Source organism: Coregonus clupeaformis, chromosome 1 (assembly GCF_020615455.1).
Source record: "Coregonus clupeaformis isolate EN_2021a chromosome 1, ASM2061545v1, whole genome shotgun sequence".
Taxonomy (NCBI): Eukaryota; Metazoa; Chordata; class Actinopteri; order Salmoniformes; family Salmonidae; genus Coregonus; species Coregonus clupeaformis.
In genome coordinates, this window is record NC_059192.1 from 766,907 (window position 1) to 1,315,625 (window position 548,719).

The 548,719-nt window shown below is 43.2% G+C and overlaps 4 protein-coding genes across 9 annotated transcripts; 1 reads left to right on the forward strand and 3 right to left on the reverse strand.

Moving 5' to 3' along the window:
* The first annotated feature begins 1,287 nt into the window (after positions 1–1,287).
* Positions 1,288–58,235, forward strand: LOC121568347 (FHF complex subunit HOOK interacting protein 2A-like). The gene is made up of 17 exons (XM_041878903.1): positions 1,288–1,539; positions 25,297–25,375; positions 25,514–25,683; positions 25,974–26,078; positions 30,053–30,175; positions 30,417–30,623; positions 32,433–32,629; positions 34,921–35,035; positions 35,257–35,333; positions 40,494–40,686; positions 41,886–42,049; positions 42,415–42,561; positions 42,951–43,041; positions 46,300–46,443; positions 46,732–46,872; positions 52,883–52,986; positions 56,842–58,235. The coding sequence occupies exons 1-17, from the start codon at positions 1,495–1,497 to the stop codon at positions 56,951–56,953; spliced, it is 2,214 nt and encodes a 737-aa protein (XP_041734837.1). The 5' UTR covers positions 1,288–1,494; the 3' UTR covers positions 56,954–58,235.
* A 9,577-nt stretch (positions 58,236–67,812) lies between these two features.
* LOC121568324 (serum response factor) lies at positions 67,813–134,528 on the reverse strand. Of its 5 annotated transcripts, none has more exons than XM_041878887.2 (8): positions 133,433–134,528; positions 94,521–94,754; positions 73,613–73,856; positions 70,912–71,064; positions 70,169–70,270; positions 69,682–69,903; positions 69,137–69,213; positions 67,813–68,102 (listed from the first exon to the last, which is right to left on the reverse strand). In XM_041878887.2, the coding sequence occupies exons 1-8, from the start codon at positions 134,141–134,143 to the stop codon at positions 68,007–68,009; spliced, it is 1,839 nt and encodes a 612-aa protein (XP_041734821.2). In that variant the 5' UTR covers positions 134,144–134,528; the 3' UTR covers positions 67,813–68,006. The 5 variants fall into 5 exon arrangements, with proteins under 5 accessions (XP_041734821.2, XP_045078914.1, XP_045078883.1 ...); XM_045222979.1 differs by having other exon boundaries at positions 69,724–69,903; positions 94,488–94,754; XM_045222948.1 differs by having other exon boundaries at positions 94,488–94,754.
* Positions 134,529–139,834: 5,306 nt separating this feature from the next.
* LOC121568314 (inactive tyrosine-protein kinase 7-like) lies at positions 139,835–393,266 on the reverse strand. Its single transcript, XM_041878871.2, has 20 exons — positions 392,795–393,266; positions 244,251–244,547; positions 229,103–229,199; positions 228,535–228,719; positions 208,978–209,125; positions 187,745–187,875; positions 185,585–185,851; positions 185,133–185,269; positions 184,778–184,913; positions 184,326–184,445; positions 183,633–183,782; positions 164,220–164,364; positions 163,326–163,453; positions 161,277–161,477; positions 158,342–158,500; positions 157,736–157,968; positions 148,504–148,584; positions 148,023–148,174; positions 147,618–147,796; positions 139,835–140,618 (listed from the first exon to the last, which is right to left on the reverse strand). Exons 1-20 carry the CDS (start codon positions 392,913–392,915, stop codon positions 140,458–140,460), a joined length of 3,228 nt encoding a protein of 1,075 aa, XP_041734805.1. The 5' UTR covers positions 392,916–393,266; the 3' UTR covers positions 139,835–140,457.
* A 61,802-nt stretch (positions 393,267–455,068) lies between these two features.
* LOC121568297 (inhibitor of nuclear factor kappa-B kinase subunit alpha) lies at positions 455,069–483,605 on the reverse strand. Of its 2 annotated transcripts, XM_041878854.2 has the most exons (21): positions 482,034–482,863; positions 481,775–481,869; positions 475,010–475,127; positions 471,529–471,598; positions 471,161–471,249; positions 470,968–471,057; positions 470,735–470,859; positions 470,546–470,653; positions 468,520–468,655; positions 468,120–468,320; positions 459,250–459,352; positions 457,493–457,616; positions 457,102–457,253; positions 456,952–457,013; positions 456,708–456,817; positions 456,556–456,605; positions 456,337–456,445; positions 456,067–456,214; positions 455,624–455,715; positions 455,377–455,476; positions 455,069–455,274 (listed from the first exon to the last, which is right to left on the reverse strand). In XM_041878854.2, the coding sequence occupies exons 1-21, from the start codon at positions 482,172–482,174 to the stop codon at positions 455,236–455,238; spliced, it is 2,262 nt and encodes a 753-aa protein (XP_041734788.1). In that variant the 5' UTR covers positions 482,175–482,863; the 3' UTR covers positions 455,069–455,235. The 2 variants fall into 2 exon arrangements, with proteins under 2 accessions (XP_041734788.1, XP_041734793.1); XM_041878859.2 differs by lacking the exons at positions 455,069–455,274; positions 455,377–455,476; positions 455,624–455,715 and having other exon boundaries at positions 456,081–456,210; positions 482,034–483,605.
* Positions 483,606–548,719: the final 65,114 nt, after the last annotated feature.

The following is a 548,719-nucleotide window of genomic DNA, read 5'->3' on the forward strand; positions in this document are numbered from 1 at the left end:
GGAAGCACCTCCTCTGAGAGTATAAATTAGGCTGTTTGAGAAGGTTTGAATCCTAAGCAACCTGCCTACACATAGTTTGAAGTACAATACCAACATAGCTACTGTAGTAGGTCAAAGCTGTGTGCTGGAAAAACTTGGTAGAGCATGGGTGGAATAGGCATTGTGGTGCTCCTGAATTTCCTTTCTTTTTCAGCTTCAGACCAATGCTTATTCTCACTTTGTTTTCTGTTTTTAATATTATATTGATCAAATTGGCAGACATTATGCATACTCAATCATGAAAATGATAATGCAATATCTATTTTTTCATTTCAAATTGAATTTTGTCACAAAAAATGTATACCCATTTAGGAAAATGAATTGCAAACATGATACTGATTTATAATTTCACCATTTGCATTTCCAATTGAGTTTCGGCAGCTATACTGAACAAAAATATAAACGCAACATGCAACAATTTCATAGATTTTACAGAGTTACAGTTCATATGAGGAAATCAGTCAATTGACATAAATTAATTAGGCCCTAATCTATGGATTTCACATGACTGGGAATACAGATATGCATCTGTTGGTCACAGATACCTTGAAAAAAAATGGGCCTCACAATGAGCCTCAGGATCTCGTCAACGTATTTTTGTGCATTCAAATTGCCATCGATCAAATGCAATTGTGTTTGTTTTCCTTAGCTTATGCCTGCCCGTACAATAACCCCACCACCATCATGGGGCACTGTTCACAACTTTGACATCAGCAAACCACTTGCCCACACAACGCCATACACATCGTCTGTGGTTGTGAGGCCGGTTGGACGTAATGCCAAATTCTCTAAAACGACGTAGCAAAATGAACATTCAAATCTTTCGCAATAGCTCTGTGGCATTGTGATGTGTGACAAAACTGCACATTTTAGAGTGGCCTTTTATTGTCCCTAGCACAAGGTGAACCTGTTTAATGATCATGCTGTTTAGTCAGCTTCTTTATATGCCACACCTGTCAGGTGGATGGATTATCTTGGCAAAGGAGAAATGTTGACTAACAAGGATGTAAACTAATTTGTGGCCAAAATTTGAGAGAAATAAACGTTTTGTGCATATGGAACATTTCTGGGATCTTTTATTTCAGCTCATGAAACATGGGACTAACACATTACATGTTGCGATTATATTTTTGTTAAGTGTAAATACTTCAACGTCATTATGGTGTCAAGGGACAGTCAAGGGACATTATAATAATAGTAAGGTGCGCCCCCTGCTGGTGAAAGACATTACTGCTTGGCTAGGGAAGTGCCACCGTGTCTCTAGCTAGCTTCTGTGTTTACGTTGGTTGTGAGCTATCAAGCCTGAGTCCACTTTGCGTTTTACTGTTTACATTTATTTTCCTTCAATGGTCATTATATGAAACCTCCAATCTGGATCGCGGCGGTAGCAACAGGAAGAAGATAGAGGAATTCTCTAGGTCTTCTCGTGATAAACTGGTCCAGTCAAAGAACAAAATGTTCTCAAAATTTACATCGATTCTACAGCACGCAGTCGAGGCGGTGAGTTTTTTAATTTCTATGGACAGATTTCAAACCTCTGAAAGAATGGTTCAGTCGAGGCCCAACTGGACGTTCAATTTAAGTTAGCCACGTAGCTTGTTAGCTAACGGTACTGTAGTTAACTATGTAATAACCTAGCTAATTAGCGTAGCTATGCTAACTTTGCCAAATGTGGGCCCGGCTGCTGAGTGCTAATGTTAACAACCGATGTCCTACAAAGCTTGGCTAGCTAAAGCTTTCCCTCTGGTTTCCGGGCTTGTGTTTCTGTTCAAGCAATGTGATTGAAATACTTAGCTAGTGTTAGCTAGCTAGCAATGGCATGCATACTATAGCTAAATCATTAACATTTGCTCTCCTAATGGCTCCTAATAGGTATATTAGCTAACTAGCTAGCTAAAGCTAACTAGCGGCTAGCGTTAGCATATCTGACTTGTTTATGCTGATGTCACATGAGCTAGCTAGCTGCTGTACGTCTATGAATATATAGGTGATTCTGGAAGTGAACTGTTGTTTCCTGTCAAGCGAGAAAGGCAAAGGAATTGTGATGTAGACATGTTAGTTATTCAGCTGCTCGACGTTTTCATCTGCTGTCAAACGTGAGCTAGGGTTCTATATCGTGGAGCTCCGCCCCATAGGGGAGCTCTGCTCCTAGTGGTTTACCCTCTGCCCTAAGGCAGAAACAGCCTGAAGCAAAATTATGCACACACCTACAGCCAATAGGAGTACAGGTGTCCCTATATAAGGAACCCCGTTCCCTCAATCTGCCTCCCTTTATCTTCAGCGACTGGACTAGAACTGAAGAAGCCATACGAAGACTCTAGAAAGAATTTCGCCGTTGACTGCCAGCCGTCAACGTCTTTCGCCATGAGCACACCTGGGATTTTCCCACCCCCAAAGGCCCTTTTAAGGGCCCTGTGTCGGTGTTCCACCATGGCTACCTCGGACCCCCACGACCTCTGCTTCGTGTGTTTGGGACCGCAGCACGCCGAGGATGGTCTCGACAACCCTCCTAATTGCGCCTCCTGCGCCCTCCTTACTATAAAGGAGAGGCAGCAGCGTCGGGCGTTCTTTATGAAGGACGTCCCTCTGGATGATGTAATGTCCTCACTCCTCTCTGCTTCAGAGGCGTCAGAGGACAGTGCGGTGTCGGAGGATGACAAGGAAGGCGCCGAGGCGGATATCCCAGTGGGACAATCCAGACCTCTGGCGCCTACCTTCAAAACCCCCTTTCATTCTGAAAGCGCGAGGTTAGAAGGATCCTTGTGCGATGACGACATGGGCTCTGCTAGGTCAGAAGCCCTGTCCTTCGCGGTAGCCTCTCTGCGCTCGGACTTTCCCGGGCTCATTGAGAAGGCTGCCACACGACTCGAGGTTGTGCTGCCCCCAGTTCCCCTTCCTATGGAGGTGGACCTGATGGAGGGCGGCCCTTACTCCAAGCCGAGGAGGGCAGCTGAGCCAATGGCTCCAGCCTTGCCCTCTCTCGGCAAGTATGTCGAGGGTTCGTGGGGGGCACCTCTGGCGGCGCGTTCGCCGGCCAGAGCGTATATCCCCTTCACCAGAGTGAGCGGCTATGAGTGGGCGGCTAAGGGAATCCCCAGGCTCGAGGGCGCCATGGCGGCGTTCCTAGTGCCGGGGTCGAGTCCCTGGGCAGCCTCCAAGAAGGCCACTCTGCCAGCACAAAAGAGATAGGTTCACAGCCCAGTTGGCTGAGAAATCCTTTACGCTGGGAGCCCAGAGCGTAGCAGCGGCAAACAATATCGCCCTCCTCGCGGCCTCCCTGTCCCGTCTCACAACGGACAGGTCGGAGATGACCAGTGAGGAAGTGGAGGAGGCCTCCAGAATATCTGGAGCCATTCTACACCTGACGCAGGCGGTTGCCATATGCGCGGGAAGGACCATGGCCACCTCCGTGGTCACAGAACGACACCTCTGGCTTTCGATGACGGCCATGAAAGAGACCGACAGAGCGTCTCTACTCAACGCCCCGTCTCCAGCGAGGGCCTTTTTGGCCTCGCAGTGAAGGATGCGACGGAACGAATCGCCAGGCTGGACGAGGAGAGGAGGCACCTGGCCAAGCATTTGCCGCTGGCAATGAGGTCCAGCAAAGCCCCAGCTAAACCGTCCATCTCCAACGCCCCCCAACAGAGCTACAGTGAGGCGTCGGGCCAGGCGACAGACGCACACCACAGACAGCAGGAGAGCGAGCTCGGCCCCTCCAGCAGCGACGGTGGCAGCGACGGTCCCGCCAGCTAGAGAGGTTGTCACGAGACCAGCTTGGCAGCACCAGAAGGCCTCCCAGAAGCGCAAGCACCTCTGACGAGGCGAGGGGAGAGGACGGAGAACGGCCCGGCGAGTTTCGCAGAAGGGCCTACTGTTCCCCCCACCCCACTGTTCAGGGCGTGGAGGGCTGTGTTGTACATTGTGTGAATAAAGAGATTGTTCTCATTGACATTGTCAAAGAAGGACATTTATTCCATAAGGTTCGGAACACTTCACGTTCTATGTTTCTCCCTCACCATCTTGAGCGCAGCCCAACCCACTTAGAGTGTGTAGCTGAGCGTGCTCAGGAGAGGAAAGGGGTAAAGGTAGCAAGGCGCAGCCTTAGCTCACCTAGTAAAGATCTCTTACTACAGACTCCTAGGAGCTCTGTAGTAAAGGTCTCACATAGTAGGCAGTTGCCTCTGTCCCAATGTGACATGAAGGCGCAGCCGCTAGCCGGGAGTGACGCCTTACTGCAGGCTAATGCCTCAGTCAGTGCAGATCAGACCCGTGCGACGTTCACGGAGAGCGGGAATACCAGGGCTACTAAGGTAGCCAAGGTATGGACGCCTCCGGTATATTCTGAACGTATCAATGCCCATGGCTCTGAGCGCAGCTCACCACACATTGAGTGTGTCGTTGAACAGCCGCATAAGACCAGTGAGGAGGCATTGTGGCTCCACCATGTGGTACCAGTCAGTGATCACATCTTTCAGACTCTGTTGAGTACTGCAATGGATGGGTCTCATGGCAAGCAGCAGTCTCAGTCAGACAATGACGTGATGACGCAATTGCTTTCCGGGGAGAGCGCTCTGTCTCAGGCCAATGCCTCAGTCAGTGCAGTTCAGAACCGTGCTGCGTTCACGGAGGGCCGGATTACTGGAGTTACGGTCGTAACCAACGTATCAAGGCCCCCGATTCACCCAGAACGAGCTGATGTTTCCTCTCCCTTTCGAGGGGGCCCGCCTTGGGCTATTCCACCAACTCAGTGCTGGGGAATAGCGGCGGCGAGGGCCATAGAGGAATACAGGTCCTTCCTACTGGATGCACCACAGCTTTGTGCGCGCCCGCTTTCTCTGCATCGCTGGCAGTGGCAACAAAGCTGTACCCTCTCACGCTGGCTAGATCAGACGTTGCAGAAGGGTTATGCCCTCCAATTCCATCGGACCCCACCCCCGTTCAGGGAGTGGTGGAAACGGTGATGAAAACGCCAGACAAAGTAGCCGCTCTGATGTCAGAGATTACGGAACTTTTGGCGAAGGAGGCGGTCACAGTAGTTCCCCGAGAGCAAAGGAACAAAGGGCTGTATTCGCCCTATTTCCTAGTACCCAAAAAGACGGGGGGAGTGAGGCCGATTTTGGATTTACGCATTCTCAACGAGAGCATAACCAAACGGCCCTTCCGAATGCTGACGACAAAACGTCTACTGGAATGTGTCCAGAAGGGAGATTTTTGTACAAGCATAGACCTAAAGGACGCGTACTTTCATGTGCCGATACAATCACGCCACAGAAAGTTTCTGCGGTTCGCATTTCAAGGGGTGGCGTACGAGTTCACGAGGATGCCGTTTGGGTACGCCCTGGCACCTCGAACTTTTTCCAAATGTGTGGAGGCGGCATTGGGACCACTGCGTCGTCAGGGGATAAGGATATTAGCCTACCTAGACGACCTGCTGGTTCTCGCCCGTCAGCAGAGCTGGCGTTCACTCACACGACACAGACGGTGATTCATCTCACGCGTCTGGGGTTCGCTGTGAATTGGAAAAAAGAGCGCACCCTGGCCCAGTCATCAGATTGTCTACCTGGGACTACAGCTAGACACTGTAATGATGAGGGCTCGAATTTCGGACCCTCGAAGGGCAGCATTGTTACTAGCCCTGAGGAGGTGTCGTCCGAATCACACAGTAACGGCGCTATCGATCATGTCACTTTTGGGTCTCATGTCGGCAGCCCACTCTGTGGTCCCGCTGGGGCTTCTGCACATGCGCAGAACACAGCGGTGGTTCGCCTAACTAAGACTAGACCCAGTGCGTCAACGTCATCGGTTGGTGGTGGTTCCTCTCTCGCTAAGAGCAGACCTGGACTATTGGAGGAACCCGTGCGTTCTCACGCACGGAGTCCCGATGGGCAAGGTGTCATTCCACATTCCAGTGTTTACAGATGCCTCTCTGACTGGATGGGGAGGGACATGTCAGTCTCAAGCGATAGGAGGTGCATGGCCTCAATCAGGTCGTCACATCAACCTCCTAGAGTTGGAAACGGTTCGACTGGTTTTGACCCACTTCGCGTCTACCCTTCGGGGTCGCGATGTGTTGGTCTGGTCAGACAACCGGACCACAGTGGCTCACATAAACCGCCAGGGAGGAGTCAGGTCTCCTGCTCTCCATTGGGCGGCAATGGAATTGTGGCTGTGGGCTCACAAGCACCTTCGCTCGTTGAGAGCAGCGCACATTCCGGGCTACTTGAACGTAGGGGCAGACCTCATGTCAAGAGGGGGTCCTCGAGACGACGAGTGGTGTCTGCACCCGGACATTGTTCTACGAATTTGGGAACAATTCGGGAGAGCCGAGGTGGACCTGTTCGCGTCACGTGTGAACGCGCAGTGTCCCCTATGGTTCTCTCTGAGAAACCAGGACGAACCGCCATTGGGAAGAGACGCATTTGCGCACTACCCGTGGCCGAAAGTTCTCCTGTATGCATTCCCTCCGCTGTCTTGCATTCTCCCACTGCTAGCCAGGGTGAGGTCAGAGGAGCTGTCAGTGATACTGATAGCGCCCGATCGCCCGGGGGCTCCGTGGTTTGCGGAGATGAGTCAGATGTTGATTGCGCCACCTTGGCCAATTCCACATCGACGAGACGCGTTGACCCAGGCGGGAGGCTCGATAGGGCAGTGGCCCATAATCGGCCAACCACTGAGGGCTTGGTTCCTGAATGGGACAGGTTGAGGCGCCGTGGGTTATCTGATGCAGTGATCAGAACCATACAGGGCGCAAGAGCCAGTTCCACTTCTAAGGTGTATACCAGCAGATGGAATGTTTTCTCACAATGGTGTGACACACAGGACGTGGACCCCATGAGCTGTCAGGTAGAGAGTGTGCTCTCATTCCTGCAGTTTGTTTGATAAGCAGAAATCGCCCTCCACCATTCGAGTGTTTGCAGCGGCAATTTCAGCTGGTCATGAAGGGTTTAACGGGAAAAACGTGTTCAGTCACCCATTAGTGAAACGTTTCTTATTGGGAACGCGACGGCTTAGGCCGAGGCCTAGAGCTACGCTGCCCAAGTGGGATTTGGACTTGGTTCTCGAAGCGCTATGTAAGTCGCCGTTCGAGCCATTGAGTCAAATACCCCTCAAGATGCTGTCTATCAAGACGGCGCTGTTGCTCGCCTTGACTACCGCTAAGCGAGTCAGTGATTTGTGTGCACTGTCGACGAGACCCGACTGCCTTGCCATCAATGGCGATCTGAGCAGAGCGGTGTTACGTCCTAACCCGGCATTTGTGCCGAAGGTTATTAACAGTGCATATAGATCACAGATCGTGGAATTGTGGGCTTTTTATCCCCCTCCCCATGGGGAGAGGAGTGAGGAAAAGCTTCATTGTCTGTGCCCAGTACGCGCTTTGGCGTGTTACGTTGAGCGCACAGCAGCGGTTAGGTCATCGCCTCAGCTGTTTGTGTGTCACGGTGCGGCTGCATTAGGTAGACCACTTTCAAAACAGCGATTGTCTCATTGGCTTTGTGAAGGAATTGAGACGGGCGTACGAGGCGGCGGGGCAACAACCGCCTCAGGGTATTAGGAGCGCACTCCACTCGTGGAGTAGCAGCTTCTACTGCTCTTTTCAGAGGAACAGAGGTAGAGGATATTTGTAGAGCAGCGTCATGGTCGACACCGTCTCCTTTTATCCGTTTTTATCTGTTGGATATGTCTTCTAACTCTTTGGCTCGGTCTGTACTCAGCGTGGCTGAAGGGAGACCTTGAGCAAGACAGAGAAGGAAAGCAGGATTGTGACCATGTTCATAAATCCGCTTTTATTAGAAGTAACATATTCTGGATGGACATGTTTTCTAACTTTTTAGCTCGGTCGGTATTCAGCAGAGCTGAAGGGCGACTTTGAGCTAGAGAACAAAGCAGGACATTGGACAGGTTCCAATCAGGTCCGCTTTGGTGAGGAAAACTTGTTATGGCAAAAAATAAGCTTTTTAACTCTCAAGCTCGATTGCACTCAGCGCAGCTGAAGGAGAATCTTGAGATGAAGGAGAGAGAAGCAGGACGATAGACAGGTCTCTATCAGGTCCGCTCTGGATGAAAAGCATATTTTGTGACATGTCTCCTGACTGACTGTATCAGTATGGTAGAGACATGTATTGAGTGGACAGAATATGAGGTCATCTATCTGAGGTTCAGTTTAGTATGACTGGTATTTTTTGTCCCTGCCTACTAATCTCTGGATTCCATTGAGTGAGTAAGGCGGTCTATTGGACACATAATGTAGAATGACATTTTATGTCATTTCATTAGTGGACGATAGCGTTGTCACAGAATATTGAAGCACGGCTATCTGCTAGTACAGATTAGCACGGCGTCTATTCTGATGATCTGCCCAATAGCCATTGCCATTGTCATTGAGCTAGATGGGGCGGGTCTATAACCGATGACGCGGTATATTGTGACGCCCTGATGGGTTTCTCAGTCGCAGTACTGCGGGAATTGGTTGCAGCCATTGCTGGGCTTGACCTTTTTTCATTTTTTAATGGGAAGTGTTAGGTTCGGCAGGGAGTACATTTTGGAGCGTTTCGCTCCGCCTTAAACCACTAGGAGCAGAGCTCCCCTATGGGGCGGAGCTCCACGATATAGAACGACTAGTTACCGGAGTGTAACTCCAGTTCTATGAGTGGAGCGGAGCCCCATAGGACTTAAGGCCCTGCCGACCCTCTCTAGTCTCGCTGAAGATAATATCTCGGGAGGCAGATTGAGGGAACGGGGTTCCTTATATAGGGACACCTGTACTCCTATTGGCTGTAGGTGTGTGCATAATTTTGCTTCAGGCTGTTTCTGCCTTAGGGCAGAGGGTAAACCACTAGGAGCAGAGCTCCCCTATGGGGCTCCGCTCCACTCATAGAACTGGAGTTACACTCCGGTAACTAGTCGTTCCATCTGTGGTGGATTTCTCCACACCCTTGTTGTTAGATGTGACTTGACTAGTCGATGTTGTGTAAACAAGATTGACCGTACAAAAAACTACAGATTGTTACACCAGATAATGTGATTTAAACAAATATTTTTGGTATCCATTATTGGGAGTTACAGGGTATGTACTGTTTAGTGTAGCACAGATAATTTTCGACCAACCTTAACTTGTCAATACTATCTTCGTTCTCGATTCGGCCAAACATGTATATTCTAAAATATCCGTGTCTAGATGCAGATGGTGTGTTTGAATTTAGAAAATGCTCCGTTATTAAATGTTTTATTTTTTTTGCTCCATGAAGTAATCCAACTGTGTACATTTTGTCAATTTCAAATCTTCTCACTTTGATCGAGACAGGTGAGTGTCATCATGACTGCAGCACTTTGGGGTGGACCCACCTGTCTCTTCTTCTGATTCTTCGTGTAGCTTTCTGGCATACTAGACGATGTGTTGCGTATTTCTGCCTTATGTAGGTTGGAGTGTAGATTGCACATTTGTCACCAAAAAAAAGGGGGAATTGGAAAACCATCTAACCTTGCACCTAACAATATCCCCCATAATCCACCACCCGGTCCCACTACTTTTGCCCTAAACGATCCTACACCAGGCCGTTGGCCTGGGCGGCTGGAACCCCTTCTCTCAAAACTTCCTGTAGATCTTCAGTACTAAAATCTCTCACCCCCAAATATTTCTCTGCTGCTGCAACTTTTTTTTACCACTTGTATCTAATGCGATTTCCGCTCCATCAGCGCAGTGCCATTGATCACCATGACTATAAACGCAAGAAATCCAACCTTACTAAAACTCATCCTTTCTGGATCTCTCTTCAGGCCTACTCAATGGGGGGCTCCCAGTCGAATCACTCACCCTTGGGCTATCCTCTACTCTCTTCACTGTCTCAGCATAGGGAACTTTTTGCCCCACTTGAACACTGGCGATCTCAACCGGTCTCTCTCTCTCACAGGGCACTTCGGATCCCCAGCTGCATGGGCACCCCCACAGTTGACACAGTGCTTTCTCTATCCCAACTGTACACTCCCTCTGACTATGCCATCCTGCACATTTCTCACATGGTGGGATCTCCCTTCTACACACTGCTGCAACATGTCCGAATCCTTGACACCTAAAGCACAGTAGCGGGTTCGGAACATAGGCCCTCACAAAATAGCAAATATAACCTAACCTTATCAGGTAAAAGCTCAACAAGATAGACAGGGTATTCTCAGTCTCTCCATTGCCACCGGGTCTACGTCTCACCAAACGGGGGGCGTCACAAACAAGGAATATTCTTTTTCATTTGATCCACCTCTACACTCAATGCCACCCCACTGCACACCCCTTTAAGCGGTGAGCAAAGCATGCCACAGGTTGAACCCAGATCCACATGACGCGAAGCGCCCGCTTCCTCATTAAAATGCAAATCAATTTATAACATTTTTGATATGCGTTTTTCTGGATTTTTATTTATTTAGTCTGTCTCTCACTGTTAAAATAAACCTACCATTAAAATGATAGACTGATAATTTCTTTGTCAGTGGGCAAACGTACAAAATCAGCAGGGGATCAAATACTTTTTTCCCTCACTGTATATAGTGTCAAAGGACACACGCAGGTGTCTGTAATCATGGCCGGGTGTGGCCTAATAGCATTGATTAATTCACAGATTAACAGAACATACAAAAACATGGATAGCATACGATCATAGATACAACTTGGCTACATAGGCCCACAAACATTTACAATGAATAGCAAAATCACAATAATCACAAGAATGGCTTCAAATCAAAGTCTACTTTGAGACCGAAGGGAGCAAGGGTCTTTAAATTAAAGATCCAGGCAGCCTCTCGTTTTAACAATAAGTTGTCGAGGTCACCCCCTCTCCTAGGGAGGGTGACATGTTCGATGCCGATATAACGTAGGGACGAAATCGAGTGGTTCGCTTCCAAAAAGTGGGCAGCGACTGGGTATGTCGAGTTTTTGCACCTAATGGTGATCTTTACCGGAAACCTACTGATCGTAACAGTTTGTTGAGAGTTGATAGTTGTCACCCGCTTCCCTTGAAAAACAGTTTGTCATACAGCCAATTCTGTGGAATCAAAATAATTTGTAAAAAACAATCAGATTTCGACCAAAATATGTCTGAGACAAAAGGTGAAACTTTGCACATACACTGTTGCCCTCTTGTAGACAACATCTAAATTACCTCCAGCTTCCTATCTGAATGTATGGCTTTTAATTTTCATGTCAAATACAAATATAATTTTTTTGTTTGTTTTATCTTTTACTAGATCTATTGTTATGTTCAACTACATTAATTTCACATTTCCACAAACTTCAAAGTGTTTCCTTTCAAATGGTATCAAGAATAAGCATATCCTTGCTTCAGGTCCTGAGCTACAGGCAGTTAGATTTGGGTATGTCATTTTAGGCGGAAATTGAAAAGAAGGGTCTGATCTTTAAGAGGTTAATGCTTGTCCGCTTGCCCGGGGCAAGTAAAAAAAATAAAAAATAAATGTCAGACAAGAAGAATATAGATTTAAGTTGTCCGAATGGACAAGTAAAAATAAATCACCCCAAAACATCACTATCATACAATTAGGCTACTCCGATCAGAATTGGATCAGATGCAATGTGTTGCACACTGTCCTCCCAATCTCTGCAGAGCGCATCGGAGTATAATTATTGTAGGCCTGCATTGACAGGCACGAGTGGTCTTTCAATCATGCAGTCACGAGGTGCATTTTTTTAGATCAAAGCGAGCCGCGTGTGCACATTTGTTGATATTCGTTGCTAGTTAGTAAGTTATTTGTCCAGTTATAGCTAATTGTTGGTCAGCAATACAAATCCTGGTAAAGTAATGGTGTGTGCATCACCTGCGTGTGCCAGTGGGCTGTTGCCAGAGGAGAGCGCGAAAGAGGGCAGGGGAGAGAGACATTTGCGCAGCAGTTAAAATAATGATATACAACAGACTAACTAGATAACCAGCCAAACCACACAAAAGGTTTTGAATTGGATATCTCGCTAGTTAACTACACTGAACAAAAATATGAACGCAACAATTTCAAAGATTACAGTCCATATAAGGAAATTAGTCAATTGAAATACATTAATTAGGCCCTAATCTATGGATTTCACATAACTGGGAATACAGATATGCATCTGTTGGTCACAGATCTTTAAAAAAAAGGTAGGGGCGTGGATCAGAAAACCAGTCAGTATCTGGTGTGACCACCATTTGCCTCATGCAGTGCGACACATCTCCTATGCATAGAGTTGATCAGGCTGTTGATTGTTGCCCGTGGAATATTGTCCCACTCCTCTTCAATGGCTGTGCGAAGTTGCTGGATATTGGCGGGAACTGGAACATGCAGTCATACACGTCGATCCAGAGCATTCCAAACATGCTCAATGGGTGACATGTCTGAGTGTGCAGGCCATGGAAGAACTGAGACATTTTCAACTTTCAGTAATTGTGTACAGATCCTTGCAACATGGGGCTGTGCATTATCATGCTGAAACATGAGGTGGTTGCGGCGGATGAACAGCATGACAATGGGCCTCAGGATCTCATCACGGTATCTCTGTGCATTCAAATTGCCGTAGATAAAATGCAATTGTGTTAGTTGTCCGTAGCTTATGCCTGCCCATACCATAACCCCACCGCCACCATGGGGCACTCTGTTCACAACGTTGACATCAGCAAACCGTTCACCGTCACATCTGCCATCTGCCCGGTACAGTTGAAACCGGGATTCATCCGTGAAGAGCACAGTTCTCCAGCGTGCCAGTGGCCATCGAAGGTGAGCAGTTGCCCATTGAAGTCAGTTACGAAGCCAAACTGCAGTCGAGTCAAGTCCCTGGTGAGGACAACGAGCACGCAAATGAGCTTCCCTGAGACAGTTTCTGACAGTTTGTGCAGAAATTATTTGGTTGTGCAAACCCACAGTTTCATCAGCCGTCTGGGTGGCTGGTCTCAGACGATCCCGCAGGTGAAGAAGCTCATCACTCCCCCTAACTGGGAGGGGGCCAGAGACAATTACTCGATGCCGACACATCTTTCTAGCTAATTTACAAGCTGAAGCTATGTTGCTCTTGGTGACCTCTGACTGTTTCATCCTAACATTGTTGGTGCCGACGTGGATAACAATATCCCTATACTCTCTACACTCCCCAGTTTTTCCTTAGCCAGCACCACCTTCAGATTAGCCTTTACGTCGGTAGCCCTGCCCACCTGGTAAACAGTGTATGATCGCTGGATGTTTCTTTTTAAGTCTAATATTGGGGGTAATGTAGTCGCCAATGACTAGGGTTTTCAATTTGTCAGAGCTAATGGTGGAAGGCTTTGGTGGCTCAGACCCCGTAACGGGTGGAGGAGAGACCTGAGAAGGCTCGGCCTCTGACTCCGACTTGTTGCTTAATGTGGAGAACAGGTTGAAAGTTTCTTTCCAGAAGCCTTGAGAAAATTGTCCGGCTGCGGGGACTGTGCTTATACTTATACTACTATCTGTACTTACTGGTGGCACAGATGCTGTTTCATCCTTTCCTACACTTAAATTGCCCTTGCTTAACGATTGCGTCTGAAGCTGGGCTTGCAGCATGGCTATCCTCACCATAAGGCGATAGTTTTCCTGTATTTTATGAGTACAGCGACTGCAATTAGATGGCATAGTGTTAATGTTACTACTTAGCTTCGGCTGGTGGAGGTCCTGTAGAACCATGTTCAGATAAAGCTTTTGGGGTTGAAAAAGTTTAAATGTAAAAAGTAGAACGGTTTTAAACCGTAAAGTTTGGCAGGTAGGCAAGTAGCAACAAACAGCACAGCAGCACGGAGAAAAGTGATGCACTCAAAACGCTATTCGCATTTTGTACATCTGCGCGGCACCTTCACCTTTCATATGCTTGTAAAATGGCTTTCACTATGTCAAATGATAGGCTTTTTTTGTTTTTTTTTGTTTTAGGGGGTAGATCAGCTTTAATATTGCAGATAGATTGTAACTTCCATCAATGTAATTGTCTGCATCACTTCCGTTTTTTTTCTTCTCGCAAATATATATATATATAGCTCTGGGAAAAATTAAGAGACCACTGCAAATTTTTCTTAAATCAGCATCTCTGCATGTATGACTTCCATTCCAGTGTCTGTTGAATTCCAACACAGGCACACCTCATTCTACTGAATTAGGTACTGATAAGGTGATCACCTAAACCAAATCTTATTTAACGAGGAAAAGTATAAAAACCACTGCTGTGGTCATCACTATCCTCTTGCAATAGGACCAGCTGGATGGCAAAAACAGTGCTAATAGTACATCAAAAGTAATATTAATCAAAAAATAACTATTGACCATGCCAAAAGAGTTGAAAAGGAAAGTTTTGAGTGAGGAAAAGAAGGGTTCAATTCTGGCTTTACTGGCAGAGGGATACAGTGAGCGTCAGGTTGCTTCCATCCTTAAACTTTCAAAGACGGCAGTTCATAAGAACAAGGTCAAGCAGCAGACATTGGGGACAACAAAGCTACAGACCGGCAGAGGGCGAAAACGACACTCTACTGACCGGGATGACCGCCAACTCATTCGAATGTCACTCAACAACCGTAGGATGACATCAAGTGACATACAAAAAGAATGGCAAACGGTAGCTGGGGTGAAGTGCACGGCGAGGACGGTTCGAAACAGGCTCCTAGGGGCAGGGCTGAAGTCGTGCAAAGCTAGAAAATAGCCCTTCATCAATGAGAAGCAAAGAAGAGCCAGGCTGATGATTGCAAAAGACCATAAGGATTGGACCGTAGAGGACTGGAGTAAGGTCATCTTCTCTGATGAGTCCAATTTTCAGCTGGTTGTCTAATGGTTAGACAGAGACCTGGAGAGGCCACAGTGTCTCGCACCCACTGTGAAATTTGGTGGAAGATCGGTGATGATCTGGGGGTGCTTCAGCAAGGCTGGAATCGGGCAGATTTGTCTTTGTGAAGGACGCATGAATCAAGCCACGTACAAGGTTGTCCTGGAAGAAAACGTGCTTCCTTTTGCTCTGACATTGTTCCCCAACACTGAGGATTGGTTTTTCCAGCAGGACAATGCACCATGCCACACAGCCAGGTCATTCAAGGTGTGGATGGAGGACCACCAGATCAAGACCCTGTCATGGCCAGCCCAATCTCCAGACCTGAACCCCATTGAACACTTCTGGTAGGTGATCAAGAGGAATATGGATGGTCACAAGCCATCAAACAAAGCCGAGCTGCTTGAATTTTTGCACCAGGAGTGGCATAAAGTCACCCAACATCAATGTGAAAGACTGGTGGAGAGCATGCCAAGACGCATGAAAGCTGTGATTTAAAATCAGGGTTTTTCCACCAAATATTGATTTCTGAACTCTTCCTAAGTTAAAACATTACTATTGTGTTGTTTAAAAATGAACATGAACTTATTTTCTTTGCATTATTCGAGGTCTGACAACACTGCATCTTTTTTGTTATTTTGACCAGTTGTCATTTTCTGCAAATAAATGCTCTAAATGACAATATTTTTATTTGGAATTTGGGAGAAATGTTGTCAGTAGTTTATAGAATGAAACAAAAATGTTAATTTCACCCAAACACATACCTATAAATAGTAAAACCAGAGAAACTTATATTTATGCAGTGGTCTCTTAATTTTTTCCAGAGCTGTATATATATATATAAAGCTGTATATATATACACACATAAACATATCCTTTAAAAAAATATATTTCTCTTTATTACTTTCCAACCCCACCACCCCTTCCCTAATTGGAGTAAACTAGTGAACAACAATGCTTAGGCCTCTACTTCCAGCTTATACATACTATATACATTTTATGGACACAGTCAATTTTACAATAATTCAATTTTGTTTGTTTTTACTCCTGAACTTCCTCTACCCTCAACCTCTCTGATCATTTTCATGATGTCCATCCGGTTTGCTTCTATATGCCATATCTTTCTAACTGTGCTCTTTCACAAAAGCTCTCAACCTGTAACCTATATACTTATTATGGACACAGTATGCTTACATTATTAGTTATCTTGTTGTTATTAGTTGTTGTTAGTTGTTATTAGTCCCATCCTTCAACTTCATTCAACACCACACATCTATCGCTTAACACCATCCATATTGGATTTCTATTTGCTATATATTTTTCAACAGTACTGTGATGTTTTACAAAAGTTCTGAACCTTTCTATTCTCATTGTTTCTACAGATTGTAAATTGAAAATAAACATTTTTGCTAAAAGTATTATTATTTTATTGATTGATTGACTATGACTTTTCAGATCACCCAGTAGTGCTATCTGCAGGGTTAGCTCCAGGTAAATATTGCAATCCTTTAGCCATTCCTGGACCTGTGTCCAAAAACAAGCTATAAATGGACAGTACCAAAACAAATGATCTAATGATTCTGTCTCTTTGCAGCAAAATCTGCAGAGCTGGGAAGATTGTATCCCCTATATAAATAACATTATATTGGTAGCAAGAATTTTATATAATAATTTAAATTGAAAAATTCTAAGTTTTGAATCCGGCGTCATTTTGCGTATCAGTTCATAAACACTATGCCATTTTGTACATCTGCGTGGCACCTTCAACTTTCAGATGCTTGTAAAATGGCTTTCACTATGTCAAATCATAGGCTGTATTAGTTGACTGACAAGCAATGTAATTTGTTTGTAACTCAACTAATTGTTACCAATTGCGCTGTAGAAAATTGTTTTACCGGGAGTTGTGTAGCCTACCAGAGTGGACGCAACTCCCATCCGCTGATTGGGGTTCAGTCATTCAGATTTTATTTAGATTGTTCAGGTTCACCATAAGAAATGGTTGAACAGGGTAATTTCATAAAGGACAGCAATACATTTTTGGAGCTTAGCATGGTCCCATTCATGGTCGGCGCGGGATAAACTCTCAGTAAAATTCCAAACGGTCTTAACCATTCACTTTTGAGATGGGGTAAAATCCAAAGCTGCATTATATTAATTGGCTAAATGCCATTATGATTTCTGAAGATAAATATTGTCATGTACTAGCTCACAATTTTTTTTAAATCTGCAATAATAACAAGTTAATCAGTGGGTGATGGTGATTTCAGATAAAAAAAGTAGGGGGACAAAAAGCATACATTTGACATTTTAGTCATTTAGCAGACGCTCTTATCCAGAGCGACTTACAGTTAGTGAGTGCATACATTTTCATACTGGCCCCCCGTGGGAAACGAACCCACAACATTGGCGTTGCAAGCGCCATGCTCTACCAACTGAGCTACACGGGGCCTACATTTACTTAATTGTGTACATGCGCACAGTCGTGAAGAAGGCTTGACAGCACACACACACACACACACACACTTAATTTAATCACACAAAACATGCACACACATTTATACTGACTCTACACACACACACACTCGCATACATACAATCATCATACATTGCATTCGGAAAGTATTCAGACCCCTTAACTTTTTCCACATTTTTTTACGTTACAGCCTTATTCTAAAATTGATTCAATAGTTTTCCCCCCACATCAATCTACACACAATACCCCATAATGACAAAGCAAATATAGCATTTACATAAGTATTCAGAACCTTTACCCAGTACTTTATTGAAGCACCTTTGGCAGTGATAACAGCCTCAAGTCTTCTTGGGTATGACGCTACAAGCTTGGCACACCTGTATTTGGTGAGTTTCTCCCATTCTTCTCTGCAGATCCTCTCAAGCTCTGTCAGGTTGGATGGGGAGCGTCGCTGCACAGCTATTTTCATTTCTCTCCAGATATGTTCGATCGGGTTCAAGTCCGAGCTCTGGCTGGGCCACTCAAGGACATTCAGAGACTTGTCCCGAAGCCACTCCTGTGTTGTCTTGGCTGTATGCTTAGGGTCATTGTCCTATTGGAAGGTGAACCTTCACCCCAGTCTGAGCGCTCTGGAGAAGGTTTTCATCAATGATCTCTCTGTACTTTGCTCCATTCAGCTTTCCCTCGACCGAACTAGTCTCCCAGTCCCTGCCGCTGAAAAACATCCCCACAGCATGATGCTGCCACCACCATGCTTCACTGTAGGGATGGTGCCAGGTTTCCTCCAGAAGTGACGCTTGGCATTCAGGCCAAAGAGTTCAATCTTCAAATCAAATCAAATCAAATCAAATTTTATTGGTCACATGCGCCGAATACAACAGGTGCAGACATTACAGTGAAATGCTTACTTACAGCCCTTAACCAACAGTGCATTTATTTTAAACAAAAAAGTAAGAATAAAACAACAACAAAAAAGTGTTGAGAAAAAAAGAGCAGAAGTAAAATAAAGTGACAGTAGGGAGGCTATATATACAATAAAATAAAGTGACAGTAGGGAGGCTATATATACAGGGGGGTACGTTGCATAGTCAATGTGCGGGGGGCACCGGCTAGTTGAGGTAGTTGAGGTAATATGTACATGTGGGTAGAGTTAAAGTGACTATGCATAAATACTTAACAGAGTAGCAGCAGCGTAAAAAGGATGGGGTGGGGGGGGCAGTGCAAATAGTCTGGGTAGCCATGATTAGCTGTTCAGGAGTCTTATGGCTTGGGGGTAGAAGCTGTTGAGAAGTCTTTTGGACCTAGACTTGGCACTCGGTACCGCTTGCCGTGCGGTAGCAGAGAGAACAGTCTATGACTAGGGTGACTGGAGTCTTTGACAATTTTGAGGGCCTTCCTCTGACACCGCCTGGTATAGAGGTCCTGGATGGCAGGGAGCTTTGCCCCAGTGATGTACTGGGCCGTACGCACTACCCTCTGTAGTGCCTTGCGGTCAGAGGCCAAGCAGTTGCCATACCAGGCGGTGATGCAACCAGTCAGGATGCTCTCGATGGTGCAGCTGTAGAATTTTTTGAGGATCTGAGGACCCATGCCAAATCTTTTTAGTCTCCTGAGGGGGAATAGGCTTTGTCGTGCCCTCTTCACGACTGTCTTGGTGTGTTTGGACCATGATAGTTCGTTGGTGATGTGGACACCAAGGAACTTGAAGCTCTCAACCTGTTCCACTACAGCCCCGTCGATGAGAATGGGGGCGTGCTCAGTCCTCTTTTTTTTCCTGTAGTCCACAATCATCTCCTTTGTCTTGGTCACGTTGAGGAGAGGTTGTTGTCCTGGCACCACACGGCCAGATCTCTGACCTCCTCCCTATAGGCTGTCTCATCGTTGTCGGTGATCAGGCCTACCACTGTTGTGTCGTCGGCAAACTTAATGATGGTGTTGGAGTCGTGCCTGGCCATGCAGTCATGGGTGAACAGAGAGTACAGGAGGGGACTGAGCACGCACCCCTGAGGGGCCCCGTGTTGAGGATCAGTGTGGCAGATGTGTTGTTACCTACCCTTACCACCTGGGGGCGGCCCGTCAGGAAGTCCAGGATCCAGTTGCAGAGGGAGGTGTTTAGTCCCAGGATCCTTAGCTTAGTGATGAGCTTAGAGGGCACTATGGTGTTGAATGCTGAGCTGTAGTCAATGAATAGCATTCTCACGTAGGTGTTCCTCTTGTCCAGGTGGGAAAGGGCAGTGTGGAGTGCGATAGAGATTGCATCATCTGTGGATCTGTTGGGGCGGTATGCAAATTGGAGTGGGTCTAGGGTTTCTGGGATTATGCTGTTGATGTGAGCCATGACCAGTCTTTCAAAGCACTTCATGGCTACAGACGTCAGTGCTACGGGTCGGTAGTCATTTAGGCAGGTTATCTTAGAGTTCTTGGGCACGGGGACTATGGTGGTCTGCTTGAAACATGTTGGTATTACAGACTCAGTCAGGGACATGTTGAAAATGTCAGTGAAGACACTTGCCAGTTGGTCAGCACATGCTCGGAGTACACGTCCTGGTAATCCGTCTGGCCCTGCGGCCTTGTGAATGTTGACCTGCTTAAAAGTCTTACTCACATCGGCTACGGAGAGCGTGATCACATAGTCGTCCGGAACAGCTGGTGCTCTCATGCATGCTTCAGTGTTGCTTGCCTCGAGCGAGCATAGAAGTGGTTTAGCTCGTCTGGTAGGCTTGTGTCACTGGGCAGCTCGCGGCTGTGCTTCCCTTTGTAGTCTGTAATAGTTTTCAAGCCCTGCCACATCCGACGAGCGTCAGAGCCAGTGTAGTATGATTCAATCTTAGACCTGTATTGACTCTTTGCCTGTTTGATGGTTCGTCGGAGGTCATAGCGGGATTTCTTATAAGCGTCCGGGTTAGAGTCCCGTTCCTTGAAAGCGGCAGCTCTACCCTTTAGCTCAGTGCGGATGTTTCCTGTAATCCATGGCTTCTGGTTGGGGTATGTACGTACGGTCACTGTGGGGACGACATCATCGATGCACTTATTGATGAAGCCAGTGACTGATGTGGTGTACTCCTCAATGCTGTCTGAAGAATCCCCGGAACATGTTCCAGTCTGTGCTAGCAAAACAGTCCTGTAGCTTAGCATCTGCGTCATCTGACCACTTTTTTATTAGCCGAATCACTGGTGCTTCCTGCTTCAGTTTTTGCTTATAAGCAGGAATCAGGAGGATAGAGTTATGGTCAGATTTGCCAAATGGAGGGCGAGGGAGAGCTTTGTATGCGTCTCTGTGTGTGGAGTAAAGGTGGTCTAGAGTTTTTTCCCCTCTGGTTGCACATTTAACATGCTGGTAGAAATGAGGTAGAACGGATTTAAGTTTCCCTGCATTAAAGTCCCCGGCTACTAGGAGCGCTGCATCTGGATGAGCGTTTTCCTGTTGATTAATGGCCTTGTACAACTCATTCAGTGCAATCTTAATGCCAGCATTGGTTTGTGGTGGTAAATAGACAGCTATGAAAAATATAGATGAAAACTCTCTTGGTAAATAGTGTGGTCTACAGCTTATCATAAGATACTCTACCTCAGGCGAGCAAAACCTTGAGACTTCCTTAGTATTTGATTTTGTGCACCAGCTGTTGTTTACAAATATACACAGACCGCCGCCCCTCGTCTTACCGGAGTCTGCCGTTCTGTCCTGCCGATGTAGCGTATAGCCTGCTAGCTGAATGTTGTCATTGTTGTCGTTCAGCCACGACTCCGTGAAACATAAGATATTACAGTTTTTAATGTCCCGTTGGTAGGATAACCGTAATCTTAAATCGTCCATTTTATTCTCAAAAGCTTGAACGTTGGCTAATAGGATTGATGGGAGAGGCAGTTTACTCGTTCGCCGTCGGATCCTTACAAGGCACCCGGATCTGCGTCCACGATATCTCCGTCTCTTCCTCACGCGAATGACGGGGATCTGGGCCTTGTCGGGAGTCTGTAGAATATCCTTCGCGAACGCCTCGTTGAAGAAAAAGTATTCGTCCAATACCAGGTGAGTAATCGCTGTCCTGATATCCAGAAGCTCTCTTTGGTTATAAGAGACGATGGCAGAAACATTATGTACAAAATAAATTACAAATAACGCGGAAAAACGGCAGCCATCTTCTTCCGGCGCTGTCCTTTGCCAACGTAATCTTGGTTTCATCAGACCAGAGAATCTTGTTTCTCATGGTCTGAGAGTCTTTTCGGTGTCTTTTGGCAAACCCCAAGCTGGCTGTCATGTGCCTTTTACTGAGGAGAGGCTTCTGTCGGGCCGCTCTACCATAAGGTAGAGTGCTGCAGAGATTGTTGTCCTTCTGGAAGTTTCTCCCATCTCCACAGACAAACTCTGGAGCTCTGTTAGAGTGACCATCGGGTTCTTGGTCATCTCCCTGACCAAGGCCCTTCTCCCCCGATTGCTCTGTTTGGCCCGGGTGGCTCTTGGTGGTTCCAAACTTCTTCCATTTAAGAATAATGGAGGCCACTGTGTTCTTGGGGACATTCAATGCTGCAGAAATTTTTTGGTACCCTTCCCCAGATCTGTGCCTCGACACAATCCTGTCTCGACGCTCTACGGACAATTCCTTCGACCTCATGGCTTGGTTTTTCCTCTGACATGCACTGTCAACTGTGGGACCTTTATATAGACAGGTGTGTGCCTTTCCAAATCATGTCCAATTAATTTAATTCACCACAGGTGTACTCCAATCAAGTTGTAGAAACATCTCAAGGATGATCAATGGAAGCAGGATGCAAATTCGCGTCTCATAGCAAAGAGTCTGAATACTTATGTAAATAAGGTATTTCTGTTTTATTTTATAAATTTTATAAATTTGCAAAAAAATCTGTTCGCTTTGTCATTACGGGGTATTGTGTGTAGACTGAGAAATGTTTCATTGAATACATTTTAGAAAATAGGCTGTAACTTAACAAAATGTGGAAAAAGTCAAGGGGTCTGAATACTTTTCGAATGCACTGTATACGCTGCTGCTACTCTGTTTATCATATATCCTGATGCCTAGTCACCTAACCCCTATACAGTGAGGGGAAAAAATTATTTGGTCCCCTGCTGATTTTGTAAGTTTGCCCACTGACAAAGACATGATCAGTCTATAATTTTAATGGTAGGTTTATTTGAACAGTGAAAGACAGAATAACAACAAAAAAATCCAGAAAAACACATGTCAAAAATGTTATAAATTGATTTGCATTTTAATGAGGAAAATAAGTATTTGACCCCTCTGCAAAACATGACTTAGTACTTGGTGGCAAAACCCTTGTTGGCAATCACAGAGGTCAGACGTTTCTTGTAGTTGGCCACCAGGTTTGCCCACATCTCAGGAGGGATTTTGTACCACTCCTCTTTGCAGATCTTCTCCAAGTCATTAAGGTTTCGAGGCTGACGTTTGGCAACTCGAACATTCAGCTCCCTCCACAGATTTTCTATGGGATTAAGGTCTGGAGACTGGCTAGGCCACTCCAGGCCCTTAATGTGCTTCTTCTTGAGCCACTCCTTTGTTGCCTTGGCCGTGTGTTTTGGATCATTTTCATGCTGGAATACCCATCCACGACCCATTTTCAATGCCCTTGCTGAGGGAAGGAGGTTCTCACCGAAGATTTGACGGTACATGGCCCCGTCCATCGTCCCTTTGATGCGGTGAAGTTGTCCTGTCCCCTTAGCAGAAAAACACCCCCAAAGCATAATGTTTCCACCTCCATGTTTGACGGTGGGGATGGTGTTCTTGGGGTCATAGGCAGCATTCCTCCTCCTCCAAACACGGCGAGTTGAGTTGATGCCAAAGAGCTTGATTTTGGTCTCATCTGACCACAACACTTTCACCCAGTTCTCCTCTGAATCATTCAGATGTTCATTGGCAAACTTCAGACGGGCCTGTATCCCAGCTGCCTTGAGATCATTGACAAGATCCTCCCGTGTAGTTCTGGGCTGATTCCTCACCGTTCTCATGATCATTGCAACTCCACGAGGTGAGATCTTGCATGGAGCCCCAGGCCGAGGGAGATTGACAGTTATTTTGTGTTTCTTCCATTTGCGAATAATCGCACCAACTGTTGTCACCTTCTCACCAAGCTGCTTGGCGATGGTCTTGTAGCCCATTCCAGCCTTGTGTAGGTCTACAATCTTGTCCCTGACATCCTTGGTGAGCTCTTTGGTCTTGGCCATGGTGGAGAGTTTGGAATCTGATTGATTGATTGCTTCTGTGGACAGGTGTCTTTTATACAGGTAACAAGCTGAGATTAGGAGCACTCCCTTTAAGAGTGTGCTCCTAATCTCAGCTCGTTACCTGTATAAAAGACACCTGGGATCCAGAAATCTTTCTGATTGAGAGGGGGTCAAATACTTATTTCCCTCATTAAAATGCAAATCAATTTATAACATTTTTGACATGCGTTTTTCTGGATTATTTTGTTGTTATTCTGTCTCTCACTGTTCAAATAAACCTACCAATAAAATGATAGACTGATCATTTCTTTGTCAGTGGGCAAACGTACAAAATCAGCAGGGGATCAAATACTTTTTTTCCTCACTGTACATATCTACCTCTATCACTCCAGTATCCCTGCACATTGTAAATATGGTATTGGAAATGACCCTGTATATAGTTTACTAATCCTGTTCTTCTTATTTTTTATTTACATTTTTAGTGTGTTTTTGTTCTACCTTATGTTATTTTTAGTACTACATTGATATTGATTACTGCATTGTTGGGTTTAGAGCTTGCAATAAAGGCATGTGACTTGTACACGTGACCTTGAAACTAAATTGCCCCACCCCTAATCTGATAGTGGGATGGTAGACGCTCAGTCTGCCCTATGGCTAAGCTCAGGTACCTACACACAACATTGACATTGGCACACACACACACACACACTGAGGGCCACTCAGCTTAGAGAAGTAATCTCAGACAGATCCAGCTCATAGGCCCAGCTCCTGAGCTCCCATCAGCAGCAGATATTAATCAAAAATGGAAATTGAATGTGTTCATGCAAAAAATGTTTTCGCAACAAACCGAATCGCATCAATTTGTTCCCTTAATCAAACCGAAACGTTTCAAACTAAAGCGTATCATTCCTGTAACGGACCCCTTGAATCTAGATGCGTATCAAATCGTTCATGAAAGGAGAGATGCACATCCCTAGTACCTATCATGTAGCTGCCAGTAATGGATACCAGAAATCTTTGCTTAAATCACATTATTGGGTGTAACAATCTGTAGCTTGATAGAAAAGTGATTTATACGGTTTTTAAGACACTACTTTTGGGGGCTACAAGGAGTAGGCCTACATGTCCAGTGTGCAGAGAAAGTGAAAACATCTGCTCAAGCAGATTACATGTTTGTGCATCTTGCCTGGACGAGAGTGCTTGCTTTACACAAACTCGATTCTCAAGTGAGATACGATTCTAAAAACATAAAGCCCTCTACTTTCATATCACATCAAAATAATTTGACATGCTAAATATACACCTACTGTACACTGTGATAACCAGTTTTAACACAGTTGCAGCGACAGTATTTTTCAGTGACAACACGTTTGTGGCGACAGTCTTCCGTTTACACACAGGTGTTGGGAGACACAGATAGCTAGGGCGTAATTAGCACAGCTACGACTGTCTTCTGTCTGTTTTCCATAAACAAGCGCAGTAACAAGGAAATATGGCAGTGTGCGAACCCTGACCCTATAAAGGTGTGTAGTAATTTAACCTTTTTGTTTTTTGAAAATGATTTATTGCGATGCATTTTAACGTCCAGAATGAGCGTCGGGGCTCTTAACAAAACTCCCCCGGCCAGAAAATACTATCGTCAATAGGCGCTAAAGGTAGTTTGTGTATATGAATGGGATAGGCCTATAGTAGAGATCTCTAAACTAATTAAGCAAACACTGGACTTATAAAAATAAATATCCCATCCTCATATCTCAATCTTGTGTGGTAAACATGGTTTTGATTTAATCTCTCTCTCTGTTTCAGCTTGCACCTTCACTGCCCTTGCAAGAGGACTTTGTGTATCACTGGAAAGCCATCACACATTACTACATAGAGACATCGGGTAATAAACAGCACTTAATAGAAATCCAGTATGAGTTTCAAATCACTATAAAAAGAGAATATGTTATTAATGATATATTACCTGTAACGACAATGTGCAGCGAAAGCAATGTTTGTTTGTTTATTTCTTCCTTGTCAGATGACAAAGCCCCCGTGACAGACACCAACATCCCGTCCCATCTGGAGCAAATGCTGGACATCCTGACACAGGAGGAGTCAGAGAGAGAGTCTGGAGAGACTGGGCCCTGCATGGAGTACCTGCTGCACCACAAGATCCTAGAGACCCTCTACACTCTGGGCAAGGCAGATGTAAGGGGAACAATGCCATTTTCACACTATCATGCCAACTCAAACTACACTGTGCTGGCTCAGATATTTTATTTTTACATTGTCCTTTTCAGCAACTTTAGTGGATGCGTAACCAGGCCAGCACAGTACAGCAAGACTTGGCTCAGAAGTGTGAAAATAGTAAAATACCTCACTGCGCTCTGTTGGATAGTTAGCCTATAACAAACCATGTAAGAAATACCAGATCAAGTATGAAAAGTACTACAATGTTTCCTCATCTTAATCTAGTGGTGTTGTTTTGTCTCCATCAGTGTCCTCCGGGAATGAAGCAACAGGTTCTGAGTTTCTACACCAAGCTGCTAGGACGCATTCGCCAGCCTCTTCTGCCACACATCAATGTCCATAGACCTGTACTGGTGAGATCCCAGAAGTTCTCATCTAACATGTAGATATGTTTACTAGAGTTGGGCGATATTATAATAGCGTAGTCTATCGACAATGATTGACAGCCATCGTCGATGGTGACGACATCTTGATATGGCAGACGGTGGTTTAGCCCATTTGATCTTGACTGGAGCCGCGCAGTAAAGGGTCGGGCAGCGCACAGCAGGGCAGCACACGAGTGACAAGCCGAGTAATTTGCATATTCCATTTTGGTATAGCAATAAATGTTATACGTAACGCAAGAGAGGAATGTAGGCTAAACAGAGTGGAGAATTCCACCAAAGCAGTGCAAAAATGTCCACTCTCTCTCTCTCTCCCGCATCTGCCAGTGTCGCAGGGGTGGCAGAGCTAGAGCGGTGTTTGTCAGACCATGAGACATCCCAAAAATCGTTTTTCTCAAGAAAATGTACAGTGGGGAGAACAAGTATTTGATACACTGCCAATTTTGCAGGTTTTCCTACTTACAAAGCATGTAGAGGTCTGTAATTTTTATCATAGGTACACTTCAACAGTGAGAGACGGAATCTAAAACAAAAGGGGTTGTTGGCCAAGATCTCGCGATACATGTCCCCATTCATCCTCCCCTCAATACGGTGCAGTCGTCCTGTCCCCTTTGCAGAAAAGCATCCCCAAAGAATGATGTTTCCACCTCGATGCTTCACGGTTGGGATGGTGTTCTTGGGGTTGTACTCATCCTTCTTCTTCCTCCAAACACGGCGAGTGGAGTTTAGACCAAAAAGCTATATTTTTGTCTCATCAGACCACATGACCTTCTCCCATTTCTCCTCTGGATCATCCAGATGGTCATTGGCAAACTTCAGACGGGCCTGGACATGCGCTGGCTTGAGCAGGGGGACCTTGCGTGCGCTGCAGGATTTTAATCCATAACGGCGTAGTGTGTTACTAATGGTTTTCTTTGAGACTGTGGTCCCAGCTCTCTTCAGGTCATTGACCAGGTCCTGCCGTGTAGTTTTGGGCTCATCCCTCACCTTCCTCATGATCATTGATGCCCCACGAGGTGAGATCTTGCATGGAGCCCCTGACCGAGGGTGATTGACCGTCATCTTGAACTTCTTCCATTTTCTAATAATTGCGCCAACAGTTGTTGCCTTCTCACCAAGCTGCTTGCCTATTGTCCTGTAGCCCATCCCAGTCTTGTGCAGGTCTACAATTATATCCCTGATGTCCTTACACAGCTCTCTGGTCTTGGCCATTGTGGAGATGTTGGAGTCTGTTTGATTGAGTGTGTGGACAGGTGTCTTTTATACAGGTAACGAGTTCAAACAGGTGCAGTTAATATAGGTAATGAGTGGAGAACAGGAGGGCTTCTTAAAGAAAAACTAACAGGTCTGTGAGAGCTGGAATTCTTACTGGTTGGTAGGTGATCAAATACTTATGTCATGCAATAAAATGCAAATTAATTACTTAAAAATCATACGTGATTTTCTGGATTTTTGTTTTAGATTCCGTCTCTCACAGTTGAAGTGTACCTATGCTAAAAATTACAGACCTCTACGTGCTTTGTAAGTAGGAAAACCTGCAAAATTGGCAGTGTATCAAATACTTGTTCTCCCCACTGTATGTAGCGTCCGAACGGTTTGACATACAAACTATTATGGAAAGGGGAGACTCTCACAAACACGATGTTGCTCTCCATTTCTGCTGTACAACCCCCACAAGTGTCACGGGACTTGTCTGAAGTTAACTGGTACCGGATAACACATGGAAGTACAGTATGAAGGTAGTTTTGTACCTACCCCCCCAAAAATGGGTTAAATATGTGTAAATATGTATATACAGTGGCTTTGCGAAAGTATTCACCCCCCTTGGCATTTTTCCTGTTTTGTTGCCTTACAACCTGGAATTAAAATTGATTTTTTTGGGGTTTGTATCATTTGATTTACACAACATGCCTACCACTTTGAAGATGCAAAATATGTTTTATTGTGAAACAAACAAGAAATAAGACCAAAAAAAACTGAACTTGAGCGTGCATAACTATTCACCCCCCCAAAGTCAATACTTTGTAGAGCCACCTTTTGCAGCAATTACAGCTGCAAGTCTCTTGGGTTTGTCTCTATAAGCTTGGCACATCTAGCCACTGGGATTTTTGCCCATTCTCCAAGGCAAAACTGCTCCAGCTCCTTCAAGTTGGATGGGTTCCGCTGGTGTACAGCAATCTTTAAGTCATACCACAGATTCTCAATTGGATTGAGGTCTGGGCTTTGACTAGGCCATTCCAAGACATTTAAATGTTTCCCCTTAAACCACTCGAGTGTTGCTTTAGCAGTATGCTTAGGGTCATTGTCCTGCTGGAAGGTGAACCTCCGTCCCAGTCTCAAATCTCTGGAAAACTGAAACAGGTTTCCCTCAAGAATTTCCCTGTATTTAGCGCCATCCATCATTCCTTCAATTCTGACCAGTTTCCCAGTCCCTGCCGATGAAAAATATCCCCACATCATGATGCTGCCACCACCGTGGTGTTCTCTGGGTGATGAGAGGTGTTGGGTTTGCGCCAGACATAGCGTTTTCCTTGATGGCCAAAAAGCTCAATTTTAGTCTAATCTGACCAGAGTACCTTCTTCCATATGTTTGGGGAGTCTCCCACATGCCTTTTGGCGAACACCAAACGTGTTTGCTTATTTTTTTCTTTAAGCAATGGCTTTTTTCTGGCCACTCTTCTGTACAGTCCAGCTCTGTGGAGTGTACGGCTTAAAGTGGTCCTATGGACAGATACTCCAATCTCCGCTGTGGAGCTTTGCAGCTCTTTCAGGGTTATCTTTGGTCTCTTTGTTAATGCCCTCCTTTCCTGGTCTGTGAGTTTTGGTGGGCGGCCCTCTCTTGGCAGGTTTGTTGTGGTGCCATATTCTTTCCATTTAAAAAAATAATGGATTTAATGGTGCTCCGTGGAATGTTCAAAGTTTCTGATATTTTTATAACCCAACCCTGATCTGTACTTCTCCACAACTTTGTCCCTGACCTGTTTGGAGAGCTCCTTCGTCTTCATGGTGCCGCTTGCTTGGTGGTGCCCCTTGTTGCAGACTCTGGGGCCTTTCAGAACAGGTGTATATATACTGAGATCATGTGACATTTAGATTGCACACAGGTGGACTTTATTTAACTAATTATGTGACTTCTGAAGGTAATTGGTATTTTTGGACTGTCCTTTTTGCCATTTATGAATGTGTTATTCAATACGTTTCTATGGGCTTTAGTAGTAAAGGCCAAAATCTATATTTGACCAAATAATTGTTGGAAATATGTTTTGGGTACCTTAAGGGGTCATAAAATTTAAAAATCAAATAGCTAAATGACCATCTTAAAACAATTCCATATGTCAGTTTAGCACCCCCCTCCCCCAACGTCTTACACTCTAAGGAATTAAGAAAAGAGGATGAGGCAAATAAAGCAATTATTGTTTGTTTGAATTTTGTTTGTGTTTTGTTTTCTACCTTATGCGCATTGAGCGTGGAAAATGCGCTTTACAAATTAATTATTATTATTATCCAGTTCTAAAGACGGTAGCTCCAGACCATGATTTATAACCTGACTCACTACGGTAAGTTCCTCATCAGTTGTCTGTCACTCCATCATGTGCATGACACACAGACGCACACCTAACCTGGCCATGTTGAAGCTCCACCAGAAATATTGGAAAATATTTGCTCCACTTACCCTCTGCCCTTCAAAAACATTATAATTCGTCATGATTCTTCTAGTTGTAGCATATACGATTTCGCGCTATAGCCCAACTGTGGTTTTAGCAGTTTTTTTGGGGGGTTGTTGGCCAATAGGGGGTGATATCATCGTATATCACCATTTTTTATGAGTACATAATCACGATAGGACAAAGGTTGACATCGCCCAACCCTAATGTTTACCATTGAAATGGTATTTGTACACTGTTTCAGTGTGAAGCAACGTTTCTCCCTGGTTGTCTCCTCAGAAACTAATCCGTCTGTGTGGAGAGATCCTGGCTGCTCCCACGGAGAACGAGGAGATCCAGTTCCTCTGTATCGTCTGTGCCAAACTGAAGCAGGACCCCTACCTTGTTAACTTCTTCCTGGAGGTACGTATGATGTCCATAAGATGCTACCTTTACAGAGACAGCAGGGTTGTGTTCATTAGTCAACAAATGCTCTGAAATGGAGTGAAATAGAGGTACTATCTGTTGCAAAATATTTTGTTACAGTGTGCTCTAATGAACACGACCCAGGAGGTTTCAGTAAGGAGACTTGAGAGAAAGCTGAACTGATGTCACACAGTGTTAATCCTTCAACAGTTTTTTTCTTGTTTCTCCTGGTTCACAGAATAAAGTGAAGAGTCCTGACCCAAAGAGTCCCGGTGCAAAGGGGGTCAGAGAGGATTTGGCTTCACCAGACACAGGTCAGCCCCAGGCAGAGGAACAGGCAGCTGAACCACCTGATGAGCCCAACGCTGCTGCTGACCAGTCCAACAACAACAACATCAACAACTACAACATAGTCAGGTCTCTCCTGAACCTCACCAAGAGCCCGGTCAGTACCTGCTCATACCACAGATCTGGGACCAGGTTACTCATACCACACTGAAGTGGAATATAGTCTGTTTTGATATGAGGTTGCAGTGGGAATAGGCTAAGTTGTGTTTTTAATGTAGATTTAACTGTGTTTGTGTTTGAGTAACATTTACAGTGGGGAAAAAAAGTATTTAGTCAGCCACTATTTGTGCAAGTTCTCCCACTTAAAAAGATGAGAGAGGCCTGTAATTTTCATCATAGGTACACGTCAACTATGAAAGACAAATTGAGAAAAAAAAATCCAGAAAATCACATTGTAGGATTTTTTATGAATTTATTTGCAAATTATGGTGGAAAATAAGTATTTGGTCACCTACAAACAAGCAAGATTTCTGGCTCTCACAGACCTGTAACTTCTTCTTTAAGAGGCTCCTCTGTCCTCCACTCGTTACCTGTATTAATGTCATCTGTTTGAACTTGTTATCAGTATAAAAGACACCTGTCCACAACCTCAAACAGTCACACTCCAAACTCCACTATGGCCAAGACCAAAGAGCTGACAAAGGACACCAGAAACAAAATTGTAGACCTGCACCAGGCTGGGAAGACTGAATCTGCAATAGGTAAGCAGCTTGGTTTGAAGAAATCAACTGTGGGAGCAATTATTAGGAAATGGAAGACATACAAGACCACTGATAATCTCCCTCGATCTGGGGCTCCACGCAAGATCTCACCCCGTAGGGTCAAAATGATCACAAGAACGGTGAGCAAAAATCCCAGAACCACACGGGGGGACCTAGTGAATGACCTGCAGAGAGCTGGGACCAAAGTAACAAAGCCTACCATCAGTAACACACTACGCCGCCAGGGACTCAAATCCTGCAGTGCAAGACGTGTCCGCCTGCTTAAGCCAGTACATGTCCAGGCCTGTCTGAAGTTTGCTAGAGTGTATTTGGATGATCCAGAAGAGGATTGGGAGAATGTCATATGGTCAGATGAAACCAAAGTAGAACTTTTTGGTAAAAACTCAACTCGTCGTGTTTGGAGGACAAAGAATGCTGAGTTGCATCCAAAGAACACCATACCTACTGTGAAGTATGGGGGTGGAAACATCATGCTTTGGGGCTGTTTTTCTGCAAAGTGACCAGGACGACTGATCCGTGTAAAGGAACGAATGAATGGGGCCATGTATCGTGAGATTTTGAGTGAAAACCTCCTTCCATCAGCAAGGGCATTGAAGATGAAACGTGGCTGGGTCTTTCAGCATGACAATGATCCCAAACACACCGCCCGGGCAATGAAGGAGTGGCTTCGTAAGAAGCATTTCAAGGTCCTGGAGTGGCCTAGCCAGTCTCCTGATCTCAACCCCATAGAAAATCTTTGGAGGGAGTTGAAAGTCTGTGTTGCCCAGCGACAGCCCCAAAACATCACTGCTCTAGAGGAGATCTGCATGGAGGAATGGGCCAAAATACCAGCAACAGTGTGTGAAAACCTTGTGAAGACTTACAGAAAACATTTGACCTGTGTCATTGCCAACAAAGGGTATATAACAAAGTATTGAGAAACTTTTGTTATTGACCAAATACTTATTTTCCACCATAATTTGCAAATAAATTCATTAAAAATCCTACAATGTGATTTTCTGGATTTTTTTTTCTCATTTTGTCTGTCATAGTTGACGTGTACCTATGATGAAAATTACAGGCCTCTCTCATCTTTTTAAGTGGGAGAACTTGCACAATTGGTGGCTGACTAAATACTTTTTTTCCCCACTGTATATTCATGCTTTTCTCTTTCCCTCCCTCTCTCTCTCTGTCTTGTCTCTCAGGATGGCAGGATAGTGGTGAAGGCTTGCGAGGGCCTCATGCTGCTGGTCAGTCTGCCTGAGCCGGCCGCGGCCAAGTGTCTGATGGAGAACACCGAGCTCTGTGAGCTCCTTACTGACAGACTGTCAGCCTTCTACAAGGCTCTCCCCACGTCCATTGATCCGCTGGACATTGAGACAGTGGAGTCTGTCAACTGGGGGTGAGGCTTCATTGTCCACTCTTCAAGCTACCTCTGCTCTGTCAGAGATCTGTCTGTAGTGCTACATCTGTGTCCCAAATGGCACCCTATATATTGCACTACTTTTGATCAGGGCCCATTATTAATGGAAACCCACAACTAAAATCCGTCAGATACTCAAAACGAAAATTCTGAGCCGAAGCATGGGCCAAATGTCTAACCAAATGTTTAATCTGTTGCTGTTTAGTAATATTGCATTAAAACAATTAAATGTGTGTGTGTGTATATATACAGTACCAGTCAAATGTTTGGACACACCTACTCATTCCAGGGTTTTGCTTTATTTTTACTATTTTCTACATTGTAGAATAATAGTGAAGAAATCAAAACTATGAAATAACACATATGGAATCATGTAGTAACCAAAAAATTGTTAAACAAATCGAAATATATTTTTTATATTTTAGATTCTTCAAAGTAGCCACCCTTTGCCTTGATGACAGCTTTTGCACACTCTTGGCATTCTCTCAACCAGCTTCACCTGGAATGCTTTTCCAACAGTCTTGAAGGAGTTTCCACATATGCTGAGCACTTGTTGGCTGCTTTTCCTTCACTCTGCGGTCCAACTCATCCCAAACCATCTCAATTGGGTTGAGGTCGGATGATTGTGGAGGTCAGGTCATCTGATGCTGCACTCCATCACTCTCCTTCTTGGTCAAATAGCCCTTACACAGCCTGGAGGTGTGTTTTGGGTCATTGTCCTGTTGAAAAACAAATGATAGTCCCACTAAGCGCAAACCAGATGGGATGGTGTATCGCTACAGGGTGCTGTGGTAGCCATGCTGGTTAAGTGTGCCTTGAATTCTAAATAAATCACCCACAGTGTCACCAGTAATGCACCCCCACACTATCACACCTCCTCCTCCATGCTTCACGGTGGGAACCACACATGCGGAGATCATCCGTTCACCTACTCTGCGTCTCACAAAGACACGGCGGTTGCAACCAAAAATCTCAAATTTGGACTCATCAGACCAAAGGACAGATTTCTACCGGTCTAATGTCCATTGCTCATGTTTCTTGGCCCAAGCAAGTCTCTTCTTCTTATTGGTGTCCTTTAGTAGTGGTTTCTTTGCAGCAATTCGACCATGAAGGCCTGATTTCATGCGGTCTCCTCTGAACAGTTGATGTTGAGATGTGTCTGTTACTTGAACTCTGTGAAGCATTTATTTGGGCTAAAATTTCAATGGCTGGTAACTCTAATGAACTTATCCTCTGCAGCAGAGGTAACTCTGGGACTTCCTTTCCTGTGGCGGTCCTCATGATAGCCAGTTTCATCATAGCGCTTGATGGTTTTTGCGACTGCAGTTGAAACTTTCAAAGTTCTTGAAATATTCCAGATTGACTGACCTTCATGTCTTAAAGTAATGATGGACTGTCTTTTCTTTTTGCTTATTTGAGCTGTTCTTGCCATAATATGGACTTGGTCTTTTACCAAATAGGGCTCTCTTCTGTATACCACCCCTACCTTGTCACAACACAACTGATTGGCTCAAACGCATTAAGAAGGAAAGAAATTCCACAAATTAACTTTTAACAAGGCACACCTGTTAATTGAAATGCATTCCAGGTGACTACCTCATGAAGCTGGTTGAGAGAATGCCAAGAGTGTGCAAAGCTGTCATCAAGGCAAAAGGGTGGCTACTTTGAAGAATCGCAAATATGAAATATATTTTAATTTGTTTAACACTTTTTTTTGGTTACTACGTGATTCCATATGTGTTATTTCATAGTTTTGATGTCTTCAGTATTATTCTACAATGTAGAAAATAGTAAAAATAAAGAAAAACCATGGAATGACTACGTGTGTCCAAACTTTTGACTGGTACTGTATATCTTTTTTATTTAATACATATTCTTTTTCGATCTGGCTACCGTCCCCCTGCAGTACATCAGAACCCCACTTTGAGAACCCCTGCCATAGACCTGGTGTAACGTATTGCACAATATACTCTCTAAATTTGTACTAGTAAATGGTCTGCCAAGGAAGAATTGATTTATCAATTCAGTGTAATGATTTATCAATGTTTGGTTGCACTGGATACTTAACAAGCTACTTTAGACCCCATCAGGCTAAAAGCCCCCCCCCTGAGAGAAACCTATAGCCAAACACTAGCCTCAGTTCAGAATAGAAACATTCCATGATTGCTCAGTTAAAACATACCAAATATCTCTATCCGAGTTAAGACAACTATAGAATTAATATGCATCTTGATCAATTATGGATCATATTTAAATTGTCTCTGTTGCAGACTGGATGTGTATAACATGAAGGATGATGCTGCCATCTTCACTGGGAAGCGAGCACTCATCTCCTTCCTATCTTGGCTCGATTACTGCGACCAGCTCATCAAAGAGGCACAGAAGGTAAAGAGCAACACCATTGACTGGTAAATGCTTTAAATAGAAGACACAGTGGCTTGACATTTTAGTTTAAAAAAAATTGGGGAACCACAAAGACAGAAGATGATACAATTAGCTATACATAAAAACTCACAAAGACTTACATTACATACATGTTCTATCATGAGATTTATATCAAACTGACTTCGGGAGTAATGAAATGTTTCCTGGTCTTGTACCCTCAGACGGCAGCTGCAGTGTTGGCTAAAGCAGTGAGAAAGAGGTTCTTTGTGACGGTCATGGAGCCCCAGCTGATGCAGACGTAAGTCCCCATTCAGAATCATCAGGGGAACACTCATAGATGCCTCTCTTCGTTTGTTTGTTTGTGTGTATGTCTGCCCCTGAATCGATCCATTGACAATGAAAGAAGAATTGGTCATATGCCAACACACATGTCCTTCAGTGATGAGACATTGTTATGAGGATGTGGGTATAATCTAGGGCTGACCCCAATTAGTCGACTGGTTGATTGTTTGGTCGATAGGCAGTTAGTCAACCAAGATTTTTCTTTAGTCGAGCAGGAGCAAATATATACAGTGGGGAGAACAAGTATTTGATACACTGCCGATTTTGCAGGTTTTCCTACTTACAAAGCATGTAGAAGTCTGTAATTTTTATCATAGGTACACTTCAACAAATTAAGTAATTAATTTGCATTTTATTGCATGACATAAGTATTTGATCACCTACCAACCAGTAAGAATTCCGGCTCTCACAGACCTGTTAGTTTTTCTTTAAGAAGCCCTCCTGTTCTCCACTCATTACCTGTATTAACTACACCCGTTTGAACTCGTTACCTGTATAAAAGACACCTGTCCACACACTCAATCAAACAGACTCCAACCTCTCCACAATGGCCAAGACCAGAGAGCTGTGTAAGGACATCAGGGATAAAATTGTAGACCTGCACAAGGCTGGGATGGGCTACAGGACAATAGGCAAGCAGCTTGGTGAGAAGGCAACAACTGTTGGTGCAATAATTAGAAAATGGAAGAAGTTCAAGATGACAGTCAATCACCCTCGGTCTGGGGCTCCATGCAAGATCTCACCTCGTGGGGCATCAATGATCATGAGGAAGGTGAGGGATCAGCCCAGAACTACACGGCAGGACCTGGTCAATGACCTGAAGAGAGCTGGGACCACAGTCTCAAAGAAAACCATTAGTAACACACTACGCCGTCATGGATTAAAATCCTGCAGCGCACGCAAGGTCCCCCTGCTCAGGCCAGCGCATGTCCAGGCCTGTCTGAAGTTTGCCAATGACCATCTGGATGATCCAGAGGAGGAATGGGAGAAGGTCATGTGGTCTGATGAGACAAAAATTGAGCTTTTTGGTCTAAACTCCACTCGCCGTGTTTGGAGGAAGAAGAAGGATGAGTATAACCCCAAGAACACCATCCCAACCGTGAAGCATGGAGGTGGAAACATAATTATTTGGGGATGCTTTTCTGCAAAGGGGACAGGACGACTGCACCGTATTGAGGGGAGGATGGATGGGGCCATGTATCGCGAGATCTTGGCCAACAACCTCCTTCCCTCAGTAAGAGCATTGAAGATGGGTCGTGGCTGGGTCTTCCAGCATGACAACGACCCGAAACACACAGCCAGGGCAACTAAGGAGTGGCTCCGTAGGAAGCATCTCAAGGTTCTGGAGTAGCCTAGCCAGTCTCCAGACCTGAACCCAATAGAAAATCTTTGGAGGGAGCTGAAAGTCCATATTGCCCAGCGACAGCCCCAAAACCTGAAGGATCTCGAGAAGGTCTGTATGGAGGAGTGGGCCAAAATCCCTGCTGCAGTGTGTGCAAACCTGGTTAAGACCTACAGGAAACGTATGATCTCTGTAATTGCAAACAAAGGTTTCTGTACCAAATATTAAGTTCTGTTTTTCTGATGTATCAAATACTTATGTCATGCAATAAAATGCAAATTAATTACTTAAAAATCATACAATGTGATTTTCTGGATTTTTGTTTTAGATTCCGTCTCTCACAGTTGAAGTGTACCTATGATCAAAATTACAGACCTCTACATGCTTTGTAAGTAGGAAAACCTGCAAAATCGGCAGTGTATCAAATACTTGTTCTCCCCACTGTAAATCTATATATATTTTTTTTTTATGGCACACGAGACACCGGTCGTATTCGCGCCCATCTCAGTGAACTAATCCATTGCGGAGGCCGAGACTAATCCTTTGCGGAGGCCGCAGGGATGGCACAGTCCAAGAAGAAGGGGAGTGTGGCTAAAATGCACAATGCACGTCTCTCTCCAGAATGCGCTCTCTCCCGCCAATTTGTGCACATTCATTGTTTCGTAACTTCACTGTGTGAAGTGTTTGCGTTTGATTGTTAGTTTCTATCAATTCCCCATTACATATATCACCAGTAGTACATTTACTGTTAATTCCTAGAATTTCTAATCTACAGTGTTTGTTTGGTTACGGTAATTTATGTTAATGCATTCAATATATTATTATTCCAGTCTTTTACTGTTCTCATTGTCGGAGTGGACACGTTGTTTGCAGAGTGCACAACCTATGCTACACTTGTGAGAAACACGTTTTGGTTTATTTCATTCCATTTACGAGTTTTGTCAATTTAGTCATTGTGCTTTGTTTGGAGCGCTCTTGTTAATGTTGAGTAAGGACGTGCACCTGATTACACATAGAAGTAGGCCTATAGGCTACCTGGCCTGGGCGCAAATGTAGGCATATAAATGTGCCCATTTGGGGATCTGATAGTATTTCTGATTGGTTTAACACACCACCACTAATGAGCTGTGGAGCTTCTCAATGTTTTCTTCACCTCAAACAGCAAGCAAACAAAGTCTGTTTTTACATCCATTGAGAATGACAATAGTTCCTCAATGTATTTAAAAAATATTTCCAGCTCTCTCCCTTTCGATAACCACTCAGCGTGAAAGGGTAACATGTCTTGCTCTGATCCAGTGGAAATGTAATAAAATAGGCCTACCTGATTACTTATCCTTTACGCAAATAGCCTACAGCTGTGTCTGTCCCGAGCTCACTGGAGCAGGAAACTCTGAGGGCCCAGAATATTTTATACAATGTTGCAAGTTTGCTAGCACAGCTTCAAGCTGGACCCAAGTTAATAGTTGATACAATGTTTCAAGTTCGTTGCAGACAGGCCATGCGTAGCCAATGGGATTTATTTATTTTTATCAGGATATTTTCTACCTGCAGGCTGCAATGTTTTTATTTGTTGGCTTTATAGGCTATTTTTACATAGTTTGTAATGGCAATAGAAGTTACTTTTTAGGGTTGTATAACTTTCATTTAGATTTGGATATCATTTTTATTAACCACTTGACAATGATCTTGAGATACGGCGTTATTATTAATTAAATGAAACTGTTTCACGAAAATGTGCATATAAAAACCATAACTGGCAGGCAAGATCAGTAGAAATGGTAAGATAAATTGGCATTCCAAATGAGAAAGGTTGCCGACTCCTCGTGTAGCCTATTACCGGCAACTTCAGGAGAGTAACTGCAGAATCTGCCAAAGCCAGTAGGAGTGGGAGGAGGATGGTCGGGTCAGGTTTTTTCTTCTGGTTATCTTGAATAATAATATAATATATAATAATATAATATGCCATTTAGCAGACGCTTTTATCCAAAGCGACTTACAGTCATGCGTGCATACATTTTTGTGTATGGGTGGTCCCGGGGATCGAACCCACTATCTTGGCGTTACAAGCGCCGTGCTCTACCAGCTGAGCTACAGAGGACCACGTAGACTCTTGAGTCATTGGCGTCTTATTTTATCAAACAGTGCGCTTAAAGCATCAGACAAGCTCAATGCATGTACAGTGATGGAAAAAAGTATTTGATCCCCTGCTGATTTTGTACGTTTGCCCACTGACAAAGACATGATCAGTCTATCATTTTAATGGTAGGTTTATTTGAACAGTGAGAGACAGAATAACAACAAGCAACTCGAACCTTCAGCTCCCTCCACAGATTTTCTATGGGATTAAGGTCTGGAGACTGGCTAGGCCACTCCAGGACCTTAATGTGCTTCTTCTTGAGCCACTCCTTTGTTGCCTTGGCCGTGTGTTTTGGGTCATTGTCATGCTGGAATACCCATCCACGGCCCATTTTCAATGCCCTTGCTGAGGGAAGGAGGTTCTCACCCAAGATTTGACGGTACATGGCCCCGTCCATCGTCCCTTTGATGCGGTGAAGTTGTCCTGTCCCCTTAGCAGAAAAACACCCCCAAAGCATAATGTTTCCCACCTCCATGTTTGACGGTGGGGATGGTGTTCTTGGGGTCATAGGCAGCATTCCTCCTCCTCCAAACACGGCGAGTTGAGTTGATGCCAAAGAGCTCGATTTTGGTCTCATCTGACCACAACACTTTCACCCAGTTCTCCTCTGAATCATTCAGATGTTCATTGGCAAACTTCAGACGGGCCTGTATATGTGCTTTCTTGAGCAGGGGGACCTTGCGGGCGCTGCAGGATTTCAGTCCTTCACGGCGTAGTGTGTTACCAATTGTTTTCTTGGTGACTATGGTCCCAGCTGCCTTGAGATCATTGACAAGATCCTCCCGTGTAGTTCTGGGCTGATTCCTCACCGTTCTCATGATCATTGCAACTCCACGAGGTGAGATCTTGCATGGAGCCCCAGGCCGAGGGAGATTGACAGTTATTTTGTGTTTCTTCCATTTGCGAATAATCGCACCAACTGTTGTCACCTTCTCACCAAGCTGCTTGGCGATGGTCTTGTAGCCCATTCCAGCCTTGTGTAGGTCTACAATCTTGTCCCTGACATCATTGGAGAGCTCTTTGGTCTTGGCCATGGTGGAGAGTTTGGAATCTGATTGATTGATTGCTTCTGTGGACAGATGTCTTTTATACAGGTAACAAGCTGAGATTAGGAGCACTCCCTTTAAGAGTGTGCTCCTAATCTTAGCTCGTTACCTGTATAAAAGACACCTGGGAGCCAGAAATGTTTCTGATAGAGAGGGGTAAAATACTAATTTCCCTCATTAAAATGCAAATCAATTTATAACATTTTTGACATGCGTTTTTCTGGATTATTTTATTGTTATTCTGTCTCTCACTGCTCAAATAAACCTACTATTAAAATTATAGACTGATCATTTCTTTGTCAGTGAGCAAATTTACAAAATCAGCAGGGGATCAAATACTTTTTTTCCCTCACTGTATAGGTTTAATTTTATTAAATCACTGTCTATATATGGAAAGATTCACGTTTTAACATTTCTACCAATCGATTGGTCGAAAGAACAGACGATTTTCGGTCGATGAAGCTTTTTTTTGGGGGGGGGGACAGCCCTATTATAATCATAGAATTAAATGGAATAGAACAGTCATTTAATTTATCTCTGATTATTTTGCTGTGTCAGTGGATGACAGTGTCCCTTCTGTCCCCTGTGTAGGTCGGAGGTGGGCATCCTGACCTCCACAGCTCTGCTGAATAGGATCATCCGCCAGGTGACCTCAGAGGCCCTGCTGCAGGAGATGGTCTACTTCCTGCTGGGGGAGGAGAAGGGACCAGAGACCCTCGCCACCATTGCCCAGAACCCCCTCCGACACAGACTCATCGAGCACTGTGACCACCTGTCAGACGAGGTACAGTGCCTAGTGAAAGACAGTTGTCACATTTTGCTGCCTAATATTTAAATCTAAAAAGGGATTACATTACATTTTTTTCCTACTGATCTATACAATCTACTTCACATATTTTAATTAATTAAAAAGAAAAAACAAAGATGTCTTAATTGCGTATGTCTTCACACCCCAGAGTTAATACTTGTTTGAAGCACCTTTCGCAGCAATTACTGCTGTGAGTCGTGTTGAATAAGATTCCACCAACTTTGCACAACTCTTGGAGCAACATATATCCATTGTTTTTGACAAAATTGCTCAATGTCAGTCAATTTGGTTGGGGATCATTGATGGACATCAATATTAAAGTATTATCGAACAGATTTATGTCAACACTGAGTGACACTGGACCACTCGGGAACCCTCAACACCTCTTGGAAAGCCATTCTGCTGTGTCTTTAGTCTTAAAATGTGCGTAATTGTTTCACTGAAAAATACAAGTATCTCCTTACCATACTCAAAGGGATATTCAGTGTCTTGGAATTATTTTGTAACCTCCCCTGATATGTGCCTGCCTAAAAATGTATCACTGACATGTTTTAAAAGCATTGGTGGCTCTGAGGTTGAATCATTGTTTGAAATTCACTATCCAACAGGGGGACCTTACAAAGATGGAGGAAGTTTTTATTGAATCATAAGAACCACTACTTATATAGACCTAGTGCTTATAAATATTTGCTCCTGAACTTGTTTAGATGTGCCTCAGCAAGGGGTGTGAACACTTTTAATTTATTATATTTCAGCAAATTTCTAGATTTTCTTTCGTACACTTTGAAAAGCCTAGATCATGTGTAGACCGTGATACACAAACTCTGGTGGTTGGGTTGTACATAGGACAGATGTAATGCCTTTTCAGTGCGATGCTGTTGTAGTAGAGAATAATGTTTGGACCAGTGCTTGAATCTGGTCTAGTGGTAGCACTGCCGACTCCAGACTATATAACCCCTCAGGTGACAATGGTTTGAGCATATAATAATAGAATCTCTATTGATTTGAGCCCCATCTCTGCCAATTTCATATCTATGCCCCTCTACCTTGTACAAATCCCACTATTAAGAACAAAATACAGTTTAGGCTTCCCACTTATAGCGTAGCTCCTCTATAGGTTTTCTCCTGTTTAATTAAAAGCCTTATCTCATTGCCTTGAACAATATTTCTCACAGATCAGCATCATGACCTTGCGGTTGTTTGAGCACCTGATCCAGAAGCCCAACCAGCACATCCTCCACAGCCTGGTGCTACGCAGCCTGGAGGAGAGGAACTACCTGGAGAACAAGCCCCAGGAGGAGAAGGAACCCCTGGAGAATGGCCAGCCCCACGACACTGTGTAAGGGATCCATCTGCCGAGACTATCCTCAGAGCTGGCTACATGGGCTCTGGGGGTCTAACTATCTAACCGCATTTATAGAGTGGAATATCACTCCTTAGTGAATTATGCCAACAATTTTTTCAATCGGTTAGCAAAATAACTAATAAGAGAGACTGCATCTCTCTGTGTAATCCACTGTCTCTTTGAATTAGAAAAGACATTACCCACGCCTAGTATCCAAACAATGTGAAAGCATATTGTCAGAAACCCTTCCTTTTGATATAAGATAGTTACCAATTTACATCCCTAAGCTAAAGTGTAAAATGTAATGCATTTTACAGTGAATGTGTGAACTGATGTGTGTTTTGTTATGTCTTTTTCAGAGACCTTGAAGAGGACCCTTTGTTCGGTGACGACCTCTCTGCCAACAACAGGTTGTCCAGCCCTGATTGGTTGAGGAACTCCTCAACACATAGCCCCGACCATGCTAAGCCTGATGGGAAGACTGAGGTCCACAAGATTGTAAACAGGTCCACAAGTCTTTCCTATGTAACATGTGCCTCATCTTGTTACATATTTAAAACTATTTTTAGCAAGTATTTTACAGGCATCATTACATTTACATTTTTACATTTTTGTCATTTAGCAGACGCTCTTATCCAGAGCGACTTACAGTTAGTGAGTGCATACATTATTTTTTTATTTTTCATACTGGCCCCCCGTGGGAATCGAACCCACAACCCTGGCGTTGCAAACGCCATGCTCTACCAACTGAGCTACATCCCTGCCGGCCATTCCCTCCCCTACCCTGGACGACGCTGGGCCAATTGTGCGCCGCCCCATGGGTCTCCCGGTCGCGGCCGGCTACGACAGAGCCTGGATATATAACCCTATTCTGTTTTAATTGTGTTTACTTCAGTTTCCTGTGTTTGGTGCCTGATGAGGCCAAATCCTCATCTCATGTGGAGGGAACTGGTTATGACACCTACCTAAGAGACGCACACAGACAGGTGAGTTCTCTCCAGGTCCCTCATGTTCATTTTCTCCAGGTCCCTCTCATGTTCCCTAGCTTTTACTTATTCACTGAAGTCAATAGAGATCTGGGTTGTGTTCATTAGGGTATACCATTGGAAACCGTTTGCACATGTTTCTAATTGTTCTTATATAAGTTCAGAGAGTATCTGCCCGTGTCACTTAGTTTTGGACTGTTGGCTTATGATTCGAGCCTACTGAACACTACCCTGGATCTCTGATTTGTAACTAACACTGAAAGGATGGCATGTTGTCTAGCGCTCCAGGCTGCAACCATTTAGTCGCATTTTGCGACCCTTTGACTTGTCTGTGCGAGTAAAAAATGTATTGGTCGCATCGGTGCAAGCTGCATATTCTGCATGGTCACCTCACTCAAAACATCCTATTGTTTTATGACGCTAAAACCATGATTTCGTCAAACAGTAAAGTAGCCTACATTATCCTCATGAAAGTGTCTGCCTGCCCCTGTACCTGCTGCTGTGTCGAGCTAGCCACTCTGTCTCCTTTCCCGGGGAAGAAAATGCTCTGGGAGAAAAAAATATGTTCTGCTGACCTGCACGTATTTTGCATACCATGCAGTCAATTTGAGGTCAAAGTACACTGGTACAAAAAACTACCCCTAAATATGCACATATGGGCTTCTAGTTGGCACATTGTGGTTTTGACTCAACTGTCCGAGGTTGAAGCTGAGCCAATCTGACGACTTGGGTGAGGAACAAATCTCTGCCCCCGATCCAGACATTAAAACGGAATTCAACAATATTCAACAATTTATTGAACTTAGTAGGAAATCAACTAAATGTATTGAACTTATTAGAAAATGCATTAATTTCCCCAAGTTAATCATAAGATATGAACAAAATGCATCAGTGATTCGTATTTTCCTGCAACTTCAGGAATGGCCCTGTCTGTGTGTGTGCGGTACAGCGTATGTCTACACTTTGTGTAGCCGTTAGCGATGATGCTAATGTTAACCTTCTTCTGGTAGAGATGGAAAGGCTTTCCCAAAAACCTTCTCAATTAAATGTTAACTGCAAAGTTGTCTATGCCTACCTGGCAGAATGATATCATGATTATTTGTATCAATCCAGGGGCCATTTGTTTAGCAAACTCTGCAATCACATGAGCGCTACAGAAACATCACTAACCAAACAAGATCTCTTGCTGGTGCACACTTGCATTAAAGGGTAACTACACCCAAAAAGTAAAATTTCTTAGATTTTTCCCAGACCTCGAAAGTGGTCTCCTGATGTGGTTTAAGCATTGTTGTGGACTTAGAACATCCAATGTTGTTGTTTTTATTAACCTGTCATCCCGTATGCGGGTTGAAAATGGCAGATTTTTTCATTGATAAGTGCCTAAATTGAAACGCATTGGCTGTACAGTAACATGCTATACATGACGTCAGAGCTCAGGTTCTCCGATTCACAGCGCTGGATGGGTTTGGACTGAAAGCTGTTATAAACATGAGTACCACACGTGACAAGAAGATTCCCCCATCCCTCCCGCTAATTGGTCTATTTTTGCACATTTGTTGTTGTCTGAGTGAGGGAAATGCTGTAAATCGATAGGGTCGATGTATTCTTAAAGATGAGACATTGAGCATTATAATAAATACCGCTTTGATGTCATACAAGCAAACCACACACCCATGAGTCCAAATGTGCTCTTCACATTTCCATATTTGGAAACTCATGTCATTTACAGTATAAACCTTTATGATCGCCATGTTTGATCCACAGTTACAAGGATGACATGCGTTACACCCTGGATTGTCCTGAACAGAATGAGCCTGTGTTTGTTGTATTGTGAAGAAAATTAGCCGTGGAACACGCACCTGAATGCACTCATGACTCCATTCTATGCGCACCAAAATTACAATCTGTTTGTCTTTAGTGCCTTTTGAAAGCCTAATACTGTAAGATCGTATTTTATAACTTAGCTAGCCATGTTCGTAATAGAATAAGCTTTCAAATGATGCCAACCTGACCCAGATTGCGATTTATAATGGAACGTTTTTGGATTGTGTAAAAACAACAACAGTGTTGATAAAAAACAAGTGTGCTTGCTTCAGTTCCTGAATGGCAAAACTAGGAGAGATCAAAAGCAACTTATAGTTGAAGGCTCTTTCCTTGAGTCATAAAAGTGCATTGAAATTACTTAGGAACTGTGCACAGTTTGGAGAGTTGTGTGGCCACTTGGAGACACCAGTTAGACATCTCACTCAAACCCGTGTAATCGTTTTTTCTTATCTTGCACGTACTCCAAAATGCCTATGAATATTCTTATTATGTTACTGAATGTATCCAGAGTATTTTCAGATTTGGTTATTGACAAATGCTGTGAAAAGTACAATAAATGTCAAATGCATGTAAAATCAAAGGTGTAATGTTTGTATTCAGTCTTGTGTCTGGTGAATGGTTGTGTGCTCACCTTTTGGGATGATAATTTCCCCATAATCTCCAAATTGTTCTCTTTCAATTGCTACCATGGTCATTCATATGCTTTTTATAGTTCTTCTGTTAGAAACATAAAAATGTGGCCCTATCCATATAGGCCAATTTCCAAGAGTGCAAGGGGTAAAAATAAGTGTGATTTAAAAAGAGCGAAAAACAAGTTTATTTGGTAAATATTTTCTTAACTCTTTCTTGAACTGCATTGTTGGTTAAGGGCTTGTAAGTAAGCATTTCACGGTAAGGTCTACCTACACCTGTTGTATTCGGCGCATGTGACAAATAAAGTTTGATTTGATTTGAATTAGCCCCAAATAAATGTGCCTATAAATATTTGCCTAGTGCACATAAAAATGCAGGCAAATTAATCTCTATTGAACCCCAAAAAAAACTTTCAATACTGGAGCCCTATTTTAACAGTAAAATATAACAACAATAGCCTAATTGTTGACCCAAAATGCATGACAGTCACTGTATTAGGTTGCACATTAAAATATTTTGAATTACAACATGAAAAGATGAAAAAAACGTTTTTCTTGAATACCATCTCAGTAGTCTATTACACTTATTAATAAAGCACTGTGAATTACTTTATAAGATGATACAACTTTTTTCTATTGCGTGATGCCGTTGGAAAAAATGTGTGCGACCAAATCATGGGCTGGTGCCGCCAACTGAAAAACTTAGTGGCACCAGTGCCACCAGGGGAAAATGTTAGTTTGAAGCCCTTTTGTCTACCCAATGTTATACTCAACATTTTATCATTGTCCTCATCTCTTTCAGTTCAGGGACTACTGTGGGGTCTGTCAGAGATGGGACTGGCGCGGCACACCCAAGGCCCTAGATAAGTGTAACCTGGACAGTCCCTTCTTCGAGGGCCACTTCCTCAAAGTCCTCTTCGACAGGATGGGCCGTATTTTGGATCAGGTGAGTTTGAAGTAAGGAAAGATCTCAGAGGGACATTTTCCCGGACACAGTTGTAGCCTAGTCCTAGACTAAAAAGCCTGTTCAATGAAAATTCTCAATTGAAAGTGCTTCTTAGTCAAAGACTAGGCTTAATTTGTGTCATGGAAACCAGCTCAGAATGTTCAGACGGGGCATCAATTGGATTAAACACTTAAATCTGCTTTGTGAGTTTAGCGATATTGTGGTGTCTAGATCTACATTCACCTTGGTGTACCTGAGCTCAATGACTGTCCCTTCTCTGTCCTCCAGCCTTATGATGTGAACCTGCAGGTGACGTCAGTGCTGTCCAAGCTGTCTCTGTTACCCCACCCACACATGCATGAGTCCCTGCTGGATCCCTACATCAACCTGGGCCCCGGCTGCAGGTCCCTCTTCTCCGTCATTGTCAGGGTATGTTGAGGAATCAACATGAGCAGATACTCAGATACCCAGTATTGATCTATCTTGAATTGATATTGAAGTGATTGTAGGAAGGTTGTTAAAGGGGCAATCTGTAGTTGCCGCGTCCATTTCTGGATTGATAAATTAATGATATGTACCTATTAATTCTTAAAGAATATAACTTAGGGCAGGGCGATGTTTTCAAATGCCTGTATTGCATTTTCCAGTTTTTATGAGTGTTTGTCTTTTTGGTCTCGTCTCCTTTGCTCCTTTGCTGTGTGCACTGTGCACCTTCCCACTCGCACACGGCTGTGCTAGCTGTCTAGTCTCTGTTTTATAAATGTGCAATGAGCATCAAAAGATGCATTTGTGTAAGGAATTGGCAACTCGTTCTCATTCTGAGAAATAAGCATATTTTTATCCAGGTAGGCTACTTGATTTCAACATCTAAACAAAGTGAACAGGCTATGTTGTTCAAACAGTTTGAGATGGATAGGAGGGTGTATTCATAACACTTCAACTGTTCTAGCTTGTTAGCAAGCAAATAGATCCAAATTGTCTAGACTTTAAATATAAAGATTAGCTGGCTACTCACTAGCATGTGTTTGAGAGATTGTTTATGAGACCTGTGTTAATTTTCTATAATGCCTGCTACCACTAGTTGGTCATTATTAGTGGATGTGCATGGTTCTGGTTATATTTGTAACAAAAAGGACATTTCCGTAGACAGACTTGAAAGCCAGATCAGTAATTATTGCAAAAAAAGTAGGTTAAACTATTTTTATAAAATAATTAAATTATACTGAAATAAAATATAAATGCAACATGTAAAGTGTTGGTCCCATGTTTAATAAAAGATCCCCGAAATGTTCCCATATGCACAAAAAGCTTATTTCTCTCAAATGTTGTGCACAAATTTGTTTACGTCCCTGTTAGTGAGCATTTCTCCTTTGCCAAGCTAATCCATCCACCTGACAGGTGTGGCATATCAAGAAGCTGATTAAACAGCATGATCATTCCACAGGTGCACCTTGTGCTGGGGACAATAAAAGGCCACTCTAAAATGTGCAGTTTTGTCACACAACACAATGCCACAGATGCTGACTGCAGGCATGTCCACCAGAGCTGCTGCCTCAACGTCATTTTAGAGAATTATGCTATATGTCCTACCTGCCTCACAACCGTAGCCCACGTGTAACCACGCCAGCCCAGGACCTCCACATCCGGCTTCTTCCCCTGTGGGATCTTCTGAGACCAGCCACCCGGGCAGCTGATGAAGCTGTGGGTTTGCACAACCGAAGAATTTCTGCACAAACTGTCAGAAACCATCTCCGGGGAAGCTCATTTCCATGCTCGTTGTCCTCACCAGGGTCTTTACGTGACTGCAGTTCGGCGTCGTAACCAACTTCAGTGGGTAAATGCTCACCTTCGATGGCCACTGGCTTGATGGAGAAGTGTGCTCTTCACGGATTAATCCCGTTTCAACTGTACCGGAAAGATGGTGTCGTGTGGGCGAGTGGTTTGCTGATGGAGACGTTGTGAACAGAGTGCCCAATGGTGGCGGTGAGGTTATGGTATGGGCAGGCATAAACTACGGACAACAAACAGAATTGCATTTTATTGATGGCAATTTGAATGCAGAGAGATACCATGACGAGATCCTGAGGCCCATGGTTGTGCCATTCATCCGCCGCCATCCCCTCATGTTTCAGCATGGTAATGCACAGCCCCATGGCACAAGGATCTGTACACAATTCCTGAAAGCTTAAAATGTACCAGTTCTTCCATGGCCTGCATACTCACCAGACATATGTCACCCATTGAGCATGTTTGGGATGCTCTGGATTGACGAGTACGACAGCGTGTTCCAGTTCCCGTCAACATCCAGCAACTTCGCACTGCCATTGAAGAGGAGTGGGACAACATTCCACAGTTCACAATCAATAGCCTGATCAACTCTGTGCGAAGGAGATGTGTCGAGCTGCATGAGGCAAATGGTGGTCACACCAGATACTGACTGGTTTTCTGATCCACGCCCCTACTTTTTTTTTAAAGGTACAGTTGAAGTTGGAAGTTTACATACACTTAGGTTGGAGTCATTAAAACTCGTTTTTCAACCACTCCACAAATGTCTTGTTAAACTATAGTTTTGGCAAGTTGGTTAGGACATCTACTTTGTGCATGACACAACTAATTTTTCCAACAATTGTTTACAGACAGATTTCACTTATAATTCACTGTATCACAATTCCAGTGGGTTAGAAGTTTACATACACTAAGTTGACTGTGCCTTTAAACAGCTTGAAAATTCCAGAAAATGATGTCATGGCTTTAGAAGCTTCTGATAAGCTAATTGATATCATTTGAGTCAATTGGAGAGTACCCGTGGATGTATTTCAAGGCCTACCTTCAAACTCAGTGCCTCTTTGCTTGACATCATGGGAAAATCAAAATAAATCAGCCTATACCTCAGAAAAAAAATGTAGACCTCCACAGGTCTGGTTCATCCTTGGGAGCTATTTCCAATCAAACAATAGTACGCAAGTATAAACCCCATGGGACCACGCAGCCATCATACCGCTCAGGAAGGAAACGCGTTCTGTCTCCTAGAGATGAACGTACTTTGGTGCAAATCAATCCCAGAACAACAGCAAAGGACCTTGTGAAGATGCTGGAGGAAACAGGTACAAAAGTATATATATCCACAGTAAAACGAGTCCTATATCGACATAACCTGAAAGGCCGCTCAGCAAGGAAGAAGCCACTGCTCCAAAACCGCCATAAAAAGCCAGACTACGGTTTGCAACTGCACATGGGGACAAAAATTGTACTTTTTGGAGAAATGTCCTCTGGTTTGATGAAACAAAAATAGAACTGTTTGGAGGAAAAAGGGGGTTGCTTGCAAGCCGAAGAACACCAGCCCAACCGTGAAGCACGGGGGTGGCAGCATCATGCTGTGGGGGTGCTTTGCTGCAGGAGGGACTGGTGCACTTCACAAAATAGATAGCATCATGAGGAAGGAAAATTATGTGGATATATTGAAGCAACATCTCAAGACATCAGTCAGGAAGTTAAAGCTTGGTCGCAAATGGGTCTTCCAAATGGACAATGACCCCAAGCATACTTCCAAAGTTGTGGCAAAATTGCTTAAGGACAACAAAGTCAAGGAATTGGAGTGGCCATCACAAAGGCCTGACCTCAATCCTATAGAAAATGTGTGGGCAGAACTGAAAAAGCGTGTGCGAGCAAGGAGGCCTACAAACCTCACTCTGTTACACCAGCTCTGTCAGGAGGAATGGGCCAAAATTCACCCAACTTATTGTGGGAAGCTTGTGGAAGGCTACCTGAAACGTTTGACCCAAGTTAAACAATTTAAAGGCAATGCTACCAAATACTAATTGAGTGTATGTAAACTTCTGACGCACTGGGAATGTGATGAAAGAAATAAAAGCTGAAATAAATCATTCTTTCTACTATTATTCTGACATTTCACATTCTTAAAATAAAGTGGTGATCCTAACTGACCTAAGACAGGGAATTTGTACTAGGATTAAATGTCAGGAATTGTGAAAAACTGAGTTTAAATGTATTTGGCTAAGGTGGTCAAAAGTTTTGAGAATGCCACAAATATTAATTTTCACAAAGTCTGCTGCCTCAGTTTACATGATGGCGATTTGCATATACTCCAGAATGTTATGAAGAGTGATCAGATTAATTTAAATTAATTGCCAAGTCCCTCTTTGCCATGAAAATGAACTTAATCCCCAAAAAACATTTCCACTGCATTTCAGCCCTGCCACAAAAGGACCAGCTGACATCATGTCAGTGATTCTCTCGTTAACACAGGTGAGTCTTGACGAGGACAAGGCTGGAGATCACTCTGTCATGCTGATTGAGTTAGAATAACAGACTGGAAGCTTTAAAAGGAGGGTGGTGCTTGAAATCATTGTTCTTCCTCTGTTAACCATGGTTACCTGCAAGGAAACACGTGCCGTCATCATTGCTTTGCACAAAAATGGCTTCACAGGCAAGGATATTGCTGCTAGTAAGATTGCACCTAAATCAACCATTTTTCGAATCATCAAAAACTTCAAGGAGCGAGGTTCAATTGTTGTGAAGAAGGCTTCAGGGCACCCAAGAAAGTCCAGCAAGCGCCAGGACCGTCTCCTAAAGTTGATTCAGCTGCGGGATCGGGGCACCACCAGTGCAGAGCTTGCTCAGGAATGGCAGCAGGCAGGTGTGAGTGCATCTGCACGCACAGTGAGGCGAAGACTTTTGGAGGATGGCCTGGTGTCAAGAAGGGCAGCGAGGAAGCCTCTTCTCTATAGGAAAAACATCAGGGACAGACTGATATTCTGCAAAAGGTACAGGGATTGGACTGCTGAGGACTGGGGTAAAGTCATTTTCTCTGATTAATCCCCTTTCCGATTGTTTGGGGCATTCGGAAAAAAGCTTGTCCGGAGAAGACAAGGTGAGCGCTACCATCAGTCCTGTGTCATGCCAACAGTAGAGCATCCTGAGACCATTCATGTGTGGGGTTGCTTCTCAGCCAAGGGAGTGGGCTCACTCACAATTTTGCCTAAGAAGACAGCCATGAATAAAGAATGGTACCAACACATCCTCAGAGAGCAACTTCTCCCAACCATCCAAGAACAGTTTGGTTACGAACAATGCCTTTTCCAGCATGATGGAGCACCTTGCCATAAGGCAAAAGTGATAACTAAGTGGCTCAGGGAACAAAACATTGACATTTTGGGTCCATGGCCAGGAAACTCCCCCGACCTTAATCCCATTGAGAACTTGTGGTCAATCCTCAAGAGGCGGGTGGACAAACAAAAACCCACAAATTCTGACAAACTCCAAGCATTGATTTTGCAAGAATGGGCTGCCATCAGTCAGGATGTGGCCCAGAAGTTAATTGACAGCATGCCAGGGCGGATTGCAGAGGTCTTGAAAAAGAAGGGTCAACACTGCAAATATTGACTCTTAGCATAAACTAAATGTAATTGTCAATAAAAGCCTTTGACACTTATGGAATGCTTGTAATTATACTTCAGTATACCATAGTAACATCTGAGAAAAATATCTGAAAACACTGAAGCAGCAAACTTTGTGAAGACCAATACTTGTGTCATTCTCAAAGCTTTTGACCACGACTGTATGTAAACTTCCGACTTCAACTGTAGCTGTGACCAACAGATGCATATCTGTATTCCCAGTCGTATGAAATCCATAGATTAGGGCCCAATTTATTTATTTAAATTGACTGATTCCCTTATATAAACTGTAACTCAGTAAAATCTTAGAAATTGTTGCATTTTGCGTTTATATTTTTGTTCAGTGTATGAGTGGGTCTTATGGTTGAAAGCTTATATTTAGCCTAGGTATAATTTTACATTAGATTATTCCCCACTGTTTGAAATGCAGTTTATTGACCTTTAATTGTGCAACAAAGCTTATTTAGAAAAAAAGAAAAAAATCGAGATACTGTATATCGTGAATCACCCATAAGTTTGAAAAAATGTAGATATGATTTTTAGGCCATATCACCCAGCCCTAATATAACATATAAATGCCTCATGAACTGAGTTCAACTGTTGTAGCCCATTAGAACCCAAAATAGAAGCTTGTTTATTTGAATGATTGTAAACAAAGTGAATGTAAACATGGTTAAAACTATAATTTTGATATCATGGACGATCAATCCTTGCATCCATAGCTTTGTCTATAAATTTGAGAGTGGTTACATTTCTCCATCCCCATCCCTCAGCTTATTACTGAAACAGTGGCGCTGAGAACGCTTTGATATTGTTTCAACTTCGGATTGCCCCTTTAAGATTGTGGGCCTATGGAGGAAGTCTGATGTTCTTGTTAAATAGAGTACATTTTGAGTAACAATTTAGTAATAGCAATTATGTTATAGTCACGTTTATGTTAACATAAAAAATTCCACATTGTCAGTATTGAACTTGCTCTGAGCCTTTATACTGATTTGTCCCTGTACATTTGACTCTGTCAGGTGGTTGGGGACCTCATGTTGAGGATTCAGCGCATCCCAGACTTCACACCCAAACTCCTGCTGGTGAGAAAGAGACTGCTTGGCTTGGAACCAGAGGGCTTGAAGTAAGTACTCTGTGAAAGGTTTCTGTTCTTCACAAAAGATAGTAAGATGTGTTGAATTCAGGCAGCATTCAGCTAGCCACTAGCCAGATGTATTTGAAGTGAATATGTTGAGGTTTGACACAGTGGGCTCTATTTTAACAAACCTAACGCAATGGTAAATCTTAGCGCTTGTGGTAGCGTTATAGGTTCGGAGGGGTGTCGGAAATATTTTTGCTATTTTCACAACCGGGCGGAGTAGCTGGCAGTGGCACGACAGGGCTAGGTTTGTATGAATAAATAAGTTGTGGGTGTGTTGAGACTTGGCCCCTCACTGGTCAATCAGAACGTACTCCATGGCTAAATATGTGGTTGCTTCAAGTTGTGTATCATCAACTCCAATTCAAATGTTAGTCCGTTATAGCCTAGTTCTTTAAATAGCCTGCCCCATATTTGCTAAATATGTTGAACATGTTTGCTGTCCACATTGTTCTAATTGCATTGCATCAAAATGGAAATACATTGTTAAACATAGGCTATAGCATTCTCACTGATAGCCAGTGGGGAGAACAAGTATTTGATACACTGCCGATTTTGCAAGTTTTCCTACATACAAAGCATGTAGAGGTCTGTAATTTTTATCATAGGTACACTTCAACTGTGAGAGACGGAATCTAAAACAAAAATCCAGAAAATCAAATGGTATGATTTTTAAGTAATTCATTTGCATTTTATTGCATGACATAAGTATTTGATACATCAGAAAAGCAGAACTTAATATTTGGTACAGAAACCTTTGTTTGCAATTACAGAGATCATACGTTTCCTGTAGGTCTTGACCAGGTTTGCACACACTGCAGCAGGGATTTTGGCCCACTCCTCCATACAGACCTTCTCCAGATCCTTCAGGTTTCGGGGCTGTCGCTGGGCAATACGAACTTTCAGCTCCCTCCAAAGATTTTCTATTGGGTTCAGTTCTGGAGACTGGCTAGGCCACTCCAGGACCTTGAGATGCTTCTTACGGAGCCACTCCTTAATTGCCCTGGCTGTGTGTTTCGGGTCATTGTCATGCTGGAAGACCCAGCCACGACCCATCTTCAATGCTCTTACTGAGGGAAGGAGGTTGTTGGCCAAGATCTCGCGATACATGGCCCCATCCATCCTCCCCTCAATACGGTGCAGTCGTCCTGTCCCCTTTGCAGAAAAGCATCCCCAAAGAATGATGTTTCCACCACCATGCTTCACGGTTGGGATGGTGTTCTTGTGGTTGTACTCATCCTTCTTCTTCCTCCAAACACGGCGAGTGGAGTTTAGACCAAAAAACTATATTTTTGTCTCATCAGACCACATGACCTTCTCCCATTCCTCCTCTGGATCATCCAGATGGTCATTGGCAAACTTCAGACAGGCCTGGACATGCGCTGGCTTGAGCAGGGGGACCTTGCGTGGGCTGCAGGATTTTAATCCATGACGGCGTAGTGTGTTACTAATGGTTTTCTTTGAGACTGTGGTCCCAGCTCTCTTCAGGTCATTGACCAGGTCCTGCCGTGTAGTTCTGGGCTGATCCCTCACCTTCCTCATGATCATTGATGCCCCACGAGGTGAGATCTTGCATGGAGCCCCAGACTGACGGTGATTGACCGTCATCTTGAACTTCTTCCATGTTCTAATAATTGCGCCAACAGTTGTTGCCTTCTCACCAAGCTGCTTGCCTATTGTCCTGTAGCCCATCCCAGCCTTGTGCAGGTCTACAATTTTATCCCTGATGTCCTTACACAGCTCTCTGGTCTTGGCCATTGTGGAGAGGTTGGAGTCTGTTTGATTGAGTGTGTGGACAGGTGTCTTTTATACAGGTAACGAGTTCAAACAGGTGCAGTTAATACAGGTATTGAGTGGAGAACAGCAGGGCTTCTTAAAGAAAAACTAACAGGTCTGTGAGAGCCGGAATTCTTACTGGTTGGTAGGTGATCAAATACTTATGTCATGCAATAAAATGCAAATTAATTACTTAAAAATCATACAATGTGATTTTCTGGATTTTTGGAAACAGGATGCACCTGAGCTCAATTTCGAATCTCATAGCGAAGGGTCTGAATACTTATGTAAATAAGGTGTTTCTGTTTTTTTATTTGTAATACATTTGCAAAAAAATTAACTGTTTTGGCTTTGTCACTATGTGGTATTGTGTGTAGATTGCTGAGGATTTTTATTTATTTAATACATTTTATAATAAGGCTGTAATGTAACAAAATGTGGAAAAAGTCAAGGGGTCTGAATACTTTCCGAAGGCACTGTATATAAAGGACTCATTGCCAAAATCCCGAAGTATCCCTTTAAGGACACACCTCAAATATTGTCACCCCTCCCACCTCATTGCAAAAAAAAAGAAAAGATGGAGAACAAGCTATAGGATTAAAAATACAAGGGGTTGGAACCAAAATTATTTTCCAATCGTTTCGTTCCGAACAGAAACATTATTTTGTTTCGTTACGTTCCACTGTTCCGATCAGCAAAATAAAGTTCTGAACCAGTTCGAACCAAAAACAAGTGCAGATTTATATAATTCCTTTCTGTTCCTTTTTAAACCTCTGAAATCAGCAAAAAAAACTACATTTTGGTCGACATTAAATTACTTCACCAATCAGTGCGGATAGAGCAGCTTGCTATGGAGCAGGTAAGTGATTTCATCTTTATAGGAAAGTCGTTAAGAGCTAATTGTATTTTGCCTTAACAGCATGGTTTAATCATAATAAAAGACAAACACACACGGACACACACTGTGCTGCCAGTCAAATTGTATGGCGCGAGGTGCAACAGACATTTTGCGGGTGAGGAAAGAGCGAGAGAGGATGGAGGAAGCTTGCCTTGAAGCGCTGGGCATCTTATGACATGCATTTTCTGAAATAGGCCCACAGAATTATACAGTACCTACGGAGGAGCGGCTTCTATGCAGGAACTTTGAATGTCTGAACTTCCGAGTTGGTTTAACGTTGGACCAGAGCAAACGCTAGCTAGCTAACAAGCTTGTGTGTGCAGAGCAGCACTAGGAAAAAAAAAAAACGTCCTACCTTTTTGTAGTTAATAAATCCAATGTGAAACGTGATAACTATAGTATCCTTAACTAGCATTGAAAAAGTGAATCCATTCTTCTCTAATTAAACATCTCTCCCTAATTTATGAACCACGCTTTTAACGTTGTCAGTAGGCTTCAGAGTGGAGGGGTAAGTAGCCTACACACACAAGTATATCCACTGGCAAAGATTTCAAATTGATACTTGGAGTCAAATATTGATATAATATCGTCCATAAATAATATTATGATATGTAAGTGTATGTCCCCCCCATCAATAGGGGAAACCAATTTTTGTTCTATGTTTCTAAATACGAGATTCATCTGCACAAAAGGCACATCTGTCCTTCCATGGGAACTGTGCATCATGGCTGGATAGGCTGCGCTTCTCCTCTCAAAATCCATGCCATTGTCAACTGCTTTACTGCTTTTTGTGGGTCTTAAAACTTCCCATTAGCATTGCATGAAATTGTAAGTTTTGCGCTTGTTTTTAAGGACACACCTCAAATATTGCCACCCCTCCCACCTCAGCGCAAGCGAGCTGATGTTAGACAGGTACATTTACAAACCTGGTGTTAGGGCTGAAAAATGCCAGTGCGACAGTTTTTACATTACGAAATTGCAAACGAATGTGCATTTGACACTTGCGCCTCTTTTTCGCCAGCCAAAAATAGAGCCCAGTGTTTCTCAGGCCTTTGCTGTGTAGCATTGACCACATAGACACATTTCGTTCAGATAGCCAGATGTATTTGACTTGAAGTGGATGTTTTAAGGTTTGACACAGTGTCTCTCTGGTCTCTCCTATGTAGCATCGACCACATGACCCTGCTGGAGGGGGTGATCGTACTGGAGGAGTTCTGCAAGGAGCTGGCTGCCATTGCCTTTGTCAAGTTCCACGCATCTGTCTCCAGCTCACCCTAACCCAGCTGCCAAGGCCAGGCAGGCAGGCCAGGACTGGACTCTCGGAGGGGAACAGGATGGCAAAGGACAGGATCAACAAACCACTGGTTACCTACCACTGGTCATCCCTATATAGATTTTGCCCCAAGGACATACTGTAAGCAGGACACGTTTCATCAAATGTCTCGGGGCTCCACCACAGAGAAAGTATTTTGCCCCTGCCCTACCCAGTACAGAAAAGAACAGTATGACTGGCCACCGGGGAAGGGACTAGTGTCTTCCTCTCAGGGTGAGGAAGAGGATGTGTGGATGGATGCGGAAGAGAGGGGACATTCGCTGGACGGTTTGAGCTGGGCTGGGCAGGGCCTGCGGAGTCCCTTCATGCTCTCTCTCTTCCTTTCTCTCTCTCCGTCTTTATCTTTCTTGCCAGCCAAAACAAGATGGTAGCCCCTTCACTATGTGTGTCATAGAGCGAGAGAAAAGGTTTATTGCGTATTTGTGCGTGTATTTATTTCTGGATTTCAGACTGCTGTTTGTAAGTGGCAATGCCTTAGTGTTGGATTATTACGCCTTTTCAGTTACACTTTTAGGGGATTGTTTCCTATTGAAACATTTTATCATGTCTAATATATTCATTTTCTGTCAGATTATAAATGTCTCAAAAAGTCTGGGGAAAATATAGACAAATTAGCCCTTCTATTGTTTACCAAAATCAGGTAATTCGCTCGATTTGTTTGAAAACAAGACATACAATACAATTAAAAAGTTGTATTTATTTAACTTCATTTTGTGATGGAGAAGTTTAACTGTAGTATCTGAGATACTAGAGTCGCTGTGGCAGAAATGGCCCCCATATTTATTCTCACCATTTTGCTTTCAGGTTGCCTTTTTAACTGATACGTATTTGTAATGAGAAAAAAAAAGTTTTTAAACCAAGTGAATATAATTCCCATTATATGGACTAACAGGAGAGACGAGCTCATAATGCTTTGTTTGCAACAAATCCATAAAGTTTTGAATTACCATGACTTGTAAACTTAACTGTGGAGATGTGTTAGTGTTACCATTGCTTAGGCTACCTACCTATCCATGTTAGTTGTTGTGCGTATTTCTTATTGCTTGCACCTTCAACCTCACTAGCAATGGGGTAACGTTAGAGTAATGTGGCTTCACATTTTGTAGAATGTGGATCCTGAAATGACAAATTCTGTGGATTTGCACATGGACCTATATATAAATAAATAAACTGGGTGGTTCGAGCCCTGAATGCTGATTGGCTGACAGCCGTGGTATATCAGACCATATACCACAGGTATGACAAAAAAAGATACGTTAGTGACCAGTTTATAATAGCAATAAGGCACCTCTGGGGTTTGTGGTATATGGCCAATATACCACACCACCTCGGACCTTATTGCTTAAATACAGTAAAGTAAAGTATTCAGACCCCTTTACTTTTTCCAAATTTTTTTACGTTACAGCCTTATTCTAAAATTGATTAAACATTTTTTTTTCTTCTCCTCATCAATCAACACACAATACCCCATAATGACAAAGCAAAAACAGGTTTTTAGACATTTTTGCTAATTTATAATGTAAAAAAAACGGAAATATGACATTTACATAAGTCTTCAGACCCTTTACTCAGTACTTTGTTGAAGCACCTTTGGCAGCAACTACAGCCTCGTCTTCTTGGGTATGACGCTACAAGCTTGGCACACCTGTATTTGGGGAGTTTCTCCCATTCTTCTCTGCAGATCCTCTCAAGCTGTCAGGTTGGATGGGGAGTGTTGCTCCACAGCTATTTTCAGGTCTCCAGAGATGTTTGATCGGGTTCAAGTCCGGGCTCTGACTGGGCCACTCAAGAACATTCAGAGACTTGTCCCGAAGCCACTCCTGCGTTGTCTTGGCTGTGTGCTTAGGGTCGTTGTCCTGTTGGAAGGTGAACCTTCGCCTCAGTCTGAGGTCCTGAGCGCTCTTGAGCAGGTTTTCATCAAGGATCTCTCTGTACTTTGCTCCGTTCATCTTTGCCTCGATCCTGACTAAACATCCCCACTGCATGATGCTGCCACCACCTGGCTTCACTGTAGGGATGGTGCCAGGTTTCCTCCAGACGTGACACTTGGCATTCACGCCAAAGAGTTCAATCTTGGTTTCATCAGACCAGAGAATCTTGTTTCTCACGGTGCCTTTTGGCAAACTCCAAGCGGGCTGTCATGTGCCTTTTACTGAGGAGAGGCTTCTGTCTGGCCACTCTACCAAAAAGGCCTGATTGTTGGAGTGCTGCAGAGATGGTTGTCCTTCTGGAAGGTTCTCCCATCTCCACAGAGGAACTCCAGAGCTCTGACAGAGTGACCATCGGGTTCTTGGTCACCTACCTGACCATGGCCGTTCTCCCCTGATTGCTCAGTTTGGCCGGGCGGCCAGCTCTAGGAAGAGTCTTGGTGTTTCCAAACTTCTTCCATGTAAGAATGATGGAGGGCACTGTGTTCTTGGGGACCTTCAATGCTGCAGACATTTTTTGGTACCCTTCCCCAGATCTGTGCCTCGACACAATCCTGTCTCTGAGCTCTACGGACAATTTCTTTGACCTCATGGCTTGGTTTTTGCTGTGACATGCATTTCAATTGAATTTACCACAGGTGGACTCCAATCAAGTTGTAGGATGATTAATGGAAACAGGATGCACCTGAGCTCAATTTCGAGTCTCATAGCAAAGGGTCTGAATACTTATGTAAATAAGGTATTTCTGTTTTTTTTCTAAAAACCTGTTTTTGCTTTGTCATTGTGGGTATTGTGTGTAGATTGCTGAGGATTTGTATTTATTTAATCCATTTTAGAATAAGGCTGTAACGTAACAACATTTGGAAAAAGACAAGGGGTCTGAATACTTTCCGAAGGGACTGTATACCTATGTACATTTGCACTCGTTACATTTCATATCCGATTCTTTGCTTTGTTATGGATCTTCAAGACAAGTCAGTGTTTGAGGAAAGCATTTGTTTTTATTTTGCCTCCGCGATAGTGTTTTATTTTGATTACCATAATGTCAGTTACAAAATGTACACTGCTAAATGTAACACTTGCTGTATGTTGTCTTTTTCTGTACTTCTGGCATGGCCATCTTTCAGCAATCTTACATTGAACACATTTTTTACCTGTTATTAATGACTTGTTTATAAGGTGAAATCTTAATTTCATAAACAGTGAAAGTGGTTGAGAGGTCCTGTCTTCATAATTCGTTATTTCTTGGTTAGCTTACATTGTAGCATGTAGGCCTACTATAAATGTATGTAAACACAATACATGCATTTAGTATAAGTTTCGTCATAAGCTACCATTTTATAAATGCAAGTATTTTCCGTAGAGGTATTGAATTTACCAGCAGTATTGTTTTTCAGCATGGTCTTTGAGGATGTGCCCTTAATGTTAAAGGATTGATGACTATTGTTTACTGTGTGTTGTGGTGTAGAAGATAGAGTGGAACCAGGGTTCCTTGCAAGTACCTGTTGGAGTCATTTTGTGGAATTTGAGCACTTGCACTTAATTTTTTAATTGTTCTAAATTAAGGAACTACTTGACAACTGATGCCGGGGCTGGGGATGTGTGTTGCCTGTCTGAATGCTTTGGGTTTGTACATGGATGGTGAGCAGATTGTGTCGTTGTGTTATAGGGGCTGAGTGTGTTGGTGTGTGTCTGCGTGAATGCTTGCTGTAATAACGCAGATGGATGGAGTCTTTCAATGAGGTCAGGAGTTGAAATACTCCAGACTACCCGGGACACTGAACATAGTGGCTAAAGCTGGTGTTCCAGCTAAGTTGAGATGGCTTCTGGATGTTCTGGTTGACCACCCTATACAGCACCTCGAGGTTATGTAACAAAACAGGGTCAACGAGTTGAATGTTCTTGCTTGAATGTTTTGAATAACTTTCTAGGAAGATATGCTTGAAATTGACATTAATTGATTCAAACAACAACCCATATTGAAGGTTATGCAAACGTTTGCATGAAATCAGATTAGCACATTGTCTTCATTCTTGGTCATTTGTTGTACATACACTGACTGTACAAAACATTAGGAACACCTTCCTAATATTGAGTCCCTCCCCCCTTTTGCCCTCCAAACAGCCTCAATTTGTTGTGGGCATAGACTCTAACAAGGTGTCGAAAGCGTTCCACAGGGATGCTGGCCCATGTTGACTCCAATGCTTCCCACAGTTGTGTCAAGTTGGCTGGATGTCCTTTGGGTGGTGGACCATTCATGATACACATAGGAAACTGTTGAGTGTGAAAAACCCAGCAGCGTTGCAGTTCTTGACACACTTAAACCGGTGCGCCTGGCACCTACTACCAAAGGCACTTAAATATTTTGTCTTGGCAATTTACCGTCTGAATGGCACACATACATACACAATCCACGTCTCAATGCTTAAAGATCCTTCTTTGGCCTGTCTTCTCCCCTTCATCTACACTGATTGAAGTGGATTTAACAAGTGACATCAATAAGGGCTCATAGCTTTCACCTGGATTTACCTGGACAGTCTATGTCATGGAAAGAGCAGCTGTTCCTAATGTTTTGTACACTCAATACTCTACACATATATATTTCCCCTGTAGCTCAGTTGGTAGAGCATGGCGCTTGCAACGCCAGGGTTGTGGGTTCGTTTCCCACGGGGGACCAGTATGAAAATGTATGCACTCACTAACTGTAAGTCACTCTGGATAAGAGCGTCTGCTAAATGACATAAATGTAATGATATTTTTATAAACCAAAAAAGGATTAGGCTGTACACTACATGGCCAAAAGTATGTGGACACCTGCTCGTCGAACATTCCAAAATCATGGGCATTAATATGGAGTTGGTCCCGAATTTGCTACTATAACAGCCTCCACTCTTCTGGGAAGGCTTTCTACTAGATGTTGGACCATTGCTGCGGGGACTTGCTTCCATTCAGCCTCGAGCATTAATGAGGTCTGGCACTGATGTTGGGTGATTAGGCCTGGCTCCCAGTCGGCGTACCAATTAATCCCAAAGGTGTTCAATGGGGTTGAGGTCAGGGCTCTGGGCAGGCCAGTCAAGTTCTTCCACACCGATCTCTACAAACCATTTCTGTATGAACCTTGCTTTGTGCACGGGGGCATTGTCATGCTGAAATAGAAAAGGGCCTACCCCAAACTGTTGCCTCAAAGTTGGAAGCACAGAATCGATCGTCTAGAATGTAATTGTATGCTGTAGCGTTAAGATTTCCCTTCACTGGAACTAAGGGGTCTAGCCCGAACCATGAAAAACAGCCCCAGACCATTATTCCTCCTCCACCAAACTTCAGTTGGCACTATGCATTCGGGCAGGTAACGTTGTCCTGGCATCCGCCAAACCCAGATTTGTCCGTCGGACTGCCAGATGGTGAAGCATGATTCATCACTCCAGAGAACGCGTTTCCACTGCTCTAAAGTTCAATGGCGGCGAGCTTTACACCACTCCAGCCGACGCTTGGCATTGCGCATGGTGATCTAAGGCTTGTGTGCAGCTGCTCGGCCATGGAAACTCATTTCATGAAGCTCCCGACAAACAGTTATTGTGCTGACGTTGCTTCCATAGGCAGTTTGGAACTCAGTAATGAGTGTTGCAACTGAGGACAAACGATTTTTACGCTCTTCAGCACTCGACGGTCCCGTTCTTTGAGCTTGTGTGGCCTACCACTTAGCGGCTGAGCCTTTGTTGCTCCTAGACCTTTCCACTTCACAATAACAGCACTTACAGTTGACCTGGGCAGCTCTAGCATGTCGGAAATTTGACGAACTGACTTGTTAGAAAGGTGGCATCAGTAAGGCCATTCGATTTTATACACCTGTCAGCAACGGGTGTGGCTTAAATAGGCGAATCCACTAATTTGAAGGAGTGTCCACATACTTTTGTATATATAGTGTACCTTTTAACAGTGACTTGTCTATTTTAATAGAAGAAAAAATTATGTTAATCATGCACATTTGTTTATCAACATTTCCAATTTTTCTGGACATTTGTGTGTGTATATATACGTGTACAATAGTAATGTTGCTGGGTGTAAATGCATGCATATCATTTATAGTAATGAGGAAAGCAGCCTCTTTCCTAGCCTAGTCCCAGATCTGTTTGTGGGGTCTGGCCAACTCACTAATGACCATAGGAATTGGGAAGACGGCACAAACAGATCTGGAACCAGGCTATCTCTTTCCATCCATAACGCTTTCTTAGCTGTCAGCACTGCTCCTCTTCTGAAGACACTGACAGGGAATACAACAATGCCTTACTTCACACTGTAGTTCTCAATGACAACTTTTAAAAATAGACAATTGTTTCACTGCTTGTTTGTTTGTTACACAGGATGCTCTATATTTTGTGTTACACGTTTGACTTGTATTTCCTTGTCTGGGCAAGATTCTACTATTATTATCCCAAAATCTGATGCCAACTTATTTTGTTTCCTTTCCTGTTATGTATCAGCTTAGACCAATCACTGTATATCTTTGGTAAACAAAAATCCTTGTTGCATTTAATCGTTAAAACCTCCATTGCTGCTTAACACGGAGTGAAATGGGGTATGATGTTTTTCAACTTTGTTTCATGACCAGTATGATTTCTTCAGTGATTAGTGCAATGCTATTTAAATGTAAGAAATTGCATGCTCATTCCTCTCGATGCTTATAATCAGTGTCGAAGGTGACTCGCTGATGGGTGGGTTATTTTCTGCAGTTTCTCTCATGCACTCAGGGTATCACATCTTTACTCGCATCTGCCATTTCTGCTTTATGCCTGCTTCTTTTCGGTGTGTATTAGAAATTATACAGGACATTATGGCTTTGTTTTAACATTTTCCGTTCCCAATAAAAAGTACTTTCATCAAGTTGTTTGGTTGTTATTGCTGAATCAAATTATCATGTGGGATTAAGGACAAAATACATTCAAAAGGTTTAATTCGGGTTTTATTACAAAAGTTCTGTACATATACTATTACATTTAGATTCAAAAGTACTAAAACAAAACAAATGCACAAAATAACCATTTATATTTTGCCATGACTGAGTGGACTGCACGTTACATTTATTCATAATCACCTTTAAAATGTACAATTCTTATGTTTGTAAGATCCATTGGAGGGATCTGAGTATCTGTGGGTCAACTTCTAATGCATAAGAGACTTTGGACGGGATTCAATCCAAAACCACGCTTGGTATTAAATTGTTTTCTCCAATTGAGCCGACATCTGCAGCGTTTACCTTGAAGGCGATCTCTGCGAATGCAGTAAGTGCCTTTAAAATACACATTGTCTACAAACGCGATCGGATTGAATCCCGGCCTTTGCAACTTTAGGAAAATAAAATCAAAGCATTGCATGACCCTGCTCAACACATCTTGTGTCAGCCCAGTCCATACACAACAAAAAACACACTTTATCAAGATTCCACTGACTGGTGAAACAAATTCCTGGGATGGGAGAAATACATGACAGTTTTAATGTACAGTATAAGGTAAGGTCCAAGGCTCTTGTGATGGTATGCAGAATAAAGATGTTTAAATTCCCTTCATGTGAACGTAAACGCACAATTATTAAAGAGGCATTGTGGTATAGAAAGAAAGAAAATGGTGCTTTCACTACACCCAATCCCCCTTGGTAAAGTGGATGCTAACTACCATAATTTCTCCAAATAAATACTACGAAGTCATGGATATAAGGGCTTTCTTTAATACTTGTTGGGGGTTGACAGTAAACATAACTTTATGAAGTACTCTTTAAAACATAACTATTTTTCATCAACACAGTTAACCATGTTATAAGCAGACCTGTGTTCAAACACTATTTGAAGTCATTTCAAATACTTAAGCTGTGCTTGAGTGAGCTTGCCTGTTGCGATGGAACCAATAGAAAAGTCCCAAAAGTGCAAACCACACCCACCTAGCACTCCAGACAGGCTAATGCAAATGCTTAAAGTATTTTCAAGATTTCAAATATAATATATATATATATATATATATAATACCTGAACCCAGGTATGGTTATGACACTAACAAACCCTTCATACAGTAGTGACACCTATAGAAAGTGGATATACACTTTTTATTTCAGCTTATGAGAATAGTAGAAAACCATTGAAAAGTTCAGTGTTTTATCCTGGCATTATGTCTAACTCTTAACCAACACAGGAGTAGAGGTCTTCACGGATCCGGGTAGGTAGTCCTTTTTAGTTGTCATCGGGTCTCGGGGAGAGACTCGACCACTGCTCTGCATAGCCTATACGCAGTGGTTCCCAACCAGGGGTACCAAGACTCCTGGGGGTACTTGGCCTAGCCACAGGGGGTACTTGAAAAGGCTCATGAGACCATAGGCTTACTGGTAAAATGCACATGATGGGGTACTTCAGTGGTACTCCGGGCAAAGCAAAATTCAGTTGGTGGTACAGTAACCGAAAAAGGTTGGGAACCACTGGCCTATAGCATATTTATTTTACGCTAATAAAGTGAATTTATTGACTTATAGAAGGCCTAGCTAACCTATTCATTAACCAGAAGAGCAACTTGGCTGATAAAAATAGTTGATTTGCCAATCTGGTCTGGTTAATGTTGTCTTCGGGTCGGGTCTGATTGCCCTCGGGTTCGGGTCCAACTTTTTGGACCCGTGAATACCTCTACACAGGAGCTTGCCAGTGCCCTGCTCACATCTGCCCTGATTAGAGAACATAAAAGTAGCTTTCAGTAGCCTACATGGCCATACAGGCACCAGTAGACGCAGTCCTTCAGCAAAGCAAGGGGTCATTGTGGTTCACTCTAAAAAGAGGTCGTCACTAGGGAAAATGCATTTCTTCACCACTGTCATTGTCAGTTTGGCACAAGCTGGCTTGTATTTCACAATGCAGGATCATTACCTTATCCAGCTAACTCATATCTTACTCAATATTCATATTTTTCAAGATGTAAAAATGTAAAAATAGTTATTGAAATCAAAATACTACTCATTACAGATCAAGCGGGAAGTCCAGTAAGTGGCTGTTTCAGACTATATTATCTAGTAAGGTTTAGTTGGCCAACTCGTTAATCCTGCTTTAAGAAATACCCCTCAGATGTCAAAATGGAAAACATCAACAAATATCCAGCGTCTTTACACTGACTTGTAAAGAATATATTGTCAATTCCCATCCGCATATATAAATCAACATAATATGCACGAATATTACATTAACTTACATACATAGTGTGTAAATAATTCATTTATTTTATATGCAAATTAGCTGCATATATATATATATATATACATACACAAAACAACTAAATAGAAAACAACTACATGCCATCGCACAACAGGCTAAAAATACAATTTGATTCAATTTAAAAAAGAACTATGTACATTTCCAAATGTCTTTATAGCCTCAATGTCCTCCATTTCTTACGTTACAGCCTTATTCTAAAATGGATCAAATAAACATTTTCCCTCATCAAATCTACACACAATACCCCATAATGACAAAGCGAAATCAGGTTTCTAGAATTTGTTGCTAATTTATGAAAAACAAAACACTGAAATACCTTATTTACATAAGTATTCAGACCCTTTGCTATGAGACTCGAAATTGAACTCAGGTGCATCCTGTTTCCATTGATCATCCTTGAGATGTTTCTACAACTTGATTGAGGTCCACCTGTGGTAAATTCAATTGATTGGACATGATCTGAAAAGGCACACACCTGTCTATATAGGGTCCCACAGTTGACAGTGCATTATCAGAGCAAAAATCAAGCCATGAGGTCGAAGGAATTGTCTGTAAAGCTCTGAGACATGATTGTGTCGAGGCACAGATCTGGGGAAGGGTACCAAAACATTTCTGCAGCATTGAAGGTACCCAAGAACATAGTGGCCTCCATCATTCTTAAATTGAAAAAGTTTGGAACCACCAAGACTTTTCCTAGAGCTGGCCGCCCGGCCAAACTGAGCAATCGGGGGAGAAGGGCCTTGGTCAGGGAGATGACCAAGAACCCGATGGTCACTCTGACAGAGCTCCAGAGTTCCTCTGTGGAGGTGGGACAACCTTCCAGAAGGACAACCATCTCTACAGGACTCCACCAAATCAAGCCAGACGGAAGGCACTCCTCAGTAAAAGGCACATGACAGCCCCCTTGGAGTTTGCCAAAAGGCACCTAAAGGACTCTCAGACCATGAGAAACAAGATTCTCTGGTCTGATGAAACCAAGATTGAACTCTTTGGCCTGAATGCCAAGCGTCACGTTTGGAGGAAACCTGGCACCATCCCTACAGTGAAGAATGGTGGTGGCAGCATCATGCTGTGGGGATGTTTTTCAGCGGCAGGGACTGGGAGACTAGTCAGGATCGAGGGAAAGATGAACGGAGCAAAGTACAGAGAGATCATTGATGAAAACCTGCTCCAGAGTGTTCAGGACCTCAGACTGGGGCAAAAGTTCACCTTCCAACAGGACAACGACCCACTCCTGCCAAGACAACGCAGGAGTGGCTTCGGGACAAGTCTCTGAATGTCCTTGAGTGGCCCAGCCAGAACCCGGACTTGAACCTGATCGAACATCTCTGGAGAGACCTGAAAATAACTGTGCAGCTACGCTCCCCATCCAAATTGACAGAGCTTGAGAGGATATTCAGAGAAGAATGGAAGAAACTCTCCAAATACAGGTGTTCCAAGCTTATAGTGTCATACCCAAGAAGAGTCGAGGCTGTAGTCGCTGCCAAAAGTGCTTCAACAAAGTACTGAGTAAAGGGTCTGAATACTTATGAAAATGTGCTATTTCAGTTTTTAATTTGTAATACATTTGTAAAAACCTGTTTTTCCTTTGTCATTATGGGGTATTGTGTGTAGATTGATGAGAAAAAAAAAAGATTCAATCAATTTTAGAATAAAGCTGTAACGTAACATGTGGAACAAGTCAAGGGGTCTGAATACTTTCCGAATGCACGGTTTACTTACAGTATTGTACTGTAAAGCAACAGAGGTGTAAAATGAAATGCTGTGGGAAGGCATCAATAAATAGAGATCTGTCTGTGTCTATTTGGCCGGTTTTCGTGTGTCTGTCTGTCAGTCGTTCTTAGCGCTCTGTGTGTTGTCCAGGTTGACCACCTGTAGCTCTGTCAGGTTACTGCTGTTGCCGCTCGACTGCTGACTAATCACCATCTGCAACACAACACATCAACATCAGCATGTGCCACTGAAGACCAGTCAAAGAAAGTGAAAGTGGCATTCAAAGAGAACATAACTATGCTCAGCACGGTTCCACTTTGCATGCCTTAATTTGTGCTGTTGAGTAGCCTTCTGCTAGACAATACTACCGCCTAACAAGGTTATGGTCAATTCCATTTCAATTCCAGTAAATTCATGAAGTATGCCAAATTCATAAAGTTAACCAAATTACAATTATAATTTTTCCTTATTGAAAAGCATTGATACCACCCACACATTCCTGCACGCATATACACATCCACTGTTTTTTTTTGCTCTTTGTACTGTTGCCAGCGTCTTCGGTCTGTGTTGTCCGTTTTGTCTTACATTGTTGTTGTCTTTCAGCCCCCGTCCCCGTAAATAGGAATTTGATCTTAATTGACTTAATTTATATTTGTTAAGACAATATCCAGAATGGATGGAATTGAAATTGAATTGACCCCAACCCTGCTGCCTAAGCACCAAATTATTTACATGAAATGTATTAACTTAAATAATCTCTTTTAGATAAGAAAGCCTTTTCTAAAAGCATCACTTTGCACGAGTTTGGTCATTTATGTTGTTACAGTGTAACTATTGTACTCTAACTATAAACTAATGGTTTATATTCTGTTCCTAAACTTTAGTCATTCACTCAAACAAAAACCTCTATACAAAAACAATCTGTTGAAATCTCAATCTTGCATGACATTAAATGACTTTCTCAATTATAGTAACAAAACAAGTCTTCCAAATAACTTATGGTTTTCAATCATTTTCATGCAGTACTTGGGTTGGCGGATGTTTGCTTTGCTTGTGTCACACGTGTTGTCCAAATGTCATAGGACTATATCATCCACATACAGTAACAGTACAGGAGGCAGGCCAAACCCTATCCCTCCACAGTGATAAGACCGTGCTCTGTCCGGATGCATTAGTGCAGGTCAGTGGCATGCTGGTTGCAGATAGAATATGAGAGTTTCACTTGTAAAATGTAGGTCTTGCCGTACTGGGTGTAGCTGCACTGCCGAGACTGGGATCTGCATGGTGCCTGAGGGTGCCGTAAGGAATACCTGAGGGACAGCACCTAGCCAGAGAGAGACGGACACAAACATGAAGAACACAGCCCGCTCATCTAAACTAACATTTTACCACCGAATATGTACAGACACTATGTGCATGGTGTGTAAGCTATACCACCCCACTTTGGGTCAGGGTCAAACCCACTACCCTGTCATAGTCAACCTCCTAACTATGTAGCTATATTCATAGCAGACCTGGGTTCAAATAGTATGCGTTTTCATCCTTTGAGCATTTGATTGAGCCTGCCTGGAATGCCATATAGGAGGGCTTTGCACTTTTGGGAGCATTTTGAAGGTTCCAAGCTTAGGAGGGCTTTGCACTTTAGGGAACATTTTGTAGGTTCCAAGCTCAATCCGCCCAGCTAAAAATATTGACAAGAAAATAATACTAATTGAACCCAGGTCTAATTCATACATCAATCAACATCCCCCTCCCTGGTTTCCCCATTAACCCACGACTGATGTAATCTCACCTGTGTCCCAGCGTAGCCTACTGTAGTCTAGCGTGGTCTCACCTGTGTCCTGGCACTGTCCATGGGACACCTGCATGGCCGAGGGGCCCTGGGAAAAGGTGTTGAGCACAGCCAGGCCACCATCGGCCAGCGTGGGCGTGGACGCGTACATCACTGTATGGGGGCTGGTGTACATCATGTGACCCGCCATAGACGTGGGCACTGACGATGTGACGATTGTCGCTGGGGGGAGTAGAAAAGAAAGTGTGTGTGAGACAAATAAATATTAGTTTATAAGAGACATTGCCCACCAGATGGCACTGTATCACTGAGGATAAAGTCCATTCTTTTCAACTATAGTTGACCCCTCATAACAGTATTGTAGACTTCAACCCTTCACCCACTCAGCTCACTCAGAGAGATACATTAGAGTTAAGTTAGACTATGGCTACAACTTATCACACATAAACAGGGTTGTACAGCCCTGTGTTAGTCAAAGGATAGTTACCAGTGGAGACAGAGGAGGTCTGGGAGATCTCCGAGCTGCTGTCATTAGCATGTGTGGTGGGGTGCACCTGGATGGCCTGCAGCTGCTGGGTCATCCCTTCCCCTGGAGGAGAACATGCAACACAAAACAGCTGCTCACTCACCTGTGCACTATTCTATCTTAATGTCAAACACTCTAATAAATGATAAGAATATTACAATTTCATACACCTACGTATAATCAACTGAAGTTCATGCCTGCCTCAAGCCTGTTATCCATTGTACATCCCGTCTGCAGCCACAGACAAACAGACAGACAGACTAGTCTCCCTATTTTTTCCCGGAGCACAAATCCGAACATGAGTAACTACATCCTCACCAATGAAACATGAATACTAGTCCTTTATGGAAATATGTAGTAAGGCCTATTCTTGATGCCTCCCTCTTACAATCAAATGTTTTTAATAAAGCCCACAAGACATCGGCCTTATCCTGCGAATCTCAAAAAACACAACTGGGGCAGGGCCTTCTCTTACAGAGCTACGGAATGCCCGCTTACCCATTGATATAGGAAGGGGAAGAAAAGGGCCCTGTGTTTCTGTAGCACACATCTTACACCCAGCACCACACTGACACGACTGCGCCAGGCTCTAACGGTGTGCAATACTTTTCTCTCAACAGACAGACTAGTCTCTTGGCAGACACAGACTAGTCTATCGACAGACACAGACTAGTCTCTTTCTTTCACTCGACAGACTGACTGACCTAGGGAGACTGCAGCGGGGAAGCGGAAGACGGCCTGCTGGCCCTGCTGTGTCAGTTGCGATGAGGTGAGCGTCTGCCCCTGGATGGCCAAGGAGTGCTGGTGCAGCTGGCTGAGCGGAATGGTGGGGGTGCCGGGGGGGAGTGGTGTGCCTGCTGCAGGATGGAGAGGAGAAAAGGAAGAGTTAAATAGGGGGAGGGTGTTGCATAGCCACACTTGGTCATATGGTCCATTGACATTGTTTTTTTTTTGAAAGAGTGTGTTGTTCCACCTGGCACTGCGGTCATGTACCAGACAGGTGGTACAGAGAGAGTGGGGTAAAGGGATAGAGAAAGGGAGAGAGAGGCTCCCAAGCTGCCCTTCAGCCTGCGGTCATAATGGGAGAGAAAATAGAGATGGAGAGAAAGATATGCTACCTCGGCACGCAGAACAAAATCTCTGAGCTACTCAGTCTGTCACCAGAGACTAGCTACAGCTTCGGCCACACTGTCACTACATACAGACCTCACCCAGCAACAACAAGGGTAATGCCTTACTGTCAGTGACTGCACCACTACATGACAAAATACTTTCTAAGCTTTAAGGTGGTTATTGCCCAGTATTGCATAGTTGTAAGAGACCTGGACCTCCTGTACTAATTTGACCTATTTGAATATAAATATTCCAGTGAGAGTAATACAATGAATTTATGGCAATGCAAATATACAGAATCTAAGACTACTTTATAAAAATTAGTCTAGAGGAATCGTGACAGCCAGCTTATATTACAAAAGTTTTCAAAAACTCTAAACCAGAATATGTACAAATGCCTTCCTTGGGGTTGGTGGGCTAACCACAGATTGAGATATGCAGTGCATTCGGAAAGTATTCAGACATTTTGTTACGTTACAGCCTTATTCTAAAATTGATTAAATTAATATTTTTCCTCATCTATCTACACACAATACCCCATAATGACAAAGCGAAAACACCACATTTTTTTATTTATTTATTGAAATAGCTTATTGATATAAGTATTCAGACCCTTTACTCAGTACTTTGTTGAAGCACCTTTGGTAGCGATTATGACCTCGAGGTGGTTTGTTGCAGTAGCGTGACTTCCGTCTCCACAACAACTGTTTACCTTATGGCGCGTTTCCCATCTCCAGGAAGTCCTCTCAGCTTGGCTATGTTTTACATGTATTACAAAACCACAGTATCCAGGAAGGAAACATCTACATCTATGGGCTCAGCAGCTCCTGCCTTTGATTTCCATTTTAGTAGAGGAATAATTAGAAGGTCCAACACAATGGCCATTGTGGAGAGGGCTGCCGAGCTCTGCCTATAATTAGTAAATGAATATTCAATGAAGATTGGGTAGCTAGTGCTGAGATAATAATTTAGTCCTACTTCATGGAGCCCCGGCTCAGACGGAGTTGTGGAGCCAGGCGTGGCCCCTCATTACAGAGACTTCACAGTCACATCGTGTCAGACAAGTTACAGTATCTTTCTAGAGAGATGGTCTATAAAGTTGCCCCTTGTAACAGGATTTACTACACAGTGCATTCGGAAAGTATTCAGACCCCTTGACTTTTTCCACATTTTGTTTTACGTTACAGCCTTATTCTAAAATGGATTAAATTGTTTTTTCCCCCTCATCAATCTACACACAATACCCCATAATATAACCCATAATGACAAAGCAAAAAAATTAAAATGATGTTGACCAACCAGACCTGGATTCAAATACATGCTTATTTGTGGTCCTCTGTAGCTCAATTGGTAGAGCATGGCGCTTGTAACGCCAGGGTAGTGGGTTCGATCCCCGGGACCACCCATACATAAAAATGTATGCACACATGACTGTAAGTCACTTTGGATAAAAGCGTCTGCTAAATGGCATATTATTATTATTTAAGTATTTGTATTTGAAATACTTATATTCTGTATATTTGAGTATTTTAAAATAAATTTGGCAGAATTACCTACTTCTATTTGAAATATTTTGAAATATTTCCTATAAATACTTGTTTCCAAATAGTCTGTGTATTTGAGTATTTTCAAATACATGCCAATACTTACCGAGTGTATTTTTCGAATACATTTCCAAATATCCAAATACTTACTTTGAAATATATGTGAAAGTAATTGAGATACTTTTAAAAGTATTTGAACCCAGGTCTGTGAAGGACAAACCCTCTTGAGCGACACACAAGCATGGTACACAAGTGTCACGTCGAGTTGATCCCGGTGAACCCAAACTCCATTGTAGAGAATGATGTCTATGTATCCCAGTAAACAAACAAACAAACTGCAGTAAATGGTATGTGTTTCTCCTTAGAGATGGTTTGTGTTCATAAAGGCACAGACAACCAGTAGGATTGTCGAGCTTCTACTGTCCAAGAGTACTTAGCACCGCTGAACAGAGTGCCAGACATAATTTGCAAACCAAGTGCCAACCGATTCTACATGTAGAAGTGGGCGAAAATGACGTCCGTCAGTCATCCACCGCCTATAACACACCAGTCAGCAAGCGAATGGCCCCCTACTGTACAGACCGAGAATTGGTCTGGTGAGTTTTCTCCTTTAGGCAGAAGAATACAGACGCCCATTTTCATTTTCTGTTGCAAAATATTTCAAAACATGACCCTGGATGCTGACTGGTATAGTATAGTACCGCATAGCATAGTATTTTTTATTATAGTATACCATAGCTATAGTTACCTGACATGAAGGTGAAGCCGCTGGGCAGCTGCATGACCTGCCCTCCGGAGGCACCGGTGGTCTTGAGGATGGTGCCGTTGGCATTGACGTTGCTGCTGGCCGAGACGGGCGCCAGGTAGTTGGTGATGGGGAAGGAGGGCCCGCTGCTCACCTGCATGCTGGTGGAGGTGGTGGGGGCCGTGGGCGCGTGGGTACTGGTGGTGCCCGGGAGGCTGGCCACCGTGAACGCAGGCTTTAGCTGGTCCTGGGAAAGGAGGAAAAATATGAATTATGAGTGGGGCTGTCGAAATAGCAAGTTTCATGCTTCCATCAGAAAGCCCAAAAAATGTTTTCTTTTTTTTGGCTTACTAACTCACTAACTGAAAATTGTTGAGTGAGTAACAGACATTTTAAATTCCAAACCTTAGCCCGTGGCAGCACCATTCACTAGAGCTAGTGGGGTAGAGAGGAAGTTCATAGCCAAGCAATTGCCATTGATTTACTCTCAGCCCTATGTTCTCAGCAGGTAGCTAGTTTCCCCCTTTAATATAATGTATGTATGTATGTATGTATGTATGTATGTATGTATGTATGTATGTATGTATGTATGTATGTGGAAACTATTCAGACCCCTTGACTTTTTCCACATTTTCTTATGTTACAGCCTTATCCTAAAAATGATTAATTTGTTTGTTCCCCCTCAATCTACACACAATACCCCATAATGAAAAAGCAAAAACAGGTTTTTAGAAATGTTTGCAAATGTATTACAAATAAAAAACTGAAATACACATTTACATAAGTATTCAGACCCATTACTCAGTACTTTGTTGAAGCACCTTTGGCAGCGATTACAGCCTCGAGTCTTCTTGGGTATGACGTGACAAGCTTGGCACACCTGTAATTGGGGAGTTTCTCCCATTCTTCTCTGCAGATCCTCTCAAGCTCTGTCAGGTTGGATGGGGAGTGTCGCTGCACAGCTATTTTCAGCTCTCTCCAGAGATGTTCGACCGGGTTCAAGTCCGGACTCTGGCTGGGCCACTCAAGGACATTCAGAGACTTGTCCAGAAGCCACTCCTGCGTTGTCTTGGCTGTGTGCTTAGGGTCGTTGTCCTGTTGGAAGGTGAACCTTCGCCCCAGTCTGAGGTCCTGAGCGCTTTGGAGCAGGTTTTCATCAAGGACCTCTCTGTACTTTGCTCTGTTCATCTTTCCCTTGATTCTGACTAGTCTCCCAGTCCCTGCCACTGAAAAACATCCCCACAGCATGATGCTGCCAACACCATGCTTCACCGTAGGGATGATGCCAGGTTTCCTCCAGACGTGATGCTTGGCATTCAGGCCAAAGAGTTAAATCTTGCTTTCGTCAGACCAGAGAATCTTGTTTCTCATGGTCTGAGAGTCCTTTAGGTGCCTTTTGGCAAACTCCAAGCGGGCTGTCATGTGCCTTTTACTGAGGAGTGTCTTCCGTCTGGCCACTCTATCATAAAGGCCTGATTGGTGGAGTGCTGCAGAGATTGTTGTCCTTCTGGAAGTTTCTTCCATCTCCACAGAGGAACTCTGGAGCTCTGTCAGAGTGACCATCGGGTTCTTGGTCACCTCCCTGACCAAGGCCCTTCTCCCCTGATTGCTCTGTTTGGCCGGGCGGCCAGCTCTAGGAAGAGTCTTGGTGGTTCCAAACTTCTTCAATTTAAGAATGATGGAGTCCACTCTGTTCTTTGGGACCTGCAATGCTTTTTGGTACCCTTACCCAGATCTGTGCCTCGACACAATCCTGTCTCTGGTCTCTACGGACAATTCCTTCGACCTCATGGCTTGGATCTTGCTCTGACATGCACTGTCAACTGTGGGACCTTACATAGACAGGTCTGTGCCTTTCCAACTTACGTCCCATCAATTGAATTTACCACAGGTGGACTCCAATCAAGTTGTAGAAACATCTCAAGGATGATCAATGGAAACAGGATGCACTTGAGCTCAATTTTGAGTCTCATAGCAAAGGGTCTGAATACTTATGTAAATAAGGTATTTCTGTTTCTTCTTTTTAATAACATTTGCAAAAAAATCTTAAACCTGTTTTCATTTGTCATTATGGGGTACTGTGTGTAGATTGCTGATAAAAAAAAATATTTAATCCATTTTAGAATAAAGCTGTAACGTAACAAAATGTGGAAAAAGTCAAGGGGTCTGAAGGCACTGTATATATGGCAAAATACAAGTTTTAAAATTTTGACCAGTCGATTGGTCGAAAGAACAGCCTACTTACTCTTGGTCGACCAATATTTTTTTTTGTTGGGGACAGTCCTAAGCTGCATATACACACCTGAACATGTCAGTAGCAGAATGTCAGTCAATACAGTTTCAGGTACACCCCCCTTGCTTGAACATATCAAATGCTTGTAAATGCATGGGGGGGATTGAACGAGTCAAGTACACACTTCTCATTAAAGAGAATCGGAACCCAACCACTTACTGCACTTAGGCCTACTGGACATCAATGCCACAGCATTTACTCCAGTGGATGGAAAAGTAGTGTCAAAAAGGAATAATCATTACAGGACGTCAAAGTTGTCACGAATAAGTTGACATGTTTTAACAGAGCCTAAATGCTTTGCCTTGATTCTATCTCTGTCCTCAAAGAAATCATCGGAGTGGAATCATACCAATCCAACAACAAACATATAATGACAGAAATAACGAATGCAAATGATTTTGCTAAGCTGTGTAATGAGTTGGCAAGAAGTGGTAGTATAATGTATACCATAATAGTAAAACATAAGCATGATTATGTGAGGATATACAATAGGGCCGGGACGATACCAGTATCGCAATACTCATTAGTATGCTGACAATGAAACAAAACACGAAGTGGATTTAACTCCTTTAGGAAAAGCCCTAATGTTGGAAACAAAAAATATGTTTCCATCCAGAGTCACATGTATTTATTTTCCAAATTATAGCACACAATATTTTACATACAGCAGGTTTTTAAAAGGACCAAAGAGTTATTGTGATGTGTATCGTCACAGCCCTAGTATACAACAGTAAACATTGTTGTAAGTGGGCTGCAAGGAGAGGTAGGTATTAGGTAGAGAAAAGCTACATATCAAACACACCCACCCTGTTGATAGGGCTATTTCAGAGATCCTTGTTGGTCATGACCAGTAAATAATATAATAATATGCCATTTAGCAGACGCTTTTATCCAAAGCGACTTACAGTCACGCGTGCATACATTTTTTTTGTGTATGGGTGGTCCCGGGGATCGAACCCACTACCTTGGCGTTACAAGCGCCGTGCTCTACCAGCTGAGCTACAGAGGACATCAGTATTATTACAACACACACTGGATGGATGGACTGTCATTGAGGGACGGGTTTAAGCCTAGTCGTGGACTGAATAGTAAACTCAATGGAGAATGCACATACTTTTTAGTCCAGGACTAGGCTTAATCTGTGTCCAGGAAACCGCCCCTAAAAGTTTGATTTCATGCTGCCACTGCCATTCATATAAGACAGACAACACTACCAAAAGATAGGGAAGGCAGAGCAAACTGCATGCTGAATGCAGAATAAATAAGTTTCCTATGACCGAAAAGAGCTTCTGGATTTGGATGAAGATTTCCACTTCAACGGGTCAGCGGCACAGGACATACTGCTCACCCCAGACCAGGCCCTAATCCCCAACACTCGGAAGAGAAACAGACGGCAATATAGAGGCCGATGTGCGGGCACCCTGATGAAACTCGGCTGCGAGTAAATAAACCACCTCTACCCTCTGGTCTATTGGCGAATGAATGTACAATCACTGGAGAACAAACTGGACGTGCTCCATTCGAGACTATCCTATCAACTAGCTGGTTTTTCTATGCATCGGCAGGACAGAACGGCAGCGTCGGGTAAGCTCAAGGGGGGTGGTGTGCGCCTTTTTGTTAACAACAGCTAGTGCGTGATCTCTAATATTAAGGAAGTCTCGAGGTTCTGCTCACCTGAGTTAGAATACCTCATGATAAGCTGTAGACCATACTATTTACCAAAATATTTTTCGTAGCGGTCTATTTACCACCACAAACCGATGCTGGCACTAAGACCGCAATCAATGAGCTGCATAGGGACATAAGCAAACAACAAAATGCTCATCCAGAGGCGGCGCTCCTAGTGACCAGTGATTTTAATGCAGGTAAACTGAAATCAGTCTTACATCATTTCTACAAGCATGTCATCTGTGCAACTACAGGCGGAAAAACACTAGATCACCTTTACTCCACACACAGAGATATACAAAGCTCTCCCTCACCCTCCATTTGGTACATCTGACCATAACTCTATCCTCCCGATTCCTGCTTACAAGCAAAAACTCAAACAGGAAGTACCAGTGACGCGCTCAATACACAAGTGGTCCGATAAAGCAGATGCTAAACTACAGGACTGTTTCGCTAGCACAGACTGGAATATGTTCCGGGACTCATCCGATGTGACACTACGTACACATCACAACCAGAAGCCATGGATTACAGGCAACATCCGCACTGAGCTAAAGGCTAGAACTGCCGCTTTCAAGGAGCGGGACACTAACCCGGAAGCTTTTAAGGAATCCCGCTACGCCCTCCGACGAACAATCAAACAGGCAAAGCGACAATACAGGACTAAGAACGAATCCAACTACACCGGCACTAACGCTCATCAGATGTGGCAGGGCTTGCAAACTATTATGGATTACAAAGGGAAACACAGCCATGAGCTAAATGCTTTCTATGCTCGCTTCAAGGCAAGCAACACTGAACCATGCATGAGAGCACCAGCTGTTCCGGACGACTGTGTGATCACGATGTGAGCAAGACCTTTAAACAGGTTAACATTCACAAGGCCGCAGGGCCAGATGGATTACCAGGACGTGTACTCAGAGCATGCGCTGACCAGCTGGCAAGTGTCTTCACTGACATTTTCAATCTCTCTCTGACCCAGTCTGTAATACCTACATTTTTCAAGCAGTCCACCATAGTCCCTGTGCCCAAGAACACCAAGGTAACCTGTCTAAATGATGATCGTCCCGTAGCACTCATATCTGTAGCCATGAAATGCCTTGAAAGGCTGGTCATGGCGCACATCATTACCATCATCCCAGACACCCTGGACCCACTCCAATTCACATACAGCCCCAACAGATCCACAGATGACACAATCTCTCATTTTTTTTCTTTCTATATATATATATATATATATATATATATATATATATATATATATATATATATATATATATATATATACACATACATAAAGTGGGGAGAACAAGTATTTGATACACTGCTGATTTTGCAGGTTTTCCTACTTACAAAGCATGTAGAGGTCCGTCATATTTATCATCATAGGTACACTTACTGTGAGAGACGGAATCTAAAACAAAAATCCAGAAAATCACATTGTATGATTTTTAAGTAATTAATTTGCATTTTATTGCATGACATTAGTATTTGATCACCTACCAACCAGTAAGAATTCCGGCTCTCACAGACCTGTTAGTTTTTCTTTAAGAAGCCCTCCTGTTCTCCACTCATTACCTGTATTAACTGCACCTGTTTGAACTCGTTACCTGTATAAAAGACACCTGTCCACACACTCAATCAAACAGACTCCAACCTCTCCACAATGGCCAATACCAGAGAGCTGTGTAAGGACATCAGGGATAAAATTGTAGACTTGCACAAGGCTGGGATGGGCTACAGGACAATAGGCAAGCAGCTTGGTGAGAAGGCAACAATTGTTGGTGCAATTATTAGAAAATGGGAGAAGTTCAAGATGACGGTCAATCACCCTCGGTCTGGGGCTCCATGCAAGATCTCACCTCGTGGGGCATCAATGATCGTGAGGGATGAGCCCAGAACTACACGGCAGGACCTGGTCAATGACCTGAAGAGAGCTGTGACCACAGTCTCAAAGAAAACCATTAGTAACATACTACGCCGTCATGGATTAAAATCCTGCAGCGCACGCAAGGTCCCCCTGCTCAAGCCAGCGCATGTCCAGGCCACGCTGAAGTTTGCCAATGACCATCTGGATGATCCAGAGGAGGAATGGGAGAAGGTAATGTGGTCTGATGAGACAAAAATATAGTTTTTTGGTCTAAACTCCACTCGCCGTGTTTGGAGGAAGAAGAAGGATGAGTACAACCCCAAGAACACAATCCCAACTGTGAAGCATGGAGGTGGAAACATCATTCTTTGGGGATGCTTTTCTGCAAAGGGGACAGGACGACTGCACCGTATTGAGGGGAGGATGGATGGGGCCATGTATCGCGAGATCTTGGCCAACAACCTCCTTCCCTCAGTAAGAGCATTGAAGATGGGTCGTGGCTGGGTCTTCCAGCATGACAACAACCTGAAACACACAGCCAGGGCAACTAAGGAGTGGCTCCGTAAGAAGCATCTCAAGGTCCTGGAGTGGCCTAGCCAGTGTCCAGACCTGAACCCAATAGAAAATCTTTGGAGGGAGCTGAAAGTTCGTATTGCCCAGCGACAGCCCCGAAACCTGAATCTGGAGAAGGTCTGTATGGAGGAGTGGGCCAAAATCCCTGCTGCAGTGTGTGCAAACCTGGTCAAGACGTACAGGAAACGTATGATCTCTGTAATTGCAAACAAAGGTTTCTGTACCAAATATTAAGTAATGCTTTTCTGATGTATCAAATACTTATTTCCCTCATTAAAATGCAAATCAATTTATAACATTTTTGACATGCGTTTTTCTGGATTTTTTTGTTGTTATTCTGTCTCTCACTGTTCAAATAAACCTACCATTAAAATTATAGACTGATAATTTCTTTGTCAGTGGGCAAACGTACAAAATCAGCAGGGGATCAAATACTTTTTTCCCGCACTGTATATATTTTACAATACAAAATCATACACATGACAACATATAGACACTCACAAACATCCACAACATCACCCCTGCCAAGATCCACCTGCTCACACCCCCATCTCCAGCGACCGCGTCACTCTCCGCCACATGGCATCAAACTGCACCATTTTGTTTCTCTCCGTCGCCCACACACTTTCAACATTTTGATAATAAAGCATTTGACCATTCCATTGTGTTAAAAATTGTATACGTTATTTCAAGATGATTGACGAGAAAAGTATCGTCCAACCCATCAGTATCTCACTGCACCCTGATATACCATGTCTTAAAATATGCCGACAGATGGATAAAAAGTTAATTTACATTGTAATACTTCTGACTGCCAACTTTCTAACTCCACCCATAACTTTTGGACTTCATAGCATTCCCAGAAGGCATGGATTATTGAATCATTATTAGTTTTACACTTCAGAAATGACTCTGCCGTTGTGCTGTAGAATTTGTGAATTTTGTCTCGTGTAGTAAATTCTATACATTCATTTATACTGGATTAAGCACACATTTTCGTTAACAGTAATTTCGTTGGTTATGTTCCAACATTCCCTCCATCAGTTATTTTAAAGTCTTGGTTCCAATAGTTTATAAGTTTATATTTTTGTTCTAAAAGATTGTCAGTTGGATAGGCTCTCTACAAGGTTTTGTATATCTTACCTATCATATGAATATCCTTTACTGACTCAAATAGGATTCCCTCAAGTTTGCTCTGATGTCCAAAATATTTCAAATAAAAATGATATGAAACTTAAGTTGCATGTACTGTATTTGAAAATATCTACATTGGTCAGTCCAAAATTGCTTTTAGAATTATATCATGGAAATAAATGTATTACCAAGTCATTTACAGTTTCTTTAGTTTCCCATGTGGACCAATTTATCTGTGAATTCTGAAATGCTATCCAAGGATTGTTCCAAAGGGTTGTGTTTTTAGGGAGTGATATTGGTTCTTATAGAATAAGTTTCATTTTCTTCCATATTGTTATAGTGTTCTTAACTATGAAGTTGTTAATGTTCTTAGCTTTATCCTTTGAAAATAGACATGTGAAAATATTCTGGGGATGAGCATGCACATCTTCAATATGTACCTATTGTTCCTCTTTAGTGCATTTAACTATATGTCGCAAATAAAAGCCCTGGGTGGCGAGTTGATACAATTCTAAGTCTGGAAGGTTAAAACCACCCTCAGACTCAGGAAGATGTCAAACTTTCCTTTTCATTCTATGAGTTTTATTTGCCCATATAAAGTCAGTTATGACAGAGTATACTTTTGTAAAGAATGTCTTCAGTGGGGTAATTGATATTACCGAGAATAAATATAAAAACTTTGGGAGCCATGCCATTCTGAAGAGGTTTATGGGAAGATTATTCCATTTCATATAGTTAAGTAATGGAATAAAGTTATCTTTATATATTTGTTGTTTGTTGTGACTTATTAAGAATCCTTAGTATTTGATATTTTTTGTGGTCCACTTAAAGGATCATTAGTTATTATTTTTCCTATTGCCATTATTTCCGTTTTTTTCCACATTAATTTTATATCCTGAGATTTTAGAGTATTCTGAAAATATGCTTAGCAAGGGGGGCATTGAGTTTTCACTATTGGTCACGTATATCAGGAGATCATCTGCAATTAAGTTTAGTTTATATTCATGTTTACCAATACTTGTTACGTTTAGGTCCTGTCTAATTCTTTCTGCAAGCGGTTCAATTGCCAGTGCAAACAGGAGGGGGGAGAGGCGACATCCCTGTCTTGTGCCCCTTTCTAAAGCAATTTCATCAGATGTATTATTTGTGTATATTTTTACTTTAGGAAATGTCATTAATATTTTTTATCAAATGTATTATTTCAGCTGGAAAGCTGGATTCCAAAGTTTTGAACAGAAAAGGCCATTCAAGACGGTCGAAAGCCAATTGATAAATCTATATATCTTGTTTTTTAGCGTATTGCATTAAACTGAAACATGTTCTTTTATTTGTTTGTGTCTATTTTTAATAAACCCAGTTTGATTGATATGTATCAAGTCTGGTAAGACTTTTGCCATTCTATTGCTTATGAGCTTTGCTATTATTTTATTGTCACAATTTATTAAACTTACGGGTCTGTAATCAGCAGGGGACTCTCCAGATTTTCCTGGTTTTAATATAACTGAAATAACTGTTTGACACATGGAACTAGGAAGCACTGAATTGAGTGACGTGTGTTGTCATTTGTGTAAATAGGGTCGCTACTTTATGCCAAAATGTTAAATAGAATTTTATGGGAAAGCAGTCTATTCCTGGTGCTTTTCTCTGCTCTAATGTTTTAATAGTGTCTAATATTTATTTTCGGGTGAGCTCTGTTTTAGTGATTATTTTTAGTGATGACGCAATCTCTATTGAACTCCACATTGCCCTTTCCCACTTGGACAAAATGAACACCTACGTGAGAATGCTGTTCGTTGACTACAGCTCAGCGTTCAACACCATAGTGCCCTCCAAGTTCATCACTAAGCTAAGGACCCTGGGATTAAACACCTCCCTCTGCAACTGGATCCTGTACTTCCTGACAGGCCGCCCCCAGATGTTGAGGGTAGGCAACAACACATCCGCCACGCTGACCCTCAACACGGTGCCCCTCAGGGGTGCGTGCTTAGTCCCCTCCTGTACTTCCTGTTCACACATGACTGCGTTGCCGCTCATGACTCCAACACCATCATTAGGTTTGCCGATGACACAACGGTGGTAGGACTGATCACCGACGACGACGAGACAGCCTACAGGGAGGTCGTCAGACACCTGGCAGTGTGGTGCCAGGAAAACAACCTCTCCCTCAACGTTAGCAAGACAAAGGAGGACTACAGGAAATGGAGGGCCGGACACGCCCCCATTCACATCGACGGGGCTGTAGTGGAACAGGTGGACAGCGTCAAGTTCCTCAGTGTCCACATAACTATGGACCTATCATGGGCCAAACACACCAACACAGTCGTGAAGAGGACTCGACAATGCCTCTTCCCCCTCAGGAGGCTGAAAAGATTTGGTATGGGCCCTCAGATCCCAAAAAAGTTATACAGCTGCGCCATTGAGAGCATCTTGACTGGCTGCATCACCGCTTGGTATGGCAACTGCTTGGCATCCGACCGCGTTGCGCTATAGAGGGTAGTGCGTACGGCCCAGTAAAAAAATTTGCACTGACTCTTGCACTGGCTCTATGCACACTCACTGGACTCTACCCACACACTCATACATACTACACTGACATTCCAACACACACACTCACTCAAAACACACATGCATATTGACGCCACTCACACAGACACACTTTCACACTCTTCACATACGCTGCTGCTACTCTGTTTATTATCTATCCTAAATGCCTAGTCACTTTCATCCCTACCTACACTACCGTTCAAAAGTTTGGGGTCACTTAGAAATGTCCTCGTTTTCAAAAGAAAAGCAATTTTTTTGTCCATTAAAATAACATCAAATTGATCAGAAATACAGTGTAGACATTGTTAATGTTGTAAATGGCTATTGTAGCTGGAAACGGCTGATTTTTTATGGAATATCTACATAGGCGTACAGAGGCCCATTATCAGCAACCATCAGTCCTGTGTTCCAATGGCACGTTGTGTTTTGCTAATCCAAGTTTATCATTTTAAAAGGCTAATTGATCATTAGAAAACCCTTTTACAATTATGTTAGCACAGCTGAAAACTGTTGTGCTAATTAAAGAAGCAATAAAACTGGCCTTCATGAGACTAGTTGAGTATCTGGAGCATCAGCAATTGTGGGTTCGATTACAGGCTCAAAATGGCCAGAAACAAATAACTTTCTTCTGAAACTTGTCAGTCTATTCTTGTTCTGAGAAATGAAGGCTATTCCATGCGAGAAATTGCCAAGAAACTGAAGATCTCGTCCAACGCTGTGTACTACTCCCTTCACAGAACAGCGTAGTAGTAGTGTTTTACTTTTCTATTATTTCTCTATTTTCTTTCTCTCTGCATTGTTGGGAAGGGACCATAAGTAAGTAAGTAAGCAAGCAAGCATTTCACAGTTAGTCCACATCTGTTGTTTACGAAGCATGTGACATTTACATTTTACATTTTAGTCATTTAGCAGACGCTCTTATCCAGAGCGACTTACAGTTAGTGCATACATTATACATACACTACATCCCTGCCGGCCATTCCCTCCCCTAGCCTGGACGACGCTGGGCCAATTGCACGGCGCCCCATGGGTCTCCCGGTCGCGGCCTGCTACGACAGAGCCTGGATTCGAACCAGGATCTCTAGTGGCACAGCCTTAGACCACTGCACCACTCGGGAGGCATATAAAATGTGATTTGTGAACAGTGCAGGCTAGTGCAGCAGCAGCAAACCTGAGTAACACCCCTGTTGGTTTTTATATGTGACTGATTGAGTGGGTGAGAGGTACTGGATGCACCATGGACTACAGAAGCTGTACTGATAAGGCCCTCCCCTCTCTCACACGCACACACACAATCTGCACGTGGGCGAGACACACATGCTTGCAACCACCCACACACACACTAACATAAACCCACAGTCCCAAGTCGCAGACAGGAAAATAAGGGGGGTATTTTGGGACTATCACAAACTCAAGTTGCAGAGGTTCAATAAATTACATCTATTCTCAAATATTTCCATTGAGAATATAATCTACATACCAAAACGCATAGTATATGAGTAGTGACCACTACCAGACATTTATCATTTGTAAACATGCTCCTTATCAGAGACTAGACAAATGAGTATTCCTGACTGCCAAACAGACAGAAGGGAGCAGCATAAACTTGATACAAATGCAAAGCAGAGCAGTGTCCATCCTCTCCAAACCACAAGTCTAATCCACACAGAGAGAGGGAGCTCTGCTAGGCCAAGGTCCTTTCCCTCTCTAGTTAAACAGAAAAGGGGGAGGGGGCGTGAGAGGTGTGTCATGCTGCTTCTCTACTAGAGAGCTAATCTCGTCCGCAGCCCGGCTTGGTAGCAATTGAGCCTGGGGTCGAGGTTACTAGAGAGCAAAAATTGATTGATACATAATTTAGGCTAGCCAATATGTGCCATCATATCATGTAATCACAGTTGTGTGTCTATCATATGGCCATTATTTAAGTGCATGTGTGTCTGTGTGTGTGGGATAGGATAACAGTAGGTCTAGACGAGAGACCACTGTGCCTCTAGTGTTTGGGTTCAATCACATCAATTCAACAGAGATATATCGACCCGAGAGGCATAGCCCAAAAAGCACTGAATAACTACTATACTGCTTTAGCCAGGGGCTAAAAGGAGAGAGTGACAGGGTGATGAGCATGAGCACTGATGACCAGTTGTTAGCCGGCGAGACCAGGGGGTGAATGTGAGGAGTGTCTAAGGTATTCAGGAGGGAGGGCCATGCGGGCCGGGGTTGGGACAGGGAGAGGACAAGGGTGAGTGCATGAACAGCTGAGGGGGCAGTAGACAGCTGGTGGGAGGGGGTAACCAGAGCACCTCGGGAGGGGAGTTAACCCTTTCCACACCAGCTGGGACGACAGGACAGGAGGCTGGCCGGCGTGAGGAGCCACAGGCCACAGCCTGAACAGATGTCATGTCGCAGCCCTTTGGTCTGACAGGAGCGGTATGAGAAGAAGACTGCATTCTTGTGAAACTCAAAAGCATCCTGCTTCAGTAGTAGCATTAAGTAAGCCTTGTCTGAACATTAGGGCAGGAGTGCATCTCCTGTTTCTGAAGTGTGAGGTAGCTTGATGAAGTACATCCCCTGGACAGGATGCTAGTCTGTCGCAGGGCCTTACCCCCAATACCAAACAGAGAGACATTGGGTCCCAATTTTAAAGTCCACCAACCTTACAATCTCAGGGCGGACACTGCTTCAGTACAGGCCTGGGATTCAAATACTACTTTAAGTATTTCAATTACTTTCACATACATTTCGTAGTAAGTATTTTTGACCATTTTTCTTTGAAAGTACAAGTAGACAAATATTGGAAACTATTTGAAAATACTGAAATACACAGATAAGTGTATTTTCAAATACAAATGTTTAAATACGCTATGCATTTGAACCCAGGTCTGTTTGGCAATGTTTTGTTCAAGACCACCTAAAGCGAAACCAATTCAAGACCAAACCAGAGCAAATCGAGTCCGAGTCAAGACCAAGACCGGAGGGGGGGTGAGACAGAGTCAAGACCGAGAGGGGGACAAGGGGTCCGAGACCGAGTCAAGACAGAGACCATGAAAGAGTCCAATTCAACACCATGATTGTAATTCTGTCAAATCGCCACCATAATAACAGTTTAAAATGTCCTGTGTTCATATTTCCGAAAAACATATGGATTCTTTAGACATTCAGAATGGTGAAAAAATGCATGCTGAGGGAAAATAGAGCCACTCTACATTTACATTTTAGTCATTTAGCAGACGCTCTTATCCAGAGCGACTTACAGTTAGTGAATACATATTTTTTTATACTGGCCCCCCGTGGGAATCGAACCCACAATCCTGGCGTTGCAAACGCCATGCTCTATCAACTGAGCTACATCCCTGCCGGCCATTCCCTCCCCTACCCTGGACAACGCTGGGCCAATTGTGCGCCGCCCATGAGTCTACCGGTCGCGGCCGGCTGCGACAGAGCCTGGATTCGAACCAGGATCTCTAGTGGCACAGTTAGCACTGCGATGCAGTGCCTTAGACCACTGCGCCACTCAGGAGTACAAATTATTACAAATTATTACTACCCCAAACACAGTGGGGAACAATGAGGGCCTTCTACGCCTTCAGAGAAGGCCTAAGGATTTATAAAATAATAATAATTCTAATTACATTATTCTTTTCAATGATGTTCTGATTTAATCTCTTCAGTTTTTGTTGGAAAGGAAAGCGTTAACATTGAAGAGGAAAAAAAGATCCAATCAGGATTTTTCTTTAGTGGTCTCTGGGGAGATAAATCTAGCTAGCTAAGTCATCCATTGGCTAGGCCATCAGAAGCTAGATAGAAAGCATCTGCCATTCAACTGTATTAGGGCAACATTTTGGAGTGACAGTGGATTAAACCAATGACATTTTGACTTGTAATGGGTGGGACCGTTTAAAAAAATATATATATATTCTGTGAGCTGTTCCATGCCAAAACCAGTTGAGCTGTACACTCTTGCTGCCTGCAGATGATATTCAGCTGAAACTAGGCTATGTGTGCGTGCTTTGCGATTGTGTAGGCTACTTTGTGCATGATTTCCCTATTGTACTACATAATTGCTAAGTCGTATCCCTCCACTACACTACTTTGATACGCATCAGTTGGGATTAAGTAGTGAGTATACGCAATGCCCATAAAAAAAAAGTGTGTATACGGCGTATACCTGCGTATAGCCTCCACTACGCCACTGGCCATTTGTGTTTTACAAAAAGTGCACTCTCCTACATGAGTGTGCTGGTATTACCGTTGCTGTCCTTTCAGCAACACAAGCCTGTCACACACTGAAGGTCCAAAAGGTTTGCCACTGTGCAAACATGTCTATAATAGATATAAAGACTGCAGGTATTAATGTTTCAAGAAAGGAGTGTATATACAGTGGGGAAAAAAAGTATTTAGTCAGCCACCAATTGTGCAAGTTCTCCCACTTAAAAAGATGAGAGAGGCCTGTAATTTTCATCATAGGTACACGTCAACTATGACAGACAAAATGAAGAAAAAAAATCCAGAAAATCACATTGTAGGATTTTTAATGAATTTATTAGCAAATTATGGTGGAAAATAAGTATTTGGTCAATAACAAAAGTTTTTCAATACTTTGTTATATACCCTTTGTTGGCAATGACACAGGTCAAACGTTTTCTGTAAATCTTCACAAGGTTTTCACACACTGTTGCTGGTATTTTGGCCCATTCCTCCATGCAGATCTCCTCTAGAGCAGTGATGTTTTGGGGCTGTCGCTGGGTATACGGACTTTCAACTCCCCTCCAAAGATTTTCTATGGGGTTGAGATCTGGAGACTGGCTAGGCCACTCCAGGACCTTGAAATGCTTCTTACGAAGCCACTCCTTCGTTGTCCCGGGCGGTGTGTTTGGGATCATTGTCATGCTGAAAGACCCAGCCACGTTTCATGTTCAATGCCCTTGCTGATGGAAGGAGGTTTTCACTCAAAATCTCACGATACATGGCCCCATTCATTCTTTCCTTTACACGGATCAGTCGTCCTGGTCCCTTTGCAGAAAAACAGCCCCAAAGCATGATGTTTCCACCCCCATGCTTCACAGTAGGTATGGTGTTCTTTGAATGCAACTCAGCATTCTTTGTCCTCCAAACACGACGAGTTGAGTTTTTACCAAAAAGTTATATTTTGGTTTCATCTGACCATATGACATTCTCCCAATCCTCTTCTGGATCATCCAAATGCACTCTAGCAAACTTCAGACGGGCCTGGACATGTACTGGCTTAAGCAGGGGGACACGTCTGGCACTGCGTAGTGCGTTACTGATGGTAGGCTTTGTTACTTTGGTCCCAGCTCTCTGCAGGTCATTCACTAGGTCCCCCCGTGTGGTTCTGGGATTTTTGCTCACCGTTCTTGTGATCATTTTGACCCCACGGGGTGAGATCTTGCGTGGAGCCCCAGATCGAGGGAGATTATCAGTGGTCTTGTATGTCTTCCATTTCCTAATAATTGCTCCCACAGTTGATTTCTTCAAACCAAGCTGCTTACCTATTGCAGATTCAATCTTCCCAGCCTGGTGCAGGTCTACAATTTTGTTTCTGGTGTCCTTTGACAGCTCTTTGGTCTTGGCCATAGTGGAGTTTGGAGTGTGACTGTTTGAGGTTGTGGACAGGTGTCTTTTATACTGATAACAAGTTCAAACAGGTGCCATTAATACAGGTAACGAGTGGAGGACAGAGGAGCCTCTTAAAGAAGAAGTTACAAGTCTGTGAGAGCCAGGAATCTTGCTTGTTTGTAGGTGACCAAATACTTATTTTCCACCATAATTTGCAAATAAATTCATAAAAAATCCTACAATGTAGTTTTCCAGAATTTTCTTTCTCAATTTGTCTGTCATAGTTGACGTGTACCTATGATGAAAATGACAGGCCTCTCTCATCTTTTTAAGTGGGAGAACTTGCACAATTGGTGGCTGACTAAATACTTTTTTCCCCCACTGTATTTGGCCTGGTGAAGCGGTTGTATGTGCTAACTGAATGGAAGCTGATAATTATGAGTTTTTTTACTCCGCTGGTCTCGGGAAGAAATTACGAGTCCTCACTGTCCGAGACCGAGTCAAGGCAAGTACAAATGTATCTGACACGACTCAAAATGTTGTCTCAAGACCGGACTCGAGTACTACAACACTGCTGTTTGTTCCTAGGGGTATTTGAAACAAGTAGGCTATTTGAAAATACTTTGAAATACTTAAAATAGAAGTAGTTGATTCGGCCACATTATTTGAAAATACTCGATTTACTATAGGGCAGCCCATCATGCTGTAAGACATGGTAGGCCATGTAAGACACATCATTATCAACATGACGCAATCACATTTTCCACAGGTCTTTGTCTGAGCAGGAAACTCCTACAGAAATGGGGCACTGGACCGAATAGAAGTCAGTCAGATATTGCCATCAGTCACGAATACTCTGTCAGTCCAGCCACGCTATCTCTATGGCCCACTTATCATTGTTCCTCAAACATGTTTGTTTGACCATCTCCCTCTGCCTCTACTTTCTGCTCTGAATTCCTCACCACAGGTTGATTGAACCATAATATCTGCATCGGCTTTTGGTTCAGACCAACCTGAAAAAATATGTTAAACCAAGTTTCTTTTCAACATACTGATGTTGAACATCAGTTACATTTTTGGCTGTAAACACTAAAAGTGGTGAAATACACTAATTTGAACCAGATTTCAACTACAAATCAACGACAGGATTTCAGAGCAGCATTACATTTTCTTGAAACTCTCCTCCAGTTCCCTTTATTCTCTACCTGAACCCTGTCTCTTTCTGTCATTCTATCAAACAGTACTCACGTCACACAGCTGCATTTATTTATCAAGGGCGTACAACCAATGCACTACATGCTTTTGTCATTTCTCCATGGGACCTCTGTGAGAGAAGCTTAGTCACTAATGGAACCTCAGGCCCCACACCCCCTACTCCTTTACTTCATCTCCAGCACTGCAACCATCTCTAAGGAAACCAAGACTAACGCAGAGAAACACACCACTTAATATAATGGAGCAGCAACAGGATTTAACAAATTACGTCCAAAGTTATTGTTTGGGGTAAAAAAACAAAACAGGCTGTACTAGTTGGGACAGGAGTTATGGATGGATGGGTGGGTCCTCTCTGGGATAACGTATCAGTCTGCCCCCTCCAGTGAGAATGCATGTACTTAAATACCCTCTTACATCTGAGGAACATTATTATACTACTTAAGCCAGGAGAGATATTACCAATAATTGTTACACACACAGACATGGTCAAATTTCCACTTAAAGCATGCACAGCACGCATGCACGGCGCACACACACACACACACACACACAAACACACGATGGCCTGTCTATTAAACTATAAGTAATGTTGTGATCATGGATAAGGTGAAGGGAAAGGAGAATGGGTCCATACTCCATAGACCTCCATGGGGGCTTGTGAGATGATTCAGTATTCATGGGAGGTTAAATAAATCCCAAATGAAGGTGGCAACTGGCAGCCCACCACTACTTCAGCCCCTTTTCTGCTTTGAGTGCCCATTGTAGCTAGCTACAACTTCACTGGTGGCTGTCTGTCCCCCTAATAATCTCCCATTTGCTGGCTCCGAAACTCGCGCACTGGCACCCTGCCAGCAACATGGAATTCACGGCTCCTTTTGGGATTTCTAAAAAAGGCAAGGCAGCCCAAGTGTAGGAGGTGCAGCCAATGGCAGCTGACCTGTCCACTTGCTCGCTGTAAAATAAGGGGGGTGACAGAACGTCGCAGCCCTCCCTCTCTGGCACAGCGACACATTGCTCTCACCCCCCCCCCCCATCCACCCACCTCCACTAAATGTGTCACAGACCCCCTCTCCCTCTCTCTGTGTCCATCTCCCCCTCTCCCTTTCACCAGACACCCTGTTTAGGAGTAACCTTGTGATAAGGCTGCATATCTGAGCAAATTAATTTTCCATTATCTCAATGACACTCAATTGTCACAGGATGCTTTAGCCCCTTGCCCTGCTGCAGCCCTCCAAAGGCAAAGCTCACCTTCTGTCCAGAGAGACACAGTGGTACAGTGGTGGGAGAGCAGAAGTAGAAAAACGACATTCTCCTACAGCAGTTTTCTATCGACATTATAATTCAATATTATTCATCCCTGATTGGCAATTATTTCTGGGGAAGTTCGGGAAATATTTACAACTTAACTAATTGATCACCAATATCTAGAAAAAAAACATTTTAAATCTTAGTTGGCATTCTCTTGCCTAGTGGTGTCTTTGTGTGGGAGCTCTGGTGAGAAGAATGCAACAATGTTATAACAGTGGTGGTGAGGAAACACAATCTGCACTAACGACGGCTGGGAACAAATAAAACCACCCCAATTACAACTACGACAGAACTAGCAGCCAGGCAGAGAGAGAGGGAGCGAGAGCAAGAGAGGGAGCATGGCATCACTAGGATGCTACCCTTACACACAGATCTAGGATCAGTTTACCCTCCCCAAATCCTAACTATAACTGTTATGGAGAAAAACACTTGCCTTAGATCAGTGTCTTGAGTAACTTACTTCACCCCACTAACAGACGGAACAGAGAAATACACAAAAAGCTAAAGGAGCCAGAAGTGACAGATGCAGAGAAAACCTATTGAAAGAGAGTGGTCAGAAATAATCATATGATGTACAGTAGTAAACACATCTTAAGCTACGACAGGTTTCCAAATGTCACATGATGTTCGCAGCATGGCTCAACTGCATCTTGTCACGTGGCTACTGCTGACCTAACTCTTCTGCTTCACCTTGCACCCGGCCCTCCCTTCATCTCCCCCCTCTCCCTCCACCAACCAGACCAAAAGGTGAAATGTTTAGAGTAGTTTCTACAGTATATATGACATACTGTTCTCAAGACCAGTGGTATCTAGATACTTCAGGGAAGCATAAAGCAGCAGCCTTGAAAACTAAAGCAAAAGGATCCAGAGTTCATCATGGCTACAGTAACCATCTGCCAGGGTCTAACAATATGAGTGCTTATCCCCACATGTATTAAACTTGGATGGCCTTTACAATGACAAACCATACTCATCACACACACACACACACAATAACTGCACAAGACCCAAGTTCCTGGAAACATCACCAACCAACCTCAAAGTCTCAATGACATCCAAGGGGACATATCACTGATAACAGCCAAATGTTTCCATTCCATTGGGCTTCTTTAATACATCCCTATCTACACCCCCCCATCCCCCCACTCAAATGTACATACAACCCACCACCACATCACTGTTGCAGGACTCCAAAGACAGCTGCAGCTTATAAGGAATGTGAGGAGCCTCAGCCAAGAGAACAGGCAGGGAAACCATACCATATATGGCCATGGAGGCAGAATACATTTTTTTTTTACCAATGAGTGAAGCGGGCATTAGTGACTTAACAACCCAAAAGGTTGATCACCATCCTCAAGGTAGACAGCAAGTAACTGGCTTGTGAAAACATTAAATGAGCACATAGGGTATGGTCCTCTTCAAAGGAGTGTACTTGCATCAAGTCAACAGCGGAGGAAATCCTGGTGGCTAGCACATGACTGTGTGAGCAACAACAGCACAGTGTTCCATTGGGTAATGAAGCACATCTGACTATAAAGAATGTCCAAATGGCTTTAAAACATTGTAATCTCTTTCCACTGCACATCACAAAGCCTACTACTTTTTTAGAACAGTATCAGGTATATCACTGCACTGTTAGAATAGCGATATTGAGTTTCTCATGAAAAACCCTTCTTCCACTGATACAGTGAGGAACTAGAGTGAGGTGCTCATGCTGGATCAGCATGCAAAATTAAGAAAAAAAAACATTTGTTCAAAAGATTAAAACATATGTATAGTATTTCATTATGGGACATGACATGAATAAATCTTAATATAAAAAAAACAACCACACATATATACAACCGGCTGTATCCTTCTCCTTTTAATACAACCCAGACCTGCCTTGATCTACAGGTTTATAGACAGGGGTTTGGAGGCTTTTCTGTGACAAAGTTCAGCGAGGTAGAGTGAAGATAACTTCTAATCCATCCTGTTGAGTGATTTCGTGTTCCACTACTTTGGTCTGTCTTTACACCCCTGCTTCCTGCCACAAGAGACGTAACCAGGCTGTTTGAGCCAATTAAAAAATATTTAGTAGACAATCAAACAAAACCGCGAGCAACAAGCCAAAAGAGGTTGCCTTGAGTTTGACACAGAGGTTTAAAACCTGTGACAAACCGCAGCTCATTCTATACATACCAGTAAGCTGAGTTTCCATAACTGAATGTGAATCTGATGAACTAGTCTAGTACTCCTCTGCTGTGCTTGGCTGTAATATTCTGGGGAGATTTGACTGAGAATCTATTATAGTAGCTCTCTGGTGCTATATATTTTTTAAGTAAGCGGCTATGTTGACTGCAATTACTGTATTCCTTTAGCATCGAAACACAGTCAACAGTTCACAAAAAAAATTTAAACAAATAAGTAGCAATGCCATTCTTTGTAAACACTTGGGAACCGGACAGCACGTACAGTACAGGTAAACTGATGAGCAGAACATGCAGATGTGTTCTGTTCCTGTTCCAAAGCCAGTTTGTTCTGGGTCATTTTCATTAGGGCACTCTATAGCAAAAAGTTTTGCAACGGAAAATGAAAATGAGCATTTCTTATTGGTCAAGTTCATGTACTCCCTCCTTGTTTCAGTCCATTTTTTAAATGTTTGTTGCCTAATGAATACGACCCTGGTCCTTATGGTGAAGAGCAGCAGCAGAACTCACCTTGGTCTCCCCAAGGCTCTCTGACTCAGACACCTGGTAGGTGAGGTCCGTCTCCTCGAAGCCCGTGGCGCTCATACGCTGGTCAGTGGAGGGGTCATTGCGGGGCGGGGAGTCCGGAGAGTTGAGGCATGTCTGGATGAGGGCCTTGCCCGTCTCGCTGGTGATCATGGGCTGGAGCTTCCGCGTGGCGAACGTGTAGACGTGGCCTGTCTCGCTGGCCACCAGTAGCAGGACCTGGGTTCCTGTCAACGTGGAGAGCTCATAGGCCTGTCATGGCGGGGAGGGAGAGGACAATGTCAACATCCAAAACAGCTTTAGAATCAGCATTAACATCCAATATCAGTTTCAACATCAACATTCATATTAGCTTCAGTTTTAGCATGAGCATCAACATCAGTCTCGGAGCAATGTGCCAAAATAAACAGGGTAAGCTGACATCCAACCACGTTCTTAATAACTGAAACAAACTGTTTTTAAACTTTCCTTACCAACATAGACAATACTCAATGGGAATAGGAAAAAACATAGTTCTTGATGGTGTTACCCACAGATAACAGGTTAAAATTGTAGCCAACTAGCCAAGAAACACACAGCAACTCTAAAAATACCTCCCTGGTGAACTCTAACGTATAGCACAAATGTAGCTAAAATAACATGAGATAAGGGTCCAAGAATAGACTGTGATATAGTGAGAATGAATAAGTTCCTTGCGACGGGTGTCTTGGTTGTAAGGGAGAGAAAGTAAAGGGGTCGAAATAACCATGTACAGTGCCTTCAGAAAGTATTCAGACCCCTTGACTTTTTCCACATTGTTACGTTACAGCCTTATTCTAAAATTGATTAAAAATAAATAAATAAAATCAGCAATCTACACACAATACCCCATAATGACAAAGGGAAAAAAGGTTTTTAGAAATGTTTGTACATTTATTACAAAAAAAAAAAAAGTATTCAGACCCTTTGCTATGAGACTCGAAATTGAGCTCAGGTACATCCTGTTTCCATTGATCATCCTTGAGATGTTTCTACCACTTGATTGGAGTCCACCTGTGGTAAATTCATTTGATTGGACATGATTTGGAAAGGCACACACCTGTCTATATAAGCTCCCACAGTTGATAGTGCATGTCAGAGCAAAAACCAAGCCGTGAGGTCGAAGGAATTGTCCGTAAGGCTCAGAGACAGGATTGTGTCGAGGCTCAAACATTTCTGCAGCATTGAAAGTCCACAAGAACACAGTGGCATCCATCATTCTTAAATGGAAGAAGTCTGGAACCACCAAGACTCTTCCTAGAGCTGAAGGGCCATGGTCAGGGAGGTGACCAAGATCCCGATGGTCACTCTGACAGAGTTCTAGAGTTCCTCTGTGGAGATGGGAGAACCTTCCAGAAGGGCAACCATCTCTGCAGCACTCTACCAATCAAGCCTTTATGATAGAGTGGCCAGACGGAAGCCACTCCTCAGTAAAAAAAGGCACATGACAGCCCACTTGGAGTTAGCCAAAAGGCACCAAAAGACTCTCAGGACCATGAGAAACAAGATTCTCTGAACTATTTAGCCTGAATGCCAAGCTTCACGTCTGGAGGAAGCCTGGCACCATCCCTACGGTGAAGCCTGGTGGTGGCAGCATCATGCTGTGGGGATGTTTTTCAGCGGCAGGGACTGGGAGACTAGCCAGGATCAAGGAAAAGATGAACGGAGCAAAGTACAGAGAGATCCTTGACGAAAACCTGCTCTAGAGCGTTCAGGACCTCAGACTGGGGCGAAGGTTCACCTTCCAACAGGACAATTACCCTAAGCACACAGCCAAGACAACGCAAGAGTGGCATCGGGACAAGTCTTTGAATGTCCTTGAGTGGCCCAGCCAGAGCCCAGACTTTAACCCGATCGAACAATCTCTGGAGAGACCTGAAAATAGCTGTGAGGCAACGCTCCCCTTCCAACCTGACAGGATCTGCAGAGAAGAATGGGAGAAACTCCCCAAATACAGGTGTGCCAAGCTTGTAGCGTCACACCCAAGAAGACTCAATGCTGTAATCGCTGCCAAAGGTGCTTCAACAAAGTACAGAGTAAAGGGTCTGAATACTTATGCAAATGTGATATTTCAGTTTTTTATTTTTAATAAATTAGCAAAAAATTCTAAAAAACGGTTTTTGCTTTGTCATTATGGGGTATTGTGTGTAGATTGATGTGGAAAAAACAATTTAATCAATCTTAGAATAAGGCTGTAACGTAACAAAATGTGGGAAAAGTCAAGGGCTCTAAATACTTTCCGAAGGCACTGTAGATCTTAAATGGAGCACATGATCAATGACTCCTCTCACAAGCTGTGAAACATTAGAACATGAGCTGACCCGCCTTGTCATTCATTACACCAGACTTCACACACACACACACACCTTCAGTTGTGTAAGTAAGTAACCTTGCACGAGCGAGCCGGAACAGCTCATAGGAGCAGGAGCCTATCTCCTGTTTCTGTAGCGTGAGGCAGCTTGATGTACAAGTACACCCCCTGGACTGGATGCTAGTCTATCACAGGGCCTTACCCCCAATCTATCTCCTTAATAATGAGTGCCAATCAGGGACGCATCAGGTCCCATTTTTACAGTCTTTGGTATGACTCGGTCAGGGATCAAACTCCCAACCCTCCAAACTCAGGGTGGACACTAACCACAAGGCCACTGAGGCCAGTCGTGTAGTGTCCCACAAATACAGCAAAGGTCTTGCATCAGATATGCAACCCACACCATGTGCTATTCTCACACAGATTTATTGTTGCACTTGGAGTGAACCTTGTGCACTCCACAAGAGAGCCTTTTGATTTACTTCAGTCATCGGTAAAGTGTAGGATGCTTATGTTTTGGTGGCACGTTTTTCAGCTTTCAAGGAACTTTCAAACGTCACAAGGTTTGGAAGTGTGGTAACGCGTTACTTTGTTCATTATTGGCTGGTCATCTCATTTTCATATATGATGTACTGTATTCATTTAATGTAGCAATTGGACAATGCTGAAGCTACTCATCTGATTATCTTTAGGTGAACAGTGTTTCCTCCAACACATTGGTGCGGCTGGCTTCGGGGTTAAGCGGGCGGGTGTTAAGAAGTGTGGTTTGGCGGGTCATGTTTCGGAGGACGCAAGACTCGACCTTCGCCTCCCGAAATTGGAGAGAAAAAGGGAAAAATAAATAAAGGTAGAAGGGCAGGGAGGGTATGAGCAACTTCCAACACGCTTTCTCTGGGTCCGTAACACTTTCCAGTGCAGGCTTCACCTCTAGAGCTGAGGTGTCTAGCGAACGAATCAAAGACAGCCAGCCTCTGGAAATGTATGCATGCTCTGAAAACCAGCGAAGATGAGACCTGTGGTTGGCTGGACTCACTCAACCATTTTATTATTCAGCTTCAGTGGGCTCTGCAGAAATATTCTTAGAAATGGAGCGCATAGAGCATGCAGCGCTCAGTAGCACTTCCAATGGATTTTCACCATAATTCAATGACAGAGGATGTCTCGCTGTACCAAGAACTGTGTGGCGAGCTTGTCTCAGCCATCCCAGGTCTATATGTGTGTGTGTCAGGGTGGCTTGGTCAATACCCAAGTGCACGGCTTGATAACTACGTAGTGTTGAAAATTTATTTGCAAATTATGGTGGAAAATAAGTATTTGGTCAATAACAAAAGTTTCTCAATACTTTGTTATATACCCTTTGTTGGCAATGACACAGGTCAAACGTTTTCTGTAAGTCTTCACAAGGTTTTCACACACTGTTGCTGGTATTTTGTCCCATTCCTCCATGCAGATCTCCTCTAGAGCAGTGATGTTTTGGGGCTGTCGCTGGGCAACACGGACTTTCAACTCCCTCCAAAGATGTTCTATGGGGTTGAGATCTGGAGACTGGCTAGGCCACTCCAGGACCTTGAAATGCTTCTTACGAAGCCACTCCTTCGTTGCCCGGGCGGTGTGTTTGGGATCATTGTCATGCTGAAAGACCCAGCCACGTTTCATCTTCAATGCCCTTGCTGATGGAAGGAGGTTTTCACTCATAATCTCACGATACATGGCCCCATTCATTCTTTCCTTTACACGGATCAGTCGTCCTGGTCCCTTTGCAGAAAAACAGCCCCAAAAGCATGATGTTTCCACACCCCCATGCTTCACAGTAGGTATGGTGTTCTTTGGATGCAACTCAGCATTCTTTGTCCTCCAAACACGACGAGTTGAGTTTTTACCAAAAAGTTATATTTTGGTTTCATCTGACCATATGACATTCTCCCAATCCTCTTCTGGATCATCCAAATGCACTCTAGCAAACTTCAGACGGGCCTGGACATGTACTGGCTTAAGCAGGGGGACACGTCTGGCACTGCAGGATTTGAGTCCCTGGCGGCGTAGTGTGTTAATGATGGTAGGCGTTGTTACTTTGGTCCCAGCTCTCTGCAGGTCATTCACTAGGTCCCCCCGTGTGGTTCTGGGATTTTTGCTCACCGTTCTTGTGATCATTTTGACCCCACGGGGTGAGACCTTGCGTGGAGCCCCAGATCGAGGGAGATTATCAGTGGTCTTGTATGTCTTCCATTTCCTAATAATTGCTCCCACAGTTGATTTCTTCAAACCAAGCTGCTTACCTATTGCAGATTCAGTCTTCCCAGCCTGGTGCAGGTCTACAATTTTGTTTCTGGTGTCCTTTGACAGCTCTTTGGTCTTGGCCATAGTGGAGTTTGGAGTGGGACTGTTTGAGGTTGTGGACAGGTGTCTTTTATACTGATAACAAGTTCAAACAGGTGCCATTAATACAGGTAACGAGTGGAGGACAGAGGAGCCTCTTAAAGAAGAAGTTACAGGTCTGTGAGAGCCAGAAATCTTGCAGTTTGTAGGTGACCAAATACTTATTTTCCACCATAATTTGCAAATAAATTCATTAAAAATCCTACAATGTGATTTTCTCAATTTGTCTGTCGTAGTTGACGTGTACCTATGATGAAAATTACAGGCCTCTCTCATCTTTTTAAGTGGGAGAACTTGCACAATTGGTGGCTGACTAAATACTTTTTCCCCCCACTGTATAGACAGTATGGACAATATACAAGTAGGAAAAGGTATCTACAGTAGTGGTTTATAGGATTAGTTGAGAATACAGTATGTACCTATAAACTGTGTAATCAATTAATTGTATTTTCTCTGAGAAATAAAGCTAACAAAATATTGCAGGAATGCTACTCTTATCTGTTTCCAACTACAGAAACGATTTCAGAACAATAATAATTAATAAGTGATCAGTGTTCAATGACTATAGGCAGTAGACTAAAATCCATGGTAGAGTACCGTGCAGTAGCCGGCTAGTGACAGTGTCTAAGGTGCATGGCAGGGAACCGGGTGGAGGTTCTGTTCAACAGTCTGATGGGCTGGAGATAGAATCTGTTTTTCAGTCTCTTGGTCCCAGCTTTGATGCACCTGTACGGTCTCCGTCTGGTAGCAGGGTGTGACAAGCTGTGGCTCGGGTGGCTGAGGTCCTTGATGATCTTTTTGGCCTTCCTGTATCACCGGGTGCTATAGATGTCCTGTAGGACAGGCAGTGTGCCCCTGGTGATGTGTTGGGCTGACCTAACTACCCTCTGGAGAGCCCTGCGGTTGCAGGCGGTGCAGTTCCATACCAGGCTGTGATACAGCCAAACAGAATGCTCTCGATGATGCATCTGTAGAAGTTTTGGAGGGTCCTAGGGGCCAAGCCGAATTTCTTCATCCTGCTGAGGTTGAAGATGCGCTGTTGCGCCTTCTTCACCACAGTGTCGGTGTGGAGGGAGCATTTCAGGTACTCAGTGAAAAACGTGGAGCTTTTGACTCTCTCCACTGCGGCCCCGTCGGGCATGCTCGCTGCAGTCTCCTGTAGTCCACGATCAGTTCCTTCATTTTGCTGACATTGAGGTTACACCTCCTCCTTGTAGGCTGTCTCGTCGTTGTTAGTAATCTGGCCTACCACTGTTGTGTTGTCAGCAAACTTAATGATGGTGTTGGAGTCCTGCGTGGCCACGCAGTCGTGGGTGAACAGGGAGTACAGGAGGGTACTAAGCACACACCCCTTAGGGGCCCCGTGTTGAGGATAAGTGTGGTGGAGCGGTTTTGTTGCCTACCTTCACCACCTGGGGTCGGTCCGTCAGGGTTCAGACTCAGGGCCCTGAGCTTTGTGATGAGCTTGGAGGGCACTATGGTGTTGAAGGCTGAGCTGTAGTTGATTAAACAACATTCTCACATAGGTATTACACTTGTCCAGGTGGGATAGGGCAGTGTGTAGTGCAATGGCGATTGCAATATGAAAACATCCTAGAAGGGGTGCTCATTGCAAACCTTAACCAGGAAGCGGAATTCAAAATGGCCACCAATGTAGATGGTAATGACTCCATAGTCATGTTTAAAATAGCTTCGTAAGTGAGATTTTCATAAGACAAACATGAAATGAAGTGATAATACATCAAATGTATTCTTAAAGAGGCAATCAGCAGTTGAAACAATAACAAAGCGTCCTCCTCGCCCCTGTTGTTTCAGTAAAAAGTGGGATGGAGCTGGAGAAATGTAACCAATTAAATTCATAAACAGAGCTTTGGATGCACGGACTGACCATCCAGGATATCGAAATTATAGTTTTAACAGTGTTTTGTATAGAGTTCGTTTACTTTTACTTTGTATACCAACATTGGAGTAAAACAAGCTTATATTTTGGGTTCTGATAGAGTATGACAGTTGAACTAAGCTAAAATAGGTATCAACATTTTTGCTTTGGGGAGGGCTGTGTTTTTTTTCTTAGGCACAGGGGAGGGTAGTGTGTTTTTTCCCTGCTTTACATTCGTTCTTTTACAGGGTTTACTATATAAAATGTCTTCCATCCTAGGCACATTTCCTCACCTGCTTGTATGCGCCTCCCCTATATAAAAGGTGTTTTGGTACTTGCATTATGCACTACACTTTTCCATGCGGTACCTTTTACTATATCAGAGATCAACAGTCTGTCTATCCTGCCCTCTATCCACCATTCATAGTGACAATAGTGGTAGGTGGATTGTTTGTCCAGATTTACATTTGCATTTTAGTCATTTAGCAAACACTCTTATCCAGAGCGACTCACAGTTAGTGAGTGCATACATTTTCATACTGGCCCCCCGTGGGAAACGAACCCACAACCCTGGCGTTGCAAGCGCCATGCTCTACCAACTGAGCTACAGATTTGCAATAGGCTGAACTAGCAATCATACCACACATAAAAGCATTCAAAGCTGCATACATTTTCAATATGAATGCACAAGAACAAATATAGCTGATAGGCAGCGCAGAGGCCAGGTGCATCATTGTTGCATGAAAGAACAGTGAAGACAAAAAGCTCCCCTATTGATCTTGTTGAGGGACAATACAATTATCCTACCTAGACTAGCCTACAACACCACAATGCAATGCATAATTGCATTATTGTTTATAAGTGAGTACAAAATTCTACTCTAGGTTGCAGTGAAGATTTCATTTGAATAATGGCGCAAAAGCCCAGTGATTTGAATGTTTCATTCCATTTGGATCAGTCGTGGGTCTACTCAACAGTTTAAGGTCTAGAAAGGCACAGTAGCAGGCCAGTCTGGCTGTATTTTTACTTCTGATACCCATAACTGCGTGGCCACGCACCTCTCGAACTCAATCATCAAGTTTGCTGACAACATAACAGCGGTAGGCCTGATTACCAACAACGACGAGACAGCCTACAGGGAGGAGGGGAGGGCCTTGGCGGAGTGGTGCCAGGAAAATAACCTCTCCCTCAACGTCAATAAAATGAAGGAGCTGATCGTGGACTTCAGGAGACAGCAGAGAGAGCACTCCCCCATCCACATCGACGGGCCGCAGTGGAGAGGGTGAAAAGCTTCAAGTTTCTTGGCGTGCACATCACTGAGGACCTGAAATGGTCCACTCACACAGATAGTACGTTGAAGAACGAGGCAGGAGGCTGAAAAAATTCTGCTTGGCCCCTAAGACACTCACATACATCTACAAATGCACCATTGAGAGCATCCTGTCGGGCTGTATCACCGCCTGGTACGGCAATTGCACCATCCAGAACCGCAAGGCTCTCCAGAGGGTGGTGCGGTCAGCCCAACACATCTCCGGGGGCACACTGCCTACCCTCCAGGCCACCCACAGCACCTAGTGTCACAGGAAGGTCAAGAAAATCGTCAAGGACCTCAGCCACCCGAGCAACGGCCTGTTCACCCCGCTACCATCTAGAAGGAGGAGACAGTACAGGTGCATCAAAGCTGGGACCGAGAGACTGAAAAACAGCTTCCATCTCCAGGCCATAAGACTGTTAAATAGTCACCACTAGCCGGCCTCCGCCCAGTAACCTGTAGAGGTCTTCACGGACAGACCAGAGGACAATCAGACCTGACCCGAATGAACCCCCCAATTTCGTTTATAAAATAACAAAAATGGGGACCCGGACAGACCAGAGAATAATCAGACCCGAACCTGAATGGACCCGAGGACAACTCGACATAGGGTACAGGTCGGGTCTAACGGGTCCGGGTCTAGACCAGACTGGACCCGGGTGTCCATTTTTTTTGTTTATCAGCTAAGTTGCTCTTCTGGTTAATGAATTAGTCTTTATATGTTGGCTAGGCTTTCTATATGTCAAAATATGCAAAAATTAAATATGCTTTAGGCTATGCAGAGTCGTAGTCGGGTCCATTCGGGTCTATCAGCTGTATTTACATACAGTGGGGACAAAAAGTATTTAGTCAGCCACCAATTGTGCAAGTTCTCCCACTTAAAAAGATGAGAGAGGCCTGTAATTTTCATCATAGGTACACGTCAACTATGACAGACAAATCGAGAGAAAAAAAATCCAGAAAGTCACATTGTAGGATTTTTAATGAATTTATTTGCAAATTATGGTGGAAAATAAGTATTTGGTCACCTACAAACAAGCAAGATTTCTGGCTCTCACAGACCTGTAACTTCTTCTTTAAGAGGCTCCTCTGTCCTCCACTCGTAACCTGTATTAATGGCACCTGTTTGAACTTGTTATCAGTATAAAAGACACCTGTCCACAACCTCAAACAGTCACACTCCAAACTCCACTATGGCGAAGACCAAAGAGCTGTCAAAGGACACCAGAAACAAAATTGTAGACCTGCACCAGGCTGGGAAGACTGAATCTGCAATAGGTAAGCAGCTTGGTTTGAAGAAATCAACTGTGGGAGCAATTATTAGGAAATGGAAGACATACAAGACCACTGATAATCTCCCTCGATCTGGGGCTCCACGCAAGATCTCACCCCGTGGGGTCAAAATGATCACAAGAACGGTGAGCAAAAATCCCAGAACCACACGGGGGGGACCTAGTGAATGACCTGCAGAGAGCTGGGACCAAAGTAACAAAGCCTACCATCAGTAACTCACTACGCCGCCAGGGACTCAAATCCTGCAGTGCCAGACGTGCCCCCCTGTTTAAGCCAGTACATGTCCAGGCCCGTCTGAAGTTTGCTAGAGTGCATTTGGATGATCCAGAAGAGGATTGGGAGAATGTCATATGGTCAGATGAAACCAAAATATAACTTTTTGGTAAAAACTCAACTCGTCGTGTTTGGAGGACAAAGAATGCTGAGTTGCATCCAAAGAACACCATACCTACTGTGAAGCATGGGGGTGGAAACATCATGCTTTGGGGCTGTTTTTCTGCAAAGGGACCAGGACGACTGATCCGTGTAAAGGAAAGAATGAATGGGGCCATGTATCGTGAGATTTGGAGTGAAAACCTCCTTCCATCAGCAAGGGCATTGAAGAAGAAACGTGGCTGGGTCTTTCAGCATGACAATGATCCCAAACACACCGCCCGGGCAACGAAGGAGTGGCTTCGTAAGAAGCATTAAGGTCCTGGAGTGGCCTAGCCAGTCTCCAGATCTCAACCCCATAGAAAATCTTTGGAGGGAGTTGAAAGTCTGTGTTGCCCAGCGACAGCCCCAAAACATCACTGCTCTAGAGGAGATCTGCATGGAGGAATGGGCCAAAATACCAGCAACAGTGTGTGAAAACCTTGTGAAGACTTACAGAAAACGTTTGACCTGTGTCATTGCCAACAAAGGGTATATAACAAAGTATTGAGAAACTTTTGTTATTGACCAAATACTTATTTTCCACCATAATTTGCAAATAAATTCATGAAAAATCCTACAATGTGATTTTCTGGATTTTTTTTCTTCTAATTTTGTCTGTCATAGTTGACGTGTACCTATGATGACAATTACAGGCCTCTCTCATATTTTTAAGTGGGAGAACTTGCACAATTGGTGGCTGACTAAATACTTTTTTTCCCCACTGTAGACCCGAGACCAAAGTTAGAATTTCAGACCCAAACCCAATCGAGCCCGGGTTGAGTCTCGGGTATATCGTTCCACACGGACCATGAAGATGTCTAGTACCCTGCCCTGAACCTTAGTCACTGTTACTAGCCGGCTACCACCCGGTCCTCTACCCTGCACCTTAGAGACTGCTGCCCTATGTACATAGTCACTGGTCACTTTAATAAATGTTTACATACCGTTTTACCCACTTCATATGTATATACTGTATTCTAGTCAAGGCTCATCCTATATAACTATTGCACACACCTTTTCTATTCATATACAGTCCATACTCACTGGCCAATATATTTAGGTACACCCATCTAGTACTGGGTCGGACCCCCCTTTGCATCCAGAACAGACTAAATTATTAGGGGCATAGATTCCACAAGGTGTCAAAAACGTTCCACTGGGATGTTGTTCCATGCTGACGCGATGACATCACGCAGTTGCAGCAGAGTGGACAGTGGTACATTCATGCTGCGAACAGCCTATTCCGAAGATGCTCTATTGAGTTTGGTCAGCAACAATGTTCAGATACACCATGGTGTTCAATCGTTGCTCAATTGTTATATCCTGACTCAGCATGATGCAACAGGAACAGGGATTCGTCGGACCAGGCAATCTTTTTCCACTCCTCAATTGTCCAGTGTTGGTGATCGTGTGCCCACTGGAGCCAGTTTTCTTTTGTTTTTAGCTGATAGGAGTGGAACCCGGTGTGGTCGTCTGCTGCAATAGCCCATCTGTGACAAGGATCGACTAGTTGTGTGTTCCGAGATGGAATTCAGCACACCACTGTTGTCCTGTGCCATTATTTGTCTGTTTGTGGCCCGCCCGTTAGCTTGCCATTCTCCTTCGACCTCTCTCATCAACAAGCGGTTTTTACCCACAGGACTGCCGCTGACTGGCAAATGTTTACTCCTGAACTTATTTAGGCTTGCCATAACAAAGGGGTTGAATAATTATTGACTCAAGACATTTCAGGTTTTCATTTTGTATTAATTTGTAGACATTTCTAAAAACATAATACCTCTTTGACATTATGGGGTATTATGTGTAGGCCAGTGGCACATTTTATTAATTTTTTTATTCAGGCTGTAACTGAACAAAATGTGGAGAAAGTCAAGGAGTCTGAATGCTTTCTGAAGGCACTATATGCTCTGTTTCTGGCCTTACATGTAAAGCTTTGGGGCATGTGGCTCCATTGAAGCAGCCCATGTGTCACACAAATTAGCACTGTTGTGATGAACAGTCATACAGATCTATGTAAACTGTGTGCATCTGTAGATTAAATCTCAGGGGCATGAGAATTTTGAGCAGTAGTAAAATCCTGGTCTTGGAGAAATAGACTTGCTATAGGGTGTGCAGGCTTGACATTGCCTTTGAATGAGCCTGCACATCCTTTTACAAACCAGAGGCAGATTTCTGATCTAGAAGTCCATCAATTGCAACCATATCACACTGCCCTGGCCTGCACCCTCAGAGATCTGAAACCCAACTGCTGAATGCTGTCATACTTTGTCAAAACCAGAATGCACAGAACAATCAGTCATGCTGCTGCCTACTGTACAATATACAGAAACCTCCGTTTCCATGACAACAGTGGAGGATGCCAAAAGGAAACAAGCACAAGCAAGGCAGGGCCTTGCTTATCAGTCAGAACTCAACCTTTTTACAAAGATCAAACAATGCAGTGGCATTGCAATTATTTTGGTGAAACAATCTAAAAAAGACTATCTGCACTGCAGCAGTTCTCCAACTGTTATCTTTTGTGAGAGAGAACTGCTGTCTCAACAAAATGCTGATCTGCTTCAGACGTATGGATTTAAAAAAATTTAATACATTAAAAATGTACACCTTTATTTCAACAGGGAGTCCCATTGAGACAAAGGTCATGGGAGTCCCATTGAGACAAAGGTCTATTTTACAAGGGAGCCCTGCATTTTACAATTTTATAGAACACAAGCAACAGTTAAAATACACAAAAATACAACTCATGGATAACATCTACATCTCTCAGCTACCAGGTCTTCAATCAATACCCTAAACTGCCTGAGCGGCACCAGCACATCCAATTTCAACGAGATCTGCAGATTGTTCCAGCAGTTGGGCACATCAAAACTAAAAGCGGATCTACCCAACTCGGTGGAGACCCAAAGAACCTCACGAGTTAACCAACCCTGCGAATGTGTTTTGTAACTCATGTCTTTATACTTCAACAACGAAGAAGTGAGGTATGTTGGAAACTTGTACAGTAGAGCTTTGTAAACAAAGAGAGAGTAATGAAATAACCTATGGGACATTAATGAGGACAAAAACAAACTTGTAATACAGGATGCAGTGATGTCTATTAAAATATATATATATATATAATAATAATATTTTCCCTGTATTTTACAAATGTTCCATCCCGACAATAAATCACTTTTATCCTGGCTAACCCGGTATTTCCCGACAAAACCAGAAGTGTCATTCAAAAGCATTATAAAGCATATAACTGTCTGGATTTGATTAGAGCTTTGCTCAGCATGAGAATTTAAACCTGATGCTACCTGAGCCTGATGAGCCATATATTAAATACATTTTATGAGCCCTACATTAACGACATTTAAATGAGCCCAAACCCCCAAAATTGTGCCGTTATCCAATACATACAGCACCAGTCAAAGGTTTGGACACACTCACTCATTCAAGGGTTTTTCTTTATTTTTACTATTTTCTACATTGTAGAATAATAGTGAAGACATCAAAACTATGAAATAACACATATGGAATCATGTAGTAACCAAAACAGTGTAAAACAAATCCAAATATATCTTATAATTTTTGATTCTTCAAAGTAGCCACCCTTGGCAGGGTTGGTCATACAAAGCCAGAGCCCCCTGATGGGAGAGCATTATATACAAGGAAATTCTCAAAGCTGCTAATGAGAACCTTGACAACCTTGTACCTAGCCGGTGGGGATTCCGGTGGGGTAACCCCACCCAGGTAGTAGCAGTGCTGGCAACACTGGCTGCAGTAACCCATGGGGAGGGGGTCACACTCGGACAATCAGAGTGGGGTTTATTATTGTGGCCCAGGTGGCACAAAATAATCAAAGGTCTGACTGCACGGAGATGCTTGGGAAAAATGGTTACAACGGGGGACCAGAGAGTCTGTGTCTCAGGTGAAGAGGGTGGATCTGATCTCCATCACCTAGGACTTAGATTAATCAAATCTCACATTGTTGTCAATTTCAGCTCAATCTTGCATGCTTTCTCAATCAGCTGTAACTGTATTTGCACTCGTAAATCAGGTCCTTTCTCGAGTTGGCCTCCGGGATGTAACAACCGTTGAGCATCTGATTTTATGGTTGATTGTGGAAGAAGGGGGTTGAGTGTGTTGGAGTATGTGAGTATGTGCGTGTGTGTTTGTCCCGAATCTGTTGTGGGGGGGGGTGAGGATGTTGGGGGGGGTATGGGATGGACCATGGTAATTATTTGCTAGGATAATAATTGCTTGTCAATAAATTAAAATGTAATACAATGGCAATCCGGGTTGTATGTTGAGATCCTGCGCATGAACTGCCGACATTTTTACGCATATTAATTGCTAATGATGGAAAATAAGATATGCAGGATATTTGAATACATACATATACAGTGGGGAGAACAAGTATTTGATACACTGCCGATTTTGCAGGTTTTCCTACTTACAAAGCATGTAGAGGTCTGTAATTTTTATCATAGGTACACTTCAACTGTGAGAGACGGAATCTAAAACAAAAATCCAGAAAATCACATTGTATGATTTTTAAGTAATTAATTTGCATTTTATTGCATGACATAAGTATTTGATACATCAGAAAAGCAGAACTTAATATTTGGTACAGAAACCTTTGTTTGCAATTACAGAGATCATATGTTTCCTGTAGGTCTTGACCAGGTTTGCACACACTGCAGCAGGGATTTTGGCACACTCCTCCATACAGACCTTCTCCAGATCCTTCAGGTTTCGGGGCTGTCGCTGGGCAATACGGAATTTCAGCTCCCTCCAAAGATGTTCAATTGGGTTCAGGTCTGGAGACTGGCTAGGCCACTCCAGGACCTTGAGATGCTTCTTACGGAGCCCCTCCTTAGTTGCCCTGGCTGTGTGTTTCAGGTCGTTGTCATGCTGGAAGACCCAGCCACAACCCATCTTCAATGCTCTTACTGAGGGAAGGACGTTGTTGGCCAAGATCTCGCGATACATGGCCTCATCCATCCTCCCCTCAATACGGTGCAGTCGTCCTGTCCCCTTTGCAGAAAAGCATTCCCAAAGAATGATGTTTCCACCTCCATGCTTCACGGTTGGGATGGTGTTCTTGGAGTTGTACTCATCCTTCTTCTTCCTCCAAACACAGCGAGTGGAGTTTAGACCAAAAAGCTCTATTTTTGTCTCATCAGACCACATTACCTTCTCCCATTCCTCCTCTGGATCATCCAGATGGTCATTGGCAAACTTCAGACGGGCCTGTACATGCTCTGGCTTGAGCAGGGGGACCTTGCGTGCGCTGCAGGATTTTAATCCATGACGGCGTAGTGTGTTACTAATGGTTTTCTTTGAGACTGTGGTCCCAGCTGTCTTCAGGTCATTGACCAGGTCCTGCCGTGTAGTTCTTGGCTGATCCCTCACCTTCCTCATGATCATTGATGCCCCACGAGATGAGATCTTGCATGGAGCCCCAGACCGAGGGTGATTGACCGTCATCTTGAACTTCTTCCATTCCACCAAGCTGCTTGCCTATTGTCCTGTAGCCCTTCCCAGCCTTGTGCAGGTCTACAATTTTATCCCTGATGTCCTTACACAGCTCTCTGGTCTTGGCCATTGTGGAGAGGTTGGAGTCTGTTTGATTGAGTGTGTGGAGAGGTGTCTTTTATACAGGTAACGAGTTCAAACAGGTGCAGTTAATACAGGTAATGAGTGGAGAACAGGAGGGTTTCTTAAAAGAAAAACTAACAGGTCTGTGAGAGCCGGAATTCTTACTGGTTGGTAGGTGATCAAATACTTATGTCATGCAATAAAATGCAAATTATTTCTTAAAAATCATACAATATGATTTTCTGAGATTTTTGTTTTAGATTCCGTCTCTCACAGTTGAAGTGTACCTATACATGCTATGTAAGTAGGAAAACCTGCAAAATCGGCAGTGGATCAAATACTTGTTCTCCCCACTGTATACACTATATATATATATATATATATACAGTGAGGGAAAAAAGTATTTGATCCCCTGCTGATTTTGTATGTTTGCCCACTGACAAAGACATGATCAGTCTATAATTTTAATGGTAGGTTTATTTGAACAGTGAGAGATAGAATAACAACAAAAAAATCCAGAAAAACGCATGTCAAAAATGTTATAAATTGATTTGCATTTTAATGAGGGAAATAAGTATTTGACCCCTCTGCAAAACATGACTTAGTACTTGGTGGCAAAACCCTTGTTGGCAATCACAGAGGTCAGACGTGTCTTCAAATCAAATCAAATCAAATTTTATTGGTCACATGCGCCGAATACAACAGGTGCAGACATTACAGTGAAATGCTTACTTACAGCCCTTAACCAACAGTGCATTTATTTTAAACAAAAAAGTAAGAATAAAACAACAACAAAAAAGTGTTGAGAAAAAAAGAGCAGAAGTAAAAATAAAGTGACAGTAGGGAGGCTATATATACAATAGAATAAAGTGACAGTTGGGAGGCTATATATACAGGGGGGTACTGTTGCATAGTCAATGTGCGGGGGCACCGGCTAGTTGAGGTAGTTGAGGTAATATGTACATGTGGGTAGAGTTAAAGTGACTATGCATAAATACTTAACAGAGTAGCAGCAGCGTAAAAAGTATGGGGTGGGGGGCAGTGCAAATAGTCCGGGTAGCCATGATTAGCTGTTCAGGAGTCTTATGGCTTGGGGGTAGAAGCTGTTGAGAAGTCTTTTGGACCTAGACTTGGCACTCGGTACCGCTTGCCGTGGCGGTAGCAGAGAGAACAGTCTATGACTAGGGTGACTGGAGTCTTTGACAATTTTGAGGGCCTTCCTCTGACACCGCCTGGTATAGAGGTCCTGGATGGCAGGGAGCTTTGCCCCTGTGATGTACAGGGCCGTACGCACTACCCTCTGTAGTGCCTTGCGGTCAGAGGCCAAGCAGTTGCCATACCAGGCGGTGATGCAACCAGTCAGGATGCTCTCGATGGTGCAGCTGTAGAATTTTTTGAGGATCTGAGGACCCATGCCAAATCTTTTTAGTCTCCTGAGGGGGAATAGGCTTTGTCGTGCCCTCTTCACGACTGTCTTGGTGTGTTTGGACCATGATAGTTCGTTGGTGATGTGGACACCAAGGAACTTGAAGCTCTCAACCTGTTCCACTACAGCCCCCGTCGATGAGAATGGGGGGCGTGCTCAGTCCTCTTTTTTTTCCTGTAGTCCACAATCATCTCCTTTGTCTTGGTCACGTTGAGGGAGAGGTTGTTGTCCTGGCACCACACGGCCAGATCTCTGACCTCCTCCCTATAGGCTGTCTCATCGTTGTCGGTGATCAGGCCTACCACTGTTGTGTCGTCGGCAAACTTAATGATGGTGTTGGAGTCGTGCCTGGCCATGCAGTCATGGGTGAACAGAGAGTACAGGAGGGGACTGAGCACGCACCCCTGAGGGGCCCCCGTGTTGAGGATCAGTGTGGCAGATGTGTTGTTACCTACCCTTACCACCTGGGGGGCGGCCCGTCAGGAAGTCCAGGATCCAGTTGCAGAGGGAGGTGTTTAGTCCCAGGATCCTTAGCTTAGTGATGAGCTTTGAGGGCACTATGGTGTTGAATGCTGAGCTGTAGTCAATGAATAGCATTCTCACGTAGGTGTTCCTCTTGTCCAGGTGGGAAAGGGCAGTGTGGAGTGCGATAGAGATTGCATCATCTGTGGATCTGTTGGGGCGGTATGCAAATTGGAGTGGGTCTAGGGTTTCTGGGATTATGCTGTTGATGTGAGCCATGACCAGTCTTTCAAAGCACTTCATGGCTACAGACGTCAGTGCCACGGGTCGGTAGTCATTTAGGCAGGTTATCTTAGAGTTCTTGGGCACGGGGACTATGGTAGTTGGCCACCAGGTTTGCACACATCTCAGGAGAGATTTTGTCCCACTCCTCTTTGCAGATCTTCTCCAAGTCATTAAGGTTTCGAGGCTGACGTTTGGCAACTCGAACCTTCAGCTCCCTCCACAGATTTTCTATGGGATTAAGGTCTGGAGACTGGCTAGGCCACTCCAGGACCTTAATGTGCTTCTTCTTGAGCCACTCCTTTGTTGCCTTGGCCGTGTGTTTTGGGTCATTGTCATGCTGGAATACCCATCCACGACCCATTTTCAATGCCCTGGCTGAGGGAAGGAGGTTCTCACCCAAGATTTGACGGTGCATGGCCCCGTCCATCGTCCCTTTGATGCAGTGAAGTTGTCTTGTCCCCTTAGCAGAAAAACACCCCCAAAGCATAATGTTTCCACCTCCATGTTTGACGGTGGGGATGGTGTTCTTGGGGTCATAGGCAGCATTCATCCTCCTCCAAACACGGCGAGTTGAGTTGATGCAAAAGAGCTCGATATTGGTCTCATCTGACCACAACACTTTCACCAAGTTCTCCTCTGAATCATTCAGATGTTCATTGGCAAACTTCAGACGGGCCTGTATATGTGCTTTCTTGAGCAGGGGGACCTTGCGGGCGCTGCAGGATTTCAGTCCTTCACGGCGTAGTGTGTTACCAATTGTTTTCTTAGTGACTATGGTCCCAGCTGCCTTGAGATCATTGACAAGATCCTCCCGTGTAGTTCTGGGCTGATTCCTCACTGTTCTCATGATCATTGCAACACCACGAGGTGAGATCTTGCATGGAGCCCCAGGCTGAGGGAGATTGACAGTTATTTTGTGTTTCTTCCATTTGCAAATAATCCCACCAACTGTTGTCACCTTCTCACCAAGCTGCTTGGCGATGGTCTTGTAGCCCATTCCAGCCTTGTGTAGGTCTACAATCTTGTCCCTGACATCCTTGGAGAGCTCTTTGGTCTTGGCCATGGTGGAGAGTTTGGAATCTGATTGATTGATTGCTTCTGTGGACAGGTGTCTTTTATCCAGGTAACAAACTGAGATTAGGAGCACTCCCTTTAAGAGTGTGCTCCTAATCTCAGCTCGTTACCTGTATAAAAGACACCTGGGAGCCAGAAATCTTTCTGATTGAGAGGGGGTCAAATACTTATTTCCCTCATTAAAATGCAAATCAATTTATAAAATTTTTGACATGCATTTTTCTGGATTATTTTGTTGTTATTCTGTCTCTCACTGTTCAAATAGACCTACCATTAAAATTATAGACTGATCATTTCTTTGTCAGTGGGCAAACGTACAAAATCAGCAGGGGATCAAATACTTTTTTCCCCTCACTGTATGTGTATATATATATATATATATATGAGAGAGGTGACAGCATTGGAAATGCTTTTGGCGGTTAATCTGCTTCCGTTTTGTGGGTGGCACTGTGTCCTGTTGTCGATGGATGGGTCCTGGCCTCTCGGGGCCCTAGGGATCCGGAGGGACGTGGGTGGGATGCCGATCACTGGGATGATGGCTCAACTTGGGATAGGGAGGGGCTTTAGCGGGGGAATTAGTGGAGAACAATTGAAGGGTTACTTAGTAGCAATGCAAATATCACGGTACAGCTATATGGACACTCAATCATTACGGTATTTTTTATTGGTAAATTTACAAACATATATAATGATAAATAGACTTGAAACTTGTATCTCATTATGGTGTATGGTGAAATAAGTATAACCAGTTATAATTGTAATGGCTTAGCTGATAATAACAAAAGAAGAACAATATTTACATGGCTCAAAGAGAAGGAATATAATATCTATTGTTTACAGGAAACTCATTCAACAATTCTTGATGAAGTTGCGTGGAAAAAGGAATGGGGGGGCGAAATATACTTCTCCCATGGGCAAAGAAATTCAAAAGGGGTGATGATATTAATTAATAGTAATTTCGATCCGAATGTGCAAATTGTCCAAATAGATACGCAAGGTAGATGGATTATTTGAAATATGTTATTGGACCATAAACAGATATGGCTCATTAACCTTTACGGACCAAATAATGATGATCCACACTTCTTTGACAATATATATAATACATTATCAACCCTGCAAGCAATTCAAGACCATATTATTATGGTGGGGGATTATAATACTGTTTTAAATAGCTCAATGGACCGTATAGGAAATCACACCACAAACAATCTCCCACATGCTCTTAAGGAAATTGTGAATGTCATGGATACATTAGAACTAGTAGATATATGGAGGCTTAAATATCCTGATCTAGTGAGATATACATGGAGGAGACTCAATCAAGATAGTAGTCTTGACTTCTTTCTTATCTCGTTCTCGTTGACACCAAAAGTTTAAAAAGTGTTGATAGGGGACAGAATGTGGTCGGATCATCATATAATTGGCATATACATTACTCTTACTGAATTTCCACGTGGGCGAGGATATTGGAAATGTAATCAAAGCCTATTGGATGATAATTTATTTTTAACTAGGACAAAGGAATTTATAACTGACTTTTTCCGACATAACATAGGTACAGCAAATCCCCTTATTGTATGGGACACCTTTAAATGTGCCTTTAGAGGCCATGCAATTCAGTACTCATCTCGAAAACAAAAGCAATTTAGGTCAAAAGAGTTTATACTAACAAAGGAAATAGAAAGTCTAACAGAACAGATAGATGGCAATAAAAACTGTAACATAGAGGCTCAGAATAAATTAGAGGAAAAACTAAAAGAAAGAGAAACTTATTCAAGAAAGATCAAGTGTAATATATTATAAAAATAAAGCAAACTGGATGGAATATGGGGAAAAATGCACCAAATTATTTTTTAATCTTCAACATAGGAATGTTACCAAAAATAATTTACTGAAACTGGTTACAATTGACGGAGTAACCCATGATTCACCAAATGATATTTTGAAGGAGGAAACAAAGTACTTTAAGCATATGTTTTCATTTCAGTCGCCTCCATCTCCTCTAACTGAAGCTAATTGTAGCGATTGTTTTTCTATTGATAATGTAAAATTAACAGCCATACAGAAATACTCATGTGAAGGTGAAATTACAGAGGAGGAACTTCTGGATGCAATTAAAGACTTTAAGTCCGGGAAAACTCCAGGGTTGGATGGCATACCAGTCGAGGTATACCAAACCTTTTTGATATACTAAGAGGACCGTTATTAGCATGTTTTAACCACTCCTATGTAAATGGTAGATTATCTGACACTCAAGAAGAAGGTCTGATCTCATTATTACTGAAACAGGATACAAGTGGAAAATATAAAGATCCAGTCCATTTAAAAAATTGGAGGCCCCTTACACTTCAGTGTTGTGATGCAAAAATTCTAGCAAAATGTATAGCTCATTGAATTAAAAAGGTATTGTCGGACATTATTCATTCTAAATCAGACAGGTTTTTTACATGGAAGATACATTGGAGATATATACATTTACCTCCCGAGTGGCACAGTGGTCTAAGGCACTGCATCGCAGTGCTAGCTGTGCCACTAGAGATCCTGGTTTGAATCCAGGCTCTGTCGTAGCCGGCCGCGACCGAGAGACCCATGGGGCGGCGCACAATTGGCCCAGGGAATGGCCGGTGTAGCTCAGTTGGTAGAGCATGGCGTTTGCAACGCCAGGGTTGTGGGTTCAATTCCCACGGGGGGGGCAGTATGAAAAATAAAAAAATGATGTATGCACTCACTAACTGTAAGTCGCTCTGGAAAAAGAGCCTCTGCTAAATGACTAAAATGTAAAATAATATAAGGCAAGTACTGGAAACAATAGAACACTATGGAACATCAGGGAAACCAGGCCTGCTATTCATAGCAGACTTCGAAAAGGCATTTGATAAAGTACAACTGGGGTTTATATATAAATGCCTGGAGCATTTCAATTTTGGAGAATCTCTTATAAAATGGGTCAAAATCATGTATAGTAACCCTAGGTGTAAAATAGTAAATAATGGCTATTTCTCAGAAAGTTTTAAACTGTCAAGAGGAGTGAAACAAGGTTGTCCACTATCGGCATATCTATTTATTATGGCCATCGAGATGTTAGCTATTAAAATCAGATCCAACAATAATATCAGGGGATTAGAAATCCAGGGCTTAAAAACAAAGGTGTCATTGTATGCTGATGATTCATGTTTTCTTTTAAATCCACAAATATAATCCCTCCACAGCCTCATAGAGGATCTAGATACATTTTCTAACCTCTCTGGATTACAACCAAAGTATGACAAATGTACTATATTACATATTGGATCACTAAAAAATAAAATTTTTACATTACCATGTAGTTTACCAATAAAATGGTATGATGGTGATGTGAATATACTCAGAATACATATCCCAAAGGAAATAAATGTTCTCACTTCAATACATTTTAATAGAAAGTTAGCAAAAATAGATTGGAAAGGTAAATACCTGTCAATTTGTGGAAAAATCACTCTGATTAACTCTTTAGTATTATCCCAGTTTACCTATTTGCTTATGGTCTTATATTGAATTTTATTTGGAACGGCAAGACAGACAAAATTAAACGGGCCTATTTATATAATGAATATGAATTCGGAGGACAGGAATTATTAAATATTAAAGCATTAGACCTATCACTAAAAGCTTCAGTCATACAAAAGGTATACTTAAATCCGAACTGGTTCTCTAGCAAATTAGTAAGATTGTCTCACCCAATGTTCAAGAATGGCCTTTTTCCCTTTATTCAGATTACAACCACTCACTTTCAGTTATTTGAAAAGGAAATCATCTCCCAAATATCACTATTTCTAAAACAAGCCATAGAAAGTTGGTTGCAATTTCAATTTAATCCTCCAGAAACGACAGAACAAATCATGCAACAAATATTGTGGTTAAACTCAAATATACTAATTGACAAAAACCCTGTTTTTTTACAACATGTTTAAAAAAGGTATAATCTTCGTAAATGATATCATCGGTAGGACTGGTGGAGTTGTGTCGCACATGCAGCTAACAAAAACATATGGAAATGTCTGCTCTACCCAAAATTACAACCAAATAATTGCAGCCTTACCGTAAAAATGGAAGAGGAAAGTGGAAGGGGGAGAAAGTAAGGAACTTGTCTGTCGGCCTTGCATTAAAGAACATAATTGGTTAAGGAAAAATGTGATAAATAAAAAAGTATAACAGTTTCATTTAAGGACCAAAGGATTGACAGCCGTCCCATATAGATTGCAAAATAGTTGGGAAGAGATTTTTGACGTACCGATGCAATGGCATAGTGTTTATGAACTGATACGCAAAATGACACCGGATTCAAAAATTAAGAATCTTTCAATTTAAATTATTATATAAAATTCTTGCTACCAATATAATGTTATTTATATAGGGGATACAATCTTCCCAGCTCTCCAGATAATGCTGCGAAGAGACAGAATCATTAGGTCATTTGTTTTGGTACTGTCCATTTGTAGCTTATTTTTGGACACAGGTCCAGGAATGGCTAGAGGATTGCAATATTTACCTGGAGCCAACTTTGCAGATAGCATTACTGGGTGATCTGAAAAGTCATAGTCAATCAATCAATAATATAATAATACTTTTAGCAAAAAAATATATTTTCAATTCACAATCTGTAGAAACAATGAGAATAGAAAGGTTCACAACTTTTGTAAGACATCACAGTACAGTTGAAATATATATGGCAAATAGAAATCCTATATGGATGGTCTTAAAAGATAGATGGGAGGTGTTGAATGGAATTGAAGGATGGGACTAATAACAACTAACAACAAATAATAACAAGATAACTAATAATGTAAGCATACTGTGTCCATAATAAGTATATAGGTTGTAGGTTGGGAGCTTTTGTGAAAGAGCACAGTTAGAAAGATATGGCATATAGAAGCAATCCGGATGGACATCATGAAAATGATCGGAGAGGTTGAGAGTAGAGGAAGATCAGGAGAAAAAACAAACAAAATATAATATTGTAAAATTGACTGTGTCCATAAAATGTAGATAGTAGGTATAAGCTGGAAGTAGAGGCCTAAGCATTGCTGTTCACTAGTTTACTCCAAGTAGGGAAAGGGTGGTGGGGTTGGAAAGTAATAAAGGGGAATATATATATTTTTAAAGGATATGTATGTATGTACGTATGTACAGTGGGGAGAACAAGTATTTGATACACTGCCGATTTTGCAGGTTTTCCTACTTACAAAGCACAGCATCAGATAGATGGCCTACACGTAGAGAGACAGAGAGGCGCTGTTTTGCTCACTCGGATGCTTTCTCCTGTGAGATACATTCAGCCTCTTGCGAATTTAAGGAAAATTATGAAACACAGAGAGACGAAAGATACATACATGTATTTTTTTTCTTGGTCCATTTTTTGGGGAAGCCTGACTTCCCTTAGCATCCATGAATACATGCCACTGATGAGACATACAGTGGGGAGAACAAGTATTTGATACACTGCCGATTTTGCTGGTTTTCCTACTTACAAAGCATGTAGAGGTCTGTAATATTTACCATAGGTACACTTCAACCGTGAGAGATGGAATCTAAAACAAAAATCCAGAAAATCACATTGTATGATTTTTAAGTAATTAATGTGCATTTTATTGCATGATATAAGTATTTGATACATCAGAAAAGCAGAACTTAATATTTGGTACAGAAACCTTTGTTTGCAATTACAGAGATCATACGTTTCCTGTAGGTCTTGACCAGGTTTGCACACACTGCAGCAGGGATTTTGGCCCACTCCTCCATACAGACCTTCTCCAGATCCTTCAGGTTTCAGGGCTGTCGCTGGGCAATACGGACTTTCAGCTCCCTCCAAAGATGTTCTATTGTGTTCAGGTCTGGAGACTGGCTAGGCCACTCCAGGACCTTGAGATGCTTCTTACGGAGCCACTCCTTAGTTGCCCTGGCTGTGTGTTTCGGGTCGTTGTCATGCTGGAAGACCCAGCCACGACCCATCTTCAATGCTCTTACTGAGGGAAGGAGGTTGTTGGCTAAGATCTCGCGATACATGGCCCCATCATCCTCCACTCAATACGGTGCAGTCGTCCTGTCCCCTTTGCAGAAAAGCATCCCCAAATAATGATGTTTCCACCTCCATGCTTCACGGTTGGGATGGTGTTCTTGGGGTTGTACTCATCCTTCTTCTTCCTACAAACACGGCGAATGGAGTTTAGACCAAAAAGCTCTATTTTTGTCTCATCAGACCACATGACCTACTCCCATTCCTCCTCTGGATCATTCAGATGGTCATTGGCAAACTTCAGACGGGCCTGGACATGCGCTGGCTTGAGCAGGGGGACCTTGCGTGCGCTGCAGGATTTTAATCCATGACGGCGTAGTGTGTTACTAATGGTTTTCTTTGAGACTGTGGTCCCAGCTCTCTTCAGGTCATTGACCAGGTCCTGCCGTGTAGTTCTGGGCTGATCCCTCACCTTCCTCATGATCATTGATGCCCCACGAGGTGAGATCTTGCATGGAGCCCCAGACCGAGGTTGATTGACCGTCATCTTGAACTTCTTCCATTTTCTAATAATTGCGCCAACAGTTGTTGCCTTCTCACCAAGCTGCTTGCCTATTGTCCTGTAGCCCATCCCAGCCTTGTGCAGGTCTACAATTGTATCCCTGATGTCCTTACAGAGCTCTCTGGACTTGTCCATTGTGGAGAGGATGGAGTCTGTTTGAGTGTGTAGACAGGTGTCTTTTATACAGGTAACGAGTTCAAACAGGTGCAGTTAATACAGGTAATGAGTGGAGAACAGGAGGGCTTCTTAAAGAAAAACTAACAGGTCTGTGAGAGCCGGAATTCTTACTGGTTGGTAGGTGATCAAATACTTATGTCATGCAATAAAATGCAAATTAATTACTTAAAAATCATACAATGTGATTTTCAGGATTTTTGTTTTAGATTCCGTCTCTCACCGTTGAAGTGTACCTATGATAAAAATTACAGACCTCTACATGCTTTGTAAGTAGGAAAACCTGCAAAATCAGCAGTGTATCAAATACTTGTTCTCCCCACTGTATACCCTTCATAATACTTCCCCTAATGTTATTAACCTACCTCCCCTTCTTCTCTCGATTGTTGCTTCATTCCTTTCAACAGTTAAATTAAATACGTTTTGTTGTCCTCATCTTATTCATTCTAATGGCATCCTTGAAGAACATAAGACTAGAATTAGATGCAGAAGGCTTTCACTTCTCTTCACGAAGATTGAATGGTTATGGGTCTGAATAAATAACTGCTATAGCCTACCGCCATCGCGCATTCACTCTTCTTTCAAACTACCGGTGAGTTCTATTGGCTGCTGTATTTAACATTCAGCAAAAAATAACTTGCGTCCCTCTTCGAATAGTCTATTGGTATAAGAAAAGCTAAATCAAAAATAATGTCCAGCAAGCTATTCTAGTCTAGCTTTTCCTGCATGGGACTCCAAGAGCTAAGGAGCGTTTTTTAAGAAGAGGCCAGCTAAGCACAGGTGCTTGCGTATTGCGCAAGAGACAGAAGCTGTAAGTTGAAAGTATATTATGCATAACCCATCATTAATTAGCTAAATATAAAGGCTAATACTGCATAAAATGTGTTACCTGAAAGAGGTAGGCTAGGACATCTAAATATAGGGCTACATATGAATCTAGAACAGGATTATCTATTTTAAATGCAATTTGAATGGAATTGATGGAGAGAAAGAAAGACAGCGAGAGTAATCGCACGTGCACTAATTTAAAGCAAAGATATTCGAGTGATAGGCTGATTTAAAAAACTTGAGCTGCAATTAAAGATATATACAGTGGGGGAAAAAAGTATTTAGTCAGCCACCAATTGTGCAAGTTCTCCCACTTAAAAAAATTAGAGAGGCCTGTAATTTTCATCATAGGTACACATCAAATATGACAGACAAATTGAGAAAAAAAATCCAGAAAATCACATTGTAGGATTTTTTATGAATTTATTTGCAAATTATGGTGAAAAATAAGTATTTGGTCACCTACAAACAAGCAAGATTTCTGGCTCTCACAGACCTGTAACTTCTTCTTTAAGAGGCTCCTCTGTCCTCCACTCGTTACCTGTATTAATGGCACCTGTTTGAACTTGTTATCAGTATAAAGACACCTGTCCACAACCTCAAACAGTCACACTCCAAACTCCACTATGGCCAAGACCAAAGAGCTGTCAAAGGACACCAGAAACAAAATTGTAGACCTGCACCAGGCTGGGAAGACTGAATATGCAATAGGTAAGCAGCTTGGTTTGAAGAAATCAACTGTGGGAGCAATTATTAGGAAATGGAAGACATACAAGACCACTGATAATCTCCCCTCGATCTGGGGCTCCACGCAAGATCTCACCCCGTGGGGTCAAAATGATCACAAGAACGGTGAGCAAAAATCCCAAAACCACACGGGGGGACCTAGTGAATGACCTGCAGAGAGCTGGGACCAAAGTAACAAAGCCTACCATCAGTAACACACTACGCCGCCAGGGACTCAAATCCTGCAGTGCCAGACGTGTCCCCCTGCTTAAGCCAGTACATGTCCAGGCCCGTCTGAAGTTTGCTAGAGTGCATTTGGATGATGCAGAAGAGGATTGGGAGAATGCCATATGGTCAGATGAAACCAAAATATAACTTTTTGGTAAAAACTCAACTCGTCGTGTTTGGAGGACAAAGAATGCTGAGTTGCATCCAAAGAACACCATACCTACTGTGAAGCATGGGGGTGGAAACATCATGCTTTGGGGCTGTTTTTCTGCAAAGGGACCAGGACGACTGATCCGTGTAAAGGAAAGAATGAATGGGGCCATGTATCGTGAGATTTGGAGTGAAAACCTCCTTCCATCAGCAAGGGCATTGAAGATGAAACGTGGCTGGGTCTTTCAGCATGACAATGATCCCAAACACACCGCCCGGGCAACGAAAGAGTGGCTTCGTAAGAAGCATTTCAAGGGCCTGGAGTGGCCTAGCCAGTCTCCAGATCTCAACCCCATAGAAAATCTTTGGAGGGAGTTGAAAGTCCGTGTTGCCCAGCGACAGCCCCAAAACATCACTGCTCTAGAGGAGATCTGCATGGAGGAATGGGCCAAAATACCAGCAACAGTGTGTGAAAACCTTGTGAAGACTTACAGAAAACGTTTGACCTGTGTCATTGCCAACAAAGGTTATATAACAAAAGTATTGAGAAACTTTTGTTATTGACCAAATACTTATTTTCCATAATTTGCAAATAAATTCATTAAAAATCCTACAATGTGATTTTCTGGATTTTTTTTCTAATTTTGTCTGTCATAGTTGACGTGTACCTATGATGAAAATTACAGGCCTCTCTCATCTTTTTATGTGGGAGAACTTGCACAATTGGTGGCTGACTAAATACTTTTTTTCCCCACTGATATATATATATATATATATATATATATATATATATATATACACACACACACAGTGAGGAAAAAAGTATTTGATCCCCTGCTGATTTTGTAAATTTGCCCACTGACAAAGAAATGATCAGACTATAATTTTAATGGTAGGTTTATGTGAACAGTGAGAGACAGAATAACAACAAAAAAATCCAGGAAAACTTATGTCAAAAATGTTATAAGCGCAGAGTTTCATGTTTGGGGAAGATAATTTGTGCCATTAAAATGCACCTTTATAATATAAGCATTACATGCATAATCACATTTATCCAGAGCGACTTACAGTTTTAAGCGAGTGCATACATTTTCATACTGTCCCCCGTGGGAAACGAACCCACAACCTTGGCGTTGCAAGTGCCATGCTCTACCAACTGACCTACAGGGGACCACTTTTGATAATGGTGTTTTCCACTAATGGAACATTTGTGCCGTGTGTGCATTGCTGTGCTTATAATGTGAATAAATAGCCTAATAGTTTATCAACATTCTGATCTGTTGCGTCAGCCTCATTGCGTAAAAATATTAGTGGTTGTATTAATTTGGGATCTATCGCATCCCACATCTGTTCCAGACTATGTTTGGAATATGTATTTATCGCACAGAATAGGTCAACGTTTGTATTATGGGGGATAGTAGATTGACATAGGCTAGTGATTTTGCTGTTCATTAGGCCTACTCATCTTGTTGGCTGACAAAAAGTAAATCTGGACAGTTCTTCCAATATGCATCTCGGAATTGGATAAGGACGCACGCAGTTGCATCCCGATGTGTTGGTCTTCACTTGTAGCCTGTGAGAAAGACCCGATCAGGTGATAGAGAGCCTTGTGAGTGAGATGAGAGGTGCTTCGGAGCAGGCAGCACTCAGCGAGAAGGGCTGCAAAAGGCATGGATTTTTTTAGGGTGCATTACGGCCACACAAAGGGGATATCTTTGTCTCACAATGAGAGACTGACCAAGTCTGTACAGCCTGCGCAAAAAACTAAGCAGAGCTCATGCCTTTCAAGCAACTTTTTTCAAATCATCATTAGAGTCGCATCATGCAGCCTTACAATGTATTCAAAATCAAAACATATAGCCCAACGTTTGTAGAACAACTAAAGTTACATTAACAACTCTAAATTCAGCATATAGGAGTACCTATTTCTTTGTTAACCGCTCAACACAGAATAGCCGCATGTGAGCACTCCCTCAAATCCTTTGGAGAAAATATCCTTTCTATTTTATTCAGCTTTGTTCAATTGTTTTCTTCATACTATAAAATAATGCCACGGAATTCTTAGCAAATCTTGTCTGCTAAATGTACTAGTGTAGCCCACAGCCATATGGCATAGCCAGATCAGGACAACTCAGAGTATGCTATTCTGTTCTTCTGAAATAGACTACATTTTCTTCATATCATGTTTCTTTAGACCAGTCTAAAATAAATAATGGTTTATTGTGAAGGTGTAGGCTATATTACATGGATTTATTATACTTTTTTAAATGTAGATGTTCCAAAAGTCTGCATCAGTGGCTTATAATATAATATAATATAATATAATATGCCATTTAGCAGACGCTTTTATCCAAAGCGACTTACAGTCATGTGTGCATACATTTTTACGTATGGGTGGTCCCGGGGATCGAACCCACTACCCTGGCGTTACAAGCGCCATGCTCTACCAATTGAGCTACAGAGGACCATGTAGGCTGTGTGTAAATAAGAATTTGTTCTTAACTGACTTGCCTAGTTAAATAAAAATAAAATAACTCCCTACTAGAAAATACCATGTGGTTTGCTTGAATTGGATACAAGATTGCCTAGAATTGAACCATGAGGCCTATGCCTCGAACTATGCTCAGTTGTTAACCCCTTATTTGAAAATACCATAAGGATAGCTTGAATTGGTATACAGTATATACAAAATTGTCTAGAACTGTACCATGCCTCGAGGTTGTGGGTTAAAACAAGAGTCAATGATGGTTACTTGTTGCGGACCTTCAGTACGATGATAATACTGATCATGTATGGTTGGGATTACCAAAGCGGGACTTGGGGTGTTGATAAGTCAATGTCTCAGCGCAACCTTGAAATGCGAGGACAGGGTCCAGGCACCAAGATGATTTGGATGGACCCCATCCTCTGTAGAAGATCTTCTGTTTCCAAAAGGTGTCAAAGTTATCCACAAAAGTAACTCCAACAGAGCTACAGTAGACTTGTAGCCAGTCGTGTAGTGCCAGCAACCTACTAAATCTTTTGCTGCCACGACTCAGTGATGGCACTGGGCCTGAAATAATTGGACATTTATTGGAGTCTTTCAGAGTTCCAATCAGTTCTATAAAATCCAGTTTCAGACGTTCCAAGCTAGCCATCCTAATGTCATTAGATCGCACATGGATTACGACAGCGACAGACTCCATGTTCTGGCGTAAAACAGTAGGAAGCAGCCTAGTAATGTCCTGTACCTGAGCCCCAGGATAGCGCAAGGTTTTTGCCCCCAGGAACCGAGATGTTTCTCACCATAGAGCTGCCAATTATAATGGCTGGTGAGATGGCAGAGGAGATCCTGCAGTTTTTTCGCCTCGAGCCGGCCGCCGAACCCATTGTGGCTGACGGAGGAGCCGGTGCATCAGACAACCTCAAGGTCCGGTGATCTGAGTCCAAGGCAGAATCCGGGGAAGAATCACCCTGGGAAGGAGTCAGGATAGGGGACGATGGTGCTGGAACCTCCAAAGCCAAGAGGACAAAGCTGTTCGACAACTGGAATTGGGTCGGGCTTCCCAACGCCAAAGAAGCCCCACTCGCCACAGGCCGCTTCTCTCCATTGGCCTACGGCGGGTGACGTGCTTCCATGGCTGGGCAGCAGGAATGGTGACAGTATCATCCACTAAATCCATCAGAAGCGACAGTCCTGCTCCATTTTCCAGGGAAGTGGGAGACTTCTTCAGGGAGGAGTCCCTGGAAGGCATTGGCCATTTAGTCAATGAGTGTTGACATGGCGGTGATACTCTCAGCACATCGGAACAGCATCCAGCCTGTGGAGTAGAGAAGGAGAAGGTAGGCAGGGGGTGCTTTTCCCAGTAGATTGTGCAAGTTCTTAATCTATTTGTTAATAGTAGCCACTTCTTCTCTATAGTCCTCTGCGAATAAACAATTGTTGCATTGGAATTCCGGTTGGTCCACATTGTCCCGGAAGAGCGCATAGTAAATACAGTTCCTGCAGCGCACAAAATGCTAAATTTTTTCTCTGAACGGGGAAGCCTCCATGAGAATAGACATAGCAACAGAATCCATGTTGCAGAGATAACGATTTACAGGTAGAGTAAAAAAAGAAGAGACAATAACTGATGTATTTTTCCGGACCTATACAGGCCGTTGGTATATACACCCAATTTTTGGGGGTTTAAATGAAACAAATAGACTCTAGCCTGTTAAACTTATCTTTCTGCAACAAACAATTCACTCAACAATTTGTGCACTCCTTCCAGTATGCCTAGCAATCAACAAATGCACATTGTTTAAAGCACACTTTTACAAGGCTCAGTCACAAATGAAAGCTCCAATAAGCCCCTTATGGTAAACAACATGTGAATGAGAAGCTCGTAGAATAATGACTCTTACGAGTTTTCAGTTCATTGTTCGCCAGAGTGTAGTGAGTAGCCTACGTTCCATGTGCTTGCATGGTCAGAAGTGTAACACTGAAAAGGGGAGAGTTGTTGCAGTAAATGCTGAACTGAATCAGTCACCCAACCCTGGCCCGAGATACAGATTCAGGTGCACCCATGGAGTTTCCACTTTCAGACCTCCTCTGAGCCCTCGGATGACTTGCTGTATGACAGAGAGCTAGAGCATGATGAAGGAATCATGTGTTCATTACAGTGGTGCACAGTGGCCCGTTTGGTCTGCTTGAGTGCCCTTTGACTGTCCTCTGATCTCTGTCCCTGGGGTTTAGTCAGCTGTTGGCTCTGCCTGACACACTTCAGGACAGGAGGGCTGTGATCTGAACTGCTGCTGACCAGAGGCTGCAGTAGTGAATGTATAATAGAGTGTGAGTTCAGTCATTTACCAACCTTAAGTTTGCAGAACTCCTACCTAACACATTATATTAACTTATCTTACTCAATCTGGTACTATAGTTACTTTAAAGGTTGAATGAGAAACATTAAAATGTACGGAGCACAAACTGCTCTTTGTAAATGTGATAAAAATGTATGTCAATTGAAAATAGTTTAATATAAATTTAGATTAAAAGTATGTTACTGCAACTACGCCTACCGGACACAGAGGTGTGTGTGTGTGTGTATAGCACGGGTGAGGTCGTGGTTAGAAATAGGAATGTCAGTTGCTCTAGTCTATTTAAAGCACAGAGCCAGTCATGAATGTTGTGACTTCCAGTCACTCAGTGCCAGGACAGAGATGATATGTCCCACTTGGTTCTTTACACATTATGTCTGGGAGTTTTATTACATCAGATTAGGGCAAATTCTATGTGTGATTTTGGGTTGAATGGGCCTTCCACGGGTTAATTAATATATAAGTCAAAGTGACACAAGGGAAGGTTATTGTACAGGGAAGTTGAAGTCTATCTAATAATGACATTCTTGGTCAGTGTTGGTGTAGCCTACACGTCAGGGTTCCCCAACTGGTTGGACATAAAATACTAAAAACACCAGCAAAATCAGCTCTAAGTGATTATAATTTTGGAAATCTGTTCCAAAGTATTCCCACGCATAATAGAGAGATGTGATCATACACAAATGGAAGCAAGGTTTGAAATGATTATGTTTTAGTCAAATATTATATCCGTTTGGGCTTCTTGCGGTCAATTTGCAGTCTACAATTTATTTGTAATTATGTTGGTCCTCTGTAGCTCAGCTGGTAGAGCACGGCGCTTGTAACGCCAAGGTAGTGGGTTCGATCCCCGGGACCACCCATACACAAAAAAAAAAAGTATGCACACACGACTGTAAGTCGCTTTGGATAAAAGCGTCTGCTAAATGGCATATTATTATTATGTTCCGGCACCCTGACCATCCGCTCAATAATTTGTTATTTTATTATTTTTTAAACTGCCCGCAGCTGAATCTAGTTGATGATCCCTGCTATAGGAGAATTATGGGGTTTTACAGACTCACAGGACTTGATGATGCCCTGTACACGTCAAGCAATGCAACATCTAGTCTGATTAATCAGGCTGTAATACACAATTAAATGGTATATACTAGGCTTGGGCGGTATACCGGGGTATTTGGAAATAGCCACGGGAAGGTTTTTCAATACCGTCAAGTTTTTTAAAATACATTTGAATATCTGTAGCTACTTTTAAGTAAATAACTGCAGTCAACTTGTGAAATTAACGTATTGTTAGGAGATATAGCAGATCACGTTCTTTATTTCACTTGTCACATTATGAGGCTTAGTGATAGTCCCTAGTCACATGTTGTTTGCTTACATTTACATTTTAGCCATTTAGCAGACGCTCTTATCCAGAGCGACTTACAGTTAGTGAGTGCATACATTATTTTTTTTATACCCCCCGTGGGAATCGAACCCACAACCCTAGCGTTGCAAACGCCATGCTCTACCAACAGAGCTACATCCCTGCCGGCCATTCCCTCCCCTATCCTGGACGACGCTGGGCCAAATGTGCGCCGCCCCATGGGTCTCCCGGTCACGACCGGCTACGACAGAGCCTTACAAGCACACAATGATGAGAGACCGGAGTCTTGTGAGTAACTCACTCACTGTTGTGCACCACACACTGATCTAGTTAGAGTATGGAATTCACAACTAAATGTTTGCCAGTTAGATATCTTATTAGGCAGGGCAAACCAGTTTTGGTGATTTCTGGTAGATCATCAAAATAAATAAATCACAACACGTTTTTGGTCTCATTCAGCAGTTTTTACCTGATTAAGTACAATACCATTGGAAATTAATGTTGAAAGTTCAATTTATATTCTTAAAACATAAATTGAAAATGATGCAGTCGCTGCTTCCTGTTGACAAGACATATTGATAATGACAGTTTATTGACATTCCCGTTTTAAAGTGTCCAAATCAATAACCAATATGCAGAAACAGTTTGTGATATATTAGAAACCTAAACATAACATTTACTATCTACACATGTGCAATAATAGTAATCATATTGCTTGTATTTGTTTAAACGAGCACATTATAAACTGCAAACGCACCAAAAACCCTGTTATTTTGTTGCAAAAGTGGCAAAAAACACATGGAAACTGGATATATTTTTACATCAATGGTTAGAGGACAACCTGCAGAACAGTCACCTATATTTTAGAATGTTGCATTTTGTTATGGGGTCACCAAAACTGAAAGAGAAACACAACACTTTTGTCAATCACTCCTATCAATTATCACGTTGAAATCAATTGTGCGAGAGGGGGGAGATGAGGCTGCATATCCTGTTAAAACTAACACAGCTCAAAAACCACATGGAATCTGGCAGTGGTTTAAAATGTACCCAATTGTCATACTTGAGTAAGAGTAAAGATACCTTCATAGAAAATGACTCAAGTAAAAGTGAAAGTCGCCCAGAAAAATACTACTTGAGTAAAAGTCTAAAAGTATTTGGTTTTAAATATACTTAAGTATCAAAAGTAAATGTGATTTAAAAAATATACTTAAGTATCAAAGTATAAATAATGTCTAATTGCTTATAATAAGCAAATTGGACAGCACAATTTTCTTGTTTTTTATTTTATTTACGGATAGCCAGGGGCACACTACAACACGCAAACATAATTTACAAACGAAGCATTTGTGCTTAGTGAGTCCTCCAGATCAGGGGCAGTAGGGATGACCAGGGAGGTTCTCTTGATAAGTGAGTGAATTGGACCATTTTCCTGTCCTGCTAAGCATTGAAAATGTAACGAGTACTTTTGGGTGTCTGGGAAAATGTATGTAGTAAAAAGTACATTATTTTCTTTAGGAATGTAGTGAAGTAAAAGTAGTCCAAAATATAAATAGTCAAGTAAAGTACAGATACCTAAAAAAACTACTTAAGTAGTACTTTAAAGTATTTTTACTTAAGTTCTTTACACCACTGGAATCTAGGAATAATGTGTACATCACTGGTTCGTGGACAATTTGTAGAAGACAGCAAGCTACATTTTGAAGTGTTGCATTTTGATTCAAGTGGGTCGCCAATGCGGTAAGTGCAACCCAACACTTTTGTTGAATCACTTCCATCGATATCGCGTGGAAATCAATAGTACAGGGGGGCAAACGTTTGGGGTGTAGCGTTGTTTAAACGAACACTATTCAAAGACCACATGGAACTTGGAATAACCTATACATGGTTGGTTAGCTGAAAATGTATAGAAGGCTTCCATCTATATTTTGGAATGGCGGATGTTGATTTCGGGAGGCTGCCATCATGGAAAAGGAACAAAAAATATGTTCTGTTAGTCAACTTGAACGAATCACGACCCGCCATAGGATATTAACAGTGACAATGGTTGGCTGCTATTTCAGTTATAGTTTGACTGTCAACTATGTTTTGGTGTGTGGCCAGTGACTTTTATAGAGAGACCGCCCTGAATTATCCAGTCCTGCGACCCCCAGCACGTATGATCAAATCAACAGTACAAAACCAAAGATATTGATCAATTTTAAGCAATTGATCGTGTCATTATGTTGACTATAAACATTTATACTAACATCACCAATCTGAGGTAAAAAGGATATGTAACTCCCCCCAATTCGATGTGGTCAAAACATCCGCTTGTGTACACATACAGTCCACATCATGGAAAGTATTGTAATATACAGTGCCTTCAGAAAGTATTCATACCTCTTGACTTATTCCACATTGTTGTGTTACAGCCTGAATTCTAAATGGATTAAATATATGTTTTCCCCCTCACCCATCTACACACAATATCCCATAATGACAAGGTGAACACATGTATTTAGAAATTTAAATACAGAAATCTCTCATTTACATAAGTATTCACACCTCTGAGTCAATACTTTGTAAAAGCACCTTCGGCTGCGATTAAAGCTTTGAGTCATCTTGGGTATGTCTGTATCAGCTTTGCACATCTGGATTTGGGGATTTTCTCACATTCTTCCTTGCAGATTCTCAAGCTCTGTTAAGTTCGATGGGGAGCGGCATGAATAGCAATCTTCAAGTCTTTCCACAGATGTTCAATGGAATTCAAGTCTGGCCTTTGGCTAGGCCACTTGAGGACTTCCACATTCTTGTTCTGAAGCAATTCCAGCATTGCTTTGGCTGTATGCTTGGGGTCGTTGTCCTGTTGGAACGTAAATCGTCGCCCTAGTCTAAAGGTAGTTTTCACTCTGAAGCAGGTTCTCATCAAGGAATTGCCTGTATTTGGCTCCATTCATTGTTCCCTCTATCTTTACCAGTCTCCCAGTCCCTGTCGCTGAAAAGCATCCCCATAGCATGATGCTGCCACCACCATGCTTCATGGTAGGGATGGTGTTAGAAGGTTGAGGAGCTGTGCCTGGCTTTGCATTCAGGCCAAAGAGTTACATCTGTCTCATCATACTACAGAATCTTTTGCCTTATGATCTGAGTCTTTCACGTGCCTTTTTGCAAACTCCAGACGGGCGGCCATGTGCCTTTTTCTCAGGAGTGTCTTTCGTCTGGCCATTCTCCTATAAAGCCCAGATTGGTGAAGTGCTGTATAGACTCTTGTCCTTCTGGCAGGTTCTCCCCATCTCAGCCAAGGAACTCTGTAGTTCTGTCAGAGTGGTCATTGGTCACCTCCCTGACCAAGGTCCTTCTTGCCCGGTTGCTCAGTTTAGTTGGAAGGCCAGCTCTAGGCAGAGTCTGGGTAGTTCCATATTTTTTTACATTTCCGAATGATGGCCACCACTGTGCTCTTGGAAACTTTCAACACTCCAGAAATTGTTTTATACCCTTCCCCAGATATATGTGGTCCTCTGTAGCTCAGCTGGTAGAGCACGGCGCTTGTAACGCCAAGGTAGTGGGTTCGATCCCCGGGACCACCCATACACAAAAATGTATGCACGCACGACTGTAAGTCGCTTTGGATAAAAGCGTCTGCTAAATGGCATATTATTATTATTATTATTATATGCCTCATCACAATTCTATCTATCTCAGAGATCTACGGACAGTTCCTTGGACTTCATGGTATAGTTTCTGCTCTGACATGCACTGCCAACTGTGAGACCTTATATAGCCAAGTGTTTCTTTCTAAATCATGTCCAAACAATTGAATTGGCCACAGGTGGACTCTAATCAAGTTGTAGTGACATCTCAAGGATGATCAAAGGACTCTGGATGCGCCTGAGCTCAATTTGGAGTGTCATAGCAAAGGGATGTGAATACTTATGTCAATTAGATATTTCTGTATTTCATTCTCAATAAATGTGCAAACATTTATAAAAACATGTTTTTACTTTGTCACTATGGGGTATTGTGTGTAGATGGGTGAGAAAACTCCACAATTTATTCAATTTTAAATTCAGGCTGTAACACCACAAAATGTGGAATAAGTCAAGTGGTATGAATACTTTCTGAAGGCATTAATTATATATGGCAAAATAACTATATATATATCTTAATTTAGGATGATAGTAAATGAAACAAACGCTGATTGTTTCAATAATCACATTTCTCTCACTGAGATTTTAAAAAATGCTCCTAAACCCAATTTAACCAGTCACTCTAAACTAGAGCGTCCATAGGGTCTGTGCATCAAGCTGAACGTTTGACGTCCCTAATCTTATAACTATTAGGTTAATTGTCTAAAATGTGCTAAATGCTCTATAGTTTGGTGTGCATTTGGTTGGCTAATTTAGTAATCTAGCTAGCTAAGTGGTTAGCTTCTTGCAATCAAGCTCTTCTTGGTACAGCAGAGAATTCCCCCGGATCAAGAGACTTGCAGTCTAACATTTGTTTTGTGTGTGCAGCAAACTGTCAGTAGCATTTTCGAGTTGCTTGTATAACTTTATGTGCTGGGATGACTGTCCTGCAAACAGTTTATGTCAGGGGATTTTACATGTACTTGTTAGCGTTGCCAATCTTCGGATTGAAAATAGCGTCCCTTGTGTTCAGTGCCTGTATTACCGAATATCCCAGGATGGCACAAGGTTGGCATGACAATCTGGATACCGCCCAAGCTTAGTATATACAGCCTGAAACTAATGCCTGCAAAATCGTGTAAATCAGTAGAGGCTGCTGAGGGGAGGACGGCTCATAATAATGTCTGGAAAAGAGCGAATAGAATGGCATTAAACAAATGGAAACAATGTGTTTGATGTATTTGATACCATTCCACCAATTCCGCTCCAGCCATAAAATTGCATTTAAACTTACTCTACAGGTTGACTGTGCGGTTTGTCTGTCAGCTGCTCGAAATTTGAGACAAAATATCCACAGGAAAGTATTGTTTACCAGACTTTCTAGAGAGCCTGTAGGTAAATGGTTCAGTTCAGCACCAAGATAAAATTAGTTTTATATTGGATAAATCGGTTCTCTCATCAATAGCTTTGAACCAAGCATGCCATGACAATGAACATTTTATATTCTGAATCAGGGGAGGATGAAGAACAATCCACACTTTAATTGTTTTAACATTGAAATCCTAATACAAAATAAATACAAAAGTCACACTAAAAAAATACATCAATTGTTCTCCATCCAACCTGATTCATTGTCATGGAATGCTTGGTTCAAAAGCTATTCGAGAGAACCTAATATCCAATATAAACCACATTTTACCTTGGCTTTCCAAAAAGTCGGGTAAACAATAGCCTACTTTCTTGTGGATTTTTGGTCAAATTTCGAGCAGCCGAAGGACAAACCACACAGACACCCGGTAGAGTAAGTGCAAATGTAATTGTATTCAACATTCTGGCTTGTAAGGATTATTTACACGATTTTGCAGGCATTAGTTTCAGGCTGTATATAGACTATGCAACATCATGCATGACCAAGTGACACTTTGGAGTGGACACACTAGGCTACTGTGTCCCATCACACCTGAGTGTCACGTGTGATGAGAGATGCAACAGCTGGAATCTTCACTGTGATTACTCACCTTCTTCATTATGCCAGTCTTCCTCTTGCTAAAAGTTGTGTATCGCCTCAACTTGTTGTCGATAAATTCCATTTTTATCTTCACGCGTCCACGTGTCTTCTTCCCTGGCTTTGCGCCAGCAACACCTCCAGGGACTACACCGTAAGCCCCCGGTGGTACCCCGGTCCCCTGCCCTGTCACCGCAGCCTCCATCTCCAGTCTCTCCCGCTTTACACCTCTTCTGTTGTCCCTGATTGAACCCATCGTGTCGTCATCATCCCCCGAGTCCGAATCAGCGTCTGACCCACTGCACCCCATCGGCGCACACTTTTTGTCCGGGTCGTACCGGCTGCCTCCGTGAACCCCAACTCCCGTGTTCAGACTTCCGATGCCTCCCTGGCCGGCGGTCTGTAGAGTCGTCAGTCCCGTCCCGCTCACTGGTCTTGCCCCACCTCTTGGACCCACTTCTGGACCATTGCCCCCCAACATCCCAACCGCACCGGTGCTGTCTCTGACCCCAGTTGTCGTTTGCACTGCTCTGACCAACACTGGGCGAATCCCACTCCCAATTACCCCAGAACCGTGACCTGTGTTACCCCTGACAGACGCTGACCCGTTTCCAGATGGTGCTGATCCAGCCTGGCTTGGTAACATTCTATTTAGAGGACCCGGTTTCTGAATTCGCCAGCCGACTGCTGGAGCGCGTGTTAGTAAAATTACAACACAGCTCATGCAACCCAACCACCAAAAAGGTAAACAAACAGCGAAACTGCGGATACTGCAAAATTGGCGTCTGTTTGAAACCACCAACGCAAACTTTCAAAAGTGATGCTGCCCCTAGAACTCTTCAACCCGGTTCAGTTTGGCTCAACCTCCTCTATTTCCAAAACTCAGAGCAATTTCTCAAAAAGGAAAAAGCGAAGAGCCCATTCGTTATTACTCCGCCATGTCATGTAGTTCACACTGTAAACGCTTAAAATGTCGTCGGTATCCGCCTTCAATTCACACACGCTGCAAATATTTAATCGAATATCAGTCTTTTAGCTGTGCATTTGCACACAAACATGATGCCTTTTGAAATAACGTATCAGAGAGTGGACTAATATTACAACCCAAGAACTACTTTCCTCCTTATAAAGAGATACAATGTTTCCTTTTATGGAGTTGTCTCTCCTTATTTGGCGAGTCACAGCGCCGTCTACGGATTGGCGGATGAGGATCTGAGTAGAGCTACCATTGGTCAATACAGCATGTTTATTAGAATAAATACCAAAATGGTTGCGCTGTACACGACGTCAGGCAATGAGATATTGAAATAACAAAACATGCATGCCCTCAAAGCAGCATAGTATTTAATTTGTATCAAGACAGTAAATTAAGGGGTATAATAATAGTATAATAAACGTGTTATTGACGATAATAAACGTGTTCTACATAAGAACAGGATAGTGGGTCTAAGAAATTTACTACATTTATCTTAGCTGAATAAATGGTGGTACTATCTAAAATATCACATTTAGAAAATAATTCAAAAGCAGATTGAATTTGAAAATGTTGATAAAAACTTTATCTGATGTTAATAGCCTAAATCATTTTGGTATAATCTTGTTAGACTGAGTGATATTGGATGTTGTTAAACGCTTAGTAATAAAAGGTTATAACTTTACATATTAGAGGGAATTAACACTCATCCTTACATAAATCACCTTCAATCAAGGGCCATGGACAACAAGCCCAGTAGATCATTGTAGAAAAAATCAGGCCAATCAAGGGTCAATGTCATCATTATTGATAAGCTGTAGGCCTACCTATCACAGGCAACAGAATATTGGGAGCACAGTAGGATCACAGTATTACACCTAAATATCCTCTATACCTATGCAGATACTCCATGGGGAAAGTATTTGTAAGTATGAGTCCAACTAGCTCACCCCATATCAGTTCCCCCCCCAAAAATGTTTGGTTGTTGAGGAGGATGCACATTTACAGCCTGAACCATACACTGCTTAGGCTCTCATTACATGTTTTTTAAAGCTTTGTCCTTCTAGGAAGGGGTAGCAACAAAATTGGGATGTGAAGTTCTGTGTCAAGTTCTGTGTCATCCCAAGATCCTGTTGCCTCCAGCCTCGATCCTGTGTGACCTTCCATTCATGTAAACACACATCAGAGACAACACAGCTCTTATAGACCCACAAAGTACAGACCTACAATGCCACCTCCCTAAAGCCTCAGAGGGGAATTTGTCAAACAATCTTTCTTTAACTTCTACAAAGTTCCTTACACGGCTGGCTCTTCAGTGTCTCCAATCTCTCCAGTCTACATGGCCCTGTACACATAAATTCAGGTTGGTCAACTGATGTACAACCCATTTGACACAATGGCTGTGGCACAACTGATATTTTTGTGATACAGTGGAGAGTTAGTCTGCACAAAATGTGTACACAACCATTGTGTGGCGTCTCCACAACACTAGTGTAATTATTTTTGTACAGAAAAACGCTCCAATTTATCACAACCATCCACTATTAGAGAAAAGGGTTCCAAAATAGTTATTTGGCTGTCCCCATAGGATAACCCTTTTTGGTTCCAGGTAGAATAACCCTTTTGGGTTCCATGTAGAACCCTGTGTGGAAAGGGTTCTACATTAAACCCAAAAGGGTTCTACCTGGAACAAAAAAGGGTTCTTCAAAGGGTTCTCCTATGGGTACAACCAAATAACCCTTTTAAGTTCTAGATTGCACCTTTTATTCTAAGAGGGTACATGCAAAATGTGTTGTACATCAGTTTTACAACGTGAGTGTGTATGGGGCCAATCAGAGTGAGTTCTATGTAACACAGCAATTAGAAAGACGAGACACCTTGTTTAAAAACACGTGAAACTTTATTGATAGCAGCTTGTATACATTGTGGTTACTGTGGCCATTAGCTGAAGCGGATTCAAAAACAGCCTAAGTGTGAGCATCTAGCGTTCATAAAAAACTAAAAACAACTTTGCACTAAAAACCATATAAAAAAGCAAGGTCTTTACAAACAAAATAGGCCATTGCATTTTGATTAGACATTGTGAAAAGGGAAGGAGCGAAAACAGCTAATAATTCTTCATTTACCAGGCACTTAAGAGTCCCTTGAAGAGCATTGGTGACTTGTAGTCAGACTCTCTCATCCATCTTTCTTCTTTGTAACAACACATGTATTACCATACTGACTGCATTACTGAGATGAATCATAAGATACTGAATACATATGCAACTGCATTAAGTGATCAAAGTACCTTTTTATGAAAAAAGACTGTTAAAAAAGACAGGACCTTCATAATAAATAAACAGGTTCCCGTAAGTACATCCTTCACAATATGATAGTAATAAAAAGGGATATTTTTAAGTGAAGTTAGTGCATGGATTCTACATTATGTACACATCGCCTGGTGGAATGGTCCACGTCGCAACATTGCACAAAATCATTGGACCAGATAGAAAGGAAGGGGAATTGTGATTGGACCTCTGAAGATAGCATGGTAATACATGTAATATGTGGTCTATTATATGGTAAATTCCATCAATGATGGTCACCATTGAGCACCTCAGAGTTCAAATGGCATGCTCAGAAGAGATTAAAAAGTGCACACAAACAAAACTCTCACTCACTCTAAATATTCCTTGGCTATAAATTTGATAGGACTTTTGTTCATGTGAAGTTCATATTTCACACAGACAAGTTAATCCACTGAGTTCCCCAGACACAATATGTAACTGACTATAAAATAAAGTTAAAACTTTAATATTACAGTTGAAGTCAGAAGTTTACATACACCTTAGCCAAATACATTTAAACTCAGTTTTTCACAATTCCTGACATTTAACCCTAGTAAAAATTCCCTGTCTTAGGTCAGTTAGGATCACCACTTTATTTTAAGAATGTGAACTGTCCGAATAATTGTAGAGATAATTATTTATTTCAGCTTTTATTTCTTTCATCACATTCCCAGTGGGTCAGAAGTTTACATACACTCAATTAGTATTTGGTAGCATTGCCTTTAAATTGTTTAACTTGGGTCAAACGTTTCGGGTAGCCTTCCACAAGCTTTCCACAATACGTTTGGTGAATTTTGGCCCATTCCTCCTGACAGAGCTGGTGTAACTGAGTCAGGTTTGTAGGCCTCTTTGCTCACACACAGTTTTTCAGTTCTGCCCACACATTTTCTATAGGATTGAGGTCAGGGCTTTGTGATGGCCACTCCAATACCATTGACTTTGTTGTCCTTAAGCCATTTTGCCACAACTTTGGACGTATGCTTGGGGTCATTGTCCATTTGGAAGACCCATTTGCGACCAAGCTTTAACTTCCTGACTGATGTCTTGAGATGTTGCTTCAATATATCCACATAATTTTCCTACCTCATGATGCCATCTATTTTGTGAAGTGCACCAGTCCCTCCTGCAGCAAAGCACCGCTACAGCATGATGCTGCCACCCCTGTGCGTCACGGTTGGGATGGTGTTCTTTGGCTTGCAAGCACCCCCTTTTTCCTCCAAACATAACGATGGTCATTATGGCCAAACAGTTCTATTTTTGTTTCATCAGACCAGAGGACATTTCTCCAAAAAGTACGATCTTTGTCCCCATGTGCAGTTGCAAACCGTAGTGTGGCTTTTTTATGGCGGTTTTGGAGCGGTGGCTTCTTCCTTGCTGAGCGGCCTTTCAGGTTATGTCGATATAGTGTAAATATAGGACTCGTTTTACTGTAGATACTTTTGTACCTGTTTCCTCCAGCATCTTCACAAGGTCCTTTGCTGTTGTTCTGGGATTGATTTGCACTTTTCGCACCAAAGTACGTTCATCTCTAGGAGACAGAACGCGTCTCCTTCCTGAGCGGTATGATGGCTGCGTGGTCCCATGGTGTTTATACTTGCGTACTATTGTTTGTACAGATGAACGTGTTACCTTCAGGCGTTTGGAAATTGCTCCCAAGGATGATCCAGACTTGTGGAGGTATACAATTTTTTTCTGAGGTCTTGGCTGATTTCTTTTGATTTTGATTTTACATTTAGATTTCCGTCATTTAGCAGATGCTCTTATCCAGAGCGACTTACAAGTTTTCCCATGATGTCAAGCAAAGAGGCACTGAGTTTGAAGGTAGGTCTTGACATACATCCACAGGTACACCTCCAATTGACTCAAATTATGTCAATTAGCCTATCAGAAGCTTCTAAAGCCATGACTTAATTTTCTGGAATTTTCCAAGCTGTTTAAAGGCACAGTCAACTTAGTGTATGTAAACTTCTGACCCACTGGAATTGTGATACAGTGAATTATAAGTGAAATAATCTGTCTGTAAACAATTGTTGGAAAAATTACTTGTGTCATGCACAAAGTAGATGTCCTAACTGACTTGAAAATAAACTATAGTTTGTTAACAAGAAATTTGTGGAGTGGTTGAAAAATGAGTTTTAATGACTAAGTGTATGTAAACTTCCGACTTCAACTGTATAAACCTTCATGCGAAACCTTGTCCATTTGTGCTTCTACCCTGATCTTTGCCTCTTCAACAGATATCAGAACAACAGTTCAGACAACAGCATCAGTGGCACACATTAGACGCTGCAAATTCCAAGTCCGAAACAAACTACAGTGCCGTGAAAAAGCATTTGCCCCCTTTCTGATTTTCTCTATTTTTGTATATTTTTGATACTGAATGTTATCAGATCTTCAACCAAAACTAAATATTAGATAAAGGGAACCTGAATGTACAAACAAATATATATACAGTTCATGCTTGAAAACCCACAAATGTCGCTGAGTTACAGCAGTTCTGCGTGGAATTCCTCCACAGTGACTTGACAGACAGATCAACAACTACATGAAGCGTTTGGTTGGAGTCATTGCAGCTAAAGGTGGCACAACCAGTTATTGAGTGTAATGGGGAAATTACTTTTTCACACAGTGGCACTGGGTGTTGCATAACTTTGTTTATGAAATAAATGAAATAAGTATGTCATTGTTGTGTTATTTGTTCAGTCAGGTTCTCTTTCTCTAATATTAGGTTTTGGTTGAAGATCTGATAATGTTCAGTATCAAAAATATGCAAAAGTAGGGCCTCCCGAGTGGCGCAGTGCATCGCAGTGCTTGAGGCATCACTACAGACCCGGGTTCGATCCCAGGCTGTGTCACAGCCGGCCGTGACCGGGAGACCCATGAGGCGGAGCACAATTGGCCCAGCGTTGTCCGGGTTAGGGGAGGGTTTGGCCGGCCGGGTTAAGCGAGCAGTGTGTCAAGAAGCAGTGCGGCTTGGCAGGGTCGTGTTTCGGAGGACGCATGGCTCTCGACCTTCGCCTCTCCTGAGTCCGTACGGGAGTTGCAGCGATGTGAGAAGACTGTAACTACCAATTGGGGAGGAAAAGGGGTAAAAGTACACCCCCCAAAAAAATATATAATAAATAAATATATATATATATATATGTAAAAGTAGAGAAAATTATAAAGGGGGCACATACGTTTTCATGGTACTGTACATACAGCATTCAGGTGGTGAGTCCAGTGCGACACATACACAAAGTGCCCCCTGCTGGACAAAAATATCTTAAATTCTCCTCCTGGATTAGTTGTGGGGATTTAAGGGTTGGTAGATTGAGGTCCAGGTAGGCAAGTAGAGGCACTGTAGTACTTATGGTTCCTGTGCTGCAGGGTCATAGAGGAGAGGGAGAGCATATCTGGGACACCCCCTGAGAGACCCATGCCAGGCATGGGTACAGTAAAACCACATGAGCCAAGAGGGACAGTGTCAGTGGGCATGCCTTCCATGCTGCAATTAAGGCAAATGTAAACTCCTGGCACTCCTCCTCACATGAAACCATCTACACACATGCAAGGGTATAAAAAAGTATTATCTTCTTCTTCTTATCCACACGTCCTTAGAAATAATAACTCCTCGCCACCCCCCTCGTCCCTGAAATGTGTGTGACTCAGAATCCAGCATTTCTGTGTTCATTTGGGAGGGGGTGGGGGGCAGATGTCACCCCTGGAGGTGGGGTGGGGTCAGTTTTCCTCCTCTCAGACTTTGCTGTCTGAGGGCAGCTCCTCCAGGGCGTTGACGACCTCGCTGAAGGAGGGGCGCTCTTTGAGACTGGGGGCCCAGCAGCGGCACATGAGCTTGTAGACTTTGGAGGGGCAGCCGTAGGGCATGGGCAGCTTAATATTGCCTGCCTGAAGACCTGAGGAGAGAAGAGTGGAGCAGAGAGACAGGGGAGGTTAGACTTGGGAGACAGAATGTACAGGTCAATGTGATTTGACTCATTCACTCCATTCTTATAGAGCAATGAGTCAAATCATCAAAAGAATGGAGTAAAGCTGGTTCTGGTAGGGATTTCATAAGAATGATTGGGCAGACAGCCTGCCCTCAGCTTGATAATAACATGATCATACTGTATGTGCCACTTAGCAGACACGTTGTCAAGGTGACCTACAGTACAGTGTATCTCAATACAATGTCAAGCAAATACAAGTTGTTCTCTTAACAGAACCATACAAATTATTCATCACAGTTCTGCGATTGTCACTCGAGAATAGCTTGAAGTTACCCCAAGAATAGGAGAGTGGCCGTGTCCGAAATCTGTCTTGCCTACTACTTACTAAAACTGTATACTGTGCACTAATTGTACTACATACTATTTAGAATGTACTGTTTAGTAAAAACATAAGTACACTACAGTATATTGATATTTTACATATGTAAAATATCAACATTCTAGGCTCATCCATACTGAGAATGCGTAATCTAATGCACAATTGCGTTGTTTCCTTTTGGTACAGCTCATCACCATATCTGATTATAGGCTGTTGTTAAACGCACGTCGGTCTGGAAAGATGATTCTCTTACTCAATAGTGTGGAGCGAATTCATACTAGATGAAAAGGCCAAATTAGTATGACATCCTGGCTTTTAAAACATACAACATTCTTGAAATTTCACATACCATAATAGGATAGGATAGGATTAACTTTAATGTCCCAAGGGGAAAATTGTCTTAGACACACAGTACTACTGTATACAACATAGACACTACATTACACAGTCAACATAACACATACATTGCACGTTACCCTTATCATCATACACTTCTCATATAGCCACATAAATAATACTGTGCTTATTCCCTTATTCTGTCAGTGGCGTACTAATACAGCTCAGCTTTACTTATTGCCGTTTAGGTATTTGATGGACATGGGAATGAAGGAGTGCTTACACCTGTTCAACTTAGAGAGGAGGAAGGACCCTATAGCGTCTGCCTGTGGGGAGGAGGGACCCTATAGCGTCTGCCTGTGGGGAGGAGGGACCCTATAGCGTCTGCCTGAGGGGAGGAGGGACCCTATACCGTCTGAGGGGAGGAGGGACCCTATAGCGTCTGCCTGTGGGGAGGAGGGACCCTATAGCGTCTGCCTGAGGGGAGGAGGGACCCTATAGCGTCTGCCTGAGGGGAGGAGGGACCCTATAGCGTCTGCCTGAGGGGAGGAGGGACCCTATAGCGTCTGCCTGAGGGGAGGAGGGACCCTATAGCGTCTGCCTGAGGGGAGGAGGGACCCTATAGCGTCTGCCTGAGGGGAGGAGGGACCCTATAGCGTCTGCCTGAGGGGAGGAGGGACCCTATAGCGTCTGCCTGAGGGGAGGAGGGACCCTATAGCGTCTGCCTGAGGGGAGGAGGGACCCTATACCGTCTGAGGGGAGGAAGGACCCTATAGCGTCTGCCTGAGGGGAGGAGGGACCCTATAGCGTCTGAGGGGAGGAGGGACCCTATAGCATCTGCCTGAGGGCAGGAGGGACCCTATAGCGTCTGAGGTGATACTCAGAGTAAAGGACATGGGAGGGATCTGGTCTGATCTGATCTGAAATAATTTTCTGCGCTTGTCTGATAACGGTCTGTTCAAAATAGACTGCAGGGAGGGATGTTGCCTCAAACCCATACAGTGACCTGTGAAAGTATTCACCCCCCTTGGCATTTTTCCTATTTTCTTGCCTTACAACCTGATTTTGGGGGGATTTGTATCATTTGATTTACACAACATACCTACCACTTTGAAGATGCAAAATATTTTTTTTCTTGTGAAACAAACAAGAAATAAGACAAAAAACTGAACTTGAGCGTGCATAACTATTCACCCCCCAAAGTCAATACTTTGTAGAGCCACATTTTACAGCAATTACAGCTGCAAGTCTCTTGGGGTATGTCTCTATAAGCTTGGCACATCTAGCCACTGGGATTATTGCCCATTCTTCAAGGCAAAACTGCTCCAGCTCCTTCAAGTTGGATGGGTTCCGCTGGTGTACAGCAATCTTTAAGTCATACCACAGATTCTCAATTGGATTGAGGTCTGGGCTTTGACTAGGCCATTCCAAGACATTTAAATGTTTCCCATTAAACCACTTGAGTATTGCTTTAGCAGTATGCTTAGGGCCATTGTCCTGCTGGAAGGTGAACGTTCGTCCCAGTCTCAAATCTCTGGAAGACTGAAACAGGTTTCCCTCAAGAATTTCCCTGTATTTAGCGCCATCCATCATTCTGACCAGTTTCCCAGTCCCTGCCGATGAAAAACATCCCCACAGCATGATGCTGCCACCAACATGCTTCAGGGTGGGGATGGTGTTCTTGGGGTGATGAGAGGTGTTGGGTTTGTGCCAGACATAGCGTTTTCCTTGATGGCAAAAAGCTCAATTTTAGTCTCATTTGACCAGAGTACCTTCTTCCATATGTTTGGGGAGTCTCCCACATGCCTTTTGGCAAACACCAAATGTGTTTGCTTATTTATTTCTTTAAGCAATGGCTTTTTTCTGGCCACTCTTCCGTAAAGCCCAGCTCTGTGGAGTGCACGTCTTAAAGTGGTCCTATTGACAGATACTCCAATCTCCGCTGTGGAGCTTTGCAGCTCCTTCAGGATTATCTTTGGTCTCTTTGTTGCCTCTCTGATTAATGCCCTCCTTAACTGGTCCGTGAGTTTTGGTGGGCGGTCATCTCTTGGCAGGTTTGTTGTGGTGCCATATTCTTTCAATTTTTTATAATGGATTTAATGGTGCTCCGTGGGATGTTCTAAGTTTCTGATATTTTTTAGAACCCAACCCTGATCTGTACTTCTCCACAACTTTGTCCCTGACCTGTTTGGAGAGCTCCTTCGTCTTCATGGTGCCGCTTGCTTGGTGGTGCCCCTTGTTTAGTGGTGTTGCAGACTCTGGGGCCATTCAGAACAGGTGTATTTATACTGAAATCATGTGACATGTCATGTGACACTTAGATTGCACACAGGTGGACTTTATTTAACTAATTATGTGACTTCTGAAGGTAATTGGTTGCACCAGATCTTATTTAGGGGCTTCATAGCAAAGGGGGTGAATACATATGCACGCACCACTTTTCCGTTATTTATTTTGTAGAATTTTTTGAAACAAGTTATTGTTTTCATTTCACTTCACCAATTTTGACTATTTTGTGTATGTCCATTACATGAAATCCAAATAAAAATCCATTTAAATTACAGGTTGTAATGCAACAAAATAGGAAAAACACCAAGGGGGATGAATACTTTTGCAAGGCACTGTACGTGTGTGTATAGCGCGTATGTTATCATGTGTGTGTATGCATGTGTCTGCGCCTATGTTTGTGTTGCTTCACAGTCCCCGCTGTTCCATAAGGTGTATTTCTATTTGTTTTTTAAAATCTGATTCTACTGCTTACATCAGTTACCTGATGTGGAGTAGAGTTCCATGTAGTCATGGCTCTATGTAGTACTATGCACCTCCCATAGTCTGTTCTGGACTTGGGGACTGTGAAGAGACCTCTGCTGGCATGTCTTGTGGGGTATGCATGGGTGTCTGAGCTGTGCTAGTCGTTTAAACAGACAGTTCGGTGCTTTCAACATGTCAATACCTCTCACAAATACAAGTAGTGATGAAGTCAATCTCTCCTCCACTTTGAGCCAGGAGAGATTGACATGCATATTATTAATGTTTGCTCTCTGTGTACATCCAAGGGCCAGCCGTGCTGCCCTGTTCTGAGCCAATTGCAATTTTCCTGAGTCCATCTTTGTGGCACCTGACCACACGACTGAACAGTAAGCCAGGTGCGACAAAACTAGAGCCTGTAGGACCTGCCTTGTTGATAGTGCTGTTAAGAAGGTAGAGCAACGCTTTATTATGGACAGACTTCTCCCCATCTTAGCTACTGTTGTATCAATATGTTTTGACCATGACAGTTTACAATCCAGGGTTACTCCAAGCAGTTTAGTCACCTCAACTTGCTCAATTTCCACATTATTTATTACAAGATTTAGTTGAGGTTTAGGGTTTAGTGAATGATTTGTCCCATATACAATGCTTTTAGTTTTAGAAAAATGTAGGACTAACTTATTCCTTGCCACCCATTCTGAAACTAACTGCAGCTCTTTGTTAAGTGTTGCAGTCATTTCAGTCGCTGTAGTAGCTGACGTGTATAGTGTTGAGTCATCCGCATACATAGACACACTGGCTTTACTCAAAGCATGTCGTTAGTAAAGATTGAAAAAAGTAAGGGGCCTAGACAGCTGCCCTGGGGAATTCCTGATTCTACCTGGATTTTGTTGGAGAGGCTTCCATTAAAGAACACCCTCTGTGTTCTGTTAGACACAATATAGCAGGGGGTGTAAAGCCATAACACATACGTTTTTCCAGCAGCAGACTATGATCGATAATGTCAAAAGCTGCATTGAAGTCTAGCAAAACAGCCCCCACGATCTTTTAATCATCAATTTCTCTCAGCCAATCAGTCACTTGTGTAAGTACTGTGCTTGTTGAATGTCCTTCCCTATAAGCGTGCTGAAAGTCTGTTGTCAATTTCTTACTGTAAAATAGCATTGTATCTGGTCAAACACCATTTTTTCCCAAAACTTTCCTAAGGGTTGGTAACAGGCTGATTGGTCGGCTATTTGAGCCAGTAAAGGGGGCTTTACTATTCTTAGGTAGCATAATGACTTTTGCTTCCCTCCAGGCCCACACACTTTCTAGTAGGCTTAAATTGTCAGATCCTGGTATCTTGTCATTGTTGATAGAGAAAAATAATTTGTTCACCTCTTCCACACTCACTTTACGGAATTCGAAATTACAATTTTTGTCTTTCATAATTTGGTCAGATATACTTGGATGTGTAGTGTCAGCGTTTGTTGCTGGCATGTCATGCCTAAGTTTGCTAATCTTGGCAATGAAAAAAATCATTAAAGTAGTTGGTGTGGTGATGTGATTTGAAGGAGTCAGGCACAGGAGGGTAAATCACAGAATAACAGGTTTATTCTGTTGACACAGCGGTACGCAGCAATGCGTCAAAAACTCCAGTGTGGAAAATATACGGCGCACTGGATACAACAAGGCACACGGGTGAAATTTCCCGGCGATACAAAATACAAGAGCTCCACCGAGCTAAACTAACCTCCACAATAAACAATCACACACAAAGACAAGGGGGCAGAGGGAACATTTATACAGGTACTGATGAGGGGATATGAACCAGGTGTGTGTAATAAACAAGACAAAACAAATGGAATGATGAGATGAGGAGCGGCAGTGGGTAGAAGGCCGGTGACGACGAATGCCAAAGCCTGCCCGAACAAGGAGAGGCAGCTTCGGAGGAAGTCGTGACAGTTGGCAATATCAGTCAGTTTTGTGATGAATGAGCCATCTGATTCAATGAACGATAGAGCGGAGTTTGCCTTTTTTCCCAAAATGTCATTGAAGGTGTTCCAAAGCTTTTTACTATTATTCTTTATGTCATTTATCTTTGTTTCATAGTGTAGTTTCTTCTTCTTTTTAGTCACATGATTTCTCAATTTGCAGTACGTTTGCCAATCAGTTGTGCAGCCAGACTTATTTGCCATTATTTTTTCCTCATCCCTCTCAACCATACTATTTTTAAATTCCTCATCAATCCACGGGGATATAACAGTTTTTAAAGTCATTTTCTTAATGGGTGCATGCTTATTAGTAACTGGGATAAGCAATTTCATAAATGTGTCAAGTTTGTTCTGTTTGCTCCTAATTACACACCACAGACCAACAAATATTATTTACATCAACAACATAGGAATCACTACACAACTTATTTTATGATCTCTTATACACTATATTAGGCCCAGCCTTTGGAACTTTGGTTTTCCGAGATATGGCTACTATATTTCCTTGACTCCCTGAGCTTTTGGTTGAGCTCCTTTTGCACACATTTCAGTTGTTGTTGGTCCTTGTTTTTGAATGCTTGCCTCTTGCGGTTGATACAGTCCTTTACCTCCTTTGTGTAGTCCCCTGTAGCTCAGTTGGTAGAGCATGTCACTTGCAACGCCAGGGTTGTGGATTCATTTCCCACGGGGGGCCAGTATGAAAATGTATGCACTCACTAACTGTAAGTCGCTCTGGATAAGAGCGTCTGCTAAATGACTAAAATGTAAAAAAAAATGTAAATTATGTACGGTTTGATGTTTGGGTATGCCTTTGTTGTCTTTTGGGTATCACAGAGTCAACAAAGAAATGTATGTAGTCTGTGACAATCTGTGTTGACTTGTGCACGTCTAACTCATGAAAAATGTCCTGTACACAAAAGCTGTACACAAAAAACATCCCTTAAGTGATTCTATGCTGTCCTCAGTCAACACATTCACAGATTTCACAAGGGGTTTACTATTTGAGATCTGTACGGTAGGTGGGAATGAGCTGGACAGTGTTGTGATCAGAGTTAGACAGGTGTGGTTTGGCTCTACTGTATATGCATTTTTAACATTTCCATAACATTTGTCAAGGATTCTGTTATTTCTATTGTCAGATGTAATATATTGTTCATATCCAGGTAGTGACATTTCCAGTTTGCAATGATTGAAGTCCCCCAAAATAAGAATAGGGGCTTTTGGGGTGCGTTGTATACAGTATGTTGGTGGACACAGTCAGCCACTTGGGCAGCAGCCCTCGCAGCCTTGGCACTAGGGGGTACGTACACAGAGCAGATAAGACATATTATTTTGTCATACCCAATCAGCCTACTATTTAGAACGTAAGTACGGGTATTCAGACAGGCCCAGTACTCTTTGCAGGACTGATATCTCAAAAGTGATTGCTCAGCCATTGGAGCACAAAGATTGGTGGGCACTAAGTAGTCTGGTAAATTGCTCTAGTCAAAGTACTTCATTTCTACATTTCTATTGATTTATACTAACCTTCCAGCACCTCGTCATCACTGAGTTTGGTGTATGGCAGTTTCCCGTGGCTGAACACCTCCCACATGAGCACCCCGAAGGCCCAGATGTCTGACTTGGTGGAGAAGTCATCCTCAAACACAGACTCGGCCGGGAGCCAGCGCAGGGGGATCCACACCTGCTGGTAGTGGTAGTACTCACTGCAGACAGACAGTCGGATGGAAGGACACAGACAGACAAATGTATAGAGGGTCAGACAGACAGATACAGACTAATGTCAAGAGAGTTTACTTATGTGCATGATGTTACTATTTTGTCTTGACTTTATGCTTAACCATGGCTGCATACATTATCCTAGTACAAATGTGCTATACTTTCTATTCACATGATGGACCGTAACTACACGTGGCAGGCCCCATCTCTTACTTGTTGTAAACGTCCTTGCTGAGGCTGAGAGCTGAGATTTTGACGCTGCGTTGGCCGCTGATCAGGCAGTTACGGGCAGCCAGGTCCTTGTGGACAAAGCGGTGATTGGACATATGCTCCATCCCATAAGCCACCTGGACACAGATGGATACCTGGGTAGACAGAGAAAGAGAGACAGAGAGAGAGAAAGGGCATTGGCATATAATACAAAGCTGCTCAACTCAGATCCAGGATGGTATGAATCAGGCAGGTTTTACATAGTAGGGTTTTTAAAAGCTGTCTAAAGCCCCATTAGACAAAGCAATCCAATTACTGATTTCCTCTAAAGAGAAAAAATGACTAATTTGCATCAAAATGCGGACACCTGTGTGCCCTCCAGCTGGTACATAATGTTTCCAACAGAGCATAATGATTGTGTTGTGTGCTTGTTTTTCAAATGAAATGAGCAAATTGCATCCAACATGTAGTGAACGCTACTTACTTTGGTCTTGGTGCTGATAGGTTGAGACTTGATTTTCTCATCTTTGCTTTTGTAGATTCTCAAGAACTGTTTCAGATCTCCCTATTTCCAAAGAAACCGAAATATAAAAAAAAGAGAGAAAAATAGAGAATCAAAAATCAAAAACATGTTAACTTTGTAAATGTAGAAAACAGCAGCATAACAATAAAAATAACACACTTGGAGGCATGTCTCAAGGTTAGTTACGTAATCTATTAGAGTACTCAAATTTAAAATGCATAACTTAATAAACATTGCATAGATAATTGCTATAGTCTATATCAGTGGTATCAAACTCATTTTTCCCCAGGGGCCGCATTCGGTCTTCAACGAGGTCCGGAGGCCCGCACACAAAATTTATTATATTTCCTCCCCATCAAAATTAGCAAAAAACTGTCCATCGTTTTAAGATTTTTGGATGCTCCCTTACTGTCTAGCTTTCATTTCGGTGATTATTAGTGAGCTGGACACAGTCAAGAAACTGTATGAATGTAGGTCCATTATCATTTCTTCATAGTGCCGATTTGGTTTTAGTCATTATAAAGTACAGTGGGGAAAAAAAAGTATTTAGTCAGCCACCAATTGTGCAAGTTCTCCCACTTAAAAAGATGAGAGAGGCCTGTAATTTTCATCATAGGTACACGTCAACAGAAAATCACATTGTAGGATTTTTAATGAATTTATTAGCAAATTATGGTGGAAAATAAGTATTTGGTCAATAACAAAAGTTTCTCAATACTTTTTTATATACCCTTTGTTGGCAATGACACAGGTCAAACGTTTTCTGTAAGTCTTCACAAGGTTTTCACACACTGTTGCTGGTATTTTGGCCCATTCCTCCATGCAGATCTCCTCTAGAGCAGTGATGTTTTGGGGCTGTCGCTGGGCAACACGGACTTTCAACTCCCTCCAAAGATGTTCTATGGGGTTGAGATCTGGAGACTGGCTAGGCCACTCCAGGACCTTGAAATGCTTCTTACGAAGCCACTCCTTCGTTGCCCGGGCGGTGTGTTTGGGATCATTGTCATGCTGAAAGACCCAGCCACGTTTCATCTTCAATGCCCTTGCTGATGGAAGGAGGTTTTCACTCAAAATCTCACGATACATGGCCCCATTCATTCTTTCCTTTACACGGATCAGTCGTCCTGGTCCCTTTGCAGAAAAACAGCCCCAAAGCATGATGTTTCCACCCCCATGCTTCACAGTAGGTATGGTGTTCTTTGGATGCAACTCAGCATTCTTTGTACTCCAAACACGACAAGTTGAGTTTTTACCAAAAAGTTCTATTTTGGTTTCATCTGACCATATGACATTCTCCCAATCCTCTTCTGGATCATCCAAATGCACTCTAAAAAACTTCAGACGGGCCTGGACATGTACTGGCTTAAGCAGGGGGACACGTCTGGCACTGCAGGATTTGAGTCCCTGGCTTCACTAGGTCCCCCCGTGTGGTTCTGGGATTTTTGCTCACCGTTCTTGTGATCATTTTGACCCCACGGGGTGAGATCTTGCGTGGAGCCCCAGATCGAGGGAGATTATCAGTGGTCTTGTATGTCTTCCATTTCCTAATAATTGCTCCCACAGTTGATTTCTTCAAACCAAGCTGCTTACCTATTGCAGATTCAGTCTTCCCAGCCTGGTGCAGGTCTACAATTTTGTTTCTGGTGTCCTTTGACAGCTCTTTGGTCTTGGCCATAGTGGAGTTTGGAGTGTGACTGCTTGAGGTTGTGGACAGGTGTCTTTTATATTGATAACAAGTTCAAACAGGTGCCATTAATACAGGTAACGAGTGGAGGACAGAGGAGCCTCTTAAAGAAGAAGTTACAGGTCTGTGAGAGCCAGAAATCTTGCTTGTTTGTAGGTGACCAAATACTTATTTTCCACCATAATTTGCAAATAAATTCATTAAAAATCCTACAATGTGATTTTCTGGACTTTTTTTCCTCAATTTGTCTGTCATAGTTGACGTGTACCTATGATGAAAATTACAGGCCTCTCTCATCTTTTTAAGTGGGAGAACTTGCACAATTGGTGGCTGACTAAATACTTTTTTTCCCCACTGTAATTGTTCAGGATCTATCATGTAGTATGTGTGTGTTGTGCATGTGCAGGGTTGGGTAGGTTACTTTTTTAATGTAATCCATTACAGTTACTAGTTACATGTCTAAAATTGTCATCAGTAACGTAACATTTGAATTACCTAAACTCAGTAATGTAATCTGATTACTTTCAGTTACTTTTGGATTACTTCACATAAGAAGATTATTACCAATTTAACAACATTTATTGCAGGATGTTTGAGCCACTAAGCAGAGTCACATTAGAACGTGTCACAAAACGTTGTGACAAAAATGTATTTAAGCCCTGTATACCTGCCTCTAACATGCGTCCTTCATCCTGATCTTGTCCATTTACACCTATAAGATCTGATAACAGTCAGACCACAATGCGACTTTTAATCATGTACACCTGTCTAAAAATGTGGGCACAAACACAATGTGCAGGACAAAGGATACATGTTAAAACCAGGTATAAGTAAGGGCTTAAGTAACACAGCAACATGGATGGTGCTAAACACTTATCCAACGGGACATCAGTACAAAACAGTATGAAAATGTATGCACTCACTACTGTAAGTCTGGATAAGAGCGTCTGCTAAATGACAAATGAGAAATAGAAATACGAAGAAAACATTTTATTTTACAACATGCACAGTGTAATCACACATTTAGTCCACCAAGTAGTTTTTTAAGTTTAAGCAGAAAAATAAACCCACATATCAGACATGGCATTGCAGTAGGCCTATTCTGAAGCTAGCCTACTCAGATGATTGAAGGCAGAAATTGCTGTTGTATCGCAGCAAGAGGACATGCTCTAGATGAGCATCAGACATCTTGTTTCACTGAGGGGTAAACAGGTTTCCACCATAGCTGAAAAGGCGCTCAACTAGGGCACTGGAGGGCAGAGTAGTCGTACTTCAGAAACAAGTTCCGGACTATGGGGAACGATTTTAAGGAGTCCAAAGACTTGTCTTTGTCTTCGAGGTACTTCCTCACCTCATCCTCTGCAGTGCCACTGGCCCTTGTTGTTGCACCTCTGAACCCCAAAAAATGGTGTTCTGACTCATCAGACTCGTTCTGTGCTCCCTCATCAACCTCTTCGGAGTGTTTGTTCTCCATAGAAGCTGCTTCTTGAACTAATGTGCTCCGCATCTCCTCTCTCTTTCCAGGGTTGAGCCAACATAGTCAAAACTTTGGCACGGTAGCAGTTGCAATTTTTGCTTCATGGGTGCTTAGCATAGGTCCAAACCGGCAGTCTATGGCCTGTTGTCTGGACCTCTGGCCGTCTCGATGGGCGTGCCACAGGGTTCAATTCTCGGGCCGACTCTATTCTCTGTGTATATCAATGATGTCACTCTTGCTGCTGGTGACGCTCGGATCCACCTCTATGCGGACGACACCATTTTGTATACATCTGGCCCTTCATTGGACACTGTGTTAACAAACCTCCAAACGAGCTTCAATGCCATACAACACTCCTTCCGTAGCCTCGAACTGCTCTTAAACACTAGTAAAACTAAATGCATGCTCTTCAACCGAACGCTGCTTGCACCCGCCCACCCGACTAGAATCACTACTCTCGGCGGGTCTGACCTAGAGTATGTGGACAACTACAAATACCTAGGTGTCTGGTTAGACTGTAAACTCTCCTTCCAGACTCACATTAAGCATCTCCAATCAAAAGTTAGATCTAGAATCTGCTTCCTATTTCGCAACAAAGCCTCCTTCACTCATGCTGCCAAACATGCCCTCGTAAAACTGACTATCCTACCGATCCTTGACTTCGGCGATGTCATTTACAAAATAGCCTCCAACACCCTACTCAGCAAATTGGATGTAGTCTATCACAGTGCCATCCGTTTTGTCACCAAAGCCCCATTTACTACCCACCATTGTGACCTGTACGCTCTTGTTGGCTGGCCCTCACTACATATTCGTCGCCAAACCCACTGGCTCCAGGTCATCTATAAATCACTGCTAGGCAAATCCCTGTCTTATCTTAGCTCACTGGTCACCATAGCAACACCCACCCGTAGTCTGCGCTCCAGCAGGTATATCTCACTGGTCATCCCCAAAGCCAACACCTCCTTTGGCCGCCATTCCTTCCAGTTCTCTGCTGCCAATGACTGGAACGAACTGCAAAAATCTCTGAAGCTGGAGACTCTTATCTCCCTCACTAACTTTAAGCGTCAGTTGTCAGAGCAGCTTACCGATCACTGCACCTGTACACAGCCTTTCTGAAATTAGCCCACCCAACTACCTCATCCCCATATTGCTATTTATTTTGCTAATTTGCACCCCAGTATCTCTATTTGCACATCATCTTTTGCACATCTATCATTCCAGTATTATACGAAATGGTAACTATTTTGCACTATGGCCTATTTATTGCCTTACCTCCATAACTTACTACATTCGCACACATTGTATATATATTTTCTGTTGTATTTTTGACTTTATGTTTTGTTTACCCCATATGTAACTCTGTGTTGTTGTTTTTATCGCACTGCTTTGCTTTATCTTGGCCAGGTCGCAGTTGTAAATGAGAACTTGTTCTCAACTGGCTTACCTGGTTAAATAAAGGTGAAATAAAATAAATTGAAAATTACCGCAGTGATGATGTGTGCAGAGAATGTCACAAGAGGTCTTTTCTCTGAGAGCTTAGACTTCAAGCTTGGGATTGTTGGGATAAGAAAGCCAAGAAAACACTTCTTCTCTCCCTGAAGAAGATCAATAGAGAATGCTTGTGGCTGTAGGACTGTACTGTACTCCTTGAGAAAAGCAATCTCACAAGGATGTAGTTTGCTGCTCACACCCAGGTCTTCACAGATTTGCCCCAGCTGGTCATCATGAGTTTGGAGATGGCTCCATCTTGTCACACATGGCACAGTTACTTTCATGCTTGCAATGTCCTCTATTGCCTCTGAAGCGAATGTGGACCTGTGTGCTTTGTTCCAAATGCTGGAACATTTTGACATTGCACTTCTGTACAATTTTCGTGATGGACCTTGGGATGCAGCTTTGTCCACCTCATTGGTGGCGATGAGGTTGAGGGTGTGTGCCACACAACGTTGATGTGGAGGGAGAAAAAAGTTCAGTTCTTGCTCAACCTCCTCAATAAATCGCACCCACATCATCAAACCTCACTCCATTATCCGTCTCATCTTGCTCCTCTTCATTTCCACTGAACTCCCGGAATGCCTTTACAAAGTTGCTTCCATTGTCTGTCATGGTGGCCCTCACTTTGTGCTGAATTTTAAAGTCTGCATGTATTTCACTTAACTTGGCAGCAATCACATCGTAGGTATGACGTCCTCTCAGTCTCGCACAAGCCAAAGCAGCTGACTTCTTCTCCAATGTGTCCTCCTCGATCCAGTGGCATGTCATGCCGAAGAAGCTTCTGTTATGAGCAGACCAGATGTCTGATGTGGTGCAGACTGATTTTACGCTCTGGAGTTTGGTGGAGCGAGCTTCTTTCATGGAATCAAATTCCCTTTCAATTCGTTGCATCAAAGTCTTTCTACACATGACCTTTCTCCCACCACTGATTCCTTCTACTAGCTTGCAGAATGAAGGCACTTCTACTAGTGAAAAGGGTTGCACATCCTCTATGATGAGGTCAAATACCAGATGATTAACCCGGCTTTGTGAGGTGTGTGGTCCTCCTGGTTGTTGTTTTGCTTGTTTCAGTGGTGTACAAGATGTCCCTTTTTGGCCATCTGTAGATGACTGTGCATCTCTGCACTCTTCCATGTCATCTGGCTGCCTTTTCCTGCTCAGGGTCTTCCATTGATTGTTATGCATCCTCTGAAAAAACTAAATGTAATTACTTAACTATGACACTACAGTATACTATAAGTAAAATAACAGTGGAGTGAGCACCTTGTTATTGTTTCAATTAAGGATTGTAGCTTTACCCAACTTTTGGCCACCCTTTTGAAACATATGTTTCACTTTCTATAGCCTGCCCCTGTCTGATAAACACAGGGCTGGGGTTGGAACAACCACTCACACATGGACAAAGCTGTGGATGCAAGGAAGTCTATGGTGGTTTATATTGTTTGTCTAGAAATACTCAAATATAAAAAACAACAACAATGGACTAATACAGTATTATACTTTGAGTTATGATTGAATAATACAGGCATTTATTTGGGTTGAAAAAACAATTGAACAGCAGGAAAACTGCAGTGTGGCCTTATTGATTTGGGTAGCATGTTATCAATCAATCAATTTTATTTTATATAGCCCTTCTTACATCAGCTAATATCTCGAAGTGCTGTACAGAATGCAGGTGTAATGCAGGTGTAGAAGCACGGTGGCTAGGAAAAACTCCCTAGAAAGGCCAAAACCTAGGAAGAAACCTAGAGAGGAACCAGGCTATGAGGGGTGGCCAGTCCTCTTCTGGCTGTGCCGGGTGGAGATTATAACAGAACCATGCCAAGATGTTCAAAAATGTTCGTAAGTGACAAGCATGGTCAAATAATAATCAGGAATAAATCTCAGTTGGCTTTTCATAGCCGATCATTAAGAGTTGAAAACAGCAGGTCTGGGACAGGTAGGGGTTCCATAACCGCAGGCAGAACAGTTGAAACTGGAATAGCAGCAAGGCCAGGCGGACTGGGGACAGCAAGAAGTCACCACGGCCGGTAGTCCCGACGTATGGTCCTAGGGCTCAGGTCTCTCAGTTGGCTTTTCATAGCCGATCATTAAGAGTTGAAAACAGCAGGTCTGGGACAGGTAGGGGTTTCGTAACCGCAGGCAGAACAGTTGAAACTGGAATAGCAGCAAGGCCAGGCGGACTGGGGACAGCAAGGTGTCAGCATGCCCGGTAGTCCTGACGTATGGTCCTAGGGCTCAGGTTCTCAGAGAGAAAGAGAGAACGAGAGAATTAGAGAGAGCATACTTAAATTCACACAGGACACTGGATAAGACAGGAGAAGTACTCCAGGTATAACCAACTAACCCCAGCCCCCCGACACATAAACTACTGCAGCATAAATACTGGAGGCTGAGACAGGAGCGGTCCGGAGACACTGTGGCCCCATCCGAAGAAACCCCGGACAGGGCCAAACAGGAAGGATATAACCCCACCCACTCTGCCAAAGCACAGCCCCCGCACCACCAGAGGGATATCCTCAACCACCAACTTACAATCCTGAGACAAGGCCGAGTATAGCCCACAGAGGTCTCCACCACAGCACAAACCAAGGGGGCGCCAACCCAGACAGGAAGATCACGTCAGTAACTCAACCCACTCAAGTGACGCACCCCTCCTAGGGACGGCATGAAAGAGCACCAGCAAGCCAGTGACTCAGCCCCTGTAACAGGGTTAGAGGCAGAGAACCCCAGTGGAGAGAGGGGAACCGGCCTGGCAGAGACAGCAAGGGCTGTTCGTTGCTCCAGAGCCTTTCCGTTCACCTTCACACTCCTGGGCCAGACTACACTCAATCATATGACCTACTGAAGAGATAAGTCTTCAGTAAAGACTTAAAGGTTGAGACCGAGTCTGCGTCTCTCACATGGGTAGGCAAACTGTTCCATAAAAATGGAGATCTATAGGAGAAAGCCCTGCCTCCCGCTGTTTGCTTAGAAATTCTAGGGACAATTAGGAGGCCTGCGTCTTGTGACCGTAGCGTACGTATTGGTATGTACGGCAGGACCAACTCGGAAAGATAGGTAGGAGCAAGCCCATGTAACGCTTTATAGGTTAACAGTAAAACCTTGAAATCAGCCCTTGCCTTAACAGGAAGCCAGTGTAGGGAAGCTAGCACTGGAGTAATATGATCAAATTTCTTGGTTCTAGTCAGGATTCTAGCAGCCGTATTTAGCACTAACTGAAGTTTATTTAGTGCTTTATCCGGGTAGCCGGAAAGTAGAGCATTGCAGTAGTCTAACCTAGAAGTAACAAATGCATGGATTAATTTTTCTGCATCATTTTTGGACAGAACATTTCTGATTTTTGCAATGTTACGTAGATGGAAAAAAGCTGTCCTAGCTAGCTAGCTAGCTAACTACGTTAGCAACAACCCTGACAGTGAGCATCTTATGTTGGGTTACGGAGTGCAACTAGCTTTCAAAAATGTTTTTTTCGAAACTTTTGATTTAGCTAGCTAGCTAGGCTATGTAGCCCAGTGAACCTCACCCAACTATCTACAACTGATTTATCTGAGCTAAAATAGATTTAATTAGCGAAATTGTTAACAAATTAGCACAATAGCATACTTGCTATGATATCTTGCTAACTACAGTAGCTAGCAACAGACAGAACAACCTTAAGTGAGCAGCATACCACATAGTGTAGGAGAGTTGGCAAGCAAATTAGCAAACTAAACAGGCTAGCTACCTAGAAATCTGACTAACTAGCTACTAGTACTCTCTGAAATCTCCGACCTATGCTGGAACATTGGTAACATTGTGAAGACAACCTGTCTGTCTCTAGAGACTAGCTAGCTTAGCAAGCTAACGCACCACACCTGCCAATCGTCATCCGTGTGTGTTTACCAGGTCTAAGTGTTTCTTTAGGTTCGAAGTTGAGTCTCTGGATGTCGACAGCTGCTTTACCGTGGGTAAACATAGTTTGCATTGAACTGTTACATTCCTGCCCTTTTCTTCTTCTTTGAACACAAATTGTTATTTGAAACGCCATCCAAAACATGCACTGCGTTGGCGCGCCATACCCTTTTCTTTTGTGACCGTGTATGTAATTAAGAAAACAGGCAATTGTTTCATGGACATTTTTTTTTTCTGCAAACATCCCTTCTAAATTTGAAAGTAATCCTAGAAGTAATTATCTACTTTTTCAAAAGTATCGGTAATCTGAATACAATATTTTTGCTGGTAATATAACGGTTTACAGTTAAAGTTTTTGTGTTATCGATTACATCTAACTGATTACATGCAATCCGTTACTCCCCAACCCTGTGTCAAATCAAATCAAATCAAATGTTATTTGTCACATACACGTGTTTAGCAGATGTTATTGCGGGTGTAGTGAAATGCTTGTGCTTCTAGCTCCGACAGTGCAGTAATATCTAACAAATAATATCTGTGTGTGTGTGTGCTCATTCTCGTGTGTACGTGTGTGTGCTCACTCATGTGTGTATCTGTGTGTGTGTGTGTCTTTGTGTGCACGTGTGTGTGTGTGTGTTTACCAGGTCATAGTACTCCAGGATCATATAGTGGGGCTCAGCCTCCCTACACAGTCCCAGCAGTCGCACCACGTTGTCGTGGCTCAGCTTGGAGAACATGTCGGCCTCGCGGCGGAAGTCTAACTGCAGCTTCTCGTCTCTGCTCTGCAGGCTCTTCACCAGCACCACCGTCTCCTCCTCGCCCTCCTCGATGGCCTTCGCCTTGGCCAGCAGCACCTCGCCAAACTCCCCCTTCCCTACACACACACACACACACACACACACACACACACACACACACACACACACACACACACACACACACACACACAAGACAGGTAGGTAGGCACGCACGCGCGCGCACCCACATACAAACACACACAGGGTCAAAGGTCAGAGATTAGAGGGTCACTCTTATAGGCCAACATTCTCTTCCAGGGTTAGGGTTAGGTTTAACTGCTGACACTACTACTATTTAAAACTAAAGAAAAACTTGGTAAATAGAGGTGAAATTAAGTAAGTGAATGAAAATGTGTCCAAGTGTTTACTCCAGCTATTGCTGTACAGTGTATGGCTGTACTTCACGCTCTTAATTACGACTTACTCCTCATACAGGTGTAACCACCTTACCCAGTGTAGTGATGGTGTGTAGGTCTGCCCTGGGGAAGTGAAGCTTATCATTGGCACTGCTATGGCGTTTCTCTGCTGCTGCCGTGGTGCCCACGCTGGTCAGAGCCACCTCTTCCTGGATCTCAGCTGTGGTGTGGCCGTTCTGCTGCACAGCTCCTCCTGGTGGACAGCAACCACATTACACAATTTGTATGTTTGAGATTGACTACATTGCTGTCAAACTGCACAAAATCACTGATCTACAAATCACCTTGCATCCCAAATAACTACTCATTATGTGATCAAGATAAGCGATTCTGCACCTCGCCTTGGTCAAACTGATCCCCTGAAACACTGTGTCATGTAATGTCAACATTAAAGATGAAGAAAAGGAGGAGAAGATTGGGAAATCTGTTTCTCAGGGTAAGAGCAGATTCTATCCAATTAAGTTTGTTGGACATGATTTGGAAAGGCACACACCTGTCTATGTACAGTGCATTCGGAGAGTATTCAGACCCCTTGACTTTTTTTAGATTTTGTTACGTTACAGCCTTATTGTAAAATAGATTTAATTGTTTTTTTCCCTCATCAATCTACTCACAATACCCCATAATGATAAAGCCAAAACTGATTTTTGTTCAATTGTTGCAGAAACAACATCTGAACGATCACATTTACAAAATGTCTTTCTACTCTGCGAGTGTCTGGACCAGGGTTCTTCAATTCCGGTCCTGGAGGGAGGAAACACCTCTGTTTTTCATCCTCTCCTTCTAATCAGGGGCTAATTCAGACCTTGGACACCAGGTGAGTGCAATTAACTACCAAGTAGAAATAAAGAACAGAGGTGTTTCGACCCTCCAGGACCGGAATTGAAGAACCCTGGTCTAAACCATGATCACCTTGATTTCATTCATCTCAGTCTCATTGCAAAGGGTGTTTATTATAATACTTATGTAAACAATATATTTTTGTAGTTTTTAATACATTTGCAAAAATGTCTAAGAACTTCTTTTCACTTTTTCATTATGGGGTATTGTGTGTAGATTGATGAGGAATTGTTTTATTTAATTCATTTCGGAAGAGGGCTGTAACGTAACAAATTGTGTAAAGGATCAAGGGGTCTGAGTACTTTCATAATGCACTGTACATATCCAAAAGTGGACCTAGAAGTTTGTCCTTAAATATCTATTGGGAGCCCATCTGGACCTTCCGCTTAACCTCCCTTCATATCGAAAATAGCATCAGATTTTTCAACACCATCCAATTCCTTTTCCAGATCCAATTTAGTGTCTTCTGAAGTAGAGGGAAAATCAAGACCTGACTAGTTCAGTTCTCATGAGATTCAGAGTTGTAAAGTGTGTTGTAGTAGGAAGCAAATGTTTGGTTTATTTCTACAGGATCCATTGATAATTGTCCTTGTAAATTATGAATTGCATTAAAGGCTGAATTTTACTTCTTACTGTGCCAGGCCAGCAATTTACCAGGTTTTTCACCTTGATCATAGGACTGTTTCAGCCTAGTTAAGCTGTTTGCAGCCTTTGAGGTGGGAAGTTCTTCATACTGAGCTTTAAGACCAAATCATTCCTTGTTTACTTCTACTGAGTTATCCAATTCTCTGATTGTGCTGTCCATCTCTCATTTTCTGATTTTTATTTTATTTTAAACTGGTAAACTCCTGAGTGGCGCAGTGGTCTAAGGCACTGCATCGCAGTGCTAACTGTGCCACTAGAGATCCTGGTTCGAATCCAGGCTCTGTCGCAGCCGGCCGCGACCGGGAGACTCATGGGCGGCGCACAATTGGCCCAGCGTCGTCCAGGGTAGGGGAGGGAATGGCGGCAGGGATGTAGCGTTGATAGAGCATGGCGTTTGCAATGCCAGGGTTGTGGGTTCGATTCCCACGGGGGGCCAGTATAAAAAAATATGTATTCACTAACTGTAAGTCGCTCTGGATAAGAGCGTCTGCTAAATGACTAAAATGTAAATGTAAATTTGAAATCCACAAGAACTTAGCATAGTAAAAAGTACAGACAGTAATGTGGGCAGATATTTCCCAATACAAATTAAACATACTCAAGCCTTTATGATTGGAAATATGATAATGATAATATTTTGAAATCAGAGAAAAGTTCCTTGAGTGTACAACACCTACTTTAAGCGCTGAGCACTTTAATGCCAAAACTGAGATTAGTGTTGGGTTGTACAGATGAGAGGGAACAAGTGGAGCCATTATATGTGGATTAACTTCACAAACAAATTATTTAAATTTGTAAAGAGAGCACCCCAGTTAATCTTATTTAATCTTAAAGACTCTCACCAAATTACATAAGACCACGTAACACTCAAAACCCAGGTATGTGACTATGGTGACTATTGCACATTCCTTGCAATGCTCTTGGCAGCCACATGGTGGTGGCATGTCAACTGGATATGAGTGAGTACAAAATGTTCAACATAGGGGCAGAGTATGATGTAGGTATGAGCATTCAGACTAATAAATACATGTTTATTCTATGACTTACACGGACACAACTACTTGCCAGACACGTAGCCTACACAAGATGATAGCAAACATTGCATTTACTCAGAAACCCTCTGCCAATTGACTCTCCCTATCCATACTATTAAACTTGAATGCACGCACACATACACGCCCACCCGCCTACACCGATCCCACACCCACCCACCAACCCACCCAGCACCATGTTACCCAACACACACCCCACACCTACCAACCCACCCCGTCAACCCCCTCACTTAATTGGCACCTTAATTGGGGAGGAGTGGCTTATGGTAATGGCTGGAGCAGAATTGGTGGAATGGTATCAAATACATCAAACATATGGTTTCCATGTGTTTGGTGCCATACTATTTGCTCCGTTCCAGACATTATTATGAGCCGTCCTCCCCTCAGCAACCTCCACTGCCCCACACACACACACCCATCCCCCCAACTCACCGTTAAGACACTCCATCTCAGGCTCCTCTCCCTGCTGGCCCTTCTGCAGTCTCTTGGCGTTACGTCTCTTCTTGCAGTAGAACATGAGGCCCAGCACCACTATGATGTAGGCCACGGCTGCCCCCACAGACAGACCTATAGTCTGGATCATTTTATAGGGTGCCTTCTCCTCATGATCCACCAATGTCTGCACCGGTTTCTCTGCAAAAGACAGAGGAAAGAGGACATATGGTTATTTATTTTATTTATTCAGGTAGGTTGATGAGAGCAATTCTCTTTGTTAAACATAGTGACGTGTTAAAGTTGAAGTGATAGTTCATCAGATGTTACATGTAGGTTTATTGAGAATACATTCCCTTTAACAATAACGGCCTGGTTGACTGTAACAGAGCAGTTTGTTCGTTAAGTTTGTCTGATTTTTCAGAATCTCAAAATTGGTCATATGGCAAGATGAGTCCATGATTTATGCCATCTGTTGAGTAGATCCAACTATATGCCTTAATCCCAAATGAATTACAAAGATAGGCAACGTCTGATTTCTTCATTATCATTTTAAATAGTGCTCTTTTCCAGTCATTTAGGATTGAGACGTCGTATACACAACAGATGGCATGGGACATGGTTGGACAGATCTCAGCTTGGAATGTTTTTTAATCAGGTACCGACTGCTTGAGAAAATAGTGTTTTGTGTCCATCCAAGTAATATTGAATAGACAGCATATGGTTTATTAAAGTTCAGAACTGTTTCTTTTCTTTAATGTCTTTGTTCGGCAAACTGGCCCAGAAAAAAAAGATCCAAAGATTTCACACACATCATCCATTCATAACCAGAGACTTAAAAACTGGAAGAAAATGAATTGTCTCCTACAATGAACTACTTCAGCAAACTAAATTGTCTCCTTAAGAAGAGACCCTTATCAACCTATTTGGATAAGAAGAGACCGTTATCAACCTATTTTAAGCTACGAGCCAAGCACAAGAAGGAGTCACAGTGTGTGAGAGAGGGTTGATTAAATCTAGGGTCTGTCCAGTCCATGTCACCTCACTGACTGTCACGATCGTTGACGAACGAGAAGGACCAAGGCGCAGCATGATAAGCATACATGTTTATTTAACGAATAAACACCACGACAAAACAACAAACGAAACGTGAAGTCCAAGGTAGTATACACACAACATACCTTACACGGAACAAGATCCCACAACTAACTAATGCCAAAAGGCTGCCTAAGTATGGTCCCCAATCAGAGACAACGATCTACAGCTGCCTCTGATTGGGAACCACCCCGGCCAACATAGATCTACACATTCTAGATCTAACACATAGAAAACCACATAGCAAACCCAACACAGAAAATACACACCCTGACTCAACAAATACAAGTCCTCAGAGTCAGGGCGTGACACTGACGCCCCTGGCGTCACAGGTTATTAGAATGCTCAGATGGCTGAGTGGTTAATTACAGTCCTCATCCAGTCTTCGTGATTACTGCTCGCACATACACACACACACACACACACACACACACACACACACACACACACACACACACACACACACACAGTAACATGGTGTTGGTGGCATCCCGTTTCAGCCGTGTGTGTCTATGTGTGTGTGTGTGTGTGTGGACGTGTTTAACTATACTTGTGGGGACCATAAGTCCCCACAAGAATAGTAAATGAACAACAATTTGACCAACTGGGGACATTTTGTTGGTCCCCACAAGGTCAAATGCTATTTCTAGGGGGTTTAGGGTTAGCATTAGTGTTAGGGTTAGAATTAGGTTTAGGGTTAGGTTTAGGAGCTAGGGTTAGTTTTAGGGTTAGGAGCTAGGGTTAGGTTTAAGGTTGGGGTTAAGGTTAGGTTTTCGGGTTAAGGTTAAGGTTAAGGTTAGGGTTAGGGTAAGAGGACGGGTTAGGGTTAGGGATTAGGGAAAATAGGATTTTGAATGGGACTGAATTGTGTGTCTCCACAAGGTTAGTTGTACAAGACTGTGTGTGTGTGTGTGTGTGTGTGTGTGTGTTTGTGTGTGTGAGAGATAGACTCACCCACTACATAGAGCTGTGCCACGCAGTCACTGATGCTGCAGCTGTTTCCGGCAATGCAGGTGTACTTGCCTGTGTCGTCCGTGGTGACATCAGTTATCACCAGAGAGTCATTGGGCATTATCTGGAACCTGAGAAAGAAAGAAAGAAAGAAAGAAAGAAAGAAAGAAAGAAAGAAAGAAAGAAAGAAAGAAAGAAAGAAAGAAAGAAAGAAAGAAAGAAAGAAAGAAAGAAAGAAAGAAAGAAAGAAAGAAAGAAAGAAAGAAAGAAAGAAAGAAAGAAAGAAAGAAAGAAAGAAAGTAAGAAAGAAAGAAAGGAGTGGGGGGATAGAAAGAGAGAGAAAAAAATTGTGATAGAGAGGGAGAGAGAAAGAAAGAGCGTGAAATAAAGTTACACAGTATGGAGGCTTTATCCCTTGTTCCCTTGATTGCCTCCTTCCGATACAAAAAATATATCTGGGGTAATTGGCTTGGACTTATTCACATGCTCCACATCAAGTCACTACTTCACTGTTCGGTAGTGATTGATTCCTGAAAGCTATCATGGAACATTATTCTCCGGTTCACTGCAGTACCTGTATCGCAAATAGTATCCAAGAGTAAATTACATTCTAGTAATTTAGCAGACACTCTTAGTCGCCTCAGTGTGCAGTGTCTGTCCTTTCACGTTGTGCAATATACTTTTCAGCTCTGCATCTTTATTTGTTGATGTTTCAGTCAACAAGTTAAAGACTATCTTGTTTTTGTGATTACACCTTTCATAGATTTTCCAAAACATACACAAAGACACTTTATGGTGCAATGCAATCCAGTCCTTTTTATTCCCAGCACCACAAAGGGAGAAAATGTTGTTGTGTGTGTTATTATTGTCTCTCTAAGACTGTGTGTAAAGCCTTACCTTCTCCTGCTGGTGTCCAGCACCTTGTCCTTAACCATCCACTGGATGTGGGGCTCAGGGTCTGCTGTGGCCTGGCAGTGTAGGATGGCTGTGTGGCCCTGGTAGACTGTGGTGTACTCTGGCTCCAGCTTGAAGGTGATATACACTACACACACACACACACACACACACACACACACACACACACACACACACACACACACACACACACACACACACACACACACACACACACACACACACACACACACACACACACACACACACACACACACACACACCACCGTTAATACAGTATACCATACATCTCCAAACACAGTTCAGGAAACTGACTTATTCTACAGACTTACTGTGGTGACATTGTGGTTGGCTTTTCTGTGTGTCAACCACAAGTGTCTACAACACCTAATGGAGTTCTCACGCCCTGGCTCTGGGACTCTTATATGTTGAGCCAGGGTGTGTAGTTCTATGTGTTTGTGTTCTATGTTAATTATCTAGCTCATGTGTTTCTGTGTTGGCTGGGGTGGTTCTCAATCAGAGGCAACGAGTATCAGCTGTTGCTTGTTGTCTCTGATTGGGAACCATACTTAGGCAGCCTGTTTTCCACAGTGTATGGTGGGATCTTGTTCCGTGTATGGTTTGTGTCTGTAACCGAGGACTTCTCGTTTCGTTTTGTTGTTTTTGTTTCGTGTGGTAAATATAATAAAGTATGTTCGCATATCACGCTGCGCATTGGTCTACTCCCTACGACGATCGTGACAGAAGATCCCACCAACACAGGACCAAGCAGCGTGCCCAGGAGCAGACAGCCTGGACGTGGGAGCAGATATTGGACGGGCAGGGGTCCTGGACTTTGGAGGAAATCCAGGCCGGGATGGATCGCCGTCCGTGGGAGGAGACGGTGGAGAAGCGCCGGAGAGAGGAGCAGCGGCGCCAACCGGGTCGTCGTCGGACAGGCGAGAGGCACCCCCAAGAAATGTTTAGGGGGGCGCACATGGCCTGGACGACGGGGCTGCTGGAGGCAGATAAGGGGCGAGTTAGTGGACGAGGAGAGAAGGCCACCGGGTTACGGGAGCCATTGGCGAGTAGAGGGAAGGAAAATGTAGAGGCACGGCGAGAGGTACTGAGGTGTGTTGCCAGTCTGGTCCGGCCCGTTCCTGATCCCCGTGTAAGGCCAGTGGTGTGTGTTCCCAGTGCGGTCCGGCCTGTTCCTGTCCCTCGCACCAAACCTACGGTGCGCGTCGCCAGCCTGGTCCGGCCTGTTCCTGCCCCTCGCACCAAGCCTACGGTGCGCGTCGCCAGCCCGGCCCAGCCTGTTCCTGCCCCTCGCACCAAGCCTACGGTGCGCGTCGCCAGCCCGGCCCGGCCTGTTCCTGCTCCCCGCACCAAGCCAATGGTGCGCGTCACCAGCCCGGCCCGGCCTGTTCCTGCTCCCCGCACCAAGCCAATGGTGCGCGTCGCCAGCCCGGCCCGGCCCATTCCTGCTCCCCGCACCAAGCCTGTGGTGCGCATCGTCAGCCCGGTCCGGCCCGTTCCTGCTCCCCGCACCAAGCCAGGGGTGCGCGTCGTCAGCCTGGTCCGGCCCGTTCCTGCTCCCCGCACCAAGCCTGTGGTGCGCATCGTCAGCCCGGTCTGGCCCGTTCCTGCTCCCCGCACCAAGCCAGGGGTGCGCGTCGTCAGCCTGGTCCGGCCCGTTCCTGCTCCCCGCACCAAGCCTGTGGTGCGCTTCGTCAGCCCGGCACAGTCCGTGCCTGGGTCACCGGTGCCTGGTCAGGTACCGGTCAGCTGCTCCACATCGGAGCCTAAGCAATCTGCTCCACCGATGTCCAGTCCCGCTCCAGCCAGCGGGGCCAGACCGGACCAGGGGCGCTACGGGGGGATTGTTGGAGGGTGGTGGTCAAGCCCGGAGCCGGAACCGCCTCCGAGGAGGAATGCCCACCCGGCCCTCCCCTGTTCGGTGTTTGTTTGGCGCGGTCGCAGTCCGCGCCTTTGGGGGGTACTCTCACGCCCTGGCTCTGGGACTCTTATATGTTGAGCCAGGGTGTGTAGTTCTATGTGTTTGTGTTCTATGTTAATTATCTAGCTCATGTGTTTCTGTGTTGGCCGGGGTGGTTCTCAATCAGAGGCAACGAGTATCTGCTGTTGCTTGTTGTCTCTGATTGGGAACCATACTTAGGCAGCCTGTTTTCCACAGTGTATTGTGGGATCTTGTTCCGTGTATGGTTTGTGTCTGTAACCGAGGACTTCTCGTTTCGTTTTGTTGTTTTTGTTTCGTGTGGTAAATATAATAAAGTATGTTCGCATATCACGCTGCGCATTGGTCTACTCCCTACGACGATCGTGACAGGAGTTTATTACACTGCAGCGAAATTTTCTTCTAATTCATGAATTAATGAAATAGACTACACAACCACATAGACCAGTGGTCATTGGAAAGCTGATTATAAAACAGTGCATACAGTACTCCCAATGGATTGCCATTATGATGAGGATGCTAAGGAGAATACAAACTAGGGCTGTCCCAACTAAAACAAATCTTGCTTGACCGAGACTTGGCTGTTCTTTCAACCAATCGATTGGTAGACATTTTTAAATGTATATTTTTCCATATACATTGCCTTCAGAAAGTATTCATAGATTCAATACTTTAGTCCGCAAAAACACTACAGTGAATACTGTAGTATTTACTGTAGTGTTTGTGCGGACATTACTGTAGATGCTGTAGTATTTACTGTAGTGCTTTTGCGGACATGATTGTATTATTTACTACAGTGTTTTTTGCAGATAATACTGTAGTATTTAATATAGCATTCTAACAGCATCCTACAACATTCTTTAGTAAGTACTACACATGATCGAGGGATACGGGGGGGTGGTTAGCAGGCGTGGCCAATGGTGCGGCCTCTGACCAAAAAGACCCTTCACTTGGCCGTAGAGAAAGCTGTTTTAAAGCAAATTTCCTGCAATTCTACACATTTTGCCATGGCTTATGCCGTGTTCTTATGTTATCTGAGTGACTCAAACATAACAAAATCATCTTTGACATGACATTTTTGGAATTTAAGATTTTCCCTGACTGTCTAGTTTCTATTTTGGTGATTGTTAGTCCTCAAAGATGATCTTATAAAAAAATATACTGTATATAGCTCCATTATATTTTTTACATACTTTACAGTGCCCTGCAAAAGTATTCATCCCACTTGGCGTTTTTCCTATTTTGTTCCATTACAACCTGTAATTTAAATGGATTTTTATTTGGATTTCATGTAATGGACATACACAAAATAGTCCAAATTGGTGAAGTGAAATGAAAAAAATAACTTGTTTAAAGAAATGTAAAAAAAACAAAAAAAAAACAGAAAAGTGGTGTGTGCATATGTATTCACCCCCTTTGCTATGAAGCCCCTAAATAAGATCTGGTGCAATCAATTACCTTCAGAAGTCACATAATTAGTTAAATAAAGTCCACCTGTGTGCAATCTAAGTGTCAAATGATCTGTCACTTGATCTCAGTATATATAAACCTGTTCTGAAATGCCCCAGAGTCTGCAACACCACTAAGCAAAGGGCTCCACTAAGCAAGCGGCACCATGAAGACCAAGGAGCTCTCCAAACAGGTCAGGGACAAAGTTGTGGAGAAGTACATATCAGGGTTGGGTAATAAAAAAATATCAGAAACTTTGAACATCCCACGGAGCACCATTAAATCCATTATAAAAGAAATGGAAAGAATATGGCACCACAACAAACCTGCCAAGAGACGGCCGCCCACCAAAACTCACGGACCAGGCAAGGAAGGCATTAATCAAAGAGACCAAAGATAACCCTGAAGGAGCTGCAAAGCTCCACAGCGGAGATTGGAGTATCTGTCCATATGACCACTTTAAGCCATACACTCCACAGAGCTGGGCTTTACGGAAGAGTGGCCAGAAAAAAAGCCATTGCTTAAAGAAAGAAATAAGCAAACACGTTTGGTGTTCGCCAAAAGGCATGTAGGAGACTCCCCAAACATATGGAAGAAGGGTTGTGGGTTCGATTCCCACGGGGGGCCAGTATAAAAAAAAATATGTATTCACTAACTGTAAGTCGCTCTGGATAAGAGCGTCTGCTAAATGACTAAAAATTTAAATGTAAATGTACTCTGGTCAGATGAACACTAAAATTGAGCTTTTTGGCCATCAAGGAAAACACTATGTCTGGCGCAAACCCAACACCTCTCATCACCTTTCACTGGGAAACTTGTCAGAATTGAAGGAATGACAGATGGTGCTAAATACAGGGAAATCCTTGAGGGAAACCTGTTTCAGTCTTCCAGAGATTTGATACTGGGACGGAGGTTCACCTTCCAGCAGGACAATGACCCTAAGCATACTGCTAAAGCAACACTCGAGTGGTTTAAGGGGAAACATTTAAATGTCTTGGAATGGCCTAGTCAAAGCCCAGACCTCAATCCAATTGAGAATCTGTGGTATGACTTAAAGATTGCTGTACACCAGCGGAACCCATCCAACTTGAAGGAGCTGGAGCAGTTTTGCCTTGAAGAATGGGCAAAAATTCCAATGGCTAGATGTGCCAAGCTTATAGAGACATACATTTACATTGACATTTTAGTCATTTAGCTGACGCTCTTATCCAGAGCGACTTACAGCTGTAATTGCTGCAAAAGGTGGCTCTACAAAGTATTGTCTTTGGGGGGGTGAATAGTTATGCACGCTCAAGTTTTATTTGTTTGTCTCACAAGAAAAATTATTTTGTATCTTCAAAAAGTGGTAGGCATGTTGTGTAAATCAAATGATACAACCCCCCCCAAAATCCATTTTAATTCCAGGTTGTAAGGCAATAAAATAGGAAACATGCCAAGGGGGGTGAATACTTTCGCAAGCCACTGTATATCTGGTTTTAGTCATTTAAATTTACACTGAAAATATTTTATCATACAGAAAATTATTCCCTGAGTGTACAAAACATTAGGAACACCCCCTTTTGCCTTCATAACAGACTCAATTGGTTGGGGCAAGGTGTCGAAAGCGTTCCACAGGTATGCTGCCCCATGTTGACAACCATGCTTCCCACAGTTGTGTCAAGTTGGCTGGATTTGCTTTGGGTGGTGCACCATTCTTGATATACACGGGAAACTGTTGAGCATGAAAAACCCAGCAACATTGCAGTTCTTGACATAAACTGGTGCGCCTGGCACCTACTACCATACCCCGTTCAAAGGCACTTAAATATTTTGTCTTGCCCATTCACTTACTGAATTGCACACATACACACGTCTCAATAGTCTCAAGGCTTAAAAATCCTTCTTTAACCCGTCTCCTCCGCTTCATCTACGTTTTGAACACTCAGTGTATACAGTGCATTCGGAAAGTATTCAGACCCCTTGACTTTTTCCCCTTGACTGGGAGACTAGTCAGGATCGAGGGAAAGATGAACGGAGCAAAGTACAGAGCGATCCTTGATGAAAACCTGCTCCAGAGTGCTCAGGACCTCAGACTGAGGCGAAGGTTCACCTTCCAACAGGACAACGACCCTAAGCACACAGCCAAGACAACGCAGGAGTGGCTTCGGGACAAGTCTCTGAATGTCCTTGAGTGGCCCAGTCAGAGCCTGGACTTGAACCCGATCGTACATCTCTGGAGAGACCTGAAAATAGCTTTGCAGCGACACTCCCCGTCCAACCTGACAGAGCTTGAGACGATCTGCAGAGAAGAATGGGAGAAACTCCCCAAATACAGTTGTGCCAAGCTTGTAGCGTCATACCCAAGAAGACTCAAGGCTGTAATCACTGCCAAAGGTGCTTCAACAAAGTACTGAGTAAAGGGTCTGAATACTTATGTAAATGTATATATTTCTGTGTTTAAAAATAAATAAATTAGAAAACATTTCTAAAAACCTATTTTTGCTTTCTCATGATGGGGTATTATGTGTAGATTGATGAGGGGAAAAAACAATTTAATCCATTTTAGAATAAGGTTGTAACGTAACAAAATGTGGAAAAGGTCAAAGGGTCTGAATACTGCTCGTCGAACATCTCGTTCCAAAATCATGGGCATTAATATGGTGTTGGTTCCCCCTTTGCTGCTATAACAGCCTCCACTCTTCTGGGAAGGCTTTCCACTAGATGTTGGAACATTGCTGCAGGGACTTGCTTCCATTCAGCCATAAGAGCATTAGTGAGGTAGGGCACTGATGTTGGGTGATTAGGGCTGGCTCGCAGTCGGCGTTCCAATTCATCCCAAAGGTGTTCAATGGTGTTGAGGTCAGGGCTCTGTGCAGGCCAGTCAAGTTCTTACACACCGATCTCAACAAACCTTTTCTGTATGGACCTCGTTTTGTGCATGGGGGCATTGCACAGGGGCATTTTTAAAATCATTTTGGAGTGGTGGCAACAATTTAGCAGCGGTGGGAAACACTGATACTACAACATTCTGTATTAAGCACTACACAATCGAGGGATACTACAGTGTGTAGTATAGTATTGTATAGTATACTACAAAATTGCTTCAGAAAATATTCACACCCTGACTTTATCCACATTTTGTTGTGTTACAGCCTGAATTTAAAATCTACACAATACCCCATTATGTCAAAGTGGAATTCTGTTTTTAGAAATGTTTACAAATTAATTAAAACTGAAAAGCTGAAATGTCTTGAGTCAATATGTATTCAACCCTTTTGCTATGGCAAGCCTAAATACGTTCAGGAGTAAAGATGTGCTTAACAAGTCACATAATAAGTTGCATGGATTCACTCTGTGTGCAATAATAGTGTTTAACATGATTTTTAAATGACTACCCCATCTCTGTACCTCACACATACAATTATCTGTAAGGTCCCTCAGTCGAGCAGTGAATTTCAAACACAGATTCAACCACAAAGACCAATGGTTCGCAAAGAAGGGCACCTATTGGTAGATGGGTAAAACAAAAAACAGACATTGAATATCCCTTTGAGCATGGTGCAGTTAGTAATTACACATTGGATGGTGTATCAATACACCCAGTCACTAAAAAGATACAGGCGCCCTTCCTAACTCAGTTGCTGGAGAGCAAGGAAACCACTCTGGGATTTCACCATGAGGCCAATGGTAATTTTAAAACCAAGTGTTTAATGGCTGTGATAGGAAATAACTGAGGATGGATCAACAACATTGTAGTTACTCCACAATTCTAACATAAATGACAGAGTGAAAAGAAGGAATACAAATATTTCAAAACATGCATCCTGTTTGCAATAAGGCACTTCAATCCGGCCCGCAATATTTTTTTTATAAATGTATTAAATATGATTATATTTCAGTTACAATTTTTGCCCTAAAATTACTCATTCCATGATATACAAACAACCTCCGATAGATGGCGCTGTAGCCTGGCAGCGCGCCCTGTATTAGGGCCTACAGTCAGATTCAGAATGCGCTCAGTCATCATAGCCACTTCATTGTTTGACGACTTTTGACGTGAAAAATGAGTGCTGCGAAAATGAGAAAAGTGGACTCTGAATGTCGTGTGTTTAAAGAAGAATGGACAGCAAAATACTTTTTTTACTAATATTGGACATAAGGCGGTCTGATATGCCGTTTTTAAGGAATATAATCTCAATCGTAATTTTTCAAGCAAGCATGCCAACTACGCTAGCAATCTGTCCTCTCAGGAAAAGGCAAGGAAGGCCTCAAAACTTACCACAGACTTAAAAGCCCAACAAAATAAGTTTACTAAACGGTGCTCTACTCCGTAACTAAGGCAAGCTACGTAGTGGCACATAAAATCACAAAGCATAGCAAGCCTTATGCTGAAGAGGAGTTTGTGAAAGAGTGTATGGTGGAGACTGCTTGTATACTTTGTCCTGAGAGTAAAAGCCAAATCGAGAAAATTAGCTTACAGTGGGGAAAAAAAGTATTTAGTCAGCCACCAATTGTGCAAGTTCTCCCACTTAAAAAGATGAGAGAGGCCTGTAATTTTCATCATAGGTACACGTCAACTATGACAGACAAAATGAGGAAAAAAAATCCAGAAAATCACATTGTAGGATTTTTAATGAATTTATTTGCAAATTATGGTGGAAAATAAGTATTTGGTCAATAACAAAAGTTTCTCAATACTTTGTTATATACCCTTTGTGGGCAATGACACAGGTCAAACGTTTTCTGTAAGTCTTCACAAGGTTTTCACACACTGTTGCTGGTATTTTGGCCCATTCCTCCATGCAGATCTCCTCTAGAACAGTGATGTTTTGGGGCTGTCGCTGAGCAACACAGACTTTCAACTCCCTCCAAAGATTTTCTATGGGGTTGAGATCTGGAGACTGGCTAGGCCACTCCAGGACCTTGAAATGCTTCTTACGAAGCCACTCCTTCGTTGCCCGGGCGGTGTGTTTGGGATCATTGTCATGCTGAAAGACCCAGCCACGTTTCATCTTCAATGCCCTTGCTGATGGAAGGAGGTTTTCACTCAAAATCTCACGATACATGGCCCCATTCATTCTTTCCTTTACACGGATCAGTCGTCCTGGTCCCTTTGCAGAAAAAACTGCCCCAAAACATGATGTTTCCACCCCCATGCTTCACAGTAGGTATGGTGATCTTTGGATGCAACTCAGCATTCTTTGTCCTCCAAACACGACGAGTTGAGTTTTTACCAAAAAGTTATATTTTGGTTTCATCTGACCATATGACATTCTCCCAATCCTCTTCTGGTTCATCCAAATGCACTCTAGCAAACTTCAGACGGGCCTGGACATGTACTGGCTTAAGGAAGGGGACACGTCTGGCACTGCAGGATTTAAGTCCCTGGCGGCGTAGTGTGTTACTGATGGTAGGCTTTGTTACTTTGGTCCCAGCTCTCTACAGGTCATTCACTAGGTTCCCCCTTGTGGTTCTGGGATTTTTGGTCACCGTTCTTGTGATAATTTTGACCCCACGGGATGAGATCTTGCGTGGAGCCCCAGATCGAGGGAGATTATCAGTGGTCTTGTATGTCTTCCATTTCCTAATAATTGCTCCCACAGTTGATTTCTTCAAACCAAGCTGCTTACCTATTGCAGATTCAGTCTTTCCAGCCTGGTGCAGGTCTACAATTTTGTTTCTGGTGTCCTTTGACAGCTCTTTGGTCTTGGCCATAGTGGAGTTTGGAGTGTGACTGTTTGAGGTTGTGGACAGGTGTCTTTTTTACTGATAACAAGTTCAAACAGGTGCCATTAATACAGGTAACGAGTGGAGGACAGAGGAGCCTCTTAAAGAAGAAGTTACAGGTCTGTGAGAGCCAGAAATCTTGCTTGTTTGTATGTGACCAAATACTTATTTTCCACCATAATTTGCAAATAAATTCATAAAAAATCCTACAATGTGATTTTCTGGATTTTTTTTCCTCATTTTGTCTGTCATAGTTGATGTGTACCTATGATGAAAATTACAGGCTTCTCTCATCTTTTTAAGTGGGAGAACTTGCACAATTGGTGGCTGACTAAATACTTTTTTTCCCCACTGTATCACACAGAACCATCACCAGGCGCATGGATGTGATAGTTGAGGAGCTAATCTCTGAGTTGAAGAAAAAAGCAGATGGCTTCAATCTTTTTTCTATAGCACAGGATGAGAGTACTGACATCAGAGACACCACTCAACTTTTAACTTTTGTCAGAGGAATAAATGAGAACTTTGAAATAAAAGAGGAACTTCTTCCAATGGACTCAATGATGGGAACAACCAGGGGCTCTGACATATATGACAGGGTGTCTGCCTGCTTGGAAAAAATTAATCTATCGTGGAGCAAACTGACAAACGTCACAACAGATGGATCACCAAATCTAACCAGTAAAAACATTGGCCTACTAAAAAGATTACAAGACAAAGTAAAAGAAGAAAGCCCTAACTTGGAGGAATTGATATTTCTTCACTGTATTATTCATCAGGAAGCCCTGTGTAAAAGTGTGTTATAGCTGGAAAATGTTGTCAAAGTGGTTGTAAAACTTGTCAACTTTATACGGGCAAGGGGGCTTAACCATCGTCAGTTCATTCAGCTGCTCAATGACACAGAGGCAGAGCACCAGGACTTGTTGTACCATTCAAATGTGCGCTGGCTAAGCCTGGGAAAAGTATTTTGCTGTGTGTGGGAACTGAGAGGGGAGATAGGTATGTTCCTTGAAACGGTTGGTAAAGCTGATGACTTCTCTGAGTTGAAAGACACAGACTGGCTGGGCGACTTTGCTTTCGGTGTGGACATAATGGGGCATCTGAACGATCTAAATGTAAAACTGCAGGGAAATTGTGTTTTTGTGTATGAACTATATTCCAACATGAAAGCATTCAAGGCCAAACTTATGTTGTTCTCCAGACAAATGAGCAGCTGGTCTCTCGCTCATTTTCCGACACTGGCCGCACTGAACACGCCCACATCGCTGTGCCACACTGAGACATACAGTAGCACTTTGATCGACCTGCATGCTGAGTTTTCCCGCCGCTTCTCAGACTTCACCAAGATTGAGACTGAGCTGGAGCTTGTATCATGCCCCCTGTCTTTTGACAGTGAGAAAGCACCACCAGACACACAATTGGAGCTCATCGACATCCAATGTGACAGTACTTTGAAGGAGAAGTACAAAACAGAAACAATAGACCAGTTCTATGGCTCACTGAATGAAACAAAGTTTCCAAACATTAAAAAGCACGCCCAAAGTATGCTTGTTTTATTTGGGTCCACATATGTGTGTGAACAAACATTCTCAGTCATGAATTACAACAAATCCCGTCACAGGTCAAATTTAACAAATGTCCACTTGTCAGCTGTTCTGAGAATCTCTACATCAAAGATGACAGCAGACTTTGATGCCCTTGCCAAGAGAGGTGAACAGACCCATTGTTCACATTAAGACTTGAATAACCGTGACTGGGGTAGGCAAGGATTATGCTTTTTCATGGCGATGGTTATGCAGTGAGAATTATCCAGCAATGCACTTGGATACAGGTAATAACTGTAAATATGGCTCACAATGGAGATGAGAATTGTTCCTTAATATGCTTTCAAAAACAGACCATTCCAAATTAAACGGATGCTCTTACCATATGTTTCACTGAAATTTTAGAATAGTTGCTGTTACATTTTGCACGTCTCCAGTCATATAATATATATATATTTTTAAGTTTGCATATGTAACTGTAAGTTTGATTGTACTTTACAAGGGTAGAGATGCAGGATCTGTGTGTGTTTGACTGTGTCTGTGATGTTATAAATTCTATAAATTTTGTGAAGATTTTGTGAAAAATGTGTTCACAAAAAACAAGGGTAGAGATGGTACAAGGGTAGAATTGTTCTGCAAGCATATGTACACCTACAGTACACTAGTAGTTCCGTGTCAATGTGAAAATGAATAAAGGCTTCACGTTTTGTCACGCACATAGTATGTGGCCCTTCAATAAAATGCTAAAGTAAGCACTGCATGATCGAGCGATTCTACAGTGCGTAGTGTAGTATTCTACAATATACTACAACATTCTATAGTAAGCGCTACACGATCGAGTGATATAACAGTATGTAGTATGACGACGTTCTGTATCTTGGAAATAATGGACGACGCAGCGGGTGCGAGTCCCTTTGTGGAGTCCATTTTTCCAAGGTAATGTACAGAACAGAGGCATTTATCCCATTTATACCACATTTGCCAAATAAAACAATACTAAACCACAAATGTATTAGTAGAAATACAAAAACATCGTTGATATTTTCATTTTTATAAGCAAATTAATACTCTCATTGTTTGGTTGCTAGAGACTCGACCCAGTCGTTCGTTCGATTAGTTCTATATTTATAGACGCGACCCAGTTGTTTGTTCTATATGTTCCGTTGCCATGGTTGCTGGCAACATTCTTATCTCTTGCTTGCTAGCTAGCCAACTAGCTACGGCTAACCCCAGTCACAACCTCTGCAGCCAGCATAACAGCAAAGTAGCTGCATTGTGGAGTACAGTATACTACAGTTTACTACAGAATCCTATAGTAAGTACTAGACTATTCTATAGTAAACTGTAGTATTTTCCATGTGGGCTCAGTGCAGCTCAAACCATTTTTCCAACCGTCATCACATTCACGTTGGTTGGGAATTGTGGGGAGGTGCGCATTCGGGCTGTGCGTTTCCCGCGGATTATGGTCTCAGAGCCATGTAGCTATGTCACAATGGGACGCCGGACTATCACGTCTTAGCGTCTGTGGACTATGACTTACGCTTTAGGCACACTCCCCTTTTTCTTGACTCAACATTTTAAATTATACCCAAGACACATTATCTTCACACATACTGTAGGCCTAAGGAATACTCTCACAAACGGTTTCAGGTCCAAAGCAGTAGCCATTTATGGAAAAAACTAATGCAATTTCTAAACAAATGCAATTTCACTTATTTTCAAAATGTTATCAAAAAAGGCAAATGCCCTTGCGTGCCTTATGTTGCCGATGCCTGTCTTAGAGTGACGGACTGTGCCAACCTGTGGGGTTTCCCTCCTTTAGGGAACAGTAGTTATAGTAATAACATTATGTTCCCTACAACATACTATTGAGAAATATAATAATGCACCAAGCCGACACCAACGGATACTAAATTAAACGGCCCATGGCAGACCACCCAGACCTGATCACGCCAGATGCGGCAGTCTGGATATTGCACACACTGCGCGCTGCCTAGTGACTTTCCCCTGTCCCAGCCATAAGCACGCTGTGGGCTACACTGAGAGCAGTGACATCCAAGCGATAAAACCTCACAGAAGTCTCGCTGCAGCACTCCTATAGTCAACCCTTTAAAACAGTGGTTCCCAAACTTTTTTACTCAGGGGCCCCCCTTCCAGCATTGGGGAACATCCCGCCCCCGCCCCCCAAAAGCGCCACGTATATTTCTATGTGCACAAGCACTGTTCATGACACAAACTATTCACACCCCTCGTTGGTGGAGAGAATTTTGCAGGTTAAAAGCTTATTTCCAGCTATTCTACAGATTTTGTCATGGGGTGCAAAGAAATTGTTGCAGTTTCAAGGCTAGTTTTCTTGCAATTCTATACATTTTGCCATGTCTATTGTGTATTCATGTGATATTTGAGTGACAAAAAAATTACAACAATATCTATGGGCTAATAACCCTAAATAAAAAAACGTTAGTTGACATGGCCTAGTTGATCTGGACATTTCTGACAAATTAGAAATAGCTCTTTAAGGTATGCAATGACTAACATGACAAGAGGAACTGATGATGCACTACCCAATTTCGAAATTCCACATTGTGCATTTTACTATTACAACTTTCAAGAGTAAGTTTAAAGCTGGACTGAGTTCCTAGATTATTATTTTTTTAAAACTTTGTATCTTTTTTTGGGGGGGGCAGGGTTTGCCCCCCTTGCCGACCCTCGCACCACTGCTTTAAACAATGCTCAAGGTGCTGCCAGACCCCTGGTGGAGTGGGCGCATACACTGCTAGGTAACCTTTGTCCCTTGCTGTTATATGGAAGGGAGATGGCCTCCATAATCCAGTGGGAGAGGCACTGTTTAGAGAGCACCCTGCCACGAGCTGGATTAGCAAAACAGACAAAAAAAACTGGTCACATAACAAGATATCCTGGGTCCGTTCAATGTTTGTGCGTAAAGCTCGCACCGGACACAGGGCATGTAACATCTATTGCTCTTCAGAAGCAAACGGAGGAGACAAAAAGGAAAATAGCTCAAAAACTAAGGACCTGTAGGACATAGCCATGACTTTCGGGGCGAAGGCCGCATTTGGACGCAATGTCACCTTAGAGGTCCCCAGCACATTTAGCCAAGGCCAAAGCCATAAGCAGGGAGGTTTTGTAGGAGAGGGTCTTCAGATCCACCAACTCCAGAGGCTCAAAGGGGGAAGCACACAGTGCCTCCAAAACCAACGGCAACTCCCATGCGTGCGCAATAGGTTGAGAGACCAATCGGAGATGCCGTACACCATTCAGGAACCGCACCACCAGAGGGTGAGCCCCCGGTGAGGCTCCGTCAATTCCCACATTACACGCTGAGATAGCAGCCATGTACACTTTTAAAGAGGAGAATGCTTGAAAAGCTCCTGTAGGAACATAAGGATGTCCCTCACAGAGCACTGAAAAGGAACCAGCTCTTTATCTTGGCACCAAAGCTCAAACACTTGCCACTTATACACATACAGCCCTCTCATGGAGGGTTCCCTTGCGGACTGAATGGTGCATTAACATTCGGAGGTAAACCTCTAGCCATCAGATTGGCCCTCTCAGGGGCCAGGCCCATTGGAAGCAAATCTCCGTCCTCGCGTGCCAAACCTGCCTGTGCATCTGGGACACCAGGTCCCTGTGCAATGGGAGTTTCCATGGGTCCCCGCCTAAAAGACAAACGATCTTTGCGAACCAAGGCTGCCTGGGAAACGGAGAGCCACAAGAATCAATGATAAACCCTCCCGGTGCACCCTCTCCAACGTGGGCTGAATCAGAACCACTGGCGGAAATGCGCAAAGGAGGGTCCGAGGCCACTGGTGCGCAAGAATGCCCATTCCCAACAGGGCACTCGGGTCCCTCATCGAGATAAATAGATGACACTGCACGTTTTTTCACAATGCATAAAGATCTACGTCGGCCCTGCCGAACATTTCCTATATCAGGGAGACCACCCAGGGGTGTAGCCTGAGAGAAAGGGCCCCACCTGGGTAAAAGATCTGCACCCGAGTTGAGGCAACTGGAGGCATGCGTCGCCCGAAGCGAGAGCATGTGCTCACTGCTCCCCAGCAATAGGGAGCGAGCCAAGGTTAGGAGGGAGAGACAGTCTCTCCCCATATGTTGATGCTTGCCACCACTGACATATTGTCGGTTCTGACCAGCACAAACCGGCCTGACAAAAGCAGGGGGAAGCGCCTGAGCGCTAGATACACCGCTAGGAGCTCCGGGTAATTGATATGCAGTGCGCTCCGCACCAGTGTCCATACCCCCCAATTGAGTTGCCTTCATACAGCGCACCCCACCCTTGCAGGATACAACTCAGCCCATGAGAGCCTCCTGACAATAGCAGAGGGTCCTATCAATGGGCCATGGCCTATAGGCCTGACAGGGACACCCGAAGCGACTGGCTTAGGCTGAGAGATGCATCCAGGAGAGTAGATAGCACTCAGTGCTGGAAGGGTCACATCAACAATAGCCCCACGGGAACGACATCCATCACTGAAGCCATCATCCCCAGTGGACGTGTGATCCTGCCGAAATTTGGCTAAGCAGAGCTGGAGCATGGGGATAGAAAAGCGTGATATGCGAGTGAGTCTAACTCGAGACCCAGAAATGGAATGCGCTGAGATGGAGTCAGACAACTCTTTTCTGGTTTCTTATGAAGCCTAGGGACTGAATACAGGACAGTAGCATGGATGTGTGCAACACTGCTTTCCCCCTCGACTCCGCCACCACCAGCCAATAGGTTGTAATAGCCGGCTGCTCGTTTGTAGATTGAGTTTGTAGACTGAGGTGCTTGCTGAGGGTACGTAGGTTTAGAATGGGATGCAAAGTCTCGTCCCTTTCCATAACCAGGAAATACTGTATGTACCAGCCGTTCCGGATCTTCGACATACAATCCATTCGGATTGCCTGCTTCTGGAGACGGGAGGTTATTTCCTCCCTCAAAACAGGCACTGAGGCCTCAAGAACAGTTGACGTGATGACGCCTCAGAAGCGCGGGGGACGCACAACAAATTGTAGCCTGTACCCTGAGGTCACTGTTCGAATGATCCACGGCGACACTGCGCATGCGTGCCTTTGGTCAGAGCAGACAGTGAGACTCCTGTGAAGTGTCTGAAGGGGCGGGACCACACCTTGTGGACTGGGAGAGATTCTTCTTCCATTTCCACCACTCTTGACAATTGTGTGTCTGAATGTGGAGAAGGGACACTTTTTATCAAACTCACATGTGGAAGACAACACTTTTGACACCTGTGAACACTGTGGAACTGTGTTTATGTGCCAAGGTTTGCCTAAAGCCTGGCCCACTCTGGGTACACGGGCTCCGGTGATCAGTGACATACCCCGATTGGCTGTGCTATTTGGGGGTACTGTTGTTACAACGAGCCTCACTTGGTTTAGGCAATAAGATGCGTTCCGGTAACTGGCTGGCACCCAGCACTGGACCGCACGCATTAAAAATAGACCCGGGGGGGGAAAAACTTTATCATGGAGGTTACCCTACCGACCAGTCGTAGGTACTGGCGACAAAGCACCTTGTAACCTAGCTGGGAATGGGAAAGGCAGCTCTGAAAAACAGACCCCAGACAGGGGCGATTTGTAATTTAATCTAATTCCCAGAATAAAAAGCGTTGAGATGGAGACAGACAGCTCATTTCGGGGCTCATATGAACCACAGAGACTGTGTGTGGGATAATAGTGTGGTCGTGTCCAACCTGCTCGTTCCCTCGACTCCGCTACCAGCAACTAATCACCTAAAAAGCCCATAACCTGTATCACTAGACACCTCATAGGGACTAGTGAGCTACAGGCAGGAATCAGCAATGAATCCCAGTAATGAGCCACCTATGGGGAGGGGCGCCCCCTTCTGGACAGACACCCTACTTATTATTCTCACCCTGGGGAGATTGATATACCCCTTGAACCCTGTGAACACTGTGGAACGCGGGGTAACAGAGGGGGCAGCATTAAACATGGACAAGCTTCCAACATACGTTGTGCTTCCGTGAGACTGTATAGCCTGCATGAAGCACAGGGGGCTCTGGCAATGGCTGAAGTAGTACCCTGTTTGGACGTAACCAAACGTGGGGGCACTGTTGTCACTGTAATGTTTTTGAACACTGGTCACTCAGACCCGTGCCAAGGCGCTCGAGGGCTGCTTCCTCATCGGAGGTGCCCGCAAACCCCGCTTCCTCCACTGCCTCCAACTCCAGGAATTGAAAAATAGGAATGGGGTTGCCAGGGAAAGCTAGTAAGTTTCACCCGCCGGAAGTTAAGCATGCTAGCCAACTTTAGCCAGGAGGCTTTTTGGTCTAAGCTAGGCTAGCTAGCTTCTTTGACTGCAGGACGGTCCGTTTAGAATAACCAAGTGACTTATTGTTACGTATACTGAACAAGAGAGCTACCCCAGAAACTCCACCGTGGGGAGGGAGGAATAGCTCGTAATAGCATGCTATGGTCTTAAAAGTCCACGTAGGACTGGATCACTGAGTTGGGACCGGACCCTTCATCAACAAGTCTGGGAAGTGAGGCAAGCGGTGCTTGACCGAGGCAGACACAGGCGGTGGGGCTAACCACCGAACCTGGCCGCCTTCTCTCTTTGAGTAGCCTCCCGTAACCGGCGACAGAAAGCACAGGCAGACAAGACACCACATACCCTTTGCCCAGGCAGACAAGACATTTGCTCCGACCACCGCTTCCTGCACCTCGGCCCAGCCGAGGTACCGTATCCGGGAAAGGAAAGTCGCCATCGGTAATTGCAATTTTCCTCAAGAATGCTATGTCTTTCCAGGGAGTTTGTACGCAGTACGTGGCAATGCGCACTCGTGCTGTAACCCAAGACAAACTACACATTGATTGTGAATATCTTTCAGAAAAATGCTATAACCGCATGACTGCGGGCATGATCTCGACCCCGAACCCGGCTTAGCCATCTTTGTCTCTGTCGTTTTCTTAGCCATCTTACTCATTGCACCAGCAAATTGAAGAATAACTAATTGTTTGTGATTAGAAACGTATGAGAACAAGTACAAACTTCAGCACACAACATCCAGGGGGTGAGCACGCTCTACCACTATGGGACAGTTTAGTTGGCGCAACGTAAGACAGTCTCGTTTGCAAATAGTTAGTTTTAGTAGCACCGAGGTGAAGAGCGGAATAATTTAAGGAATGAATCCGAGCCTCACACTTATCACCTGTGGAAGATGGGACTTCCAGCGATTTCATTGGCCTTGTCAGGCGTGACTGTATATCCTTCAACCAAAGTCGCGAGAGTGTGACTCCCCATAGTATGTTGTACCAAAGTTGACCGACTGAAAGGGAACCTAAAACAAGTCAAAAAAAATCGCACACTAATAGACAAACGTCCTTGACTTCAATCTATTTTTCATTGCAAGGTGCATGGGAAATGAAAAAAATATATATATATACACATTGAACAAAAATATAAACGCAACATGCAACAATTTCAAAGATTTTACTGAATTACAGTTCATATAAGGAAATCAGTCAATTGAAAGAAATTCATTATGCCCTAATCTATGGATTTCACATGACTGGGAATGCAGATATGCATCTGATGGTCAAAGATACAGTACCCCCAAAAAAAGGTAGGGGCTAGGATCAGAAAACCAGTGAGTATCTGGTGTGACCACCATTTGCCTCATGCAGCGTGACACATCTCCTTCGTATAGAGTTGATCAGGCTGTTGTTTGTGGTCTGTGGAATGTTGTCCAATTCCTCTTCAATGGCTGTGTGAAGTTGCTAGATACTGGCAGAAACTGGAACACGCTGTCGTACACGTCGATCCAGAGCATCCCAAACGTGCTCAATTGGTAACATGTCTGGTGACTATGCAGGCCATGGAAGAAAGGGGCATTGCATTATCATGCTGAAACATGAGGGGATAGCGGCGGATGAATGGCACGACAAGGGGCCTCAGGATCTCGTCACAGTATCTCTGTGCATTGAACTTCCCATCAATAAAATTGTGTTCGTTGTCCGTAGCTTATGCCTGCCCATACCATAACCCCACCGCCACCATGGGGCGCTCTGTTCGCAACGTTGACATCAGCAAACCGCTTGCCCACACGACGCCATACACGCTGTCTGCCATCTGCTAGGTACAGTTGAAATCGGGATTCAACGTGAAGAGCACACTTCTCCAGCATGTCAGTGGCCATCGAAGGTGAGCATTTGCCCACTGAAGTCGGTTACGACACCGAACTGCAGTCACGTCAAGACCTTGGTGAGGACGACGAGCATGCAGATGAGCTTCCCTGAGACGGTTTCGGACAGTTTGTGCAGAAATTCTTCGGTTGTGCAAACCCACAGTTTCATCAGCTTTCCGGGTGGCTGGTCTCAAGACGATCCTGCAGGTGAAGAAGCCAGATGTGGTGGTCCTGGGCTGGCGTGGTTACACGTGGTCTGCGGTTGTGATGCCGGTTGGACGTACTGCCAAATTCTCTAAAACGATGTTGGAGGCGGCTTATGGTAGAGAAATTAATATTCAGTTCTCTGGATTCCTGCAGTCAGCATGCAAATTGCATGCTCCCTAAAAACTTGAGACAGCTGTGGCATTGTGTTGTGTGACAAAACTGCACATTTTAGAGTGGCCTTTTATTGTCCCAAGCACAAGGTGCACCTGTGTAATGATCATGCTGTTTAATCAGCTTCTTGATATGCCACACCTGTCACACACACACACACACACACACAGGAACCTACCTGCCACAGTGAGGCTGACCACGGCCCTGATCTCCCCCTGTAGGTTGTTGGAGGCGATACAGGTGTAATTTCCTGCGTCGCTGCGCGTCACTTTGGGGAAGTGGAGCTGGCCGTTCCTCATCTCTACATGAGGAGGCAGCTCTCCACTGTCTGTAGTGGGTGACAGAGGGTCAGAGAGGAGATCAACGAGGGCTGAGAACCTACAGTACTGTGATATTCTTTCCCCACTATCGTGCTGTCCAGAACCATACTGTGCTCGGCTCAATAGTGTGAATCAGCTATAAGTGTAATGGATGAAGTGATCTTATCTAACATAGGCAATACAAATGAAGGGAAATTATCAAATGTAATTCATCAGATTCAATCTACAATGCATTTCCTTCTCTAATGATTCTGTATTCTAAATTATCCATAATCTGATATTATAAGAAGATAGATTGATTACTTTATTGTATATTGTCAAAGGACACAGATATTTGTCTTTTTTCATCTCTGTGACCTGTGACAATGGCTTCATCTCAACCCTCTGAAACATACACAAACACCCACGGAGAGGTTGGAACACCGGGTCAGTCACATTGCTGCACCCCTAGAGCAGTTTAAGGGTTAAGTGCCTTGCTCAAAGGCACAACGACAGCAGATGGCATCTAGGATATTGTGCTCTAGCACTGAGTAGGACCACCCTGCACTCACCTGCTTTGGTCCATTTGATGATGGGGGTCTCTCTGCCTGTAGCAGAACACTGGATGTTGACCTCCTTGTCCAGCTCCAGGCACTGGGACGGTTGGGGCGTAGGGGTGAACTTCAGCTTCTCTGGAACACACAGGTCAAAGGTTAAACACCATATTAAACACACAGCTAAGAGAGATTAGCCTGGTCCCAGATCTGTTTGTGCTGTATAACAGTGACCATCCATAGGAGTTGGCAAGACAGTACAAACAGATCTGGGACCAGGCTAAAGAGAGAGTGCCTCAGTGCCATGGTACACTATTCAAAGCTATTCACAGCATGTTCAGACACATTTAAAAAGATGCAGATGCAAGCACATACATTCACATGGCTGAATGAAGGAAGACAAGGGTATCAGGATCTAAGGTTAAACTGACTGATAACACACACACACACACCAGGTAATTCCAGCTCACCCAGTACATAGACTCTGGCGTGTCCAGACAGCCTGCCTCCCTCTGTCTTGCTCTCACAGCCATACATCTGACCATCATACACCTCCACATTGTTGATGCGCAGGGTACCATTGGGGAACACTGTAAAGCGTGAGTCCTGATGGAGAAGAGAGGGAGAAGGGTAGAGGATGGAGAGGAATAGCCTAGATACAGTACGTGCAGCTCCTAACTGGAAGTCATTAGCGTGTAAGGTCAACAGTTCAATCCTGATCCTTACCATACTAACATAAACAGAGTCCTATGGGCCCTGGTCAAAATAAGTGGTGTGTGTGTGTGAGAGAGAGAATGAGAGAGAGAAAGAGAAAGAGCTACTGACCTCAGGCATGACTATAATGTTGTTTCGGAGCCAGGTGACCTCAGGCTCAGGGGTAGCCTGGGCGTGGCAGTGGAGGTAGCCTGGTCTTCCCTCCTCCAGGTAGCTGTCCTGGGGCTTGGTTACCCACACTGGGGCAGCTGAATCACACACACAAATGAATTATTATTAGTCTAGTAGAAGCCAGTGTCAATCATGCTGAATCCCAAATGTACCCCTTGCTTACATTTTACATTTTAGTCATTTAGCAGACGCTCTTATCCAGAGCGACTTACAGTTAGTTAGTGCATACATTATTTTTTTATTTTTCATACTGGCCCCCCGTGGGAAGAAAAATAATGGACCAATCATGACTAAAGGACAACCCTATAATAGGGACCAGAGTTTTCCATGATCAGGACACCTCCTGGCCCTAGCCATGATGTAATAGGTCAGGAGATATTGGTCTGACTCACTGGCCACTGTGAAGGTCAGGTCCTGGGTCTTGCGGCCCGCCTTGTTCTGGGCCACGCAGGTGTAGGAGCCCGAGTCGCCCTGCTCGGTGGGGCTGAAGACCAGCTCACTCCCCTCCTGGTACACCCGGCCCTCCGTGGGGACGCGCACCCCTTCCCGCTCCCACCACACCTCGGGCTGGGGCTTTCCATGCGGGGCCCGACAGGACACACGCTGCATTGTGTCTGCTGTGAAGACCCGGGACTGTCTGGGGGACATGTCCTCGATCTCTGTAATAGGGAGAGTGGAAGGGAGAGAGAGGGAGGAAGAGAGAGGGAGAGAGAGAGGGTGAGGGAGAGAGTAGGAGAGTGCGGGCATGGGAGAGTGAGAGTGGAAGATAAAGATACATTGAGAGAAAATGTGAGGTATTATTTTAGTGCTCAAATTGATTTTCATGTAAACTAGTCTCAGGCGATAATAATCAATACTTTTTTCGAATTTGAATTTCAGAGGCACCATCAGCATACTTGGCTTTAGTCTGAAATGCTATTCAAAGACACTGTAAAGTAATTCCTTTCTTGTTAAGAAATAACTACTGATGTATAGCAAGGGAACAGTAATTAGAGGACAATTCCTGAATTGTATATCTGACTGTATCAGACCTGTTCAAATACAACAATACTTTGAGCTTTAGCCTGCCTGAAGTGCCAGATGGGTGGTGTTTGCATTATTGCAACTTTCCGATTGGTTCCATTGCACCAGGCAAGCTCAATCAAGCCCAGCTGAAGGATTTGAAATGCTTTCAAATGGTATTTGAACCCAGGTCTGTACGTCTGACTGTTGCTCTTTTACTTTAAGGCCATGACAATGGGCCCTTAGCCCAGGCTTCTGTGGGGTGGGTGAGTTATATTAAAGCTGGCAGGCAGCTCTGTATACAGCTGTGAGCTGCTACAGTACATGCAGCTCCTAACTGGAAGTCTTAGCGTGTATTGCCCAACATGCCTCTCAAAGCAGGTCAATGGTTCAATCCTGATCCTTACCAGATTAACATAAACAGAATCCTATGAGCCCTGGTCAAAAGTAGTGCTGTGTGTGTGTGTGTGTGCATGGTGGGGCTGGCACAGAGGTACTGCTTAAACTTGTCCCAAAAACGCTGAACCTGGGTCTGTGTGACACAATTCCAGTTTAATGCCTGAGGAATTAGCAACAGATTAGGTGAATTAAGGTATTTAAATGGAGCTGTGGTTCACTGGGTTAAGACTGCAGAGGCCGCTGTATGGGGCCCAGTTAGGGCCCGGTCCAAGTCCTGGGGGCTACAGTAACAGAGGTACACTAGGGACTGGGAGGGGTGTGACACTTGATCCATCATCAGAAACCAACCATTACCTGGGTCATTTTCATTAGGCACAAAACGGAAGAAAGCAGAGGTAAACAGGGAGGCTCTACCTGGACTTGTCCAATCAGAAACATTCATTTTAGTTTTCCGTTGCATTTAAAAACTTTTTCCATTGTGTGCCCTAATGAACACGACCCAGGTTACCTGCTTAATAGATGCATCTCCAGTGACGTACCGTATTTTTACACACAATTACTCAAATCTATTTGATATTCATTGAGGCGATTTAGATCATACCTCAACTGCTGTCGACTTGCCACAAGCCACCCTGTGTCTCGCACTAACTACTCTTTTCAGATCAGCCCACATTCTCTTTTCTAACAAAGCCATACATGACAGTGTCAGTGCGTGTGTGTGCGACTGTGCACACGCAAGTGTGTGTGTGGGGTCGCTACAATGAGCCTGTTTAAGCAAACAGCTTGTCTTAACAGCTGGACGGAGGGAGGGAGGGAGCAGGGGAGGAAACAGCTTCTGAAGGAGGAGAGGACAAGAGGAGAGCGGGAGAGCATGAAGAAGCACACCACTTGGTCTCTGTGGAAGATACAGCTGGGGCGGATGTCAATAAGGGAATTCAATTATCTCTAGGGAGATATCTGCCCCTAAGTTAATGAGTGAAGGAGTGAGAGACAGGGGTAGAGAGAGGGAGAGAGAGAGAGAGAGAAAAAAGAAAATAGAGAGATGGGGCTGACACTGTCATACATCCTACACTCGTGTGTGCGCGCGTGTGTGCATCTGCTTGTGTGTGTGTATGCGTGTGTGTATGCGTGTGTGTTTGTTAGTGTAGCACCTGCTATGAGGAGGGAGGCCTCCAGCGTGACGTCGGGGCCCCGGGGCCCTCTGCCCACACACCTGTAGGGGCCAGTGTTTCTGTGCTTCACCTGGGTGATGAGCAGGGTGCCGTTGGTGTACAGGATCACTCTATGGAGAGAGGAGAGGGGATGCACAGGTAAACACCAGTACTCAGATGAACATTAATAATGCCATTCACTCGCTGATACTCTCAACCAAACCAGAGTATGAATGCAGAAACTGAAAAAGGCACTTACATTAACAGAGGAGTTTTAGCTATGCAAAGACATTTTAATTGGTGAATTTACAGTATGCACTCAGGGTAATATCCTTTTCACATTATCGTGCCGTCCTGAACCGTACTGTGCTGGTCCTGCTGGCTCTGATCTTTTATTTTCAAATGGTCCATTCCAGCAACTGTGCTGGATTCGTAACCAGGCCAGCTCTGAACAGCTTGGCACGGCTCAGTGTGAAAAGGGTATGTGTCCATTCTATCTGGCCCAGTGTACACCATGGCCCTTCTCTGGCCCCTGACAGGGAAAGAGGAGTATCAGTGTGTGTGATAGAGAGGATGAAGTCTCATTACCGTCTGACCTTAGTCAGCTCAGAGCCTGACAGCTAACGGACCAGCTACCCCACGCATGTGAAATCCATGTCCGTGAGATTTGCGTGATACAGAGTTGATATAGTCTTACTGTAGTCAACGTTACCTGCTACATCGGTGTGTGCGTAAAGCGTAGATGTTGCGTGGCAACGTAAAGTTAGGTTTGGAGTCTATTTCTCTCAGATCCACTCGCATAAACACCATACAAAGTACCTGAAATAATTGGTATGAATCCTTTTTTGACACTTAAAAACATATTAACTCAGCTTCATAGTATGAAATGTAATAGAAACATTAATAATAGTAGTAGGGTACATCCATACAATAGTAGTACCTGTATGAAAATCAACAGAACTGTAGTCTTCCTAGTTCATAATTGGAGGTAGGTTGTTATATTTATAGTTTCAATGCTTTTTAGAAACTTTGAAATATTCAAACCAGCTATTGCAGAGCTGATGGTCTGTTAAGTAAACCCCTCCCCTGACCCTCCTTGGAAGATATTCCGATTTGACAGGACAGGACAAAGTTGTCAAAATGGATGACACCTGTTTGATCATCGAAGCTAAGAAGCACACTTACAAGGACGCCCCCAATACAAGAACGCTTTGTCCAAAGAAAAAACATGGAATGCTGTACCATCCGTCCTTGGAGAACCAGGTGTTTTATCAACAAAATCAATTGGTGTACATTTGTTCTGCAAAGTACAGACAGTCAGTCTTTCTTATTTTTTACATTTTCTATTCGTAAATTTAGCTCACATAATATAATTTTAAAGTATGCATTAAGGTCCCTGTCATATAATAAACATGGCAAAAATAAATGTATAAATGCAGTTCTATAGCTTCCAAAATCGTTTTTTACAATGGTGGGGGAGTAGTAAAATGGAGGCACGGTGGCGTCAAAACAGCGCCCAGTCAGTCATCTAGTGTATAAAGTATATAGATGGGTTGGCTGCCAATGTCACAAAAATGATGTTCGCTCATCGATGTGGCCGGAAGGCGTGCGTTGTTATGATTCTGAACGGTCAGATAGCTAGCAACAATGACAAGAAGCTGCCATGTGGGGAATCTTAGGTGGCTCGTTTCAGTTCGTTGTATCTTGTTATTGACAGCATGTCTTGTTTTGAGGTGTTTTGACTGATGTCATATTCGCTAGCTAACCAACAACTGTAACAATGTATTTGCGAGACAACAAGTGCTCATTGTGCAAATCTATTTATGTTTTCAATAAACATTTGTAGACTAAATATAGTTGATTTGTTGTCAACAGTCTAAGTAAACCCCGTCTGTTGTGCCCCATTGTTGAGCAGGCATCGCTTTTGTTGTTAAACAACCAACCCGTCTATACATTTGTACAAAACACTTAGCAGATCCTGTGCTTTAAAGGCCAAAATGGTGTACTGGCCCTTTAAGAACTGCTTGTGCCTCTGGTAGTTAAAATGTCTGTCGGGAAAGGCTGGCATTATACTCAACCTTCACCTGTTGGATCTCTGCCAGCTTCTCCAGTAACACAATCCTTTTGTTTCCTCTGCGTGTGTCCAATACATAACGTGAGTAAAGAAATATGAACTTTTGTTTGACTGTTTTACCTGATGCAGGCAATTGGTTTGAATTCTAAAGGGATAACCAGCCACGTTGCGGACACTGACGTCTTGCTCCCGGACAAGCTAAACACCTTCTTTGCCCACTTCGAGGAAAACACAGTGCCGCCGACGAAGGCCCCCATCGCTCCCGTGGACTGTGAGCTCTCGTTCTCCATGGCCAACGTGAGTAAGACATTTAAGCGTGTTAACCATTCCAAGGTTGCTGGCCCAGACGGCATCCCAAGCAGTTTCCTCAGAGCATGCACAGACCAGCTGGCTGGAATGTTTATGGACATATCCACTTGCCTCAAGATGTCCACCATTGTTCCTGTACCCAAGAAAGTGAAGGTAACTGAAGGTAACTCGCCCCGTAGCACTCACTTCTGTCATCATTAAGTTCTTTGAGAGGCTAGTTAAGAATCATATCACCTCCAACTTACCCGACATCCTAGACCCACTGCATTTGCGTACCGCCCCAATAGATCCACGGATGACGCAATCGCCATTGCACTGCCCTATCCCATCTGGACAAGAGGAATACCTATGTAAGAATGCTGTTCATTGACTAGAGCTCAGCCTTTGACACCATAGCACCCTCCAAGCTCATCATTAATGTTGGGGCCCTGGGTCTGAACCCCTGGGTCCTGGACTTCCTGATTGGTCACCCCCAGGTGCTGAAGGTTGGAAACAACACCTCCACTACGCTGATCCTCAACACAGGGGGCCCACAAGGGTGTGTGCTCAACCGCCTCCTGTACTCTCTGTTCACCCATGACTGCGTGGCCACGCACGTCTCCAACTCAATCATCAAGTTTGCAGACGACACAACAGTGGTAGGACTGATTACCAACAATGACGAGACAGCCTAAAGGGAGGAGGTGAGGGCCAGGAAAATAACCTCTCCCTCAATGTCAACAAAACAAAGGAGCTGATCGTGGACTTCTGGATACAGCAGAGAGAACACGCCCCCACCCGCATCGACGGGGCCACAGTGGAGAAGGTGAAAAGCTTCAAGTTCCTCGTCGTACACATCACTGACAATCTGAAATGGTCCACTCACACAGACAGTGTGGTGAAGAAGGCGCAACAGCGCCTCTTCAACCTCAGGAGGCTGAAGAAATTTGTCTTGGCCCCTAAGAAGCTCACATACATTTACAGATGCATCATTGAGTGCATCCTGTCGGGCTGTATCACCGCCTGGTTCTCCATAGGGTGGGGCGTTCTGCTCAACACATCACGGGGGGCACATTGCTTGCCCTCCAGGACATCTACAGTGTATTCGGAAAGTATTCAGACCCCTTGACTTTTTCCACATTTGGTTAGTTTGGCTGGGTGGCCAGCTCTAGGAAGAGTCCTGGTGGTTCCAAACTTCTTCCATTTACGAATGATCAAGGTCACTGTGTTCTTGGGAACCTTCAATGCTGCAGAAATTGTTTGGTACCCTTACCCAGATCTGTGCCCGGACACAATCCTGTCTCCGAGCTCTATGGACAATTCCTTCGACCTCATGGCTTGGTTTTTGCTCTGACATGCACTGTCAACTGTGGGACCTTATATAGACAGGTGTGTGCCTTTCCAAATCATGTCCAATCAATTGAATTTACCACAGGTGGACTCCAATCAAGTTGTAGAAACATCTCAAGGATGAGAAATGGAAACAGGATGCACCTGAGCTTAATTTCGAGTCTCAAAGCAAAGGGTCTGAATTCTTATGTAAATAAGATATCTGTTTTATATTTGTAATAAATGTGCAACATTTCTAAAAACATGTTTTCGCTTTGACATTATGGGGTATTGTGTGTAGATTGCTGAGGATAAAAAAAAAAAAGAAAAGCATTTTAGAATAAGGCTGTAACGTAACAGAATGTGGAAAAGGGGTCTGAATACTTTCCGAAGGCACCGTATATATATATATTATTATATTTACATTTTAGTAATTTAGCCGACGCTCTTATCCAGAGCGACTTACACTTAGTGAGTGCATACATTTCCATAATGGCCCCCCGTGGGAAACGAACCCACAACCCTGGCGTTGCAAGCGCCATGCTCTACCAACTGAGCTAATATATACACACTACCATTCAAAGGTTTGGGGTCACTTAGAAATGTCCTTGTTTTCTAAAGAAAATCAATGTTTTGACCATTAAAATAACATCAAATTGATCAGAAATACAGTGTAGACATTATTCATGTTGTAAATGTCTATTGTAGCTGGAAACGGCTGATTTTTTAACGGAATATCTACATAGGCGTACAGAGGCCCATTATCAGCAACCATCAGTCCTGTGTTCCAATGGCACGTTGTGTTTGCTAATCCAAGTTTATCATTTTAAAAGGCTAATTGATAATTAGAAAACCCTTTTGCAATTATGTTAGCACAGCTGAAGACTGTTGTGCTGATTAAAGAAGCAATAAAACTGGCCTTCTTGAGACTAGTTGAGTATCTGGAGCATCAGCAATTGTGGGTTCGATTACAGGCTCAAAATGGCCAGAAACAAATAACTTACTTCTGAAACTCGTCAGTCTATTCTTTTGTTCTGAGAAATGAAGGCTATTCCATGCGAGAAATTGCCAAGAAACTGAAGATCTCGTACAACGCTGTGTACTACTCCCTTCACAGAACAGCGCAAACTGGCTCTAACCAGAATAGAAAGAGGAGTGGGAGGCCCCGGTGCACAACTGAGCAAGAGGACAAATACATTAGTGTCTAGTTTGAGAAACAGATGCCTTACAGGTCCTCAACTGGCAGCTTCATTAAATAGTACCCACAAAACACCAGTCTCAACGTCAACAGTGAAGAGGCGACTCCGGGATGCTGACCTTCTAGGCAGAGTTGCAAAGAAAAAGCCATATCTCAGAATGGCCAGTAAAAAGCTAAGATTAAGATGGACAAAAGAACACAGACACTGGACAGAGGAAGATTGGAAAAAAGTGTTATGGACAGACGAATCCAAGTTTGAGGTGTTCTAATCACAAAGAAGAACATTTGTGAGATGCACACCACATGAAAATATGCTGGAGGAGTGCTTGATGCCATCTGTCAAGCATGTTGTAGGCAATGTGATGGTCTGGGGGTACTTTGGAGGTGGTAAAGTGGAAGATTTGTACAGGGTAAAAGGGATCTTGAAGAAGGAAGGCTATCACTCCATTTTGCAACGCCATGCCATATCCTGTGGACGGCGCTTGATTGGAGCCAATTTCCTCCTACAACAGGACAATGATGTAGGAGGGACAGCTCCAAACTATGCAATAACTATTTAGGGAAGAAGCAGTCAGCTGGTATTCTGTTTATAATGGAGTGGCCAGCACAGTCACCGGATCTCAACCCTATTGAGCTGTTGTGGGAACAGCTTGACCGTATGGTACGTAAGAAGTGCCCATCAAGCCAATCCAACTTGTGGGATGTGCTTCAGGAAGCATTGGGTGAAATCTCTTCAGATTACCTCAACAAATTGACAACTAGAATGCCAAAAGTCTGCAAGGCTGTAATTGCTGCAAATAAAGGATTCTTTGACGAAAGCAAAGATTGAAGGACAAAATAATTATTTCAATGACTTGTCAATGACTACATTTCCTATTCATTTTGCTATATTTGCTATTCAAACTCAACTCATGTGGTCCTCTGTCGCTCAATTGGTAGAGCATGGCGCTTGTAACGCCAGGGTCGTGGGTTCGATCCCCAGGACCACCCATACGTAAAAATGTATGCACACATGACTGTAAGTCGCTTTGGATAAAAGTGTCTGCTAAAGGGCTTATTATTATTTCATTTTTGTTTTCATGGAAAAACAAGGAAATGTGTAAGTGACCCCAAACTTTTTAATGGTAGTATACACATTATTTATTTATTATATATATATATATATATATATATATATATATATATATATACTACCAGTCAAAAGTTTGGAAACACCTACTCATTCAATGGTTTTTCTTTATTTGTACTATTTTTTACATTGGAGAATAATAGTGAAAATATCAAAACTATGAAATAACACATATGGAATCATGTAGTAAACAAAAAAGTTTTAAACAAATCAAAGTATATTTTTATATTTGAGAATGTTCAAATAGCCACCCTTTGCCTTGAAGACGGCCCCATGTAGCTCAGTTGGTAGAGCATGACACTTGCAATGCCAGGGTTGTGGGTTCGATTCCCACGGGGGGCCAGTATGAGAATGTATGCACTCACTAACTGTAAGTCGCTCTGGATAAGAGCGTCTGCTGAATGACTCAAATGTAAATGACAGCTTTGCACACTCTTGGCATTCTCTCAACCAGCTTCACCTGGAATGCTTTTCCAACAGTCTTGAAGGAGTTCCAACAATGCTTGCACTTGTTGGCTACTTTTCCTTTACTCTGTGGTTCGACTCATCCCAAACCATCTCAATTGGGTTGAGGTCGGGGGATTGTGCAGGTCAGGTCATCTGATGCAGCACTCCATCACTCTCCTTCTTGGTAAAATAGCCCTTACACAGCCTGGAGGTGTGTTGGGTCATTGTCCTGTTGAAAAACAAATGATAGTCCCACTAAACCCAAACCAGATGGGATGGTGTATCGCTGTAGAATGCTGTGGTAGCCAGGCTGGTATAATGTGCCTTGAATTCTAAATAAATCACAGACAGTGTCACCAGCAAAGCACCCCCACACCATAACACCTCCTCCTCCATGCTTTACGGTGGGAAATACACATGCAGAGATCATCCGTTCACCCACACCGCGTCTCACAAAGACACAGCGGTTGGAACCAAAAATCTCAAATTTGGACTCCAGACCAAAGGACACATTTCTACCGTTCTAATGTCCATTGCACGTGTTTCTTGGCCCAAGCAGGTCTCTTCTTCTTATTGGCGTCCTTTAGTAGTGATTTCTTTGCAACAATTCGACCATGAAGGCCTGATTCACACAGTCCCCTCTGAACAGTTGATGTTGAGATGTGTCTGTTACTTGAACTCTGTGATGCATTTATTTGGGCTGCAATTTCTGAGGCTGGTAAGTCTAATGAACTTATCCTCTGCAGCAGAGTTAACTCTGGGTCTTCCATTCCTGATCCTCATGAGAGCCAGTTTCGTCATTGCGCTTGATGGTTTTTTCGACTGCACTTGAAGAAACTTTCAAAGTTCTTGAAATGTTCTGGATTAACTGACCTTCATGTCTTAAAGTAATGATGGACCGTCGTTTCTCTTTGCTTATTTGAGTTGTTCTTGAGATAATATGGACTTGGTATTTTACCAAATAGGGCTATCCTCTGTATACCACCCCTACCTTGTCACAACACAACTGATTGGCTCAAACGCATTAAGGAAAGAAATTCCACAAATTAACTTTTAAGAAGGCACACCTGTTTATTGAAATGCATTCCAGGTGACTACCTCATGAAGCTGGTTGAGAGAATGCCAAGAGTGTGCAAAGCTGTCATCAAGGCAAAGGGTGGCTATTTTAAGAATCTCAAATATGAAATATATTCTGATTTGTTTAACACTTTTTTGGTTACTACATGATTCCATATGTGTTATTTCATAGTTTTGATGTCCAAACTTTTGACTGGTACTGTATATACACTACTCAAAAAAATTAAGGGACCACTAAAATAACATATCCTAGATCTGAATGAATGAAATAATCTTATTAAATAATTTTTTCTTTACATAATTGAATATGCTGACAACAAAATCACACAAAAATTATCAATGGAAATCAAAATGTTCAACCCATGGAGGTCTGGATTTGGAGTCACCCTCAAAATTTAAGTGGAAAACCACACTACAGGCTGATCCAACTTTGATGTAATGTCCTTAAAACAAGTCAAAATGAGGCTCAGTAGTGTGTGTGGCCTCCACGTGCCTGTATGACCTCCCTACAACGCCTGGGCATGCTCCTGATGAGGTGGCGGATGGTCTCCTGAGGGATCTCCTCCCAGACCTGGACTAAAGCATCCGCCAACTCCTGGACAGTCTGTGGTGCAACGTGGCGTTGGTTGATGGAGCGAGACATGATGTCCCAGATGTGCTCAATTGGATTCAGGTCTGGGGAACGGGAGGGCCAGTCCATAGCATCAATGCCTTCCTCTTGCAGGAACTGCTGACACACTCCAGCCACATGAGGTCTAGCATTGTCTTGCATTAGGAGGAACCCAGGGCCAACCGCACCAGCATATGGTCTCACAAGGGGGTCTGAGGATCTCATCTCGGTACCTAATGGCAGTCAGGCTACCTCTGGCGAGCACATGGAGGGCTGTGCGGCCCCCCAAAGAAATGCCACCCCACACCATGACTGACCCACCGTCAAACCGGTCATGCTGGAGGATGTTGCAGGCAGCAGAACGTTCTCCACGGCGTCTCCAGACTCTGTCACGTCTGTCACATGTGCTCAGTGTGAACCTGCTTTCATCTGTGAAGAGCACAGGGCGCCAGTGGCGAATTTGCCAATCTTGGTGTTCTCTGGCAAATGCCAAACGTCCTGCACGGTGTTGGGCTGTAAGCACAACCCCCACCTGTGGACGTCGGGCCCTCATACCACCCTCATGGAGTCTGTTTCTGACCATTTGAGCAGACACATGCACATTTGTGGCCTGCTGGAGGTCATTTTGCAGGGCTCTGGCAGTGCTCCTCCTGCTCATCCTTGCACAAAGGTGGAGGTAGCAGTCCTGCTGCTGGGTTGTTGCCCTCCTACGGCCTCCTCCACGTCTCCTGATGTACTGGCCTGTCTCCTGGTAGCGCCTCCATGCTCTGGACACTACGCTGACAGACACAGCAAACCTTCTTGCCACAGCTCACATTGATGTGCCATCCTGGATGATCTGCACTACCTGAGACACTTGTGTGGGTTGTAGACTCCGTCTCATGCTACCACTAGAGTGAAAGCACCGCCAGCATTCAAAAGTGACCAAAACATCAGCCAGGAAGCATAGGAATTGAGAAGTGGTCTGTGGTCACCACCTGCAAAACCAGTCCTTTATTGGGGGTGTCTTGCTAATTGCCTATAATTTCCACCTGTTGTCTATTCCATTTGCACAACAGCATGTGAAATGTATTGTCAATCAGTGTTGCTTCCTATGTGGACTGTTTGATTTCACAGAAGTGTGATTGACTTGGAGTTACATTGTGTTGTTTAAGTGTTCCCTTAATTTTTTTGAGCAGTGTATATATATATATATATATATATATATACTCCGGACTCCGACATTGCTCGTCCTAATATTTCTATATGTCTTAATTTCATTATTTTACTTTTTAGAATTGTGTGTATTGTTGTGTATTGTTAGATAGTACTTCACTGTTGGAGCTAGGAACACAAGTATTTCGCTACACCTGCAATAATCTGCTAAATACAGTGCCGTGAAAAATTATTTACCACCTTTATGATTGTCTCTATTTTTGCATATTTTTAATACTGAATGTTATCAGATCTTCAACCAAAACCTAATATTAGATAAAGGGAACCTGCATTCCACCAATAACATTTTATTTGAATTCACTCATGTTTGTTTGTAAACTTATATCTGTCTTTTTGGAGCATTGAAAATGAGTGTGGGCACTTGGGTGACTGGTTAGGCCAGGAGGAGGACTTGGTGAACCACGGTTAGATGGTTTGGTGGAATGGTGTTGAAAAGGCCCATGGAGTTGGTGGAATCGCCCTTTAATTCATGGCCGCTTGCGCTTTAATTTGGTCGGTTGGAAATGTCAGACATTTCTCAACCCATTCAAAGGAGGAAATCGCCAACGCCTGACCTCGATGCATTCTCTCCCTCAACTTCGTCTAATGCAGACATTGTGTGCGTCCACAAATCAACGTAAATCCACCGAATCTGTTTTCTTTCATCTGAACTATCTGTTGCGCTTGGGAGAGCAGGCCATCAGTTATTGTTTATAGGTATTACCACGGAGCGCGGCTTGGAGCGCACGCTTCAAACCTATTGTGTTATATCAATGGAGAATGATCACGGCCGTACAAATCATCTCTGGAAAATAATGCCATTGATATATGGTTAAAATGTATCGAAATGACATGTACATATGAAGACAAACCTGAAAGTATGAAATATGAAACTTAATTATTTGCTAAATTGATCAATCCTGAGATCAAAACTGATTGTGATTATAGATTTAATAATTTATACCTGATCGATGTATTTGCATGATCATTATCATGATTATGATAGATGGTTATGATCCTAAATGACTCAATCATGCTTCATATTGAATTCATATTGAAATGAATTTCTGAATGACTTCATTATATTAATAATGAGAATGATTGTTGTTATGATTTGACTTTTGTGATTATGAATTGGATTTGATACATGTTATTCTGTTTCCTTTGTTATGCAGCACACAACAAACTATCAGGTAAATATACCACCTTGTGGTTAAAGGAATTCCTGCCTCAATCTCCTCCATTCCTCTCAGTCACCTGACCCGTGACCTCAGTTACCTTCACTATTGTCAGACATCCTACCTGTCCTCCTACACACACAGATTCCAAGAAAGGAATGAAACGACACTGACATGGGATATTCCGTAGTCTCAAAATCCCTGCATTCAATTCATGAGTTGAAATTAGAATTGGCCACACCCCACAGGATGTAGAATTTGAATGACAGAAAGTAGATTTTAATTCAGTGCAATTCAAAGAAATTCCACTCAGTCATAGAACATGAGAGTTTAATTGAATCTGACAGGTCAATCAATCAATCAATCAAATGTATTTATGAAGCCCTTTTTACATCAGCAGATGTCACAAAGTGCTATACAGAAACCCAGCCTAAAACCCCAAACAGCAAGCAATGCAGATGTAGAAGCACAGTGGCTAGGAAAAACTCCCCAGAAAGGCAAGTCACACTTCCAGATACCAAAGAATATATCACTTTTCTCTGGAAACAATGTTCATATACTCTTAGTGCTTAAAATAGCAAACGCCCTTCACTCATCAACCCCGGACTTGTCTCATCATCATTACACACACCTGGTTCCAATCCCCACTCTATCACTGTATATATACTCCCTCTGTCATTTGTCTCTCTCGGTCATTGTATATGTTGCTTGTTTTCCTGAGAGGACTCTCGACTACTATTTCCTGAGTACTTTATATTTTGCACTGTGGGTTTTGTCCCGCTTTAAGCTATGGTTCTTTAATAAATTCAGCAGTTCTAAACCTGCGACTGCCTCCTCCTCACTACACTTGTGACAGGATCAACTTGAGGGTTAAACTAATGCATTCTGGGAAATCAAGTATTTTCCCCATATTTAACACAATTTAAGTGATTAATTAAATATAATAACTTAGAATATTTGCATACATTTTTTTATTTACATTTTGGTAATTTAGCAGACGCACTTATCCAGCGCAATTTACAGTAGTGTGTGCATACATTTTCATTCTGGTCCCCGGTGGGAATCGAACCCAAAACCCTAGTGTTGCAAGCACCATGCTCTACCAACTGAGCCACACAGGACCGAAACGCATACAGGTTTGGTTTTCCTTGATCATTCATTTCAAGAGTTTGTCCTGAAAATCAATTGTTTCAACAATATTTTATATGCATGTATATATAATGTTAGTTTTTTCCTCATTTCCGTTTCCTTGGTTTTGTTTTTACAGGTTTCGGATTTCCCAAATTTCTTTCTGTTTTCCCCCCATTTTTTTCACACTTTCTTAATAGAAAAACAACAAAATTGGATTGTCTGTGTACACAACAATGCTTAAACCACATCAGGGGACGACTTCTGAGTTCTGGGAAAAATCTAAGAGACTTAGATTTTTTTTGTGTAGTTGCCCTTTAATTCAGTGCACATGCCCTGCACTGTTGTTTGGTTAACAGTGTTTCTGTAACACAGTAAGCGCACGTGATGAGTTCGCAAATCAAATGCCCACTTGTAGTGCCACTGGACAGCAAAAAAATTGTATGTTAACCTTTATTTATTGTAATTAAAATTAATTCGTAGTAAAGTGTTGAGTTAGATTACATAGCTACCTCAATCATTATTTCAAATACTTTCGATGAATACACAGCAATTGCTAGCAAGTTTAGCTAGCTAGCAGGCTCAGCTAAATAAAAATCCTCATAGATGCAGTCACGTCTCATAGTCATGTCATGAGATTTGTAAATGAAAGAGGAATATAATAATACGAATCTAATGGAATTTCCCATCTCCCCATTTAGAGTATTTCTGGTGCAGCAAAGAAATACCCTTATCCAGATGGTGTGACAAAGGCATTTCCTAACAACTTTCTTTGTTGTTACTTTTAAGGTTGGAACCAACATGCAGTAACCTCCAGCAGGCAGAGAGGCAAGAACCATTAGTCCGCCAGCTCAGGGACAAGCTACACTATTCACAGCTCTGTGTAATGTTCAATGTAATTTTATTGCTGGACTTTTTTAAACGTAATGTTTTTGTATTGTTTTAAAAATGTAAAAATAAAAGGAAATGTATGGTTTAAACATGTATAATGTTTATTTGTTTTAGCTGTTAGTGATAATTCCCTAAGTGTTATTATATGTGTGTTTATAATCATTAAGCCTTTATATATGTGTTATGAATGACCAAAGATGTCTGACTTTATAGTAAGTACAGTGTCATGATACAAGGCTTTTATGTATGTGTTATACATGACCAAAGGGGTCTGACTTTAAAGTAAATACAGCGTCATGCGATATAGAGTCTTTATGGATGTGTTATGACTGAAGGTGTCTCACTTCAAACAAAGTATTACAGGACACTATATAAAGTGTCAATAAATAGGTTATTAACGTTCTGCTGATTTATGAAGGTTCTCTCATGATCCACAGGTGACTGTAGGGTGTGAGAGGTATTTAAATGGGTTGATGGACCTGCAAACCTTGTGTTTGTGTGTGTGTGTGTGTGTCAGAGCCAAAATGAGGAACATGTAATTTGGTTCCAGAAGAAAGCCACTTTCAATTTCATTATGTTGGGGGCTTTCATCAAGGTAAGTGTTTCTTGGTGTAACGTTGTCTCCAGGCTATTGCACACACAGCACATTTAAGCCTGGGATATCAACCATTCAAAATTGGCCTTAGTGGAAGTGACCATATAATCCTATGGGAGTGACCATACTGAGTAAAGTATTTGTCATCAGGCTATGTCCTTTGCTAGCAAAATATTTCCCCTGGTCGTCACTCGTTAACACAGCCACAAAGTCATAATTATAGATAAACCCTGCCCATTTCCACAATTTCTCTTCTTAAAATGTGATTTTAAACCTAACCCTAACCTAGAAGGCCAAGTTTGATGCGTTGTGTCTGGGAATGAGATTAGGTGTAATGTGACTAACTTGACTTCACTTTAGAGCGTATGCCATCCTTCAGCAATACATGTCACCCTTTATAAAGCACATGTTTGTATCATATTCGACATAGTGGGTTATGTCACACAGTTATTCCACATTTATGTACCCATTATAAAGCATAACATACGGTTACAGATGGTTTGTAACACATTTATGTTGTGCTTATGAAGGCATTATGAAGGCTTTATGAAGCCATTATAAGCTGAACGTAATTTAAAGCAGGACCTTTTCTTCTAAGAGATTGTCAGTTGGATAGGCTCTCTGCAAGGTTTTGTATATCTTACCTGTCATACGATCATCCTTTTCTGACTCAAATAAGATTCCCTCAAGGTTGCTCTGATGTCCAAAAGATTTCAACACAAAGGAGATGATTGTGGACTTCAGGAAAAAGTGGACCGAGCACGTCCCCATTCTCATCGACGGGGCTGTAGTGGAGCAGGTTGAGAGCTTCAAGTTCCTTGGTGTCCACATTACCAACAAACTATCATGGTCCAAACACACCAAGACTGTTGTGAAGAGGGCTAGACAAAGCCTATTCCCCCTCAGGAGACTGAAAAGATTTGGCATGGGTCCTCAGATCCTCAAAAGGTTTTACAGCTGCACCATCGAGAGCATCCTGACTGGTTGCATCACTGCCTGGTATGGCAACTGTTCGGCCTCCGACCGCAAGGCACTACAGAGTACATCACTGGGGCCAAGCTTCCTGCCATCCAGGACCTCTATACCAGGCGGTGTCAGAGGAAGGCCCTAAAAATTGTCAAAGACTCCAGCCACCATAGTCATAGACTGTTCTTTCTGCTACCGCACGGCAAGCGGTACCGGAGCGCCAAGTCTAGGTCCAAAAGGATTCTTAACAGCTTCTACCCCCAAGCTATAAGACTCCTGAACAGCTAATCAAATTGCTACCCGGACTATTTGCACTGTCGTCAGGCAACTAAAGGACTATCAGACCATGAGAAACAAGATTCTCTGGTCTGATGAAACCAAGATTGAACTCTTTGGCATGAATGCCAAGCGTCACATCTGGAAGAAACCTGGCACCATCCCTACGGTGAAGCATGGTGGTTGCAGCATCATGCTGAGGGGATGTTTTTCAGCAGCAGGGACTGGGAGACTAGTCAGGATCGAGGGAAAGATGAACGGAGCAATGTACAGAGAGATCCTTGATGAAAACCTGCTCCACAGCGCTCAGGACTTCAGACTGGGGCGAAGGTTCACCTTCCAACAGGACAACGACCCTAAGCACACAGCCAAGACAACGCAGGAGTGGCTTCGGGACAAGTGTCTGAATGTCCTTGAGTGGCCCAACAAGAGCCCGGACTTGAACCTGATCGAACATCTCTGGAGAGACCTGAAAATAGCTGTACAGCGACGCTCCCCATCCAACCTGACAGAGCTTGAGAGGATCTGCAGAGAAGAATGGGAGAAACTCCCCAAATACATGTGTGCCAAGCTTGTAGCGTTATCCCAAGAAGACTCGAGGCTGTAATCGCTGCCAAAGGTGCTTCAACAAAGTACTGAGGAAAGGTTCTGAATACTTATGTAAATGTGATATTTTTTTAGCAACATTTTCCAAAAACCATTTTTTGCTTTGTCAATATGGGGTATTTAATCAATTTTAGAATAAGGCTGTAACGTAACTAAATGTGGAAAAAGTCAAGGGGTCTGAATTCTTTCTGAATGCACTGTAGTGTGTGGGCATGTGGACTGAGCAGACGTTTAGCAAAAGCTAAATACTGTATGTCTTTGTACTTGAGGCACTACGCCTTTTTAGGGCTTTTACGCTCCAACTGCTCTCCTAATGTACCCCCCAAAAATGTGGATTATGTCATTATACATACATTGGAGAAAAACGGGCACTTGCATACTGTGGAAGGTTTGTATTACCTTTTAAATTAAATTAAAGTATAGTGGCTGGTGAGGGTCTACTTGGGGAGAGTGGGTCCACCGAGAGACTGAAGTGAGATGAGTGGAGGCCCCACACACACCTGAGAAGTGTCTGATGCCCTCCCAGTCACCCCATCCCAATCCCCCGGCTAAAGCCCCTCTCCATTCTCACCAATAACCACCATTGAATCTTAATTATTATGACAAATAAGCAATAATAATGATTCGACATCCTTCCCTAATCTGTCCAGAGCTCTTATTCATTTTACAACGGGTTTGCAAGTCACAAAAAAAATTATTAAGAAATTACATTGTAGTATAATTATGTCCTTTTTCTCTCTCTCTCTCTCTCTCTCTCTCTCTCTCTCTCTCTCTCTCTCTCTCTCTCTCTCTCTCTCTCTCTCTCTCTCTCTCTCTCTCTTCAATTTCAATTTAAGGGGCTTAATTTCCATGGGAAACATATGTTTACAATGCCAAAGCAAGTGAAATAGATGATAAACAAAAGTGAATTAAACAAAATTAACAGTAAACATTACTCTCTCTCTCTCTCTCTCTCTCTCTCTCTCTCAAACTAAATCCATCCCCCTCCACCTCCCACTCCCAGTTCTCCCCCCTTTACCCCACCCAAGCCAAGCTTATTCCAACCTCCCATCTTTACTCACCCTTGCCCACACAAGCCAAGCTTGTCCCACCCTCCCATCCTTACCCACCCTTGCCCTCCCAAGCCAAGCTTATCACCACCTCCCATCCTTGCCCTCTCTTACCCACCCAGGCCAAGTTTATCCCAACATCCCGTCTTTTCCCCCCTTCCTTCTCAGACATATTTACACCCCTCTATACATCTACTTACTCATCCATTTTCCTTCATTCACACACAACGTATACCCTATGCATCCGCACAGCGATTCTCTTCCGCCCTCCTACACATATTCATATTCATCCTCCTTCACTCTCCCATTCATATGCACAGACACATACACATACACCCACTCACACCCTCTCGCCCAAACACACATACGTCCTTAGAACAATTATTGACAATTATTGGCATACATGTTATATTTCCTCTTTTATATTGTATTTTCAGTGTCCATTTATCTCATTGGAATGGACTGGCCATGGATTTTTATCTCCTTTCCCCCCTGTGCCTTCACAATATTGACTTTGGTCTGATAGTTCCACAGCTTAAAGATTACCATGCAAGGGTATTTAGCGTTCTTCTGTTTCACGCCGAGCCGATGGCATCGCTCCAGATGCTCCGGTGATACATCCACGCCAAGCTCCTCCGGTATCAGCTTGATCACGTAGCTGGAAAGGTCTCCATTTCCTCGTCTCCCGGTAGGGACAATATTTTCATATTGTTTTGTCTCATTCTGTTTTCTTGCTGGTCCAGTTAATCTTCTAAAGTTTGCACCTTTGTTTCGAGAAGGCCCATTTTGTTGTCCTGTTGTTGATCCACTCGCCCGCCCTGTATATGCATACCTGACATGATAGACTCTACTTTCCTTTTAGCTTTAGATTGTAACAGTTTGTTTGTCCTTTGGATCATCTTTTTCACTGTGCTCATCTCTCTGTCTGTCATGTGCAACTATTTGCAATGCGTCAGATGCAACAATGTCATAACCGGCCAAAGTGATCACACCAATGCACTTTCTCTCCTCAACTTTCCCCAATAGTATTTTTTTTTTTTTTTTTTTTTGGGTCATTTAGCAGACGCTCTTATCCAGAGCGACTTACAGGAGCAATTAGGGTTAAGTGCCTTGCTCAAGGGCACATCGACAGATTTTTCACCTAGTCGGCTCGGGGATTAGAACCAGCGACCTTTCGGTTACTGGCACAACGCTCTTAACCACTAAGCTACCTGCCTAATTTGGCTTATGCTGTAGTCCAGTTTCACATACAGCAATTAGTAAGAACAAGCCTCCTTCTTTCCTCAAATAGGCTATTAGGCCTAGTATATTAAAAAAAAAATTTTTTTTAAATGTCCTATAGCTTTTGTAGCCTATAGCTTTACCTGCAATTTCAGGAGAAGAGGAATAGCCTATGCAAAACAACCTAAATCACTCACTTCACAAGGCTTGACGAGGTGACACACTGTAGGCTTAGGCTACCCTTCAAATGTAGGCCTACATATTAGGCCTACACTAATTTTGGTACGTAAAATCTTGTAAATTAACATTACAAATACATTTTATGAAGATCTTCTTGTTAGATTCACTCTTGCAGACCGACACATGCTACTGGCACTGCTACATAACTTACTTGCTACATGTACAACATGTACAACATTTTATATTCATTTTCATAATCATCTACTTTGTCACATATGCATTATTTGACTAGAGGACCAACAATGGAGCTTTTTTTTTCTCAAATAAAAACCTTGCCCTGAGAGGGATTTGAACTGGCGGCCATTGTACTTTGTCGTCTCTGGGCTTACTGCCTCCTTTGTTCCATGTTCATTGTTTATCTAGCTAGCTACCTCGCTAGTTACATGTCTAAACAAAAGACTCAATTTCGGCCTGATTATTACATGATCAAATTAGCAGGTGTGTCTGGGGGTGATTACGGCCATCAATTGTATTTGATGAACATGTGTACATGTCTAGACAATAGTGAGCCATCCACTTAGCTACAGCTGGGCGAGGGGTGGTTATAGCATTTCCTTCACATGAACCATCAATTTAGACAAGTGTGTTGGGTAAGCGTCATCTAATAACGATATTATTTATAACATATTTTTAATTGGACATTTTTTTTATTTTTATATTGCTACTATGCAAGTATGCAAGTACTATAATAATATGCCATTTAGCAGACACTTTTATCCAAAGCGACTTACAGTCATGCGTGCATACATTTTTGTGTATGGGTGGTCCCGGGGATCGAACCCACTACCTTGGCGTTACAAGCGCCGTGCTCTACCAGCTGAGCTACAGAGGATCACTGTACCGTTTACACATTCTGTATTCTGTGCATGTGACAAATAAACTGAGATTCTATTTGATATAGCGTGTTTTTACCACATGTGAATCCTTAAAGAGAAGGGTGGGGCTTAAGAGGGTGTGAACGATGCTGAATAGGTGTAGACAAAGAAGAGCTCTCCAGTAGGTGTACCAAAACATTCAAGGTTCCTTTTCTCAAAAGTGGGGTTACAAGTTTATCAACTTTCAAAGCAGAATTACTTTCCCATTGTTCCTCAACTGCAATGTATGATATACAATTTTCTAGCTCTAAGTCTCTACTTTTATCCAATGTAAAAAACACAATTTCAAAGTTTGCTACATAAGACCGAATCGTGGCGGACGGTCACATTTGTCTGTAAGATACACTTAGTTTCGCCCATGAGGCTACAATCTTTTTTCTTCTTCCAATCCCTAAACAACCTTGAAAATCCAGTGAGATTCCAGGTGATCCAGGTTTCAAGCATCTGAATCAAATTAACATAAAATAATATTCATATATATCCCTTTCAGCTGTGTCTACCATCCAGGTACAAGGCCAGCAGTCAAAACCCCTGCAAGAAAGAAGGGATTCCCAGATATTACACCAGAAGAGAACAATAAACCCAGATACGCACACAAACGCACACACACTCAACCCCCTTAGTCTGCTCTAAGACACCTCAGCCTGAGATTTCAACACTGTCTCCATGTCCAGTTCATAAGAGACAGCAAGAGAGGGCTGTACAGTACAAACACAGCTGAACATGAAAGCCGCGCGTGTGTGAAAAGCTCCATACGTGCATGTGTGCTTATTCCCCACTTCACAGTCTCACTGCTGAGTCGGCATCCGCTGAGGTCGCCTAGCCCCATTCTAACAAGCTCATTATACAAATAAATGCCTGTTGATGTTCTACTCCGTCTCCTCCGTCGCACAGAATCTATTCTTTCAATCAGTTTACTATTGAAAGAACCAAGGACTTAATGGGATGATCTCAGTGCTATGCCCTTCATGCATGCTAGGCTACACTCCCTGAAGGTATACTCAGGCTGAGTCCCAAAAGGCACCATATTCCCTATTTAGTGCACTACTCCATACTAAGTAGTAAGTACTAAGTAGTACTCTATATAGGAAATAAGGTGCCATTTGGGAATCAGCCTTACCCAGAGGTGGATGGTAGATGTAAAATGAACGGTTTCACAAAACCTTCTGGCAGGCTGATTGTAGCCCCAGGGCCTCAGGTTTGCCACCAGTGATGAGGAACCTTTGAAAGCTCCTTAAAATCCTTGTGTGGGGGCCACCTGCAAGCCTTTAAGTATGTTATACTCCCAAATGGCACCATATTCCCTATTTAGTACACTACTCAGTACTATTCCATATATAGTGCACTACTTTTGACCAGGGCCCATTGGGTGCCCCATAGGGCTCTGGTCAAAAGTAGTGAGAATAGGGTGGCATTTGAGACGCAGACACTCTGAAACTGCATTACACCATACTGCTCCAGAAATAACATTGCTTAACACGCAACATTAACCTTCCAATTCATCATTGAGATGTTATAACAAATGAAGAGTCGAGACGCTAACACAGGGGTTCCACCTCACTGGGCCTCAAAGAACTCCAATTAGGCATACATCACACAGACTGACAGAGGAGGACAGACAACCTTAGACAATGGGCTATTTGAAGAGGAGGAAGAGGAGGAGGTGTGGAAGATGAGAATGAGGTGGATGAAGAGAAGGAGGAGGAGGTGCAGGAGGAGGAAGAGGAGGAGGAGGGGAGGAAGAAGAGGAGGGGGAAGAGGAGGAGGACCCTTATGGAAAAACCACATTAATTTTGTTTGTGAACACGTTTTCATGTGATCACATGTGAAGTTAATGTGATAACATGACAACATCTAAAGCTACATGTGATAACATGAAACTACACATGTTGAAACGTGATCACATGTGAAGTGTTGGCGTGACCCTGGACAGCACCGTCGTTCTCCACTAACAACAAGACGGTGACCCGATCCTGTAGGTTCATGCTCTACAACATTCGGAGAGTATGACCCTGCCTTACACAGGAAGCGGCACAGGTCCTAATCCAGGCACTTGTCATCTCCCGTCTGGATTACTGCAACTCGCTGTTGGCTGGGCTCCCTGCCTGTGCCATTAAACCCCTACAACTCATCCAGAATGCCGCAGCCCGTCTGGTGTTCAACCTTCCCAAGTTCTCTCACGTCACTCCGCTCCTCCGCACACTCCACTGGCTTCCAGTTGAAGCTTGCATCTGCTACAAGACCATGGTGCTTGCCTACGGAGCTGTGAGGGGAACGGCACCTCCGTACCTTCAGGCTCTGATCAGACCCTACACCCAAACGAGGGCATTGCGTTCATCCACCTCTGGCCTGCTGGCCTCCCTACCTCTGCGGAAGCACAGTTCCCGCTCAGCCCAGTCAAAACTGTTCGCTGCTCTGGCACCCCAATGGTGGAACAAGCTCCCTCACGACGCCAGGACAGCGGAGTCACTCACCACCTTCCGGAGACACTTGAAACCCCACGTCTTTAAGGAATACCTGGGATAGGATAAAGTAATCCTTCTACCCCCCCTTACCCCACCCCCCCCCAAAAAAAAACATATTGTAAAGTGGTTATCCCACTGGCTATAAGGTGAATGCACCAATTTGTAAGTTGCTCTGGATAAGAGCGTCTGCTAAATGACGTAAATGTAAATGTAAATGTAAGTGTTTCAAAAACACATGTGAAATCGTAGTTTTTCTGTAAGGGGAGGGAGTGTGAGACAGAAGATGGAGGATAAGGAGAAAGAGGGGGTGGAGGAGGAGTAGAGAAGAAAAGTAGAAATGTAGAGAGAATTTTTTTTTAAATAGATAGATTGAGAACCACCCAGAACTGGGGCTTACCGGGACTTGTTGGTGAGGAGTTCAGTGTCGTGGTACCACTCCACAGTGGGCTCTGGGACAGCAGTGAACTGACAGTGGAAGACAGCTTCCTCATTCTTCAGGACCACCTGGTCCTCTGGGGTCACTACTGGCTGAGGGAAACTCTTATCTGCCAGCACAGAAAGAGAAGAGGGGGGGAAACACACAGATATCATCATACATATCAGCATCACTACATCTGCAGGCATCAGGACATAAACACACATACACACATGCACGCACACAAGTGCACAAGCGCAGAAGTGAAGCAAATACACACACACACACACACACCCACACAGCCTTTATTAAAGGTTGCTAACAGCAGTGTGAGGCAGGCAGGTGGCCTTTAGGTGGTTCAGGATGTCAACACCTCTCGGCCCCAGGGAGACGTAATGAGGTCATTGAACACATTCCACCACGAGGCCCACGGCTTATTACAGACCATCACAATTCATCAGACCAGCAGCCAGCCCCTCACAGGGCATCCTCCTTCCCCTCTCCCTCTCCCTCCATCACCAAAACCAAACAGGCCATTCTCCCCTATATTTTCTCCCCTACACCACTAGGCCCTTTGATGAATGAAATTCATCTTGTAAATGTTCGAAAGATTCCAGATGGTCTTCTTTGATTAGTTGATGGATTGTAAATTCAGGCGGGCCCAGATTCTAAACCCTGCATCTACCACCAGGCCCTAATTGTCTTATATCAGATACTGTAGCACAACATTCACCTCGTGTAGGAATGATGCCAACTATGAGAAGACAATGGGCCCTAAAAGAACATACTCTCTCCCCTCTCTCCCGACCTCCACCACCTGAACAGTTTTGGGCTGCAGCTGGCTTGGCGTGCCCAGAGAGGTGGCAGAGTCACAGGGATCAGGGGAGAGGATTAATCACCACAGGGTTTAACACAGAGATTTAGGACATTTTTACACCACTAAATACTCCTTAATACCTAGCTACAGCGGAGGTCAGAAAGTGCAGACTACCAAGCTTTAACACTAAAACCACCTGGCCTTTCAGCATATAAGTACCCGCTAGAGAACATTGCCGGGCGTCCGTTTAGCATATGCATCAGATGGATATCAACCAGCAAGGTGTGCAAACATACAGTGAGGGAAAAAAGTATTTGATCCCCTGCTGATTTTGTACGTTTGCCCACTGACAAAGAAATGATCAGTCTATCATTTTAATGGTAGGTTTATTTGAACAGTGAGAGACAGAATAACAACAAAAAAATCAAGAAATACGCGTCAAAAATGTTATAAATTAATTTGCATTTTAATGAGGGAAATAAGTATTTGACCCCCTCTCAATCAGAAAGATTTCTGGCTCCCAGGTGTCTTTTATACCGGTAACAAGCTGAGATTAGGAGCACACTCTTAAAGGGAGTGGTCCTCTGTAGCTCAGCTGGTAGAGCACGGCGCTTGTAACGCCAAGGTAGTGGGTTCAATCCCCGGGACCACCCATACACAAAAATGTATGCACGCACGACTGTAAGTCGCTTTGGATAAAAGCGTCTGCTAAATGGCATATATATATATTTTTTACCTGTATAAAATACATCTGTCCACAGAAGAAATCAATCAATCAGATTCCAAACTCTCCACCATGGCCAAGACCAAAGAGCTCTCCAAGGATGTCAGCGACAAGATTGTAGACCTACACAAGGCTGGAATGGGCTACAAGACCATCGCCAAGCAGCTTGGTGAGAAGGTGACAACAGTTGGTGCGATTATTCGCAAATGGAAGAAACACAAAAGAACTGTCAATCTCCCTCGGCCTAGGGCTCCATGCAAGATCTCACCTCGTGGAGTTGCAATGATCATGAGAACGGTGAGGAATCAGCCCATAACTACACGGGAGGATCTTGTCAATGATCTCAAGGCAGCTGGGACCATAGTCACCAAGAAAACAATTGGTAACACACTACGCCGTGAAGGACTGAAATCCTGCAGCGCCCGCAAGGTCCCCCTGCTCAGGAAAGCACATATACATGCCCGTCTGAAGTTTGCCAATGAACATCTGAATGATTCAGAGGAGAACTGGGTGAAAGTGTTGTGGTCAGATGAGACCAAAATCGAGCTCTTTGGCATCAACTCAACTCGCCGTGTTTGGAGGAGGAGGAATGCTGCCTATGACCCCAAGAACACCATCCCCACCGTCAAACATGGAGGTGGAAACATTATGCTTTGGGGGTGTTTTTCTGCTAAGGGGACAGGACAACTTCACCGCATCAAAAGGACGATGGACGGCGCCATGTACTATCAAATCTTGGGTGAGAACCTCCTTCCCTCAGCCAGGGCATTGAAAATTGGTCGTGGATGGGTATTCCAGCATGACAATGACCGAAAACACACGGCCAAGGCAACAAAGGAGTGGCTCAAGAAGAAGCACATTAAGGTCCTGGAGTGGCCTAGCCAGTCTCCAGACCTTAATCCCATAGAAAATATGTGGAGGGAGCTGAAGGTTCGAGTTGCCAAACGTCATGCTCGAAACCTTAATGACTTGGAGAAGATCTGCAAAGAGGAGTGGGACAAAATCCCTCCTGAGATGTGTGCAAACCTGGTGGCCAACTACAAGAAACGTCTGACCTCTGTGATTGCCAACAAGGGTTTTGCCACCAAGTACTAAGTCATGTTTTGCAGAGGGGTCAAATACTTATTTCCCTCATTAAAATGCAAATAAATTTATAACATTTTTGACATGCGTTTTTCTGGATTTTGTTGTTGTTATTCTGTCTCTCACTGTTCAAATAAACCTACCATTAAAATTATAGACTGATCATGTCTTTGTCAGTGGGCAAACGTACAAAATCAGCAGGGGATCAAATACTTTTCCCCCTCACTGTAAGCACCAACGTTTGATAAATAGTGCATAAACTATTGTAAAGGATTAATTGCATGAAGAAATATTTGTGGAAAAATATACATAAAAAAAAAAAAAAAAAAGTTATTTGTTTAGATAGAGTCAAGATTATGTTTTGTATAATTCTACAAAGTCCAAGAAAAAACATAGGCCTATAGCCTATTTTCGTTTCCCTTACACTAAAAACATTTGTCTAATCCATTTGATCAACTTTATTTGTAGATTTGATTAGTAATAGAGTTATAGTAATTCATAAAGTCCAGTTACAGATTATTTTGACGAAGTAGAAACTAAAAAGATAATAATAATATAACCGCACAGGTGAAAATTATTGGTGGTCCTCTGTAGCTCAGCTGGTAGAGCACGGCGCTTGTAACGCCAAAGTAGTGGGTTCGATCCCCGGGACCACCCATACACACAAAAAAAAATGTATGCACGCATGACTGTAAGTCGCTTTGGATAAAAGCGTCTGCTAAATGGCATATTATTTATTATATAAAATAAAAGCACCAGTGCATGAACAATTGTAAAGGATGAAATGCATAAATACATATTAGTGGAAATAGAGTGCCTTCAGAAAGTATTCATACTTTTTCCAAATTGTGATTTTTTTGTCACTGGCCTATACACAATACCTCAAGTTCAAAAATGTGCTTAATAAGTCATATAATAAGTTGCATGGACTCACTCTGTGTGCAATAATAGGGTTTAACATGGTTTTTGAATGACTACCTCATCTCTGTACCCCACACATACAATTATCTGTAAGGTTCCTCAGTCGAGCAGTGAATTTCAAACACAGATTCAACCACAAAGACCTGTGAGGTTTTCCAATGCCTCGCAAAGAAGGGCACCTATTGGTGGATGGGTAAAAAAAAAAGAAATATGACATTGAATATCCCTTTGAGCATGGTGAAGTTATTAATTACACTTTGGATGGTGTATCAATACACCCAGTCACTACAAAGATTCAGGCGTCCTTCCTAACTCAGTTGCCAGAGAGGAAGGAAACTGCTCTGGGATTTCACCATGAGGCCAATGGTGACTTTAAAACAGTAACAGAGTTTAATGGCTGTGATAGGGGAAAACTGAGGATGGATTAACAACATTATAGTTACTCCACAATACTTACCTAACTGACAGAGTGAAAATAAGGAAGCCTGTACAGAATACAAATATTCCAAAACATGCATCCTGTTTGCAACAAGGCACTAAAGTAATACTGCAAAAAATTTAGCAATGCAATTAACTTTTTGTCCTCAATAAAAAGTGTTATGTTTGGGGCAAATCCAATACAACACATTACTGAGTACCACTCTCCATATTTTCAAGCATAGTGGTGGCTGCATCATGTTATGGGTATGATTGTAAAAGTTAAGGACTGGGGAGATTTTCAGGATGAAAAAGAAACAGTATGGAGCTAAGCACAGGCAAAATCCTAGAGGAAAACCTGGTTTGGTCTGCTTTCCACCAGACACTGGGAGATTAATTCACCTTTCAGCAGGACAATAACCTAAAACAAAAGGCCAAATCTACACTGGAGTTACTTACCAAGAAGACAGTGAATGTTCCTGAGTGGACGAGTTACAGTTTTGACTTTAATCTACTTGAAAATCTATGACAAGACCTGAAAAGTGTTGTCTAGTAATGATGAACAACCAATTTGACAGAGCTTGAAGAATTTTGAAAAGAATAATGGGCAAATGTTGCACAATTCAGGTGTGGAAAGCTCAAAGAGACTTACCCAGAAAGACTCACAGCTGTAATCACTGCCAAAGGTGTTTCTACAAAGTATTGACTCAGAGGTGTGAATACTTATGTAAATGAGATATTTCAGTATTTCATTTTCAATACATTTTCAAACATTTCTAAAAACATGATTTAATTTTGTCATTATGGGGTATCGTGTGTAGATGAGTTAGGAAAAAAATGAAATTAAACAAATTTTGTATTCAGGCTGTAACACAACAAAATGTGGTCTAAATCGACGGGTATGAATACTTTCTGAAGGCACTCAATATATAAAAACAGTCATTTGTTGATTGTATCTGACACTGTATTGTGCCCTTATACGCATGCATTTACGCATGAATCAATATTGTCTTCTCTTTATGCTTCGGGTCCACAGTCACGGAGAGACTGTCTCTCCATAGCAGTTGGGATCACCATCTCAGTTGGCTCTGTTCTGTTTTTTCTGCGGCGAGGCTCAGGCATCGAGGCGGAGGTTCGAAGTCAACATCAGAATCAGATGAAGACTCTTAATCAGCAACGTTGATTTCAAGCTCAATATCCAATTCTCCATCCGACTCCAACTCATCTAAATTCTGCAGCATTTGCAATGCTGTCAATGCATCCATTTGTTTGGTTCGGCTTGCCATTGTGAACTACACACATTGTATATTGTACCCAGTGTCTAATTTGACACTCTGTGGGGAAATTATATAATTTCCAGCCTTTCATAATAAAGTAATTAGACCACCCACAACGCCCACAATTCGTCATCATCACTACACTATTGTTCTAAATTCAATCATCCTCTATGCACCATTATCAGTTTCTATCTGGTTTCTATTGCCCATTCATCCATTGATGACAGAATAGCCTATTTTAATTTTAAATATATTATGTTACTAGTTTTTGCTTAGTAGCCAGAGCAATGCTGATGTGCGAAAGCATGGACAGCATAGATATTCTAGAAAAAAGTGAAATTTGGAAATATAGCTGCACCTCTTGAATTTTGAGAGTAATTTGACAAAGGTAAGTGTCAAAGAAACTGCAGAATATGCTCTTTCTGATACTATATAGAAAACAAAATGGTTTACCTGCATGTGACTCTGAAGGAGGATTTGATGAAGTGATGCTCCTTTCCCTGCATCTGTCAATTACAAGATGCGTCCATCTCTTCATGTACAATTTGACAAGTGATAGGCCTAATATTGTCACTCATCAGATTATTGTCAATTAATCTTGTCTATAGGCTAAAATTACTTTGTTTCGGTATAGTTTTGATGGACCTGCTGTGCAGACTGACTGGCATCGTTTGTTTTCCGCTCATCAACTTGGATAGTGTCATGGATATGTTTTGCATTATTTTAAAGGCCTACTACAACATGTAGCATGTTTTCGTTTCCCTTACAATAAATTCAATTAGTATTAGAGTTATAGTAAATAAAACAGTCCCACAACAGCTTACACAAAGTAAAATGTAAAAGAGAATGGTATCAACCCGCAAGGCACACAGTCAAATTATTTGCTGCTGATAAATAGGCATAACACAAACTCATCATTACACTATTGTCTTTCTAAATTAAATCAACCTCTTCACCCTCCTTATCATTCAGTTAGGATATAGGGTTGTGGATTGTTCCGTCATGATAGGACAATAACAAATAGATTAGATGTATACTATATTTTAAAATGTATGTCCCTCATCTGCACTAAATTGAAAGCTCTCTCTCACCACCCCTGCTCACAGACACATGTTGGTTCTGGTATATGCAACCATTTCCTTTCTCACTCACTTAACGCCACACTTATTCAAACACAAAAACGCACACCACACCTTCCATCACAATTCATCCACACATACCCACATACTGTGCCTTCTATGTCTTCTGTTTGCTATGTTTTTATCTCTACTATGTTGATTGAGTACTTGTGTTCTAATTTAGTTGTATTTGAAGATGTATTATTTTGCTTGTTATCTTTTCTTGTAATACCGTCTTATCCCTTTATAAAATACTATACATACTATACATGTGCTAATGGCTAGTATTGGGTGTTCCATTATTCGACTCCTCTATTAGAACTTTCAGAATAGCCATGGAGTAGTCTTTGTGTCACGGAACATTTGGTTGTCAATATACAGTTTCTCGACAACAAGAGCAACACACTTCCCTTTTAATCTATTTTCCTTGAAGATTGGGTACAGAACTTTGCGCCGTTCTGCAATCTCCCTCGGGAACTGATCCTTCATGCCTATTTTCGAGCCAGCAAGTCTTTCACCAAGGCTTTTAACCATGACTTTATCCTTAAAAAAAGCATATTTGGCAACGATTGGATGCTCATATCTCTGTCCTCTTTGTCCGAAACGGTGTAAATGTTCGAGTTGGATTTTGTCGACAGCCTCAAGTGGTATTTGAAGCGCTGTAAGAAAGAAGTCCTTCACAATTTTTTCTGTAACATCTTCTTATTGTTCCTGGATACCCGTGAGTACTAGATTTTCTCTCATCGATCTAGTTTGTATGTCTAGTAAGGTTTCTCTCAGAAAGTTGTTCTCCTTTTTAAGTTCCTTAATGTCCGTTTCCATCCTAGTGACTGTCCCTTTTAGTTTTTTTGTATCGCTCTCCATTATCGCAGCTTTTCCGTCACTCATTTCAAGATTTGCATTCAACTCTTTTACATCATTACTGACCAACTCTAGTATGCCCAGTTTGTCATTTATCGACTTCAACAGGTTGCTTTCCACAGTTACCAGTCCCAGTGGTGAAAAGCATAAATCATCTGTATCAGTCGAGAACTCGCGTTTTCTCTTGGAGATTGATTCTCCTCGTTTATCTTCTGTCATGTTTGGATGTTGCCTGTTGTTGTAATATTTGTTGATACATTTCTCTAGCCTTATAATTTGTTTTGTGTTATTATCCAGATTTAATGTTATTACCCTCGAATATATGAAGTGCTAATATTTAGTCTAACTTACTGATATTGAATATTATGTTTTTATCTTGAGGTGATCTGTACAGCTGTGTATTCAATACACCATTCTTTGTTGTGTATCCTAAGATGGCTACCAGGTGGTTGTTGTTAAACAATCCAAGATGGCCTACCTGTAGCGCTGTCTTCAGACTCAGTACTTTGTTGAAGCACCTTTGGCAGCAATTACAGCCTCAAGTCTTCTTGGGTATGACGCTTCAAGCTTGGCACACCTGTATTTGGGGAGTTTCTCCCATCTTTCTCTGCAGATCCTCTCAAGCTCTGTCAGGTTGGATGGGGAGCGTTGCTATACAGCAATTTTCAAGTCTCTCCAGAGATGTTCGATCGGGTTCAAGTCCGGGCTCTGGCTGGGCCACTCAAGGACATTCAGAGACTTGTCACGAAGCCACTCCTGCGTTGTCTTGGCTGTGTGCTTAGGGTCGTTGTCCTGTTGGAAGGTGAACCTTCGCCCTGAGTGCTCTGGAGCAGGTTTTCATCAAGGATCTCTCTGTACTTTGCTCCGTTCATCTTTCCCTCGATCCTGACTAGTCTCCCAGTCCCTGCCGCTGAAAAATATCCCCACCATGCTTCACTGTAAGGAAGGTGCCAGGTTTCCTCCAGACATGACACTTGGCATTCAGGCCAAAGAGTTCAATCTTGGTTTTATCAGACCAGAGAATCTTGTTTCTCATGGTCTGGGAGTATTTAGGTGCCTTTTGGCAAACTCCAAGCGGGCTGTCATGTGCCTTTTACTGAGGAGTGGCTTCCGTCTGGCCACTCTACCATAAAGGCCTGATTGGTGGAGTGCTGCAGAGATGGTTGTCCTTCTGGAAGGCTCTCCCATCTCCACAGATTAACCCTGGAGCTCTGTCAAAGTGACCATCGGTTCTTGGTCACTTCCTGGACCAAGGCCTTTCTCCCCCTATTGCTCAGTTTGGCCGGGTGGCCAGCTCTAGGAAGAGTCTTGGTGGTTCCAAACTTCTTCCATTTAAGAATGATGGAGGCCACTGTGTTCTTGGGGACCTTCAATGCTGCAGACATTTTTTGGTACCCTTCCCCAGATCAGTGCCTCGACACAATCCTGTCTCGGAGCTCTACGGACAATTCCTTCGACCTCATGGCTTGGTTTTTGCTCTGACATGCACTGTCAACTGTGGGACCTTACATAGACAGGTGTGTGCCTTTCCAAATCATGTCCAATCAATTGAATGTACCACAGGTGGACTCCAGTCAAGTTGTAGAAACATCTCAAGGATGATCACGGGAAACAGGATGCACCTGAGCTCAATTTCGAGTCTCATAGCAAAAGGTCTGAATACGTATGTTAATAAGGTATTTGATTTAATTTTTTTATACATTTGCTAACATTTCTAGAAACTTGTTTTGCTTTGTCATTATGGGGTATTGTGTGTTTTAATTTAATCCATTTTAGAATAAGGCTGTAACGTAACAACATTTGGAAAAAGTCAAGGGGTCTGAATACTTTCCGAATGCACTGTATTATAACAACCAGTGAATGGATACACAGTTCCATCTTGAGTTGATGGGTAGGCTACATTCTGGGGAAAATGTCATTTCAATTATTGAACCATTGATTCGATTCTTGGATAATATAATGTACACAAGGTAATTCTTTGTCATACCTCATCTGAGCAGGATCAGATGGTGACAGGGGTTTCAGCAGGATCAGGCAACCAGTGAAGACCAGTCTATGACGGCACTAAGGTGAACTTTTGCAGATGCAACACTTTATTCTCTCTGTGCAGCACACACTGGACAAGCCAGAAGCTTCAAAGATTGAAATTATTTTAAGGCAGTCTGACAAACCCTAAAGCTGATTTCCAAACTGTGTCAAGGGTTGATAGAGGCTTTTCCCGATGACACAAAACATGTAAAACTAAAATGTGAGGAAGACCTGGGAGACTACTGATGATGATGAATGGATACAAATGTGTTTGAATGCCCAGTCATGTTAATATAATCTCAGACATAAATTACTGCAGTTTAAGACCATCCATAGAACGTACTATATGCCAGTGAAACTGAATATCACGCACTCAGAAATGTAATTCCTCTGCTGGAGGTGTAAAACACAAAAAGGGACATATTTGCATATGTTATGCTCTTGTGAAGGCTGGCTGAATTCTGGCAAAGAGTATCTTCTTTTACCTCAGCATGTCTACAGATTCTCCTTTCTCCCTGTTTTTGTTTGCTTGGAAATCTTGATACTGGAGCCTGTTATCAGAAGAAACTGTGTAACCTTGCATTTATAGCGGCTAAGAAATGCATTGCCATTAATTGGAAGGTTGGTTATCCTCCCACAATGTCACAATGGATGGCAGAAATGTCAAGTTATGTATCACTAGATTTGATGTATTACAAGGTATACAGTGCATGTTTCATAAGGTCTGGATGCCTTATATTGAATACTATACGACAAAAGGAGTCTGCATTGAAAACATGCCCATGTCAGGGAAGATACCCATTTAGGCAATCCCTAGCTGCTGGGCTGCTCAGTCCTGGCCCTGGGGGTCTGCCGTACTGTTGGTTGTCACTTTGGCCTTGGCCTAACACACCTGAAACCAATAATGAATGTTTCACTAAGATCCTAATGCTGAGTGGGGTGTGTTGGGTTGGGGCGCTGCATTGCGGTGGACCCCTAGGGGCAGGATGGGGCGATCCAGCTATATTGTGTGCAAGTCAAAAGAGCTATGATATTAGGCCTATGGTATTAATTACAGTGCCCTCTGTAATTATTGGGACAGTGAAGCATTTTGTCTTCTTTTGGCTCTATACTCCAAAGGTTTGGATTTGAAATTAAACAGTGACTATGAAGTTAAAGTGCAGACTGTCAGCTTTAATTTGAGGGTATTTTCATCCATATAGGGTGAACCGTTGAGAAATTACAGCACTTATTGTACATAGTCCCCCTATTTTAGGGATGCAAAGTATTGGGACAAATTCACTTGTATGTGTATTAAAGTAGTATAGGGCTGTCCTCGACCCCAAATAATATTTGTCGACCAAGAGTTTTAAAACCCGATGTGTTTTAATAAAATAAACTATATGTAGGCTACTGAACTTGTCTTATGCTTTAAGCACACAGTGATTAAATAATTAAGACACACAAATTACTCAAGAGGGAGATCAAGATAGCCTAACCAGAAGAAAAAAACCTGTTCCCGAACCTCCTCCTTCCACTGCTGCTGGCCTTCGCAGATTCTGCCATTACACCCCCGAAGTTGCCGGTAATAGGCTACACCAGGGGTCGGCAACCTTTTCCATTTGGAGTGTCAATTTATCTTACCATTTCTACTGATCTGCGTGCCAGTTATGATTTTCATATGCACATTTTCATGGAACAGTTTCATTTTTTTATAATAAAGTCTTCGTATTTCAAAATCATTGTCATGTGATTAATAAAAATTATATCTAAATCTAAATGAAAATTAAACAAATCTAAAAGTAACTTATATTGCCAATGCCAACTTTGTAAAAATACATTGTATTAACTATCAACTTGGTCCAGCCAGAAGCTGGTGCTAACAAACTTGCAACATTGTATCAAATATTCTGTACCAGCTGTGTCATAGGCTATTTGAACAAGGGATAAGAAGTAATCAGGTAGGCCTATTTTATGACGTTTCCACTGGATCTAAGCATTACATTTTTTTTCCCTTTCAAGCCAAGTGGTTATCGAAAGGGAGAGAGCTGGAAAGACTTTTCAAATAGGCTACATTGAGGAACTATTGTCATTCTCAATGGATGTAAAAAACGGACTTCGTTTACTTGCTGTTTGAGGTGAAAAACAAAATACTTTGAGAAGCTCCACAGCTCATTAGTGGTGGTGATACTATCAGATCCCCAAATGGGCACATTTATAAGCCTACATTTGTGCACAGGCCAGGTAGCCTAGGCCTACTTCTATGCGTAATCAGGTGCGTGTCCTTACTCAATATTCGCAGGAGCTCAACATTGACAGGAGCGCTCCAAACAAAATACAATTAATACATTGACAACTCTTAAATAGAATGAAATAAACCTTAACTTGTTTCTCAGAAGTGTAGCCTAGGTTGTGCGCTCTGCAAACAACGTGTCCACTCCGACCATGAGAACTGTAAAAGACTGTAATAATAATATATTGAATGTATTAACAGAAATTACAGTAACCAAACAAACATTGTAGATTAGAAATTATGGGAATTTACGGTAAATGTACTACTGGTGATACTGGTGTACCATCCCTGCGGCCTCCGCAATGGATTAGTCCACTGAGACAGGTGTCAATCAAGACATGTGCCATGAAAAACAAACAACTGAGTTAGGAAGGACGCCTGTATCTTTGCAGTGACTGAGTGTTTTGATACACCATCCAAAGTGTAATTAATAACTTCACCATGCTCAAAGGGATATTCAATGTCTGGTTTTTGTATTTTTACCCAACTACCAATAGGTGCCCTTCTTTGCGATGCATTGAAAAACCTCCCTGGTCTTTGTGGTTGAATCTGTGATTGAAATTTACTGCTCGACTGAGTGACCTTACAGATAATTGTATGTGTGGGTACATAGATGAGGTATTTGTATTTGTATTTATTATGGATCCCCATTAGCTGCTGCCAAGGCAGCAGCTACTCTTCCTGTGGTCCAGCAAAATTAAGGCAGTTACATATTAAAAAAAACATTACAATACATTCATAACAGATTTCACAGCACACTAAGTGTGTGCCCTCAGGCCCCTACTCCACTACCACATATCTACAACACAAAATTGTGTACGTGTACGTGTGTGTATGGAGCATGTGTTATCATGTGTATGTATGCATGTGTCTGTGCCTATGTTTGTGTTGCTTCACAGTCCCTGCTGTTCCATAAGGTGTATTTGTATCTGTTTTTTAAATCTGATTCTACTGTTTGCATCAGTTACCTGATGTGGAATAGAGTTCCATGTAGTCATGGCTCTATGTCGTACTGTGCGCCTCCCATAGTCTGTTCTGGACTTGGGGACTGTGAAGAGACCTCTGGTGGCATGGCTTGTGGGGTATGTATGGGTGTCTGAGCTGTGTGCCAGTCGTTCAAACAGACAGCTCGGTGCTTTCAACATGTCAACACCTCTCACAAACACAAGCAGTGATGAAGTCAATCTCTCCTCCACTTTGAACCAGGAGAGATTGACATGCATATTATTAATGTTTGCTCTCTGTGTACATCCAAGGGCCAGCCGTGCTGCCCTGTTTTGAGCCAATTGCAATTTTCCTAAGTCCCTCTTTGTGGCACCTGACCACACGACTGAACAGTGCGATAAAACTAGAGCCAGTAGAACCTGCCTTGTTGATAGTGCTGTTAAGAAGGTAGAACAGCGCTTTATTATGGACAGACTTTTCCCGATCTTAGCTACTGTTTTATCAATATGTTTTGACCATGACAGTTTACAATCCAGGGTTACTTCAAGCAGTTTAGTCACCTCAATTTGCTCAAGCTCCACATTATTTATTACAAGATTTAATTGAGGTTTGGAGTTTAGTGAATGATTTGTTCCAAATACAATGCTTTTAGTTTTAGAAATATTTTGGACTAACTTATTCCTTGCCACCCACTCTGACACTAACTGCAACTCTTTGTTAAGTGTTGCAGTCATTTCAGTCGCTGTAGTAGCTGACATGTATAATGTTGAGTCATCCACATACATAGACACTCTGGCTTTCCTCAAAGCCAGTGGCATGTCATTACTAAAGATTGAAAAAGGTGACGTATCCACAATATAGCATAAGGTGTAAAGCCATAACACATACGTTTTTCCAGCAGCAGACTATGATCGATAATGTCAAAAGCCGCACTGAAGTCTAACAAAACAGCACCCACAATCTTTTTATCATCAATTTCTCTCAGCCAATCATCAGTCATTTGTGTAAGCGCTGTGCTTGTTGAATGTCCTTCTCTATAAGCATGCTGAAAGTTTGTTGTCAATTTGTTTACTGTAAAATAGCATTGTATCTGGTCAAACACAATTTTTTCCAATAGTTTACTATGGGTTGGTAACAGGCTAATTGGTTGGCTATTTGAGCCAGTAAAGGGGGCTTTACTATTCTTAGGTAGTGGAATGACTTTCGCTTCCCTCCAAGCCTGGGGGCACACACATTCTAGTAGGCTTAAATTGAAAATATGGCAAATAGGAGTGGCAATATCATAGTTCCTCTATGCCGAAAGAGTCCATAATTGAAACCAGACCCTAGTCACTGTGTTGCCTAGGATCAATTTTCGAGATTAAGCATCCCACATGAAGAAACACTATAGTATACTATGGTATACATACTATAGTATTCGCTGTAGTGTTTAAACCAGACCCTAGTCACTGTGTTGCCTAGGGTTGGGTTTTCGAGACTATGGTCTATGGATAAGGCTCTTCAGATGTGGGTGCTAGAAATACCATTAGGATGTTCTAAACAGAGCACAGCTGAACGCTAACTAGGCAGTTAGGAAAGCAAAGGCTAGCTTTTTCAAACAGAAATTTGCATCCTGTAGCACTAACTCCAAAAAGTTTTGGGACACTGTAAAGTCCATGGAGAATAAAAGCACCCCCTCCCAGCTACCCACTGCACTGAGGCTAGGAAACACTGTCACCACCGATAAATCTACGATAATCGAGAATTTCAATAAGCATTTTGCTACGGCCGGCCATGCTTTCCACCTGGCTACCCCGGCCACCAGCTCTGCACCCTCCGCTGCAACTTGCCCATGCCCCCCCCCCTTCCCCCCGCTTCTCCTTCACCCAAATTCAGATAGCTGATGTCCTGAAAAAGCTGCAAAATCTGGACCCCTACAAATCAGCTGGGCTAGACAATCTGGACACTTTCCTTCTAAAATTAGCCGCCGAAATTGTCGCAACCCCTATTACTAGCCTGTTCAACCTCTCTTTCGTATCGTCTGAGATCCCCAGAGATTGGAAACCTGCCGCGGTCATCCCCTTCTTCAAAGGGGGTGACACTCTAGATCCAAACTGTTACAGACCTATATCCATCAAACCCTGCCTTTCGAAAGTATTTGAAAGCCAAGTTAACAAACAGATCACAGACCACTTCGAATCCCACCGTACCTTCTCCGCTATGCAATCTGGTTTCCGAGCTGGTCATGGGTGCACCTCAGCCACGCTCAACGTCCTAAACGATATAATAACCGCGATTGATAAAAGACAGTACTGTGCAGCCGTCTTCATCGACCTGGCCAAGGCTTTTGACTCTGTCAATCACCGCATTCTTATTGGCAGACTAAATAGCCTTGGTTTCTCAACTGACTGCCTTGCCTGGCTCACCAACTACTTCTCAGATAGAGTTCAATGTGTCAAATCGGAGGGCCTGTTGTCTGGACCTCTGACAGTCTCTATGGGGGTGCCACAGGGTTCAATTATTGGGCCGACTCTATTCTCTGTGTATATCAATGATGTCGCTCTTGCTGCTGGTGACTCTCAGATCCACCTCTACGCAGACAACACCATTTTGTATACATCTGGCCCTTCATTGGACACTGCGTTAACAAACCTCCAAACAAGCTTCAATGCCATACAACACTCCTTCCGTGGCCTCCAACTGCTCTTAAAAGCTAGTAAAACTAAATGCATGCTCTTCAATCGAAACGCTGCTTGCACTCGCCTGCCCGACTAGAATCACTACTCTCGGCGGGTCTGACTTAGAATATGTGGACAACTACAAATACCTAGGTGTCTGGTTAGACTGTAAACTCTCCTTCCAGACTCACATTAAGCATCTCCAATCCAAAGTTAAATCTAGAATCGGCTTCCTGTTTCACAACAAAGCCTCCTTCACCCATGCTGCTAAACATGCCCTTGTAAAACTGACTATCCTACCGATCCTTGACTTCGGCAATGTCATTTACAAAATAGCCTCCAACACTCTACTCAGCAAATTGGATGTAGTCTATCACAGTGCCATCCGTTTTGTCACCAAAGCCCCATATACTACCCACCATTGTGACCTGTACGCTCTCGTTGGCTGGCCCTCACTACATATTCGTTGACAAACCCACTGGCTCCAGGTCATCTATAAATCACTTCTAAGCAAATCCCTGCCTTATCTTAGCTCATTGGTCACCATAGCAACACCCACCCGTAGTATGCGCTCCAGCAGGTATATCTCACTGGTCATCCCCAAAGCCAACACCTCCTTTGGCCGCCATTCCTTCCAGTTCTCTGCTGCAAATGACTGGAACGAACTACAAAAATCTCTGAAGTTGGAGACACTTATCTCCCTTATTAACTTTAAGCATCAGTTGTCAGAGCAGCTTACTGATCACTGTACCTGTACACAGCCCATCTGTAATTAGCCCACCCAACTACCTCATCCCCATATTGTTATTTACATTGTTATTTATTTTGCTCATTTGCACCCCAGTATCTCTATTTGCACATCATCTTCTGCACATATATCACTCCAGTGTTAATACTAAATTGTAATTATTTTGCACTATGGCCTATTTATTGCCTTACCTCTATAACTTACTACATTTGCACACACTGTATATAGATTTTCTATTTTATATTGTGTTATTGACTGTACGTTTTTGTTTATTCCATATGTAACTCTGTGTTGTTGTTGTTTTTATCGCACTGCTTTGCTTTATCTTGGCCAAGTCGCAGTTGTAAATGAGAACTAAATTAAAAAATTAAAAAATACAAGAGCAGCACACACCTAGGCAGAACTGGATTCAAATACTTTTTGAAATCTTACAAATACTTTGAGCATTTGCTTTATTCTGCCTAGAGTGCCAGGTGGATGGGGTTTGCACTTTTGGGACTTTTCTATTGGTTACATTGCAACAGGCAAGCTCAATCAAGCATATACACATTATTTCAAATGATTTCAAACAGTATTTGAACCCAGGTTTGCACCTGGGCCACCCACACTGTGAGAAGACCATACTGTATTTAGGTACCTGTGAGAAGGTATTCTAATCTAAACCTGTCCAAAGCTGTCTGTCAACTATTCGCTCACATTGAAGGACTATGGGAGTGCAGTGGGTTAAAACTCAACATTGAAGGACTATGGGAGTGCAGTGGGTTAAAACTCAACAACTCAACTCTTTCTTTCTTTCTTTCTTTCTTTCTTTCTTTCTTTCTTTCTTTCTTTCTTTCTTTCTTTCTTTCTTTCTTTCTTTCTTTCTTTCTTTCTTTCTTTCTTTCTTTCTTTCTTTCTTTCTTTCTTTCTTTCTATCCAGGTGCTAATCCGGTGTGCGTGTGTGTGTGTGTGTGTGGGGTGTGGTGCGTGCGTGCGGGCGTGTGTGCGGATGTGTGTAAGCAGCGCAGGTGGCTAATTGGAGTGGAGATCAGGTTTCTCCCACATATGTGCTCCTGACTGGGTACTCTATTCTGTGTGGTGGTGTGCTCAGGGGCACACAGGGGCACATTTCCACACACACACACGATATACACATTCTATGTAATAAGGAAAGATGTATACAGAAACCAGGACAAAAATACGTGGACTCATTACAATTCAACAGAATTTCGGGGAATAAACTGAGAGAGCTTATGTTTATATTTACAGTACATGTACAATAAGTGAATTGGTGTGATTTAGAGTGTGTGAGTGGTTGGCTGTGGAGGTGGATCCTTACACACCGGTAGGGCCTGCGGTAATCACATTATACACTCTTAGAAAAAAGGGTTCCAAAAGGGTTCTTCAGCTGTCCCCATAGGAGAACCTTTTCGGGTTCCATGTTGAACTCTCTGTGGAAAGGGTCCTACATGGAATCCAAAAGGGTTCTACCTGGAACCAAAACGGGTTCTTCAAAGGGTTCTCCTACAGTGAGGGAAACAAGTATTTGATCCCCTGCTGATTTTGTACGTTGGCCCACTGACAAAGACATGATCAGTCTATAATTGTAATGGTAGGTTTATTTGAACAGTGAGAGACAGAATAACAACAACAAAATCCAGAAAAACGCATGTCAAAAATGTTATAAATGTATTTGTATTTTAATGAGGGAAATAAGTATTTGACCCCTCTGCAAAACATGACTTAGTACTTGGTGGCAAAACCCTTGTTGGCAATCACAGAGGTCAGACGTTTCTTGTAGTTGGCCACCAGGTTTGCACACATCTCAGGAGGGACTTTGTCCCACTCCTCTTTGCAGATCTTCTCCAAGTCATTAAGGTTTTGAGGCTGACGTTTGGCAACTCGAACCTTCAGCTCCCTCCACAAATGTTCTATGGGATTAAGGTCTGGAGACTGGCTACTCCAGGACCTTAATGTGCTTCTTCTTGAGCCACTCCTTTGTTGCCTTGGCCGTGTGTTTTGGGCCATTGTCATGCTGGAATACCCATCCACGACCCATTTTCAATGCCCTGGCTGAGGGAAGGAGGTTCTCACCCAAGATTTGACGGTACATGGCCCCGTCCATCGTCCCTTTGATGCGGTGAAGTTGTCCTGTCGCCTTAGCAGAAAAACACCCCCAAAGCATAATGTTTCCACCTCCATGTTTGACGGTGGGGATGGTGTTCTTGGGGTCATAGGCAGCATTCCTCCTCCTCCAAACACGGCGAGTTGAGTTGATGCCAAAGAGCTCGATTTTGGTCTCAACTGACCACAACACTTTCACCCAGTTCTCCTCTGAATCATTCAGATGTTCATTGGCAAACTTCAGACGGGCCTGTATATGTGCTTTCTTGAGCAGGGGGATCTTGCGGGCACTGCAGGATTTCAGTCCTTCACGGCGTAGTGTGTTACCAATTGTTTTCTTGGTGACTATGGTCCCAGCTGCCTTGAGATCATTGACAAGATCCTCCCGTGTAGTTATGGGCTGATTCCTCACCGTTCTCATGATCATTGCAACTCCACGAGGTGACAGTTATTTTGTGTTTCTTCCATTTGTGAATAATCGCACCAACTGTTGTCACCTTCTCACCAAGCTGCTTGGCGATGGTCTTGTAGCCCATTCCAGCCTTGTGTAGGTCTACAATCTTGTCCCTGACATCCTTGGAGAGCTCTTTGGTCTTGGCCATGGTGGAGAGTTTGGAATCTGATTGATTGATTGCTTCTGTGGACAGGTGTCTTTTATACAGGTAACAAACTGAGATTAGGAGCACTCCCTTTAAGAGTGTGCTCCTAATCTCAGCTCGTTACCTGTATAAAAGACACCTGGGAGCCAGAAATCTTTCTGATTGAGAGGGGGTCAAATACTTATTTCCCTCATTAAAATGCAAATCAATTTATAACATTTTTGACATGCGTTTTTCTGGATTTTGTTGTTGTTATTCTGTCTCTCACTGTTCAAATAAACCTACCATTAAAATTATAGATGGATCATTTCTTTGTCAGTGGGCAAACGTACAAAATCAGCAGGGGATCAAATACTTTTTTCCCTCACTGTATGGGGACAGCCGAACAACCCTATTAGGTTCTAGATAGCACCTTTTTTTCCAAGAGTGTAGGCTCTCTCTCTCTCTCCACAGTAATGGTCCACAGCTACACACTCACTGCAGAACAAATCTCATAGTGCAGCCTGGCTTAGCCTCTAACAGGCCAATCAGGTAATTAAACACACCATGACAGGTGTGGAAATATTTACGAAAAGTAGAAAATATGGGCAAAGCTCTCCTGCTAACACGCGATAACCTTTCTTTTGTGATTTATTAATGTCACACTGTTGCCAGGCTCAATAGAGCAGCCTGGCTCAGAAGTGTGTGTGTGTGTGTGTGTGTGTGTCTAATCCCATTGACTGTGATTCTTTTGAAGACCATGATGCAAAGGAAAGAATGAGAAAAGGCAACTTGGTAGTAATGTGGCCAAATTGCCAGGGGGCCCACAGTGTGTGAGATGTCAACAAAGATAACAGGATTATGAGTGAAGCAGCATTTACAGAGAAGCGGAGCCCACACACATAGACTAAACACACACACACAAGACAAACGCGTACAGACAGCAAAGACACACACACATCCATGATAAAACTGAACGGGCAAAAACACCTATAATGTTGAGGGTGAAGTTGGTGTTGCTGCACACATGGCCGGCTGCACTCTTGGCACAGCAGTAGTACAGGCCGTTGTCGTCGGGGCTGGCGCTCTTGAAGGTGACGGTGTGCTCCTTGTTGTTGATCTGATGGGTCTTTTCTGTCAGCCTCACCCCATCTCGGAACCACTGGCAAGTGGGCCTGAGGGGGGAGGAGAGGGGAGGAGGGGAGAGAGAGAGAGAGTGAGGAGGGCATGAGAAAGGTCTCTGACTGAAATGTTGACAGTAAAAGTACAGAGGTAAAATTGTGTTTGTACAAGCTATTTGTTTTATAGAATGTCAGTTTCGGGGCTGTAATTCCATGCATCAAAAGCGAGAAATGTGTGTGTGTTAACCCTTTACTTAACGTAAAGAGGGGTGAGGAGGCCATGAGAAAGGTCAGGAGGGAGACCTTTGACCTTTTGTCTTTTCAGTATGGAGGCCAGAGCAGTTTTTCAGTACAGTTGTTGTATGTAAATGAGGCACAGGCACCCCTTGAACTCTGAACTCAAGGTGAAGGAAGAGAGGAGGGGGGGAGGGGCTCACCGCGGGTGTCCGTCAATGTGGCATCGCAACATCACTGGTGCAGAGCTCTCGATCTCCGTGGCTGGCTCCTTCAGGGTCACACCCCCACTTTCCAACCCTGTTAATGGAGAAGAAGGGGGGGGAGAGAGAGGGAGAGAGAGAGAGAGAGAGAGAGAGAGAGAGAGAGAGAGAGAGAGAGAGAGAGAGAGAGAGAGAGAGAGAGAGAGAGAGAGAGAGAGAGAGAGAGAGAGAGAGAGAGAGAGAGAGAGAGAAGAAAAGAGGGAGCAAGAATGAGGGGAAAAGAGGGAGAAAGGTGCAGAGAGAGAGAGAGAAGAGAGAAAGAGAGGGACAGAAGGAACATTGAGTTGTGGTATTACTGTATCCAGGCTAACTGTGATGTTAATGGATCTAGCAAGCATCAGACAAAGTATCCAGGCTAACTGTGATGTTAATGGATCTAGCAAGCATCAGACAAAGTCACTTTGACAACACAGAGACATGGGCAGAGGGAGACCCAAAGATCAACCACATCAACATTTATCTGGGCTAGGGACCTGCCTACATCAGCATTATACAGCCATTTATTCATTGTGTGTGTGTGTGTGTATATGCGCGTGTGGAGACAGACTATATTGACTTTCCCAGTTAAAAGGGTCACTCAGGCTGTCAGAGGAGCCCATAAAGAGGAATTCAAGGGCTATCTGGACTCTCCATTTGTTGCTCTGTGTGTCAGGGGAATTTAATGTCCAGAAGAGAAACTGCCCTGAAAAGAACTGCAATGGTAACGACACAGAGCAAAATTCCTATGCAGTTTTGACCCACCAGTTATCTATTCGGAAGATTTGACAAAAATAGCACATAATTGTCGTTATATCAGATTAATCCGGCATACTGGCATGTATTGATGACGTAATGAAATGAGACCGGCAGATTCCAATGAAGCATGGCTAAACTTCCCTCGCAGCTCTTTTTTATTTAATCTTAATCTAACCATGGGAGTCAGTTGTCACGCCCTGACTCTGGGGACTCGTATTTGTTGAGTCAGGGTGTGTATTTTCTGTGTGGTATGTTCTATGTTGTATTTTCTATGTTTAGATCTAGATCGTGTAGATCTATGTTGGCCGGTGTGGTTCCCAATCAGAGGCAGCTGTAGCTCGTTGTCTCTGATTGGGGACAATACTTAGGTAGCCTATTGGCACTAGTGGGTTGTGGGATCTTGTTCCGTGTTAGGTATGTTTGTTTTGTGTACCTTGGACTTCACGTTTCGTTTGTTGTTTTGTCATTGTGTTTATTCTGAAAAATAAACATGTACGCATATCACGCTGCGCCTTGGTCCGTCTCGTCGATGAACGAACGTGACAGAAGATCCCACCAAACGAGGACCAAGCATCGTGTTCAGGAGCAAACGCCGGGAATTCAACAGGAGGTTACATTAGTAGATGTCCTCCTCGGTTGGGGGAGAATTAAGGAGGAGGAGGCCGTCCGTTACCAGAAGGCGATGAAGGAGGATGCCCAGGTAGGAAAGGAAAAACGGCACCAACAGTGCCGACGACGGAGACCCGAGAGGCAACCCCAATATTTTTTTTTGGGGGGGGGGGCACACGGTGTGGACGATGAGGCAGCAGGAGACCGTTAAAGGGCGGATCTGCAGGTTAGGAGGCCACCATGTTACGGGGGCTATTGGTTCAGAGGGAGCAGGAGTTATTCGGTCAGAGGGAGGCGCTACAGGAGGCTATAAGGGAGAAGGAAAGTGTAGAGGCACGGCGAGAGGAGCTGGTTAGGCAGCAGAAGGAGCAAGTGGTGCGTGTCGCCAGTCCGGTCCGGCCCGTTCCTGCTTCCCGCACTAAGCCAGTGGTGCGTGTTCCCAGTACGGCCCGACCCGTTCCTGCCCCTCGCACCAAGCCAGTGGTGCGCGTCGCCAGTCCGGCCCGTCCTGTTCCTGCTTCCCGCACTAAGCCAGTGGTGCGTGTGTCCAGTCCGGCACGGCCCGTGCCTGTTCCACCGGTGCCTGGTCCGGCACCGGTCAGCTGCTCCACTCCGGATCCAGAGCAGTCCGCTCCACCGGTGCCCAGTTCAGCTCCGGTCAGCTGCTCTACTCCGGAGCCAGAGCAATCCGCTTCACCGGGGTCCAGTCCAGCTCCGGTCAGCAGCTCCACTCCAGAGCCAGAGCAGTACGCTCCACTGGTGCCTGATCCAGCTCCGGTCAGCTGCTCCACTCCGGAGCCAGAGCAATCCGCTTCACCGGGGTCCAGTCCAGCTCCGGTCAGCGGCTCCACTCCGGAGCCAGAGCAGTCCGCTCCACCAGTGCCCAGTCCAGCTCCGGTCAGCGGCTCCAGTCCGGAGCCTGTGCAGTCCGCTCCACCAGTGCCCGGTCCAGCTCCGGTCAGCGGCTCCAGTCCAGACCCAGACGTCAGCCCCTCTCCAGGTTCGGGGTCTCCCATACCAGGGTCCAGACAGGGCTTGGTACTTTGTGGGAGGAAGGAGAGGGGAAGCAGCGTGCCGAGGTCCAGACCAGACCAGGGGCGCAACAGGGAGGTGGAGAGTAAGTGGTCGTCACGCCCTGAGCCGGATCCGCCTCCGAGGCGGAATGCCCACCCGGCCCCTACCCTGTTATGTTTATATTGTGCGGTCGGAGTCCGCATCTTTGGGGGTACTGTCATTCCCTGACTCTGGGGACTCGTATTTGTTGAGTCAGGGTGTGTATTTTCTGTGTGGTATGTTCTATGTTACATTTTCTATGTTTAGATCTAGATCGTGTAGATCTATGTTGGCCGGTGTGGTTCCCAATCAGAGGCAGCTGTAGCTCGTTGTCTCTGATTGGGGACCATACTTAGGTAGCCTATTGACACTAGTGGGTTGTGGGATCTTGTTCCGTGTTAGGTATGTTTGTTTTGTGTACCTTGGACTTCACGTTTCGTTTGTTGTTTTGTCATTGTGTTTATTCTGAAAAATAAACATGTACGCATATCACGCTGCGCCTTGGTCCGTCTCGTCGATGAACGAACGTGACATCAGTAAAGAACACATTCTTATTTCTCCTAGTGTTCCCCTAACAAACCCACACAAATATCAGATTGACAACATGAAGCAGTGAGAAACTGCCTCACGGATCCATTCCCACTGAAGTGTAACCAATTGATTTTAATAATGATAGAGCTTATTAGTCTTTGATTCTCCCCTGCTGTGTTGTGTGACTGAGTCTGCTTCCCAACTGGCACCCTACTCCCTATTTAGTGGACTACTTTGGACCAGGTCTGGTCTGGTCAAAAGTAGTGCACTATATAGGGAATAGGGTGCCATTTATGATGCAACCTCTGTATTTGCACTTAGTGAGCATGTAGGCTAATCGTTAATCATATAATGGCATATACAGTAATATGTGCCTGTACATTTGTCATGCTTGAATGTATGCATTTGATGTAATAAGGATGAGATAAAAATGTATGCACACATGACTGTAAGTCGCTTTGGATAAAAGCATCTGCTAAATGGTATATTATATTATTATTATTATTATTATCACTGGGCACATCCATTCAGCAAGAGTGCCTGTTTGTTTCTATTCAGTCTATGGTTTGTTGGGGCTCTGTGGGTTTCTACTCGAGTGTGTCTGTATGTGAGAGTGTGTGTGTGTGCCAGTGATTCTTACATAAGGGGATCCACTCATATGGCCTGTGTCTGAATAGTACATCTGTGTCTCTGCTGATGTTTTTGTCGTCTTTCAAATATGCATGGAATGAGACAGGATGGGGAAGGTGGGGATGGAGCGCTACTGTAAGGTCAGAGGGGGCGCTATAGAAAAGCCTGTCACAACGCATTACAGTCGCTGATAGCAACCCCCAGCACCCTGAGGAATCATGGGAAACTGTCTCTGCGGAAGCAAGGCAGGCCTCTGTCCCCCTCACTCCTCCACAGATGAGCCAAGCAGGCAAGGCAGTGCTCATTAGGCAACCCTGACAGAGCATGCCCCACTGTGTGTGTGTGTGTGTGTGTGTGTGTGCCTGTGTGTGTCTTTGTGTTTGCAGTACGTCTGATAGTGGAGTTGGGGATGCCGATTGGCTACGGCTGTCAGTCAAGTCCTCTACTGTTGAGTGGGTGAGGACGGGGCTCTCAAACTATGACCTGGGACCAGACAGACAGACCTGCCATTAGTGGTGCTGCGGTTCAATTCCCATGTTTCGAATAAAATATACTAGATAAATGGGTTGCCATCACATTGTCAACTCTACCGATGGTTGTCACAAAAGATGTTGCATTATATAGCGAATGTGCCCACTCTGGTATTGGCACATCCGCTCTAGCCCCAGCTCGCAGTAGATAGCCTACAGTACGGGCAGGCCTATAACCTACATGATGACATTATCATGGACAAAATAATAAGAATAAGAATAAGACCCTTTACAGCAGGGGTGTCAAACTCATTTTAGCTCAGGGGCCACATGGAGGAAAATCTATTCCCAAGTGGGCCGGACCGGTAAAATCATGGTATATATAACTTAAAAACAACAACTTCAGATTGTTTTCTTTGTTTTAATACTATCAACATAAAACATAAAGCTGGAGCCTGAGGACAGTGTGTCCAAAATAGTACAAGCACAACATCACTATTAATCATAAAACACGTCAAGTTTATTTGAAAATTCTAAAGAAAAAGAACACACAAACACACAATGCCTCAGTGATTCACAGAACTGTTTCACAGATCACAGAACTATATCAGGGTGTCATTTCTCAGGCAGAAATGTAGATAAAAATAATGAAATCCTGTTCCCCAAACAAGTGCAAGAACCACAGAGTCAAGAATAGGTTAAATATACAAATAAAATAAAATCAATTAAAAACAATAGCACATCAACATAAAAACATATAAACATAAAGCTGGAGCCTGAGGACAGTGTGTCCAAAAGCACAACATCACTATTAATCATAAAACACCTCAAGTTATTTGAAATTCTGAGGACAAACAACACACAAACACACAATGCCTCAGTGATTCACAGAAGTATATCACAGATCACAGAACTATATCAGGGTGTCTCATGCAGCACTTTAAGTGGGGTTGCATAGTTTATTTGACTCCTGATACCTGGCAACTTTTAGCTTTCACCAGCGCATCAATATCAGGCATCACATCCTGAGTGGCAGCCAACTTCAGGATGTGATTCAAGTGCTTGTGCGTGAGCCTTGAGCGCAGCTTTGTTTTATTTATGCTCATTACAGAGAACTTGCTCACAAAGATATGTGGTTCCAAACATGCACAACAGTTTTGCAGCGAGGGCTGTCAAGTTGGGGTAACCTGGCAAGAGATTCTGATCAAATGTGTCCAAGCCAGCTGCGGCAAATTTGCCCTTCAAATCCGAGGGATTCACGGTGAATGGCGAACAAAAAACTTTGAAGTCTTTCTCCAGTTCACCAAAAATCTGAAAGCGTTGCTCAAACTCCCTTAACAGTCCCGTTATTTTATCTTTGAACAGCTTCATGTCTGCCACATGTTGGGTCGCGCACACATTTTTCAGACAGGGGAAGTGAGCTGCATCACCACCGGCGAGTTGCGTCTCCCACAATGACAGCTTCAACTTGAAAGAACGTATGCTGTCATAATACTGCGTGGCAACTTTGTTGCGCCCTTGAAGCTGTTTGTTCAAGTTATTCAGGTGCTCTGTAACATCCACCATAAATGCAAGGTCCTGCATCCATTCTGCGGAATTAAATTCTAACACTGGTTTGCCCTTTTCTTCCATGAACTGTTCAATTTCTTCTCGTAAATCAAAGAAACGCCTCAGCACAGCACCTCGGCTTAACCATCTTACCTCAGTGTGGTATGGCAGGCCATAGATGTGGTCTTTCTCTCTGAGAAGGCTGTCAAACTGACGGTGATTCAGGCTTCTGGATCGGATGAAATTAACAGTTTGGATGACCACCTTCATGACGTTATCCATCTTTAATGACTTGCAACACAAAGCCTCCTGGTGCAAAATACAGTGAAAAGTCCAAAAATCACGTCCTCCATTTGCAGATTGCACTTTCTCTCTGAACTTTGTCACAACGCCTGCTTTTCTCCCGATAATTGAGGGCGCACCATCTGTAGCCAGGCTGACAGCGCGGGACCAGTCCACTCCGACCCTGTCCAGCGCGCCGACGAGTGCAGTGAAAATATCAGCTGCTGTCGTTGTATCTGTCATCGGCACCAACTCCACGAACTCCTCGGTGACGGTCAATGTGTTATCAACTCCGCGGATTAAAATGGCCAGTTGTGCAACATCTGTAATGTCCGTGCTTTCATCAATTGCAACCGAAAACGCAATAAATGACTTTACTTTTTGCTTCAACTGGCTGTCCAAATCCACTGAAAGATCGGAAATCCTGTCTGCAACTGTGTTTCTTGTCAGGCTGATATTTGCAAAAGCCTGGTGCTTTTCAGGGCACACAATCTCTGCTGCCTTCATCATGCATGTTTTTACAAATTCACCCTCACTAAATGGTTTTGAAGCCACTGCGATTTCATTAGCAATGAGGTAGCTAGCTTTCACTGCAGCGTCACTGATGTCTCGGCTGTGAGTAAACACAGACTGCTGTTTCTTCAGACCCACCAACAGTTCATTCACCTTCTCTCTTCTCCGCTGTCCTTGAAAGTTGTCATATTTGTCGGCATGAAGACTCACATAGTGGCGGCGTAAGGTTATATTCTTTCAGCACTGCAACATGCTGTGAACACACCAAACATACAGCTTTCCCATTCAATTCGTGAATAAATAGAAGGATGACAATTTTTCTTGGAACACTCTGCACTCTGCGTCCACTTTTCTCTTTTTTGACAGAGACATATTGGGGCAATGAGGGTGCCAAAGCACATAATGTTAAAAGTAGAAGCCGTAATAAATATTGTGGGCAAAACAAAGTAGCTCATCCGGACTGGCTGCACTTGCTTGACCTATTTGCTCTGCCCTGGTATAAACAGTTTGCTTGCTTAACACAATTGCTATTGCGCCATCCAGTGGACACAATTGGAACAGCAGTTTATTTTATTGAAAAATTGCAGCTCATTTTTATACTTTACAAAATCATCTCGCGGGCCGGATTAAACCCGTTTGCGGGCCTGATCCGGCCCGCGGGCCGGACGTTTGACACCCCTGCTTTACAGTTTATTGGAAAGGTGCATCAGGCTCATCACCTTGCACTTTCACCACCCCGTGAAGTTCATCATAATTTATTTAATCTGTAGCCTCATAAACTGCATGCTTTCCCGAGTTGTAGTGGGAGGATCACATATGTCATCGCGTGACTTCGATGTGATGGTAATTATATCAATTTTTGCACATAAAAGCGTTTCCATTGCCATTTCTAGCTGAATTAATTTTACAGACACAAAAAGATCCCACCATGTTTAGCGTACAGTGCATTCGGAAAGTATTCAGACCCCTTGACTTAATCCACATTTTGTTACGTTACAGCCTTTTTCTAAAATTGATTAAATAAAAAAATGTCCTCATCAATCTACACACAATACCATACAATTATTTTAAAAAATACAACTCGTATTTCATAAGGCATTATTTTGAGGGCCTAGTTTTACCCGAATACAGTGGCCTGAAACGCATGGTTTACAGGCCACATCAGGCCTGCAAGTCACATTATGCTTGCTTGCAAAGTGATATTTAATTCCTATTGGAATCCAGCCAGAGTGGGTATATCCAACATTTGGAATGTTTATTCACCTGCAACCTGCATTCAGGACAACTGCAGGGTTGGGAAGACTAAGTTATGAGACTACCTAAACCATCTAAACTGGAACAACCATTTCAGTAACGGGTGCAAAAGTCCAAGTAAAAGATTGGATTAGTTTAGAAAAATGTATGGTATTTATATTTGCAAAAACATATATTGAAAAAAAAAAATTGTTGTAAAAATCCATCTGCAATAGAGCATGCTGGGAAATATGATAATGATGGGCATGGTTTTGGGTTAACACTGGTTATTAACGCCAACACTGGGGTTCTTTTCAACCAATTAGTGTAAATGTAACACTTACCGTGTGAATTTAACACCTGAACTAGAAATGCTACCCTGAAAAATCAACACTAGGTAACACTGGACAATTTGCTGTGTGGCAACCACAACCTGATATTTAGGAGCAACAAGGCTTTATTAAAGCTAGGAGGCAGGCAGAGCGCCAGGTCTGCATTGCTTCAGTGTTAATAACAGTGATGAATGCTAGGACAATGTTAGGACAGCGGCTTAGGGCTATTCACGCTTCGGCGCACCAAGGGACCAATTTGTGTGTGTATGTACATGTTAGACTCAACGAGCTGATTTGTTGTCATGGTGAATGGTTTCCGTGATGCAGTCAAACCACAGTAACCAGAGTTACCAGGGAGGATTTGGTCACCCAGGAGAAAGAAAGACGTGTGGCTACTGTATTATGGTAGAATGAACAAGTTTTCGAATGGGTATGGACATGATGAATATAAAATTCTCTGTTGCAACTACACCTCAGGTTGTTGCTGCAAAATATATGTTCCTCTAAGTCAACTTACCTGGTAAAATAAGGGTTGAAGAAGAGAGATGAACATACAGCTTTCTAAACATGAAACGTAAAATTACACTAAACCTTAAAATGTAGTGTAGGCTTATGTATTCATCCTATATGTGCTTTAGCCAACTCTAATCTTCTATTGTTGCCAAACACACCAGTGCTCTCTGTTCGGTGTCCATACTCATATGGTGTGAGTGACAGGAGGCAGACAGGAGAATTGGTGGCCAGTCAAAAACAACAAGAGGTGATGTCTGTCGCTCATAGAGGCAGGCACTGGCTGGTTAATTACACCTCTACACATGGGCGGACTTATTTTAACAGCCCTCCACAGGAAATGGAAAAAGTTTGAGTTGTAGGGGGTTCTGGGAGACATTGTGATTCTTCTATCAAACACCACAGATGCTGCTCTCCAAGGTAGCACTGAGATGTTGAGGTGCATTGTGGAGAAGAGAAAACATGGAGTCCTGTTAGGGAGAGAGTCAGAACGTGATGGTGAGGAGTGTGTGTGTGTGTGTGTGTGTGTGTGTGTGTGTGTGTGTGCATGCGCGCATTTTGGTGTGTGTGGGGATGCATGCACATACAACACACTGAAGGTGTGGTGTGGAATGTGTGTTTAAAAAAAATAAGAAATAATAACTTCATCTACAGTGTCTTGTGAAAGTATTCACCCCCCATTTTTCCTATTTTTTTGCCTTAAAACCTGATATTAAAATGGATTTTTGGGGGTTTGTATCATTTGATTTACACAACATGCCTACCACCTTGAAGAAGCAAAATATATTTTCTTGTGAAACAAACAAGAAATAAGACAAAAAAACAGAAAACTTTGTAGAGCCACCTTTTGCCGATGAAAAACTTCCCCACAGCATGATGCTGCCTCACTGTGGGGATGGTGTTCTCGGGGTGATGAGAGATGTTGGGTTTGCGCCAGACATAGCGTTTTCATTGATGGCAAAAAGCTCAATTTTAGTCTCATTTGACCAGAGTACCTTCTTCCATATGTTTGGGGAGTCTCCCACATGACGTTTGGCGAACACCAAACATGTTTGCATATATCTTTAAGCAATGGCTTTTTTCTGGCCAGTCTTCCGTAAAGCCCAGCTCTGTGGAGTGTCCGGCTTAAAGTGGTCCTATGGACAGATACTCCAATCTCCGCTGTGGAGCATTGCAGCTCCTTCAGGGTTATCTTTGGTCTCTTTGTTGCCTCTCTGATTAATGCCGTCCTTGCCTGGTGCCTTTGGTAGGCAGCCCTATCTTGGCAGGTTTGTTGTGGTGCCATATTCTTTCCATTTTTTTAACCTTACACAGGAAGCGGCACAGGTCCTAATCCAGGCACTTGTCATCTCCCGTCTCGATTACTGCAACTCGCTGTTGGCTGGGCTTCCTGCCTGTGCCATTAAACCCCTACAACTCATCCAGAACGCTGCAGCCCGTCTGGTGTTCAACCTTCCCAAGTTCTCTCACGTCACCCCGCTCCTCCGCACACTCCACTGGCTTCCAGTTGAAGCTCGCATCTGCTACAAGACCATGGTGCTTGCCTACGGAGTTGTTAGGGGAACGGCACCTCCTTACCTTCAGGCTCTGATCAGTCCTTTTACCCAAACGAGGGCATTGCGTTCTTCCACCTCTGGCCTGCTGATCCCCCTACCTCTGCGGAAGCACAGTTCCCGCTCAGCCAAGTCAAAACTGTTCTCTGCTCTGGCACCCCAATGGTGGAACAAGCTCCCTCACGACGCCAGGACAGCGGAGTCACTGACCACCTTCCGGAGACACTTGAAACCCTACCTCTTTAAGTAATACCTGGGATAGTATAAAAGTAATCCTTCTACCCCCACACAAAAATAAAAAAATAAAAATAAAAATAAATAAAAAGGGATAAAAAAGAGAGAAAAATAAAAAATGTATAATAAAAGATAGAAAAGGTTAAAGAAATAAAAACTTTAATGATCTTTTTTTTTTATACAAAAATTATATATATAAAAACAAATAAATAAATATACTCTAAACATTAAGAATTAAAAAATTAGTAAAATAAAAATAAATAAATTGTAAAGTGGTTGTCCCACTGACTATCATAAGGTGAATGCACCAATTTATACGTCGCTCTGGATAAGAGTGTCTGCTAAATGACCTAAATGTAATATAATGTAAATGTAATGGTGCTCCGTGGGATGTTCAAAGTTTCTGATATTTTTTTATAACCCAACCCTGATCTGTACTTCTCCACAACTTTGTCCCTGACCTGTTTGGAGAGCTCCTTGGTCTTTTTAAAAAACATTTTTAGTCATTTAGCAGACACTCTTATCCAGAGCGACTTACAGTTAGTGAGTGCATACATATATATTTTTTTTCATACTGGCCCCCCGTGGGAATCAAACCCACAACCCTGGTGTTGCAAACACCATGCTCTACATCCCTGCCGGCCATTCCCTCCCTTACCCTGGACGACACTTGGCCAATTGTGCACCGCCCCATGGGTCTCCCGGTCACGGCCGGCTACGACAGAGCCTGGATTCGAACCAGGATCTCTAGTGGCACAGTTAGTACTGCGATGCAATGCCTTAGACCACTGCGCCGCTTGCTTGGTGGTGCCCCTTGCTTAGTGGTGTTGCAGACCCTGGGGCCTTTTAGAACAGGTGTATATATATTGAGATCATGTGACACTTAGATTGCACACAGGTGGACTTTATTTAACTAATTATGTGACTTCTGAAGGTAGTTGGTTGCACCAGATCTTATTTAGAGGCTTCATAGCAAAGGGGGTGAATACATATGCACGCACTACTTTTCCATTATTAATTTTGTATAATTTTTTGAAACAAGTAATTTTTTATTTCACTTCACCAATTTTGACTATTTTGTGTATGTCCATTACATGAAATCCAAATTAAAATCAATTAAAATTACAGGTTGTAATTGCAACAAAATAGGAAAAACACCAAGGGGTATGAATACTTTTGCAAGGCACTGTACATCTGCAGATTACCCATCTTTCCCACTAACGTTCCACATCCCATTGTCATTCCACATCTCGTTACTGTAATCACGCAACGTGAAGCCCACAGCCTGTAAGACCAACAAACAAGCTGACAATAGGCTTCCTGTCGCCTCCACTCTTTACCAGTGAGACCCAACGTTAGGACACAAAGAGCTAGCAGAGGAGGCTAAGCCTCCATTAGAAAACACAGGGCATAATTACTCTAAATGACTGCTCTGAACTGAAGGGATTAGAGGAGCTTCCATTGAGTCTGAAATAGATTAGTGTTAGGCTTCGTCCTGAAATGGCACCCAGGGTCCTAGTCAAAAGTAGCGCACTATATAGGGAATTGGTTGCCATTTGGGACACAACACTACTCTCCCAGACCCCAGCTGCAATCAACTGTATCGCTTGACAAATGGCGGGAGTGGGTTTCTACTTCTTAATATACTCACATACAATGCACATATGGATGGTAGATACAGTGCCTTCAGAAAGTATTCACAACCCCTTGACTTTTTCCACATTTTGCTGTGTTACAGCCTGAATTTAAAATGGATTACATTTTGATTTTTTTGTCACTGGCCTACACACAATACCCCATAATGTAAAAGTGGAATTATGTGTTTAGACATTTTTACCAATTAATAAAACATGAAAAGCTGAAATGTCTTGAGTCAATAAGTATTCCACCCCTTTGTTATGACAAGCCTAAATAAGTTCAGGAGTAAAAATGTTCTTAGAAAGTCACATAAGTTCAACCACAAAGACCAGGGAGGTTTTCCAATGCCTCGCAAAGAAGGGCACTTATTGGTAGATGGGTAAAAAAAACAGACATTGAATATCCTTTTGAGCATGGTGAAGTTATTAATTATACTTTGGATGGTGTATCAATACACCCAGCCACTACAAACATACAGGCGTCCTTCCTAACTCAGTTGCCGGAGAGGAAGGAAACCGCTCAGGGATTTCAACATGAGGCCAATGGTGACTTTAAAACAGTTAGAGTTTAATGGCTGTGATAGGAGAAAACTGAGGATGGATCAACAACATTGTAGTTACTCCACAATACTAACCTAATTGGCAGAGTGAAAAGAAGGAAGCCTGTACAGAATACAAATTATTCCAAAACATGCATCCTGTTTGCCACAAGGCAAGTATTACAAGGTAATACTGTAAGAAATGTGGCAAAGCAATTAACATTTTGTCCTGAATACAAAGTGTTATGTTTGGGGCAAATCCAATACAACACATTATTACTGAGTACCACGCTCCATATTTTCAAGCATAGTGGTGGCTGCATCATGTTATGGGTATTCTTGTAATTGTTAAGTTTGTCAGGATAAAAATGAAAGGGAATGGAGCTAAGCACAGGAAAACCTGGTTCAGTCTGCTTTCCACCAGACACTTTGAGATTAATTCACCTTTCAGCAGGACAATAACCTAAAACACAAGGCAAAATCTACACTAGACTTGCTTACAAAGAAGACAGTTAATGTTCCTGAGTGGCCGAGTTACAGTTTTGAAAATCTATGGCAAGAATTGAAAATGGTTGTCTAGCAATGATCAACAACCAATTTGACAGAGCTTAAAGAATTTTGAAAAGAATAAATGGGCAAATATTGTACAATCCAGGTGTGCAAAGCTGTTAGAGACTTACCCAGAAAGACTCACAGCTGTAATTGCTGCCAAAGGTGATTCTAACATGTATTGACTCAGGGGTGTTACTTATGTAAATTAGATTATTTATTTTTATTTCAGTATTTCATTGCTAAGATTTCTCAAAACATGTTTTCACTTTGTCATTATGGGGTATTGTGTGTAGATGGGTGAGAAAAAACTAATATTTAATCAATTTTGAATTCAGGCTGTAATACAACAACATTTGGAATAAGTCAAGGGGTATGAACAGGCACAAACACTCACAGACATGTACTAACACTCATAGAACATATGCACATACTGTACATGCATGAGCTCTTAGAAAAGTTTGTAAATACAGTACACTTCATGTACACTCTATACTCTCCTGTCTCTCTCACTCCTGAACTGTGCTGTATTTATTTTAGTTGCAAATACACCAGCACAGAACTTATAGGCAGGTACATTTGGAAGACCATTTTTTATTAATAGAAAAACTTAACTATATTTCATAATGATTAACACAGGAAACTTCTCCTATAAAAGCATTCTTGAATTCTTTTAATTCACGATCGTGACCTGGAAGATCATCTAGTTCATTCTCGGTCGTGACAACTCTTATAAAAACCGGTGGTTACTGTTTAACTTGTTTTTATCTATGTCAGTGAGTCAGTCTACACTTTTATTGCAGTGATAAATAATGTTGAATTACAGCACATAAAAGTATTTTCCTCCAGGTCAGACGAGGGCCTCAAAAAATAATATGTTTCTTTGGGATAACAGGCTGTCCTTCATTAGTAGGAGCTGAGGCATAGCAGCAGATGTCACAGCCTAACTGGTGGAGTGAGATCACAGGGAGGTTTTAACCTCAACTCTGTGTGTGCGAGGGGGGCAGCTGTGTACTTGTGTGTGTGTGTGTGTGTGTGTGTGTTGCTCCAGTACTCTAATGTTCATCTGCTCCTGTGCTCAGGATATATAGAGCAGACCTAGCCCTCACCACACAATCAAAACCGCCTGGCCTTGCGAAGACTCATAACATGTTGAATGGAAACAGGAGATTCATCTGAGCATTGCCTTATCCAGCTGCTTTCTAAAAGGCCATCAGTTGTTTTAATAGGCCATCAGTGGTTTCCAGGCATAGCAAATATATATCCGATATATCTACTGCGTTCCTGTTAAGACTTTTCACGTGTCCCTACCTGGAGGGCAGCTCCACACTAAACAAGGGTGTTTGTATCAGAAGTGATGCTGGACAGACAGACAGAGTTCCCCTGCTTTCCTACTGAAACACTTTCTGTGGTTTGGTTATGTGACAAGAACACCATAGTAAGAGATCTCTGAGTACTAGGAGGCCTTAAAGGACAAAGGGTTTGGGTTTTGGGGAGTGGTTGAGAAAAACATTATGAATGAATAAGACGTCGAAGCAGGACACTGTTAATGTAGAACGTAAATAATTATATGGCTGGAAGGTGAATTTAACGACTTAGTAATTTCGACACAAAAGCCTTTTGAGGGGATGTGGGAAAAGTGAGTGTTACACAACTGAGAAAAGAAACAAGAAACACATGCTTGGTGGCACACATATCAAGTTTCCTCGTGAATGGAGAGGAAGCAACAAAAAACAAGGTACCTACAAGGTACTAGAAACATTTTCTCATCTCGTACAACCTTACCTGACATTATATACTGAGGCTTTTATGTGGCTTTTTAATTTGGGTATCTGCTCTGAGATTTTACAATCCACCAGTGTTGCATGTCTGAAACTTGTGTGTTGTATTAACATCCATGAGGAAAATCTTGCACATGTTCAGCACATGGTTAAGGGTCTGTTCAGAAGGGTGCAAACATTACAAAACGGTTAGATAGAAATGCCTTTTATGGAACAGATATGATTTTCTGTCATGATGAATTGCAAGCTCTAATCATTACATTTCTATCTGCAGCGTTTCACATCTATTGTGAACGTTGCACCTCACGGAACACAACACCAAGTGTAGGGGACGTGTGCTAACACTCACACTTGATGTTGAAGGAGGCGTTAGTAGAGTGGACCTCCTCTCCTGTGACTGTGTTGGCGGCCACGCACTCAAAGTTGCCGGCATCCAGTCTCCGGTCCACGGTCGTGAACTTGAGGTTGCTGCCCTCGCGGAAGCGCCTCTCAGTGTCGTCCAGGGGCTGACCGTTGTGTAGCCAACCATACTGGATATCTGCCGGGTCGCTGACCTCACAGCGGAGCATGGCGCTGCGGCCGTGTAATGCATCCTGGGATTTGGGCTCCTTGGTGAACTGGATGGTTGCAGCCTGGATGCAAATAACTGAGAGAGAGAGGGGGTGGGGGTAACAATGTGGGGAAGGAGAGAGAGAGAAAGACAGAGAGAGCGAGAGAGAATGTTGAAATGAGGTTACCACTGACCACAATACTAACATTTTAATTGCGGTGTTCATTAGTCACCATTGTACCACACATTTTTGTGTCTTGATTAATGAGGCCATTAAAGCTTTGATTCGACTCATTCAAGACATTTAAACATTTTTTAATAGTGGGTCTTAATCCAGAGAATAAACATTTCAGGACACAGACATGTAGTCTACAAGATAATTAAACACTGAAATGTCGTGCCAAAATGTTGTATGAATAATGACAGCCAAGAAGAGTAGATAGATTCACATTCTAGCTTCTGAATGTATTGGAGAAATGAATTCACAAGCCTGCTACAGATTTTTCCCTGCAGTACGGGCTTGTCTCCTGAAAGAGCTGTGTTTCATTAGAACAGAGGGAGAAGGAAAGAGAGACTTTTGACACACACACATCTTCTCCTTCCTCACGGTCATGCTCCATCAGCTCACAGATATGCAGCTCTCACAAATTGAGACATGAAGGCTTGCCCACGCGCACACACACACACTCCTTTATTTCTACCGGCACTGGAGTGCTGCTCGGTAGTCAGCACTATAGAGAAATATGTTCTGCCCTATTTACTCATGTCTCCTTGAAGTGAGGAATAATAAATAGAATAAACAGAGAGTTAGAGAGAGAGAGAGAGAGAGAGAGAGAGAGAGAGAGAGAGAGAGAGAGAGAGAGAGAGAGAGAGAGAGAGAAAGAGAGAGAGAGACTATACAGAGTTAGAGAGAGAGAGAGAGAGAGAGAGAGACTATACAGAGAGTTAGAGAGAGAGAGAGAGAGAGAGAGAGAGAGAGAGAGGGAGAGAAAGAATATACAGAGAGAGAGAGAGAGAGAGAGAGAGAGAGAGAGAGAGAGAGAGAGAGAGAGAGAGGGAGAGAGAGAGAGAATATACAGAGAGTTAGAGAGAGAGAGAGAGAGAGAGAGAGAGAGAGAGAGAGAGAGAGAGAGAGAGAGAGAGAGAGAGAGAGAGAGAGAGAGAGAGAGAGAGATGGAGGGAGAGAGTGGGTAGTGACTGCAGGTCTGATATGTCTCATTTGAAGTCTGCAGCTGCTCCAGCTGTACTCTGCCTTCATGTTTTAGCAACTGTTGCCACTATGGGTTCATCAATTACAACACCACACCAGGGCAGTGTCCCAAATGGCACCCTATTCCCTATATAGTACACTACTTTTGACCAGTGCCCATTCAGTAGGCCCTAAACTACATCACGGCCCACTGAGTGTTGTTATGAGTTTTGACATCATGGCAAAGTTTATTATCAAAGTGAAAGGTCCATTGGCAGAGTTCACGTAAACCTAAAGTACACCTGGTTGAGTGAGTATGTGAGTATGTCTGTGGTTTTTCCATTCCTCCAGGACTGGGCTCATGTGGGTTAAAGGGCATTTGTATTGGTCCGAAGCGAGATGATTAAATAGCATCGCTTATATTTGAATTTGAGTTCTGAGCAGTCTGGCCGCGCACCAGATGCCTTTTTTCCACAATTGCACGCCGTCGAGACCATTAGTTCTACTGATTTTAATTGCTAGTTGGGTGTTGTGGGGAAAATTCAGGATCTGGGGCTCTCATCCGGACATTGATATATTTAGAGGTTCTGTTGGTGTTGAAGTCAAGGGGGATCTTTCAGGAGCATTAAATTAAGAGGAGCTGAGGTAATCGTCCCATCCACTCCTCCTCCCCTGGCCTCCCCCCATCTCCCCATCAGACTGATGTGGCAAATTCATCCTTATACTAATCAAAGAACCAAAGTATTTCAGAGTTTTTGTAGAATTAAGATAGACTTTATTACATATGCAATAGAGCCGAGGTGGTTTGAAAAACATCTCCCTTCTACCTCTCAGCTCTTTGTCTATATAGTTCCATTTACATACACCCCAGCTCAAAACCCCTCCCTCTTGGGCTCTCCCACCACTGTCCTCAGTTTCCCCCTCTCGACCGCTCCGCCCACTTCCTTCTAAATCTGACTTCTATTCAGTTTAGAAACAATAGTGGTACAATCAATCAAGCCCTTGTCATGCAAAAATAATCATGTTCAGTTTAAACTCTGTTCCACCTTGGCTCACTCTGGCTTGACCTGGAGATTGATTGTTGGACATGGCAGGTCCACACTCAATCTCTCAAACATACCCAAACCCAACTCCTCTCTTCCCTCCCGTCATGCTGTAATTACTCATGTTTAGTCTGAACTCTGGCTCCGCTCTCAGGACTTTGTCTGAGGAGAGAGGCAAAAGGCAACAGTCTGGTTTCAGTCTCTGATAAGGTAGGACAGCCATGGATTAGGTAAGAGCGAGGAATTCGACCTGAGGTCAGATCCCCATTTCACACACACAAATCCAGTGAAAGGAACCAATTAAGTTCTTGCCCAGCAACAGAGAGTTGTTTGTCATGTTTGTGATTAACATTGTTTATCTCATAGTTTACTGAAAAATCCTCATCAAGACCGGCCTTTGTCTCCTTGCAGCTGGCCAGGGGCAGGCAAAAAGTAAAACAGGTGAGCAGTGCCAAGTCTGCTAGGTGGTGGGGGAAGATGGAAGGGGTGGGAGGTTGGTGGAGGGGGTGCACACCTAGGCAGGTGATAGGGCTGCCTGAGCTACCCTTGATGCTGAGTGACTGAAGCAGAGTGAGGGGGTCTCCTCCATATACATATAATTAATAAAATACTAACAATATAGTCTAGAAATATAATTGTTATTCTATTAATTACACTTGAGTGTACGAAACATGAGGAACACCTGCTCTTTCCATGACATAGACTGACCAGGTGAATGCAGGTGAAAGCTATGATCCCTTATTGATGTAACTTATTAAATCCACTTCAATCAGTGTAGATTAAGGGTAGGAGACAGGTTAAAGAAGGATTTTTAAGCCTTGAGACAATTGAGAGACAATTGAGTGTATGTGTGCCATTCAGAGGGTGAATGGAGCAGGTTGAGAGCTTCAAGTTCCTTGGTGTCCACATCACCAACAAACTAACATAGTCCAAGCACACCAAGACAGTCGTGAAGAAGTCACGACAATGCCTATTCCCCCTCAGGAGACTAAAAAGATTTGGCATGGGTCCTCAGATCCTCAAAAGGTTCTACAGCTGCACCATCGAGAGCATCCTGACTGGTTGCATCACTGCCTGGTATGGCAACTGCTCGGCCTCCGACCGCAAGGCACTACAGAGGGTAGTGCGTACGGCCCAGTACATCACTGGGGCCGAGCTTCCTGCCATCCAGGACCACTATACCAGGTGGTGTCAGAGGAAGGCCCTAAAAATGGTCAAAAACTCCAGCCACCCTAGTCATAGACTGTTCTCTCTGCTACCGCACGGCAAGCGGTACCGGAGTGGCAAGTCTAGGTCCAAGAGGCTTCTAAACAGCTTCTACCCACAAGCCATAAGACTCCTGAACATCATTGCCCCCCCCCTGCATATTACCTCAATTACCTCGAATAACCGGAGCCCCCTGTATATAGCCTTACTATTGTTATTTTTACTGCTGCTCTTTCATTATTTGTTACTTTTATTTCGTATTATTTTATATTGTATTGTTGGTGTAATTTTTTGGGGTATTATTTCTTAAAACTACATTGTTGGTAAAGGGCTTGTAAGTAAGCATTTCACTGTAAGGTCTACACCTGTTGTATTCGGCGCATGTGACAAATAACATTTGATTTGATTTGAATGGGCAAGACAAAATATTTAAGTGCTTTGAACAGGGTATGGTAGTAGGTGCCAGGCGCACCGGTTTGAGTGTGTCAAGAACTGCAACGCTGCTGGGTTTTTCACGCTCAACAGTTTCCTGTGTGTATCAAGAATGGTCCACCACCCGAAGGGAATCCTGCCAACTTGACACAACTGTGGGAAGCTTTGGAGTCAATATGGGCCAGCATCCCTGTGGAATGCTTTCGACACCTTTTAGAGTCCATGACCCAACGAATTGAGGCTGTTCTGAGGGCAAAAGAGGGTACAACTCAATATTAGGAAGGTGTTCCTAATGTTTTGTACACTACACACAAAGAAGTGGTACAATAGGATTTTTTAAATGTAAATAACACAAGTCATTTCCAAGCTGTTGAGCAATGGAATGGATTGCACACATTTACCCCAGTTAGATAAGGAAAAAGGGTACAAAACATTGATGGAGGGAACCAGACAGGCTGAAAATACCAGGAGAGACACCAATACCCCTTTTTTACACACACACGCACACGAGATAGCGAAAGAGAGAGAGAGAGAGAGAGAGAGAGAGAGAGAGAGAGAGAGAGAGAGAGAGAGAGAGAGAGAGAGAGAGAGAGAGAGAGAGAGAGAGAGGGGAGAGTGAGAGAGAGAGAGGAGAGTGAGAGGGGAGAGCGAGAGAGAGAGGGGAGAGCGAGAGAGAGAGGCTCCCCAAAGGACACGAAGCAAACAGATAAGGCGGTTTCACATACCTCAGAGTGACAGGCGAAAGAAAATAAGAGCTATAGAGGGAGGGAGGGAGGGAGGGAGGGAGGGAGGGGGCAGTCTATCACGTCTGTGGATAACTGCCAAGTTTACTGTACTGTTCAAACACTGAAGGCACCATGACCTACATCTCACAAATACACTCTGGCTCTGGTTCACTCTCACATTCACCTACACAGACACAGATGGATACAGACAGACAGACAGACAGACAGACAGACAGACAGACAGACAGACAGACAGACAGACAGACAGACAGACAGACAGACAGACTGACTGACTGACTGACTGACTGACTGACTGACTGACTGACTGACTGACTGACTGACTGACTGACTGACCAAATCAATACTCTGTTTAAGCCCAAAATTGTCCATGTGTCATTATCTAGAGAATGAAGGAGGGAGATGTCTGTTTCCACTCAATGTGAATTTTCTCTGAGATAACCAAAAGCTATTTACACACCTTGAGTGGGCCTTTCAAAGAGAGAGCGAGAGAGAGATAGTTGGGGAAAGCGACAGAAAGATAACGGGAGAGAGTAACTGAGAGAGATAAAAGGAGTTAGAGGAGAGGGGAGGGCAGTGGCAGGTTTATTTTCTTATAGAGTACCACAGTATGAGTCATAATACCCATAAAGCTATTGCAGTCAAAAAAGGAAATGGTTCCAATCATTTTTCCACCATTCATTTTTCCCATAGGGGATTTTAGAAACACTTAAAATAAGGGATGTGTTTCCGTTGGCATTAGATTTTAATAACTGTGTACATCTCTCTAGGACAAGGACAAGGTGACAAACCATTTCTGTATGGACCTCACTTTGTGCATGGAGGCATTGTCATGCTGAAACAGGAAAGGGCCTTCACCAAAATGTTGCCACAAAGTTGGAAGCACAGACTCGTCTAGGATGTCATTGTATGCTGTAGCGTTAAGATTCACAATAACAGCCCTTACAGTTGACCGGGGCAGCTCTAACAGGGCAGAAATTTGACGAACTGACTTGTTGGAAAGGTGGCATTCTATGACTGTGCCACGTTGAAAGTTACTGAGCTTTTCAGTAAGACCAATCTACTGCCAATGTTTGTCTATGGAGATTGCATGGCTGTGTGCTCAATTTTATACACCTGTCAGCAACAGGTGTGCTGTAATAGCCGAGTCCACTAATTTGAAGGGGTACATCTACTGTAATTTTGTACATATACTATACACCATCTGATGAATACCATAGCATTCAATTAAAAATTAGAAACATTTCACTGTATGTAAGTGTCCTGTTGACAAAATATCCTTCATTAAAAAATGTAAGATTAATTTGCCCATTAAAACAACTTCCCCAGACTCAACAAACACAAAAATCAAGCATATAGTATAAGGCAATAGAGCCTATTCACAGATGTGACAGACAGAGGCTGATCTGGTGATGATAAGTCTTATCTATAGAGGCTGCAGGGCTGCAGACTGGCTCAGGGGAGTGTCTCCCTCTGCAGAGAAAGGCCAAGCTCTGATACCAATCAATACAGAAAAGCCTGGAAAGGCTAGGAGGAAGATATGAGAATACACTAATGCACACAATGAAACGAAAAGACATGCAATATTAATAGATTTAATTCCAATAAGCTCATATTCCCTATGTATTTCAATTAGGCTCCCTGAAAAGAAGGAAGCTAAAGAGGAAGAGGCAAAAAGTGGGAGAGAGAGGAGAGAGAGAAAGAAAGAGAGTAACTGCTGAGAGAGCAAAACAGATCCCGCAGAGGGGATTCTCCTCCAGAACTTCTCTGCAGTTGGGCCCTATATGGTCTCGCGTTACTAGGGATGTGCATTTTCCCCTTTCAAGACGATTCGATACGTATCTAGATACATGGGCTCCTATACAAAACAGGAACAATAAGTTTGAAACGATTCAGTGCGATTCGGTTTGAAAAGCAAACAAATCAGTTTAATGCGATATGATTCGATGCGCTAACATTTGTTGCCTAAACACATTCATTTTCCAATCAAAATTCAAATCTGCTGCTGATGGAGCCGACTAGGTGAAAAATATGTAGATGTGCCCTTAAGCAAGGCACTTAACCCTAATTGCTCCTGTATGTCGCTCTGGATAAGAGCGTCTGCTAAATGACTAAAATGTAAATGTAATGGAGCTCATGAGCTGGATCTGTCTGAGCTGACTTTGTGTGTGTGTGTGTGTGTGTATGTGTGTATGTGTGTGTATGTGTGTGTGTGTGTGTGTGTGTCTGTGTGTGTGTGTGTGTGTGTGTGTGTGTGTGTGTGTGTGTGTGTGTGTGTGTGTGTGTGTGTGTGTGTGTGTGTGTGTGTGTGTGTGTGTGTGTGTGTGTGTGTGTGTGTGTGTGTGTGTGAGTGTGTGTGTTTGTGTAATTGATGTACATGTACAGTGCCTTCAGAAAGTATTCACACCCCTGGACTTTTTCCACATTTTGTTGTGTTACAAAGTGGGATTAAAACTGATTTGTCATTTTTTGTCAATTATCTACACAAAATGTCAAAGAGGAATAACAATTCTAACATTTGTAAAAAATAATAATCTAATATCTTGATTAGATAAGTATTCAACCCGCTGAGTCAATGTTAGAATCACCTTTCTGGGTAAGTCTCTAAGAGCTTTCCACACCTGGATTGTGCAACATTTGCCCATTATTCTTTTCAAAATTCTTCAAGCTCTGTCAAATTGGTTGTTGATCATTGCTAGACAACCATTTTTAGGTCATGCAATAGATTTTCAAGCAGATTTAAGTCAAAACTGTAACTCGGCCACTCAGGAACTTTCACTGTCTTCTTGGTAAGCAACTTGGTAAGCCTTGTGTTTTAGGTTATTGTCCTGCTGAAAGGTGAATGTATCTCCCAGTGTCTTTTGGAAAGCAGACTGAACAAGGTTTTCCTCTAGGATTTTGCTTGTGCATAGCTTAATGATTACAAGCATACCCATAACATGATGCAGCCACCACTGTGCTTAAAAAATATGGAGAGTGGTACTCAGTAATGTGTTGTTTTGGATTTGCCCCAAACATAACACTTTGTATTCAGGACAAAAAGTTAATTGCTTTGCTACATTTTTTGCAGTATTACTTTAGTGCCTTGTTGCTGTACAGGCTTCCTTCTTTTCACTCTATCAATTAGTTTAATATTGTGGAGTAACTACAATGTTGTTGATCCATCCTCAGTATTCTCCTATCACAGCCATTAAACTCTGTTATTGTTTTAAAGTCACCATTTGCCTCATTGTGAAATCCCTGTGCGGTTTCCTTCCTCTCCGGCAACTGAGTTAAGAAGGACGCCTGTATCTTTGTAGTGACTGTGTGTATTGATAAAACATCCAAAGTGTAATTAATCAATACTCCACGCTCAAATGGATATTCAATATGATTTATTTTATTTTATTTTATTTTATTTACCAATAGGTGCCCTTCTTCGCAAGGCATTGGAAAACCTACCTGGTCTTTGTAGTTGAATCTGTGTTTGAAATTCACTGCTCGACTGAGGGACCTTACAGATAATTGTATGTTTGGGGTACAGAGATGAGGTAGTCATTCAAAAATCATTCCTGAACTTATTTAGACTTGCCATAACAAAGGAGTTGAATACTTACTGACTCAAGACATTTCAGCATTACATTTTTTATTAATTTGTAAAATTTTCGAAAAACATAATTACAGTTTGACATTATGGGGTATTGTGTGTAGGCCAGTGACCAAAAATCTCAGTTGAATCAATTTAAAATTCAGGCTGTAACACAACAAAATGTGGAAAAAGTCAAGGTGTGTGAATACTTTCTGAAGGCACAGTATACAGTGCATTCGGAAAGTATTCAGACCCCTTGACTTTTTCCACATTTTGTTACGTCACACACTACATGGCTACCACAGCATTCTGCAGCGATACGCTATCCCATCTGGTTTGGGCTTAGTGGGACTATCTTTTGTTTTTCAACAGGATAATGACCCAACACACCTCCAACACACCTCCATCTGTGTAAGGGCTATTTTACCAAGAAGGAGAGTGATGGAGTGCTGCATCAGATGACCTGGCCTCCACAACCCCGCGACCTCAACCCAATTGAGATGGTTTGGGATGAGTCGGACGGCAGAGTGAAGGAAAAGCAGCCAACAAGTGCTAAGCATATGTGGGAACTCCTTCAAGACTGTTGGAAAATCATTCCAGGTGAAGCTGGTTGAGAGAATGCCAAGAGTGTGAAAAGCTGTCATCAAGGCAAAGGGTGGCTATTTGAAGAATCTCAAATATAAAATATATTTTGATTTGTTTAACACTTTTTTGGTTACTACATGATTCCATATGTGTTATTTCATAGTTTTGATGTCTTCATTATTATTCTACAATGTAGAAAATAGTAAAAAAGAAAGAAAAACCCTTGAATGAGTAGGTGTGTCCAAACTTTTGACTGGTACTGTATATTTTGATAATCATTATCACTAGCATCACTAGCATAGCTACCTAGCTAGCTAGCTACCTAGCTATCTAGCTGGTTAACGTTAGCCTACCTCAATACAACACGGATTTGGCTTGGAAACACAATAAGTAGGAAAACCTTCTGTCATGATTGTGATGTTGCCAAATTAACTTTAGATGCAGTAGGCTCCCGAGTGGTGCAGCGGTCTAAGGCACTGCATCTTAGTGTTTGAGGCGTCACTACAGACCCCCTGGTTTGATTCCAGGCTGTATCACAACCGGCCGTGATTGGGAGTCCCATAGGGTGGCGCACAATTGGCCCAGCGTCGTCTGGGTTTGGCTGGTGTAGGCCGTCATTGTAAATAAGAATTTGTTCTTAACTGACTTGCCTAGTTAAATAAAGGTAAAATAAAAAAATAGCTAACTAAGATTGAGGGGACCACCATATTTTAGCTAGCTAACGTTAGTATTGCTAGGAATTGCAACATTGCAATCTCTCTAAAGTAAATTTGGCGACATCATTATATGTTAAAGTTGTTTCCTACTAATTATTTGCCTACTTTAGCAATGTCATCGTATTTGCACTGTGGATGCAGCTATGGTGGTACTAGCTAACTCATGTCTGACTACAACAGTGTACTAACTAGCAGCAACAAACTCAAACCAACCCAGGGCCATAGCAAAACATCTCACCATTTTCTTTAAATTATTATGGTATTTTTTTTTTTTTCTAAAATTGGGCCATTTTTGTCCCCCTCTTCGGAGGGCAAAAATAAATGTTGTTTTTACGGCATTTTCTTTTATTGTTGCATGTACATTCTACACACATTTTAGATACTGTACATGGCTTTTTTTATTCTTTTTTTTTGTTACAGTGGTTACATAGCAAGAATAAAGCAATTTGATATTTGGATATACATTACATCTAGATAGATAGTACTTTTACATTATACATCATGTTTTCAGTCATAACTTTTACAGAACATGAGCTTTTAAACCTACCCCTCAGCTACTCAATTCATCCCACCTATCTCCGTAAACCACCCTCTTATGATTGCCATATACCATATATTTTTCAACTGTGCTGTGATGTTTTACATAAATTCTGAACCTGTCTAATCGCATAGTATATACAGATTGTAAGTTAAAGATAAATATTTTTTAATAAAAGTATTATTATATTGTTTATTGATTGACTATGGTTTTCCAAATCTCCCAACAGTGCTATTTGCAGGTTTAATTTTAGATAAATGTTGTGATTTTTCAGCCATTCCTGAACCTGTGACCAGAAACAAGCTACATAGGGGTAATACCAAAATAAGAGATCTAATGATTCTGTCTTTTCATAGCAAAATCTACAGAGCTGACATGGTTGTATGCCCCATACTGTATATACAGTTGAAGTCGGAAGTTTACATACACTTAGGTTGGAGTCATTAAAACTCGTTTTTCAACCACTCCACAAATGTCTTGTTAACAAATTATAGTTTTGACAAGTCGGTTAGGACATCTACTTTGTGCATGACACAAGTAATTTTTCCAACAATTGTTTATTTCACTTATAATTCACTGTATCACAATTCCAATGGGTCAGAAGTTTACATACACTAAGTTGACGGTGCCTTTAAACAGCTTGGAAAATTCCAGAAAATGATGTCATGGCTTTAGAAGCTTCTAATTGACATCATTTGAGTCAATTGGAGGTGTACCTGGGGATGTATTTCAAGGCCTACCTTCAAACTCAGTGCCTCTTTGCTTGACATCATGGGAAAATCTAAAGAAATCATCCAAGACCTCATAAAACAATGTGTAGACCTCCACAAGTCTGGTTCATCCTTGGGAGCAATTTCCAAATGCCTGAAGGTACCATGTTCATCTTTACAAAGAATAGTACGCAAGTATAAACACCATGGGACCACGCAGCCGTCATACCACTCAGGAAGGAGACGTGTTCTGTCTCCTAGAGATGAACGTACTTTGGAGCGAAAAGTGCAAATCAATCCCAGAACAACAGCAAAGGACCTTGTTAAGACGCTGGAGGAAACAGGTACAAAAGTATCTATATCCACAGTAAAACGAGTCCTATATCGACATAACCTGAAAGGCTGCTCAGCAAGGAAGATGCCACTGCTCCAAAACCGCCATTAAAAAGCCACAATATGGTTTGCAACTGCACATGTGGACAAAGATCGAACTTTTTGGAGATCTGTCCTCTGGTCTGATGAAGCAAAAATAGAACTGTTTGCCCATAATGACCATCGTTATGTTTGGAGGAAAAAGGGGGTGGCTTGCAAGCCGAAGAACATCATCCCAACCGTGAAGCACGGGGGTAGCAGCATCATGCTGTGGGGGTGCTTTGCTGCAGGAGCGACTGGTGCACTTCACAAAATAGATTGCATCATGAGGAAGGAAAATGATGTAGATATATTGAAGCAACATCTCAGGAAGTTAAAGCTTGGTCGCAAATGGGTCTTCCAAATGGACAATGACCCCAAGCATACTTCCAAAGTTGTGGCAAAATGGCTTAAGGGCAACAAAGTCAAGGTATTGGAGTGGCCATCACAAAGCCCTGACCTCAATCCTATAGAAAATGTGTGGGCAGAACTGAAAAAGCGTGTGCGAGCAAGGAGGCCTATAAACCTGACTCAATTACACCAGCTCTGTCAGGAGGAATGGGCCAAAATTCACCCAATTTATTGTGGGAAGCTTGTGGAAGGCTACCCGAAATGTTTGACCCAAGTTAAACAATTTAAAGGTAATGCTACCAAATACTAATTGAGTGTATGTAAACTTCTGACCCACTGGGAATGTGATGAAATAAATAAAAGCTAAAATAAATCATTATCTCTACTATTATTCTGACATTTCACATTCTTAAAATAAAGTGGTGATCCTAACTGACCTAAAACAGGGAATTTTTACTAGGATTAAATGTCAGGAATTGTGAAAAACTGAGTTTAAATGTATTTGAGTTTAACCACAATATTTGTTGCATTATTTGTTCTGTCATTTCTGGAGGATAAAATAGAAATTGCAACCAACTTTTTATGGCTTGTTTTAGAAATAGTGATATTTGGGAGATGATTTCATTTTCAAATAACTGAAAGTGAGAGGTTGTAATCTGAATGAAGGGAAAAGAGGCCATTCTTGAACATTGGGTGAGACAATCTTACTAATTTGCTAGAGAACCAGTTTGGATTTAAGTATAACTTTTGTATGACTGAAGCTTTTAGTGATAGGTTTAATGCTTTAATATTGAATAATGTATGTCCTCCGAATTCATATTCATTATATAAATAGGCCCGTTTAATTTTGTCTGGCTTGCCATTCCAAATAAAATTGAATATTTTTTTCCTCATATAATTAAAAAAACTGTTCGCTAGGCGTAGGCAAGACCATAAGTAAATTGGGATAATACTAAAGAGTTAATCAGTGTTGTTTTTCAAAAAATTGAGTGAGATCATGTATTTCATTTGGGATATGTATTCCGAGTATATCCACATCATCATCAGACCATTTTATTGGTAAACTACATGGTAATGTAAAAAATATATTTTTTAGTGATCCAATATGTAATATAGTACATTTATCATAATTTGGTTGTAATACAGAGAGGTTAGAAAATGTATCTAGATCCTCTATGAGGCTGTGGAGGGATTCAAGTTGTGGATTTAAAAGAAAACATGAATAATCAGCGTACAATGACACCTTTGTTTTTAAGCCCTGGATTTCTAATCCCTTGATATTATTGTTGGATCTGATTTTAATAGCTAATATCTCGATGGCAATAATAAATAGATATGCCAATAGTGAACAACCTTGTTTCACTCCTCTTGACAGTTTAAAACTTTCTGAGAAATAGCCATTATTTACTATTATACACCTAGGGTTACTATACATGTTTTTAACCCAATTTATAAGAGATTCTCCAAAATTGAAAAACCCAGTCGTACTTTATCAAATGCCTTTTCGAAGTCTGCTATGAATAGCAGGCCTGGTTTCCCAGATTTTTCATAGTGTTCTATTGTTTCCAGTACTTGCCTTATATTATCTCTAATGTGTCTTCCATGTAAAAAACCTGTCTGATTAGAATGAATAATGTCTGACAATACCTTTTTAATTCTATGTGCTATACATTTTGCTAAAATTTTTGCCTCACAACACTGAAGTGTAAGGGGCATCCAATTTTTTAAATGGACTGTATCTTTATATTTTCCACTTGTGTCCTGTTTCAGTAATAATTAAATCAGACCTTCTTCTTGAGTGTCTGATAATCTACAATTTATATAGGAGTGGTTAAAACATGCTAATAACGGTCCTCTGAGTATATCAAAAAAGGTTTGGTATACCTCGACTGGTATACCATCCAATCCTGGAGTTTTCCCGGACTTAAAGTCTTTAATTGCATCCAGAAGTTCCTCCTCTGTAATTTCACTTTCACATGAGTCTTTATGTATGGCTGTTAATTTTACATTTTCAATTGAAAAATCTCTACAATTTGCTTCAGTTAGAGGAGATGGAGGCGACTGAAATGAAAACATATGCTTAAAGTAATTTGTTTCCTCCTTCAAAATATAATTTGGTGAATCATGGGTGACTCCGTCATTTGTAACCAGTTTCAGTAAATTATTTTTGGTAGCATTCCTATGTTGAAGATTAAAAAAGAATGTTGTGCATTTTTAATAATAATAATAATAATAATAATAATAATAATTTTCCGCCATATTCCATCCAGTTTGCTTTATTTTTATAATATATACATTTACGTCATTTAGCAGACGCTCTTATCCAGAGCGACTTACAGGAGCAATTAGGGTTAAGTGCCTTGCTCAAGGGCACATCGACAGATTTTTTACCTAGACGGCTCAGGGATTAGAACCAGCGACCTTTCGGTTACTGGCACAACGCTCTTAACCACTAAGCTACCTGCTGCCCCCATATATTACACTTGATCTTTCTTGAATAAGTTTCTCAATTTCTTTTTGTTTTTCCTCTAATTCATTCTGAGCCTCTATGTTACAGTTTTTATTGCTATCTATCTGTTCTGTTAGACCTTCTATTTCCTTTGTTAGTATGGACTCTTTTGACCTAAATTGCTTTTGTTTTCGAGATGAGTACTGAATTGCATGGCCTCTAAAGGCACATTTAAAGGTGTCCCATTCAATAAGGGGATTTGCTGTACCTATGTTATGTCGGAAAAAAATAGTTATATATTCCTCTGTCCTAGTTAAAAACAAGTTATCATTCAATAGGCTTTGATTACATTTCCAATATCCTCACCCATGTGGAAATTCATTAAGAGTAATGTATATGCCAATTATATGATGGTCCGACCGCATTCTGTCCCCTATCAACACTTTTTAAACTTTTGGTGCCAACGAGAATGACATAAGAAAGAAGTCAAGACGACTAGCTTGATTGAGTCTCCGCCATGTATATCTCACTAGATCAGGATATTTAAGCCTCCATATATCTACTAGTTCTAATGTATCCATGACAATCACGATTTCCTTAAGAGTATGAGGGTGACTGTTTGTAGTGTGATTTCCTTTACGGTCCATTGAGCTATTTAAAATGGTATTGTAATCTCCCACCATAATAATAGTATTGAATTGCTTGCAGGGTTGATCATTTATTACATATATTGTCAAAGAAGTGTGGATCATCATTATTTGGTCCGTAAAGGTTAATGAGCCATATCTGTTTATGGTCCAATAACATATTTAAAATAATCCATCTACCTTGCGTATCTGTTTGGTCAATTTGCACATTTGGATCTAAATTACTGTTAATTAATATCATCACCCCTTTTGAGTTTCTTTGCCCATGGGATAAGTATATTCCGCCCCCCATTCCTTTTTCCATGCAAATTCATCTAGAATTGTTGAATGAGTTTCCTGTAAACAATAGCTATTATATTCCTTCTCTTTGAGCCATGTAAATATTGTTCTTATTTTGTTATTATCTGCTAAGATATTACTATTATAACTGGCTATACTTATTTCACCATACCCATAATGAGATACAAGTTTCAAATCTATTCATCATTATATATGTTTGTAAATTTTAAAATAAAAAATACCATAGTGATTGCGTGTCCATATAGCTGTACCATGATATTTGCATTGCTACTAAGTAACCCTCCAATTGTTCTCCACTAATTCCCCCGCTAAAGCCCCTCCCCATCCCAAGTTGGGCCGTCATCCCAGTGATCGGCATACCACCCCCGTCCCTCCGGATCCCTAGGGCCCCGAGAGGTCAGGACCCATCCATCGAAAACAGCACACAGTGCCACCCACAAAACAGAAGCAGGTTAACCGCCAAAACATTTTCAATGCTCTCACCTCAATATATGTATATAGCAATTAAAAATATACATCTATTAAAATATCTTGCATATATAATTTTTCATCATTATCAATTAATATGCGTAATAATGTCGGCAGTTCATGCGTAGGATTTTAACCTATAACCCGGATTGCCACTGTGTTTCATTACATTTTTGACAAGCAATTATTATTTTAGCACACAATTATTTTGTGTTGCATTTTTACCCCCTTTTTCTCCCCAATTTCGATCTTGTCTCATCATTGCAACTCCCCAACGGGCTCGGGAGGCGAAAGTCGAGTCATGCGTCCTCTGAAACATGACCGGCCAAAGCATACATTTTATTAGGCTACGGATTAAATAAATTATGATGAACTTCACAAGGTGGTGAAAGTGCACGGTGATGAGCTTGATGCTCCTTTCCAATAAATATTGAGGGTCTTATTCTGGTGACATGATGATCGATGCTTGGCTGCCGTTCGACAAATATAAATAATTTCACTCTTGTCCATAATAATCTCATTTTGTAGGCTAAGCTACCCGCACTGTATCTGCGAGCTGTTGGCTAGAGCGCACTTGTCAAGACCAGAGTGGGCACATTTGCTATATAATGCAACATTTTATGTGACAAACCATCGGTAGAATTGAAAACGAAAAATGAATTTTTATGTGCACTACGTCATCACGCACAGCCTTTTATCTATAACAAGTCAATTTGATGGAAACACATCTCTGGTGGGAAAATGCACATATAGTTTTTATGCAGATTGGATGGAAACCTACCTACTGTAGCTACAGTCAGACAATCTCTTCTATACTCCCTCTCTGTCAGCCCCCAGCCTCCAACTCCATATAACCCAATTAGACATGAAACAGCAAGACTCCAGATAACATCACAGCACTAAACTACACTGAAACAGACTACAAACAGAGTGCAACTTCAAAGGACCTAAGAAAAAGGAAATGACACAAATGTGATTATGGCGTGTCTGATTGGATCAATTATTTATTGCTTCCACCCCATAGGCAGGCATCACTTCAAAACAGATAGGGAGCATGGGTATTTTTTGGGAAGTAATCAAAATACAATTTTGAACACATCAATCTGTGTTAAGGTCATAATGTATGTCATGTACTAATCTATTTTCCACATGGTTACAGAACCGTACTGCATCATACAGGTTAACTTTTCAATGGGAACTAAACCAAACTGTAGGGGAGAGTGGGGTAAGTTGTGGTTTAAAAAAAAAAGCTGCAGACCATACTATTTCCCAAGAGATATTTCATTTATATTTTTTGTAGCTGTCTATTTACCACCACAAACAAGACCGCACTCAACGAGATGTATAAGGACGTAAGCAAACAAGAAAATGCACATCTAGAGGCGCCGCTTCTCATGGCCGGTGATTTTAATGCAGGGAAACTGAAATCTGATTTACCTCACTTTTACCAGCACCTGTGCAACTAGAGTCGACAAAACTCTTGATCACCTTTACTCCACACACAGAAACGCATACAAGGCTCTCCCTTGCCCTCCCTTTGGCAAATCTGACCATAACTCTATCCTCCTGATTCCTGCTTACAACCAAAAACTGAAACAGGAAGTAACAGTGACGCGCTATTTTAAGATGGTCATACCATGGCTCATTTAGCTATTTGATTTTGAATTTAAGGACCCCTGTAAAAAATATATATATATGTATATGTATATTATATATATATAAAATATCGAATTTGGCCTTTACTACTATAGCCCATAGAAACGCAATGAATAACACATGACTGAATGGCAAAACAGACAGTCAAAATAATTATCATAAGGAATATGATTTTTAAGTGTCTGTCCTATATCTAAGAGATATCAGAAAGCTCAGGAAATACTTTAGTTTTTTGGTCACTTAGAAATTGATCAGAATTACAGTGTAGACATTGTTAATGTTGTAAATGGCTATTGTAGCTGGAAACTGCTGATTTTTAATGGAATATATACATAGGCGTACAGATGCCCATTATCAGCAACCATCAGTCCTGTGTTCCAATGGCACGTTGTGTTTGCTAATCCAAGTTTATCATTTTAAAAGGCTAATTGATCATTAGAAAACCCTTTTGCAATTATGTTAGCACAGCTGAAAACTGTTGTGCTGATTAAAGAAGCAATAAAACTGTCCTTTTTGAGACTAGTTGAGTATCTGGAGCATCAGCAATTGTGGGTTCGATTACAGGCTCAAAATGGCCAGAATCAAATAACTTTATTCTGAAACTCATCAGTCTATTCTTGTTCTGAGAAATGAAGGCTATTCCATGCGAGAAATTGCCAAGAAACTGAAGATCTCGTACAATGCTTTGTACTACTACCTTCACAGAACAGCGCAAACTGGCTCTAACCAGAATAGAAAGAGGAGTGGGAGGCCCCGGTGCACAACTGAGCAAGAGGACACATACATTAGAGTGTCTAGTTTGAGAAACCGACGCCTCACAGGTCCTCAACTGGCAGCTTCATTAAATAGTACCCGCAAAACACCAGTCTCAACGTCAACAGTGAAGAGGCGACTCCGGGATGCTGACCTTCTAGGCAGAGTTGCAAAGAAAAAGCCATATCTCACTGGCCAATAAAAATAAAAGATTGAGATGGGCAGTCTGAGATATGGCTTTTTCTTTGCAACTCTGCCTAGAAGGTCAGCATCCCGGAGTCGCCTCTTCACTGTTGACGTTGAGACTAGTGTTTTGCGGGTACTATTTAATGCACATGTATTCACCCCCTTTGCTATGAAGCCCCTAAATAAGATCTGGTACAACCAATTACCTTCAGAAGTCACATAATTAGTTAAATAAAGTCCACCTGTGTGCAATCTAAGTGTCACATGATCTGTCACATGATCTCAGTACATATACACCTGTTCTGAAAGGCCCCAGAGTCTGCAACACCACTAAGCAAGGGGCACCACCAAGCAAGCAGCACCATGAAGACCAAGGAGCTCTCCAAACAGGTCAGGGACAAAGTTGTGGAGAAGTACAGATCAGGGTTGGGTGATAAAAAAATATCAGAAAGTTTGAACATCACACGGAGCACCATTAAATCCATTATTAGAAAATGGAAAGAATATGGCACCACAACAAACCTGCCAAGAGAGGGCTGCCCACCAAAACTCACAGACCAGGCAAGGAGGGCATTAATCAGAGAGGCAAGAAAGACACCAGAGATAACCCTGAAGGTGCTGCAAAGCTCCACAGCGGAGATTGGAGTATCTGTCCATAGGACCACTTTAAGCCGTACACTTTACGGAAGAGTGGCCAGAAAAAAGCCATGCTTAAAGAACAAAATGAGCAAACACGTTTGGTGTTTGCCAAAATGCATGTGGGAGACTCCCCAAACATATGGAAGAAGGTACTCTGGTCAGATGAGACTAAAATTGAATTTTTTGGCCATCAAGGAAAACGCTATGTCTGGCGCAAACCCAACACCTCTCATCACCCTGAGAACACTATCCCCACTGTGGGGATGTTTTTCATCAGCAGGGACTGGGAAACTGGTCAGAATTGAAGGAATGATGGATTGCGCTAAATACAGGGAAATTCTTGAGGGATACCTGTTTCAGTCTTCCAGAGATTTGAGACTGGGACGGAGGTTCATTTTCCAACAGGACAATGACCCTAAGCATACTGCTAAAGCAACACTTGAGTGGTTTAAGGGGAAACATTTAAATGGCTTGGAATGGCCTAGTCAAAGCCCAGACCTCAATCCAATTGAAAATCTGTGGTATGACTTAACGATTGCTGTACACCAGCGAAACCCATCCAACTTGAAGGAGCTGGAGCAGTTTTGCCTTGAAGAATGGGCAAAAATCCCAGTGGATAAGCTTATAGAGACATACCCCCAAGAGACTTGCAGCTGTAATTGCTGCGAGAGGTCGCTCTACAAAGTATTGACTTTGGGAAAGTGAATAGTTATGCATGCTCAAGTTTTCTGTTTCTTTACATTTTAGTCATTTAGCAGATGCTCTTATCCAGAGCGACTTACAGTTAGTGAGTGCATACATTATTTTTCATACTGGCCCCCCGTGGGAATCGAACCCACAACCCTGGTATTGCAAACACCATGCTCTACCAACTGAGCTACATCCCTGCCGGCCATTCCCTCCCCTACTCTGGAGAGACCTGAAAATAGCTGTGCAGCATTGCTCTTCATCCAACCTGACAGAGCTTGAGAGGATCTGCAGAGAGTGGTGCAGTGGTCTAAGGCACTGCATCGCAGTGCTAGCTGTGCCACTAGAGATCCTGGTTCGAATCCAGGCTCTGTCGTTGCCGGCCGCGACCGGGAGACCCATGGGGCGGCGCACAATTGGCCCAGCGTTGTCCAGGGTAGGGGAGGGAATGGCCAGCAGGGATGTAGCTCAGTTGGTAGAGCATGGTGTTTGCAACGCCAGGGTTGTGGGTTCAATTCCCACGGGGGGCCAGTATGAAAAAAATGTATTACTAAAATAATGTATGCACTCACTAACTGTAAGTCGCTAAAGTGCTAAATGACTAAAAAAGAATGGGAGAAACTCCCCAAATACAGGTGTGCCAAGCTTATAGTGTCATACCCAAGAAGACTCGAGGCTGTAATCGCTGCCAAAGGTGTTTCAACAAAGTACTAAGTACAGGGGCTGAATACTTATGTAAATGTAATATTTCAGTTTTTTATATTTCATACATTTGCAAAAATTTCTCAACCTGTTTTTGCTTTGTCATTATGGGGTATTGTGTGTAGATTGATGAGGGAAAAAACGATTTAATCAATTTTAGAATAAGGCTGTAACATAACAAAATGTGGAAAAGGTCAAGGAGTCTGAATACTTTCCGAATGCACTGTATATTTCTCCTTGTTTCTTTGGCCATGCCTTCCTCTCCTCCCGTATCTCAATTGTTCTCTCTTTTTCTGTGCATAACTGCCTCAGTGCCTTAACCTTTCGCCGGTAATGAGGGGTGTGTTTGGGGAGTCCTGTGATGTCAGCGGGGATTCCCTGGCTGCCCCCGCCCCTCTGACTCCCATTGACCCCCACACCTCTGTTCAATATCACTCACCTTCCATTTCTTGACCAGTTATCCGGAACAGGGATGTTGTTTCGATGTGCCAATTCTTAGACAAGTTCTCTGCATTTGAGGCTACTAAGCCCATGAAACTGGTCCGTGAGATTCCTGATGTGTTTAGCAAGCTCAGACTCCATGTCATCACACAATACCTTGTGTGCCTCTGCTGCTCTATCATAGCCTCTCTTTCGCACAGGTACAGGTACATATTCGTTTTCTTGAGTTCATATGCATGACACATTGCAAAAATACTATGCATATTATGCATAGAACTGACTAAATGTAATCATAATTTGTATGGGGTATGATGGCCACCCCAACTTACCCCTTAAGTTGGGGTTGGCCATCATACCCCAAGGCAAACATTTTGACTATATTTGCCCACACAGCTACAAGGATGCACTTTCATGCTAGGTTTAGGACCTAATATTGTATCTTACAGAGACCCCAACTGATGTATAAAACAACCTTAAAACGATCTACTTTGGTTTAGATACAAGCATCATGAAACCTATAAACACCATAAATAAATTGTACTTTGTGAAAATCATATATTTTTTACCTAACTTGCTATATCCATTTTTTTCATGTGGTTTCTTCCTTCACAGACTTCATAAAAGTATGAGCTCTTTCTAAATATTTGGTCACATTATTCATTTTGTGTATGGTTTCCTAGAAACAAGGGGTGGCTCAACTAACCCTTTGGCTCAACTTACCCCACTCTCCCCTACTCAGAGGGCAATGGGAAAAAAAAGAAACCTGTATCTGTGTCTGTAAATCTACCATGTACTGTACCTATTTCATCAGTACACAAGTCAAAGCCCTTTTATGTCTATACTTACCTCTATATAATCCTGATTTAGCAGTCACTTGAGGAGGGAGTGTATGACGCATGTTGTGATGTCATCCCCAGTGATGTACGTTTTCACACCCCTTGACTTTTTTCACATGTTGTTGTGTTATAGGCTGAATTTAAAATTGATGACATTTTGATTTTTTTGTCACTGGCCTACACACAATACCCCATAATGTAAAAGTGGAATTATGTTTTTAGAAATGTTTACAAATTAACAAAAGTTGTAAAGCTGAAATGTCTTGAGTCAATAAGTATTCAACCCCTTTGTTATGCCAAGCGTGCTTAACAAGTCACATAATAAGTTGCATGGACTCACTCTGTGTGCAATAACAGTGTTTAACATTATTTCTGAATGACTACCTCATCTCTGTACCCCACACATACAATTATCTGTAAGGTCCCTCAGTTGAGCAGTGAATTTCAAACACAGATTCAACCACAAAGACGAGGGAGGTTTTCCAATGTCTCGCAGAGAAGGGTACCTATTGGTAGATTTGTAAAAAAAAGAAAAGAAAGCAGACATTGAATATCCCTTTGAGCAGGGTGAAGTTATTAATTACACTTTGGATGGTGTATCAGTATACCCAGTCACTACAAAGATACAGGTGTCCTTCCTAACTCAGTTGCCTGAGAGGAAGGAAACCGCTCAGGAATTTTTGTTACAGAGTTTAATGGCTGTGGATGGATTAACAACATTGTAGTTACTCCACAATACTAACCTAATTGACAGAGTGAAAATAAGAAAGTCTGTACAGAATAAAAATATTCCAAAACATGCATCCTGCTTTCAACAAGGCACTAAAGTAATACTGCAAAAAATGTGGCAAAGCAATTAACTTTTTGTCCTGAATACAAAGTCTCATGTTTAGGGCAAATCCAATACAACAAATTACTGAGTACCACTCTTCATATTTTCAAGCATAGTGGTGGCTGCATCATGTTATGGGTATGCTTGTAATCATTAAGGACTGGGGAGTTTTTCAGGATAAAAAATAAACAGAATGGAGCTAAGCACAGGCAAAATCCTAGAGAAAAACCTGGTTCAGTCTGCTTTCCATCAGACACTGGGAGATGAATTCACATTTCAGCAGGACAATAACCTAAAACACAAGGCCAAATCTGCACTGGAGTTGCTTACCAAGAAGACAGTGAATGTTCTTGAGTGGCCTAGTTACAGTTTTGACTGAAATCTACTTGAAAATCTATAACAAGACCTGAAAATGGTTGTCTAGCAATGATCAACAACCAATTTGACAGAGCTTGAATACTTTTTTTTAAATAATAATGGTCAAATGTTGCACAATCCAGGTGTGGACAGCTCTTAGAGACTTACCTAGATAGACTCACAGCTGTAATCGCTGCCAAAGGTGCTTCTACAAAGTACTGACTCAGGGGTGTCAATACTAATGTAAATGAGATATTTCTGTATTTCATTTTCAATAAATTTGAAAACATTTCTAAAAACTTGTTTTCAGTTTGTCATTATGGGGTAATGTGTGTAGATGGGTGAGATTATTTTATTTTTTAGTCCATTTTGAATTCAGGTTTTAACACAACAAAATGTGTAATAAAAAAATAAAAAATTAAATAATTGCCATTTAGCAGACGCTTTTATCCAAAGCGACTTACAGTCATGTGTGCATACATTTTTACGTATGGGTGGTCCCGGGGATTGAACCCACTACCATGGCATTACAAGCGCTATGCTCTACCAATTGAGCTACAGAGGACCAAGGGGTATGAATAATTTATGAAGATATGCTATCTTGGGTAAATAAATATAACAAGCTTCAGTAGGCTAATCTTTTTGAGTGTGGACTGTATTACAGTACTGTATTGTATTATACTGTATTATATGGACTGGAATTACGCACCTCGTTCAAACCATGAACCTGGGAGAGAACATGCAATGCTGGTGAAGGACATGTGGCCTACAAAGTTACAATTATTGGCTAGCGAATTTGAATACAATTTTGAAATATAATAGGTTCTATTTTAGATTTTTATAATTAGTAGGCTGACGCATATTTACCTTTCATAATATTTCCCCTAATGTTATGCTACATGCGTATTAGCCTACCTCCTCTTTCTCTCTCTGTTGCTTCATTCCTTCCTCGCTTGCAGAAATCACTACGCCATTTCCTGGTTGCTGAAATTCAGATAGTTCGCCTAATTTCAAGTTGTGACAAAACAAGCAAGTACAGTGTAGAGAATCATTGTACCATCTATAGTGCTGTGAAATATATTTTCCATAACCAAAAATATTGTATTTTCAGCTGTTTGAAGCTGGTGTACAAAAACGAAAGTAAAACACGCAAAAACTAAATTTAAGAACGGGACGCATAGAAATAGCTCACATACCGCTTTTTAGACTTGCTTTCAAGGAGAATGATCAAGGAGATCTATAACTTACATTTCTATATGAATTTGGTTGGGTCGCCTAAAAAGTTTAAAATTGCAGCTTTAAATGAAATAATTTTCGTTGTCCTTATTGTCATCGTTGTAATGACAGTATTGAATAATATAGGACTAGAATAAGATGCAGACGGCTTTCACTTCTCTTCCTGAACATTGAATGGTTATGGGTCTGAATAAATAACTGCTATAGCCTACCGCCATCGCACGTTCTCTCTTCTTTCAAACTTCTATTGTTCTATTGGCTGCTGTATTTAATATTCAGCTAACAAGAGCTTGCATCCCTCTTCGATTAGTCCATTAGTATAAGAAATGTAAAAAATATATCCCGAAAGCTAAACTAGTCTAGCTTTTCCTGGGACTCCAAGAGCAAAGGAAAGTTTTTAAAGGCGAGAAGCCAGAGGAGCGCAGGTGTGTATTGCGCAAGAGACAAAGGCTATAAGTTAAAACCATAACCCATCATTTATTAGCTAAATATAAGGCTAATACTGCATTGAATCTATACTGTATCTAATACTGAGTTGCACCCTCTTTTGCCCCCACAACAGCCTCAATTCGTCGGGGCATGGACTCTACAAGGTGTCGAAAGCATTCCACAGGGATGCTGGCCCATGCTGACTCCACAGTCAGCTGGTAGTGGATCTCTACTCCGAATAGCTCATTCCATCTCATCCCACAGATGCGCAATGAGATTGAGATCTGGTGACTGGGCAGGCGACTGCAGTAAGATGAATTCACTGTCATGTTTGTGAAACCATTCCTGGACAATCCTAGCCTTGTGGCATGGGGCATTATCCTGCTGAAAAAATCAATTTGCAGATGGATACAATGCTGCCATGAAGGGATGCACCTGATTGGCAATAATGTTCAGATATCCTGTGGTATTCAAACGTTGCTCCACTTTTATCAAGGGGCCCAATGTGTACCATGAAAATACACCCCACACCATCAAACCACCACCACCACCAGCTTGCAATGTTGACACACGGCATGATGGATGCATGTGCTCGTGGTTTTCTCCATACCCTTGTCCTCCCATCAGCGTGAAACAGCAGGAACCGGGATTAATCAGACCAGGCAATGTTTTTCAATTCTACAGTGTCCAGTGTTTTCGTTCCTTAGCCCACTGCAACCACAGTTTCTTGTTTTTTGCTGAAAGAAGTGGAACTCTGTAAGGTCGTCAGCTGCTATACCCCATTCGTGTCAAGTTACGACGAGTTGTTCATTCTTTTATGGGTCTTTGGGCACCAATGTTGCACTGGACTGTCAGTTGACTAACTGTAGCCCGTCTGTTGCTCTGCACAATGTGTCAGCCTCCTTTGTCCTTTTTCATCAATGACCCGTTTTCGACCACTGGCCTGCCGTTGGCCTGATGTCCTGGTGGACCATTCTTGATACATACAGGAAAAATCCAGCAGCGTTGCAGTTCTTGACACACTCCAACCGGTGTGCCTGGCACCTACTACCATACACCATTCAGTGGCACTTAAATATTTTGTCTTGCCCATTCACCCTCTGAATGGCACACATACACAATCCATGTCTCAATTGTCTCAAGGCTTATTGTTATTATTTTTGTGATTGTGAAGTGGAAACGTCTAGGAGCAACAAAGGCTCAGCCGTGAAGTGGTAGGCCACACAAGCTCACAGAACGGGACCGCCGAGTGCTGAAGCGCATAAAAATTGTTTGTCCTCGGTTGCAACACTCAATACCGAGTTCCAAACTGGCTCTGGAAGCAATGTCAGCATAAGAACTGTTAGTCGGGAAATGGGTTTCCATGGCCGAGCAGCCGCACACAAGCCTAAGATCACCATGCGCAATGCCAAGCGTCAGCTGGAGTGGTATAAAGCTCGCCACCATTGGACTCTAAAGCAGTGGAAACTCGTTCTCTGCAGTGATGAATCACGCTTCACCATCTGGCAGTCCGACGGACGAATCTGGGTTTGGCGGCTGCCAGGAGAACGCTACCTATTCCAATGCATAGTGCCAACTGTAAAGTTTGGTGGCGGTAGAATAATGGTCTGGGGCTGTTTTTCATGGTTTGGGCTAGGCCCCTTAGTTCCAGTGAAGGGAAATCTTAACGCTACAGCATACAATGACATTCTAGACAATTCTGTGCTTCCAACTTTGTGGCAATAGTTTGGGGAAGGCCCTTTCCTGTTTCAGCATGACAATGCCCTCTTGCACAAAGCGAGTTCCATACAGAAATGGTTTGTCGAGATCAGTGTGGAAGCAGAGTCCTGATCTCAACCTCATCGAACACCTTTGGGATGAATTGGAACGCCGACTGCGAGCCAGGCCTAATCGCCCAACATCAGTGCCCGACCTCACTAATGCTCTTGTGGCTGAATGGAAGCAAGTCCCTGCCGCAATGTTCCAACTTCTAGTGGAAAGCCTTCCCAGAAGAGTGGAGGCTGTTATAGCATCAAAGGGGGGACCAACTCCATATAAATGCCCATGATTTTGGAATGAGATGTTCAATGATCAGGTGTCCACATACTTTTTGTCATGTAGTGTATATGTGATGCTTGCTGCAGCACAAAATAGGACTGTTACTTCAGGCTATTTGCACAAATGAGAAGAGGTGACATGAGATTCTGTCCAAAACATGTTAGCCTGCAATGCAGCTATACAAATACAGAATATATTCAACCTCCATACTGTACCTAACCCCAATGGATTTGTGCTATTCTGGAGAACTGAGTGCCATTTGTTTATTTCCCTGTTGCAAGTGACTGACCAGACCAGGGCACCATGCAAATCCAATACCATTTTATTGGTTGCGCACACAGTTTAGCTGGTGTTATGGTGGGTGCAGCGAAATGTTTATGTTCCTAGTTCCTATTAATCAATGCAGTAAATGTCAACAACCACACAATGATAAAAAATAAAAGAATAATACATTTAGTACAGATAGATAGACAGATAGATACAGTATATGAATAGTATGTAAACATTATTCAAGTGACCAGTGTTCAATAACTATGTATACTGAACAGAAATATAAATGCAACACGTAAAGTGTTGATCCCATGTTTCATGTGCTGAAATAAAAGATCCCAGAAATTTTTCAAATGCACAAAAAGCGTATTTCTCTAAAATGTTTTACATCCCTGTTAGTGAGCATTTCTCCTTTACCAAGATAATCCATACACTTGACAGGTGTGGCATATCAAGAAGCTGATTAAACAGCATGATCATTACACAGGTGCACCTTGTGCTGGGGACACTAAAACGGCACTCTAAAAGTTTTGTAACAAAACACAATGCCACAGATATCTCAAGTTTTGAGGGAGTGTGCAATTGGCATGCTGACTGCAGGAATGTCCACTAGAACTGTTGCCAGATCATTTAATGTTAATTTTTCTACCATATGCCTCCTTCAATTCATCCGGCTTCTTCACCTGCAGGATCATCTGAGACCAGCCACCCGGACAGCTGATGAAATTGTGGGTTTGCACAACCGAATCATTTTTGCACAAACTGTCAGAAACTCTTTCAGGGAAGCTGATCTGCGTGCTCGTCGTCTTCACCAGGCTCTTGACATGGCTGCAGTTCGGCATCGTAACCGACTTCAGTGGGCAAATGCTCACCTTCGATGGCCACTGGCATGCTGAAGAAGTGTGCTCTTCACGGATGAATCCTGGTTTCAACTGTACCGGGCAGATAATGGAAGACAGCGTGTATGACGTAGTGTGGGCAAGCGGTTTACTGATGTCAACGTTGTGAACAGAGTGCCCCATGGTGGCAGTGGGGTTATGGTATGGGCAGGCATAAGCTACGGACAATGAACACAATTGCATTTTATCGATGACAATTTGAATGCACAGAGATACCGTGACGAGATCCTGAGGCCTATTGTCATGCCATTCATCCGCCGCCATCACCTTATGTTTCAGAATGATAATGCACAGCCCAATGTCACAAGGATCTGTACAAAATTCCTGGAAGCTGAAAATGTCCCAGTTCTTCCATGGCCCGCATACTCACCAGACATGTCACCCATTGAGCATGTATGGGATGCTCTGGATCGACGTGTACGACAGCGTGTTCCAGTTCCAGCCAATATCCAGCAACTTCGCACAGCCATTGAAGACAACATTTCACAGGCCACAATCAACGGCCTGATCAACTCTATGCGAAGGAGGTGTCGTGCTGCATGAGGCAAATGGTGGTCACACCAGATATTGGCTGGTTTTCTGATCCACGCCCCTACCTTTTTTTTAAGGTATATGTGACCAACAGATGCATATCTGTTTTTCCAGACGTGAAATCCATTGATTAGGGCCACATTTCTATTTTTTTATTGACTGATTTCCTTATATGAACTGTTACTCAGTAAAATCTTTGAAATTGTTACATGTTGCTTTTATGTTTTTGAAATGAGAAGTGATGCGTGGCACCAAATTTAGTTAACAGCTCATTTACATCTACAGTCCAAAGTCAAACTACTGCCATACACATCTAACAAACAACTCATATGTCTTCAGTTGGAACATTAAAAACACAGTGAGATAATGACTTAAATTCCTGTGAGCGCACCAATATTAGCTCACTGATCTAGTGCCAGAGACAGGTTGGGAGCGAAGGGATTGATGGATGTACATGGGGAGTGTCAGGGAGAGGGAGCTCTTTGGAGAAATGAACTGTGGGGCATGCACAAATCCACACACAAAAGAGCGCACACACACACACATACAAACTTGGCCCAGAGCAAGAGATAGATTCCTCCACTTAAGCTGTAGGGGCCTCCAGGGTGAAATTTGTTCCCCCATTACACTAATGCATGAGAGCCTCATACTGTAAACTGAATATGACAGATCAACCAACCTGTCCTGCACAGACAATGTTGACATACAAACAACACCAACACACCTCCCCCTTTCAACTACTTCCTACACATCACTATGGTAACAATCCATCAGATAAACGGCCCCACCACCTGCCTCCTCATTTTCAGTCTTTCTTAAAAGCCCTCTCTAACCCCTGTGGCATAAGCAATCTTCAACAGCCAACGGAATTATTGAAGCGATCGGAAGGCAATATTAGGTTTTGTCTACGAATGAATGCTCACTCCTGGCATTGCTGAATGGGCCTGTTAGGGAAGCATGGCCCCTGTTGGGCTTAATAAATAAACATGATATGGCCTTCAATATACTGACCTGTGAGGTGGAAGGAAAGGAAAGGCACTCAGACTAAAACAGTTTTCAACCAATACGAAATGCTTATTACGCATTTTCCGTTGCAAAATGTTTTAAAACATTGCCTGCCCTAATGAACACAGACCAGGAGAAAGACGGTTTGCCTCTGATGAGTGTGGGTTTTGTGGATCTCTCTGTCTCACTCTCACACATACACACGTAGATGCTGCCTCTGGCTGGACCAAATCAAACAAACCTGGAGGCCAGGCGTTTTCCAGGCAGCTCTGCGGTCATACAGTGGAGGCTCTTTTCCTAGAAGTGCCTGGCTAGATCCAGTGAGTAAGCAGCAATGTGTGGTCATCAAAACTGAATTAACCAGAACCTCCTACTCTCTGAACCTGAGCGTGGCTCTACAGGCGTGATAATGACTTCCTGTTCAATGAGAGGATGGGTATTGGGCAACAGGACTAAAAGTGCTATAGTGCTGTTAAGGTGACAGTGAGTGGAATGAGTAGTCCACAAGAAGACCTCTGCTCAACCTCGCCAACCACTGTATGTGTAATTGTGTATGTGTCTTTTGGAGAGGTTGGAATAAAGCAAAAGATACGTTTCTGTTCCACTGTCTATCTTCATCTTCATCTCCTTCTCCTTCTTCTTCTCCTTCTTCTTCTTCTTCTTCTTCTTCTTCTTCTTCTTCTTCTTCTTCTTCTTCTTCTTCTTCTTCTTCTTCTTCTTCTTCTTCTAATCAACTATTAACTAGTGAACAGTTAAGGATTCCTCAACATAGCACTTAATGCTTTGCTTGTGTGTGTGTATGCATTGTTATATTGTTAGTGGTGAGCTAGGCAATTCTGTAAAAGGTATTTTGTAGGTAACTTGATTGTGCTAATGCTTACAAATGTTGTGATGGAGGCTTTTCAGAGATCAGGTTAATACAGTAAATGCATTTCAGCAAGTGCTATAATGACATGTGGGATAAATTGATGGAGAATAAGAGAAAAGTGCCGCAGCCAGACTGCAACTGAGACCTAATAAACGTTGCCTCCTGTGGAGACTGTCTGGGAACCGTGCAGATCCAAAATGGTGTCCCAGTGTAACAGATGGGAGCTGGAGTGCTTCAGCATCCCTGTCAATCAACCTCCCATGAAAAAATCCAAAAGGAAGTAACTCAGGGGAAACACAAGGAACTAATTGTGAAATTTAAGAGAAGGCGTATCATCTAAATTAAAGCTGACATCAAATGCATTCCATTGTGTGTGTGTGTTTGGTGTGTGTGTGTTTGTGTTTGTGTGTGTGTATGTGTGTGTGCGCTTGGCCGCCCCTCCCCCACTGTTGCTAACTATGCCGGAGCTTTTATTCCTGTTGCCGAATTTTTTTTAATTAGGTTGCATTCACTTTTAATGAACTCAGTTAGCTCTGTGTGGAGATGTGATGTCACTTTAGAGTCCCAGCGGGTGGTATATTTACACTGCCAGTATGAGGAACAAGGGAGTGTGGATAGGAGAGGAAGAGAAGAAGAGAGGAGAGGAAGAGAAGAGAGAAAGCATTTGGCAATCTCTTTCCTACATAGCTACAGATTGTTACACCAGATAATGTGATTTAACCAACATTTTTTGGTATCCATTACTGGGAGTTACAGGTTAGGTACTGTTTGGTGTAGCACAGAACATTTTCGACCAACCTTAAATTGGGGATACTATCTTCGTTCTCGATTCGGCCAAACATGTATCTTCTAAAATGTCCGTGTCCAGTTGCAGGTGGTGCGTTTGAATTTAGAAAATGCTCCGTTATTAAAATAAATAACTGTTTTGCTCCATGAAGTAATCCAACAATGTGTACGCCACCATCTTGTCTATTTCAAATCTTCTCTCATTGATCGAGACAGGTGAGTGTCATCTCTCAATCAATGAGAGATTTGATCTATCTGGTGTAACAATCTGTAGCTATTTCCAACATAGCCCCAAGGTTCGCCAGAGTATACATTGTCTGACCTTTGGCATCCCAACGCAAATAACGTAGCTGGCAATACACTCATAACACCCTGTGACCAGCAAGTAAATAAAATATCCTCCATTCAGGCTGCAAAGGCATCGGTTTCCTCAAAGGGATAGTTCACCCAAATTCTTACCCTGTCAGCAGTCTATCGGATAAGGTATGACAGCAATCCATGGTTTGGTTTAGTTTCCCTGGAACTGTTTCCACATGCTAACATTTTAGAATTTGTGGCACAAATCCCATTCAAGTCATGGGACCGATATTAACCTTTTCGAGCATCATGTCCAAATCATCCGAAAGTATAGCATAACTGTATTGTGAAGCTCAACAAAGTCACTTATAGATGATTTGAACATGAAAATTATTGTGAAAAATTATTTTGTTTTATTAAGAAACTACTAGGCTTGGGTGGTATACTGTATATACAATATACCGGGGTATTTGGGAAAAGCCACGGGATGGTTTTTCAATACCGTCAAAACTAGTTATTTGAAGTTTTTAAATACATTTGAATATTTGTAGTTACTTTTTAAGTTAATCCCTGCAGTCAACTTCTGCAATACGTTAGGAGATATCTTATAATGGCTTTCTGCCAAAAGTCAAAGAGCTCTGGATGAGTTATCTGTACAGCTGCCATTTCTTCCCTGTGCCTCCTACTAGCATTTTTTTCACCTCTGTTCTTCTCCCCTCTGCTCCGTGTACACATGCTGCTCTTCCTTCAGAAAAGCATGCATCACAACTTTGTTCATTTGCAGTATTTCTCTCGTTCACTTTCGCTTGTAAAATGTCCATACATCAAAAATGACATGCTTGTATAACTTTATGAGCCTGTATTTGCAATTAGTTTATGTTCGTTTTCGCTCATTAGCATTTAGCTAACAGCGTCTATGTGATTTCGCAATTAGTTTGTGTTAATTTTGTTAGCATTCGGTAATAGAGGCCCAATGGGCTTTCCTTGCGTTTATAGCACTCCCTTGTGTGCTATGCTGGTAATACTGTAAATCCCGGGATAAGAGAAGGATGGTATGACGATATGAAAATCTGTAATAATAATAGGATGTTTTATGTATGAACCAGTCGCCGGTGGACACGAGTGACACGAGTGATTGCGTTGACACTAGATGTAATAAATGACATCAGGAAGAACCACGTCCTCTAGGGGTCTCGCCGCTATTTCCTACAGTATCATCCCAGTATCATCGGTCTAGAAGAGAGGAATCACTCTTGTAAAAACAGACTGCAAGGTAGCAACTGTTCTACAGTGGATGTGAAGACATCTTATAGACAGAAACATTTAGTTTATTCTTGGGAACAGCACTTTTAAGATGTGGTGCATATAATTTTGGTTATTTAAAGTACTGACTTATTATGCATTGGCTCTCAGCTTTCAGTTGCGTTTGGTTTTTCCATATCTCACTTTTCCATCTCCACACATACAATTTCAAAAAGGCAATACAGCATGCGACTCTCATCAACAAACAACTCTGAGGAGGGCCATGGGGGGGCGTGTGACATTTCCAGGTTATCAAGTCATTTAAATACCAGAGGTATTAGGACTGTGGCCACAGGCGGCCCCCCTGTGTGAATGCACTCTGTGTGATGACACTGCGTTGAATAGCATAGAGAGAGGAGTGCATTCACTTTGAACCTTGATGAAGGACGGAGGGAGTGGACCCTCTTTATCCCTACCAGGCTTCTCTAATTAATATTTGATATACTCGCTATGATATTTATTAGCCAATCAATATTAATCTCCCAGAAGGTGGGAGCTCCCTAGAACAGATAGCAGCGGGAGGTTGAATTATATATACACTATCGTTCAAAAGTTTGGGGTCACTTAAAAATGTCCTTGTTTTCGAAAGAAAAGCAATTTTTTTGAAAAAAAAATTTGAACTCCGAGATGCTGACCTTCTAGGCAGAGTTGCAAAGAAAAACCCATATCTCAGACTGCCCATCTTAATCTTTAATTTTTATTTGCCAGTGAGATTTGGCTTTTTCTTTGCAACTCTGCCTAGAAGGTCAGCATCCCGGAGTCGTCTCTTCACTGTTGACGTTGAGACTGGTGTTTTGCGGGTACTATTTAATGAAGCTGCCAGTTGAGGACCTGTGAGGCGTCTGTTTCTCAAACTAGACACTAACGTATTTGTCCTCTTGCTCAGTTGTGCACCGGGGCCTCCCACTCCTCTTTCTATTCTGGTTAGAGCCAGTTTGCGCTGTTCTGTGAAGGGAGTAGTACAAAGCATTGTACGAGATCTTCAGTTTATTGGCAATTTCTCGCGTGGAATAGCCTTCATTTCTCAGAACAAGAATAGACTGACGAGTTTCAGAAGAAAGTTCTTTGTTTCTGGCCATTTTGAGCCTTTAATCGAACCCACAATTGCTGATGCTCCAGATCCTCAACTAGTCTCAAGAAGACCAGTTTTATTGCTTCTTTAATCAGCACAACCGTTTTCAGCTGTGCTAACATAATTGCATTAGGGTTTTCTAATGATCAATTAGCCTTTTAAAATGATAAACTTGGATTAGCAAACACAACGTGCCATTGGAACACAGGACTGATGGTTGCTGATAATGGGCCTCTGTACGTCTATGTAGATATTCCATAAAAAATCAGCCGTTTCCAGCTACAATAGCCATTTACAATATTAACAATGTCTACACTAAATTTCAGATCAAATTGATGTTATTTCAATGGACAGAAAAATTTATTTTCATTCGAAAACAAGGACATTTCTATGTGACCCCAAACCTTTGAACGGTAGTGAAAATATATAGATATATATATATATATTTGTTATGTTTTATTGTCACATACACCAGATAGGTGCAGTGAAATGTGTTGTTTTAAAGGGTAAGCCATAGTAGTACAGTGCCCCAGAAGAAAATTAAGGTTAAGTGCCTTGCCCAAGTGCACATCGACAGATTTTTCACCTTGACGGCTCAGGTATTCGAACCAGCAACCTTTCGGTTACCAGCCCAACCGCTAGGCTACCTGCCACCCCAGAGATACAGTAGTCCCACTGAGTGTACACATACTGATTAGCAAACAGTAGGAACAAGTTCAAGACGTAACTCAGGGCCCGTATCCACAAAGCATCTCAGAAAAGGTCCTAGGAATCCTGTTAAAACCTGTTTCAAGACAAAAAAAACTCCCAGCTCAGAGTAGGTTTTAGGATGATAAGGTAATAACTACAGTTTGAGGTACCGCAAAGGAAAGATAGTGATGATGCTCATTGACGTTGTTACAAAAAGGAATTTTGACAATATTGCCGTTATCAACACACTCGTCACACCCATTTAACAACTCAAAATCGCTTTGGCACAGTACATCAAGTCACTTGCCGATAATATTGCATACAACATTTGAAAGTCTATAATTTTCATTGAACATAATCTAAGTTAACATAAGCCCCCGAGAAGCCAATTGCCCAATTTATAGGCATGCCCAATTTAGGAATATTTTTAACAATGTGATGTTGCGCTCCAAAGGGATAACTTGAAATAACATGACCTAGGTAATTAAATAATCGAAAGAAAAACTTGTTTATTTATTAGCCTAAGTATTTAGGCATATCCTGTGAAATAGGCCTCATGTAAATTCATTGTCAAAAGCGCAAGAGCTACTGTTGCATGTAACCCTAGATTATTTATGGATTGATCATATAGAAATATCAAAACATTTTTTGAACAACTCCAAAGCAATTGCATGTGGCGCAGGAACAACTGACTGTGCATTTTTCTATTATCAAGACACCTGCTGGTAACTCTTACAGTGAGGGAAAAAAGTATTTGACAAAGACATGATCAGTCTATAATTTTAATGGTAGGCTTATTTGAACAGTGAGAGACAGAATAACAACAAAAAAATCCAGAAAAACGCATGTGAAAAATGTTATGAATTGATTTGCATTTTAATGAGGGAAATAAGTATTTGACCCCTCTGCAAAACATGATTTAGTACTTGGTGGCAAAACCCTTGTTGGCAATCACAGAGGTCAGACGTTTCTTGTAGTTGGCCACCAGGTTTGCACACATCTCAGGAGGGATTTTGTCCCACTCAGGAGGGATTTTGTCTCCAAGTCATTAAGGTTTCGAGGCTGACGTTTGGCAACTCGAACCTTCAGCTCCCTCCACAGATTTTCTATGGGATTAAGGTCTGGAGACTGGCTAGGCCACTCCAGGACCTTAATGTGCTTCTTCTTGAGCCACTGCTTTGTTGCCTTGGCCGTGTGTTTTGGGTCATTGTCATGCTGGAATACCCATCCATGACCCATTTTCAATGCCCTGGCTGAGGGAAGGAGGTTCTCACCCAAGATTTGATAGTACATGGCCCGTCCATCGTCCCTTTGATGCAGTGAAGTTGTCCTGTCCCCTTAGCAGAAAAACACCCCCAAAGCATAATGTTTCCACCTCCATGTTTGACGATGGGGATGGTGTTCTTGGGGTCATAGGCAGCATTCCTCCTCCTCCAAACACGGCGAGTTGAGTTGATGCCAAAGAGCTCGATTTTGGTCTCAACTGACCAAAACACTTTCACCCAGTTCTCCTCTGTATCATTCAGATGTTCATTGGCAAACTTCAGACGGGCCTGTATATGTGCTTTCTTGAGCAGGGGGACCTTGCGGGCGCTGCAGGATTTCAGTCCTTCACGGCGTAGTGTGTTACCAATTGCTTTCTTGGTGACTATGGTCCCAGCTGCCTTGAGATCATTGACAAGATCCTCCCGTGTAGTTCTGGGCTGATTCCTCACCGTTGTCATGATCATTGCAACTCCACGAAGTGAGATCTTGCATGGAGCCCCAGGCCGAGGGAGATTGACAGTTCTTTTGTGTTTCTTCCATTTGCGAATTATCGCACCAACTGTTGTCACCTTCTCACCAAGCTGCTTGGCGATGGTCTTGTAGCCCATTCCAGCTTTTTGTAGGTCTACAATCTTGTCCCTGACATCCCTGGTGAGCTCTTTGGTCTTGGCCATGGTGGAGAGTTTGGAATCTGATTGATTGATTGCTTCTGTGGACAGGTGTCTTTTATACGGGTAACAAGCTGAGATTAGGAGCACTCCCTTTAAGAGTGTGCTCCTAATCTCAGCTCGTTACCTGTATAAAAGACACCTGGGAGCCAGAAATCTCTCTGATTGAGAGGGGGTCAAATACTTATTTCCCTCATTAAAATGCAAATCAATTTATAACATTTTTGACATGCGTTTTTCTGGATTTTTTTTGTTGTTATTCTGTCTCTCACTGTTCAAATAAACCTACCATTAAAATTATAGACCGATCATTTCTTTGTCAGTGGGCAAACGTACAAAATCAGCAGGGGATCAAATACTTTTTTCCCTCACTGTAACCTCTTAAGGATCGAACCCTTGTTTTCAATTTGCGCCTAAAATGACATACCCAAATCTAACTGCCTGTAACACTTTGAAGTTTGTGGAAATGTGAAATTAATGTAGGAGAATATAACACATTAGATCTGGTAAGAGATAATACAAACAAAAAAACATGCGTTTTCTTTTATTTTTTGTTACATCTTCTTGAAATGAAATGCAAGAGAAAGGCCACAATATAATATAACATTTTCAAGTACTTAACTATAGAGAACATACAAAAATTGTAATATTGTAATACAAAATGTAAGTTTACACACTCCCTGAAATGTCATACATGATGGATCATTAGCTTATACACTAACTTTCACACGTCTAGATGGCCGGGCGGGGTGGGTGTGGAGTCAGAGACAGCAGGGGTTCAAACTGTAGAACCCACTTCCTATATTTGAATATAAACATCGGTTTTATCAAACAAAACTATGCTACATTTTATCTCTGGGACCCTTAGGATGACAAATCAGAGCAAGATTACTGAATGTAAGTACATTATTTACCGTCAGAGCTGAATGTATCCAACCAGTTGCCGTGATAAGTTTTTTGTTGTTGTGCACTCTCCTCAAACAATAGCATGGTATTTTTTCACTGTAATAGCTACTGTAAATTGGACAGTGCAGTTAGATTAACAAGAATTGAAGCTTTCTGCCCACATAAGACATGTCTATGTCCTGGAACGTTTGCTGTTACTTACAACAGTCATGCTAATCACATTAGCTCACATTAGCTCAACCGTCCTGTATACGGGACACCGATCCCGTAGAGGTTAACTGGTTAGGAAAGCTCATGAGGTCTCCTAAATATCTGTTGACTAGGTGGGATTCTTATGACTAAAGAGGCTTCATGCATAGCTTTTATTTTTTACCCATAAGAGTAGGAGTAAAATGTCTCTATTCTCAGCATTTACAACTCAGAGACGCTTTGTGGACACTGGTTCAGGACTACTGATAAAAAACAGGGCTGACTCAAAGTCAAGCACTTGCATCTTTATCTGGCAAAAAAGGTAACCTTCTGTTCCACCTGTCAAATCAATAATCTCCAATTATTCAAGGCATACTTCATGTCTATGACAGCTTTACACAAGCTTTCTGACGTAAAAACTATAGTAAAAGTGTGCGTGATCATGTAAATATATGTTTGTGGCTCCAACTTGCATGCCAGGGTTTAATGTCTGTGACTGTTACCCTGCAGCAACACATTTTGTCACACAATTGTCATGTCCTTTTGTCATGTTTTTCTCCCCAATCAGACATACCTTGCCTTCAGAAAATATTCACACCTTGACATTTTGTTGTGTTACAAAGTGGGATTAAAATGGATTTCATTGTAATTTGTGGTCAACAATCTACACAAAATACGCTGTAATGTCAAAGTGGAATACAAATATATAAAAATCATTAATGGAAAATAAACCACTAATATATTTTGATTAGATAAGTATTCAACCGAATGACTCAATACATGTTAGAATCACCTTTGGCAGCGATTACAGCTGTGAGTCTTTCTGGGTAAGTCTCTACAAGCTTTGCAAACCTGGATTGTACAATATTTGCCCATTATTCTTTTTAAATTCTTCAAGCTCCGTCAAGTTGGTCGTTGATCATAGCTACATAGCCATTTTCTAAGTCTTGACATAGATTTTCAAGCCAATTTAAATCAAAACTGTAACTAGGCCACTCAGGAACATTCAATGTCGTCTTGGTAAGCAACTCCAGTGTATATTTGCATTTTAGGATATTGTCCTGCTGAAAGGTGGATTTGTCTCCCAGTGTCTGTTGGAAAGCAGACTGAACCAGGTTTTCTTTTAGGACTTTGCCTGTGCTTAGCTCTATTCCTTTTCTTTTTATCCTAAAAAACTCAATAGTCCTTGCAGATGACAAGCATACCCATAAAATGATGCAGACACCACCATGATTGAAAATATGAAGAGTGGTACTCAGTGATGTATTGTGTTGCAAAGGTAACTGAACTAAATGACTATCGCCCCGTAGCACTCACTTCTGTCATCATCAAGTGCTTTGAGAGGCTAGTTAAGGATCGTATCACCTCTACCTTACCTGACACCCTAGACCCACTTCAATTTGCATACCGCCCCAATAGATCCACAGACGATGCGATCGCCATCACGCTGCACACTGCCCTATCCCATCTGGACAAGAGGAATACCTACAGTTGAAGTCGGATGTTTACATACACCTTAGCCAAATACATTTCAACTCAGTTTTTCACAATTCCTGACATTTAGTCCTAGTAAAAATTCCCTGTCTTAGGTCAGTTAAGATGACAACTTACTTTTAAGAATGTGAAATGTCAGAATAATAATACTTGATTTTTTTCAGCTATTATTTCTTTCATCACTTTCCCAGTGGGTCAAAAGTTTACATACACTCAATTAGTATTTGGTAGCATTGCCTTTAAATTGTTTAACTTGGGTCAAACGTTTCGGGTAGCCTTCCACAAGCTTCCCACATAAGTTGGGTGAATTTTGGCCCATTCCTCCTGACAGAGCTGGTGTAACTGAGTCAGGTTTGTAGGCCTCCTTGCTCGCACACTTTTTCTGCCCACACATTTTCTATAGGATTGAGGTCAGGGCTTTGTGATGGCCACTCCAATACCTTGACTTTGTTGTCCTTAAGCCATTTTGGCAAAACTTTGGAGGTATGCTTGGGGTCATTGTCCATTTGGAAGACCCATTTGCGACACAAATTTAACTTTCTGACTGATGTCTTGAGATGTTGCTTCAATATAACCACATAATTTTCCTTCCTCATGATGCCATCTATTTTGTGAAGTGCACCAGTCCCTCCTGCAGCAAAGCACCCCCACAGCATGATGCTGCCACCCCCGTGCTTCACGGTTGGGATGGTGTTCTTCGGCTTGCAAGCACCCCCTTTTTCCTCCAAACATAACAATGGTCATTATGGGCAAACAGTTCTATTTTTGTTTCATCAGACCAGAGGACATTTCTCTAAAAAGTATGATCTTTGTCTCCGTGTGCAGTTGCAAACCGTAGTCTGGCTTTTTTATGGCAGTTTTGGAGCAGTGGCTTCTTCCTTGCTGAGCGGCCTTTCAGGTTATGTCGATATAGGACTTGTTTAACTGTGGATATAGATACTTTGTACCTGTTTCCTCCAGCATCTTCACAAGGTCCTTTGCTGTTGTTCTGGGATTGATTTGCACTTTTCGCACCAAAGTACGTTCATCTCTAGGAGACAGAATGCGTCTCCTTCCTGAGCGGTATGACGGCTGCGTGGTCCCATGGTGTTTATACTTCCATACTATTGTTTGTACAGATGAACGTGGTACCTTCAGGCGTTTGGAAATTGCTCCCAAGGATGAACCAGACTTGTGGAGGTCTACAATTTTTTTTCTGAGGTCTTTGCTGATTTCTTTTGATTTTCCCATGATGTCAAGCAAAGAGGCACTGAGTTTGAAGGTAGGCCTTGAAATACATCCACAGGTACACCTCCAATTGACTCAAATGATGTCAATTAGCCTATCAGAAGCTTCTAAAGCCAAGACATCATTTTCTGGAATTTTCCAAGCTGTTTAAAGGCACAGTCAACTTAGTGTATGTAAACGTTTGACCCACTGGAATTGTGATACAGTGAATTATAAGTGAAATAATCTGTCTGTAAACAATTGTTGGAAAAATTACTTGTGTCATGCACAAAGTAGATGTCCTAACAGAGTTGCCAAAACTATAGTTTGCTAACAAGGAATGTGTGGAGTGGTTGAAAAACGAGTTTGAATGACTCCAACCTAAGTGTATGTAAACTTCCAACTTCAACTGTATGTAAGAATGCTGTTCATTGACTATAGCTCAGCCTTCAACACCATAGTACCCTCCAAGCTCATCATTGAGCTCGGGGCCCTGGGTCTGAACCCCGCCCTGTGCAACTGGGTCCGGGACTTCCTGACGGTCTGCCCCCTGGTGGTGAAGGTAGGAAACAACACCTCCACTTCGCTGATCCTCAACACTGGGGCCCCACAAGGGTGCGTTCTCAGCCCCCTCCTGTACTCCCTGTTAACCCATGACTGCGTGTCCACGCACGCCTCCAACTCAATCATAAAATTTGCAGATGACACAACAGTAGTAAGCCTGATTACCAACAATGACGAGAGAGCCTACAGGGAGGAGGTGAGGGTCTTGGCGGAGTGGTACCAGGAAAGTAACCTCTCCCTCAACGTTAACAAAATGAGGCAGCTGACCGTGGACTTCAGGAAACAGCAGAGGGAGCACGCCTCTATTCACATCGACGGGACAGCAGTGGAGGTGAAAAGCTTCAACTTCCACGGTGTACACATCACTGACAATCTGAAATGGTCCACACACACAGACAGGAGGCTGAAGAAATTAGGCTTGGCCCCTAAGACCCTCACAAACTTTTACAGATGCACAATAGAGCATCATGTCGGGCTGTATCATCGCCTGGTATGGCAACTGCACCGCCCGCAACCGCAGGGCTCTCCAGAGGGTGGTGCGATCTGTCCAACGCATCACCGGGGGCACACTGCGTGCCCTCCAGGACACCTACAGCACCCAATGTCACAGGAAGGACAAAAAGATCCTCAAGGACATCAACCACCCGAGCCACGGCCTGTTCAACCGGCTACCATCCAGAATGAGATGTCAGTACAGGTGCATCAAAGCTGGGACCGAGAAACTGAAAAACAGCTTCTATCTCAAGGCCATCAAACTGTTAAATCGCCATCACTAGCCGGCTACCACTCGGTTACTCAACCCTGCACCTTAGAGGATGCTGCCCCATATACAGTGCATTCGGAAAGTATTCAGACCACTTGACTTTTTCTATATTTTGTTACGTTACAGCCTTATTCAAAAATGTTTTACATTAATTTTGCTCTCATCAATCTACACACAATACCCCATAATGACGAAGTGAAAACTGGTTTTTAGAAATGTTTGCAAATGTATTACAAATAAAAAACAGAAATACCTTATTTACATAAGTATTCAGACCCTTTGCTATGAGACTCGAAATTGAGCTCAGGTGCATCCTGTTTCCATTGATCATCCTTGAGATGTTTCTACAACTTGATTGGAGTCAACCTGTGGTAAATACAATTGATTTGACATGATTTGGAAAGGCACAAGGTCCAACAGTTGACAGTGTATGTCAGAGCAAAAACCAAGCCATGAGGTCAAAGGAATTGTCCGTAGGGCTCCGAGACAGGATTGTGTCGAGGCACAGAACTGGGGAAGGGTACCAAAACATTTGTGCAGCATTGAAGGTCCCCAAGAACACAGTGGCCTACATCATTCTTAAATGGAAGAAGTTTCTAACCACCAAGACTCTTCCTAGAGCTGACCGCCCGGCCAAACAGAGCAATCGGGGGAGAAGGGCCTTGGTCAGGGAGGTGATCATGAACCCGATGGTCACTCTGACAGAGCTCCAGAGTTCCTCTATGGAGATGGGAGAACCTTCCAGAAGGACAACCGACTGTTGGAAAAGCATTCCAGGTGAAGCTGGTTGAGAGAATGCCAAGAGTGTGCAAAGCTGTCATCAAGGCAAAGGGTGGCTATTTGAAGAATCTCAAATATATAATATATTTTGATTTGTTTAACACTTTTTTGGTTACTACATGATTCCATATGTGTTATTTTATAGTGTAGATGTCTTCACTATTATTCTACAATGTAGAAAATAGTAAAAATAAAGAAAAACCCTTGAATGAGTAGGTGTGTCTAAACCTTTGACTGGTACTGTTCATATAGGCTATACCAATTCAAATCAAATTGTATTTGTCACATGCGCCGAATACAACAGGTGTAGACCTTACCGTGAAATGCTTACATACAAGCCCTTAACCAAAAATGCAGTTTAAAGAAGAAATAAGAGTTAAGAAAATATTTACTAAATAAAAATAAAAGAGTAACATTAAAATAACAATAACGAGGCACTGTGCAGGGGTCAATGTGCAGGGGTACAGGTTAGTCAAGGTAATTGAGAGAACAGTCTATGACTAGGGTGGATGGAGTCTTCGGCAATTTCTAGGGCCTTCCTCTGTATAGAGGTCCTGGATGGCAAGAAGCATGGCCCCAGTGATGTACTGGGCCGTACACACTACCCTCTGTAGCGCCTTGCGGTCGAAGGCCGAGCAGTTGCCACACCAGGCAATGATGCAACCAGTCAGGATGCATTCGATGGTGCAGCTGTATAACTTTTTGAGGATCTGAGGACCCATGCCAAATCTTTTTAGTTTCCTGAGGGGGAATAGGCGTTGTCGTGCCTTCTTCACGACTATCTTTGTGTGTTTGGACCATGATAGTTTGTTGGTGATGTGGACCCCAAGGAAATTGAAGCTCTCAACCTGCTCCACTACAGCCCCGTTGATGAGAATGGGGGCGTGCTCGGCCCTCCTTTTCCTGTAGTCCACAATCATCTCCTTTGTCTTGATCACGTTGAGGGAGAGGTTGTTGTCCTGGCACTCCACTGCCAGGTCTCTGACCTCCTCCCTATAGGCTGTCTTATCGTTGTCGGTGATCAGGCCTACCACCGTTGTGTCGTCAGCAAACTTAATGATGGTGTTGGAGTCGTGCTTGGCCAAACAGTCATGGGTGAACAGGGAGTACAGGAGGGGACTAAGCATGCACCCCTGAGGGGCCCCAGTGTTGAGGATCAGCGTGGCAGATGTGTTGTTGCCTACCCTTACCACCTGGGAAGTCCAGGATCCAGTTGCAGAGGGAGGTGTTTAGTCCTAGGGTCCTTAGCTTAGTGATGAGCTTTGAGGGCACTATGGTGTTGAACGCTGAGCTGTAGTCAATGAATAGCATTCTCACGTAGGTGTTCCTTTTGTCCAGGTGGGAAAGGGCAGTGTGGAGTGCAATACAGATTGCGTTATCTGTGGATCTGCTGGGGCGGTATGCAAATTGGAGTGGGTGTAGGGTTTCTGGGATGATGGTGTTGATGTGAGCCATGACCAGCCTTTCAAAGCACTTCATGGCTACAGATGTGGGTAGTCATTTAGGCAGTTTACCTTGGTGTTCTTGGGCACAGGGACTATGGTGGTCTGCTTGAAACATGTAGGTATTACAGACTCGGTCAGGGACAGGTTGAAAACGTCAGTGAAGACACTTGCCAGTTGGTCAGCGCATATTCGGAGTACACGTCCTGGTAATTCGTCTGGCCCTGCGGCCTTGTGAATGCTGACCTGGTTAATGGTCGTCTGGAACAGCTGGTGCTCTCATGCATGTTTCGGTGTTGCTTGCCTCGAAGCGTGCATAGAAGCCATTTAGCACGTCTGGTAGGCTTGTGTCACTGGGCAGCTCATGGCTGGGATTCCCTTTGTAGTCCGTAATAGTGTGCAAGCCCTGCCACATCTGACGAGCATTGGAGCCGGTGTAGTAGGATTCAATCTTAGTCCTGTATTGATGCTTTGCCTGTTTGATGGTTCTTCGGAGGGCACAGCGGGATTTATTATAAGTGTCCGGGTTAGAGTCCCGCTCCTTGAAAGCGGCATCTCTACCCTTTAGCTCAGTGCAGATTTTGCCTGTAATCCATGGCTTTTGGTTGGGGTATGTACGTACGGCCCCATACAGGCCCCATACAGGCCCTGTGTAGCTCAGTTGGTAGAGCATGGTGCTTGATACCCCAGGTCTTCTTGATGTGAACTATAAGCTCATTGATTAGGTGCTATTAAGTGATAAGATCCAACTCTATCAGCACTTAGCTTTGAGACATGAACACTAGGATGGATCAAATGGATCAATAGTGCACCCTCAGGTTAATCCCACAGCCAATTCCAACGGCTTCCGATACAGTACGATTGGGGCCTTTAGTGTGGCGTAGTCAGCTAAACATCCCATTAATTTAATTAAGGGCACCAAAATGGCACCCAATTTACTTTTGTGTATCTGAAATGCCTATTCCCTATATAGTGGACTACTTTTGGCCCGAGCCTTACAATAGGATAATATGGAGCCATTTCCAAGGCTCAGCCCAGTAGTGCACTATATAAAGTTCCTTCAGAAAGTATTAACAACCCTTGACTTTTTCCACATTGTGTTGTGTTACAGCCTGAATTAAAAATATATTAAATTGAGATTGTTAGTCACTGGCCTACACACAATAACCCATAATGTCAAAGTGGAATTATGTTTTTAGAAATGTGTACAAATTCATTAGAAATGAAACGTGTTAAACCCATTTGTTATGGCAAGCCTAAATAAATTCAGGAGTAAAAATGTGCTTAACAAGTCACATAATACGTTGCACGGACTCACTCTGTGTGCAATAATAGTGTTTAACATGATTTCTGAATGACTGCCTCATCTCTGTACCCCACACACACAATCATCTGTAAGGTCTCTCAGTCGAGCAGTGAATTTCAAACACAGATTGCACCACAAAGACCAGGGAGGTCTTCCAATGCCTTACAAAGAAGGGTACCTATTGGCAGATGGGAAAAATAAATAATCTGACACTGAATATCCCTTTGAGCATCGTGAAGTTGTTAATTACACTAAGGATGGTGTATCAATCACTACAAAGATACAGGCGTTCTTCCTAACTCAGTTGCCGGAGAGGAAGGAAACCGGTCAGGGATTTCACTAATGGGGCCAATGGTGGCTTTAAAACAGTTACAGAGTTTAATGACTGTGATAGGAGAAAACTGAGGATGGATCAACAACATTGTAGTTACTCCACAATACTAACCTAATGGACAGAGTGAAAAGAAGGAAGCCTGTACAGAATACAAATATTCCAAAACATGCATACTGTTTGCAACAAGGCACTAAAGTAATACTGCAAAACATGTGGCAAAGCAATTCACTTTCTATCCTGAATACAAAGTGTTATGTTTGAGGTAAATCCAATGCAACACATTACTGAGTACCACTCTCCATATTTTGAAGCATAGTGGTGGCTGCATCACATTATGGGTATGCTTGTAATCATTAAGGACTGGGGAGTTTTTCAGGATAAAAAAGAAAGGGAATGGAGCTAAGCACAGGCAAAATCTTAGAGGAAAACCTGGTTCAGTCTGCTTTCCACCAGACACTGGGAGATTAATTCCCCTTTCAGCAGGACAATAACCTAAAACACAAGGCAAAATCTACCATGGATTTGCTTACCAAGAAAACAGTGAATGTTCCTGAGTGGCCGAGATACAATTTTGACTTAAATCTGCTTTAAAATCTATGGCAAGACATGAAAATGATTGTCTAGTAATGATCAACAACTAATTTGACAGAGCTTGAAGAATATTGAAAAGAATAATGGGCAAATGTTGCACAATCCAGGTGTGGAAAGGTCTTAAAGACTTGAATTCAGGTTGTAACACAACAAAATGTGAAATAAGTCAAGGGGTATGAATACTTTCTGAAGGCAGTGTAGGGAATAGGGTGCCATTTCGGACACCCCAAAGCAAATCTGGCAGGCTTTTCATAATGTGCAAAGACTATGTAAACTCACCTTTGATGGGGACAGCAGCATCAGTGACAACCGCAGGGGTAGGTTTGACATGGGGAGAAAGAAGACAAAAGAAAAGAACATTAGCCACAGGCTCACCATAAACTACTTTTTAATACACATTGAAAAAAAACAGAGGAGGGTATTTCAGCCAGCATTAATTCAGCTTGAGTGTAACCTTGGGGCAACATGAGACATTTCACATTTTTATTTTAGATGGTTTGATTTCATGTTGCCTATCACATCTCATATACAATACATCACGTTGATACCAGTGAGATATTCCTACTGGCGCAGAAACGCCATACACCTGAGAACGAGATATATGGGAAAATGGGGAAAGAGATAAATCAATCCATGTGTAAACATGATTCTCTCTTTTCATCACTCATAAAAGCATCCTCAAATTGGATGGCCATGATGGATTCATGATACAGAGGTCGCTGGAGGTGGGGGCAACAAACGGGAGCTCCAGCATCAGCAGCCAATCACGTAGACATTAGGCCAAAAAAGAGACTTCTGGGTTGTACTTTCATCCAGCACAGAGCAGCTCAGGTCAATGTGGCCGTCAGCCCCCTCTCCCCTTCCATCTTTCATTTTCTCACTCTAAACCCCCCACCCCCTCTCTCGCAGTCTCTTTCTTTCTGTCTTGTTCTCTCTCTTTCTCTGCCTCTTTGTCTTTATCTCTCTCTCTTTCAATCTTAAAGGAAAGATCTATGAAAAGGTGAACAAACCACATTCTCTAAAAGGCCCCTGAGAAGTCCAATATAAATAATATTTTTCTCCCTCGCTCTCTCTCTCCATCCATCTTCCTACTGTGTTGGGCCTTCTTGGCTTAGTGTGTACGATACAGGAAATAACAAAATAAACAAATGGTACAGTTAAAACGGGAAGAGGTAGGTATCCACCGAGAGAGCCGACCTTTGCCATGGCAGGAGCCCTCCCACCCGCCTCCCATACCTCACTGACATGCTCAGAACACATTGCTATATTGGCTGTAAAATAGACATAGTGGCCTATTAATAAGAACTCTTACTCTCAGGTGGAGGAACCATTACTGGTACAATGCAACACTAACATTATAACGGAGGAGCCAACCTAAACCAGCTTGTCTGTGGCTGTTTTGCGGGCATGGGCCAGTGTAAGTGTTTCTGCACTGAGCACTTTGTGACGGAGCAAATGGAAAAGCACAAAGTAAGATAAGTCCAATATGGCTGCCGGGGCGTCATGCGACAGGGCAGGGTCAATGGGCTCAGGAGGAGGAGCTTCTTTCAGGTGGGATTGAGAAGATAAATCCACCTGCAGACACATACACACTCACCACAGACATATGTACACTCACGCAAACACACACACACCCTCCCATCCATCCATCCACACACACACAAAACCAGACCAATCGCCCTGAGGACAGGATTAGTCAGCCTCCTACTGAGCAGGAATGGTAAAGGAAACCAGCTGAATCTGGCTTAATAGACTAATCAAGTCTCTATGGGCCTTTTGTTAACAACAGTTCTCTGACACTGCCATGCAGCCTAGAAGCCAGGAGGGACTCTATACAGACAGTGGCCCGGGGGCCGTATGTACTTATCTAGGATCAGGTCACAACTGTCCATGAAATCGTATTCATTGTGATCGAAAAGGGAGAAAAACATGTATTCTAAATCAGCACTTCTACTCTGAGACGCTTGATACGGCCCCAGCTTCCTAACATAACATGGATGGAGAGAAAACCCACTTGGGTCCCACAGCCAATAAATCTTGCATTGCTGGATGAACATTAAGTATAAAGGAATACCCCAGTAGCATTACATCCAGCCCCTCTTCCCCAGAACCCCAGCCATGTGTACAGTAAGTGGCACAAAAAGAAGCTCTCCTTTACCACATCAATGGAAAGACCTGACCGCTTCCTTGGAGAGCCATGAGTTTCTCATGCTTTAGAGTAGACACCTTCAGATGGCAGGATGTTGGAAAAAACGGGTGTCTTTGATTAAACCTTATAAGCCACGGATGGTTTACCTCAATGACGGTATATATGAATGGACAAAGCCATCGATCACGTGACACCATTCATTCCTATGTTAAGACTTAATAGCGCATTTGAAGCCAAGGAAGTCGGTTAAGATACCGTCTCATGTGGGAGATTTATGTACACATAAAATGCGCAGTTTGAGCTATTCCAGGAAGTGACGTTGCAGGCTAGCTTAGTGCTGCCCCCTCTCATTTAGTATTTCAAGTTAAAGGCCAACCAGGGTACTGCAGGTTGCCATTAGCTACTAAATTATCCTTGTAACTTCTTCTGTGTGCGATTTTCAAATAATTGGTTCACAGAAACACATCTGGTGTAATAGAAGCAATTATTGGTACCATGATTGTCTTTGAAATGTGTATTTATTTGCATGAAGATTCACCACTAAGATTGCCATTTTCCCCTTCACTATTATGGGGGATCCCGTTTTCTGCAAACAATGCCTGCAGTACCACGGTCAGCCTTGAACTTTGTGGCTTACATTTTTATTTTACCTTTACTTAACTAGGCAAGTCAGTTAAGAACAAACTCTTATTTACAATGACGGCCTAGACTGGCCAAACCCGGACGACGCTGGGCCAATTGTGCGCCGCCCTATGGGACTCCCAATCACGGCCGGTTGTGATACAGCCTGGAATCAAACCAGGGGGTCTGTAGTGACGCCTCTAGCACTGAGATGCAGTGCCTTAGAACGCTGCGCCACTCGGGAGCCCTTCAATGAGAAGCTGCAGTCGTTCTCCCCCTGTTTACCTTATGGTAAAAAAAAGGTTAAAGCTAAACTAAAAATACATCTCCCAAACCACATCTCCAAGGTCTTATTGGCAAAGTATAAAGTAATATGGCAGATCGTAGTGCTGAGAAAAGAGAAACCATCCTGATCCACCCCATGTTTAATATGCAGCCCCCTGGCCCTCCTCTCTCATTTGAAGTGCAGTCTCACCTCTCCCTCCATCTGGCCAAACCCAGACTGAGACCCAGGCCCAGGAACATAGGGCCAGCTCTTGGGTGTCTAGGCTATTGATCCATGCTGGGAGGAGCAGGCTCCAGCAGTTGATGTGTGCATGTGTGTATGTGTGTATGTGTGTGCGTGCGTTTGAGAGGGGAGAGATAATAGCCCCCTCTACGTCTGAACAAAGCCTATGCCTCTGGCAGAGTATAGACAGCCAGTAAGATTCCTACATATCTTGGAGGCTTCTAAAACATCACCTCTTTGTTTCCATTCTCTTTTTCATCAGAGGGTATTGATCCAGTTTCCTAGGCAGCCCGGGCCCTTGCAAGGCTGGCACCAGAATGAATCAGTTGGACGGGCATTTGATTTCCATTGGGGGGGCACGTGTTTTTCACGTGACCTCCTATGTGTGCACATGCTTGAAATGGGTTTTATAGTAAAGACATGTAATTTAACTGTAAAAATGTATGACCTTTTAATGTGGCATGAACGCAAGGAGTCATGATGTTTTTATCTGATTGTCAAACAAATCACTTCATATAGGTGAGTTTGGGGAACCATTTCTACCGATCTGCGTGCCAGTTATGATTTTCATATACACATTTTCGTGGAAGAGTTTCATTTCAATAATAATATGTTAGTTTCTCAAAATCATTGTTACTTGGAATTAAAATGATACAAATCAAAAAGTAAAAATGCAACTATAATGCGAGCGTACCAGCCTCTGCAATATTGATTCATTGATACACCGTGATCCCATTGGCGGCTAAAGAAATGAGAGCATGCATGGAACTCTATAGGCCAATGCAGCAGTACATAAAGCTGAAAAATAAAAACAGTAGAAAATATCCTGAAGAAAATTCAGGTTCATTCAATCGCATTCATCTATCTACTCCGCCTATCTGCCTCCCTTTCGCTAGTGAAGTGGAACATTGTATTAAATCGATCAACTGGGTTCAGCAGATGCTGTAAGCGAACTTGCTACATTCTATCAACTAGCCTATTCCAGGCCGTCAGAGTTTCAGAACAGACAGCTGTTTTTTGCAAGGGAAAAATGTTCAGGTATTTTATGACGTTTCCACTGGATATATGGGATCATCAGATCACGATATTTTGCGCTTTCACACCGAGGCTTGGTGATTATCAAGGGGGAGAGTGCTGGAAAGATTTTTCTAATACTGTGAAGATTGAGGAACTATTATGATTCGTAATTGGAAAATAAATATTTTTTACTTCGTTGACTTACTGTGTGAGGTGAAGAAAAAATGACTGAGAAGCTCAGCTTATTAGTGGTGGACGTGATGAGTTAAGACAATCATAAATCAGACATCCCCAAATGGTTACTTTCCTACATTTGCGCGCAGCAGGCCAGGTACTATGCGTGCTCAGGTGCGTGCGCTCCTTCAACATTTACAGGACAGAGAAACCAGACACATGTTCATTGCTCACATGGAGCACTCCAAACTAAAGACAATTAAAAAATTGTTATGAAATAAATAAACACCTGTTTCTCACAAGTGTAGCAGGTTGTGAACTCTGCAAACGTTTCCACTCCGAGAATGATAACGGTAAATGACTGTAATTAATACATGCAATAACATAAATTAATGTAACCAAATGACGGGGATTAACGCTACATTTACTAATGGTGACATATGTAATGGGGAATTTATCATAAAAAAAACTATCAAAGGGCAAACAATTCACACAATGAAAAAATGAATGCGCAAGAATTGGAGGGAGACAGCTAAACACATTCTGGATAGATGAGCGCATGCATTCTGGAGAGAGACGCGCCTACAGTGCATTCGGAAAGTATTCAGACCCCTTGACTTTTTCCACATTTTGTTACATTACAGCCTTATTCTAAAATGGATCAAATTTGTTTTTCCCCTCATCAATCTACACACAATACCCCATAATGACAAAGCAAAAACAGGTTTTTAGAAATTTTTTGAAATGTATTACAAATAAAAAACTGAAATATGAAATTTGTGTAAGTATTCAGACACTTTACTCAATACGTTGTTGAAGCACCTTTGGCAGCGATTACAGTTTCGAGTCTTCCTGGGTATGACGCTTCAAGCTTGGCACACATGTATTTGGGGAGTTTCTCCCATTCTTCTCTGCAGATCCTCTCAATCTCTGTCAGTTTGGATGGTGAGCGTCGCTGCACAGATATGTTCAGGTCTCTCCAGAGATATTAGATCGGGTTCAAGTCCGGACTCTGGCTGGACCACTCAAGGACATTCAGAGACTTAGGGTCATTGTCCTGTTGGAAGGTGAACCTTCACCCAAGTCTGAGGTCTTGAGCGCTCTGGAGCAGGTTTTCATCAAGGATCTCTCTGTACTTTGCTCCGTTCATCTTTCCCTCGATCCTGACTAGTCTCCCACTCCCTGCCGCTGAAAAACATCCCCACAGCATGATGCTGCCACCACTATGCTTCACCGTAGGGATGGTGCCAGGTTTTCTCCAGACGTGACGCTTGGCATTCAGGCCAAAGAGTTCAATCTTGGTTTCATCAGACCAGAGAATCTTGTTTCTCATGGTTAGAGTCCTTTAGGTGCCTCTTGGCAAACTCCAAGTGGGCTGTCATGTGCCTTTTACTGAGGAGTGGCTTCTGTCTGGCCACTTTACCATAAAGGCCTGATTGGTGGAGTGCTGCAGAGATGGTTGTCCTTCTGGAAGGTTCTCCCATCTCCACAGAAGAACTCTGGAGCTCTGTCAGAGTGACCATCAGGTTCTTGGTCACCTCCCTGACCAAGGCGCTTCTCCCCCGATTGCTCAGTTTGGCCAGATGGCCAGCTCTAGGAAGAGTCTTGGTGGTTCCAAACTTCTTCCATTTAAGAATGATGAAGGCCACTGTGTTCTTGGGGACCTTTAATGCTGCAGAAATGTTTTGGTACCCTTCCCAGATCTGTGCCTTGACACAATCCTGTCTCGGAACTCTACGGACAATTCCTTCGACCTCATGGCTTGGTTTTTGCTCTGACATGCACTGTCAACTGTGGATGCACCTGAGCTCAATTTCGAGTCTCATGTAAATAAGGTATCTGTTTTTGTTTTTAATAACTTGTTTTCGCTTTGTCATTATGGGGTATTATGTGTAGATTGATGAGGAAAATGTGTTATTTAATCAATTTTAGAATAAGGCTGTAACGTAACAAAATGTGGAAAAAGTCAAGGGGTCTGATTAATTTCCGAAGGCACTGTATATCTTCGCCACACACTATCCCCTTCTTCTTGTCTCAACATTTTAAATTATACTCAAGACACATTATCTTCACACATATTTTAGATGGTTTTCACTGATAGCCGCATCTCAATAATCAAATTGTGGGCTTCCCAAATAGGCATAGGCCTATGCACTTGTGATTTGAAACAATCCACAGCTATTTAAAAAAAAATAAGCTAATGATCCTCTGTGGCTAAGTCATGCTCTCTGGTGAAGTATTTTGAATGATTTTCTTTCTTTCTGTATAGACAGGAGTAAATATTGTTGGCAATTTATTAAAATGTATTTTAAGCCTACTTACTTACTTTAAGCCTCCTATTCAAAAAGTAGGTTATCTTCGCTCGTTGAAGGGAATTGGGTATGAAGGGAATAGGTGCTCGAATCAGAAGAAAATATGCAAAGCTAAAAATACAGAAAGTACTAATGACTTCACCTACCACCCACACTATTTTCCAATAGAGAAAATGTAACAGCGCTGATTGATGAAAAACATCTTGCAATCAAAAGAAAATGTTGGGCTGAAAAAGTCTCAAAAGAAAGGTGGATAATTAAATAGAAGTTTCAGGGAAGAATGGACAGAGAAATAGGCATTCTTACCATATTTCTCCAATGTCACACCAGTGTCTTGTTTGCAACAGCTGTTTGCAAATAATTAAATCTTAGACATCCTTATGAATCTAAGCATGGCACTTTCAAAAGTTACCTTTCCACCCAGACAGACGCTCTACCGAAGCAGAAAAATGTAAGCTTCACCTGCTGGCTACTCCTCCATTGCATAACCCAACAACATAAGTGCTTCCCTAAAAGCTGCCTGGGTTTAAACAAAAATTTTCTCTTTTCAGAAAGTGAAAAGCTCAGTTAATAGGGACAGAATAGCAAAGTCAATTTGTTTGTCTCCTTGATTATTATAGGCTGCAGCTCAGCTTCAGAATGTCATAGAGAGGAATCAATATATCCCCATATGCATCTTTCATGTGCATTTTAAAGCTTGTTTCTACCATAAGGCATCACGGAGTTAAGCATTGTTATAGAACGCTTTATATAATCTGGATACTTTTGATGTATTTATTTCAAATGATAAATATAAAGCTAACAATAGGTATCCTTTTCGCCCTTTTCTTTATGGGATACCCTCACTCAATTCAAGCCCAAACACCCAAACACACCAAGCCCTTCCCAGACACGGAGGATTTGGCTATACCGACATCTATGGATAGCATAATTGTGTTTGTCAAACAGGTAGGCCTACCACGTTTTTGAACAGGAAGAAATAGGCTCCAATTCTATATGCAATTCTTTGATTAGGCCCATAAAAAATGGGTGCGCGCGTGCAAATATAGGAGGTCCCTTACCGGGCAAAAAGTTATTTTACTTTAACCCCTGCATCGGAGAGCTACACCTGCAATCACTATGCAGCCAGCTGCCTATAGTAGGAAAGAGTTTCTTACTAATAATATGACACCTGCTATCACACATGGCACGACCCCACAATTGTTACAATAAAAATAACACTTTTATTTAACATATTTAACATTTCATTTAATATTCCTGTGGAACTGTATAAAGAGTGAGATAATTTGAGTTTTGGAAACAAGTGCTTTCAAAAATGCATGGCGGGCCTCGTTTCGCTGGAGCAGTGTAAAATAAGCTTTCTGTCAATGACAAAATTGCACAAACACACACGCACGCACAAGACATCTTTAATCAGGGCCCTATATGTCCAAAAAATATCCACCCCATGCTGTTCGCCCTCAATCTTCAAAAAACCATTACTGAACGATTAGTCTTCCGTGACAACAAAACAGCAACTTCAATCTAATGATGTCAGTCTGACCTGGTTAAGACTAGACTGGAGAGTCAAGACAATGGATACATCCCAAATGGCACCCTATTCTCTGTATAGTGCACTACATTTGACCAGAGCCTTATCAGCCCTGGTCAAAAGTAGTGCACGATAAAGGGAAACTTAATGGCGCTGGAGGGGATGGCTGCCGTTTTATGGGCTGCTAACCAACCTTGCTATTTTGTTTGTTTAATCACATTGTTTGTAACTTATTTTGTACATAATGTTGTTGCTACCGTCTCTTATGAACGAAAAGAGCTTCTGGACATCAGAACAGCGATTACTCACCTCGAACTGGACAAAGATTTTTTCTTTAATGAGTCCGACGCGAAGGGTATACTGCTTTCTTGAGACCAGGCCCAAATCCCCGTCATTCGCGTGAAGAAAAGACAGCGAAAACAGGGGCGGAGGTCGGGGTGCCTTGTGAGAATTCTGAGGTGAGTGTGTAAACCACCACTACCATCAATACTATTGGCCGACGTGCAATCATTGGAAAATAATCTTGATGATCTACGATTAAGACTATCCTATCAACGGGACATTAAAAACTGTAATATCTTATGTTTCACCGAGTCGTGGCTGAACGACGACACAGATAATATAGAGCTGGTTGGGTTTTCTGTGCATCGGCAGGACAGAGCAGCTACGTCTGGTAAGACGAGGGCCGGGGGTGTGTGTCTATTTGTCAATAACAGCTGGTGCGATGCTAATATTAAAGAAGTCTCGAGGTGTTGCTCGCCTGAGGTAGAGTACCTCATGATAAGCTGTAGACCACACTATCTACCAAGAGAGTTCTCATCTATATTATTCGTAACCGTCTATTTACCACCACAAACTGATGCTGGCACTAAGAACGCACTCAACGAGCTGTATAAGGCCATAAGCAAACAAGAAAATGCTCATCCAGAAGCGGCACTCCTAGTGGCCGGGGTATTTAATGCAGGGAAACTTAAAATCCGTTTTACCTCATTTCTACCAGCATGTGCAACCAGAGGAAAAGAAACTCTAGATCACCTTTACTCCACACACAGAGAAGCATACAAAGCTCTCCCTCGCCCTCCATTTGGCAAATCTGACCATAATTATATCCTCCTGATTCCTGCTTACAAGCAAAAACTAAAGTAGGAATTACCAGTGACTCGCTTAATATAGAAGTGGTCAGATGATGCGGATGCTACGCTACAGGACTGTTTTGCTAGCACAGACTGGAATATGTTCCGGGATTCATCCAATGGCATTGAGGAGAATACCCCTTCAGTCACCGGCTTCATCAATAAGTGCATCGATGACGTCGTCCCCACAGTGACCGTATGTACATATCCCAACCAGAAGCCATGGATTACAGGCAACATCCACACCGAGCTAAAGGCTAGAGCTGCCGCTTTCAAGGAGCGAGACACTAATCCGGATGCTTATAAGAAATCCCGCTATGCCCTCAGACGAACCATCAAACAGGCAAAGTGTCAATACAGGACTAAGATTGAATCCTACTACACCGGCTCTGATGCTCGTCGGATGTTGCAGGGCTTGCAAACTATTATGGACTACAAAAGGAAACCCAGCCGCGAGCTGCCCAGTGATGCAAGCCTACCAGACAAACTAAATGCCTTTAATGCTCGCTTTGAGGCAAGCAACACCGAAATATGCATGAGAGCACCAGCTGTTCCGGACGACTGTGTGATCACACTCTCCATAGCCAATGTGAGCAAGACCTTTAAACAGGTCAACATTCACAAAGCCACGGGGCCAGACGAATTACCAGGACATGTACTCAAAGCATGCGCAGACCAACTGGCAAGTGACCTCACTGACATTTTCAACCTCTCCCTGACCGAATCTGTAATACCTACATGTTTCAAGCAGACCTCCATAGTCCCTGTGCCCAAGAAAGCGAAGGTAACCTGCCTAAATCATTACCGCCCCGTAGCACTCACGTCGGTAGCCATGAAGTGCTTTGAAAGACTGGTCATGGCTCAAATCAACACCATTATCCCGGAAACCCTAGACCCACTCCAATTCGCATACCGCCCCAACAGATCCACAGGACTACAGGAAAAGTAGGGCCGAACAGGCCCACATTAACATCGACGGGGCTGTAGTGGAGCAGGTTGAGAGTTTCAAGTTCCTTGGTGTCCACATCACCAACAAACTATCATGGTTCAAACACACCAAGACTGAAAAGATTTGGCATGGGTCCCCAGATCCTCAAAAAGTTCTACAGCTGCACCATCGAGAAAATCCTGACCGGTTGCATCTCCGCCTGGTATGGCAACTGCTCTGCATCTGACCGTAAGGCGCTACAGAGGGTAGTGCGTACTGCCCAGTACATCACTGGGGCCAAGCTTCCTGCCGTCCAGGACCTATATACTAGGTAGGTGGTGTCAGAGGAAGGCCCAAAAAATTGTCAGACTCCAGTCACCCAAGTCATAGACTGTTCTCTCTGCTACCGCACGGCAAGCAGTACTGGAGCGCCAAGTCTAGGACCAAAAGGCTCCTTAACAGCTTCTTCCCCCAAGCCATAAGACTGCTGAACAATTAATCAAATGGCCACCTGGACTATTTACATTGACACCCACCCCCCCGTCCATTGACAACCCCCTCGCTGTTTATTATCTATGCATAGTCACTTTACCCCTACCTACATGTACAAATTACCTCGACTAACCTGTACCCCCGCACATAGCCTCGTTATTGTTATTGTTATTTTATTTTCTACTTTAGTTTATTTAGTAAATATTTTCTGAACTCTATTTCTTGAACTGCATTGTTGATTAAGGGCTTGTAAGTAAGCATTTCACGGTAAGGTCTACACCGGTTGTATTCGGCGCCTGTGACAAATTACATTTGATTTGATATGGTGCTATTTGGGATGCAGACTGTCTTTTTGACTGGAGGGTATTTTCACTTGTGGGAAATCAAAAGCAATATCGTGTCACGGTTTCGGCCGAGGCTGCCTCTCTCCCTTGTTCGGGCAGGCTTCGGTGTTCGTCGTCTCCGGAATTCTAGCTGCCACCGCTAGATGTTTCATGTTCGTTTGCTTTTGTCTGTTTGTTTACACACCTGTTTCTGTTTTGACGTAATTAGTGTCCTATAAGTTTCTCGTTGTGTTTGTCTAGTGTTGTGTGTGATTGTTTCCGTCAGTGTTGTGTTTTGCTCGGTTGAGCGTATTGTCTCCACTGTGCTGGAGCTTATTTTTGCACTTGTGTGTGCACCGTTACATTTTGTCGCACCTGTTAGTGCGCATTTACCTTCGCCTTCGTGCGGGTTTTGCTGTCGGGCTTAGTTGTCCTGTTGCCTGTGTTGGGCCAGTAATACAGCTTTTGGAACATTCAGTCTGCGTCCTGCGTTTGATTCCTACACTACACCTACAACACGCCCTGACAGAATCACACACCACAACAATGGAATCAGCAGGAGCCGAAGCAGCCCAGACGAGACTGGAAGCCCAGGTTCGGGACCAGCAAGAGCAGCTCCTGCAGATGGGGACCGCCCTGCAGGAGGTGATTACCACACTCCGAGGCTGGGGTTCGCCTCCACCGCCGCCCGCCCTGCCAGCACCATCGGCCAGCCCGCCCATTCCAGCGCCGGAACCTCGAGGAGTCCGACTATCTCTCCCGAGGGCCTACGACGGGACCGCGGCTGGGTGTCAGGGATTCCTGCTCCAGGTAGAGCTATACCTGGCCACAGTGCACCCGGCACCTTCAGGGCATGAGAGCGTGTCCGCCCTGATCTCCTGCCTGGCCGGGAAAGCGTTGGAGTGGGCCAACGCGGAGTGGAGGAAGATCGGCGCCACGACGATTACGTACACCGAGTTCTCCCGCCGCTTCAGGGCGGTGTTTGACTCATCCCCGGAGGGGAAAGCGGCGGGGAGCGTCTGGTCTTCCTCCGGCAGGGGAGGAGAAGTGCCCAGGAATTCGCGCTCGAATTCCGTACTCTAGCGGCAGATGCAGGGTGGAATGATCGGGCCTCATCGATCTATACCGATGCAGCCTACGAGAGGACGTCCGTCGGGAGCTGGCTTGTAGGGACACCAGCCTCACTTTCGACCAGCTGGTTGATATGTCCATCAGGCTGGATACCTTGCTGGCTACCCGCGGACGTCCTGCGGAGGGTCCGTCCATTCCACCCTCCAGCGTCTCCGAGCCTTGTCCTATGGAGCTCGGGGCGCTGGCGCTAGAGAGAGGAGGAGTCGGCAGGCTAGGGGGTCCATCCACTGCACCAACTGTGGTCGGGAGGACACACCGCGGCTAGGTGCTGGGGATGGCCTCCTAGGGGAGATGACGACAGGTCCCGCACTGGGGATTCCCTCCAGGTGAGTAGGCGCCCCACTCACCCAGAGCTCACTGTTGCCCATTTTTGTATGCCTGTACGTTTTCCACAGGTAGCACCTCATTCCCAGCATAAGGCGCTGGTAGATTCAGGCGCAGCTGGGAATTTTATTGATAAAAAGTTTTGTTTAGCGTTAGGGATTCCCCTCATTCCTGTTGATGTTCCTTTTCCCGTTCACGCCTAGATAGTCGTCCGTTGGGTACGGGCTTAATCAGGGAGGTCACGGCGCCACTTAGGATGTGTGCGCAGGGGGATCATCAGGAGATGATTCAGCTGTTCCTGATTGACTCTCCTGCGTATCCGGTGGTGCTGGGCATGCCCTGGTTGAGTACCCATAACCCAGCGATTTCGTGGCAGGAGAGGGCTCTGATGGAGTGGTCTGCTCAGTGTGTGGGTAGGTGTTTGGGCGTTTCCGTAGGGGCTACCTCGGTGGAGAGTCCAAACCAGGTGCCCGCATTGCACGTTCCACCTGAGTATGGGGATTTGGCTATTGCGTTTAGTAAGGCGAGGGCGACGCGGTTGCCACCCCATAGGCAGGGGGATTGTGCGATAAACCTCCAGGCAGGAGCTGCGCTCCCACGGAGCCATGTGTATCCTCTGTCTCAGGAGGAGAAGAAAGCTATGGAGATTTACATAGACGAATCGCTGAGACAAGGATACATACGGCCGTCCACTTCCCCCGCGTCATCGAGTTTCTTTTCGTGAAGAAAAAGGATGGTGGTTTGCGTCCGTGCATCGATTACCGTGGTCTCAATCAGATTACGGTGAAGTATAGTTATCCACTCCCGCTGATTGCGACCATGACTGAGTCGTTGCATGGGGCGCGTTTCTTCACGAAATTAGATCTCAGGAGCGCGTACAACTTGGTGCGCATCAGGGAGGGTGATGAATGGAAAACAGCCTTTAGTACCACCTCGGGCCATTACGAGTATCTGGTCATGCCATACGGGTTGATGAACGCTCCATCAGTTTTCCAATCATTTGTGGATGAGATCTTCAGGGACATGCAGGGGCAGGGGGTGGTGGTGTACATTGATGACATTCTCGTGTACTCACCTACCCGTGTCGAGCATGTGGCCCTGGTGCGCAGGGTGTTGCGGAGGCTGGTGGAGCACGACCTGTATGTGAAGGCAGAGAAGTGTCTGTTTTTCCAGGAGTCGGTCTCCTTTTTGGGTTATCAGTTGTCTGCGTCAGGGGTGAAGATGGAGGTAGACCGGGTGTCGGCCGTGCGTAATTGGCAAACACCAACCACTGTGAAGGAGGTGCAGCAGTTTTTGGGGTTTGCAAATTACTACAGGAGGTTTATCCGGGGTTTTGGACAGGTGGCAGCTCCCATCACGTCTCTGTTGAAGGGGGGTCCGGTGCGTCTGCAGTGGTCGGCCGAGGCGGACAGGGCATTTGGGAGGCTGAAGGACCTGTTTACCTCGGCCCCGGTGCTGGCGCATCCGGATCCCTCTTTGCCGTTCCAAGTAGAGGTGGACGCGTCGGAGGCCGGTTTAGGAGCCGTGCTTTCACAACGGTCTGGCGCGCCACCTAAACTCCGCCCCTGTGCTTTTTATTCTAAGAAGCTCAGTCCGGCAGAGCGGAACTATGACGTAGGGGACAGGGAGCTGTTAGCCGTGGTACAGGCTCTAAAGGTGTGGAGGCACTGGCTTGAGGGGGCTCAACACCCTTTCCTCATTTTGACGGACCACCGTAACCTGGAGTACATCCGGGCGGGATGGAGTATGTTCTTGACCAGGTTTACTTTTAAGATCACGTACATCCCTGGGTCACAGAATGGCAAGGCAGATGCGCTGTCTCGGCGGTATGACGCGGAGGAGAGGTCCGTGGAGCCCACTCCCATACTGCCTGAGTCGTGTCTGGTGGCACCGGTAGTGTGGGAGGTCGATGCTGAACTCGAGCGGGCGTTACGCACCGACCCTAGTCCACCACAGTGCCCGGAGGGTCGGGAAGTACGTTCCGCTCGAGGTTCGGGATCGATTGATCTATTGGGCTCACACGTCACCCTCCTCTGGACATCCGGGTATCGGCCGGACAGTGCACTGTCTTAGTGCCAAGTACTGGTGGCCCACGTTGGCAAGGGATGTGAGGGTTTATGTTTCCTCCTGCTCGGTGTGCGCCCAGTGTAAGGCGCCTAGACATCTACCTAGGGGTAAGTTGCTACCCCTGCCCGTTCCACAACGGCCATGGTCCCACCTATCAGTGGACTTTATAACAGACCTTCCCCTCTCCCAAGGGAATACTACCATCCTGGTCGTTGTGGACCGGTTCTCTAAGGCCTGTCGTTTGCTCCCCATGCCGGGTCTTCCTACGGCCCTGCAAACTGCAGAGGCACTGTTTACCCATGTGTTCCGGCACTACGGGGTACCCGAGGACATTGTGGCTGATCGGGGTCCCCAATTCACCTCCAGAGTCTGGAGAGCGTTTATGGAGCGGTTGGGGGTCTCGGTGAGCCTCACCTCGGGTTACCACCCGGAGAGCAATGGGCAGGTGGAACGCGTAAACCAGGATGTGGGTAGGTTTCTCAGAACATACTGCCAGGACCGGCCGGAGGAGTGGTCAAGGTACGTTCCCTGGGCCGAGATGGCCCAGAATTCCCTACGCCATTCCTCCACTAACCTAACTCCATTTCAATGTGTGTTAGGTTACCAGCCGGTTCTGGCACCCTGGCAGCAGAGCCAGATCGAGGCTCCTGCGGTGGATGAGTGGGCGCGGCGCTCGGAGGAGACTTGGAACGCTGCACACGTCCACCTGCAGCGGGCCCTCCGACGTCAGAAGGCGAGCGCTGATCTCCACCGCATTGAGGCACCGGTGTACGCACCTGGTGATCGAGTCTGGCTCTCTACCAGAAACCTGCCCCTCCGCCTGCCCTGTCGGAAACTGGGTCGGCGGTTTGTAGGGCCATTTAAAGTCCTGAGAAGGTTGAACGAGGTATGTTATAGATTACAGCTACCTGTGGAGTATAAGTGTATTAACCCCTCGTTCCATGTGTCCCCTTCTCAGGCCGGTGGTAGCGGGCCCACTCCAAGAAGATGAGATCTTGGAGACTCCTCCGCCCCGTTGGACATCGAGGGGCACTGGCGTACTCCGTGAGATCCATCTTGGATTCGAGACGTCGGATGGGGGTCTCCAGTATCTAGTGGAGTGGGAGGGGTACGGTCCGGAGGAGCGGTGCTGGGTGCCGAGGAGAGACGTGTTGGACCCGTCGCTCCTGACGGAGTTCCATCGGAGGCATCCGACGCGCCCTGCGCCGCGTCCCCCTGGTCGTCCCCGAGGCCGGAGTCGGCGCACGTCTGGAGCCGCGCGTCAAGGGGGGTACTGTCACGGTTTCGGCCGAGGCTGCCTCTCTCCCTTGTTCGGGCAGGCTTCGGCGTTTCGTCGTCTCCGGAATTCTAGCTGCCACCGCTAGATGTTTCATGTTCGTTTGCTTTTGTCTGTTTGTTTACACACCTGTTTCTGTTTTGACGTAATTAGTGTCCTATAAGTTTCTCGTTGTGTTTGTCTAGTGTTGTGTGTGATTGTTTCCGTCAGTGTTGTGTTTTGCTCGGTTGAGCGTATTGTCTCCACTGTGCTGGAGCTTATTTTTGCACTTGTGTGTGCACCGTTACATTTTGTCGCACCTGTTAGTGCGCATTTACCTTTCGCCTTCGTGCGGGTTTTGCTGTCGGGCTTAGTTGTCCTGTTGCCTGTGTTGGGCCAGTAATACAGCTTTTGGAACATTCAGTCTGCGTCCTGCGTTTGATTCCTACACTACACCTACAACACGCCCTGACATATCGGAGGTGTTCGGCTTTAAAGCATTAACCCCCCAAAGCCAAAAAACTGTTTGAAGAGGCTATGGGGTTAAGAGGCTATAGAGTCAGTGAGGGGGCAACAGTGAGATGTTAAGATGTCAGATTAATCTTAAGGATCACTTTGAAGAAGCCACTAAAGTGACCTACAACTCCAGGCAATTCAGCGAATCCCTCTCCCTGATACTAAAACCGCTCTGTGGGTGACCTCTCTACTCACGCTTTATTAAACCCAATGCCCAACAAGCATATCGAGGGGAAAAACAACCCTAAATATTTATCCTCGCACAGTGCTTTGAGTGCAACGCAATACACCCGCATCAGGAGATACTATACAGCTAATTCAGGCTAAGTGACATTTACTGGGGGAATTATGTCGATGCTATCAGAGAATGCTTGCGGTAAGGGGATTAACGCCACCGTTGCTAGCACTTAAAGGCATATTTGTGGCTGGTGTGTGTGTTGTGTTGTGTGTTGTGTGTGTGTGAGCCCATCCAGGGAGAGAGAGGCTCAGATGCTTCCCTGCATGGAGGGTGTCAGTTATCAGAGAGGCTGCCATGCCCTGCTAATCTCTGGCCCTAAAGACTTCCTGAACCCCGGCCAGGATTCCCGGGCCAGCTAGCGTTCTGACAGACAGATAGGGGGACAAAGGTAGACATTCACAGCGAGAGCTACTGAACCATTTACCCTACTCCAACGGGTTGGAAGGGGAAAGAGGGGAGGGAGGCTGGGTTTGAGTAGAGTAGACTAGCCCCTATCCCACCACTATCAACAACCACCACCAACCGCCAACCAGCCACTGCTATACGAGGAGCAGTGTCAGACACACACACATACAGAACTCCCCTGTGGGCTATATCTCAACCATGGAGGTCGTGAACTGCCTTCAGGGGGGTGGATGAACCAGAGCTAACATAATTTAGGGCTAACATGCATCCTCTTCAGAAATTACAAACCTGGCATTTCACTAAAGGAAAGCCCAACAGACACCATGGTCACTTTCTCGGGATACAACTGCGTGCTTTCCCCCTTTTTCCCCAGCACGGAAGGGATGCACGATGCAGTCAAGTGTGTTTACTGTGTGTGAATGGGAATAACGCTTGACAGCTGTGGAAAGACAGTGGGCTGGTGATTTATTGCACATTGTCTGAAATGTCTGTTAAATTGCCTGTTAAAATAAAAGTGTAACATGAAGCATTACATTACAACAATTCCTAATTTCGGTATACAGTAAGCATATTATTTGCCAATTCAAATTCCAGTACTGCGAGTACAAAGTATTATTTCCCCATAATTAGACCCAACATTTCCACTATAAAATGTAAAACGCAGTAACCGCTTAATCAGTGAACTGTTCTCTTTCCAAAGTGGAGATAAAGTGTCAGAATGAACAGACACAGAGTTGGGCTGGAGGGAAGGGTCCAGGGTTTAGTTCTGCCAAATGAAGTGATTGTTCATTCACATGCTAAAGTTTTTTGTGTCTGTGTCAGTTCCTCTTTCACAGCGTGCCGGTTGGGGGCCACTAACCCCTTCACATCCCCATACTACCCCCCATTTCCAACTGATTAATAAGGAGCATCCAGACGCTGCACTTGATGAATTTATGAAATTGCTTCTTCCAATTATTGATAAACATGCCCCTGTTAGGAAACGGACTGTTAGAACTGTTAAGGCTCCATGGATTGATGAGGAATTGAAAAACTGTATGGTTGAAAGAGATGGGGAAAAAGGAGTGGCTAATTAGTCTGGCTGCACATCTGACTGGTTGACTTACTGCATATTGAGAAATTATGTGACTACATTTCAACAAAAAGAAGAAGAAACTGTATTATGAAGCCAAGATCAATGATATAAAGTACTTTAAATGAAATTATGGGCAGAAAGACAAAATCAACTCCATCTTTCATCGAATCAGATGGCTTATTCATCACAAAGCCCTATGATGTTGACAATTATTTTAATGATTACTTCATTGGCAAAGTGGGCAAACTTAGGTATACAAGATGGCGTATTGAATAGACAGCAGTACAAATCACCTCAAGATAAAAACATAATATTCAATATCAGTAAGTTAGACTAAATATAATATAAAGATCCAGTCCATTTACAAAATTGGAGGCCCCTTACACTTCAGTGTTGTGATGCAAAAATCCTAGCAAAATGTATAGCGCATAGAATTAAAAAGGTATTGCCGGATATTATTCATTCTAATCAGACAGGTTTTTTACATGGAAGATACATTGGAGATAATATAAGGCAAGTATTGGAAACATTAGAACACTATGGAAAATATGGGAAACCAGGCCTGCTATTCATAGCAGACTTTGAAAAGGCATTTGATAAAGTTCGACTGGGGTTTATATATAAATGCCTGGAGCATTTCAATTTTGGAGAATCTCTTATAAAATGGGTCAAAATCATGTATAGTAACCCTAGGTGTAAAATAGTAAATAATGGCTATTTCTCTGAAAGTTTTAAACTGTCAAGAGGAGTGAAACAAGGTTGTCCACTATCGGCATATCTATTTATTGTGGCCATCGAGATGTTAGCGATTAAAATCAGATCTAATAATAATATCAGAGGATTAGAAATAAAGACCTTAAAAACAAAGGTGTCATTGTACGCTGATGATTCATGTTTTTTTAAATCCACAACTAGAATCCCTCCACAGCCTCATAGAGGATCTAGATACATTTTCTAACCTCTCTGGATTACAACCAAATTATGACAAATGTACTATATTACGTATTGGATCACTAAAAAATACAATTTTTACATTACCATGTAGTTTACCAATAAAATGGTCTGATGGTGATGTGGATATACTCGGAATACATATCCCAAAGGAAATAAATGATCTCACTTCAATAAATTTTAATAGAAAATTAGCAAAAATAGATAAGATCTTACTACCATGGAAAGGAAAATACCTGTCAATTTGTGGAAAAATCACCCTGATTAACTCATTAGTATTATCACAGTTTACCTATTTGCTTATGGTCTTGCCTACGCCTAGCGAACAGTTTTTTAAATTATATGAGAAAAAAATATTCAATTTTATTTGGAACGGCAAGCCAGACAAAATTAAAAGAGCATATTTATATAATGAATATGAATTCGGAGGACAGAAATTATTAAATATTAAAGCATTAGACCTATCACTAAAAGCTTCAGTCTTACAAAAGTTATACTTAAATCCGAACTGGTTCTCAAGCAAATTAGTAAGATTGTCTCACCCAATGTTCAAGAAAGGCCTTTTTCCCTTTATTCAGATTACAACCTCACACTTTCAGTTATTTGAAAAGGAAATAATCTCCCAAATGTCACTATTTCTAAAACAAGCCATAGAAAGTTGGTTGCAATTTCAATTTAATCCTCCAGAAACGACAGAACAAATAATGCAACAAATATTGTGGTTAAATTCAAATATACTAATTGACAAAAAACCTTTATTTTTTGACAGAATGTTTAAAAAAGGTATAATCTTTGTAAATGATATCATCGGTAGGACTGGTGGAGTTATGACGCACATGCAGCTAACAAAAACATATGGAAATGTCTGCTCTACCCAAAATTACAACCAAATAATGGCAGCTTTACCGCAAAAATGGAAGAGGAAAGTGGAAGGGGGAGAAAGTAAGGAACTTGTCTGTCGGCCTTGCATTAAAGAACATAATTGGTTAAGGAAAACTGTGATAAATAAAAAAATATATCAGTTTCACTTAAGGACCAAAGGATTGACAGCCGTCCCATATAGATTGCAAAATAGTTGGGAAGAGATCTTTGATGTACCGATCCCATGGCATAGTGTTTATGAACTGACACGCAAAACGACACCGGATTCAAAAATTAGAATCTTTCAATTTAAATTATTATATAAAATCCTTGCTACCAATAGAATGTTATTTATATGGGGGATACAATCTTCCCAGCTCTGCAGATTTTGCTGTGAAGAGACGGAATCATTGGACCATTTGTTTTGGTTCTGTCCATTTGTAGCTTGTTTTTTGGACACTGGTCCAGGAATGGCTAAAGGATTGCAATATTTACCTGGAACTAACCTTGCAGATAGCATTACTGGGTGATCTGAAAAGCCATAGTCAATCAATCAATAATATAATAATACTTTTAGCAAAGCTGTTTATTTTTAACTCTCAATCTGTAGAAGCAATGAGAATAGAAAGGTTCAGAACTTTTGTAAAACATCACAGTACGGTTGAAATATATATGGCAAATAGAAATCCGATATGGATGGTGTTAAGAGATAGATGGGAGGTATTGAATAGAGTTGAAGGATGGGACTAATAACAAATAACAACAAATAATAACAAAGATAGCTAATAATGTAAAGCATACTGTGTCCATAATAAGTATATAGGCTGTATGTTGGGAGCTTTTGGGAAAGAGCACAGTTAGAAAGATATGGCATATAGAAGCAAACCGGATAGACATCATGAAAACGATCGGAGAGGTTGAGAGTAGAAGTAGTTCAGGAGCAAAAAATAAATAAATAATAATAATAATAATAATAATGATATGTATGTATGTATGTATGTATGTATATGTATATATATATGTATATATATAATAGAATTATTGTAAAATTAACTGTGTCCATAAGGTGTAGATAGTAAGTATAGACCGGAAGTAGAGGCCTGGGAATTGTTGTTCACTAATTTACTCCAAGTAGGGAAAGGATGGTGGGGTTGAAAAGTAATAAAGGGGAGTATATATATAAAAAAAATATATATATATAAAAAAAAAAAAAAAAAAAAAACATGGGGGATTGGAAGTGATGCAGACAATTACATTGATAGAAGATACAATCTATCTGCAATATTAAGCTGATCCATTCCCCCAAAAAAAATAAAAAAATAAAAAAAATAAAATAAAATAAAATAAAATAATAAAAAAATAATAAAATAAAAAAAAGTTAGACTAAATATTAACATTTCATATATTCGAGGGTAATAACTTTCAATCTGGATAATAACACAAAACAAATTATGAGGCTAGAGAAATGTATCTGCGAATATTACAACAACACGCAACACCCAAACATGACAGAAGATAAACGAGGAGAATCAATCTCCAAGAGAAAACACGACTCCTCGACTGATACAGATGATTTATGCTTTTCACCACTGGGACTGGTAAGTGTGGAAGGCGACCTGTTGAAGTCGATAAATGGCAAACTGGGCATACTAGAGTTGGTCAGTAATGATGTAAAAGAGTTGAAGGCGAGTCTTGAAATGAGTGACGGAAAAGCTGCGATAATGGAGAGTGATACAAAAAAACTTTCTGAGAGAAGCCTTACTAGACAAACTAGATGGATGAGAGAAAATCTAGTACTTACGGGTATCCAGGAAAAAGAGGGAGAGATTACAGAAAACATTGTGAAGGACTTCTTTCTTACAGCGCTTCAAATTCCACTCAAGGCTGTCGACAAAATCCAACTCGAACGTGTACACCGTTTCGGACAAAGAGGACAGAGATATGAGCGTCCAATCGTTGCCAAATTTGCTTTTTTTAAGGATAAATAATGGTTAAAAGGTAAAGGAATTGCTGGCACGAAAATAGGCATGAATGATCAGTTCCCGAGGGAGATTGCAGAACGGCGCAAAGTTCTGTACCCAATCTTCAAGGAAAATAGATTAAAAGGGAAGCGTGTTGCACTTGTTGTCGATAAACTGTATATTGACAACCAAATGTTCCGCAACACAAAGATTACTCCATGGCTATTCTGAAAGTTCTAATAGAGGAGTCAAATAATAGAACACCCAATACTAGCCATGGTAGGGATTGTAATAATAAAGCACATTTATAGTAGGTATAGTATTTTATAAAGGGATAAGACAGTATAACAAGAAAAGATAACAAGCAAAATAATACATCTTCAAATACAACTAAATTAGAACACAAGTACTCAATCAACATAGTGGAGATAAAAACATAGCAAACAGAAGACATAGAAGGCAGAGTATGTGGGTATGTGTGGATGAATTGTGATGGAAGGTGTGGTGTGCGTTTTTGTGTTTGAATAAGTGTGGCGTTAAGTGAGTGAGAAAGGAAATGGTTGCATTTACCAGAACCAACGTGTGTCTGTGAGCAGGGGTTGTGAGAGAGAGCTTTCAATTTTGTGCTGATGAGGGATATACATTTTAAAATATAGTATACATCTAATCTTTTTTTAAATTGTCCTATCATGATGGAACGATCCACAACCCTATATCCTAGACACCCACCTGAGCGACCCATACACCAAAGAGAAGTCCCCATCTGTTTTATGGACCTGCTGTGAGTTGCCTATATGCAGCCAAAACAGAAAAATAAATGTGGTCAGAGACCTACTTGAGCAGCACCGCCCCCTCAAGATTCTGAGACTGCCTGGCAGGGTTGGTCCTACAAAGCCAGAGCCCCCTGATGGGAGAGCATAATATACAAGGAAATTCTCAAAGCTGCTAATGAGAACCTTGACGCCCTTGTACCTAGCCGGTGGGGTACCCCCACCCAGGTAATGGCAGTGCTGGCAACAGTGGCTGCAGTAACCCATGGGGAGGGGGTCACACTCGGACAATCAGAGAGGACCAGAGTGTTTGTGTCTCAGGTGAAGAGGGTGGATATGATCTCCATCACCTAGATTAAATAGATTAATCAAATCTCACATTGTTGTCAATTTTTGCTCAATCTTGCATGCTTTCTCAAACAGCTGTAACTGTATATGCAGTTGTGTATGCATTCGTAAATCAGGTCCTTTCTTGAGTTGGGCTCTGGGATGTAACAACCGTTGAGCATCTGATTTTATGGTTGATTGTGGAGGAAAGGGGTTGAGTGTGTTAGAGTATGTGCGTGTGTGTTTATCCCACATCTGTTGCAAGGGGGTAAGGATGTTAGGGAGAATATAGGATGAACGACAATAACTGTTTGCTAAAATAATAATTGCTTGTCAAAAATGTAATGTAATACAATGGCAATCCGGGTTATAGGTTAAAATCCTACGCATGAACTGCCGACATTATTACGCATATTAATTGATAATGGTGGAAAATAAGATATGCAAGATATTTGAGGTATATATTATTAAATAGCTACAGTGGGGAAAAAATGTATTTAGTCAGCCACCAATTGTGCAAGTTCTCCCACTTAAAAAGATGAGAGAGGCCTGTAATTTTCATCATAGGTACACGTCAACTATGACAGACAAATTAAGAAAAAAAATTCCAGAAAATCACATTGTAGGATTTTTAATGAATTTATTTGCAAATTATGGTGGAAAATAAGTATTTGGTCACCTACAAACAAGCAAGATTTCTGGCTCTCACAGACCTGTAACTTCTTCTTTAAGATGCTCCTCTGTCCTCCACTCGTTACCTGTATTAATGGCACCTGTTTGAACTTGTTATCAGTATAAAAGACACCTGTCCACAACCTCAAACAGTCACACTCCAAACTCCACTATGGCCAAGACCAAAGAGCTGTCAAAGGACACCAGAAACAAAATTGTAGACCTGCACCAGGCTGGGAAGACTGAATCTGCAATAGGTAAGCAGCTTGGTTTGAAGAAATCAACTGTGGGAGCAATTATTAGGAAATGGAAGACATACAAGACCACTGATAATCTCCCTCGATCTGGGGCTCCACGCAAGATCTCACCCTGTGGGGTCAAAATGATCACAAGAACGGTGAGCAAAAATCCCAGAACCACACGGGGGGACCTAGTGAATGACCTGCAGAGAGCTGGGACCAAAGTAACAAAGCCTACCATCAGTAACACACTACGCCGCCAGGGACTCAAATCCTGCAGTGCAAGACGTGTCCCCCTGCATAAGCCAGTACATGTCCAGGCCCGTCTGAAGTTTGCTAGAGTGCATTTGGATGATCCAAAAGAGGATTGGGAGAATGTCATATGGTCAGATGAAACCAAAATAGAACTTTTTGGTAAAAACTCAACTCGTCGTGTTTGGAGGACAAAGAATGCTGAGTTGCATCCAAAGAACACCATACCTACTGTGAAGCATGGGGGTGGAAACATCATGCTTTGGGGCTGTTTTTCTGCAAAGGGACCAGGACGACTGATCCGTGTAAAGGAAAGAATGAATGGGGCCATGTATCGTGAGATTTTGAGTGAAAACCTCCTTCCATCAGCAAGGGCATTGAAGATGAAACGTGGCTGGGTCTTTCAGCATGACAATGATCCCAAACACACCGCACGGGCAACGAAGGAGTGGCTTCGTAAGAAGCATTTCAAGGTCCTGGAGTGGCCTAGCCAGTCTCCAGATCTCAACCCCATAGAAAATCTTTGGAGGGAGTTGAAAGTCTGTTGTCCAGCGACAGCCCCAAAACATCACTGCTCTAGAGGAGATCTGCATGGAGGAATGGGCCAAAATACCAGCAACAGTGTGTGAAAACCTTGTGAAGACTTACAGAAAATGTTTGACCTGTGTCATTGCCAACAAAGGGTATATAACAAAGTATTGAGAAACTTTTATTATTGACCAAATACTTATTTTCCACCATAATTTGCAAATAAATTCATAAAAAATCCTACAATGTGATTTTCTGGATTTTTTTTCCTCAATTTGTCTGTCATAGTTGACGTGTACCTATGATGAAAATGACAGGCCTCTCTCATCTTTTTAAGTGGGAGAACTTGCACAATTGGTGGCTGACTAAATACTTTTTTTCCCCACTGTATACAGTGGGGAGAACAAGTATTTGATACACTGCCGATTTTACAGGTTTTCCTACTTACAAAGCATGTAGAGGTCTGTAATTTTTATCATAGGTACACTTCAACTGTGAGAGACGGAATCTAAAACAAAAATCCAGAAAATCACATTGTATGATTTTTAAGTAATTAATTTGCATTTTATTGCATGACATAAGTATTTGATCACCTATCAACCAGTAAGAATTCCGGCTCTCACAGACCTGTTCGTTTTTCTTTAAGAAGCCCTCCTGTTCTCCACTCGTTACCTGTATAAAATACACCTGTCCACACACTCAATCAAACAGACTCCAACCTCTCCACAATGGCCAAGACCAGAGAGCTGTGTAAGGACATCAGGGATAAAAATGTAGACCTGCACAAGGCTGGGATGGGCCACAGGACAATAGGCAAGCAGCTTGGTGAGAAGGCAACAACTGTTGGCACAATTATTAGAAAGTGGAAGAAGTTCAAGATGACGGTCAATCACCCTCGGTCTGGGGCTCCATGCAAGATCTCACCTTGTGGGGCATCAATGATCATGAGGAAGGTGAGGGATCAGCCCAGAACTACATGGCATGACCTGGTCAATGACCTGAAGAGAGCTGGGACCACAGTCTCAAAGAAAACCATTAGTAACACACTACGCCGTCATGGATTAAAATCCTGCAGCGCATGCAAGGTCCCCCTGCTCAAGCCAGCGCATGTCCAGGCCCGTCTGAAGTTTGCCAATGACCATCTGGATGATCCAGAGGAGGAATGGGAGAAGGTCATGTGGTCTGATGAGACAAAAATAGAGCTTTTTGGTCTAAACTCCGCTCGCCGTGTTTGGAGGAAGAAGAAGGATGAGTACAACCCCAAGAACACCATCCCAACCGTGAAGCATGGAGGTGGAAACATCATTCTTTGGGGATGCTTTTCTGCAAAGGGGACAGGACGACTGCACCGTATTGAGGTGAGGATGGATGGGGCCATGTATCGCGAGATCTTTGCCAACAACCTCCTTCCCCCAGTAAGAGCATTGAAGATGGGTCGTGGCTGGGTCTTCCAGCATGACAACGACCCGAAACACACAGCCAGGGCAACTAAGTAGTGGCTCCGTAAGAAGCATCTCAAGGTCCTGGAGTGGCCTAGCCAGTCTCCAGACCTGAACCCAATAGAAAATCTTTGGAGGGAGCTGAAAGTCCGTATTGCCCAGCGACAGCCCCGAAACCTGAAGGATCTGGAGAAGGTCTGTATGGAGGAGTGGGCCAAAATCCCTGCTGCAGTGTGTGCAAATCTGGTCAAGACCTACAGGAAATGTATGATCTCTGTAATTGCAAACAAAGGTTTCTGTACCAAATATTAAGTTCTGCTTTTCTGATGTATCAAATACTTATGTCATGCAATAAAATGCAAATTAATTACTTAAAAATCATACAATGTGATTTTCTGGATTTTTGTTTTAGATTCCATCTCTCACAGTTGAAGTGTACCTATGATAAAAAATTACAGACCTCTACATGCTTTGTAAGTAGGAAAACCTGCAAAATTGGCAGTGTATCAAATACTTGTTCTCCCCACTGTATATAATATTGAGGTGAGAGCATTGCAAATACTTTTGGCAGTTGACCTGCTTCTGTTTTGTGGGTGGCACTGTGTGCTGTTTTCGATGGATGGGTCCTGGCCTCTCGGGGCCCTAGGGATCCGGAGGGACGGGGGTGGTATGCCGATCACTGGGATGACGGCCCAACTTGGGATGGGGAGGGGCTTTAGCGGGGGAATTAGTGGAGAACAATTGGAGGTTTACTTAGTAGCAGCTATATGGACACTCAATCACTATGGAATGTTTTATTGGTAAATTTACAAACATGTATAATGATAAATAGATTTGAAACTTGTATCTCATTATGGTATATGGTGAAATAAGTATAGACAGTTATAATTGTAATGGCTTAGCAGATAATAACAAAAGAAGAACAATATTTACATGGCTCAAAGAGAAAGAATATAATATCTATTGTTTACAGGAAACTCATTCAACAATTCTAGATGAAGTTGCGTGGAAAAAGGAATGGGGGGGGCGAAATATACTTCTCCCATGGGCAAAGAAACTAAAAAGGGGTGATGATATTAATTAACAGTAATTTCGATCCGAATGTGCAAATTGCCCAAACAGATACGCAAGGAAGATTGATTATTTTTAAAATGTTATTGGACCATAAACAGATATGGCTCATTAACCTTTACGGACCAAATAATGATGATCCACACTTCTTTGACAATATATATAATAAATTATCAACCCTGCAAGCAATTCAAGACTATATTATTATGGTGGGAGATTATAATACCATTTTAAATAGCTCAATGGACCGTAAAGGAATGTCATGGATACAATAGAACTAGTAGATATATGGAGGCTTAAATATCCTGATCTAGTGAGATATACATGGCAGAGACTCAATCAAGCTAGTCATCTTGACTTCTTTCTTATGTCATTCTCGTTGGCACCAAAAGTTTAAAAAGTGTTGATAGGGGACAGAATGCGGTCGGACCATCATATAATTGGCATATACATTACTCTTACTGAAATTCCACGTGGGTGAGGATATTGGAAATTTAATCAAAGCATTTTGGATGATAACTTGTTTGTAACTAGGAATTTATAACTGATTTTTTTCCGACATAACATAGGTACAGCAAATCCCCTTATTGTATGGGACACCTTTAAATGTGCCTTTAGAGGCCATGCAATTCAGTACTCATCTCGAAAACAAAAGAAATTTAGGTCAAAAGAGTCCATACTAACAAAGGAAATAGAAGGTCTAACAGAACAGATAGATAGCAATAAAAACTGTAACATAGAGGCTCAGAATAAATTAGAGGAAAAACAAAAAGAAATGGAGAAACATATTCAAGAAAGATCAAGTGTAATATATTATAAAAATAAAGCAAACTGAATGGAATATGGGAGAAAATGCACCAAATTATTTTTTAATCTTCAACATAGGAATGCTACCAAAAATAATTTACTGAAACTGGTTACAAATGACGGAGTCACCCATGATTCACCAAATTATATTTTGAAGGAGGACACAATGTACTTTAAGCATATGTTTTCGTTTCAGTCACCTCCATCTCCTCTAACTGAAGCTAATTGTAGAGATTTTTTCTATTGATAATGTAAAATTAACAGCCATACAGAAAGACTCATGTGAAGGTGAAATTACAGAGGAGGAACTTCTGGATGCAATTAAATACTTTAAGTCCGGGAAAACTCCAGGGTTGGATGGCATACCAGTCGAGGTATACCAAACCTTTTTTGATATACTCAGAGGACCGTTATTAGCATGTTTTAACCACTCCTATGTAAATGGTAGATTATCAGACACTCAAGGAGAAGGTCTGATTTAATTATGGTAAATATAATTATTACTGAAACAGGACACAAGTGGAAAATATGAAGATCCAGTCCATTTAAAAAATTGGAGGCCCCTTACACTTCAGTGTTGTGATGCAAAAATTATAGCAAAATGTATAGCACATAGAATTAAAAAGGTATTGTCGGACATTATTCATTCTAATCAGACAGGTTTTTTTACATGGAAGATACATTGGAGATAATATAAGGCAAGTACTGGAAACAATAGAACACTATGAAAAATCTGGGAAACAAGGCCTGCTATTCATAGCAGACTTCGAAAAGGCATTTGATAAAGTACGACTGGGGTTTATATATAAATGCCTGGAGCATTTCAATTTTGGAGAATCTCTTATAAAATGGGTTAAAATCATGTATGTATATGTAACCCTAGGTGTAAAATAGTAAATAATGGCTATTTCTCAGAAAGTTTTAAACTGTCAAGAGGAGTGAAACAAGGTTGTCCACTATCGGCATATCTATTTATTATGGCCATCGAGATGTTAGCTATTAAAATCAGATCCAACAATAATATCAAGGGATTAGAAATCCAGGGCTTAAAAACAAAGGTGTCATTGTACGCTGATGATTCATGTTTTCTTTTAAATCCACAACTTGAATCCCTCCACAGCCTCATAGAGGATCTAGATACATTTTCTAACCTCTCTGGATGTCACGGATTCTGCCGAGGCTGCTCCTCCTCCTTGCTCGGGCAGGCTTCGGCGTTCGTCGTCCCCGGAGTACTAGCTACTGCCGTTTGATGTTTTCGGTGTTTGTTTAGTTTTGTCTGTATTGTTTACACCTGTTCGTCATTATGTTAATTGTTTCCCTTATAATTACCCCTGTTTCTCATCTGTACTTTGTATGTGATTGTTTTTCCCTTCACGGTTGTCTATTTTGTGAGCGGGTTATTTCCTCCCTGCGTGGAGTTATTTTCTGTGTCCTTTTGGATCCTTTTCGAATTAAAAGTACGTATCCGAGAGTTCTGTGTCCTGCGCCTGACTTCGTTTACCGCATCTCACAGACAGTCGTGACAGAATCACACACCTTACCATGGAGTCAGCAGGAGCGACGGCACCGACTGGATCACTCGAGGAGCGCGTCCTACAACAGGCAGCGATGCTCCAAAATCTTGGTGCCGCTATGGATAACGTTATGAACACTTTGGGACGATGGGAGAGAGGAGGTTTGCCCACACCTCCTCCAACGATACCACCACCATCGGCTACTCCTATCGTCTCACATCCGGAGTCCAGTGGGATTCGGCTCTCGCTCCCGAGGGCTTATGATGGCACCGCAGCCGGGTGTCAGGGTTTCCTGCTCCAGGTGGAACTTTACCTGGCAACCATTCAACCGGCACCCTCGGGATACGAGAGCGTGTCCGCCCTCATCTCCTGTCTGTCCGGCAAGGCACTGGAGTGGGCCAACGCCGAGTGGGGAGGGAACTATGCGGAGTTCAGCCGCCACCTCAGACAGGGGAGGAGGAGCACACAGGAATTCGCACTGGACTTCCGGACTCTGGCTGCCAATTCGGGATGGAATGAGAGGGCCCTCATCGACCACTACAGATGCAGCCTGAGGGAGGACGTTCGTCGAGAGCTGGCCTGCAGGGACACCAACCTAAGCTTCGATCAGCTGGTGGACATGTCGATTTGCTTGGATACCCTGTTGGCTACCCGCGGACGTCCAGCGCTGGGGCCGTCCATTCCATTCCCCAGCACCTCCGAGCCGAGCCCTATGGAGCTCAGGGGTGCTGGTAGTAGGAAGGCCAGGAAGGAGGCTGTCCCCTGCACCAACTGTGGCCGCCGAGGACACACGGCGGTTCGGTGCTGGGGAGGGTCTCCTTGGATTCGAGGCAGCAGGCAGCGCACTGATGAGTCATTCCCGGTGAGTAAGGTCCCAACTCACCCAGAGCTCTCTGCTGTTCATATGTGTATCCAAGTGATGTTTCCAGAAGTTTCTTCTTACTCCCAGCATAAGGCGCTAGTCAATTCAGGCGCAGCTGGGAATTTTATCGATCACCATTTCTCATATAAGTTAGGGATCCCTATATTACCAGTCAATGTGCCCTTCCCTATCCATGCCCTAGATAGCCGGCCTTTGGGGTCGGGATTGATTAGGGAGGTCACAGCGCCACTGAAGATGAAAACGCAGAAGGGTCATGAGGAGACTATACAGTTGTATTTAATTGACTCTCCTGCATTTCCAGTGGTGTTGGGACTTCCCTGGTTAATATCTCATGACCCCAACATTTCATGGCAACAGAGGGCTCTCAAGGGATGGTCTGATCAGTGTGTGGGGCGGTGTGTAGGTGTTTCCGTAGGGGCAACGACGGTGGAGAGTCCGAACCAAATGCCCAAAATGCACATTCCTCCTGAGTATGCCGATTTGGCAAGCGCCTTCTGTAAGAAGAAGGCGACTCAATTACCACCTCATCGACAGGGGGATTGTGCGATAGACCTCCAGGTTGGCGCGGCGCTCCCTCGCAGCCAAGTGTATCCTCTGTCTCAGGAGGAGACGGCTGCTATGGAGACATATGTCGCCGAATCCTTGAGACAGGGATACATACGGCCTTCCACTTCTCCTGCGTCCTCAATTTTATTTTTTTGTGAAGAAGAAGGATGGGGGTTTACGCCTGTGTATTGATTACCGTGGTCTCAATCAGATCACTATTAAATACAGCTATCCTCTCCCTCTGATTGCTAGTATGACGGAGTCATTACACGGGGCGCGCTTCTTCACAAAATTGGATCTCAGGAGCGCTGACAACCTGGTGCGCATTCGGGAGGGAGATGAGTGGAAAACAGCCTTCAGTACCACCTCGGGTCACTATGAGTACCTCGTCATGCCATACGGTCTAATGAATGCTCCTTCAGTCTTCCAATTATTTGTAGACGAGATCTTCCGGGATTTGCATGGACAGGGGGTAGTGGTGTATATTGATGACATTCTGATATACTCCGCTACACGTACCGAGCATGTGTCCCTGGTACGTCGGGTGCTGGGTAGACTGTTGGAGCATGATCTGTATGTGAAGGCAGAGAAATGTCTGTTTTTCCAGGAGTCCATCTCCTTCCTGGGACACCAGTTGTCTGCGTCAGGGGTGGAGATGGAGATTGACCGCGTTTCAGCCATGCGTAATTGGCAGACTCCAACTACAGTAAAGGAGGTGCAGCGTTTTTTTGGTTTTGCCAATTACTACCGGAGGTTTATCCGGGGTTTTGGACAGGTAGCGGCTCCCATTACCTCCCTGCTAAAGGGGGGCCCGGTGCGTTTGCAGTGGTCGGCTGAGGCTGACAGGGCGTTTAGTCATTTGAAGGACCTGTTCACCTCAGCTCCGGTGCTGGCACATCCGGATCCCTCTTTGGCGTTCCAAGTCGAGGTGGATGCGTCCGAGGCGGGGATCGGTGCTATACTGTCTCAGCGCTCGGGCACGCCTCCAAAACTCCGCCCCTGTGCTTTCTATTCTAAGAAGCTCAGTCCGGCGGAGCGCAATTATGACGTGGGGGACAGGGAGCTGCTAGCTGTGGTCCAGGCCCTGAAGGTGTGGAGACATTGGCTTGAGGGGGCTAACCACCCTTTTCTCATTCTGACTGACCATCGTAACCTGGAGTACATCCGGGCAGCGAAGAGACTGAACCCTCGTCAGGCTAGGTGGGCCATGTTTCTGGCCCGGTTTGTCTTTAAGATCACGTATATCCCCGGGTCACAGAACGTTAAGGCAGACGCCCTGTCCTGACGATATGACACAGAGGAGAGGTCCATTGAGCCCACTCCCATACTACCGGAGTCTTGTCTCGTGGCACCGGTGGTGTGGGAGGTCGACACGGAAATCGAGCTGGCGTTACGTACCGACCCTTCTCCCACAGAGTGTCCAGAGGGACGGAGGTACGTGCCGCTCGAGGTCCGTGACCGACTGATTTATTGGACTCACACGTCACCCTCCTCTGGTCATCCTGGTATTGGTCGGACGGTGCACTGTCTTAGCAGGAAGTACTGGTGGCCCACCTTAGCTAAGGACGTGAGAGTTTACGTTTCTTCCTGCTCGGTGTGCGCCCAGTGTAAGGCGCCTAGACACCTGCCCAGGGGGAAGTTACAACCTCTCCCCGTTCCACAACGGCCGTGGTCTCACCTGTCGGTGGATTTTGTCACGGACCTTCCCCCCTCCCAGGGGAATACCACGATCTTGGTCTCATCCCTATGCCAGGTCTTCCTACAGCCCTACAAACGGCCAAAGCCCTGTTTAATCACGTTTTCCGGCACTCCGGGGTGCCTGAGGATATAGTGTCTGATCGGGGTCCCCAGTTCACCTCTAGAGTGTGGAGGGCGTTTATGGAACGTTTGGGGGTCTCAATCAGCCTTACCTCGGGTTTTCACCCTGAGAGTAATGGGCAGGTGGAGAGAGTAAACCAAGATGTGGGTAGGTTTCTGAGGTCCTACTGCCAGGACCGGCAGGAGGAGTGGTCGGGGTATATTCCCTGGGCAGAGATAGCCCAAAACTCACTCCGCCACTCCTCCACTAATCTCACTCCTTTCCAGTGTGTGTTGGGCTATCAGCCGGTTCTGGCACCCTGGCATCAGAGCCAGATCGAGGCTCCTGCGGTGGATGAATGGTTTCGGCGCTCGGAGGAGACATGGAACGCTGCGCACGTCCATCTGCAGCGGGCCATCAGACGGCAAAAAGCGAGCGCCCGATCGCCACCGTAGTGAGGGTCCGGTTTATGCACCGGGAGATCGGGTCTGGCTCTCGACCAGAAACCTGCCCCTTCACCTGCCCTGCCGGAAGCTGGGCCGGCGGTTTGTGGGGCCATTTAAAGTCCTGAGGAGATTGAATGAGGTATGTTATAGGTTACAGCTGCCTGTTAATTATCGCATTAACCCCTCGTTCCATGTGTCTCTCCTCAGGCCGGTGGTAGCTGGTCCACTCCAGTAGAATGAGGTACGAGAGGCCCCTCCGCCGCCACTAGACATCGAAGGGGCTCCGGCGTACTCAGTCCGTTCCATCGTGGATTTGAGGCGTCGGATGGGGGGTCTGCAGTATCTCGTGGAGTGGGAGGGGTACGGTCCGGAGGAACGGTGCTGGGTCCCTAGGAGGGACATCCTAGATCCCTCCCTGTTGACAGAGTTCCACCGGAGTCACCCAACTCGCCCTGCTCCGCGTCCTCCTGGCCGTCCTCCTGTCACGGATTCTGCCGAGGCTGCTCCTCCTCCTTGCTCGGGCAGGCTTCGGCGTTCGTCGTCCCCGGAGTACTAGCTAATGCCGTTCGATGTTATCGGTGTTTGTTTAGTTTTGTCTGTATTGTTTACACCTGTTCGTCATAATGTTAATTGTTTCCCTTATAATTACCCCTGTCTCTCATCTGTACTTTGTGTGTGATTGTTTTCCCCTTCACGGTTGTCTATTTTGTGAGCGGGTTATTTCCTCCCTGCGTGGAGTTATTTTCTGTGTCCTTTTGGATCATTTTCGTATTAAAAGTACGTATCCGAGAGTTCTGTGTCCTGCGCCTGACTTCGTTTACCGCATCTCACAGACAGTCGTGACACTGGATTACAACCAAATTATGATAAATGTACTATATTACGTATTGGATCACTAAAAAATACAATTTTTACTTTACCATGTAGTTTATAATAATAATAATAATAAAATGGTCTGATGGTGATGTGGATATACTCGGAATACATATCCCAAATGAAATAAATTATCTCACTCCAATAAATTTTAATAGAAAGTTAGCAAAAATAGATAAGATCTTGCTACCATGGAAAGGTAAATACCTGTCAATTTGTGGAAAAAAATCACCCTGATTAACTATTTAGTATTATCCCAGTTTACCTATTTGCTTAGGGTCTTGCCTACGCCTAGCGAACACTTATTAAAATTATATGAGAAAAAAATATTCAATTTTATTTGGAACGGCAAGCCAGACAAAATTAAACGGGCCTATTTATATAATGAATATGAATTCGGAGGACAGAAATTATTAAATATTAAAGCATTAGACCTATCACTAAAAGCTTCAGTCATACAAAAGTTATACTTAAATCCAAACTGGTTCTCTAGCAAATTACTAAGATTGTCTCACCCAATGTTCAAGAATGGCCTTTTTCGCTATATTAAGATTACAACCTCTCACTTTCAGTTATTTGAAAAGGAAATAATCTCCCAAATATCACTATTTCTAAAACAAGCCATAGAAAATGTAATCCTCCAGAAACGACAGAACAAATAATGCAACAAATATTGTGGTTAAACTCAAATATACTAATTGATAAAAAACATTTTTTTTTACAAAATGTTTAAAAAATATATAATCTTCGAAAATTATATCGGTAGGACTGGTGGAGTTGTGTCGCACATGCAGCTAACAAAAACATATGGAAATGTCTGCTCTACCCAAAATTACAACCAAATAATTGCAGCCTTACCGCAAAAATGGAAAAGGAAAGTGGAAGGGGGAGAAAGTAAGGAACTTGTCTGTCGGCCTTGCATTAAAGAACATAATTGGTTAAAGAAAACTGTGATAAATAAAAAAGTATACCAGTTTAATTTAAGGACCAAAGGATTGACAGCCGTCCCATATAGATTGCAAAATAGTTGGGAAAGATCTTTGACGTACCGATCCCATGGCATAGTGTTTATGAACTGACACGCAAAACGACACCGGATTCAAAAATTAGAATCTTTCAATTTAAATTATTATATAAAATTCTTGCTACCAATATAATGTTATTTAAATGGGGGATACAATCTTCCCAGCTCAGCAGATTTTGCTGCGAAGAGACAGAATCATTAGATCATTTGTTTTGGTACTGTCCATTTGTAGCTTGTTTTTGGACACAGGTCCAGGAATGGCTAGAGGATTGCAATATTTACCTGGAGCTAACCCTGCAGTTAGCATTACTGGGTGATCTGAAAAGTCATAGTCAATCTGTCACGACCGTCAGGGAGAGACCAAGGCGCAGCGCTGAATGCGAACATTATATATTTATTTAGAATGATCACACGATCAAAACAACAACGATAACGTGACGTCTACAGTATAACACAAATCAGAACAAGAAACCACAAACACAAAGTGAAAGACAGACAATTAAATATGGCTCCCAATCAGAGACAACCAGCTGACACTCGTTGCCTCTGATTGGGAGTCACTCAGGCCAACATAGATAGACAACGACTAGAACCTAAACAAAATAAACACCCTGGCTCAACATACGAGAGTCCCCAGAGCCAGGGCGTGACACAATCGATCAATAATATAATAATACTTTTAGCAAAAATGTTTATTTCAATTTACAATCTGTAGAAACAATGAGAAAAGAAAGGTTCAGAACTTTTGTAAAATATCACAGTACAGTTGAAAAATATATGGCAAATAGAAACCCAATATGGATGGTGTTAAGAGATAGATGGGTGGTGTTGAATGGAGTTGAAGGATGGGACTAATAACAACTAACAACAGCTAATAACAACAAGATAACTAATAATGTAAGCATACTGTGTCCATAATAAGTAGATAGGTTATAGGTTGAGAGCTTTTGTGAAAGAGCACAGTTAGAAAGATATGGCATATAGAAGCAAACTGGATGGACATCATGAAAATGATCTGGGGTTGGAGGGTAATAAAAGGATATGTATATGTATGTGTATATATGTATGTATGTATATATGTATGTGTGTATGTATGTATGTGTGTGTGTATATATAAGTTACAATCTATCTGCAATATTAAAGCTGATCTACCCCCTAAAAAAACAAAAACTAAAAAAACAACAACAACTGTGAGCCATCGTATTCATGCATAAAAAAAACAAATAATGAAAGAAAAGCATTGCAAGTTTTAATTTTGTAAAGTTAGTAAAATACCAAAATGCCACAAATCCCCATGCTCACCTCTCCACCACCCTGGCCCAGCCCAGCCTGGCCCTGGCCCCTTTCCACTTCACTAGCAGCCAGACATGCAGAGTAGTGGGCTCCCACACATGGTCCGCTGCAGAACTTCACAGGCTGGAGTTCCTTCTCTTCCAACCCCCACTAACATTACCCCTACCCCTGCCAACTCAGAGCTCCTGACCCCCCACAGCTCCCCCAAGCTGGTTCTACCCCAGTAGCCAGGAAGGCTTCTCCCCCCAATACCAATCTAGCCTGCTGTGGTTTTCCATAATCTACCTCCTGAGAGATGGAGCAGAGAGATTGAGGACCTGGTCCGGTGTTTCTTACCAAGGTCCTGTAGGTCTGACTCCAGCAGGCATTACTAGGGTCTCTATGCTTTTTACAGAGGAACACATTAAGCTCCATGTGAGCAAGCTGCATCGTGAGGACCACATTCCCATCACGAGTTGGCTAAATTTAAAGTAAACCAGAATGTTGTGTAGGGGGCTTGTTGGCAGCTAGGGGGGCTGGCTGGTTGGTCGCTATAGGGGTGGTTGAATGGCTTCTAGGGGGGGATGGCCCTATAGGAATGATGGGATGTAAGGCCATCTAGAGAGGAGGGGGCTGCTCATCAGGCTATAAAATAGAGCTAAACGATAAACTCAGAGGCCAGAGCACTCATTACTCCACTATAAACTACTGGAGCTCCATACAGCAGCCCTGGCTCCATCTGGTAGGGAGGAAGGAAGAGAATGAGAACTGACATCACTGCTATAGATGGAGAGGGGAAAAATGGAGAGAGAGAGGGCGAGAAAGGTAGAAATAGGCAGAGATGTGGGGGTGGATGAATAGAGTTGGGAAGAGAGGGAAGAGAGAGAGTGAAAGAAACATAGACAAAGGTAAGGAATGGGAATATACCAGTTGCAGGGGGGTTGATGAATAGACAAAGGTAAAAGGTAAAGACGGACAAAGCTGGGGTCAAAGAGGTAATTGGAGAGGACATTTGCTAACCTTTGAAGCGAAGCAGAAAATCTATACTGAACAAAAATATAAATGCATGTAAAGTGTTGGTCCCATGTTTCATGAGCTGAAATCAAACATCCCAGAAATGTTCCATATGCACAAAAAGCTTATTTCTCTCAAATGGGCAGGAACAAGGGCAGGGGAAAAAATACATGTCATCCGTATGCAGGCCACTTTCTCTGAGGTTCTTTTTTCAATCATGCTGGGTACACTCTTAGAAAAAAAGGTGCTATCTAGAACCTAAAAGGGTTCTTCAGCTGTCATAGGATAACCCTTTGAAGAACCATTTTTGGCTACAGGTAGAACCCTTTTGGGTTCCATGTTGAGCACTTTTCACAGAGGGTTCTACATGGAACCCAAAAGGGTTCTACCTGGAAACAAAAAGGGTTCTCCTATGGGGACAGAAAAAGAACCCTTTTGGAACCCTTTTTTCTGAGAGTGTAGGCGGGTTACTCTGGTTATCTCACTCCATGCATCAACCACTGTTTGAGAAGCATGCAGCCTCTAACTGCGCGACAGGTGATATTCCACCCAAACTCTGTATGCCATGGGCTCTCCAACCCTGTTCCTGCAGCTACCCAGTGCTTAATTTGGGAAACAAGTGAAATCTCTTTGGGAACATAGATAGTAACATGTTTTCACAACTAAATATATTTCATTAAACTGTTGACAGCCCCTCTCTCTGCGCGCTTGAGAAAGGAATGAAGGAGAGAGAGGAGGAGCTGGAAACGCATGGTGTTGAGATATTCTGTAGCAAAAGGTAATGTGTTAGCCTATTAATTATGAAAATATAAAAAAATGCCCTATTACTAGGCTATTCAAAATCAAATTCAAATTCACTATAATCTGTAAACCACCCTGCAAAATCAATGAACCAACAGCATAGCCTAGGCCTATACAGTGGCTTGCGAAAGTATTCACCCAATTGGCATTTTTCCTATTTTGTTGCCTTATAGAATTATTGTAAAATTGGGTTTGTATCATTTGATTTACACAACTTTGAAGATGCAAAATATTTTTTATTGTGAAACAAACAAGAAATAAGACAAAAAAACTGGAAACTTGAGCGTGCATAACTATTCACCCCCCCAAAGTCAATACTTTGTAGAGCCACCTTTTGCAGCAATTACAGCTGCAAGTCTCTTGGGGTATGTCTCTATAAGCTTGGCACATCTAGCAACTGGGATTTTTGCCCATTCCTCAAGGCAAAACTGCTCCAGCTCCATCAAGTTGGATGGGTTCCACTGGTGTACAGCAATCTTTAAGTCATACCACAGATTCTCAATTGGATTGAGGTCTGGGCTTTCACTTGGCCATTCCAAGACATTTAAATGTTTCCCCTTAAACCACTCAAGTGTTGCTTTAGCAATATGCTTAGGGTCATTGTCCTGCTGGAAGGTGAACCTCCGTCCCAGTCTCAAATCTCCTGAAGACTGAAACAGGTTTCCCTCAAGAATTTCCCACAGCATGATGCTGCCACCACCGTGCTTCACTGTGGGGATGGTGTTCTCTGGGTGATGAGAGGTGTTGTGTTTGCGCCAGACATAGCGTTTTCCTTGATGGCCAAAAAGCTCAATTTTTGTCTCATCTGACCAGAGTACCTTCTGCCATATGTGGGAGTCTCCCACATGCCTTTTGGCAAACACCAAACGTGTTTGCTTATTTTTTTCTTTAAGCAATGGCTTTTTTCTGGCCACTCTTCGGTAAAGCCCAGCTCTGTGGAGTGGTCCTATGGACAGATACTCCAATCTCCGCTGTGGAGCTTTGCAGCAACTTCAGGGTTATCTTTGGTCTCTTTGTTGCCTCTCTGATCAATGCCCTCCTTGCCTGGTCCGTGAGTTTTGGTGGGCGGCCCTCTCTTGGCAGGTTAGTTGTGGTGCCATATTCTTTCAATTTTTTAATAATGGATTTAATGGTGCTCCGTGAGATGTTCAAAGTTTTGGATATTTGTTTATAACCCAACCCTGATCTGTACTTCTCCACAACTTTGTCCCTGACCTGTTTGGAGAGCTCCTTGGTCTTCATGGTGCCGCTTGCTTGGTGGTGCCCCTTGCTTTGGTTGCAGACTTTGCCCCTTGGTGTTGCAGACTCTGGGGCCTTTCAGAACAGGTGTATATATACTGAGATCATGTGACAGATCATGTGACACTTAGATTGCACACAGGTGGACTTTATTTAACTAATTATGTGACTTCTGAAGGTAATTGGTTGTACCAGATCTTATTTAGGGGCTACATAGCAAAGGGGGTGAATACATATGCATGCACCACTTTTCCATGATTTATTTTGTAGAATATTTTGAAACAAGTTATTTTTTTCATTTCACTTCACCAATTTGGACTATTTTGTGTGTGTCCATTACATGAAATCCAAATAAAAATCCATTTAAATTACAGGTTGTAATGCAACAAAATAGGAAAAACGCCAAGGGGGATGAATACTTTTGCAAGGCACTGTATGTGACTAGTTTCAGGAAACTATGCGTATGTCGCACGTCACTACTTCACAGGAGAGGCATTTGAATGTTGATGTATTATTTGTATCAAAATGCTGTTTTTTGGCAGAAATTGCCTTCTGGAACATGTGAACTTTCATGTGCCTTAATAACACACTTGTAAGCCATCTGTAAATACGAATAAAATGGTTAAATTACGAGTCTAGTTGGTTTAGCCACGGAAAAAGACAGGAACCTTCCCACTAGCCATGATTGGCTGAGATAATGAATGGGTTGGACATGCCGAGAGATGAGTTCAGATTGGTCTGCCCTGTAGCACCTTTTGTATATAATATGAGCTGCTCAGTATGTGTAGATAAGGCAATTAATACAATTCTGGCATTTGATTGCAAATGCGGAGGGAGTCGAAAAGAGAACACAGAAAGCTGTGGATAAAACACCTGTCTCCGGATTACATCTTCAAACTAAGGGTATCCGTGACATAAAGGGGGAAATATCTGAGGATTCTAATGGCATTGCACACAGTCAGTATGAACCAGAGATCCTTGACACAACGGGCCAAGCAAACTGTACAAACAAAACGGAAACGACACAGGACGTCTTATTTAATAAAAGGGGTTGCAGTCTGCCGCGAAGCGTTCATCCAGTATTCTATGGATTGGGATTATGGTTAATTGTTTAGCTAGCTACATGTCTAAACAAAAGACTCCAAGTTAAAGCATACTGTTAGCTAGCTAACGTTAGCATGCTGGCTCACTAGCTAACGTTATGTGTATGATCTGTGAAGTAATATTATTAATATCTCAGAAAGACATTTGCATTATTAGTTATAGCCTAATGTCAGCTAGCTAACTAACATTGAACCTAGTTGACTAGCTTTAGCTAGCTATGATAATCGGTTTGTATTGCTAGTACTCAATGGGTTGGGATTATGCTTAATTGTTTAGCTAGCTAGCTACATCCCCACAGTGTAGCACGGTGGTGGCAGCATCATGCTGTGGGGATGTGTTTTATCGACAGGGACTGGGAAACTGGTCAGAATTGAAGGAATGATGGATGGCGCTAAATACAAGGAAATTCTTGAGGGAAACCTGTTTCAGTCTTCAGGAGATTTGAGACTGGGACGGAGGTTCACCTTCCAGCAGGACAATGACCCTAAGCATACAGCTAAAGCAACACTTGAGTGGTTTAAGGGGAAACATTTAAATGTCTTAGAATGGCCTAGTCAAAGCCCAGACCTCAATCCAATTGAGAATCTGTGGTATGTCTTAAAGATTGCTGTACACCAGCGGAACCCATGCAACTTGATGGAGCTGGAGCAGTTTTGCCTTGAGGAATGGGCAAAAATCCCAGTGGCTAGATGTGCCAAGCTTATAGAGACATACCCCAAGAGACTTGCAGCTGTAATTGCTGCAAAATGTGGCTCTACCATGTATTGACTTTGGGGGGGTGAATAGTTATGCACGCTCAAGTTTCCTGTTTTTTTGTCTTATTTCTTGTTTGTTTCACCCAAAAAAATATTTTGCATCTTCAAAGTGCTAGGCATGTTGTGTAAATCGAATGATACAAACCCCCAAAAAATCAATTTTAATTCCAGGTTGTAAGGCAACAAAATAGGAAAAATGCCAAGGGGGATGAATACTTTTGCAAGCTACTGTGTACAGGTGTGCCAAGCTTGTAGCGTCATACCCAAGAAGACTCAACGCTGTAATCACTGCCAAAGATGCTTCAACAAAGTACTGAGTAAAGGGTCTGAATATTTATGTAAATGTGATATCTCAGTTTTTAATGTTTAATAAATTAGCAAACATTTCTAAAAACCTGTTTTGCTTTGTCATTATTGGGTATTGTGTGTGTATATATATATATATATATATATATATATATATATATATATATATATATATAAATAAATGGGAAGGAGGCATGCGTCTTTCACTGAGCTGTGAAAAGACAGACTGACAAGGTTGTGACAATTATTTTTCATTTCTCTTAATGTTATTTTGTTTTTGTTTGCAGGTGCACTATCATTCTGACCCTATGCAGCCAGGTCCCATCTACTTTTTAACTCCTCGCAAGTGTGGCTTGTTTGGTGTCTGCTGTGAAGGAATACCACAACAAGTCAACTACTTGATTGATGAAGGCATGTCATCCAGCAAAGGTAGCAGCGCAGTTATGAACTACATGCACCATTTCTTCACCAACTACGGAGTTGGGGAAACACGTGTGGACCTGAATTGTGGCCAGAACATGTTTGTGCTCTGGTATTGTGCCTGGCGGACCATGCACAAGCTCCACCACAGTCTGGACCTTCACTTCCTGGTCACAGGCCACACCAAGTTTTCCACCGACTGGTTCTTCGGCCTCATCAAGCAGCGCTTCAGAAAGACCAGAGTGAACACTTTGTCAGAGATTGCTGGTGTGGTGAAGGACAGCACTGTGACAGGTGTCAACATCCCACAGCTGGTTGGACTGAAGGATGGTACGGTGCTGGTGGAAAGCTATGGCTGACAACAACACCTGACTCCGTACCGCAGGCTGCTGCCACAGATCAAGCAGTACAAGCACTTCAGGTGAATATCATTTTCATTGCATTGTATGAGGTTATTCTTATTATCTCAACTTGGGAGGTCAATTGATGTTATGCAAGGTTGTAATGTATTGTCTATTTTTTTGTCTATTTTCCTGTTTTACAGCTTCGATGCTCTGGAGTCTGGTGCTGTTGTCGCCAAGGAGCGTCGGGACTAGGTTTCAGCTGCTGCGCAATGCTGACATCCTTCCCTCCCATAGATGGTCTGCCTGTACAAGCACCACCTGGACTGGACACAACTAGACAAACGTATCTTTTTGAGAAGATCAGGGAGTTTTGCGACGAAGAGGCCATGGACATCACATGCCCTGTACCAAAGTCAAGGGCAGGACAGAAACAGGCTCTCCGAATATATAGATTCCCTTGTTCATGCTTGGTGCGGAGGTACCAGTTCATCATTGGGAGCGAGTTACCAGTCATCCAGACTATCTGCAGTGCCTCTATGCACATTCAGATTACTCTCTCCTAACATAGACATTGCTGCTACAATAAAAACAAATATCCTGCTGCTCAGCCACTTTACCCCTTATTGTATGCATATACTGTAACTACCTTGTCTATCATCAGTATCGTTATTGATATTGTTATTGTACATACTGTATGTTATTTTGTTCTTTCTCTACTGGCACTGACATAAAAAATATGCAAGTAACCATTTCCCTGTACCGTTTACACCTTCTATAGAGACCCATCCCCTTAGCAAGATGTGGCTGGGGGTTATTGCATTTATTTCACATAACCCATCAATTTAGACAAGTGTGTCTGGGTAAGCGTCCCCTAATATTTATAAAATATTTTTGATATTGCAAATATGCAAGTAACCATTTCACTGTACCGTTTACACCTACTGTATCCTGTGCATGTGACAAATATACTTTTTTTATTTTTATATAGTGTGTGTTCACCAGAGACGGTAATGTGAAGAACAACATGACCTGCACCAAAGTCAGTTTAGGATATAGGCCAAGGACTAGATAAGGTGTATTTTTACCTGGGGTTTTTCCTTATTGTAGGCTATACAATACGTGAATCCTTAAAGAGATGGGCGGGGCTAAGGCTTAAGAGGGTTTGAACGATGCTGAATGGGTGTAGTCAAAAAAGAGCTCTCCAGTAGGTGTACCAAAACATTTAAGGGCCATTTTCTCAAAAGTGGGGTTACAAGTTTATCAACTTTCAAAGCAGAATTACTTTCCCATTGTTACTCAACTGCAGTTTATGATATACCATTTTCTAGCTCTGAATCTTTACTTTTATCCAATGTAAAAAACACAATTTCAAATGTTGCTACATAAGACCGAATCGAGGCAGTGAGTCACATATACCCACGTGGGTGGTGAAGAAAGAAGAAGAAGAAGAAGAAGAAGAAGAAGAAGAAGAAGAAGAAGAAGAAGAAGAAGAAGAAGAAGAAGAAGAAGAAGAAGAAGAAGAAGAAGAAGAAGAAGAAGAAGAAGAAGAAGAAGAAGAAGAAGAAGAAGAAGAAGAAGAAGAAGAAGAAGAAGAAGAAGAAACAAGGAGAGATTAATCAAAGAAAACAAACTAAAAACTAAATAGGTTCCCCCTTTTATCTGTTGATTAATTGTCGGAGTAGAGAACACACAGTTTTGTGTGACTCAAAATGGGTCATATGCATTTCAGGTAAAATAACCCAATGTTTATCTCCCAGGACAAATTAGCTAGCAAAAGCAAGCAAACTAAATGTCCATGAATGTTTAATATGTGTTTTGACCTCTCCCCAAATTAATATAGTTGGTTTACAGTTGGTTTTGGTATTTTAACCTGCGTGTCATGAACGCGTCTGGTGGGCATAGACAAAATCAACATGCGGAGCCGGTTTGGTCATCATGTTAAACCCCACAGAAGTCAAACTTCAACGCAGAATCGCATTATTGGAAACCAAGACTGTTCTCAGGGTAGGCCTGGTTGTAGCTGGATATTTTCTAGTCACGCCAGGGACAATTTTAGCATTTTAGCTAACCCTAACCCTTTTCCTAATATTAACCTAATTCTCCTAATATGCCACATTAATTATCCTAACCTGCTGCGTAAGTTCTCCTAGTTGCTCCCTACACATGTCAAGATGGGATATATGAGGTTCCCTGTGAGGGCATTATCTTTTATATATCTATACTTTTTGGGATGGTAAAACATTTTCAGTGTAAACTTAAATGACTAAAATCAGTATATATAAAGTATGTACAAAATATAATGGAGCTATATATTTTTTTATAAGGTCATCTTTGAGAACTAACAATCACCAAAAACTGGACAGTAGGGGAGAATAAAAAGTTGAAAAAAATGTCATGGCATTGGGCCCCCATTAATTGCAGGAAATTAGCTTAAAACATAAATACTTTGTCTCTGCGGCCAAGAGGATGGCCTCTAAAATATTAGGTCAGAGTCTGTGCCATTGGCCACGCCCACTACTATCATTTTAAAAACGTTTTTTCATCACAAGCTCTAATGAACACGACCCAGGAAACCACACTCACAGGCAAGAAGTCCTCTGACTCTCCGTGGGTCTGCCACAACATCAGCTGCAGCCACAGAGTAACTGCTTCAGTGTGTGTGTGTGTGTGTGGGTGTGTGTGTGTGCTAAACCACTGTGCAGGGGGTGAACACCTACATCACTAAGGCATGCTTTAAGGTCTTAGCTGGGTCACAGTTTTTGTGAAAGAGGTTGTACATGTCCTAATGGGGTCAAAATATCCTCTGATTCATGTTGATTCTAGACAAAGCAATTCAGAGTGCATTTCAGAAACATGACTTGATAAGATTCATCACTGAATCAGACACATAAGCCTAAACAAAAGCACACTCACAGACCACAGCAGCACATAGCTTGTCCGGTATGTGTGTAGAGTAAGCATCGCTGCTGCTTTCCTGAGACCTAGAAGTACTGTCTTCTTGGACATAGAAAATACCTGGGTTCGTGGTATTGACGGTCCATCTCACATTGTGTCCTGGTGCAGTGGGCTGTGAGTTCACATCCCAGACAGTTTGGAATATCTACTCTGTTACATATGTGCATGTAGGGCTCAATGGAAAAAAGATCAGCTTCACCACTGTGACACAAAAAGCCATGGTGTGCATCCCAAATTCCCTATTCCCTATATAGTGCACTACTTTTGACAAGAGCCTGATGGGAATAGGGTGCCATTTGGGACCCTGACATGGTAATGAGCCTATACAGTATTCATCTCAGATCCATTAATGGCACAGCTAAAGTAGATTAGATAGACTCCCATCCATCACATGACATCACACACTGTCAATAGACACATAGGCGGTGTCCGAATACCCATACTAGCGTACTACATACTTAAACTGCATACTATTTAGCACGTACTGTTTAGTAAAAAGTATGCAGCATGCCACGGCCGCAACGCAATAGCAGCTCCTGACTGGCTGAGTAGGTGGGGCAGGGCCGAGTGCAGGTGGATTTTTCCAAATTCAACAGACATGCATCGCATTACCCAGCCTGATAATAGCTAGTTTCCATTTTGATTAATTTCTCTAAACTCTGAATAAAATAGGAATGTAGTTATAGGCCAACAATAGCGTAGCCCATATACGTGTAGCCCATCTATCCTATTTAAAAAGGACTGAAGACAGAAACAGATCATTTGGTTCCATTTCAGCATATTTATTAGTGAAACCAAAGTGCTGTAATATATATAAATTAAATCAAATAGCCTAGTACACACACTAAAACCTTTCAATTCTTCAAATCAAAAGGCTATTGCACAGAAAAACGTGGACAGTCGGGTGCAAAGGGAAATTCAGAACCGCTGGACAGACAGCAACCTAATAAACTAAAGCGCTGATCATTGGGAACAAGATCAGAATGACTTAAGGTTTGATCCATAAATTAAGTAACTAAATAGGTAGCCTAGCCTACAAAACTAAAACAATCCACATGTTCAAATCAAAAGGCATGATTAACATGACATTAATAACGCAGCCACGCAGCCACATCCCGAGTCCCCGGTGTCGACACATTCAGAAATCAAAAGACGGTTAAGTATTAATTGAAAAGCTCTGACGAAGGCCAAGAGAACAAGAAACACTTTTCAATGAGAAAACAGAAATCCACTTTGGGTAAATAGATACTTCTGTTTTCAAAGATGTAGCCTACGATGCAATACTTCTGATAATTTTAAGTAGAACAAAAATGACTTAGCCTACATTTGAACACCACCGCAGAAGCTTCGCTATTCGGCATCTTCCCAATTAAGTAGCCTAGTTTTGTTTGGCTACTTGAAGAGAACTAGGGCCCTTCCCTCGCAGCCCAACTCTTCCAATGCATTGTGGAAAAGTGTGCATCGAATTCTGCTAGATGAAGAGCCGAAATTAGTATAACATCCTGGCATTTAAACCATACTCGATTTTCGAAAAATTCACATACTATAACACATTCTATTTTCGTATACTGAGAATGAGTCATGCATGAATGTATTGTTTCCCGCTATTCGTTGATTTTGGTAGCACATCCCCATATCTAATTGATCAGCTGTTGTCAAAGCCTAAATTATACTTGATTTTAGAAATGTTCTATACTATTACAGTTTTTCTGAATTGCTAAAATACTAAACACCATTCTCTGAACCAAATGCTCAGTGGCCTAAACCCATTTGTCGAATCAATCACTCTTTTTGCAAAACTCTAAACACATTCTCACTCACTAAAACACATTTCGCACTGTGATGCACTTGTGTTACAAAATGGTAAACACAGGCGGCAAAGGTTAAACACAACTACAACACAGTTGTCATCGTTTACACACAACGACTCCAAATTGTTCACACTTGTTTCTAATGATGTGATCAAACCAATTGTACAGAATATAAGCCAGTTCAGAGTGCACAGGTGGCACAGGTGCGTTGAATGTTGATACCAACAATTGATGGAAACAATCTGAGGCAGAGGAGGAAGAGTATGTGTAAGAGGTGGTGGACGAGGAGGAAGAGTACGAGGACGAGGAAGAGCAAGACCAAGAACAGTAATTTCAGAAGAAATTCGAGCAACTGTGATAAACCATGTTGTTGTTCATGGAATGACAATGAGGGAACCAGCACAAAGACGTGATGCTGAGGCAGAATGAATCTCTCATTGACTTTGATTTCGCAGTTGCACAACATTTTTGAGTGTACTGTAATGTGCTTTTCATTTAGAGTTTTCTTTGTTCTTTGGGCTTTTGCAGTTGGACTACTGTATTTTTATGCAAGTGCTGAATATACAGACATTCAATACTTTATTACTTGCAGTACTTACAGTATACAATATATTCACTGTACTAAGTTGTGATTACTATACTTTTTGTTTTAATTGCAAAATGCGTTTACTATATACATATTTTTTTTGCCCTGGACGCATTTTTTGATGTAGTGTCTAATGAACGCTCTGTAGTGTTTATATATTGACTGGCTGTGTGTATGATCTGAAAGCATTGTTTGATTCTGAGCGCAGATTAAATGGTTTTGAGGTGATTGTTTGATTTTGCCAGAAGAGTCAGGGGTTTTGTGAATGTAGTTTGAAGATTTGGTTTTGTGTTTAAAGTTTTGAGAAAATGGGTGAAGGTTTCAAGAAATGTGTCTTAGCAATGGACAAAAACGATAACTTATTTTTTTCGTATACTCAAACGGCCTACTATTTAGGACGCAAGTATGGGTATTCGGATACGGCCATGCTCATTTCACATCTCTCTTTCCACTATCTCTCTCTCCCGCTCTCTCTCACACACATCTCTCTCTCACACACACACGCAAACACACTGGTGTGTGTGTGCGCGTGCGTGCACTGTTTGGAGGGTGCAGCTGTTGGCACAGCGGGGATTGTGCCAGTGTGTGTAGCAGAGAGACACACAGACAGTCACACAGGGGTGAGGTCTGTGGCCCGTGAAAACTGATGCCGGGCACAGTGCCCCACTTTGAGGCTGTCTCCTCTCCTCCAGACCCATTTAACACCTGACGCAACATCTACACAGAAAAAGAAACAGAGCGAGAAACAGAGAGAGAGAGAGAGAGAGAACAAAGCCTTCACTACCTCATCCTGGAATATCCAAGGCCTGAGGTCATCTGCCTTTGGCCTAAAGTGGTCCTCTGTAGCTGTAAAGTGGTCCTCTGTAGCTCAGCTGGTAGAGCACGGCGCTTGTAACGCCAAGTTAGTAGGTTCGATCCCCGGGACCACCCATACACAAAAATGTATGCACGCATGACTGTAAGTCGCTTTGGATAAAAGCGTCTGCTAAATGGCATATTATTATTATTATTATTAAAGAGCAGGAACCTGGACTTCACCAAAGAAATCGGGAATACAGACATTGTCATCCTACAAGAAACATGGTATAGAGGAGACGGACCCACTGGTTGCCCTCTAGGTTACAGAGAGCTGGTAGTCCCATCCACTAAACTACCAGGTGTGAAACAGGGAAGGGACTCAGGGGGTATTCTAATTTGGTATAGAGCATACCTAACTCACTCTATTAAATTAATCAAAACAGGAACATTTTACATTTGGCTAGAAATTCAAAAGGAAATGATCTCAACAGAGAAAAATGTCCTCCTGTGTGCTACCTATATCCCCCCACTAGAATCTCCATACTTTAATGAAGACAGCTTCTCCATCCTGGAGGGGGAAATCAATCATTTCCAGATGCAGGGACATGTACTAGTCTGTGGTTACCTAAATGCCAAAACTGGACAAGAACCTGACACCCTCAGCACTTAGGGGGACAAACACCTAACTGGAGGTGACAGCATTCCCTCCCCCATATGCCCCCCTTGGCACAACTACAACAACATAACCAACAAAAACGGGTCACAACTCCTGCAGCTCTGTCGCACGCTGGGTATGTACATAGTCAATGGTAGGCTTCGAGGGGACTCCTACGGTAGGTACACCTATAGCTCATCGCTTGGCAGTAGTACTGTAGACTACTTTATCACTGACCTCAACCCAGAGTCTCTCAGAGCGTTCACAGTCAGCCCACTAACACCCCTATCAGACCACAGCAAAATCACAGTCTACTTGAACAGAGCAATACTCAATCATGAGGCATCAAAGCCAAAGGAACTGAATAATATTAAGAAATGCTATAGATGGAAGGAAAGTAGTGTCGAAACCTACCAAAAAACAATTAGGCAACAACAAATTAAATCCCTTTTAGACAACTTCCTAGACAAAACATTCCACTGTAATAGTGAAGGTGTAAACTTGGCAGTAGAAAACCTAAACAGTATATTTGACCTCTCAGCTTCCCTATCAAATCTAAAAATCTCTAACAGAAAACCGAAGAAAAGTAACAACAGTGACAAATGGTTTGATGAAGAATGCAAAAACCTAAGAAAGAAATGGAGAAACCTATCCAACCAAAAACATAGAGACCCAGAAAACCTGAGCCTACGCCTTCACTATGGTGAATCACTAAAACAATACAGAAAAACACTACGGAAAAAGAAGGAACAGCATGTCAGAAATCAGCTCAATGTAATTGAAGAATCCATAGACTCTAACCACTTCTGGGAAAATTGGAAAACACTAAACAAACAACAACACGAAGAGATGTATGGGTAAACCACTTCTCCAATCTTTTTGGCCCTATATCAAAGAACAAACAGCAAAGAAATATACATGATCAAATGCAAATCTTAGAATCAACTATTAAAGACTACCAGAACCCACTGAATTCTCCAATTACATTGAACTACAGGACAAAATACAAACCCTCCAACCCAAAAAGGCCTGTGGTGTTGATGGTATCCTCAATGAAATGATAAAATATACAGACCACGAATTCAAATTTGCTATACTTAAACTCTTTAACATCATCCTTAGCTCTGGCATCTTCCCCAATATTTGGAACCAAGGACTGATCACCCCAATCCACAAAAGAGGAGACAAATTTGACCCCAATAACTACCATGGGATATGCGTCAACAGCAACCTTGGGAAAATCCTCTGCATTATCATTAACAGCAGACTAGTTCATTTCCTCAGTGAAAACAATGTACTGAGCAAATGTCAAATTGGCTTTTTACCAAATTACCGTACGACTGTCACGTTCGTTCATAAACGGGACGGACCAAGGCGCAGCGTGATATGCCAACATGTTTATTAAACGAATAAACACAACGGCAAAACAATAAACTAACGATACGTGACGTCTTAAGGTGCACACAACAAACCTCACACGGAACAAGATCCCACAACCCACTAGTGCCAATAGGCTGCCTAAGTATGGTCCCCAATCAGAGACAACGAGCGACAGCTGCCTCTGATTGGGAACCACACTGGCCAACATAGATCTAGAATACTAGATCCTACAACATAAAACAAACACAACAAGGAATATACACACCCTGACTCAACATATAAGCGTCCCCTGAGTCAGGGCGTGACAACGACAGACCACGTATTCACCCTGCACACCCTAATTGACAAACAAACAAACCAAAACAAAGGCAAAGTCTTCTCATGCCTTGTTGATTTAAAAAAAGCTTTTGACTCAATTTGGCATGAGGGTCTGCTACACAAATTGAAGGAAAGTGGGGTCGAGGGAAAAATGTACGACATTATAAAATCCATGTACACAAACAAGTGTGCGGTTAAAATTGGCAAAAAACACACACATTTCTTTCCACAGGGCCAAGGGGTGAGACAGGGATGCAGTTTAAGCCCCACCCCTCTTCAACATACAGTTGAAGTTTACATACACCTTAGCCTTAACACAGTTTTTCATAATTCCTGACATTTAATCATAGTAAAAATTCCCTGTCTTAGGTCAGTTAGGATCACCACTTTATTTTAAGAATGTGAAATGTCAGAATAATAGTAGAGAGAATTATTTATTTCAGATTTGATTTCTTTCATCACATTCCCAGTGGGTCAGAAGTTTACATACACTCAATTAGTATTTGGTAGCATTGCCTTTAAATTGTTTAACTTGGGTCAAACGTTTCGGGTAGCCTTCCACAAGCTTCCCACAATACATTTACGCCCATTCCTCCTGACAGAGCTGGTGTAACTGAGTCAGGTTTGTAGGCCTCCTTGCTCGCACATGCTTTTTCAGTTCTGTCCACAAATTATCTATAGGATTGAGGTCAGGGATTTGTGATGGCCACTCCAATACATTGACTTTGTTGTCCTTAAGCCATTTTGCCACAACTTTGGAAGTATGCTTGGGGTCATTGTCCATTTGGAAGACCCATTTGCGACCAAGCTTTAACTTCCTGACTGATGTCTTGAGATGTTGCTTCAATAACTCCACATAATTTTCCTTACTCATGATGCCATCTATTTTGTGAAGTGCACCAGTCCCTCCTGCAGCAAAGCACCCCCACAGCATGATGCTGCCACCCCCGTGCTTCACGGTTGGGATGGTATTCTTCGGCTTGCAAGCGACCCCCTTTTTCCTCCAAACATAACGATGGACATTATGGCCAAACAGTTCTATTTTTGTTTCATCAGACCAGAAGACATTTCTCCAAAAGGTACGATCTTTGTCCCCATGTGCAGTTGCAAACCGTAGTGTGGCTTTTTTTATGGTGGTTTTGGAGTAAGGGCTTCTTCCTTGCTGAGCGGCCTTTCAGGTTATGTCGATATAGGACTCATTTTACTGTGGATATACAGTGAGGGAAAAAAGTATTTGATCCCCTGCTTATTTTGTACGTCTGCCCACTGACAAAGTATTTGACCCCTCTGCAAAACATGACTTAGTACTTGGTGGCAAAACCGTTGTTGGCAATCACAGAGGTCAGACGTTTCTTGTAGTTGGCCACCAGGTTTGCACACATCTCAGGAGGGATTTTGTCCCACTCCTCTTTGCAGATCTTCTCCAAGTCATTAAGGTTTCGAGCCTGACGTTTGGCAACTCGAACCTTCAGCTCCTCCACATATTTTCTATGGGATTAAGGTCTGGAGACTGGCTAGGCCACTCCAGGACCTTAATGTGCTTCTTCTTGAGCAACTCCTTTGTTGCCTTGGCCGTGTGTTTTGGGTCATTGTCATGCTGGAATACCCATCCACGACCCATTTTCAATGCCCTGGCTGAGGGAAGGAGGTTCTCACCCTAGATTTGGCGGTACATGGCCCTGCCCATCGTCCCTTTGATGCGGTGAAGTTGTCCTGTCCCCTTAGCAGAAAAACACCACCAAAGCATAATGTTTTCACCTCCATGTTTGACGGTGGGGATGGTGTTCTTGGGGTCATAGGCAGCATTCCTCCTCCTCTAAACACGCAGAGTTGAGTTGATGCCAAAGAGCTCCATTTTGGTCTCATCTGATCACAACACTTTCACCCAGTTCTCCTCTGAATCATTCAGATGTTCATTGGCAAACTTCAGACGGGCCTGTATATGTGCTTTCTTGAGCAGGGGGACTTTGCGGGCGATGCAGGATTTCAGTCCTTCACAGCGTAGTATGTTACCAATTGTTTTCTTGGTGACTATGGTCCCAGCTGCCTTGAGATCATTGACAAGATCCTCCCGTGTAGTTCTGGGCTGATTCCTCACTGTTCTCATGATCATTGCAACTCCAAGGGGTGAGATCTTGCATGGATCCCCAGGCCGAGGGAGATTTACAGTTCTTTTGTGTTTCTTCCATTTGCGAATAATCGCACCAACTGTTGTCACCTTCTCACCAAGCTGCTTGGCGATGGTCTTGTAGCCCATTCCAGCCTGACATCCTTGGAGAGCTCTTTGGTCTTGGCCAATGTTGGAGAGTTTGGAATCTGATTGATTGATTGCTTCTGTGGACAGGTGTCTTTTATACAGGTAACAAGCTGAGATTAGGAGCACTCACTTTAAGAATGTGCTCCTAATCTCAGCTCGTTACCTGTATAAAAGACACTTGGGAGCCAGAAATCTTTCTGATTGAGAGGGGGTCAAATACTTATTTCCTTCATTAAAATGCAAATCAATTTATAACATTTTTGACATGCATTTTTCTGGATTTTTTTGTTGTTATTCTGTTTCTCACCTGTTCAAATAAACCTACCATTAAAATTATAGATTGATAATTTCTTTGTCAGTGGGCAAACGTACAAAATCAGCAGGGGATCAAATACTTTTTTCCCTCACTGTAGATACTTTTGTACCTGTTTCCTCCAGCATCTTCACAAGGTCCTTTGCTGTTGTTCTGGGATTGATTTGCACTTTTCGCTCCAAAGTATGTTCATCTCTAGGAGACAGAACACGTCTCCTTCCTGAGCGGTATGACGGCTGTGTGGTCCCATGGTGTTTATACTTGCGTACTATTGTTTATACAGATGATTGTGGTACCTTCAGGTGTTTGGAAATTGCTCCCAAGGATGAACCAGACTTGTGGAGGTCTACTATTTTTTTCTGAGGTCTTGGCTGATTTCTTTAGATTTTCCCATGATGTCAAGCAAAGAGGCACTGAGTTTGAAGGTAGGCCTTGAAATACATCCACAGGTACACCTCCAATTGACTCAAATTATGTCAATTAGCCTATCCGAAGCTTCTAAAGCCATGACATCATTTTCTGGAATTTTCCAAGCTGTTTAAAGGCACAGTCAACTTAGTGTATGTAAACTTCTGACCCACTGGAATTCATACAGTGAATTATAAGTGAAATTGTCTGTCTGTAAACAATTTTTGGAAAAATGACTTGTGTCATGCACAAAGTAGATGTCCTAACCGACTTGCCAAAACTATAGTTTGTTAACAATAAATTTTGGGAGTGGTTGAAAAACGAGTTTTGATGACTCCAACCTAAGTGTATGTAAATTTCTGACTTCAACTGTATATATCAACGAGAACAGTCTGCAGCACCCGGCCTCATCCTACTAGAATCTGAAGTCAAATGTCTACTGTTTGCTGATGATCTGGTGCTTCTGTCATCAACCAAGGAGGGCCTACAGCAGCACCTAGATATTCTGCACAGATTCTGTCAGACCTGGGCCCTGACAGTAAATATCAGTAAGACAAAAATAATGGTGTTCCAAAAAAGGTCCAGTTGCCAGGATCACAAATACAAATTCCATCTAGACACTGTTGCCTTAGAGCACACAAAAAACTATACATACCTCGGCCTAAACATCAGCACCACAGGTAACTTCCACAAAGCTCTGAACGATCTGAGAGACAAGGCAAGAAGGGCCTTCTATGCCATCAAAAGGAACATAAAATTTGACATACCAATTAGGATCTGGCTAAAAATACTTGAATCAGTTATAGAACCCATTGCCCTTTATGGTTATGAGGTCTAGGGTCTGCTCACCAACCAAGAATTCACAAAATGGGACAAACACCAAATTGAGACTCTGCATTCAGAATTCTGCAAAAATATCCTCCGTGTATGTCACGTCTCCTCCCGTTGCTCCCCTCCGGCGCTCTGATTCGCCGGTCTACCGAGCCACCGGTCTGAGCGCACTACCTCGGCAACACCGGAATGGAAACCCAACGCACCCTAATCACCTCCAGCGCACCTGCACCCCTATATAGCCCCCCTATATAGCCCTGGACTGTTCAGTGTTGTGTTGTGTGTGATTGTTAGTGTCTTGTCGTGTACTCGCTCTTTGTTGTTCTCTTGCTCAGTGTTAAGTAAACCTTTACATTGTTGATTTCTGCGTCTGCGTCCTGCCTCTTCGTATCCTCAGTACTCGTCACAGTGTACAACGAAAAACACCAAATAATGCATGTAGAGCAGAATTAGGCCAATACCCGCTAATTATCAAAATCCAGAAAAGAGCCGTTAAATTCTATAACCACTTAAAAGGAAGCGATTCCCAAACCTTCCATAACAAAGCCATCACCTACAGAGAGATGAACTTGGAGAAGAGTCCCCTAAGTAAGCTGGTCCTGGGGCTCTGTTCACAAACACAAACAGACCCCACAGAGCCCCAGGACAACAACAACAACACTATTAGACCCAACCAAATCATGAGAAAACTAAAAGAGAATTACTTGACACATTGGAAAGAATTAACAAAAAAACAGAGCAAACTAGAATGCTATTTGACCCTAAACAGAGAGTACACAGTGGAAGAATACCTGACCACTGTGACTGACCCAAACTTAAGGAAAGCTTTGACCATGTACAGACTCAGTGAGCATAGCCTTGCTATTGAGAAAGGCCGCCGTAGGCAGACCTGGCTATCAAGAGAAGACAGGCTATGTGCACACTGCCCACAAAATGAGGTGGAAACTGAGCTGCAAATGTATGACCATATTAGAGACACATATTTCCCTCAGATTACAGAGATCCACAAAGAATAAGAAAACAAACCCAATTTTGATAAACTCCCTTATCTACTGGGTGAAAAAACACAGTGTGCCATCACAGCAGCAAGATTTGTGACCTGTTGCCACAAGAGACACTTGAAACCCCACCTCTTTCAGGAATACCTGGGATAGGATAAAGTAATCCTTCTACCCCCCTTACACCACCCCAAAGAGAAAAAAATATATATATACATATTGTAAAGTGGTTGTCCCACTGGCTATCATATGGTGAATGCACCAATTTGTAAGTCGCTCTGGATAAGAGCGTCTGCTAAATGACGAAAATGTAAAAATGAAAATGTAAATGTAACAAGAAAAGGGCAACCAGTGAAGAACAAACACCATTGTAAATACAACCCATATTTGTTTATTTTTTTCCCATTTGTACTTTACCTATTTTCACATTGTTACAACACTGTATATCAGGGGTGTCAAACTCATTTTAGCTCAGGGGCCACATGGAGGAAAATCTATTCCCAAGTGGGCTGGACCGGAAAAATCATGGTATATATAACTTAAAAACAACAACTTCAGATTGTTTTCTTTGTTTTAATACGATCAACATACAACATAAAGCTGGAGCCTGAGGACAGTGTGTCCAAAATAGTACAAGCACAACATCACTATTAATCATAAAACACGTCAAGTTTATTTGAAAATTCTAAAGAAAAAGAACACACAAACACACAATGCCTCAGTGATTAACAGAACTGTTTCACAGATCACAGAACTATATCAGGGTGTCATTTCTCAGGCAGAAATGTAGATAAAAATAATGAAATCCTGTTCCCCAAACAAGTGCAAGAACCACAGAGTCAAGAATAGGTTAAATATACAAATAAAATAAAATCAATTAAAAACAATAGCACATCAACATAAAAACATATAAACATAAATCTGAAAGCGTTGCTCAAACTCCCGTAACAGTCCCGTTATTTTATCTTTGAACCGCTTCATGTCTGCCACATGTTGGGTCGCGCACACATTTCTCAGACAGGGGAAGTGAGCTGCATCACCACCGGCAAGTTGCGTCTCCCACAATGACAGCTTCAACTTGAAAGAACGTATGCTGTCATAATACTGCGTGACAACTTTGTTGCGCCCTTGCAGCTGTTTGTTCAAGTTATTCAGGTGCTCTGTAACATCCACCATAAATGCAAGGTCCTGCATCCATTCTGCGGAATGAAATTCTAACACTGGTTTGCCCTTTTCTTCCATGAACTGTTCAATTTCTTCTCGTAAATCAAAGAAACGCCTCAGCACAGCACCTCGGCTTAACCATCTTACCTCAGTGTGGTATGGCAGGCCATAGATGTGGTCTTTCTCTCTGAGAAGGCTGTCAAACTGACGGTGATTCAGGCTTCTGGATCGGATGAAATTAACAGTTTGGATGACCACCTTCATGACGTTATCCATCTTTAATGACTTGCAACACAAAGCCTCCTGGTGCAAAATACAGTGAAACGTCAAAAATCACGTCCTCCATTTGCAGATTGCACTTTCTCTCTGAACTTTGTCACAACGCCTGCTTTTTTCCCGATCATTGAGGGCGCACCATCTGTAGCCAGGCTGACAGCGCGGGACCAGTCCACTCCGACCCTGTCCAGCGCGCCGACGAGTGCGGTAAAAATATCAGCTGCTGTCGTTGTATCTGTCATCGGCACCAACTCCACGAACTCCTCGGTGACGGTCAATGTGTCATCAACTCCGCGGATGAAAATGGCCAGTTGTGCAACATCTGTAATGTCCGTGCTTTCATCAATTGCAACCGAAAACGCAATAAATGACTTTACTTTTTGCTTCAACTGGCTGTCCAAATCCACTGAAAGATCGGAAATCCTGTCTGCAACTGTGTTTCTTGTCAGGCTGATATTTGCAAAAGCCTGCCGCTTTTCAGGGCACACAATCTCCGCTGCCTTCATCATGCATGTTTTTACAAATTCACCCTCACTAAATGGTTTTGAAGCCACTGCGATTTCATTAGCAATGAGGTAGCTAGCTTTCACTGCAGCGTCACTGATGTCTCGGCTGTGAGTAAACACAGACTGCTGTTTCTTCAGACCCGCCAACAGTTCATTCACCTTCTCTCATCTCCGCTGTCCTTGAAAGTTGTCATATTTGTCGGCATGAAGACTCACATAGTGGCGACGAAGGTTATATTCTTTCAGCACTGCAACATGCTCTGAACACACCAAACATACAGCTTTCCCATTCAATTCCGTGAATAAATAGGATGACCATTTTTCTTGGAACACTCTGCACTCTGCGTCCACTATTCTCTTTTTTGACAGAGACATATTGGGGCAATGAGGGTGCCAAAGCACATAATGTTAAAAGTAGAAGCCGTAATAAATATCGCGGGCAAAACAAAGTAGCTCATTGGCTGCACGTGCTTGACCTACTTGCTCTGCCCCGGTATAAACAGTTTGCTTGCTTAACACAATTGCTATTGCGCCATCCAGTGGACGCAATTGGAACAGCAGTTTATTTTATTTAAAAATTGTAGCTTTTTATACTTTACAAAAAAACAAAAAAAAAAACCTTTTTTTATTTTTATTATTATTTTTTTTTTTTTTTTATCATCTCGCAGGCCGGATTAAACCCGTTTGCGGGCCTGATCCGGCCCGCGGGCCGGACGTTTGACACCCCTGCTGTATATATACATAATATGACATTTGAAATGTATTTTTCTTTTGGAACTTCTGAGTGTAATGTTTACTGTTAATATTTATTGTTTATTTCACTTTTGTTCACTATCTACTTCACTTGCTTTGGCAATGTTAACATACGTTTCCCATGCCAATAAAGCCCTTAAATTGAATTGAGAGAGAGAGAGAGAGAGAGAGAGAGAGAGAGAGAGAGAGAGAGAGAGAGAGAGAGAGAGAGAGAGAGAGAGAGAGAGAGAGAGAGAGAGAGAGAGAGAGAGAAGAGAGAGAGAGAGAGAGAGAGCGAGAGAGAGAGAGAGAGAGAGAGCAAAGGAGTCCAATAGATACCCAGCTCCCTCAGCAGACAAGGTCATCCTCTGCTTGGCAGCATGGTTCATCAACCTCACTCATACAGACAGAAAGCAGAACTCAACCCAAAGTGGATGAGTATCATTATAAAGCTAGCCTGTAGTCAAGTTAGCCTGTCAGTAATAATGGGCCACTTTACCTCGGTCTCAGTACAACTCCCATTTTCCAAACTATAGTGCCTTAAACAGGATCCTCCAAAACCGCCCAACCCCTCCTCTTCACCCCAAGGCATCCCTTGTAAAATAAAAGCCCTTTGCTCTCTTCTCTTCCTCTCTCTTTCGTCCTCTCTTTCTCTCTCTCTTCCCCTCCCATGTTGTTGCTCAGAGCCACTGAAAGACTGACTGTGGCAGCAACAAGCTCACGTTTCAGGACAAAAAGGCTGATCCTCTGTTGTCCGAAAGGGGATACTTTCCACCCAGGCCTGCTATTTATCACTCACAACCAGTTTTTTCTCTTTTGTCTGGCTTCACCCATTGTTCCTTTATATTGAAATGCTGCCTCATTAATGTCCAAATGTTGTCTGTCAATGAAGAGGGACTGTCAAGTTGATAAGACCCTGTAAATGTTGTCAAGAATTGAAGTTGACCTGCAGCATTATTTTTGTGAGTTCATAAGAAGTGAAGACACCCTGGTTTATATACCATAATAATATAATAATAATAAGCCATTTAGCAGACGCTTTTATCCAAAGCGACTTACAGTCATGCGTGCATATTTTTTTTTAAATGTATGGGTGGTCCCGGGAATCGAACCCACTACCTTGGCGTTACAAGCGCCGTGCTCTACCAGCTGAGCTACAGAGGACCACATACCTTCCCTTCAACCATCACTCTAGTCTACACATTTTTTAAAAGAGGCTGTGGTTTTCTGTGGAAAATCAATGGACGGGTTGAAGGGAAGGTATGCATGACGAGGTTGGCTTTGTTTGAGTTTCAACTAACAAACAAACAGTGAGAGAGAGTGGGAGAGAGAGAATGAGAGAGAGAGAAGCCAAAGATGATCATCGTGTCAACAGTGTTGGGTTACAAAACTAGATGTCTTTTACAGCCTTTCGAAATGTTTGTCACCAAAAACAAACAATGCATATAAACATTAAACAAACCACTGGATTGCAACAGTCAAGACAACAGTTAGAATAAAAAGCAGGAAGTAAACAATGCCAAATGTTTGGAAATAGTGACATTTTGTTAGGGCCTCATCTCCAGTTGAATATACAACGAGATAAATACAACATTGTTAAAGGCTGTTGGGATGGAGTTTCCTATGTGAAATGACAGTCAGGATAATCAGATAATGACCTTGTAACAAGCCGATTATTCTTGTCTTGTCCCACTACACTTGAACCCCAGTGTTTCTGGGTCTAAGTTTCAAACAAAATGCCCTGAGTCTGTGACCCTAAATGGTAGACCTCTATCTCTGACCGACACTTTTAGCACTTGGGGTCAGCTTAGCTACACAGACTTTGACTTACAGCCCATGAGCCTGGAGGGCCAGAAAACACTTTCCCTAATCTAGGGTAACAAAGAAACACTGATCTGATCCAATTTCAGAACCTGAGGGTCCACGAACTGCAGCTACAGACAGCCAGCAGGAGTCTTTGAAAATATTGGAGTTAGGGGTGTCTTATGCTGTTGTTCCTGTGTCAATGTGCATGTTGTAATTTCAATGATCCACAGTCTCCCTCTAATAGAGCAGACCGCTGCGGGGCTTCCCGAGTAGCGCAGCGGTCTAAGGCACTGCATAGCAGCGCTAGAGGAATCACTACAGACCCGGGTTAGATCCCAGGCTGTGTCGCAGCCAGCCGCGAACGGGAGACCCATGAGGCGGCGCACAATTGGCCCAGCGTCGTCCGGGTTAGGGGAGGGTTTTGTCCCATCGCGGCCTAGCAACTCCTTGTGGCGGGCCGGGCGCATGCACGCTGACTACGGTCGCCAGTTGTACGGTGTTTCCTCCGACACATTGATGCAGCTGACTTCCAGGTTAAGCGAGCAGTGTGTCAAGAAGCAGTGCGGCTTGGCAGGGTCGTGTTTCGGAGGAGGCATGGCCCTTGACCTTCACCTCTCCCGAGTCCATACGGGAGTTGTAGCGATAGGACAAGACTGTAACTACCAATTGGATATCACGAAAAAGAGGTAAAAAGAAAAAGAAAAAAAGAGTAGACCACTGGGGCTGAACAAGGGAACATGTCCACCTTTCCTGAGCTTCTTCTACAATCCATATTCCCTGCTGTCTCTCTGAGCATCTTTCTCTCGATCTGACTCAGTATTTCCCTGATTGCCTTTCTATCTTTCTATCTTTCTCTTTTTCTCTCTCTCTAGTTCTCTCACTCATTCTGTCTCTCCATTTCTCTCCCTCCACCTCTCGTCTGAGGTATACAGTGCATTCGGAAAGTATTCAGACCCCTTGACTTTTTCCACATTTTGTTACGTTACAGCCTAATTCTAAAATTGATTAAAGAAATGAAAAATCCTCATTAATCTACACACAATGCCCCATAATGACAAAGCAAAAACAGGCTTTTAGAAATGCACATTTGAAATGAAATATTACATTTACATAAGTATTCAGACCCTTTACTCAGTACTTTGTTGAAGCACCTTTGGCGGTGATTACAGCCTCGAGTCTTCATGGGTATGACACTACAAGCTTGGCACAACTGTATTTGGGGAGTTCATCCCATTATTCTCTGCAGATCCTCTCAAGCGCTGTCAGGATGGATGGGAAGCGTCGCTGCCAGCTATTTTCAGGTCTCTCCAGAGATGTTAGATCGGGTTCATTCCGGTCTCTGGCTGGGCCACTCAAGGACATTCAGAGACTTGTCCCGAAGCCACTCCTGCGTTGTCTTGGCTGTGTGCTTAGGGTCGTTGTCCTGTTGGAAGGTGAACCTTCGCCCCTGTCTGAGCGCTCTGGAGCAGGTTTTCATCAAGGATCTCTCTGTACTTTGCTCAGTTCATCTTTCCCTCGATCCTGACTAGTCTCCCAGTCCCTGCCGCTGAAAAACATCCCTACAGCATGATGCTGCCACCACCATGCTTCACTGTAGGGATGGTGCCAGGTTTCCTCCAGATGTGACGCTTGGCATTCAGGCCAAAGAGTTCAATCTTGGTTTCATCAGACCAGAGAATCTTGTTTCTCATGGTCTGAGAGTCCTTTAGGTGCCTCTTGGCAAACTACAAGTGGGTTGTCATGTGCCTTTTACTGAGGAGTGGCTTCCGTCTGGCCACTCTTCCATAAAGGCCTGATTGGTGGAGTGCTGCAGAGATGGTTGTCCTTCTGGAAGGTTCTCCCATCTCCACAGAGGAACTCTGGTGCTCTGTTAGAGTGACCATTGGGTTCTTGGTCACCTCCCTGACCAAGGCCCTTCTCACCCGATTGCTCAGATAGGCCTGGCGGCCAGCTCTAGGAAGAGTTTTGGTGGTTCCAAACTTCTTCCATTTAAAAATGATGAGGCCACTGTTTTCTTGGGGACCTTCAATGCTGCAGAAATGTTTTGGTACCCTTCCCCAGATCTGTGCCTCGACACAATCCTGTCTCGGAGCTCTATGGACAATTCCTTCAACCTCATGGCTTGGTTTTTGCTCTGATATGCATTGTCAACTGTGGGACCTTATACAGACAGGTGTGTGCCTTTCCAAATCATGTCCAATCAATTGAATTTACCACAGGTGGACTCCAATCAAGTTGTAGAAACATCTCAAGAATGATCAATGGAAACAGGATGCACCTGAGCTCAATTTCGAGTCTCATAGCAAAGGGTCTTAATACTTATGTAAATAAGGTATTTCTGTTTTTAATTTTTTTATGAATTTGCAAAACTTTCTAAAAACCTGTTTTTGCTTTGTCATTATGGGGTATTGTGTGTAGATTGATGAGGATTTAATTTAATTTAATCCATTTTAAAATAAGGCTGTAACGTAACAAAATGTGGAAAAGGGAAGGGGTCTGAATACTTTCCGAATGCACTGTATGAAAGGTACACCTCTTGAAAAATCTAAGTGTTTCAATCAACCAAAACATGAAAAAATCTGCAGGCTGACCTAAAAAGGAAGAAAAACAAATGTTTTCAGAACGAAGGGGCCTTTTTACATTTGGATTAGCACTGTTCGGTGCTTCACTGGAGCGCAGCCAAGCCTAACAGCACACTTGAGCTTCTGTCTCCCCAACCTACCTTTGAATCGCTACAGATCCCATTTCCACCAAGCCACCTGCTCTCGTCTTGACTTATAAAGTTCTAGGAAACAACATTACGACCGATTGATTGACCGCCATTAGAGCACCAAAGTGCACTAGGGAGACAACTGAATGATATTCTTGTGTTTTGGGAAGAGGATAACGAGGTTAGACTGTTAATGATATACAAAAGTGTCCTGATCAGACCACGTAGACTTGTAGATCATCACATGAACATAGCCTAATTAAGAAGATACTTTATCGATGATGACACTTTATCAAGCACCAATCATCATACAGTAGCGCCATGTTTTATGGGTATAGTGATGATTAATCAAAGCACTTGTTTCTGGCAGCTGTTTGAGGTCTGAGGAAAACCTCACTGATCAAGCTTTTTCTTTGAAAACGGAAAAGCTATTGGAAAATTGACATTCGAGTTGGATATGATTTCTTTTAAGTATTGAAAAGGGGGGCATGGCTTGTTCTTTATTACTTAAAATAGTGTTTTGGCAATGCTAAAATTAGCTAAGACAAAAAAATATTTGCACAAAAGGAAAAGCATATGGGCTTAAATGTAATTAGTCTCTTTCCCCCTGCACGTCGCTAACAAGAACCACTTGTTCTCCGCTGGGAGCCTTCCAGGAGAGCAACAAATCATCTCAGAGCACAGCTAAGAATGAATGAGCTCAGGAACTCACCACCAAAGAGCAGCCAGGGCTCATAAGACAGACCTCAAAAGAATATCAGACACCACAAAAACTTTAAGGAGTATCTCTTTGCAGTGCCTGAGAGCGATGGAAAGTCCATGAACAGTTAAGTCATAAGATCAGTAACCTGCTGGAATCCACAAAACAGAATATTAAACTACACCACCAAATGTGAAACAAATTACCCGAGATGCTGGCAAATAAATAACTTGACAAACAAGATGAGGATAATGCCACAATACAGAGACCGTCAAGCGGAACTAATCCCATTGGGTAATCTGAATGACAGGATGACTTAATACAAAAATGTATTTACCCCAGATATACTGTTTTGTTAATCCAATCTATAAAGCCTCTTCACACATTACATCGGAAGACTGACAATTCCAGTGGAGAAAACATGGATTCTTAGCTGAATCCCTTGTTAGGGCAAAGGGGCAATAACAGACATCTTCATGCTAGACTATTTCTTTGAAAATAGTGTTTTATGATAGAGATGACAGATCTGAGGAAGGAATGGAATGAAGATTCTACTCTACATTAATCTACTGTATATATACAGTACATTCTAAAGAATTGTACACATCAATACAAAAGTTGTGTCATGAAATTGCTCAATTAGTTAGTTGTGATACCACCACCATGAAGCATCTCTCTAGAAAATCCACCCAGGTATGAATTCTCTAAACAGATAACATTTTCAGCTACCACTTTGGTTGAAAGAGGTTGTGAAAGGTTTGAATGGATATTTTGTCACTTATAATTCTTCATCTGGCTTTTAAACCATGCTGTGGTTCGGCTTGGGAGCTCACACTTCAGGGTTTCCTGTGGCTCCGGACATTTGCCCGGCAACATTTTAATTTACCGGATATTTGAGAAATCTCCCGGACCCATATGCATTTGGTGCGTAACCTGGTTAGGGCGTGCACCCACATGTGCTCAGAATGACAAAATTATGGTAATTAATTTTCACATGTGAGTTCCAAATATCTCTAACGGTCGCCCCAGCGTGAGTTGTTGTATGCACGTGATGTCAGAATGAACTCACTGTTCCAAAATGTGATTGTTACGCAACAGGACAGTTAACAAACGCTACCTGCTAATTATCTATAGGTTATGTTTCAACTTGTCAATTTCAAATTATTTTCTAACAACACATAAGTGTTATTTCATAGTTTTTATGTCTTCACTATTATTCTACAATGTAGAAAATAGTAAAAATAGTGAAATATCCTTGAATGAGTAGGTGTGTCCAAACTTTTCACTGGTATTGTACATACAAACCTACATACCTAGAATCATGTAGTAACCAAAAAAGTGTTAAACAAATTAAAATATATTTTATATTTGAGATTCTTCAAATAGCCACCCTTCGCCTTGATGCTAGCTTTGCACACTCTTGGCATTCTCTCAACCAGCTTCACCTGGAATGCTTTTCCAACAGTCTTGAAGGAGTTCCCACATATGCTGAGCACTTGTTGGCTGCTTTTCCTTCACTCTGCCGTCCGACTCATCCCAAACCATCTCAATTGGGTTGAGGTTAGGGGATTGTGGAGGCCAGGTCATCTGATGCAGCACTCCATCACTCTCCTTCTTGGTAAAATAGCCCTTACACAGCCTGGAGGTGTGTTGGGTCATTGTACTGTTGGAAAACAAATGATAGTCCCACTTAGCCCAAACCAGATGGGATGGCATATCGCTGCAGAATGCTGTTTTAGCCATGCTGGTTAAGTGTGCCTTGAATTCTAAATAAATCACAGACAGAGTCACCAGCAAAGCACCCCCACACCATAACACCTCCTCCTCCATTTGTTACAGTGGGAACTACACATGCGGAGATCACCCGTTCACCCACACTGCGTCTCATAAAGACACAGCGGTTATAACCACCAATCTCCAATTTGGACTCCAGACCAAAGGACAGATTTCCACCGGTCCAATGTCCATTGCTCGTGTTTCTTGAACCAAGCAGGTCTCTTCTTCTTATTTGTGTCCTTTAGTAGTGGTTTCTTTGCAGCAATTCGACCATGAAGGCCTGATTCACACAGTCCCCTCTGAACAAAATGATGTTGAAATGTGTCTGTTACTTGAACTCTGTGAAGCATTTATTTGGGCTGCAATTTCTGAGGCTGGTAACTCTAATGAACTTATCCTCAGCAGCAGAGGTAACTCTGCGTCTTCCATTCCTGTGGCGGTCCTCATTAGAGCCAGTTTCATCATAGCGCTTGATGGTTTTTGCGACTGCACTTGAAGAAACTTTCAAAGTTTCAAATGTTTCCGTATTGACTGACCTTCATGTCTTAAAGTAATGATGGACTGTCATTTCTCTTTGCTTATTTGAGCTGTTCTTGCCATAATATGGACTTGGTCTTTTACCAAATAGGACTATCTTCTGTATACCCCCCTTCCTTGTCACTACACAACTGATTGGCTCAAATGTATTAAGACGGAAAGAAATTCAACAAATTAACTTTTAAGAAGGCACACCTGTTAATTGAAATGCATTCCTCCATTTGTTACGGTGGGAACTACACATGCGGAGATCACCCGTTCACCCACACTGCGTCTCATAAAGACACAGCGGTTATAACCACAAATCTCATGAAGCTGGTTGAGAGAATGTCAAGAGTGTGCAAAGCTGTCATCAAGGCAAAGGGTGGCTATTTGTAGAATATAAAATATGTTTTGATTTGTTAAAAAATGTTTGGTTACTACATGATTACATATGTGTTATTTCATTGTTTGGATGTCTTCACTATTATTCTACAATGGTAAAATTAGTAAAAATAAAGAAAAACCCTTGAATGAGTAGGTGTGTCCAAACATTTGACTGGTAGTGTATGTACAGTGAGGGAAAAAAGTATTTGATCCCCTGCTGATTTTGTACGTTTGCCCACTGACAAAGACATGATCAGTCTATAATTTTAATGGTAGGTTTATTTGAACAGTGAGAGACAGAATAACAACAACATTTTCCAGAAAAACGCATGTCAAAAATTTTATAAATTGATTTGCATTTTAATGAGGGAAATAAGTATTTGACCCCTCTGCAAAACATGACTTAGTACTTGGTGGCAAAACCTTTGTTGGCAATCACAGAGGTCAGACGTTTCTTGTAGTTGGCCAACAGATTTGCACACACCTCAGGAGGGATTTTGTTCCACTCCTCTTTGCAGATCTTCTCCAAGTAATTAAGGTTTCAAGGCTGACGTTTGGCAACTCAAAACTTCAGCTCCCTACACAGATTTTCTATGGGATTAAGGTCTGGAGACTGGCTAGGCCACTCCAGGACCTTAATGTGCCTCTTCTTGAGCCACTCCTTTGTTGCCTTGGCCGTGTGTTTTGGGTTATTGTCATGCTGGAATACCCATCCACAACCCATTTTCAATGCCCTGGCTGAGGGAAGGAAGTTCTCACCCAAGATTTGACAGTACATGGCCCCGTCCATCGTCCCTTTGATGTGGTGAAGTTGTCCTGTCAGAAAAACACCCCCAAAGCATCATGTTTCCACCTCCATGTTTGACGGTGGGGATGGTGTTCTTGGGGTCATAGGCAGCATTCCTCCTCCTCCAAACACGGCGAGTTGAGTTGATGCCAAAGAGCTCGATTTTGGTCTCATCTGACCACAACACTTTCACCCAGTTCTCCTCTGAATCATTCAGATGTTCATTGGCAAACTTCAGACGGCCCTGTATATGTGCTTTCTTGAGCAGGGGGACCTTGCGGGCGCTGCAGGATTTCAGTCCTTCATGGCGTAGTGTGTTACCAATTGTTTTCTTGGTGACTATGGTCCCAGCTGCCTTGAGATCATTGACAAGATCCTCCCGTGTAGTTCTGGGCTGATTCCTCACCGTTCTCATGATCATTGCAACTCCACGAGGTGAGATCTTGCATGGAGCCCCAGGCCGAGGGAGATTGACAGTTATTTTGTGTTTCTTCCATTTGCGAATAATCGCACCAACTGTTGTCACCTTCTCACCAAGCTGCTTGGCGATGGTCTTGTAGCCCATTCCAGCCTTGTGTAGGTCTACAATCTTGTCCCTGACATCCTTGGAGAGCTCTTTGGTCTTGGCCATGGTGGAGAGTTTGGAATCTGATTGATTGATTGCTTCTGTGGACAGGTGTCTTTTATACAGGTAACAAACTGAGATTAGGAGCACTCCCTTTAAGAGTGTGCTCTTTATCTCAGCTCGTTACCTGTATAAAAGACACCTGGGAGCCAGAAATCTTTCTGATTGAGAGGGGGTCAAATACTTATTTCCCTCATTAAAATGCAAATCAATTTATAATATTTTTGACATGCGTTTTTCTTGATTTTTTTGTTGTTATTCTGTCTCTCACTGTTCAAATAAACCTACCATTAAAATTATAGACTGATAATTTCTTTGTCAGTGGGCAAACGTACAAAATCAGCAGGGGATCAAATACTTTTTTCCCTCACTGTATATATGTATGGAGCATAATGTATTTACAGTTTTATCCACTTAGTTCTAATGCTAAGCTATTTGCCAGCTATGTGTGGTGCCATGTTTGTTGACATTATACAATGTATTCTGGGTGTCATGTAAACGTCTGTCAGATCAAAGATGTTATAATGAGGTGAAGTAATGTTTCACTTATCTTTCGAGTAAACTTCCGGAAGTGAATGAAGGGAAGTGAATGATCGTAGACGACACACCCCCTTGAACATGAATACTGCGAAAAAAAAATTAAACTATCCATCGTCGCACAAACTACCCATCGTCGGATTACTTTTGATGTCTAGAAAGTGTTTTATTCAATTATTTCGATCAATGTTGATCTCAACCGTGATGTGATGAATTATACATAGTAATTGCTATTAGCTAATTCATATTGTGGTTTCTGTCAGCTGAGAGTTCTCTAAATATGACCGCTTATGTTACGTCAATCTTTCCTTAGTTAGCGCTAGGACTAGTGTAGCCTACATTTTCCGGTTTGGATGATTGTGTAAGCTGTCGCTATTTCTGTGAATGTCTGAACATTGCATCCAAAAATAAATTGGTCACATTCAGGACATAACTTTGTAAGGACTGTGTTTGTGCAAAATGTTTTTATGAAAAAACAGTGTGGCTAGCTCAAATGCTGACTGTTGCGTCAATCGAAACTGGACGTTTTAAATAAGCGTTCTAATCACACCGGTTTGAGCGTACCATGCAGGGACCACTGTAGAATGATCACACCTGTTTGTTGGTACGTGTGAAAAGGTTAACAGAACATGCAAGTCGAGAATGCAACGATGTGTGGTCCTTCTTACCAAATTATGATGTGCACTTTGAAGATGTTAGAATAACTGTCCACATTTCCTTTACCTCCGCCAACAAGACGAGTAACAAACAGCAAAATCACTAACCTATTTCAATTTACTATCCTCCATTTTAGAAAAGTTGACCTATTCTATTGGTCAGCTTGTCGAGAAAGAGATAGCCTATTCCAAACAGACTCTGTGACAGTTGTGGGAAGATAGATCCCAAATTCATACAACCAGTAAGCCTAGGCTACATAAAAATCAAAAGGTTAAAAAGCTATGAGGCTGATGCAACTGATCTGAAGTTTTAGCTTAAAATGTTGATAAACGATTATTACTTCACATTATAAGCGCAGCATTGCGCACAAGGCCACAAGAGAGTATGCTACGCGTGAATGTTCGTTCCATAATGCAATTAGCAGAAAACATTGTTGTCAAAAAGGTACCACACATGCAAGCGTTTTCATGTGACAGAGATGAAAATATCAGTTAGAAATGTAGAAAGTGAGGAGATCTAATAGCCTACTTTGAAGCAAGGTAAGACATGCCTCATAATATGTATTAAAACATTCAGGTTTGAAACAATTAAGTATATTTTTTCAAAATGCATAGCCTACTCAAATCAAATCAAATCAAATGTTATTGGCCACATGCGCCGAATACAACAGGTGCATACATTACAGTGAAATGCTTACTTACAGCCCTTAACCAACAGTGCATTTATTTTAAAAATAAAACAACAACAAAAAAAGTGTTGAGAAAAAAAGAGCAGAAGTAAAATATAATAACAGTAGGGAGGCTATATACAGGGGGGTACCGGTGCAGAGTCAATGTGCGGGGGCACCGGCTAGTTGAGGTAGTTGAAGTAATATGTACATGTGGGTAGAGTTAAAGTGACTATGCATAAATAATTAACAGAGTAGCAGCAGCGTAAAAGGATGGGGTGGGGGGGCAGTGCAAATAGTCTGGGTAGCCATGATTAGCTGTTCAGGAGTCTTATGGCTTGGGGGTAGAAGCTGTTGAGATGTCTTTTGGACCTAGACTTGGCACTCCGGCACCGCTTGCCGTGCGGTAGCAGAGAGAACAGTCTATGACTAGGGTGGCTGGAGTCTTTGACAATTTTGAGGGCCTTCCTCTGACACCACCTGGTATAGAGGTCCTGGATGGCAGGAAGCTTGGCCCCAGTGATGTACTGGGCCGTACGTACTACCCTCTGCAGTGCCTTGCGGTCGGAGGCCAAGCAGTTGCCATACCAGGCGGTGATGCAACCAGTCAGGATGCTCTCGATGGTGCAGCTGTAGAATTTTTTGAGGATCTAAGGACCCATGCCAAATCTTTTCAGTCTCCTGAGGGGGAATAGGCTTTGTTGTGCCCTCTTCATGACTGTCTTGGTGTGTTTGGACCATGATAGTTCGTTGGTGATGTGGACACCAAGGAACTTGAAGCTCTCAACCTGTTCCACTACAGCCCCGTCGATGAGAATGGGGGCGTGCTCAGTCCTCTTTTTTTTCCTGTAGTCCACAATCATCTCCTTTGTTTTGGTCACGTTGAGGGAGAGGTTGTTGTCCTGGCACGACACGGCCAGGTCTCTGACCTCCTCCCTATAGGCTGTCTCATCGTTGTCGGTGATCAGGCCTACCACTGTTGTGTCGTCGGCAAACTTAATGATGGTGTTGGAGTCGTGCCTGGCCATGCAGTCATGGGTGAACAGAGAGTACAGGAGGCGACTGAGCACGCACCCCTGAGGGGCCCCCGTGTTGAGGATCAGTGTGGCAGATGTGTTGTTACCTACCCTTACCACCTGGGGCGGCCCGTCAGGAAGTCCAGGATCCAGTTGCAGAGGGAGGTGTTTAGTCCCAGGATCCTTAGCTTAGTGATGAGCTTTGAGGGCACTATGGTGTTGAATGCTGAGCTGTAGTCAATGAATAGCATTCTCACGTAGGTGTTCCTCTTGTCCAGGTGGGAAAGGGCAGTGTGGAGTGCAATAGAGATTGCATCATCTGTGGATCTGTTGGGGCGGTATGCAAATTGGAGTGGGTCTAGGGTTTCTGGGATAATGCTGTTGATGTGAGCCATGACCAGCCTTTCAAAGCACTTCATGGCTACAGACGTCAGTGCTATGGGTCGGTAGTCATTTAGGCAGGTCTTAGAGTCCTTGGGCACGGGGACTATGGTGGTCTGCTTGAAACATGTTGGTATTACAGACTCAGTTAGGGACATGTTGAAAATGTCAGTGAAGACACTTGCCAGTTGGTCAGCACTTGCTCGGAGTACACGTCCTGGTAATCCGTCTGGCCCTGCGGCCTTGTGAATGTTGACCTGCTTAATAGTCTTACTCACATCGGCTACGGAGAGCATGATCACCTAGTCATCCGGAACAGCTGGTGCTCTCATGCATGCTTCAGTGTTGCTTGCCTCGAAGTGAGCATAGAAGTGGTTTAGCTCGTCTGGTAGGCTTGTGTCACTGTGCAGCTCGCGGCTGTGCTTCCCTTTGTAGTCTGTAATAGTTTTCAAGCCCTGCCACATCCGACGAGCGTCAGAGCCAGTGTAGTACGATTCAATCTTAGTCCTGTATTGACTCTTTGCCTGTTTGATGGTTCGTTGGAGGGCATAGCGGGATTTCTTATAAGCGTCCGGGTTAGAGTCCCGTTCCTTGAAAGCGGCAGCTCTACCCTTTAGCTCAGTGCGGATGTTTCCTGTAATCCATGGCTTCTGGTTGGGGTATGTACGTACGGTCACTGTGGGGACGACATCATTGATGCACTTATTGATGAAGCCAGTGACTGATGTGGTGTACTCCTCAATGCTGTCTGAAGAATCCCGGAACATGTTCCAGTCTGTGCTAGCAAAACAGTCCTGTAGCTTAGCATCTGCGTCATCTGACCACTTTTTTATTAACCGAGTCACTGGTGCTTCCTGCTTTAGTTTTAGCTTATAAGCAGGAATCAGGAGGATAGAGTTATGGTCAGATTTGCCAAATGGAGGGCGAGGGAGAGCTTTGTATGTTTCTCTGTGTGTGGAGTAAAGGTGGTCTAGAGTTTTTTTTCCTCAGGTTGCACATTTAACATGCTGGTAGAAATTAGGTAGAACGGATTTAAGTTTCCCTGCATTAAAGTCCCCGGCCACTAGGAGCGCTGCATCTGGATGAGCGTTTTCCTGTTGATTTATGGCCTTATACAACTCATTCAGTGCAATCTTAATGCCAGCATTGGTTTGTGGTGGTAAATAGACAGCTATGAAAAATATAGATGAAAACTCTCTTGGTAAATAGTGTGGTCTACAGCTTATCATAAGATACTCTACCTCAGGCGAGTAAAACCTTGAGACTTCCTTAGTATTTGATTTTTTGCACCAGCTGTTGTATACAAATATACACAGACCGCCACCCCTTGTCTTACCGGAGTCAGCCGTTCTATCCTGCCGATGTAGCGTATAGCCCGCTAGCTGTATGTTATCCATGTCGTCGTTCAGCCACGACTCGGTGAAACATAAGATATTACCGTTTTTAATGTCCCGTTGGTAGGATAACCGTAATCTTAGGTCATCCATTTTGTTATCCAATGATTGAAGATTGGCTAATAGGATTGATGGAAGAGGCAGTTTACTCGCTCGCCGTCGGATCCTTACAAGGCACCCCGATCTACGTCCACGATATCTCCGTCTCTTCCTCATGCGAATGACGGGGATTTGGGCCTTGTCGAGTGTCTGTATGATATCCTTCGCGGCCGCCTCGTTGAAGAAAAAATCTTCGTCCAATACGAGGTGAGTAATCGCTGTCCTGATATCCAGAAGCTCTTTTTGGTTATAAGAGACGATGGCAGAAACATTATGTACAAAATAAATTACAAATAACGCGGAAAAACACACATAATAGTACAATTGGTTAGAGGGCTGTAAAACGGCAGCCATCTTCTCCGGCGCTGTTATTGATGCCTCCAGCTCATTGCAAAGTGATGTGTGATTCGTTGATGAAGCCTGCCTTCCATTGCCGTTTGAGATGCTGCAGCAGCAGCTCTAGTGCCGTCAGACAGATTTTCCATGATAAATAAGAAACATAAGGAATATAGCCTACACATGCAGCAATTTAATTCCACTAAATTATGCACATTTGCAAATGCACATTTGCAAATTATGCCCAATTTTATTCATTGGCTTTTCACATTTCTTATAGGCCAAAAGCCAGCTACTACCGGCTAATGGAAACCCTGTCACACTTGCACTCTCAGAAATAATGGTTTAGATTTGCTCCTAAAGGGGTACAACCCCTTGTCACTGGGGTGGTACCCTGTAAGGTCCTCCTTTGTACGTTTAGTTATAGGTACATAATTGTACTCAAGTTCATACCTCAGATAGTACCTTTCTCCACAGGTACAAAAGCATGCTTTTTGCCTTAATATAGTACCACCACAGTGAAAAAGCCATTTGTTCCTTGTAAGTGACAAAAATATACCTCTACCATAGACCACTTAAACTGGTACAACACTTCCACTCACAGGTAGACAACAATAACTATCTGAAAGCCATGCCCCCACTAAGCCAAGCCTCCAATATCATTTCCCAGTGTGCCTTAGATTTCTGAGTGAATTGTAAAGTTACTTCCACCCATGACTACATTTGTTAGTGACTGAGACATGGTTGTTGAATTCGTTAATTTTCAGTCCTGTGGCCTTCACCAAGTGAGTTCCTAGGCGTATATTATTATTAATATTAAACTCTCTATGATAATATATTACATACACTACCGGTCAAAAGTTTTAGAACACCTACTCATTCAAGGGTTTTTCTTTATTTGTACTATTTTCTACATTGTAGAATAACAGTGAAGACATCAAAACTATGAAATAACACATTTGGAATCATGTAGTAACCAAAAAGGTTGGGTGATTGTGGAGCAAAGGTCATCTGATGTAGCACTCCATCATTCTCCTTGGTAAAATAGCCCTTACACAGCCTGGAGGTGTGTTGGGTCATTGTCCTGTTGAAAAACAAATGACAGTCCCACTAAGCACAAACCAGAATGCTGTGGTAGCCATGCTGGTTCAGTGTGCCGTGAATTCTAAAAAAATCACAGACGGTGTCACCAGCAAAGCACCCCCACACCATAACACCTCCTCCTCCATGCTCTACGGTGGGAAATATACATGCGGAGATCATCCGTTCACCAACACCGCGTCTCACAAATTTCCACCGGTCCAATGTCCATTGCTCGTGTTTCTTGTCCCAAGCAAGTCTCTTCTTATTATTGGTGTCCTTTAGTAGTGGTTTATTTTCAGCAATTCGACCATGAAGGCCTGATTCACACAGCCTCCTCTGAACAGTTGATGTTGAGATGTGTCTGTTACTTGAACCCTGTGAAGCATTTATTTGGGCTGCAATTTCTGAGGCTGGTAACTCTAATGAACTTATCCTCTGCAGCAGAGGTAACTCTGGGTCTTCCATTCCTGTGGCGGTCCTCATGAGAGCCAGTTTCATCATATCGCTCGATGGTTTTTGCAACTGCACTTGAAGAAACTTTCAAAGTTCTTGAAATGTTCCGTATTGACTGACCTTCATGTCTTAAAGTAATGATGGACTGTCATTTCTCTTTGCTAATTTGAGCTGTTCTTGCCATTATATGGACTTGGTCTTTTACCAATTAGGGCTATCTTCTGTATACCCCCCCTACCTTGTCACAACACAACTGATTGGCTCAAATGCATTAAGAAGGAAAGAAATTCCACAAATTAACAAGGCACACCTGTTAATTGAAATGCATTCCAGGTGACTACCTAATGAAGCTGGTTGAGAGAATGTTAAGAGTGTGCAAAGCTGTCATCAAGGCAAAGGGGGCTATTTTAAGAATCTTTTTTGGTTACTACATGATTCCATATGTGTTATTTCATAGTTTTGATGTCTTCACTATTATTCTACAATGTAGAAAATAGTACAAATAAAGAAAAACCCTTGAATGAGTAGGTGTTCTAAAACTTTTGACCGGTAGTGTACATACCTACATACATACAGTGGGGAAAAAAGGATTTAGTCAGCCACCAATTGTGCAAGTTCTCCCACTTAAAAAGATGAGAGAGGCCTGTAATTGTCATCATAGGTACACGTCAACTATGACAGACAAAACAAGATTTTTTTTCTCCAGAAAATCACATTGTAGGATTTTTAATGAATTTATTTGCAAATTATGGTGGAAAATAAGTATTTGGTCAATAACAAAAGTTTCTCAATACTTTGTTATATACCCTTTGTTGGCAATGACACAGGTCAAACGTTTTCTGTAAGTCTTCACAAGGTTTTCACACACTTTTGCTGGTATTTTGGCCCATTCCTCCATGCAGATCTCCTCTAGAGCAGTGATATTTTGGGGCTGTTGCTGGGCAACACGGACTTTCAACTCCCTCCAAAGATTTTCTATGGGGTTGAGATCTGGAGACTGGCTAGGCCACTCCAGGACCTTGAAATGATTCTTACGATGCCCGGGCGGTGTGTTTGGGATCATTGTCATAATGAAAGACCCAGCCACGTTTCATCTTCAATGCCCTTGCTGATGGAAGGAGGTTTTCACTCAAAATCTCACGATACATGGCCCCATTAATTATTTTCTTTACACGGATCAGTCGTCCTGGTCCCTTTGCAGAAAAACAGCCCCAAAGCATGATGTTTCCACCCCCATGCTTCACAGTAGGTATGGTGTTCTTTGGATGCAACTCAGCATTCTTTGTCCTCCAAACACGACGAGTTGAGTTTTTACCAAAAAAGTTCTATTTTGGTTTCATCTGACCATATGACATTCTCCCAATCCTCTTCTGGATCATCCAAATGCACTCTAGCAAACTTCAGACGGGCCTGGACATGTACTGGCTTAAGCAGGGGGACACGTCTGGCACTGCAGGATTTGAGTCCCTGGCGGCGTAGTGTGTTACTGATGGTAGGCTTTGTTACTTTGGTCCCAGCTCTCTGCAGGCCATTCACTAGGTCCCCCCGTGTGGTTCTGGGATTTTTGCTCACCGTTCTTGTGATCATTTTGACCCCACGGGGTGAGATCTTGCGTGGAGCTCCAGATTGAGTGAGATTATCAGTGGTCTTGTATGTCTTCCATTTCCTAATAATTGCTCCCACAGTTGATTTCTTCAAACCAAGCTGCTTACCTATTGCAGATTCAGTCTTCCCAGCCTGGTGCAGGTCTACAATTTTGTTTCTGGTGTCCTTTGACAGCTCTTTGGTCTTGGCCATAGTGGAGTTTGGAGTGTGACTGTTTGAGGTTGTGGACAGGTGTCTTTTTATACTGATAACACGTTCAAACAGGTGCCATTAATACAGGTAACGAGTGGAGGACAGAGGAGCCTCTTAAAGAAGAAGTTACAGGTCTGTGAGAGCCAGAAATCTTGCTTGTTTGTAGGTGACCAAATACTTATTTTCCACCATAATTTGCAAATAAATTCATAAAAAATCCTACAATGTGATTTTCTGGATATTTTTTTCTCAATTTGTCTGTCATAGTTGACGTGTACCTATGATGAAAATTACAGGCCACTCTCATCTTTTTAAGTGGGAGAACTTGCACAATTGGTGGCTGACTAAATACTTTTTCCCCCCACTGTACATACATACTGTACGCTAAAGTATAAATGACAAAACAGAAAGTAAACCACTTACTTTGATAGGAACGTCCACATGTCCAAAGTTATTATTTGTAAGGAAAACAACAATGAAGGCAATGCGAGCGCCAGCCAGAAAATGTGCCAGTTCGTGCAAGACTGCACAAATGTCTGCATACTTAATCTGCAGAAACACTGGGGAAGTGCTTGGGCTCTCCTCAAAGAGAGAAGTTTGTCCGGCTCAGTAAAGCCTCAAACATAAATTGTCCACAATAGTGAAATGGGCTACTTCTATGTGAATTAATGAGGAGGTGGAACACACCTCAATTCAAACTGTTGTTAGAAAATAAAACTTGTTAGAAAATCATTTGAAATTGACAAGTTGAAACATAGCCTATAGAGAATTACCAGCCAGCACGTGTTAACTCTCCTGTTGTGTAACAATCACATTTTGGAACAGTGAGTGCATTCTGACATCACGTGCATAAAACAACTCACGCTGGGGGCGACCGTTAGAGATATTTGGAACTCACGCATTAAAATTAATCCATTTTAGAATAAGGCTCTAACATCACAAAATGTGGAAAAAGTGAAGGGGTCTGAATACTTTCCGAATGCACTGTATAGGCCAGGGTTTCCGTTAGCCGTCATACTTCATAGGCTAAGAAATCCTCAAGCTGCTTGGAAATTAGTGTTGGGTGTGTGTGTTTCTATTTTTACTCACGCTAAAGATGCGAGGTAAGGGACTTCAGGTAAGTGTAACCTGACTGGGCAAAATTGGCGAAGATTGTGTTGATTTTCCCTGTTTCCAGTGTGCCCGCCGAGAGGGGATTCTTTCTCCAAAACAGAGTAAAGACGACCTCAAGATCGCGCCTTCTTGAGGATGAAGTAACGAGGCTGATGCACATTGCAAGCTGCTCCAAGGAGTTGGACAGTTTTTACTTCCCAACAGCAGCAGCTCACTTTGAGCAGGCCAAGGTCCGCCGCAAACGCAGAGAGTAATTATGTGTAAATTGGTGCATTTTAGTTGAGCTTATTCAGTACACTTGGAAACTAAATATTGAGCTTTGGAAACAAGTGCTTTCATAAATGCATGGAGTGGGCCTCATTTCACAAGAGCATTGTAAAATAAGCTTTCTCTCAATGAACCAGCCTTAAGGAATTTAGTTTATTTATATATCAAATTTGATTGTCCTACATCACTTTTATAATTTCTTCATTTTGTGGCCGCCTTTACTTTTGGAGAAAGAATCCCCTCTCGGTGGGTACACTGGAAACGGGGATAAACTGTTTTTGTAAACATTTTGCTGGTCACATTGTCTGGCGGCAAATTTTCCTAAAGAGACCCTGTTCTATGTGTGCTCAGGCGTGCATTCTCCTTCAACATTATCAGGATGTCTATTTGAAGCAGATGTGCTCTAAGATGCCCTCTAGTGGTTCAAATGAGCAGATAACGCAAGCGCCGCGACAAATCGAAGCATACCACAGCATACCGCACGCTATACTGCAGTATTACGCAACTTTTAAATGAGGAACCACTGTACATGGTTGTCTCCGCCTGTCATCATTTAAGAGTGTATGACAGCACTATAGGCTTCCATGAGGTGCTTGTTGAGTGACGGTTTGATCAGGAATGACTACAGACTGCAGTGATAGTTGATCATGGAGCCTTGCCAAGACTTCTGCTTTCTTTGTCTCCCCTCTTAACCAAACTAACCAATAGCTCAATGTAACATTAGAGGACACAAGACTCCCTGGTTTAGTACCACATAACAAGTCTGGGAAAGGGGATTTGTTATTTGCACCAGGAGACTGTAATAAGAAAAGTATATTAAATCAAATAAATGTTAATGTGCCGAATACAACAGGTGTAGACCTTACAGTGAAATGCTTACTAACAAGCCCTTAACCAACAATGCAGTTTTAAGAAAAGAAAAAAAAAGTGTTAAGTAAAAAAATAGATAAGTAAAAAATAAAAATAGCAAATAATTCAAGAGCGGGGGTGCGGGGGCACCGGTTAGTCGAGGTAATTGAGATAATATGTACATGTGGGTAGAGTTAAAGTGACTATGCATAGATAATAAACAGAGTAGCAGCAGTGTAAAAGAGGGGGTGGGGTGGGGGGGGGGACAATGCAAATAGTCCGGGTAGCCATGATTAACTTGGGGGTAGAAGTTGTTAAGAAGCCTTTTGGACCTAGACTTGGCGCTCCGGTACCGCTTGCTGTGCGGTAGCAGAGAGAACAGTCTATGACTAGGGCGGCTGGAGTCTTTTACCATTTTTAGGGCCTTCCTCTGACACCACCTGGTATTGAGGTCCTGGATGGCAGGAAGCTTGGCCCCAGTAATGTACTGGGCCGTACGCACTACCCTCTGTAGTGCCTTGGGGTCGGAGGCCGAGCAGTTGCCATACCAGGCGGTGATGCAACCAGTCAGGATGCTCTCGATGGTGCAGCTGTATAACTTTTTGAAGATCTGAGGACCCATGCCAAATCTTTTCAGTCTCCTGAGGGGGAATAGGCTTTGTCGTGCCCTCTTCACGACTGTCTTGGTGTGTTTGGACCATGATGGTTTGTTGGTGATGTGGACACCAAGGAACTTGAAGCTCTCAACCTGTTCCTCTACAACCCCGTCGATGAGAATGGGGGTGTGCTCAGTCTTCTATTTTTTCCTGTAGTCCACAATCATCTCCTTTGTTTTGATCACGTTGAGGGAGAGGTTGGTATCCTGGCACCACACGGCCAGGTCTCTGACCTCCTCCCTATAGGCTGTCTCATCGTTGTCGGTGATCAGGCCTACCACTGTTGTGTCGTCTGCAAACTTAATGATGGTGTTGGAGTCGTGCCTGGCCATGCAGTCATGGGTGAACAGGGAGTACAGGAGGGGGACTGAGCACGCACCCCTGAGGGGCCCCCGTGTTGAGGATCAGTGTGGCAGATGTGTTGTTACCTACCCTTACCACCTGGGGGCGGCCCGTCAGGAAGTCCAAGATCCAGTTGCAAAGGGAGATGTTTAGTCCCAGGGTCCTTAGCTTAGTGATGAGCTTTGAGGGCACTATGGTGTTGAACGCTGAGCTGTAGTCAATGAATAGCATTCTCACATAGGTGTTCCTCTTTTCCAGGTGGGAAAGGGCAGTGTGGAGTGCAATAGAGATTGCATCATCTGTGGATCTGTTGGGGCGGTATGCAAATTGGAGTGGGTCTAGGGTTTCTGGGATAATGGTGTTGATGTGAGCCATGACCAGCCTTTCAAAGCACTTCATTGCTTACATAAGAAGTATTCCTGTCATAGCTAATTGATAGCCCCCACCTTCATGATGTAAGTACCGGTAAGGTAAGTAAGCCTAATTCAGATACGTGCACCCTTACATTTCCATCTTATTACCCTTTATATAAGCGTAATAGGGGCATTTAAGAAACTGTTATTCATTAAATACTTATTCTTACTCTTGAGACGACATATATAATAGCTGACCAATAAATGTTAATGCAATAGAGGCATTGCCTTGAACTCGGTAACCCTAAAAATAAACACATTTATTGAAGTAAATTGCTGTGCCTTTACCGAGGCAAGCAGACAGTAATAACTAGGGCCTAACAGCTTGTGGAAAACACCAGGACTTTCTGTGGCTTGACATGTATTGCCGTGTTCAGCATATTCAGCAAATATTTCCAATTGGGGAAAACGCTTGTGTTTAATGCCATTTGAATTGGGCTGCAGACTTTCTAAGAGTTGTAGCTCCAGAAAAGATCAAGTAAAGTAGAAAAAGCCCACAGGACAGAGACCTTCTCATGTAAGAAATTATAAACATTTGTGCAAAGTGTCTATGAATAGCACAACTTGTTTAATTCATGACATCAAAGTCTAACGGTTAAATCTGTACTTATCTGTGACCAAGATGTTAAAGCACCTCTGCTTTCATTAAGAAAATATTAAGTTCAACTTAATTAAATCAAAAAGGAAATAGCTTTGTGAATGATTTTCCTGTGTTTTATATATATTTTCACACCATGAGGTTGGAATAATACTGTGAAATTGTGAAAATGATGATAATGCCCTTTTAGTGTAAGAGCTGCTTGAAAACACATGTAAGTTTTGGTGGGATGGTAAATTAGGTAATATACTGTACCAATAAGAAAGAGAGTTCCAAACATAGAGACCCTGTTAACTTAGTATTCTACCAATAAATTAGTATACATTTCTACCAATAACAGCTAGTTTTCATTTATCCCCTCCTGACTCAGACAAATCCCACACAGTCCTAGCAAAGTTCTTGCTTGACAAATGGCTTGTTGCTAAGAAGGAACACTACATGACCAAAAGTACGTGGACACCTGCTCGTCTAACATCTCATTCCAAAATCATGGGCATTTATATGGAGTTGGTCCCCCCTTTGCTGCTATAACAGCCTTCACTCTTCTGGGAAGGCTTTCCACTAGATGTTGGAACATTGCTGCGGGGACTTGCTTCCATTCAGCCACAGGTCGGGCACTGATGTTGGGCGATTAGGCCTGGCTCGCAGTCGGCGTTCCAATTCATCCCAAAGGTGTTCGATGGGGTTGAGGTCAGGGCTCTGTGCAGGCCAGTGAAGTTATTCCACACCGATCTTGACAAACAATTTCTGTATGGACCTCGCTTTGTGCACGGGGGCATTATCATCCTTCACCAAACTGTTGCCACAAAGTTGGAAGCACAGAATCGTCTAGAATGTCATTGTATGCTATAGCGTTAAGATTTCCCTTCACTGGAATTAAGGGGCCTAGCCCGAACTATTAAAAACAGCCACAGACCATTATTCCTCCTCTACCAAACATTACAGTTGGCACTATGCATTGGGCCAGGTAGCGTTCTCCTGGCATTCGCCAAACCCAGATTTGTCCATCGGACTGCCAGATGGTGAAGCGTGATTCATCACTCCAGAGAACATGTTTCCACTGCTCCAGAGTCCCAATGGCGGCGAGCTTTACACCACTCCAGCCGACTCTTGGCATTGCCATGGTGATCTCAGGCTTGTGTGCGGCTGCTCTGCCATGGAAATCCATTTCATGAAACTCCCGACGAACAGTTCTTGTGCTGACATTGCAGTTTGGAACTCAGTAGTGAGTGTTGCAACCGAGGATAGACGATTTTTACACGCTACACACTTCAGCACTCGGCGGTCCCGTTCTGTGAGCTTGTGGGGCCTACCACTTCGCGGCTGAGCCGTTGTTGCTCCTAAACGTTTCCACTTCACAATAACAGCACTTACAGTTGACTGGAGCAGCTCTAGCAGGGCAGAAATTTGACGAACTGACTTGATGGAAAGGTGGCATCTAGCTAAGTTATAAAATATGATCTTACAGTGTTAGGCTTTCACAAGGCAATTCAGAGAAACAGATCGTAATTTTGGTGCGCATAGAAAGGAGTCATGAGTGCATTCAGGTGCGTGTTCTGCTGCAAATTTTCTTCAAAATCGACAAACAAAGGCCCATTCTGTTCAGGACAACCCAGGGTATGACGCCATGTAATCTTGTAACTGTACATCAAACATAGTGATCATAAACGTTGACACTGTATATGACATGAGTTTTATGATATGGACATGTGAAGAGCACATTTGGACTCACAGGTGTTTGGCTTCCTTCTATGACATCAAAGCGGTATTTATTATAATCCTCAACATCTCATCTTTCAAAATACACAGTATTTCCCTCACTCAGACAACAACAAATGCGCAAAAGTAGCAAAATTAGCAGGAGGGATGGGGGAAACTTCTTGTCGCGTGCGGTGCTCAAGTTCAGAAAGGCTGTCAGTCAAAACCCAAACATTGCTGTGAAGGGCAGAGCCTGAGCTCTGACGTCATTTATAGCATGTTACTGTACAGCCACTGCGTTCCAAATGTGCCATTTTCAACCCGTATACGGGTACGAGTGTAAAGGGCTACTCACAGAAAATGTCAAATTCAAACAGGACACAAACACAAATTAAAAACAGTATTCTGGTAATTATACAATTAAGCATGATTATGGCTATTTCACATCCATTCTCTTCAACCTAACACAAAATGGTTGTCAAGGAGGAAATGAAGGGATATAACTGGGTGTAATTATCACCAAAGACACGCAGAACCTCAACACTACTACTGTACATCCTCCAACAGACGCTCTCCTTCCATCTTTCTCAGTAGACCATCAAAAGCAAAGGCAGTCACTGTTCCTGAGTCAGTCAGAGAGAGTCCTTTGGTTCCTGCGTCTCTCTTTTCAAGCGTGCTACCCTGCCTCTCCATGTTCAAAGAGCACGAGGGGACGACGGAGAGAGAGGGGGAGAGAGAGAGAGGGAGAGCAGACAGATGACAGGGAGCAGCTCGTCCTGTGAACAGAGAGAGAGATGCACCCAGGGATCATGTGTCACCTAACCTTAAGACGGACACGCCGGGTTGTGGAGAAGGCAGGGGTGTACTCTTTCACTCCCCCTTCTCTTTTCTTCCTCGAAATGATAGAAAAAAAGAAGGGCCCAAACAAAGCAGAGTGAGATGTCTGCCTGGAAACCATCCGCAGAGATGAAAGCACTGGCGAAGTCACTCTACAAAAACGCAACATTTAGGAATACAGAGCTCCATGTTGTATTCCTCACAGCTTGACATCTAAAGATATTGTGTGTGTGTGTGTGTGTGTGTGTGTGTGTGTGTGTGTGTGTGTGTGTGTGTGTGTGTGTGTGTGTGTGTGTGTGTGTGTGTGTGTGTGTGTAAGTGTGTGTTAGGCTTGTGCGATATACCGTATACCAGAGTATTTTGAAATACAGACGATATGAAAGGCTGGCAGATACACATCATTAGAGGTTGAGCTTTCGTTCAGCAGAAAGTACAGTCAATTTCACAAGTTTGGCACTTAGTAGAGGGTGTAGGCACTTCCTGAAATTAACAACCCATACTGTTGCCATGCCTCGTCCTTCATATTTCCTTTCAATAAATATAAGAGAACGTTGGAAGGATGAACAAAGGTAACTGTACTAACAGATGCATAACAGTTATAACCAGCCAGAAACATGAGAGAAGAGAAGAGAAGAAGAAACAAATGTCACCAAAACCTCATTTTTCATCCCTTTATAGTAGTTTGAGATGCTAACCAACTGTCATGCCTCTAAGCAAAGGCTGAGTCTGAAGCTCTGCATTTGACAATGGAACTATGAACACTGAATACACTCACTTAAGAGTTATACCACGAGGTAAGCTGAGAGGTCTGGAAGGAGGAGGGAAAGAGGGGCTGAATAAAAAAGGAGAGTGACCGTGTGTGGGAGAGAGGGAGATCGTATGTACTACTTCAGTGTATACTCCAGGGTACCATACTGACCCACTTCTAATGCAAACTCAGGGAGCCATAGCTGCATTACTTTCTGCCCCAGCATCAACACTGTCAGAGCAGACACACTCCAGGAACAAACAAAATGTACACACACACATATTCACACACTGTGAAATACACACGTTAACACAAACGTAAGCAGAGTCATTATTTCCTGAGACGGTGGCGTCACAGTGTGGCCCAGTCTGTGTGTGTGTCCTGCAGTGTAACCCCTAAGGAAGCTACGGCGTATGGAGAGAGTGTGGCACTCCATCTGCTACACAGGAAGTCAACAGCAAAACAGCTGTGGGCATCCCACTCCCGCCAGCTGCCTTCCATAGCCTTAGGGGAGCGACCACAGCCATGGTCCTCTTGACCACACACACAGCCTAGTCCGCGACCACCCGACCACACAGGAACCGCAGGTCAGAGACGACCAAGTCACTTTGGGTCCAGTTCCTGTTCCTGTCAGGGATAATGGTGGTGAAAGACAGTGGTGGTGCATGGGGGGCAGACAGGCTGCACTGATGCAACATCAATAGGAAAACCAACAAAAACATACATTTCCTCTGCTGCTCTGGCACAGGAGGTGGAGCGAAGCCCATTGTCTGTCAGACACATCATTGACATTGTCCTTTCTATGTCTGTCATATGTCATTACCACAGTAGATAAGGAGAGGAAACAAAGCCTGCATCTGTTCCCTGATCAACAAGGCTGTGTTAGCCTGCGCCTGCATGGAATGGTCCATTGTGTGGGGGTACCCTCTGGGATGCAGGCCCAGCCATTCAGTAGCGGTACTGGGATGTAAGGAGAGCAGGGATCGTATAGAACTGCCTTGACAAACAGGAAGCAGGTTGGGGTGCACCGTAGCTAAACGTTTTGCAACAGGAAACTAAAATTAACATTTCTTATTGGACAAGTCCAGGTAGTCCTAGGGCTGAGTGATATGGCCAAAATATCATATCACAGTATTTTTCTAATTTTTGACAGTATGACGTTATTTGGTGTTTCTGAAAAATCAAAGTTCTAAATGTACTTTAAATTAATTTGTTGTTTTAATGGGCTTTCTCCATTCTAATTGCCTTATGCTGTTCAACCAAACTTCAACCAAAAATAACAGGAGTACAAAACTGATAGTGAAGTTGTCCTATTTGTAGAACATTGCATCAGAATCCTCTTTTGTAGCCTCAAACTCTGGTACTCGACCAATGGTTACCATTTGCATAGTTATTTGTTCAATTCCAGCATTTACTTACAGCATTTTTGTAAATTGCTTCATTTCCTGCACTAATTTGTTATCATATCACATTTATTTTGAATGCATCTATTTGTCAAAAAAGTAAATAAATCCTTAATAAGAATAATTATTTTCCTCTTTGAATGTGTATTTTCAGGTTAAATTGCAGTTCTTACTTCAAGTCGGCTGATTTCCAGGGGTCTCTTTGGCAAGCTAGCGCTCCCGAAGTTGTTGACTTGTTGTTCTAGCAAGTAAGCTAGCAGTTCTCAGCTGTTAGAAGTTTCTTACTGGCGATAAAAATTGATGATTGTCATAATTTTTTTGGAGTCATTACTGAATTATTTAATGTAACAAATCAAACATAAAAATATTGTTAGAGAAGGTACAGTAAAAATCCAAACCGGTGTGTGGATCAATACCAGTATATAGTAAAATACGATATACCGCCCAGCCCTAGGTAGTCCCTCCCTGTTTCCGTCCGTTTGGTGCCAAATGAACACTTGTCCGCCTGCCTTTAACCTCTCAGCTGTGATGAGGAGTCAATCAGGGTTTGGGTAAGAGTAGGCTTGGCCTGGCTGGTTTCATCTCCTGCCGTGGAGCCTGCAGTCAGAAGCTGTGGTTGTTGGACTGGCTCCTGTCAGGGAAGCCAGTCCACAGCTCTCACAGAGCAGAGTGGAGTGAGGAGAGAGGCTCCGCAGTGTCAATAAAGACACGGCAGGAGATGAGGCATGAGGGGGGATGTTTTTGGAGAGAGGCAACTTTACAAAAGCAGCCCAGATGGGATGCTGACTTTAATAACATAACAGAGCACAGGGTCATTTCAGCACACATCACATCAGAAGGAGAAGAGAACCACCTCCAAATGGTAAGCAATGAGTTGGTGGTGTTGTTGTTGTTGTTGTTTTACGTACATTTAAATTATTCAACCTCTGCTGCACGATTCCTCTGTCAGAACAAATCAAGTTGGACACCACCGAGGTCAGGATGAACACAAAGCACAGAGGAAGAGAGAAAGAGAAAGGGAGAGGGATGCGAGAGGGGGATAGACTGAGAGGGAGATACAGAGCCAGAAACTATCCAGTAATGGAGTCATAAGAGGAAGGAATCGGGGAGAGAGAGGAAGGGAGGGATAGACGGAGAGAGAGATAGAGTAGACAAAGCCAAAGGAAGTCAATGGAAATGAAGGAAAAAGATCAAGAAAGAGGGAGCGTGTGTAGCAGAGTCCCGTGTGTAGCAGAGCAGAGAGGGAAAGGCAGAGGTCAGACGAGGAGGTTGGTTGGTTTAATTAACATAATTGATGCGGCGGGGAGAATGATTGATTCGCTCCCTGTTAACGAGCTCATCGCTCCGCTTGTGTAATTACTGCCCACTGACACAGGACAATGCTGTACATTATGAGCTAATGCCGCTAGCTAATGCAGTATCGTGTAGAACCAGACCATGTAAGAATGGGGACATGTAATCGATAAACACTGCCAACACCAGGCGTTCACAGACCACAGGTCCCATAGCCTAATAAATAAATCCATCCATCAATCAGCCTACCTGTTAGAGGACAATTACAGAGCAGGGTAGAGAGAGGCAGGGTAGAGAGAGGCAGGGTAGAGAGAGGCAGGGTAGAGAGAGGCAGGGTAGAGAGAGGCAGGGTAGAGAGAGGCAGGGTAGAGAGAGGCAGAGAGGCTGAGAGAGAGTGAGAGAGAGAGAGAGAGAGAGAGAGAGAGAGAGAGAGAGAGAGAGAGAGAGAGAGAGAGAGAGACGATTGATTCAATTATTCAGTTCAGAAACAGTTCGACAACTTCTGACTGACATTTAACACATCTTCCTTTAGGCAGAGAGAGAGAGTTGTGACAGAGAGAGTTGTGAAAAAGGTTAAATTGTCAAATGTAGGCCCAGGTGTGTTTGAAGCCAGCAGGCTGACAGTGAGATTGAGCTGCTAGTTGTTACGCTAGCTGAGAGTAGTCACTGTAGGTGGCTGTGAAGCTCTTTCTCCCTCTTTCTGATAAACCTCACATTCCCCAGGCACTGACTTCTTGCTCTGCATGTTTCATTCCATTACATTAATTACATTCATCCCACCTTCAGAAGAACATTACAACAATAAGATTGAATGTTCAAATTGAAGACATGTAGAGCTCATCGGCAAATATACAATTGAAAGAGTCAGCAACTCACCATCAGAATGTACAGTATGTGTTTTTAGGGCATAACTGTTTTTTATGAAAGATCAAAAAATTGCTTGTGAGAACAGTGAGAACAAATTAAGGTGGACTGAAAAAATGTATACTGGGAAAATACAATGAAATGTCATTGGAAAACCCACCCTTAATCCAAGTCCAGAGGGGTGTTGTGTTATGTTACCTGTTTCTGCCAGACAATATCATTGTCCTGACATCCTCGAACAACTGGCTATGTTTCCCATGTCTGCTTGTCACTCACAGGATAAGTCAACATTGTTAAAGGATCGCATGACATACAAAAAACACATACAGTCAGATGGTTTAACTCCCCAAACTTCTCTCACTTAAAGAAACGAAAACAGTGAGAAAGGGGAAAAAAACTACAGCAGGCCTTCTCCAAAATCATGGTTGCCCAGTGCCAAAGTTGGTTCTGGTCCAGTATGAGGAGCTTCAAGAGAACGAGGGTAGAGTCCGAAATGGCGCACTATTCCCTATATAGTGCACTCCTTTTGACCAAGGGCTCTGGTCGAAAGTAGTGCACTATATAGGGAATAGGGTGCCATTTGGGACGCAACTCAGGAAGCTCTAAACATTCACATGAAATCTGTGCAGAGCCCCTGGCCCAAGTCATGCTCTACACTCGATCCTATAGTAATCCTCAGCTCCACAGCTTGACAGTAGGGGGCTGGGTTGGGGTTGTTGAGCCTGTGAGTGTGACTGAGGGTTAAGGGTTAGGGCTAGAGTTCTCATGTTCAGCCCGAACCCGACGGGGCCCGACAGTCTTATACGGGGCAGGGCCTCAAATTCTAAGAATTTAGGCCCAGGCGGGTTTAAGAAAAAAAAGACTGTGCGTGTCTGCACACCTTTTACTACTGCTCTCTCTCAGCAGCAGCATCTGCAGCCAGGGTTCCAATATTGACTGGGCCAGAGAAAGTTTTGGCCATGATGAAACTTATTTTTCTGATGATTGAAATGTTTCAAATTGTGATACGAATAGGCTGGAGTGCACTCGGGAGAATTAGGATCCACGAGACCAGGACAGGCAGCGCATCTCAGAATCAGGAGAAGCCCATATTCCAATGGCATCTGTTAATGCCAATACATCCTAACAAAATACACCATATGACTGCCCTGGCTGCAAATGTGCCTTGCCTGGACCTTGTAAACTATCGAAAGTAGACCCATAACTGATGTTTTCCTAATCAGGCATAGGCTTGATGCAGTCATTTCGGAATGAAACATGCATTCAAAACACAGGGATTTCGAGAGATTATTCACATGATTTGTTTAATTATTCATATTTGTTGTTTAATTTTTCAAGGCACCCTTTGTTATTTAATTTCTAAATAAAATGCTTTATTGTTTTTAAAGGCATGAATGACTCGTATGCTGTGTGATGGCATGAATGAAATATTGATTGAGATACATTTAAGTATGTGACATTAAAGGGGCAGTGCAGGCTGCCATAGGGACAGCTCAGGCCCTCATGTGGCCATTGAGGCTTGCTGTATGCAGAGTTGTAGATCATGCAGACACTATGTAGAGTTGTAGATTGTGCAGACACTGCTTGCTGAGCCATAGATCTTACAGACACACTACAGAGTTGTAGATCTTGCAGACAGACTGTTATGTAGACTTGTAGATCATGCATAAACACTGCTATGTGCGGCGTTATCGATCGTGCCGACACAATTCTATATGCAGAGTTGTAGATCGTGCAGACACTGCTTACAGAGCCATAGATTGTGCAGTCACAACATTGGGGGACAGCCAGACACCAATAACATATAACACACACGGCTGACAAATGTAGTGCTGATATACATCCGTGCAGATACACAAACCACTAACTCTACTCTCTTAATCAATCCTACACACTGGATCCTCAGTCCAATGCCCGCAGAAAGACAGCCAGTCAGTCCATTCATCTTTAGATCAAACATAGTTCACGACGGTCCTTCCCATTCTTCAATGCCCGCTATAAATACAACAGGTTTAGAGGGGAGGAGTGGAGGGACAATTGAGAGCTGAATCATGTCAGCCATGCTTCTGAGCTGTTGCTACGATGAGTTCATTCACCCTAAGAGGGAGGGAGGGAATGAAGGAGGGAGGGAGGGGGTTAATAGCTGGGATTATCCAATGTCATGCCAGACACTTATATTTCTCCCCTTCTCCCTTCACACAGGGTGAGGCCAAAATTAGGCAATCCACACGATTTATCAGCTGCATGTGAATGCAGCAGAAACGGCACCACACATGCTTTGGCACGGACGTGTGAACAAAATTGGGATTTTATTTCATTCCAGAGCCGAGCCCTCTTTGCAGTGTACTCCCTGGCCTAACACCTGGGCTGTAGGGAAAAAGGTCTAATGTGACAGATTTACAGGGGTTTTATGTGTTTTATGTCTGGAGGGAATTAAAGGCAAAAACACAACTTACAAAATTGGTCCATTAAAAAAGCCCAAATGAAAACAATACTAGCTATACTTGCATCAAACCACATTTTGTAGGTAGAGATCCTGAGTCCCATGTGATGTGGAGAGTGAACACCCCAGTACAGAGGGAAAGTATGAACATAGATAGATTAGCCAAACAATGTCTCTGAATATGATCATCAAAACACACATTGTTCGATTCTGCATCATAGTCACTCTGAAATCAAGAGAAGGCATTCAAGTCTCATCTGCACTTAATTAATTGAAACGCGCCCTGACTGGGACACCTGGAGTTCAAACGGCTGCATCTGACTCTGTACTTATTATAACATCTTTGGTCTGACAGACGTTTGGTGACACCCAGAATGCATTGTATAAGGTCAACAAACATGGCGCACACATAGCTGGCAAATAGCTTAGCATTAGCTCATCACAATCAGTACAACCTTCAAAAAAGTATTGTACACACATCATAGGTGCCCATTACAATCTATGCAATAATCAGAATGCATTATTTGTAACCAGTACTTGAAAACACGTGGATAAAACTGTAAATACATTATGCTCCATACATACATACTGTATGCTACAGTAGAAATGATAACACGATATACAGAAAATAAGGCACTTACTTTGATAAGAACGTACACATGTCCAAAGTTATTATTTGTAAGGAAAACAACAATGAAGGCAAATGCCAGCCAGAAAATGTGCCAGGGAGGAAAGGTTTGTGCAAGACTGTGCAAATGTCTGCATACTTGATCTGAGGAAACACTGGGGAAATGCTCGGGCTCTCCTCAAAGAGAGAAGTTTGTCCAGCTCAGTAAAGACTCAAACATAAATTGTCCGCAACAGTGAAATGGGCTACTTCTATGTGAATGAATGAGGAGGCGGAACACACCTCAATTCAAACTGTAATAATTTGAAATTGACAAGTTGAAACATAGCCTATAGATAATTAGCAGGCAGCGCGGGTTAACTGTCCTGTTGCGTAACAATCACATTTTGGAACAGTGAGTGAGTGCATTCTGACATCACATGCATAAAACACCTTCACACTGGGGTACCGTTAGAGATATTTGGAACTCACGCATGAAAAGGTTAACCCCTTTTTTGGGTAGGCACAAAACTACCTTCATACTTCCATTAGTTTATTTTTTGCTAAAATATTTTTGATTGAACACACACGAGAATGGTGTATAGGTACTTTGTAGAAAAGACAAGTATGCAATTCTTATATAAACACAAAAGAGCAGACAGATACAAAAAGACCCAGAGTTAAAGGTAAAAAATAAAAATAATACAAAATAATATATACAGGACAAGGACAGGTACACAGAAAAAGGAGGGCAGATGTCAGCCCCCATATCCATCCCTCCATCCCCCTTCATCATCCTTTTCCAAAACAACATGATGATTTTTTTTGCCGAAATGAGACTGTAAGCGATTAGTTGTTTTTGGGGGTTAGTTAATCTGTTAAGGGTTTCTGACACTCCCAGGATGATCAGAAGCGGGTCTGGGTCAATTCAAGTTTCCAGAACTTCAGAGAGGATCCTAAAAATTCCACCCCAATAACCATGCAAGTTAGAGCATAGCGCAAAGCAGTGGAGTAGTGTACCCTCCGCAGCATGACATTTATCACACATAGGGGAGGTATCAGGAAATATCCTACGCAGCTTAGTTTTGGATTAGTGTAATCTGTGTAATATCTTGAATTGTATGAGACGATGTCTGGAGTTAATGGAGCAGTGGTGGATATACTCCAAGCTATCTTCCCAGTCTGGAGTTAATGGAGCAGTGGTGGATATACTCCAAGCTATCTTCCCAGTCTGGAGTTAATGGAGCAGTGGTGGATATACTCCAAGCTATCTTCCCAGTCTGGAGTTAATGGAGCAGTGGTGGATATACTCCAAGCTATCTTCCCAGTCTGCTACAGAAATGTCAGCGCCTAGCTCTTCCTCCCATTTTGCCTTAATGGCATCTGTAGAAGGTGTGCAATCAGATTGAAAAGTGTCATATAGACAAGATATCAGTTTGGCTGAGGTGGGACAAATTTTGATGCATCCGTCAAACATGGAAGGTTTAGCATTTCCAAATGTAGGAAGAGGATTTTTAACATAGTCTCTAATCTGTAGGTATCTGAAAAAGTTACTTCTGGGAAGATTATAGGTTTCCCTCAGCAAATCAAAGGAGGCAAAGGTCCCTTCTATATATAGATCCCCTATGGTATTGATCCTTAGCGCTCACCATCGCTCAAAGGTGTTATCAAGGTTAGAGGGGGCAAAGGAGGGATTCCTCACAATAGGGAGCAGGAATGATATTGGTCTAAGGTCAAATGGACCTTAATTTGCTTCCAGATATGGGACTGTGCTATGTATTATAGGATTGTTACTATAAAGTGACATCTCCAAATTGACAGGGGACAAAATCACAGCGCCAATAGAGAAGAGGTGGCAATCCTCATGCTCCATAGTAAGCCAGCTGGATGACGGAAGTACGTCATCCAGCCAAAACGTAACAGCACGGAGGTTAGCGGCCCAATAGTAAAATATTAAATTTGGGAGAGACAATCCTCCTTCCATCTTGGATTTACAGAGGTGTTTTTTACCTATCCTGTGTGTTTTATAATCCCAGATTAATGGATTGATAATTGAGTCCAGTCGTTTATAAAAGGACTTCGGTATGAATACCGGGATGTTCTGGAATAGGTAAAACAGTTGTGGGAGGAAGACCATTTTAATGGCATTAATTCTTCCAAGCAGGGAAATTAGGAGAGTTCTCCAAAACGGTATGTTTTTGCATCAGAGACGGGAAATTATCTTTAAATAGAGAGGAGTATTGTTTGGTAACTACAATTCCTAGATAGGTAAATGTATCTGAAGATAACTTAAATGGAAGAAGTTCTAACCAAGAGGGGTTTTGCAACCGTATGGGCATTAATTCGCTCTTGTTCCAATTTATTCTAGATCCCGAGAAGGTACCACACAGGTTAATCAAATCAAGAATAGCTGGAACACTAGATTGGGGTTCCGTTACATAGAGGAGAATGTTATCTGCGTATAGAGAAATCTTATTTAGAGTATCATTAGTATTATAGCTGTGTATTGTTGCGTGAGATCTGATCGCTTGAGCGAGAGGTTCAATGGCTAGAGCAAAAAGCAGAGGCGACAGCGCACAACCCTGTCTTGTCCCTCTATAAAGGTTAAATCGGGCGACAATGATTGGTTAGTGAGTATTCTCGCACAGGGGTTCCTATATAGAAGCTGGACCCATTTTATGAACCCATCTCTAATATTACATTTCTGTAGGACCTTAAATAGATAGCACCACTCAACTTGATCAAAGGCCTTTTCGGCATCAAGAGATATAACGGCAAGTTCCAGGTTGGGTAACCTCTGAGAATTCATAATGTTGAAGAGGCGCCTGAGATTGAAGAATGACTTTCTGTTAGGGATAAAGCCGGTCTGGTCCGAATGGATCAATTTGCCCACTAAAGTGCTAAGCCTGTTAACCAGAGTTTTTGCTAAGATCTTTTGGTCTGTATTGAGGAGAGATATTGGTCTGTATGACCCTACCTCTTCCGGATCTTTACCCTTTTTATGTATAACTGCAATAACCGCCTCATCCAAAGTAGGTGGGAGAGCTCCATCCTCATTGGCCTGAACAAACAGTTTGTACAGGTATGGAGAGAGAATGTTACTGAATGTTTTATAGAATTCACCAGGGAATCCATCTGGGCCCGGGGTCTTGCCACTCTCTCTACAACCACTGTGATTATTATTTGACCCTGCTGGTCATCTATGAACGTTTGAACATCTTGGAGAAAAATCTGGCCTTAATGGCCATGTACTGTTAAAATCTCCACCCGGCACAGCCAGAAGGGGACTGGCCACCCCTCAGAGCCTGGTTCCTCTCTAGGTTTCTTCCTAGGTTTCTGCCTTTCTAGGGAGTTTTTCCTAGCCACCGTGCTTCTACATCTGCATTGCTTGCTGTTTGGGGTTTTAGGCTGGGTTTCTGTATAGCACTTTGTGACATCTGCTGATGTAAAAAGGGCTTTATAAATAACATTTGATTGATTGATTGATTGATTGATTAAATCTGAATATACCATCTGTGTGAACCAGAGGGATTAAAGTTCCAAAATATGTAAATTAATTAGGTAAACTGCTTCAGATGAATGACCAGAAAAGGCTGAAACTTCGCAAACAGACGGAGGAGACTGGAGTGTGTTGAGAAGTTCCTTGTGGACTAATGAAAGGTTGGAACAGGAAGGATACAATGTACAGTATAAGAAGATGGGGGAAACAATTTATCATTATTACAAAGGTTGGTGATTCAGAGCTTTGATGCAGTTTATCAACATTTATATTTCATATGAACCTGTCATATCAAAGTTATGAACGTTATTTTCAATAAAGAAAAATGAGGAAGATAAACCTATAGAGAAGATGTTTTAATTCCTATAGGACCAGAGCAGTGAATTTTTTTAGGCTTTTCAACATGAAACAAACACATTTGTGCTAGGTGTCATAAGCATAGTAATAAACAATAGTATGTATATTTACATGGTGATAAAATACATGGATGGGTTAAACCAATCGGTACTGCTGTCACTAGGCTATGCAGCCTCTTAAAAAATTAAGAGAAACTGTATCAGGATTGGTCTGAACCACAGATCCTAGATCCTCTCCAGCCACACCATTTGCATTAGATCAAAGGCAGGCCTGGGAGGAATAACTTGCTTTGCGTGAAGACAGTAAATAAACAATTCGAGTCCATCTCCCTCTATCTCCACCCAGCTCCTACTCTAGTCATCTTGTGAAATTAATAATACAGGTTTGCAGAAGAGATGCTCTGATGATGAGGCAGTCTTTTTCTGGGAATGTAAAAACCCAGGGAGAGGGATGAAAACAGGCAGGGATAACATGGCGCTGTGGGGCACACCGTACACACTAGTAAGCTACATTTACATTATGGATGTTTATCTTTATAAGTGGCTTTCATCTCGGCTGTGTCCTGCGTCAAGAACACTTCACTTTGCAGCTTGAAATGGAAACAAGATCAAAATAAAGAATCCAAATGAAAGCCAGGGACGACTCACAGTCGACATAGTAGAGTGGCTATCCTTAAAAAAATGTCCCACTGGCTAAATATTTTATATTTAATCCAGGGGTCCACATACATCTGACAGATATATCAAATGGTGGGGATATATAACATTGATTGTGTGGCTTTGCAGATAGGCCAACTGCGTTTATAGGGACAAAACGTTACGACAAACACAGGTGAACCCCTGAGAAACAGAGCTAGTGTAACATCCATAATCAACACCAATGCTGATTAGACCTTTTCCCCATCTGATCTCAGAAGTTTTCTTCTAGAGAGTGAGTGTGTGTGTGTGTGTGTTTGTGTTTTTGGTTTTACTATTCTTGTGGGGTCCAGAAGTCTTCACAAGTATAGTAAAACAAGGAGAATTCAGACAAGTGGGGACATTTTGCCGGTCCCCACAAGAAAAAGGTTATTTTAGGTTTAGGGTTAGAATTAGAATTAGGATTAGGGGTTAGGTTTAGGGTTAGGGGTTAGGATTAAGGTTAGGGGTTAAGGATAGGTGAAGGCAGCGTTTCCAAAACTCTGTCCTCGGGACCCCAAGGGGTGCACGTTTTGGTTTTTGCCCTAACACTACACAGCTGATTCAAATTATCAGAGCTTGTTGATTAGTTGATTATTTGAATCAGCTGTGTTGTGCTAGGGCAAAAACCAAAACATGCACCCCTTGGGGTCCTGAGGACCGAGTTTGCGAAACCCAAGGTTAAGGGTTAGGTTTAGGGTTAGGGGTTAGGGAAAATACGATTTTGAATGGGAATCAATTGTTTGGTCCCCACAAGGATAGTAAAACAAATGTGGGTGTGTGCGTGTGTATGTGTGTGTGCACGCGCGCCTGTGTGGCATAGGTCCTCCCGTGATGATGTGCATGAAGGGCATTACTGAAGCATTTAAGAATGTGATCTGGTCTTGAGAGTACCTGGCTCTGGTCGATTCATCTCCCGAACAGAACAGACTACCTTTCCCTTCAGAGGTCTAGTGCACCCGCTCCTACCCCCCTAGCCCTCCACACAGAGGACACATTCATCCTTAAGTGAGGGGTTTGGGAGTGGAGGGAAGGGAAGAGAAGGGAAGGAGGAGGGAAGGGAAGGGAAGGAGGGGGGAGCTCATGTTCTTAACTTCATCAGAGGGAATTTTTCCAACTAGAGGTCTTCACGGGTCCAAAAAGTTGGACCCATTCCAAAATGGACCTGGGGCTTTCCCACCCGGACCCAATATGCATAAATATTTGTTTTCAATATAGAGACCCGTTCCGAACGGATCCGAGGACAACTAGACCCATTCCGTATAGACCTGGTCGGATCCAGACCCGGTCCAATCCGAGTGAGGGAAGCAGTAGAAAATTAATTTTTTAAGCTATTTTATTAACCAGAGCTGATACAGCGTGAGAGGAGGGTGTCATGACTCTCCTGGGTGAGGATCCAAGGCCTCAGATCAGCTTGGCAATGGCTGACAATAACCAGACATTCTCTCACCCACAGAAGAGGGAGGGGGGGGGGCTGGGCCGGTTTTGACACCTTAACACTCTGTCGTAAATTAGGCAGGAGGGGAATCTCCCTCTTGCTCTTCAGTATTGGCAAATGAATGTCCTTTGTCTCCAGAAGACTTTTGCCTGCCAAAACTATAACGTTCAAAAAGTAAACACTGGAACAATATTTCCAACATCAGAATGTGGGGAATGGTCAGTGGGGACCTAAAGAATAATCATGTCATATTGTTCTTTATTTTGTGATGGCATTAAGAACGGTATCAAGAAAATATTGTAACTTGAAAAGTATACACACTATATGTGTCAGGTTTTCATCCTTTACATTGTATATGATATATGAAAAATTATGAGAATAATTTTGTTAAGATAGGAATGTGATTTTAGTTTTCTAACGAGATCATAGTTTTCATATAAGCTTTGAACCAGTAAGTAGCCACGCCCCGAGTGAGCTCAGAGATCGTGTCAGCACGATGGAACGCCCCATTTACCAAGAGTGCATAAAGGCTTGGAAGACAAATTAACATCAGACCAGAAAGACGTGGAGCGGTGGTCTACACGTCTGAAAATGGTTGGAACGTTGAACCTCAACACGAGGTGAAGAAGATCACCTCTCAGACTAGATCTGAACATTGCCAGGCTGCAGCTGTGCGTGTAAAGTGGCTCAAACTCTGACTAACCCCACGAGGTGGGAAGAAGAAAGCTCCCCTCTCAGACAATCACTGGTACATCTGAGTATCTGTTCTGAGAAAACATTCCAATACAAGCCAGCACAACTAAGAAGAAGGACATTGTGACCTCTTGTGGACAATCAGAGCCTTACACCCACAGGACAATCAGAGCCTTACAAGTGAGCTGAGCGAAGACCCAGCCAAAACCTCCTTTCCAAGAGGGCTTGGGTCAACAGAGATAGACGACGAACAAAGACATCCACACATAAATACATTCATGATTGCCCTAACACTACACAGCTGATTCAAATTATCAGAGCTTGTTGATTAGTTGATTATTTGAATCAGCTGTGTTGTGCTAGGGCAAAAACCAAAACATGCACCCCTTGGGGTCCTGAGGACCGAGTTTGCGAAACCCTAGGTTAAGGGTTAGGTTTAGGGTTAGGGGTTAGGGAAGCTAAACAATGGCTGGAACGACCTAGCGAACAGACGCGAACAGGCTGAGTCAATTCAGTGGCTAGCTTTGCACTTGGCTAGCTAACAGTAGCTGCTAGGGGTAAGTTATAACCTGCATTTGTGTTTTGTTTTTACATACTGGTAGCCAGAGTCGTTCAAGGGAATTCGGGACATGGGTGACTAGTTAACGTTAGCTTGGCTCTCTCTGTGTGTTCGTGCCGTGGGAGGGGTTTCTTCTTTGTCTGAAAGCAATGGCTAGCTAGTATGCTAACTATTCTAGCTAACTAACTGGCTGAATAAGTTGACGACGGACTCGCTCAAGCTGTCGGGACTAACCCACAACGTTAGACACGGACACGAATGATCTACTTGGCGTGTTGACACACTGGTGGTTTGTTGTGGCCGAGAATTGGTGCTAAACCGTGTTGTTGGATTCCGGCATGCTAGTTGGCTGTGGCGTCATATGACTAGGTGCCCTGGATGATTTTCACAGAAGAATACTGTACCAAATTAGCTAGCTGAATAAACTAAGTTAGTCTATTCCTAGAAAACATTGAACCGCTGTAGTTTACAACAATTATAGTTTCTGAGGTGGAAGTTGGGAGAGTTATTTTTGGGTGTTCAGTGAAACGTAAGTGAGGGAGGCCCCGCTCTCTCCTTTCCCAGATGTTTAGATCTCCTTTGCATTATTGTAGCCATTTTCTGTAGCCTGTCAACTATGCCTCTGTCTATCCCTGTTCTCTACTCTCCGCACAGGCCTTACAAACGCCTCACACCGCGTGGCTGCTGCCTCTCTAACCTGGTGGTCCCTGCACGCACCACCCACGTGGAGTTCCAGGTCTCAGGCAGCCTCTGGAACTGCCGTTCTGCTGCCAACAAGGCAGAGTTCATCTCAGCCTATGCTACCCTCCAGTCCCTCGACTTCTTGGCGCTGACGGAAACATGGATTACCACTGAAAACACTGCTACTCCTACTGCTCTCTCCTCGTCTGACCATGTGTTCTCGCATACCCCGAGAGCATCTGGTCAGCGGGGGGTGGTACACAGGAATCCTCATCTCTCCCAAGTGGACATTCTCTATTTTTCCCCTGACCCATCTGTCTATCTCCTCATTTGAATTCCATGCTGTCACAGTCACTAGCCCATTCAAGCTTAAAATCCTTGTCATTTATCGCCCTCCAGGTTCCCTTGGAGAGTTCATCAATGAGCTTGACGCCTTGATAAGTTCCTTTCCTGAGGATGGCTCACCCCTCACAGTTCTGGGTGACTTCAACCTCCCTACGTCTACCTTTGACTCATTTCTCTCTGCCTCCTTCTTTCCACTCCTCTCCTCTTTTGACCTCACCCTCTCACCGTCCCTCCCTACTCACAAGGCAGGCAATACGCTTGACCTCATCTTTACTAGATGCTGTTCTTCTACTAATCTCACTGCAACTCCCCTCCATGTCTCCGACCACTACTTTGTATCCTTTTCTCTCTCGCTCTCCTCCAACACTACTCACTCTGCCCCTACTCAGATGGTAATGCGCCGTCGCAACCTTCGCTCTCTCTCTCCCGCTACTCTCTCCTCTTCCATCCTATCATCTCTTCTGCTCAATCCATCTCCCTCCAATCTCCTGATTCTGCCTCCTCAACCCTCCTCTCCTCCCTTTCTGCATCCTTTGACTCTCTATGTCCCCTATCCTCCTGGCTGGCTCGGTCCTCCCCTCCTGCTCCGTGGCTTGATGACTCATTGCGAGCTCACAGAACAGGGCTCCGGGCAACCGAGCGGAAATGGCAGAAAACTAGACTCCCTGCGGACCTGGCATCTTTTCACTCCCTCCGCTCTACATTTTCTTCATCTGTTTCTGCTGCTAAAGCAGGCACTTGTCATCTCCCGTCTGGATTACTGCAACTCGCTGTTGGCTGGGCTCCCTGCCTGTGCCATTAAACCCCTACAACTCATCCAGAATGCCGCAGCCCGTCTGGTGTTCAACCTTCCCAAGTTCTCTCACGTCACCCCGCTCTTCCGCACACTCCACTGGCTTCCAGTTGAAGCACGCATCTGTTACAAGACCATGGTGCTTGCCTACGGAGCTGTGAGGGGAACGGCACCTCCGTACCTTCAGGCTCTGATCAGTCCCTACACCCAAACGAGGGCATTGCGTTCATCCACCTCTGGCCTGCTGGCCCCCCTACCTCTGCGGAAGCACAGTTCCTGCTCAGCCCAGTCAAAACTGTTCGCGGCTTTGGCACCCCAATGGTGGAACAAGCTCCCTAACGACGCCAGGACAGTGGAGTCACTCACCACCTTCCGGAGACACTTGAAACCCCACCTCTTTAAGGAATACCTGGGATAGGATAAAGTAATCCTTCTACCCCCCCAAAAAAAATTTTTTTATAAAAGATTGTAAAGTGGTTATCCCACTGGCTATAAGGTGAATGCACCAATTTGTAAGTTGCTCTGGATAAGAGTGTCTGCTAAATTATGTAAATGTAAAATGTAAATGTAATGATTTCTTACTCCAAACGGGCAGTTGTTCGTGAGCAAAGTATTATGATAACTTTGAGGGTAGTTTCCAAATGTATCAATGATAAGTGTCTCTTTCTCTTTGTCTCTCTCTCTCTCCCTCACTCTCTCTACCCCTCCCTCTTTTGGTAACCAAGCAGTCATGTTGTTGTTAGTCCGCTAGGGACTTTTTCTCATGTATTATGTGTGTATGTTATTCTGTGGTATTATTTAGTTAGCTAGTAAATAAATAATTAAGCCAATTTGTGTAGTGCTGAATCATAAGTAAAGCTGGGGTTCGTGCAGATCCAAGAAGTCTGCGACCGTTCAGAATGAGACAGATAAGAGGTAATGATTAATACGTTGACTGTTTTATACATATTGATAGGTAAAGACCTTTAGAGTTTAATTCGGTAGATGGTAACCCCAAATCCTAATGAGTTAATTGTTACATGATTAATTTAATCGAGTAACAATTAAACATATTTAGTTGATTCGATAAATAACAGCCATCATATTAATGAAAGTCACGTCACGACAAGGGAGATAGGTGCCGCTCTTGCATGCGGGAGGGGACGAGTGAGTGAGTGACACAGGTAGCAGGGAGGAGGGAGGGAGAGACTACAGACAGCAACCAACCAAGTCGACACGTGCTATAGTAGACTAATAATTTATGATCAAATATGATTACATAGTACCAGTCTTGACTGCATCAAACCAGGAGATGCTAGTTAAGCTAGCTAACATTAGCTAGCTAAGCTAATTGAGACTGCAGTGCATGCACTTTCTCATCCTACAGTTATGAATAACAACAACTCCATTAAAATATTAAGTGGCTGCCTACCTGTTGGCTCTTGGTCATTGTAGCCTAACTTTTAATTCCATCATTTTAATTCCATCTTCCATTGATTAGATATCTCCTAACTTTTACCACAATCTGAAGATATTTGACTGTAGCCTATTACTGCTGTGATGACTTATGACTGGTCAACAACAACAACAAGCTTCACGTGCTCTTGTGAAAAATCCCACCCAGACCTGTGACATTTTTTAGAATTCTGGATCCGGATCCACTCGGGTCCCTGATCGGGTCTCGGGTATTCGGGTATAGGTGGATCCGTGAAGACCTCTATTTCCAACTACATTTTATTTAATCTCATCTGATAGGCAGAGATCAAAACATACCCTAGATATGACATGACAGCTAAGAGTTAATGGGCCAGATCATTGGCAGGATAACAACATTCCTTTCACAAAACTAGGAAGGATCAATGGCCTGACTTAAACTTTTTCTTGGCTTTGTAGACCATGCAGAGGTTATGAACTTTCAAGTCTTTATCAATGGGTTGGAAGGATTCTGATCTTTTTCTCTCTCTCTCTTCTGTTTTGATTGTACTTAGTTTCATTGGCACCGACCCCCCAACACCGTGCCCCGCCCCATAGCATACACATGACTGGAGCTAAGAAAAGCATGGCAAGAATTTGGCCAAGAAGACAGATCTGCAAAAATGCATAGATAGCAACTGGCTGTATGAATATGATAATAAGCTAAGACGATAACACATCTTGTCTGTGTATTTGAGGAACGTAGTAGAATCATGTGCATGCATAATGGAATGTAGGAGAATAACTGTATTTTCTCACACACTAACATTTTGTTACACCATCTTTTCCATTTACAATAAGGTTAGGCCTATATCATATAACAGCAATCATTCTACCCCCCTAAAAAAAAAGAGGAAAAAAAGAGTGGTTGTCCCACTGGCTATCCTAAGTTGAATGCACCTATTTGTAAGTCGCTCTGGATAAGAGCGTCTGCTAAATGACTTAAATGTAAATGTAAAATGTTTAGATCAATAACAGAGTAATAAGCGCTTAGGTGCAATGACACTAAACTATTACATGAGATGTGTTATGCAAATGAAGCAATGTATACATTGTTGTGCGTGACCATCTTCTTAGCAGGTAAAATACAAAAAAATGTAGGTAAGCTATGTTACAATGTTGCATATGCCCCACAGGGTGTGAGCCTTTTAAAGTTGAATGTGAACCTCAACATTTCAACTTTATTTTCTTCAGATAGGCTTATGAACTTTTCAACAATAGAATACTTTTACAACATGACACTGCAACATGACAGGTAGATGTAGGCAAATGTAGAGAAACGTTCATTCTACATCTAAAAAATGACAAAGTTCAGAAGAAATATCAGTTGACTGTAATGCCTTGATTATTGTGCACAATGCATGGAACCATAAGTGTATTATTAGACTATGCCAGCCTGGTCTCATAGACTAGATGTAACATAGTAAACAGGTATGTTACATTTGGTATGGTTACATAAGACAGAAGGTTACTTAAGGCAAAAACTAAAGGAGGGTGGTTGCATGTTCCAATCTCATACATTTTACATTTTTGTCATTTAGCAGACACTCTTATCCAGAGCGACTTACAGTTAGTGAGTGCATACATTTTCATACTGGCCCCCCGTGGGAAACGAACCCACAACCCTGGCGTTGCAAGCGCCATGCTCTACCAACTGAGCTACATAACGTACAACTTTAGCATTATTGCTAATTAGCAACTTTGCAAGTACTTACTACTTTTTAGCTACTTTGCAACTACATGTTAACTAACCCTTACCCTAATCCTAACCTTAACCTTAGCCCTAACCTTAACCCCTAACCCTAATCCCTAACCCTAACCCCTAGCCTACCTAACGTTAGCGTTAGCCACCTAGCTAACGTTAGCCACAACAAATTGGAATTCATAACATTTCATACGAATTACTCGTAACACACTGTATTATACGAATTGTAATTCGTAACATATCATACAAAAGTAATGATGGACATCCACAAATTAATGCATACCATAACAAACGTAACATATCATACTAATTTGAGTATATCGGATTTTCTACTATATTACATCTACCCCTGAGTCCAGGTTGGCTATGCATAATGTCTAACTTTATCTAGATTGGGTAATAATGTATAGAAACCCAGCGCGTGCTTTCCTTAGAATTGATCATTACTTTCCAAGTCAATATATTGCTCGTGTCGTGTGCAGTGAATGCCATGCGAGTTTATAGCTTACCTTTCATGCAAAGGATGCCAATTGAGATGAAGGTAGCCACCGGTGGCTTTCTGGTGTTGGTAACCTTAGAGTTTTTATTGCCTTCGCGCCTTTGTCTGTCATTCTTCCTAGATAGTTCCATGATTGTAGTCTACTCGTTATAATCTCTCCCCTCCCCGGTGTCGAGCCAGCAGTGGGAGACCGTAGCGATGAAAGGAAAACAGGGAACTCCGCACGTCAACGCCTAAAAGAGCAAAACCTGTGCCGGTATGACAACCTACTTCAACCACCTCTCCGGGAATACGAAGAGGGAAGGCAACCACGTTAAAAGGGCACTGTTTAGATAGGACAGAAGAGTTAGATGAATTTGGAAAACAAGTTTGCCATAAACAAGTTTGCCATATATCCCATGTTCTTCTTGTAGCCTGTAATTAAAATATAGATTGGGAATATTAGTCTAGTATTTTCACAATGTTCATGTTGCTGTCGTTCTCACTCCACCTTTCCCTCTCCACCTTTCCCTTATAAGACATTCTGCGCTCTCACAGTGCCGCCGCATCCGGTACCTAGGCTGGTAATCGTATTCTTGGTATAAAGAATACAATGCTGCGACCCTCTGGTTGAAAGTAGAGGCAGCAGAGATTTGTTCAATGTGTATTTAAAAACGGACTATCATGGAAACCCTATAACTCTTCTGCATATTAGGCCTATTCAAAATAACCTAAGAGAATGGGTAATTGTATAGATATGTTACCTTCATGCATCCTTGAATTTGGCCATCAAAGGGCCAAGTTGACACTGACAGCCTGTCCACTCTTGGACACTTCTGTAGTAGGCCTAACACTGTCATTACTAGCCTACAAGCTAGTAAAAGCATAAGAATATAATCATCTTGATTGGCATGAACCTCATGAATAGACCTCGTGATTTGTTAAAAGCAGAAGTTAAAGGTAGCCTCAAAATGCCTTGCGATACCTTGCTCAGGCAACATGACCTGCTTTTAAAGGCAATCATGTCCAATGAATACAAAGAAACTCAAGGTCACTTTCGTAACCCCAGTTCTATGATAATATGAGTGAGATAGTTTCAAGTTTCCATTTTTTATGTCACATGTACAAGTACAGTGAAATGCCTTTCTTGCCAACTCAAAACCCAACAATGCAATAATTTTATGGGATAAGCGCAACGAATCGCTGAGTGTGAGTAACCAATCACACAGCGTCTGTCCAAGACAGACAGGTCGAGTGGCGAATAGGCTGAGCCACTCACCCACCCACTGGTCATTTGCAAAAACATGTCTCTCTTCCTTGCGCTCTGCGAGGAGGGAAATGTGGGATACATCTCACTCATATTAACATAGAACCGGGGTTACGAAAGTAACCTTAAGTTCTATTTCAATTACTTGTTTCGATGTATCACTTATGGGATATGGACAACTCCCGTATCGCAGACATGCTCTCCCAAAGCCAGGATAGTCTTCCAACAGTGCCATCCCTCAGAGGCTCCGACACTGAGGACAGTATGCGCCAATGAATGTGCAGTGACATCCAGTCAGCAAAAACCTCATAGTATGAGGGGTAGCCCAACATCCCACTTAACAAATCTCTTGTGAGGAAAAATGCCTTTGTACAGTGCCCAAGAGGTAGCCAAACCTCTGGTGGAATGAGCCCTCAGGCCCTCCGGGGGTTTCACCCTTGCTGTTATAAGCCAATATCGTGATAGTTGTTGACGAGAGAGGGGCCCACCCTTGCAGGTGGGGGCCCAAGAAAAGAAGAGTTGGTCACTCTTGCGTAAAGCTCTCGTTTTATCCAAGTAAATGCGCTGGGTTGGAAAGCCATAAGCTCTAAGGTGAGTTATCATCTATATTATTCGTAGCCTTCTATTTACCACCACAAACCGATGCTGGCACTAAGACCGCACTCAACGAGCTGTATAAGGCCATAAGCAAACAAGAAAATGCTCATCCAGAAGCGGTGCTCCTAGTGGCCGGGGACTTTAATGCAGGCAAACTTAAATACGTTTTACTAGCACAGACTGGAATACGTTCCGGGATTCATCCAATGGCATTGAGGAGTATACCACCTCAGTCATCGACTTCATCAATAAGTGCATCGACGACGTCATCCCCACATTGACCGTACGTACATATCCCAACCAGAAGCCATGGATTACACGCAACATCCGCACCGAGATAAAGGCTAGAGCTGCCGCTTTCAAGGAGCGGGACACTAATCCGGACGCTTATAAGAAATCCCGCTATGCCCTCAGACGAACCATCAAACAGGCAAGCGTCTATACAGGATTAAGATTGAATCCTACTACACCGGCTCTGACTCTCGTCGGATGTTGCAGGGCTTGAAAACTATTACGGACTACAAAGGGAAACCAACTGGCAAGTTTCAAGCAGACCACCATAGTCCAGGGTCACACCACTTCTCAAAAACGCGCAACTGGGCCATACGCACTACCCTCTGTAGCGCCTTACGGTCAGATGCCGAGCAGTTGCCATACCAGGCGGTGATGCAACCGGTCAGGATGCTCTCGATGTTGCAGCTGTATAACTTTTTGAGGATCTGGGGACCCATGCCAAATCTTTTCAGTCTCCTGATTGGGAAAAGGTGTTGTTGTGCCCTCTTCACGACTGTTTTGCTGTGTTTGGACCATGATAGTTCGTTGGTGAGTGTGCAAAGCTGTCATCAAGGCAAAGGGTGGCTACTTTGAAGAATCTCAAATATAAAATATATTTTGATTTGTTCAACACTTTTTTGGTTACTACATGAATCCATACGTGTTATTTCATAGTTTTGATGTCTTCACTATTATTCTACAATGTAGAAAATGGTAAAAATATAGAAAAACCCTTGAATGAGTACGTGTGTCCAAACCTTTGACTGTACTGTGTATATATTTTTTTGGCTAAAGAGGTGGGGCTCAAAACATGCCCTGAATGACGGGTCGCCACTGATAAGGGCAATAAGTGAAGCGGTTTCAAAAGGAGAGTGGTTTCATTTCCACACTTTCCAGCGGCTCAAAAGGCTGCTGTGAGGTAGCCTCAAGCACAATAGACAAGTCCCAGGACAAGCTAAGGCTTGGAGACTGGACGTAAGCGACATACAGTAAGTAAGCTGAGATAGCGGCTAAATAGACCTTTACAGTGGAGAAAGCCTTCCCTCTTTCCAAAAACGTGCATAGAACCTCAGGTACAGAGCATTGGTAAGGATGATCTGCCTTAGGTCACACCACTTCACAAAAACAGTAGGCGCGTGAAAGGTACTCAGGATAGCGTAAAAGACTGTGTGGTAAGGACGTCGCATACGGATTCAGCCTCTCAGGGGCCAGGCCCAGAAGGCCATAGTTTCCGGGTGAGGGTGTAAAATATTTTCATTAGCTAGGGTCATCAGATCCCTGGGTAACGGTGGCTGTCAGGGCTCCTTGGAAAGCAGGAGAGTGATCTCCACTACTCAGAGTTTCCCTGGCCATAGAGGGGCTACAAGGATGAGGGATAGGCCTTGTTCCCTCACCCTAGAGTGGGGAGTATAGGCATAGAGGAGGAAAAGCGTAGAGCAGCACCCTTGGTTAAGAGTGTGCCAGCATATCTATCCCTAGTGGTGCGTCTCCTGCTAGCACAAAGAGCAGCGGGTACTGTGTGTCTTTGTGAGATGCAAAGAGTTCTGCTAAGATGGCTGGACTGTGTCTCTCCCAGATATGGTTCACAACTTGGGGATAGAGTCTTCTGGTTCACCACTTGGGGATAGAGTCTCCAATCCCATATAGGGGATTCCCTCTGGTCAACAAGTCTGTTCCTATATTCAGTACGCCTGGGTCATGAGTCGCGTGTAGTGAGAGTAGGTGTGCTCTGCTCCACAGAATAATCTTGACAGCTAGTCTGTGTAGACGAAGAGATTCAGTGCCACCCTGGTGGTTGATGTATTCCACCACATTCGTGTTGTGTGTCCTGACCAGGATGGGACAATTCTGAAAGGATGGGCAGAAATTCTGAGCCACACCTGAAATTCGACATCAGGACAGATTTTTCTCTGCAACCCCACCCGTATAGAATTGTTCCAAGAGACGATCCGTGACCCGCCAAATAACATCAATTTATTTAATTGTTTTTTATGTCTCCAGAGTAGTAGGCTATTATTCCTCTCCCGGAATTAATTAATTTGTCTGCATGTCTATTCAACATTTGGATAAAAGGAAACCATGCCATGAATTAAGAACAATATTTTATTCCATTTTATTCTTACAATGAGATGCGGCACAATGACAACTCTCTAATCGCTCTGAAAAAAAAGGGCCTTCTAATTAACCTTCATACCTAATGAAAGACTATAGCCGACATAACAAAACAAGACCTTCACATTCAATATTAATTAGATAATCAAAGTTGAATTTTAATTTAATTAAACAATTCCCAGAATCGAATCGAAAGGCTGCAAAAATAAATTTATTTAGTTGGCTTAAGACTAGGCTACAATTGTTTTTAACCAGCGTACCGGTTTAAACGTGATATGGCCTGCGTATGGTCTAAATGAACAAAATATTGAATTAACGTAATAATCAACTGATAATAAACTGAATTAGCCTATCGTAAACAAATACCTGCTTGCACTTTTTGCTGGCTGTGTATCCATCTACCAGGTTGTTGTCCTTGTCCACAATGACTCCAAAATCCTTCCAAACCAAACCGTGGATTTCACTCTGCAGCACCTGTTTCCACAATGGTGTATTTCATAACCTTTCTTTGTATTTTTCCGGTTAGGCCTACATTAGCCATTTCGCGTGAGATAGGCTAGCCAGGGAAGTACACTTGGCAACGTATTCTAACATGGGGGGATGAAACATAAGTTTGCTGATTTTTTTGCGGGTCAACCGCGGGGAACAGTGGGTTTCCGACCGGATGCAGGACTCTAGCTCGAGGTAGTTTATATAAGCGAGGCGGCGCTGTGGGGACCACAATCCATTAACTGCTCTTCTCTCTTAGACTGCGCCCCATCCTGGGGACGTACCCTTAGGTCGAACGCCCCTTCTTCCCTCCAGAGGAGCCAACTGGGCATGACTTCCCCCACCGTCGGCCTCTGTCCTGAGACTTGGACTGTGGGTTTGCAGCCTGCTGTGTCGCTGGTCACTCAGTTTGCACTGGCAACAACAAACTGCCCTCTCCCTACTGTGGAGCTTTAGCTATGCAAGAGAGCTCAGCTAGTGGTGTGCTAGCTGAGGTAGGCCACGTGACAGTTTTGCCTAGCCTAGGTTAGCAGTGGTACAGCTAGCCTTGCCGCGTTAGCTAGCCTGTTTTCGGCAGTCTCGTGGACCGGATCACCGCATGGTGGGACTGGTTCAGTTAGTAGGCACAAAGCAACTTACTGCTAGGTGAACTAAATAGAGAGCTAAGCTAGCAATCGCTAGACGGTGGTTATCTAGCTAGCGTTCGCCTTGAGGGCTAGTAGCATAGCTTAAGCTAGCATGTGCTGGTAATCGATAAAATCGTACAAAACTTTCAGGACTCATTTGAGAGCTGCCTGATCATGTTTGTTTCCCATGGGGTGCTATTTAATAATAACTCCGGTAGAAAAATATTGCTAACCAGGTTATGCGTGTGCAAGTCGACACTTAGCTGTGAGGCTTTTGTGTTAGCTAGCTAGTGTTCACCCAGTGGGCTAACGGCCTAGCTATAGCTTGCACCACGTTAGCTGAAGAAAACTGTGTGAATAGTGCTTCTTTGGTCAAGAGAGTCTCTTTTGACCATAGCACGGTGAGGTGTAACCGGTCAGTTTAGTCAGCATAACGAGTAAACATGAGATGTACTAAACGAGAGAGCAAGCTGGCAATGGAATAGCTAGCTGAACTGAGTACTGTGTATAAACACTATAGCCGTGAGGCTAGTGTAGGCGTTAGCTAGCTAGCAGCTACCCTGCGTGATTAAGGTGAGCTATTGCTTGCACAGTGCTAGCCAAAGGGAAACGTGTGGGTGTGTTGTTCGACTTCGGCCTTCATACCATGAAGCGAAACCGGTCGGTCCAGTTAACACAAATTAGTGAATGTAGGTTAAACTAAACGAGAGAAGGGAGCTAGCAATACTACAGACTGGGCAGGTTGGAGGGCTAGTTAACTATGTTCTGAAGCGTGGGCTAATAGCCTAGCTAGAGGGACAAACTAAACGAGAGAGGAGAGCTAGCGATTCTACCTTGCCAGGTAAAACATCTAGTTGTAGTTGTATAGCAATTCTTTCCAGCTGTGATGGGTGAGTTGAAGGAGTCAGGCGCAGGAGGGTAAATCCCAGAATAACTGGATTTATTCCGGAAAACAGAGTTACGCAGTAATGCGTCAAAACAGTCCAGTGCACAAAACAGGCGCACTGGAACCAACAAGGCACACTGGGAAAATAACCAGGCGATACAAAATACAAGGAACTCCACCGAGCTTCACTATCCTCACAATAAACAATCACACACAAAGACAAGGGGGCAGAGGGAACACTTATACAGGTACTGATGAGGGGATATGAACCAGGTGTGTGTAATAAACAAGACAAAACAAATGGAATGATGAGATGAGGACTAGAAGGCCGGTGACGGTGACGACGAACGCCGAAGTCTGCCCGAACAAGGAGAGGAGGCAGCTTCGGAGGAAGTCTTGACAGTACCCCCTCCCTTGACGCGCAGCTCCAGCAGCGCACCGACACCGGTCTCGGGGACGGCCAAGAGGACGAAGGCCCCCCACCCGACGCCTCGAATCAAGGATGGAACAGAGTACGCCAGGGCCCCCTCGATATCCAGAGGGGGTGGAGGGACCTCCCACACATCAGACTCCTGGAGCGGACCAGCCACCACCGGCCTGAGGAGAGACACATGGAACGAGGGGTTATTACGATAATCTGGCGGGAGTATTAACCTATAGGTAACCTTGTTTATTATTCTCAGGACTTTGAATGGCCCCACAAACCGCAGGCTCAGCTTCCGGCAGGGCAGGCAGAGGGGCAGATTCCGGGTCGAGAGCCAGACCCGATCACCTGGCACAAAGACCTGGGCCTCACTGCGGTGGCAGTCAGCGTTGGCCTTCTGGCGACTCATGGCGCATTGGAGGTGGACGTGAGCAGCGTTCCATGTCTCCATGGCACGCCGAAACCAGTCATCCACTACAGGAGCCTTGGTCCTGATGTCATGGTGCCAGAACCGGCTGATAACCTAAAACACATTGAAATGGCATTAGGTTAGTGGAGGAGTGAAGGAGAGAGTTCTGGGCATATTCGGCCCATGGCAAAAACACCGACCACTCCCCCGGCCGGACCTGGCAGTAAGACTGCAGGAACCTTCCCACATCCTGATTCACCCGTTCCACCTGCCCATTTGACTCGGGGTGAAAACCAGAGGTCAGACTGACCGAGACCCCCAGACGTTCTATGAACGCCTTCCAGACCATGGACGTGAACTGGGGACCCCGGTCAGACACTATGTCCTCTGGCACCCCGCAGTGCTGGAAGACGTGTGTAAATAGGGCCTCCACAGTCTGCAGGGTCGTGGGGAGACCGGGCAGAGGAAGGAGGCGGCAGGCTTTGGAAAAGCAGTCCACAACGACCAGGATGGTGGTGTTACCTTGAGAGAAGGGAAGATCAGTATGGAAGTCAATATGCAAGTGGGAACATGGCCGTTGTGGAACTGGTAAGGGCTGTAACTTACCCGCTGGCAGGTGCTTAGGTGCCTTACTCTGGGCGCACACCGAACAGTAGGAGACATACACCCTCACGTCCTTAGCCAAGGTAGGCCACCAGTACTTTCCGGTCAGGCAGTACGACTGATACCTGGGTGACCAGAGGAGGGGGACGTGTGTGCCCAATAGATCAGACGGTCACGGACAAGAACAGGCACATACAGCAGCCCAGCTGGACAGTGAGGTGGAGATGGCTCTGTGCATAACGCCCGCTCTATGTCCGCGTCCATTGCCCATACTACCGGCGCCACAATGCAGGAGGCTGGGAGTATGGGGGTGTTGTCTATGGGCCTCTCCTCTGTGTTGTAGAGCCGTGACAGTGCGTCTGCCTTCCCGTTCTTCGTGCCCGGGATGTAAGATAGTGTAAAATCTAACTGGGTGAGGAATAGGGCTCACCTGGCCTGGCGAGGGTTCAGCCTCCTCGTTGCCCAGATGTACTCCAGGTTACGGAGGTCCGTCCAGACGAGGAAAGGGTGTTTTGCCCCCTCGAGCCAGTGCCTCCACACGGTCAGGGCTCAGACAACAGCCTACAGCTCCCGATCACCAACGTCATAGTTCTGCTCCGCCGGGCTGAGCTTCTTGGAGAAGAAGGCACAGGGGCAGAGCTTGGGTGGCGTGCCCGAGCGTTGAGATAGGACAGCGCCTATCCCTACCTCGGACGCATCCACTTCCACTACAAATGGTAGTGATGGATCGGGATGGGTCAGTACCGGGGCTGAGGTGAACAGAACCCTCAGGTTACTGAAGGCCCTGTCAGCCTCAGCAGTCCAGCGGATCCGGGACGGCCCACCCTTGAACAGAGATGTGATGGGAGCTGCGACCTTGCCAAAGCCCTGGATAAACCTTCGATAGTAGTTGGCAAAGCCAATAAATCGCTGCACCTCCTTTACCGTGGTTGGAGTCAGCCAATTACGCACGGCTGAAATGTGATCTCCCTCCATCTCCACACCTGAGGTGGTAATGCGGTATCCGAGGAAGGAGACAGACTGCTGGAAAAACAGACACTTTTCTGCCTTAGCATAAAGGTCATGTTCCAACAGTCGGGCCAGCACTTTGCGAACCAGGGACACATGCTCTGCGCGCGTAGCGGAATACACCAGAATGTCATCGATGTAGACCACTACACCGCGACCAAGCATGTCCCGAAACACCTCGTTCACAAAGGACTGGAAGACGGATGGAGTATTCATCAAACCTTAAGGCATCACCAGGTATCCGTAATGTCCCGTGCTTGTGCTTAATGCTGTCTTCCACTCGTCCCCCTCTCGGACACACACCAGGTTGTACGCACTCCGGAGATCAAATTTTGTGGAGAAGCGCGCCCCATGCATTGACTCGATCACAGATGGAATGAGGGGTGGAGGATAACTGTAACGTATCGTCCCCTTGTTCAGTGCTCGGTAATCAATGCAAGGGCGCAGACCTCCGTCTTTCTTCTTTACAAAAAAGAAACTTGAGGAGGTGGGCGAAGTGGAGGGACGTATGAACCCCTGGCGCAGGGACTCGGAGACGTATGTCTCCATAGCCTCCGTTTCAGCCTGCGACAGGGGATACACATGACTCCTGGGAGGCACAGCGTCTACCCGGAGGTTTATCGCGCAATCCCCTGCCCGATGAGGTGGTAATTTGGTTGCCTGTGTTTTGGAAAACGCGTGTGCCAAATCGAGGTATTCGGGAGGAATGCAAACGGTGGAGGTAGTGTCTGGACTTTCCACCGTGGTTGCACCAACGGAAACACCTAGACAACTACCCTGACACTCTCGCGACCACCCCGTGAGAACTCTCTGCGGCCATGAAAAGGTGGGGTTGTGTAGTGCTAACCAGGGAAGACCTAACACAACAGGGAAATAATGAGACTCAATAATAAAAAAAGTGACTTGCTCTCGATGAGTCTCGTGCGTAACCATTGTGACTGGTGCTGTAACTTCCCTTACGAACCCGGACCCTAATGGTCGACTTTCAAGTGCTTTGATGGGGAGTGGAAGGGATAGGGGAACCAATGTAATGCCTAGAAAATGTGCAAATGACCTGTCCATAAAGTTTCCAGTTGCGCCTGAATCGACCAGCGCCTTACACTGGGGAACTACCGTGTAATCAGGAAAGTGGATGTGTAGGGTACAGTGCGCAGCAGAGGGCTCTAAACAAGTGTGGGTGTTCGATACCTGGGGGGACGCGAGAGTGCCCTGCCTGCCGCCTCCAGACCCAAAAGTATGCAGACGACAGCGTGCAGCAAAATGTCCTCCCGTGCCAAAAGAGTGACAATGGCGCTGTCGTCCTCCGCTCTCCCGGATCGCTGCTTCACCCGAAGCGATGGATTGGGTTCTCCAGGTCGTCCAACGCCTGGAGAGGAGAGGACCCGATCTTTCGGGACCAGCTGAGCGACCAGATCCAGCCACCCACACCCCAGCACCCAGAGGGATTCATATATCTCGACCACTGGATTTTGACGGGACAGCTGCCCTCTGCCAGGGATTCGTCCTACAAATGGAATTATACTTCTTGAACATCAGCCCAGCTCCATCATCTCGTGATCCGGGTTGGGGGGCGGGGATAGAACGGGTAGCCACCTTCCAGGACGTGGTGTCCCGGCAGGCTAGCTCCCTTCGGACGTCCTCTCGTAGATGGCACCGGAAGTGGTCGATGAGGACCCGTTTGTTCCACCCGGACCCAGCGGCTAGAGTACGAAACTCTAGGGCGAAGTCCTGCACGGTCCTCGTCCCCTGCCTCAGGTGGACCAGCCACTCGCCCGCCTCTCTACCTTCGGGCGGGTGATCGAAGATGGCCCAAAAGAGGCAAGCAAACTCCCCAAAGTTGTCCAATGCAGCTCCTCCTTCACTCCAGACCGTGTTGGCCCACTCCAGGGCTTTCCCTGAGAGGCAGGAGACGAGGGCGGACACCTTCTCCCACTCCAATGGAGCCGGGCTGATGTTCAAGAAGTATAATTCAATTTGTAGGAGGAATCCCTGGCAGAGGGCAGCTGTCCCGTCAAAATCCAGTGGTCGAGATATATGAATCCCTCTGGGTGCTGGGGTGTGGGTGGCTGGATCTGGTCGCTCAGCTGGTCCCGAAAGATCGGGTCCTCTCCTCTCCAGGCGTTGGACGACCTGGAGAACCCGATCCATCGCTTCTCCCAAGCTGGTTAGCATAGTCGAATGCTCCTGGACCCGTGCCACGACTCCAGGCAGGTGCTCCTCTACTGCTGACTCCATGTTCAGGTGTGTGATTCTGTGATGGGTGAGTTGAAGGAGTCAGGCGCAGGAGGGTAAATCACAGAATAATAGGATTTTTTCAGGAAAACAGAGTTACGCAGTAATTCGTCAAAACAGTACAGTGCGCAAAACAGGCGCACTGGAACCAACAAGGCACGCAGGGAAAATAACCCAGCGATACAAAAAAAATATGTCTTTCTCCTACATACGCTCTGTGAATGGTTAAGTCCACTCAGTGATTCACTGCGCTTACGTCCAAACGAGTATTTGAAATTGAATCATTCAAATGTTTCTATCAAATGTATTTATAAAGCCCTTTTTACATAAGCAGATGTCACAAAGTGCTTATACAGAAACCCAGCCTAACATCCCAAAGAGCAAGCAATGCAGATGTAGAAGCACAGTGGCTAGGAAAAAACTCCCTAGAAAGGCAGGAACCTAGAGAGGAACCAGGCTCTGAGGGGTGGCCAGTCCTCTTCTGGCTGTACCGGTGGAGATTATAAGAGTACATGGCCATCAAGGCTAGATCATTTTTCAAGCTGTTCAAACATTCATAGATGACCAGCAGGGTCAAATAATAATCACAGTGGTTATAGAGGGTGCAACAGGTCAGCACCTCAGGAGTAAGCGTCAGTTGGCTTTTCATAGCCGAGCATTCAGAGGTCGAGACAGCAGGTGCGGTAGAGAGAGAGAGAGAGAGAGAGAGATAGCAAAGAGAGAGAGGATCGAAACAGCAGGTCCGGGATAAGGTAGCAAGTCCAGTGAACAGGTCAGGGTTCCAAAGCCGCGGGCAAAACAGCAGAAACTGGATCAGCAGCACGACAAGGTAGCACATCCGGTGAACAGGTCAGGATTCCATAGTCGCAGTAGAACAGCAGAAACTGGATCAGCAGCACGACCAGGTGGACTGGGGACGGGGACAGTCAGGAGTCGCCAGGCCAGGTAGTCCTGAGGCATGAAAATTAAAAGTATGAAAATGTATGCACTCACTACTGTAAGTCGCTCTGGATAAGCGCGTCTGCTAAATGACTAAAATGTCAATGTAAATGCATGGTCCTAGGGCTCAGGTCCCCCGGGAGGGGAGCGAGAGTGAGAGATGAGAGAATTAGAGGGAGCATACTTAAGATCACACAGGACACCAGATAAGACAGGAGAAATACACCAGATAGCTATTGCAGCATAGATACTGGGGACTGAGACAGAGGGGTCGGGGATCACTGTGGCCCCGTCCGACGATGCCCCCGGACAGGGCCAACCAGGCAGGATATAACACAACCCACTTTACCAAAGCACAGCCCCCACACCACCAGAGGGATATCAACAGACCACCAACTTACTACCCTGAGACAAGGCGGAATATAGCTCACAAAGATCTCCCCCACCACACAAGCCCGAGGGGGTGCAAGACCGGACAGAAGATCACGTCAGTAACTCAACCCACTCAAGTCGAGTATAACGTAAAAAACCTGGCATGACGTGATGCACCCCTCCTAGGGACGGTATGGGAGAGCATTAACAAGCCAGTGACTCAGCCCCCGTAATAGGGTCAGAGGCAGAGAATCCCAGTGGAGAGAGGGGAGCCGGCCAGGCAAAGACAGCAAAGGTGGTTAGTCAATCCAGCACCTTGCCGTTCACCTTCGCTCCCCTGGGCCTACTGAGATGATTCTTCAGTAAAGACTTAAAGGTTGAGGCCGAGTCTGCATCTCTCACATGGATCGGCAGACCATTCCATAAAAATGTTGCTCTATAGGAGAAAGCCCTGCCTCCAGCTGTTTGCTTAGTAATTCTAGGAACAATAAGCCTGCGTCTTGTGACCGTAGTGTATGTGTCGGTATGTACGGCAGGACGATATCATCGCGACATTGGCTAGCTAACCACATGAGCAGAACACATCATCGGGTATTATGATCGTCTTGTGCCGAACTGCGCATGTGCAGGCCTTCAAATCATAGGCACTCCTTCGATATAAAGTTGTTTTTGAAGAAAATGAAAACGTGTCAGTTTGTCACTTTCATGAGGTTGGACTAATAACATGTTCAACTACTTAAGACATTGGTTCGAATTTAGGTTGTGCCTTTAGATATTGAGAAAATGAACAACTAATGAATAATTTTTCACTTCTCTCATTGACTTCACACACCTTAAACCCCAGCCTGGTGCCAGATTGACAAAACACTAGTTACGAAAAAACGTAACAAGTTTCTTAAGGAAAAAAATAAGAAGTGCAATTCCTCAAAATGTTCTTAGGAATTCATCGTTTTCTTTTTCCTTAGGAAGAATCATAGGAAAAAACTTAAGAACATTTCCAATAACTTTATTGAGGAATAGCAACTTTGCTTAACTTTCTTCATAAGTCTATAGTTAAGGAAAAAATGTCAGTTGAGAATAAATGTCTTAAGAAGGTTTTGTGAATCTGGGCCGTGGTCTGTTTTGTCTGTTTCGTAAGCGTTCCCGGAAATCTCGTGATGTTGCACCTCTGGGTTTAGAAACTCTGTGGTTTTTGTTTTGATGGGACAGGAAGTGAAGTTTCATGAAACACCGGCACAAACTCACCAGCCAATCAAATGCATGGGAATAGAAGGGAGGGCGTAGTAATTGAAAGGTAAATAATCCAATCAAACGAATAAACCAGAAGTGAGGGCGTGACTGTTAAAAATGACGAATCAAATTAACATGATTTGAAAAACTCTGCCATACCACTGTCCAACCAAGCAACCTGCTGTTCCATTGAAATGAAGGAGTCGGGACAAGAAAGGCATGCAGCTTTTCTCAGCCAGTTGAAATCATGAATCAGCTGGCATCATTTTTATGGATATATAAAATAAATGTCAATTGAAAAAAGGTGAAACTAAACGAAGTTCAGCTAGTTTGCAGTCTTTCCAGCTTCAGTTTGAAGTGATTGTGTTGTTGGCTAGCTCCTCTGAACAACAGTGTCCTGACGAGTGAGCACATTTTCTATGCCACGTGAAATCGCGCCTCATTAGCTCATTGTTATGGATGTATCCAAATAAATGTAACTAGAAAACAGCTTAAACAAATGCAAATGCAGGTACTTTGCTGTTATTCTGGCTGCACTTTTTGACGTGACTGTAAGTTAGCCGTAGTTGGCTTGCTAGCAAGCAAGGGATAAGAACGTTGCCAGCCAGTATAGCAATAGAACATTTAGAACAAACGACTGGGTTGCGTCCATAGATACAGAACAAAAACACTGAAGTACTCGGTCGCGTCTCTAGCAACCGAACTGATAGAACGAACGACCAGCCGGCTTGGGTAGCAACCCTAGATTTGAGTCGGGACTATATCTTATGGAAGGATGAAATAGTATAAATAAATTCATCAAAGTAATGTTTAATGAAAATATGTCAATCATTATTTGAATATGTTGGTAACCCCTTGTATAAAAGTGATAATGCCCTTGAAGCCAGTGTTTGGAGGAGATATTGGCTCAGTTTGACTTCGTCTTGGGCCTAACAACACCTGTATCAATATATCCTCCAAACATCGGCTTCTCTGGCATTATCACTTATATGTAAAACAATCCATACATTTTAAATGCAGTACTGTTTTGAAAAGTTGAGACTTGTCCCACTGATTTTAGTGTGTGCTTTTTTTAGCTTTGAAATTCCAGCATTCAAGACCGTTTGTTTATTGGGCAAAATAACTTATTGTCTCCTGTAATTTCACAGGCTCTGGGCAGTTGGTCAAAATAACTCTGCTGAAGAGAAGCTGCGCTTTGCGGGGGCAACTGAAGACATGATGTCTGATGTGGAGAAAGACCCAGAGGACCCGGATGCATTTTTAATAACCTCTCCACCCTGGCGCTTCCCTGAGTTTGAGGACCTGATTGCATCAGCAGACCGGAGATGGGTCAAGCGAGCTTATGGGGAGAAAAAGCACAGTAAGAACGAAAACCGGTGCAACCGTCCAGCCCTACCCAGAACATCTGATTATGCAGTATACCACAGATGGTCACCTGCACCTTAGAGACTATTTTCACTGACTCTTCACACCTGCTTCTCAAGATACTTTTTGCACTGACCCCCACTCACTCACCCACCCTAACACACACACACACACACACACACACACACACACACACACACACACACACACACACACACACACAGAACATTACCCTCTTATTTTTACTACTCTTGAGAGGTGTAAGGATAATTAGGAGTCTGAGCGTCTGGAGGTGACGGGATGAAAATTGGGACTTCCACAACTGCCTGTCCTCCATACAATAACCTCATTCTCCAGTCAGGTGTCACATTTAAGCCAGAGGATCAGTTCACTGCCTGTAGTGTTTTTCTGCCTGTGAACATGACTGGCAAAAAATCAGTATGGTAAAATTGAGTAAACATTTTGGACGATATGGGTCCCATTATGCCTGGAGAAAACCAAACACTGCATTCCACAGTAAGAACCTCATACCAACGGCCAAGCATGGGGATGCTTTGGGGATGCTTTGCTGCCTCAGGACCTGGACGATTTGCCTTAATAGAAGCAACCATGAATTCTTCTCTGTATCAGAGAATTCTACAGGAGAATGTCAGGCAATCCGTCTGTGAGCTGAAGCTGAAGCGCAGCTGGGTCATTCAGCAAGACAATGATCCAAAACACGCAATCAAGTATACATGAAAATAGTTAAAAAGCAACAAATTTGAAGTTTTGGAATGGCCTAGTCAAAGTCCAGACCAAATCCCAATTGAAATGTTGTGGCAGGACTTGAAATGAGCAGTTCACGCTTGAAAACCCACAAATGTTGCTGAGTTAAAGCAGTTCTGCATGCAAGAGTAGGCCAAAATTCCTCCACAGCGATGTGAGAGACTGATCAAAAACTTCAGGAAGCATTTGGTTGCAGTCATTGCAGCTAGAGGTGGCACCACCAGTTATTGAGTGTAAGGGGGCAATTACTTTTTCACACAGGGGAATTGGGTATTACATAACTTTGTTAATTAAATCAATAAAATAAGTATACTTTTTTTTTGTTATTTGTAAACTCAGGTTCACTTGATCTAATATTAGGTTTTGGTTGAAGATCTGATAACATTCAGAATCATAAATATGCAAAAATAGAGAAAATCAGAAAGGGGGCAAATACTTTTTCACGGCACTGTAAGCTTGAAACAATGTAGGGGAGGGGAGGAAATGAAGTTAGGATCGTCAGGGGTTAAGTTAGCAACAGGATCAGGGGACCACAACCTTAACCCTAGCGTCATGTCTAAATCCCGGTTCAACCCTGACCCTTAACCACAACCCTAAGCTTGCAGAGTAAGACCTTGTCATTGCTGCAAAGGTTTAGGCACCAAAATGACCCAGAGGTTAATGTTTTAATGAGTCAGTTTGAAAGGGCAGCTGAGCCATTGAGGGCTCTTGAATCGGAGTACAGACAAATTAAGTACTTTACTGAGACAAGGTTTTTCATCCAACCCCAGGTAGAAAACTTCCCTGGGGTTTCCTACGTGCAACAACTATAGTCAACGTCAGGCACAGTAAAACAGGTTGCGGTACAGGACACATTTCGGTAACACTTTATTTGACACCCAGTGTCATAACACGTTTTGACATGGTCATCACCATGTCATAATGTCATAACAGCTAACATTACTTGTCATAACCTGTTATAATATGGTCATATCATTGTCATGACTCATATATTTACACCTGTTGTGTAATATATTGCATTATTTTATGGCTGGTTATGACACCTACATAAGAGTGTCAAAACCCACATTTATTCAAATTCGTTTTTTCCTGCCAAGAAGTTTCCTTTCGTTTGAAAGTTTGTTTCTTAAATCCTTTGTTGTTGTTGTAATGTATTCTTTACAGTCATGTTTTTTTTCCCCATTATATTTTAAATCACTTGTAGAAAATACACTTTATGACACTGTCATGAAGCATTATGACCATCCTGTGTCACCTTACTTGGACTAAGAAAATACACTTTATGACACTGTCAAGAAGCATTATGACCATCATAATCATATAAGCCAGATAGGCCTATCACGTACATGCCCTGATATCAGTCAAAAAGAGGGTGTCGTGTCCTGCTCCTGAAATCTGCTCCTGCATTCATCCCAGTCATCAGCAACAGAGCATTGGGTTAGGTGCATGACATCAATGTGTGCGCAATTACAATGATAATTTAATATGGTAAATTTAAATAAAAATATAACATAAACATACTGTTGACACATAGGCTATGGTGTAATAGAATGTTTTGTGTTGTGTGGTACATTTTGTGGGTTTTGACACTCTTATGTATGTGTCATAACCAATCATAAAATAGTTACCGTGGTAGGTTTTGTGTGTTTTTACACTCTTATGGAGGTGTCATAACCAGCCAGAAAATAACGCAATATATATCACAGCAGGTCTAAATATGTCATGACAGTGTTATGACCATATTATAACAGGTTATGACAAGTTATGTCAGCTGTTATGACATATTATGACATGGTTATGACCATGTCATAACCACGGGTCATAACGGGTCATAACATGTTATGATGCTGGGTGTCAAGTAAAGTGTGACCCACATTTCAATACATACCTTTGCGTCCTTTAATGAAAACAATTTTTGAGACTCCAGACACTATGAAAACAGTTTTGAAATACCAGCAAAATAGTGAGGGTGCACTGCATGACTATCACCATGGACAGCTGTATAAACACCATCCCCTCTTCTCCACAGAGCTGTCCATCCCCCTGGTGCTTTATAATGACGATTGTGAGACTGTGACTCCGCTAGGCCCCAATACTTCAGTGCATAAACTGGGTTTGATTTACTTTCTGATAAAAAGCTTGCCCTCTCAGCTACTGTCTTCCGTCTCTTCATGCTTTTTGTTAGCGGTGTATAAAGCAGATGATGGGAAAACTTATGGCATCGTTTCAGTCCTTAAGCGTATTGTTTCTGATATCAAGGATCTAGAGTATATCTGCTGAGGCGCCAGAAATGTCTGGTACAGTCAAAATAAGTGTTGTCCAGGTTTGTTGGGATAACTTGGGGCTCAATGCTTTATTCGGATACAATGAAAGCTTCATAGCCCATAGTTGTTGTTGCTAGTGCAGAGTGCAGTGCACAAAGAGGAGTTGTGTGCACAGACCGTAGAGAACGCAACTGTTGCGCAATTCTATTAACTACTACTTAAGATTTCTTCCTCTTGTTATTGGTGACAAGGTACTCTCTGGAAACAAGCATTGGGGACTTCTGCATTATATTCTCCCCCTCAAAATATAATTCAAGACCACCACACACTATTCCTTTAGCTTTTTCCCCATTTGCACCTGAAGCCAAAGCATCACTTCATGCTGCACTACCCAAGAGCTTTCAGGACGCTTGGGCCACTAGTGCACTTTTGGACAATGCGATTTGAGACAAAGCACAGTTTTTTCAAAAGGTTAAGCCATATTGTCTGTCAGACCAATGCATTCAGACACCAGATGATGCTGTGCTACCGCCTTCTGTCAGGCAAGCTTTTCACAAAAGACATAGAAATTGCAACTGGACATAGCTCCACACTGTCCTCCGTAGAAGGTTTCAAAGACGTCCTTTATGGGCTTGATGGTATTCCTTTTATCAAGGAAATATATGTTCCATCATGGGTAAGAGTGAATGGGACAGAGTATCGGCCAGGGACAGCAGTGGAGAAGGTGGAAAGTTTAAAGTTCCTCGGCGTACATATCACTGACAAACTGAAATGGTCCACCCACACAGACAGTGTGGTGAAGAATGCGCAACAGCGTCTCTTCAACCACAGGAGGCTGAAGACATTTTGCCTGTCTCCTAAAACCCTCACAAACTTTTACAGATGCACAATTGAGAGCATCCTGTCGGGCTGTATCACCGCCTGGTATGGCAACTGCACCGCCAACAACCGCAGGGCTCTCCAGAGGGTGGTGTGGTCTGCACAACGCATCACCGGGGGCAAACTACCTGCCCTCCAGGACACCTACAGCACCCGATGTCACAGGAAGGCCAAAAAGATAATCAAGGACAACTACCACCCGAGCCACTGCCTGTTCACCCCGCTATCATCCAGAAGGCGAGGTCAGTACAGGTGAATCAAAGCCGGGACCGAGAGACTGAAAAACAGCTTCTATCAGACTGTTAAACAGCCATCACTAGCACAGAGAGGCTGCTGCCTACATACAGACTTGAAAATCACTGGCCACTTTAATAAATGGAACACTAGTCACTTTAATAATGCCACTTTAATAATGTTTACATATCTTGCATTACCCATCTCATATGTATATACTGTATTCTATACTATCTATTGCATCTTAGCCTATGCCGTTCTGGCAATGACATTGCTCATCCATATATTTATATATTCTTATTCCATTCCTTTACTTAGATTTGTGTGTATTAGGTATTTGTTGCGGAACTGTTAGATATTACTTGCTAGATATTGCTGCACTGTCGGAACTAGAAGCACAAGCATTTCGCTACACTCGGAATAACATCTGCTAACCCTGTGTATGTGACCAATACATTCGATTTGATTTGATTTGAATGACTGTGCTGGCGTTATGCTCCACAGATGGAGAACCCCAGTTTGGTCTTATAAAACCAGTTGCAGCCGACGCCGAAGTGAAATTAATCATTCAAAGATGGGTAACGATAGGTTTCACCTATCATTACCTTGCCTATGCGGTGACACCTGGTCATATTCTGGAGGCACTAAGTGTTAGTCAGTTGTATGATGTCGACCCTTTACATGCATTTAGGACATTCAATAGTGAGGATGACTACTATTATTCCCCACTACGCTATAGGCTCTTTTAGTATCACAGTAACACACAGGCCAAAAAACAGGGTTGGGGTCAATTCTGTTTTAATTCCAGTAAATTCCTGAATTAACTGGAATTAGAATGCAATTGACTCCAACTCTGCCACACACACACACCAATTTTTTTCAGCATAACTGTATATAGCATAGACCAATTCTTGGTTATTAAATGGCTGCATGTTCCTTCCACCTCTGCAACGTTTGTGAGGTTAGATCGATTTGCCTTATATTGCTCATATTTTGTTTTTTAAAAAGGTACATCAAATTTTAACAAAAACAAAAAAAGAATAAGAATAACGTCCACCCGTTCCACAAAAAGGATCCTTACCAAGATCATGCTGCCGTCAACGCAGCCTCACAATCGGCAACCCAAGCCGGTGAGACTGCGACCCTTGTCACCCAAGCCAGTGGAGTGTCTACAAACTTTGTAAGTCTTTTCACTCATTGTCTTTCTTAAAGTAAACTTTGAACACAGTAGAAAATTGTATTGAAATATGTCATCAAAAATATGTGTTTGTTTAATTCAGAAGGACATCAGGAAAATACCAGAAAAATCCAACCCTGATGGTCCCGCCATTCTCCACTCCCTGGATCAAGAAAACCACCTGAGCCACTCAGAGAGTGGCCGGGAGACTCATGGGCGGCGCACAATTGGCCCAGCGTCGTCCAGGGTAGGGGAGGGAATGGCCGGCAGGGATGTAGCTCAGTTGATAGAGCATGGCGTTTGCAACGCCAGGGTTGTGGGTTCGATTCCCATGGGGGGCCAGTATAAAAAATAAAAATAAAATGTATTCACTAACTGTAAGTCGCTCTGGATAAGAGCGTCTGCTAAATGACTAAAATGTAAATGTAAATGTAAAATACCAGAAAAATCCAACCCTGATGGTCCCGCCATTCTCCACTCCCTGGATCAAGAAAACCACCTGAGCCACTCAGAGCGTTGCAAGATGGTGCACATCTTGGTCACCTACATGATGGAGAAGTTTGGTGAAATGTGAGTAAAGGCATGGAATAAAACGGATCACTGAATGATCGATGAATGATAATTTAACAATGATCACTGAATGATCACTTAACAATGATCATTGATTGAATGATCACTTGATCAAATAGCTGGAATTCTTTCTCCACTAAGACCGACTTCGGGACAAAAAAAAAGAGATGGGCATGGCACTGATCTCAGAACTCCGTTGTCTGAAAGACGATGGGGCGTGGATATGCAAGTAAATGCAAGAATCAACTCAAATTAAAATCAAATAACGTAAGTAAATGTCATGTTTGCTGTCCTCTCCTGGACTCTCACCTTGCCGCGGTAGAGAGGCTTGCGTACTCCGATGACCCTTTGAGTTATCACACCCTGCAGGTGCAACCAAGCCGGACAGGTCGAAGGGTAGGAGGCAGACAAAGCAGTCCCTGGTCCTCCAGGTTGGGGGTTTCTGTACTGTTTATTCCTTGGTTTCTTAATTAACATAAGGTATTCAGAGTGAATAATTAATTTGTAATAAGGATTGTGTTTACCCTCACCATCAGAGTTGACAGAGTTGGAGGTGTTCCGCATGACGTAGTGGCTAAAGAGTAACTGAGATCCACCAAACCAGGTCGAAGCATTTATGAGGGTCACCATACTACATCGGGCGGCATGGATTCAGGAGAACAGCAGCAAAACTCTACAGGAGATAATGCTGGAGTGGCCGAGAATATATGAAACCCCAGGAATGGCTACTATAACTTGAATTTATTCATTACAATTTTTACATTTTAGTCATTTAGCAGACGCTCTTATCCAGAGCGACTTACAGTTAGTGAGTGCATACATTCTTTTTTAATTTTTCATACTGGCCCCCCGTGGGAATGAATGGTAAATGATTAGGGTATAGATTCCAAATGTGTAATTATGTAGCTTGTTCTAATTTCATGTTCAAAATGTCCATTTAGGTATCACAGGACTGTACGAGTTTTGGCTCCCATTGATAGCGGAGAAGGTCCTCCTCTTCCCCAGAAAGGAGAAGAAGGCCAGCAACCTTTTCCCAGACTCTGAGGAAACCTTGACACCGGGTAAGACATTACGTGACCTGTGGAGGAGTTTCTCTTTCTTGTGCTGCTTTTGATCTAACTTCTAATTCTGAGATACGTTTCAAATGTGGTTTTCCTCTAGATGCACGTGGTGATGTGGCCCTGAAGGTGATCCCTGCCATCCTGCCCCTATCACCGTACAGAGTGGAAGGCAAAACCTTTCGCCCCCACCTGTGAAAAGGCCAAGCGGGTCTTCATAGATGTGCAACCTGTAAGTGTTAAACAATAATTAAGTAATAAGGCCAGTCAGCATCCAGGACCCAAACTACCCAATTTATAATAATACATATGTGACCATATTTACAATGCTGCCAACCTGCAAATGCTACAGATGGAAGTTTGTCAATGAAGTCATTTCAAATAGTTGTCAACTTTAAAAACGTGATCACCTACATGCTATGTTGGACAATTTATGAGGTACATAAACAACATTCTAAAACAACTGATGCACTTTTGTTGTGACTTTTTCAGGTCGGAACCAACATGGTGCAGTATCTGGAGAAGTCGGCGAGGAGGGAGGAGCCCTTAGTCCTGCAGCTGGGCAACAAACACCACTGCTCTCAGGCTTTCCTCATTTTCAACGGAGCCACCTCTGAGCAGGAGATCCTACTCAAGGCTGTGGATTGCTGCTTTCAACTTTTTTATGTGTACAATATAAAATACCCATGGGAGTCTGCCTCTACTTGCGAGTTTCTACAACATGTTGTGTATGCATCGCCAGGAGAAAGTCCCTCCAACCATTGTCGGCTACTCAAAAGTTATATTCCAGTCGTTTTTTTGTTTCATTGTGGGAAATATGTATGGGCGGGAAAGGAATTGCTTTTGAATGGTACTGTAAGTCCATCCCACAGAACAGTACCATACTGTATTTTTGGAGCACCAAAAACCTTTTGACCACTAGGGGGTGCATTGTAGTTTCTAGCTCAGTAACATATTTGGGGCGTGCCTTGTAAGAGGCTTTATTTGTTCCACCCGTTAGTGAGAGCTTAACTAGTATAAGAAGGCTTTCTGGAGTCTCTTTGAATGCATTCCCAATGTCTCCATGGTGTGTGTTTCCTTGTGTGTTTATAAAGAAGCCCTCTTTGTAGGCTGCCTTCACATTCGTTTGGTAGTAGATAGAAATTTAACTGGTATGTGGTAGTAATGCCCCATCAATAAAACATGTATAGGGGACAGAGTTGAGTGCCAGAAATTAAATGCTATTAGTTAAATGCACAAAAATGAATATGACATGTAGTTATTTATTTGTTTACTGTTTAATAAATGCATATTTGCAAAGCAAAGCAATGTCATTCCTCATTAGTAGGCCAATCAGAATGACAGAGGGTTTTAAATGTAAGAATGGATTTTGGAATTATTATTATTAGGACATGAAAATGATAAACAAAGAAAATAAAATAAAAACAAATATTATCAATGGGTTATTATAAAACGGCTATTGGGATAGCCTAATGGATTGGATTCAAATAACCCAACTCTAGGTGCTATAGTGACTAATCAAAAGACAACCATCGCGCTCTCCCAGAAGCTTGGCTGGTGCAGTAAACAAAATAACATTGAATAATGAAGTAAGCTTTATGCAACATATTTTTGAGTGCAAACCCTTTACACCTCTTTGTTTAGGTGCTATAGTGACCCATAGTTGGCTTATCGGTTCGGTTATTTTTAACCCATTTGTTTTTTGTGAGTACTCATACAATTTGGGGTTCTAAGAAGCGTGTCCTCCTCTTACATGGTAGGGCTACTTCTGGCAACTGTAGCATATTCCGCTGTTTTTTTATAAAGTTTTTAGCACCGTTGCATTTGATGTAAACACCATGGCAATTATGCATTCCAATAGCAATTATATGCAACATGCATCAATCCACTGTAAGCCTAACAATGCATGTATCAGTATCATTATCTAGCCTATATATAGCTGGGATAAAATCTAAATCTGTGCAACCACTTATTGATAAGGGGTAGCTAGCCTAAACCCCAGCAGATATTTCACTGCTCCCTTCTTGTAATTCACTCATCTCTGCTGGCAACTCGCCTATCTCTTCACCCCTCTCTACCAAAGCGTCAGCAGTCCTTTCAGTCTTCGATGCCCTCTGTCTATACAAGGTCATCAACTGAGGGGTGTGACGGTCAATCTCAGCATATAAAATGTTTGGCAGGTTCTGGTTTGTAATTCGCTGGAACTCTGCAAACACCTACATTTGGAATAGACAGACAACAAAGGATAGTATTTAGAAGTTATCACAAGTTTGGAACACGGTATCACAGTTTAATTAAGTATAACTAATATATTAAAGCAGGTAAAATGTGTAAAAACAGCATTGCAATTTGACCTGCGACCATGCGCAGAGCAGGCCAGAGATCAAGGAACTCCTTTACAGGTGGTGTGTTGGTGACTATATCCTGGCCCTGCAGGGTGAATGTGGTCTGCATCTTCATATCGATCAGGGGTAAATTCCTTTCAGTCTTCTGAACTTCTTGGACCATTTCCTGCCTCAGCGTTTCAAGACTCCCGAGTCCTCTCCAAGGTGGAAGTTAGGCAGAAAGTTAGCTTCAGCCCGCTTAGGTCTCTTTATGTTTGAGTGTGGTGGTTCATTCTCTGGATTGCTTCTGCTTCTTTTTCCTGCGTTTACGGAGACCTCCTGACAACCTGCTCTCCTCAACTTGGTTCTGTAGTTACCCGTCTTGAATTTGATGCTGTTCTTCCATCCATTCCACCCAGTGTCAGATCCTGCCTCTTTCAGACAGGGGTGTTTCGTAACAAGAGCTTCAGCTGCCTTTCCTATCTCTGTCATTTGGGTAAGCCTTGAAACTGTACACAGTAGTAGCAACTTCCTCTAAGATGTCATGTTTTTGGTCTCTAGACAACTTAATATATTTTCCATTCCAAGGCAGCATTTCCTTCTCCAAGCTTCAACTCTACCTCTAATGCAAAAGTAGGCATGGGAAATACTTCTGGCAGCCACCTATTGAGGCGCTCTGGGGAAGACATCTGAAAGTATTTGTGTCAGCTGTAGAACTTGTATCTCCTCCTTCCACTAAAAGGCGCAGAGAAAATAAACATTGTTATTCACAAGATATATCTGAGCAATTTTGCAGAACTGAGGCAGCCCCCCCATTGACTCCAACTGACAAACATGCCAGGGACATGCCATCAACGGTGACCTTCGATGTAGTGTAGATTGTGTTGCTTGTCGTCTGTCCCCCAATGTATACTTGAGCTACTTCTGGTAGTGTTGAAACTAGGATAGAGTTAACATTAGATGTTTGGGTCTGTGGTGTGAAAAACAATGGAGCACTGAGATGATATGCCATCATGTACTGGTGTCTGGTTGCCACTGTCTTCAAAATGTTCTTAAAGTTCTGTGTGTGGTGTACAACACTTTTGAAGAAACAATGTTTGCCCTCAAACTGCATAGTCCTGATGTGCACCAAGGGCCCAAAACACTTAATAAGGTTGGGATAGTGCTCGACATAGTGATGTTTAGGGCAAAGTTTATATTCAGGGAAGATCTCTTTAAGAATCTGTCTGTGGTCAATAATTTTACACTTGTAGTGTATTGAGATTATGATGGTGTTAAATGTTTTTAAATGGAACTGAAAGAATGTTCATTTTAGTATCAAGAGGGAATGTTTTAGTGTAATGTCACATACAACAGACAGGAAGTGTGTTGTAGACAGGGGAGACTGGTGATTGGCCAGAAGAGGGAGCATCTTTTTGCATTGTTTATAAATAGGGGCTAGACTACAGAAAGGGCAGAACGGCCATTCCAATCTGAGGCGCCGTTCTCCGGGTGTCATGTCACCTGTCACTTATGCTGAAGCTTGTGATCTGAATAAACCTTATGATCAACGTTCAGTATGAGCGGACTCCTTTGTTCATCAGCAATAATTGCCACCACTCACTCGATACGACAAATGGCGCCCAACGTGGGGCTGGTCTGCATCTCTCCTTTGCTCATTCGTAGCCGCCAAGCTGACTTCGGTCTGGAGTCATGACCAGACAAGGGTGAGTGTTCCTCACAGCTAAGTTGTTAGTTTTGTTACTGCTTGTGTACACTGGAGGAATGTACCATTACGACCGTGCCTCGGGTGGCGTTATTGCTGTTGACTAGGAGGCTGAAATAAATATTCTAAATTTGGTTGATGGGTAAACGGTAAATAATAGGAAGTCTAGAACAATGGATTGGTAGTGAATAAAATGCAGATATACGTATACAATATTAGAGCATTGTGAATCTGGAAAGACCCCCAGCGGGGGCGACTCGCAGGAGTGGGCTACAAATCCTGGGCGACGTATTAGACTTTGTCAGGTTGGTTCTGGGAACTATGACGTGAACGATGATATTGTATGTTATACTCCTCTTATAGCCGACGGGAGATATGTTGGGGGTAACCGCTCGATATGATATTCATGGCTCAAGGCAGCATAAAGTTAGACGGAGATATATAAATAATGATTTGGGCACAATGCAAGGTTACTTAGGGCGTGGTAGGCCGCAGTTAGCTAAAGGCTAAGGCTAAGGTTAATGCTAAATGGGAGTGTGTTTCATGCTACATGGTACATGGCGGCTAATGCTAAATGCTAATTGTGTTGTGTGCTACATGCTAATGTATCCTTAGAGGTCCCATTGCGATGGACTAAGCCTCTTAAAATATGTATGTGTGTGTAGAATTTAAAGTTCTACGCAAATGTGAGCTCTGTTATGTGTAATTGTGTGAGTATAGGGTATAAAATAGTGAAGCTGTAGCGTAATGCTATCGTTCTATTGTCCGGGAATCGTATCATTGAATGCATTTGCGCATGCGTTTAATTTTGCGACACTACACTACAGAAAGGGGGAGTTTATGGCACGAGATTAGGACACGTTTTGGTTTACGGCACTAAACTACACCACGAGGGGATGCTAAAACTACAACAAAGGGGATTGTGGGTACAGGGTCATATTTCTGGGGGCCTGCGTGTCGCAGGGAGAGAAATAGACACAGACGAGGAAACAAAGAGAAGATATATTTTGACACGAGTATTCTAGTTTAAACGGCGGATGGTTAAAGATGAAACTTGTTTTGTGACCTATTGAATTTATAAATTAAATATATGTTGGCGAAGTATAATGAATTAAATTAAATGACGGATTAAAATTAAATAAAAATGTTTTTGAGCGATCTATTTAGTCCTGAGTTAAATGACGGATTAAAATAAAATACGTAATGAATTAAATTAAGTCTTGAAGCGAATATGAACGAAGGAATATTGAATATGCTTGAAATAACTCAGTGATTGCATTAACTACTAAAATCTTTTCCTGTGTCTCTGTTCTTTTGTCATCTGAGAGGAACCAGAGGAGAGAGGAGATACAGGAAGTGCTGACGTGCGTCACGTGACAAGGTGTGACGCAGGCAGAGGATCAGATATCAGGCTAGTTCACAAAATCATCCCTTACAAAATATGTGATGTTATGACAATTTTGCATAGGCTTGGCAAATGATTAATTAAAAATTGCATTTTGGAGGCTATGTGCATCACTGGGGTTTGATTGGAGTTGTGTTGGGAATCAAGGACTGACATTATTCTGTAAATTTAAGATAATTAGGTGCTTATAGGGCAAGGGGTTATAGAGCAAGGGGTTACAGGCTTTGTTTATGGGTATTTTAGTCTGAAGTTGACTATTTGCATTTGATGGGTTGTGGTAAGATAGCCACCACTAATTGATAAATTGGTGACATAGGATATAGGAATAAAAATTGGTTTTAATTATTCATGATTTTTAATTGATTTATTTAAAAAAAAAAAATTTTTTTTTTGGAGTTGTTAGGGTTATATTAATAATTACAGGGGGGAAGCCATAGGCTATATAGTCTAAAATAAGATAATTCATAATAAAGGAATATAAAAGAGTAGTTACAATGGGGAGAAAGGACAGCAAGGCTATATGAAAGTTATTACACCGGTTGATATAGTGGAACATAGTAATCCTTTAGTTAAGGGTATTGCGAGATTATCCGGCAAATGGAACAAACGTTGGCCTGACATTGAACAACCATGGCCAGTGGAAGGGACTCTTAACCCTGACGGCATCAACATCATGAAAGTGCTTCTGTCAATTTACAAGGCAGATCAGAAGAAGGGAAAACAAAAGGAACGACGTAAAGAGAAGAGACAAAGGGAGCTGGGTGTTCTTAAATTGTTTGAAGATGAAGGACAAAAACTGATGAAAGATACCAACGACAAGGGAAGCAAAGGTATGGAGAAAAGGCTAAAGGAAGAGAAGTCGACAGAGAAACTAGGAGTAGAAGTTGGTATACCTTTCTCACATACGGATTCGGCGAAAAGACCCCCACCTTATGAGAAGGAAGGAGAGCTTAGGGATGTTTATCCTCAGCTTTCAGTGATCATCCAGCAGGGTGATTGTTGCATCAGAGAGGAAGATGAACGAATAATAGATAGAGGACAAGCAGAAACGACGATGAAGATGAATCAAAACTCCAGAAGGAAGAAAATGAGATGTCTGGAAGAAAAGAGGGAGGTTAAGGAGGATGGAACTTAAAGAAGATGAGGATGATGAAGAGGTCATGGGTGGATATGACTCTGTGATCAGAAGGAAGTTGGCAAGAGAGGAAAGAAGAAGGATACTAGAGATTTGATCTCTGATGAAAGCAAAGATGAAGAAAGCGATGAAGATTTGGAGATTAAAGGTGCTTTATGTTCAAGAGGATTTTATCCTACAATGACTAGCAAAGAAGAAATAGAGATATAGACCGATGTTTATCATGCCTGGATAAAGCAAATAGTTTAGAAGAAGTAACACAGCTGAAGATACAGAAGAGGAGAAACTGCTGAGAAAAGGATCCCAAGAATTGGAGAAGGAGAAGGAGAAAAGTAGTTTTGGTTATGAAGAATCAGAGTGAACCAAATCAACAATCACTGTTACAGCTTCAACTGAACAATATCAAATGCAATTGTACCAGCCAAGTGGGGTACCAAATGTTCCATATCCACAGCCAGTTTCTGGACAGACACAGAATTGGAGAGGAAGAGGACGAGAAGGCTTAGAAGGAGGAGGAAGATTTCAGCTACACTTCCAGCAACTTTCAGAAGACTGTTATAATTATGGACAGGTTGGTCCCTTTACCTGTGATGGAAATGCGCCAGGAGAAAACAACAAAGGAAGATACAGGGGCAGTCGAGATCACCTGTTAGTGCCTAGAAGATCCGGAAGGGGGGTGTCAGCTGATAGCACCGATTAGAGAAGAAGAGAAAATAGCTAACAATTGAAGTAAAACCAGAGGACTATGAGAAGTGATAGTGAATAGTGTAAAAACGTATCTGTGTTGAGCCTAAAGAGGTTAAACATCTCACTATGTAAAATTAACTAATTAGGATAGGGATTTGAGGTAGTAAAACAGTTAATTACTCTTAAGATACTAATATTAGAGCATATACCTATTGCATTGTTGGGAAGAGATGCATTGTTTAAATTGAACTGTACAATAGGATGTACACTAAACGGCTGTCTGGTAGAGGATTTTAAAAAGTAGGGTTTTTGGGAATCATATTGGCTTAAAAAGATCATATCATAGGAAGGATGATAATCTATTAGACTGCCTATTAGACAATCTGTCTGAAAAATAAAGTTAAAAGGGGTGACTGTTATTCTGGGTTACATTCTTACACCAAGGGATTTCAGGCTAGGCTAAAAGGTGTTTAGTCATTTGCCAAGTCTGTGTGTAATGAGTCAGAAGCAGGTGGGGACTTTCCCAATCACATATTCTAAAAATTTGGTGGTAAAGGGATTTTGTGAATAAATCAGTGGAAAAGGTTTTTAAAGGTTAGGAGGAAAAGATTAGATTAAAATAAGTTAGGAGAACTAGGTTGAAGGAACTCTAAGACAGTAAGCTAAGTTTCAAAGTTAGTAGTAAGAGAGAGAGAACAGTGGGGAAGGACATTTTAAAGTTTAGTGGGAAGATATGGTAGGAGTTTAGATCTGTTAGGAGCAGATGCATTGAGAAAGTATGTGTTGCTGAATGATAAGAGAAGATTGAGGGTGATTGAGTATCTATATTTACAGTTCCCAGCAGGGAGATCAAGGTAATTATAGGTGTATTTTTTATAATCAAAAGTTTGAAAGTCAGGGATTAGAGATAGGACTGAGAGTTGGGAAAAAGTGACACTAGTGGTGATAGATGGAAGTACAAGCAAAGACAACTTTTCTTTGGGGAAACTAGAAGTAACATTTTACATTTACATTTTAGTCATTTAGCAGACGCTCTTATCCAGAGCGACTTACAGTAGTGAGTGCATACATTTTAATACTATGTAAGTCATACCCAAGTGTACAGTTGCAGGAACCGACCAGATATACAATCCCCTAAGTATTTATTTAGATAGTGAAGCTAAAACTTATAATTTGGCTCTACACTCCAGCATTTTGGATTTGAGATTAAATGTTTCATATGAGGCAACAGTACAGAATGTCACCTTTTATATGAGAGTATTTTCATACATATGTTTTTAGAGTTTAGAAAATGAAAGCACTTTATGTATCCCCCATTTTAAGGTGTGATAAGTATTTGGACAAATGCATTTAAAGTGTATTAAAGTAGTCAAATGTTTTGTATTTGGTTCCATTTTCCTAGCACGCAATGACTACATCAAGCTTGTGACTCTACAAACTTGTTGGATGCATTTGCAGTTTGTTTTGGTTGTGTTTGGCATATATTGTGCCCAATAGAAATGAATGGTAAATCATGTATTGTGTCATTTTGGAGTCACTTTTATTGCAACAAATAATAGAATATGTCTCTAAACACTTCTAAATTCATGTGGATGCTACCATGATTATGGTTAATCATGAATGAATCATGATTAATGATGAGTAAGAAAGCCACAGAGGTACAAAGGTCATACCCCCAAGCCATTTATTGGGGGGGTATGATATTTATGCCTCTACAACATTCCCATACATCATTACTCACGATTCATTATCCGTAATCATGGTAGCATCCACTTTAATGTTTTTACATTTGTATTACAAACAATATTTTTGAAAATCATAATGAAAGTGGCCATTTTAGGCCCTTTCTTTAGACCTATACATGCCTCCTGTAAGTCCCTATGATCCGTGAACATGATACAGACAACATCTTGATGTCATTCTACTCTTTATAGCGTGCTCTCAAATATGGAGTATGTCTAGATTCAAAAAATTATGTCACAATTTATTCGACATTAAAAATATTCTAATATATTATATATAAATATACAGAACAAAAATATAAACGCAACATGTAAAGTGTTAGTCCCATATTTCATGAGCTGAAGCTGAAATAAAATATCCTAGACATTTTCCATATGCACAAAAAGCTTTTTTCACTCAAATTGTATGCACAAATTTGTTTACATCCCTGTTAGTGAGCATTTCTGTCAAGATAATCCATCCACCTGACAAATCAAATCAAATCACATTTTATTTGCCACATGCGCTAAATACAAAAGGTGTAGACCTTACAGTGAAATGCTTACTTACAAGCTCTTAACCAATAATGCAGTTTTAAGAAAAAAGAAAAAAACGTGTTCAGTAAAAAATAGATAAGTAAAAAATAAAAATAGCAAATAATTAAAGAGCAGCAGTAAAATAAAATAACAGTAGGGAGGCTATATATGGGGGTACCGGTACAGAGTCAATGTGCGGGGGCACCGGTTAGTTGAGGTAATATGTACATGTATGTATGATTAAACAGCATGATAATTACACAGGTGCACCTTGTGTTGGGGACAATAAAAGGCCACTCTAAAATGTGCAGTTTTGTCACACAACACAAAGCCACAGATGTCTCAAGTTTTGAGGGAGTGTGCAATTGGCATGCTGACTGCAGGAATGTCCACTGGAGCTATTGCCAGAGAATGTAATGTTCATTTCTCTACCATAAGCCACCTCCAATGTCGTTTTAGAGAATTTGGCAGTACGTTCAACCAGCCTCACAACCATAGACCACATGTAAAAACATGTGGTAACTAAGGACATTAACACTTCAGTCTATTAAAACAACAGTGAGAAGCAATTTAACTCTTTCAACATTGATAGTTATTAAAGCCATAAATATATCGCATTTGATTATAAGGGAGCCAATGGCTCCAGCACCAATTTTAGAGGAAAAATACTTATTAGGGTTAGGATGGGGACGTTCCTCCCACATGGAGAGATAATTATGGAGAAGAAGTATACTTATCTAGGGCAAGCATTAGAAGTTGTTCCAGTTAAGAATTATTGGTTAAAAGGCTATGTAATTCGTAAAGTGACGCTTATGATGGAAGATTTGAAATCTGTTGAAGTTTCACAGTCACCAAAGGAGTTCAGGAAGAATATGTTACAGTAGTCACTCCAACAGTAGATAATACACAGAGGATAACGGGAACTTTCGCACTAGAAGTAATTAAGGTTGATACATCAACTGAATCAACTACTTTAATGGTAACTTTGGAAGGGATTAATGATACGATGGCAATAGCAAATGTAGGAAGTATGACACCGACAACAACTTTTCTGAAATTAAATGGGGAATTTTAGACTCAGGGGTTTATGTTACGGATGGAGAGTGCTGTCAATGATAGTACGAATAGGGTTAAAATAGGAGAGCAGATAGTAGTAGAGAACAATATAGATTCATCTGAAATAGTGATACTATCATGGAGGTACAGGATGAGGTCTTTGATTTTAATGACAGACAAGGAGAGGTATCTGATCAGTACCGCTCGTTAGGGAAGAGAGAAACTAAATGGATGGGTTTGATTCTTCTGTTGTGAAAATTAGAGATAGATAGGCAGGTAGGAATTTTTGGTTCCAGTAACTCATTCTGTAAGATCAGTGAGGAATCTTGAGGGTCCATGTCTGTTGAGAATTCCAGACAAACATGTTAGAGACGGTCGCTCGACCTCTATCAAGTATGTGTCAATCTTATGCGTTGTCATGACTGTGGTATCAGCAACAATAATCAGTAACAGATAAAATAATGTCGTTGTCCAAACATTTGTTTAAGCCTAGGTTTAGGTGTTATTGGGTTAAGTGAATTAACTTGTGTGAATTTGTTGGATGGTAAAGAAAAATCAGGTAACAGCGTAACTGAAGTATTGGAGGTGAAACCAGTGAGGGCTAAAAGTTGTTTGTTCTAATAAAACATATGAGGTAAGGGGTATGTTTGTGGGAATATCAGATTGTGATGTTATATGATAACTTTGGGTATGCATGACCTTAAGGGTAGTAATGAGAAATATGTAACTTTTTATGTTCCAGGTAGTAGGAACAGCAGGACTTTGATGGTTAAAAGATTAGCTTTTGCCTGACAATGTGACTATGGGGAATGTTAGAGATATTTAGAGGGTTTGTGGTGATAAAGCGTATATATTCTTACCCTATGGATGGACAGGATGTTGTTACATGTCAACGTTGAAGCTTCCATATGAGGTTTTTACCATTATAAGAGGGGTAGCACCGGACACAGAAATCTGAAGCTATATTTGAAATTGGATGAAAAGAGACATGTCTACATGTCATAGTCTTCAAGCCTATCATTGAAGGATAAATCTAAGGGAGAAGGGGGGACTTTTTCCATGGTATGGTGTAACATTTGGAAAGATCATATTGGTAATATTAGTAGATACTTTGAGTCCAGATAGTTCAGATATTATCACTAGGGTTATATATGCATTGAAGAATATAAGGGATGCGTTTGGGAGATCTGAGAAGACTTGGTTGCAAGATCAGGTAGGCCAGTAGGGGCAGTGATGGGTTACATTTAATGGCAGCTTTGATAACACTGTGTGATGTTTGTAATTTGTTACTGACCTTTGAGAAAGCTATGATATTGAGATAGGTTGGAGAGTGATGCCTGGAGACAACACTCAGATGCCGGTGTTGACTGTTCCTGATCTGGATGAAGATGGACAAGTGGAACTGAATGGATAAATATCATTTTTGATATTTTGATCATTTTTCCCAAAATTTTTTTTTCAATATTAGTGTGATTTGTAGTATGATTTATGAATCAAAGGGGGGAATGGGTTAATGTGATTCATACATCATTTATATATCATTTCTATATTCTTAGTTGATATTGATGGTCAATTTGAAAGTGTTGTTTTGCAAAAGATACTGTTTGGTTTTTTCTTTTCTTCCAGAAGCATTTGGGGGACATGTGGAGATTGAAATACTCAAACAGGAACATGGGAAGGGACAATATGACTGGAGGAGATGAAACAAGGAGGGTGTGGCCGATTCCATCATCAACAGTCCATTGGAAGAGGAGACTACGGGGAGATGAAGTGTAGTGGACTACATTCCAGTGTCTGCAATGAAATATAGACATGTGTAATACATAATTGTGTCATATTCTTAGGGATTAATTTTTGTAGAAGGATATTTGATGTTATTGAATACATGTGAGGATCTTAGATGTTTTTGTTTATTTCGGTGATGTTTAGGGACAGGGAATTTAGGCAGGGAGAGTTCCACTTTAGGGTCCAATGGGTTGACCAGCCTTAGAGTGGATGTTTTTGGATAGGATTTTGTTTGCAGGGGCTTACATGTGTATTTAATTGCATCATAGTTTCAAATGCATTTACATTGTTTATGAGGTTATCTGGAGTACCGAAGGTGGTTGCCTGGGGCAGAGGGACCGTGAGAGAATTTTACTGTCTTGATTGATGGATGGAAGGTTGCCAAACAGTTTTTCGCTCTTACACTCCATAGAGATTTGTTCATATTTCATAGTAATGTATTCACACTTCATAAAGATAGTAATGTATTCACACTTCATAAACAGTTATTCATATTTCATAGAAAGGTATTTACACTCTAGAGGAGAATGTTTTTGGTTTAATGTTAAAGATACTCAATAAGATAAATTGTTACTTGTCATAATCCTATTCTGTTTGTTTTCGAGACTTTTAGTTCGTCTCGAAGGGGGGAATGTAGTGTATTGAGATTATGATGGTGTTAAATGTTTTTAAATGGAACTGAAAGAATGTTCATTTTAGTATCAAGAGGGAATGTTTTAGTGTAATGTCACATACAACAGTGTGTTGTAGACAGGGGAGACTGGTGATTGGCCAGAAGAGGGAGCATCTTTTTGCATTGTTTATAAATAGGGGCTAGACTACAGAAAGGGCAGAACGGCCATTCCAATCTGAGGCGCCGTTCTCCGGGTGTCATGTCACCTGTCACTTATGCTGAAGCTTGTGATCTGAATAAACCTTATGATCAACGTTCAGTATGAGCGGACTCCTTTGTTCATCAGCAATAATTGCCACCACTCACTCGATACGACACACTGCAAATACTCAACGGTCTCATCTGTAAACGCTGGACAACGCCAATTCTACCACTTCTTTCAAGTCCATCAACACTGCCCATGAACCATCATCCTCTGGCTCTTCACTGCCCACCAACAATGGAAGTAATCTGAGGAGAGTGGCATTTTCATGTCCATTCCCCCATATTGTCCCTTTAGAGGTGAATGTCTTGGGAATGGGCTGTGGTCTATCAACTTTGTCTGTGTGCTGATATGGGAACGATGCTATCTTCCTGTTTAAATAATCGAAAGTGAAGTACTTAAGGCAAATCATGAGACAGCTCAACAGGCACAATACCTTCCAAAAGATCATAAAGTATATCAGGTGGAAAACCTATGATGTGGTGGAAATACTGCAGTGGCTCACGCAGGACACAATCCGCTTTCACACCAAACTGACTGCTCAGAGTATCACTTTGCACAACATTTTGTACATTAATGTCATGGTTGGCTTTAGTTCTCAGGCTAAACGCTCCTTCTCGGACTTCATTGGACTGATACTGTTTGTTGGTGGCCATGCAGAATCTACAAACATACTCCGCTTTGAAAGACTCTAGAAACTCCCCCAATCCATTGGCAGCAAGATTGTCAGCTGAAACACAAAAGATGGTTCCCTTGACATTCTGACCAATGGATTTATGAAAACGGCATCCTGTTCAAGAAAAAGAATGTCATGTAATAATGGTACAAGTACAGCCACGTAACCATACTTTTGGAGGTCTGTCACTTTACACAGTACGGCAAGCTGTATAGTGTATAAGGCTGATCGATATTTACTGGGTAAATTGTCAAGGACCCAGTACACTGCTGATAGTTTGTGACTTTTTCTGGATGTGCCAAGTGGGCTAGCAATATCTAAATCATCAATATACAGCTGGAGTGACAGTTTAAGTTCTCCTGTTGAGAAGTCATTTTCTTGGAAATATGAACCATCTTGGTGGGACATGTAGTGACTTGGCTCAATATTTGGTTCTGAGATCTTGCTTAGAATATCAGTTTTTAAACAGTTCTTGAATCTGAAGTATTGGAACATACACCATTGTGTGTCCAGGTTGCTCAAAGTCTAAAACATACTGTACTGGGATAGTTTCTCTCAACAAAAGTTTTCTTCCTCTTGGAACATTACAGTTTTACTGTCCATGACCGCATCGACAACCTCATTAAGCGTAGTATCACTACAGTTTTTTCAAATTGCTAACACACTAAAATGACATGCACAGCACAATTATTTAAACTGACACACAGAGACCAAAACCTCTTCTCAAGTCTCCAAAAGTCTAAACACATTTTCTGCTTTACACAAATTTTGCAATTCAAAATGGAACTTTTTAAATGCACTGCACACGGTTCTCTGCATAAGACACAACAATCTGACATAAAGTCACATGTTTGCCATTTCAAAACACTGCCATTCAAAATGACACTACATGAGCTAATTGGCCAAAAACCTTTTGTTTTACAACAACAATGGAAGACGTTGCAGAGAGAGAAAGATGAAGAGGGAGGGTGAGAATGAGAGGGGGAGGAAGAGTGAGAGGTAGGGGTAGAGCTGGTAGAGGAGTTCATGGCCAAAGAAGACAACTTTCAAATGAAATCAGAGCAACCTTAGTTGATCATGTCATCAACCATGGGCTGACAATGCAAGAGGCTGGACAGAGAGTGCAGCCCAACTTGAGCCGTTTTACTGTCGCCTGTGTCATCCGGACATTTAGACTGGAGTACAGGTATGTAACCAACATTTATTTCACACTATGTAGTACACCCCATGTCATAGTGTATCAGTTGGATGACAACTGTTTACTTCAAGAATGGCTGATGTCATACACTAACTGCACAAGTTTCCTGTACAATTTACTCTACTGTGGGGGAAATATCTTTAGGCTGCATTGTCCAAGCCCTATATTTTAGTTTTTTTTGTTTTTCTAAAGGACTGAGAGACGCAACCATGGTGGAGGAAGGGGCCAAATGTTCACCGGGGTACAGGAAGCTGCCATTGTAAAGTTGGTTTTGGAAAATAATGAAATCAGATTACGAGAAATTCAAGACAATACCATATTCAACAACATTCAACGAGTCAGTCTGTCCACATTGGCTCGCATTCTCAAGCGAAACCAATCAGAATGAAACAACTTTATAAGGTGCCGTTTGAGAGAAACTCTCAAAGAAACAAAGAGGTCAGACGAGCATATGTGGATGTAAGTACAATATTGATTGCAGTACACTACACGCAACATTGTTTCCTAGTGTACTGGATAACACCATATTGACTGCTTTTGTTCTTTGTTTTCAGAGAATACTGGAAATGGATGCTCATGCAATCCCATGAGTTCATCTTTATAGATGAGGCTGGGTTCAACCTAGCAAAGACCAGAAGAAGGGGGAGAAACGTCATTGGCCACAGAGCCATTATAGATGTTCCTGGCCAACGTGGTGGGAACATCACAATGTGCGCTGCCATCTCCAATACGCATGGTGTCCTCCACTGTCATGCCAACCTTGGACCATACAACACAGCCCGTATTCTCACATTTCTGGACAGACTCCACAACATTCTCATACCACCAGAGTGTATGAATGATGCAGACCATCAAAGAACCCGGTACGTTGTAGTATGGGACAACGTGAGCTTTCATCGTGCAACCCCAGTCCAAAACTGGTTTGCTGACCACCCACCATTTCTCGTGCAATACCTCCCACCATACTCACCATTTCTGAACCCCATAGAATAGTTATTTTCGGCATGACGGTGGAAGGTATACGACCGGCAGCCCTTTGTGCGCATGCCTCTTGTGCAGGCTATGGAAGAGGCATGTGATGAGATTGATGTGGGTGCGATTCAGGGATGGATAAGGCACTCAAGGCGCTTCTTCCCTCGATGTCTGGCAAGGGAAGATATTGCCTGTGATGTGGACGAGGCGTTGTGGCCAGACCCAGCTGTGCGGCAAGATGCTGCCTAATTATTTTTCTTGTCTCTTTTCTTTTCTATATATTTTTTCTGCAATTTTCTTTTTCAGTTTACTGTTTTTTGTGAGCATATTTTTGTTCAGTCTAATGTAAGTATATCTGCTGTGCATATGTTGCACTGACTTGTTTGGTGAAAAAAAAAAAAAAAAATGTTTCAACAGCATGTGTGTGTATCTGCAAATATTTCTGTGCATGTGAACAATCTGAAGAATTTTCAACAATTTGAACTATTTTAGTATTGTGGCAAAGCATACTAAAGATGAGAGTGCTTTCATTATGCCCAACAGTGTGTAGTTGGTTAGACAAAAATCTGGTAATATGAATGAAGTGTGTGCCATTTCGTGCAAACGTTTTATCTTGATAATGCTATATGTAGTTTGGTTGCAGTGCTTCATTTTGCAGGATATATGAGGTATTTTGCATTTGGGTGTGTGGTTTTGTGAATTGTGTTAAGTATTTTGATAAAACCAGCCTAGTTTGCAAAATTGTGTTTTAGCAATTGGGAAAAACTGTAATAGTGTGGTCATGCTCCTGAGTGGCGCAGTGGTCTAAGGCACTGCATCGCAGTGCTAACTGTGCCACTAGAGATCCTGGTTCGAATCCAGGCTCTGTCGCAGCCGGCCGCGACCGGGAGACTCATGGGCGGCGCACAATTGGCCCAGCGTCGTCTAGGGTAGGGGAGGGAATGGCCGGCAGGGATGTAGCTCAGTTGATAGAGCATGGTGTTTGCAACGCCAGGGTTGTGGGTTTGATTCCCACGGGGGTCCAGTATAAAAAAAATATGTAATCACTAACTGTAAGTCGCTCTGGATAAGAGCGTCTGCTAAATGACTAAAATGTAAATGTAAATGTAAATGTCATGCTTCTGCAATAGCCCGTTAATTGCCTCCTTGATTAATGTTTGGGACAAGGAGAATATCTGATTTAAGTGGTCAACGATTTCTTGTGTAGCTTTATCTGACACATGAAGGATAGACTGCATAAAAAAAAATAAAGCTACATTTTGTTTCAGCTGATTCCTCAATTCACCAGTGTCATCATTGTCTGAAGCATCATCTGTTTCTGTGCTCTGGCTGGGACATTCTTCACATAAGTAATCTGAGCTAGTGGCAGGTTTATTTTTTTATTTATTTATTTTATTTCACCTTTATTTAACCAGGTAAGCCAGTTGAGAACAAGTTCTCATTTACAACTGCGACCTGGCCAAGATAAAGCAAAGCAGTGCGATAAAAACACACAGAGTTACATATGGGGTAAAACAAAACATAAAGTCAAAAATACAACAGAACATATATACAGTGAGGGAAAAAAGAATTTGATCCCCTGCTGATTTTGTACGTTTGCCCACTGACAAAGAAATGATCAGTCTATAATTTTAATGGAAGGTTTATTTGAACAGTGAGAGACAGAATAACAACAAAAAAATCCAGAAAAACGCATTTCAAAAATGTTATAAATTGATTTGCATTTTAATGAGGGAAATAAGTATTTGACCCCCTCTCAATCAGAAATATTTCTGGCTCCCAGGTGTCTTTTATACAGGTAACGAGCTGAGATTAGGAGCACACACTTAAAGGAAGTGCTCCTAATCTCAGTTTGTTACCTGTATAAAAGACACCTGTCCACAGAAGCAATCAATCAATCAGATTCCAAACTCTCCACCATGGCCAAGACCAAAGAGCTCTCCAAGGATGTCAGGGACAAGATTGTAGACCTACACAAGGCTGGAATGGACAACAAGACCATCGCCAAGCAGTTGGTGCGATTATTCTCAAATGGAAGAAACACAAAATAACTGTCAATCTCCCTCGACCTGGGGCTCCATGCAAGATCTCACCTTGTGGAGTTGCAATGATCATGAGAACGGTGAGGAATCAGCCCAGAACTACACGGGAGGATCTTGTCAATGATCTCAAGGCAGCTGGGACCATGGTCACCAAGAAAACAATTGGTAACACACTACGCCGTGAAGGACTGAAATCATGCAGCGCCCGCAAGGTCCCCCTGCTCAAGAAAGCACATATACAGGCCCGTCTGAAGTTTGCCAATGAACATCTGAATGATTCAGAGGAGAACTGGGTGAAAGTGTTGTGGTCAGATGAGACCAAAATCGAGCTCTTTGGCATCAACTCAATTTGCCGTGTTTGGAGGAGAAGGAATGCTGCCTATGACCCCAAGAACACCATCCCCACCGTCAAACATGGAGGTGGAAACATTATCCTTTGGGGGTGTTTTTCTGCTAAGGGGACAGGACAACTTCACCGCATCAAAGGGACGATGGACGGGGCCATGTACCGTCAAATCTTGGGTGAGAACCTCCTTCCCTCAGCCAGGGCATTGCAAATGGGTCGTGGATGGGTATTCCTGCATGACAATGACCCCAAACACACAGCCAAGGCAACAAAGAAGTGACTCAAGAAGAAGCACATTAAGGTCCTGGAGTGGCCTAGCCAGTCTCCAGACCTTAATCCCATAGAAAATCTGTGGAGGGAGCTGAAGGTTCGAGTTGCCAAACGTCAGCCTCGAAATTTTAATGACTTGGAGAAGATCTGCAAAGAGGAGTGGAACAAAATCCCTCCTGAGATGTGTGCAAACCTGATGGCCAACTACAAGAAACGTTTGACCTCTGTGATTGCCAACAAGGGTTTTGCCACCAAGGACTAAGTCATGTTTTGCAGAGGGGTCAAATACTTATTTCCCTCATTAAAATGCAAATCAATTTATAACATTTTTGACATGCGTTTTTCTGGATTTTTTTGTTGTTAATCTGTCTCTCACTGTTCAAATAAACCTACCATTAAAATTATAGACTGATCATGTCTTTGTCAGTGGGCAAATGTACAAAATTAGCAGGGGATCAAATACTTTTTTCCCTCACTGTATACAGTGTGTGCAAATGTAGCAAGTTATGGAGGTAAGGCAATAAAAAGGCCATTGTGCAAAATAATTACAATTAGTATTAACACTGGAATGATAGATGTGCAAGAGATGATGTGCAAATAGAGATACTGGGGTGCAAATGAGCAAAATAAACAACAATATGGGGATGAGGTAGTTGGGTGGGCTAATTTCAGATGGGCTGTGTACAGGTGCAGTGACCGGTAAGGTGCTCTGACAACTGATGCTTAAAGTTAGTGAGGGAGATAAGAGTCTCCAGCTTCAGAGATTTCTGCAGTTCGTTCCAGTCATTGGCAGCAGAGAACTGGAAGGAATGGCGGCCAAAGGAGGTGTTGGCTTTGGGGATGACCTACAGGTGTGTTGCTATGGTGACCAATGATTTATAGATGGCCTGGAGCCAGTGGGTTTGGCGACGAATATGTAGTGAGGACCAGCCAACAAGAGCGTACAGGTCACAGTGGTGGGTAGTATATGGGGCTTTGGTGACAAAACGGATGGCACTGTGATAGACTACATCCAATTTGCTGAGTAGAGTGTTGGAGGCTATTTTGTAAATGACATCGCCGAAGTCAAGGATCGGTAGGATAGTCCGTTTTACGAGGGCATGTTTGGCAGCATGAGTGAAGGAGGCTTTGTTGCAAAATAGGAAGCCGATTCTAGATTTAACTTTGGATTGGAGATGCTTAATGTGAGTCTGGAAGGAGAGTTTACAGTCTAACTAGACACCTAGGTATTTGTAGTTGTCCACATACTCTCGGTCAGACCCGTCGAGAGTAGTGATTCTAGTCCGGTGGGCGGGTGCAAGCAGCGTTCGATTGAAGAGCATGCATTTAGTTCTACTAGTGTTTAAGAGCAGTTGGAGGCTACGGAAGGAGTGTTGTATGGCATTGAAGCTCGTTTGGAGGTTTGTTAACAGTGTCCAATGAAGGGCCAGATGTATACAAAATGGTGTCGTCTGCGTAGAGGTGGATCTGAGAGTCACCAGCAGCAAGAGCGACATCATTGATATACACGGAGAAAAGAGTCAGCCCAAGAATTGAACCCTGTGGCATCCCCATAGAGACTGCCATAGGTCCAGACAACAGGCCCTCCGATTTGACACATTGAACTCTATCTGAGAAGTAGTTGGTGAACCAGGCGAGGCAGTCATTTGAGAAACCAAGGCTATTTAGTCTGCCAATAAGAATGCGGTGGTTGACAGAGTCGAAAGCCTTGGCCAGGTCGATGAAGACGGCTGCACAGTACTGTCTATTATCGATCGTGGTTATAAAATCGTTTAGGACCTTGAGCGTGGCTGAGGTGCACCCATGACCAGCTCGGAAACCGGATTGCTTAGAGAAGGTACGGTGGGATTCAAAATGGTCGGTGATCTGTTTGTTAACTTGGCTTTCAAAAACTTTCGAAAGGCAGGGCAGGATGGATATAGGTCTATAACAGTTTGGATCTAGAGTGTCACCCCCTTTGAAGAGGGGGATGACCGCGGCAGCTTTCCAATCACTGGGGATCTCAGACGTTACGAAAGAGAGGTTGAACAGGCTAGTAATAGGGGTTGCGACAATTTCGGCTGCTATTTTTAGAAAGAAAGGGTCCAGATTGTCTAGCCCAGATGATTTGTAGAGGTCCAGATTTTGCAGCTCTTTCAGAACATCAGCTGTCTGAATTTGTGTGAAGGAGAAGCGGGGGGGGGGGGCATGGACAAGTTGCAGCGGAGGGTGCAGAGCTGGTGGCCGGGGTAGTGGTAGCCAGGTGGAAAGCATGGCCAGCCGTAGAAAAATGCTTGTTGAAATTCTCGATTATTGTAGATTTATCGGTGGTGATAGTGTTTCCTAGCCTCAGTGCAGTGGGCAGCTGGGAGGAGGTGCTCTTATTCTCCATGGACTTTACATTGTCCCAAAACCTTTTGGAGTTAGTGCTACAGGATGCAAATTTCTGTTTGAAAAAGCTAGCCTTTGCTTTGCTAACTTCTTGTGTATATTGGTTCCAAACTTCCCAGAAAATGTGCATATCGCGGGGGCTATTCGATGCTAATGCAGTACGCCACAGGATGTTTTTGTGCTGGTCAAGGGCAGTCAAGTCTGAGGAGAACCAGGGGCTATATCTGTTCTTAGTTCTGCATTTTTTGAATGGGGCATGCTTATTTAAGATTGAGAGGAAAGCACTTTTAAAGAACAACCAGGCATCCTCTACTGACGGAATGAGATCGATATCCATCCAGGATACCTGGGCCAGGTCAATTAGGAAGGCCTGCTCGCTAAAGTGTTTTAGGGAGCGTTTGACAGTGATTAGGGGTGGTCGTTTGACCGCGGACCCGTTACGGACGCAGGCAATAAGGCAGTGATCGCTGAGATCCTGGTTGAAGACAGCGGAAGTGTATTTAGAGGGTAAGTTAGTCAGGATGATATCTATAAGGGTGCCCATGTTTATGGATTTAGGGTTATACCTGGTAGGTTCCTTGATAATTTGTGTGAGATTGAGGGCATCTAGTTTGGATTGTAGGATGGCCGGGGTGTTAAGCATATCCCAGTTTAGGTCACCAAGCAGTACGAACTCTGAGGATAGATGGGGGACAATCAATTCACATATGGTGTCCAGGGCACAACTGGGGGCTGAGGCAACAGTGAGAGACTTATTTCTGGAAAGGTGGATTTTTAGAAGTAGGAGCTCAAACTGTTTGGGCACAGACCTGGATAGTATGATAGAGCTCTGCAGGCTATCTCTACAGTAGATTGCAACTCCACCCCCTTTGGCAGTTCTATCTAGACGGAAAATGTTGTAGTTGGGGAAAAATCACATTGTATGATTTTTAAGTAATTAATTTGCATTTTATTGCATGACATAAGTATTTGATCACCTACCAACCAGTAAGAATTCCAGCTCTCACAGACCTGTTAGTTTTTCTTTAAGAAGCCCTCCTGTTCTCCACTCATTACCTGTATTAACTGCACCTGTTTGAACTCGTTACCTGTATAAAAGACACCTGTCCACACACTCAATCAAACAGACTCCAACCTCTCCACAATGGCCAAGACCAGAGAGCTGTGTAAGGACATCAGGCATAAAATTGTAGACCTGCACAAGGCTGGGATGGGCTACAGGACAATAGGCAAGCAGCTTGGTGAGAAGGCAACAACTGTTGGCGCAATTATTAGAAAATGGAAGAAGTTCAAGATGACGGTCAATCACCCTCGGTCTGGGGGCTCCATGCAAGATCTCACCTCGTGGGGCATCAATGATCATGAGGAAGGTGAGGGATCAGCCCAGAACTACACGGCAGGACCTAGTCAATGACCTGAAGAGAGCTGGGACCACAGTCTCAAAGAAAACCATTAGTAACACATTACGCCATCATGGATTAAAATCCTGCAGCGCACGCAAGGTCCCCCTGCTCAAGCCAGCGCATGTCCAGGCCCGTCTGAAGTTTGCCAATGACCATCTGGATGATCCAGAGGAGGAATGGGAGAAGGTCATGTGGTCTGATGAGACATAAATAGAGCTTTTTGGTCTAAACTCCACTCGCCGTGTTTGGAGGAAGAAGAAGGATGTGTACAACCCCAAGAACACCATCCCAACCGTGAAGCATGGAGGTGGGGATGCTTTTCTGCAAAGGGGACAGGACGACTGCACCGTATTGAGGGGAGGATGGATGGGGCCATGTATCGCGAGATATTGGCCAACAACCTCCTTCCCTCAGTAAGAGCATTGAAGATGGGTCGTGGCTGGGTCTTCCAGCATGATAATGACCCGAAACACACAGCCAGGGCAACTAAGGAGTGCCTCCGTAAGAAGCATCTCAATAGAAAATCTTTGGAGGGAGCTGAAAGTCCATATTGCCCAGCGACAGCCCCGAAACCTGAAGGATCTGGAGAAGGTCTGTATGGAGGAGTGGGCCAAAATCCCTGCTGCAGTGTGTGCAAACCTGGTCAAGACCTACAGGAAACGTATGATCTCTGTAATTGCAAACAAAGGTTTCTGTACTAAATATTAAGTTCTGCTTTTCTGATGTATCAAATACTTATGTCATGCAATAAAATGCAAATTAATTACTTAAAAATCATACAATGTGATTTTCTGGATTTTTGTTTGAGATTCCGTCCCTCACAGTTGAAGTGTACCTATGATAAAAATTACAGACCTCTACATGCTTTGTAAGTAGGAAAATCTGCAAAATCGGCAGTGTATCAAATACTTGCTCTCTCCACTTTACATTCATAATCATTTAAATACAAAAAAGTCATTTTTTCCCTGATTTTTCAGGGAGTGATGCAGCACCCTTAGCACCCGTACTTCCCGCGGCTATCCTGAGCAGTTTCCAGTGGTGTAAAGTACTTAAGTAGTACTTTAAAGTATTTTTACTTAAGTAGTTTTTTGGGTATCTGTACTTAATTATTTATATTTTCGCTACTTTTACTTCACTACATTCCTAAAGAAACAAATGCATATTTTGTAAATTATGTCTGAGTATTAGAGTGAGCCCCTGGCTATCCGTACATTTTAAAAACAAGAAAATGATGCCGTATGCTTTGCTTAATATAAGGAATTTCTAATTATTTATACTTTTACTTTTGATACTTAAGCATATTTAGACCCAAACACTTTTAGACTTTCACTCAAGAAGTATTTTACTGGGTGACTTTCACTTTCTATTAAGGTATCTATACTTTTACTCTAGCATGACAATTGGGTACTTTTTCCACCACTGGCGGTTTCCCTCCTCTCCGGCAACTGAGTTAGGAAGGACGCCTGTATCTTTGTAGTGACTGGGTGTATTGATACACCATCCAAAGTGTAATTAAGAACTTCACCACGCTCAAAGGGATATTCAATGTCTGCTTTTTTTATTTTTACCCATCTACCAATAGGTGCCCTTTGCGAGGCATTGGAAAACCTCCCTGGTCTTTGTGGTTGAATCTGTGTTTCAAATTCACTCCTCGACTGAGGGACCTTACAGATAATTGTATGTGTGGGGTACAGAGATGAGGAAGTCTTTCAAAAATCATGTTAAACACTATTATTGCACACAGTGAGTCCATGCAATTTATTGTGTGACCTGTTAAGCACATTTTTACTCCTGAACTTATTTAGGTTTGCCATAACAAAGGGGTTGAATACTTATTGACTCAATACATTTGTGTTTCATTTTAATTAATTTGTAAACATTTCAAAAAAGCAATTCCACTTTGACATTATAGGGTATTGTGTGTAGGCCAGTGACAAAATCGCAATTTAATCCATTTTAAATTCAGGCTGTAACACAAAATGTGGAAAAAGTCAAGAGGTGTATACTTTTTAAAAGGTACTGTATATAATGGTGTGTATAGACAGTATGGACAGTATAAGAATAGGAAAGGTGAGTACAGCAGTAGTTATATAGGATGAGCCTTGACTAGAATACCGTATATACACTGTCACAAGAATTTCTATCTCTAATTAATCAAACTTAATGCTCTGAATAATTCCCAGAGGGTGTAAATTCTCTGGTTTAATCATGAATTAAACAAAGGTCCGCAACCAGCAAGAATAATCTGTATTTTTAATCATGGAGAGCTCTGGCGCCAAAAAACATACATACAGCTTTTATATCCCTTGATACACAAAGGCACTTTGCGCCGCCCATCTTTAAACAGTTTCTTAGTACCCTTCACCCTGGAATGCTTTCTCAGCAGTTTCTAACTCCCCCCCCCCCCCTGTTAGTGGGTTGACACTACATTATAACTCTAACATCGTTCACACATTTATACTGTATTTGGGGTGAAATCCTTTAGTCCTTATTCTTAAAATACAAATTAATCTATCAATCCACCCCTTTGACTAAATGTTTTCACACTCAGGATAAATGTATTTACAAGTATGATTAATCTCAGAGATTAGTTATATTTATTTACTTCCAATCATAGGTCTTCTTTTTAAGATTTTCCCTATGACCTTCATACGTCAGAACCAATAAACGTTTCATCCAATTGCGGTCTTTCAGGGTCAAAGTCCTCGTTATCCCCCAAGCCTGGAGGATCGCATTTCCCACTCTCCTCGTCAGAGTCCGGAGTCGGTCCATCTCTCATCATTTGGTGAGATCCTTCATTCATCAACGCCTTACTCACCAATCCTCGGACACAGGGAACAAAACAACAACCACATAATACAAGAATACTCATACAAACGCTGACTGCCCCTAAGATGGTGGCTGCTATGGTTTTCCATTTACCAAACATTTCATCAAACCACCCTATCCATGATGTACTAACTTCTGAGTTCTCAGTTCATTCTTCACTTAGTGCAGTTAATTCTGCAAGAGGTCTGGTGACTGTCCCATCCAGTGTGGTGTTGTTTGGGATAAATGTGCAACAATGGCTTATCATTCTATAGACACCGGCCCTTTCTGCCTGATCTAGATAAATAACCCAATTTGGATAGATGGTATAGGCATCCCCAGGGGTGTTCCAGACAAATACAAAGCTATGAATCAAATATGGGAGGGTTTTACCACAACATTTTTCTGGTGGGTGACAATAAACAAGAATGTGGATTGGATAAATTATATCTATTACAACCAACAACGATTTATTAACCAGACTAGAGATGCAGTAAAGGGGATCTCCGAGCAATTATCCGCCATCCCACTCTTTTACTAAGTCATGAGTGGGATGGCGGATAATTGCTCGGAGATCCCCTTTACTGCATCTCTAGTCTGGTTAATAAATTGTTGTTGGTTGTAATAGATATAATTTATCCAATCCACATTCTTGTTTATTGTCACCCACCAGAAAAATGTTGTGGTAAAACCCTCCCATATTTGATTCATAGCTTTGTATTCGTCTGGAACACCCCTGGGGATGCCTATACCATCTATCCAAATTGGGTTATTTCCTTCCTGAGCTATATTTCTTCTCCTCCTGATTATTCTTCCTGTCACTGGTCTTCGATGACTAATTCTTACAGGTTGGACCAACAATACTGGGGCACAAGTACCCACCCATCCTTCTGGTAATGTCTGTCGAATGCTCCCTTTGTTAGTACATGCCCACCACACATCAGTCAGAGGGATGGTAAGGTTCATAATTTCCCCCCCCCCCTCCCCTATCTAAATCAGTCACATTATTTATCTCCTTACAGCCATCAAAATCACCCAAGTTACGGGTGCCATTTCTATGTCTGTAACACTGGTATTCGCCAGGAGTTAAAGTGAACCTAGGTGGGCTAGCCGAGTAAGTCAACTTTGCTAGCCCAATTCCTGTGCAATTGTGCTCTTTTTGATTGGACCCCAGGTCTAATACACAGGTAAACATTTCCTTTGGCATTGGGGCGGTCAACATTGTCGGTCGCCCAATGGAGCATGCATAACAATTGGTCTCCCCCAAGGCCCTAGCAGTGTACTTCATCCACTTTAACCAGAGATTTTCATCCGGGACTCCTTCTACTTCCCCTTGGTTCCATTCATGGACGGGTTAGTTGAATTGACTCCGTCATCCTTTGACTGATTTACTCGGTCAATCGCTATTAATGGATTAATGACAGGACCTGGGTCCTCCATCTCTTTCGACTCCACCAAATGTAATCGTAGACAGGTATCGCGTCCGTATTCGTCCGCGCAAGCCCAGTAAGTTATTTTCATGTCCTTTTTAGTGACCTTTACTATTGTTACTACCATCTCCGTGGGGATGTCGTTATACCTTCTTATCCTCCATCTGGACGTCCAGCCCCCCGTCTCATATCTCCATCCCCCAGTATGTCTAAACACCTGAGCCCAGGAACAATCCGCCGAGGGAGCTGAACATAAATACAATGGGATTCTATAATCCCACGTTGCTTGCTTATTGACATGTACCCCACCCATTGGCTATGTCCATAATCCTTATTTTGAATCCGACAGTCTGCCCTTCTCTGACTCCCATTTTGTAGGCTACTCGTCCTTGACGGTCAGTATGTCGGGTCGCTTCTCTTCTCTTTTACTTCTTAACAATGGTAAGGGCATAGCGTAATTGGTGGTGGATCTTGACATATCAAGACCATTGCCGAGACTATGATGCAGCTCAAGTTACCCCTATTCCCAAAAACCGCCAACCCTCTCCTGTCCTCAGTCTTTCTGCTTGGTATCACCCCATACTCACACCCTGAGAACACACTACAGTGATGATAGGTCGGGGTAGGAGATCTTCGTTAACAGAGGTGATCCCCATACCCTATTCCAGTTCTTCTCCAGTTCTTCTCTCTAACTCTGCGTGTGTTCAGTGGTGCTTGTATGTGTTCTTACCTTTTTGCAGTGGGTAACGTGGACCCAGGTTGCTCTTTCTGCTATTCTAATGGCAAAGGCAGTGACCAATATCACCTGATAGGGCCCTTCCCAACAGGCCTGCTTCCAGTCTTTCTTCTTTAGGGACTGGATGCGCACCAGTCACCTGGTTAGATAGAGTGGGTCACCTTCTCCTTTAGTTCACCTGTGGGGCACAAAACCTCTGACATACCGCTCACATCAGTATTCTCTTTCTAGACTTTTTTTTTTTTTTTAAGTATTTTGTCCTCTCCTTCGTATATTATTTAATCCTACCACTAGCCTCTTCCCCCCTCTTGACACATGGTTCTGCTCATGTGTCAATATTACCACCTACCTAAACAATCACTTAGGTAATATTGGTAATTTATCATCCAATTGCCATCCCTTATTTATTTTTGAGACTGTCCCTTGCTTCTTTATTGCTCCTCCCACTTCTTTTGTATTTTATGGCGGCTAAATCTGACTTTCATTCAGTTCAGAATCAATAGTAATCCAATCAATCAATCTCTTATCTTGTAAAAACACTCATGTTTAGTTCAAACTCTGTTCTACCCCGGCTCTCCCGGGCTTGACCTGAAGACTGATGGTTGGACATGACAGGTCCATACTTAAATCTTTCAAACCTAACACAAACCCCCCTTCATGCTGTAATCAATCAAGAAGATAGCAAAGGAGAGACAGGTTTTAGCCTGAACTCTGCTCAACCCTGGTGCCGCTCCCTTCACAATGTTTGAAGAGAGACCAAAGACAGCCATGGATTGAAGTAAGCGCAAGCACTTCGACCCTAGGTCACCTAAGTCTTCTGCCTAGCAACAAAGAATAAAAAAACTCTATGTTCGTGATTAACCCAGTTATATCTAATAGCCCACTAAAAAAAACTCCCTCATCACCATCTTTAAATCACGACCAATGTCATATATCCCTCTTTTCTCACTACCATTTGGGTAAAATCCCTGTTATATGTAGGAAAAGCTAAGACTGTTTGGGAAGTGAGCAACTTTTCCCTCTTCATAAATTGTTCTTCCCCCTCAGAGTTCCAAATGATTTTACCATGGGCTGCAATTGCCTTCCCATAGATAAGATAACTTAATTTACCAGTATGCAGTACATAATGGAGTACCCAAGCTTTACAGCAGTCTATCATTCCCAAAAAGCACATCATTCTTCATCTATTTCTGGACAGCTAGTCCCTATCTTAAATTATCCTATCCAGCTTCCTATTATTACTATCTTTCTGATCTTATTACTAAATCAATGATCTAGGCAATAGCTGTTTCACATTACATTGTGCCTTCCTCTGATTACTGCAGCTCATTGCATTAATTTAGTTTCAAATACCAACTTGTTGTTTATTAAAGCATAATAAAAATGAAATGTAAATGACAACATTTGATAACATCTCAACTTACTTCTATCCCGTAAAAGTAATCCAAGATTAGTACAATTGACTAGCAACAGGTATCTTTCATTCAGGGAAAGCTCTCTCCCTCTTCTGTTATTTTAATGTTTCAAATCCTATTATTACCAAATTATAATCTTCTTCACACTTTTCACAGCACTATAAATTACCCTCAATTTGATAAAATAAACCATCCCAAAGTCCTCCTCTCATGCCCCCAGAACCACCAGTGTGGATGACCAATCAACACCAGAAAGTCAAAACAGAGCCCAGAGGCCATTGAAATCACCCAACAAAACGTTCTATCCCACAGCATAGTAAACACCACCTATGAACTGTTGAAAATCCCCTAAATTCAACATAACAACCCTTTATAACCATCATACTAGGTGTGTTGTTTTTCATTTGAAAAACAACAACCACAAATAGCCAGGCCCCACTTCATTTGGTAGCTCACTTTTATGACCTAAATACTGCCTAACTTCACTACTGCTCCCCCTAGCCCTGGGCAACATTCCAATGAGATAAGCTCATCTCTTTCTCCTGGTTATACATTTTGTTAACCTTCAATTACCATCAGTAATCTAAAGATGGTAGTACACACAAAACATGATACCGATATCCCCAGTCCAAACTCATCAATAATCGTTTGTATCAATCTAATTCCTCATAACTAATCTCACAACGATTATTGAACCCCTAAATCTGCTCCATGTGATCTCATCTCAAATGATCCATTATCAATTATTTTACCAACACCATAGGAAAATCTGTCTCCCCTTCTATTGTTCCTGTTGAAGTGCTAAGTCAATAGTAGCCAATTCAAACACCTCACAATTTGGATCAAAGGGTTCTACTCTTTCTCCCTCAAAGACTAGTCACGCCTTATCTTCCTCTTCCTCACGCTCAAAGCTGGGAAATAGACGTCTGTTAGGCTTCTCTCTCTTTTCTTTCTTTCCTCCTCCCCTGGGTCTGCATTGAAAATAGTTATGGCCTGTCTTACCACAGTATCTGCATGGGGCCTCAGACTCTCTAGCGAAATGCCCTCCTTTGTTACAGTTGAAGCATCTACCTCCCCCGCTGTAGCCTTCACTTTTCCCTGCCTTATACCCGCTATTTCCCCAAGAGTGGCCATTAGGTACTCTGCTCCTTTCTGCTCTTTCTTGGCTCTGTCCTGTCTGTTATTCTGCTCATGATGGATTGCATGTCTCTCTGAGGCTATTACACAATTCAGTTATTTCCCCAACATACTCTCTGTGATCGGCCCATGGCAAAAGTGTCCTCTGGGCATCCCCTGAAACCCATTGCCCTCTAACGGCAGCCCAAACCTTACTATTCCTGTTTTGGGGTGGGTCATTCCTTCTACCGCTCTGGCCAATTCCTCTGTGTTCATGGCCTGTCTGCTAAATGGCATATTATTATTATTACTGTATATATCTAAGGTTTCTGGGGCCCCTTTCATTCCCCGCCAATAGATTAGGTAAGGCTATCAGTGGGTAATGGCCCCCTTCTACTCTCTCTCTCTCTCACTGCTTCTTTAAATTTACCCCTACGCGGTTCTCCCTCCTGTTTCCACTAGGAACAGGTTTTGTCTGTTTTTCGTTTTAACGTAATATTCTTCCGTTATTTAAAGTACGTTAGTCTATTTATTTAAATCAAATTATTCCCACCTAATTAGTTAAAGTCGATGCATATTTATATTTCAACGATAAACCAAATTATTTCAGTCTAATTATTTAACCAGTATTTTGCAGGGTCAAACATCAAATGTTAAATTAAATAATAAACCAAATTGCTTCAACTTAATTATTTAAAACCAGTATTATGCTATGTCAAACATCAAACGTTACAGTTCAGTTATATCAGTTCAAACGTTTCAGTTTAGTCATACTCGTTATTCATTATTCTTACCTTTATATTCCCAATTTACTATTACTTTAATCATTGCAACCTGTTGCATTGATGTTTTTAAAATATAAACCTATTGTTTAATAACTTCATACTTATAACCAATGTTTATTCAATCCATCATCCTAATAGTAAAAACGATATCCCATTGTTCACGTAACGAAACCAAATTATCGTTTTAGAATTCACCACTTATTTTCATACACCACTGGTGTTACCCAACCTATACAATAAAGTAATAACCATTTTAATTTATCAAAGCATTTCCTTCCAGTCAAGTATTTAGACCTCTACTTGAAATCTTACAGCTCAATCTAACTCGCTGGACCCTCTATTTTTTCCCGCTAACCAGAGCCATAAATTATTCTCCTTTGTCCTCAACTCAATTTTCACAGCTCTATCGCCATTTCAGTTCGCTATTCAATTTCTTTAACTGTTCTCTCTGATTCGGCCCTAATTAATAAAACAAATACTTGATATCGTTGATAAGCATACATTTAATGATATTCCTATCATCTGAACTATGTACTGTCTCTCATCCCTCCCCCCCTGCTCCTTCCTACACAACGGGGGAGGCGCGGGGACCTGCCCTAATCATCTTCCTTCTTAGGAAATAATGTCATTCGTACTTGTAACATATTTTCATAGACCTATCTAGAATACTTCTAAAGCTATCTAATTCAACTTTTAATACACCTTTAATAAACCTTATCACATAATCAAACAACGGCACAACCTTAAACTCATATGGGACGGCAGGTAGCCCAGTAACCAAGAGCACCGTGTCAGCAACTGAGAGGTCGCCGGTTCCAATCCCCGAGCCGACCAGGCAAAAAATCTGCTGATGTGCCCCTGAGCAAGGCACCCAACCCCAACTGCTCCTGCAAGTCGCTCCGGACAAGAGCGTCTGCTAAATGACCAAAAATGCAAATGTAAATATTCTCTACTTTCTCACCCATGACGTACGTCTACGTTTGGGTGAGAAAGTTCATACGTATATATCGTTAGAAATGTATAGGTACCTCTCAAATAATCGCTTCGTGGTGTTTTTAGCCAATTCTTAATCGACACAAATTACTTCTTCAAACATTTTACCCGTGGAACCAAAAAATAGACTGTCATTTCCCGGCCATTGCCCTTTCCCTTAGCTCTGCAGTCGCGATGGTTATGACCTGTTTTGTTACAGTATTTACACGGGGCCTTACACTCTCTAGCAAAATTCTCTAGTCTTTCCTGACTCTCCAAAAGCCATACTCTCGCTGTGTCTAGCCCCTCCCCTCGCTGTTTCTACAAATCCGTTCCACAGTTTATATGCATCTGCCTAATCATAACCTCTAACTTCTCCACATCGAGATGCCCAATAAATCCATTCCTCTTCCCCCGTTAATTGTCGGACCTCTTTAGAATATGTATTTCCCATGGTGGAAAAATAAGAAATCCCCCCGTTTAGTAATAATTCAATCCAGAATTATTTTTCTGGGACATATTATCTGGTGCGACTCTTGAGCCAATGTTTATGATCTGTTTTGTCATTAACCATTTAAATTATCCAACCCGTAACCCAGAGTTTTTTAAAACCCCAGTTTCATGAAAGGGATGGGACAACCATTTTTTTCTCACGCGACCTATTTTAGTCCCTTCCTTGAAACAATTATCACGTATTTCGATGGATCATTAGGTCTCACACGTATACAACCTTATACAATTTTTTGCTAACACTATCTGTAACCTAGAGGTCGTAACTGCTCCAGTTTCATGAAATAGACAGAGTTAGAGCAAATCCCCAGTTGTTTATGACTCTTGACTTGTTTAATGTATCTATCTCACACGACGATAATTATCTCCCTTCCTGTTTATATTGTAAAGACTGTATCTCGAACAATCTCAATATTAACTAGTTTATTTTGGTAATAGCTATCTACCCAGAGTCAATTCCGGATCCTTCTTCCTTTCTTTATAATTCTCTTATGAGATTTTGGTAACTATTCTCTGCCCTTCACAATAATTATTATTCTCATACAAGTTCAAATAATCACACCAAAATCAATCACCTTGCAGTTCGGATTTAAATGCTTTTTCAATCTCGTTAACGTCTTTATCGTTCATAAGATTCATCACTGGCCTGTTTATAACCTTAACGTCGAAGGCCAGGTCTATTCTATACGGATGCTATCATCCGCCCGTGCACGGTTTTCGGTGTCCTCAGAACGATAAAGACGTAGTTTGAGCTCCGCCTGTAGGACCATTTGTTACGAGAATTTCTATCTCTAATTAATCAAACTTAATGCTCTGAATAATTCCCAGAGGGTGTAAATTATCTGGTTTAATCATGAATTAAACAAAGGTCCGCAACCAGCAAGAATAATCTGTATTTTTAACCATGGAGAGCTCTGGCGCCAAAAAACATACATACAGCTTTTATATCCCTTGACACACAAAGGCACTTTGCTCCGCCCATCTTTAAACAGTTTCTTAGTACCCTTCACCCTGGAATGCTTTCTCAGCAGTTTCTAACTCCCCCCCCCTCTGTTAGTGGGTTGACACTACATTATAACTCTAACATCGTTCACACATTTATACTGTATTTGGGGTGAAATCCTTTAGTCCTTATTCTTAAAATACAAATTAATCTATCAACACATATGAAGTGGGTAAAACAGTATGTAAACTTTATTAACGTGACCAGTGTTCAATGACTATGACTATGTACATAGGGCAGCAGTCTCTAAGGTGCAGTGTAGAGTACCGGGTGGTAGCCGGCTAGTAACAGTGACTAAGTTCAGGGCAGGGTACAGGGCGGAGACCGGCTAGTGGTGACTATTTAAACAGTCTCATGGCATAATGCAACTAGTAATCATGCAGACTAGCTAATATCCACATTTTCTAAATCAAAATAAAGCCAGGGTGTTTATTCAAGCCTTCTTAAATTTATATAGCAGTCAATGGATACATTTGACGAAAAGTCCAGTATGTCAATAATAATTGTATTGTGTCGTCTGTTTTATCCCCATGCTGCCAGATCAGTTATTTGGTATGTTTTGTTAATTATATACACTGCTCAAAAAAATTAAGGGAACACTTAAACAACACAATGTAACTCCAAGTCAATCACACTTCTGTGAAATCAAACTGTCCACTTAGGAAGCAACACTGATTGACAATACATTTCACATGCTGTTGTGTAAATGGAATAGACAACAGGTGGAAATTATAGGCAATTAGCAAGACACCCCCAATAAAGGACTGGTTTTGCAGGTGGTGACCACAGACCACTTCTCAGTAGGCCCTTTTCACGTGACGTCAGACAACTTCCGTTCTGCCGCGATGCAGGTTATGTTTACATCCGGTGTCGCTTAGGAACGCTTAGCTAGTAGCACATCATTATGGAGTTCACCCAGTCCCTTTCACATCTGCCACCAATACGACTTAACGACGAGAAACGACTTGCTGACAAGTGGTCCCTTACTTCAAGATCGAAGCTTGATAAAGGCTACAAGTTCTTCGTTGAAGGTTACCTGTTTGATTATGAAGGTACGTGTTTATCTTTATTTAGCTTAAATTAGCCCTATGCTAGCGAAGGTTATGAGCTGACGAGTTTCTGTTTTGCAGCCTCTTTTTAATATTACTGCTGTTTGTATCGACCGTAAGATAAGAGTCAGTAATGTATTAATGGCTAATGCTGCGCCCTTTCTCCCAATCACTGTATTGAAACAGTCTCAAGTGTAGTTAACGGTGAGGTGACAGTGAGAGGGCGATGTTACAGGTCCATGAAGAAAAATGAGGAGGCTCATCGGCTTCAGGTTTCTCAGATAAACAGTTCTCTAACATTATGATAAGATAGGTTAAGATAGATAAGTTTTCTTTTTGTTGTGTTTTGCTGCGGTTGCAGATTTAATAAGAATGATTCCACAATGTTCCACTGTGGATCAGTTTGTTTCTCAGTCTGAGCTCTGATTTTGTATCATTAAACTTAATACACAACGAAATTCTAACAAACCGATGTGGGTTGTTGACGGCAATAAAGACTGGGAAAGATTCTGTGATAACTCAAAATGTTCAAATTTTCGATAAGTGTTGGCACTACTTGTCAAAGGTTTCAGAACAGCCAATTTTTCTTAATTAAAAAAAGAAATTGGGTTTTGAAAATTGTGTACAGTAGTTTATAATGAAACGCAGAAAAAAATGTTTTGTAAGTACAGCACTAATTGTTATGTCTCTATGAACAGGTTACACTAGACTCTGCAGAGGTTCCTGTGGTACTCAATCACATGTCATGTTCCTGCTCTGCTGGGAAAGCACTATGTAATCACATAGTAGCACTTCTTTTTCAAAGTGCTCACTATGTTACCATGGGCTTTAAGACAGTGCCATTGCCTCTGTCATGCACCAGCGCACTGCAGACCTGGCACCGGCCTAGGACACAGGTCAGACATTATTTGTTACACTGATGCAGAACTTTGCAGTTTGTATTGACTTTTGACAATGTATTGTTCATCATTATTATATCACAGGGGAATTGTACCAGAGGCCACCAATGATATGGCGGTGTGTAAACCAGCGGCTAAGAAAAAAACAAGTGTCAGAGCTGGTGTGAAGTGCACACTGTACCGAGCCTATGATGGTGAGTCTGAATGAGCCCCCGCCTGTACTAGAGCACAAAGACTTTAGTGCATTTCTAAAATAATACAAACATAAAAGTGATTATTATTTGTTACTTTTTATATAGACTTTCAGTGGATATTTTTTATTTGTATTAGAAGCATGTACGAGACTGGATGAGTGTGGTTGTCTTTTTTAGTGAAAAAGATAAGGTGGCATTTAATGAAATCTAAACTTGACATATCTCACTTTCATGCCAGGGCCTATTCCGGATCCCTCACGTCATGGCCAGTGCTGAGAAACTGAAAGACATCCGTCCACAACCAGGGATTTGCAAATTGCTGCACGGGCTTGAGGGCCTTAATTTGGTGGACTCTAAATTTGGCCCTGTGCCATTTGGGTCTGTGCTTTCTTACCAGTGCCCTCTAGAATTAAGTAGATATATTATTAAACACCCTGGTGCCAGTGAGTTTCCTCAGTTGCCTATTGAAGGTTACAACTTTAAATTTCCCATTGATTTTGAGCCCAACTACATACAACAATGTCATTTGGATAGCCTGATTGTGTCAGAGGAGATGTCTGCTGCTATTGAAGCAGAAACAAGAATGCAGTCAGAATGCCAGCTGTGGAGCCAGGTACGCAAACCCCGACTGACAGCCAGCAGATTCCGTGAAATATGCCATGTTCGTGGGGAGTTGTCTGCCAAGGCTTTGGCAACCCGCATTCTGAGAGGAACTCCTCAGACAGCTGCTATGAGAAGAGGGTTGGATCTGGAACCTGAGATACTGAGGCAATATTCTGATTTTTGTGATGTCTCTCTGAAACAATGCGGGGTCATCATCCACCCTGATTCACCTCACCTTGCAGCCAGCCCGGATGCTAAAGTCTTCTGCCCAACAGAAGCACCACCATTTGGTCTTGCTGAGGTTAAGAGTTGCGATGTTGAAAATGTTACCCAAGTTAAACACCTGATCACAGTTAAAGGCCAGGCCTGCCTTAAGAAGAGCCACAAATACTACTATCAGGTTCAAGGCCAACTCGCCTTAAGCGGACTTCAGTGGTGTGACTTCATTACAGATACCCGCACTGACTTCACAGTTGAGAGAATCTTTAGGGATGAGGAGATTATCCACTCAATGCGACAGAAGCTTGATCATTTCTATTATAACATCTACATGGATGTCTTCTTAAGTTATAAAACATAAGGCAGAATTTTATGTGTAAATAGTGTTAAGGTAAATGTGGAAGGTGAACCTTTGACATTTTTTTCTTTAACTGCAAATTAACTTGTCATATACTGTATATCTCCTATGTACTGAAACACACATTTTGAAAAGGATTGTGATGTAAATGTCGACATGTTTTTCTTTAACTGCAAATGAACTTCATTGTGTTATATACTGTATATCTATGTATTGAAATACAAATTTTGAAAAGGATTGCGATGTTGTAAATGCTCTTACCAAAATCAAAAAGGATTGGAAGCAGTTGCTTGCAAACATATATTTAATAGTTCCATCAGTGCCATGACACATAAGCACATAACATGGTTAATAGTTGGATATTTTTACAATATATCACATTAGGTTCATTAATAGCTATGAAAAAGTTATTACCCTTAACAAAAACATACAGTATAACATTAGATCAATTAAATTACCAACAAAGTTAATTCCATATTTACATTTTTTTGTACATACAATACAGTAATATAAAAGTACTTCTATTTACAGCCCATCTAGCTTACTCAGGAAATATACAACTTCCAGTTGACAAAAACATCAGACTGGTTTGTCTCCTTTAATGTCAAGAGGTCCCTGATAGTTCGACATGAGGCAGCAGATGGCCCACAGCTGATTCACTGAACCCACTGTGGAAAGAGGAACAAGCCCATCCCAGATATGGTACTCCTTCACCCTCCGTATGGCCCTCTCGACTAAAATCCTCAGCCGGGCGATGGCCTGGGTCTTAAGAGTGTCCTCCCTGCTGAGCTGAGGAGATTTTTACGGGAAGATACGGGAATTTCTGTTTGTTGTTTGAACAAAATGGTACACTGCAATAGCATCTTCTCGAAGATTGTGCCATGCTTCGGTGTTGGATGGGATACTGTTGCGATACAGACACCGGGAGAAAAGAAACAGCTAAATTAACATTCAGCTTTGACCAGGAATCAATATTTATCTAGCTATCATGCACAACAGTATTTGAATAGGTGAGTTACTATACATTCATGAATAAACTAACTGCCTAACAAAGGGTTAGATAGCTAGCTAAGTAAACTTGTTACATTACAGCCAGGCAGCAATGTAACGCTACCTTTAACGTTATCGGTATCTGGTACTAAGTTGTTGTTAGCTAACGTTAGCCCACTTTTAAGTAACTAAGGCAGTGAACAATTATGAATTAACAATAACGTTAGCAAGTTACAAACCATTGCATATACGTAAACATTATTACTCTTAACTTTACTAATTTAACTTAAACGTACCTCAGAAGAGAAGTCTCAGGTTACGGGCGAACGGAAGTGAAGTTAACCTGCTACGCGGAAAGGCGGAAGTTAGATGACGTCATCGTGAAAAGGGCCTGTTCCTATGCTTCCTGGCTGATGTTTTGGTCACTTTTGAATGCTGGCGGTGCTTTCACTCTAGTGGTAGCATGAGACGGCGTCTACAACCCACACAAGTGGCTCAGGTAGTGCAGCTCATCCAGGATGGCACATCAATGCGAGCTCTGGCAAGAAGGTTTGCTGTGTCTGTCAGCGTAGTGTCCAGAGCATGGAGGCGCTACCAGGAGACAGGCCAGTACATCAGGAGACGTGGAGGAGGCCGTAGGAGGGCAACAACCAAGCAGCAGCAGGACTGCTACCTCCGCCTTTGTGCAAGGAGGAGCAGGAGGCGCACTGCCAGAGCCCTGCAAAATGACCTCCAGCAGGCCACAAATGTGCATGTGTCTGCTCAAACGGTCAGAAACAGACTCCATGAGGGTGGTATGAGGGCCCGACGTCCACAGGTGGGGGTTGTGCTTACAGCCCAACACTGTGCAGGACGTTTGGCATTTGCCAGAGAACACCAAGATTTGCAAATTCGCCACTGGCGCCCTGTGCTCTTCACAGATGAAAGCAGGTTCACACTGAGCACGTGTGACAGACGTGACAGAGTCTGGAGACGCCGTGGAGAACGTTCTGCTGCCTGCAACATCCTCCAGCATGACCGGTTTGGCGGTGGGTCAGTCATGGTGTGGGGTGGCATTTCTTTGGGGGGCCGCACAGCCCTCCATGTGCTCGCCAGAGGTAGCCTGACTGCCATTAGGTACCGAGATGAGATCCTCAGACCCCTTGTGAGACCATATGCTGGTGCGGTTGGCCCTGGGTTCCTCCTAATGCAAGACAATGCTAGACCTCATGTGGCTGGAGTGTGTCAACAGTTCCTGCAAGAGGAAGGCACTGATGCTATGGACTGGCCCGCCCGTTCCCCAGACCTGAATCCAATTGAGCACATCTGGGACATCATGTCTCGCTCCATCCACCAACGCCACGTTGCACCACAGACTGTCCAGGAGTTGGCGGATGCTTTAGTCCAGGTCTGGGAGGAGATCCCTCAGGAGACCATCCGCCACCTCATCAGGAGCATGCCCAGGCGTTGTAGGGAGGTCATACAGGCACGTGGAGGCCACACACACTACTGAGCCTCATTTTGACTTGTTTTAAGGACATTACATCAAAGTTGGATCAGCCTGTAGTGGGGTTTTCCACTTTAATTTTGAGGGTGACTCCAAATCCAGACCTCCATGGGTTGATATATTTGATTTCCATTGATAATTTTTGTGTGATTTTGTTGTCAGCACATTCAACTATGTAAAGAAAAAAGTATTTAATAAGATTATTTCATTCATTCAGATCTAGGATGTGTTATTTTAGTGTTCCCTTTATTTTTTTGAGCAGTGTATTTTGCTCTGTAGCTAAGCAGATTGAGAAGATGAAAAACAAAACGATTGGTCTTGACTTGAGACTTTATTCATGTTCAAATGACAATTCATATATTGCCAATATCATTTCACACCTTGATACATTCAACTATCAGAATTTTTTTTACAATCAGGGATGGTTTCCCCAGACCCAGTGTACGCCTATTCTTGGTCTGGGAAACCAGTCGACAATCCCAACATGATTATTCTACTCACTGATCCATAGTAACAATAGACATAAATAAAATCTGCTTATAAGCCTGTATACATGTAATGTATATCATTAATATATTGATGTACATACCATTTTATTAAAAAAAACACTTGATCTGGTAAATGGCCAGTGCTCCAGGTTTGAGTTACTAAACATTGTTACTTCGTTCTCAATGTTTACACATTCTTCAGCAAAGAGTCATCTCATGATACAAACACCAGTCCAGAGAAGTGATATATGTAGGCTACTGTGTGTGTGTGTGTGTTAGTGGTGTGCGGGTCAGCTGTTTGTTCACCCACACCTGCCCGCAATTGCTAATAACTCATCGGCAACCGCACGACTATATGTGATAAAGTGATAAAGTGAAAATCTGAGACCCGCACCCGACCCTAAAACGCAAATATTGCAAAAATGCGCTGTATACTACAGTCAGAGATTTGACAGGGGGTGCAGGTTTCCTTTTTACATAATTCTGCTTATAATTTCCAACATTTTGGTAGGCTATTTGTTAGTCAACTTGTCTATAATTGGATACATGCACCTTCTCTTCTGTCACTAAATAAACTCTTGCTCAGAATGTCATAAATCGATAGAATTAAATGAATGCTTCAATCTAGTTGATGTCGGTAAAGTTCTGTCATCTCTGCTTCTTTCGCGGAGAAAATACATTTAGGGATCATGGAGAAAATGCAATTAAAAAAAATAAATAAATAGGGAAATCTTTTTTGTGTGCAAAATCAGTAATAGAAAGCTGTGAAAACGACACCTTTTCTGCCCATTCCCAAAAGCATTTGGCAATAGGCGAGTAGGCTATTTGGCACGCATACAGTTAGGCCCTAAAGCTTAGGCTTATGCACTAATGCCAGATAGCCTCAAAATAATGGAAAAAAAACCTCAATGTAGCCTACAGATATAACTTGCACAAAAATTATACATTTATGGATTTTTTAATGTATTTTCTCTTTATTCAACCCGCACGGCACCCACCTTCATCCACACAATATTTCATGACCCTAAACCCGCCAACCCTACAGATATAACCGCAGGGACTGCGGATTATGAGTCAACCCACGCATCACTACTGTGTGTGTGCCTAGAGTCTCTAGGGTTGGGTCTACACAGATCCATACTGAGTCCAGCTCCAGTCCTGGTCCTGCATCAGAGATAGGCAAGGGGTCAGTCAGTATACACACAGGACACACACACATAGAAAGACACACACAGACCCCCCCCCCCCCAAGTCTCGTGGACGCACCATGATACTGCATGTTTTGTCCTGTGAGGTCTCCTGCAGTAGAGAGGTCAGCTGACTCAGGTAACGCTGGTTCTCATCCAGTAGGTGGCGTACTGACTCACTGAGAGCATGAATGGTGCCAATGTGTTATTTAGTAATTTGTTACTCTTTGGTAGAACTGTAGAGGGTGGTTGAAGCCATATAGATCCTATTCAATTACTAAAACGTTAGTTACTTAGTATTCTAATTCCCAATTCTATGGTCTTACCTGTGTGTGTGTCCTAGTGGGTTCATGGTGAGAGGAGGGGGACTAGAGGTGTCTGAGCTGGGAGTCAGAGAGCTGTGACTGCCATTCTGGGCCTACACACACAAAATAAAAATTAAAATAGTAAAGACCAGAGATGTAGTCGGATTACAAAAAAAACAAACTAATCAGTTACGTTACCAGCAAAAAACGTGTAATCAGATTCCAGTTACTTTTGAAAATCTATTTGATTACTTCACCGATTACTTTTAAATGTTTTTGGAAAAAAATATATTATGACACCTTTCGGTTTTCTCAATGACATTAAATTCAGCATTGAAAAAAGGCGCTAGTTTAAGTCTGTTCCACTGAGCGAGTCTGACCACAAGTAAGAACACTTTGTAATGCTGGTGTTTGTTGGGCTGTGTGCCTACAAACAGGCTTTTTGTGTGTGTGCGTTTATTTACACAGGCAATCTTGAGCAGGTGCCAGAACTCTCTCTGTCTCTTCATCTGCATAGTCATGACTGCAGCCTCCGTTGCCTTGATGCTTTCCACTGCCCCCTCCAGCTTAGGAAACAACGCTACAATACGACGCTTACACTCCAAGATCTTACTAGAGCGAGGGAGAGAGAGAAAGAGAGAAGGGTGTTGGCTTACTAGAGGGAGGGAGAGGGAGAAAGAGAGAAGGGTGTAGGTGTACAGGTGTGTGCATGTGTACTTGAGGCATGTGTGTACCTGAGGTGTGTGTACAGGTCTCTGAGGATTCGGTCCTGGTTCTGGACCGTCTGGACGATGGTCTTCACCATCTCTGAACTGTCACTGTAGCCATGAGGGGGGTCTGGACCTGCGCACACACACAAAACCAGTATATCTAATGAGAATCCACCCTCTCACACAGACACACCTCTACCAGCCTATATTAGATCAGTATTGTGCTGAAGTGGTTCTACTCACTCTTGCATTTGGCCTTCAGCTGCTTGTAAAGTTCAATGGCCTTCTCCTCCCTGAAACCTCACACCGATTTAGATGGTACACTTTACAAAACGATACTTTGTCCATTTTCATGGAAATAGTTTAAAAGCTGGAGAATTATGTGAGACACCTACAGTTGTTCCATGATGTCAGCTTGTTTCCTGGCGAACGGACTCCTCTGCAGCTCCACGATCTCAGAGTGGAGACACACTATCTCCTCATCCAGATAGCCCACCTCTGATACCTAACACACACACGGATGCACGCACACAGACACCAAAGCTATGCCATCAAACGCTTCACACAGTCCAATACATGCTAGCAGAAGCTGTAGTAGAGTAGACAGCTGTCATACAATACTATAGTATAGTACAGTACCTGTGTAAAAGCAGCAGCTTTCTGTTCATTGTCCTGCCATGCTTTCAGCATCTTCTCAGAGGCTACAGGTTTGGTCAGAGTTCAGAAAACAGTCAGTACCACACACAACACAAACACACTGGCGCACACACACACACACACACAGCTTACAGATGCCAGTGTCTCTCTGCTGGTCGTAGTGCTGTAGGTCTTGCTGTATGCTGGTGGTGAAGAAGGCCAGTTTGGCTCTGAGCTGCTGAGACTGGCTAAACAACACGTTCTTATACCGTGTCAGGTTGGTGTTGTAGCGCAGCAGACTTAACCTACATGCACACACAAGGTTGAGAGTGAGGGCAGAAAGGCAAGAGTGTGTGTGTTTGTGCCATGCCTGTGTGTGAGTGTGTGTCTGTTCCGCACCTGTGTTTTTGTGGATGTGTACATGTGCCTGTGTTTTTGTGTGTGTGTGTGTGTGTCTGTGCCATGCCTGTGTGTGTGTGTGTGTGTGTGTGTGTGTGTGTGTGTGTGTGTGTGTGAGTGAGTCTATTTGACAGTGTGCGCCTACATGGCAGCTCTCTGTCCCTGGTACAGTCTGCTGTAATCTTCTCTCAGACCACAGATGTAGCTAACCGCCTCTCCCCACACCTTCCTTAGAGCAGTAAGAGGTAGCTGGGTCTTCGTCTCCCTCACTGACAGACACACACACACAGAGTGAGGAACAGTTCACATTTAGACACAGCAGCAATATGACATCATCATCATACATAGCTGGGCGACTTCCTGCTTACAGACATAAACTTCAATAGAATTGTAATCTCGTTCCCAGACACTTATCTGCGCTTTGTCAATAGCCTGGGGATGAGGTTAACATAATTGAATTCTGTCCAGACTTGCTATTAGCTTTTCCCAATTTTAACCCTGCATCAAGGAATACTCACATTGAGAAGAGCATATAGTGATAGTCTTGGCAGATTTTTAAGCCTATGGAGTTGTTAGGTTGTGCCTACCAATGGGGTTGTGTAGTTGTGATGCCTACCTATGGGATTGTGTAGTTGTGAGGCCTACCTATGGGTTTGTGTAGTTGGGAAGCCTAACTAGAGGTAGGGCTGGGCGGTATACCGTATTTTACGATATACAGGTATTGATGCACGGACCGGTTTGGGTTTTTACTTTATCTTCTATAACGGTATTTGAATGTTTGGTTTGTTAAATGTGATACGCCATGTGTAACGTTCATTTTTATAATTTACTTCGCTACTTGAGTCATCTCTCTCCGCTCTCGCTCTCCAAGCCGCTTTCTACACAGACCAAGCCCCGCCCCCTATCACTCAAGGAGAGCATTTGTTGTTGCTCGACCAATGCAGCACATGCAACAATGTTGATGACAACGATGCTGTTTCCACTTTGCGTCTTAATATAAATCCACAAGTGTTCTATAATTACACTATTAGTTTGTGTTTCTTACATCTGCAAACAGCTAGTTTGTCTGTTCTAAGTAAGTTGTGCCTAAATCATGTTAGCTGCTAAAGCTAATAGCTAGTTTGCTGGCTAGCTAATAAATGTACTGAGTCAGAGCAAACATAGCTAGCTAATATAGCCTGATACCAGTGATGGAGGCCTAAATCAGCATGTTGTTTGTACAATAGTATCTTCTAAACCAAAGAGGATTAGGCAAAGCAGGAATATGTTAGCTACATGAAGTAGCTCAGAGAAAACATTTAATGTAGCCAAAGATTATAGGGTCCCATAGGAAACATTGACCACCACTTTGGTTCCTACCGTGTCACAATAACTCCTCCCTGGCATTTTCATTCGTTGTCATGTCAAACACTGTATTCAAAGTGTCCACTATTATTTCAACAGTTCACCCAAGTGTTTTAATCTAAAATCGCAAGTCAAATCTCAACTGCAACATTTGGTAAAAAAATTAGGCCTAGATTATTTTGCCAATATCGTGCAGCCCTACATGGCAGTGTGGAAATGATCTCAAATGAGTGCAGGAAAAAATATATTAAAATGCAGAAAATGTGTTTAATTGAACAGTATAAAACAATCAAAATGGAGAAAGACCCATTGAAATCACTTAGAATGTATGTGTTGCCACCCTAGGGTCACACACTACTCATAAAGCAAATTTAGAATTTTTATTATTCAAAAACATAAAATACCGTCATACCGTCAAAAATTAGAAAAATACTGTGATATGATATTTTGGCCATAATCGCCCAGCCCTACCTAGAGGGTTGTGTAGTTTTGATACCTACCTATGGGATTGTGTAGTTGTGATGCCTACCTATGCGGTTGTGTAGTTGTGATGCCTACCTATGAAGTTGACGCTGTCAGGCAGGGGTCGGGCAGTGAAAGGTCCAGAGTATTTAGTCAGACTCTTATCATACATGTAGACTATGGCGCTGTCCCAGCCTCGCTAGAGAGAAATGAAAACATGTCAGTGTGTTTGTGTATGTGTGAGTGAGTGAATGAGAGAGATTTGATGTGTGTGTGTGTGTGTGTGTGTGTGTGTGTGTATATATGTGTTATGGTTGGGTGATGTCAACCTTTCTCCTGATTATATACCCATAAAACATTGTGATATACGATGCTATCGCCCCTATTGTCCCCCCCAAATTATTTATTTTGTTCATCCGCTAAAACTTCAGTTGGGCTATAGCGCGAAATCAAATGATGAAAGACAATGTCTTTGAAAGCCTGGACAGAGGCAATGGCAAATCTTTTCTAATATTCCTTTCTGGTGGAGGAGCAGAAGAGGTTTGACATCAATAAGGGATGCTAGCTTTCACCTGGTCAGTCTATGTCATGAAAAGAGCATATATTTTGTACACTCAGTGTATATGGCTAATTAAGCAGCCCATATATAGCGCAGTACTTGTAGATTAGCACAGAAAGCAGCGCCACAGATGAAAGGAGAAACTAGTGATCAAACCTGAGTTAGTAAGTAGCCCATCTTTGGTAGAGCGTGCACGGCTCGCCTTGCTCCCTCCAACAGTCAAACATACGCTAAGATTCTGAGATTTATTTAATGAATGTAACATAATGCGTTACTTTCCACACAAATATTGTAAAGTAACGTGTTACTTTTGATAAATGTAACGAGTAATATGTAACTAATCCCAACACTGGTGATGATGTTGTATGGCGTAATTAAATCAGTCACAATATGAATGGGGCATAATGCCCATGAATCCAACAGAGAGAGAAACAATATTTTCTGACTGGACATTTTGCGCTGCTTTGGTGGAATTCTCTGCTCAGTCTGGCCTACATTCCTCTCGTGATCTGTAGGCTATACTCTATAACAGTATAGCAAGTGTCTTCACTGACATTTTCAACCTCTCCCTGACCGAGTCTGTGATACCTACATGTTTCAAGCAGACCACCATAGTCCCTGTGCCCAAGAAAGCGAAGGTAACCTGCCTAAATGACTACTGCCCCGTAGCACTCACGCCGGTAGCCATGAAGTGCTTTGAAAGGCTGGTCATGGCTCACATCAACACCATCATCCCAGAAACCCTAGACCCACTCCAATTCGCATACCACCCCAACAGATCCACAGATGATGCAATCTCTATTGCACTCCACACTGCCCTTTCCCACCTGGACAAAAGGAACACCTATGTGAGAATGCTTTTCAGTGACTACAGCTCAGAGTTCAACACCATAGTGCCCGCTAAGCTAAGGACCCTGGGACTAAACACCTCCCTCTGCAACTGGATCCTGGACTTCCTGACGGGCCGCCCCCAGGTGGTAAGGGTAGGCAACAACACATCTGCCACGCTGATCCTCAACACGCAGGCCCCTCAGGGGTGCGTGCTTAGACCCCTCCTGTACTCCCTGTTCACCCACGACTGCGTGGCCAAGCACAACTCCAACACCATCATTAAGTTTGCAGACGACACAACAATGGTAGGCCTGATCACCGACAACGATGACACAGCCTATAGGGAGGAGGTCAGAGACCTGGCAGTGTGGTGCCAGGACAACAACCTCTCCCTCAACGTGAGCAAGACAAAGGAGCTGATCATGGACTATTGGAAAAGGAGGGCCGAACACGCCCCCATTCACATCGACGGGCTGTAGTGGAGCGGGTCAAGAGTTTCAAGTTCCTTTGTGTTCACATCACCAACAAACTATCATGGTCCAAACACACCAAGACAGTTGTGGAGGGCACGACAACACCTTTTCCCCCTCATGAGACTGAAAAGATTTGGCATGGGTCCCCAGATGCTCAAAAAGTTCTACAGCTGCACTATCGATAGAATCCTGACCGGTTGCATCACCGCCTGGTATGGCAACTGCTCGGCACCCGACCGCAAGACGCTACAGAGGGTAGTGCATACGGCCCAGTACATCACTGGGGCCAAGCTTCCTGCCATCCAGGACCTATATACTAGGCGGTGTCAGAGGAAGGCCCAAAATTGTCAAGGACTCCAGTCACCCAAGTCATAGACTTCTCTCTGCTACCGCATGGCAAGCGGTACCGGAGCGCCAAGTCTAGGTCCAAGTCTAGGTCCTTAACAGCTTCTACCCCCATGCCATAAGACTGCTGAACAATTAATCAAATGGCCACCCGGACTATTTACATTGACCCCCCTTTGTTTTTACACTGCTGCTACTCGCTGTTTATTATTTATGCATAGTCACTTTACCCCTACCTACATGTACAAATTACCTCGACTAACCTGTACCCCCGCACATTGACACGGTACCCTCATTATTGATATTTTATTGTGTTACTTTTTATTTTATATTTATTTACTAAATACATTTATATTTCTTGAACTGCATTGTTAGTTAAGGGCTCGTAAGTAAGCATTTCACGGTAAGGTCTACACCTGTTGTATTCGGCGCATGTGACAAATAACATTTGATTTGATAACATTTATTGAAATAGGCTATAGCAAATAAGAATAGGCAAATTACTCGGAATGCAAGACTCAGTTTTTTACAGTGCGGTGCCAGTCAAGTCTAAATAGGCTAAACCATCGTCTGTCACATCACAATGTAGTCATCATCGATGATGACTGTCAGTCATCGTTGATAGACGATGCTATCGTAATATCGCCCAACCCTAGTGTGTGTGTCAGACCTGGGTTCAAATACGTGTATTTGATTATTTGTTATTAGGGGCCTGTCAACTTGAAACTTTTTAGGGTCATTAACATTGTTCCCTCTAAGCTGCGGGCGCGCAGCTCCCCTCCGACTGCCACGCAGAAGAAATATCAGCTCCCACAGAGAAAGAAACATGAGATTGAACTTCACTCAACTTTCTAGAGTTTTCCCCTTTAGTTAACACCATCAACGTTTCACTCTACTGTGGGAATTGTGCTTAAATCAACGCAATATTAGCCACTTTCAATGTAACATACAGTGAGGGAAAAAAGTATTTGATCCCCTGCTGATTTTGTACGTTTGCCCACTGACAAAGAAATGATCAGTCTATAATTTTAATGGTAGGTTTATTTGAACAGTGAGAGACAGAATAACAACAAAAAAATCCAGAAAAACGCATGTCAAAAATTTTATAAATTGATTTGCATTTTAATTAGGGAAATAAGTATCTGACCCCTCTGCAAAACATGACTTAGTACTTGGTGGCAAAACCCTTGTTGGCAATCACAGAGGTCAGACATTTCTTGTAGTTGGCCACCAGGTTTGCACACATCTCAGGAGAGATTTTGTCCCACACCTCTTTGCAGATCTTCTCCAAGTCATTAAGGTTTCGAGGCTGACGTTTGGCAACTCGAACCTTCAGCTCCCGCCACATATTTTCTATGGGATTAAGGTCTGGAGACTGGCTAGGCCACTCCAGGACCTTAATGTGCTTCTTCTTGAGCCACTCCTTTGTTGCCTTGGCCGTGTGTTTTGGGTCATTGTCATGCTGGAATACACATCCACGACCCATTTTCAATGCCCTGGCTGAGGGAAAGAGGTTCTCACCCAAGATTTGACGGTACATGGCCCCGTCCATCGTCCCTTTGATATGGTGAAGTTGTCCTGTCCCCTTAGCAGAAAAACACCCCCAAAGCATAATGTTTCCACCTCCATGTTCGATGGTGGGGATGGTGTTCTTGGGGTCATAGGCAGCATTCCTCCTCCTCCAAACACGGCGAGTTGAGTTGATGCCAAAGAGCTCCATTTTGGTCTCATCTGAACACAACACTTTCACCCAGTTCTCCCCTGAATCATTCAGATGTTCATTGGTAAACTTCAGACGGGCCTGTATATGTGCTTTCTTGAGCAGGGGGACCTTGCAGGTGCTGCAGGATTTCAGTGCTTCACGGCGTAGTGTGTTACCAATTGTTTTCTTGGTGACTATTGTCCCAGCTGCCTTGAGATCATTGACAAGAGCATCCCGTGTAGTTCTGGGCTGATTCCTCACCGTTCTCATGATCATTGCAACTCCACGAGGTGAGATCTTGCATGGAGCCCCAGGCCGAGGGAGATTGACAGTTATTTTGTGTTTCTTCCATTTGCAAATAATCGCTCCAACTGTTGTCACCTTCTCACCAAGCTGCTTGGCGATGGTCTTGTAGCCCATTCCAGCCTTGTGTAGGTCTACAATCTTGTCCCTGACATCCTTGGAGAGCTCTTTGATCTTGGCCATGGTGGAGAGTTTAGAATCTGATTGATTGATTTCTTCTGTGGACAGGTGTCTGTTATACAGGTAACAAACTGAGATTAGGAGCACTCCCTTTAAGAGTGTGCTCCTAATCTCAGCTCTTTACCTGTATAAAAGACACCTGGGAGCCAGACATTTTTCTGATTGAGAGGGGGTCAAATACTTATTTCCCTCATTAAAATGCAAATCAATTTATAACATTTCTGACATGCGTTTTTCTGGATTTCTTTGTTGTTATTCTGTCTCTCACTGTTCAAATAAACCTACCATTCAAATTATAGACTGATCATTTCTTTGTCAGTGGGCAAACGTACCAATTCAGCAGGGGATCAAATACTTTTTTCCCTCACTGTACCAAAACAAAACGAACTATGGAAGACTTAGTATGCAAAACTGTGCAAGAGATTTTCTTGTAGATAGAGCGAATTGGAGTATGATTCTATTGCATTGACAGGCCCGTACTCTACACAGACCGGTGCGCCATAACCAATCAGAGCTGCAGTAGGCCTATATGCAAATAGCCATTGCCATATGGATCTGTGCCATTCACTTTGAACTGGACTGTGTTTATAGCATGAGCGGTGGCAAGTAGATGCGCTTGTTTTGAGATCAAAGCGAGAGCTGCATGTAGCCACCTGTGCACATTTGTTCATATTCTTTGCTAGTTAGTGAGTTATTAGCCCAGTTATAGCTATAAATAATGGGGGGGGGAGTGGTTGCTTCCTACAAGAGCATAAAATGTGGCATTTCTAGCCATCTTTGAATCTCAAGTCAGGTAAAGAGCTTTTTTATGTCTTAAAGAGGCAGTGTTGTATTTTGAGACGGTCTTGAATAAGCTAAGTAGCCAATAGGCAGAGGGTAGCATAATGTGTCTGATTCTCTGTAATAATGGTATGGGAATAATTATTTATTTATTTTGTAGTGGTTTCTTGCATCAAACAACATTTTCACTCACCACCTTGTCTGAAGGACAAGTGGCTAAACAGGTTAATGTCTAGCCCTGCATGTTTTTTTCCAAAGTCTCATGGAATGTAGGCCTACATTGAACACTACACATTTGCTGCTACCGTAGGTTGAATGATAGAACAGCTATTTCTATGTAAAAATGTAATGGAATGCATTTTTCTCCATTGTTTTTGATGGTAGGCCACTCTGGTAGGCCTACATTATGATAAAATAGCCACAGTATACTACTTGGCCACTGTTAAAAACTAACTTAAAGCGGCTACAGCCTCAATGTTGAAAGTAAATGCGCCGGAAGTCGCACAAAATTTTCACAACATTCAAGTTTGTGCTCGGGGGGGGGGGGACATTGGTAATTAAAGACATTACCATGATGAACCATGTTAAGTTTGGCATTGATATCTTTTATATAATAACTATTAACGGTTCCCTTTTTTGACTACGTAGCACTAATGATAATCATACAAAATCTTCTCATGGAAAAATGTGTTATTGAGAAAGTAACATGGCCACACTATACCATTACATGCATATTAGCATACATGCCAAAATATACTATAAATACTTACATCTTCTTCTCATGAACCATAGGACCAAATGACACCACATTTGAAATGTAGGCCCAAACTTAGTTTGAGAAAAGCTAAGGGATTGGTCAAAAAATGGCAAAATATCATTTTATGTGTCCATTTAGTCCACTGTAAATCCACTCCACAGTGGACTATCAACTTGAAATGTGTCATCGATATCATGGACGTCCCTAAAATGAACCACAATTAATTTGGTATTGATATCTCAAAAAACAAGGAAACTATTAACGTCTCATCCTTTGCATATGTAAAGCTAATGCTCAATATCATCTGCAATCCTGAACCGTATGTCAGATTCACTCCAGGTTTTGTATTTACACTCATTACATTAGTCTTTAATGGTTTGGATATTTTCTTTTTAGCTGCATTCAAATATGGCCGCACTGTACCTATAGATGCAAGTTAGCACATATGCTAACAAATCTTCTCACGAACCATAAGTCACATTGACTCAATTAATTAGCCTCTAATTAATTGCCTTAACTAATGGTGTACACACTTCAGTGTACACAGTCTCAGAATAAAAAAATGACCGCAATATACCAATACACCAGTGGAGGCTCCTCAGAGGAAGGGGAGGACCATCCTCCTCAGTGAATTTCATAAAAATAAAAATAGTGAAACATTGAAAAAAAAAAATATATTTTTTTAGACAAAACTATACTAAATATATTCACGTCACCAAATAATTGATTAAAACACTGTTGTGCAATGAAGGTCTACAATAGTCTCAACAGCACTCTGTAGGGTAGCACCATGGTGTAGCCGGAGGACAGCTAGTTTCCGTCCTCATCTGGGTTCATTGACTTCAATACAAAACCTGGGAGGCTCATGATTCTCACCCCCTTCCATAGACTTACGCAATAATTATAACAACTTCCCAGAGGACGTCCTCCAACCTATCAGAGTTCTTGCCGCATGAATTGACACTGTCTACCCAATTAAAGGATCAGAGAATGAATCTAGTACTGAAAGTATACGCTACAGCTAGTTAGCACTGCAGTACATAAAAATGTAGCGAGTAGTTGACTCAAAGAGAGAGAGACAAAGTTGAACAGTTTTGAACAAATTAATTTCTTAAATGAAGGAGAAGCGAGAGCTAGCTATATTTCATATTTTTTTTCACTTTTACTTAGCTAGTGAATGCAGCTAGCTAGTTTAGCCTACTCAAACAGAGAGGTATGTTGTGTTAGCTAGCTGGCTATGGCTATCCAACACTGGATAGCCATAGCTATCCAGTATCCAGTAATTAGAGGCTAATTAATTGAGTCAATGTGACTTATGGTTCGTGAGAAGATTTGTTAGCATATGTGCTAACTTGCATCTATAGGTACATTAGCCCATCTGAAATTAGCCCGCCCAACTACCTCATCCCTATATTGTTATTTATTTTGCTCATCTGTACCCCAGTATCTCTATTTGCACATCATCTCTTGCACATCATTCCAGTGTTAATAATAAATTGTAATTATTTTGCACTATAGCCTATTTTATTGCCTTACCTCCATAACTTGCTAAATTTGCACACTGTATATTAATTGTATTTCTGTTGTATTTTTTTTTTTGTTTTTGTTTTGTTTTACCCCATATGTAACTCTGTGTTGTTGTTTTTATCGCACTGCTTTGCTTTATCTTGGCCAGGTCGCAGTTGTAAATGAGAACTTGTTCTCAACTGGTTTACCTGGTTAAATAAAGGTGAAATAAATAAATAAATAAAATAAAAAACTGGAACTCTTCCAAGTCAAGATAAGCTGCTAAACTGCTTGCTGACTGTGCACTGTACTGCATTATTGTAGCGAGTTTACTAACACCTTAGTTCTAGTAGCTATTTTGACTATGACGTTAGCTAATATGGTGACAACAATGTAGGCTGTGTGTAGCGGTTAGCAGTTACAATATGAAGGTTTGCCTTGGAAAGGTTTTTTCGCCTGGTCACAGACAGCTGATGTGTTGTGCACTGTAGTCTACAAGCGAAAGGAAAAGGTGAGAGGATGAGAGCGCGTAGATGCGAGAAGGAATTATACAACGAGCAAAATGATCATGCTGTTTGTATGTGGCTGCTATGAAAGTGAACTGTTTGTGTGTGATCAGGGGTGTATTCATTCCGCCAATTCTGTTGAAAAACGTTTCTTAAAACGGAAGCAAATGGAATGAAACGGGGATAAACATAAATTAATTTGTCCAATAGAAACTCTCGTTTGTAACTGTTGGACTAATGATTACACCCTAGATTAGCTAGATGCAGGCGAGAGGGTGCAAGGCGGTATTGAATGTGTCACTGTCACCTTGATTACTCAAATTTCTCTTGACCTGTGCACCTACGTTGTAAACTTTCATTCATAGGCTAAGTTGTAGCAACATCTTGATGGGTATAGGGAAAGTTCAAGTATCATGTAGTGGCCTAAACCTATCGATGTTACATTGAGCTGGGTGAATGGAATATAAATGACAGTCATCCAGTATGCTGTAATAGAAATAAGGCCATGCTCATAAAAAAAAATAATTGTCCTCCATCATCTTAAACGTCACCGACCGCCACTGCAATACACTAAAGCAAAAAAAATTTCCACAAAAAAAATTTCCACAAATCTTAACATAAACCATTAGTCAAATTGACCCCAGAATTGGTACAGTATCTAAACTCAATACTTTAAGAATGATTACCTGCTGCATTCAACCTACAGCAACAGACTAAACTTCACTTGCTTTTTTACAATTTCCAAAGACATTATTTAAAATACCTACATGTTTCAAATAAATACTGTGCATTTAAGTATTTCCAAATACATTCCGATACTCCACTACTTACTTCCAAATGTTTGATTTTTTTTTTTTAACTTCCTATGACTGAGATGTATGTTTGTCCCACCTAGCTATCTTAAGATGAATGCACTAATTGTAATTTGCTCTGAATAACAGCGTCTGCTAAATGACTAAAATGTAATTGAAATACCCTAAATAGTATTTGAACCCAAGTCTGATGTGTGCGCGCGCGCTTGTACCGGTCCATCAGGGAGGCAGTGTGCTGGTGGTCTACGGGGGTCCAGGGAGACTCCAGTCTCCAAAAGCAGCTCCTGGCTGAGCGGAGGGATGTGTGTGTGGGTGTGTGTCTCCACACGCTGCTGCAGGGAGTGTAACCCCTCCTCACTGCCCAGGACGAAGGAGTGGAGCTGGGCTGACGTCATGTCCAACACATGCATCACCTGGAATGCACACATATGCATAATTATATGGAATTGTTTGACAAGACCACTAGTCACATCAATTGAAAAGGAAATCCCCTCCAGAGGCTCATGTTGCTATCCAATGAATAAGATTGAACAGTCCCTTGCATTCACACTAAATTTCCAAGCTACGCAAACACTTGCTAAGTTGCTTTCAAGCTTTGTAGTGTGTGTGTACCTTCATGTTGAGTATGTTCTGTAGGGCAGTGTAGCAGCAGGGTGTGTGTGTGTCACGGTCTGTCCCTCCTCCTCTTGTTGCAGGGTCCCACAGCAACAGCATCTGTAGCAGAGATTCCACCGGCTCTAACAGGGGCCTAAACACAGACACACGACGACAAAGTGTAACATTTTCCTCACATAAAAAAGCTAACACATTGAGCAAAAACTAAATTAAATTTTAAAAGTTCCGAAAACTGCTGCTAATACAGTGGGGGAAAAAAGTATTTAGTCAGCCACCAATTGTGCAAGTTCTCCCACTTAAAAAGATGAGAGGCCTGTAATTTTCATCATAGGTACACGTCAACTATGACAGACAAATTGAGGAAAAAAAATCCATAAAATCACATTGTAGGATTTTTTATGAATTTATTTGCAAATTATGGTGGAAAATAAGTATTTGGTCACCTACAAACAAGCAAGATTTCTGGCTCTCACAGACCTGTAACAACTTCTTTAAGAGGCTCCTCTGTCCTCCACTCGTTACCTGTATTAATGGCACCTGTTTGAACTTGTTATCAGTATAAAAGACCTGTCCACAACCTCAAACAGTCACACTCCAAACTCCACTATGGCCAAGACCAAAGAGCTGTCAAAGGACACCAGAAACAAAATTGTAGACCTGCACCAGGCTGGGAAGACTGAATCTGTAATAGGTAAGCAGCTTGGTTTGAAGAAATCAACTGTGGGAGCAATTATTAGGAAATGGAAGACATACAAGACCACTGATAATCTCCCTCGATCTGGGGCTCCACGCAAGATCTCACCCCGTGGGGTCAAAATGATCACAAGAACGGTGAGCAAAAATCCCAGAACCACACGGGGGGACCTAGTGAATGACCTGCAGAGAGCTGGGACCAAAGTAACAAAGCCTACCATCAGTATCACACTACGCCGCCAGGGACTCAAATCCTGCACTGCCAGACGTGTCCCCCTGCTTAAGCCAGTACATGTCCAGGCCCGTCTGAAGTTTGCTAGAGTGCATTTGGATGATCCAGAAGAGGATTGGGAGAATGTCATATGTTCAGATGAAACCAAAATAGAACTTTTTGGTAAAAACTCAACTCGTCGTGTTTGGAGGACAAAGAATGCTGAGTTGCATCCAAAGAACACCATACCTACTGTGAAGCATGGGGGTGGAAACATCATGCTTTGGGGCTGTTTTTCTGCAAAGGGACCAGGACGACTGATCCGTGTAAAGGAAAGAATGAATGGGGCCATGTATCGTGAGATTTTGAGTGAAAACCTCCTTCCATCAGCAAGGGCATTGAAGATGAAACGTGGCTGGGTCTTTCAGCATGACAATGAACCCAAACACACCGCCCGGGCAACGAAGGAGCGGCTTCGTAAGAAGCATTTCAAGGTCCTGGAGTGGCCAGATCTCAACCCCATAGAAAATCTTTGGAGGGAGTTGAAAGTCCATGTTGCCCAGCGACAGCCCCAAAACATCACTGCTCTAGAGGAGATCTGCATGGAGGAATGGGCCAAAATACCAGCAACAGCGTGTGAAAACCTTGTGAAGACTTACAGAAAACGTTTGACCTGTGTCATTGCCAACAAAGGGTATATAACAAAATATTGAGAAACTTTTGTTATTGACCAAATACTTATTTTCCACCATAATTTGCAAATAAATTCATTAAAAATCCTACAATGTGATTTTCTGGAGAAAAAAAATCTCATTTTGCCTGTCATAGTTGACGTGAACCTATGATGAAAATTACAGGCCTCTCTCATCTTTTTAAGTGGGATAACTTGCACAATTGGTGGCTGACTAAATACTTTTTTTCCCCACTGTATAATACAATAATATACTGTACATTCCATTTAGCAGACGCTTTTATCCAAAGCGACTTAGTCATGCGCGCATACATTTTATGCATGGGTGGCCTCAAGAATCAAACCCACAATCCTGGCGTTGCAAGCGCCATGCTCTGCCAACTGAACCATACAGGACCACTATGATTGATATGTGTGTGCATGTGTACCTGCTCAGATTGTTGGGGTAGGGTAGGTGTGTAGAGAATCTCACTTCTCCATTCATATCCTCTACAGCCATGATGTCCTTGGGACCTTTGTTGCGCACTTTACTGGTCCTACACACACACACCTTTACTGGTTCTACAAGAACATACAATTATTTGCCTTCTATTGTTGACAGACAGACACTCACTCACCACTGAACTGGCTGCATGTTGTGTAGGAAGGGGCGGAAGCCACAGGTACACTCAAAGATCATGGTCCCAAAACTCCAGTAGTCCACTGACACGGTATAGGGCTTATTCTCAAACAGCTCTGGAGCCTAACATGCGCATGCACGTAGCACGCACGCACACACACATACACGATTCCCATTGGAAATAGGTTCAGCTGCATATATTGTCAGTATATAAAAAAGCTTTGGTCTCACCAGGTACTGCAGAGTTCCGACGAAGGAGGTACAGAGACTGCCCTGGTCCAAGTCCTTAGCGTAACCCAGATCTATAATCTTATGGACCAACTAGACGAGAGAGAAATGGAAAGAGGGAAAGATGGGGAGGAGAGATGGACAGCACCAATACTTATTTGAGTTTCCAAATACCTGTTTGTGTGTGTGCACTCACCTTCCCACTGATCTCCTGCAGTACGATGTTCTCTGGCTTCAGGTCCCTGTGGATGATCTTATTCTCATGGAGGTACTGGATACCAGACCCTGTGTGTGCAATAATGTTACATTACCTCAAATGCAAAGAAACTCCCAAACATGGTGCTTGCAAAGTATCAATTTACCAGCCTCAAACTGGAACCAAACAGAAGCAAATGGGCTGAAACCGAGAGGGACTAATATACCTTTGCCCAATAAGCAACACTTGTTTGTTACAAAATGTTTCTCGTTGCAAAGCATTTTGCTTTGGTGTACACTAATGAATACACCCCTGGAAAGCAACCTCTAGAATGAACAAGTATATTTCACTATAAGGGGCTAGCTTACCAACATGGCTGAGTAGAGACAGGACTTGACTCTCCTTCAGTCCACAGCAGTTCTCTGGCTTGTTCAGCAGCTACAGGGATCAGGAAAAACACAGTCACATACAATTCATTCATTTTGTTGTGTAACAAAGTGGGATTAAAATGGATTTAAATGTCATTTTTGGTAAAATATCTACACAAAATACTCTACTGTCAAAGTGGAGGAAATATATATATATATATATATATTTTTTTAAATTAATTAAAGGAAAATAAAACACTAATATATCTTGAGTAGACCCCCTGAGTCAATACATGTTAGAATCACGTTTGGCAGTGATTACAGCTGTGAGTCTTTCTAGGTATGTACTCCTGAGTGGCGCAGTGGTCTAACTGTGCCACTAGAGATCCTGGTTCGAATCCAGGCTCTGTCGCAGCCGGCCGCGACCGGGAGACTCATGGGCGGCGCACAATTGGCCCAGCGTCGTCCAGGGTAGGGGAGGGAATGGCCGGCAGGGATGTAGCTCAGTTGATAGAGCATGGCGTTTGCAACGCCAGGGTTGTGGGTTCGATTCCCACGGGGGGCCAGTAAAAAATAAAATAATGTATTCACTAACTGTAAGTCGCTCTGGATAAGAGCGTCTGCTAAATGACTTCAATGTAAATGTATGTCTCTAAGAGCTTTGCACACCTGGAATGTACAATATTTACCCATTATTCTTATAAAAATTATTCAAGCTTTGTCAAGTTGGTTGTTGTTCATTGCTAGACAGCCATTTTCAAGTCTTGCAATAGATTTCAAGCCGATTTAAGTCAAAACTTTAACTAGGCCACTCAGGAACATCGCAACTCCAGTGTATATTTGGCATTGTGTTTTAGGTAATTGTCCTGCTGAAAAGTGAATGTGTCCCAGTGTCTGTTGAAAAGCAGACTGAACCAAGTTTTCCTCAAGAATGTTGCCTGTGCTTAGCTAAATTCCCTTTATTTTTATCCGCCAAAAAACCTCCCTGGTCCTTGCCGATGAAAAGCATACCCATATAACATGATGCAGCCACCACCATTCTTGAAAATATGAAGAGTGGTACTCAGTGATGTGTTGTGTTTGCCCCAAACATAACGCTTTGTATTCAGGACAACATTTCTTGCAGTATTACTTTAGAGCCTTATTGAAAACAGGATGTATATTATGGAATATTTTTATTCTGTACAGGTGTCCTTCTTTTCACACTTTTTTATAGTATTGTTGAGTAACTACAATGTTGTTGAGCCATCCTCAGTTATCTCCTATCACAGCCATTAAACTCTGTAACTCATTTAAAAATCACCATTGGCCTCATGGGGAAATCCCTAAGCGGTTTCCTTCCTCTCTGCCAACTGAGTTAGGAATGGCGCCTGTATGTTTGTAATGACTGGGTGTATTGATAGACCATCCAAAGTGTAATTAATAACTGCGTTAAGCTCAAAGGGATATTTAATGTCTGCTTTTTTTTTACCCATCTACCAACAGGTGCACTTCTTTGTGAGGCATTGGAAAAACTCCCTGGTTTTTGTGGTTGAATCTGTGCTTGAAATTCACTGCTCGACTGAGGGACCTTACAGATAATTGTATGTGTGAGGTACAGCGATGGGGTAGTATGTTATTGCACACAGAGCGAGTCCATGCAACATACAGTTGAAGTCGGAAGTTTACATACACTTAGGTTGGAGTCATTAAAACTAGTTATTCAACCACTCCACAAATTTCTTGTTAACAAACTATAGTTTTGGCAATCTACTTTGTGCATGACACAAGTCATTTTTCCAACAATTGTTTACAGACAGATTATTTCACTTATAAATCACTGTATCACAATTCCTGTAGGTCAGAAGTTTACATATACTAAGTTGACTGTGCCTTTAAACAGCTTGGAAAATTCCAGAAAATGATGTCATGGCTTTAGAAGCATCTGATAGGCTAATTGACATCATTTGAGTCAATTGGAGGTGTACCTGTGGATGTATTTCAAGGCCTACCTTCAAACTCAGTGCCTCTTTGCTTGACATCATGGGAAAATCAAAAGAAATCAGACAAGACCTCCACAAGTCTGGTTCATCCTTGGGAGCAATTTCCAAACGCCTGTACAAACAATAGTACGCAAGTATAAACACCATGGGACCACGCAGCCGTCATACCGCTCAGGACGTAGACGCGTTATGTCTCCTATAGATGAACGTACTTTGGTGCGAAAAGTGCAAATCAATCCAAGAACAACAGCAAAGGACCTTGTGAAGATGCTGGAGGAAACAGGTACAAAAGTATCTATATCCACAGTAAAACGAGTCCAATATCGATATAACCTGAAAGGCCGCTCAGCAAGGAAGAAGCCACTGCTCCAAAACCGGCATAAAAAAGCCAGACTACGGTTTGCAACTGCACATGGGGACAAAGATCGTACTTTTTGGAGAAATGTCCTCTGGTCTGATGAAACAAAAATATAACTGTTTGGCCATAATGTCCATCGTTATGTTTGGAGGAAAAAAGGGGAGCTTGCAAGCCGAAGAACACCATCCCAACTGTGAAGCACAGGGGTGGCAGCATCATGCTGTGGGGGTGCTTTGCTGCAGGAGGGCCTGGTGCACTTCACAAAATAGATGGTATCATGAGGAAGGAAAATTATGTAGATATATTGACGCAACATCTCAAGACATCAGTCAGGAAGTTAAAGCTTGGTCGCAAATGGGTCTTCCAAATGGACAATGACCCCAAGCATTCTTCCAAAGTTGTGGCAAAATGGCTTAAGGACAACAAAGTCAAGGTATTGGAGTGACCATCACAAATCCCTGACCTCAATCCTATAGAAAATGTGTGAGCAGAACTGAAAAAGCGTGTGCGAGCAAGGAGGCCTATAAACCTGACTCAGTTACACCAGCTCTGTCAGGAGGAATGGGCCAAAATTCACCCAACTTATTGTGGGAAGCTTGTGGAAAGCTACCCGAAACGTTTGACCCAAGTTAAACAATTTAAAGGCAAAGCTACCAAATACTAATTGAGTGTATGTAAACTTCTGACCCACTGGGAATGTGATGAAAGAAATAAAAGCTGAAATAAATCATTCTCTCTACTATTATTCTGACAGGGAATTTTTACTAGGATTAAATGTCAGGAATTGTGAAAAACTGAGTTTAAATGTATTTGGCTAAGGTGTATGTAAACTTCCGACTTCAATTGTATTATGTGACTTGTTAAACACATTTTTACTACGAAACTTATTTAGGCTTGCCATAAGAAAAGGGTTGAAAACTTATTGACTCAAGACTATTCAGCTTTCATTTTTTATTAATTTGTAAACATTTCTAAAAACATAATTCCACTTTGACATTATGGGGTATTGTGTGCAGATCAGTGACACAATCTCAATTTAATCCATGTGGAAAAAATCAAGGGGTGTGAATACTTTCTGAAGGTACTGTACACATGGCGTCACTGCAAGTGTGTGTGTGTGTGCGCGCGCACGCGTGTGTACCTTGCGTAGGTCTCCTCTAGAGCAATACTCCATGGCCAGTAGTGGCAGGTCATTGAGAGCTATAGAACTCATCTCTTCTGGAACCTCCCTGGCTCTGACCACATTATCATGGCTCAACCTGAAGAGGCAAGGAGACAAGATAGGAGTCAGGAGTCGAGGAGACAGAAGGGTAAGAGACAACAAGACAAGGAAGTAGGAGACAGGAGAAAAGGACAGATGTAAGGTGACAGTCAAGAGCAGTAAAATATTATCTATAGCTACCGTATGCTCTATCTATGGGATCCCTGTGTGTTTATGCTTCTATGGGGTAAATCCATTTGAATTCAATCACCTTTTGACAGCTTCCCTTTAGATTTAAACAAAACTTTCCATACATGTTTGCCCATGGAAGACGTTGTCAGAAAGTGACATTTTGGAGACAAAGGTGCTCAAAATTGACCCATTTTGCATACCCCACCATACCATGAGACATCTATGTCTTCATCACTGGAAAAGATAAAGGGTTGGGTTTGATATCATTTAAAAGCTTTCAAACAGTGTTGTCAAACTATTGGATAATGTCTTGAAAAAAATGTTGTTTTCATAAAAATAATGGATTTTTTAAAACCTTTAAGGTAAATTATACAGGGTGGGTGTCATTTCAATCAGAAATAGAATTCATTGAATGGACATATGCCTTCAGACTAGGGCTGTACGGAAGCCATATTACCGGCTGTCACGAGTCATGAAGGCAGTCAAATTCCACATGGCCATTTAGTCACGGTAATTAGGCATTTCCAAGCTCTGATGCTGCTTATGGTCATTAGTAGCCTACCAAACTTGCTAACTGCCTGGTACTCCGCACTCTATTGTCCCTCAAATCACTCTGACATCACTGCAAATGAATCGAAAATATAATCAAACCCTTCATGAGAGCCCATGAGCTCATGTTGCGCAACATTTCTATAGGCTATGCAATTGCATGAGAAAACAGAGTGATGGCCTTTATTAAAAAGAGGAGGATCCATCAGCTATATTTATATCTCAACTTCCGAATATTAAGCACATTGCTTCTCTTTACAACAGGAGTATAGCATACCTGGCTGGCATGAAAATGAACCACAGGAAAAGCATCCTCCATTCGCTATTTAAGTGCATAGATTACATTAATCTTTTTCCTCTGCCCCTGTTTCGAGACCGGTGCATGATACTGGTTCATTCTAAATCAAAACAAATTTCACACATATTATTTAGTATATGTAAAGATTAAATCAAGAATAGTCTGATGGGTGACAATATTAGCCTATCACTTGTGAATTATATAGTATCACTTGTGAATGATGCCCAGTGTAAGGCAAGAAACAATGCATACCCTTTTTTTTGCGACTTTTTCAAATCATAGTTGCACACCTCATGTAGCCCAGCCCATAGGCCTATATGTTTTGATAAGGTTTGTATCACAACTAAAGTGGCCAAATAACTTCTTAAATTGAAGCACATTAATCCACTTCACAATGGGTGTAGAGCCTAACTGACATACATATACAGTGCGTGAGTTTCAAGTTTGGGGAAGATCATTTTCACCATAAAAATGCACCTTATGGCCTCCCTAAGGCACTGCATCGCAGTACTAGAGGCGTCACTACAGATCCGGGTTCGATCCCGGGCTCTGCCGCAGCCGACTGCAACCGGGAGACCCATGAGGCGGCACACAATTGGCCCAGCGTAGTCCGGGTTGGGGAGGGTTTGGCCGGCCGGGATGTCCTTGTCCCATCGCGCTCTAGTGACTCCTGTGGTGGGCCGGGCGCATGCACGTTGACACGGTCGCAAGTTGTACAGTGTTTCCTCCGACACATTGGTGCGGCTGGCTTCCGGGTTAAGCGAGCAGTGTGTCAGGAAGCAGTGCGGCTTGGCAGGGTCGTGTTTTGCCACAACTTTGGAAGTATGCTTGGGGTCATTGTCCATTTGGAAGATCCATTTGCAACAAAGCTTTAATTTCCTGACTGATGTCTTGAGATGTTGCTTCAATATATCCACCTAATCTTCCTTCCTCATGATGCCATCTATTTTGTGAAGTGCACCAGTCCCTCCTGTAGCAAAGCACCCCCACAGCATGATGCTGCCACTCCCGTGCTTCACGGTTGGGATGGTGTTCTTCGGCTTGCAAGCTGTCCCTCCTTTTCCTCCAAACATAATGGTCTTTATGGCCAAAGAGGGCTTTTTTTATTTCATCAGACGAGAGAATCTTTGTCCCCATGTACAGTTGCAAACTGTAGTCTGGCTTTTTTATGGCGGTTTTGGAGCAGTGGCTTCTTCCTTGTTGAGCGGCCTTTCAGGTTATGTCGATATAGGACTTGTTTTACTGTGGATATAGATACTTTTGTACCCGTTTCCTCCAGCATCTTCACAAGGTCCTTTGCTGTTGTTCTGGGATTGATTTGCACTTTTCGCACCAAAGTACGTTCATCTCTAGGAGACAGAAAGCGTCTCCTTCCTGAGCGGTATGATGGCTGCGTGGTCCCATGGTGTTTATACTTGCGTACTTTGTTTGTAGAGATGAACGTGGTACCTTCAGGCATTTGGAAATTGCTCCCAAGGATAAACCAGAGCAAAGAGGCACTGAGTTTGAAGGTAGGCCTTGAAATACATCCACAGGTACACCTCCAATTGACTCAAATTATGTCAATTAGCCTATCAGAAGCTTCTAAAGCCATGACATCATTTTCTGGAATTTTACAAGCTATGTAGACTTCTGACCCACTGGAATTGTGATACAGTGAACTATAAGTGAAATCATCTGTAAACAATTGTTGGAAAAATTACTTGTGTCATGCCAAAACTATAGTTTGTTAACAATACATTTGTGGAGTGGTTGAAAAACGAGTTTTAATGACTCCAACCTAAGTGTATGTAAACTTCCGACTTCAACTGTATGTATATACTGTATTCTATTCTACTGTATTTTAGTCTATGCCACTCCGACATTGCTCATCCTAATATTTACAGTGAGGGAAAAAAGTATTTGATCCCCTGCTGATTTTGTACGTTTGTGGCAAATGGTAGTGGGCAAATGGTTGGTTTATTTGAACAGTGAGAGACAGAATAACAACAAAAAAATCCAGAAAAACGCATGTCAAAAATGTTATAAATTGATTTGCATTTTAATGAGGGAAATAAATATTTGACCCCCTCTCAATCAGAAAGATTTCTGGCTCCCAGGTGTCTTTTATACAGGTAACGAGCTGAGATTAGGAGCACACTCTTAAAGGGAGTGCTCCTAATCTCAGCTTGTTACCTGTATAAAAGACACCTGTCCACAGAAGCAATCAATCAATCAGATTCCAAACTCTCCACCATGGCCAAGACCAAAGAGCTCTCCAAGGATGTCAGGGACAAGATTGTAGACCTACACAAGGCTGGAATGGGCTACAAGACCATCGCCAAGCAGCTTGGTGAGAAGGCGACAATAGTTGGTGCGATTATTTGCAAATGGAAGAAACACAAAATAACTGTCAATCTCCCTCGGCCTGGGGCTCCATGCAAGATCTCACCTCGTGGAGTTGCAACGATCATGAGAACGGTGAGGAATCAGCCCAGAACTACATGGGAGGATCTTGTCAATGATCTCAAGGCAGCTGGGACCATAGTCACCAAGAAAACAATTGGTAACACACTACCCTGTGAAGGACTGAAATCATGCAGCGCCTGCAAGGTCCCCCTGCTCAAGAAAGCACATATACATGCTCGTCTGAAGTTTGCCAATGAACATCTGAATGATTCAGAGGAGAACTAGGTGAAAGTGTTGTGGTCAGATGAGACCAAAATGGAGCTCTTTGGCATCAACTCAACTCGCCATGTTTGGAGGAGGAGGAATGCTGCCTATGACCCCAAGAAGACCATCCCCACCGTCAAACATGGAGGTGGAAACATTATGCTTTGGGGGTGTTTTTCTGCTAAGGGGACAGGACAACTTCACCGCATCAAAGGGACGATGGACGGGGCCATGTACCGTCAAATCTTGGGTGAGAACCTCCTTCCCTCAGCCAGGGCATTGAAAATGGGTCGTGGATGGGTATTCCAGCATGACAATGACCCAAAACACACGGCCAAGGCAACAAAGGAGTGGCTCAAGAAGAAAAACATTAAGGTCCTGGAGTAGCCTAGCCAGTCTCCAGACCTTAATCCCATAGAAAATCTGAGGAGGGAGCTGAAGGTTCGAGTTGCCAAACGACAGCCTCGAAACCTTAATGACTTGGAGAAGATCTGCAAAGAGGAGTGGAACAAAATCCCTCCTGAGATGTGTGCAAACCTGGTGGCCAACTACAAGAAACGTCTGACCTCTGTGATTGCCAACAAGGGTTTTGCCACCAAGTACTAAGTCATGTTTTGCAGAGGGGTCAAATACTTATTTCCCTCATTAAAATGCAAATCAATTTATAACATTTTTGACATGCGTTTTACTGGATTTTGTTGTTGTTATTCTGTCTCTCACTGTTCAAATAAACCTACCATTAAAATTATAGACTGATCATGTCTTTGTCAGTGGGCAAACGTACAAAATCAGCAGGGGATCAAATACTTTTCCCCCTCACTGTATATGTTCCTTAATTCCATTATTTTACTTTTAGGTTGTGTGTATTGTTGTGAATTGTTAAGATATATTGCACTGTTGGAGCTAGAAACACAAGTATTTCGCTACACCCGCAATAACATCTGCTAAACGTGTACGTGAGAGCTAGGCCAATGGGTGTGCAGGCTTTTGATCCAGCACTGCTCAAACATACCTGAGTCAGCTTAACAAGGTCTTGTTGAGCAGTTGATTCGTAGAATCTGGTGTGTTAGTGTCCAACGTGTCAAAATAAGATCCAGAATAATTAGATATATTTTTGGCTCTTTAGAGATTAATTTGCCTCCATGTTTTTTTTGCATATTAGCCTAGGCTATAGCCTTTGCTACATACTTTACCATAATGGGTACTCAATACACATTAGCTAGATTGCTAAATGTAAATGTGATATTTTTGGTTTAGCCATGCAATTGTAAATGCCCTCCCGGCGCAGTGGTCTAAGGCACTGCATTGCAGTGCTAGCTGTGCCACTAGAGATCCTGGTTCGAATCCAGGCTCTGTCGTAGCCGGCCGCGACCGGGAGACCCATGGGGCAGCGCACAATTGGCCCAGCGTCGTCCAGGGTAGGGGAGGGAATGGCTGGCAGGGATGTAGAGCATGGCGTTTGCAACGACAGGGTTGTGGGTTCGATTCCCACGGGGGGTATGAAAAATAATGTATGCACTCACTAACTGTAAGTCGCTCTGGATAAGAGCGTCTGCTAAATGACTAAAAATGTAAAAACATTCCATTAGCAGGCCTATATAGGCTACCACTGCAAATGGCACGCTCTGCTCCATTGGCGCATCATCTCAATTGCATACAGCATTTGTAAAGTGATGTTATTTCCTCCTATATTGATAATTGAGAAATAATTGTTATACTCACATAAAGCTGAGACTCGGTAGTCTTTCCCGCAATTTATTTTTGAAATGTTGCTCAACTGTCAGTGTCCTTGTGCTTATCAGAATGCATCACTCCCTTCACTCCGTTTGTAAAGCGTGGAGCGGGAGTAAGAGCCAGCAGCAAAACAGGGACAGGGCAGACACTTTAATTGCAGGAAGCAGGTTAATGCACATTACTGTTGACCAAATAATGGTTTTAGAACCGAAAAAAATCAGCACAAACATTGTGTAGCCTAATCACTGAAATTACCGATGACATAAGCAAAACTGCTTCGGTAAGAGGAGTGCAATGTCGGAGTCTGTAATTTTTGGTTTATCGTCCCAGCTCTAGTTAGTGTTGTTGTCTATCAAACTGTATAGGAGTCCTTGCGCTCTCCTCTGGCGACGGCCCGACTCACACTGGCACACGACATGCGCACAGAGAGGCAAGTATTATTTTATTTTCAATTTTGTTTCTTTTTCCGTGGTGGCAATGATTAAGCATCGGCACAATATAACGGAAACACTGTAGTCATCTCCGTCTTATTTTTTTAACATTTGAAAACTGAATTCAATACATTTTAAGGCTTATTAAGGCCTTTAAATCAGATAAATACATTTAAGACTAAGGACCAACGGACACCCTGACACATTAAGTAATGACAGAATGCATTTTAAATTTCACGCAATGTAACACTTTTGTATGACTTAATACAAAACAAATATCGATAGGAGTGGGAAAAAAGGTGCCTGTGCATTGATAAGCACACCATTAAAGATAAGTAATAAAATAAAAGACGGCACTTCAAAAAGCCTATTTCACACCAAAGCCTGCTGAATTTGCAAGATAACTTTTCTTTCATTTTGATTTCGGCACAAATGAAAATGTGGCACTGACTGACTCGCCCATGGATTGATGTTTTAGCATTGTCTCAATGAAGAGTTCGGCGTTCGACTAGCCATGCGCAACATGCAGTTACAAACCTGCTAGAGTTAGCGGCAGGCGGACGAGCAATATCCACCGTCATAGTATGGATGAAGCCTGAGACTGAAAGTGAAGCTGGTTAGATTTAGAAAACCCTGAGTAGATCTAGCTTGCTTTGTAGGATACCGCTCTGGAGCGCCAGGTGAGCGGGGTTTGCACTTTTTTGAGTTTTTATTGGTTCCATTGCAGCAGGCAAGCTCAATTAAGTACAGCTAAAGTATTTGAAATTATTTCAAACAGTATTTGAAAACAGGTCTGATAGTGTTTGTGTGGTTATAACTAAATTAGATATGTGTAGGTGTGACACTCACTTCTTCATAATCTGTATCTCTCTACTCCAGCGTTCTCGGTCCTTTGAGTTCAGCTCCAGACGACACAATTTCACTGCTATCTTCTCTGATGTCTCCTACACACACACACACACACACACACACACACACACACACACACACACACACACACACACAGGTGTGTTGCATTCCCGCTGAGCATCTCAGATGATAATGTTATTTTTGAGACTTTATACTCCAGATGGCTTTACGTGTGAGTAGTCATATGATCAAGACTCACCAGGTGCTGGTACAGGTAAACGTGTCCAAACCCTCCGGTCCCCAACTGCTCCTTCAGCTCCCACAGCCCACACACCTGGCTCTGTTTGACCGGGACTCTCTCCATCCCCCTCTTTACCTCTTTCTCCCCCTCTCCCTCCATCCCTTTCAGCTGTGGAGGGCTCGAGAGTGTAATCTTTCAGTTACTTTTGGACAGAATGACTTTGAAGTGACATTTGCTGTGTAGCCTCCGGAGTAGTCTCCAACTGGAGAGTGTGCAGGCCTTTTTTTCAGCCCTACACTAACACACCAGATTCAGCTATGATGTTCCGACTGAAGACCATGATTATTCTAGTTGATCAGTTCAATCAGAATTGATCAGTTCAGTCAGGTGTGACAGTGTCAGGATAGGAAAGGCCTTCTCTACCTTAGCGCTCCAACAACTCCGCAACTTTTAACTTACCACGGCAGAAAGGCTGGCAGGACAATACAAATGTTGGATATGCCCACAACCATGTATTTATCAGATGTCCTAGTTCCACTGTGGACCGGAGTGGCTAGCTTGCCAGGTGAAGTTCGCAAAACGTAAACAAAGTAGCTAGCTAGCTAGAGCTGTCCTGTGAAAACTCGTTAGCTAACGTTACTAGCTAGCGCTGAATACAACAATAAAACTAGCTATCTAGAAGTGATAGTATTTCATTTCTAGATTAATTAGCTACCGGTATTTTAGTTCCACGCTAAAATGAAACAGTGGTAACGTTAACTATGTCCAAAAAGTCATAACCTAAGTCAAAAGCAGCTGCTGCTGTTGCTGCTGCTGCTTCTTCTTCTTCTTTTGTGGATTATTATACGGAGGTTGGCAACCAACTTTAAGGTACATTACCGCCACCAACTGGACTGGGGTGTGGACCAGAGACAGTGAAGGTCTAAATCCTACCCAATAATCTTGTCTCCCTAAGGAAACGAAATACATAATGAAATACTACATCCCCTGAAGATTTCCCCAGCAGTTTAGTTAATCCTGGCTCTTCAACCCCATTACACCTCAAATTTAATAACAATCGCTCCCTTTCCCTCACATATTTCTGGCACTGTAATAGAACATGTTCCACTGTCTCCATCTCCTCCTGAATGATCACACCTCCCAGTTGGATGTTTCCCCACCAATTTCAATGTACTATTGGGCCTTGTGTGTCCCGGTCTCAGCCTTGTGACTACACTTTGCTCCCTTCTCTCTCGGTCTGAGGACCTCCCTGCCTCCACCTTTTCCTGGATCTTATACAAGTGTCTTCCCTTTCTCTCCCTGTTCCACAACTCTTGCCACTTATTTTTAACCACTGTTCTTATTAACCCCTTGGCTTCTGCTTTACTGATTGACAATTCCCTCTCAACATTAGGATGTTTAAGAGCCTGCTTGGCGATCACATCCACCTCCTCATTCCCCTCTACTCCCACATGAGCTGGTACCCAGAGGAACATCACAAATACCCTCCATCTGTTTCACCCTATACAAGCACTGCAAAAACTCATACAATACATCCTGTCTGCTCTGAGACATAAATTAATTAAAGCTCATCAGTGCTGCACAGGAGTCAGAGCAGATGACTACTCTGTCTGGCCTCACCTCCTCCACCCACTCTTCAGCCAATAGTATGGCCAACAACTCCATTGTGTAAACAGATAAATGATCTGTTGCTCTTTTCGTCACTGTAATATTTGTGTTGTGGAGAATATCACCAGGCAGGAGACGGGAGTACAGTTTAGTGTTGTTTAGTAAAAACATATTGTGCCCTACAGCCCCCGGGCCAATAGTGCGCATGTGCACTTCCTATTAGGTGTCGTAACATTACACTGCTGCAATACATTACTGCTTAGTACCAGCATAGTAACTAATATAGACAGATATTGATCACCAATACGACACTCCTCCCCCATAGCTTTAACTCCCAGAGAACAAGGTAAATACGTTTGGGAAATACTAATGCAATATCTGAACAATGCATTCTTAAACATTTCTCAACTACTGGGTTGAAGCAGACTTTTCAGAGCCCAGGACAAATCCAGGGGAATATTCTGCCCGAAGATGGAACTTGTGTCTTAATAACTAACCAAGGTAATGTCCTTTTTCTTTCCTTTTATCTAGGACATACTAAAGTGTTTGTTTTACGGTTCGTTACCTCCTGAAACAGCTCAACTCACAGGTCAAGCTTTTGAAGTGCTCTTCGCTGTCGAACAGGATATCTCCACTCCTCCTGGGCTCCACTCCTCCTGAATTCTCTGACAGTCTTTGAGTGTTTGTCACAAGCTTTCTTCTGCTGTAGCTGGTGCTTTGCCACAGTGTTTGACAAGTCTAGTTTCAACAACGTCAGGCGGGTACGTGGTTGGCGTTTAAGAAACAGTTCCGCTGGTGTACGTTCTGTTAATGTGTGTGGTGTGTTACGGTAAGGAAACAGGAAACGGGGAAGCCTTTGGTACAGTGAGGGAAAAAAGTATTTGATCCCCTGCTGATTTTGTACGTTTGCCCACTGACAAAGACTTGATCAGTCTGTAATTTTAATGGTAGGTTTATTTGAAAGACACCTGTGGACAGGTGTCTTTTATACAGGTAACAAGCTGAGATTAGGAGCACTCCCTTTAAGAGTGTGCTCCTAATCTCAGCTCGTTACCTGTATAAAAGACACCTGGGAGCCAGAAATCTTTCTGATTGAGAGGGGGTCAAATACTTATTTCCCTCATTAAAATGCAAATCAATTTGTAACATTTTTGACATGCGTTTTTCTGGATTTTGTTGTTGTTATTCTGTCTCTCACTGTTCAAATAAACCTACCATTAAAATTATAGACAGATCATTTCTTTGTCAGTGGGTAAACGTACAAAATCAGCAGGGGATCAAATACTTTTTTCCCTCACTCTAGGTGGGCACAGACTGAACCTCGAGTCTAGTCCAGGCCTTATTAAAGGTTTGCACGGCTCTCTCTGCTGCTCCGTTTGATGCCGGATGGTAAGGTGGTGACAGGATGAGCCATACCCCGTTCTTCTTTCGAAATCATTCGACGTGAAAGGAGAGCCATTGTCCGAGACAAGCTTCTTGTCCAAAGGATGCGAACAGGTGTCTGAGAAGATTGATGGTCTTCTCAGCTGTGGTCAGTTGAGTAGGGAACACTTCCATCCACTTGGAATGGACATTGACGACAACAAGGAAATGTTGCTTGTCAATCTCGGCGTAATACACATGGATGCGTTCCCATGGTGTAGCAGCCCAGGACCATGGATGAAGTGTTGCAGTAGCAGGCTTGTTGCAAACAGCTTCACAGGGTGAGTAGTGGCATACATGCTGCTGAATGTCCTGATCCAGTCCAGGCCACCACAGATAACTGCGGGCGAGTGCTTTCATTCGAGTGATCCCTGGATGTCCCTCATGCACGTCAGATTCTGGTCTCCTCTTGAATTTGTGAGGTACCACCACCCTTGATCAGTAGACAACTGGTCTTTCTTGTTGATGAATGGACAAAGGTTATCGTCATTTATGAAGGTTGGCCAGCCGGCCAATGTTAAGTCCAAGACTTTTGAAAGCACTGGGTCTTTCCTTGTTTCCTCTGCTATGTCTGAAGCAGATATGGGCAGTTCATCGATGAGAGAGATCTGGAAGACTGCTCTATCATCTTCACTGTCAGAGTCAGTTTTGCATGGTAGTCTTGATAGTGCATCGGCATTTCCGTGATCACTGGATCATCTGTACTCGATCTCGTAGTTGTAGGCTAGCAATATCAGAGCCCAACATTCGAAGTGCAGCCAAGGTTGGTATGGCTGATTCTGGTCCAAGGATGGCCAACAGAGGCTTGTGATCTGTCAGCAGTTGGAACTTCCTTCCGTAGAGGTATTTGTGAAAATTCTTCACTCTGAATATTATGCTCAGGGTTTCCTTCTCAATTTGAGCATAATTTTTCTCAGTTGGTGACAGAGTCCGTAATGCAAATGCAATAGGGTGTTCTTTACCTGATGGTAGAACATGTGAGATGACGGCTTGTACGCCGTATGGAGATGCATCACACACGAGTCTCAGCTTCATCTCTATGTCATAGTGGGCAAGCCACTTGCTCTTTAGCAGACGCTGTTTGCAAGTCTTGAATGCTTCTTCGCATTGTGGAGACCAATTCCACTTGGTATCGGCCTGCAGCAGTTGGTGAAGCGAATGCAACATTGTGGATAAGTTTGCCACAAACTTTCCGTAATAGTTCAGGAGCCCCAAAAATGACCTTAGCTCTGAGACATTTGTGGGTGCTGGTGCGTTTACAATTGCTTCCACCTTGCTGTTGGTTAGGTGCAGGCCTTGTGAGTCAATCTTGTATCCGAGATACTCCACTGAGTCCTGGAGGAACTCACACTTGCTGCGTTTCATTCTCACTCTGTATTTCTCCAGTCTTGACATCACTGTGTCCAGCACTACAAGGTGCTCTTCAATGGTTGGTGCTGACACGAGGATGTCGTCCATGACGCACACAACATTGTCTATGCCATCTAAGATCTGATCCATTTTGTGTTGGAATATTGCTGGAGCTGTCGTGTTCCCATAGGCCAAGTGATTGAATCTGAATAGCCCCTTGTGTGTATTGATGGTGAGATACTTTTCTGACTCTGGATCCAGCTTCAGTTGCTGATAAGCGAATGACAGGTCCAGCTCACTGAAAACCTTCCCACCAGCTAGAGTGGCAAACAGATCTTCAGCATTTGGTAGTGGATATTCCTCTGGCAGTATGCAACGATTTACTGTGACCTTCTAGTCTCCGCACATTCTGACGGTCTTGTCTTTCTTTGGGACTACAATGATCGGAGCGGCCCAGTCGCTCCTCTCCACTTTCGTGATGATGTTATTCTTCTGTAGACAGTCCAGTTCTTTCTCTACTGCTTCCTTAAGAGCATAGGGAACTGGACGTGGTTTGTGAAAGATAGGCTTGGTTCCTTCTTGCATTCTGACCTTTGCTGTGAAGTCTTGTATCTCACGTAGCCATCTTTGAAAAGTTATTTGTGCTTCTCCAGCATGTTAGTGAGTGTAGCCTGACACACTGGTTTGTCATTTCTCAGACTGAAGATTTCTCCCCAATTCAGCTTGATCTTCTCTCCTTTAACAACGATAAGCGGTAGCGTCCACTCCTTCCCCTCATACCGGACTGGTATCTGGATCTGCCCTAATACAGGAATAGTGTCACCAGTGTATGATGAAAGGTGGATGGATGCTGGCTGAAGAGGGCACTCTTTCAGTTTTTCTTTGTAGATTCTCTCTGGAACAAGAGATACAGACGCTCCGGGGGTCCAGCTGCATTTTTACTGGTTTTCCAGCTAACTCCATGCTGAGATAGATCCCATCTTTTTGTTGTTGAGCTGTGTACTCTGTGAACAGTTCCAATACTGTTTCAGCTGTACCTTCCTCTTCTTGTGCTGCGTCTGACACCTTGTGCGCTCTTGCTGTGTGTTTTGGAGCTTTACATACTCTCTATAAATGTCCAATCTTTCCACAATTGTGGCACTTTTCATTTTGGAAGTGACATGCACTGTGCTGATGATTATCTCCCCCACATCTGTAGCAACTTGGCTTAGACTTTTGTGATGTGGGCTGCTGTGTTCTTGTGTTGCCTTGAGGACGGGACTGAGAAAAATGTGACTTTTGTGAGCATTTTCCTCCACGTGTGTCAACTCCTTTCTGACTTTCTGTATGTCCCGATAGCTCAATAGTATCCCTGTGGGCAAGCTCGAGTCCAAGTGCGATATCACAGGCATTCTTGAAAGTCAATTCCTTCTCTGACAGAAGCCGTCTGTGATATGCTTCACCTGTGAGACCACATACAAACTTGTCTCGGAGAGCGTCATCAATCAATTTTGCAAACTCACATGTACTTGCCAGCCTTTTCAAAGCAAGAATGTAGTCAGTCACGGTTTCCCCTTGACTCTGGTGACGTTGGTAGAATCTGAAACGTTCTGCAATGAGTATTTGCTTAGGCTTGAAATGCCTTGAGAGAGTTTCAGTCAGTTCTGCATAGGTCAACTCCACTGCTTTTATTGGTTCAATGAGACCTTTCAGCAATCCATACTCAGTTGGACCCAAAACACTGAGAAATATGTCTGCTTTCTTTTCATCTTTGATTTCATTTGCAACCAGCCAACGCTCTAAACGCTCTAAATAGGAATCAAAATCCTCTTTTGTAGCCTCAAACTCTGGTACTCGACCAATGGTTGCCGTTTTAACAGTTAATTGTTCCGTTTCTTAATTCCTTGTATTCCTTCATTTTCATCCAATTCTTCACTTTCTCCATGTCAGAGGATTCTGCAACTAATTCATATTCAGCACTCATTTGTAATAATGTACACAGTGTGTTACGTTTCTTCTTTTTCTCCAATATTTCTCCACTGAGAATGCCTATTTTCAATGGGTTAGATGACAATTTTAACTTTAACCACCAGTGTCGCTATTCTGGACACCAATAGGCTTGCTACTTGGCAGCTCCCGAACACTGTCCCTGCTAGCAGTGCTTAGCATAAGCAGTCTTCTACTGGCGGAATAAAAACAGACAATTTACATAATTATATTGAGTTTCATTACTCACGCAACATTCTTCCCTTCAAGCAATGTCCGTTTAAGAAGCTTAATCCCATCCTCGTCGCCACTGTAACATTTGTGTTGTGGAGAATATCACCAGGCAGGAGACGGGAGTACAGTTTAGTGTTGTTTAGTAAAAACATCTCGTGCCCTACAGCCCCCGGGCCAATAGTGCGCATGTGCACTTCCTATTAGATGTCGTAACATAACACTGCCGTAATACATTACTGCTTAGTAACAGCATAGTAACTAATATAGACAGATATTGATCACCAATACTACAGTCACTGCCACCTTAAACTCAGGAACACTAAAAGCTGCTCCTGTCCTCCCTGTTTTAGGGTCCTTAGATCCATCTGTGAATATATTCAAGAAAGCATAGTATTGTGTTCTTAAATGTTAACTTAGAACTGAATCTACTCATTCCTCAACATCTCTTACCCTCTCAAGCAACCATAGATCTATCACTGGCTGAGGGAGAAACCAAGGTGGGATAGCAGGAAGAACCACAGAGGGGCTAAACTCCCTCCCATACAACCCCATCTCTCTCGCCATGCAATTGCCTATCCACCCAAAGCTTGTATTCAGATTCCATTCATGTTCCCAGCACTCTAGGATAACCTTTTTTGTAGGATGTGTAACCTTATGTCCTTTTAGATTTACCCAATGTGTCATGGTTAGCTGTTGACTTCTTAACTTTAACAGCATCTCTCACATCTCTACCTGCATCGCTGCCACCGGGAAGGTCCTGAGCGCATGTTATCCAGCTTGATAAGTAAGCCTTCCTTCCACATCATATCATAAGCCTTCTCTACATCAAAGAAAACAGCTACCACCACCTCCTTATTTGCTTGTGCCTTCCGTATGACTGACTCAAGGCACAGTACAGGATCCTTCGTTCCCCTGCCTTTCCTGAACCCACTTTGATCTGGTGACATTAGTCCTCTACTCTCCAGAAAGTACGTCAGCCTTTCCGTTATCATCCTTTCCATAAGTTTACATACGTGAAATGTCAACACTATCGGCCTATAGCTTGAAGGACTAGTAGGGTCTTTCCCTGGTTTCCATATTGGCACTACTACCGCCTGCTTCCAACTTCCAGGCAGTTTCCCTTCCTACCACACCTTATTGTAAAGGCCCAATACTTTCCCCCAAGACCCCCAAATGTTCTCCTCTGACCCTCTCTCTCCCACGCTGCCCCTCTTCTGTACGATTATTTGAGCTGTGCACCTTCACAAATGCCTGGGCTAACATCTCTGCCGTCTCCATATCTCTCACTGCAACAATCTCCGCACTTTTCAGATCCAAATCTCTTCTGACCCCACTCATCCTCTTAATCATCCCCCATACCTCTCCCACAGGAATGGTCCATCCTATGTTTCCACAGAACCGGCACCAATACTGCCTCTTTGTGACGAGGTGTGAATGAAGGAGTCAGGCGCAGGAGGTAAAACACCAAAGTCCAGAGTTTTTCAAAACAAAACTATCACAAGGGAAATATTCCACCTTGGTAAATACAAATGGAAGAGTAGCTCAACCGAGCTACTCGCTCTCACAATGACACAATCACTCACAAAGACAAGGAAAACAGAGGGAACACTTATACACATACTAATTAGGGGAATGAGCACCAGGTGTGTGTGATTGACAAGACAAGACATGACAAGTGGAGGGATGAGAATGGGATCGGCAGTAGCTAGTAAGCCGGTGACGAGGAACGCCGAAACCTGCCCGAACAAGGAGGGGAGGCAGCCTCGGCGGAAGTCGTGACACTCTAAGCTGTCCTAATGATCCTCCTTACTACTGCTTGTGCTTTTTATACTGAATCAAGTGCTGGTAATTAAGGGACCTTTTCAACATTCTGAAAGCTCTGTTCCTACTCTTCACTATTTCCAGTTACTGGGTCAATCCTGGTTCCCCAGCCGTCATTAAGACTCACAAGCCCTTTCTCATCCAGTAGTTCTTCCAACACTTGTCCATTTACATCAGTCCGTAACCCCCCCAGAGCGTACTATGAGCATTAAAATCCCTACACCACATTACCCGTCTCCTATCTTGACCTTCTACATTCCCAATGGCCAGCAACTCTAGTCTCTTACACGGGTTGTAAAATTTCACTATTACCATATTCCCTCCTCCCAACCACACCTCTACCACTACATACTCCTGTTCAACTCCCTCTCCCACACACCTACAGTGCCTTGCAAAAGTATTCATCCCCCTTGGCATTTTTCCTATTTTGTTGCATTACAACCTGTAATTTAAATGGATTTTTATTTGGATTTCATGTAATAGACATTCACAAAGTAGTCCAAATTGGTGAAGTGAAATGAAAAAAATCACATATTTCAAAAAATAGTAAAAAAAATAATAACGGAAAAGTGGTGCGTGCATATGTATTCACCCCCTTTGCGATGAAGCCCCTAAATAAGATCTGGTGCAACCAATTACCTTCAGAAGTCACATGACATGACATGTCTCAGTATATATACATCTGTTCTGAAAGGCCCCAGAGTCTGCAACACCACTAAGCAAGGGGCACCACCAAGCAAGCGGCACCATGAAGACCAAGGAGCTCTCTAAACAGGTCAGGGACAAAGTTGTGGAGAAGTACAGATCAGGGTTGGGTTATAAAAAAATATTTGAAACTTTGAACATCCCACGAAGCACCATTAAATCCATTATTAGAAAATGGAAAGAATATGGCACCACAACAAACCTGCCAAGAGAGGGCCGCCCACAAAAACTCATGGACCAGGCAAGGAGAGCATTAATCAGAGAGGCAACAAAGAGACCAAAGATAACCCTGAAGGAGCTGCAAAGCTCCACAGCGGAGATTGGAGTATCTGTCCATAGGACCACTTTAAGCCGTACACTCCACAGAGCTGGGCTTTACTGAAGAGTGGCCAGAAAAAAGCCATTGCTTAAAGAAAAAAATAAGCAAACACGTTTGGTGTTCGCCAAAAGGCATGTGGGAGACTCCCCAAACATATGGAAGAAGGTACTCTGGTCAGATTAGACTAAAATTGAGCTTTTTGGCCATCAAGGAAAACGCTATGTCTGGCGCAAACCCAACACCTCTCATCACCCCGAGAACACTATGTTTTTCATCGGCAGGGTCTGGGAAACTGGTCAGAATTGAAGGAAGGATGGATGGCACTAAATACAGGGAAATTCTTGAGGGAAACCTGTTTCAGTCTTCCAGAGATTTGAGACTGGGACGGAGGTTCCCCTTCCAGTAGGACAATGACCCTAAGCATACTGCTAAAGCAACACTCGAGGGTTTAAGGGGAAATATTTAAATGTCTTGGAATGGCCTAGTCAAAGCCCAGACCTCAATCCAATTGAGAATATGTGGTATGACTTAAAGATTGCTGTACACCAGCTGAACCCATTCAACTTGAAGGAGCTGGAGCAGTTTTGCATTGAAGAGACATACCCCAAGAGACTTGCAGCTGTAATTGCTGCAAAAGGTGGCTCTACAAAGTATTGACTTTGGGGGGGTGAATAGTTACACAAAAAAAATGAATGCACGCATGACTGTAAGTCGCTTTGGATAAAAGCGTCTGCTAAATGGCATATTATTATATTATTATTATATAATTATATTATATATTATAGTTATGCACGCTCAAGTTTTGTTTTTTTGTCTTTCTTGTTTGTTTCACAATAAAAAATATTTTGCATCTTCAAAGTGTTAGGCATGTTGTGTCAATCAAATGATACAAACCCCCAAAAAATCCATTTTAATTCCAGGTTGTAAGGCAACAAAATAGGAAAAATGCCAAGAGGGGTGAATACTTTCACAAGCCACTGTATATGGGATCCCCCGCTTTATAAAAGGTAGCACCACCTCCTCCTCCCCCTGCCACCCTATCTCTACAGACTGCCACATAACCTTGTAATACAAAATCTAGAGTAAGTTTAAGCCATGTCTCCTGGAGACATATCACATCAGGTTTTACCGGTAACTCCTCAAGACACTGTTTGAACTCTTGCCCATTAGCCATCAAACTTCTGTCATTCCATTGAAGGATTAACACCATAATGAAAATTAACCAATACACGATTCCTGACTGGACTGATTCTCAATCTTATTGAGGTCATCCTGTACATTTTCCCATGTCAGTCCTGTGATCCCAATATACTTCACTGCCTGCTCCACTATGATCTGTATCTTCTTAGTCTTCGATTGTAATTTTTCTGTGCAATTGCTGTCTACTACCATTCTTGTGTTCTCCCCCATTCTGCTCCCTACATCACGCCCAACCTGCATCCCAATCTGCCCTGGAATACCTGCTCTTCTAGGTGCCTCGACTGTTTCTGTTTGAACTACTTTCACTGCTTCTGCATATGAGAGTTTTAGCTCACTCCTCACCTGTTGCACTTCCACCTGACTTTTCTTCACTGAACAACCCCAATACGCAACACTACAGTTACAGCACTTTAACTGGACCCCGTCGCCACATTTCCCATATGCATGTTCTCCCCCACACTTCGCACATCTCCTTTTGCCTTTACACACCGCCGCCACATGCCCAAACCTTTGACAGTTATAGCAACGCAATGATTTCGGAACATATGCTCGCACAGAGTAACTCATATACCCAATCCTAACTTTCCCTGGCAATACCAGATCCTCAAAATTTAGTAGCACTGACAAGCTATCCACCTTCTTCCCATCTCTTATCATCTGGAGGCGCTTTGCCTCAATAAGAGAGCCTCCCTTCAAGTGGTCCAGTTTGATCCGGTATGCTACTATCAACCATACATTTACATACCTGCTTGAGTTTGAGCGCCTTCTCATACTGTTTAGCATTGAAACACACCACCACCAAACAAAGAACTTTAGCAGACACAACCTCTCCTATTTTACTCTCCAAATCCCTAGTCAACACGATCGGACTCACCGCCATGACGCCTCCCTGGTCCTTAAATTTCACCAACACCTTGAACTCCACTTCTCTCAGTACAACACTGCGAACTGAACCTCCCTCATCACTACTCTCCTCTTACAAGACCTTCAAAGGCTCCTCAGGCTTCCTCTTCTTCTTAACCTTTACTCCTACTATACCTCCCCCTTTTTCCACTCCACCACTACATTCCATCCCGTCCTCCTCAACTCCCCTGCATGCGTTCTCACAACCAGAGTCAAAAGCTGTCTTCTTCTTCTTCTATGATATCATGGTGGTCCACAAACAAACGTTTAAAGTGCATGCCGCCACCTCCTGTGCTGGAAAGTACTATCAATCATGATCTGCCAAATTCTGTACTACCATTTAAAATTAAAAACCAAATAAATCCCTAAACTTATCTATACCATGCTGAAACACTCCACCCTTAGGATTGTTCAGCATGTCAACAACCATTACAACAGTAACATCTGTTACCCCCAATATCTCTTTTGCCGTCTCCACAACCTTCAACCTGGCATTTCTGTTTTCCACAACCCGAGTCGTATTGATAACCTTACCAATAAAAGCTATGAAGTCAACTTTATTCATTATCAAAGTGTCCTTTGACACCCCACATTCATGAGCACAAGATTTCTTAACAGGTCTCGAAACCATGCCAGGACCATCAGAAGCACCAGCCCCGACAGTAGGTCCACTTACTACAGGAACATCCATGTAAGCTCCATCAGTCCGCACTGTAGTTCTACTGATCTGTCTTACGGCCTCTGCATATGATACACCATGACTGATCCTATATCTCTGAGCCTCTCTAGCCTATCTCTGTACCTGGCATCCACCAAATGCTGCACTGTGTTCTCCCCCACAATTACAGCACTTAACCTTCACATTGCTTCCACATTCACCGTTATCATGTGCCCCTCCACACTTGGCACATATTTTATTTCCTTTACTCTGAGCAGCTACATGTCCCATTCTTTGGCATTTAAAAGACTGCAGTGCATATGGGGCATATTCTCTAACATTGAAACTAAGGAATCCTATCTGTACATTTCCCGGCAAGATTTTCTCAAACCTCAGCATCACTGATAAGCTTTCACTTCTTTGACTCTCTTTCCTACTGATCAACTTTTGGCCTCAATCACTCTGCTTCCCTTCACATTTTCTTTAATATCATCTTTGGACATAGATATTGGGACCCCAGTGATGACTCCCCTCAATCTAGCATAAGCACCAGGGACTTTTAATCTTCTTCCCATTAGGTTTATCCATTTTCACATAATCTTCTCTTGCTCAGCCTGGCTACCACACAATATTAACAATCTACCATTTCCAATTAACCGAGCTACTTTCACTTCCCCTACCTCTTTCTCTACGGCATTAGTTAGTCAGATAGGGTGTAAGTGAGGCCCTGTGGTCTCATCAAACATTATCTCCACTTTCCACTCCAACACATCATTACTCTTGCTTCCTACCTTGGCCCTCTTTATGCTTACTTTACTAGACGCTTCACTGCTTTCTGTATCATGATCTTTCTTCTTCCTATGTCTTTCCACTACCGACCATTCTGGTCCTTGACCCTCATCCATCCGCTCCATACTAGCAGAACTGACACCCATATTGTTCGCATTCCAGCACAGCTGTTGCTTCACCAACTTTTTCTCAATTCCCTCAATTTCGTCCACACTACTCACCGCCATTTCCCATTCCCCGAACTATGGATCAACTCTACACGCTTCACCAATCAAGGAACCTCATGCGAACAACGTACACTTCTCAACCTCCCTGTTCTTCTTCTTCTGTTTCTTATGCTTCCTATGCTTCTTCTTCTTCTTTGAGATTGGGTTGGCTGATCGCATCCAACTTTTAAGGTACATACACCGCCACCTACTGTACTGGAGTGTGAGGCCAGTCACAGCCTACCTACATTAAATTATCTTCATTAGTGCTGTTCCTCTAAGAAAGTGAAATAGAGCCCTATAGACCACTTCCCTCCCCTTTCCTCCTCCCATTACACCAACCAAACCCCAACCCGTCCAGCCTCTATAACCTTTTGAAACAATCTCTCCCTATCTACGTCATACAGTTCACAAAATATCAACACATGCTCCACTGTTTCCTCCACTAAACACTTATCACACAGACCTTTTTAATGTCTCCCTCTCATCCACAACTAGTCATTCAAACCTGTGTGCCCAAACCGTAGTCTACTCCACACAACTTCCTCTCTCCTAAAGCCCATACTCCCCACCTCTTCCTTAACACACCGGTGCACGCGATAACATTGCCTCCCCTTACTACTAGCATCCAAAGATTGAGCCCTTTTAACCGGATCAAGGACTTGACTTCCCTGCGGCCCAGCAGGACCTGAATATCTACCCCCTCTCTCCTCACCGTACTATTAGCCGCCACATCAGCCTTCTAATTACCCTCCACACCCACATGGGCGGGAACCCAGCAAAAGCTTACCACCACTCCCATCCTCTCCAATCCCATTAACAACACCATCATCTCCACAAACAATCTCCCCTATCTGACCTGCCCGTCTTCACACTACTCAACACTGCAGCCGAATCAGAGCAGATCACCACTCTGAGTGGTTTCACCTCCTCCACCCATCTCAAACCTATAATCATGGCCACCAACTCGGCCGCATACACTGACAAATAATCAGTTAACCGCTTACATGCAACATTGAAATCTGGGATATACAGTGGGGAAAAAAAGTATTTAGTCAGCCACCAATTGTGCAAGTTATCCCACTTAAAAAGATGAGAGAGGCCTGTAATTTTCATCATAGGTACACGTCAACTATGACAGACAAAATGAGATTTTTAATGAATTTATTTGCAAATTATGGTGGAAAATAAGTATTTGGTCAATAACAAAAGTTTCTCAATACCCTTTGTTGGCAATGACACAGGTCAAACGTTTTCTGTAAGTCTTCACAAGGTTTTCACACACTGTTGCTGGTATTTTGGCCCGTTTCTCCATGCAGATCTCCTCTAGAGCAGTGATGTTTTGGGGCTGTCGCTGGGCAACACGGACTTTCAACTCCCTCCAAAGATTTTCTATGGGGTTGAGATCTGGAGACTGGCTAGGCCACTCCAGGACCTTGAAATGCTTCTTACGAAGCCACTCCTTCGTTGCCCGGGCGGTGCGTTTGGGATCATTGTCATGCTGAAAGACCCAGCCACGTTTCATCTTCAATGCCCTTGCTGATGGAAGGAGGTTTTCACTCAAAATCTCACGATACATGGCCCCATTCATTCTTTCCTTTACACGGACCAGTCTTCCTGGTCCCTTTGCAGAAAAACTGACCCAAAGCATGATGTTTCCACCCCCATGCTTCACAGTAGGTATGGTGTTCTTTGGATGCAACTCAGCATTCTTTGTCCTCCAAACAGTCCTGAGTTTTTACCAAAACGTTCTATTTTGGTTTCATCTGACCATATGACATTCTCCCAATCCTCTTCTGGATCATCCAAAGGCACTCTAGCAAACTTCAGATGGGCCTGGACATGTATTGGCTTAAGCAGGGGGACATGTCTGGCACTGCAGGATTTGAGTCCCTGGCGGCGTAGTGTGTTACTGATGGTAGGCTTTGTTACTTTGGTCCCAGCTCTCTACAGGTCATTCACTAGGTCCCCCCGTGTGGTTCTGGGATTTTTGCTCACCGTTCTTGTGATCATTTTGACCCCACGGGGTGAGATCTTGCGTGGAGCCCCAGATCGAGGGAGATTATCAGTGGTCTTGTATGTCTTCCATTTCCTAATAATTGCTCCCACAGTTGATTTCTTCAAACCAAGCTGCTTACCTATTGCAGATTCAGTCTTCCCAGCCTGGTGCAGGTCTACAATTTTGTTTCTGGTGTCCTTTGACAGCTCTTTGGTCTTGGCCATAGTGGAGTTTGGAGTGTGACTGTTTGAGGTTGTGGACAGGTGTATTTTATACTGATAACAAGTTCAAACAGGTGCCATTAATACAGGTAACGAGTAGAGGACAGAGGAGCCTCTTAAAGAAGAAGTTACAGGTCTGTGAGAGCCAGAAATCTTGCTTGTTTGTAGGTGACCAAATACTTATTTTCCACCATAATTTGCTAATAAATTCATTAAAAATCCTACAATGTGATTTTGTCTGTCATAGTTGACGTGTACCTATGATGAAAATTACAGGCCTCTCTCATCTTTTTAAGTGGGAGAACTTGCACAATTGGTGGCTGACTAAATACTTTTTTCCCCCACTGTATACCAGACATTGTGCACACATTAAATTCCATGTTTTATACACCTCTTTCATATAATCTAAATCCCATTTCAGGTTGCTTATGGCTGTATTATCAACAATATACTTTCGTGCTACTTGTAATGTACCCCTCTTAAAACTTGAGGATAGTCATTAACTGTCCATGCTGATAAATCACCAACATATTGTCCCACATAGAAAAATCCTAATTTACTTAACATCCATTTGCACATTTTTGGATTTATCTTACTGTTACAAGAGACTTGTTTTAAATGCAGATTTGTCTGTAATAATTTCGTCATTTCCTGTCTCTCTCTTCGAGTTAAATGAAGCTCTGCTTTACTCTTAATGGTGACTGTTTTTCCAGATACCGGTCTACTAAGCTGGCCTTTCATTACTGTTATGAGCAATATTAGTAATCAAATAGCTAAATCAAATCCCAATCTTGATCTGTATTAAAATTTAGTTTGCCTATTTTTGTCATTGGTGCTATTATTCAATATGTTACATTGCATCTGCTCCCTCTCCTGGCCGTTTTGAGTAATTCACAAAATACCAATTCTCTCTTCATCACAGTACTCTACTTATGGCTTATTTTAACTGTAACCCTCTACCAAGGACAATAACCTTAAACCAAGTACTACCAAGGATTTTAACCTTCAACCAAGTACTTCCAAGGATTTAAACTTCAACCAAGTACTACCAAGGATTTTAACCTTCAACCAAGTACTACCAAGGATTTTAGCTTTCAACCAAGGACTTGAACCTTAATATCTATATTATTCTGTCTCAGGACTTGAACCTATGAACAATGTCTATTCTTTCGTCACAGTACTTGATCTAGGACTTGAACCTACTTTGTCTACCTTATAATCTAGTCATTTTGAGGACTTGAACCTATGACCAATTTTTTTACACATTTGTACACATTTTTTACACCTTCGCCCAATCTTGTTAAACCCACTCTACATCTTCTGTTTTGTGTTTTGGTCCTTATTCTGACCAAACCCTGCTTAGAATAATAGCACCATATTATTGTCTAACTTTATCCTTCTACTTACATCCGTTATGCATACCTCAACACGACTCATCGTCCCCCTTAAAAATATGATTATTTAAACGTTCGTCACAGTTTAGCTTTACCACGAGATAAGCAGAATTTGACATAATCAAAAAATGGAAAGTCTGCTTACCTGTTAGTTCGGCTGTAAACTGCATCCTGATCGTTTAGATGCCAATCTGTTATGATGAGTTTCTGGGCTTAGTGGGACTATCATTTGTTTTTCAACAGGACAATGACCCAACACACCTCCAGGCTGTGTAAGGCCTATTTTACCAAGAAGGAGAGTGATGGAGTGCTGCATCAGATGACCTGGCCTCCACAATCCCCCGACCTCAACCCAGTTGAGATGGTTTGGGATGAGTCGGACCGCAGAGTGAAGGAAAAGCAGCCAACAAGTGCTCAGCATATGTGGGAACTCCTTCAAGACTGTTGGTAAAGCATTCCAGGTGAAGCTAGTTGAGAGTGTGCAAAGCTGTCATCAAGGCAAAGGATGGCCTCTTTGAAGAATCTCAAATATAACATATATTTTGATTTGTTTAACACTTTTTTGGTTACTACATGATTCCATATGTGTTATTTCATAGTTTTGATGTCTTCACTATTATTCTACAATGTAGAAAATAGTAAAAATAACAAAAAACCCTTGAATGAGTAGGTGTGTCTAAACTTTTGACTGGTACTCTAGCTCTTGACTATAGTCGTCAGAGGGGAGTAGATGATGAATGGAAAGTGTCTGAGATAGTCAGCTTCCTACAGAAGGAGGTTCAGAGGAGGGAGAGAGCACTACAAATGACAAGATCATGCAACCAACAGAAAGAGAGCAAACCATGGAACAAGTCATGCTCCTCCAATGAAATGAAAACAAAAAGACCAAACATGCCATCTGCTGTGGCACTGCACACAGCCAGCTAGAAGGAACAAAACTGTCTATTCTGTGACAGTGCAGACCACAAATCAGAACTGCCAAGACCACAACATTGCTGCACGCAAAGAGAAACTAAAGAAAATGGGAAGATGGGAAGATGCTTTGTATGTTTAGGACAGAAACACATAGCAAAATTCTGTAAAGTCAAAGACATGTCATGACATTTCTGTGTGTACCGGTAAGAGGAGTGATGTGCAACCCCATGCTGTTTCTGCAGATGCTGTTGTTTCCTCAGTTATTCCCCATTCAGTAAATATGAAACCAGATGGACAGAGCACTGTGTTGCTACAAAAGGCAAAGGCATGGGTAGAAGGCCCATCGGGCAGGAAGATAGTTTGTTGCATACTAGATGGAGGCAGTCAGAGAAGCTTTGTACATGAAAACCTTGTGAAGGGCCTGAAGCTACCAGTAACCAGACAAGAGGCACTCACTCTTCACATGTTTGACTCTTCTGCTCCAGCAACGTCCCAACGCATCACAGTGAAAGTCATGTTGGAGAATGTCTGGGACAAACAGCAGATAATTGAAATAGAGGCAATTGAAACCCCACAAGTGTGCACAGCTGTGATGACTTCATCCCAGCCTATGCCAACCTCCTGTCCCTCGACTTCCTGGCGCTGACGGAAACATGGATCACCACTGAAAACACTGCTACTCCTACTGCTCTCTCCTCGTCTGACCATGTGTTCTCGCATACCCCGAGAGCATCTGGTCAGAGGGGTGGTGGTACAGGAATCCTCATCTCTCCCAAGTGGACATTCTCAATTTTTCCCCTAACCCATCTGTCTATCTCCTCATTTGAATTCCATGCTGTCACAGTCACTATCCCATTTAAGCTTAATATCCTTGTCATCTATCGCCCTCCAGGTTCCCTTGGAGAGTTCATCAATGAGCTTGACGCCTTGATAAGTTCCTTCCCTGAGGATGGCTCACCCCTCACAGTTTTGGGGGATTTCAACCTCCCTATGTCCACATTTGACTCATTTCTCTCTGCCTCCTTCTTTCCACTCCTCTCCTCTTTTGACCTCACCCTCTCACCGTCCCCCCTACTCACAAGGCAGGCAATACGCTTGACCTCATCTTCACTAGATGCTGCTCCTCTACTAATCTCACTGCAACTCCCCTCCATGTCTCCGACCACTACTTTGTTTCCTTTTCTCTCTCGCTCTCCTCCCACACTACTCACTCTGCCCCTACACAGATGGTAATGCGCCGCCGCAACCTTCGCTCTCTCTCTCCCACTACTCTCTCCTCTTCCATCCTATCATCTCTTCCCTCTGCTCAATCCTTCTCCCTCCAATCTCCTGATTCTGCCTCCTCAACCCTCCTCTCCTCCCTTTCTGCATCCTTTGACTCTCTGTGTCCCCTATCCTCCCGGCCGGCTCGGTCCTCCCTCCAGCTCCGTGGCTTGATGACTCATTGCGAGCTCACAGAACAGAGCTCCGGGCAGCGGAGCGGAAATGGAAGAAAACTAAACTCCCTGCCGACCTGGCATCTTTTCACTCCCTCCTCTCTACATTTTCTTCATCTGTTTCTGCTGCTAAGGCCACCTTCTACCACTCTAAATTCCAAGCATCTGCCTCTAACCCTAGGAAGCTCTTTGCCACATTTTCCTCCCTCCTGAATCCTCCCCCCTCCTCTCTCTCTGTGGATGACTTCGTCAACCACTTTGAAAAGAAGGTTGACGACATCCGATCCTCGTTTGTTAAGTCTAATGACACTGCTGGTCCTGCTCACACTGCCCTACCCTATGCTTTGACTTCTTTCTCCCCTCTCTCTCCAGATAAAATCCTGCGACTTGTGACTGCAGGCCGCCCAACAACCTGCCCGCTTGACCCCATCCCCTCCTCCCTTCTCCAGACCATCTCCGGTGACCTTCTCCCCTACCTCACCTCGCTGATCAACTCATGCTTGACCGCTGGCCATGTCCCTTCCGTCTTCAAGAGAGCGAGAGTTGCTCCCCTTCTCAAAAAAACCAACACTCGACCCCACTGATGTCAACAACTACAGACCAGTATCCCTTCTTTCTTTTCTTTCCAAAACTATTGAGCGTGCCGTCTTTAGCCAACTCTCTTGCTATCTCTCTCAGAATGACCTTCTTGATCCAAACCAATCAGGTTTCAGGACTGGTCATTCAACTGAGACTGCTCTTCTCTGTGTCACGGAGACTCTCCGCACTGCTAAAGCTAACTCTCTCTCCTCTGCTCTTGTCCTTCTAGACCTGTCTGCTGCCTTTGATACTGTGAACCATCAGATCCTCCTCTCCACCCTCTCCGAGCTGGGCATCTCCGGCGCGGCTCACTCCTGGATTGCGTCCTACCTGACCGGTCGCTCCTACCAAGTGGCGTGGCGAGAAGCTGTCTCCGCACCACGTGCTCTCACCACTGGTGTCCCCCAGGGCTCAGTTCTAGGCCCTCTCCTTTTCTCCCTATACACCAAGTCACTTGGCTCTGTCATATCCTCACATGGCCTTTCCTATCATTGCTACGCTGACGATACACAACTAATCTTCTCCTTTCCCCCTTCTGATAACCAGGTGGCGAATCGCATCTCTGCATGTCTGGCAGACATATCAGTATGGATGACGGATCACCACCTCAAGCTGAACCCTGGCAAGACGGAGCTGCTCTTCCTCCCGGGGAAGGACTGCCCGTTCCATGATCTCGCCATCACGGTTGACAACTCCGCTGTGTCCTCCTCCCAGAGTGCGAAGAGCCTAGGCGTGACCCTGGACAACACCCTGTCGTTCTCCGCCAACATCAAGGCGGTGACCCGCTGCTGCAGGTTCATGCTCTACAACATTCGGAGAGTACGACCCTGCCTTACACAGGAAGCGGCACAGGTCCTAATCCAGGCACTTGTCATCTCCCGTCTGGACTACTGCAACTCGCTGTTGGCTGGCCTCCTGCCTGTGCCATTAAACCCCTACAACTCATCCAGAATGCCGCAGCCCGTCTGGTGTTCAACCTTCCCAAGTTCTCTCACGTCACCCCCTCCTCCGCACACTCCACTGGCTTCCAGTTGAAGCTCGCATCCGCTACAAGACCATGGTGCTTGCCTATGGAGCAGTGAGGGGAACGGCACCTCTGTACCTTCAGGCTCTGATCAGTCCCTACACCCAAACGAGGGCATTGCGTTCATCCACCTCTGGCCTGCTGGCTCCCTTCCTCTGCGGAAGCATAGCTCCCGCTCAGCCCAGTCAAAACTGTTCGCTGCTCTGGCACCCCAATGGTGGAACAAGCTCCCTCACGACGCCAGGACAGCGGAGTCACTCACCACCTTCCGGAGACATTTGAAACCCCACCTCTTTAAGGAATACCTGGGATAGGATAAAGTGTTCCTTCTAACCCCCCCCAAATTGTAAAGTGGTTATCCCACTGGCTATAGGGGTGAACGCACCAATTTGTGAGTCGCTCTGGCTAAGAGCGTCTGCTAAATGACGTTAATGTGCCCTTGAGCAAGGCACTTAACCCTAATTGCTCCTGTAAGTCGCTCTGGATAAGAGCGTCTGCTAAATGACTAAAATGTAAATGTAAATATATGTATATATATGAAGGTTCCTGGTGAGCAGATTCAACACGAGCTCAATAGAAAGGGACTGCAGCTCGCAGACTTTCCAGGAGATGACAATGATCCTGAACTCTCTGTCCTGATAGGAGCAGACTACTACTGGTAGATAGTATCAGGCCGAGTGGAGCGACTGACAGAGACGCTGGTTGCTTTAGAGAGCACCTTTGGATGGTCGGTGCAGGGACCAGTGTCCATGTCAAGTGTCGCCTAGGCAACATGCGTGTTCATCCCACTTGATGAAGACACACTACTCTCCAAACAACTACATGCATTCTGGGAGCTTGAGTCTCGGTATTACAAGCGAGAAAACACAGAACCCAGAGGAAGATGAGGCTCTACAGAGGTTTGAGAGAACAACCACCTTCATAGATGGACAATATCACGTGGAGTTGCCATGGAAACGAGAAGTGCCAGAACTCCAAGACTATAGAATCGCCAAGAAACGGTTTGAAGGTCTGAAGAAAAGACTGAAGAAGGATGTGACGTTGTACAGCAGATACAATGAAGTAGTAGAGGACTACTTACAACAGGACACGGCAGAGGACGTGCCCAACGACAACGCATCAAGCGCAGACAACGTGAAATAGTACTTACTTCACCATGCAGTACTCCGAGAGGACAAGGTGACAACAAAACTGAGCGTGGTGTTTGATGCCTCGTCCCATGAAGATGGCTGTCCATCCCTCAATGACTGTCTACTCACAGGACCGAACCTGAATCCGGATATGCTCAGCATTCTGATAAAGTTCAGACTTCATGAGATCGCATTCATGGCAGACATCAAGAAGGCTGTCCTGCAGATATCCCTAGCAGAGAGAAACAGAGATGCTGTGAGATTCCTGTGGCTCACAGGCCCACCAAGGGGAGAAAATGAAGAGGAGCTGCGCATGCTGAGGATGAACAGAGTGGTATTTGGAGCTTCCCCAAGTCCATTCTTGCTCGCAGCTACAATCAGGAAGCACTTTAAACAATATGAAACAGAGCAACCAGAAGTGGTAGAGACATTGGCAGAGTCACTCTATGTAGATGACTTCATTGCAAGTTCACGCGATGTTGAAGAGGCTTACCTTGTGACAACAACTGCAAAGTGAATGCTGTCGACTGCAGGCATGGACCTCTGCAAGTGGATGACCAACTTTCCTGATCTGAAAACAAAATGGGAGGAGAGTACGACAACTGACCACCCGTTGGCGCTAGAAACACAAGGAGTAGTGCTGAAAGTTTTAGATTTAGTGTGGAGACCGGGAACAGATTACTTTGTGTTTGACCTCAGGCCGCTACTGAGCATTCTAAAGCAAAAGAAGACGCACCACCAAGTCAGAACTGTAAGCTTAGTTATGAGAGGGAAAGGGACCACCTTTTTAGGGTAAGGCACATGGGCTACTAACAGCTTACTACACAACATACACTTAGTATTACTTTCTTAGCTCCAGTATACATATCTCCCTGGCATATTACATAATTTATGCAGCAGCATACAAGACATGTTTGGACTCACCGTTGTGCTGTGTTCACTTGAACAGGAAGGTGGCGCAGCGGTTCTTCTTGGGGGCAAATTTTGTCATCAAAGTCTGTGGTTCTCTGAATTTATGGTGCTTTCAAAGGCAACTTGGGAACTCTGGAAAAAAAACAGGTCGAACCATGACGTCAGTGATCTCAGGTCAGAGTTCTAGAAAGAGGCCGAGTTGGATGACCGTTCAAAACGTATTTTCCTAGTCGGAGCTAGTTTTTTTCAGAGTTCCCAGTTGTCTTGAACTCACTGAAGTCTGAGATTGACCAGTTCCAAGTTTCCAGTCGTTTTGAACGCGGCAGAAGTCATGCTGGATTGACAGCATGGCCAATGTATTCAACCTTTTCTGGCCCATGGTATTGCGTGTGAATGTTTATCCTTTTAAACTTGGAAAAGAGACCCTTAAACCCAGACTTGGACCACACACACTCTCCACCGAATAGCAGGGGAAACAAAAATAGTGATTGCTTTACAACACTTGCAGTTAGCCACTGATTCCTTCCAAACCACTCATTGTTGCATTTGTTGTGTAATGTTTATGTCCAATGGCCGATAACCACTGATACGTTTTATCTATAATTTCTCTTCATATGACAAGGATTTAAAATGAGTTGCCAGTAGATTGTAGACGTGATTCATGATGATGACTGCTTGCTAGCTAAGATTCTGAAAGTATAATGTTGATATGATCAGTCCAATCAAAGCTACTGTAGATATAATGTGTTTTGACATAATTTTATCTGGCCAATGACCTTGAGCCTTCTTGGATGGGCACTTCTAATGTAAATCTATGGCAGCACCCAAGAGGGCTTGAACTTTCTAGCTCTCCCTGTAGATTTTGAGGTGAGGTAGTGCCCCAATGAGTGACACAACACTGAGACAATCACGACGCAACTAAAGAAGATTACCAACCCCTACGCTCTGTATTTTCCGCTGGCTGCCCCTCCACAGAAACCACTGAGCTAGGCTAAATCACCTGCATTTTGGAGCTGCCTTACTCAAGAAAGTAAAAAAGAGATCATGTTTGTATGCGGCTTTATTAACTCAATACATATTTTTTTTTACATTGTTTGACAAACTGATTTTATTGTTTGTGTATACATGAATGATGGGTCGCCACTGGTCCCATCTGAGCTACCTGCCATGCCTACCACAGTCTCAGTACAGCTGTGCAGATCCACCAACCAAACACACCACTGCGTTCACCACCAAAACCGAATGTTTTGATCAAACACACGTTTGTCTGTTGCCAGTTCATTTTGTTTTGTCAAGCCTACCAGCGTTTTCCCCTTGTTCCTGTCTTCCTCAAGTTCCTGTTTTCTAGTATTCCCGGGTTTTGACCATTCTGCCTGCCCTGCCCCTGACCCTGCCTGCCGTTCTGTACCTTGTCACACCACCCTGGATTATTGACCTCTGCCTGCCCTGACCCTGAGACTGCCTGCCGTTCTGTACCTTTTGGACTATGATCCGGATTACTGACCTCTGCTTGCCCTTGACCTGTCATTTGCCTGCCCCCTGTTTATGTAATAAACTTATGTTACTTCGACAGTGTCTGCATCTGGGGCTTATCCTGAAACGTGATAGAGATAGTGCTATGACCTGGTCTAAAACCCGACTGATGTACATTTAAAATACATTTCAAAGATAAGAAAGAGCTTAGCTGAGAATTAATTAAGGATTCTAATATTTTAGCTAGGCAAGAACGTTTAGAAATAGGCAGATTTTTTATTATTTAGGTCACAATGGTCACCAGCTTTGTGAAGGGCGGAGTACATGGGCCATCTTCCAAGCCTTGGGGATAGTACCACATAAAATCATCAGGTAAAAAATATGGGTTAATGATTCAGCAAACAGGGGTGCAGAGACCTGCAGCAAAAATGTGTCAAGCATATCAGCTCCAGTGGATTGATTTACATCAATCTTAAGCAAGTCATCTAGCACATCACAGATAGTAAATTGTTTAAATGAAAACAAAGATTCACTAGATGTTGACGGATTAACTGTTGAGTCAGCTAGAGACTGGCAGAGGGAAGAGTAGTTGATTGACTGACCATGGTCAACTACACCACCGTTTTACTCAAATAAAAAGCCTGCCTAGATAAAATTATGATTAAAAGCATCACTTATCCCACTCGTCTCAGTTATGATGCCAGAGTCAGACAGAACGTGCTTAGGCAGGGAAGAAGAGGAATTTGTACGCTTCAGTCCATTTGCTGTTTTCCAAAATTTAGAAGGATCACCAATTGTCTCAGTTTCTCAATTGTCTGAAAGATTGCCAGTCCACTACAGAGTCAGTTTTCCTTGCTTTGGCCCAGGCCTGATTTCTCATCTGAATGAGCTCAGATACTGTAACTCCGAACCAAACCAAGGGTTCAATCTATCTTTGACTTTGAATTGTTTAAAAGGGGTTTGTTTATCTGCCAGAGGAATAAATATGGAGGATACATTTTCTAGAGCCAACTCCGGGTCAAGAATACAGGAGACAGTGGCTAAATCAGCGTAGAACATGTCATGTAAAAACCCTTGAGCAGAAACATTTTTTAAAGTTATCTTCTTAATTAAACGAGGATTAGTATTTTGCTGTTTCGTATTTCTAATACATACTATGGGACAATGATCACGGAGATCATATGCAAATACTCCACTAGACAAATATTGATGGGGGTTATTAGTAAGAATTAAATCAATCAATGAAGAGTTAACAGGGTTTTTCACATTTAGCCGTGTAGGTTTTGAGGTCAATTGAGTCAGATTAAAATGTAAAAAAAAAAGTTAAATCAATGCATGTACTCTTAAATTGATCTGAGGCCGGGGATATCCAATCCAGATACAAATCCCCTAAAATGACCAACTCCGAGGACAGAAAAGGTGTTAAACACTCAGATGTAGCACCAATAGCATCCGCCATGGCAGCAAGGGGGCGGTACATTCCAGCAACAAATAAATATCTCTGGGTTCTGCTGGTGAGATGCCACCCTGCCACCTGCAGAGAAGGCCTATCCACCACCATGGACCCTTCAGGACCACTCAATCCCACAACCCTTCTCACTGCTGCTATTTGGTGTAGTGTTGCCTGAAGAAGTGGGTATACTCTCATTTTGCAAATAATTTCCCAAATGGCCTTGCCGGCGAAGGAAAGGTGCCCTTGTGAGAAAAGTTCTATGAGAAACAGTGACATACACTCTGAATTAACTAAAATGATAAATCCCATACTGGTCTTTCACAGCCAGGCCAACCCAAGCTGTACTGTGCAAGTAGGCTAATAGTAGGCCTGAGTCAGAAATTCACAGGTTTCATATTTCTACTATTTAGCGAGAGGCACTCACACTTTTTTAATAGAAAAACACAAATTAACTTAAACCTCATCAGGAGACCACTTTTGAGGTCTGAGATTTTTTTTTGTGTAGTTACCCTTTAAGTCAAGTGCCCAGGCACCTAGCACTATTGTTTGGTTAGTGGTGTTTCTGTAGCACATGAGTTGGAATTTGCTCAACAGATGGCCACTAGATTGATGCAAATAATCATGATATCATTCTGCCTGGTAGGCATAGGCTACTTTGTAGCTAGTTTACATTTAATTGAGAAGGTTTTTGGGAAAGCCTTTCCATCTACCAGAAGAAGGTTAGGCCTATCATTAGCATCGCTATATTTTTCCTGTTCCTTTATTGTTTAAAACCTTGATGTTTTACTTCATATTATGAGGCATGTCTTACTTTGCTTCAAAGTAGCCTATAGCCAAAATCCCACCATAGAAAAGTGGAGGGAATTATTTTATAAAGACTTCCTCGTATGCGTTTTCCTGTTCTATTGGTTTTCTTTCAACTTTGGTTCATTGTCTAGCAGCCAGGGCATTATCCTAGTCATATTAGTAACCCATGATAGTTGTTGCATCTTTAGATCTTCCCTCTTTCTGTCTAATGGATATATGGCGTATACCTGCATATACCGTCCACTATACCACCGCTGCTGCTGCTGCATATGAGATGCTCTGATTAGCCCTGACTCTAGCCACCTCATCCTCCTTCACTCTCGTCCTGAACCTTGACAGCGTTATCGTGGGTGGAGTTATCCGCATGGGATGCGTTAACACAAAGTAAGTTATGGCTATTGTTTAGCTTGGGTTTGTATACCTCTGTTAGTAGTCTGTAGCTATTCATTATATACAGTATCTTAGCTCTGTAGCTAATAACGCTGCTGTGTTCTCTCCAGTTAGCATATGTAGCTACTTCCATACAGTCCTCTCTTACACTGCTGTAATTTATACCTTCTTGTTAGCAAACATGCTAGTTTCTCGTGTGTTACTAAGTAATACATGGGCACTAGGTACAGTCCTTTCCTATTATGCTATTACACTGTTGTAGCTTATCATGTCCATTCACTACTCTGCTCTATCCATTGTAGCCTGTATGTGAATATTCATTATTCCTTTTTCTGTACCTTTACAGAACCATCCCCATGTTCATATTGTCCTGTGTGTGAATAAAGTTCCCTGTGTGTGTGTTAACTCTTGGGATGCTTTATTCCCCTCTAACCGGGGGCAGTGTCAGTAGGTCACAAACCAGTAAAATACGTAGAGCCGGGTCGCTCTCTTTCAATTATGGATATACTGACAAGATACTTGTCTCCGCTCTAACATCTCATTATGTTAATAGATTTTTTAAATATTCGATGTAGGTTGTTGACGTCAACCGCCTGTATTCAATGTAGAGGGATGCTATGCTACTAGCCTCATGTTATGAATATGCATAGCCATCTCGAGACAGCTCCGATATAAGGTGTTGCCGGGATGTGACGTGTCCTACTTATATCAGTACACTAGTAACAACCTAAGCATTACGAAACTTCTATTCAATCAAATGAACCTCACGTAGCAAAAAAGCATTTTTTATTGTCCGAATTCGACACTCTCTCATTGACCTCCATACAAAAACTCCTCGCTTGGTGAGTGAAAGAAACGAAACCACGTCACCTACTGGAGAAGACTGATTTTTGACCAAGTTGGACCTCTCGCGTCACCTCTTCCTCTGTTCATAGGCAAAAGCTGTAACCAGTGCATGGGCTTTTCAGAGATGGGACTTCTTAGTTTGTGGATAAGCAGCTGCCACCCTTAACAGCGTTAGGAGACAGTGGATGTTTCTGGTTTTCAGGGATACAGTATTTTCAACCTAACTTTCGTTTCTCCTGAAAAACGAAAGTTGGGACTCTTTCTACGTCTGCTACTTTATGTTATGCAGCTGCAGACCATAGAGCCCCACAGTGGACGCATCATAATACCCATAAAACCTAGCAGTCAAATTCATTTTTCCCATAGGGGATTTTAGAACCACTTCAAACGAGGTCTGTGTTTCATGTAGGCTTTCCCTAACATGACATTTTGATAACCGTGTAAATCTCTCTCGGACAAGGCAACTTTTATCAATATATTCGTCTCTATTTACTCTCAGATTCGAAAATGCTAATTAGCATCAAAGTAGACATCATGCAAGACTACAAATCCCTGCAAGCTCCTGCACGCCATCTCTAGCTGACACCTTTGCTGTCAGCTAGCTAGCTACCTTGATCCAAAACGAAAGATATATTGAACATTTTAATTCACTGTTCCATATTTTATTTAACCTTTTACTGCAGTGGGCTAAATCAGGGTCACACAGAGTGTTTCTTGGTAGTCTTAAACAAATCTACTTTGAAACAAAGGTATAGAGACCTCACACACATGGTTATGGGCTTAAAATAAAGAAGACACCTGTACCTTGCCAGATAAATGAGTTGAAATGTATTACATTTTGAGTTTGCATCCCAATATTACACTTTATATACATCACAGAAGACTGAGAAATAACAAAACCGTTTGATATAGAAACACCGGATTTTCTGCAGTTAAAAAAATAATAATGTTTATTAATTATGAAATTATGAAAAATATTAATACCATTCCACCCATGAGGCCCTAGGTAATTTGACTGCAGGAAAGGGCTACCTAATGTGTTGTATTATTCTTGTGTCTTGTACAGAATACTATCCTAGTAAGAGTCAGATATTTACAATATGCCGATGTGCAAAGATGCTAGCTAGCTAGCTAACCTACCTAGATGACATTTAGCAACATACCCTTACTTCAAGTTTCAAGTTTTAATGTCTTGTGCACAAATACAGTGAAATGCCTTTCTTGCAAGCTCTAAACCCAAAATTCAAAAGGCACTCGCACATCTGAGCTATCTTTTTTGCAGGTGCATGGTAACAGTTGAACATGATGAGAAAAAATAAGAAACCCGCACACTGCTCTTGCTAGTATCACTGCTCTTTAACAAGCTTTATGTATCAGCCTCAAGACCTTCTCCTCTTCTAAACCCAACAATGCAGTAATCAATATTAACCAGTGGAGGCTCCTCAGAGGAGGAAGGGAGGATCGTCCTCCTCAGTGATTTTCATTTTTTTTTAAATAGTGAAACATTCAAAAGTTATCATTTTTAGATAAAACTATACTAAATATATTCACGTCACTAAATAATAGATTAAAACACACTGTTTTGCAATAAAGGTCTACAGTAGCCTCAGCAGCACTCTGTAGGGTAGCACCAGGGTGTAGCCAGAGGACAGCTAGTTTCCATCCTCCTCTGGGTACATTGACTTCAATACAAAACCTAGGAGGCTAATGGTTACATAGACTTACACAGTAACTATGACAACTTCCGGAGGACGTCCTCCAACATATCAGAGCTCTTGAAGCATGAACTGACATGTTGTCCACCCAATCAAAGGATCAGAGAATGAATCTAGTACTGAAAGCATAAGCTACAGCTAGCTAGCACTGCAATGCATAATATGTGGTGAGTAGTTTACTCAAAGCGAGAGAAAGACAATAGTTGAACAGTTTTGAACAAATTAATGTATTCAAAAATGAAGGAGAAGCACGAAAGATAGAGACAGCTAGCAATATTTGGTTGTATTTTTTTAAAACTTTCACTTAGCTAGCAAATGCAGCTAGCTAGTTTAGCCTACTCAAACACCCGGCTCAAACAGAGCGGGATGCTATGTTAGCTAGCTGGCTATGGCTATCCAACACTGGAACTCTTCCAAGTCAAGGTAAGCTTTTGGTTTGATTAATTTATTGCCACCGGGGCCCGCCGGTTTAACTGCTAAACTGCTTTCAGACTGTACACTGTACTACATGATTGTAGCGGGTTTACTAATGAGTTAGTGTTGACTATGACGTGACAAAGATGTAGGCTGTGTGTAGTGTTTAGCGGTCATGATATGAAGGTTTGGTTTGGAAAGGTTTTTTCGCCTGGTCACAGCCAACTGATGTGTTGTGCACTGAAGTCCACAAGCGAAGAGAAAAGGTTAGAGGAGGAGAGTGCGTAGATAGTTGTGAGAAGGAATTATAAACAGTACCGGTCAAAGGTTTTAGAACACCCACTCATTCAAGGGTTTTTCTTTATTTTTACTATTTTCTAGATTATAGAATAATAGTGAAGAAATCAAAACTAGTAGGGATGTAGGGATGCAACTTTTAACGCTAGGCCAGCACTAACACTGATTCAATTCATCAAGTTTTCATCAAGCCTTTGATTAGTTGAATCAGGAGTGGTAGAGCTGGGCCCTTTCTAGGATCAGGATTGGGAGGCAAACTTAATTGTATATCTCAGATTGAGAAATTGAAGGCTCGGGACATTTTACAAGAGGAGGGGGTGGGTGGGACAGTACGAGTTCCCCTACAACACCATACCAGCAGGGGCCCAGGCAGTACTGAACAAAATTAATACTCTTTTTGAGATGTTCTTCAAAGGCATGTCATTGTCGCATTGACATGTTTTACATAAAGAAATATCTGCTTATTATTAAATAATGGTCACATTAATGGTAAACTACTATTTGAAAGTTCACCCTTTAAATATATTACCCATGTTACATTATCTTCTTGATACACTTGCAATAGTCTCAAATCAAGTATACTGTATGCACACTTTCTATAATTCCAAACAGGATCGGAAGATGAGAGATTAATCTGTGTGCCTCAAGTTAAGATGTTGCCTTATTACTGTGGTCGTCAGTCATTAAACGTCGGAAAGTACTATAGTGGCGGCAGGTTTTTCACAGTGTTGGGTGATCTGCTCATTACATTTTGCATTATATGGGGACTTGATGGCTTTATATCCAAAAATCTCGAGGTTAGGAGAGGAGAATAGTGTCTTGAACAGATAGCGTGAAGTGGACTAGGGGTCGTTGTAAATTGTTGCTGTTAAGGAGTATGTGGACACCCTTCTCCGAGCCTAACAGTTTCTCCCCTCCCTGAGTTGGGAGGCCTATTTCCTATTATTGGTTTCACAGTTGTCACAAGTTGTCTGTCGACAGTTCTCCTTCTCTTTTGTTGTCTGACCTAATTCCTACTTATATTGCTAAATAGTAACACAATGTCATAATCTTAACTTGTCCTACGCACACACATTACTAGATTATAGTCTTATTATTCTAATACATTTCACACAGTTATATAGTTTCAGGGTGGAATACTTTAGTCACTACTTTTAACATTTAAATACTTCTATCACCCGGTCAACTGTAAGTGCTGTTATTGTGAAGTGGAAACGTCTAGGAGCAACAATGGTTCAGCCGTGAAGTGGTAGGCCACACAAGCTCTCAGAATGGGACCACCGAGTGCTGAAGCGCGTAGCGCGTAAAAAACGTCTGTCTTCGGTTGCAACATTCACTACCGAGTTCCAAACTGCCTCTGGAACTATTTGTCTGGAGCTTCATGAAATGTGTTTCCATGGCCGAGCAGCCGCACAGAAGCCTAAGATCACCATGCGCATTGCCAAGCGTCAGCTGGAGTGGTGTAAAGCTTGCTGCCATTAGACTGGAGCAGCGTCACACTTCACCATCTGGCTGTCCGACGGACGAATCTGGGTTTGGCGGACGCCAGGAGAATGCTACCAGCCCGAATGCATAGTGCCAACTGTAAAGTTGGGTGGAGGAGGAATAATGGTCTGGGGCTGTTTTCCATGGTTCGGGCTAGGCCCCTTAGATCCAGTGAAGGGAAATCTTAACGCTACAGCATACAATTACATTCTAGACCAGTGGTTCCCAACCTGGGGTCCGCGCCCCCTTAGAGGGGCGCCAGAGTTCATGGGGGGAGGTGGGGGGCGTGATCTCATTTGCTTTGAGGTCAAACATGCATAAAATGTTCCACTATCATTTAATTGTAAAATTAATACATTTTAAAATGTTATTACAAATAATATTCTTGCAATGCCAAGGCCAATCTAAAAAAGTATAATAATGGCAGAGAAACGTAAAAGCGGTAATTCCCCAGAAAAATGTTGGGCACGTCAATTTACCCGCGCTCAATCAGTTTCAGCAAGCAGCTTGTTTTTCCTGCAGTCAGAACATCACTATTTTATGAATAAAACAACATGTCTAAGAAACGTAAAAGTGCTGATGACTCATCATCAAAAAATAGGCTATATTTCGAGAGTTATCTTAACTTAGGTTTTATTGAAGGACAGGACTCATTTGTGTCGAGAAGCTAGCTAATGACAGCATGAAGCCAAGCAAAATGCAACGACACCAGGAAACAAAACACCAGGAGACTATTGGTGAAGGTCAGGATTTATTTGAGAGGAAGAAGCAGTTGGCACTATCAAAAAGATCCACAGACATCAGAAAAGCATTTGAAAGAGCAGGCAGTGATTTACACAGAGCCACGGAGGTGTCATTTGAGTGTTCGCTATTAATTGCCAAGGCTAAAAAGCCGCACAATATTGGAGAGCAGCTAATCAAACCCGCCTGCCTGAAAATTGTAGAGAGTCTGTGTGGCCCACAGGTGGTGGATAAAGTGAGAACCGTCCCACTCTGTGACAACACTGTCAAAGACATAATTGATCAAATGGCTGGAAATAGTCAAAACCAGCTGCACGAGAAGCTTAGGAATGTTCCCTTTGACATTCAGTTGGATGAAACAACAACAGTGTCAGAAGAATTCGTGCTCATCGTTTATGTGCAATATATTGACGGTGATGACTTGAAACAAGACATTCTTATGTCTACCAATCTAGCCACAACAACAGGCCAATATATTTTTATAGCTATGGACTCATATCTCTCGTCCAACAATCTGCCCTACGAGGATATTGTTGCATGCTGCACTGTTGGGGCTGCAGCGTTCATGGGCAAAAACAAGGGATTTAACAGCCGATTTGAAGGAAAAAGCCCCGGGGAGCGCAATTTTCCACTGCATGCAACATCGCCAAGCATTGGCCACTAAAAAACTTTCGGAAAGACCTTAGTAACACCCTGGCAACTGTTGTTTAAGTTGTAAACTTCATTAAGGCTCGCCCTACTAAGAAGAGACTGTTTGCCAAGCTGTGTGAGGATGAAGCGCATCAAACACTGCTGTTACACACAAAGGTACGCTGGTTGTCACGTGGACAAGTGCTTGTGCGTTTTATGGAACTGCAGGAAAAAATTAAGTTAGTCTTGCAAGATCACAATCGACCACTTTGTGAATAGCTGACTGATGCGGCATACCTAGCTGTTACGACTTACTCCGAAGCTGCCTCCCCTCCTTGTTCGGGCAGGCTTCGGCGTTTGTCGTCACGGCCTTCTAGCCACTGCCGCTCCATATCTCATCATTCCATTTGTCTTGTCTTCTCAATTACACACACCTGGTTCATATTCCCCTCATTAGTATGTGTTTAAATGTTCCCTCTGCCCCCTTGTCCTTGTGGGTGATTGTTTCATGTGAGATGAGTGTAGCTCGGTGGAGCTACCTGTGCTTTGTATTGCCGGGGTATATTTTCCCTGTGTGCCTGTTGACGCTATCCAGCATAACTGTATACTACGGAATAAACTCTGTGATATACCCTCCTGCGCCTGACTCCTTTAAATCACACTCTCACAGAATCACCCACCCGCTATGGAGTCAGCGGGAGAGGAGCGCATGCCTGGAGTCGTGGCACGGGTCCAGGAGCATTCAACGATGCTAGCCGGCTTGACAGAAGCGATGGATCGGGTTCATCAGGTCGTCCAATGCCTGAAGAGGAGACCAGCTGGGCAACCGGATCCAGCCACCCACACCCCAGCACCCAGAGGGATCCATATATCCCGACCACGGGAGTTCGACGGGACAGCTGCTCTCTGCAAAGGATTCTTCCTCCAACTGGAGCTCTACTTCTCCAGCATCAGGCCGGCCCCATCGGAGCGGGAGAAGGTGTCCGCCCTCGTCTCCTGACTCTCGGGGAAAGCCCTGGAGTGGGCCAACGCGGTCTGGAACGAAGGAGGAGCCGCATTGGACAACTATGTGGAGTTCGCTCGCCTCTTTCAGGCTGTCTTCGATCACCCGCCCGAAGTTTGAGAGGCGGGCGTGCAGCTGGTCCACCTGAGGCAGGGGACGAGGACTGCGCAGGACTTAACCTTAAAGTTTCGGACTCTAGCAGCTGGGTCCGGGTGGAACGAGCGGGCCCTTATCGACCACTTCTGGTGCCATCTGTGGGAGGACGTCCGAAGGGAGCTAGCCTGCCGGGACACCATGTTGTCTTTCACGCAACTGGTGGACATGGCCATCCGTTTGGACAACCTGCTGGCAGCCAGAGGACGTCCTGGAGGGGGTCTGCCCGTTCCCACCCCGGCCGACTCAGATCCCAAGCTGATGGAGCTGGGTGGAGCCGCGATCCGAGAGAGCGGAGGACGACAGCGCCAGTGTCACTCTGGTGGCACGAAGGGACATTACACCGCACGTTGTCGTCAGCGTTCTTTTGGGTCTGGAAGCGGCAGGCAGGGCACTCTCGCATCACCCTAGGTATCGAACACCCACACTCGTTGAGAGCCCTCTGCTGTGCACCGTACCCTACACGTCTACATTCCTGATCACATTGTAGTTCCCCAGTGTAAGGCGCTAGTCGATTCAGGCGCAGCTGGGAACTTTATGGATAGGGCGTTCCACTATCCATTCCCTGTGGTATTAGGTATCCCTTGGTTAGCACTCCACAACCCCACCTTCTCATGGCCGCAGAGGGTTCTCACGGAGTGGTCACGAGAGTGTCAGGATAGGTGTCTAGTTGTTTCCATTGGTGCAACCACGGTGGAAAGTCCAGACAGTACCTCCACCGTGCGCATTCCTCTCGAATACCTCGATTTGGTGCACACGTTTTCTAAAACGCAGGCGACCAAGTTACCACCTCATCGGGCGGGGGATTGGGCGATAAACCTCCGGGTAGACGCTGTGCCTCCCAGGAGTCATGTGTATCCCCTGTCACAGGCTGAAACAGAGGCTATGGAAACATACGTCACCGAGTCCCTGCACCAGGAGTATATACGTACCTCCACTACACCCGCCTCCTCAAGTTTCTTTTTTGTGAAGAAGAAAGACGGCGATCTGCGCCCTTGCATTGATTATCTACCACAGAACAAGGAGATGATAAGATTTAGTTATCCTCTCCCCCTCATTCCTTCAGTGATCGAGTCAATGCATGGGGCGCGCTTCTTCACCAAATGAGATCTCCGAAGTGCGTACAACCTGGTGCATGTCCGAGAGAGGGATGAGTGGAAGACAGCATTCAGCACAACCACGGGGCATTATGAATACTTGGTGATGCCCTACGGTTTGATGAATGCTCCATCCGTCTTCCAGTCGTTTGTGAACGAGGTGTTTCGGGACATCCTTGGTCACGGTGTACTGGTCTACATCGATGACATTCTGGTGTATTCTGCTACGCGCGCCGAGCATGTGTCCCTGGTTCGCAAAGTGCTGGCCCGACTGTTGGAAAATTACCTTTATGCCATGGCAGAGAAGTGTCTGTTTTTCCAGCAGTACGTCTCCTTCCTCGGATACCGCATTACCACCTCAGGTGCGGAGATGGAGGAAGATCACATTTCAGCTGTGCGTAATTGGCCGACTCCCACCACGGTTAAGGAGGTGCAGCGCTTTCTTGGCTTTGCCAACTACTATCGAAGTTTTATCCGGGGCTTTGGCAAGGTAGCAGCTCCCATTACATCTCTGTTGAAGGGTGGGCCGTCCCGGCTCCGCTGGTCTGCTGAGGCTGACAGGGCTTTCAGTAACCTAAGGGGTCTGTTCACCTCAGCCCCGGTACTGGCCCACCCCGATCCATCACTACCGTTCGTAGTGGAGGTGGATGCGTCCGAGGTAGGGATAGGCGCTGTCCTGTCTCAACGCTCGGGCACGCCACCCAAGCTCTGCCCCTGTGCCTTCTTCTCAAAGAAGCTCAGCCTGGTGGAGCAGAACTACGGCGTTGGTGATCGGGAGCTGTTGGCTGTTGTCCGAGCCCTGGCCGTTTGGAGGCATTGGCTCGAAGGGGCGAAACACCCTTTCCTCGTCTGGATGGACCACCGTAACCTGGAGTACATCCGGGCAGCGAGGAGGCTGAATCCTCGCCAGGCCAAGTGGGCCCTATTCTTCACCCGGTTTGAATTCAAACTATCATACATCCCATGTACGAAGAGCGTGAAGGCAGACGCATTGTCAAAGCTGTATGACACAGAGGAGAGGCCCAGAGACAACACCCCCATACTCCCGGCCTCCTGCATTGTGGCGCCGGTAGTATGGGTGATGGACACGGATATGGAGCAGGCGTTACGCACAGAGCCATCTCCACCTCAGTGTCCAGCTGGGCTGCAGTATGTGACTGCTCTTATCCGTGACCGTCTGATCTACTGGGCACACACGTCACCCTCCTCTGGTCACCCAGGTATCAGTCGTACAGTGCACTGCCTGACCGGAAAGTACTGGTGGCCTAACTTGGCTAAGGACGTATGTCTCCTCCTTTTCGGTGTGCGCCCAGAGTAAGGCACCGAGGCACCTCCCAGCGGGTAAGTTACAACCTTTACTAGTTCCACAACGACCATGGTCTCACCTAAGCATTGATTTCCTTACCGATCTTCCCCTCTCCCAAGGTAGCACCACCATCCTGGTCATTGTGAACCACTTTTCCAAGGCCTGCCGCCTCCTTACTCTGCCCGGTCTTCCCACGGCCATGCAAACTGTGGAGGCCCTGTTTACACACGTCTTCCGGCACTACGGGGTACCAGAGGATATAGTGTCTGACAGGGGTCCCCAGTTCACATCCAAGGTCTGGAAGGCGTTCATGGAACGTCTGGGAGTCTCGGTCAGCCTGACCTCTGGTTTCCACCCCAAGTCTAATGGGCAGGTGGAATGGGTAAATTAGGATGTGGGTAGGTTCCTTCGGTCCTACTGCCAGGACTGGCCGGGGGAGTGGTCGGTGTTCTTGCCATGGGCAGAATATGCCCAGAACTCTCTCCCCATCGAGGGGGCCCCGGCGTACTCCATCCGTTCCATCCTGGATTCGAGGCGTCGGTTAGGGGGGCCTTCAGTACTTCGTGGAGTAGGAGCGGTACGGTCCGGAGGAACGGTGCTGGGTCCCGGTGAGGGATATCCTCGATCCCTCCCTGTTGCGGGATTTCCACCGTCGGCTCAGGAAAAAAGGTTGGGAACCACTGTTCTAGATGATTCTGTGCTTCCAACTTTGTGCCAACAGTTTGGGGAAGGCCCTTTCCTGTTTCAGCATGACAATGCCCCCGTGCATAAAGCGAGGTCCATACAGAAATGGATTATCGAGATCAGTGTGGAAGAACTTGACTGGCCTGCACAGAGCCCTGACCTCAACCCCATCGAACACCTTTGGGATGAATTGGAACGCCTACTGCGAGCCAGGCCTAATTGCCCAACATCAGTGCCTGACCTCACTAATGCTCTTGTGGCTGAATTGAAGCAAGTCCCCGCAGCAATGTTCCAACATCTAGTGGAAAGCCTTCCCAGAAGAGTGGAGGCTGTTATAGCAGCAAAGGGGGGACCAACTCCATATTAATGCCCATGTCTTTGGAATGAGATGTTCTGCAAGCAGGTGTCCACATACTTTGGGTCATGTAGTGTATGTTTATTATACTGAACAAAAATATAAATGCAATAATTTCAAAGATTTGACTGTGTTACCGTTCATATGAGGAAACGGGCCTCACAATGGGCCTCAGGATCTCATCATGGTATTTCTGTGCATTCAAATTGCCATTGATAAAATGCAATTGTGTTCGTTGTCTGTAGCTTATGCCTGCCCATACCATAACCCCACCGCCACCATGTGGCACTCTGTTCACAACGTTGAAATCAACAAACCACTCGCCCACACACCATACATGTGGTCTGCGGTTGTGAGGCCAGTTGGACATACTGCCAAATTCTCTAAAACGATATTGGAGGCGGCTTATGTTAGAGAAATTAACATTCAATTATCTGGCAACAGCTCTGTTGGACATTCCTGAAGTCAGCATGCCAATTGCATGCTCCCTCAAAACTTGAGAGATCTGTGACATTGTGTTGTGTGACAAAACTGCACATTTTAGAGTTGACTTTTATTGTCCCCAGGGCAAGGTGCACCTGTGCAATGATCATGCTGTTTAATCTGCTTCTTGATATGCCACACCTGTCAGGTGGATTATTTTGGCAAAGGAGAAATGCTCACTAACAGGGATGTAAACACATTTTTGCACAAACTTTGAGCGAAATAAGCTTTTTGTGCGTTTGGAACATTTCTGGGATGTTTTATTTCAGCTCATGAAACATGGGACCAACACTTTACATGTTGCGTTTATATTTTTGTTCAGTGTAAATTCGTTCATATGGGCAGAATGTTGTATATTAATTACTTCATATGGTTATATAAAAACTGAAGGCTAAAAACAGCTAATTTCTAGTTTCTACAATGTATTTTTTTCGGAGAAATGCCAGAAGTTGCTGCTCCATTCTCATTTCACTTCTTTGCTGCTGTCATTGCAATGCCTCTATGAACTTCCAAATGGAGGGGTGGGTAGTGCCAAGATTCACCAAAAATGTTAGATGCCAGCCCTCCACTCCATTGTTGGTCTTCGCCAAGTCTTGCAGGACAGCATCGTCGCAGTTCCATAATTCTGAAAATAAAAAAGAGATAGAAGCAGATTATCAACCATGTTATTGGCCTTGGAAATGCTGTCATCAATAATAAGCATATGAATAATAAAGCCATTATTATGTTAAACAAGACATACCTATGGGAAACATTGGCTTTCTTCCAATGCGTCCGACCTTCTCCCCAACCAATGTTGCCTGAAAGTACTGTATGTCAGGGGCTCCTCCAGTTGATGTTCCGGGCGCTGAAAGAACCGCATATTCAGCATAACTTGGAGATAACCCCCTCAGTGAGCGTTATGCAACCTCGGCATTCGAAAGCATCATATTCTGTGCCTACAATCTGTGTATCCACTCTTTTAATTGGCCTATGATACTGGTTGCATTTAATTTATTTTAATTTATTATTTTTTGTTATTTAGCAGACGCTCTTATCCAGAGCGACTTACAGGAGCAATTAGGGTTAAGTGCCTTGCTCAAGGGCACATCGACAGATTTTTCACCTAGTCGGCTTGGGGATTAGAACCAGTGACCTTTCGGTTACTGGCACAACGCTCTTAACCACTAAGCTACCTGCCGCCCCCAAGACATGGGTCATTCGTTTTATTGATCTCAGTAGGTCAATGTCAGAGTATCTTGTCATTTTGGTCATTTGTGTGGTATAACAAAATATTATTGTAATGTCTAGTCATGTAAAATGATGTAGAATTGCAGGAAATTATTTTAGAAAAGGCTATGTTTTTCTCAGACCCGCAAACACGATGATTTGCTGGTCCCCCGTCTGCCCCTGGTCTTCAGGGCTGAGCCCCTGGTTCTGAAACTGTAGTGACGTCCCTGTTACTTGTTCTGACTAACTCTAAGAATAATGAATGCTGAGGGTAACAGTGCAAGGTCTTTTTAAGCAGAATTTTTGGATTATTAGCATATGAACGACTTGCAATTCGATTGCTGGACAATCGAAGCCATCCAATCCAACCCATTTATTCAGATCTGGGAGTTCAGCGAGGATAGTTTCAAAGTTAATGGATTGGGCCTAGTTATTGTTCATTAGCACCATACATTTGCATTCATTCTCTTGAATCTCTTAAAATAGCCTATAGTCTTCTTGTGCAATGTATAGCCTACTGTACTGTTTGTCTGTCTGCCTGTCTTGGTGAGAATCTTAAGTGAATAAAATACTAAAATAGTCTTCTTCAGCCTATTATTATTTACCTGAGGGTGCTCGCCGGCCAGGGTAGGGAAGCACTTTACAACATTCCAATGTTATAGTCTTGTGAATCTCTCAGGCATATTTTTCTATTGAAAATGGGAAAAATGGGAGACATAGAGAAATACTGATTTCAAAACAAAATGGACTACATTCTCATTCATATTATCAAGACATGAGGTGAGTATCAAAATAGTTTTAAAAGACACCCTTGCCTTAAAGTTTAACCTCGGGTAGATCTTTAGGATAGCCTATAGAGTCAACTCAAAATATGGTATTCTGTTCTTTTGAAATAGCCTACATTTTTCATATCAGATTGAGACTAAATGAAAGGACATTGGCCAGATGGATTTGATTATGTTTTCCTATATTAAATTGACTTATTAAACTGTTAAAATGTAGGGGGAAAGGCAGACATTTTATCTAAACACTGGACGTTTTCCTTTGGTAGGCCTACCCATGTGTCTCTTCTCACTCGGAAAGCCTGCTCATTGATGTCAATACCAAAGCTGATAATTGTGACTTGATTAAATTGGAATGAGGTGAATAATGATAATGATGCCCTTACAAAAAAAGATTGCAGTATAACCACAGCACACTGCAGTATAACTGCAGTTAGAGTGCAAGATAACTGCAGTATGCTGCCAATATTGTGTCCAAAATAACAGTTTTTTTAACTGCAGTAATTTTGCAGTGTAACTGCAGTTACAGTACAGTATAACTGCAGTACACTGCAGTTATTCTGCAGTTACTGCGTCCAAAATACCACAGTCGACTGCAGTTTCAAAACTGCAATCTTTTTTGTAAGGGTGATGGTGAAAGCGCAGTATAGTCTAACCCTTTAATCATAGGCTATTGTTACTTTGTGTCTTTAAAATCACGTTTCAATTTCTAGTCACATGACAGGCTTTTTTAATTGAAACATCCAAATGACAGCCTTTTACCAGATATATATTTGGCATGGAATGTTTTATTTTCATAACTGATCAAAATTCGGTATAGATAATATTCTGTCCATATGAACACATTTAATTTTAGGCCATATAAAGAACAGCTATGCATAATTTTATGAAAAGCAGCAAACAGACAACACCATTACAAAAAAAGATTGCAGTTTTGAAACTGCAGTAAAGGTGCAGTAACTGCAGTCGACTGTGGTATTTTGGACGCAGTAATTGCAGAATAACAGTTATACTGCAGTGTACTGCAGTTATACTGTACTCTGACTGCAATCTTTTTTTGTAAGGGCATTGTTTCACATTCTTTAATAAAAGACTCAAACAGAAACAGGCAATAGGCTACAGCTGGCTTCAGTTTCCCTGCCAAATAGCCCCGCCTACAAGAAAACATGGAAGCAACAACGAGCGGGTTAGGGACATTGCTACCGATCCAGTCTTTGAGCAATCCCAGACATCCCGACATTTTCAAACATGCACAAAATCTCCAGCAGGAGCGATGACTACTACTAGTATGCATTTGTACTTGCCTTTAACCAAAGCCAAAGTGTAAAATCGTTACAGCTCTGAAGTTCACAAGCAATGTTATTCAATTCAAAATGTTGGCTTGATATTTAAACTCTGTAGGGCAAGCTTGAATGTCTGACTGAAAACGTTTGAGGCTGGTTTGAGCAACAGCTCGTTCTAGCTTCATTAACAATCTAATCACGTCATTGTTTTCACGAGGCAGCGTGGTGGTGTCGAGAAACCTCTACAAAGTGAAGAATCTTGTTTTAATCCTGAATGCTGATTGGTTAAAACTGCATTCCAGCTGGTGTCTATTCCACAAGTTACCACCGGCTAAATCTATGACGATAAAATGCCTATTTACTCCGTTCCTTCTGACTGCGCAATCCAATGTCTCATCAGCCCAGCCAGGCACTTTATAAAATTGATCTCCACTATAAAAAGCATCTACACATTATGTCACATTTCCTTTAGACTAACAGTTAGTTTTCAACAGCAGAGATTTGTATTTGCAACATTGTTTCAATATTCAAATTCGATCTCCAGCTGTCCCATAGTAATGAACGTGTTGGGAGTCGAGACAGACAGGCAGGCAGTGTTTCTCTGCCTGTCGAAATAATGAATCAGCTGGCATCATTTTTATGGATCCATACAAAGAAATGTCAATTGAAAAAAGGTAAAATTTCAAGTGATTGTGTTAGCTCTGTTGTTGGCTAGCTCCTCTGTCCTGACGAGTGAGCACATTTTCTATGCCAGGTGAAATCACGCCTCATGAGCTCATTGTTATGGATGTATCCAAATAAATGTCACTAGAAAACAGCTTAAACAAACGCAAATGCAGGTACTTTGCTGTTATTCTGGCTGTACTTTTTGACATGACTGTGTGTTAGCCGTAGTTGGCTAGCTAGCAAGCAAGGGATAAGAACATTGCCAGCCAGTATGGCAATGGAACATTTAGAATGAACGACTGGGTCGTGTCCATTGATACAGAACAAAAAGACTGAATGACTGGGGTCGCGTCTCTAGCAACCGAACTGATAGAACGAACGACCAGCTGGCTTGGGTAGCAACCATAGATTTGTGTCGGGACTATATCTTGTGGAAGGATGAAATAGTATGAATAAATTCATCAAAATAACATTTTTTATGAAAATATGTAAATCATTATTTGAATATGTTGGTAACCCGTTGTAAAAAAGTTATAATGCCCTCGAAGCTGGTGTTTGGAAGATATATTGCCACGGTTTGCCAGCCCTCGACTTCTTCCCGGCCCTAACAACACCCGTGCTAATATATCCTCCAAACATCATCACTTAAATGTGTGACACCCCGTTTGTCCCAGATCACAAAAAACTACAGGAAAGATGGTAGTTTAATGTAAGAGGCACAGCGATGTTAGAATTTTGAATGTTGTGTAGACCTAGTGTACATCCGTCATAACTTTATTCAATGCGCCAACAGTGCTTCCAACGTCACGTCGATTCCGTTCTTCTTCTTCTTTTAGGTTTATTGGCAGACTACACTCGTAAAGTGTATTGCCGCCACCTACTGTACGGGGTAGTAAAATATGCAGATCTTTCTAGACGTCATTTCTCAGCCTGATCTCATAGACTAAACGTAACATAGTAAATGAAATCCGGGACACTCAAATTAGTATGACATGTTACGTTTGGTATGTTTGCATAAGACAGGTTACTTAAGGCAAAAACGAAAGTAGGGTGGTTGGTCAGGGTGGATGGATACGTGTATAACGCGAACGTCTAGCAACCTAAAAGTTATTTGTTCGAATCTCATCCCAGAGAACTTAAGCATTTTAGCTAATTAGCAACTTTTCAACCACTTTTTAGCTACTTTGCAACTACTTAGCATGTTAGCTTACCCTTCCCCTAACGCTAATCCTTTAACCTCACTCCTAACCTTAACCCTAACCCCTAGCCTAGCTAAAGTTAGCCACCTAGCTAATGCTAGCGTTAGCCACCTAGCAAACGTTAGCCACAACAAATTGGAATTGGTAATACGTTTAGCAAATTCATATTACGAATTTCAGTTTGTAACATATCACAAATTAATACATACGAAATGTAACATATCATACTAATTGAAGTGTCCCAGATGTACATTTACTATGTGACGTCTACCCCTGAGTCCATGTTGCATTTCTACCATCCACTGGGATTATTTATGATACTCTTTGAAGAGGTAGGGTTTCAGGTGTTTTTGGAAGATAGGCAGGGACTCTGCTGTCCTAGCTTCAAGGGGAAGCTGGTTCCACTATCGGGGTGCCAGGGCAGAGAAGAGCTTGGACTGCGCTGAGCGGGAGCTGCCCTCCCGTAGGGGTGGGAGGGCCAAGAGACCAGAGGTGGCAGAACGGAATACTCGGGTTGGGGTGTAGGGTTTGAGCAGAGCCTGAAGGTAGTGAGGGGCAGTTCTTCTTGCTGCTCCGTAGGCAAGTACCATGGTCTTGTAGTGGATGCGAGCTTCGACTGAAAGCCAGTGGAGTGCGGAGGAGCGGGGTGATTTGGGAGAATTTGGGAAGGTTGAACACCAGGCGGGCTGCAGCATTCTGGATAAATTGCAGGGGTTTGATGGCACAAGTGGGGAGCCCAGCCAACAACGAGTTGCAGTAGTCCAGACGGGAGATGACAAGTGCCTTGATTAGGACCTGCGCCACTTCCTGTGTGAAGTAGGGTCGTACTCTGCAGATGTTGTAGAGCATGAACCTGCAGGAGTGAGTTACTACTTTGTTTGCAGAGAACAACAGGATGTTGTCCAGGGTCACGCCAAGTTTATTTGCACTCTGGTAGGGGGACACCGTGGAGTTGTCAACCGTGATGGAGAGGTCTTGGGGCAGGCCTTCCCCGGGACAAAGAGCAGCTCCATCTTGTCGAGGTTGAGCTTGTGGTGGTGGGCCGACATCCAAGCTGAGATATCTGCCAGGCACGCAGAGATGCGTGTCGCCACCTGGGTGTATCTGTGCATTGTGCTGTTACGTGTTTATTATCTATCTTCTGCCTCAACAGAAGGCCTTCTGTGGAAAATATTATATTCTGTAGTATCTAGCCTGACTTCAACTGTCCATATGTATATTGTCAAGTTGTTGTTACAATGATTCAATCATAAGTTAGTAGCATATTCTTTCTGAATAGTAGCCTATTTATGCCAATATTCCAAAGAAGAGTCTCTGCCTGTGCTTTCAGTGGCTTCCAACTCTTGTGCCATCAAATATTTGCTAGAGGGCGCAATTTAATAATGGGAAAGGCTACAGAAATTGTGACTAAAGATGTGCAGGGGGCATGGCTGTATGATGGAATTAGAGATAAAGTTGAAGTCGGAAGTTTACATACACCTTAGCCAAATACATTTAAACTCAGTTTTTCACAATTCCTGACATTTAATCCTAGTAAAAATTTCTTAGGTCAATTAGGATCACCACTTTATTTTAAGAATGTGAAATGTCAGAATAATAGTAGAGAGAATTATTTATTTCAGCTTTTATTTATTTCATCACATTCCAAGTGGGTCAGAAGTTTACATACACTCAATTAGTATTTGGTAGCATTGCCTTTAAATTGTTTAACTTGGGTCAAACATTTCGGGTAGCCTTCCACAAGCTTCCCACAATAAGTTGGGTGAATTTTTGCCCGTTCCTCCTGACAGAGCTGGTGTAACTGTCAGGTTTGTAGGCCTCTTTGCTCGCACACGCTTTTTCAGTTCTGCCCACACATTTTCTATAGGATTCAGGTCAGGGCTTTGTGATGGCCACTCCAATACCTTGACTTTGTTGTCCTTAAGCCATTTTGCCACAACTTTGGAAGTATGCTTGGGGTCATTGTCCATTTGGAAGATCCATTTGCAACAATGCTTTAATTTCCTGACTGATGTCTTGAGATGTTGCATCAATATATCCACCTAATCTTCCTTCCTCATGATGCCATCTATTTTGTGAAGTGCACCAGTCCCTCCTGCAGCAAAGCACCCCAACAGCATGATGCTGCCACCCCCGTGCTTCATGGTTGGGATGGTGTTCTTCGGCTCGCAAGCAACCTCCTTTCTCCTCCAAACATAACGATGGTCATTATGGCCAAACAGTTCTATTTTTCTTTCATCAGACCAGAGGACATTTCTCCAAAAAGTACGATCTTTGTCCCCATGTGCAGTTGCAAACCGTAGTCTGGCTTTTTTATGGCGGTTTTGGAGCAGTGGCTTCTTCCTTGCTGAGCGGCCTTTCAGGTTATGTCGATATAGGACTCGTTTTACTGTGAATATAGATACTTTTGTACATGTTTCCTCCAGCATCTTCACAAGGTCCTTTGCTTTTGTTCTGGGATTGATTTGTACTTTTCGCACCAAAGTACGTTCATCTCTAGGAGACCGAACGCGTCTCCTTCCTAAGCTGTATGACGGCTGCATGGTCCCATGGTGTTTATACTTGCGTACTATTGTTTGTACAGATGAACGGGGTACCTTCAGGCGTTTGGAAATTGCTCCCAAGGATGAAACAGACTTGTGGATGTCTACAATTTTTTTCTGAGGTCTTGGCTGATTTCTTTTGATTTTCCCATTATGTCAAGCAAAGAGGCACTGAGTTTGAATGTAGGCCTTGAAATGCATCCACAGGTACACCTCCAATTGACTCAAATTTTGTCAATTAGCCTATCAGAAGCTTCTAAAGCCATGACATCATTTTCTGGAATTTTCCAAGCTGTTTAAAGGCACAGTCAACTTAGTGTATATAAACTTCTGACCCACTGGAATTGTGATACAGTGAATTATGAGTGAAATAATCTGTCTGTAAACGATTGTTGGAAAAGTTACTTGTGTCATGCACAATGTAGATGTCCTAACCGACTTGCCAAAACTATAGCTTGTTAACAAGAAATTTGTGGAGTGGTTGAAAAACAAGTGTATACCTCCAACCTAAGTGTATGTAAACTTCCTACTTCAACTGTAGGTCTTGTCCCATTCTTTCAACCTGTGCTCTGAGGATTGAGCACTCCCACTTTAGGTGATGATGAAGGTAGAGGTCAAAATTAACTTGAGACGTGTGCTTTTGCACCCTCACTTACTTGGTATTAAATGGGATACTCTGCCTTCACCCTCTCTGCAATTCGCACAAATACAACTTTACAGACCGTAGACCCAAAGTGCAGAGAATAGGAGATATAACAAAGCAATAGCTTACTCTTCAGAGACTGTTTCACTATTTGTTTTCTGTACTAATTGGAAAAAGGTAATCGCTGTAATAGGTTTTACAGCATCGTGTTGACGGCTGTCCCGTGACGTGTCTTTTCTAGAGATCATACAGACCAACAGCCTGTCTAGCTTCAGTTAAGCAACAGCTAAACTCCTGAATACTGCTGCTCTATTAAAATCCTCAAATAGAATCTGTATGAATCAGAATCAGAACTATCTACCACCCCTGCCTGATTTACTTCCTCATTAGTCAACAGTGTATTATACACACACACACACACACACACACCAAAAACATCAAACATTATTCCATTACACCATTTTAAAATATTGCCTTGATGAATAATGCACATTTTACAAAGCAATGTGTTTTTCCAAACACAGAACTCATAAACTTGATATCATAACCAATTAGTAACTATTCTCGCTTCTCTGGTGTTGAGTGCTTGTATGGTGTGTGTGTGTAACAGATGTGATCGTACTTCGTAACTCTCTTGCATTGTGTAATAAAGAAAGAATGTCTAGCCAGCGATGCCAGTTGATTGGTGTTAATTCCTGACATAGACACTATTAGCGGTGTGTGGGTGAAATCACTGGGGAAGCCCCCCCCCCAAAAAAAACATATTGCAACCTATGTGCTGTGATAATTGCGTAGTTTGCTCTATAATTCTGTTAGTTCATATGCCTTGCCACCGTGATAAATAGGCTTAAGGCCGAGACAATAAGAAGACACAGTGGCAGAATAAATTCAACCACATCTTTGTTTCATCACAAAACCGGAGAACAACATCTGTCCAGTGAAGTCCTCAAAGCATTTTGAATGTAACAAACAGTTACATGACCTACAGCATGGTCAAGCAAGTTAATGTTTCCGACATTGATTTAGAACCACAGAGAGTTACATTTTGTAAGTGCCATTGCATTGAGCGCAGCCATTACACTTGTAGTTTCCATCCGGTAGAGGCGCAAATAGTTTTTGGGCCATGATTAAAAATTGCTCATATTTTTATTTCTCAACTGGTAATTGAAGCGCACTTCCCTTTCACCATTCAAATGCATAGGCAACGGAAGGCAGGCTTCAGCACCTCACACCGCTTTGCAATGAGCTGGAGGCAGTATGCATTTTGAAAACATATAGCTACTTAATTATTTGAAACCTGAACGCTTTACTACATATTATGTTTAACTTTGCTTCAAAGTAGCCTAGGCAAAATCCTACTATATGCGTGGAGGCAATTACTTCCAAATGCCATTGAAACCAGTCAGTGGCGGTTCTAGACACATTTTACTAGGGGGGCCAAGGAGGGGCCAGTGTTTAATCAGGGGGGCACACATAAAAAAACTGGCAACACATGATATTCAAAGATTATAAACTTTATTTTACTTTAAAATCATATGACATTTATTATAACACGTATTTTGTACAAGAGTGCAGATGCAAGAGAGATAGTGCCATAAAAATGAAAAAAATAAATAAATATAAAAAATTTAAAAAGTACAGGGTACAAATACAGGGTTCATATTCAATGTGAACAAAACTCCAGGATACAACAAAGGGTACAACAATGTGCCATTTCCTATTTATGGAAGCCCCACTACTGTGGACAGTTGATTCCACATTTTGTTTTTAAGAAAGAAAACTTTCTGAGTGATTTATAAACAAAACACACTACCCTGTATCCATTTAGGTAAAATAAACCAAATCAGAAAAGAAATTCAATTCAAAGAGGCTTTACTAGCATGACCATATTGACATACAGTATTGCTAAAGCACATAAACAGGGAAACGTGTTACACATTAACATCCAGTAGTCCAATAGGATGCAGACAATAAACATTAAGTTAACATTCGTTTAAAAGCAACAATCATGTCAACACAATGTAGCAATATGAACAACACTGATGGATATCAGCAACAACATGAAAACAAGAATATTACAGGTGTCTGTGTGTGTGTGTGTGTGTGTGTCTGTGTCTTTGTGTACTTCACTGTCAGTTGATGAGCAGGTGTACAAAAAAGGCTTTACAACATATATGGGCAAGTCCATTTAGGACAGCACATTTCCACCATAGTTCACATTAGGAAAAAATGACAGCATGAATGCTCACTAAACAAACATATACTACATATACCTTTTTATACACTTTTTTTTCAGTAATTTTTAAGAGTGAAAGGGAAGTAAGCAATCGCTCATCATAGGATCATACATATTTCAGTTACAATATTAGTTACAATATTAGTGTTAGTTAGATCATCATGTCAAAGCTGGACCTGCAAAGTCTGAACGACACAAGTGTGCAATGATTGGAGTGATTTTGTTTCTTTTTTTCTTGCTTTGCTTGTTTTCAAAAGGAAAAATCATAGTTGGTAAAAAATAAAATAAACTTTTTGTTGAAAGGTATCACACTGTATAATTTACAAATATCTAAAGAGGTTTAGTGGATGCCATAAAACATCTGTGGAGCTTGAAGATTTGTAGTACATAGATGTTTGGCAGAGATAATTCAAAAGAATAAAATCATAAACTCTATCTATCTATCGAGAGGAGAGAGAGAGAGAGAGAGAGAGAGAGAGAGAGAGAAGTGTTTCCTTAGAGCAGTACATGCAGCAATCACTTAATGGAGTGATGTCATAATGGGCCACAAAACTTTGGGGATGTGGATGGAAAGTTACAGGCAGGAGAGGGGAACCAACAGAAGCAGGTCTTGAGACATGAGTTTGCCCCTTTTTGAAAACCTCTTGAGAGAGGATTGGTGGGATATATATACATACATACAAACATACATACACTCTAGTAGTGTGTGGAACTACTGGTACTGTGAGGAAAAAAAGATAGATGATGTAAAATGAAAAAATAAAACAAGCTTCAGCTTCTTAAGACACGGTGGGTTCATCTAAGTAGACACATGTAACTTCATGTGGACACCAGACTGTCTTTGTCTACACATCTAACTTCATATGGACCCCAGACCGTCTCTGTTTACACATGTAACTTCATATGGACACCAGACTCTTTGTCTACACATGTAACTTCATATGGGCACCAGACTGTCTCTGTCTACACATGTAACTTCATATGGACACCAGACTGTCTTTGTTTACACATTTAACTTCATATGGGCACCAGACTGTCTCTGTCTACACATGTAACTTCATATGGACACCAGACTGTCTTTGTTTACACATTTAACTTCATATGGGCACCAGACTGTCTCTGTCTACACATGTAACTTCATATGGACACCAGACTCTTTGTCTACACATCTAACTTCATATGGACACCAGACTGTCTCTGTCTACACATGTAACTTCATATGGACACCAGACTCTTTGTCTACACACGTAACTTCATGTGGACACCAGACTAACTCCATTCATTTTACCGGTGGTATTGAGAACAGATAAACCCACCGTGTCTTAAGAAGCTCAAGCTTGTTGTTTTATTGTTCATTATATCTCTTTTTCCTCACAGCGGCACTCATACGCTACTAGCGTATATATCATATAGATACACTACAGCAACAGGATACGGCGGTTGTGCTGTCTGGCAAAACGGTCCACAAATACATCAAGATCCAGAGCCTTGGCCCTTCTGGACTCTATGCTCAGGACACCAAGATCACTGAGTCTCTCATCACTAGTGGTGGACCGCAGGAATGTTTTTATCAGTTTCAGTGTGGAGAAACTGCGTTCGCAAGAGGCTGAGCTTACAGGAAGGGTTACAGCAATCTTGCACAGTCTAAAGAGCTCAAAGAAAACTTCCCTGTATGGCTCAATAAAACAAACCAGCTCAACTGTACTGCATGGCTTTTTGACTTCACCACTCTGTATTTTTCTGTCCAAAACTCTCTTAAATTGATGGAGCTCATGCCCTAAATCATCAATGTCTGCATTATACAAACGGCCAAATGAAAAACATTGCTCTCCTTTAAAAAGGTATCACTCTGGGGACTGAGAGACTGTATGCTTCTCATGAGCTCACAGTTTGTATTGGAGAAACGTCTGTTCAACTCATTGAGCATGCTGTCAATTACAGGATAGAAAAATGATGTGAGAAACATATCTTTGTCACGTTCTACCTCCCTCTGACCAACAGTGCTTAGCGTGCAGTAGCCACTGAGTCTAGAGCTCAGCATTTTCTGACGTTTCGCCACTGACCTTGTTGCAGAATCACACTGCTCACAAATATTCAATGCTTCATCCCACAACTCATCAAAGAAAGACTCCTGCCTGTGGTCTTTCAATGTCAGGACTAAAGCATTTACTAAGTCAACAGCACTTGACAGATCAACAGTTTGTGACTGTAACATGTCAGACAATAGCTTTGTCTCCCCAAACAACTTACGCAGAGTAACAAGATGCACAACAAATTCTAGGTCAATTTGAGCAAGAAGACCTCGGGCCTCAACAGTTCTTTCACCATGACGTTCTTGAGCAATCTCTTGCAGTAGTCGTTTAAGGGCAGGTAGAGTGTCCATGATATTACGTAGGGCTAGAAATCGGCATGACCAACGTGTGTCGCTTAAACGTTGCAGCGCTCTGGTTCTGCCATACATTTCTCTTTGGAGAGACAGCCATTTTGGGTGCATATATGAGGAAGAAGTAAACATATAAAGACTCTGTAACAAAGAAAAAAACTCCTCCGTTTCTGGGACACTTTTGACTACATCAACTAACACTAAATTCAGACAATGAGCACTACAATGGACGTAGAAGGCAAATTTAGCCTGTTCTTTGATCCTTGCCTGAACCCCTGAATGCTTACCGCTCATAACGGCAGCGCCATCGTACGCTTGGCCTACGAGGTTATTTTTGTAGTCCAGGCCATAACGTTCCAGTAAGTGTACTATTTTTCCAGTAAGCCCTGCTGCATCTAACCTCTCTGCAGATTCAAAATGGAGAAAACTCTCCTTAATGGCCCCATTATAATAGTACCTGAGTGTGAAGGACATCTGTTCTTTTTTTGAAATATCCTTTGTTTCATCTGCCATGACGCTAAAAACCTCACTTTTCTTCACTTCTTCTATGATTTCAGACCGAACCATTTCTGCCAAACAACCCAAAACCTCATTCTGGATGATCTTGCTTGTGTACTTTGCATTGTGAATGGAAGTTAATCTTCTCTTAACAAGTTGGTCGTGGTTAGCAACTGTGTTAAGAATTTCCCTAAAGTTTCCTTTGTTAGTGGACCCTTCAGATTCATCATGTCCTCTTTGTGCTATGTTTTGTGTAGCTGTAAGCAACAGCACTTCCCCAACTGTTTTAATGTATGCCTGATTTTCTTGTACTTGTTTAGTGTGTTCTTTGTCAAGGAGATCTGTTAGTGTTGCGTCAGTTCTAACAGCTCTTTGATAATCCCTCCATGCGATCATTGCACACTTGTGTCGTTCAGACTTTGCATGTAGTGAAAACCCTGCATTTCTCATAGTTGCCTTTTTCCAGTTTGTAAAACCAGGTGTTGAAACAAAAACGGTGTCTGGGGCATTTGGTGTGCTAAAATGTCTACATGCATAGCAACATGTAGAGTCCGTCATTACAGAATACTCAAGCCATGGATGAGTAGTGTACCAGTTTGGTCTGAAGCTTCGTCTTCTGTCCCCCATCAGTGTGGTTGGGAATATCTTCAAGTTCGGCTGTACTGGTACGTCATACTTAGACTTGCTGATATCTGAAGAAGATGGACAGTAAACATAGGGCACAACTACAACATTTATTTACTGTATATCTGCATGTATTTCAAAATGTAGGCAAAGTATTTACTTTAAAAAAAAACAGAGCCATATTGACACAAAAAAGAATTAACAGCAGAAAGCAGCATTTTAAGGACACCCAGCAGGCCTACCATTACATTGTAATTGCATTGCTTTGCAAATAGTAAGAACCTTCCTCATCACAAACCTGATGGTGCAGTACTTGATCCACATGGATCCACTTGCTGTCCCTCTGGCTGTTCATCTCTCTGTCCCTGTATGCTTTCTTCTTCATGCTTCTCACCCTCTTCTTCATTCTCCTCGCCCTCTTCTTCATTCTCCTCACCCTCTTCTTCATCCTCCTCACCCTCTTCTTCATCCTCCTCACCCTCTGGAATTTCCCTCTCTTTGTCAGACCCCTCACTTTCATCACATGCTGGCTCTCCCTCTTCCTCAACTTTCTCAAAACCTCGATTTGTTTCTCTCACTTTTTTGTTTGCTGGGGCAAAAAATGACTTTATGTCCCTTCCTCGTTTCATGATAACTATTAGAAGAAGAAAAAACGTAGGGGCATGCATTACATTTTGTTACCTAACCATCCCTCCCTACTTAACACTGGCAGATAACCTGTTGATTACTTTACTAAAAATGTATTTGTTATCGCGATGCAACAGCCAAGACGGATGAAGTTACGTGGTTAACATCACAACATTGTGTAGACCTAGCAAGGATAGCCTACTAACATTTGGATATTTGCTTCTGCTTCAATGAGTTTGCTTAGATATGATTACATTTCTAAACAAATCGAGACCAGACATTTAAAAACTTGATTTGATTTATGTGTGAGGAACAAAAGGAACATGTAGGCTATGTGCAAGAACAACAAGTCACTTATGATATTAAATCGTTTTCTTACCTTCGACTCCTGCAAATCGTAGCTCCTCTCGCAAATAGTAGTTGCTGAGCTCTCATTCACCGAAGCAGCACCACACGTGGCAGGCAGGCAGATGGCAGGATACAGTTTTTGGGTGCGCCACTCTAATTTACCCGTGTAGAACGTTGCCGTGTAGAGCGTTGCATTAGTTCCGCTTTTGGCGCTCGCGTGTAAAATAGTTATAAATTCATAATTTTTTATTTGGTCAGCACGGGGGGGCCACAGGGGTGGCCAGGGACATTTCCAGGGAGGCACGGGCCTCCCCCGGCCTCCGTGTAAAACCGCCACTGAAACCAGTAGTCTATTTCTTTCATGTTCAATTGGTAGCCAAATGCACATTCGTAGCCTACTGCCTTGTGCGCATTGCTGTGCTAATAATGTTAAGAAATAATACATTAGCAACATTTTAAGCTAAACGTTCTGATCTGTTTCACCATCTTCATTGCTTAAAAAAAATTAAATAATGTAGCCTTGGTCTACTGGTTGTATGAATTTGGGATCTATCGTCCAACAACTGTCCCAGAGTCTGTTTGGGATATTTATTTCTAGACATGCTGACCAATAGAATAGGTAAACTTTTCTACTATGGGGGATAGTAGATTGACATAGGCTCGCTCATTGGCGGCGCGTCCATAAGGCTAGGGCTGGGTTTCCCAAACTCGGGACCCCCTCGGGGTGCACATTTTAGGTTTTGCCCTAGCACTACACAGCTGATTCAAATAATCATCAAGCTTTGATAATTTGAATCAGCTGTGTAGTGTTAGGGCAAAAACCAAAATGTGCACCCCTTGGGGTCCCGGGGACCGAGTTCTGCATTGAACAGTCTTTTTTGAGAACAGTGATTTGAGTTATAGGCTGTTATTAGCCTAAATGATGACTATCCAATCTACTCATCACATTACAAAAAGTTGCCTATCTTACATAAGTCTGCAAATGCAATGATACATGGAATGCTTTATTTTAAAGGTGTATTTTTATGGTGAAAATGTGCTTCCCCAAACTTGAAACTCACGCTGCGCCTATGCATAGGCTAGTGATTTTACTGTTTGTTACTCGTCCTGTTGGCTGAGGAAAAGTAAATGTGGACAGTTAAAGGCGCTGCATGGTCAATCCGACGTCTGCATTGGCCGTGCAGCATATACGGTGATACGCGTTACCTTTCCTGCCTCGCCTCCAGACCGTAGTCGGGACGGCTCAGGGGAGCCTTCACTTGCTAGTTCCAGGTCCAGAGCAATTTACGGATGCTCTGGGGTAATTCCCACATTTGGGGATCTTATCCGCTGCTAATGACGAGTTAGTCTGGAATTCCACTGAAGTAGTTAACATTTATTAAACTTGTACACCATGTGAGGTAGTCTGTATGACAAAATAAAATAGTGGGCTAAGGGAGAAAAAAGAGCATGGCTCACAGTTCGGCTACATCTCCGTCACACAACAATTCTATCAAAAACAAAAGTTAACTTACTACGTTACCCATAATGCACTTTATTGTTTTAAAGCTATAACCCTACTTTACCAACATACGGCCGAAGTCAGGGACTCTGCAGAAGTTAGGACATTCAAACTTCTTTCGCTTCGCGGAGCAGTGCAGAGCTGTTGAGCAGAGCTGTTGTTAAGGACGTTTTCAAGGAAGTGAGCTTGTGGTTATACAGGACCTCCCGTCCCCACCTACCTTCAATCAATCATGTAAATATGGAGCTGTATGGAGTCCTCGGCATTGTTACCAAATTTGGGAGACCCACGGGCGATGTGGTACTGTCACGACTTCCGCCAAGGCTGCCTCCCCTCCTTGTTCCGGCAGGTTTTGGCGTTCGTCGTCACCGGCTTACTAGCTACTGCCGATCCCATTCTCATCACTCCACTTGTCATGTCTTGTCTTGTCAATCACACACACCTGGTGCTCATTCCCCTAATTAGTATGTGTATAAGTGTTCCCTCTGTTCCCCTTGTCTTTGTGAGTGATTGTTTCATTGTGAGAGCAAGTAGCTCGGTTGAGCTACTCTTCCATTTGTTATTGCCAAGGTGGAATATTTCCCTTGTGATAGTTTCGTATTGATGCTGGGTGCGATTTATTTATGTAAACGGATTAAACTCTGGAGTCAGCAGGAGAAGACCGCATGCCTGGAGTTGTGGCAAGGGACCAGGAGCATTCCTCGATGCTGGCCAGCTTGGGGGAAGCGATGGATCGGGTTCTTCAGGTAGTACAACGCCTGGAGAGGAGAGGACCCGATCTATCAAGAACAGCTGGTCAACCGGATCCAGCCACCTACACCCCAGCCCCTGGAGGGATCCAGATATCCCAGCCACCGGCGTTTGATGGGACGGCAGCGCGATGTAAGGGATTTCTGCTCCAACTAGAGTTTTATTTCTACAGCATCAGGCCGGCGCCACTTGAGCGGGAGAAGGTATCCGTCCTCGTTTCCTGCCTTTGTGGGAGAGCCCTGGAGTGGGCCAACGTGGTGTGGAACGAGGGAGGTGCCGCGTTGGAGGACTATGGGGAGTTTGCTCGCCTCTTTCGGGCCGTTTTCGATCACCCGCCAGAGGGTCGAGAGGCGGGTGAACGACTGGTCCATCTGAGGCAGGGAATGAGGACCGCACAGGACTACGCACTGGAGTTCCGGACGCTGGCAGCGGGGTCCGGGTGGAACGAGCGGGCCCTGATCGACCATTTCCGGTGCCACCTAAGGGAGGACGTCCGACAGGAGCCTGCCGTGATGCCATGCTATCGTTCTCCCAACTGGTGGACATGGCCATCCGGCTGGACAATCTGCTAGCAGCCAGAGGACGTCCTGGTAGGGGTCTGCCCCTTCCCACTCCGGATGACTCTGACCCCGAGCAGATGGAGCTGGGGGGAGCCGCCGGTCGAGAGAGCGCAGGAGGACAGCGACAGTGCCACTCTGGTGGCACGAAGGGACAATCCACCTCACATCGCAGTCAACGTTCCTTTGGGTCTGGAGGCGGTAGGCAGGATACTCACGCATCACCCCAGGTAACGAACACCCAAAATTGTTCAGAGCCCTTTGCGGCCCACTGTACCTTATCTATCTCCTTTCCTCATCACCTGGTAGTTTCCCAGTGTAAGGCGCTAGTCGATTCAGGTGCAGCTGGGAACTTTATGGACAGGGCATTTGCACGCCGTCAAGGCATTTCATTGGTTCCCCTATCCATTCCACTCCCCATCAGAGCACTTGATAGTCGACCATTAGGGGGCCCGGGTTGGTTAAGGAGGTTACTGTACCAGTCACCATGATTACACAGGAGACGCATGTTGAGCAGATCACTTTTTTGAATATTGAGTCTCCTGCTTACCCTGTAGTCTTAGGTATTCCGTGGTTAGCCCTTCACAACCCCACTTTTTCATGGCCGCAGAGGGTTCTTATGGGGGTGGTCGTGTGAGTGTCCGGGTAGGTGTCTAGGTGTTTCCGTTGGTGCGACCACGGTGGAAAGTCCAGACGGTACTCGCACCGTGCGCATTCCCTCCGAATACCATGATCTGGTGCTCGCGTTTTCCAAGATGCAAGCGACTAAATTACCACCTCATCGGGAGGGCGATTGCGCGATAAACCTTCGGGTAGACGCTGTACCTCCCAGGAGTCATGTGTATCCCCTGTCGCAGGCTGAAACGGAGGCTATGGAGACATATGTCACCGAGTCTCCGCGCCAGGGGTATATACGTCCCTCCACTTCACCTGCTTCCTCGAGTTTCTTCTTTGTGAAGAAGAAAGATGGCGGTTTATGCCCGTGCATTGATTATCGACCAATGAATAAGGTGACTGTACGATTTAGTTATCCTCTTCCCCTCATTCCTTCAGTGATTGAGTCAATGCATGGGGCCCGTTTTTTCACCAAATTAGACTTCAGGAGTGCCTACAACCTGGTGCGTATTCGGGAAGGGGATGAGTGGAAAACCGCATTCAGCACAACCTCGGGGCATTATGAATACCTGGTGATGCCCTACGGTTTGATGAATGCTCCATCCGTTTTCCAGTCCTTTGTGAACGAGGTGTTTCGGAACATGCTTGGTCGCGGTGTGGTGGTCTACATCGATGACATCCTGGTGTATTCCGCTACGCACGGCGAGCATGTGGTGCTGGTTCGCAAGGTACTGGTCCGACTGCTGGAGAAGGATCTTTATGCCAAGGCAGAGAAGTGTGAGTTTTTCCAGCAGTCAATCTCCTTCCTCGGATACCGCATTACTACCACAGGTGTGGAGATGGAGGGAGATCGCATTTCAGCCGTGTGTAATTGCCCGACCCTAACCACGGTGAAGGAGGTGCAGCGCTTCCTTGGCTTTGCCAACTACTATCTGAGGTTTATTCGGGGCTTTGGGAAGGTAGCAGCTCCCATTACCTTCTTGTTGAAGGGTGGGCCGTCCCGGCTCCGCTGGTCTGCTGATGCTGATCTGGACTTCAGGATACTGCAGGGTCTGTTCACCTCAGCACCGGTACTAGCTCACCCCGATTCATCACTACCGTTCGTAGTGGAGGTGGATGCGTTCAAGGTAGGGATAGGTGCCCCTGTGCCTTCTTTTCGAAGAAGCTCAGCTCGGCAGAGCAGAACTACAGCGTTTGGGATCGGGAGCTGCTGGCTGTTTCAAGAGCTTTGACGGTCTGGAGGCATTGGCTCGAGGGGGCGAAACACCCTTTCCTTGTCTGGACAGACCACCGTAACCTGGAGTACATTCGGTTAGCGAGGAGGCTGAATCCTCGCCAGGCCAGGTGAGCCCTCTTCTTCACCCGGTTTGATTTCACACTCTCATACATTCCGGGTACGAAGAACGTGAAGGCAGATGCACTGTCTTCACTGTATGACACAGAGGAGAGGCCCAGTGACAACACCCCCATACTCCCGGCCTCATGCATTGTGGTGCCGGTAGTATGGGCGATGGATGCGGATATAGCGCAGGCATTACGCACAGATCCATCTCCACCGCAGTGTCCAGCTGGGCTGCAGTACGTGCCTGCGCTTATCCGTGATCGTCTGATCTACTGGGCACACACGACACCCTCCTCTGGTCATCCAGGTATCGGTCGTACAATGCGCTGCCTGCCGAGAAGTACTGGTGGCCTACCTTCGCTAAGGACGTGAGGGTGTATGTTTCCTCCTGCTCAGTGTGCGCCCAGAGTAAGGCACCTAGGCACCTCCCAGCGGGTAAGCTACAACCTTTACCAGTTCCACAACGACCATGGTCTCACCTTAGTATTGATTTTCTTACTGATCTTCCCCTCTCCCAAGGTAACACCACTATCCTGGTCGTTGTGGATCGCTTTTCGAAGTCCTGCCGCCTCCTTCCTCTGCCCGGTCTCCCCACGGCCCTACAAATTGCGGAGGCTCTGTTTACTCACGTCTTCCGGCACTATGGGGTACCAGAGGATATAGTGTCCGACCGAGGTCCCCAGTTCACGTCTAGAGTCTAGAAGGCATTCATGGAACGTCTGGGGGTCTCGGTCAGCCTGACCTCTGGATTTCACCCCGAGAGTAATGGGCAGGTGGAAAGGGTGAATCAAGATGTGGGTAGGTTCCTGCGCGGACCTACTGTCAGGACCGGCAGGGGGAGTGGTCGGTGTTCCTGCCATGGGCAGAATACGCTCAGAACTCTCTCCGCCACTCCTCCACTAACCTAACACCCTTCCAATGTGTTTTGGGTTACCAACCAGTCCTGGCACCGTGGCACCAGAGCCAGACCGAGGCTCCTGCGGTGGATAACAGGTTTCGGCGCGCGGAGGAGACTTGGGACACTGCCCACATTCGCCTCCAGCGCCGTGCGTCGTCAGAAGGCGAACGCTGACCGCCACCGCAGGGAGGCCCCGGGGGATCGGGTCTGGCTCTCGAACTTGGTCCGTTCCATATTGGATTCGAGGCGTTGGGTGGGGGGCCTTCAGTATCTCGTGGAGTGGGAGGGGTACGGTCCGTAGGAACATTGCTGGGTCCCAAGGAGGGACATCCTCGATTCCTCCCTGTTGAGGGATTTCCACCGTCGCCATCCGACTCGCCCTGCTCCGCGTCCTCCTGGCCGTCCCTGAGGCCGGGGTCGGCGCACTGCTGGAGCCGCGCGTCAAGGGGGGGGGGGTACTGTCACGACTTCCGCAGAGGCTGCCTCCCGTCCTTGTTCGGGCAGATTACGGCGTTCGTCATCACCGGCTTACTAGCTACTGCCGATCCCATTCTCATCACTCCACTTGTCATGCTTGTCTTGTCAATCACACACACCTGGTGCTCATTCCCCTAATTAGTATGTGTATAAGTGTTCCCTCTGTTCCCCTTGTCTTTGTGAGTGATTGTTTCATTGTGAGAACGAGTAGCTCGGTTGAGCTTCCATTTGTTATTGCCAAGGTGGAATATTTCCCTTGTGATAGTTTCGTATTGATGCTGGGTGCGTTTTATTTATGTAAACGGAATAAACTCTGGACTTCAGGGTTTTACCTCCTGCGCCTGACTCCTTCATTCACACCTCATCACAGGTACGGAGCTTAATTTGGCCTCTGCATCCCATTTTCGGATCGAGCATAAATTGGCTAGAAACATCTCAAGGATGATAAATGGAAACAGGATGCACCTGAGCTCAATTTCGAGTCTCACAGCAAAGGGTCTGAATACTTATGTAAATAAGGTATTTCTGTTTTTTAATTTTTAATAAATTGTCAACATTTTCTAAAAACCAGTTTTTGCTTTTTCATTATGGACTATTGTGTGTATATTGAGGGGGGAAGAATCATTTAATCAATTTTAGAATAAGGCTGTAACATAACAAAATGAGGAAAAAGGGAAGGGGTCTGAATACTTTCCGTATGCACTGTATACAGAAGTATGTGGACACCCCTTCAAATTAGTAGATTCGGCTATTTCAGCCACACCCGTTACTGACCGGTGTATAAAGTCGAGCACACAGTATAAAATCCCACCATGCAATCTCCATAGACAAACATTGGCAGTAGAATGGCCTTACTGACGAGCTCAGTGACTTTCAATGCCACAATTCAGTGCGTCAGATCAAATTTCTGCCGTGCTAGAGCTGTCCCGGTCAACTGTAAGTGCTGTTATTGTGAAGTGGAAACGTCTAGGAGCAACAACGGCTCAGCCGCGATGTGGTAGGCCACGCAAGCTCACAGAACAGGACCGCCGAGTGCTGAAGCGCATAGCGCGTAAAAATTGTCTGTCCTCGGTTGCAACACTTACTACCGAGTTCCAAACTGCCTCTGGAAGCAATGTCAGCACAATAACTGTTCATCAAGAGCTTCATGAAATGGGTTTCCATGGCCGAGCAGTCACACAGAAGCCTAAGATCACCATGCGCAATGCCAAGTGTCGGCTGGAGTGGTGTAAAGCTTGCAGCCATTGGACTCTGGAGCATTGGAAACGCTTCACTATCTGGCAGTCCGACGGACAAATCTGGGTTTGGCGGACGCCAGGAGAACGCTACCTGCCCCAATGCATAGTGGCAACTGTAAAGTTTGGTGGAGGAGTAATAATGCGCTGGGGCTGTTTTTCATGGTTTGGGCTAGGCCCCTTAGTTCCAGTGAAAGGAAATCTTAACGCTACAGCATACAATGACATTCTAGAAGATTCGGTGCTTCCAACTTTGTGGCAACAGTTTGGGGAAGGCCCTTTCCTGTTTCAGCATGACAATTCACCCGTGCACAAAGCGAGATCCATACAGAAATGGTTTGTCAAGATCGGTGTGGAAGAACTTGACTGGCCTGCACAGAGCCCTGACCTCAACCCCATCGAACACCTTTGGGATGAATTCGAACACCGACTGCAAGCCAGGCTTAATCACCTAACAACAGTGCCTGACCTCACTAATGCTCTTGTGGCTGAATTGAAGCAAGTCCCTACAGCAATGTTCCAACATCTAGTGGAAAGCCTTCCCAGAAGAGTGGAGGCTGTTACAGCAGCAACGGGGGGACCAACTCCATATTAATGCCCATGATTTAAGAATGAGATGTTCAACGCGCATACTTTTGGCCATGTAGTGTATATGGCTTTTGGCCTACATACACATAGGCAGCTACCTGTATGACCAATTGTCCACTGTGTGTGTGTGTGTGTGTGTGTGTGTGTGTGTGTGTGTGTGTGTGTGTAGATAGTGATACAGTAGTTTGATACTGTGTCAGTGTCTGCTTCACTGACGTATGTTCAGACAGACAGACAGTGTTGTGTGTTATCACTGTCCGTCTCTCACTATCAGACCAAGGCACATCGTGTCACTAGGCTTTATAGGCAGTGTGAGTGTGTGTCTTATTTCCAACTTCCTGTACAGTACACACATACACCAGAAATACAGGGTGCAAACCCCAGATTCGAACCAGCAACCCTCCATTTACTGGCCAACCTCAAGGTATTTTCTGTGGGGCTCATACATTGACGGACAACGAAGAGAATGGAGACATACCTTAAAAGTTTTAATGAGTTGAAGTTTTAATGGACATTGATTGATGAGGTTGGCCGGTGCGTTCGTCCATCTATGTGTGACCATGGCCTAAAGTGTTGCTCTCCTCCAACACTACTCACTCTGCCCCTACACAGATGGTAACGGGCCGCCGCAACCTTCGCTCTCTCTCTCCCACTACTCTCTCCTCTTCCATCCTATCATCTCTTCCCTCTGCTCAATCCTTCTCCCTCCAATCTCCTGATTCTGCCTCCTCAACCCTCCTCTCCTCCCTTTCTGCATCCTTTGACTCCCTGTGTCCCCTATCCTCCCGGCCGGCTCGGTCCTCCCCTCCAGCTCCGTGGCTTGACGACTCATTGCGAGCTCACAGAACAAGGTTCCGGGCAGCTGAGCGGAAATGGAAGAAAACTAAACTCCCTGCCGACCTGGCATCTTTTCACTCCCTCCTCTCTACATTTTCTTCATCTGTTTCTGCTGCTAAGGCCACTTTCTACCACTCTAAATTCCAAGCATCTGCCTCTAACCCTAGGAAGCTCTTTGCCACATTCTCCTCACTCCTCACCCCCCTCCTCCCTCTCTGTTGATGACTTCGTCAACCACTTTGAAAAAGAAGGTTGACGACATCCGATCCTCGTTTGTTAAGTCAAATGACACTGCTGGTCCTGCTCACACTGCCCTACCCTATGCTTTGACTTCTTTCTCCCCTCTCTCTCCAGATAAAATCTTGCGACTAGTGACTGCAGGCCGCCCAACAACCTGCCCGCTTGACCCCATCCCCTCCTCTCTTCTCCAGACCATCTCCGGTGACCTTCTCCCCTACCTCACCTCGCTGATCAACTCATCCTTGACCGCTGGCTATGTCCCTTCCGTCTTCAAGAGAGCGAGAGTTGCATCCCCTTCTCAAAAAAACCAACACTCGATCCCACTGATGTCAACAACTACAGACCAGTATCCCTTCTTTCTTTTCTTTCCAAAACTATTGAGCGTGCCGTCTTTAGCCAACTCTCTTGCTATCTCTCTCAGAATGACCTTCTTGATCCAAACCAGTCAGGTTTCAGGACTGGTCATTCAACTGAGACTGCTCTTCTCTGTGTCACGGAGGCTCTCCGCACTGCTAAAGCTAACTCTCTCTCCTCTGCTCTTGTCCTTCTAGACCTGTCTGCTGCCTTTGATACAGTGAACCATCAGATCCTCCTCTCCACCCTCTCCGAGCTGGGCATCTCCGGCGCGGCTCACTCCTGGATTGCGTCCTACCTGACCGGTCGCTCCTACCAAGTGGCGTGGCGAGAAGCTGTCTCCGCACCACGTGCTCTCACCACTGGTGTCCCCCAGGGCTCAGTTCTAGGCCCTCTCCTTTTCTCCCTATACACCAAGTCACTTGGCTCTGTCATATCCTCACATGGCCTCTCCTATCATTGCTACGCTGACGATACACAACTAATCTTCTCCTTTCCCCCTTCTGATAACCAGGTGGCGAATCGCATCTCTGCATGTCTGGCAGACATATCAGTATGGATGACGGATCACCACCTCAAGCTGAAACCTGGCAAGACGGAGCTGCTCTTCCTCCCGGGGAAGGACTGCCCGTTCCATGATCTCGCCATCACGGTTGACAACTCCGTTGTGTCCTCCTCCCAGAGTGCGAAGAGCCTTGGCGTGACCCTGGACAACACCCTGTCGTTCTCCGCTAACATCAAGGCGGTGACCCGATCCTGCAGGTTCATGCTCTACAACATTCGGAGAGTACGACCCTGTCTTACACAGGAAGCGGCACAGGTCCTAATCCAGGCACTTGTCATCTCCCGTCTGGATTACTGCAACTCGCTGTTGGCTGGGCTCCCTGCCTGTGCCATTAAACCCCTACAACTCATCCAGAATGCCGCAGCCCGTCTGGTGTTCAACCTTCCCAAGTTCTCTCACATCACCCCCCCTCCTCCGCACACTCCACTGGCTTCCAGTTGAAGCTCGCATCCGTTACAAGACCATGGTGCTTGCCTATGGAGCAGTGAGGGGAACGGCACCTCCGTACCTTCAGGCTCTGATCAGTCCCTACACCCAAACGAGGGCATTGCGTTCATCCACCTCTGGCCTGCTGGCTCCCCTTCCTCTGCGGAAGCATAGTTCCCGCTCAGCCCAGTCAAAACTGTTCGCTGCTCTGGCACCACAATGGTGGAACAAGCTCCCTCACGACGCCAGGACAGCGGAGTCACTCACCACCTTCCGGAGACATTTGAAACCCCACCTCTTTAAGGAATACCTGGGATAGGATAAAGTAATCCTTCTAACCCCCCCCCCCCCCCAACCCACCCCCCAAAAAAATAAAAAATAAAATAAAGTATATAATAAAAATAAAAAATAATAAAAAATAATAATAAAAAAAAATAATATTGGAGAGTGGTTATCCCACTGGCTATAGGGTGAATGCACCAATTTGTAAGTCGCTCTGGATAAGAGCGTCTGCTAAATGATGTAAATGTGCCCTTGAGCAAGGCACTTAACCCTAATTGCTCCTGTAAGTCGCTCTGGATAAGAGCGTCTGCTAAATGACTAAAATGTAAATGTGTTGCTGCAGCAACTCTGGATTTTCCCCCCTCCTTTAAGAAATGGGATGTGGTTATAAACCCAGAATACACATGATGATGTCACACATTTCTCAAGGTGTGAATAATGATGTTAAAGTATGTTTCTTTTATTAAAAAATCCCCTGTATACTCACCAGGTTATTCACCACAGTGAACATGAGCACTGTGGTTTTACATGAGCAAGGTTGCATCCGCTCCCACTCAGATTATACTAGGAATATGTTTTTTAATAATATGACAATGAACATGGTGTCATTGCTACTGACTCCTAACCTATTTCTAGGAATGAGATGACTGGCTCCCCTAACACGGACGTCAATGCATGTTCCAGGAGCACTGCAACCACTTATCCTGTTTTAGATTGTTGCTAATCCTTAGAATCTACATGAATCATTTTGAATAAACTTCAAAGTTTCAAATAATTCTATGTGAGCGCAGTCACGCACACACACACACGCACACACACACAAAACTCATCCCCAGGCTCATTTGCTAGAGAGCCAACTGGCACCCCCTCCACACACACACACAGTTTTAAAGGGCCAATTTGTAAAGGGGCATTCTGCATTTCAAACAACAACAAAGAGGTAAACAGCTTAGGGTTGGGGCTGGAGAATTCAAATTGTAAGGACTGACCATCCATAAGATGAAAATGATCGTTGTAAACATGTTTTGAAGCTATAGGACTACAGTGTTTGTAAAATGTAATTGTTTACAAACAGTGGAGTAAAACAATCGTGTATTTTGGGCTCTGATGGGGTTAAACAGTTGAGCAATGATCATGAGGCATTTTCCAGCTAGCAAATTTGGTTCCTTGGAAGATGTGGGAACGTATATGTTTTGAGTTTGACATTGGTTGTGGGAACGAAACCGTATGTTTCCTGACCAGTAAAAGGTTTTATTTTATTTTTGAGAACAGGAGAGAATAATTTGCCTGTTCTGGGTACTTTTATTTTTATGTTGCAGAGAGTTTCTGAGAACATTTTACTCTGGAAGCTTATTTTGGGTTAACTTGTTTTAACTCCAAGCACAGATAGGACACATGGAAATTAATTTCCTTAGGAATGAATCATGCAAACACATTTCTTTTTTACTGTGACACAGCATCAGTGAGATTCAAACCTACAATCTTCTGTTCTCTATCCATGGAATTAGTCCACTGCGCCACCAGGATGGAGCTAGCATGCCATGTTTTTTTACTAATTCAAAGCTTTTCATTTTATTCTATTCAAACAGACCCCATTTCAAAGGAAACAAGTACTCTTTAAGATCAGGTGTGGCCAATTAGTGGGCATGGCCAACACACCTGAACACGTGTAACAAGATAGAGGATCGACAGTTTTGTTGATGCTGAGAACTGAATGTATTTGTTTTTAAATAACATTCTTAGAATTTCTCTGAATATTATTAAAGTTTTCTTGTGGTTTTTATGGAAAGTTTTCTTAACGTTCTCGGAAGTACTGAAATTCACACAGAAGAACGTTGTTTCTGTCACCACTTACATTTTAGTCATTTAGCAGACACTCTTATCCAGAGCGACTTACAGTTAGTGAATGCATACGTTTTATTTTTTTGTACTACTCATTATTTATATATTTTTGATTTAATTTTTTCATACTGGCCCCCCATGGGAAACAAACCCACATCCCTGCCGGCCAAACCCTCCCCTACCTTGGACGACGCTGGACCAATTGTGCGCTGCCCATGGGTCTCCCGGTCGCGGCCAGCTGCGACAGAGCCTGGACTCGAACCAGGATCTCTAGTGGCACAGCTAGCACTGCGATGCAGTGCCTTAGACCACTGCGCCACTCGGGAGGCTGCCTCCCCTCCTTGTTCGGGCAGGTTTCGGTGTTCGTCGTCACCGGCTTACTAGCTACTGCCGCTCCCATTCTCATCACTCCACTTGTCTTGTCAATCACACACACCTGGTGCTCATCCCCTAATTAGTCTGTGTATAAGTGTTCCCTTGTCTTTGTGAGTGATTGTTCTATGTGGGAGGAGAATAGCTCGGTTGAGATACTCTCTCAGTTATTTTGCCAGGGTTGATTTTACCCTGTGTCATTACATTTATTGTATTTTCTGAGACTGTGTTTGGTCAGGGAGGATTGTTTCCCCTGTACCTGTTTCGATTGTCGTTGTAGGCGCATTGTATGTCTGGAAGGAATAAATCTGTATCCGGTTATTTTACTCCTGCACCTGACTCCGTCCATCATTCACCACAGTTTCTTAACGTTCTCTGAACTATTTGAGAAAATTCCCAATGTCAAACCAGTTGGAGAACATTCCTAGAACTTTTAGTAGTAATTAAATACCAAGAAAATACGTTATTTTTTTGTTTGTCAAGTTCCTTAAATGTGCTGAGAATGTTCCCAGAAAGTTGTGGGAAGGTTGTATGCAAAATAACCATAGGACAACCACACTCTCACCAAGCTCTAAGAAACATATGGTTCTCAGAACGTTATGTGCTAGCTGGGTTATAAGTTATATTCTTCAAAAATCAATGGCTATAAATCGTATATTT

Bases quoted from the DNA above. Each gene is read 5' to 3' on its own strand.
- LOC121568314 (XM_041878871.2), bottom strand. From the start codon at position 392,915: ATGGAACTATCTAGGAAGAATGACAGACAAAGGCGCGAAGGCAATAAA. The intron at 209,126-228,534 runs GTGTTTTTGCCC...CTGTGCTGGCAG, and splicing joins CTTCACCCTCAACATTATAG to ATAAGAGTTTCCCTCAGCCA. The intron at 187,876-208,977 runs GTAAGCCCCAGT...CTCTCTCCATAG, and splicing joins CTCCTCACCAACAAGTCCCG to AGTGATCCTGTACACCAACG.
- LOC121568347 (XM_041878903.1), top strand. From the start codon at position 1,495: ATGTTCTCAAAATTTACATCGATTCTACAGCACGCAGTCGAGGCG. The intron at 25,684-25,973 runs GTAAGGGGAACA...TGTCTCCATCAG, and splicing joins ACACTCTGGGCAAGGCAGAT to TGTCCTCCGGGAATGAAGCA. The intron at 52,987-56,841 runs GTAAGTACTCTG...TCTCCTATGTAG, and splicing joins TTGGAACCAGAGGGCTTGAA to CATCGACCACATGACCCTGC.
- LOC121568324 (XM_045222948.1), bottom strand. From the start codon at position 134,143: ATGAGCTGTGTTGTAATTTTACTAACACGCGCTCCAGCAGTCGGCTGG. The intron at 69,904-70,168 runs GTAACTATCCTT...TACTCCCCCCAG, and splicing joins GACCTCCTCTGTCTCCACTG to CGACAATCGTCACATCGTCA. The intron at 68,103-69,136 runs GTACGGCAAGAC...GTTGTGTTGCAG, and splicing joins CGGCAGTGCAGCTACACCCA to ATGGTGATTAGTCAGCAGTC.
- LOC121568297 (XM_041878854.2), bottom strand. From the start codon at position 482,174: ATGGAGGGAGAGGGGGAGAAAGAGGTAAAGAGGGGGATGGAGAGAGTC. The intron at 456,606-456,707 runs GTAGGTGTCTCA...GTGAGGTTTCAG, and splicing joins GCTGACATCATGGAACAACT to GGAGGAGAAGGCCATTGAAC. The intron at 455,275-455,376 runs GTGCGTCCACGA...TCTCTGATGCAG, and splicing joins ACAAAACATGCAGTATCATG to GACCAGGACTGGAGCTGGAC.